At 43.7% G+C, this 465,374-nt stretch overlaps 3 protein-coding genes across 6 annotated transcripts; 2 read left to right on the forward strand and 1 right to left on the reverse strand.

Annotated features, from left to right (window-relative positions):
* The first annotated feature begins 2,922 nt into the window (after positions 1 to 2,922).
* Positions 2,923 to 93,668, forward strand: LOC137299993 (integrin alpha-8-like). The gene is made up of 30 exons (XM_067969054.1): positions 2,923 to 3,163; positions 9,184 to 9,314; positions 17,303 to 17,400; positions 20,395 to 20,566; positions 22,841 to 22,896; positions 24,567 to 24,612; positions 32,825 to 32,950; positions 36,123 to 36,167; positions 37,134 to 37,177; positions 40,847 to 40,903; positions 43,451 to 43,503; positions 46,970 to 47,178; positions 50,177 to 50,368; positions 53,479 to 53,524; positions 56,172 to 56,279; positions 57,779 to 57,834; positions 59,319 to 59,470; positions 61,359 to 61,496; positions 63,793 to 63,860; positions 65,156 to 65,303; positions 68,022 to 68,114; positions 70,483 to 70,559; positions 72,072 to 72,152; positions 75,063 to 75,168; positions 77,337 to 77,489; positions 77,705 to 77,824; positions 79,190 to 79,303; positions 82,566 to 82,667; positions 90,762 to 90,884; positions 91,801 to 93,668. The coding sequence occupies exons 1-30, from the start codon at positions 2,982 to 2,984 to the stop codon at positions 91,852 to 91,854; spliced, it is 3,150 nt and encodes a 1,049-aa protein (XP_067825155.1). The 5' UTR covers positions 2,923 to 2,981; the 3' UTR covers positions 91,855 to 93,668.
* An 18,234-nt stretch (positions 93,669 to 111,902) lies between these two features.
* On the forward strand, positions 111,903 to 357,339 carry fam171a2a (family with sequence similarity 171 member A2a). Its single transcript, XM_067969055.1, has 8 exons — positions 111,903 to 112,157; positions 189,208 to 189,435; positions 228,429 to 228,521; positions 259,301 to 259,459; positions 262,617 to 262,793; positions 330,704 to 330,820; positions 345,561 to 345,684; positions 351,350 to 357,339. Exons 1-8 carry the CDS (start codon positions 112,058 to 112,060, stop codon positions 352,911 to 352,913), a joined length of 2,562 nt encoding a protein of 853 aa, XP_067825156.1. The 5' UTR covers positions 111,903 to 112,057; the 3' UTR covers positions 352,914 to 357,339.
* A 3,831-nt stretch (positions 357,340 to 361,170) lies between these two features.
* LOC137299996 (progranulin-like) lies at positions 361,171 to 434,532 on the reverse strand. 4 transcript variants are annotated; one of them, XM_067969057.1, is made up of 16 exons: positions 434,476 to 434,532; positions 408,582 to 408,725; positions 400,289 to 400,426; positions 398,969 to 399,118; positions 398,420 to 398,650; positions 395,737 to 395,818; positions 393,370 to 393,479; positions 392,471 to 392,618; positions 387,514 to 387,611; positions 381,481 to 381,711; positions 380,125 to 380,382; positions 376,478 to 376,720; positions 373,285 to 373,515; positions 368,993 to 369,232; positions 365,941 to 366,156; positions 361,171 to 363,452 (listed from the first exon to the last, which is right to left on the reverse strand). In XM_067969057.1, exons 2-16 carry the CDS (start codon positions 408,720 to 408,722, stop codon positions 363,312 to 363,314), a joined length of 2,658 nt encoding a protein of 885 aa, XP_067825158.1. In that variant the 5' UTR covers positions 408,723 to 408,725; positions 434,476 to 434,532; the 3' UTR covers positions 361,171 to 363,311. The 4 variants fall into 4 exon arrangements, with proteins under 4 accessions (XP_067825158.1, XP_067825160.1, XP_067825157.1 ...); XM_067969059.1 differs by having other exon boundaries at positions 380,143 to 380,382; positions 434,425 to 434,485; XM_067969056.1 differs by having other exon boundaries at positions 434,425 to 434,485.
* Positions 434,533 to 465,374: the final 30,842 nt, after the last annotated feature.

Below are 465,374 nucleotides of genomic sequence, written 5' to 3' on the forward strand. Positions count from 1 at the left end.
AAACCAGCAGCCCACTCCACTTGCTCCCTCACTCACTGTATTGCTGGTTCCTCTTTCAGGTTTTTTTTTATAATTACCTCTTCCTTCCTCTGCTCCTTTTCTTTGTTCTTTCCTCGCTATTTCTGTTTCTTTTTACAGGGACTGCTTTGTGGTCCCAGTTCAGAGAACTGTTCTCTGTTCTTAGTTCAATTCTGAGAACAGATGGGACACCCCAGGGAACGTATCATCAGGCAATCCAGACTGGGACCTCAATCCAGCATTTCGGGACATCATGGGAAGTAACACAGGACTGAAGAAACAATTAAAATAGTCTCTAAGTTCATCTTCTGATAGCTTGGTGAATAAAGGCATCACTCACTGTGACAATAAGACATACAAACCAGATGATCCCTGTTTCAATTCCTGGTCTGCGCTGAGTTAGCTGATCTCAGCCAGCATTTGGACTAATACAGTTGTGTGCAGGACCCTTGGACAAGAGGAAAGAAGGCCCCAGAGATCTTGGTTCCTGACAGCTATCCAGTGTCCCTTCCTAGATAGGCCATGTGTATGAATACTGGATGAGGATGACATTGTGCTTGGCAGTGAAGCTCCGCTTGGCTTTCCGATATTCACGGCCTAGTCTTCTATGTGAAGAATGGCCATTTGGATGGGGTGCAAGAGGTCTGTTAGTAACTGAGGAACCCCCAACTCAACAGGAGTCAGCACCGTCAGGAGAGGAGTGAAGAGCATTGGGATTAGGCGAAAGAATGTTTAACTGAAATAGGTTCTGAAGTTCTTCAGGGATTTGAGTGCAGCAGTTATTTTAATCAATTATTCTGCCTGCCGTGACTCTCTCCATTGTTCCTGAATTCTGTACTGCTATTTTAGATGCAATAAAACAGCAGATTGATTCAGCTCTTCATTTATAATTCTATATTTAGTGTGACTAAATGCAAATGTCAAATTTGGGTATTTTAAAAATTAAGAACTTACAGGTGATTTATTCTGTGGCTTTTCTTAGTTTAAATAAGTTATGCTAAACTTTTCTAAATCACTGGTTAGGCCTCAGCTGGAGTCTTGTGTCCAATGCTGGGCACCACACTTGAGGAAGGGTGTCAAGGCCTTGGAGAGGGTCAGAGGAGATTTACTTCAATGGTACCAGGGATGAGGGACTTCAGTTATGTGGAGAGACTGGAGAAGCTGTGGTTGTTCTCCTTAGAGCCAAGCAGGTTTAGGGGAGATTTAATGGAGGTGTTCAAAATGATGAGTTTTGATGGAGTAGTTAAGGAGAAACTGTTTCTTCTGGCAGGAGGATCGGTAACCAGACAACACAGGTTTAAGATAATTGGCAAAAGAACCAGAGGGGAGACGAGGGAAAAAAAAATTTATGCTGTGAGTTGTTATGATCTGGAATGAACTGTCTTAAAGGTTGGTGGAAGCAGATTCAATAGTAACTTTCAAAAGGGAATTGGATATATACTTGAAAAGGAAAAATTTGCAGGACTATGGGGAAAGAGCAGGGGAGTGGGACTAATTGGATAGCTCTTTCAAAGAACCAGTACAGACTCAATGGGCTGAATGGCCTCCTTCTGTGCTGTCAAATTTTGTTTGATAATACCCCCGTGAAGTGCTTTGGGACGTTTTGCTACGTAAAAGGTGCTTTATAAATGCAAGTTGTTGTTGCTGTGTTGCTGTGTGGTTCTGTGATTCTATTATTCCAGGAAATGCAACCATCAACAACTTCCCCTTTACACTACACCAATCTCACCTTCCATCAGCGATCATTATTGTCTCTCTGAGTGAGCCTGATAGTGCCAAATTATGGATAGTTTTCTACCTTCAACTCAAATCTCTTTGGAACGATGTCAAATCACTTGTGATTCTTGACAGTGATCAGAGAGAGGCGACGTTTACCTCACCTTTCTGAGGTAGAATCAAACCCAGGTGGAACAAGTGAAGGAGCAAGGTTGCAACAGGGAGGTATTGCTGCAGTTATATAAGGTATTGGTGAGACCGCACCTGGAATACTGCATACAGTTTTGGTCTCCATACTTAAGAAAAGACATACTTGCTCTCGAGGCAGTTCAAAGAAGGTTCACTCGGTTAATCCCGGGGATGAGGGGACGGACATATGAGGAGAGGGTGAGTAGATTGGGACTCTACTCATTGGAGTTCAGAAGAATGAGAGGCGATCTTATTGAAACATATAAGATTGTGAAGGGGCTTGATCGGGTGGACGCGGTAAGGATGTTCCCAAGGATGAGTGAAACTAGAACTAGGGGGCATAATCTTAGAATAAGGGGCTGCTCTTTCAAAACTGAGATGAGGAGAAACTTCTTCACTCAGAGGGTAGTAGGTCTGTGGAATTTGCTGCCCCAGGAAGCTGTGGAAGCTACATCATTAAATAAATTTAAAACAGAAATAAACAGTTTCCTAGAAGTAAAGGGAATTAGGGGTTACGGGGAGCGGGCAGGAAATTGGACATGAATTTAGATTTGAGGTTAGGATCAGATCAGCCATGATCTTATTGAATGGCGGAGCAGGCTCGAGGGGCCGATTGGCCTACTCCTGCTCCTATTTCTTATGTTCTTATGTTCTTACCCACTATCACCAATTCCCCCACTGAGTAAATATATCAATAAACCCATCATGTCACTATTTTATTCAATGCATGACTGTCACTCTCATTGTATTTCAGATTTCCTTCTGGCCTTTTGCCATGATACATTGGGTACCTTTGCTCACTCACTCCACAAGTGCCTTCGAGAGGGAAAGGCTGAAATCTTTCCAAACCAGAACATTCTTCTTTTTTTTTTGCAGAGTCAAGTCACTGCATGTGCTGATAAATGTTATTACAAAGAACATGTTTAACGACAGTAATCTTGAAAACTGGAAATGCAACAAACGTAATTTCCTTTAGCATGACGAAGCGATGATCAGACACATTCGACTTAAATTTTTCTTCAGCTGGATTTGAACGTGTGATTAGGACACGAAAGAAAATGCAGGCCTGTCCTGGGGCATCTTTCCTTTGGAATTTGATGAAAATTTTGCCACTTTTTTCCTTTTTACTATTGCAACTTCATGCATTCAATTTTGAAACAGAGAGTCCAGCCATTTACTTAGGACCTGAAGGAAGCTACTTTGGATTTGCTGTTGAGTTCTACTTGCCCGATAATGGGATGTAAGTATTTTGATACAACTTTCAACTTCGCGGGTCGAAGCCAGTTCAAGAGTTCAGTAAAGTGCTGCACAAAGTCCTGGGACGTGCGTCCGCAGTCCCTGCCCTACAACACAGGGGTTAGCAGTGCCGTGAGTCTCCGAGTGAGGAGATACCCACTGGCAGGTAGTTGCTTTCCCACAAGGGAAGGAGAACCTGGGTCACCCGCAGACCTCTGAGAAGTTTACAGTAAAACTGCCTGTCCTCCTGGCATCAGATGGTGATTGAGGTAAGGGAGAAAAATACCTCAGATAGTTTCACCCTCATAAGGCAAAATATATATTTCTTACTGTAGAAGAACATCTCAGGTGCAGAAGGAGGGCACCAAGTACTAGACCTGAAGGGTTGGGTGGATCAGAACAGACGCACGGTTGAAGAGTCAGGTTTTTCAGAAGGCTTTTAAAGGGAGAGAAAGTAAAGTGGGTTTACTCCAGAAAATTTTAGAAAGCTGGAGCTTTGTGGCTGAATGGAGCAACTTGGGCTTTTTAGCCCAGGAAGGAGGGATCTGAGAAGTGTTTGTATGTATGATAGTTATGGAAAAAGAAAATCCAGAATTCTATAAATGAAATCAAATTGCAAGAATGGAACAAGGGAGCACAGGTTTAAATTAGTAAAAGATAACAAGAAATTATTTTTCACACATTTTTGACTTTGTGCGATAGTGTAAAAGAGGTGATAGCAAATCGGCAGCCCATTTTACATCGTTCCCGATTTTTATTTCCATGTAGATCAATGGGGGGACATTCGGGAATTTCTGGATGGATGAATTAAGATGGTCCAAATCGTCATCCTCATCCGTTACTATCTTATGGTCTTGTAATGATCAACCTCTGATGGTAGAATGGGGGTCAAGCAGTAATCTGGAATCAGGGAGGCAAAGACTGCAGTTGTTACATATGTACAAAGTGAGCTGGGAACAGAGTGAGGTGGGAACAGGGTGAGAATAATATTTCCCAAACAGGAATTTGGCTAGAATGGAAACTAGGAGCAGAGAGGGAAGGTGGAACAGAGTAGTTTACTGGGTATGGTAGTGTAGTGGTTATGTTACTGGACTAGTAATCCAGAGGCTTTATCTAAATAATCCAGAAAATGTGAGTTCAAATCTCATTATAACAGTTTGAGAAAAATCTAAAAATAAAAAGCTGGTTTCAGTAAAAGTGACTATGAAGCTGTTGATTGTTGTAAAAACCCATCTAGTTCACTCATGCCCTTTAGGGAAGGAGATCTGTTGTCCTAACCCAGTCTGGCCTATATGTATCTCCAGTCCTGTGGTTGACTCTTAAGTGCCCTCTGAAGATGCCTAGCAAGTCGCTCAGTTGTATCGAACAGAGGAAAGCACACCACCACCTTTTCAAGGCAACTAGCGATGGACAATAAATGCCGGCCTTGCCAGCAATGCTCACATCTTGAAAATTAATTTGTAAAATTGAAATTGTAGGTAGATAAAGACTTTAAACTTAAAACTAGATTTAACTCACATTTATGGCAGCACAGGAAGGGGTGATAATGTACGGTTCCTGCAAAATGTGGAAGTTTTGAGTATCAATGGGAATGCAGTAATAATAGGAGACTCGATAGACAGAGGGATGTACATTATCTTTTTCAGTCCAGACCAAGAGTTCCGGATGCTTTGTTACCTCTCGTGCTAGGGTAAAAGACATTTCGGAAAGATTGGAAAAGATTATGGAAGAGGAAGGAGAGCAACCAGTCATCATGGTCCACATGGGAGCCACTGATATAGAAAAGGAAAGGTTTGAAGTTTCGCAAAAGACGTTTAAGAGATTAGGAAGCAGACTTAGGAGCAGGACTCTTAGGATGGTAATCTCTGGATTACTGCCCCAACCACGTGCTAGGATAGGGAAAGATTAGTGAGGTCAATGATTGGCTAAATGGGTGGTGTCAGGAAAAGGGTTTCCATTTTTATGGGGCATTTGCACCAGTTCTGGAGAAGATGGGAGCTAGGCTGACACTCCAGTGCAGTACTGAGGGAGTGCTGCACTGTCGGAGGTGCCATCTTTTGGATTGAGATGTTAAACCTCTCAATTGGATGTAAAAGATCCCATGGCACTATTCGAAGAAGAGAAGGGAAGATGTCCTCGGTGTCCTGACCAATATTTATTCCTCAACGGATGACCTGGCTATTTATCTCATTGTTGCTGTGCACATTTCCCTATATCACAACAAAAAGTAATTCACTAACAGTAAAGCACTTTGGGACATCCTGAGGTCGTGTAAGACGCTATATAAATGCAAGTTATTTGTGTAAAATTATGAAGGAATTGGACAGATTAAATAGAAACAGACTGTTTCCAGTGGTTGAAGGATCTAGAATGAGGGGACATAGATGTAAGAATAAATCGAAGAGATTTAGGACAGAGAGCTGTGAAGTTGAAAACAATAGCAGAGTTAATGGTTGAAGCAGAGGCCATGTCAACATTTAAGAATGGGTTAGATAGATGATTGAAGGAAAAGGGATAAAAGGGTTTGAGAACAGGGTGGGCATAAGGGTTATCGATCATATGGAGGATAAGCACCAATGCGGACTGGTTGAGTCCAATGACATGTTTCTATGTTACAATTACTTATCTGTAATTGGAGAGGAGTCATGAGGTCATTTAAATTCTATTTAATTTTTTTCAACTGAGGCTTCCCCCTCTCCACCCCCAGATCATTTGCAGCTATTCCTCCTCGTGGGGATGTAATTGTGTGTAATAAACTGGTTCTGCCCAAGATATGCCTTATCTTTTTGACTCCAGTATTTTTTTCAGTAGGAGACCACTTGTAGATTTTTTTAATACAAACTAACGCATAGTTATGAGGAGACTAAAGTGAAACACAATTGTATGAGGGGTGTATATTTCTATTTTTCATCTAATCCTGAAATTACATTATGAATCTTTACTCTGTGTTTTATATATGTCTCAATTCAGAAGTTTCAGCAAGGTCTCAAAGGATTCAGTACTGAGTTACGTGAGTTATGTGTTTGCCTTTGGCTCATTGCACTTGTAATAGTTTCAAATAACTGTGTAAGAATTAACTTGCAAGCTTAACTCACTGCTAGAGCAATGAGACGGAGAAACAAAGATGTGAGCGATTGCATGGATAGAGCTGGGAGATGGAATGTAAGACAGATAAATAATAATGGGAAAACAGATTATTTAAAATACATAGAAAATAGACTTTGGGAAAAAAGGGGGAAAGTGTCAATGAAATGAAGAAGGAAAAACAGAGAAGAAATAATAAGAAATTAAGATATCATCTCCCATTGAGGTGGGAAGGAAGGATTCAGAAAAGGTCAATTTCAGGTTTTAGATCACAGAATTAGGAAGAGATGCTAAGAAAGCCAAATATATTCTCATTGGGAAAAAGAAATTAAGAGGGCAATATGATTTAAGTTTTTAGGAAAAACAATCAGCACACAAATCAGAGACTTGACAGTATTCTGAAGACATAGGGTGATTTTCCCTGGTGGTTGTGGATCGGCTGCCTGCCTGATTTTCCATCGAATTCATGGAAAGGAAGATCAGACGTGGTTTATAACAGGCAGCCGATGCAAAACCATTAGTATTCCGCCCGCGCCCAAAATGAAAATGACTCCCATGATCATAACTGAATTTAAACGAGAGGTGTTGTGTATCGGAGCAGCAATGTTGGTTGGACTCATGGTATGTTCCTCTCTCCGCTGAGCTCCTGATCCCTGTGGTGTCACTGCGGGGTGATGCCAGCTGGAGACCAGGAGGTCCCTCAAAAGAAAGGATGTAAAATAGAGGGGAGCGCCATCACCGGGTTTCTCTTGGGTACCTTCTAATGACTGGTTGAGAGCAGCATTGGTGGATGGCTGGCAACAGCTCATCTACTCAGTGTGTGGCCAGGGAAGATAAAAATGGGGAAGAAAAGACCTTGCACAATCTGGAACTGAGCCAAATTGACCAGGAAGGCCTCAAATTCGATGCCCAGCCTGGCAATGGCGACAATAAGGATCTACAATTGACCTCAATGTCCCTGAGCTAAGGAGATGCTAAGTTTGCCCATGCAAGGCAGTGATGCAATTTTGTATTGGAACAACTGTTAAGAAGATCTACGACCAGAAATTAAATTTGCAAATGGACTTTTAAACATCTGGATGTGCAAGAACCCAAGTGTGCAGAGTTGTTGTGGTGATACTGCTGCTATGGAATCTGCCCCACAATGTAAATGAGTTAGCTTCCACAGCACTGACACTCCCAGCATATCACCGAACTGCCTCAAGTAGAAATGTATCTGAAATGTAAAGTGCATATGACATTTTCTTGTCACTTAGTGTAAAATTGCTGTTAGTTCTGGACTAATAATTTGGAAAATATATTACTGACAAAACACATTGGGCCAGAAATTGCTATGAGCAGCGAACCAGCAGTGCTCAACGCTCATTAGATTTAAAGTCGCCCACTAAGTTACCGTGTTCATTTTGGCGGCAACTTCCTTGAACTATGAGTTCAAATAGCATCACCGTTCTTTCCCTGGTTGTGTGAGTGGTGAAAGGATCGCTAAGGCCCCTCAACCAATCAGCTTGAAGCAATTCACGCTGTGAAAACCAGGAAATGCAGTTCATAGATTAACCGCGCAGACTAAAAACCAGGAAGTGCCCAATAAGGTTAGTAAATGTTTTATAAAATGACACACAGAAAGCAAAATAAAAAGAGGATAAGATTAAAAGACTGAAATAAAAGAGACAGAAGGAAAAAGTAAAACAAAAATTAAAATTTTAATTAATTTTTTTTAAAATGTCCAAAAACTATTAAAATCAGGAGTAATGAGACTCCGCATTTTTAAAAGTTAATTTTTTTTTTGCCAGTCATTAAGACTTAGCACACCGTTAAAAGTTAGTTTAGACCTGATATAACTGAGCGTACCTGTTTTGCGGCGAGATTAGTTGGTTTCCAGTTGGGCAGGAGAGCAAGTTGGTGCTGGTTCATTGATTGCAGCCAGCGAGGTACCTTTAATGTGAAGCTTTCAGATCATCAACGAACCAGGAAGAGCAAGTTCCAGATTTCCGCGTTTGACTGCGCATGTGTAGTTGCCGGAACTTGCTCTTCGATTTTGCCATTAATAACAATGAGCGCTGTTAGGCTCACTGTTATTTTAAAAGCAATTTCTGGCACAATACTGTCAAACAGATTAAACACAGATTAACCGTGTCAAATATCGGGTTTATTTTCTCAACCAGATTTCTGACACTCATGGAAACCAATCATAATGTTTAGTTTCTGAATAAACTCTTGAGAAATCCACACCTGTAGAGTTACTGTTTGCCCGATACAGAGTGCACACTCACTCCACATAGGGGCTCAGCGCACTTACCTAAGTTCAGAGAGTTTACGCTTAGGTTGTCAGAGCCAAGACTTGGGGATCCCCAAGTGTGAGTCGGGGTACATGTAAGCCTCCTGCAGTTTATCCAGCCGGGCCAACCCTACCTATTAGGGTAGGTGTTGCAGAGTTTTCTGGGGACAGGTGGAAAGAATCTCAGCTCTGAGTGACTAATCTACCTCTCCAGGTTCCATCAATGTGGGCAGGTCAATCACCAACAGAGCCTTGGAGTACTGCGGACCTGCCAGGTTCATGTATCGGATTATCACAGAGGGTTGACTTGATTCCAAACTTCCATCACTAGCTGTGTCATCTTGGAGCCACTTTGACCCCAAAGAGACCTCGTTTAGTGTCAGGTTAACAGAAGTGAACGGGTAAAGCGAACATTTTGCTTATCTTGGCCATGGTCCCTTTAAGAGTCTTTTAATATAATACTGAAAAGTCGCAGATACATTGATGCAGAGAAAGCAACTTATAAAAATATAAATTTTCTAGGAGAAAAGAAATTGAAAGGTTTTCAGTCCAGTGCAAAGATACAATCAAAGTTAATAACTGAGAGCGGTTAATAACAGGAGAGAAAATGTGTAAGATATTACAACAGAAAAATGTATTTAAAATATTTTCCTGCCTGTTTGCAGTCCAGGTGTGCTTATTGGTGCCCCCAAGGCAAATACAACACAAGAAAATGTAACAGAAGGTGGAGCAGTGTTTCTCTGTCCTTGGTCGGGAAATGGAAGTGCGTGTAGTGTAATACCATTCGATACAAAGGGTAAGATATCAGTTCAATAGCTAATTCGGTTAACTCTGTAAATTGTGGAGCTTGTGCTCTCTCATATTACAATACTCTAGACCAGTGGTAGTCATCATATGACTCGAAAGGCACTTGTTACCCACCTAACTCCTTTTGATATCGATTGGATGTTTGATGCTTTTGCCGGTAGCGATGCATATAAAACGTAATCTATTGCCTGCTTGACATCCTTTGAGAACAGCAGTGGGAGAAAAATTGAAAACGTATATGTTTCTTGTATTAGTGATAAATTTAAAAGGAGTAATCTATAACCCCTTATTGTCTGTCATATATAGGCAGTTTATAGAAAATCATATACTGTATGATACAAAATGCAATTTGTTTCGAAAGATGTAATTTACTTCCTGTATTCAAAGGGTTAAGTTTACACAGTGTATTTTAAGAAGGAAACAGTTAAACTGACTGTTCACTGCTATCTCTGTTTATCCTGGAATACTGGGAACCGCAATTCTTTCTCGAACTGCAGACTAATCATCACTGAATGAGAGATAGAGGAGCAGCCAGTCCTGCTACAAACTGGGCCCTTGTTCCATCAACTTTGCATCAGAGTAACCAATGACAACCTAGACTTGATGAAATGTCCCAAAGCACTTCTCAAAGGAGCAGATCGCACCCTGAGCAAAAATAGGGAGGAAATTAGGAGAGGTGGCAGAAGACGTGAGATGTTGCGACAAATCCCACCCTTTCACCTCACAGTGCAACTTCCCATGTCGGTTTCTCGTGTCATCGGCACTTCAGTTTTAATCAGCAGTGTGTTTTAAAGTGCTGGTGTTCTGCCATTCTCAGCCCGCCCATCATTAAAGGAAATTTCCACCTAGTTGCATCTTACGGTCAGCAAGCACTCAGCTCACTGGCACTGTTTAAAGTTTGAATTAATGTGTCAGTGAACTGAGCGCCTGCCAGCTATACGTCTAGGGGCAGAAGAGCGACTGAAAAAGGGACCAAATTGGGCAGTAAGGCCTATCACTGCATTCCTACCCTGTGTGAGATTTCCCTCTCCCCATCCTGCCAGAACCCAACTGGCCACACCTTCCCCACCCACCACATGCAAATGCCAATGGGATGCAGGGCCTAGGTTCCTGGTAAATTTTCCTGCCATCCTCCCCACTTACTGCCACTGCCCTGGAGCCTGTAGGAAGGTGGTAGTGGTAGGCCCTGGGGTAGCAGCGGTAAGGCCTCGAATTCTTTGAATGGAGGGTAAGGGCCTAGTAAAGGCCTCCTCTCCCTCCAAATGGACCCCAAAGTCTCACCCTTTTAAGCCTCAGTCAAGATTTTGTACCGTCGAGGCGTGGGCTCCCCCTTGGTGGCAAGGATCCTACCTGGAGCCAACCCTGCATTACAAATGACCTCTGACCCAGGAGGTCAGAGTTATAGTGGGGTTGGTGGGGCAGACAGAAATCCTGCACTGCTGTCATCTCACTGCAAAGAGGAAATGCAGCCCTGTTACAATAACCAGCTAGTCCTACCAACTTAACACATACTTTAGGGTGATTTCCTGAACGCTGGGAAACCCTGCAAAGGTGCATGAATTCCCTCAACTGGATAACAATGCCATGTGTGATGAATAGGAGTTCCGTTCATGATGGTACGATAGAGTGTTTATTCTTTCACACCCTGAAGACGAGGAGAGCACGAGAGGGGTTGTATCAATTCATGAGCTAATTACAATGGCGAGCGTTTCTGTTTGATCCCAGGGCATCACCAGATAATGTGCAAATAAAGTCACACTCCGATTGGTGGGGACTGGGGACTTGCTTACAGGAGTGGTCTTTGATGCAGAGCATGAAGAAATATCTGGTTAAACAGTAAAACCGTAAGAGAAGATGTTATTAAAATTGTCTGGCATTGATCGACACCAATGACACAAAGGTGCAAGTGGCGCATCGACACATTGGAGGAGAAAGAAGCAGATAGCAGTGCCTGCGAAAATCTGGTCAGCTGAGAAAGACAACAGCATGTCTATTCCTGGACATGTGTCTGGACTTGCACATTCCTGCTGACATCCAGAGAGTTGCTGGTTCTGGAGAGGGTGTGTGTCGAATCTGTAAGACCAGTTGATTATTGTAGCAGTTGCTAAGCATTCAGCGAATCAACACTTCAATTCAAACTCTCAGTTTAAACAGTGCCGGTGAGCTGAAATCTCGCCAACAGTAAGAGCAGCTGCTACGGTAACCAGGTGGAAATTTCCATCACTCTTGGCTAGACTGAGGGAGGCCAAAACACTGGTAACTTATAACAGAGGTGTCCAACCTGCAATCCCACAGGCTACCCTTGAAACTCCAGCAATCCCAAGATCTGTCAGTATCATAACCTGAGATATAAATTAATACAAGCATGGATCTAAACAAAGGGGTTAAATTTCCTTCTCCGATTGTCCACTGTAACTTTGGAAACCCTGGAGAAATGGCATAAAAGGCGCTTGCTTCTCTGGGGTTTCTGCAGATCTGCCACCAAAGTTACGGCAGACAATCGCGGGAAGCCCTGTGGAAATTCAGCCCCACTTTATGTACAAACATACGAAATTGATGGGCAGGAAAAGACCAGCTGATCCATCAAGCCTGCCCCTCAAAAGGGTGGGGCTTCAATGACTTCACTGGAGAGCAGAATCAGGCGGGGTGTAAAACCAATGTTGCACCTGATCCCGTGGGTTTCCCAACTGACGGGTTCAGTTAAAATTGCCCCCATTATTGTTTTACAGGCAAACACAGTAACAACAACAATTTGCATTTATATAGCGTCTTTAACATGATAAAATGTCCCAAGGCTTCAAAGGACGTTATCAAACAAAATTTGACACTGAGCCACAAAAGAAGATATTAGGACAGGTGAAAGAGGTAGGTTTTAAGGAGCGTCTTAAAGTAGGAGATCGAGGTAGAGAGGGGGAGAGGTTTAGGGAGGGAATTCCAGAGCTTGGGGCCCAGGCAGCTGAAGGCACGGCCACCAATGGTGGAGCAGTGAAAATTGGGGATGCGCAAGAGGCAAGAATTGGAGGAGCGCAGAGATCTCGCAGGGTTTTAGAGCTGGAGGAGGTTGCAGAGATAGGGAGTAGTGAAGCCATGGTGGGATTTGAAAACAAGGATGAGAATTTTAAAATCGAGGCATTGCCAGACCAGGAGACAATGTAGATCAACGAGCACAGGGGTGATGGGTAAATGGGACAGTGCAAATTTGGATACGAGCAGCAGAGATTTGGATGTGCTCAAGTTTACGGAGGGTGCAAGGTGGGAGACCAGCCAGCAGAGCATTGGAATAGTCGAGCAGCTAATTTATGCATAGCAAAATCCCATAAATAGCAATGAGATAAATGACGAGATCATCTATTTTTGGTGGGTGTTGGTTGAATGATGAATGTTGGCCAAGACACTAGAAGAACTGTCTGCTCTTTTTGGACTACTGCCATAGGATCTTTTGCACCCACTTGAATAGGCAGACAGGTGTCTTAGTTTAAAGTCTCATCCAAAAGTCGGTCCCTGCAATAAGGCAGCACTGCACTGAAATGTCAGCCTAGATTATGGGCACTCAAGTCCTGGAGTGGGGCTTGAACACACAATTCAGAGGTGAGAGTGCTACCATTGAGCCAAGCTGACATGCCAGTGCAGTTAAGGGTTAATAAAAGTTGCATTGGCTGATACTGGAATGTGTCCTGAAAATTCTTTGGTTTTGAAGCCTATTCAGCTTGTGCAGGAGAAATGAGGTATCAATGATGAGCACTAATGTGTAGCTGGGCCCATTGGAGGGAAGATTTTATTTGGCATTGCAATTAAACCTATGTGGGTAGGATTGTAAAGCTTTGACAGGAAAAGATTGTTGATGGAGCATTTGGGCAATTAGACCGTGTCTGAGCAGGCAATTCTTGTCTCTCATGCTTGGCCTCATCATCTTTACCCTCTGCAACACCGCTAGGCCCCTTTTGAAGGGCGGAGTTGTGCAGAGCACAGCAGGCAGCTATAATCTCCAAGGCTTTAGCGGGGCTAGGCTGCAGCACTTCACCCGATCAGTCCATGCGACGGAATCGCTGCTTGAGGATGCCAAAGTGGGTCGGGCTATCACCCTGGTAGCTGCATGGGCTGCATTGTATCTCTCCTGATCTCTTGCCCTTGGTGATGCACTGGTGTTATGAGCCACAGCTGCAGACCATTTCCCTGGGGCCCCCCTGGAGTCATCGTGCCCCTTCAAATAAAGCTTGCACTGTTGCAGGCTAAAGGAATCATGGCAGCTGCCGGAGTAATGAATAATCACTTGCGGGTTCTGTTGCGGTAGCCCCAGGTCTGCTGTATATTTATTCAATGATAGCTCTTTCTATTCATTAATGGCACTACATTGAGCTATGGGCATTTTTGGCCACAAGAGTGCAGTCAGTTACATCCTGCACTTGTGAAAAACTCAATACGCAGTAGGACTGCAGGGCTCACTTTATTGTTGCTGACTGCGTTCCTTAGGAAAAGCAATAAAAAAATGTTGCCCTGCAAAACCATGGCCCCGATTTTAACTCTTCCCCGCCTGGCTGAAGTTAAAATGGAGTGGGGGACTAGCCCACTCCTTTCGCACCCCGATCTGACTACCTGTGAGTTTAAATTGCAGGCGGCAAGGACACCCGCCCCAAACCGGCGGGGTCCTCTTTAAATATGCAGGCCAGGCTCCGATGACATCAACGGGCCCACGATCTGCTATTTTAACCGGAAGTCTGATTAGGGATGCTGTGGTGGGTTCTTTGCCATGCAAGGAAATAGGAGCCAGGTCTGGAAAAGGCCCAGAAAGGAAAGTATAAATTTTTTTTAGGTTTCCTTGCGAGCCAGGAGAAGCAGCAGTGCTTCTCTGGGCCCCACAAGGAAACTGTGGGCCTCCTTTGCCGCGGGCTTCCTCTCCCTCTCCCGTTCACGTCCGGAGCCCTTCCACCTCCCCCTCCCCCACTCCCAATCCATTTAACTAACTAATAACCAGCGGTGGCCTCCTGCTGCCTGAATTCCCGCCCCTGTTTGCTGGCCAGGCAGTGATTGCTGGCGAGTTCGGGCAGGAGTCGGAGCCAAATATTGAAAAGGCCTGGAAGTTAAAATCTCCCCAGGCCTTGATCTGCGAGCTTGTTTCTTGCCCAGGTCCCTCGCATGGGCCGGTCCCACCTCAACTTAAAATCAGGGCCCGTGTTTCTGTTACTTGCTTGATGTGGTTGTAGACCAAAAGTTGGGAATGAGGCAGAGATCTCCTGCACTCATCTGAATGGAACCTGCCGCATAAAAGTTTGAAGCAGCGCTGACCTGTGCAGCAACTGACAAATCTGTGGCTCTGATGGAAGTGGGCTTAAAGTCAGGTCGTAGCAGTGTGCAGTATTTGGCGATGGCTTCCTTTGAGTCCTCCTCCAGTCCTACAACCCTCTGAGAACCCTCCGTTCCTCCAATTCTGACCTCTTGCGCAGCCCCGATTTCCTTCGCCCTTCTATTGGGGCCGTGCCTTTAGCTGTCTAGGCCCTAAGCTCTGGAATTCCCTTGCTAAACCTCTCCACCTCTATACCTCGCTCTCCCCCTTTAAGACACTCCTTAAAACCTACCTCTTTGTCCAAGCTTTTGGTCACATAATACCTCCCTATGTGGCTCAGTGTCAAATTTTGTCTGATCTCGCTCCTGCAAAGTGCCTTGGGATGTTTTGCTACGTTAAAGGCACTATAAAATTGCAAGTTGTTGTTGTTGAGAACCTTAACCAGGGCAGACAGGTTTCTACAGACTGCTCCAGCTAAGAAGCCCTGGTACTGTATACACAATCCTCAACATAAGAATGTGCCCAGGTGGAGCATCAGAGCAGCAAATGCACCTGTCAATCATGCCTCGTTGGCAACTCTTCCTCATTCTCTTCATAGAGAAGTATCAACAACTTCCGTTTCCTGCTTCTGTCTCCCAATTATATGATGACCCCTCATTAACATAAAATTAAGGGCTATAATTGGCCTTTACTGTGTGCAGGGTCCAATTGAGCATTGTGCATCAGGGATACAGGGAAACATTGTTGGTGCATCAGGCATGGGGTAGGCCTCAAACCTCCACACCCAATTACACGGGAAGCCAGTGCCTGAAGTGTTTCAGCATATAAGGGAGAACCATTGCGTGATTGACGCCTATATCTAACCTTGATTGAATTTTATTCCCCTCCCTAAACCAGGGGAGCTGGGATCAATTTTTGTGCACTCACCGCCGCTCGGCTGAAATCAGTTAACTCAGCACAGATCGGGGATTGAACTCTCAACCTTCCTGGTCTGTATGGCACACTATAGCATCTGCTTGGTGTACTGTGCCATACAGACCAGGAAGGCCCATGGAGGGAGTAGCGAGCTGTATTTTGATTGTAGATTCTGTTCTCTGCTCTTTTTGCCTTGGGCAAAATAATGCATTGATTTTCCCATATACTGAATATATGGATTTTTTTTTGTAATTTTTAATATTGCTAAACACTCAACTGAAATGGAACGGCAGATTGTTTATTGTTCCCATAACAATTTTTACAATACAATATAAATTTTCAGCAGTGTGTTTTTTTTTCCTCCTTTAACTCTGTGAGCACTAAAGTACAACGGTAACTGGATAATATAGAACTGCTGCCACATTGATCCTTGAGTCAATGCTGTCCTGCTCTGTCAATCACTAGAGCCAAACCATATTATTTGGCAGGTCCCTCTGGGGCCTGGAGGGCATAACTTTTAGGGGATTTTTTTTTATGTGCAAAAGCTGGATGGAGAGCCATGGGCCACAGTTCAGGACACCACCAAAGATGAAATGGTTCGGAAAAAAGACAATGTAAATCAAGAAACAGTGGATCAATGATGCTAGGCTTAGGTTTTAAAGGAAGAGTGGGAGAACTTTGAGTTTCTAGGAAAGAATCAGTTGGAGTCCGAGGTGGTGGGTTGAGCCTTGAGGAAGAAAAGCATTTAAGGTGGCATGCAGGCATCAACCTTAGCTCATTGGTAGCACTCTCGCCTCTGAGTCAGGAGGTCGTGGAATCAAGTCCCACTCCAGAGACTTGATGAAGGTAATCTTGGCTGTTATTTCAGTGCAGTACTGAGGGAGTGCCACCTTTCAGATGAAACATTAAACCGAGGTCCAATCTGCCCCACTCAGGTGGGTATAAAAGATTGCACAGCACCATTTGAAGAAGAGTTGGGGAGTTCTCCCGGAGTCCCAGCCAATATTTATTCTTCAACCAATACCACTAAAAACCACATCATGACTAAAAACAGATCATTTGGTTATTTATCTCATTGCTGTTTGTGGGACCTTGTTGTTTGCAAATTAGCTGTGGCATTTATCTACAGTACTCCAGTGACTGCACGTCATCTGGAAATGAAAATTGGGAGCGGTGTATAATTGACCGATCTGATATCGTCAGAAGGTAAAATCACCCACGTCGTGTGAAGAAGTACTTCCTCGCATCACTCCTGAACTTTCTCTTTGCTAGTTTGTACCTCTGACCCTTGTTCTGCTGTCATGGTTTATTTTGAAATAGTGCTCTGGATGAACCTTTGCTACTTCACTTAGTATCTTAGATACCTCTCCCAGGTCTCTTCTCATTCACCTTCTTTCAAGGTTGAAGAATCTGGGTTTCCTGGAGATGATTAAATATTCTGTAGGTTTTCTTGGTTGCAGACAGGATCGGGCTTCACTGTGATGCCCTCCATGACTGAATAATCTTGCAAACCTCACTGTCTGAGGAATGGTCATTTGGCTGAGGTTCCTGCTCATTGAACTGTACCACAGCAAGATTCTGCACCTGCAGGAGAGCAAAGGGAGGAAATTAAAGGGAAGGAGCAAAATTAAACATGGCAAAATTAAGCGGGCGGGGAGAGGGTGGTCTGATTAAGGGATATCATTATTTTAAATCCATTTACAGAGTCCACCAATGAGGCGAATGTCTTCCGTCTACTAATACTGACGCAGTGTTTCAGTAACCTGAATTGATTCATGCAGGTGACCAACACATCGACAGATATGGAGATGTTCTGAGGGGCTACAAATCCAACCAATGGTTTGGGGCAACAGTCAAAGCACACAAGGAGAAAGTCGTGGTGAGTTCATATCATGCAAAGCTGGAACAAAGGCTACGGGGTGGAATTTCATGTCAATTTGCGCCCAGAGACACGTGTAATCGGGGGGGGGGGGGGTAAAGCAAATACTTGTCGTAAACGTTTGAGGAAACTCGGACGTAAGTGTGTTTTGTGTGTATTTACGTTATGCCTGAATTTTCTCGCTCTTTTACACCCATCTATCGTTCCCTGCTCCCGAACACATCTTGGCTCGTTGTAATGGCTGCATCCCCAGTCTAAAGCCCCGTACATGCAAATTTCCTGCAATTACGTTGGTTCAAAATCAAATTATGGCCAGGATTTTAGGCGCAGCAGGAAACAAATTTATTTTTCTGATGATTCATTGCTATTTTTTGTGTGATTTTGATTTTTTATTTATCCTCACTGAGACCTGTTCAGTTTCTTTGAATACATTTTTATGGCATCATCAAAAATTAAAAAGCTTCCACTATTGCATGTTCTCAAACATGCTTTGCCTGATGTGCATGAATGAAGGCTTGAAACTTTAATTTTCAAACTTAAAAAGGATTATATGGTGTGAGTTCCACACTTCCTTTGGGCTCCAATTGTTTACGTTGATTTTCGCTTGTTTATGCCGATTTTTACGTTCCGACATTCGTTAATGAGGAAATTTGGGTGTAAATAGACCAGCAAAATGGGCGCACGTAATTTCGGGTGTACCTTCCTAATTATTACCCCACAGGAAATTCCACCCCTATATATTTAGCAGCTTATAAGGAACAAAGTACTTTTCGCTATAGGGCTGATTCCGTGACCGGGTGCTCCGGGTGCGGGACACCGTTCCCACAGAACACTGACCGGAAAACCGCAGGCCCACGTGCTTGATTTTCCATCCACTCATTTAAACGGATTCCCAATTGGCACTTCCTACAAGCACCGTTCTGCTCTGGGAGCCCCCGACCAGAGAATCTACCCTTAAATTTCCTCTTTGAGTTAAAGCCTATTTGCTTCCTGTTCACATGTTCGGGTTCTGCTGTCATTTCTTGTTGGTGTATCTGAATAATTTACACAGACCTTTACCATATCGTTTGTTACCTCTGACTAATTACATCTTGAGAAGAAATCACATCCGTGGAATAATACTAGACTATTTGGTCACAAAATGATTGACTTACCACTTTATATATTTAAATATGTTTATTAACCGTATCCTAACTCGCACCAAGTCCCATTCACCCACCAACCCTTTACTCATTGACCTACATTGGCTCCCGGTACCGCAACACCTCAATTTTAAAATTCTCATCCTTATCTTCAAATCCCTCCACCACCTCGCCCCTCCCTATCTCTGTGACCTCCTCCAGCCCTACAACCCTCGGAGATCTCGGAGCTCCTCCAATTCCGGCCTCTTGCATATCCCCGATTTTCATCACTCCACCACTGGCTGCTGTGCCTTCAGCTGCCTAGGCCCTAAGCTCTGGAATTCCCTCCCTAAACCTCTCCTCCTCTCTACCTCTCTCTCCTCCTTTAAGACACTCCTTAAAACCTACCTCTTTAACCAGGCTTTTGGCCACCTGGCCTAACATCTCCTTTTGTGGCTTGATGTCAAATTTTATTTGATAACGCTTCTGTGAAGTGCCTTGGGATGCTTTACTATGTTTAAGGCACTATATAAAGTTGATATTTTACATTTAAGTAAATGTTCCGTCTTTGACCTAAACCCAAATACAGCGTCCTATTGAACTGTTAATACCATTGGGCTTCCATGTTTGATGATTCTCTGATCAATAAGTGCTTATTCTGGCTTCTTTAGATTACTAGTTTGCTGATGGAAAGCTATTGGTTATGCACTGACTGGAATCTTGATGTGCCATATTTAGGTGATTAATTATTGAACAAAGCAGCTATCTGAATAACATAACATTTTGTTCTCACTTTTTTTCCCCCTAATTGTCCTTCCTCTTCCACTGATTCTTTCTGGGGCGCAGTCCACACGGTCAGCTGACCTCTGATTCCTCATCCAACATATATTCTTAACATGAGAGTCCAGCAAGTGAGTGTCAGCAGGTTATTTGACCATGGGGGGCATCACAGTTGAGTCCACCCTGATGATTAGACATCTGTACTTTCCAGCAAAAGCTGTAGCTCAGGGGTGCTTAGACCAGTTTTAGCTGATGTCTCAGTTGAGATCAGAAAACTCAGCACAGATTAGGACATTGAAACATGGGACGGTCTAGCTTAGTATTAGCCCAAGCAACATCTTATGCCGACTAGACCATGGGAGGGAGTCCAAGAGATTACATTTAATAAGAACCTACAGGAGAGTTTTCGAGTGGGAATTCTGGGCACTCATGGGCTTGTTAGGACTTTTGAAGTTGAGCACTGAAATGTTCTGGGATTTGTAGCATTAATAGTCATTATTTGCAACTGTTCCATTTTAAAAGATGTTGTGTTTCCCCAATGCCTCAGCTGGTTACGCCAGAGCTCAGCTAAGCCGTTCGGTCCAGGAAGGTGACTGATTCGATACCCTGGTCTGTTCTGAGTGAGCTAACCTCAGCCAGGGCACCAGTTGGCCTCTGCGGCCCTGGGTTATGGAGCGAAAAATTAGTGAGGGTTCCCATTCCTATCCAGTGGCCTCTGAAAGATCCACCCCCTCCAACACCACCATTGCACTGATGCTGGGTCAAAATCTTGGAATTCCTTCCCAACACCATTGTGGGAACACACAATCAGCACAAGGACTAGGACAAGGACCACAACCAGCTTCTCAGGGTGGCTAGGGATTGGCAGTAAATGTAGCCTTGCCAGCACTGCTCACATCCCAAGAGCAAATAGAAAAGTATGTGTGGATGTTGGGTGAGGATAGGATCAGACACAGTGGTGATGTTCCTTCAGAAAAAGTAATTATATTTTTTAATAAAAGACTGTCAAAATAATCTATGCTGTCAATGCCCACACACTGTTACAAATTCTCCAATGCGCTGTCAACACTTGTCATCTGTGTTCACTCTGCAGGCCTGTGCACCTTTGTATCACTGGAAATATGTGAGGAAGTCCCAGTTCAAAAATGAGACCGGTGGATTGACGCCAGTGGGCACTTGTCTAATAGCAGTTCAAAATTTCAACAGCTTCGTGGAGTATTCACCCTGTCGCTCCAGTGTTTTGGAAAATCACTTTAAGATGAAGTGTAAGATAACTTTCTGCATGAAATTTTGTGATTTCGGAATGAGTTCAAACATTTGAAAGCTCCAAAAATTTGTAAAGATTTAGTGCACAAGCACACACCATCCCAGGCTACATATCAAATATCATATAGTTTACCAAAAGGATGTTGCAGTCACTTGCCAATCTGGATCAATATGTAAATTCCTATTTGGTGAGGCCAAGTGCAGCCTTCTCAGCTTGGTCCAGTGGTCACACTTTTACTACTGAGTCTGAAGGTTCTGGGCTCAAACCCCATTCCAGAACTTGAGCACGTAATCTGGGCTGAAACCTCAGTGCAGTACTTAGGGAGTGCTGCGTTGTCGGAGGTGCCGTCCTTTGGATGAGATGCTCAATTGAGGCCCCGTCTGCCTGTTCAGGTGAATGTGAAAGATCCCACGGCATTATTTGAATAAGAGCAGGAAATAATTATTGTCCTGGGCAATGTTTATCTCTCAATCAAAGCCTCTAAAAACAAATTAACTAACCATTTATCTCATTGCTGTTTGTGGGACTTTGTTGCGTGGAAAATTGACTGCCTATTATGCCAGTGTAATAACAGTAACTTCACTTAAAAAGCAATTCATTGACTGTGAAGCACTCTGAGACATCCAGAGTATGTGAAAGGTCCAATATAAATACAAGCTCATTCTTTCTTTCCCAATTGTAAGGAGAAAGCAGGCTAAATACAGGGTCTTCATGCCTAGGCAAATGGGTGCTACTGCCTATGACTGCTTATTGTCTCCTCTCCCCTCTCCTGCCAAACCTGTCATATAACTGTACTTTTTCGAGCCTTTATGTTTCATGAAAGAAAGACTTCAATTTATATTGAGCCTCATCGTGTTTCTAAGATATGTCTCAAAGTGCTTTTCATACAGTCAGTTACTTTGAAGTGCGGTGACTGTTGTCATGTAGACAGCCAATTGATCCCTGTGCACTGTTTGAATTGGATAAAGGGAGATTGCTGCAAAAGATATAATAGTATTGACTGGACCAGTGGTGGTTATGTTCTTCCTTCAGGAACATGGATGTGTGATTTATGCAATGTCCTGTGACACACTGGACAAGAAATTAATTCATAGTTTCTATCTAATTGTATCTCCTTGATGTCATACTGCAAGGTGCTCCAACATTTGATGGTATGGGGTCATGGAATGTGCTTTTACATTCTCTGTTCTTCACATTCCAACTTCCTGATCTTGGATGTGATGTCAGAGAGGAGAAGCAGTGTGCAGGATAAGCACTGAGAGGTGGAAACTCAGAAACAGAGTCTCTCCGAGCCACTCTCATGTATCTCCATGAAGCGGGCTGAAGAACAGCATTGGAAAACAACTCCTGCGACCATCCTCCTGCTCTGGGAGTGGTGTGTGTTGTGTGGGCCCTAAAATTCAGTGGGCTACAGAATTTGAACAAATGGCTATTGGTTGACTCAAAGTTAATAATGTACTAGGCAACCTACCAGCCTATGGTCAGGGGGAAGATATGGGGGTGGATTTTTCTGGTTCTGGAGCCGGGCATCCTGGATCACTTGGGGTGCACTGACTATGGGAATATGGGGAGAAACACATGCCCCTAAAGAAATCTCCAATTGTCTGCCCATTAATTTAAATGAACTGGAAAATTGACCCCGTGGCCTTTTAGAAGGATGATGTGGTTTGTAGGAACAGTGGGGGTCAAAAAAGGCGGGCGGGGTGGGGGACACCAGAAATAGCCAGTATGGAAGTGCATTGATAGTTAAAGTGCGGGCAGCCTCCTGAGGTAATGGAGTTGGGAACAGGAGGAGAAGAGCAGGGTGGAAGTGGCAGCTGGAAGTCATATAGCAGAGGCCGACGATAACAGGCAGAGGACAGGGCCTAAAGCTACGAGTGCTTTTAAAAGCAAAATGATGATTTCCCAGTGCTGGGAAACCAATGAAGACCATAAGGAGACAGAGGAGCAGGGATAGTGATTTTCTAATAGACACACACTTAAATGTTGCTTAGTTTGTTGGTATATTTTGTATCAAAACAGAATAATTGAAGGCTTGTGAACATCTAAAGCTTCTGGGACCTGAGGGAGTCCCTGAATCACTGGCCATTATGGCTACAGCTTGCACCTTCACCATCTGGTTGGGTCCCTCCTCTCAGAAACCTCTGGGGAGGAGTCAGGAATGATTTAAAATGCAGCAGAACAATCGAACACAAAACCTTTGTAAATATATGTAATCTGGAATTGTGCCCTGTGTGCTAAATGATTAATCACAATTGTCTTTATTTCTCAGCCCCACCCCCAGACCAGCGCCTTTGTGAAGCAGGATGGAGCAGTGACATCACGGAGGTAATCAGCCAATGCTGTATTTATCTACCCTTCATTGATATTTTAATTTCCGTTCTTGCAATATTTTTGTTTCTGTAGGTTCTACACAGATAAGTCTGGAAGTGACCCTGAGCTGCATTATTGTTCATAATAAATTCCTCCCTCCACTTTTTTAACAGAAACACTAATCGGTTTATTAAACAGGTCAATGCCTCCATTAATACAGCAGAGAAAGGAATTTGATGCGAATATATTGTGTGTTCATACAGTCATTTTTGCTGTATGGTGAGAATCGGAGGCTGGGTCACCCTGACCGATACTTATGTGCCTTGACATTATTGTTTGTAAAACAGTATTGGTTAAAACCTGGGAGCAGGACATAGGGCACCCTCCCGGGCCTCGTGTATAGAGAATGCAGGATACCCCAAGGAGGGGGAGTGCCATAAAACTAATGACAGATTTCAATAGAATTGTATGAGGGGTGTAAAGCATTCATAGACAATTGTGATTATTATTTTTGAAGGTAGACAAAACTGAAAAAGTCCATCTGTAGTGAACCATCCAGAGGAAAGAGCTGTAATGAACCGGGGCAGTGCAGTACGCTGAAATACCAGACAAACAACGGATAGGAGATTACAAGCTCCTGTTTGAGGATTTAAACATTGTTTCTAGCTTTCTCTGGAGACCCATAGGAGGAGAGATAGCCCAACATTCATAATGAAGTGAAAGTCCTCTAAAATGATTGGACCTCTAGACTTAATAGAAGGACCCTGGACTATCCCCAGCTCCATAGCTGAGAGAAATCATGATAAATGCCGGGAGTTGTCACCACCGGCTCAACTGTGATCTCCTTCATGTTGAATAGTCTTGCATATGAAGAATAGACACTTGGGCAAGACGCTAGAGGGCTGACCGAGCATGTGTCAGGAGGGAAGAGGAGAAAGCTAGGATAGGAAAAGCATAACATTAATGAACAGCTTAAGTAGCTATTCGTGGGTAGTTTTACTGGAGTACTCTGCGTTGACAATTTACTTGATGAACTTATCGGCATGATGATATAACTCAGCAGTAAAATCTTGATATGGATTCACTAAAATTCATTTACATTTTCCAAGACACAAAATATTAAGTATTTTAAGTATATGATGAGGTACGTTGCCCCTTTAAGTATTTAAGTGGGGGCGGGAATTCCTGAGGTCTGTTGTGCACATGCATACAAACCTGCCTGGGTTAAACCCAGAAGAGGGCGCATTGGAGCCAGGATGCCGTTCCACTCCAAATATCTGCTATTTTTACTGCCCACCGGCCCCCAACCCGCCCATTCTTGGGGGTTAAAATTACCCCCAATGTGCGGGTGGCCAGATTACACTCAAACTGAGCTCTCTGAGTTCCCCCGTAACTGGAGGCACCTGTGAACATGCACAGCAACATACATGATACTGTCCAAAAGAGGATGAGAGTGCGCCACAGTGCTCTGAACTTCAGAGAAAGCTGGGGGAAACCCAGAGTGTGCGGCGAGTGAGCTGATATTATTTTATGCGCCTCTTTCCTGTAGCAGGATAGAGCAGCAAGGGTCAAAATGGAAGATTTACAGGCCCTCGGTTATCAGCAGATGGAGTAGCAGATTGTCTGTGCTATCCACACACTGCAGTGGTCAACACATTGTAAGTTCTTAATCCTTTTCATTTTAGGCTGGAGAATTACTAATGGGAGCACCTGGCAGTTACTATTGGCAAGGTAAGGAACTCTAATATCAATTTTACCCACCTTAAGTTATTAACAGTAACACAAGCAGGGAGACCTTTTTTAAAAAAAACTTATCTATATTTTTGGAGTAAAATTTGGGGAATTCCCCTGAATGGCTCAGCACGTTCCACATTCTAGGAACATAGGAACAGGCCATTCAGCCCCTCGTGCCTGCTCCGCTATATGATAAGATCATGGCTGATCTGTGCTCTAACTCCATATACCTGCCTTTGGCCCATATCCCTTAATACCTTTGGTTGCCAAAAAGCTATCTATCTCAGATTTAAATTTAGCAATTGAGCTAGTATCAATTGCCGTTTGGGGAAGAGAGTTCCAAACTTCTACCACCCTTTGTGTGTAGAAATGTTTTCTAATCTCACTCCTGAAAAGTCTAACCACTCTCTGAGTAAAGAAGTTTCTCCTGAACTCCATATTGGATTTATTAATGACTATGTTATATTTATGGCCCCTAGTTTTGGACACCCCCACAAGTGGAAACATCTTCTCTATGTCTACACTGTCAAACCCCTTCATAATTTTAAAGACCTCTTTCAGATCATCTCTCAGCCTTGTCTTTTCTAGAGAAAAGAGCCCTAACCTGTTCAGTCTTTCCTGATCGCTCTACCCTCCCAAAGATTTACAAGATCCTTGTAAATATTTTTGCACTTTATCCAGTGCTTCTATGTCCTTTTTGGAATATGGAGACCAGAACTGTGCACGGTACTCTAAGTATGTGACGGGCAGGAAGTGCACGCTCATTACTAGCCAAAAGTGCGGCACCAGCCATAAAGGCCCAAAAATCGTCGTGAAGGGCCCACGCCTGAAACAGGTGTTAGGCCCTTTGCATATACAATTAAGGGGTCTAACGTCTGTATGAGGCCCCCACTGCAAAATTGGTTCACCATGAGACGCTGGCGCCAGCTGCACTCAGCAAAACCAGGCCTACATATGGCCAAACATGAGGCCTTAATGGGCCTCCTGTTAGGCCGCACCAATAAGGTAAGATTTTAAAATATACTTACCTGAAATTGGAGCCGGGAGGAGCAAGAGTGGTTTTGGATGTCCCAAGGACATGATAGGGTGTCATGTAATGCAAATTCTTTCTTTAATAGTGCTAAACTTTGAAATCCTTAAATGTATAAAGGGAATGGTTGCTCTCACAAACAAATGCTTGCCTCAATCGACGAACTGGGTTTAATTGTTACATCCAAAATTTTTATTGCCTTCTACGCTCTGACTTTGAGGTTTATATACTTTAATCTGAATGTTCATCCAGCATGTTTCCCCCTCCCTGACATGCAATGATCCATAATCACTATTTATTATTAAACACTGATTACACGACAGTCAAGTGGAAAGAGACTCCTGTGCGATGATAATTCACTGACACCGTTCATCTTTTTTGTTGTACTTTTCTCATGCATGAAATAATCATTCATGTGTCATGCAGTCGGCACAACTGGATACTTACCTTTTAAACATTTCTTAATTGTTGCTCATTAGCATAATTACATTATGGTGTATGAGTAATAGTTGCCGATTTAAATATGTTGCCCTTGTAGTGATATTCTTGCGCTGTTGCTATTTCACTTAATCTCACCTGTGGTGAATTAATGCTTAAGTACTGCTCGTCTCTCAGCCGGAACAAGAACAACTTGCACTTTTATAGGATATTTAATGCAGGGAAACGTCCCCAGGTGCTTCACAGAGGCATAAGGAAAAATGAGCGCTGAGCCAAAGAAGGTGAGATTCGGAGGGATGACCAAAAGCTTGACCTAAGAGGTGGTCTCTAAGGAGGGCCTTAGAGGGGGAGAGAGAGTGGTTGAGAGGCAGTGGGGTTTATGGAGGGAATTCTAGATAGTAGGACCTAGGCAACTGAAGGCATCGTCATCAATGGTGTGGTGAAGAAAGGAGGGATGCACTAATGACAGGAGTCAGAGGAACAGAGAGTTCAGAATGGGAGGGGGAGGGCTGTAGGGCTGGAGGAGATAACAGAGATAGGGAGGGCAATGCCATGAAGGATTTAAACAGGAGGATGAGATTTTAAATGTGAGGCATTAAGGGACTGGAAGCCAATGTAGGTCAATAGGGACGGGGTGATGGACGAGTAGGACTTGGTGTGGGAGAAGTAATAGGCAGCAGAGGTTTGGATAAACTGAAGTTAATGGAGGATGGAAGATGGGAGGTTAGCCAGCAGAAATAGGAGTATTTGAATTGGACTCTGCACTCCTGGGACTCCCTGGCTGAAAAAGCGTGCAATTGTGGAAGGCAGGATCCATCCCGGCTGTGATGACCTCCATAGTAAAATAGCCTGCCACTATTCTGTCCGAGCTCTCACATGAATGTCGGTCACTTAAATGAGGTACCAAAAGGCTACCAGCATCTTTAGAATCATATCCGGCAGGAGTCAGCACTTTCTGGAGAGAGCGGGAGAAAAAACAATACAATTGGAGGGGAAAGAGAGCTTAAATATTCAGCTTATCTATCATCAGCACTAGTTTGTGTCTTTGTCCTGTCAGACTTCAAGATCTCCTCATTGTTAGACTCAGTGACCTGCTGCCATCTCTAGTACGTTAATTCAATAAGACAGAAACATTCATTGTTCTTTAATATAGGACCTCCCTTTCTGTTGACCTCAAGACTCTAGAGAGGAGTTACTGTGGTTATTTATACAATGTAAGATGTAGTCACAGGTTGGAGAGATGGTGCTGACTAGAATGGATTTCCTGATGCTGAGACATTAGTGTTATTGTTAATGAACATTCTCTGTACTCTGCCGCAGCAACATGCCTAAACCCTAGCCGCAGATGAACAGTCCCTCATTGCGCTAGTACATGTACTAGATGTGGCACTTCCATTTCCCAAACAATCATCCTCAAGACCTCTCTCAGCGAGAGTACCATTTTTATTGCCAAATTAAAAAGTCGTGTGATGTAGATGGTGCCCACTAGGAACTGGATTAAGGCTGCCCAAACTCAATACATTTCAATTATCAACCTGAGCTGGATTCAACCCTTCAAACTAAAGGGCAGGGTCCTAACATTGCACCACCAAGTCCCCTAGCCTATCATTCACTTTTGACAATGTTGGCACGATGGTTGTCAAGAGTATTAGATGATATCCTAGCTGCCCTGGTCAGGTTTATATTATTGTGTGCATGCCTGCATATCTGTGATGCAGAAATCCAGAGTGCCCTCTTTAAGTGGTCATTATAACCTGGCTGGCAAATACCATACTTACCCAGACCATCATTTGCAGATAGAGGGATCCAGGTAGGTATAAATTACATGATGTGAATTGAATTCCAGTGTACTGGTGTAAATTTTCCAAGTTCGTATTGCTGGCACAGAGCTTTGCATAAGAGGTATAAGTCATTAAGGAGTGCACATTTTCACACCAAGGGTAGTGGAAATCTGGAACTCTCTCACCCAAAAGACTGTAGGTGTTGGGTCAATTAAAATTTTCAAGACTTAAGAGCGATAGATTTTTATTAGGTAACGGTATCAAGGGATATGGAGCAAAGGCGGGTAAATGGAGTTGAGGTACAGATTAGCCATGATCTAATTGAATGGTGGAACAGGCTCGAGGGGTTGGATGGCCTAATCCTGTTCCTGTGATCCTATGAATATATATCAGGAATTTAGGCACCAATGTTAGCACACACAATTCGTGGCCTATCCAATCTTCTGTTCTTTAAAATTCATTTGCAGTATGCACCCCGTCGATCAAACCTCTGCTCTGGGAAGTGTGACTCGTAACCTACACCCCATTCTGCATCTCCTCTTCTGTTGCTGAGGTTGACTCATCACCACCACCTTGGCAGTTTTCAGTGCAACCAGGACTACTTTAGGTTCAGGTGTTTAACACTCGGACATTTGCGCTTCATCTTGTAACTTCTTATAAAAGCAGCAGGGAAGTCCCAAGGGGCCTAGACAGTATAATCTTGCAACAAACAACAACAGTGCCATCTGGATGCATGCACAAGAAAGCAATGCTAAAGCTCAGGAGAGAGAGAAATTATTAATCATGGCCGGGAATTTTCTCAGAACTGCTCCCACTCCGCAGCCGTGAATTTGCCTGGAGACCCCATTTACGCTGCACTTCCGCCAAAGTTACGTTAGCAGAGTGGGAGCAGCTCCGTGGAAATTACCAGCCCATGCGTTTTCATTGTGAGGACCTCATTTATGATAATGAGGTAAAAATTCTGCTACGCCCACTTCTGCTGCGGGCTAGGGGTACATATCATGAAATCACGCACTCATCTGGAAATCCATGGGCTCAGAGTGCACAGTTTCCCACTATGTAATCTCAGCCTGTGCTGGGAATGGACGTGGTGGAATTATGGGTTGGAAGTGTGCAATTTCCTGCTGGGAGCAGCACAGTGGAATTTTGATCCCAATGTGTCTACAGTTTGTAGGTGCTCCTGCATTTTGAGTTAAAAAGGGTAATGACTCATCACCATGGACAAGCATCGGCACGGCTGCAGTCTGAATCACAGTTTCTAACCTGTTTTGCTGTGTGTTTCCCCAAGTGATACTGTCAAAACCTAAGATTTGTCATGTAGCATCAATCACAGCCTTTGTCCTACTATTCCACTCCGTTTAAAGCATTAACACACCCTGATTCTGCACCACCTAAAATATTGGGGCCTAATTTGGGCAGCATAGCGCCCATTGTGTAGGCGCTAGGCAGACAGGTAAGCCCCGAAAATGCCGTCTGAGATGCGCACGCACAATTCCGGGGTGATGTGCTCAGGATGCCATCTTGGTAAAGGTGTTTGTGCACGCGCACCTAACGAACGCCGGCAGTGTGTAAAGTAGGGAGATTATGACGTTAATCAGTGTGTAACGCTGATTTGAAGCAGCCGGTGGCATTTTTGAACTCCCCGCTCCAGCCAACGCACTGTCCTAACATCGCGCAGCTGAACAGGAGTTAAAGGGCATGAAAGACCACCCCCCGCTGACCAGCACTATTTAAAGGGAGCATGCAGGAGTTACAGGTTAGTTGCTGGATTAGTTATTCTGGCTGCTGGTACAATTGTGGATGTTAGTGGAAGTTTTCTATACTTGGAGAAAGTTGCAATATTATATAGAGAGTGGTCTGGCTGGTCTTGTAGTACTGTTAGTGGCATTTAAAATAGTGTGCTGAACAACATTGCTTCCAGATATGGGTGGCCTGCTAGGGCTTCCTCTGGGAATTGAACATGATTGGGAGCGTGCAGAGAGGCCAGGCAGAGTAGGACAAGCTGTGAGAAGAGGGAGGAGGAGGAGGAAGTGCAGCAGGACGTGGAGGAAGAGGCAGGGAGGCAACAAGGTAGACAGGTCCAAAAGCTCGAGGAACAGCACCTCATCTTTCGTTTAGGCACTTAACAACCTTCCGGACTCAACATTGGTTTCAATAGCTTCAGATCATAACCACTGCTCCCATTTTTTCGGACAGCAGGTACTGGTAATGGTTCTGCTGTTGCCATTTACAGCTACTCCTGACCAATCTTTTGTTTTTTAACCTGTCCCATTACCACCTTCCTTGCTTTGCACCATCATCCTTTTTGTCATTCAGTCACTCCTGCCCTCCACCCTACCACAGACCTTCCCTTTTGTTCTTTCCTCCCCTCCCTCCCTCCCCCCTTTCCCTGGTTCTGTACTTGCTTAAAAACTTTAACTCTTTAACATCTTCCAGTTCTGACGAAAGGTCTTTGACCTGAAAAGTTAACTCCGTTTCTTTCTCCACAGATGCTGCCTCACTTGCTGAGCTTCTCCAGCATTTTCTGTTTTTATTTCAGATTTTCAGCATCCGCAGTATTTTGCATTTGATTTGAAGGTGGACACGCCCTGTCTGCCAGGGCTCTGCATGATCAGATTATTAATGCGCTATACCAGTAATCTCAACGACACCTCCTCTTTCAACAACAGTCCCACACTCCTTACCTTTCCGCTCCCACATGACCATCAAATCATCCTCCTTATGATTACACATTGCTTCCTCCCTCAGCTCATCGCAGAGATGAAAACCAACACCAAATACAAATTCATAACCACATTTATAAATTAACATATGTAATAATTCAAACAAAATGAGACTATTTACCCTTGTGCATTCCCTTGGTGCCTGTTGTTCGTGTGCTTTGACCTTTCCTAGTGCTCCTACAAGGTGCATCCCCAGAGGCTGGAGCATGGGTGGTGGGAGGCTGCTGACCTTCAATTGAGGAGAATGCAGATGGCCTTGGAGGACGACCTCGAGCAGCTCTGGGCCGGGAGGGCCCGGCTTCAGACTGCACCATCTCGGCCTGGGCTGGCTGGCTGACGGGCAACTGCTAGGGCACTGGCGGAGCGGTAGGGGTAAGAGCAGGAATGCTGTCGTCCTGAGAGAGGACAACAGGTTCGTCTTCCATGGTGCCACTGCCATTCTCCCAGGACGGTGCCTCAGCAATCCTGGTGATCTGCTAGAGAACGGATTGCTGGAGTGCTGTGATGCCCTGGAAGCCCCGTTCCACAGTGGACCCCAGAGCCACGATAGCAGCAGTCTGAGCTTCCAAGGCAGCAGTCAGACCTTGGATGGCAGATGTTTATGCTGCAATAGAAGCTGTGACATCGGTCATAGACGCTGTATCATGGTGGGTTCTACAGGTGTGTTGATGGAGGTGACCACCCGTTCCATGTGTGAAAGGATGGGCTCCAAGCTCTGTGCAAACCCCTGCACCATGATGGAGCTGGACTCCTCCATGCCCCTTGACATTGCGTGCAGGCTTCCTGGGAGGCTTTCCAATGCACCAGTCATTTGATTGTGTACGCCCATCAGCCTTCTTCAGTAGCCTGGCCGATTGAAGTCATCATCTGATTCCTCTGCAGTGCGAGACCTCGCCCTCTGGCGAGGTGGCACCTGCGGTATCCATTCCCACCGCCCTAGCTCCTGCACACATGTGCCAGGTGTCTCACCATGTGCAGATCCCTCCTCTAACCTAGCCTCTACACTATGCGTAGTGTCAGTATCTGAGCTGGTGGCTGCGAGTGTAAGATCGAGTGATGGTCTGTCTGCATCATCACTGTTATCTTCCTCTGCCTCCTCTGATGGTGTCGATTCCAATTCTTGGTTATCTGCAATGACAAAGGGACATGGGTTGAGTTGTGGTAAGGGGAGAGGAGAAAGTAAGATGTGCGTGCTGGCACCATTGCAGCTCGTGAGTCAGAAAAGATTGTGGGATGAGGGAGAATTGGGGAGTGAGAAGGAGGATTCGGTATGCAGAGACCCTCATCATCGATCCCTCCAGCACCGCCAGTGGCTACGGCTGCAGCGACGGACCACCCAGTGATCACCAGCACGGTGTCCTCCATGGGGGTGAGGACGTGTAGGCACACCTCTCCTCCCCTAGGTCGTTTCTGCTGCCTGTTGTTGTGCACTAGCTTCTCCTGCAAGAAAGAGGGAAGTGTGTCAGTCCTGCAAGATATTTGGGTGATGTGGCTGTCATAGTTGAATAGCTGCCAGGGTGTGACCTGCAAGTGTGTGCGGCTTGCAAGTGTGGTACTGTGTGAGGGTGAGATGCATCATCTGATTTGAAGAGATTCGTACTGATGGAAAGAGTTTGTTGGTAGGTGCGTGACGGTGGGTGTAGTGCTTGGAGCAATGGCTGAGGCTAATGGTGCGGTTGGTAGGACATGCCACTTGACAGTTGAATGCACTCACCTTGACCACTCGTGTCAAATCATTGAACTTCTTCCTGCACTGCATCCATGTGCGTGGTGCGATGCTCCTGGCATGCATTTCATGCGCGACTTCCTCCCACTGCTTCTTCAACACATATCTGGAGGGCCTCCTGCCCCCTGCGGATAAAGAATGCCCCTCCGTGTGTCCACTTCTTGCACCAAGGCCTCGTCCGAGAACCATGGTGCACGCTACCTCCCAGGCCCAGCTATTGTTCAGTATATTCCACCAAAGAGTTAGTTACCACACCAATTCCAGGTCCCTCTGCAGCCACGGTGCACCTCCCCTTTAAGAGGTGCAGGGTGCTTTAAGTAGTGCTAGCCACTCCCGCTATTGGGGCCCCCTGCTGGCGCGTGCAGCCAATCAACAGCGCAGGGAGTGCGCTCCACAATCCCAGTGCCCGTTTTCTGGGGTTAGCCAATTTAATCCCCGCGCAGTGTACAAAGAATCTGCTAGTGCAAAGTGCCTGAAAGTTGAATGCTTAAACTTCCTGTAATCCATTCAGGTCAGTTGATCACTGCCAACATCGAAAACATTCTCAAGAATTATGACAGTAACAATCCTCTGAAAGTACTGGGGAGGAAGAGACAAACTGAAGATGCAAAAGGGACAAAAGATAACAGCTATGAAGGTAAGGCATGAATGATTTTCCTATAGCTTATAACATGATGCTGGTCTCTGGGTCTGTTGGATAATGTCCTTTCAGCATGACTTTTTTCTCGTGTGACCACTTGTAAATTAGATATGGGGAGCACATCTCATTGAACATCTGATGCACCTAGTTAGGGATGGTACAAGATACTCAAATTCAGCCCAACACGCTCACTAACAGGACCTGGAGAAGTAGACCCATCACTAGGGACTGGAATTTTCCCCCTTTGACTGCAGGTAACCATGCAGACCAATGCCCTAATGGTTAGAGTGGTCCTAGCTGAACAAGCACTGGAAAGCTTACCAGTGCCCTGCTCTGATGAACTGCAAGGTTTTAGCTGGTTAAGTTCTACCATTTGGGGGACCCTAAGCCTTGATTCTGCCAACTTCCATCTATGCTCTCTTGACTTAGATAAGTGGGATGTGCCTCTAAGGGTACAGACTGTGCATGCTACATTGGGCAAACTGCAGGTAGGTGTAGATTTCCCAGTAGCTTGGACATTCTTAAATGGATTTCCACATGTGTCAGATACCCAGCTGACCAAAAAGACCTCCTTTCATCTTTCCAATGTCTTTGCCTTTCAAATTTATAAATAATCCCTATCTGATATGATCTTCGTCCAGTGTACAACACTTAACACCTCTTTCCAGTATCTCAAAATCTGTTAATAAGCTGTTGAACCCAAGCACTGTCCCCTTGTGAAAGTAGTTAGTCTATCTGAACTCTTAACCTATACCTATCCCCAATCTTGCTATTTTAACTTGGCCATATCCTTACTGCTCCTTGTCAAGCCTATTAAAGGTGCTCCTCCAGCCAGATCATAACAAGTCTTTTGAAGGGTTACGCCCCAAATTATTAACATTTCTTTCCCTTTAACATGCAGATTGACCTGATGTGTGTTGGCCAGGGGTTTGCAACATTTTCTGATCTATTTCAGATTTATTTCAGATTTACAGCATTTAGCTGCATTTTTTAAAACTGCACATTATCATTTTTTTTATCTAATAGCTCTCTGGTTCCCCCTAGTGTGTTGCTGACACAAAACTTGGTACAGATACATTATTGTACTTGCATGAGACCCAGGAACAGTGGGAAATATTTTTCTGCCAGCACAGTACCTGTACGAATGCTTAATGTGCTCTGAGGTTTTTAATGCGGGCATGAAAAAAAGGTGCTCAGAAACTTGGTCCAAGCCCAAGCATTTGTGTCGGAACAGAGTTGATTATAAAGAAAGAACTTGCATTTATATAGCAACTTTCACAATATCAGAACATCCCAAAGCACTTTAAAGCCAATTAAATACTTTTGAAGTGTAGTCACTGTTGTAATGTAGGAAACGCAGCAGCCAATTTGCGCACAGCAAGATCCCACAAACAGTAATGTGATAATGACCAAATAATCTGTTTTAGTGATGTTGGTTGAGGGATGAATATTGGCCAGGACACTGGGGAGAACTTCCCTGCTCTTCTTCAAAATAGTGCCATGGGATCTTTTATGTCCACCTGAGAGGGCAGATGGGTCTCGGCTTAACGTCTTATCCAAAAGATGGCCTCTCTGTCAGTGCAGCATTCCCTCAGTACTGCACTGGGGTGTTAGCCTAGATTATGTGCTCAACTGCCTGGAGTGGGACTTGAACACACAACCTTCTGACTCAGAGGCAAGATGGCTGACACCTTGGCTCCAGTAGTTTTGTGCTCCAGTATTTTTTCCCTTTGAACTGGCAACTGCAGTCGTACAATTGGTGCATATGTTATGTTTACATTAACTATAGTATAATTCAAATAACACACCCCCAAAATTTTGGCATTGGTTACGACTGTTGTTATGATAACAGTGTCGTGTCACCAAACACACATTATGGAACATTTGCGCTTATTAACTTGGTCAAATGATATACAGGCTGTCTTATCAGGGGCACAGTATGTTTTTTAAGGGGACTGTCATTGCATAAAAAAAGACTTTTAATACAGCTTACTTCATTTGTAAGCATGGGAGTGTGCAGTGATACTGTAAGATGGCATTGTCATGTAACTTCACAACAATGCTGAGATAGTTTGGTAAAATAAAGGTCCATTTTCTAAGCATCGTTTTCTCCCCTTCTTTTGGTTTTCTATGTGTCTTACCATGTTCCCAAGAGAGTTGGCGGGTAACCGACTCCCAGGCCTATGTCTGTTCTTTTTTTTGTGTTGTCATTAGGAAGTGAGTTACTTCAATTTCCCTTCAGATCCTGCCAGGAAATCACCAGGCCCTCACCTGGGTGACTTCAGTAAAACAACTTGGCAGTATTGGCCCTACGAATCCACTGCACCATGAGATAGATATGAAGTTTTGCCTTTGAAGAAGAAACAGGAATAAGCCTTCCACCGCTTAACACAGAGCTGTGGGCTTTCTCCAAATGCAGCCTGTTCCAAGAACTTAACCTGTCCCAAAACTCCCCAGCAAGACCTTATTACATAGAATTACATAGAATGTACAGCACAGAAACAGGCCATTCGGCCCAACAGGTCCATGCCGGTATTTATGCTCCACACGAGTCTCCTCCCACCCTACTTCATCTAATCCTATCAGCATATCCTTTCTCCCTCATGTGTTTATCTAGCTTCCCCTTAAATGCATCTATGTTAGTCGCCTCAACTACTGCTTGTGGTAGTGAGTTCCACATTTTAAGCACTCTGTTGGTAACGAAGTTTCTCCTGAATCCCTTATTGGATTTATTACTGACTATCTTATATTTATGGTCCCTATCTGGCCTCCCCCGCAAGTGGAAACATTTCCTCTATGTTTACCCCACCAAATCTTAAAGACCTCTATCATGTCCCCATTAAATGGCTGCAGGCATTCCATCAGGTATCTATCCTTGATAAACTCCTGTCAGAGATACAACCTATCAAGGTGTTGATGTTCAAATAAAGATGACGTATTATTGAAGATATTGTCATGTTGGTACCAAATCCCGCATTATCTTGTCAGTTGACTGTCAGATTGGTTTTATAACACTGTCAGATATTCTGATTCTAGTGGAAGATGTGATTTGTCAGGATGAGGACGCTTACTCTTGAAGATCTGCTCTGTTAAATGCAGCTTGAAAGGTGGTGAAAGATGTGTCTCATGATATTACCTTCATTACAATCTGAACATACCTACTTTCCAGGTTACTCGCTCGCTGTGGGAGAATTCACGGGAGACTCTGTAAAAGGTAAAGTTCAGTGTCTTTTACTATTCTAGGTAACGTCACATTATTACGTTAGCTCCCATTAATCCTGAGAGTCTCTACATTTGGTTGTTTTACATTATCTGCAGAAAACTGGCACAGGCAAAAAAATTCTGTAAGAACACAGGAAAATTAGATTCTCAACATGTTTTTGATTAGAATCTAGTTAAGCCTCATTTTAATGTGGTGCTTGGGAGCCAAACAAATCATAAGGGACACCTTAAAGCCAAGCTCCAATAATTGCATCTTTTGCATTCCACTACAAAATATAGATTATATAAGTGCAGACATACATATTAGCTAAAATAATACAGCAACGAGATTTATATATGTTAAAACATGCCCGTTGCCTCAATTGAAGTGGTTCTAGTCAATAAAATTGGAATTTGTGTGTGCTTGACCTATTATGTATCGAGCAGTTTATTGGGACATGTTGTCTTTAATGTAGAAACAAATGTCCCAAGCAACTTAGATTTTCAGCCTAGATTATGTGCTTAAGTGCTGGGGTAGGGTGTGAACCCACAATCTAATCACTCAGAGGTGAGAGTGCAACCAACTGAGCCCAGCTCACTGAGCGGGGAGTTCCACCATACACTCGGCATCATTCCTCCCTCAAGCAACACCACTAAAAGTGGATTAACTGGTCATTCATCTCATTGCTGTTTGTGAGATCTAGGTGTACACAAAATGACTGCCACGTTTGCACTCCTGCGCCTTCTGGCAAATATTCTGGCCAACTGCCAATCCATTCGAGGCCCAACCAGGAATGCCCTTATCCCCCGTCTCAACCTATCGGCCAGCTCAGCATGGGAGCCGGCCGATTTTCCGCCCTCCCAGAACATGCGAGTGGGGCTTCTCTGATTCTATGATTAAGTATGCATTTTGTATACAAGCTGGCAATTGAAGTACCATTTATCAAACAAACCTTTGACCTGCCTGTTCTTTTTACAGACTATCTGATAGGAGCTCCCAGGGCCGAAAGAACATTGGGTTCTGTACGTATGATTTATTCAATAAAGGTTAATAAATATGTAAATGTTAAGGCCAGTCAGTTTAACCTCGGTGGTGGGGAAGCTTTTAGAAACGATGATCTGGGACAAAATTAAGGAAAGCCAGCATGGGTTTGTTAAAAGCAGATCGTGTTTAACTAACTTGATTGAGTTTTTTGATTGAGGCAACAGAGAAGGTTGATGAGGGCAATGCAATTGATGTGAATAAAAGCGGCAGTGGCAGCATGGATACGAAATTGGCTAAGTGACAGGAAACAGAGAGTAGTGGTGAACGGTTGTTTTTCGGACTGGAGGGAGGTGTACAGTGGTGTTCTCCAGGGGTCGGTACTAGGACCACTGCTTTTTTTGATATATATTAATGTCTTGGATTTGGGTGTACAGGGCACAATATCTAAATTTGAAGATGACACAAAACTTGGAAGTGTAGTAAACAGTGAGGAGGATAATAATAAACTTCAAGAGTACATAGACAGGCTGGTGGAATGGGCAGACACATGGCAGATTGAATTTAATGCAGAGAAGTGCAAAATGATACATTTTGGCAGGAAGAATGAGGAGAGGCAATATAAACTAAATGGTATAATTCTAAAGGGGATGCAGGAACAGAGAGACCCTGAGGGTATATGTGCACAAATCTTTGAAGGTGGCAGGACAGGTTGAGAAAGCGGTTAAAAAAAGCATACTGGATCCTGGGCTTTATAAATAGAGGCACAGAGTACAAAAACAAGGAAGTTTTGTTAAACCTTCATAAAACACTGGTTTGGCCACAACTGGAGTATTATGCCTAATTGTGGGCATCGCACTTTAGGAAGGATGTGAAGGCCTTAGAGAGTGTGCAGAAAAGATTTTCTAGAATGATTCCAGGGATGAGGGATTTCAGTTTTGTGGATAGACTGGAGAAGCTGGGGTTGTTCTCCTTAGAGCAGAGAAGGTTAAGAGGAGATTTGATAGAAGTGTTTAAAATCATGAAGGGTTTAGATAATGTAAATAAAGAGAACCTGTTCCCATTGGCAGAAGGGTCAAGAACCAGAGGACACAGATTTAAGGTGATTAGCAAAAGAACCAAAACGACATGAGTAAAAACTTTTTTATGCAGCGAGTAGCTATGATATGGATTGCGCTGCCTGAAAGGGTGATGGAAACAGATTCAATTGTGACTTTCAAAAAGGAATTGGATAAATACTTGAAGGGAAAAAATTTACAAGGCTACGGGGAAAGAGCGGGGGAATGGGACTAACTGGATTGCTCTTACAAAGAGCCGGCACGGGCTTGATGGGCCGAATGGCCTCCTTCTGTGCTGTAACCATTCTATGATTCTACGGCTCAATTTTAAAATCAAATTGCCGGTGTGTTGGGGGCGGGAGGGGGCTGCGAAAATGGCGAAAATCCTGAGCGGATTCGGAAGCCGGCTCCAACTCGCCAACTTCCGAGCTCCCCACAGATATGCCTGTGTGCTCACCCACTTCCCGAATCCGGAAGTCCTGCTGGCATTTAAAGCCGGTGAGATGATAGTTAAAGAACCAAATGTACCTCATTGAGGTACTTAAGGTACTTTATTTCAGATATAGTAGATAGTTGAAACGATTTTAAACTTACCTGCGCGGCTTTCCCACGGCTTCCGATTCACACCTGGTGAAATCAGGCAAAAATAAACGAAATAAATTAAATAAAAAACCATTGCACAAAGTTAAAAACAAAATAAACCTACCTTTCCACCCTGCTCCGATGTCAGATGTCTCCCTTTCCGATGTCCCCTTTCCCCCCGATGTCTCCCTCTCCGATGTCCCTCTCCCACCCCCGATGTCCCTCTCCAATCTCCCCCTCTCCCCCCCGATCTTCCCCTCTCCCCCCGGATCTTCCCCTCTTTCCCCCCGATCTTCCCCTCTTTCCCCCCGATCTTCCCCTCTTCCCCGCCGATCTTCCCCTCTCTTCCTCCGATCTTCCACTCTCCGCTCCCCCCGATCGTCAGTGTCCTCCACTCTCTGTTCCAGCACCAGATGACGTCTCACTCTCTCTCTTCCCCTCCCCCCCCCCTCAACCCCTTCAGCATTGCAGCTCCTGTCGGCAGCTAGCCTGTCAATCAGGCTGGCTGCCGGGCGCGAAACCTGGAAACAACTTTAATCACCATCAATTACATCGCGATCGCGTTGGAAAAGGTACGTTTTTTTTATTCGGGTTTGCCACACACACCTTCACCCCCTCCCGCTGCCAACCCGCCACCATCTCAAAATTGAGCCCTATGATTCAATTCTATGGAGGAAGCTACTCTGTAATATGCACCATGATTAAGGTTGAATGAAGGCTTTGAATTTTTGCTTCATGTATCCACCTCAGCTCCAATCCACCCGAATAAAATTGCAAAGCCAATATCAATCATATAGAACAAAATGCGATTCTGCAGATTTTCTGTTATTTTATTTCTTTCGATTAGCCACCCGCTGTTATCTTTCAGTGAACAGTGCAAAATGCTGTTTCACAAGGAATACAGAATCAAACCGATGAAAGCCCAGTTAGGACCATGAGCCAGCAAAACTCAGGAGGTTCACCATTTTAGACTGGATTTCCCCTCTCCCTGTGACCCATCAGCAATATTTTTGATTAAAAGAACTGAGAACAAAATATGCCCATATATACTGTAATTTCCAATATTTGAATGTCTAAACCTAAGAATGAATAGGACTTTCCAACACCTAATGTGTTTGAATATTTTACAGGAATGTCTAAACAGCTTCCATTGTCTCAAGTTGAAGTGGAATGCGAGAGACACCACTCCATGAACTGGTTCACTTAAATATAATCCAGCTCTGCCAGCACTTGGTTGCTATGGGGGTTTTAATTCCTTGTGAACTAAATTTGACTAAATATCATCATTTTAATATAAATTACACCAACCACCTTCTGTGGCCAAAAATTACAAAAGGTGACCAAGGGGTCCGAAAAGATTCCCTGCACAACCCCCCTCCCCCAATCAAATTTTTATTTTTGACACTTTATTTGGTTAATTTTACAGCATTTTGGGATCCACAATATACATGGGCTGGAATTGTTTTCTAAAAAGAAAGGGACTTTTGCTCAATTTTATTGAAAATGTCTCTCCATTTGCCATTTGGAAATGCATTAATTGTCTTTATCCTTTGAACCTCCTTCATCCAGAAGTAATAGTTAATCTTTTACCCGCAGGGAAAAAAGTTATAATTTCTTTTCTATTTTTTTTTAAGTGAATTATAGTAACTGGGGATATAATCCCCATCCATTCACTTCAGTTGGAGCTGGAGACAGTTTCGGGGTGTGTCTGGGGGAGTTCAGAGGCTAGCTTGTGAATTCCACTCACTACGTTCTCCCTTGGTGCTGAGCTTGTGTATGCCCTGCACTAGATCTTCCAAAGCCCCAAAAAGATGACCAGCAAAGGGAGTGATCACCTTAAACAACTGGCCTTTTCTTCCTTTCAGGAAACCAGGCAATTTGTCTTCAGCCCCTTAAGGGCCTCTAGCTCTGCCATCGGAGTGGCATGGCACTCTTTGGATCTCCCTTAGGTCAGTCGAAGTGGAACCAGCTGTCCTGTCAAGTCATCGTAGTATGCACAGGGAGTGCCGGAATTCCAAGCCACACATAAACCATAAAGGTTTGACCTCGGTTTTCCTCTTGCTTTGACAGGTAATTATCCTGCAGTCTACAGATATGACAACCAAACAAACCATCATTGGTGAACAGGTAAGGAATAGTCGTCTGTTTTGCAACCTTGCTAACCCTGTTTTCCACTTAGCAGATATGGCAATGTGGTTAAATTGACCCCTATATACAACCAACACCACCAAAAACAGATTATCTGATCATTTATCTCATTGTTTTTTGTGTGACCTTGCTGTGCGCAAATTGGGTGCTATGTTTCCCTACATTACGACAGTGACTACACTTAAAAACTACTTTAATTGGCTGTGAAGTCCTTTGGGACTTCCTTACGTTGTAAAGGTACTATATAAATGCAAGTTCTTTCTTTTTAAAGGCACATTTGTTGCTGGGTTTTGATGTGTAAATCATTACCACATCCCAATTGTTGTATTTGTTCCTGTTACATGCAGGTCTGATTTATATACAGTTTTGTCCCTCCTGTTCTGTTAAATATCTAAGTTTCCTCTGATATTGAACTTTAACACCCTTGTTAAATGTATAACTGAATGTCCACAGATGTAATATTCCTCTCATACATTTAAGCGATAAACATCTAAAATATGCTGCAGAACAAAAGTTGATTTTAATGCTATTTTGTACTTAACTAATAGCACCGTTTCGGATAACTGTTAAGCTCCCTCCGGTGGCCAATGGATAAATACACAAAGTAATATGGTAATAGCCTCAGAGGCCCAAAAGCCCCAGGTTTGATTGCAGGTCTGTATTGAGCTCGCTGATCTCAGCTAAAGCAGCAGTTAGGGACAGTCAGTGCTCCTGGGCTGGGTAGGGGCAAGATCAGAGTTCCCATGTCTAATCACTGTAGGGTTGCCAACTCTGGCTTGACATATTACTGGAGATTTGATCGCGTGGCATTTGATCACATGGCATTTGATCATGTGACACTACTCATGATGCTCAATCACATGACATTTGATCACATGACATTTGCCCACTGCAAAAAATGCATTTGCTTCAGGGTGCAGCACCAAAGCTGCCTGACTCCTGTAATAAAATACATTATACAACAGCATATGTCACAGGCCATCATGAACTCTCCCTCCCCCAGTTTGTATTTCTCTCCATCTCTCTCTCTCTCTACCCCAATTTGAGTTGCTCTGTCTCCCTCCCCAGTTTATGTTTCTTCACTCAGAGTGTGAATCTTTGGAATTCTCTACCCCAGAGGGCTGTGGATGCTCAGTCATTGAGTATATTCAAGACTGAGATAGATAGATTTTTGAACTCTAGGGGAATCAAGGGATATGGGGATCAAGCAGGAAAGTGGAGTTGAGGTTGAAGATCAACCATGATCTTATTGAATGGCGGAGCAGGCTCGAGGGGCCGTATGGCTTACTCCTGCTCCTATTTCTTATGATTCTTATATCCCTCTTCCTTTCCCTCCCCCACTTTGTGTTTTTCTCCCTCTCCCTCCCCTAGTTTGCGTTTCTCTCTCTCCTTCCCCCAGTTTCTCTCTCTGTCCCCCAGTTTATGCTTCTCTCTTTCCCACCATCAGTTAGTGTTCTCTCTCACCCACTCAATGTAAATGAGGTCCAAGGCCCAATATCGGAGGGGGGTGGGTGTCTCGGGCATCACCATTCAGGCACAGGCATTGTTCCTGACTTGCCCAAATTTCTAAGCCCCAGTGTTTACAGGCCATTTGGTCGAAGGCGACATTAAAGCCAATGCTGAAATTACCCAACGTCCAAGCGACTGTACTTTCCAACACGAGTTGCTGGATGGCAGTCAGGAGTCAGAGCCATGGCTGATCTTTCATTTCCCGAGCTCAGGGGCTCTGAAGCTGACTGGTGCACTCCTATTGTGCCCCTGACTTATATCAGCTGGCTCAGCACAATCTGGTTCACTTCCATTCTGGGCAATAAATTGACCAACTGAGCCATCAGAGGAAGAGTGGCACCTCTTTGCCCTAAGATTTGTGGGTATGTGATGTCACTGGCGCTGCAGACATACCAGCCTAGATTTTCCAATCAGTGCTATTTAATACAGGTGGTAAGGGCTTTAAAATAAAAGGGTTAAAATAATGCCGATCAAAAGATCTAGGCTACAGTCTCTGTGTAACTTAGTCTGGCATTTTTTAATTAATGAAAGTGATGCCCTGGGGCAGCCTGTACATAGTAGCCTAAATTCTTCGCAAGAAAAATTGTGACAATTAAGGGTACATTTACACTGCAAGTGTAGGGTTGGTGCAAAGTGATTTTGCTTCGTACAGACACTGGAGTTAGAGTGTAAATGAAGCCTGAATCAGGGTCTTGTCCAACACAGGAATGAAGCGATGTTGACTTCCTCGAGGAGGGAATCTCTTTCACTTCATTCGAAGCCAGTTCAGACCTTCACAGCACACAAGTTTAGTGTTGGTGTGGAGAGGTTTTGTCTTCACACTAAACTGGCGGACTGTGAATGTACTGTCAGAATATAAATATTCAGTAAATATTGGATCTTTATTCCATTTAATATAGAAATCAAATTTCACGCCCGTCAAGGTGGCAGATGTCAGTGCTAAAGACTGAAACATACTTGTGACAACCAATAACATCAATCTACTGTGTCAGTCAATCTATGGGTTTTCACTTGCAGGTAGCAGCGTATTTTGGCTATGCAGTGGCTGCCTTGGATATAAACAATGATGGGTAAGGATTACTCTGCCCTATGCAATGAACTGTTTTTATACTCTGTGTTATAACTCCTTCTGCTCCAAAGAGAGATGGAGCTGTTATAAACAACCAGCCTGCCCGTGAATGGGGTGACTTGAAAAATGTTTGCTGGATTTTCTCTAAGCTGGACAGACAGATTCAAGGGATCAGTACTGTAGATGAATTTGATATCAGGCCAGTTTCAATGAAGCCCTCGTAATGCTTTTATATGATGGTCTTTTGGAGGAGGTATTTATTACCATTGTAAGTTTCAAATTATTTGATACTTTACACTGAAGGTTTGGAGTTCCCCGTGTTTGGTTCACCTCCTGTTACTCGTTCAAGTTACTTGTATGGGTATTGGACTGGCAAATGTGATCATGGCAGTAACCAGGCTCCAGATCCAATCCATCTCCGGGAACTTGCTCGTTGGCTTCCTCTGGCGGTGACCATGCTGGAGTTTGCAGGGTCAGTGGGAAACTGATGGGCATCTGTGCCACTATGAGTACATCTCGTGCGCCTGCCTACCCAGTGCTGTCGGAAGCTCTGGTGTCTGGCTGCCATAGGTGTGGAGAAGGCCCAGCTCAGCCTGGAGACCCTATGCAGTCCCCTCCCTGAACCTCTTGCATAAGGGGGTCGATCTAAGTGTTTTTTTAAATTCCCCATTTTCAGGGGTCCAGGCCACATTTTCCCTTCTGGGGGTTGGTATGCTTCATCTGATTCAATGCACTGGCCTTCAGTCTTAAGACAGGTCCTTAATGGGCCAGGGAAGCAGGAACTCCCAGCATAGGGAGTCCCCACTTTCAGCTCTGCCCCTCTGCCACAACTGGTCTTGAAAGGGGCAGGCAGTCCGTCTCTTACAAGGCCAACTGGGATTTCCCAACTAATGTGGGGATCTGAGGTATTTAAATTGCTGGCAGTGGCTATCTCATTTATGTTTTAAACTTTCTGCCCTTTTATCTCCTCCTTTCCTGATGGCTGTTTACCTGTTGCTGTGTTATCCGACTGCCTGTCTGGCAGCCAGTTCATAGAGGAGTCAAAATTAGTCAAAACCAATTCTGCAGATTAACATCAAATAAGCAAAGCAGTTCTCACCAGAAACTCCGTCCCCATTGCTGGGTGCTTGCTCAGGTTGAATCTGATGGTGCAGAGTTTTGGTCTTTGTTCAACCCTGAGGTGAAACTCCAACCTCCAGTCCATCAGCAAGACTGCCTGCTTCCATTTCCCAAATGTTGCCCATCGCCAACCCTACCTCCCCACCCCATCCTCACTACTGTTATGCCTTATCATGCCTATGCTGCCTCCAGTCTTGACTTTTTCAATATTTTCATTTCCACTCTGCTGAGCTGCACCCTATGTAAACACCAACTCATCCAAAACTCCACCACCAGCCTTCTGACCTGCACTAAGTCCCATTCTCCTATTGTCCCTAGCCCCTATTGTACCGATCCTGACTGGTGTCCATTGCCTCCCTGTCTCTTAGTTTATTGGCTTCAAAAATTCTTATCCTCCTCTACAAGTCCCTCTGTGGTCTTTTCCCACCTTACCTTGTAACCTCCTTCAGGCTTACATCCCTGCTCACACCCTCCGCTCTTCTGACTCTGAAATCGTACCCCAACATTTCATGGAACTGTACCCCAACATTCCATGGAACCGTACCCCAACATTCCATGGAACCGTACCCCAACATTCCATGGAACTGTACCCCAACATTCCATGGAACCGTACCCCAACATTTCATGGAACCGTACCCCAACATGCCATTGAACCGTACCCCAACATGACATGGAACCGTACCCCAACATGACATGGAACCGTACCCCAACATTTCATGGAACCGTACCCCAACATGCCATTGAACCGTACCCCAACATGACATGGAACCGTACCCCAATATGACATGGAACTATACCCCAACATTTCATGGAACCGTACCCCAACATTCCATGGAACCGAACCCCAACATTCCATGGAACCGTACCCCAACATTTCATGGAACCGTACCCCAACATGCCATTGAACCGTACCCCAACATGACATGGAACCGTACCCCAACATGCCATTGAACCGTACCCCAACATGACATGGAACCGTACCCCAACATGACATGGAACCGTACCCCAACATTTCATGGAACCGTACCCCAACATGCCATTGAACCGTACCCCAACATGACATGGAACCGTACCCCAATATGACATGGAACTATACCCCAACATTTCATGGAACCGTACCCCAACATTCCATGGAACCGAACCCCAACATTCCATGGAACCGTACCCCAACATTTCATGGAACCGTACCCCAACATGCCATTGAACCGTACCCCAACATGACATGGAACCGTACCCCAACATGTCATGGAACCGTACCCCAACATGTCATGGAACTATACCCCAACATTTCATGGAACCGTACCCCAACATTTCATGGAACCGTACCCCAACATTTCATGGAACCGTACCCCAACATTTCATGGAACCGTACCCCAACATTTCATGGAACCGTACCCCAACATTCCATGGAACCGTACCCCAACATTTCATGGAACCGTACCCCAACATTTCATGGAACCGTACCCCAACATTTCATGGAACCGTACCCCAACATTTCATGGAACCGTACCCCAACATTCCATGGAACCGTACCCCAACATGCCATTGAACCGTACCCCAACATGTCATGGAACCGTACTACAATATGACATGGATCTGTACCATGACATGGAACTGTATCCCAACATGTCATGGAACCGTACCCCAAAATACCATTGACCCGTACCCCAACATGCCGTGGAATTGCACCCCAACATGCCATGGAATTGCACCCCAACATGCCATGGAATTGCACCCCAACATGCCATGGAATTGCACCCCAACATGCCATGGAACCGCACCCCAATGTGCGGCGTGGAACCACACCCCAACATGCCATGGAACCGTACCCAAACATGCCGTTGAACCGTACCCCAACATGCTGTGGAACCGTACCCCAACATGCCGTGGAACTGTACCCCAACATGCCGTGGAACCGTACCCCAACATGCCGTGGAATCGTACCCCAACATGCCATGGAACCGTACCTCAACATGCCGTTGACCCGTACCCCAACATGCCGTTGACCCGTACCCCAACATGCCATGGAACCGTACCCCAACATGCCATGGAACCGTACCCCAACATGCCGTGGAACCTTACCCCAACATGCCATGGAACTGTACCCCAATATGAGCCAGTCCCTTTATGAAGGGAGGGATAAAATTGAGAAAAAAATCCAGAGAACACTGTGTTGCTCAGAGAAATCTACCAGGTTACAGATTAAACCACATTCATTTGTAACTATCTATGTAATCCCGGCACTAACAAAAACCCTGTTAATAATTCAGTTTAATTTATTGTTATTATTGTATTATTGCTAACAAAGAAGATGTCCTTATTTATATGTCCCTCTGTCTGTTGTGTAGAAGAGATGATATTGTAGTCGGAGCTCCTCTCTTCATGAGCCGTGGACCAGGTGGCAAACTGAGTGAGGTTGGACGGGTTTATGCTTATCTACAAGAGCAACCTGGATTTTTAAAAGAGCCTTCACAGACGTTCACAGGGACGGACAAGTTTGGCAGATTTGGCAGTGCCATAGCCACCCTTGGGGACCTCAATTCCGATGGATACAAGGGTAATGAAATAGACAAGATATAATGAAGGATACGACAGTGCTGGGTAAATTTGACAAAATTGGCACTCCCAGTGCTCGATGGGAGTGTGACTTTGAAAAATTTACCCTCCTAAGGTCAATGGTAAAACTCATACACATAGTACAAATATAAATGGCTACGATTACTAATTGCATATGAACTCCTAATGCATTTCGAAAACTTCCTCTGTCCGCTATTTTAAAGACGACATTAGCCATAATTTATAGCCTTAAGTCCCTTACTGGTTCAATGCATAACTCAGGTATAATTGAGCCATTCAGATTATGCAGGTCCTAGATTCAGTATCTGGTTTGTACTAAGTTGTCTGATCTCAGCCAGGTCAACAATAGCATCACTACAGTTGGCCTCAGTCTCTCAGTGTTGAGAATAGGGGTGGGGGCGGGGTTACAGATTGCTGTACAGTAATCCCTGCTGGAAAGTGTGCATGCCTACATATATTTTTTTTAATTATTCATTCTCGGGATATGGGAGGCGTTGGCAAGGCTGGCATTTATTGCCTATCCCTATTCAACAACCACAGCCATCTTCCTTTGTGCCAGGTATGACTCCAGCCACTGGAGAGCTTTTCCCCCGATCTCCATTAACTTCGGTTTTACTCGGGCTCCTTGGTGCCCCACTCGGTCAAATGCTGCCTTGATGTCAAGTGCAGTCATTCTCACCTCACCTCTGGAATTCAGCTCTATTGGACGAAGGCTGTAATGAGGTCTGGAGCTGAGTGGTCCTGGGAGAATCCAAACTGAGCATCGGTGAGCAGGTTATTGGTGAGTAAGTGGGAGAGGACAGGATTGGCCCTAGCTGCGATATCTCCATTAAAGTAGTCCAAGTATGATGCCCTATCTCATTTGAAGAGCCTGGATTTTATTACTCCTGGCCAGCTGCTATAGTGGCATAAATTGGGTGGTTGGGAGTGGAAAATGGGCAGGAACTCCATTGGGTCAAAACTATACCCAGTTTTAGCACCCACCATATTTTTCGACATCTTTTCCTGATGGCCAGGGAAATGCACGCCCTTTATTGGCTGAACGCAATGAGGCAGTGGTGACATCTTGGTGCCATATATCACTTTTTCCATCGTCTCCACCTGATTAGTGCCAGTTTATTGAAGGGGCATCCAGGGCTGCCACTGGAAAGGTGGAAGATAATATAAAAAGGCCAGCGGCAAGATTGGTAAGATTTGCAGAAATCATATTTACGGCTCAATTTTCGATGATTTCTTTTTGTTTCTTTTTGCCGCTGCCAACTGTTTTCACATCTACTTTTGTGCAATTTGCTGTGGGGCCACCATTTTTCTTCTCCTCTCTCTTCCTCCATATCAGGCAGGACACAATGGGTTTCCCATTGGGAATTCCCCGATATCTTTATGTTTTTTTTTGAAAGGAGAGGAGCAACAATTGAGGGGTGCTGAGTTGGTCCAGGCAGAACTGCAGGTGCATAACACCTACCTGCCAGTGTCGCCACACTGGGATACACAGATAGAGTCTGTTTCAGGAGAAGTGCTTGCAGCGGCTTCATCTTACAAAGGCAGCAGTCACTGAGTTCTGCCAAATGCAGCAACCTAGCCTATGGCTCACCTCCATCATAAGCGTTGCACTGCCAGCGGCTGTAAACGTCACAATCAACCCAAAGCTTTTTTGCTATTCGATCATTTCAGGCTGCCACTGGTGACATCACTAACATTAGTCAATCAGCTGTGAGCAGATGCATAAAGCAAGTCACCGGTGTTTGATGGAACAATCCATTTTACGTCATTTCCCGTAGACAACCTGACAACGTACTGCAATTTTACGGAGTGGCAGGATCCTTGAAGGGCCTGCGGCCATGCAGGCTCCCTTGTTCAACGCCACAGCCTACGTCAACAGGAAAGGATTCCGCTCTTTCAGTGCGCAGCTTGTTTGTGACCAGCAGCACCACATCATGCAAGTGAATACTCACTTACCTGGCTGGTGCCCCAGTACATTTGTTTCAAGACCATCCACCAGGCCACTGCTCTTTGACCCTGACAGGGAAGTCACAAGGTGGCTCCTAGGAGATCAAGACTATCCTCTGCATGGTTTCCCAGAACATGAGTTGAGCATCAATGTGATGAGGTCCATGCAGCTGCCAGAGTCAGAACTGAGCAAACCATTGGCTGGTTGAAGCTATACTTCAGCAGCTTGGATCGATTTGGAGGTGTCTTGCAAAGATTTAGGATCATGGTTGTGTGCTGCCTACTGCACAACTTTGCCTTGTAACATGGAGGACCAAAGGCCTCAAGGGCAGCAATGTGATTAGCAGAGGCCTGATCACAGAGGCCCGAAGAGGACTTAAGGATGTGAGAATCACCCATTGCCGACTGCAAGATATATTTCTGCTACTCTTATACAGTAGGCCTTCTCTTGACTTTCACATCTGAATCACAGCTCTGGGAACAGATTTAAATTCTGATTTTTTTGGAACAAGCCGAATACTAGCTCAGGGAACAGGCCTGAATCCCGCTCTGGGAACATGTTTGAATTTCCACTCTGGGAACACGTCTGTTTCTATGTTCTTGGAACAGATCTGAATCTCAATCCTGAGAACAGGAGTGATTCCCAATTCCGTCAAGAACCAAAAAGTGACTAGGCTGTAAATGAGACACATTGGGAGTAATTTTTCCCTTGGGCGATAGTGTGAAACGGGTGATATCGGATCAGACGCCTGTTATACATCTCTCCTGATTTTCATTTCCATTGAAGGCAGCTGATCTGATATCGTCCATTTAACATTATCGCTCAAAGTCAAAATTAGCCCCATTGAGCAGTACTTAAGGAAGGGAAGTGGGCTACCATTGATCCATTTAATGGGTACCACTGGGTTAAAGCAGCAGCATGCCTTTCCCATTGGAGCCTCTTGTATTTTCATTTATTTAAAATCCACCCTCTGGCATAATTTGTGACAACACCTGAGTTAAAAGCTAATGAACCATCTATGTCTCTCCAGATATTGCAGTTGGAGCACCGTTTGCTGGTGAAGATGGTAATGGAAGAGTGTTCATTTACCTTGGACATGCTACGGGACTCCACCCAAAATCCTTCCAAGAACTGAAGGGAGTATGGACACGTGATGTGATGTCAGCGGGATTTGGCTTTGCATTGAAAGGAGGCTCAGACATAGATGCAAATAATTACCCAGGTGATGTCTTAAATCTCCAAGGCTTTTATTTAATTTCTTGCATGTGGTATTGTGCCTGTAATATAGATATATAAAATAACAGAAAGTCATCATTATTTTATCCATCATGCAAGTCAGGACATTATTTATAGCGAAGAAATAACAGGCAAGGTCAGTTGGGTTTAGTTTTCAAGGTAAAATGAACAATCGTGAATATAATCCCCAGACACTAATTAAACTCTCATAATCCCACGTGATAAAAACAGAGTTTGACTTATTCAGGCACTGTAAAGCAGTGGCCCTGCACATAGGCCCTGTAAAAGATTATTTCTCAATGATGGCCTTTGCAATGCAACTGCTCTCTTTGGTGAGATTTGGATGGAAAACCATAGGAGCGAAAGAGAGAATTGGAGGGAAAAGGTCAGACAAAATATCCTAGAGCAAAATACTCCAATAATGATTAACCAGAACTACCTGACAAGAGACTTTTAAAAATCACTGGTGCTGCCTAATACTGAGTGTTATCATTATGCACCGTGCAGATAAAAATCATTATGCATTGGGGGAGGGAGTGGGGGAGTTACAATATGGATTAGTTGTCCTCCATTCTGACTGCTGCTCTTAGTCGCCTTGTTTTAAAGGTCATGCAACAAGGTTAATCTATATTTAGTTGGAGAAACAAACTATAGACAAATACTCAGGGGTGTGTTCTATAAATTTTCAGCTCTGTTAAACATTTTCAGATTAGAAGTAGCCTGAGAGAATGAGGTTTATAAAGAAATATCTGCAGTAAATTGCACAGAAATGATATGACCGGTGTGGGTTAAACCTGCCGCTGTGAACAGTGTATTTTATTTTAAATCAGACAGACAAAGGTGTTACACTTTTGAGGATTGTGGTACCATGTAAGTATTCGGGTGAAACCCGATCAAACCAACAGTGTGGGATGGGAAGGAATCCACAGGAGGGGATGTGTTCACTGGGACACTGCAATGCAGCATGAGCTGACAGCATCCTCTAGTGGACAGCACAATGTATTTGTTTCAAAAATATATAAACCTCTTGATAACATAAGCAGATGATCACTTAATGGGTTGGTGGGCCATTCTCGTGTATGCTATTTTGGCAAAGGCATTAAAATCAGCGTTCACCACTAGGTAACAATGTGCGTCTCACGTGCAGCCTGTCGGCTGTGTAGTCGACTGACTGGAAAATAACATAAAGCGAAACATTACTGGGATAACAAGTTTCAAAAATTGAATTTCTTTTATAGTTAATTTAGGCTTTAAGTTGCCGTGGGTGACTGACTGTCTCAAATAGAGGGTACAGTCATGTAATGGTCACAGTACTGGGTCAGTAACCCAGAGGTTGTGAGTTCATGCCAAGTTATATGGTAGAATTCAATAAATCTGATAATTTGTTGGCTGGCACCAGAAAAATGACTGAAAACGGCCACGTTTTTTGTAAAAACCCAACTGGTTCACTGATGCCCATCAGGGAAGGGAACTATCCACCCGCATCCAGTCTGATCTAAACATGACTCCAGCCCCACACTAAATGATTGCCTCTTAAAGCCCCCTGAATTGGTTTCGTAAGCCGCGCCAGGGGTGGGAATAAATATGGCCTCACAAGTATCATTCACATGCTGAGAGCAAATTTTAAAAACTGTCTGCATTGGGATAAGCTGAATAAGCAAATTTTTCACTCAGCCTTTGTCATTCCCTGAGACGCAAGCTTCTTTTAATTGTATTGAGAGGGATCTGCCATGAAAAACTGGTCTAGTACTGATGCACATAGACTATAAGGTCCCATGGCTGATGTGGACATCAGGTAAATAAAGGATGGGGCTCGGGAATGACTCCTTCCTTGGCTAAATAGCCAGCTGACACTCACGGTCGAGATTCATGCCTGAACAACGACCATTGTATTAATATAGTGGATCACTGACTGATGTTAACTTAGATTGTACCCCAGCACACTGCAGCACCAGTGGAACTGTACCCCAGCACACTGCCAGTGTCAGTGGAACTGTACCCCAGCACACTGCCAGTGTCAGTGGAACTGTACCCCAGCACACTGCCAGTGTCAGTGGAACTGTACCCCAGCACACTGCCAGTGTCACTGGAGCTGTACCCCAGCACACTGCAGCACCAGTGGAACTGTACCCCAGCACACTGCAGCACCAGTGGAACTGTACCCCAGCACACTGCAGCACCAGTGGAACTGTACCCCAGCACACTGCAGCACCAGTGGAACTGTACCCCAGCACACTGCCAGTGTCAGTGGAACTGTACCCCAGCACACTGCCAGTGTCAGTGGAACTGTACCCCAGCACACTGCCAGCACCAGTGGAACTGTACCCCAGCACACTGCCAGCGTCAGTGGAACTGTACCCCAGCACACTGCCAGTGTCAGTGGAACTGTACCCCAGCACACTGCCAGCACCAGTGGAACTGTACCCCAGCACACTGCCAGCGTCAGTGGAACTGTACCCCAGCACACTGCCAGCGTCAGTGGAACTGTACCCCAGCACACTGCCAGCACCAGTGGAACTGTACCTCAGCACACTGCCAGTGTCAGTGGAACTGTACCCCAGCACACTGCCAGCACCAGTGGAACTGTACCCCAGCACACTGCCAGTGTCAGTGGAACTGTACCCCAGCACACTGCCAGTGTCAGTGGAACTGTACCCCAGCACACTGCCAGTGTCACTGGAGCTGTACCCCAGCACACTGCCAGCGTCAGTGGAACTGTACCCCAGCACACTGCCAGCACCAGTGGAACTGTACCCCAGCACACTGCCAGCACCAGTGGAACTGTACCCCAGCACACTGCCAGTGGAATTGTATGCAAGTAATTGTCAGCAATTTGCGGGGGGGGGGGGGGAGGTGGGGGGGTGATGGGGGGATTGGGGTAGAAAATTGTGGATGAAGTGGACTGGATTGATCAGGCCGAGACTCTGTCCAGTGCTGTGAGGAAGTTCCCGTGACATCAGAGAACTCATTGGAACATTTCTACTGTGGGACATCGAAAGTTTACTGCCCGAAAACAGTGTCGCTATCTGGGATATGAAGAAGTTATCAGCTGCTCCGTACATATTGTCTTAATGTGTGCTCTTCCTCCTTTTGCAGATTTGATTGTTGGTGCCCATGAGGCTGATACAGTTCTATTATACAGGTGAGGACCCCCACACAACAGGCCCATAGTTTAATTTGACCACCTGCCTCCTCACCAAGTCATTTGTGCCTGTATTTATCTGCGCTGTTGTATGTTTGCACCTCCATTACTTGGCCCTGTCTCATCTACTTTATAGAATGGTACCTGAAGAGAATTTTATTCCACTACACTATAAATGGAGGCAAGTGAGAGGCATCACATATACAAACACATCATAAATCATGTAGTAGAGAGGAATAAAGAACATGTTAGCCACATAGTTTAGATTGTCATTAAAGGGGCATTGAACAAGAGAGCTTAGCAAACTATGTTTGAGGTAAGGGATGAAGCAGAACCACAGACTTGTGCACCATTTCCACCCCTCTCTCATCTTTATTACCTTTTCAGCCTGATGATGCCAGAGGTGGGAAACTATGATTAGGAGGAGAGACTTGACATACGGGGACTACTGGGACACTGGAGCAGAGAAGGCTAGGAGGAAATTTAATAGATGTTTTTTTAAAAATTATGAATGGTTTTGATAGAGTAAATAGGGAAAGACTTTTCCTCTGGTAGGGGAGTCAGTGACAATGGGTTATCAATTTTAAAATGTTACTAAGTGAGTGAGGGAGAAGTTAGGAGAAAGTTCTTCATATAGAGAACTGTTAGAGGATAGAATGCTTTGCCATTGGGAGTGGTTGTGGCAGAGATCAGTGTACCTTTTAAGGGAATATTGAATATATATTTGAAGCAGGGGAAGGTACAAGGCTATGGGACTAGAATAAGGCAGTGGGATTAGTTTTGGATCGTTCTAGCAAAGAGCTGACACAGGCTCAATGGACCCAATGGCCTCCTTATGTGATATAATCTACTGTGATTTTATGATTCTCCTGTCCTGGAAGTGCTACCTCACCCCAGGATATGGTTCCAGGGTGCTGGCAGTCTTCTGATACCTTGCTCAAGTGCCTGTTCTCAATACATGAGCCAAGACAGTGTCTATCACCAGGCAGCTTAATCAAAATCTACTGAAATATTGGATTCTTTACATGAGGAAATCCTCACATTTGTTCCAAAGTTTGTTTGAGTGTATAGGTGGGTGCTGAAAAAGGTGACCTGTCAAAATATGTCCTTCCTGCACTCTCCGATACATAGGAACAGGAGTAGGCCATTCAGCCCCTCGTTCCTGCTCCGCCATTTGATAAGATCATGGCTGATCTGTGATCTAACTCCATATATCTGCCTTTGGCCCATATCCCTTAATATCTTTGGTTGCCAAAAAGCTATCTATCTCACGAAGCTGCTAATATTTTCACAGCCCACGTCAACTTCAGGAAGCTACGGTTTTTTATACTCATGCTGCCTGACCTCTATTTCTTTCTGGCTCCCAGCCAATTTCAAACCCAGAACTCAGAGGACAGGGGAGGGGACACAGCAGAGGCCAGTGATTGTATTGCATCTTCCTGAAGTGGTGGCATCAGAAAGAACATCTATGTCTTATCTGTAATATATTAAAAGTCGGACATCAGGCCACACTTCCATTATAAATTCCTATGTCCATGTTTATAATGGATCTGCCTATGTAAACTTGTCACGCTCTAATTACACCCTCCTACCAATGGTGGCGCTGTAGTGCTTCAGTTTTACATCTCCCAGTTCCTCAGCCTCTATTGCAGTGAAATTCCTTTGCTCCAAACACCTCTACTTCTCTGCTTCCCAAATTGCCATATCCTTGGCCATTTAACTATAAATAATAATATGAAAACAAAATATATATTAGCTAAAAATAAGGACAGCGTGTATAACTTTAAAATGGTGACTGAATTATGTTTGCCCACCCTGGTCCATTTATCCCCCTCCCTCTAGTCCTGCTTCACCTGAAGACTTGCACTTGGGCCGGGAATTTTCTCGAAGCTGCTCTCGTTCCGCCACACTTCCGGCAAAGTTACAGTGGTGGAGCGGGATCAGCTGCGAGGAAATTCCCGGTCTTGCCCTTGACTCACCATGTGCAGGGCCACAGGAGATCGACTAGTAGGACAGATATTGCGATCGGCATTGCTCTTTGACGAATGCTTAATGGGCCTGGACCAGGTTGTACTCTGTACTGTTTTAACAGGAGCATTCACTTGTTTAAAATAAACGGGTTAAGGCCACATTAAGAGCACATGAAGTGTTTATATGGAAACAACACTGATTGTAATTTCTACCCTTCTATTTTGAAGAGTTTTGATTTTTTTTGCCTCTTATCGATACGTTACACAATGTATTTTTTTTAAACGCTGGAAGTCCTGTATTTTTCCAATCTTCCCTCCTCCTTTGCTGACTCTTGCTGGCTACTGTCCTTTGAGTGACAGTTCCTGTTTGGTACCTCGCCCCCAAGTGACCGTTGTTCATGTATGAGTCTAGGCGGTAAATGTCAGCACATCATTCAACCACAGGAGCATGAAGGTCAAGACCTCACATTTGCAGATAGGAAGTGTGCTGGACAACCTGTGAATGCTTGCTCCCTATGGAATGCTGTAACCCCCTGGCAGCAGTGTCTGAGGCCTGAAGAACTGAAATGTCTCTCACACCTGGGACCTGGCCTCACAGCCACGGATATGTGTCGAGATACAATACCACTATACTGACCACATAAGCAGCTGACGAGTTCTCTCTTCTCTCTAAACAGAGCAAGGCCTGTCATAACAGCAGATGCCCAACTCCTGCTTATGCCAAACATTCTGAACCCAGAACAAAAGACGTGTAACTTGCCACAGCTTCATACCTCTGTGACATGGTAAGAAATTTCCAGTGAATTTGTGTGTGATAAGTGAAAGTACTGAGAATGGAGCAACCTTCTACTTTGTGCTCAGTGATAGTTATAAAGCAGCTCCCAGACCAGGTAATAGAGTAAGGTGGATATTCCTCTATGGGCACTCAGCAGGCAGAGCGCACTTTAGGAACTAGCTGAAAATAATGAAATGCCTCAATAATCTTTACATAGAAGAGCAGATCAGGGCTTCTGATGGACAGGCCTGAATGTTTCCTCTTCGTTTGGTTTAAGACATTAAATTGAGATACCATCTGCCCACTCTAGAGGTTCAGATGGAGATTAAAGATCCCATTGCACTTTTGGAGGAGTTGAACAATCTCAATGCCCTGGCCAATGTTCCTGATTCAACTAATATCACCAGATTAACCAGTCATTCATCTCAGGGCTGGAGCAGAAATGGCTGTTGTATATAAAATATTGGACACAGTGCTACAAAAGTGTTATGATGAGACATTATTTAATGCCAGCATTGAGCTATTTAGACCAATTGGGTTTCTCAGGCCCATCAGTTGCCATTACTACAGAGAGATAAATAGATCATAAGCTATGAATTGTGAAAGACTGCAGGATGACATGGATAGGCTAGCAGGGTGGGTAGATAGGTGACAAATGCAGTTCAATACAGAGCAACATGTGAAATAATATATTTTGGAAGTAAGAATAGGGAAAAGAAGTACACCTTAAATGGTAAGATTTCAAATGGAGCAAAGGGACCTTGGTGTGCAGATACATAGGTCCTTAAAGGTAGCAACGGCAGTAGGTAGGGCCATTGAAAAGGCAAACCAAATTTGATATAAAGCCATAGAATACAGAAGCAAGGAAGTAATGTAAACCTTGCACAAACCCTTAATTGGACTGCTGTTGAAGTGTGGTTATAGGAAGGATATAAAAGCAATGGAAAAATGTGCAACCAAAATTCACTGGGATGCTACCAGGGATGAGAGGTTGCAGTTATGAAGAGAGACTTGTGAAGTTAGGGCTTTTTTCAATGGAACTAAGATATAACTTGATAAAGATCTTCTACATAATGAATGATAACGATATGGTAACTAGTGGTCGATTGTTTCCATTGGTTGGTGGGGTGAGAGGGCACAAATTTAAGACAATCGCAAAAATAATGAAAGAGGAGATTTTAAAAAATTCTTTACGCAGGGGGTAGTTCGATTGTGGAAATCTCTACCACAGGGCTATTGTTGAATCAGAGTCAGTTAATTCTTTTAAAAAGGAAATAAGTTGCTTCAATGAGAGGAAGATTAAAAGTATATGTGGAGTGAGTGGGAGAATGGGATTAGACTGTGGTAGCTCATGGAGAACTGGATGGGCCAGCAGCTCTTTACAGTATTGTCACATTCTATGATTCAAAGATATAAGCAGAGTATAATGTATTTATTGTAAATATAACTATCTCTGGTTCATGTTATTAATATGTCTTTGGTTTTTATATATTCTATATTGTCTTACAGTTTTGAAGTGCAGGTCTGTGTGACTGTGAAAGGACATGGTATTCCACAGCATTTTAGTAAGTACAAATAGGAAAGAGTTGGATTCCAGCAGTCTCTCTACACTTTGCCCTTACGGAATGGAAAAAATAACTACCTTCATCTGTTTCTATTTTTTCTTCTCCTTGCCTGTTTTCTCCCTTCCTCTCTTCTCCCCTTAACGGTACCCAGCCAAGAGTTAGTGGGATAAAGAGAGGAGAGAAAAATGGAAAAAGAAGAAAAAAATCTCATCCTTCCTGTGCCTGAACATTCTCTACCGTTGCAGAAAACCCCCCACCACTTTTGTTTGTCTGTGCAACCCTCTTATTATCGCCTGGAGCATCGCCTGTTTGAAGAAATTCAAACTCAGAGTTAGCGCTAATTGCTGACCTATGGATTTAATGGAATTCTAGACTCTCATATAGAAAGTAGCAGTAAATGAATTGAAGTTGATGCTCTGTAGCACAAGAATGGTAAGAGGAAACTATATAGCGATTAACTCCGGTGCAAACTGTCAGTCTGTTTATGTATAGCCATCAGTTCCAACATACACTTATTCTATAATAATATATAGTTATCGGCTCCAGTGTACACTGTCGATCTGTTGGTATATAGCTATTGGCTTCTGTGTACACTTAGTCTATTAATGTATAGCGATCAGATCCAGTCGCTCCATTAGTGTATAGTTATTGGCTCCAGTGTACACTTTCGCTCCATTGGTGTTTAGTTATTGGCTCCAGTGTGCACTGTCTCATCGTTAGTGTATAGTTATTAGCTCCAGTGTGCACTGTCTCGCTGTTAGTGTATAGTTATTAGCTCCAGTGTACACTGTCTCATCGTTAGTGTATAGTTATTGGCTCCAGTGTACACTGTCTCGCTGTTAATGTATAGTTATTAGCTCCAGTGTACACTGTCTTGTCGTTAGTGTATAGTTATTAGCTCCAGTGTACACTGTCTCGTTGTTAGTGTATAGTTATTAGCTCCAGTGTACACTGTCTCGCTGTTAGTGTATAGTTATTAGCTCCAGTGTACACTGTCTCGCTGTTAGTGTATAGTTATTAGCTCCAGTGTACACTGTCTCGTTGTTAGTGTATAGTTATTAGCTCCAGTGTACACTGTCTCATCGTTAGTGTATAGTTATTGGCTCCAGTGTACACTGTCTCGCTGTTAATGTATAGTTATTAGCTCCAGTGTACACTGTCTCGTTGTTAGTGTATAGTTATTAGCTCCAGTGTACACTGTCTCGTTGTTAGTGTATAGTTATTGGCTCCAGTGTACACTGTCTCGCTGTTAGTGTATAGTTATTAGCTCCAGTGTACACTGTCTCGTTATTAGTGTATAGTTATTAGCTCCAGTGTACACTGTTGCTCCGTGAGTGTTTAGTTATTGGCTCCAGTGTACCCTGTCGGTCCATTGATGTATAATTATTGGCTCCAGTGTACACTCTTTCTATTAATGTGTGGCTATTAACTCCTCTTCTTTCTATAGCAAATTAACTCTTCATAATTTCCTTCTTTGTTTCAAGCTCTGAATGCTCAAGTCGAGCTGGACAAACATAAGCAGTGGTCCCAGCGACGAACCCTTTTTCTTCATTCGCACCAAGCCCAGGAAAGGTTCCAGCTTCAGCTAATGAGAAACGGGGAAATGAGCTGCCGTAATTTCACTGCCTATCTCAGGGTATCTACTTCCACTTAACTTTAAAGAAAATACTCCGGTAAATTTTTCTGAGTTCATGATGGTGATGGTGCCAGGGAATAGAATGACTTTTCCAGCATTGATACCCAGTGTCGGCATAATGCGTTCGCAGACCAAGTATAGTGTGAGACACATACAGAATAAAGCTCCCTCTCTTCCTACTCCAACAAGGTGCTTTATCCTCTCCTACGTATGGTAGGAGAGGACCCCCCCCTAGTGGACCAGGGTGGAGGTTTCTAATTCCTATGTCTGCCATTTAATCCTATGGCCACTCTGAGCGAGACTGCCAATTTGTGTTAAACTGTGGGTAGTTAGTTCTGTGCTGTGGCCCTCGCCCTGCTAGTAACTGGATTGAGCCTGCTCAAACATATTTAATGTAGGGCCCCATTTAAACACAGATCCCAGAGAGGATCGGCTGCACCAACAGGGATAATCTCTGCCTCCCTGCTAGTTAAAGACGCTGCAAATAAACTTGCTGGATTGTTAGAGAGGAGAATCAATTCAATAAGATGGACATAGTGCTTTGCACTTTAGGTTTGCAATACAAATTTTATTTATTTTTAAAATGAAATAGTTCAAAATTATATGGGGTTTTGATAGAGTAGATAGGGAGAAATTGTTTCCACTGGCAGAAGGCACAAATTTAAGATAATTGGCAAAACATCCAGGGGGGAAATGAGGAGACGTTTTTTTACGCAGCAAGTTGTTATGATCTGGAATGCACTGCCTGAAGAGGTGGTGGAAGCAGAATGAATTGTAACTTTCAAAATGGAATTGGTTATATGCTTGAAAAGGAGAAATATTCAGGGCTATGGGGAAAAAGCAGGGGAGCGGGACTAATTTCAAAGCCACGATGGGCCGAATGGCCTCAATCAGTGTTGTATGATTCTATGTTTCTTTCTAAACCTAGAAATCAAGGTCAGTTCATAGTATCATAGTAGGTACAGCATAGCAGGAGGTCATTCGGCCCATCATGCCCGCACCAGCTCTTTGACAGAGCTATCCAATTAGTCCCATTCCCTTGCTTTTTCCCCATTGCCCTGTAAACTTTTCCCCTTCAAGTATTTATCCAATTCCCTTTTGAAAGTTACTGTTTAATCTGCATCCACCACCCTTTCAGGCAGTGCATTCCAGATCATTACAACTCGCTGTGTCAAAAAATGTTTCCTCATCTCACCTCTGGCCCTTTTGTCGATCACCTTAAATCTGTGTCCGCTGGTTAACGACCCCTCTGTCACTGGAAACAGTTTCTCCTTATTTACATTATCAAAAAAGTTGGCTGATTTTAATCAAAATTCCAAAATTGTGGTGTCCATAAACTTCACAACTTTTACATTTTGAACAATTATTGTAAGAGTGAAGACGGGAAAGATAAATGGGGTCAAAATACAATCCAGAACTGCCATGATTTGTATTGGGACTGCAGAACCAAAACAGGTGGGGTCACTGAGAGCAGTGGCATAACTTGGACAACATCGCCACTATCAGGAACTTAGTGGAACTGCGTATTAAAGTTTTTTTTCCCACATATACATATGATGAGATATTATGCCATACAGATCTTCTCCCCCCACCCCCCCCCCAACACACACACACTGTGTGGTGTAGCTCAGATATTAGGAACATTGCACATCGGGAGATTGATTCTGTGCCACAGCCCTCGTGCTGCTGTGTATTGATGCTGCAATGCCCTAGCTCCCTCAAAATACTAGCTTTAGTCCATCAGTTCACCTCCTTCCCTCTTGAATCTCACTGAGTCGCCAGTAATTCCATTGTCTGCAGTGGACTGGGGCCGCTAAGGGGGTGTCAGTCTGTACTGCCGTAACTCCTGGGCCAGATCGAATAAACTTCCCGTCATTGTCTCTCACAGGATGAAGCAGAGTTTAAAGACAAGCTGAGTCTGATTGTTGTGACTCTGAACTGCAGTCTACCTGAGAAGCTGGGGTTGAGCTCTGGCATTCTGACCCCGGTGTTGAGTCCTCACAGTCGAGTACTGGTCACAGAAAAGGTAAGACGTCAGAACTTGGTTGTTGCAGAACTTGCTGAAGGAATACATTTGGTCACTTGGGAGAGAAGTACTAATCCATTAGTAACAATCCATTAGGAATAAAGTGTCAGGAAAAAAAAATATTGTGGCTCAGTGGGTAAATGCACTGCCCAGTAAGGAACTAAAGCCAGGAATATCCCAGTTTCTTTCCCCACTTCCGAGTCAGCTGACTTCAGCAGGGACCTTTGGTCTCGGTGCCCCGGGTTAAGGAGGGAAAAGCCAACCTTGGGATCTCACTCCTTATCACTATTCACCGTCGCCTGCTGGAAAACACACGTTTGTGGACATCGGGTGAGGACAGAGTCAGTGTTTGGCTGTGATCCCATGTCGTCACTCACTGTCTAGGCTCACATGTGACCACATGTAATGGCCACTTGGGTTTAGTAATGAAGAGCAACTGATGGACGTGCAACTGTCAAGAGTCAACACCTTCAGGAGAGAAGGGGTGAAAATTGGGAGGTAGAAAAGAGTGAAGTGCTGCCATATCGAGGAGCTGTCAGACGACCTGGTGCAGATTCTAAAAATGACACTAAAATCCGGCATCTCAGGCCCCAGATCAGGTCCATGCTGTAGATGACACATTCCACTGAAGGGCTAATTCTCATGGTGTATCTTTATTTCATTCTTTGCTTACAACTTGGAGCAGAAGACACAGTTGGCAACGTGATAACATTGTAATCCCCTCAGTCCATCACACCATATGTTTCAGTTTACACAGAGTTAAATCACTTGTAGAGACATCTGACGGACTGATGGATGCTAAATCTCACACAATGTGTCACGAATATGGCATCGGAAATTCCAATATGTAATCTATATTGATTAGACGGTGGCAGATTAATCTTACCCTTTTTCCGAACACGTGCATCAGAAAACTGGGACATACCATTCATATCTAGGATTTATTAGATGTCTAAACCAGCTCTCCTTTGAACTGTGCCACATGCCCCAATCCCAAATGATATTAATAGTCAAACAAGCCAGATCGATCACTGCAGGTCCACAGTACAAGACTCAGTCAGTGACTGTAACTTAACCCCCACTTGCCAGAGTTATCAAAGATGAAGTTGGACACAGGAATACAGGAACTAACATTACTTAGCTACATCTACGTGAACACAATTAACATAATCACAATGTTATGTATTGATTATAAAAAGAAAGACTTGCTTTCGGGCCTTTCACGGCCTCAGGACCTCCCAAGGTGCTTTACAGCCAGTGAAGTACTTTTGAAGTGTAGTCACTGTTGTAATGTAGGAAACAAGGCAGTCAATTTGCACACAGTTAGGTCCCACAAACAGCAATGACCAGATAGTCTGTTTTAGTGATGTTGGTGGAGGGCGAAAGATTGGCCAGGACACCAGAGAGAACTCCCTGCTACTACTGAGCCAAGATTGACATGTGAATCAGCTGTGCCAGTTTGATGAAGGAGTATTCTGTAGTAGAGTGTGGGTGTATGTTGGAAGTCAACAGTGCCTCTAACAACAAATGAAAGCTAAGCTGGTAGCTCAGTTCGTAAGTGTAGTGTAGTGTAGGGCTGAGCTGAGCCATTCGGACCAGGAAGGTTCAAGGTTTGATTCTCAGACTGTGCTGAGTTTGCTGATCTCTGGTGGGATAGCAGGCAGGGTTACCAGGGTTTCCTGTGCAATGAGCCCAGTGGACATTGGATGAGGACAAGGTGATGAAGCCCTTTGTGGTCAAATAGCCAGCTGACACCTATTGTCCAGACTCACACATGAAGAATGGTCACTGAAGCAAGATATTGGAGGGTTGCTGGTCCTGTAAAGAAATAAATAAGTTTTATTTATATAGCTCCTTTCACATCCTCCGGAACACCCAGCGTTTCACAGCCAATTAATTACTTTTAACATGTATTCAAAAGCAGCAGCCAATTTGCGCACAGCAAGATCTCCCAAACAGCAAATGAGATAACCAACCAGTTAATCTGTTTCTTTTTTGGTGATGTTGGACAGTACAGCAGGAGAGCTCCTTGCTCCAATCTTCAAATAGGGCCATGCGATCTTTTACATCCTTCGGAATAGGCAGACATGGCCTCAGTCTAACATCTCATCTGAAAGACAGAACTTCTAAGAATGCAGCACTCCCAAAGTGTCAGCTTAGATTATGTGCTTAAGTCCTGGAGTGGGGCTTAGAGGTAATAGTGCCAAGCTGTAAAACCATAGTCTGGTAGGAGTCAGAAAGAGAGACAATCAGGAAAAGAAATTAAGAGTGACCTTGCCTCTTCTCTTTACTTTAGGCTCATATTCTTCTGCACTGTGGACCTGACAATGTATGTATCCCAGATCTCAGGCTCTCTGCAAGAGCGTAAGTCTGTTTCTTGTTTCTTGTTTTGGTTCTAGTTCCACGCTGTACTCTGAATAGATTGGTCGGCTGCCCTTCATGAGACTATTCCCCTGCTAAAAAGAATAAATAATTACTGACTAGGAATATATCGCTTCTAAAAGGTTCTTTGACCAAACGTGGTTGAGCCTTGCAATGTTAGAGTAAGGATCATTTGCAGAGATTTTAATTACGGAATAACTCAAATACATTCCTGTTTTCTTTGCGGTCTCGTATAATCTCCATTTTTAAAGGGGCATTGTCTTCATGAATAAGAATTTGGCAAAATTTTATCTGCTTATTTACAAACCTGCCATGCCTTTAATGTAAACCATGACGAAACACATTATCAGGTCGTGATGATTTTCTTCGCTCCACCATTGGTCGTAAGCTCTGGAATTCCCTCTCCAAATCTCACCACCTCTCTACTTCCCCTCCTTTAAGATACTCCTTAAAACCTACCTCTTTGACCAAGCTTTTGGTCACCTGTCCTAATATCTCCTTATTTGGCTCGGTGTCAACTTTTGTTTGATTGCTCCTGAGAAGTGCCTTGAGACGTTTTACTACATTAAAAAGACAGTATCCAAATGCAAGTTGTTGTTGTTGATGTCACTATGATGAAAATGCTACTTCTGGTTTTTCTCCTGAGCTAAATTTATATAAGAGATTTCCCAAACAAATTTTTAAGGAAACCGTGCCCCTTTAAGTTTTATTTACTCCCACTCATGTGTATTCCAGTGCCACATACTGTCCTGTAGCCGTCATGGAGTCCAGTGACCTGATCTTAAGCTTCTCCCAGATTCAGACACTTAGGAGGAACCTGGATGATTTAATCCATTTTGTCCTCTTTGCTTGTCAGAAATGCCATGTCTCCACTTAGCACGCACTCCAACGTCAGTCGATTAATACACCGTGAGGTGTGGCACTGTGCCATACAGAGCGAGGCAATCCCAGGGCTCTTCACTGGCCTGTGCTGAGTTACCTGATCTCAGCCGGAAGGGCACTGGAGGCACTGACAATGGCCGCACCAATCCCAATCACCCATGATCGAATAGCTTGCTGACAATCACTGTCTAGGTTCACGCGTGACAAATGGCCACTTGGGTAAGGCATCAGCCACAGAAACAACCTCAGGAGGGAGCGAGAGAGAGAAGAAAATGAGAGGAAATGAAGATACCTTCAGGTGGAATCCTCACCTCGCTCGAGATTTCAATCTTTCTCACGGATGAGGGATTCAGAATGCCGCCTATGACTTTTTTTTTCCTCCACTAATTCCACAGAGATAAGGACCATTTGGTAGCTGGTGACATACATCCATTCACCGTGATTATCAATGCAGTCAATCATGGAGAAGGAGCCTATGAAACGGAACTCCACATCCTCATCCCTCCACAAGCAGACTTCACAAATGTTGAGTGGAATAGTGAGGTAAGTTCGGTGCCATTACTGCATTGGACAGGGCTCAATTCACTAACCTTTTAGTGAATTTTAGTACATTTTCCACTTGCAGGGTTGATGTAATGGGATGGTTGCCAAATGTCACTAATTCACTGTTCATTGACAGACCTCCCGTGGCATTGCTCATGGTACGTTGGAGATTGCATTGTTTTAAAAGGACAGCACCATTATACCCACCTAACGCCTAACATAGTCTTCCACTATTAAAGTTGAGTTGTGTTCATTGGCCTGTTCCTTTAAGGTCACAAAGTCCAAGTCCAATAATTGTGAATAAGCATACCCTAAAATGAATTTGAGGCTAATTGCTTACTTCCTGCTCTTTTAAATACATTTTTAAAATGCTACCTGTTCATCAGTAAATTCCCAATCTGTTCTCTTGTGATTTGCCCTAAGCTCTGGAACTCACTCCCTAAACCCCTCCGTCTCTCTAACTTTCTCTCCTGCTTTAAGACACTCCTCAAAACCTACCTCTTTGACCAAACTTTTAGTCACCTGTCCTAATATCTCCTACTTTGTCTCGGTGTCAGTATTATTTGTCTGATAACGCTCCTGTGAAGCACATGGGATGTTTTATTATGTTAAAGATGCCAAATAAATGCAAGTTGTGGTAGTTGCTGCTTTAGGAAAATTACATTTGATCCAATCGTGTGACACACGCTTTCAGATGTGATGGACAAGCTAGATGCAAGACCTATAGACAGATAGCTAGAAGCTGGAGAAAGGCCCACAGATCAGCAGGTGAACTTTCTTTAGGGCACAGTCACCATCCTTTTAGAAAGAGAACGAAACGAGTCGTAACTATCCACTCCCGTTCAGACTGAAGCTAAGTGGCAGAGGAACAAATGCAACAACCAAACCCTAATTGTTTTGGTTCTGATGATCTTCCTGCCAACAGTTTGCCAGAACACGTGAGCCCTTGGAAGCTAACAGTACCCATGGTGAGATGCACATGGCATCATGGAACACCTCCCTGCTCAGAGAGGGGAAACCCCTCTGATGTCCAAAGATCTTATTATGTGAGAGCTGCCTGTTGCTTGTCCTCGGGACATTTGAGAAATCTCCATTTTAGAAACTGAGCTGCTTTGTAGTCCTTGGACAGTAGATATGGAAGCCTGTTTTGTCACGTCAAGCAGGAGTTGGGTTATCCACTGCTGGCCTCAGGATGGTCCTTTTATTCTTCACGTAGGTCCGTTGCTGCATGTTTCTTTAACCCATACCACCTCATCCTTACACATTATTTGACTGTAATTGTGGACAATCTGAAAGGCCTCTAGCGTTACTGTTGAGTTTGGCTGCATCCCCCTGGAAAATGGCCCTATTGCTACAATCCATATAAAACACCACCTGGTGTGAACAATATTGCTTTAGCTGCGGTGACTTCTCTCTCACATGTGGCATCATCAGCCACAACTGTTGAGAATCAATTCCAGGGCGCCCTCATTGTGGAACAGAACCCACAGCAAGATCCCACATTCAATCCATGGTCTGCCACGTGTGCGTTGTTCTCAGCTGGGGCAGTAGCGAGTCGGTGCTATAGTTGGCCTCACTTCCCTTGGGCTAGAGTGGGGGGAGGAGGGGGTTGCGGAGATCAGCCACATTTCATGCTGCCAAACACTATCCATTGACATATGCCAACCTATCCTCGCCGACTTTCAAGTCAGCCGAGGCTCTTGCTAAAGGCAGGCAGGGTCTTACTTTAAACTCAAAAGTCACGGCTCGATGACGTCACAGGTACCGTAACTTGATTTTAACGTCGGGTCATAGGGAGGCTCGCCCGGTGTGGAATCCGACAGCCGAATCACGGCAGGTGGCACCAACCGGCCAGAAGAGTACGTTTTGTATAACTACTTTTTGTGAGAACATCTTGTGGACCAGGAGGAGCAGGAGTGCTGCCCCCCCTCCCAGGCCCCCACAAGGAGCCCTTGGGCCTTCCCAACCCCGGCCTTGCCTGTCCCTCTGCACACTGGCATTGGCTGCAGAAACCCTTGCCCAGAGCTGAGGTTATGCCAAGGACCGTTCCCCTGGGTTCTCGGCGTTCTAAGGCACCCGGCTTAATTTCCCGCTCCTGCCCGCCGGCCCTGACATCAGCTATTTAACTGGGGCCCTGGAGTTAAAGTTGCCTGAGCCTCAGGCTGAGATCCCCATGGGGCTTCCCTCCCACCTGTCCCAAACGCGCCCCCCCCCCCAGTAAAAGTCGAGGCCTTATTGTCTCGGCTCACGCATGAAGAATGGCTGAGCTACTGAGGAGTGACTGGTGCATTTGCTTCCTTACGAGCCAACGCCCCTAAAGGAAGCAGGGAGAAAATCTCTTGTATTTCGGTACAATTTGTAAATATTGTTCATTGATAATTGAGTGCTGGTGAGATTATTGGGAGGAGCTACTGATGCTATCAGTATGGGAAAGCTCAGTATCTGCTCCCGGCCAATACCCCTGAAGTGCACAGTAACACTGGGCAGTGAAGGTGGAGCAGCTTTTGATATCTATTTGGGGAAAAAAGGTCTCAGCAGGTTGAAATTTATGTTTGTACAGTTCTTAAATAAATCAATGTATGGCCTTTTCTATCTTTGTCAAGATACTGATGGTTTATTTTGTAGTGTGCCAGCTTATTTTACAGTTCTCCTGGTTACTTTCATGATGTTCAATTTGTGGTGTGTCGGTTTACTTCATGGTGTGTGTGTTTCTTTAAGGACCTCACTAAGCTGAGCTGTAACCCAAAAATGGAGAACGGCACTGAAACAGTGATCTGTGACCTCGGTAATCCCATGAAACATGGCGTGCAGGTGAGACTGAGAGACTATCTAACCATCATTTCATTTAAACGTCCCGATTTAGTGCAGCACTGCTAAAGGTAAAGGTGATGGGGTGAATCTAGGGGAAGATATATTGTTAATTGTATCCATGTGATTTATATCAATTAGTGTTAATTGTATTCAGGTGGTGCCTATCAATTGGGAACTCTCTTGTATCCATTTATAAGAGAGCTGATCTAGGGTGTGGTGTGGGTGTAATGTGGAGCTCTGTGAATAAAGGCTTGGAAGCAACTGAAGACCAGGCTCCAGTATTCTATCCTTCACCACCTGGCTATCCAATTTATAACATATATAACCCTAGGTATGCCCCAATATATAGTTCATTTGCTTTCCCTAATATTTTCTCTTATTTTTTTTCCCTTCCTGTTGCTAGGGTCTGGTTCCATGGCACCAATCCACCCACAAGTGGCCTTTCCTGGTGTGCCAGCCAAGACAGTGGCCGGGGGGGGGGGGCATCACAGCCGAATCTGATGCCCTCCTCACCTGATGCCCTCCTCACCTGATGCCCACACATGTTACATGGTCTTACCAGCAGGAATCACTAGATACTAATCAGACTTCAGCGGTTCATGAAAAAGGCTCACCACAACCTGCTCAAGGGCAACTAGGGACATACAAACATACGAATTAAGAGCAGGAGTAGGCCATTTGGCGCCTCGAGCCTGCTCTGCCATTTGATAAGATCATGGCTGATCTGATTGTGACCTCAACTCTACTTTCCCGTCTATCTACTATAAACTTTGACTCCCTTGTTAATCAGGAATCTATCTAACTCACCCTTAAAAATATTCAATGACCCTACCTCTGCCGCTCTCTGGGGAAGGGAGTTCCACAGACTCATGACCCTCTGAGAGAAAAAATTCCTCCTCATCTCCATCTTAAATGGGAGACCTCTTATTTTTAAACTGTGGCCCCTAGTTCTAGTCTCTCCCACAAGGGGAAACATCCTCTCAGCATCTACCCCTTCTAGTCCCCTCAGGATCTTGTATGTTTCAATAAGATCACCTCTCATTCTTCTAAACTCCAATGTATACAGGCCCAACTTGTCCAACCTTTCCTCATAAGATAACCCCCTCATCCCAGGAATCAGTCGAGTGAACCTTCTGTGAACCGCCTCTAAAGCAATTATGTCCTTTCTTAAATAAGGAGACCAAAACTGCACACAGTATTCTAGATGTGGTCTCACCAATGTCCTGTACAACTGTAGCAAAACATCTCTACTTTTATATTCCATTCCCCTTGCAATAAATGACAACATTCCATTTGCCTTCCTAATCACTTGCAGTACCTGCATACTAACTTTTTGTGATTTCATGTACTAGGACACCCAGATCCCTCTGTACCTCAGAGTTCTGTAGTCTCTCTCCATTTAAATAATATACTGCTTTTCTATTCCTCCTGCCAAAGTGGACAAGTTCACATTTTCTCCCATTATACTCCATCTGCCAAATTTTTGCCCACTCACTTAACCTATCTATATCCCTTTGCAGACTCCTTATGTCCTCTTCACAACTTAGGGATAAATGCCGGCCTTGCTAATGACACCCCATCTCAAAAATTAATTAAAAAAAAAAATCCTGGTTGATTTTCCCTCGTCCCCTCTCCCGATCACTATTTTCCCTCGTCCCCTCTCCCGATCACTGTAGCAGCAGTTGTAATGCTCTGACCCAGGCTGTGATTAGCTAATTCAGTGCAGCCCGGGGTTAGAACACAGCCCATCCTGTTCTGTATTGGTTGACTCCCACACTGGGCAGTGTATATCTCCACTGAATCATTCAGACAGTGAACTCCCCTCCCTTTTTTTTACTGAGGTTTGACATATAGATCTTGTGGCAAATTGGAGTTTGCAATAATTTGGATAGAATTTTAGTCGTCATGCAAGAGTAGCACCAGTGGGATCCAGAAAATACACTTTTGAAATCAACCTGTTTAAATACAACCTCTGAAGTCTAATTTACTCTTAAGTGTGAATGTTTCTTCACTGATTATTTACCAATATGATCCTTTGTGCCCAACAAGGACATTTTAGACATTAACCCCTCCACCCGCCATGTCCCAGTAGATTGAGTGACTTTGTCATTAACCAGCCAGTGCTGAACTAGTGCTTCGGGTGGTTACATGTTCTCTGTTAAAACCCCAGGGCAGTACAGAAAGGCTAACTTTAAAATAACACTCCGATTTGTTACTTAAAATGTTAATCTAGGCCTGCATTATTTACATGGCTGTGTATTGATTATTAATTGCCGCTTGATTTTATTTACATACTAAACAGCTGGCCTCTTTACTGAAACAGCTGCGATGTCAATAAAAACACCCCATCCATTTTGTTGCTTTTTAGTTATCCGCAGGGCTCCATTTCACGGTGCACAGCTTGGAGCAGGTACAAAGAGTCACGTTCAGCATGCAGATAAAAAGGTAAACAAGATAGAGCTTCGGCAACCATCAACGAAAGGACTAGAACGTGCCAATCTGATCAAAGACCTTGACGTATAAAAGCCCTTGTTTTTGTAAAGGCAGAAAAAATGAGCCCATGCCGGCCAGATTTTATGAGGGAGGCCCCTTCTTAATTGAATAGACTGCCCATGCAAGAGAAAACATGGGCAGGGGAGCCTAGCTAGCAGCTACAGGGTGGGACGTCCAGCCAGGCAGCCGTCTTTAAAAGGGGAGGGAAGGATTTCTTGCGGTTTCCGTTCCCCTTGCAGTGAAGCAATGAGGAGGTGCAGAAAAAGCTGCTGAGGTTGCATGGAGCAAAATCTCTCTAGGGTCGAGGGAGCAGGAGGTGGTCTCATGGACAAGATGAGCTCGGAGAGGGCATGAGGAAAGATAGGAGAGAAACTAAAGAAAGATGCGAGCTCAGGGCTAGGGCAGGGGGGAACCTTAGGGGAAGTTATAGTGCGTGAGTCTTTGAAGGTCCATGACCAGTGCTGCCATTCTACTATAAAAACAAATCGGGTGTTAGGATGTATCCCTAGGACATTTAATTATGAAACAAGAATTATGAAACTTTCTCTGTATAAGGCCTTGGTCAGGCCATGTTTGGCCATGGTGGAAATTGGGCCTCTGACCTCATTAACTATTTTTGCTCATGTCACACCTTGGGGGGGTTGGAGAGGGCAATGGCAGGTGTGGCGATCGCGACGACTGTGGAGTCAGGGGAAGAGCATTCCTGGTCCTTCAGGCTCTACAGGAAGCTGTTTTTTCTGATTTTATTTGAAAAACATATCTTTCATTGGCAGCTGATGAAGAATCCTGAGCAGGCCCGGCTAATAGGAGATTAGCATGGTTCCTGTACAAGGGTGACATGCCAATCTGTGATGCGGCCCATATTTTTCCTGAATAATATGATTGAATGAAATGGCTGTTTTTGTACACTGTATGAAAAGAACAATTAAAAACATAATAGCGGGTGAGTTAAACAGGACAATGGGGATACAGAACATGCTTCCCATTGAAGCTCTTCTTGACATCTACCAACAACAAAAGAAATTGGACCCAAATTAGAACAAAATTATTCCTGTGAGCTGCAGTCTATTATGCATATTATTTTGAACAAGACAAATACCCTTAGTAATCTCAAGGCCGAGGGGCTCCAATGATTATAAACACTCTGGCTTCACAAATTTAATGTTAGACATCTGAACCGTTTGGTGAGATTGCTGCCTTATCATCACCAGCAGCTCTCTCTATTATACCATCACCTGGATCATATAATGACATGGCTCTACAATGATCACCTCATAATACCGTCAGTAAAATTTGGCCTCCACCTTTATCTGTCATTGATCCTGATTCACTTAGTCTCCGGAGAATGTGAGTAAACGGTTGTGATTTATCCTCAAGGTTCAGACAGTGAGATCAAGTCCCTGAATTGAGCAATGGTTCCTGATGCCTAACCTTCTGTAACTCTGTGTCAATTTGCTTTTTCAGTAAAAACTCACAAAACTCTCACAGCAAAGAGGTCAATTTGGAGTTTCTTGTCCAAGTTGTGGCACAGCTTGTTCTCAGAGGGTAAGAACCAGTTTTGTTGATCCTTTTAAATTATTATTTGGCTGGTCATCAGAGAGTGTCATTGTGAACTACAGGAGTAATCCTGTGATCCCATGTTCCTGGCAGGGTTCGCTATCTCTGATGTCACCCTATCTCTGACCTGAGCTCCATGCAAATGTGGCTTACCCACTGTGAACCACAGGATCATTGAACTAATCTTTATATCTCCAACCTTTGCACTTCTCAGGCTGTGGGATGAAAATAATTCACTATTATCTGCATAGCTTGTTGGGAACATGTTTCCTGTCAGACGATTATAAAGTGCATCAAATCAATGACACCCCCTCCCCCAAGGTGAACCAGCTGTAAATACAAAGGGGAACGTGGGCCCCACTTTGTCAGGACAGGATGAAATGGTGATCTTTTTTTAAAATTCATTCTCGGGATATGGACATTGCTGGCAACGCCAGCATTTATTGCCCATCCCTAGTTGCCCTTGAGATGGTGGTGGTGAGCTGCCTTCCTAACACCAGTAGTGGGAAAAATGCTAGAGTCTATTATAAAAGATGTCATAGCAGAACACTTGGAGGGCATTAACAGGACTGGACAAAGTCAGCATGGGTTTATGAAAGGGAAATCATGCTTAATAAATCTACTGGAGTTTTTTGAGGGTGCAACTAGTAGAATAGATAGGGGAGAACCAGTGGATGTGGTGTACTTGGATTTTCAGAAGGCTTTTGATAAGATCCCACACAAGAGGTTAGTGTGCAAAATTAAAGCACATGGGATTGGGGGGAATATACAGGCACGGATTGAGAATTGGTTGACAGACAGGAAACAGAGAGTAGGAATAAACGGGTCTTTTTCCGGGTGGCAGGCAGTGACTAGTGGGGTACTGCAGGGATCAGTGCTTGGGCCCCAGCTATTCACAATATGTATCAATGATTTGGATGAGGGAACTAAATGTAACATTTCCAAGTTTGCAGACGACACAAAGCTGGGGTGGAATGTGAGCTGTGAGGAGGATGCAAAGAGGCTCCAATGTGATTTAAACAAGTTGGGTGAGTGGGCAAGAACATGGCAGATGCAGTATAACGTGGATAAATGTGAGGTTATCTACTTTGGTCGTAAAAACAGAAAGGCAGATTATTATCTGAATGGTGATAGATTGGGAAAAGGGGAGGTGCAACGAGACCTGGGTGTCCTTGTACACCAGTCGCTGAAAGCGAGCATTCAGGTGCAGCAAGCAGTTAGGAAGGCGAATGGTATGTTGGCCTTCATTGCAAGAGGATTTGAGTACAGGAGCAGGGTTGTCTTACTGCAGTTATACAGGGCCTTGGTGAGACCACATCTGGAGTATTGTATGCAGTTTTGGTCTCCTTATCTGAGGAAGGATGTCCTTGCCATGGAGGGAGTGCAACAAAGGTTTACTAGACTGATTCCTGGGATGGCAGGACTGATGCATGAGGAGAGATTGAGTCGACTAGGCCTATATTCACTAGAGTTTAGAAGAATGAGAGGTGATCTCATCGAAACATATAAAATTCTAACATGACTAGACAGACTAGATGCAGGGAGGATGTTCCTGATGGCTGGGGAGTCCAGAACCAGGATACGGGGTATGCCATTTAGAATCGAGATGAGGAGAAATTTCTTCACTCAGAGGGTGGTGAACCTGTGGAATTGTCTACCACAGAAGGCAGTGGAGGCCAAGTCATTCGATGTATTCAAGAAGGAGATAGATATATTTCTTAATGCTAAAGGGATCAAGGGATATGTGGAAAAAGCGGGAACAGGGTACTGAGTTAGATGATCAGCCATGATCATTTTGAATGGCGGAGCAGGCTCGAAGGGCCAAATGGCCTTCTCTTGCTCCTATTTTCTGTTTCTATGTTTCTTGAATCGCTGCAGTCCGTGTGGTGAAGGTTCTCCCACAGTGCTGTTAGGTAGGGAGTTCCAGGATTTTGACCCAGCGACGATGAAGGAATGGCGATATATGTCCAAGTCAGGATGGTGTGTGACTTGGAGGAGAACTTGAAGGTGATCTAAACCATAATGTATTCTCATCGGCTCTCACCATCGTATTTCACCAAGGTGGCTGGAAGCTCAATGTTCAGTTTGGGGCTCCCCACAAATTTTGAAATACTGTTTCCTTGGAGAAAAACCTTCAGGATTCATATTTCACTCAGTCTAGAACTACAGCTACTGCAGACGTGGTAATAGCACGTGCCCCAGGCCACCTCTGGGCACCCCGGTCACAAGTAAGCATGTAGGAGTCGATTTCCATCTTTACCGCTTGAACATTGAGTAATTCCTGGGGTAACCGCTGAAATGAAAATTGAGTGGGGAGCTACGCAAGCTACTTCCAGAGCCTTCCTTCCTTCTATTAATTTAAAGGCAGTATCTGTTACTGTCATGCAATGCTTCCCATCAATTTTCCTTTCTGTGCTCCGTCCAGGCGATGTTCAGCACCCAGGGGGTAAATCTACCCTGTATTGTATAAATAGAGAAATAAGGGGCATCTGTCCGACAGCCCCACATTAGACCATCTCTCCCAAAAATTGAGCAATGAATCCAGGCTGGTCTCAGCCAGGGAATGCAGAGTGTTATGGGAAGACTGAACGAGGGAAGAAAATGAATAAAAGATCAGAGAAGTTTGGGAGTTTCATTATTGCACATACTGTTAATTGTATCATATGATTTATATCAATTAGTATTAATTGTATCCAGGTGATGTGTGTCAAATGGGGACTCTCTTGTATCCTTTTTATATGAGAACTTATCTAGGGTGTGGTGTGTGTGTGTAAGGGGGATTCTCTGTGAATAAAGGCTTGGAAGCAACTGAAGACCAGGCTCTAGTATTCTATCCTTCACCTCTTGGCTATCCAATTGATAACACATACTTCATAATCTTTTGTTTTTTAATATTAGGGCTTCGCTGCCCGAGCAGATTGTCCTCCCATTTATTGATCTAGAGTCACCAGCAAATTCGGTGGTGAAGAACGACACTCTACCAATGGTGGAGCATGTCTATGAGGTAGGTGGACTTTGAGGTACCCATTTCTTGTGGCCACCAGGTGCAATGCCAGTTGCTGTTGACGTCATCATTTTTGTATACATGATGCCCACAGTGTTGGACACGCTGCCCATGTGTGCAGATTGAAAATGTAGACAGCTCCATATCTGGTGGAGCCTCCGCACCAGTTATTTAAATTTGGTGTCATACTAGGAGCCAGGAGAGGTATTATTGTTACCATGATGCTCAGTGGATAAATGCATCTTTCAGTGCTCTGCATCCTGGGTTAGATAGGGAAAAATTAGCCAGGATTTCCATTTGACTGCTATTCAATGAACACATCTGTCAGTGTTGATGTCAAGTGACAACATTATGGGCTCAGCTCTTTACATAGAATTACATAGAATGTACGGCACTGAAACAGGCCATTCGGCCCAACAGGTCCATGCCGGTGTTTATGCTCCACACAAGCCTCCTCCCTACTTCATCTAACCCTATCAGCATATCCTTCTATTCCATTCTCCCTCATGTGTTTATCTAGCTTCCTCTTAAATGCATCTATGCTAGTCACCTCAACTACTCTTTGTGGTAATGAATTCCACATTCTAACCACTCTCTGGGTAAAGAAGTTTCTCCTGAATTCCCTATTGGATTTTTTAGTGACTATCTTATATTTATTGCCCCTAGTCCTGGTCTCCCCTGCAAATGGAAACATCTTCTCTACGTCTACCCTATCAAACCGTTTCATAATCTTAACGACCTCAATGAAGTCACCCCTCAATCTTCTCTTTTTGAGAGAAAAGAGCCCCAGCCTATTCAATCTTTCCTGATAGGTAACCATCATGGATGAATAGCCCATTAACCCTCTCATGTGAGGAATGGTTGATTGGGTGAGATACTGGAGGACTCCTACCAGTAATCAGAGCCCAACATGAGTCAGTTGCTTTAGGGAAGAAAAGTGATTACAATTTACTGCAATATGTCAATGGAATCATTGTAGAAAAGACATTTTCTTTCCAAATGTATTCGTTTTAGAGTGGAAGTGCATTTTTGGAGGTAGAGTGATACTTGACAAAACCTAGTGATGTGGCCTGGTGTACACTGTTGCTGTTCTGAGTTGCTTTGAGTCATGGAGAGTTTGCATGTATAAAAAGCACATCGGAAATGTGTCCAAATTAAATCATGAATATTAATTGCGCAAAGCTAAAATAAAATAGCATTTTTGGTTAGTGGCACGACATGCGAACTGCACAAATATAATTGGCCTTAAATCTTGACACAAACATTCATCTGTTCTTGGTTTCCGCTGGGAAATAATATTCAAATAACTGTTTAACCCACTACATTGCAAAAATTCTATTTTGCTTCTGGTGGTTTGCTGGGATTATGACTGAGCTTCAATGAGGAATGGCTCATTGCTAAATAGAGTCCTTTTCTCCTTAGTTGCGAGACTGGAAAATCAAAATTATTCCGACCTAGGAATGGGCACAATGGGCTGGTGCACCAATTCTGCGTGGTGTGCAGTGTCAGAATGCAAATTCATGTTTGTGCCTCCCCACAAGTTGAGTTACCGGTCTTTGTGGTGGTTGTGGGGAGGAGCTGAGTGTTAGAAAATACCCCCATTTTACTGTCAATTGAAAAAAGACCGAAGCTCCACGTACACAATGTCTAAAGCTGAGGGTTTTTATCACAATGATTTAATTTGACCTGCAATATTTACCTGAAAATTGTTACACAATTAACCGTAAGAAAATGGAAATGAGAACTGGCACAGTTGACAGGAAATGACTCTTCCCTTTAGCAGGGGAATCCAAAAAAAAGGGGAGACAATTTTAAAATTAAAGCTAAATAGACTAAAAGCTTATTCAGAAAAAACTTTGTCACACAAAGGTCTATAAGAATGTGGAATACACTATCCCAGAAGGTTGTTGGTGCAGAAGCAATTGAAGGAGATAGATACTTGAGAAGTAAGCATATAAAATATATGGAACAATTGTAATTATAAAGATGAAGAGCTTCAGGGCTAACAAAATGGCACAGCAGATTCAATGGGGTGAATGGCCTACTCCTGTTTGTAACATGAGATAAAAGGGATTAACTCAACATGGAGCGATACAGTAATTGATTTAAAAACTATCAAATGGCTTTGAAAGAAGAACTTACACAACTCCTTCTGTGTCTAACCCTAGTTACACAACAATGGCCCATCAACAATTAGTGATGCCGTGATAGAAGTGGACTGGCCTGCAGATTACTATGGCGACGGTCTACTGTTCAAATCTAAGTTTATTCCATGGGGGAGAATCAACTGCACAGTGAACTCTTCTGATGCTGAGAATTGGGTAAGTCTCAGCACCATGGCATCAAACAGCGTGTACACCAACTGAGCCATCAGAGTGAAGCCTCTTTTGGTTCTTCTCAAACAAAAGGTTTTTGAAACCATTTTCTCATGAAGGTGATATCCCTTTAAAGAGATTGTCAAAAACTACAGTTACGTGATCTAACTTTACTTATAGTGCAAGAATTGTGAATAATTATACTGCCCTTTTATCTCTAGGTAGAGCCTTTGAGTACAAAGAGCCCTCTGTCTAATGTGACTGAGAACTCGCGTCATAATGTTTATAAAAGAGATGTCAGCAAACCAGAAAATTCAATGGAGGAGACCACCTTTAACCTGGTGAGAATGTTTATCAGAAGATCACACGAAAATTTGTTTTGTTTGCATCTTGATGTCCTAATCCTACTGTATAAAGGCAAATCTCCCTTTTGTCATTATAAAATCTCTCTCTGTTTCAACCACTCTACATGGTTTAATGCATTGGGACTTTTAATTTGCACAGTCTGTTGCCTTTGCTTTTGGCTGACAGAACTTGTCCACGAGTAAGTTTTTACACTTATATACTCTTAAAGGACACTGACCTATTTGTGACATGCCTTCACATGCTACTGTGCTACTCGAAGCTATGTGCTGACAAAAATAGAACAAGTCTTGTTTCCCACCTTTTAATTACACATTCAGAGCCCAAGGCAAGCTAACAATTCAATCTCTCACTTCATTTAGTTCTGGTTTAGGTTCAGACGATGGTTCAGTTGAATTTGAACCACTCAGCAGAACAACACTTCTTTCACCTGCACATCCCAATGCAAGTACTATTTTAAAGCTCCCTCAACTCAAATATCAGTATGACCAGCTTTAATGTAACACATCAGTATTTCTCAGTCTACACTGCAGACATTGGCAAGTTCCCATCATCTAATGCCAATCTCAGATTAGGAATCTTAAAGCTACTGCAGGCTTCTCCAGTGGTGACTACTAGAGATGGACAATAATTGTGGCCCTGCTACCATTGCCTGTATCTCGTAAACAAATATATAGAAAAAACTTTTAGGCTCTGATTGTCAATAGTAAGTTTTCCAGGCTTACTACGTAGACACTCTGGACTGTCTGAATTTACACCCATGTTTAACCAATAGGTACACTGGTCTTATGATGACACAGACTCCAGACCTAATGTTAACACTAATGAATGCTGTGTGCTTTGGTTGACATCATCTGCTTCTGAGGCTTAAGTATCTGGGCAACAATAATGGTTTTCATTGGTGAACACTCGAGTTCCCAAACAATACTAACCATTTCACCTGACAAATGTTTCAGGTACTGGACACTGAAAAGTCTTGCTGATTCTTGACTCATGAGATTTGAGCTCAGTTGACACAAACTTATCATCTGGACTGACTCGACTGAAAAAACATGCCTGCACTTCTAACGTGCCATTTTTTTTCGGGGAAGGTCATGCAAATTACGACTTGTGATAAGATATTGTATTATTCCCATTAATTTGCCATTTTCTACTCATTTGGATTTAAACAGACAGAAATAAGCTTCATTTAGTTTTGACTTGGTTTGAGTTAATTCCTCAAATTCAGACTGGGCCAGATCTTACTCCTTAGCTTCATACTCATCCCAACTCATTCAGAAATGCCTCACCTTAAAGAACATTTAAAGAACTTTAAGTCTGATACTGGACTGTCTTCCTACTAGAACTGCAACACTGTGACCTGTTTGAAAATTACGTGTCATGTGGGTCTTCTAGAGAAAGAAAAAGGAGCTGTGATAAACATACAGTCTTATCTCAGGATGGAGGTCTTTGTTAAGGTAAACCACAAGTTTTGCTTTCAAAAAGTGAATTCTGTCACCCGCAGTCATCTGCCTTAGATATTTTTCTTATGATGGTAGCTGACATAAACTTACAAAATATTATGGTGACCTTGAGTGGCCCAGGGCAGAGGAGCATTGGTAAATGCAGTGCCCAATGTGGAACTGAGCCATGCTTGGTCCCAGGTTCAAACCACATTCTATAATCTCAGCTGAGATGGCAGTAACAATTAACCTGCCCATCACTGAACTAGAGAAGGAAAATTCATCGAGAGTTTCCACTCCTAATTGCAGTCCAAGGATCTCTGCTGGAAAACGCATGTGTGTGGATGTTGGGCAAGAACAGGACCAAGCTAGGCTGTGACGCTCCCTGCGCCTCTCAGGTCAAATATTCTCTTGTCCTTCACCACCTAAGCTCCCACGTAAAGAACGTTCACTTGGGTGATGTACTGGAGGACAACGGTGACTGATGGAGCCATCTCTCAGCATAAGTCAGCAGCTTCATGAGAGGTGGAGAGACAAGAGCAAAAGGTATGAGGAGTAAGAACATTATCCTTTTACATCTTGGACCAAGGTTCAGTGTATTCTGTCTGATGGGTTTTAACCGTTGAGATGCAGTAAGTTCCAACTCTGAGTCAATTCAGTTCCTAGTGATCATAAATCCAGAACACAAAGCCTCTCCAAATTTGAGAATAACTGTCCCTAACTGAGCAATCTGAATCAAAAGCCACAAGATTGGCACAAGTGAGGAACTTAGAATGTACATTGACAGGTATTCTTCCGAGTGCACTGATGCCTCTATTGTACTTCTAAAGCTTTTAGTACCCGACTTTAGAGACTTTGATGGGGATGTTAGTGCCAAAAGTGGAAAATGTTCAGTTCCTCAGCACTGCCATAATTGGCCTGAAATACAAAATTCATCCAAAATATAAATATGTATAAAACATTTCTCTGGTGTAAAAGATGTAACAGAAATTCAATAGTTGAATGGTCCATTACCAGACCTTCACTGCCCCTGGGAAATAAGCATTATCCAAAAACAGCGAGGAGGCATAAAGGGCGGAGACCCTTTGTGCTAGGTCTCCCCCTCCCTGGGATTTCCTGGGGCTTTCCCAGCACATGTCACTGGGCCTCTATCTGTTGTAGGTGCAGGCCCAGCAATCCCACCTTACTAAGGCAGGAGAGGGCGTTCCTTGCCTCCCACCACATTTTGTGGTGCTTATGTTGGTTGGGTGCCCCAGTGGGCGGGCAGGTTGAAGAAACCTCGCCCAAGGGCCAGCTCCAGGACTCCCGCAGACCAGATGGCCAAAGGTTGGAGGCAGAAGGTAGGATTTTCACACCCGCCGCCCCCCCCACACAAGATGATATTTGGGCCTCGGGATTTTGATGTCTGCTGCATTCAAATTGCTTTCCTAATGTTCAGGTGAAAGGCTCAGCCTGGAGTGCCCCATGCAAATGGCACATGGCAGGAAAATTGTGTGCTCCTGCACCCAAAGAGGAAAATCAACCCTTGTATTTCTATAACAACTATAGTATAATAGTTGTAGTTATCTAATGATTTGTTTCTGGCAAGATTTATCAAGACAATGCCTTACACTCGCTACTCTAATGTTTCTTTATGATTTCAATAAAAATGTTTAATACATATATTACACCCCCTCCCTTCGAGCCCTGATTGCTAAGTTGGAAATTCCACCCCCTGGTGTGATACTGAGCTGTGCAGGCCAGGAAACGCCCAGGTTCAGTCCTGGGCCTGTACTGAGTTAGATCTCATCAGGGGGTGACAGTAGAGTTACTTCAATTGCTTCAGTGCCCCATGGCTCCGCATTGCGTTCTGCTAACGTTTTCAACATTCCTCTCTCACGTGCTCTGGAAGAAATAACAGCTGAATCCCATTTTATGCAAATGCTACTGTAATAACAAAGGAGCAGTGCAATGAGCAATGCTTTGGTGACATTCTGCCACTGCAGTGAAGCAATCAATACAATACACTAAAATATTTAGTTATTCGACTCTTTCATGAATTTGATACATCAGCTGGACATCCAGCACCCTGCTGTGAGTGAAACTTAAACCCCAATACTTCATGATGCATAATACTATCTATTTAATTCACCAAACCACTCGTACAAAGACTGACATTACAATAAAATATGTCTAGGTCTGTTTGAAACACTCCCGTCAGTCTCACCTAATGGTTCAGTTGGAACGTTCACTGCACAATGTGGAACTGAGGCACACAGAGCAGGAATGTCCAAGATAAAAACCGAAAATGCTGGAATTTCTGACCATTTTAACGCAAGCTAATGTTTAAGTCTAATTTGACATCAAACACATAGTAAATACATCCATGCTGCAATCGTGCAGTGTGCCAATGAGCTGTCAGACTCTCCTTGTATACCTCCAAGAAAGGACAAAGTCAAAATACTGCGGATGCTGCAAATCTGAAATAGAAACAGAAAATGCTGGAAACGCTCAGCAGGTCAGACAGCATCTATGGAGAGAGAAACAGAGTTTCACAGCCTATCACAGACTTTCCCTTTTGTTCTTTCCTCCCTCCCCCCAACACCACTTTTTATTCCCTGGCTCTGTACTTACTTAGAAACTGTTAAATCTCTAACTTCTTCTAGTTCTGATGAAAGGTCATCTCTGTGTTAACTCTGTTTCTCTCTCCACAGATGCTGCCTGACCTGCTGAGTGTTTTCCAGCATTCTCTGTGTTTATTTCAGATTTCCAGCATCCGGAGTATTTTGCTTTTGTTGTAGGAATGTCCAAGATTCAATTTGTGCTGAGTTAGCTGGTCCCATCAAGAGAGGCATGTGGGCTGGGGGAGAGGAAAATTCAGCTACTCCTGAGTGCTGTCCAGTTACCCCGTGCTGGTCAGGTATCAGAGAGCTGCCAACACCTGTGGAAGGAGGAAGCCTCCGAAAGCTTGTGAATTTTAAAATAAAATTGTTGGACTATAACTTGGTGTTGTAAAATTGTTTACAATTGTCAACCCCAGTCCATCACCGGCATCTCCACATCACACCTATGAAGTCATGGCCCAACAAAATGCAGTACCTGCAGGAGCGGTGTGAAGAAAATAGAATCATAGAATCGTTACAGCACAGAAGGAGGCCTTTCAGCCCATCGAGCCTGTGCCGGCTGTTTGTAAGAGCAATCCAGTTAGTCCCATTGCCCCCCTCTTTCTCAGTAGCCCTGCATAACATCTTGTGGGGAAAATTAAAACAAAAACACCCATTACTCTTATGTTTTACAGAACCGTAACAAGCAGTTTACATTCCAGTCCAAGGCGTCATTCAGAGTGCAAGAAATGCCATACAAAGTGCAGCCGGAACAATTCCCCAGTGGCAGCATGATGGTAAGTACCACAGAAGAGAGATGTGGTAGAATTGGAGATTTCAGCTGCTGGAAGCCAACTAACTGAGTGCTAGTCACAGCTATATTTGGCTAATATTTTTAGGCGCTGCACATTATCACCAATAAGTTCCGTGAGAATCCTCATCATCTGCCATAACTTCAGCGGAAATCGGTGGAAAGCCTTGGAGAAACCGTGTGAGCAGAATTCATGCAGTTTCCACGGATCTTCTGCTGAAGTTATGGCAGACAATCAACAGGATTTTAAATCCCTATAGAAAGAAAGAAGAAAGAACTTGCATTTAAATGGCACCTTTCACGACCTCAGGACAACCCAAAACGCCTTACAACTAATGAAGTAAACATAGAAAATATCAGGAGTAGGCCATTCGGCCCTTTGAGCCTCCTCCGCCATTCAATATGATCATGGCTGATCCTCTATCTCAATACCATATTCCCACTCTCTCCCCATACCCCTTGATGCCTTTTGTGTCTAGAAGTCTATCTATCTCCTTCTTAAATATATTCACTGACTTGGCCTCCACAGCCTTCTATGGTAGGGAATTCCACAGGTTCACCACCCTCTGAGTGAAGAAATTTCTCCTCATCTCAGTCCTAAATGTCCTAACGTGTATGCTGAGACTGTCACCCCTCGTTCTGGACCTCCCAGCCAGGGGAAACATCCTCCTGTCGAGCCCTGTCAGAATTTTATATGTTTCAATGAGATCCCCTCTCATTCTTCTAAACTCGAGTGAATACAGGCCGATTAGACCCAACCTCTCCTCATACGACAGTCCTGCCATCCCAGGAATCAGTCTGGTGAACCTTCGCTGCACTCCCTCTATGGCAAGTATATCCTTTCTTAGGTAAGGAGAGCAAAACTGCACACAATACTCCAGGTGTGGTCTCACCAAGGCTCTGTATAACTGCAGTAAGACATCCTTGCTCCTATACTAAAATCCTTTTGCAATGAAGGCCAACATACCATTTGCCTTCCTAACTGCTTGCTGCACCTGCATATTTGCTTTCAGTGACTGGTATACAAGGACACCCAGGTCCCTTTGTACATCAACATTCCCCATTTAAATCACCATTTAAATAATACTCTGCCTTTCTGTTTTTCCATCCGAAGTGGATAACTTCACATTTATCCACATTATACTGCATCTGCCATGTATTTGCCCACTCACTCAACTTGTCTAAATCGCCTTGAAGCCTCTTTGCATCCTCCTCACAACTCATGATGTCACCTAGTTTTGTGTCGTCAGCAAACTTGGAAATATCACATTTGGTTCCCTCATCCAAATCATTAATATATATTGTGAATAGCTGGGGCCCAAGCACTGATCCCTGTGGTACCCCACTAGTCACCGCCTGCCACCCCGAAAAAGACCCATTTGTTCCTACTCTCTGTTTCCTGTCTGTTAACCAATTTTCAGTCCATGCCAGTATATTACCCCCAATCCCATGTGCTTTAATTTTGCACACTAACCTCTTATGTGGGACTTTATCAAAGGCCTTCTGAAAATTCAAATAAACCACATCCACTGGTTCTCCCTTATCTATTCTACCAGTTACATCCTCAAAAAACTTCAGTAGGTTTGACAAACATGATTTCCCTTTTACAAATCCATGTTGACTTTGTCTAATCCGGTTGATATTTTCTAAATGTCCTGTTATCAATCCTTTATAATAGACTCTAACATTTTCCCTACAACTGATGTTAGGCTAACCGTTCTGTAGTTCCCTGTTTTCTCTCTCCCTCCTTTTTTAAATAGTGGGGTTACATTTGCCATCCTCCAATCTGCAGGAACTGTTCCATAACCTATAGAATTTTGGAAGATGACAGCCAATGCATCCACTATTTCCATGGCTACCTCTTTTAGTACTCTGGGATGCAGATTATCAGACCCTGGGGATTTATTGGCTTTCAGTCCCATTAATTTCTCCAGCACTATTGTTTTACTAATACTAATTTCCTTTAATTCCTCCTTCTCACTAGTCCCTTGGTTCCTTAGCATTTCTGGGAAGTTATTTGCGTCCTCTTCCGTGAAGACAGAACCAAAGTATTTGTTTAATTGCTCTGCCATTTCCCTGTTCCCCATTATAATTTCTCCCGTTTCTGACTGTAAGTGACCTACATTTGCCTACACTAATCTTTTTCTTTTTACATACTTGTAGAAGGTTTTACAGTCCACTTTTATGTTCCTTGCAAGTTTTCTCTCATACTTTATTTTTCCCCTCTTAATCAATCTCTTGGTCCTTTTTTGCTGAATTCTAAACTGCTCCCAATCCTCAGGCTTGCTACTTTTTCTGGCAACTTTATATGACTCCTCTTTAGATCTAATACTATCCTAATTTCTTTTGTTAGCCACGGTTGGGTCGCTTTTCCTTTTGTGCTTTTGCGCCAGAAAGGAATGTATAATTGTTGCAATCCATGCATTCGTTCCTTAAATGTTAGCCATTGCCATCATGCCTTTTAATGAAGCTTCCCAATCTATCATAGCCAACTCACTCCTCATACCTTCGTAGTTTCCTTTGTTTAGATTTAGGACCCTAGTTTCAGATTGGACTACTTCACTTTCCATCCTAATGAAGAATTCTATCATGTTATGGTCACTCTTCCCTCAAGGACCCCACACAACAAGATTATTAATTAACCACTTCTCATTGCACAATACCCAACCTAGGATAACCTGTTCCCTGGTTGGCTCCTCAACGTACTGGTCTAAAAAACCGTCTCGTACAAACTCCAGGAATTCATCCTCCACAGTATTATTGCTAATTTGGTTTGGCCAGTCTATATGCAGATTAAAGTCACCCATGTAGTACCCTTGTTACATGCATCTCTAATTTCCTGTTTGATCCCATCCCCTACATTACCACCACTGTTTGGAGACCTATAGACAACTCCCACCAGTGTTTTCTGCCCCTTGGTGCTTATTACCTTTGTGGTTCTCCTTTTTAATTTAGTCCCTAGCTGCTCAAACTCTCTCAACAGAACCTTTTTTTTTAGTCCTACCTATGTCGTTGGTACCTACGTGGACCATGACAACTGGATCCGCCCCCTCCCACTCCAAGTTCTTCTCCAGCCTGTAAAGTACTTTTGAAGTGTAGTCACTGTTGTAATGTAGAAACAGGCAGCCAATTTGCACACAGCAAGCTCCCACAATCAGCAATGAGATTCCTGACCAGATAATCTGTTTTAGTGATGTTGATAGAGGGATAAATATTGGCCAGGATACCGGGGAGAACTCCCCTGCTCTTCATAATAGTGCCATAGGATTGTTTACATGTATCTGAGAGGGCGGACAGGGCCTTGGTTTAACATCTCATTCAAAAGATGGCACCTCCAATAGTGCAGCACTCCCTCAGTACTAAACTGAAGTATCAGCTTGGATTATGTGTTCAAGTCTTGGGAATGGGACTTGAATCGATGACCTCCTGATTCAGAGGCAAGAGAACTACCACTAAGCCAAAGCCAACACATATGTTAACTGGACTCATTTTCAGATGGACTGTTGAACTCCAATTTAATGTTGGTCAAGTCGTGAAGCATTAGTGGATTTTCAGCTTTCCAATTACTAGTAACATGTTTACATTAATTTCAGTTTTCATTTTCCCATTCAGGTTCCATCTGCTTTGCTTGAAGGAAAGGGCATATATTAGAGACCATTTGAGACAGTGTCAAAATCTGTGGTGTTTGTGGGAATCAGAAGTTTAGTTTGAGATTTTAACGTTGCCTCCAGTGGCAGCTTTCATTGACCTCTGCTTTTGCTGTAGTACCAGCTGATCTCCTGTGGCACTGCTCACAGTGAGTCAGAAGATATGTTGTTTTATAACAACATGGGTTCTGTCAATAAAGTGAGGGGGAAAGTGTATGAGGAAATTAGCATGAGACTTACACAAAGTGTGCACTATAGTCAAGGCTTTTAATATATTATTAGTTGATCTCTCATGACATTGCACATGGAGAGTCAAGATAGAATGTAGTCTTCAGACAAAGCAGGGTTAGAGGGTGGGCGATAATTGGACCAGGTTGTGCAGACATAATTAAGTTCCCAATTTAAAGCTGTACATTCTGCCCTTATTTTTATATTTCCATTATAAACTCGTTTATCACTAGTGCTGTTGGGGAAGGTTTAAACTAGAATGGCAGGGAGATGGGAACCTGAGCAGGGAGACAGAGGAGAGGGAAACAAGGATAGAAACAAAAGACAGAAAGGGAAGAAGCAATAGTGGAAGGCAGAGAAAACAAGGGTGAAAAACAAATAAGGCCATAGTGCAAAATAAAACTAAGATGACTAGCAATCTTAAAAAGACAAGTCTAAAGGCGTTGTGTCTTAATGCGCGGAGCATTCGCAATAAGGTAGATGAATTAACATCGCAGATAGATATTAACAGTTATGACACAGTTGCGATTACGGAGACATGGCTACAGGGTGACCAAGGATGGGAACTGAACATCCAGGGGTATTCAATATTTAAGAAGGACAGACAAAAAGGGAAAGGAGGTGGGGTAGCGTTGTTAGTAAAGGAGGAAATCAATGCAATAGTGAGGAAGGATATTGGCTCGGAAAATCACAATGTGGAATCTGTATGGGTGGAGCTAAGAAACACCAAAGGGCAGAAAATGTTGGTGTGGGTTGTCTATAGGCCCCCAAACAGTAGTGGAGATGTAGGGGAGGGCATTAAACAGGAAATTAGAGACACATGCAAGAAGGGCACAACTATAATCATGGGTGACTTTAATCTACATATAGATTGGTCAAACCAAATTAGCAATAATACTGTGGGAGAGGAATTCCTGGAGTGTGTACGTGGTGGTTTTCGAGACCAATATGTTGAGGAACCAACTAGTGAACAGGTGATCCTAGACTGGGTATTGTGCAATGAGAAAGGATTAAATAACAATCTGTTTTGCGGGGTACCTTAGGGAAGAGCAATCATAACATGATAGAATTCCTCATTAAATGGAGAGTGAAGTAGTTGAATCCGAAACTAGGGTCCTGAATCTAAATAAAGGGAATTACGAAAGTATGAGGTGCGAGTTGACTATGATAGATTGGGGAACTTTACTAAAAGGGATGATGGTGGATAGGCAATGGCTAATATTTAAAGAACGTGTGCAGGAATTACAACAATTATTCATTCCTGTCTGGCGCAAAAATAAACCAGGAAAGGTGGCTCAACTGTGGCTTACAAAAGAAATTAGGGATAGTATTAGATCCAAAGAGGAGACATATAAAATTGCCAGAAAAAGCAGCAAGCCTAAGGATTGGGAGCAGTTCAGAATTCAGCAAAGGAGAACAAAGAGATTGATTAAGAGGGGAAAAATAGAGTATGAGAGTAAACTAGCAGGGAACATAAAAACTGACTGTAAAAGCTTCTATAAATATGTCAAGAGAAAAAGATTAGTGAAGACAAATGTCGGTCCCTTACAGTCAGAAATGGGAGAAATTATAATGGGGAACAAAGAAATGGCAGAACAATTAAACACATACTTTGGTTCTGTCTTCACAAAGCAGGACACAAATAACCTGCCAGAAATGTTAGGGAACCAAGGATCTAGTGAGAGGGAGGAACTGAAGGAAACCAGTATTAGTAAAAAAATAGTGCTAGGGAAATTAATGGGACTAAATGCTGACAAATCCCCAGGGCCTGATAGTTTACATCCCAGAGTACTAAAGGAAGTGGCCCTGGAAATAGTGGATGCATTGGTGATCATCTTCCAAATTTCTATAGACTCTGGAACAGTTCCTATAGATTGGAGGGTGGCAAATGTAACCCCACTATTTAAAAAAGGAGGGAGAGAAAAAACAGGAAATTACAGACCAGTTAACCTTACATCAGTAGTGGGGAAAATGCTAGAGTCTATTATAAAAGATGTGATAACAGAACACTTGGAGGGCATTAAAGGGACTGGACAAAGTCAGCATGGGTTTATGAAAGGGAAATCATGCTTATCAAATCTACTGGAGTTTTTTGAGGATGTAACTAGTAGAATAGATGGGGGAGAATGAGTGGATGTGGTGTACTTGGATTTTCAGAAGGCTTTTGATAAGGTCCCACATAAGAGGTTAGAGTGCAAAATTAAAGCACATGAGATTGGGGGGAATATACAGGCATGGATTGAGAATTGGTTGACAGAGAGTAGGAATAAATGGGTCTTTTTCCGGGTGGCAGGCAGTGACTAGTGGGGTATTGCAGGGATCAGTGCTTGGGCCCCAGCTTTTCACAATATATATCAATGATTTGGATGAGGGAACTAAATGTAACATTTCCAAGTTTGCAGACGACGCAAAGCTGGGGTGGAATGTGAGCTGTGAGGAGGATTCAAAGAGGCTCCAATGTGATTTAGACAAGTTGGGTGAGTGGGCAAAACATGGCAGATGCAGTATAACGTGGATAAATGTGAGGTTATCCACTTTGGTTGTAAAAACAGAAAGGCAGATTATTATCTGAATGGTGATAGATTGGGAAAAGGGGAGGTGCAACGAGACCTGGGTGTCCTTGTACACCAGTCGCTGAAAGCGAACATTCAGGTGCAGCAAGCAGTTAGGAAGGCGAATGGTATGTTGGCCTTCATTGCAAGAGGATTTGAGTACAGGAGCAGGGATGTCTTACTGCAGTTATACAGGGCCTTGGTGAGACCACATCTGGAGTATTGTGTACAGTTTTGGTCTCCTTATCTGAGGAAGGATTTCCTTGCCATGGAGGGAGTGTAATGAAGGTTTACCAGACTGATTCCTGGGATGGCAGGACTGACGTATGAGGAGAGATTGGGCCGACTAGGCCTATATTTACTAGAGTTTAGAAGAATGAGAGGTGATCTCATCAAAACATATAAAATTCTAACATGACTAGACAGACTAGATGCAGGGAGGATGTTCCCGATTGCTAGGGACTCCAGAACCAGGGGTCACAGACTCAGGATACAGGGCATGCTATTTAGAACCGAGATGAGGAGAAATTTCTTCACTCAGAAGGTGGTGAACCTGTGGAATTCTCTAACACAGAAGGCAGTGCAGGCCAAGTCATTAGATGTATTCAAGAAGGAGATAGATATATTTCTTAATGCTAAAGGGATCAAGGGATATGGGGAAAAAGCAACAGGGTACTGACTTAGATGATTAGCCATGATCATTTTGAATGGCGGAGCAGGCCCGAAGAGCCGAATGGCCTACTCTTGCTCCTATTTTCTATGTTTCTATAATGGAAATTGCTTATGTAAACTTGTCACTCTAATTAAACCCTCCTGCCAGTAGTAGCACTGCAGCATGTCTACTGGTAGGAGGGTGTAATTGCAGTATGACAAATTTACATAGACAGTGTCCATTATAAATATGAACATAGGAATTTATCATGGAAAAAGTTGGCAGGAAGTGTGCACAGATGTGAGATTTTTAATATATATTAGATTAAAACCTATGGTAATTTGGGAAACAGAGAAGTCAACTTGTTTGGACCTTAGGAGTTTCTCTGCAGTAAGGAGTTGAGACATGCAAAAGTAAGACACTACCACATCACCACTGGAGGGAGGGCATAATTACAGTGTGACATGTTTACATAGGCAGTTACCATTATAAATGGGGACCAAGGAATTTATAATGGAAAACGTTGACACAAAAGTGCGACAGAAACGTGACAGCAAGAATTAAGGTTTTGAATACCATGCATATCAGGATGTCTATTTTTCCACAGTCTATGTCAGGAGTCTGTGTGAGAACCGTCCAAAGATGTTAACCTTGAAGTGGCAACAAGCATCATGCCCACCCCTTCCTTGACCTACCCTAAAATAAAAATCAGTATTTTAACTCCTCGCCCCTTAGAAAAGGAGGTGAATTAGACTGTTCTTCACTCCCAACTGTCATCAAATGCCTGTGCCCATATGTGGAGTATTCATTAAGATTAATTTAAGGTTTGGGGATGTAGGGATTTGGAAGCAGCACAAATCCACACTGCATCACTCCCTTGTGTACAAAAGAATGAATTGGCTGATCAGAATTTGGGTAAATCTGTCAGTGTTGCTTTCCCTACTATGGTGGAAATATCATCAATCACAATAAGATCAATGACACTGTGTTATTTTTTCCAGGTACAAACTATTATTGAACGCAGTCCGCCTGAGGGTGTCTTGCCCGTGCCTCTCTGGTGTATCATAATTGCCGTGGTTGGTGGCCTGCTACTTGTGGCTCTGGTGGCATTCCTCTTTTGGAAGGTATCTATGTTGAAGAAGCAAATACATTAATGCACGCATAATAGCAAGAGCGCATACAGGCAGCATTTGAAATGAGCCTCATACAATTATCAGGTCAATAATCTGTATTGATTTTTGATTAATACATAAAGCAGTGGGGGTCATTTTCGCCTTCATTGCTAGGGCGATAAACTGAAAGATTGCCCATCCTTTACAGAACCCGCCTGATTTTCATTTGCAGTGATTTTAATTGAAATGAGAACAGGTGGGTTCTATAACAGGTGCCAGTAAATTACACTCCGCCAGATCATCACCCTAGTGGTGAAGGTGCAAAGTACTGCCAGTGTTATCTGGTGCGTGTACAAACTGGAGAGATTCAAATTGAAAGGAAATAGAAGGGATTTGCTGGAGGACTAAAATGACATATATCATAACTATTGTATACAGATACAGTTTGAAGGGGGTAACTATCTATTGTTAAGTCCAGAAGCAGTCAGGTGGTAGACTAGGAAGAGATCTTGTGGCTGCAGCTGTGAGGGTTGTTTTGCTGATGTGGTCACATCTGCTGACAATAGGGACAACTGCACAAGATTCTGCTCTTGCCATTCCGTTCCGTTTCTCCTCTGTGATACTTCAAGTTTAATTTTAAGCAGCAGTGTATTTTATAGCACCGGTGTTCTGCCTCCCTCTGCTCATCTGGGAGTGAAGCGTTTCCAGCTCATTATTGTAAAAGCAGCAGGCAAACACTCAGCTTACTATTTAAAGTCACAATTTGGATGAAAGTGCTGGTAAACAGAGTGGAAAGGAACACCTAATGGGGTCGATTTTGACCGCCTGATATTATTGGGTCGGTAAAGGCCTCGAAATGGGGTCGCTGCGGGGAACGTTTAAGGAACTTTCCATTCTCTTACCTCCTCCTTTTCCTTCTTTGTTACAGTGTGGATTTTTCAAAAGGAAACTGCCGCCTACTGAAAGTGAAGGATTGCTGTAACATCCAACCAGTCCCAGAGCCCGTCCCCTGTTCGTCAAGAAACCGAGGCTCTCCAAACCTCAATAAAATTACAAGGGGCAATTTTCCGAATTGGAGCTGGCAGTGGGGAACCCCACCCACCAACAGTGCACATGGGAAATTGGGCCATGTGCTGCATGTGATTTTGCATCATTAATGTCAACGGTCAGAAAATAGTGCACAGGGCAACCCTCATATATCCCATATGTGCTTCCATCAGACAAGGTCCCCCACCGGAAACCTGAAGTTTGAAAATGATCCCTATATTATTTTCAAAAGAGTGAAAGTAGTTCAAAAACAACCATTGGCCTTGTAAATCCTTTCATTCCAGACTACATATTAAATCACTCCAGAATTGAACAGTTTTTTGAACATGTCTGGGTAAATTGTTGTTCCAGTGTCCAAGCAGAAAGAACGGCTCGTGTGGTGCATAAACACTGGCATGGACCAGTTGGGCTGAATGGCCTGTTCCTGTGGTGTAAATTCTATGTAATTTTATGTAATCAGACCAGCCTTCTCCTATTGTTATGAAGCTAGTCCAGGTTTAGCTCATGCTTGTTTTTTTTTCTTACTCACGGTTACTCACTCTAACCATAATCAACTTGCAAAACGGCCAAAGCGCATCCAGCTCCTTCCCGCTCCATCCTTCCCGACGGGCAGAAGAGGGTTGAGGGGTGGTTAAAATATTGGAATCAAGTAACCCAACCCCATTCCCGGCCACCGTAATATTTACGGTGGTGATTCAGGCCTCGGACGAGGCTCCCACTAAAAGCAGGCGAGGGCCAACTTAACATGCAAGGCACCGTGACTTATTTTTAACCTCAGCACAGGAGGTGTCCCGCGCTGTCTGCTGCCTGGCAGATCATGACCTGAGGCTCACCTTCACCCCCCCCCCCCACCCCGGATGACTGCCAGGGACTGTTCCCACCTGTCCCCGGCTGCGGCCTCCTGCCGCTAAATTTCTGCTCCTGCCCACCAGCCAGGATGTTAATCTGGCTAGCTCTCGGGCGGGGGTCTGTACAGAATTATTTAAATGAGGCCCTGCCATTAAGACTGTTACCAAACTCCACCCCCCACCCTTCCCGCCACCCCGTTAATATCGGGGCCAAGGAATCAAACATGGAAACATTTGGCTTTTCTTGTCTTAAGCGACACCAGTTGATACCTTTACCCACTAGACCACTGAGGGAGACTACATTACATTTCTACAGGACAAGAAGGCAGAAAAGGGAGATCAGGTCCCAAATCCAGACCGTCTTACAGTTCAAATCTGCAGAGCGGTTTGACATATATCTTTGATGGATTGAATCTTATATTTTCTGTTCAGTTACAGTTTCTGATTACATGGCCTTGAGCAGCAAGAAGTGAAATCAGTTGTTGCCAAAATGTTTCTGTATTGCTGCATGATATAATGCTTAGGAATCTTATTAATGGATGCTGCCACAATGATGTTAGGTCCATAGTTGTGGGTCGAGGACAGAAAGTCCAATAGTGGACCCCATTAAAATGTACTCATACTCTCCTGCCACTGGGTTTGTTCTCTTTAAAGCTGCTCTGTCCCATAATTGCCTGCTTTTCCCTAGTTTGGAATAGTAAATGGTTAACTACTGGTCTCAGAAATTATTTTGTTAATACTGTTTATCTTCTCTTGAATGGCCTGTATGAAAGCTTTCCCTGGGTCATGTTTTCTACTCCGGAAAAAAAAAAAATATGTACTTAAAAATTCTACCAAGTGTGTGGATCTGTCATGTTAGATTGACTATAAAATCATGAATTATTAAAGCTTCTTTCAGTTATTTACTTTGTATCCTCTTCAAACACACAATTAATTTTCGATATGTGACTGCATTCCACATCATTAAATAATCAAACCATTCTTCCCCTGCTCCTAGAATCACATATTTTAAATGTGCTGATGTCACTGTAACTTACAGGAGGTAAATGTAGGTGTGGGTCCCAGAGGTGGGGCTAAATGTAAGGGTGGGTCCCAGAGGTGGGGCTAAATGTAAGTGTGGGTCCCAGAGGTGGAGGCAAATGTAGGTGTGGGTCCCAGAGGTGGAGGCAAATGTAGGTGTGGGTCCCAGAGGTGGGGCTAAATGTAGGTGTGGGTCCCAGAGGTGGGGCTAAATATAGGGGTGGGTCCCAGAGGTGGAGGCAAATGTAGGTGTGGGTCCCAGAGCTGGAGGTAAATGTAGGTGTGGGTCCCAGACATGGGGCTAAATGTAGGTGTGGGTCCCAGAGGTGGAGGCAAATGCAGATGTGGGTCCCAGAGGTGGAGGTAAATGTAGGTGTGGGTCCCAGACATGGGGCTAAATGTAGGTATAGGTCCCAGAGCTGGAGGCAAATGCAGATGTGGGTCCCAGAGGTGGAGGTAAATGTAGGGGTGGGTCCCAGAGGTCGAGTTAAATGGTGAGGGTGAAGAAAATCAGTCAGGGTTTCTGCTCTTAATTGATACGCAGTGATCCTTTTTGGAAAGTGCACATGTTTGAACACTGGGTGAGGACATGATCTAGCATGACTGTGATGCCTCTCATTGCTGATAAACCTGCTGACACTCACTGTCTAGGCTCAAACGTGTAGACTGGTTAAGTGGGTGAAATACTGTAGGGTGACTGATAACTCAACCTGATACTTTTTTGGGTCCCTTTAACTGTAAATGGTCCTTTTTTCCATTGATTGACCTCGCCTGTTTGTTTGAAAATTACAAGTCATTGAACTGAGATAAGTTTACTCAACTCTGTTGTGTACTTACAGACTCTGGCATGTTTTGTCACACATTGCATTTGTGCATCTTCTGGGTCCTCGATTTATTAAATGTATATATTTTATTAATATTCTGATACAAAACCTAGAAGACAGCTTTGATTTTAAGTCTAGCTAATTCATAACTGCAGGAAATAAAGACAGAAACATCCTTATTTGTCACAAATGACTCTTGATTAATCAACTTTGGAATTCCCTGGATTACTAAAAGGGGCCCAGGAATCCTGGGAATTCCAAATCTCCTGGACCTGCTGCTCCCTAACTATAGTTTCTATCCACTACACTCCAGTCCCTAAAACCAATGACCTAAGCCATCCCATAATTATGTTAGTCCGGTTCTACCAAACCATAAAAGGAGAAAAACAGCCGCTGATGCATGAAAAATAGAAATGCTACTGCTTCACTGGCAATATATAAAAAAGAGAGGAATTCAACAAAACTTCGGGAGGGGAGGGTTACCATGTTCCAGCATGCAGCACCATGGCTCCCTTTGATTCACATGCAAGAAGTGGGCATCTTGTATCTCATGCTGGTAGCTGCATGAAAAGATGATCTCCTCTCATCACCACAACTTGCTTCTTTGCTGACCCGCACTATATCTGATATGGAAGACCCAGGATGACAAAAGATTTGCACTGCTGAGAAGAAGCACAGATGCCATTCTAATACTGACATTCCCGAGGACACTCCATCTAGCAGGTTGCACAAAGGCCCAACTGCAGGCCATCAATCTTCATGAACAGATATAGAATAAGGGAATTAGGGGTTACGGGGAGCGGGCAGGAAATTGGACATGAATTTAGATTTGAGGTTAGGATCAGATCAGCCATGATCTTATTGAATGGCGGAGCAGGCTCGAGGGGCCGATTGGCCTACTCCTGCTCCTATTTCTTATGTTCTTATGTAGAATTCTCAATCCCATCTCTTGCTCTATATAGCCTACCTGACCTTAACCAAACACACTGCATTTCGCAGCACTCTTATTCCCTGTTCAAACCCCAATACAGAGTCTCAGCACAGTATAATCCACTCCAGATGAAAAGGAAATCACTAAACCATCCTAGATAAGAACAGATAAAGAATATTGTTTGTTCTTCTTCCCCAGATACCAGCTTTTGTTTATTCAAACTAATTGCAGGCAAACCGCTTGCTGGGATGTAGCCAAAGCTGTGTCACATGGCAGTCCATCACGGCACGTGAATGTGTATTCATTTATAGCAGGTTAAGACAGATCATAATTTTACTATGCACCATTAATGGATGTATTCTATTCTAAAGGAGTAAGAAAGGGTCAATGGTCTTCCATTTCCCTGCATAGTTGTGTGTACATATTTACTGTTGTTTTAATAATGGGAATCTGTGTAAGTGAGACTTGCAAGACAATGGTTGTATGTGTACTAACAACATATTATTATGGTCTGTTTTATGTTTTCATCCTGACAGCTAGTTTATCTCCTGCCATTAGTGTAAATGGGCAAGCGCATTTAGGTAGCCTTTTAGATTTGAATAAACATGATTCAAATTGAATTCACTCTGATTCTATAAATGTTGGTTTAATCTATAAATCAAGTTAGCTCAATTGGATTATGAGCACGTGAAGCACTCACAATAAAGGAGAAAGCTTGCATAATTTTGACTTTATTATTAGAAATTTATCTAATTATAGCTCTTTTTGGTATTTGAGACAAATATTTGTTTGATATTTTGTGATATAACCAAACAGATGGGTTTGTCACTCACATTCCACATATACCCAAAATAAATTTTAAACCAATATTCTCATTTGAATAGAGCTGTTATCCTTACATTTCTACCTTGTAAATAATTAGCACCAAGGGGCAAACTATCCACTTTGAGTTCCTCACACTCAATAAGGAGTAGAAGCAGTTGGTCTGGGCCTTTAGCTCTCTTCAAGGCTTGAACTCCTGACTGAATTGCTGCTTACATTAGCCTCTATGTTTCATATATGTCCAGGCTACCTCTCAACTTCAGCGAACAGTTCTCAGTTGAGCTGTTGCCATCAGAAATGGTGCCAAATGACCTTGTTCATCTGTACACGTCTTTGAGAAAGGATTGATTTATCTTTGCATGTTCAGGACAGTACCATCTTTCCAATACTGGAGAATTACGCATTCAACAGGAAGGATAGTTAGTGATGTTGATCTGATGTAATGGCTTATAAATCGGATGCTATCTGGCCTACTAAGCTGCCAATATGGTGGGAAGAAAGCACATGCACATTTCTGGCCGGAAGTGCACCGCGCAACATATTGGTGAAGGAAAGAAACAATAGACATCCGGGGCCCACACCTGATCAGGCGTTAGCTCCTTTGCATATGCAAATGAGAGGCCTAATGCCTATTTGAGGCCCTCACTTCAAGATTGATTTGCCCTGAGGCAGCCGTTGCCAGTGCTGGCTGCACTTAGTAAAACCAGGCCTTGGGGCCGCCTGCGACCTTACAAGGCAAGTTTTTCAAATTTCCCTACCTGAACGTGAAGTCTGGAGGAGCAGGAGTGCTCCTCCCAATCCCACATTTAATGAAAGCTCGCTGCTGCTCCCAATCCCTGGCCTCCTAACCTACTCCACCCAGCCTCCGATCCTCCCCCACCACCAGCCTCCTATCCTCCCATACAGACTCCGATCCTGACCCCTGCAGCCCCGGGCTTCACTTACCTGAGACCCTACCTTGGTTTCCTCTTCGCCGGCTGGCTGTTCGCACCACGCAGGCTCTGTTATCATGAGGCCTGAGGCTCAATATGGGGGCGTCTCGGGGTTCACCATTTAGGCTCAGAGATTGGCCGCCACACCCCTAAAAATGGATGCACCCAAATTTCTCTTTAACTTGTATCTTTTTCAATGTGATTCGATGAAGTCCAACCTTTGACTGTCTTGACGTGACCTTTTGTTTCAAATCAGATACATTTAACCATTATTGATTCACGAGTAAGAAGTTAGGAATGTGAAAAGGCCATTTTACCCTTTGAAGCTCATCCTTCCAGTACATTAACTCTTTCATTGTTGCATCTAATTGTATTTTTATTAACCCCAATATCTTTCCTCTATTCCTTTGCTTGGTGAATTATTCTAAATAATTATTATTCCTTGGGTAAAGAAGTTTTCCTGTTACCAGTTTTAAAAGTACTGTCAAGAATTTCCTTTTATATCCTCTGGTCCAACTTTCTGTACTTTGAAGTAATAATCTGCGTTTATCTTATCAACACCATGTAATATTTCATATACTTCAGTGAGGTACTTAGGTGAGAACTGTCTTCTTTCTTGACTTCAGCATTTAGGCTTTGTTGATCTTTCCTCATAGCTCATTCTCTTTATACTTGGGATTGATGATGTTGTTCTTTTCTGTACCTTTCTTAATACAAGTGTAACTTTTTTGTGGTGTGGTGACCAAGACTGAACGCAATATTCTAAGATTTATATCCCATAGCTTACGTGCATTCCATTGCACATCACCACACCACACATGCGCACTGGCCAAAATGTCACAGCCAGTCTGTATGTGTGCAGATTAGTAGGCCCCACAAGGTAGCCAGTTTACAGGAAGATCAACTGTACATTGGAAAGGAAAATATGGGCGAGCAGGTCAGTTAGCCAAGACCTAAGTCACAACATCAAAGCAGCTTTAGTCACTGATATAGATTAGGAACAGCAACAAACCTTGGGACAGTCCAATTAGCATCCACCCTGACATCATTCCCCTAACAACTACCCACTTCCTTCAGCCAATTCCTTATCCACAACCAGGTTTTACCCTGAATTCCACCGCTTTCAGCTTCAATAACAGCCTTTCGTGAGGCACTTTATCTAAGGCTTTTTGGAAACCTAAAGTAAATCATGTCAAATGGTTTTACTATCGTTCATTTAGGATGTCCCTTCCTCAAAAAGTCAAGGAAGTTCCACAGGCAGGACCTTCTCCTCTAAAGCCATGTTGGCTATTATTTATTGCATTATTGTCACGGAGGTAGCAAAGTTAGCTTCTGGTGATCAATACCATTATTTTACCCGATATTCATATTAGACTGGGTAGCAATTTGAAATCAGCCAGAAAAAGCCTTGTGTGTATTGTAACTTGATATATCTGTAGTTAGATTCATCTCCTTGAATATGGGTACTACATTAACTTGTTTTCATTACAGTGGTACTTTCATAAGAACATAAGAACATGAGAAATAGGAACGGGGGTGGGCCATACGGCGCCTCGAGCCTGCTCCACCATTCAATAAGATCATGGCTGATCTTCGACCTCAACTCCACTTTCTTGCCCGATCCCCATATCCCTTGATTCCCCTAGAGTCCAAAAATCTATCAACCTGAGCCTTGAATATACTCAACAACTCAGCATCCACAGCCCTCTAGGTTAGAGAATTCCAAGGATTCATAACCCTCTGAGTAAAGAAATTCCTCCTCATCTCAGTCTTAAATGGCCGACCCCTTATTCAGAGATGATGCCCCCTAGTTCTAGACTCTCCAGCCAGGGGAAACAACCTCTCAGCATTTAGCCTATTAAGCCCCCTCAGAATCTTGTATGTTTCAATGAGATCACCTCTCATTCTTCTAAACTCCAAAGAGTACAGGTCCATTCTACTTAATCTCTCCTCATAGGACAACCCTCTCATCCCAGGAATCAATCTACTGAACCTTCGTTGCACCGCCTCAATTTCCTTCCTTAGGTAAGGAGAACAAAACTGTACGCAGTATTCCAGGTGAGGTCTCACCAAAGCCCTGTAAAATTGTAGTAAGACTTCCTTACTCTTGTACGCCAACCCCCTTGCAATAAAGGCCAACATGCCATTTGCTTTCCTGATTGCTTGCTGTAACTTCCTGCAAACTTTTTGTGCTTCTTGTACAAGGACACCCAAATCTCTCTGAACACCAACATTTAATAGTTTCTCACCATTTAATAGATATTCAGTTTTTCTATTCTTCCTACCAAATTGAATAACCTCACATTTTCCCACATTATACTCCATTTGCCACCTTCTTGCCCACTCATTTAACCTGTCTATATCCCTTTGCAGGCACTTTGTGTCCTCCTTACTTTCCCACCTAACTTTGTATTGTCAGCAAACTTGGATACATTACACTCAGTCCCTTCATCTAAGTCATTAATTTAGATTGTAAATAGCTGAGGCCCAAGCACTGATCCTTGTGGCACCCCACTAGTTACAGCCTGCCAACCTGAAAATGACCCGTTTATCCCTACTCTCTGTTTTCTATCCATTAACCAATCCTCTATCCATGCTAATATATTACCCCTGACCCCATGAGCCCTTGTGTAACAACCTTTAATGTGGCACCTTATCGAATGCCTTTTGAAAGTCCAAATTTATTACATCCACTGGTTCCCCTTTATCTACCCTGCTAGTTACATCCTCAAAAAACTCTAATAAATTTGTCAAAAACGATTTCCCTTTCATAAAACCATGTTGACTCTGCCTAATCATATTATGATTTTCTAAGTGCCCTGTTACCACCTCTTTAATAATGGATTCCAGCATTTTCCCGACAACTGAAGTCAGGTTAACTGGCCTGCAGTTCCCTGTTTTCTCTCTTTCTCCTTTCTTGAATAGTGGGGTTACATTTGCTACCTTCCAATCTGCTGGGACTGTTCTAGAATCTAGGGAATTTTGGAAGATCATAACCAATGCATCTATTATCTCTGCAGCCACCTTTTTTAGAACTCTAGGATGTAGACCATCAGGACCAGGGGATTTATCAGCTTTTAGTCCCATTAGTTTCTCCAGTACTTTTTCTCTACTGATAATAATTACTTTAAGTTGCTCACACTCATTAGCCCCTTGGTTCCCCATTATTCCTGGTATGCTTTTGTGTCTTCTACTGTGAAGACAGATACAAAATATTTGTTTAACACCTCTGCCATTTCCTTATTCCCCATTATAATTTCTCCTGTCTCAGCCTCTAAAGGACCAACATTTACTTTTGCTACTCTCTTCCTTTTAATATACTTGTAGAAGCTCTTACAATCTGTTTTTATATTTCTTTCTAGTTTACTTTCATATTCTATTTTCTCCCTTTTTATCAATATTTTGGTCATCCTTACTATTCTTCTTCGCAATATTGTAGGTCTCTTCTTTTAATCTAATACTATCCTTGGCTTCTTTAGTTAGCCACGGATGAATCACTTTTCCCGTGGAGTTTTTATTTCTCAATGGAATATATATTCGTTGAGAATATTGAAATATTCCTTTAAATGTTTGCCATTGCTTATCTACCATCATACCTTTTAATCTAATTTTCCAAATTACCTTAGTCAACTCGTCCCTCATACCTATGTAATTGGCTTTATTTAAGTTTAAGACTATGGTTTTGGACTTAAGTACGTCACTCTCAAACTCAATGCGAAATTCTATCATATTATGATCACTCTTCACTGGAGGATCCTTTACTGTGAGGTTACTAATTAACCCTGGCTTATTACACAATACAAGATCTAAAATAGCCTGTTCCCTGGTTGGTTCCATGATGTATTGTTCCAGGAAACTGTCTCGAATGCATTCCATGAACTCATCCTCCAGGCTGCCTTTGACAATTTGATTTTTCCAGTCTATATGAAGACTAAAGTTCCCCACGATAATTGCATTACCTTTGTTACAAGCTCCTATTATTTCTTGATTAATACTCTTTCCAATGGTATAGCTACTGTTAGGGGGGCCTATAAAATATTACCACCAGTGTTTTCTGCCCCTTGTTATTTCTTATTTCCACCCATACTGTTTCTACTTCCTGATCCTCTGAGCCAAGATCTTTTCTCACCACTGTCCTTATGTCATCATTTATTATGAGAGCTACCCCCCTCCTCCTTTTCCATTCTGCCTATCTTTTCAAAATGGAATATTTAGTTCTCAACCTTGGTCACCTTGCAACCATGTCTCTGTAATGGCTATTAGATCAAACCCATTTATCTCTATCTGTGTCACTAATTCATCTATCTTGTTACAAATGCTTTGTGCATTCAGATAAAGAGCCTTTAATTTTAACTTTTTACAACTTTTCCCTGCTTTGACCTTATTCGCTGATGCACTACTATCGTTAAACTCTCTGTCCCTTCCTGCCACACTATGCTTATCTTTACCCAAATCAACATTCATTGACTCCTGATGATTATTAACAATTCAAAATGTCATCCCTCTACTTTAATACCTTGGTGTACATACCATTTGTACCGAGTGATTTGTTTATTTTGATCCTTTTAAGTTTGTCTTGAATCTCCATCCTGTTGATATCAAAGTCCATAAATCTGCATGGATTATATCTGTTAATACAGAGCATGTTGCTGTAGTCTTCTTTAATTAATATTTCAAGGAAGTATTCACTTAGTGCACTAACTGTTCTCTGTTCATCCTCAGTTTCATCTCCTTTGGCACTCTTTAAGGTTCTCCACTTGTTCTTAAGTTATTGGAACAAGAGTTTTTTGCAGTTTCTGCAGCTATACTCATTTCCATTTCCCTCATTGTCTATGATCACCCTTTTGACGTGCTTATGAGGCTTCCTGTAATCTCCCCAGTGGATGTCCTCCCTTCCTCTTCTTCCTACAGGTTTTCTGAAGGTAATTTGTAGTTCTTATTTCATTTCTGATTGTCGTATTGAGGCATTTAAGCTGACGTCTTTTGACCCTACACTTCCTAATCTTAGGTATGTATTTGTCCTCCATTTTCCTCAAAGTATGCCTTTGAAAGTATATCATTCAATCTGTTTTTGCTCTTCCCTAATACACTTGTACTTGGCCTTTGTAAAGTAGGTTACCTGGGTGGGTGTTGGTTTTTGGTAGTGGTGAATCCTCATTCATTTCAAGCTTAAACATTTTGTGCTTGCTAAGAGGTGCTAAGCCTTCCATTTTTTAGGGATAGGGGTCACTTACCGTTATCAAGTCAAGCTGAGAATTTTCTCTTGTGGCCTCCCCGACGCGAAGCAATCATCCATTACATTTGCCAATTCAAACCCCGGGCTATTTTGGCAATCCCAATTTAAATTTGGTTGTTTGAAATCCCCCATTAATGCAACATTTCTGTTTTCACATATCCTCCTTATCTCTTCATAAAGTATTCTGTCCTCCTACTTATTCTGAGTTGCCCCTGGTACTATCTTAGTTCTCTATGGTTAGAAGCCTCGAGTCAGATTATCCCACTACATAGTTCTTTCTTTTCTGAAGGGTCTATTTCCTTTATCTCCCAAGTGTCTCCACATATAGATCTATACGCCCTCCTTTCCTACTTGTTTTATCCTTCCTGAACATTTTATACCTGAGTACATTGTGTTCATCTCTGTCTATTGTGATAAACCATATTTAGGCCCTTGCTTTCACACCGTGGGGGTAATTTTAACTTTTGGCAATAGTGTAAAACGGGCAATATCGGATCGGACGCCCATTACACATCTCTCCTGATTTTCCTTTCCATTGACTCATGTGGTAGGCTTCCTAATGTGGTAGTCCTCTTGCTCTAGTAGTCCTCCTGATCTGGTGACTCTACTGATTTTTTTAGTCCTCTTGATTCGCTAATCCTCCTGATCTGGTTGTCCTCCCAATTACTCCCTAACAATTAATTTTGAAGAACAATAGTTTCCATCACCCTTTCTACATAAACATGTTGTTGATGTTATGACGTTTCTGAGGTTGAAGGAAGAAATCATATTAAACAAGTTTACAACATTAAAAATAATATTGGTTTTAATAGGGAGACAGAAGGAATGTTTGCCATCTTTCAAGGCCCAGTTAAATTGTGAATATGTTGCTCCCACAACAGATTTTTGATATTGTCCAAATCCTGGGAGACAGGCACCTCAAACTTCTTTTTCCATTTTTCTCCCTTTCTTCCTTCTCCACTGAAGGTGCAGTTAAGGTTCCGCACCACAGACAACAACTACCAAGCAGTGGTAGGAAAATTATTGGAAAAAATTCTGAAGGACAAAATTAGTCTCCACTTGGAGAAGCAAGGATTAATCAGGGATAGTCAACATGGCTTTGTCAAGGGAAGATCATGTCTGACTAATTTGATTGAATTTTTTGAGGGGGTGACTAGGCGTGTGGATGAGGGTAACGCAGTGGATGTGGTATACATGGATTTCAGTAAGGCCTTCGATAAAGTCCCCCACAGGAGACTGGTCAAGAAGGTACGAGCCCATGGAATCCAGGGTGCCTTGGCACTTTGGATACAAAACTGGCTTAGTGGCAGAAGGCAGAGGGTGATGGTCGAAGGTTGTTTTTGTGACTGGAAGCCTGTGGCCAGTGGGGTACCACTGGGATCGGTGCTGGGTCCCTTGCTGTTTGTGGTCTACATTAATGACTTGGATATGAATGTAAAAGGTATGATCAGTAAGTTCGCTGATGATACAAAAATTGGTAGGGTGGTAAATAGCGAGGAGGATAGCCTCAGTCTGCAGGACGATATAGATGGGTTGGTCAGATGGGCGGAACAGTAGCAAATGGAATTTAACCCGGAAAAGTGCGAGGTGATGCACTTTGGAGGGACTAACAAGGCAAGGGAATACACAATGAATGGGAGGACCCTAGGCAAGACAGAGGGTCAGAGGGATCTTGGTGTGCAAGTTCACAGATCCCTGAAGGCGGCGGAACAGGTAGATAAGGTGGTAAAGAAGGCATATGGGATACTTGCCTTTATTAGCCGAGGCATAGAATATAAGAGCAAGGAGGTTATGATGGAGCTGTATAAAACACTGGTTAGGCCACAGCTGGAGTACTGTGTGCAGTTCTGGTCGCCACACTACAGGAAGGATGTGATCGCTTTGGAGAGGGTGCAGAGGAGATTCACCAGGATGTTACCAGGGCTGGAGCGCTTCAGCTATGAAGAGAGACTGGGAAGATTGGGTTTGTTTTCCTTGGAGCAGAGGAGGCTGAGGGGGGACATGATTGAGGTGTACAAAATTATGAGGGGCACAGATAGGATGGATACTAAGGAGCTTTTTCCCTTCGTTGAGGGTACTATAACAAGGGGACATAGATTCAAGGTAAAAGGCGGGAGGTTTAGAGGGGATTTGAGAAAGAACTTTTTCACCCAGAGGGTGGTTGGAGTCTGGAACTCACTGCCTGAAAGGGTTGTGGAGGCAGGAACCCTCACAACATTCAAGAAGCATTTGGATGAGCACTTGAAATGCCATAGCATACGAGGCTACGGACCAAATGCTGGAATATGGGATTAGAGTAGACAGGGCTGATGGCCGGCGCGGACACGATGGGCCGAAGGGCCTCTATCCGTGCTGTATAACTCTATGACTCTATGACTCTATGACTCACCCCTGCCAAGGCTCCATATGTAAGCCTAGACAATGAGTGACAGCAACCTTTTCAACCATGATAGACATCCTAACCGAATGAATTGCCTACAATCTTACTGAAGGCAATCGAAGCATCCCAACTCCTGTCAGGCTGAAGTCAGCTAACTCAGCAAATACCAAGCTTCAATCCTCAGACTATCAGGCCTGTATGGTTTATTACCACACGACACGCTAAGCCATCAAGAGAGCTTGCACATCTAGATTATTAATGGTGTGTGTCTTCTACATAATTAACTGGCATGTCCCTCATAGCTGTAATAACAGCCAACATCCCTGACTTTGTTCAATTTATCTAACCCCCGAATACACAATTATTTGTGATGGTTCTCGATCAGTAGTCTGTCATCTCACCTGCAGATAGGGAATTCTAGTGCTGTAAGTCCCCATCATTCTCTAACACCAACAGATTCTAAGACTGATTTTGCCAGACATTCTGTGGCCAAGATAAAAATGAGTATCTAAGGTTTCATTCCTGTCTCCTCACTCTTACTGGGGAAAGAGGACAGTTATGATCCATTTGCTAGGATGAATACTGTACATGATTCTTCACCTATTGAGTTAGTATCCGAGGGTTGATTCCCTGATCTAGTGCTCCCAGCATGGATTGGCACTCGCAGGGTACGCTGGATGGGGAATCACAGTGCCTGATTTTCTGTCCGTTAAATTAAATGAATGGCCTGTGATAAACTGATTATTGCTCCCTTTGAGCGACGCTGTGACCCTCTGTTTTTATCCAGGAGCAGGTATGTCTAGTGGCTCTATTGCATTCGCCTCTCTACAATACTCTACCAGAGAAACTGGGTCAGGCAGCATCAGAATGATGATGCCCAGTTACAGTCTCCCTTACGCTGGCTGAGTTCCAAGATGGCGAATGAACATGCATCGCTCTGTGAATTTTAATTATCTCACTCATTAATGGGTAAGTTTAAAAAAAATGATAATCTATTTTTGCAATTTTTTTACGGTGCGGTTGTTTTTCATTTTTAAATGAGCTATTCTACTGAAAGTTACGTCTTGGCAAGACAACAAAACAGTTAAGGGAAGGGTTTGTACAATATGTAGAAAAACAAGTTAATTGTTCGCAGAAAACAAAAAAGATCCTTTTCTTTTCACTCAGAGGTTGATTGTCAACCCACTGGTACTATGTCTCCCTGTAGTTTTATTGGACTAAATACACTTCAGATTTCAGACTCTTTAAGGTTCAGCTGGGATCTGTTTGTTTGAAGCACATTCCTCATAATTGTAACATATAAGGCAGTTTTATGCTGAGCATAAACTTTCTGCATAAGTGAAGATTGACTCCAGGCTCCCCATATGTCTCCATGTGCACTGCCAAGTGTAGAATTGTAACATACAGTAAAGTCCCATGGCTTGATTCCTGAACTGCGATAAATTTCCTGATCTGAGCTGGGGTGGGGACTGCAGTGCTACAGCTAGTTTCAATGTCCCTGGGCTAGGGAAGGGGAAACTGAGTCAAGGTTCCTGCTACCGATCTCTCCTGCGGGAAAGTACATGTGTGGAGGTGATCGGTTAGGCTTAACTGTGATCTTGGTGGTTTCGAAAGGGAGGGGGAATAGTACCCGAGGAGAGGGAACTATTTACAATATCAGATAGCATGGGGGCCAGGAAGGGAAGTTGGGTGGTCAGCAGTTTAGTGGGAATGGGGTCGAGAGAGCAGGAGGTAGGTCATTCTGGAGGGAAATACGGAGAGGGGTGATGATTATTGATCTGGCAGAGTCCAAGGGGATAGCAGTGGGTGCGGTGAGTGGGATGGGATGGAGGTTCACAAAATTAGCCCCCAGATGGTGCTCTGGGTGGGAAGGTCAGTGAGAGAGGAGGAGGGGGCAGTTGGAGGTGCCACACGTAAGGAGACAGTGACGAGTGCCTTGATGGGCCTTTTGGGGAATGCCGAGAAAGGCACCGAGGGAATCTGTGGGCTTATCCATGGGGGGGTGTTCAACCTTGGGACATCGGCAGGAGAGTTGGAAGGCAGAGGAATAGTGAAAGGTTGGGGGAGGGATTTGGGGATGGGGACAAAGTAGTTGAGAGGGGTTCCAATGAAAGGAGACATGACTGGGTAACAGGATGGGGGGGAGACAACAACAACTTGCATTTATATAGCGTCTTTAGCCTAGTAAAACGTCCCAAGGCGCTTCACAGCATTATCAAACAAAACTTGACACCGAGCCACACACATAAGGAAATATTAGAACAGGGCTTGGTAAAGAGTGCTTTAAAAGAGAGAGAGGCGGAGAGGTTTAGGGAGGGAATTCTAGAGACAGGAGAGAAGGCCCCAAGAGGGGTCAAGAAAAGAGAAAAAAAGGATGATAGAAGTAATAGGTTCGGGTCCGGAGCAGCAGACAAAATACGCACACGAGTGGACACAAAGGGAATTCAAGTTACATAAGGATGGCAAAGATGAGGACAGCAAGGGTCAGGGCTTTCAGGAGAGGGGGTAAAAAAAGTGGACAAAGAAAATATCGACTCCTGTGAATCTCAAAATATTTTTCACTACTCTGAACAGGCCGGATGTGTTTGGAACTAATTTCCAACTTTTTTGTTTCCATGTGGGTTTCCGGGGAAGCTTCTGAAATGCCTCAGAGACACCAAAAACAAAAGGATGAGTCAGCCTCCTTCATGGGCTTATTTGCTCATCTGGTTTCTTGACTGCAGGGTTTCAGCCCACGGTAGTTGGCGTGTGACAACACGTTCTTCCCCAAAAGCAAAATATTGCGGATGCTGGAATTCTGAAATAAAAACCAAGAATGCTGCAGATGCATCTTCCAATTGTGACAAAAGGTCTTCGACTTGAAACGTTAACTCTGTTTCTTTCTCCACAGACGCTGCCTCACTTGCTGAGCTTCTGTTTTTATTTCATTCTTCCCTAGTCTAACTAGTCTGTCATATAGATGGAAAACACTAAGGTGTCAGAGGCTGGCTGTTTAAAGGTAACTTGCTGCCCTTTTTAACTATAAAAGACAGGCAGTCAATAAAAGCACTCCTATAAATGCAATATCATGAGTTATTGTTTAATAAAGATGAGAAAATAAAATGCATTAAATCTCAAACTAAAAAGACAAACGACTGCTTTGGACACATGGAGCTGAGGGAGGCCCTGTGGGGTTAAGAGGTGAATGACACCTAAATACAGCTGACACTTGCAACTTGCAAAGGCTTAGAGCCTCTCCATTTTTGACTCCTTTCACTAAACACAGGGGAAAAATACTTCAACATTCATATATTCAGTGGCACACGCAGCATTTAGATGAATGTATTTAAAAGGGTAACATCACCATCTATGAGAAGCAGTAGGCAAAGTTTTCTTGTAGATCCTTTTATCAGCATTCAAAACTAACAATGGATCAATGCCTAGAACATTAAACTGATGGATGCTGATGAGCCTGCTGTGTATTTGCAGCCTCTTCTGCTTTTATTTTTGTTTTCAAATTTACCAGCTTATCAGAGTCTCCTTTTTAATGCCTCGTAATACTGAGAGTTATGTTTAGCTGGCTGAGAGTCAACAACTTCTTAAGGAGAAAATGTTCAATCTTCCTCTGCTTGAAGGTCAAATTCACAGGGCCAAGGCCATCAGCAATTTCTTACAGACAATAAACATCATTGCAAATGGGCTCGGTGACAAGGGGACCGGCATTTCATAAGGTTCATGAAGCCTTATGAAAAAGTAAACACGTGCAAAAAGTGTTTTAATGAAAGCAGCAGAAGATAAATTGTCTGTATTTTGAGCATTCTTGCCTCAAAGGTGTTACAAATACTTGAACAATGTTGGATAAATAGGTCAGTTGAGCTTGTTAAGGCCTTGTTAACGGTTGTGATTGATCAATAGCCACAGAGTCAATTCATTTCAGACTCTCCCTGAACAATGCCACCATTTTTCCACCTCGTGTTGTATGAGTACCTTCAGATCTGGGGGGCTAGCATCTCTTGCATGTTTTACCCAACTATGATGCTTATATAACAACCATGACGAGTAATTCATTGGATGTGGAGTATTTTGGGGAAATTTTCTTTGTGAGAGTCTTGTTTGCATGTTGAGGGGCTGTTCTCACCCTTCAAAATTATGGCCCAATTTTCATAACCAAGTTTAGTGTTTGCAGAGCCTCCTGCTGAAGCTGGCCTTTTTTTTTATTCGTTCATGGGATGTGGGCGTTGCTGGCGAGGCCGGAATTTATTGCCCATCCCTAATTGCCCTTGAGAAGGTGGTGGTGAGCCGCCTTCTTGAGCCGCTGCAGTCCGTGTGGTGAAGGTTCTCCCGCAGTGCTGATAGGAAGGGAGTTTCAGGATTTTGACCCAGCGACAATGCAGGAACGGCGATATATTTCCAAGTCGGGATGGTGTGTGACTTGGAGGGGAACGTACAAGTGGTATTGTTCCCATGTACCTGCTGCTCTTGTCCTTCTAGGTGGTAGAGGTCGCGGGTTTGGAAGGAGCTGTTGAAGAAGCCTTGGCGAGTTGCTGCAGTGCATCCTGTGGATGGTACACACTGCAGCCACAGTGCGCCGGTGGTGGAGGGAATGAATGTTTAGGGTGGTGGATGGGGTGCCAATCAAGTGGGCTGCTTTGTCCTGGATGGTGTCGAGCTTCTTGAGTGTTGTTGGAGCTGCACTCATCCAGGCAAGTGGAGAGTATTCCATCACACTCCTTTGTACTGCTGTCCTTCAGCCACTTTCCACTGCTATACTGTACCAGATTTTGGCCTGTTCTAAATGCGTAGCGGTCCAATGCTTTCTTAGCTTAGCTTGACGCCTATTTTTTCTCCTGCATCAGTGAAATATCTTGGCACGTTTTCCTACATTAAGGGTGCTTAACAAGTTGTTGTTACTGTTGTGGAGAGTTCCCAAGTAGGATGGGGCAAGCAATGGAAACAGCTGGTATGGAACGATCAATGTATCCTAATCGGAGAGTAAAAGGGGCAGTGGACAATGGTCATGGAGAATAGATGGGGGACTGCACCTTGGTTACTGAGGAAGAGAAGGATATAGTTCACATCAACCACACTTTATGTACTGGTTTTTATTTTAATTCTCACTAAAATTAGGGTAAGTACACATAGAATCAGTAGAACTGATGCTGGTTTTAAACTTGTTAAGTTTTTAACAGCAAACTGTCTTTGTCATCGAGATGCCATATGCAAAGCAACCCAATGAGCTTTTCATCAAAATAACTTATGTAATTGTATTATGTGTTTGCCAAACAAATAGAAAAGGTTACCCAAACATTCTGTCTTGAGTGCTGAATATTCCCTCGAGTATAGAAGATTGAAGGGTGATCTGATTGAGGTGTTTAAAATGTTAAAGGGATTCGATAGGATAGATACAGAGAAAGTATTTCCTTTGGTGGCGGATCAAGAATGAGGGGATATAACCTTAAAATGAGAACTAGGCCATTTAGGAGAGAAATAAGGAAGCACTTTTTCATACTAGGGATAGTAGAAGTCTGGAATTCTCTCCCCTCCCGAAAAAAAAAGCTGTGGAACAATTGGAGCATTCAAGACAGATCGGTAGATTTTTATTAGGTAAGTGTATCAAGGGATATGGAGCAAAGATAGGTGAATGGAGTTGAGGTACAGGTCAGCCATGATCTAATTGAATGGTACAGCAGGCTGAAGGGGCTGAATGGCCTATTTCTGTTTCTAAAGTTTCTATGAATATTGTAGTTCTTGGTGCAAGAGTGGAACCATGGTTTTAGGAAAGGATGTGATGACACAGGCTCACTTCAGAATGGCTGGTGTTAGTATCATGATTTAATATAAGAAAACAAGAATTGAAAAAAGGAAATTCAGCCCGTCCACCCCTCCCTCTTTCCACAGTTCACACTAACGTGGACTCTACCCCACCTATTAATTCTGAGAGAAAGTTCTGTAGAAACACTCCATGATTCTCTAAGGTAATCAAACAAAACTGCTTAATGTACATCCTTTCCCACATTTTCCACTATTCACCTTGGTCTGCTCTGCCTCCCCCTACTCCAGCTACGCCTCTGAATATCTGATCACCTCAATCAATTTCTATCCCTCTGGTCTCCAATCTCATTCCAACCAGGGACGTAAGTGACTCCTTTTTGAGGAATTCATTTACAGGCACCAACTGCTTTCACTGAGAATCTCTCCGGCACATCTATTGCTTTGTGTGTTAAAAAGAAAACTTGCATTTATATAGTACCTTGTGACGTCCCAAAGCGCTTTACAGCCAATGAAGTACGTTTGAAGTGTAGTCACTGTTGTAATGTAGGAAACACGGCAGCCAATTTGTACACAGCAAGATCCCACAAACAGCAATGACCAGATAATCTGTTTTTAGTGATGTTAGTTGAGGGATAAATATTGGCCATGACACCAGGGAGAACTCCCCTGCTCTTCTTCGAAACCGTGCCATGGGATCTTTTACGTCCACCTGAGAGGGCAGAAGGAGCCTCGATTTAACATCTCAACTGAAAGTTGGCACTTCAGACAGTGCAGCACCCCCTCAGTACTGCACTGGAGTGTCAGCCTGGATTATGTTCCCTGGAGTGGGACTTGAACCCAGGACCTCCTAACAACAGAGGTGAGAGGCCACCAGTGACACCTTAAAAAGCAATTCTTCCTTCTAAAAATAAGATTTTGAAAATTTTATAGGGCCACAAAAGTTCTTTGAACAATGATCTCAGTGCCAGGATAGCTCTTGTGTGCATAGGATTGGGGAGGAATTGCTCTTTGCAAACTATTCCCATCCAGGGTGGGTCCCACTAAAATTCCATCATTTTTAATTTGGCACCCTAGACATTGAGCCTTGCCGCACAGTTGTAATATTGGATTATAACACGAAGAACGTTATTTCCTTTTTAAGGACAACACGCTGGTCGCCGCTATGCCAGAGTGGGACAGAGGATGGCGCTGGGGGAAGGATCCTTTTTTGTTCCCACCCCCCCCCCTCTCTCTCTCAAGACACTAAAACAAACCATTACGCGATTTGCGAGCTCGATGCGACTGGAGCGAAGGGGGAGGAAGAGGAGGATTCAGGCTCAGCGTGTTCCAGGGAATGTGGACGGATGGCTGAGATCTGAGAGACGGAGGCACGATCCAGTGATGTCCCTGTAATAATGCCACCTCTTGCGGCTTTTAGATTCACCCTTCTGTGCTTGCTCGGTTGCGGTGTGCGGGGAGCCTTCGCCAAAACGCTGCGGCTTTCAACCGTGCAGGGTGAGTAGAGCACAATGTATGCAACACGGCTGGAGAGGAGGAGAGGAGAGGAGAGGAATGGTGACACGGCTCTCGCTTTCAAAGGCATCAGATTGCATTGGCTGGGCGGTTAGTTTCCAACATAGCTTAGAAAGCGAGAGGGGAGTGGACAAAAGCGAACTGGGGTGCCCAGCGCATTCATTTTACTGCACGATAACTCTTCAATTTTGTGCGGGCGGTAGGGAGGGAATGCCTGAATGGTGCAAAAATCGATTGGGGGGGAAATGGGTGTTGAGATGAACAATGAAGGGGAGGACAGGGGGACGGAGTGAGAGGCGATGGGCATGCCATTACATTACATTACATTGCGGTGCAATTAATTCAAAGCGAACCAAGCGGGAAGGGGGTGTTTTTTTGCTGATGTTTTCTTGAAGCTTCAGCCTTTTTTTAAAAAAAAATTGTGTGTGTGTGTGTGTGTGAAACTACGCTCACAGTTCAGGGAATTTCATCGGCTGAAATCGACAAGGACGTGTGGATTTCAGCAGACGCAATCCTGTTGGTATTGTCAACAGGGTGTGTAACAAGCGCATCCGTCTGAGGCTGTGTGTGGTGCTTTTCTGTACGTGTGTGTTTACAATTTAGTCAAACTCATTCTTTTCAACCTGTGTGTGCGAGATTTTTTTTTTTTGCACCGTGCTATCCCTCTTAGTTTTATGTTCTAGGTTTCAGTGAGTAAGGGTCGGTAGAATGATGGAGATGATTTATGGAGGGGAAACCCCGCCAGTATTGGAGGGTCAAATTATTAGCCCGTGCTCACCAGTAAAAAAAAAACGCCTTTCGCATCCCTTCCAGTTAGTAGTATTTGACTGATCCCTAACCCTGACAGAAATAATTTCGAATTGACCCCAAATGTCATGGGCTACCTTAAAATAAGAAAAGGGGGTGGGCGGTGGAGAGAGAGGAGACCATAATTGGCCTCAGTAGTGTTAAATTCTCTGGTGATTTCTGGTCGGTTTAATCTGCCTGACGACAAAAGCTTATAAATCAGGGCAGGGAATGTATTTTAATCTTTGATACATTTTTATAATCTTTGCTTTTATCTACAATTGATATAGTGTCATTAAGGAGGGGTTACAGCTAATGACAATATAGAACCTAGTTTAAGCTATTTTGAAATCTTATTCCAAGATATTTCAAAATTTCTCTTCCCTTCCCCCATCCCAATTTTGTGAGCTGTCTTCTCCCACTTCTTCAGGTTCCCCCGAGGTCTTCCCTTGACCCAACCAACAGCATATCATTTGGCCTCGAGCTCCAGCCAAAGCCTCTCTTAAACGGAGCTGAGGACTGAGAGCTTCCCTTGGGGGAAAAAGTGTCCCCATCTCTGCCTGACGCCTCCCCAGATGGTTTATGTGAGATTGGATACTCGCTGTTTGAGGAATCATAGGGGGAAGAGGGACAGCTGTGCCCCAGTGCACAAACAAGCTATGTTTCTATGGCAGCTTCAGATTTAAAGTGGCGACAGTATAATGTTTTACTGTGGTAATGTTTGTTTCAAATATTAATATATTGGTGAATCGGAAAATTCTGCAGTGGAAAATGAGACAGGGCGATCTTTTATCCTTAGCATTGTAGGGTTAAATCTCCTTTCTCCACACCCCCACAGGTTTCTCTGTGAGTTTATGCTGGGAGCTAGTTGTGTGGGTGGCCTGCACTCTTGGGTATCTCCCCCAAATGGTGTTTGCATGAGCTTGGATGGTGTGGGGGGGTCATAGCCAGGCTCCATTGTGGAATCATCCTGACATCCATTAAGGTTACGGTGATGTAGTGGTTATTTCACTGGACTAGTAATCCAGAGGTCTGGACTAGTAATCCAGTAGAACATAGAGTTCAAATCCTACCAAGGTAGTTTGAGAATTTGAATTCAGCTTTTAAAAAAAAATCTGGAAATAAACTGGTATCAGTAAAAGTGACCCATGCAGTCGTCGGATTGTCTCAAAAATCCAACTGATCCACAAATCTTTAGGGAAGGAAACCTGGAGTCGTTACCTGGTCTGGCCTACATGTGACTCCAGTCCTACACCAATGTGGTTGACTCTGAAGTGGCCGTGCGAGCAACAAAGTTGTATCAAACTAGGGCAACTATTGATGGGCATTAAATGCCAGCTTTGCCAGCAATGCCCACATCCTGGGAATGAATTTTTAAAAATCCACACATAATGCACTTTCCAACAGAGGTCAACGCATAGTAATCAGGAGTGGGAATACTGTCTGATTTTTCCCCCTCCAAATTCCATTAATGCCAGTTGTACTGAACCGAACTCCAGTTCTGCCTGAGATCAGCTAACTCGGTATCGATCGGAGATTGAATCTGGAACCTTTATCTGAACTGTGTGGCTCAGTTCTACAGTGTCGGCCTACTTTATACAATAGCCTGTCATCAAGTAATAGGAGATCTCATCAAATAATTATACTCGACTCTTGCAATTAAAAATGAAACTGACGACTGTAGTTGCTCTTTAAAGAAATCGTAGAGCGGAAATCTAACTAGCGAGATTCTTATTGTCTCCAGCCAAGATTTATTTAAAAAAGAGTCTGCCTTTCAGCAAAGGCTCAGCAGGTTGGATCCAGTGAATTATGCAAATATGTCATCTGATATGCATGATTTACATTCAGCTGTTGATATTGTGAATCCTGGATAAAGGACAACAAGACACTTGTGTTTATATAAAGAAGTAATTTGGTGCACACTCTTTTCCTTCCCCCACCCCATTTTTTTTAAACAACAGCATTAATGGAATTAGAAGAGAATTGTTGAGTCCCGTTTGGTGAGGTTGCTGTATGTCTGACCCATCCGAGGCCGTGCTGTGTATCTTGTATTGAATGGATGACACATGTGCCTGATCCCCAGCGTGCAAGATTACTGACCCTCCTTTTTGCCCATGCAAAAAAGGCTGGGATGAAAAGGATTAATTGAAAAGGTAGCACTTCTGTGGCAGTGACTGATTTTTGAGATCACTACACACCCATCACTTATTGTACCTAAGCCTAAAGTTCTGCATCAATCCAGAAATCTTTCCTGTACAAATTATATCCTCTTAGTGTCAGCCGTGACTCAATGGTAGCACTATTACCTATGAGTCAGATGGTCATGCGGTCAAGTGCTACCCTAGAGACTACAGCACACAATCTAGGCCGGCACTGCAGTGCAGTACTGAGGGAGTGCTGCACTGACGAAGGTGCTGTATTTCGGATGAGACGTTAAACCAAGGCCTGGTCTGCCCTCTCAGGTGTACGTAAAAGATCCCATGGTATTATTTGAAAGAGAGCATGGGAATTCTCCCCGGTATCCTTGCCAATATTTATCCCTCATCCTATAATCACTAAAAACACATTATCTTGTCATTATCACATTGCTGTTTGTGGGATCTTGCTGTCTGAAAATTGGCTGCCGCGTTTCCTACATTACAATAGTGACTACACTTCAAAACTACTTAATTGGCTGTGAAGTGCTTTGGGATGTCCTTAAGTCATAAAAGGTGCTATATAAATGCAAATTTCTTTCTTTTACTGGTGTAAGCCTTGTTAGTGGAGATTGGTCATCACGATTCCTCAGAAATTTATGAATTAAAGCTTTTATATATAAGTTAGTATTTTAACCTCAGAAAAAGAGTTAAATTATGAGCCTGACTCATTAAGAAAAAACCATGAAGTTCAGGACTGATGTCAGGAAGCACTTCTTGACACAAAGCGTGAACAATACTTGGAATAATCTGAAATAAAAACAGGAAATGCTGGAAATACTCAGAAGGTCAGGCAGCATCTGTGGAGAGAGGAAGGTAGAGTTAGCGTTGCAGGTCGGTGACCTCTAGTCAGAAATGTTAACCCTATCTTTCTCTCTCCACACATGCTGCCTGACCTGCTGAGTGTTTCCAGCATTTTCTGTTTTTATGTCAGATTTACAGCATGTGCAGTATTTTGTTTTATGTTGGAATGACCTGGGTAGGGTACTAGAAGTAATAACTCTGTGGCGTTACTTAAGAGGCTGTTCGATGTTATTTGGGAGAGAATCATGGGTTTCTATATCAGGATGAATTACATGGGCCAAGTGACCTCCCTAATCTGGGTTTATCTTTACAAAGTTTAAGAATGTTTGCACAGGATGAGTCATTGTAATGACACCTAAGGATAAACTGAACTGGAGCAGATGTAAACAGAGATTAGATCACAGTGTCTATCATAATGACTGGAAGTGTGTGGGCTCTTATGTATACGTGTAGCATAAATGATTTCCCTTTACTTCCTGCGATGCCAGTTTTCAGGTGGACATGAGACCCATCATCTGAGCCATTGGTTCTGGTGGGGAGATGAGCTAATATGGGGTTAACAGTTCAGGTGAATCTCGGGCATTTCTTAAACAATGGTATATAATGAGCAAATTACATTTATAAAGTTTATATTTTTTAAGACACCCCCCCCATCTTAATTAATTTTATTTTCTTCCTATGTTGCATCTCTTAACCTGACTGAGAAGATGGACAGGAAGCCTACTTCCTATTCTCTAGCAATGTACTATTTTGACCCAGGTGGTGGGAGATATGTAGGAGTACTCGAGAGAGACTCCTACCCCCTTTTCCCAAGTTTTTATTTTTGAGACCCCACTTTGATATAATTGCTCCCCATGTTGCATTCCTTTGCCTGGCTGAGAAGACGGAGAGGATGCCTGTTTCTACCTGAAAATTGGCATCACAGGAATTAAAGGGCCAGTCTCTGTACTACGTTTACAATTCAGAGCCCACACAGTTCTAATCATGGTGATAGAGATTGTGGTCTTAATATTTTTATTTACACTTATTCCATTTCACTTCATCCTTTTGGTGTCATTAAAATGACTTATCCTGTGCAAAGGCTCATAAATGTCACAAAAGTAAGTACAGAGATTGGAAATCAGAGGCTTGAACCTTCTGTCACATCGTGGCTTGACACACTCGAATACCAATCTGCTGCAGCAATGCTATTTTCGAATTGTTCAACAGTGTGATCTTGAGAGATTTTCAGTTCAGTGAGAACCTTATTAATGCAGCTCCTGAATCCTTGGTATACTGGAGTTTGCTGTCTCAAAAGTGGAGTTGGGATACTCTTGAGCAGAGAGGATCTTTTCTGTTGGGGAAAGTAGCTTTGCCTGACCATTGTTAAATAAAGATGACTTTATTGCATGTTTTTTAATAAGTGACTATGTGTAAACGTAGTACAGAGACTGGCCCTTTAATTCCTGTGATGCCAATTTTCAGGTAGAAACAGGCATCCTCTCCGTCTTCTCAGCCAGGCAAAGGAATGCAACATGGGGAGCAATTATATCAAAGTGGGGTCTCAAAAATAAAAACTTGGGAAAAGGGGGTAGGAGTCTCTCTCGAGTACTAGACAGAGGGGGAGGTATAAGAGGAGGGGGGGTCGCAATATTAATTAAAGAATCAATTACTGCCATAAGGAGGGATGATATATTAGCAGGTTCCTCTAATGAGGCCATATGGGTGGAGCTTAAAAACAAAAAGGGGGCAAGCACTTTGATGGGAGTGTACTATAGGCCCCCAAACAGTCAGGGGGAGATAGAGGAACAGATATGTAGGCAAATCTCAGAAAATTGTGCAAATAATAGGGTAATAATAGTGGGGGATTTCAACTTCCCCAATATTAACTGGGATATTCAGAGTGTAAAAGGCTTAGAGGGTACAAAATTCTTAACGTGCATCCAGGAGAGCTTTTTGAGCCAGCATGTAGAAAGTCCTACAAGAGAGGGGGCGGTACTGGACCTAATTCTAGGGAATGTGGCCGGCCAAGTGGAAGAAGTGCTAGTAGGTGAGCACTTTGGTGACAGTGACCATAATTCGGTGAGATTTAAGGTGGTCATGGAAAAGGATAGGGAGGGGCCGGAAATAAAGGTTCTAAATTGGGGGAAGGCCGATTTTAATAGGATAAGGCAGGATCTGGCCAAAATGGACTGGGATCAGCTGCTTGTAGGAAAATCCGCATCGGAGCAATGGGAGTCTTTCAGAAGGGAGATTGAGACCATACAATGGCAACATGTTCCCGTAAAGGTCAAGGGTGGTTCCAAGAACTCCAGGGAACCTTGGATGTCAGGAGATATACGAGAATGGATTAGGAAAAAAAGGAGGGCTTTTGGCAGATACAAAAGGCTAAAGACGGAGGAAGCCCTAGAGGAGTACAAAAAGTGCAGGGGGATACTTAAAAAAGAAATTAGGAGATCAAGGAGGGGCCATGAAATAACACTGGCGAGCAAAATAAAGGAAAATCCTAAGATGTTTTATAAGTATATTAAGGGTAAGAGGATGACTAGGGAAAAAATAGGGCCCATTAGAGACAAAAATGGCAATCTGTGTGTGGAGCCGGCAGATGTAGGAGGGGTTCTAAATGAATTTTTTGCATCTGTTTTCACTATGGAGAAGGACGATGTAGACATAGAAATACGGCAGGGGGACTGTGATATACTCGAACATATTAACATCGAGCGGGAGGAGGTATTGGCGGTTTTAGCAGGCCTAAAAATGGATAAATCCCCAGGCCCGGACGAAATGTATCCCAGGCTACTGTGTGAGGCAAAGGAGGAGATTGCGGGGGCTCTGACACATATATTCAGAACCTCTCTGGCCACAGGGGATGTGCCAGAGGACTGGAGAACCGCTAATGTAATACCATTATTCAAGAAGGGGAGTAGGGAAAAACCGGGGAACTACAGGCCAGTGAGCCTAACATCAGTGGTAGGAAAATTATTGGAAAAAATTCTGAAGGACAAAATTAGTCTCCACTTGGAGAAGCAAGGATTAATCAGGGATAGTCAACATGGCTTTGTCAAGGGAAGATCATGTCTGACCAATTTGATTGAATTTTTTGAGGGGGTGACTTGGCGTGTGGATGAGGGTAACGCAGTGGATGTGGTATACATGGATTTCAGTAAGGCCTTCGATAAAGTCCCCCACAGGAGACTGGTCAAGAAGGTACGAGCCCATGGAATCCAGGGTGCCTTGGCACTTTGGATACAAAACTGGCTTAGTGGCAGAAGGCAGAGGGTGATGGTCGAAGGTAGTTTTTGTGACTGGAAGCCTGTGGCCAGTGGGGTACCACAGGGATCGGTGCTGGGTCCCTTGCTGTTTGTGGTCTACATTAATGACTTGGATATGAATGTAAAAGGTATGATCAGTAAGTTCGCTGATGATACAAAAATTGGTAGGGTGGTAAATAGCGAGGAGGATAGCCTCAGTCTGCAGGACGATATAGATGGGTTGGTCAGATGGGCGGAACAGTGGCAAATGGAATTTAACCTGGAAAAGTGCGAGGTGATGCACTTTGGAGGGACTAACAAGGCAAGGGAATACACAATGAATGGGAGGACCCTAGGCAAAACAGAGGGTCAGAGGGATCTTGGTGTGCAAGTTCACAGATCCCTGAAGGCAGCGGAACAGGTAGATAAGGTGGTAAAGAAGGCATATGGGATACTTGCCTTTATTAACCGAGGCATAGAATATAAGAGCAAGGAGGTTATGATGGAGCTGTATAAAACACTGGTTAGGCCACAGCTGGAGTACTGTGTGCAGTTCTGGTCGCCACACTACAGGAAGGATGTGATCACTTTGGAGAGGGTGCAGAGGAGATTCACCAGGATGTTACCAGGGCTGGAGCGCTTCAGCTATGAAGAGAGACTGGGAAGATTGGGTTTGTTTTCCTTGGAGCAGAGGAGGCTGAGGGGGGACATGATTGAGGTGTACAAAATTATGAGGGGCACAGATAGGATGGATACTAAGGAGCTTTTTCCCTTCGTTGAGGGTACTATAACAAGGGGACATAGATTCAAGGTAAAAGGCGGGAGGTTTAGAGGGGATTTGAGAAAGAACTTTTTCACCCAGATGGTGGTTGGAGTCTGGAACTCACTGCCTGAAAGGGTTGTGGAGGCAGGAACCCTCACAACATTCAAGAAGCATTTGGATGAGCACTTGAAATGCCATAGCATACAAGGCTACGGACCAAATGCTGGAATATGGGATTAGAATAGACAGGGCTGATGGCCGGCGCGGACACGATGGGCCGAAGGGCCTCTATCCGTGCTGTATAACTCTATGACTCTATAATCTGAGTTACACCTGAGATAGACATATGTGGTGGCATTTCAAAACCGTAAAGAAATACTTGTATTTACATAGCGCCCGTTCACCAACTCAGAACATCCCAAAGCTCTTTAGAGCCAATTGAAGTACTTTTGAAATATTGTAATGTAGGAAACGTGATAGCCGATTTGTACAAAGCACGCTCCCACAAACCGCAGTGCGATAATGACCAAATAATCTTTTTTTAGTGATGTTGGTTGAGGGATAAATATTGGCCAAGACACCAAGGAGAAAGTCCACCTGAGAGGGCAGTTGGGGCCTGGGTTTAGCATCTGTCCGCCAGTACTGCACTCTAGTCTAGATTTTGTGCTCTAATCTCTGGAATGGGGCTTGAACTCACAACCGACTGACTCAGTGGCAAGAGTGCTACCACTGAGCCACAGTGGGATTAGATGGGGGGCGGGGAAGACCCTGTGTGGGATATAGAAGCCTTTACCTCATAGTGTTGCAAAAACCAAACTCTCAAAGCTGCTAAGTGAAACCAATATGTGTATTTTTGTACCAGTGATTGAGCAGGTGGGAAATGCATACATTGCAAATGTTGGTACCACAAACGCTGTTCATACAGGAAATAGATTTTGGAGAGGGAAATCATAAAATCGCACACTTTAAATTATGGTGATGCAAGGTGGCTGGGGAAATCTTGAGCTCGGTGCTAAAATTTTGAAGTGTTGGCAGATTTCATTATAATGTTTATTGTTTGTGTTTTTCACTAATGAAAAAACCCATCAACCTTCCCTCCCTTTGAAGCATGCTTTTTGCACATTAGAAAAAATAGGTGCAGGAGTCGGCCATTCGGCCCTTCGAGCCTGCTCCGCCATTCAATATGATCATGACTGATCCTCTATCTCAATACCATATTCCCGCTCTCTCCCCATACCCCTTGATGCCTTTTGTGTCTAGAAATCTATCTATCTCCTTCTTAAATATATTCAGTGACTTGGCCTCCACATCCTTCTGTGATAGAGCATTCCACAAGTTCACCACCCTCTGAGTGAAGAAATTTCTCCTTATCTCAGTCCTAAATGTCCTATCCCATATCCTGAGACTGTGACCCCTCGTTCTAGACCCCCCCAGCCAGGGAAACATCCTCCCGGCATCCAGTCTGTCTAGCCCTGTCAGAATTTTATACGTTTCAGTGAGATCCCCTCTCATTCTTCTAAACTCAAGTGAATACAGGCCTAGCCTTTAAGGATAATATGGGGTGAGCATATGCTGCAAATTGTAGGTAGAATGTCTCATGCACTTTTATGAACATACTAACTGTACAGGAACTGTGCCATTAACTGCTGCTACCAGCCAACTATATGTACAATGAGTGTTGGCTCATTGTGGGAGAGGATCATAATATAAGTCCAACTAATGTTCATATTTTCTGGCAGGGATCAGGGAATGCTGACTGATGTTTCCCTCCCTAGGTGAGAGGTGGGAGTGGGGGGGTGTTGGGGTTGGCGTTGAGGTGTATTGTAATGGCCTTAACACCATTCTACTTGAGATTAACAAACTCCATACAGACCAGTGTGTGTAGCTGAAAAGCACACCATGCAGGACATTGACCCAATAGCAACCCTGAATGATGGAGTCCCGAAGAAACTAGAAATCAGCTTGGTTTCAGTGTTCGCCGTTTTGTTTACACTAGAATCGGTCGTTGGAGAGGATGTAAATTTGGTGAACCTGGGCTTCAAATCCACCTCAATATAATGCAAATAAATCTCTGATTTTGGCGTAATGCCAAAACCAACGAAGAGCCGATAAGGGAAGCCAGTGAATTTGCTGTTGATTCCATTCTGTCTATTGCTTCTGCTCTTTGCCTCTTGCTGTGCAGACAAACTCCCCTCCCTCAGCACAGACGTGCACAAAAAGAGAACAAATTCAACTTTGGTGTTTCCCATATTTGTTTTAAAGTTCTGCTGAAGTCTCTGTGGAGGCACTACTTAGAAATGGAGACTCAGAACCAGCTGAGCAAAATCAGAACAGACCCAGGATGAGATCTGGGACCTGCCCAGTCTGTGTAACTCACATATTTACAGGAAACATTTACAGCTTTTTTTAAAAGCTTTTTTTTTGTCCTCATATGCGGCCACTTATCCTTAAGTTGACAGATCCCTTTAATTTTACCAGCTCCCTTTATGAATTGTTGGCATGCATAATTTCTTGCTCACCCCTTTGGTGAGCCTCCGGTGTTAGACTTCATATGGGACAGGAGCTTGAAATGAATAAATAGGAGGTCAAATGAGTTGAAAAGAAAAGAAAAGAAATTGGGTCAAATAAAGTCATAAAATGAAATCTATCTCCATTAAACTTCATTTGATGCACCTGTAAATGGACCAATATGGGGATGGCGCCAGCAAGAGGAGACCAATATGGGGACGGCGCCAGTGGGTGGGGACCAATTTGGGTATGGTGCCTGCGAGCGGGGACCAATTTGGGAACGGCTCCTGCGAACGCGGACCAATTTGGGGATGGCGACCTTGGGAAATCGAGGGAGAACAGGCCAGCTGGAAACTGGTGAGCGTTGTGCTTGCTGTACTGATATTTCACTGGTTCCTATGGACCTGCCAAGAATCTACACCCCCCCCCCCCCCCCCCACCGGCCCCACCAAGACAGTGAATTAGAATGAAAGTGCAGCGGGACATGAACTTAGCATAACTTAAGCTGCAGGTTCACTTGATGAGTTGACCACTATATGTGGGAGTTAATCTGGAAAATAGCATCTGGATCTGGGATCTCCTGGGGCTTCTCTGATCGCCTATGAAGGGGTCAGAGAGGAATTTCTAACGGTGGGGCTCCAAAACATCTCTGGTTTGTTGACCCCTCAGGAGGTGGGGGAAAGGGACGGTTGATGCACGGAAGAGAAATCAGCAGAAGGATATGAGCGAGCACTCATGGGACAGAGGACCTTTTGTTGGCTGCATATTAGTGACATCACTATTCCCGGCCAAAATGGAGCTGATTGGGTAATTCCCTCATCAATCACGCCTGGAGACCGCCATGCTGTAAATGACTGGGACTGATTTTATGCACATAATTTAGTATTATGTAACTATCCCCCACTCACTGCATTTTGCTGGAGAAATCACTCTGCTTTTATTGGGAGATGTTGCTGTAGTTGGTAGAGACTCTTTTTAAATAGACTTCTGTTTATATAGACATTGTTTGCTGAGTAAATAGACTTTGTTTGCTGTAAAATACTGTCTGCTGTAAGTCTTGCAGTAAATCCCACCCCACCTCCAACTCATCGGCTGAAACAGTGGTGTCAATAGGCACTCGGCCTTTTTTTTGTCCTGGATGCAGAAACATAAACATTCAATTATGTTTGTTACAGAGGAAAGCCTTAAAGTATACAAAACTTTTGGCAGCAGTGGTGGTTTTTGGAATTACTGGAGGCTTGTGGGTGCTGCGGATGTAAGATTTTTTTTTCTGGGGGATTTGGGAACATTCCCTCCCTCCACAGAAATATGTTTTTTTTTGTTTGACACTTTATTTGGTGCGTTTTCTGCCATTTCGCGCTCGCTGTAATTCTGCCTATCCAGCCAAATATAGTTTCTCCTTGAAGGGTTCCAGATATTCTGAGTATGAAAATCAAGAGTTGGATGGACTTCAATCCAACTTTTCACAGTTCAGGTCTTTTAGCTGGGAATCTAACCCCAGATACACCAGGTTAATTTGTGAAATGAAAACATTTACAACACGCACCTACAATGACCCCAACTGACAGTACATTCCTCACAATTTTCCAACACCATGGCAACCCAGGAGCAGCCAGGACTATCTGTTTTGAGGGGATGCTGATTTAAATATTTTAAGTAACTTCAGGAGGGATAAGGATGAGTCGATATCATCAAAACAAAATCTGAGAACTAAGTTTTGATGCAGTGTTACATGAAACATTAACCTAGATTTTCTTCTGTTAGATGCCCCTGTTTATTTTAAACACTTTAACACAAGGCAATTACCACTGGCGATTATAGCGGACGAATGCTCAACAGATTTGTACGGCAATCCTACGTCTGTTATTTTAACCTAGGCGTTAGCCTGTAAACACCTCCTTTAAAATAGCAGGCAGAGGAATGGCATACAAATGCATTAAGCACTCATCGACAATTATTTCCAATAGTGACTTCTAGCCTATGTTATTCTTTTGACCCTGTCAAGAAGGTTTATTTAATATACCGCAAATAAAAATGATTACACACTCAAATCATGGGGAGAATTTTAACCCCCCAGGATGGGGGTCGGGGGAGGTAAAATTTAAAAAATGAGAAACCAGATCCCAAGCCGCCTCCCACACACCCACTTCCAGTTTTAACGGAGGTGGGTTGGGGGACGGGGGACTAACCTGCTCTCCACAGGAGGATCTGTAATTTAAAAATTTCGATGAGGCTATGTGCCTCAAAGTTTAGCAGGCTTTCAGATTTAACGGCTGCGGACTGAGTATCCCAGGGCTCAGGAAACCAGGCAGTTGGAGGGAGGTGAGAATAGGCTGGATCCAGCAGGTAAATGACTTTCCAGCACTGCTTATGGGCCATGAGTGGCCAGGACTGCTTACCCTGTCCCTTCAAGACAACCTGCCATGATCGGTGGATCTCTCCATCTACTTTGGGTTTCCATCTACTCTGCCCTATCCCTTCATAATTTTAAACACCTGTATCAAATCACCCTGTAATCTTTTCTGTTCTAACAGAACCAGTCCCCAAGTTGTCAAGTCTTTCTGTGTATGCGTATTTCCTCTTACCAGGCAGCATCCTAGTAAATCTGCACTCAACCCTCTCTATTGCCTCAACATTGTTCTTATAGCCTGGATCCCAAAACTGCACACAGTACTCCAACCGTAGTCTTACTATAGTCTTACAGATTTACCATTACATCTCGACTTTTATATTCTATACCTCTTGCCATAAACCCAGTATTTCATTAGGTTTTTCATGGCCTTACCCATTTGACCTGTCGCTTTTAATGTCTTGTGAATCTAATCTCCCAGATCCCTCTGCTCTTCCTCTATTCAAAGTATAATTCCTACTTTTTTTTTAACCACACCTCACATTTACTGACATTGTATTCCATCTGCCACTTTTTTGCTTTTCCACCATCTCAGCAAATTCTTTTGCAGCTTCCTTTGCTCCTCAAGATGATTCACTACTGCCTCCTATTTGAGTATCATCTGCACATGTGGGCACCTCTCCCTCTGGCCCTGTATCCAAATCATTGATGTATACAGTGAATAGAAGTGGCCCCAGAACAGAACCTTGTGGGACACTAATACCCACACCCAACCACTCTAGAGAAACTTCCCATAACTCCTAAGCTCTTTTACCTCCCTTCTAATAAGTTTTTAATCCAATTTGTTACTCTCCCCTTAATTCCATACCCCTTAACCTTCTCAGTACACTCCGGTGTGGTACCTTGTAACTTTCTGAAAGTTCATGTACACCACATCCACTGCATTCCCCCAGCCACCATATTGGTCACCTCCTCTTCCTGTATGAAGTACTTTACACATGTCCATATAAACTTCATCTGCCACTTTTCTACCCTCTTACATATTTTATCTAACTCTTGGCCAGGTTCAGGAAGTCTGCTGCCTCCCATGGAACTGTGCCAAGGCATGAGGAGACGGTGGGAGAAAATTTGGGGAGGTTAGGGTGGGGGGGTGTTGGGAAGGAAGAAGAGGAGGTAGGAAACAGAAAAGAAGAAGTAGTTCAAGCATTTCATTATTTTCTGCTGATGTTTCCGCACCCTTTGTGATGTGACCTGTAGGTCATCAATAATCTGATTGCAAACAGTACAGTTATGTTGCCGTAAGCAACAGGCACCTCATTAGTGTTGATTGTTGCTGGAGTTATTGCATGGCTCTTTCTGGCTGCTGGGCTTATTAATATTTAGTGTTCTAATTGATCAGAGTTCTAGTACACAGTTGCACACAGAAACGTAAGGCCCATAGAACTATGCAAGGGCTGTACTGACATTTCTTCACTCAAACCTTCTCATTTAATGCAAGGTGACTGTGCTGTTTATGCATGTTTAGCAAGACAGTGGGCCATAATTTGCGATAGCAGGGCATCTAACGGCATCTGCCTTGCACATTTAGGTTTTTAAGAGTTTTGCGTGGCAAGTTGCTGAAAGTACGAGCTGATAATGTCGCAGCGAGAGAAACAGGGCATCTGGACTCTGAGTGAACAGGGCAAGCAACTGTGTATCTCCTTAACCAATCAGATTGAAAGATTGTGAAATTAACAGTGCAAGGACTGAGAAGGAAGTGTAAATTAGAGTGGGTGAATTCAGTGTCAAATCAGGTACAGAAAGAGAAATAAAGAGAGGGAAAGAAAGACTGGATTAAGAGAGAGAGAAAAAAAGACAAAGGAAAAATTTTAAAAAACATTTAATTTCAAATTTGACATTTTTAAAATCTCTGACAATTAAAACCTGAAGGAATGAGACTCCACACTTGTAATAGTTTATTTTCAGTGTCAGAGGTTGACTGGCAGTAATTAACACTTATCACCTTGTCAAAAGGGTATTTAAACTGAAATGGACAAGACTTAACTTTCTAGGGCTAGTTTAGTTCGTATCTACCGTGCAAATACAGTAACGTCACACTGTTCAATGCATTTCGATGGTGAGGCAGACAGCGAGATGCCATTTCCGCGAAGCTAACGGCAGAGGGGCGCATCTCGGACAGTAACTTTTGGATTTCCACGTTTAACCTCATATCTACCCTCGCCTGAAGTTGCTGTAGCTTTGGACATAAATAACAACGAGTGCCATTAGCCTCACCATTATTTTGACTGCAAATTCTGGCCCCTGTAAGTATGACTGCGAAGGGTCTCCAGCACTGTGATAGCAATGTAGCATCTTTTGTGGTTTAAAAAGCCTTTGAGCAGTTTCAAGCTGGGAGCTAGAACATATCTTTCAAACCATTCAAAATTCATAATCGTTGCGAAAATGAAGGCAGACACTGAGCCAGCCCAGTAAGTCCATTGATTTCCCCCTTTTATGCAGAAGGAATTGACAATGAAGTAGCTTCTTGAACCTGAAAAGCAGTAATTACGCTGTATTGTTTCACTGTTTGTTCAAGAGAGGAAGGGTTAACATGATAGATGTTCTATGATTCTACACATTATTGTAATTCTACCTCATTTTATCATTCAAAATGTAGACAGTCATTATTTGTAGCTGTCACCTGATTCTCAATATTCTTATGTAGCAGTGGATTCAAACTTTTCTGCATGTAGGATCCCCTGTAAGTATTGGTGCACTCTAAGGTACCCTTACAAATATTGACACATTCCCAGGGACCCCTATAAATAATGGCACAATGCCGAGGAGCCCTTGCAAATAGTGACACATTCCTGGGCACCCCTACAAATAAAGGCATGATCCTATTGTTCTGTGGCATCTGTTAGTCTGCAGGTGATCAATATGCATAGCTAGCTGTATGAAGTTAGGCCTAGTTATTGTATTCAATTAGAAATGTCTGTCTTAAATGGGTTTTCTTTAGCTGCTTTTATTGGGTGCTAGTGTGGGTCATGTGCAGCCAGCGGACACTTTAAAACACCACTAGTCCCCACCAGAATGGAGACGATTGAGTAATTCCCCCGTCAATCACGCCTGGAGTCCGCACTGCTGTAAATGACTGGGATTGATTTTATGCACATAATTTGTTTGTATCCTCCACTCACTGCATTTTGGTAGAGAAATAATTCTGCTGTACTCGGGAGACTGCTGTAGTTCTGGCCACGAGTTTGAAGACTCTGTTTTACTGTAGTAATAGCTGCTGGATCTTTTTTGGCTGACTGCCAGAAAGATCCATTTTTTACTCGATCTTCTTGACTGCCGCTGGTTTGCTGGGTCTGGTACAATGCGTTGCCCTGGCAACAGTGGCATACTTTGATGGTGACATCAGAACGCAATGTCATGACTTCACGCGTGCTGTTATTCTCACTCTAGAGGCAATGTCATGATGTAACCACTTCACGCACGCACATTGGACAAAACTTCACTGCCACTCTGCACATGCACAGAATATGGCAGGAACCCACCATGTAGTCGATTAACATGAAAACTGGTTGCTGATTGGAAAGGTAAGGGTGGGAGATTGGCTCAGCCAGCTTGCTCACCTAAGATCTGGGCTGCAACTTTGTTCTTTTAGCTCATTCCTGGGTCCATTGTTGGTGTCCATGGGTTTTCTTTTCGAAGAAGAGCAGGGCCAATATTTATCCCTCAACCAACATTACTACAACAAATCATCTGGTCATTGTCACATTGCTGTTTGTGGGATCTTGCTGTGCGCAAATTATCTGCCGGGTTTCCTATAGTACAATAGTGACGACCCTTCAGAAGTACTTTATTGACTGTAAAGCGCTTTGGGATGTCCTGTGGTCATGAAAGGCGCCATATAAATGCAAGTCCTTTCCTTTCCTTCATATTGTTACGTTACGAGTATTTCTCTTGGATGTTAGCTATTTTAAAATGCGGTTCCCTCTGTTATCGAGTGTGAAGACAGTCTAACCAAGCAGAGACTCATTTCCTGGACTATTAATGAACCGCTTGCTATAATGTGTAGCTGCTTGGATACTGTTTATTAAGGATGATCTTCAATGATGCCCACATAATCTGGAAACCCTTTTGTAGCCTTTAATTTACCTCATCTTTATGAGAAGTATTGAATAGGAATTCTGTGAGCAGTTGCCCCGGTAAATCGCCACCAGAGACTGTGTTATCAAGAATGTGTTGAGAAAAGACTGTAAGAAGCAGCTTCCTGAATAGGATACATTATTAACCCCTTGTGGACTAATTCCAGTTCTGCTGTGTAAGTGTGCTGTTTAGCGTCTCACTGTGTAACCCTTGCTGGGAAGTGCATGTGTGTTGATCTAGGGTGAGAATGAAATCAGATTAGGCTGTGTATCACAGATGGCCAAATAGCCTGCTGACAGTCACGACCGAGACTCAACCATGAGGCATGGCTACCTGGGAAAGGTACTGAAGGGCTGTCAGTGCAGTTGTATGCGTACCCATGTGAGCCTCCAGTTTCAGGAGAGGTGGGAAAAAATTGAGGCCAGGGAACCTCTTAGAATTGTGGGATTTGCATAAGAAAGATTTCTACAATTTCCAAAATGGGGGCATTTATATGGTAGGCGGGGGGGGGGGCAGAGAATTCGGTGACTATGTAAAAGAACCGGTGACTTCGCTACCAAATGGAAAGCCCATTGTATCATGGGGACTGATTCGCTTAGGAAGAATTCTGAATTTGTGTCTGTCGGTTACTAAATGAGCATTTGTGTACAATAGCAGCACCAGTGCAGTTGCTTCCAGGCACAAACTTTGCTTACAGCTTCCTCAGTTTCTTTCCCAGTTAAACATTGCAAACTTCAAAGGGAAAAGTCACAGCAGTTGCCACAGACCTCAGCAAAAGTTAATGCCTCACAAATGTGCTGTACAGTGCGACTCAGCCATTAACCATGAAAACTTGTTAAATGGCCTGTAGATGTTTGGGAGATGCTAGAGAACCACCAGAAAATCCTAATTTTATTTAAAAGCTGGGGAAGCTGCTTGGAGAGAGACCCCACGGAGGTTTACAGTCCATTTTCCTTCATTTTTGTGGCACAGTAAACCCATATATATGCGTTGAGCCACAGTGCAAATACTACAAGAGTTGCGAACTCCAGAGTCAAACAATTAAGTTCCCTTCCCTGGTTAGGGTGATGCTATAAGTGCTGCTACATGGCTGTCACTAAATATTCATCTAGTTCTTAAAAGCAATAGAAGCCCTTTGTTCAGGTATGTGTAACTGGTGCCTCCAGAGCCAGATTAAGAATTCTTGGAGTCCTGGGCACCAAGAACATTCAGGGCCACACTGCAACCTCCCCCCATCCCCCTCTCTTTTCCCCCCCACCCGATCCATTTGAACACACATGTGGGGCTCCAATTTCCACAGAGGCCCAGGCTGGAGCCCCACAATCACAACGCTGCTTCACTGGGTGGCACAGAGGTGGGTAGGAGCATTTAAGCTGCTCACTGCACTGCTAGCCACATATTATGTGCCAGCTCTGACTGATGGCACATTGCGAGCAAATAGCAACATTAGCATTTGAGGCATTGCTGAAGACCATCTACTTTGGTTGTGCATGATACCTCCAGCAGCAACAGCACTACCGCTACACCTATAATGGGAGCTTGGTGCTAATGGCTTTGCTGTCGGTGGCAAGCTCCCAGTATAAATAGGGCATACCACCACTGTTACTGGATTACATAGTATAAAACATAGTCCTACTCACCATAAGTAACATCAAGGGAGATCTGTTAACATTCATTGAAAATCTTCTGAAGCCTGTGGAAGTGGCCACTGAGATGTGGCAATGCAAAAGGAGCTTCCCCAATAGCTCAGTGGGTAAACGTACCACATGGTGTAGATTTGTTTCCTTTCTTCCCCAGCCCAGAATCATTGCGATAACATGTGGTGCCCCCACCATCAATCTGATTGAGGTCAGTTAAGTGTCACAGACCAGAGCTATGCATAGAAGTTACAACACAGAAATGGGTCATTTGGCACAACCAGCCCATGTTGGCGTTTACCCTCCTTGCAAGCAAATAGTTCCACTTACTTTTATCCACCCTGCTTCCCTATCCCTTCAACCCTTGTTCCTTCATCCACCTATCCAATCTAATCTCCAATGTTGACATAGTTTCTGCCTCAACCACTAACCCTGGAAGTGAATCCCACAGCCCCACAAACCTGGGACAACAATAACTTGTGCCTTTTTAGTTCTGTATGGGTCAGTACCACAGTGAGATGCATCACCCCCAGATCATTGGGGAAAGCTCTGATTATGGACTTCCGCGGTGTGCATGTCCCTGATACCATAGCATTTTCTCTATTCTTTTCTAGTTGACAACGGTAATAGTCATCAGCTTTGGTATTTTCTTCCCCTTGCTGCAGAGTTAATTGTCTCCTACTCATGCAACTTGTGTGTGTGGTGTCCTTGTATATGAAGGGCCTGGATGCCAGCCTAATAATTCCATACAAATTGCTAGCAAATGGAAGGGAGGAGTGAGTTAGAGCAGCAGGCAGAGATTTGCTCCACTTGCATGCAATCTCCATATGTTTAAATCACTTCACATTTTTCTTTGTCTAAATAGATCTTTTTAATGAGGCACAGCAAACATTTGTGATGAAGACAGAACCTGAGTAAATTGTTAATTATCACAGCTAAATCAGCACCAGTACTGAGTCCTGCAGCTGTGTTTGAGCAAGAGGAATAGGAAAGTAAGAAAAGTGAAGGATGAGAAAAGGTCATTCAGTTCATTGCAGCACATCCCTCTGGTACGCTAGCACTCCCATTATAGCAACAAGTCCCTAATATTTTTCTACTACCCTGGATGACCGATTACTCCAAACATTTATCCCTCTTTGAGTAAAGACGTTCTTCCTAATATCTGTTTACTTTTCTCAAATTTAAATTTCTGTCCTTTCCTGGCTTCATTTAAAGTAACCATTCTGCGTTGTACTTTATCCTTTTTAATATTTTACATATCTCAGAAGGTTTCTCCTTAACCATTCCCTCTCTCTCTAATCTTTCTCCTCTGCACCCTCTGTAGTGCTTGTATGTTTTGTTTTGCTATTGTGATTGGAATTGAACATAATATTTCAATGTGACCAGTAACCCCAGCACACTCTCTGTCGACTTGGGCACTCTATTGTTCTGGCTATTTATCCTCGCATTTTAATAACTGTTGTTAATTGTATACATATATGCATAGATTAATATGTAATAAGCTGCCACCTACTATAGTGAATGTGTTGGACAAAGACTTCGTTTAAAGGAAGGGTTAGACCAATTTCTGTTTTGAGCTATGAGTAAAATATAGGACAAGTAAATGTGAGATTAGACTTGACATGGTGTTCACTGTAATTAGATAGTGAATGGAGTTGTTTGATAGGGAATTTGACGTGCATCGAGTGGTTTGCACCTGTGGAATTGGCTAAGTAGGTTGAATGGCCTTTTTAGTTACTGATGATCCTTAAGGTTAATAGTGTACTTGACTGTGACTAGTCTCTCATATACGGTATTTAATCCCGTCTGGTGTGTTACTAACAAACTATCAGTACAGGACTAGTAGTATTGCTGTGTAGGCGTTTCTGTTACTGGAGCTTTCTCACAAAAATTATGATGAATCTATTGATAAGTCTGCTGCATTCAAGGTCCTTGTTGACTGCAGTGTGTTTATTAATGGCAAAAATCCTTATCTCTTCTGCTGTGATTTTAAAATAAATAGTTTTAAATTAACTCGATGTTGAGGTGAAAGCCTTCTCCGCTGAGACTGTCCAAAACAATGCTTGTTGTCAATTGTTTTTGCTGCAAAGCTGCTGGTGGACTCGGCTGTCTGCCATTAACTTTCCTGTTTTTAATCCTGCTGTTGTATAAGCAGGAGGGACCTTCCAGCTGGCAAGAGTTCATGGCAGGCTTTCTGACATGCTTGTGAGGAAAAGGAAGACGTGGGCCTAGAAAGTACATCATTGAGCAGCATCCATTTCAGGGGTTGTTTATTCACAGAATGTCACTCAGTTGGGACATTTTACTGATGACCCAAAGCAAAAGAATAACCTTGTGAACCTACAGCTAAGTTAATTAATGGTCTGCTCGGGGCCTTTTAAGATAGGCTGCTGAATGAGGTTGTGCAATATGTTTACTGGGCCTGTGCAGTGCGATAGCCCCAGTAGTGTGAGAGTTACCCTCAGATATCCTTTTTCAAAAAAGATTAACTTCTCTTAAAAAGTTACCGTAACAAATTGAACTTTAACCTTTGAAGTATTAGGCCGTGGGATGGCTGAATTTTTTTATAGGCTGTCTGCAATTCTTTGATTTGAGACTATCCATTCAGCTAGCTCTGCCACATTCCCCGCCCCCCCCCCCCCCCGCCCTAGACCTGAACCCGCATTCCTTCTCTATTCTCTCTCCTATTTCCGCTCATGCCCTCTCCGAGCTCATCTTGTCCATGAGACCCAGCTCCTGCTCTCCCAACTCTATTCCCATTATGCTGCTGACCATCCAACTTCCCTTCCTGATCCCATTCTATTTGACATTGTGAACTGTTTCCTCTCCTCAGGTACTATCCCCCTCCCTTTCAAAACTGCTGTCACCATTCCTTCTCCTCAAAAAAAAAAAAAAAAAAAACACCCTCGACCCCTCTGTCCTGGCAAGCTACTGCTCGATCTCCAACCTCCCTTTCATTTCCAAAGTTCTTGAATGTGTTTTCACCTCTCAAATCTGTGCTCATCTTTCCCGCAACTCCAGGCTTGAACCCCTCCATTCGGGTTTCTGCTCCTGCCACAGCACTGAAACGGCCCTAATCAAAGTCACAAATGATATCCTATGTGACTGTGGTGCACTATTCCCCCTCGTCCTCCTTAACCTCTCCTGCAGACGATCATGTCAAAGGCTGCACTATCCTCCTCTAACGCCTCTCCTCCGTTGTCTCCTCTGTGTGACTGCCCTTTCCTGACTCCACTCTTACCTATCAAAGCGTAGCCAGAGATTCTCCAGCAATGGCTTTCCTTCCAGACCCTGCACTATTACCTCTGGATTCCCCCAAGGATCTATTCTTGACCCCCTTCTATTCCTCATCTATATGCTGCCCCTCATCCGAAGACATGACATCAGGTTCCACATGTACGCTGACGACACCCATCTCTACCTTGCCACTTCCTTTCTTGACCCCGCCACTGCCTCTGTGTTGTCAGCTTGCTTGTCTGATATCCAGTTCTGGATGGGCTGCAATGTCCTTCAGTTAAACATTGGGAAAACCAAATCCATTATCCTTGGACCCCATCACAAACTCTCTTCCCTTGGCACCGATTTCGTCCCCCTCCATGGCCATTGTTTCAGGCTGAACCAGACTGTTTGCAACCTCTGTGTGCTATTTGACCCTGAGCTGAGCTTCTGACCACATATAACTCTCCATCACAAAGACTGCCTACTTCCACCTCCGTAATATCGCCCGTCTCCGCTCCTGCCTCAGCCCATCTACTGCTGAAAACTTCATCTATACTTTTTTTTAACCTTCAGATTCGACTATTCCAATGCTTTCCTGGCTGGCATCCCATTCTCCACCCTGCAGAAACGTGAGCTCATCCAAGATCTGCTGCCCTTATCCCAACCCAAACCAAGCCCCGCTCACCCATCACCCCTTTGTTCACTGAGCTACGTTTGCACCCGGTCGACCAATGCTTCCATTTTAAAATTGTTTAAACCCTACCATTGGCTTGCCATTCCCTAACTTTGTGAGCTCCTCTAGCCATACAACCCTGTGTTCCTCCAACTCTGGCCTCTTACACATCGCCCACTCCCTTCGCCCCACCATTGGCATCTGTGCCTTCAACCATCAGGCCCTTAGCTTTGGGATTCCCTCCTGAAATCTCTTCGTCTTTCCAGGTCTCTTTCCTCCTTTAAGGCGCTCCTTAAAACTTACCCCATTGAGACCAAGCTTTTTATCACTCAACCGAATATCTCCCTCTTGGCTCAGTATCTATTTTTTTCTGACCACCCTTCTGTGAAGCACCTTGGGATGTTTCACTTTGCATTAAAGGTGCTATATAAATGCAAGTTGTTGTTGTAATGTGAGAGGAAAAGATATGTCTGTTAATAAAATACGGGTTGCTACCTACTTCAATATGGCTGTTTTGCTGGGTTTGCCTGTAGGCCTCTTCTGACATAGACGTGAGTGACCTTTATAATGCATAATCCACCCAATTGGCCAATCATCCATACTTTACTTGGCGTGACCAACATTGGACTGCCCTATTGTGCTTGGTAAACCCAGACATTGCTCTGTTGTTGTTAAATGGAGTAGGAAATAAGCTGGGGGGGACGGGCACCATTCAATAGCATAATCTCTGATATTACCATATGCTGCAGGAGGAGTCTGATCCATCAGACAGCGTAGTGGATTGTTTTCCCATCAAGGCCCAGGGCTTCGCTGAGCTTTCAGGGCAGTGATTCGGGTATTTCAGTGGAAACGCTTATACTATGTGTGGTATTTTTGAAAAGCAAAGTTAAATCCTTTCACTGTTGCGTGTTGGAGAGTCATTGAAATTACTGGTAAAATTAAATACAAGTGAAAGTGTAAATCATTAAAAATAAAATTGAGGCTTGGGAAGAATACGCATTGTTGATGGCAGTCTGTTTGCATATTCTTAGTCACCAGCTACATTACTAAAACATTCACTTCCAGTTTTCTCCCTAAGCATCAGCACCGTGGCCTCTAAGTCAAAAGGTTATAGGGTCAAGCCCCAGTAATGTCTCGAGCACATAATTTAAGTTGACGCTCCCTCGCAGTACTGAGAGAGTGCTGCATTGTTGCAGATGTCGTCTTTTGGCTGAGACATTAAACCGAGGTCCCATCTGTCTGCACAAGTGGGTGTAAAAGATCCCATGGCACTATTCGAAGAAAAGCAGGGAGTTCTCCTGCTGCCTTGGCCAAATTCCTCCCTCAACCAAATATCTAGTCATTCATTAATTTTTCCATTTGTGGGACCTTGCCATGCACTAATTGGCTGCCGCTTTTTCCTACATAACAGTGACTATGCTTCAAAATGTGATTTGTTGGTTGTAAAAGGCTTTGGGACTGGCTGAGGCCATGAAAGGTGCTACAGAAATTCAAGCTCGCGCTTTCTCTTCTGAAGCAGCTGGCTCTTCCCTAGGGTATGATTCCATGGGTGTTCATCGTCTGCCAGTACCGTGCCCTTAGCTATTCTTTTTGTATAAGGGTAGCCAGTGAGATTCAACAAGTTATTCAATTGTGGTAGGGGAGGCACCTGAGCGGAACCCTAGCCTATCCCCACCCGATATCCAGTTGCGCAGTTTCCAGCAAAAGTTGCTGGATGATGCTCGAGAGCAGGAACCCGAGCATTCCTACCACTGTCCTAACTCAGCTCAGACTGTGAGTGAGCCTGATCTTAATAGTTCCTCAATGGGCAGTATCCTTACCAGCTAAGTCATTGAGAGAGTTAGGAGGTGCAATTTGACTAGCAGTCCAGCTTTTTAAAAGAAATTCACTGCCCCTTCTCCCGGCACCATGTCTGACATTAGGAATTCACTTGTGGGAAATCTCAGAAGGAACCTATCATTCCACTGACCCAGCAGGACTTCAGGTCTCCGGTTTACTCAAAAGCAACACTTGCCACTCCCGCATGTTAGCACTCTGGACAAAGAATAAGGGTTTCTGCATTTTGGGGTAGCACGATAATTCCTGATTTACTTTCCCCCTGCCTCATTTGAAAACTGTTAAAATTGATCTTTGTTCATCAATGCTGAAAAAAGAACGAAAATGTTCCATGTGATACTTATTTATTCTTACCATAAACTGCTACAAAGGTTCAGCACAATAAAGATTCAGAATTCAAGGATCCCTCCGCAGCCCTCCCATTTTCGACACTCGCCAGCCTCTCCTCCTCTGCGCTCCACCACCTTTCACTGCACGGCCCTTCTCTTCACCACCCTGTCTTCCCCTGCATACTGTGACCCTCCCCTCTTCTGCATTCCACGGTTCTCCCCTTCACAACACTCTCCTCCTCCACTCCACTACCTTCCCTTTCAGGGTCCTCCCCTCCTCTGCACTCCACCATCATTCCCTCTATAGCCCTCCCCTCCTCTGTGCTCCACGGCCCTCCCCTCCTCTGTGCTCCACGCTCCATTCCTGCTCTACGCTCCACGGCCTTTAGGATTTCCACTTCCACCTGATGATATTGTCCAGAATTTGACTTTTCTTTTAACAATAGAAATGAAAGAATGAGCTGATTTTGATGCGAATGAAAAAATTGCTAAAAGTAAACATCACAACCCAAAAAAACTGAAACACTGGAACCCCCAGGAAAGATGAACCTCAGCTCGCCTGTTGGGAGAACGGGTGAAGTCAAGATGATTGCAGTGGTGTTGAGATCACCAGAATATTATTACAATTGGACATTATTTTCACTGTCAAATATTATGCTTCAAATACCAGTAAGATCTGTGGCAGGAGTCTGTAAACATTTAATAACCTTGTACTCCTGTTAGATTTCGGGAAAAAGTAATGGACTGACATGTAAATTTGTTTTCACAAATAAAATCTTTCATTATATATCAATGGAGTGTACTCTGAATCATTTCACTCACTGCTTCTTGTCCCATGGATATGGTTGGATATACTAAAAGGCTAGATGTAATTTTATCTTTTCTGCAACACCATAAGTTGACTGCAGCTCCCAGGGGCTGTGGTATTGAATGCCAGGCTGGGATCTGGACCAGACATTCCACTTTTTTTTTCTTATCCACCTAAGGGAAACCTCTGACATCTACTGAGCATCTCCCTCTCGCAACACAGTTGAGATCAGTAACTCAGTTTGTTTTCCAAAGAGTAGCTGAGCTGTATAGACCAGGAAGGTCTCAGGTCGCCTGTGCTGAGTTACTGTTCTCTGTAGGGGTGCGTCATTTGGCATCAGCGTCATTTGGGTTGAGGAGTGGGAGGGGGGAATTAATAACAAAAATCAGCCAAGGTTTCCAGCTGATTTCTGCCTGGGGTTTGATCTCTATAATTGGCTCTATATATGTATTGCCAACACTCACTTGTCGAGGCTCATACACGTAGGCCACTTAGTTTTGAAGGTCTACCTGCACCTGCTGGAACTGGGTCTTAGTGAGTATCTGGTGAGAGGAATGGGGACGACAAAGGGATATCGTCCGAAGTGAGTTCTGCCCACATGACATTAACGTGGTTTAAAAGTACCATTTAAAAATAATTTTTTAAAAGTTAGTGATAGTTGGAACTCCTCATAGGTTGGAATCAGCTTTACTTGCAAGGTTTGAAGTACCTTCCATCGCTCTTCCTGTTCATTTGATATCTAATTATTTTTTTTGGTCCCAATTACACTGCAAAATGCTTATGAATGTTCCGCATCAATTTATTCATTTTTCATTGAATTTATTGAAGGTGGTGATGAGATTGGTGCAGAAATATCCCCACACTGGCCAGTGCTTAGAAAGTTCTGTAACTCTTCCATCTCCAAAGATCAGTGCACACACACACATCATGTACGTATCAGGATACAGCCTAGTTCTACCTAGCTACCTACTGAGTTTGGTTCTGCGTTTTGACGATGCACAGACTGACGCGAGGTGCTGTGTTTATATGGGAAAATCCCCCCCCTGCACTCGATGCATCAGACACAAAGGAGGAAAGATGGGATGTGAATAGTCAGCAGAGTGAATAGCAGGATTTCCTCTTGGGTAAACCACAGTCTGGCCATTAATGTATGAAAAAAAGCTTAATTGGTTGAACACAGACATGGAATCCTAGGCATTGGACTGAAAATAGTCACAAGTGGCCTCACCACCCTGGTGCTATTACGTGCAGCATCGGTGCAGCTCAGTAATGTGGACCTTCCTTTAATGAGCATCGTGTTTCTCGTTTTAGTGATCTTGTCAGGACGGATCAGTTTGTATCGCATGTAAAAGAAACTGATATCTTTGAGAGGGCCTTACCCTGTTATTTTCAGATTTAAAAAAAGATGATCAGGTTTTTTATTTAGATATTTTAATGTTGTAATGGGAGTTTGCACAGTAAGGAACCTTGGTGTTGGTTATTTTGTGGGAATTTAACACAAGATGTGACTGGTCCCATACAAAGAAACTTAACCAGCTCTTTGCTGGAATATTAAAAACAATTGCTTTTTAAAAAGGAACCAGGAGTGAAAGTGCTGAGGATAGGGACGGTGTTTGGTTTGAGTCTAACTGCACTAAACCCACGGGTGACCCGTGACTTTTCCGAGCCCTCTCCCATAATGGCGTACTGATGATGTAAACTATTTCTAATTAACAGTGAGACTTGTCATTTCAATGGAAGTAGACTCTGCTGAACCTATTTATTTACACAAGGTTGAAAAATGTACTTGTATGTATTTTAAGATGTAATTAGATTTTAATTGTTCCCTTCCCTGCCCACCGCCACAAATCCCATAATTGTTGAGGCTATGGACCGTACGGGGCCTTGGGAGCTCACCGAGGGACTGGGGAAAATGTAAAGGGATTTCAAATTCAAGTATATAATAATGATCCCTAATATTAAGAGAGCCACTTGGTGCAATTAGGATTGTGCTTGATTACAGTCATCAATAAGGTTGAAACTTATTTTGTCATTGAAATTCTTATACAGTTTACATCAGCTGTCCAGCTCAGATCTCTATTTAAAAGCTTGTCACTGTGATTTAGCAGCCCTGAGTGATCTGTGTAGTGGGAGAATTCTAAATGGTGATCCGAAGCAGTTGAACTGAAGCACAGTCAGAAGATGAGGCACTGAGGTAAAATGTCCTGGAAGAAATTTCACACTCCATTTCAGTCAGAAATTAGTTGGAAACGCACTTGATCACTTAGGAACATAGGGACAGGAGTAGGCCATTCAGCCCCTCGAGCCTGTTCCGCCATTCAGTTAGATCATGGCTGATCTGTATCTTAACTCCATCTACCCGCCTTGGTAACAAATCCCTTAATACCCTTTCCTAACAAAAATCTATCGATCTCAGTTTTGGCATTTTCAATTGACCTCGCCTCTTAGAACCCTCAGTGAACCTGCGAACTGTCCTATGATACGTGAATGTTTTCCTCTCTCTTTCTTTTTCTCTATTCTGCTCCTGAAGGCAGAACTTCATGCTGGGTTACAGAACCGCAGGCACCGGCAGCCCTCCAGTACTTTGCCCGAGTGGTCATTCTTCGTGTGGGAGCCTCTTACCCAAATGTCACACATGTTGCACTTTCCAGCAGGGGCCACTGAATAATGATCAGGAGCAGGAAACACTGGCTGATTTTTTTCCTTTGCCATTCCTTACCCTCCCACCACCACCACCAAGTCGAGGCCAATTAGAGGTACACTGACTAACAGTTCATTCAAACCTGGGATCCTGATCTGTATGGCTTTGTACAGTACGTAACATTCATCAGCAGTGACGCACTTTAAGACACCCTGAGGACGTGACGACACTATATAAATGCAAGTTCTTTTACGATACCATGTAGTGCCTTTAACCATTAGGCAAGTGACAGAGTCTCATTGATCTTATTCTGTAGATCGGAAATTAATGTTTGTGTAGAAATACATTTTGAAATCCGCTGTACAACATATATAGGAATAGAGAACGATCTCCATTTACAGCAACAATGGTATAGCCCAACCAGTCACAGAGTAAAGCTGCCTCTACATTACCCTGACAGTGTGCCTTAACCACTGCCTTAAAATCAAACCCTGACGACACCACTGGTCCCTCCAACTCGCACATCTGCCAGCCATGTGGTCTCTGAGTGAGATGTCACATAGGGGGAGATTGGTGTTGTGTATCACACATATCAGGGGCTTGGTTGACATTACCCTAATCTATTTCACATTGGAGTTTTTACAGCTAACAGAGAGAAGGCTTTCTGTCGTCCCATTAGTCAGGGCTGGATTCAAACCAGGGTTCCAGAGGTGTACTAATCAACTCCACCTCCCAGTCCCCGTATGACCTGAAGATTTATATTTTCCACTTCCCCTTTAACTGCCTTCCAGTCTAGAGAATGGCAGAATCAGCAGTTGGAAGCAATTTCTTTGGCAGCTTTTAGCATTCAGCTGAAAAAATTGGCCACTGATAAAGAACGTTTTGGATGCACAGCGATTGGTGCTCCTCAAGTAGCAGGACATTTCTCCCTTATTTTAATGCCTTCAATCACAAACTCTTCCAACATATGTTTCATCGCTTAATATTGAATATCCTGGCTAGTGATATTTCATTTAATTTTTTTATATATATAATTGAGTTAAGTGTACCTACAGCCACATAAAGGGACTGCTCGGGTCATTTTTTTAACAGTTGCTGTATTGTATCATTAACCCAAAGGATCCGGCACTTTAGGCAAGATAGGGCAGTGATGGATATGATAATCAGTCAATTGCATCTGTCACTGCACCACAGACTGTCTTTCAAACTGAGGCCAAGCTAGAGGTCGACGCAAGCTAGAGCTACTGCATCGAGCATGAGTGGGGCTATCTGCTCCATTAATCCCACCTTTGGGTCAGATGCTGGAGGCTGCACAGCAGAGGCCGGGTAATGAATCTCACTCTCAATGTTTTTAACCTCCTCCCCAGGAGAGGCACTGAGCCTCTGCTTGGTGACTCCCTACAGCAACATGACTGAACTGAGAAGAGCAGGGAACAAAACATTCCACCGCCCTGCGACACTGCCTCTCGTGCGTTCCGCCGCCCTGCGACACTGCCTCTCGTGCGTTCCGCCGCCCTGCGACACTGCCTCTCGTGCGTTCCGCCGCCCTGCGACACTGCCTCTCGTGCGTTCCGCCGCCCTGCGACACTGCCTCTCGTGCGTTCCGCCGCCCTGCGACACTGCCTCTCGTGCGTTCCGCCGCCCTGCGACACTGCCTCTCGTGCGTTCCGCCGCCCTGCGACACTGCCTCTCGTGCGTTCCGCCGCCCTGCGACACTGCCTCTCGTGCGTTCCGCCGCCCTGCGACACTGCCTCTCGTGCGTTCCGCCGCCCTGCGACACTGCCTCTCGTGCGTTCCGCCGCCCTGCGACACTGCCTCTCGTGCGTTCCGCCGCCCTGCGACACTGCCTCTCGTGCGTTCCGCCGCCCTGCGACACTGCCTCTCGTGCGTTCCGCCGCCCTGCGACACTGCATCTTGTCCATTCCTTTTTCACAATTTTTTCCCCCCTCATTTCCTGAAGACACTGATTCATTGTGGAGCATAGTTCCATGAATGTTGGCACCACTTTGATAAAATGCCCAACTTACTATTCTTCATATATCAGTGACTAGAAACTATTCTGCCAAAGAGGAAATCACAGTGGACCAATTCGGCCCTCATCTCATGTCCACACATGTACCTTTCAGCGGGGGTTTAGTGATGAACAGTGAAATATCTTGGCTGATTTTCCCCCTCTAGTTCAGGAGCAATGGGACTAATTGTTGTGGTTCAGGTAACTCAGCAGGGTCTGGCTTCTTTTTGGTCTTTGCATTTATCCTCCTACTGGAGTCAGTAACAATAAGAGATTACAACATTTAACATAGGAACAGGAGTAGGCCATTCAGCCCCTCGAACCTGTTCCGCCAAAAAAGCACTGCAACGTTGGGCAGGTGTTGAACTTGATCCCATGAACTTCAACTGACCCTATTAATTTAACAGCAGTGATTGCAATTGGGGCTGTAAATATGGTGACAAGTAATCTTGGGAAAATGTACTGACTGAACAAGAATGAACAGCTAATATTGTTCAGTAACGGGAATGAATATAATGGACGTAGCAAGAAAGTGGTTCGTAATTTTCAATTTCTTTTGCCATAAGTCAAGCGTGGACCTCTCTATATGATTGATTTTTCCAAGACTGCAGACTCATCCCCAAGACAGCGAAACTAATGATACTTCTGGAATGACATGAATAAAAGCCAGTAGTTCCTTCAGCAATCAGTGTGGCCAACCACAAGCCTTCCACTAAAGAATGGAACTTTGGAACAGAAAACTGATCTCTTCAGTGCTGCTCCCACTTGGCTGGCTCCTCTCCATTTGGGTTCAGTAACTGACTGTTTAAGTGGATGTTGGCAATATGGGGGATGCTAAATGTCTCTCGTTACATTCCAAGTAGAAATAAAATGCATAAAACCACAATGTGAGCAAATGTTGCTTTATTGATGTTAGTCAGGGCTCCCTTTTATTATTAATGGGTCCTGCAAATTATTACTAATAATGGTAAACTTAGCTTACCCCCACAGTGAGTGCTTCATGCGGTAGAACAGGGCACATCCATGATTACATGGGCTTTTTTGAATGGATTCTGAATTACATGTTCAGTAGTGTGATATTAAAATATCACTTGCATTGAAAACTGACATTGATTATTTCCATGATGTGTTAATCACGAGCAGTGATAAACCAACAGGCAAAGTGCATGAAGACATCTCACTGGGACAAAGAAGGTGACGTTTATTGAATGACAGCACAATTCACATAGTTTCACAAATCTTTCCTCGTTGATATGTCCACCCAAGCTAGCCCCCCACCTCAAAAATATCCATAAAATATAATTTTTGTAATATTGGGCTATACAGGGATTTGGCTGCAGTTAATCTCATTAGGACATTTCAACATCAATATAACATCAAGGTATTCTCAGTCGTATTCAGCTGGAAAATTGAGACCTTTTTTTTGCCTGTTTTGAACATAAGAATTGTTGGGAAAAGGAAAAGGCTATTTGACCCAAGATATTGGCTTCTTTTTGATTGATACCAACCCTACCTCCCCACCTTTTCACTACATCCCTCAATCTCCTTTCTTTGTACAAGCACATATAATGGTGTCGAGCGGTTCACTCAAGGATGCTTGAATAAATAAATAACGTTGAGGGACAGTTGAGAAAAACTGGATTGATGGGCATCACCTTCTGCACTGTTCACTATGGTAATATAGACATCTGGCCAAGGTGCAGCTTTAGTGTTGTAATTACTATTACTGGACCATTCTGCACCTCAATTGAGCAGGATAATGCGAATGGGAAGGGAACTAAAACGAAATGGATCAGTGGGTTTCACTATCTGATTTACAAACCTACAGAACATCCCTTTCTGCCAATTACAAAATGAATTATTGCATAGAATTTACAGTACAGAAACAGGCCATTCGGCCCAACTGGTCCATGCCAGTGTTTATGCTCCACACGAGCCTCCTCCCACTCTACTTCATCTAACCCTATCAGCATATCCTTCTATTCCATTCTCCCTCATGTACTTATCTAGCTTCACCTTAAGTGCATCCATGACAGTGAAATCTAGATTTTAATAACAAGGTGCTAAGAATTGGCTTTCTGTTCCCTTGTTCAATTTGCCAATTATATATGCCAAAAGGAAATTTATTTTGAAGATCTGACCAGGAATCTCTTGGACTACTGAAATTGAATGAAATAAAATTGTTAATGTTACTGTGGATAGGTACCGAATTCAGTCCTTGTCGAGTGAATAACCTGATTGTTTAGGGTCTGGTACTAGATCTGTTGCACAAATTCTTCATTGTTTAGATTTGGAGACATCATCTAAACTGAGGAATGTGTGCATTCCAAGATGGCGAGAGATGTCTGTACTCTTTGATAGGGATGTACACGTTAAATACAGAATACAGGGATTTTAGTTCAGTTTACAGTTCAAGTGTGTGTTGCGGCCAGCAAAAAATCCTGCGCAGTTTACACCGTTAACCTGCTGTGCTTTATCAATTTACAGAGTGAAAGTCACTGGTGGTAATTTTGACTTTGTGCGATAGTGTAAACCGGATATTGGCGAGTTGGCAGCCTGTTTTACCTCTCTCCCAATGTTTACATCTATTGAAGTCAGTGAAAATCAAAATCGGGAGAGATGTAAAATGGGCTGCCGATTGGCTATCACCCGTTATACACTGTTGCACAAAGTCAAAGTTACCCCCGCCCCCACTGTGTAAATTTAGATGTAAATGTTTTTAAATATGTGACCCGAGGAAAACCTAATTCAGTTACTGGAAGTGAACCATTAATATGACTATGTTAACAGCAATGTAGGCGGAAAGTGGTTCGGGAATTTCCAATTTTTTTTTTCTCTCTTTCCTTCACACACACACACACACACACACACACACACCATGAGAGTGGGCATGTAACCAACACCCAGGTCAATCTATTGCCAGTGTATGAAAGTTCTCATTGTTGCATGGTGTGGGAGCCCAAAATTGAGGGGAGGTGGAGGAAGCATGATTTAATTGGACAGTTTAAGAGGTCTGTACAAACAAAAAGAATTTAAAAGCACAAACACTAGGAAGTAGAGTAACTCTGAAATAGCTTATTGTCAACAAGCTGTTCAGTTAGAATATTTCACAAAGCAGACAATGCATCATTAATTTGTTACGTTGAAAGTCCCGGAAAAAGGGAACCATAGTATGGTGCCTGGGACCTGTTATAAAACAGTGTGAAGTTCAGAAAAAAAAGAGTTGTCAAAGAATAATAAATTCAGGCTGAATGTTATTGTGGCAAAAGGCAACACTTGGAAGCAGTCTCATTTCACCGTGTGCTGAAGACTGGAATGAATCCCAGATGGAGCAGATTCAGACTGTGTGTGCTCTCTCTCTCACTTGTACTCTCTCGCTTTCTTAATCTCTCTCCCTTGCTCTGTTTCTCTCTCTCTCTCCCTCCCATTCTCTCTGAGCTAGTAACTCTCACATCTATGCTGTATTGTATTTGCGCGAACAATGTAGAGTCCTTTTTTTAAATTTTTTTTTAACTGTGATAATGACACTTTAATAAGAAACAAAACCAAATCGAAGACTTAACATCAGTCTAGGTATTATGGTCACAAACCCTTCTGTTGAGCAGCTCACTTTACCATCTGTGTGTCCAACTGAATGCTGGCTCGGAGTATTGACTGTTCAATTTGTTTTTCTGCGGTGGTGGGTGGGTATACAAAATCTGCTTTAAATTCACCAGCAGGAGATGCAGCGTTTTCTGTTTGCCCAGTGATCCTCAGTCTCTGTTGATGAGTTATTTGTACTGAGCAATTGGTTTCATAAAAAAGTAATGTAGAAAACCAGATGAAGTATGAATTTCTGGCCTGGAAGAAAATGAATTGATAACTGGCAATTTATTTGCAGCCGTCAGAGGAAAAAAGCACCTCGAGCCAGAACACATATTTTCTCTTCTCTTTTTGTTCTCCCAGGCGAGGTTTTACATCTGGCTTCCAAGACGTGTTACTCTCTAAATTGATTTCTTTTTAGAGAACCTTTGTGGGATTGTGTAGCACTGAAGCCTTACTGACTCAGTTTGTATCTGTAAGTTTATGTGGGTGATACATTTAAAACCCAATCCAGTGATGTTTGTGCAATGGATTAAACTTGACTAAAATATCAGCCCTGTGATTATTTGAAGTCTATGGCCGTTAGGATTAAATACAGCAGGATTAATACCGTTAGGTAAAATTTACTAAGACCAATGCTTAACACCTTTGTTTCAAATTCCCCTCTCCACTATTTCAACGTAGGTGTTACCCTATTTATCTGGAAATAGTTAACAATTATGGTAATGATGCCCGAGGCCCAGTATCTGGTGCACCTCAGGCCTCACCATTCAGGCCCCATTTGGCAAACCTAAAAATGAACGCGCTAGAATTTGTCGGCCACTGAGTCTCGCCAGGGCACCGTTCTAAAGACACCAGCAGCCTGATGGTACCGCACCAAAGTGGCCATTCGTTATGAGGGAGCATGGACAGTGGGTGTCAGTAGTCTGTCCAATCATTGAAGACATCACATTCGAGCTTCATCCTCTCCTCACCTATTGTCCACACAAGTGTGCTTTCTAGCAAGGGGCATCATTGATCAGGAGTGGAGGTCCTGGCTGAATTTTTCTTCTCCTTAGCCCACAAATGGTGAGGCCAATGGTCATTTGTAGGAGGCACCCAGCCTGAAATGAGGTAACAGCCTCAGAGAGGGACCTTGATCCGTGTGGCTCAGTACCACACCATGTGGCATTAGTAAATGTAAATTTTAAATTTTGCCTTCTCCTGCCTTGTGTACATACCAAAATGGCAACACTTAGCAGACATTCACATCAGTGTGTACTTTGTGGGCAGTCAAGGCACTTGTTTCTGTTGCTTTGCTAGTGTTGCTCTGCAAAAGAAAGAAAGACTTGCATTTATATAGCACCTTTCACGACCTCAGAACATCTCAAAGTGCTTTACAGCCAATGAAGAACTTTTGAACTGCAGTCGCTCTTGTAATTATCTAAGAGTCTTCAGATGTGGTCAGGGTTTGGGTGAATTGTCCTGCGTTTTCTGTTTCCCTTCTTCCATCCGAGGAGCCATCTTGTACCTGTTTGCAGCTTTCCTCTGATGGCGAAGCTGAAGTCGGGAGCTGTAGCTTTATTTCTGAAAATAAAGATTTTTGCAAACCTTTTAGTCTCCTTGGGACATTCGGTGGCTTGTCTTCCAACAATTAAGAAGTGGATTGAGTAAATGGAGGAGATGGCTGCAAGAGCAATAAAGCATCAATAGGCCGTTTCCATTTTTCATGAGGGATGTTTATTGAGAGATTGCTTTGAGGTCGGACCTGTACTGTAGTTACAGTTCCAGCATGCAGTACTCTTGACTGGAAGCTGGAGTTCAATCCTACTTGTTCGAAATTCTGAAAACTAGAGCCGTCAATTCGAGGGTTATATCATGAGGCTCATACCCTGGGGAAAGTCTGATAAGATTGGCCATTTTTTAGCTTGTCTGAAAGCCAGTTAAATGTAAGAGTTGAATACAGGAAGGACATCTGTGATTGTATTTTAGTTGTGTAATATGGCTTATTTTACAATGATTACATCAGAGCATATGGCGCAGAAACTGGCCAGTCGGCCCAACAGGTCTATGCCGGTGTTTATGCTCCACACGAGCCTCTTCCCACCTCTCGGCATCTAACCCTGTCAGCATAACCTTCTTTATGGCAAACTCAGTGACCTCATCATCGAGGACAGCACAGATACCCTACCCACAAAATGGCTGCTTCCAGCAGAGCTGAGGATTGCTTATGGAAATGGAGTATACAGTATTCTGAGCCACCGTAAGAAACTGGTTAGCTGTCAGTGAGCAGGCACGGGTGAAAGGCTGAGCTTATAGAATGTGAGTTGCCAAGTTCAACAGTTGGATTTCCCGTGCTTGACTGATAGTTGAGACACACTTGGTTGATAGAGCAGTCAGAATACGTCAGCTTCTGGGCCACTGTTTTCACCGTGACGAACAACAGAATGTGGTCATTGCAAAGCAGCGACTTGGTGATCTTCACATTTCCTATCAGAATTCCAGAAGAATGAGCCAAAAGCACATCGCTGTGACTACCCCGTAAATCTCTGCCATCCTGAGTGAAAAACCCCAAATGGCTTTTAATTATAAAATCAACTCTCTCTCCGTTTCCATAAGCAATCCTCAGCTCCATGCTGGAAGCAGCCATTCTGTGGGTAGGGATTCTGTGCTGTCCTCTATGATGAGGTCACTGAGTTTAAAAAAACAAGAATCTCTTTTTTCCCCCAACCCCTCCCCCAACACACCCCATACTAATCAGGAAGGCCCATGATCGATCCCTGGTCTGTGCTGAGTTAGTTGGCCGGGGGTGTAGTGGGAGTGCTACAGTTGGCTTTAGTGTCCCAGATATAGGAATGGGCAGAAATCAGCTGGCGATCCTGATCATTATCCAGTGAGCAGAGAGCATCCACCGGGCTGTCCGTGCCTAATGATCTAATTGAATGGCGGACCAGGCTTGAGGGGCTGAATGGCTTACTCCTGTTCCTATGTAACCGTAAACCCATCATGGTACCTTTTAAAAGCGGTGAGGAAGATGAGAGAAAAAAGCACCCAGACAGATAACTGAAAATGAAAAGTATATAAAGAGAGAAAGGGAAATAGTTTTCTACAGAGTTCAAATCATGCAATCATGCCTGCCTGTCTCAATATGGAGAGTATCGAGGACCCATCCCTCCTCTGGGGTAGCCTGATGTATCCTCTCCAGAGAGGGCAGATTGTACTAATTTGATTTTCTATTTTGTATGAAAATTAATTATGAAGCTGCAGATTAAACAATGTTAGTGCAGATGTTTGGCTTAAATGAATCATTTTGAAATGCCCCCCTTTTTTTTGGATGAGCCAAAAACTCCACAGGAAGTCCTAAAGCAAAGCCAGAGGGGAAAGATAGCTGGAGTGAGGTCACACTAACCAGCATCCATAGTGGAGACAGGAAGCAGAGTCTGGGTTTCCCCATAGCCCATAGTTGAGGAAATTTTCCAGATGATTTGATTTGTGAGAGTCCTATGATTATCAGATTAATATTAAAAAGTTTTTTTGATCTTTTCCCCATTAGTTTTTTTCTGTCAATCCCCCTCCACCATAAGGTGTTGTTGCCCATAGCAACTGGTTGCACTCCAGCACTTTATCCAAATGGCCATTATTCATGTGTGAATCTTGGCAGCAAGTGACTGCAGCGGGCATCATAGCTGAACCTGATCTTGTCCCCACCTGTTGTCTGTACTCTGCATTCCCAGCAGGGCTGACTGGGCAGTGATTTCCCTCCTTTAACTCCCCACTCTCTGCCTCGCCCCTTTCAAAGGGGGTGATCTTAAAACCCAAGAACGGGGGGGTTGGGGGGTGGGTGGGAGTTGAAAATAGTTGTTTTTTGGGTCGCGACCGCAACCCGGCTTTATTTCCGGGTTTAACGTCAGAGCGTAAAAGTACAGGCTTCCCGCTGGGAATGCAAAGTCTGAAAATTTTGCGGTTGCGACCCAAAAAAATAACTTTTCTCAACTCCCACTCGCTCCCAACCCGCCCGTTCTTGGGATTTAAAATCACCCCCGTGGTGTTCAGGCCAATTAGAGCAAAAAGTAATGAAATATGTGATCACTTTCCAATCTCAAGCTTCTAATCTTTCCCTGATGAACTCTCTCATGTCTATTACTATGGCCAATGCTGCTGCCTTCATAAGTTCTAAGTGAGGCTGTCCTGAATGCTCTTCCTCCTCCTTGCATCCTCACTGTGTTGAAATCAAGACTCAATGCACCATCTGCTAGTCTAGCCCATTCTTTCTCAGGATCTCAAAAGTGTGGAACATCCTTACATCGCTCAGTTTTCCCTTGTTTTTACAATCTACAAGCTTTCAAATCCAAGCTTGGCGATACCTAATCCTTGATCTATCTTCTGTCTCACTTTTCAACTTGTGTCCTGAACTACAGACTCTGGCCCTTCATCTGGGTTTCTCAATTTAAGAAAAAAATTGTGTGAACTGGAAGAACTTTTTCAGCCTTCTGGACAGCCCCTCTGTAAAAGGAGAGAAACATATGGAGATTATCTCTGCAATTAGGAGCATTCCTTTAATGGCTTGGGAACATTTTTACTTAATGCTCTAAACGTGTCTGCAACTCTAATGTATAATTCACTATGGTTGATAAACATCCTTACTTCGCTCAGTATCCAATCCAAGTGCCATTCAGAGCCAAGTCTAGAATTCCAATGTCCCAGATGGATTCCCATTGTATAGAATTCCTCATCCAAGCATAATACAGGCACGAAATCAGGATGGAAGCATAAAATGTTCCCAATTGCCTAGCTTTGAATGGCTGACTCAATAAATTTACTTGATTTACATACACACACTTTACAAGTCTGACCTCATTTGTGGCAAAATCTATTTTTAAAGGTACATTGTCATCTGGTAAAGTTTTTCTCTGTTTTGTTACAGAAAGTGCAGTAGGGGGTAAAAGGTGTAAATTATGAGGACAGGTTACATAGACTAGGCTTGTATTCCCTTGAGTATAGAAAAGGAAGGGGTGATCTAATTGAGGTGTTTAAGTTGATGAAAGGAGTTGATAGGACAGATATTTCCTCTGCTGGGGGAGTCCAGAACAATGGGGCATAACCTTAAAATTAGAGCAAGGCCGTTCAGGGTTGATGTCAGGAAGCACTTCTTCACACAAAGGGTAGTGGAAATCTGGAACACTCTTTCCCCCAAAAAGATGCTAGGTCAATTGAAAATTTCAAAACTGAGATTGATAGATTTTTGTTAGGTAAGGGCATTAAGTGATATGAAACCAAGGCGGGTAAATAGAGTTAAGATACAGATCATGATCTAATTGAATGGCGGTACAGGCTCGAGGGGCTGAATGGCCTACTCCTGTTCCGAGTACGAATGGTGATGCTTTTCCATTATCAATCCTGCTTGGAGCGACAAATTGTAATACTTTGAATGAAAGTGCGACTGTACTGCAGAATTGATTGTTGCAGCAGATGTAACATCTACTGGACTTCGGTTTATCTGCCAGTCAGCATCACAGTTGAATTTTGAGTAGCATGTTCTCGGAACTCAGCCTAATCGCCCCAGTAGAGATAAGGGACATGAATAATGTCTGAAGCTAAATGACAGAGTGAGCTTGATAAACCAAATTGACTTTTCTCCGTCCTACTTCCCCAATAGAAAAGTTGTACGGAATGCTGATCAGGAAACAGATCAAGAGGTTAGAGTAGACAAATACATGAGAGTGTAGCACATTGCTTAGTTGCAGTAAAGTAAAAGCCAAATAAGGTATTGGGTTGCATTAGCAGAGGGATCGAATACAAATCAAAAAGATTGTATTGTTGCTAAGGCATTAGTCAGATCCCTCGAGTACGGTGGGTAGTTGTCAATTAATCCCAAGAAGGATATTATTGCCCTTAACAGGGTACAGAGGCAAGCAACAAAAATGATTCTGAGAATCAGGAATTGAAATTGTGAGGACAGCTTAAGGAAATTGGGCTTGTTCTCCTTGGGGGTAAAAAAGGAAACTCCAACATAATCTAATTGAAAATTTCAAGATTAAGAAGGCAATTGACTGAACAGATCCAGTCAAATTTTTCAGCTTCCTGGGGCACAAATTAAAATGAAGAAGTTAGGTGTAAGAAGGAATGTCAGGTGGACCTTTTTTCACACAAAGGGGAATCTACCTGTAACTGGGCCTGGGCCTGTTCCTGTAGTAGGTGCAGGCCCAGCATTGCTGTTACAATGAGGGGTCTGCAATGGTCCCAGGGACAGGCTGAAGACAAGTCTTAAAACGTTCAGTTACCCCTCTCCCATCATCCTGGAAGATCCAAAAGCCTCGGGGCCTTCTGGCTGCTGTTGTCCAGACCTGCAGCTCTGTTCCTGGTCCCTCCCCAATGTTCAGGTGCAACATGCCTGAGCCTGGAATGTACCTGGACCATACAAACGGGCAGGGAAATGAAGAGATCTTCTTCCTTCGAGGTGCAATGCTTTTGCTGGGCCTCATAGAGGAAAATCTATTCTGCAGATTAAATTGCCAGGGAAGGGTATTGAAGCAGCAGTATTAATGGATGCAGGAGACAAGTAGATACCTTTCCGAGAGAGAGAGAAGGGATTGAGGGACATATTAAATTGGCTATTTGGAGTTGATATATGAAAAAGGGTTACGTGCTCTTAAAATTCTTACGTTCTTCAATAGCTGAAAGTTCTCATAATGGTGACCTTTCCCCTTTGAGGATTTTCTGGTTTTTAGATTGAATGACTGAATCAAATGAGTCAGTTGGCTGTGATATAAACATTTGTAGATTGCCTTTTTTTCTATAGTTTGTAGAAATTCTGATCTTAATGATAACAATCCTTGGCAATCTAGCTGCACGTTGATCAGGATTTTCTAATATAATACACGCAAGGCAGGTGTTGGAAACCAGGGAGCTTCTGACTGAACATTCGCAGCATGAAAGCTGATCCTCTCCCTTCCTTCCAGGGCACTCCCGATTGATCATTGCTGGAACACTGAAGTATTGTTTCCCAGCAGCGGTGCAAAGTATGCTGGAAAGTCATTAAAAGTCATCAGATTACAGACTTCCCTGGGGTGCTCCTCATCGCAGCCCAGAACTAATGCAGATTGACGGTTGACCTAGCCAGTTAACAGATGAAATCGTGATTGGGCAGTTTTCATTCCAATCGTCAAAACAGCAACAAAGAGCCAACTGAACCAATTGTTGACTTTCTGCTGCTTCGTTCAGTCACGCTTAACAAAGATAAATGTATTTTTAAAATATATTTTTGAGGTTTATTTGATGCCTCCCCTCTCCTGCCTTTAAACCCTAATCTTGGCACAAACAGTTATGGTTACGGATGTACTTGATTGTTGTCTTGCTATAATTGTTTCACAATCCGTCTTCCCTCAAAAGCTAAGTTCAACATTTTGGCAGAACATATTCTATGTTCCTGTATCCACTTCCCATCTGTATTTCTACCTCAGCAGGCTACTGTGATGATATTGGTATAAATAGCAGGCACTTGGGGATCATTCTGCCCCAATGTAGCTGCTGGAGTTGAAATAGGTCACAGCATAAAATGAAAGTACCCAAATGAGGCTTTGAGCCGAAATAAACACTCAGCAGTGAAGTACCCGCTGAATATTATCATGAATCGGAGACACCATGGAGGTCATTTTCAGCTTTCCCGCCTGCGTGGTAACCTGGTGGAGAGCATCACCGGCCTGTGGTAGAACCCACTGGTTTTCATCCCACTGATTTCAATTGAATGCAAATTGGGTAGGTTTTACAATGGGTGGCCAAACTGCCCTGGCAGCAATGTTGAAAATTACCCCCATTACCCCTGCCATCATTTTTCTTGACTTGTGCTGGAGCATCATTATACTGTGTAACTACTGTGCACTCCCGCGAATTATGTGTGCCCCTCTCCCACTCGATGTGCCATAGATACATTGGTGAGCCTATCTGTACAGTTTTTGACTCCAAGTTCAGCAGTGATTTTTCTTCCCTCCCCCCTTGTTGGCAGTGCTCCATGGAAGGTGGAGCTTTCCCAGCTTCCTCTGCAATGTGAAACATTTGCATTCTCTCATTCTCTGTAGTGAGAGCAGCAGCCTTCTATATGAGAGAGTCTAGCACCTTTCCCTCCCAGTAGAGCAGTGGAGTTCCTTGACTGGGTACAAGTTGGGGGGAGGGGGGACAAACTATCAACGGAGTCACTACTATAAGATCATGTTTCATATTTGTGAGTTTTGTTTACGTCGCAATAAAAATGAGAATCAAAAGCATCAAAACTATTCTTATGTATTTGGTGGTCATGAGTGAAAGATACTTAAATCTGTTTTTGTAAATACAGGATGAGATTAGAAGCCTCGACAATCCCTTCTGTGTTTCAATTAATAGATCTGCGTAAGAATATTAACACCTGCTTTTGTGAATGCAAGCCTAGACTTGCATTGTCAGCTTTATTTGTTCATGCACTGCTATTCTTACTTTTCAGATGTTATCCTTGTCTTGAAGTATTAGCCTTACCAAACTAACCCGTAATCTGATATTTATAGGAGTGCCGCTGTATACAACTAAATAATTCAACACTTAACCTGAAGCTGAATAGGCCTTTCTCTGCAGTAGAAATCTAAGCACATTAGTCTGCCAAGAAAGTTATCCTTGGTGCAGGATTTACCTTTCTGTGCACACATTGTATCCTGCTGTCCAATGTGTAAGTATTAGTGATTGAAACATAGGAATTGCTGGATGAAAAAAGACCAAGGTCCATCTAGTTTGCCTTCTACCATCCTGGTAGTCACATGTTTCAATGATAACGGAGTTGTTGACTAATCATAGAGATTGATTGCTATCAATTAGTCTACAACATACCCAATGTAAGGAATCTTACAACACCAGGTTATAGTCAAACTGTTGGACTATAACCTGGTGTTGTAAGATTCCTTACATTTGTCCACCCCAGTCCATCACCGGCATCTCCACATCACACAACAAACCCAGACATGACATGAGGAAAACCCCAGTGGTGGAGAGCTTTGGGAAGTATAGGTTCAGTCACCTTTATCCTCCCAAGCATGCTACACTTACTACATGTCATTCTCTAATTACTCTTATACAGAATCCCAAAATGTTATCTTCTGAAAGAAATCTATCTAATTTGCATTTGAATAAATCAATACTTACTGCTCCCCTAGGGAGTCTGTTCCATAGATTAGCCACTTGCTCGCTGAAATATTTCCTCAGATTAGATTTGAATTTATCCCTCTTCAAGTGCAGACCATGTCCTCTGGTTCTGCTGTTCTGGACAAGGTGAAATAGCTTGTCAGGGTCTTCATTATCTAGTCCCTTTAGAATAAAAACAGCAATCATATCTTCTCTTTTCCAGGGAGATCATGCCCAATTTACATAATCACTCATAATTCAATCCCTCTATCCCCTCAATCATTCTGATTGCTCTTTGGTGGCATTGAATGCAATAGGATGAGTGCTGAGCCAGTGTAGGGTTGGATAAATGTGTGGCTCTAGCTAGATATAAATCATCGTGAAATCTCAGGATTCCAGACAATGATATGAGTCTGAGATTTTGGATAGTTGTACTCATGGTTGGTGTGACTGGTGTTTTGTATAAAACAGTTATACTGCAGGTATAAGAAACATAAAAAACATAAGATATAGGAGCAGGAGTTGGCCATACGGCCCCTCGAGCCTGCTCCGTCATTCAGTGAGACCATGGCTGATCTTCTACCTCAACTCCACTTTCCCGCCCTATCCCCATATCCCTTGATTCCTTTAATGTCCAATAATCTATCGATCTCAATATTGAATATACTCATTCCTAAATAGCCGACCGTTTATCTTGAGACTATGACCCATAGTTCTAGACTTTCCAGCCAGGGGAAACATCCTCTCAGCATCTACCCTGTCAAGCCCTCTAAGAATTTTATATGTTTCAATGAGATCACCTCTCATTCTTCTAAACCCCAGAGAACATAGTCCAATTCTACTCAATAGCCTGTAAACATGAAGTATAAAACTTCATGTATCTTTAAACATGAAGTATAATAAGATGGCTTTGTACTGGTTGCAGTTATAGTGCAGCTGTTGGAAAACCGAGGTGCTATAAGATTATGTGTCAAAGGTGGTTTTACACCATTTGCCAACATTTTGGCTTGCGTTTAGATTGTCAATCTGAAACCAGAGTTATATTGTGGTTTGTTCATCAATACCATATGAAAACCACATAGCATCAACACAGAAACTGCAGTGTAATTGGCCAATTAGGAATTTATACCAGACTTTGGGTCCTTTGCCTATGTGTTTATTGTACTTTTATCTCAGGAACTTTTGTAACCAATTGATATTTTAATTATCGATTGCTCTTCTAATTGAACTGGGCTGTTAGCGATGGTACCTCATCTGCGTTTTATTTTCATTCCGTAGCCACTTCCTTTTGACAGAGGATTTTTGCTTCTAATTATAAAGCAAAGCTCCTAGTGTTTTATCGTTTTGAGTTCTGTTTAGTAATTGTTGATTCCCTTTGTAACTGAGAAGATTAGGGATACTCCTGTTTTCTCAGTCAGACCACTGGACTTCAAACCAATTCCCATTTTAAAGCTTCACGCCCAACTTCTATGAGTGATTGATTGTAACATTCATCACACACTTGGTTAGTATTCTATACATCTTCAGCATGGCACTGCTAAAGTTAGGTGTATGAAACTTGGCCGTACCTTAATGAATATAGAGGAATTGCTGCCTGGGCCCATTCACCCTTCAAGTTCATTAAGGATAGTTGCATTTGGCTGATTTGCTTATTAAATCCAATTGGGGGTAATTACAACTTTTACCGATAGTGTATAACAGGCGTTATCGGATTGACCGCCCGTTACACACTCCAATTTTCCTTTCCATGGCATTGTAACCATTATCGACAGGCAGAGACCACCACATATACTGGCTGCTGGAGAGCTGAGTGACTTAGCCTGCCCGTATCATCCAGCACTGTGGTATTGCACATCCACCAGGGAAGATGCACTGGCCATTATTTCTCTGTTCTGGTGGTGTCAAAGCTGGGCAGGTTCTGCAGCACCAGGAACCTCGAGCAATGTTACAGAACCATTTCTAGAAGCAGTTCTAAAATAGAAATCAGCGAATGATACAGCACAGAAGGAGACCATTCAGCCCATCTTGCCTGTGCCGGCTCTTAGAAAAAGCTATCCAAACAGTCCCACTCTCCTGCTCTTTCCCCATAGCCCTATGATTTCCAAGAAATAATGTAGAAAATTGGAGAAACACCCTCTACAAATGTAAAGAAAATGCAGTCTTGTCTAATTTTTTTTTTTACTTTTTGTGCAGGTTTTTTACTCTAGTTTTCAAAGGGTTAACTACGTGGAGGGATCTCTGGCACTGATCACACTGCTTCTGTCAGGGTTTCTACATATTGACCAGAGTAGTGCTTGCATTGAGCAAACTGGCTCATTGTAACCGGTAGAACTATATAGACATGTATGTTACCAATCAAAGCGCAGCCGTTTCCTATTAGAATCCGCATGAAGAAGCAGCTCTGTGCATATTTGTGTTCACAGAAAGAAGTATTATTTCCTATTTAATTTTCACTGTCTACTCTTAGTATATTTCTATAGAGCCCCTCCCTACAGCACACTGTTGCTGTCATACTCACTGATACACCGGAGCCTCTGTTATTTGATCTGTAGCTTCCCAAGTGGTTCAGCCCTGCCCCGTATGGAACTGAGACATAAAAGGCCAAGAAGGCCGCAGGGTCGATCCCTATTCTGTGCCGAGTTACCTGATCTCAGCCCGAGCAGCACTAGACATGCTAAAATTGGCTTAGTGCCCTGAGCCAGAGAAAGGAAAAATAAAATCAGGCGCAGTGTTTTTTTTTGTGGCAAATTGCAGCTTATTTTCTGTATTCGCTGTGACAGAGTAAAGCCACTTAGTGAAACTTCCACCAGGAGCTTCCATTGATGATAATAGCAGTAACCAAAGTGACCACTTTTTATGTGCATAATGTGTGGGGGAATGGGGTTGGTGTGGGGAATTACATCAGCTGCGTTTATTATAGACAGTGTAACATGTCTGAAATGTAATAGATACATATAAAGCACATCTTATCATTGTGGGTCCTTGCCTTTGACATCACTTATTTCTTACTTGAGGTTTAATATTACAGTTGGATCCAGGTATTAGCGGATTAAACTCTAGAGGTCAATGAAGCTCTAGACATGACAAGCCCGTTGATTTTGCCTCCTCCCTTGAGGGAACTCCCTGACCGCCATTCGGTGACTCTGCGATTGAGAGTGCAGTGGAGAGACATCCCATAAACATCAATAAAAATATATAGTCCACTGTTTGGTGTAAAATCTGAGCAGGGATCAGTTTTTAAAAAATTAATCTCAGTAATAATAAACATGATTGGACTTCTATCACTGGCCACCTAGAATAGATCAGTACAGTTATAAATAAAACTCCTTCTATTAAAAGAAAAAATCATACTGCATTTTATTAGGCCTTGTTTCAGTAAGGTGACTCTCATTCGCAGCAATTATCTGCAGTGACTATTGCCATCAAGGGAGCTGAATTGTATTCCCCTCGTTCAGTAGCAGACACAATAGTCAGTGGCTATCTTGCTGACTTAATCCCAGCAGGAATTCCCATATTTTATGTGATTCCTAGAGAGTGCACCAATATGGACAAGGAATTAAATAAATAATACTTGCATTCATATAGAACCTTTTATATCAAAGCGCTATGTACAGTAAATTTCTTTTTTAATGTGCTGCACAGGCAAAGGTGGCAGCAATGACCCAGAGCCATGAGGCGAATCTTAATATCATCTAACTTATTAGATTCCCAGTGCTCATGTAAACTACCAAAATGGCTCCTTAGGTTTGCAATTCTCTGGAAAAACCCTTGAGGTTGAGTACTTTCTCCGAGAATCCTGCAGCAATCCATTTTGTAGCAATGATGCATGTGGTAGCAAGGATTCTGGGAGCGAAAATATAAAGTTGGAAAGTGGAGGTGAGGGAGAGTGAGTGGGGAAAAAGTATGAGAGGAAGGGAACAGAGAATCAGAAGATAATAAAAATAAATGGAGGAGGAGCAGAAGAGAAACACATAATCCACAGAAACAAACAGAAAAGATAAAGAACTGCAAGGGATGAAGAAGAGAGCAGCAATCAGAGACTGAAATGTAAGTTGTTTCATTTTAGATTTGAAAATTTCCTGTATTGACACCAGGAAAACAGAAAGGAAAGCATAGGTACATGTGAATGATTTTTTCCCCATTCTCCACTCCTCACTTCAAGACGTTACCTCACACTAGGCTATCGTTCCACAACTGCTGGGAGCCCTCTGATGTTTTGCCCATGTGGCCACCCTTTCACAGTGAGGGGGACATCAGAGTGAGCCTGGCCCTGCGCTCATCAGTGGGCATGAATTTTTTTCAGGAGCAAGAACCCTGGCTGAAGTGAAGCTAATTCTAACATCCCTACTGCTGCCTGACTGAGATCGGCTAACTCAGCCAGACACACGGACTAAACCGGTGACTTTCCTGTTTCTGTGTGGCATAGTACCACACCTGGAGGTGCGTTTACCAGCTGAGCCACCTGAGGAACTGATTAAATTTATTTTTAAAATAAGTTATCGTTTTTTCCTTATTGTCCACTGCCGCCCCTTCCCAGTTCTTCCCCATTCTGCATCATGCAGTGTTCCCAATTCTGAGAGGGTGAGCAGGAGACTTGATCCTGGGCCTGGGGTAATGCTGGTTTGGTATTTGACCATGAATGAGGTGTGAGGGAGTATGCCAGGAAAACAGAAAGGAAAGCATGGACACAGGTGAATTAATTTTCACTTCTTTGATGCTCCTGTGCTCGCTGGCCTACATTGGCTCCTGGACCAGCAACGCTTCAAATTTAAAATTCTCATCCTTGTTTTCAAATCCCTTCATGGCCTCGCCCTTCCCTATCCTTGTTATCCCCTCCAACCCTACAACTGTGCTCTTCCAATTCTGGCATCCTCGATTTTCATCGCTCCACCATTGGCAGCAGTGCCTTCAGCTGCCTAGGCCCTAAGCTTTGGAATTCCCTCCCTAAACCTTGCCACCTCTCTCCTCCTTCAAGATCTGAGGCCATGGCTCAGTGGTGGCACTCTTGACTCTGAATCAGAAGGTTGTGGGTTCAAGTCCCACTCCAGAGAGTTTGAGCACAAAATCTACTCGATTTGACACTTCCAGTGGAGTACTGCACTGTCGGAGGTGTTGTCTTTTGGATGAGAAGTTAAAGCAAGTCCCCAGCTGCCCTCTCAGGTGGACGTAAAAGATCGCATGGAACTATTTCGAAGGAGAACAGGGGAGTTGTTGCCGGTGTCCTGGCCAATATTTATCCCTCAACCAACATCACTAAAATGGATTCTCTGGTCATTATCATATTACTCTTTGTGGGACCTTGCTGTGCACAAATTGGCTGCCACGTTTCCTACATTACAACAGTGACTACACCTCAAAAAAAAACTTCATTAGCTGCACACCGCTTTGGGACGTCCTGAGATCGTGAAAGGAGCTATAGAAATGCAAGTCTTTCTTTCGGCATAGGCTTGATGGGCCGAATGGCCTGCTTCTGTGCTATAACCATTCTATGATTTTATGGGGGTTAACCCCCAAAACTGGGCGCGGGGGTCATGGCGCACGATTAAAACATTAACCCGCGCCCGGTCGTTGAGATGTAGGCAGCATGTAACATTTGTGCTGCCTGGTGATTTACCTGATTGCTGCTTCCAGCCAGCGCTACATGCATTGTCGAGTGGCTACTCACCAGCAGGGGCCCAGATATTGCACGTGGCTAGCACCACTTAAAGGCAAACTGCACCTCTTAAAGGTGAGGTGCAGTGTGATTGCAGGAAGTGGTGGAAGCCAATGGTGAAGTGCATCTGTGCTGCAGTATAGTGCAGCATGGTGATGATGGGACCTCTGGAATTTTTAATGAGCAACAACTGGGCTGCTTAACGTTTGCGGGACTCTGATATTTGCACAATATAAGATACGGGTCCGCATGGAGTCTGAACGGCGATCAGACATCGCACACATAAAACACAGGTGCAGGTCCCGTTCCTATGTTTACAAACTATTGAGTTATGTTAAAACATTGAATAAAGGTTGTGCACTACTAAATCCCACATCTTCCAATCCGCACGCCAGACTCCATCAATCTGCTGATCTGAGTTTGTACCGGGCCTGTGAGAGTGCATGCACCAAGGTTCTCTGATGCGCTAGAGGCCTTGGTGCAAGAGGTGGACAGAAGGAGGGACACCCTATATCCGCGGGGGGGGCGGCGGCGGCAAGGGCAAGGGCAAGAGGCCCTCCAGACATATGCTCCCGAGGCAGTAGGGGATGAAGTCAATGCCAGGCGCATAGTACCGTGAACATGGATGCAGTGCAGGAAGAAGTTCAATGCTTTGACACAAGTGCTGAAGGTGAGTGAAGTCAACTGTCAGGTGGCGTCTCCTACCAACTGCACCACTAGCCGCATCCACTGCTCCACGCACTACACCCCCCCATCACCCACCTACCAACAAACTCTTTCAATCAGGACTCAACTCTTCCAATCGGATGTTTCCTCTCACCCTCACACATTATCACTGTTGCAAGCCGCACACCCACAATTCACAGGTCACACACACTGGCAGCTATTCAACCATGACATGCACACCTCCCCAACATCTTGCAGGACACTCACCGACACACGTCCCACTTCCTTGCAGGAGAAGGTGGTGCATAATAGGAGGCAGCTAGTGGCAGTGGCTCCACAGATCATGAACCTGCTGTCCTCTCTCAGGGTGACAACATTCCTGTGCCACTCTGCCAGTACCCCTGCTGTTGCCTGTCAGCTAGCCAGCCCACTCCCTGTTGAGTATTGAAACTTTATTATAGAAACATAGGAAGATAGGAACAGGAGTAGGCCATTTAGCCCCTCAGACCTGTTCCAACATTCAATGAGATCATGGTTGATCTGTGACCTCATATCCCTTAATACCTTTGGTTAACAAAAATCTATCAATCTCAGATTTAAAATTAACAATTGAGCTAGCATCGACTGCCATTTGCAGAACAGCGTTCCAAACTTCTACCACCCTTTTCACGTGGAAGCGTTTCCTAACTTCACTCCTCCAAGTCCTGGCTCTACTTTTTAGAATATGTCCGTTAGTCCTAGTATTCCATTATAGGAGACCTCCAAAAACAGGTAAAAATGGAACAGTAGCCAGAAGCAATAATCCAGCAACTAACGTGTAACTCCTGCATGATCCCTTTAAATAGCGCTGGTGGGGGGTCCTCACAGGTTTGACCTGTTCAGCTGTGTGAGGTTAAGACAATGCGTTGACTGGAACGTTGAGTTCGAAAATCTTATCGGTCCCTTTAAATCAGCATTGCACTCTGATTTACTGCATATTCTCCCTACTTTACATGCTGCTGGCATTCGTTATCTGTGCGTGCGCGAACGCCTTTACCAAGATGGTGTCTGGTGCACATCACGCTAAAAGTGTGCGCCCACATTCAGGACGCCATTTTGCGTCCTTAGGAGCCTGTGTAGCACCTACAAAACGGGCGCGACGCAACCCAAGTTAGAGCCCAATGATTCTGAGATGCTGCTTAAAACCTACCTCTTTGACCAAGCTTTTGTTCATCTGTCCTAATATCTCTTTGAGGCTTGGTGTCATATTTTGTTTGATAACACTCCTGTAACGTGCCTTAGGATGTTTTACTACTTCAAAGGTGCTATATAAATGCAGGTTGTTATTGTTGTTGCACTCGTAGTCGAGTGAGTGCACACAAGATAAACAGAACGAGAATCTAATGGGGGTGGAAGGATTGTGATCTATAGGAAAATCTGATCTGGATTTGGGCGCACTCTGATTCACCCAGTGACTGGCTGTTTTTGATAAATTGGATCTTCATGGAATGTGCAGAGAAATAATCTGCATAGTTTTCGAGAGACTGAAGTGAATTTTACTGAGTTAAATTTAAGTTTTAAAAAAACCTGCGCCATTTTACAATTCTGCCAGTCAACCATAACCATCTTTGCTTTGGAGATTGGAACCAATGTCCATCTAAAAAGAAAATAAAGTAACATTCTTGGTGAATTTTTGTTCTTCACGGTGAACGATGTCAGTGCTGGAGAATGGAACACTTTCGCCTTTATTTTGTCAACCACTCTCTAGTTAAGCATAGCTCGGGTTAGATGCCGAGAAAAACTCCTTCTACTTGGTCCCTCAAGCATACTTCAATTCCTAAACTGATGAGCCCTAATTCTCCAGTGGCTCAGTGAGTACTTGCAGCAAATTGTATAGTATTGAGCCACACAGAAGGTTTGTGGGACCTACTCTGCGCAAATTGGCTGCCACGTTTCCTACATTACAACTTTGAGGACGCTTCAAAAGTATTTAATTGGCTGTAAAGTGCTTTGGGACGTCATGAGGTCGTGAAAGGCGCTGTATAAATGCAAGTCTTTTCTTTCCTTATGTCCCTTGCTATCAATGGATTAATCCAACGATGAGGTCATGGGTTGAATCCCAGCCACATCTCTTGAATCATCTCCAACTCAAGACATGACATCATCCTTTAGAATAGTTCAAATGAACGGAAGGAGCAACAGATTAAGGATTTTCAACTTTTGAACGCAAGCCTTTATTAAGGAGTCATTAGCTGCCCTGATTAAAATGTGCTGTTGGGTCAGCACATGTCAATTTTGTTCTTTCTTTCCCAATATTTCATAGTTAACAAAATGAACCAAAGTTGTGGGCTCCACATGGCTTTCATTTGCAGCTCTTTTTTGGTTCTTTTGAAAATATGCTGTTAGTTAAGAAAACCCGTTGCGTTTAATGTGTAATGACGGCCTGCAAAGGGGCTGTGTGTAGCCAGCCAGACTATTCTTTCCCCCGATTTTGGCCTGGAGGAAGGGGCAAGATTTGCTAGGTGTTTTAATGACCTTTTGGATTTGCTGTCAATTGGAGTCATCCCCTTTCACCTTGAGTAAAGTATATTCAGATCTCTGCCCTGCTCCCTTTTTTCTCCCCATCCCCCTCCCTCACCCTGGGCTAATTGAAATTCAAAGTTACCTTACTAGGAGCTGCTAATGTGCATAGCCAGCTCCACTCTGAACATGTGGCATCCAGTTTTGCATTGTACAATAGGCTTTCATTTCATTTCCACCAGTTGCTTATGTAGTTATTGAATTGATTTAAGGCCAATTTTCTGACAATTTGTGAATGAATTGATGGTGGTAATTTTCTCTCAGTCAAGTTGTTACAACTTGTTAAAGGTGCTTTTTTTTTGGTTTTTATTTTCATTTTTCTCCCCTTTTCTCCCTTGTGCTGATTCATTCTTGATTACAATTCCATGGATACTGGCAGCTCCCCAGTTCCTCACGCAAGTGGCCAATTTTCATGTGAGGTTGGAGAATTAGTGTTACCAGATGTTTCAGCCATGAGCATTATAACCCAGTCCAAACTGGTCCTCACCCAATGCCCATGTACACTGACCTTCCACTGGGGGTCATTGGATGCCTATTGGGAGTGCAAAGCCTCATTGATTCTTCCCTCCCTAGACCAGGGGTACTGAGATGAACTGTAATTCTCCCACACAACCCTGTCAAAGATCAGCTAACTGAATGTAGATCAGTGCTTGAATCTGAGGCCTTCCTGGTCTGAATGGCTTCGTACAACATCAGACAGTATGTTTTGGTATTTAATGGTTAACTGTGGCATATTATCATTTATTACTCTAGATTTAAAATGTTCCCACTTGGATTACTTCTTTTATTGCTTTCCTTCACTCATCAACTTTCTCTCTTCCCCATCATTCTGCAATGATGTGGAGATGCCGGTGATGGACTGGGGTCGACAATTGTAAACAATTTTATAACACCAAGTTATAGTCCAACAAATTTATTTTAAATTCCACAAGCTTTCCATTTCAAATTTCATTTCCACACCGTTCACCTGAGGAAGGAAGAAGCCTCTGAAAGCTTGTGGAATTTAAAATAAATTTGTTGGACTATAACTTGGTGTTGTAAAATTGTTTACAATCATTCTGCAAGACATTGACTCTTTTGCCTTCTAGCACCTTATCCAAGACAGTGAGTGTCAGCAGAGTGTTTTTGCATGAGGGGCTTCACAACTGAGCCCAACCTTGTCCAAACCCAAAGTCCATACACAAGCACTCCCAACGGGGATCACTGGATGGTGATGAGTCACTGGATAGAAGACCAATTTTTCCTTTCCTAACCCAAGAACACTGAGGCCAATTGTAGCCTCCCTAGCATCACCCAGTTAGCTCAGTGCAGACTGAGGATTGAACATGGGTCTTTCCTGGTCTGAATGGCCCAGCTATTTCCTGAGCCCTCAGCGGTGCCACGGGGTTGATGGGCTTTGAGGGAAGACATTTAAAATATTTGCAACATCACAAGGTCATTTGGTACTTTTGTGCTGAGTGTCAATACTGGGAGCTTTTAACTCACCAAAAGCTGTTCCAACTTTTTATGGTGCCTTACTGTTAATTGTATCAGATGCTTCAGAGAAGGCTGTTCACTACACAACCTGCTATAGATGCATTAAAGTTCTCCTCGATGTTCCCATTCACTTAAGTCCATATTTTTGATAACTGTCATCTTCTACTCTAACCCTTACTTCTATAATTGTGATCTGTTAATTGTTTACCTGCCAGTATAAGTATCTGCCACAGAGTTTTCCCAATCCAAGATTGACTGACTGAAAGAATTGTCTAAGTTATCAAACTTTACACCTTGTCCTCTTAAAAATGTATTCCTCATAACTATAGTTGTACAGTTGTACACATAATTATGCAGGAATGGATACATTGCTTCCGGTAAGGCAAGCACAGTAGGGAAGAGGATTTGGTTTCACATCAGTTGAAAATTCCATAAATTCCATTTCACTAAGGCCAAATTCCAGTGAAGTGGAAGCATGATGATGGAGACTAAGTTGAGTCAAGATTCTGAATGCTCATCCCTGCAGTCTAGCCTAATTGTACTTAATTTTCCTTCTGGAAATGTGCCTTGCTTCTTGATGCCAAACACAGAGTCGAGAATGCCCCAGAGGAAAGCGCACTTGACAGAATTGTGAATCTCTCTGCAAGCCTGCAAGTCCCTATTCCATCACTAGGGTTTCTCCTTATTTCTTTTTGCAAGTTGACATGGACATGTCACCGACGGCAAGTCCAGATCTATCTTGACCTCATGCCATTCCCAAAATCAACATTGTTTCAGCTGAAACAAGTCGCTCACTCACTCTGCTTGATTGAGCTGGTAGTAATCCTTTAATCTTCAGCATACACTGGGGCATGATCAGAAGCTATTGTCCACCCTCTGGCAGCTCAGATCTTGTACAGTTTACTTCTCTTAATTAGAATCATTCTGAACTGGGACTAAAATTGTAATAAACCAGCAAACGTGATGTATTGGAGGAAACTGCGTAATGTAAAGTGACTTGCATTGCAGATATTCAGAACGGCTGATTTGTAAAGAAACCGACCCTTTTGGTAGTGTGCATGTTATGGTACTATAAGTTCCCCAATGGCTCATTGGGTAACTCAACCTTCTGAGCCATACAGACCAAGGCAGTTCCTGGTTTGATCCCCAGCCTTGGTTGCTGATCTCTTGGGGCACTACAGTTGTCCTCAGCACCTCTGGATTAGGGAGAGGAAAATCATCCAGGTTTCCCACTTATGATAGTTGTACGCTGACCCCTGCGCATAATGCATGTGGACAGGTCAGCTTCAGCTATGTTGCCTTCCATGGTCAAATAGTTCAGTATCATTCAATGCTGAGATTCACATTCAATGAATGGCTACTTGGGCAAAATCTGAAAGGGCGGACAGTACCTGTGAATCTGTAACACAGAAAGATTCATGGCCTTCAGGAAAGAGCAGAGGAAAATAAAGGAGCCTCTATAAAAAGAAAGACTTACATTTATATAGCGCCTTTCATGACCTCAGGATATCCCAAAGCGCTTTACAGCCAATGAAGTACTTTTTGAAGTGTAGTCGCTTTTGTAATGTAAGAAACATGGCAGCCAATTTACACACAGCAAGGTCCCACAAACAGTGATAATGACCAGATAATCTGTTTAAGTGATGTTGGTTGAGGGATAAATATTGGCCAGCACACCGTGGAGAACTCCCCTGCTATTCCTCGAAAAATGCCATGAGATCTTTTACATCCCCTGAGAGGGCAGACGGGACCTTGGTTTAATAGCTCATCCCAAAGACAGCACCTCTGACAGTGCAGGACTTCCTCAGTACTGCAGTGTACTGTCAGGCTAGATTTTGTGCTCAAGTCTCTGGAGTGGGACTTGAACCTACAACCTTCTGACTCAGAGGCGACCCACTGAGCCACAGGTGACAGTAGTACACTGGGCCAATGAAGTGCTGGACATGGGTACAGTAACTGTGCGCAATGCCCAATTGAACTGTGCCATGGAAAGCTGGACTTCTCTTGCAGGAATTAGAGGATGAATCAGCCTCGGGCTCTTTCCTAAAGCTCATATCAGGCAGGTGAAGGGCACCATTGTTAGAATCCTGGGAATAGGCCATGTGCCTGTAAGGGACATTGAGTGGCCCTGACTTAAGGGAAATGAGGGGAGGGAATTAAAATAAAAGGCCACAAAAGCTAACTGTAAAGTATTGTCATTCTTCTACAGAGTCATAGTGTATTCAAAATCACTTGTATTTATTTTGTTAAACTTGAGTTTTAATTTCCTGCTCAGTCCCATGTGGGTGAGGTAGGTTCTGGAGACTATTTGCATTGGTACTCTGATCCACTATAATGAAGTTTATGATAGGCCTGGCCATCGCTACACCTGTTGATGCAGGCAGATGGCCAATCATTGCATTTTTAAAAGTCAAATGATTACTGTCATTTAGAGTGTGAATTTATTGGCCATTGCAGCATTTCTATTAAAACTAAGTGTTTATTTAGCTCAGGTAACAGTTTTGAGTTTAAATGATTTTACTGGAAGGTTATAATAGTCAAAAGAGAATTACAATTAGGTTTTGAAAATACACTTAGAAGCAATGGAAACAACCACCCCTGCACAACCCATCAACTAAGAAGAGATTTTAATTGGACATCTTGTGCATCAGTGGAGCGGAGCTTATTGTAATGTCTCCACCTTCCGTTGTACAGGATCCAGTGGAAATTGTGTTATTTAAAGGGGTGCTGTCATCTGGTAAAAGTGAGCTGTGAGACACTTTCCCAGGTTTGCTAGCTGAAGAATTTTATGATCATTTTATGGCTGGAAGTTTTTAAAGTGCTGTGTAAAGTTTAATTTGAAAACCACATTACAGAAGTTTGATGCAGTGCAAACATTCCCAGGTAGTCATTAAACCGAGGTTTTTGGAGTAGGCTGCCTGTTCTAGGAATGGTATCTCACTTATATTCGCAAAACAGGAGCTGAGTCATTAAATGATTCTGTACCGAATCACAACTACAAATGTTGCAATTTTTTTAAAGTGGCTTAAATTTTTTTTTGTGCATTTCGAAAACTCAACATCCAAAAAATGTCCACCCCAGTTCCCATTTGGAGATGTTGAGGCCAATTGTGGCACCTTCTTTCCCCTTACTGTCATCCTAGATGAGATCCGCTAACCGAGACTAGGAATTGAACATGGGACCAGCAGTGAGTGACTCCTACTTAGGTGAGCACGGGGCAGAATATGATATGCCAGCTGAAAGCCAGGCAGTACTATCGCGAAACTGAATACAACCCATCCATAAATACCTTCACCATTTACCCTACTCATGATAAATCCTTCTTAGATGGTATTGGATAGAGGTCACTAATGGCATGAACTCTGTACTCACCTACTTCCCAAAGTTGACCATTAGTAGACCAGTGTAATAAACCAATATTCTATATCTATAGAAATGTCAGATGAAGAGAAGGTAGTGTGTTACAGTACACATTGTACTTCATTATTTTCAACCACATTGACTGCACCACGGGCGTCTGACCTGATTCCGGGCTAGCTGAACTGATAACCTGCCCCTCAAGAATTTACTTTTCCATTTATCCATTCAACGTTCTGCTGTATTTTTGAGTTTCACAGGAAGCCTGGAAACAAAATGCTATTAACTAACGTCCTTCAGTGGAAACGGTATCGAGGTTAATTCCGCAATCCTGTACTGCTTGCAGGAAGTGGGGGGTGCAGAATCTGTTAGAGCCCTGTCTCCAACCTGCGCAGCTTCCTCTCAGTGCATGATTGCAGAATTAACCCTATGGTCTCCAGGGAAAGCAGTGAACAGGTACAGCTTTCTGAACTTAAGCAGAAACAAAATTTTGGTCCAGGCCAAGGCCCAGTATCTATGCCACTGATTTCCATTGTTTAATAGAGCTGGGATATTTATCGCCGATTTAAAGGTTGGTTTATTTAATTTTTCCCCAATTATTTTCTGCCCTCTTAGTACCTCCCCATCCCAATATTTTACCATATGACCTGTCCTTTGACCCTAACTTCTCCCTACTTTCTGCTTAGTGTTTACTGCCTGCACCCCCATCCTGTAAAATGACTTGGGATGTTTTGTTATGTGAAAGGTGCCATCTAAATATAACTTGTTGGATGCTAGAATGTGCTGATGAGTAGCTGGTTGACTTGCCCCTCTATCCTTCTTTGGGAATTGTGGAATTAACCCTGATCCTTCTTTGGGAAAACTAGTACCATTGCTGGATATGCTCCAGTCAATTGGAAATTGGGAACTAGACAAGAGAGGAATTGTGATGTAAGTCCATCTATGGCTACAAAATATGGCATAGTGCTGCTTCAATGAACTTCATTTGGAAACTGGGTTTTAGCCTGTTTTCGCTGTGGACAACCAATGCTTCATAGTGTGTATATACAGGTTTTCAGGACTACCATTGTTTCCCTACAATGTGTTCAAATATTAGGCAGGCAACAATATAAATATGGGCACAAAATTCCTGGGGAGGCCATGCAAGGGCAGCTCTTGGGCAGAGCAGAGCTTCTGCTCTGACTCAGTCAGAGATTCTGGGTCAGGCTACTTTTGCCTATTCTCGCTGGGAGTTCATGACGTTTTGAAGACCCAGGGGCACCTGCCTGACTAAGGAGGGGAGGCATTTCGCTGCAACACCTGCGGCGATCAATTGCATGGCAAAAACCGGTCTTTAATACCCTCTCCCCAGCGCCCTAGCGACACTTAGTGCAAGGGACCCACTTACATTGGCTTATAATACAGCCGCTCATTAATGCCAGAATTTCCAATGGGGCTGGAATGGGATCCACTGCCTCAAAAATTCCGACCTGCCCCCTGCCAAATTGTGCCATAAAACTGCTGTCCCTGGCCCATTAAACTTTGGTGCCATGTTCTTGTAGTTTTGTACCTTCCTTGCTGCAGCATTTAAGATTCTTTCTCCACATTGTCATTTTAAAAGGTACTTCTTATGTAAAAAAAACTTTAACAGATTTTTTTTAACAAATAAACAGACCAATTGCTTTAAACTACTACTGGAATAATACAGCACAGCTGATGCAGTAACCTCTGCTCAGAAGACAAGCTTGCTTTATCCTCCATTCATCAGGTGACAAAGCCGTAGGCACTGTTTGCTGCTCACAAAGCAACAGAAATGAGAACCAGATGTTGTGAATTTTTGCTAACAGTTGGAGAGAAAATATTCTGATATATATCAACCCGTTCCTATGCTGTGGACATTGCAGCCATGCCTTTGTCACCTCCAGACTCGACTATTCCACTGCTGTCCTGGCCGGCCTCTCGTTTTCCATGCTCTGTAAACTTCAGCTCATCCAAAACACTGCTGCCCGTATCCTATCCCGCACCAAGTCCTGCTCCAGTCCTCGCTGACCTACATTGGCTCCCGGTCCCCCAAGGTCTCCAATTTCAAATTCTCATCCTTGTGTTTAAATTTCTTCATGACCTTTCCTATTCCTATCTCTGTAACCTCCTCCCGAACTCTCCATTCCTCTGATTCTGGCCCGCCTCCAGCTCTCTCTCCTCCTTAAAATCCTTTTTGAAACCCACCTCTTTCACCAAGCTTTTTGGTCATCCTCCTAATAATTCCTTCTTTGATTTGGCATCTATTTTTGTCTGATTACGCCTCTGTGAAGAACCTTGGGGACATGCCTCACAAATAATAGGATGCCCAGTAACATCCCTGGGGAGGGGGCGAGGGTAATGTGATATCTCCATTAAAAGTGGTCACTAAAAACTGTTTGGATCTGGCCAGCAATATCTATAACCCATTTCAAAATAAAACTTGGAAATATATTGCCGTTACTTCATCATCGCTGGGTCAAAATCCTGGAACTCCCTACCTAACAGCACTGTGGGAGAACCTTCACCACACGGACTGCAGCAGTTCAAGAAGGCAGCTCACCACCACCTTCTCAAGGGCAATTAGGGATGGGCAATAAATGCTGGCCTTGCCAGCGAAGCCCACATCCCACAAACGAATTTAAAAAAACTGGTCATGCCCAGAGGACATTGACCAAAGCGCCCACCTCCCTGCATCCCCTCCAACATTGTAAGGAACATCTGCCTTCCACTTATGAAGCCTTGCCAGGGCATAATTTCACTGAAGGATCTTAAGATGACAAAAAAAAGGAACATTTTTGTCTGAGATTTAGCTTGGGATTGGCTTTTTAAATTCTTTCTTGGTACATAACGGGTTAAAAAGCAGCATCACTCACATAAATCACATTTGTGTTACATTGTTGTATTAATTGTTCATTTGGTCATTGGACAGTCATTTCAAGGAGGAGCTAAGCCAGTCAATTCAAATATAAACATAGTATCATAGTAGATACAGCACAGGAGGAGGCCGTCCGACCCATCGTGCCTGTGTCGGCTCTTTGAAAGAGCTATCCAATTAGTCCCATTCCCCCGCCTTTGCCCCATTGCCCTGTAAACTTTTCCCCTTCGAGTATTTATCTAATTCCCTTTTGAAAATTACGATTGAATCTGCCTCCATCACCCTTTCAAGCAGTGCCTTCCAGATCATGACAACACTCTGTGTAAAAAAAAAATGTTTCCTCATGTCGCCTCTGGCTCTTTTGCCGATCACCTTAACTCTGTGTCCTCTGGTTACCGACCCTTCTGCCACTGGAAACAGTTTCTCCTTATTTACTCTAACAAACATGCTGAATGATTTGTTCAGATATGTTCTGATTAGCAGCCTCGTGTTTTCAAAGGGGATTAGTGGCCTACCCTCCTCAAATCATTGAGACTGTCTGTGATCTTTGAAGTGACTCTGTCTGAAACTTCGGAAGAGTAATAGTTAACCAGATACTTCCATATTGGTGAGAAGATAAAAAGAACATCTGCATGTAAAAATTAGTGTAGAAGGTGGAAATTATTTCTTATTTACTAATATAATGAGAAGCTGGCTAAACATAACTGTTACTGTAAAAATATATGTTGTGTTACTGCTACTATTCCCTTGTTCTTGTTCTATTTGTTTGGCACTTAAAGCCTAAAACAACACCTGGAACAATGTTATTCTGCCACCGATCAAAAGCTAAGGTTCCATGAAACCATGGGACAGAATCAGTAGCTGAAGTCATCTAAAAAAGGGTTCTCTGTTACCGAGATATAAAGCCAAGTGAAAATACTCTTGAGGGTGTAGGAGCTAGGGGTCACCTACGTGAGTATTTCTGAAATGCACAGAAAAAACAATAACAGCAACTTATATTGTACCTTTAACATAGAAAAATGTCCCAAAATACTTCATAGAGGCATAATCAAAAATAATGAACACCGAGCCAAAGGAGATATCAGGGGGACTGTCAAAAATCTTGGTCAAAGTGGTGGGTTTTAAGGAGGATCTTAAAAGGGCAGAGGGAGGTAGAGAGGTTGAGGGAGGGAACTCCAGAGAACGGGCCCTAGATGGCTGAAGGCACGGCTGCCAATGGCGGGGTAAAGGGATGGGGGTGCACAAGAGGCTAGTTTTTGAGTGACAGGGAGATTCAGGTGGGGGGTGGTGCATTGTATGGCTGGAGGAAGTTACAGAGATAGGGAGGTGCAAGGCCATGATGAGATTTAATCAAAAGATGAGAATTTTAAATTTGAGGCAATGAGGAACCAATGTAGGTCAGCAGTGATGGATAAGCAAAAAGCTAAAAATATCTAGAGTTAAAAGAGTAAAGATGTAACAGCCTGCATGTGGTAATTTCAGTGGATGATGCACAAATGCTCACTTACTCCCCCTCATAAAGCTTCCTCTACGAGTCTTTGCTCCTGATCATAGACAAAAGAAAACTTTACATTGAGGAAATTAGTTGACCTACAAAATATTAACAGAAAATGGTGTCTCCATACTTGTGATCAGGTGTAAATCTACTATAGAACTGACATTAATATAATGTGACTGTCTCAAAATGGATTCGGGAGAGAGTTCGAGTGTGGGGTCGAGATGGTTGAAAGCTAAGCCGCATGGAGTGGGAAGAGATGAGCATTTAAGCAGGGATGCAGGGCAGGAGGTTATTGATGTAGGGATCAACATAACATGAGAATCAGTGAGACATGCCTGAAGAAATCAGGCAAATAATTCCAGCCCTCCGAGTGGAACTGTCACTGAAAAGGTTCATCTGAGTGGAGAAATCCGATCTTCTAAAACCTGGGACATTCTTTTGATGTCCTTGCCCATACTAGGAGCAAAACCTCACAGCTATATCCATCAGGACTGTGTCTAGGTCATACCAGAGGAGGGTAATTAGAAAGGGGTTTATAGAAAATGTACTGAGGACATCTTTGCCTTTTTGCAAAAGAGAGAATTATCAGATTTCCTGTGGGTTTAGAAGTAGCCATGAAAGAAAATAGACTTGATAGTGATAGGGCAAGTTGAGATTTTTGCCTCAAGCTTACATATTTCATTTCCTTTCACCTCTGTACAATCCTAGGTTTGTTTACTTTGAATTCTCCCCTTCTTTGTATTCATCCATTGCTGTATCACGCTTTTTTGGATTCCCTTTGGGAACACCGTTATAAAATGATTATATTGTAACAATTTCTAACTTAGCGCATTTGTAATGCAGAGCAAATTCCTTTATTGCACCATGACTGGGCAGTAAAAGCAAAGCACTCTGACTTAGTCAAAACATATGAAAGATAATCCCAGCCCGACTGAAAAAGGCAGAGATATATTATGAATATTTTACTTCTGAGGATTTTTTTGAGGTCTCATTTTAGCAACAGAAAGGGATTGAATACAGATGGGAGACGTCACTAAGACAGATTTTGTTTTCACCTAACCTGATTGGATGGAGTGACAAAATACAGTTTGGTTTTTTCTCTCTCTCTCACTCTCCCTCCCTCCCCCTCTCTCTCTCTCTATTTATCTTTACCTGTCTATATCTCTCTCTTTCTCTAACACTCTCCGTCTCTACCACCTCCCTCTCTAACACTTTCTTTCTCTCTCTCCCTCCCTCTCTATGACTATGCAGTGATGGATACGGTTAACCTGAGGGTAACACATGCAGAGACAAAGTGGTGGAGACCGTCTGCCATTAGTTTTCAGCAGCAGAAACAAATCGATGAAAAGGAGTGAATTCCAGACATCGTTAATGGAGCTGGATAATAATAGCACCGTGTGATTTACTCTCTTCAGACGTTATTTATTTTTAGATTGGAGCATTCAGATAGATTATTTTTGTTAACCCTTGACAGGCCATGTATGGTTCCAAATATAAAATTGGAGGCTAGAGAAAGATTCAAATTTGCCCTGAACTGACCTACAACAGGGAAGAATGTCCACGGTCTGAAGAAAAAGCTGACAGTAGCTCTGTAGAATTGATTGTTTTTAGATCAGAACATACTTTAATGATTATAATAAAACCCTGTGCTATCAGTGCAAATGCAACCTCTTAACCCTCGAGTGCGACACTGGAATTTCAGTCTACCTTTAACAGCTGGCCTGTATTTTATAAGAGAATCAGATGAACTTTTAATGAAAGGAATATTTGCAACATAGTCAGAACTTTTTAATTTTTTTTTCCTGCATATAAAATCTGTATCATGGATGATTCTGTACATTTCTGATGGTGAATGTTATTAAGTAATGGTAGCCAGGAGAAGCCTCGTGCCTCAAGGTGTTTCTGTTCTGATGTACAACACATCAAAATAGAAGGTTGTGGGTTCACACTATGATATCCCTTCATGGGCGGTTTCAGGTCTTGAATGTGATGTTGCGTTGGGAAGGAAGGAACATTGAGGCTGCTCATGGAATGAGAGGAGGATGTGGAATGAGAGGAGGATGTGGAATGAGATGAGGATCGGGAAGCTACCTCATAGAAGTGTAAAGGATAAGAAGGAATAGGAGAGGAAGTGATGGAGTGAAGGGAGAGGAATAAGGGGCAACCCTTTAAAAGATTTGCATCAGAAATGTGGCCTAACTAAAGCCTTAATAACTAAAGAATTTTCTGAATGGTTATCTTTAGAATTGTCCAACAGCAAGATCTGTTTCTCATGAAACTTTGTACATCTTGAATTTAATTTCACCTTTCAAATAGCCTAGCTGCAGGGAACTGGATTCATAAAGGATGGTTATAGCAGCGTAAAAGCAAGAAGCAGTCAATTGGATAGATTTTTTAAAAAAAACTATTGTATCAATAAAAAATGTCAATGGAGCAGAATTTAATTATTTCAATTTGGGGTTAAGGCTTTTTTTAAAATAGAGGGCCTATTAACTCCTATTGTTCCAGATATCCAGACTGAGCAGTAATGGTGATTAGGAAATACAACATCTCTCTACCTGCCAGGTGTTGTTCATCATTTTGATTTAGGAATGACCATTTGATGTTTGCCATTCCTAAATACAGCATCATATGTTTCAGTAGGTCTGTAATCTGTGGTAATCTTGCTGTAAGAATTAGTGTGGAGGGGAGGCGGATATATTTGTGTCATTACTTGAGGCAATGTAACAGAGTAACAATACATATTCACAATAGGCTGCATTGTCTCTGCAAGGAATTGGGAAAAAATCCTCATAATTTTTGTCCCAATCTTCCACTATACAGGTGAGCGAATGATGGGTAGTGTCAGCCTGGGCTCAGTGCTGGCACTCTCACCTCCGAGTCAGAAGGTTCTGTGTTCAACTCCCACTCCAGTAACTTGAGCACATAATCTAGGCTGGCACTTCAGTGCGTTACTGAGGGAGTGCTGCACAGTCGGAGGTGCCGTCTTTCAGATGAGATGTTAAACCAAGGCTCCATCTGCCCTCTCAGTTGGTAAAAGATCTCACGGCGCTATTCGAAGAAGAGTTGGGGAGTTCTCCCGGTGCCCAATATCTATCCCTCAACCAACACCTAAAACAGATTATCTGGCCATTTATTTCATTACTGTTTGTAGGACCTTGCTGTGCACAAATTGGCTGCTGTGGTGACTACACTTCAAAAGTACTTCATTGGCTGTAAAGCGCTTTGGGGCATTGTGAAATCATGAAAGATATTCCATAAATACAAGTCTTTATTTCTTCATTGGTATACCTGCAGCTTAAATACACATGCCCCATGGCACTTTCAGTGTCACTATGTGCCATTCAGGGCTTTATTTGAGTTGCCAGAAATTTGAAGATCTTAGTCAGATTTTTCCAAGTTGGTGCGTACGCCTCAGATTTGTAAGAATTGGTTACTGTGGAGAAAATAGATTAATGTCCAGCTGGTTACTGCCAAAATAGAATGTTTCATGTTTGAGCTTGAGAGTAATTTCGGAACGTATGAACAGGCCGGGGATGTGATGTGGGAGACAGTAACAAAGTGCTTAATTTTGATTGCTCATGATTAAATGATTGAGTTAGTCAGCAACTGCGAAAGGGTCCTTTTGATCCGTTCTAATCCTGCTTCGGGGAAAGAAAACCCATGATTACTGAATTGATCTGACTGGTAGGAGCAGTTTTGACTATTCAGCTGTACCATGCGGTTCTCAATGCGTTCCTTCAGCGTTATGCATGTATAAGATATGCAATAAAACTATGGGGATAGAACGTAGGAGTGGGACTAATTAAATAGCTCTTTCAAAGAGCCAGCAAAGGCACGATGGGCTAAATGGCCTCCTGCCATAAGATTCTATGATTCTATAAAACGTTTAATTCGTCCTAACCATATCTCTTCCCCCATAAAGTTTCCAGGCTATGTGAAACTGTTAGAAACAGATTAGATCAGACATTAGAATGAATCTTGAGGGCTTTTGACCACAGGTAAATTTTAGGATTGGCGCAAAGATTTATGCAGTGGAAACATGTATTGGGAATTGGGGTGAAGAAGTCGGCACACCCAGTTAATGGAGATTTCAACTACCGGCACCAGGAATCTTTATGACTTTTGAGCCACTGTCTCAGGCTGAACCAGACTGTCTGCAACCTTGGCGTCCTATTTGACCCTGAGCTGAGTTTCCGATCCCATATCCTCTCCATCACAAAGGCTGCCTACTTCCACTTCCGCTATATCGCCTGTCTCTGCTCCTTTCTCAGCCCATCCACTGCTGCAACCCTCATCCATGCTTTTGTTACCTTCAGACTCGACTATTCCTGGTCAGCCTCCCATCTTCCATCTTCCATCTTCCATAAACTTGAGTTCATCCGAAACTCTACTGCCGGTATCCTAACTCGCTCCTCCCTAACTCTGTAACCTCCTCCATCCCTACAACCTTCGCAGAATTCTGTTTTCCTGCAATTCTGGCTTATTATACACCACGCACGTCCTTGGCCCCACCATTGGCGGCCATGCCTTCAGCAGTCTAGGCTCTAAGCTCTGGAACTCCCTCCTTAAACCTCTCTGCCTCTACATCTCTCTCTCCTTCTTTAAGACGCTTCTTAAAACCTACCTCTTTGACCGAGCTTTTGGTCACGTGCCCTAATGTCTCCTCCTTTGGCTCGGTGTCAATTTTTGTCTGATTATACACCTCTGAAGCGCTTTGGGACATTTTACTACGTTAAAGGTGCTATATAAATGCAAGTTGTTGTTGATGGTGGTAACATTGTCAATTATTGGCCATTTTGAAACTGGTCTGATATTTTCCTCACATTTCAAGTATGTGTGTGTATATATATATATATATATATATATATATATAAATATGTGTGTGTGCATGTGTATATGTAGATATGTGTATGTGTGTGTATATATATATGTACTTTAGATTTTTTCTGTTCTCTTCTGGATTATGCTTTCTTTCCAAAATAAATAAACTGCTGCTATAAAATGCCATTTTGAGGTAATATCCAAAGTAACAATTTTAGTTCATCATCTCTTCAATCCTAGGAAGTGATTTTAGTAAGATCTGTGGTGAGATCATGTGGCTTTCATTAATCTTTTAAGGTTTCCATTTCTCCCTTTTTGTCCATCTTATATTTTGTTTTTTTGTGATAAAACATACTTATTTTCTGAAAGGGTTGCACAAGGATTTTTTTTCAGAAGCTGGCTTGTGACTGCCCATATGTGGGCAATAGTGGCCCACTGCTGCTTTAATTAATTTTGCTTTTCTGTTTACATCCCTAGGGATCAAATTGCATTTTTATGATGCTTTCAAGGCCCATCTGGAAGCCTGAGATTGTTTCATTTCCACAGACACTTGTTATGGGTTTGGATCTAATTAGCTGCCAATTGGAATCAAAGTCCACGTGATGAGGTGTCTGGAATAATTAGACCCGAACACAATATCTGAACACACAAAGAAAGAACTTGCATTTATTTGGTACTTTTCACGAGCTCAGGACGTCCCAAGTGCTTTACAGCCAATTAAGTAATTTTGATGTGTAGTCACTCTTGTAATGTAGGAAATGCGGCATGCACAGTACGGTCCCACAAACAGCAATGAGATGATGGACCAGGTAACCTGTTTTATGTGGTGTTGGTTGAGGACTAAATGTTGGTCAAAATACTAGCAGAACTCACCTGTTCTTTTTCAAAATAGTGCCATCTTTTAAACCCACCTGAGAGGGCAGACATAGCCTCAGTTTGATGTCTCATCCGAAAGACAGCACCCCTGACTGTGCAGCACAAGCCTCTAGAGTGAGGCTTGAACCCATTACCTTCTGACTCAGTGGCAAGAGTGCTAACACTGAGCCATGGCTGACATCTAAAAAAGAAACCTTTCACATGTGCCTCTAGACTCATTTTGCTTACACATGAATTTAACCAAGTTTATTTGTAAAAAAAAAGTTTCCTTTTTTTCAAACCTTCTTCCTCTTCAGGTGGTGTAGGGTAAGCACTATTCCCTAGCAAAATTAGTGCACCATTCCAGTTCAGATCCTTTGCCTAAGTCATTCTAGAACTGGTTGCTAAGAGGTGTTCAATAGTGGCTTGCCCTTTGTTCTTTTTACCTTCTCATTCCACCGTGGCTAAAGCTGCTTCATACCACTACTGATAACGCAGCCGAGATCAGGGACCATGCTTCAAGTCGGTTCCTGCCACAGCAGGACCAATCAATTGTTTGGTCCATATCCAAAAGAAAAAGAAAAAAAGAACTTGCATTTTTATAGCGCCTTTCATGATCTCAAGATGTCCCAAGGTGCGTTACAGCCAATGAAGTACTTTTGAAGTGTAGTCATTGTTGTAATGTAGGAAATGCAGCAGCCAATTTGCACACAGCAAGGTCGCACAAACAGCAATGTGATAATGACCAGATAATCAGTTTTACTGATGTTGGTTGAGGGATAAAGATTGGCCAGGATACCGGGTAGAACTCCCCTGCTCAAAATAGTTTTGTGAGATCTCTTACGTCCACCTGAGACGGCAGGCGGGGCCTCGGTTTAATGCCTCATCCGAAAGACAGCACCTCTGACAGTATTGCACTCCCTCAGTACTGCACTGGAGTGTCAGCCTAGATTTTGTGCTCACGTCTCTGGAGTAGGACTTGAACCCACAACCTTCTGACTTAGAGATGAGAGCGCTACCATTGAGCCATGGCTGATTCCAGCCCACGATCACACTGGGATAAAAACAGAAAATTCTAGATATGCACAACTGGTTAGTCAGCATCTAAAAGAGGAAGAAGGGTCTTTTTCTTTCAGGTGCCGATTTCCAATATTTTTTATTCGTTTTCAAATTTCCAGTGTTCATTGTACCTCTAAAGCGAATCAAGCAATTTGGTGGGACATGTTTTGCAAATGTTCTTTCCAAACTTGATTTCATAGAATCATAGAATAATAGAAATTTATGGCACAGAAGGAGGCTATTTGCCCATCGTGTCTGTGCCAGCAGAGAAGGAGCCATCTAGCCTAATCCCAGTTTCCAGGTCTTGGTCCGTAACCTTGTAGGTTGCGGCACTTCAAGTGCATATCCAAGTACTTTTTAAATTAGTTGATGGTTTCTGCCTCTACCACCCTTTCAGGCAGTGAATTCCAGACCCCCACCACCCTCTGGGTGATAAGATTTCTCCTCAAATCCCCTCTAATCCTTCTACCAATTACTTAAAATCTTTGCCCCCTGGTTTTTGACCTCTCTGCTAAGGGAAATAGGTCCTTCCTATCCACTCTATCTTGGCCCTTCACAATTTTATATACCTCAATTAAATCTCCCCTCAACCTCCTTTGTTCCAAAGGAAACAACCCCAGCCTATCCAATCTTTCCTCATAGCTAAAATTCTCCAGGCCTGGCAACATCCTCGTAAATCTTCTCTGTACCCTCTCTACAGGAAAGATGTGATTGCACTAATGTGGTGACCAGAACTGTATGCTGTACTCCAGCTGTGGCCTAACTAGTGTTTTATACAGTTCTAGTATAATCTCCCTGCTCTTATATTCTGTGCCTTGGCTAATAAAGGAAAATATCCCGTATGCCTTCTTAACCACCTTATCTATCTGTCCTGCTACCTGCAGGGATCTGTGGACGTGCACTCCAAGGTCCCTCTGTTTCTCTACACTTCAGTATCCTACCATTTATTATGTATTCCCTTACCTTGTTTGACCTCCCCAAATGCATTACCTCACACTTCTCTGGATTGAATTCCATTTGCCCATTTTTTGCCCACCTGACCTGTCCATTGATATCTACCTGCAGTCTACAGCTTTTGTCTTCACTATCAACCAAATGGCCAACTTTTGTATCATCTGCAAACTTCTTAATCATGCCCCCTACATTTAAGTCTTAATCATTGATACATACTACAAATAGCAATGGACCTTGTACTGAGCCCTGCAGAACTCCACTGGCAACAGCCTTCTCGTCACAAAAACACCCGTCAACCATTACCCTTTGCTTCCTGCCACTGAGCCAATTCTGGATTAAACTTGCCACTTTCCCTTGGATCCCATGGGCTTTTACTTTTCTGACCAGTCTGCCATTGCCTCCTCAAAAAATTCAATTAGGTTAGTCAGATACGACCTTCCCTTAACAAATCCATGCTGACTGTCCTTGATTAATCCGTGCCTTACTAAATAATGATTAATACTGTCCCTCAGAATTTTTTCTAATAATTTTCCCACCACCGAGGTTAGACTGGTCTATAATTACCCGGTCTATCCCTTTCTCCCTTTTTAAACAACAGTACAACATTAGCAGTCCTCCAGTCTTCCGGCACCACATCTGTAGCTAGAGAGGGTTGGAAAATGATGGTCAGAGCCTCCGCTATTTCCTCCCTTGCTTCTCTTAACAGTCTGGGATGCATTTCATCTGGGCCTGGCGATTTATATACTTTCAAAGATGCTAAACCCCATAATACTTCCTCTCTCACTATGTTTATCCCATCCAATATTTCACACTCCTCCTCCTTAACTATAGTGTCTGCATCAACCCCTCTTTTGTGAGGACAGACGCAAAGTATTCATTAAGAACCATACCCACGTCTTCCGCCTCCACACATAGGCTACCACTTTGGTCTCTAATAAGCCCTACTCTTTCCTTAGTTATCCTCTTGCTCTTTATGTATTTATCAAACATCTTTGGGTTTTCCTTGATTTTACTTGCCAATATTTTTTCATGCCCTCTCTTTGCTTTCCTAATTTCCTTTTTAATTTCACCCCTGCACTTTCTATACTCCCCTAGGCTTTCTGCAGTATTGAGCTCCGTATCTGACATAAGCTTCTCTTTTTTGCCTTTATCCTACCCTGTATGCTCCTTGATATCCAGGGGGCTCCAGATTTGGGAGTCCCACCCTTTTTCTTCGTGGGAACGTATTTGTTCTGAACCTCCACTATCTCCTTCTTGAACGCCTCCCACTGCTCTGACACTGATTTACCTTCAAGTAGCTGTTTCCAGTCCACTTTTGCTGAATCACATCTCAGCTTAGTAAAATTGGCCTTTCCTCAATTGAGAACTTTTACTCCTGGTCTACCTTTGTTCTTTTCCATAACTATGCTAAATTTAACTGAATTATGATCACTACCACCAAAATGCTCACCGACTAATACCCCTTCTACCTGCCCAGCTTCATTCCCTAAAACTAATCCAGAACTGCCCCCTCTCTTGTTGGGCTTGCTACGTACTGGCTAAAAAAGTTCTCCTGATTGCATTTTAAGAATTCTGTGCCCTCTATTCCTTTTACACTGATTTATCCCTGTTAATATTAGAGTAGTTGAAATCCCCTACTATTACTGTCCTATTGTTTTTGCACTTCTCAGAAATTTGCCTTCATATTTGCTGTTCTATCTCCCTGTTTGGGGGTCTATAGTACACTCCCAGCAGTGTGACTGCCCCATTTCTGTTCTTCAGTTCAACCCATGTGGCCTCATTTCATGATCCTTCTAACATACCATCCCTCCTCACAGCTGTAATTCTTTCTTTAACTAATTTTGCGACCCTCCCCACCCCCCTCTTTTATCCCCCTCTCTATCTCATCTGAAAACCCTGTAACCAGGAATGTTTGTTGAGTTGCCATTCCTGCTCCTCTTTAAGCCATGTTTCAGTAATAGCTATGGTATCATACTTCCACGTGTCTATCTGTGCCCTCAGCTCATCTGCCTTATTCATTAGACTCCTTGCATTGAAGTATATACTATTTAGCACTGCCAAACTCCTTTGTTGTCTATTTTCTAACCTTTGTTTCCTCTGCCTTTCGTTTCCAGCTCTGCTTTTCTCCCTTCTGAATCTGCTCTCAGGTTCCCATCCCCCTGCCAACCTAGTTTAAACCCTCCCCAACAGCACTAGCAAACCTCCCCATGACAATATTGGTCCCGGTCCTGTTGAGGTGCAACCCATACAGCTTGTACAGGTTCCACCTTCCCCAGAACCAGTCCCAATTCCCCAGGAATCTAAAGCCCTCCCTCCTGCACCATCTCTCCAGCCATGCGTTCACCTGCATTATCCTCCTATTTCTATATTCACTGGCACGTGGCACCAGGAATAATCTAGAGATTACTACCTTTGAGATCCTGCTTATTAATCTCTTTCCTAGCTCCCTTAAATCTGCCTGCAGGACCTCATCCCTCTTTCTACCTATGTCATTGGTACCGATATGAGCCATGGCCTCTGGCTGTTCACCCTCCCCCATCAGAATGTTCTGTTGACTTTGTTCTTTGGCTTTTGGATTGAGTAAAAATCAAACACTTCACATGTGAATAGGGCCTGAGTGAATCCTGGCACAAACGGTGCCTTTCTGATCCCTATTTAATGACCCCTGCTGGATGTGGATGTAGAAGGTTAAGAATTATGTCTCTGGCTGCTTCCCCATCACACCATGATTTCAATTATTGTCCACTCCTGAGTCTGAATTTGAACCAAGTGTTCGATTTGCATCTAGCCCACAGTCACACTAGAATAAAGAAACTAAAATAAAGGACAGTATTGGGCTTGGGCCTGAAGTCGCCAACTTCGAATAGTCTGTCTAAGGTCAGTGTGTGCTCACCCATGCAGGATGTTCACTTGGGTGAGTTATTGGAGAGGGCTCCTAGTGGAACTATATGCCAGCATGACTCCTTCCTTCAGAAAAGGAGGGAATAACATTTGGGGAGGGGAGGGGGACAGAATAGTGTGAATCACTGGTCATTCAAATTTGAGCAATCATTTAGCAGGGAAGTGATTCAAGATGTTTCCCCTCAGTGCTTCAGCTGAGAGTGGGCCACGAGGCCACCAGAGCTTTGTTGGCAGCGGTGCTGTGGAGAAGATGTTGGCACAGCCATGGACCATGGCAGGCATGTAGCAGAGATGCAGAGTACACCCCCTCTCCGCCCTCACACAGCTGTGGAAACTCCAGCTGCTGAACACTTGCTTTGGTCTTGTGTCAACTTATGTCTCATAAATTAGCACTCAAGCCTTATGAATCATCATCATCTTGCGAAGAAAATAGGCTTTGACAGCCAAGGCACCAGTCCAAAATAATCAACTCGCAGCAGTACAACACAGTATGAGGTTCGTAGCATTGGCCAACACTGATCTTGGAAAGGTTTTTATTCCCTCTTACCCGCCACCCACCGAACTCTTTGTGACTCTGTTGGGCCTCCATCCCTGATCCAGAGGCCAGGCAAGTGGTCTACTCCCATGGAATACTGCCGGGAATGTATAAAAATCTTCACTATTTCCTGGGTATGTGTCCATAATCATCAGCTACTACTTGGGACGTGGTGAAGATATCCACTGTTTAAGGCTTGCCTTGAATGTACAAGGATGGGCAGCTGGGAGGGTAGTGTAGGTTGTATTAAAACTTCAGTTCAGCACAAATGGACTGAACTGATGGACTCCCTGGGAAGGTAAGCTGTGAGGAGGATGCAAAGAGGCGGTGCAACGGAGGTTCACTAGATTGATTCCTGGGATGAGAGGGTTGCTCTATGAGGAGAGGCCTATACTCTCTGGAGTTTAGAAGAATGAAAGGTGATCTCATTGAAACATATAAGATTCTGAGGGGGCTTGACAGAGTAGATGCTGAGAGGTTGTTTCCCCTGGCTAGAGAGTCTAGAACTAGAGGGCGTAGTTGCAGGATAAGGAGTCGGCCATTTAAGACTGAGATGAGGAGGAATTTCTTTACTCAGAAGGTTGTGAAGCTTTGGAATTCTCTACCCCAGAGGGCTGTGGATGCTGCATCGTTGAGTATATTCAAGGCTGAGATCGATAGATAGATTTTTGGACTCTAGGGGAATCAAGGGATGTGGGGATTGGGCAGGAAAGTGGAGCTGAGATCGAAGATCAGCCATAATCTGGTGGAATGGGCTCGAGGGGCCGTGTGGCCTACTCCTGCTCCTATTTCTTCTGTTCTTATGACTCAGTGATACACTCCCGTGCCAACCCATGTTTGTTTTTTATTCATTCATGGGATGTCCTCTTAGAGCCTGTAAAACTCAGCAAACGAGCGTAGAAAGACTTCAATAGTCGCAGTGATCCCAATACACAGGACAAATGCTGGTGCACCTATACACGATTAACCTAAAATTACCAGGGTAAGGTTCAAAAATACTGTACTATATTTGCTGAGTCTTCCCAGAAGTGTATAGAAGTTAAGTGTGTCTTTATCGATAAAACTTGGTCCATGTGATCTCCTGGACTGGTTTTGAGCGCCTGAGAGGATCGGAGAGGAATTTTCCAGAGTATTTTTTCCCTTATTGGCCCTCGTTTTTTTCTCTTTTTTTTGCCTCTCCCAGGAGATTACATGGCTGAGCGGGTTTGGGAAAGGGATGGGCTAGAGGGAGGGAGGAAGTGTTTAGTCATGATGCTCCGGCCATCATGGGTGTGGGGCAGACTTGATGGACCAGCTGGTCTTTTACTGCCCGTAAATTTTTTATCTATTAACGTTTCCCATTTCCCTTAGCGCACCCATCAATGAGATGTTGCTTGACCCTCAGTGATTTAGTTGCACCCAGTGTGTAGTAAGCAGGTGGGCTCAGATCACTAGGATTTCACTTAATGGATCAAGCAGATGGGTTGGGACACCCAGACACCCAATGAAGGGGATTTGCAGTCTAGGCATGATGTTCAGTACTGTAATGTAAATCATTCTGAATTACTACTGACATTGGCCTCAACTCCGCTCCACTGATTCTTCGCACCATAATTACCAAAGACTGGGAGTGGAGGATTCATCAGTATTTCCAAATGAGACCTTTTCTGCCACAACCTTCCCCATCCCAATCGAAACCTCCTGAATGGGTTAAGTTTCAAATGCTGTTTTTGTTAAGGCGCCCTTCAAAAATATGAAATGTATGTGTGAGATTTGTTTAAAAAGCGTATAGTTTACTTGTATTTGTAACTGGGAACTGATTCATTGAAAGCTGCACTTCAGTACCATTCGTTTAATTGAGAAATAATGTAGATGTCCTTTTGGATTTGTGCTGGTGGTGTCAGCCTTGGCTAAGTGGTAGCACTCCCGTCTCTGAGTCAGAAGTTCGAGGGTTAAAGCCCTACTTCAAAGACTTGAGCTCGTAATTTAGGCTGAAACTTGAATGCTTTACTGTTGGAGGTGCTGTCTTTCAGATGAGGCTTTAAACCAAGGCCCCATCTGCCCTCTCAGGTGAACGTGAATGATCGCATTTTTAAAAATTAATTCTCAGGATGTGTGTGTCACTGGCAAGGCCAGCATTTATCGCCCATGCCTAGTAGCCCTGAGAAGGTGGCGGTGGGCCGCCTTCTTGAACCTCTGCAGTATGTGTTTGTAGCTGTTTGATACAACTTGAGTGGGTTGCTAGGTCACTTCAGAGGGCAGTTAAGAGTTACACATGTTGGTGTGGGACTGGAGTCACATACAGGCCAGACCGGGTAGGGATGGCAGGTTTCCTTCCCCAAAGGACATTAGTGTACCAGTTGCATTTTTATGACAATCTGACAGCTTCCTGGTGACTTTTACTGATACCAGCTTTTTACTGACACATTTTTAGAACTGAATTCAAATTCTCAAATTGCTATAGTGGCGTTTGAACTCACATTCTCTGGATTATTAGTCCAGGCCTTGAGATTACGAATCCAATAATATACCCACTACGCTACTGTACCCCTAGCATGGCATGCACTATTCAAAGAGTAGTAGAGTTCTCCTGGAGCCTTGGCCAACATTTATCCCTCAACCAACACCACTGAGACTGATTATCTGGTTATTTGTCTCACTGCTGTTTGTAGGACCTCGATGTGGCAAATTGGCTGCTGTGTTTCCCTACATTACAACAGTGACTACACTTCAAAAGTACTTTGATGGCTGTGAAGCACGCTTTGTCCTGAGGTTGTGAAAGGTGCCATTTAAATGCAATTTCTTTTTAAAAAATTATTTCCATGGTTACAGAGAGCTGCCGTCTCGCATAACTTAATTAACAGCTAAGTTCACAACATGGCTAGTTCAAGTGCAAGTAGCCTTGTGACCGTAAAAATTCAAAGCCTGTTCCCTCGATGCCGATCAGCAGCTGATAGTCACATTGTACGGCAGCATCTGAATGATTAAAGGAGAGGGACTTCCATCAGTATCAGTTTAATAGAGATAATTACAAAGAGTTATGAGGGATGCCAACTTCCACTCCCTCTTCCCCCATTTTTTGTTCATAAAAAATTGTTTGGCCGACTTTTTAGATTTCATCTGTGCGCAAGCATATAATGTGATGAGGTAAACACAAGCTTAAATGATCATGATGAAAATAAGCTATTCTATTCCTATTGACTATCAATTTTTGTTTGATAATGCCCCTGTGAAGCGCCTTGGGATGTTAAAGGTGCTATACAAATGCAAGTTGTTCTTGTTGATAAGAATGGCTGCCATGTTTGCCTGCATAAAGTAGTCACTGCACCTCAAAGTAATTCATTGCATGTGAAGAACTTTAGGACATTGGTGGCAGATGTTATGCAGCTCTTCATGAATTGAAATCTATTCTTTCTTTTGGTCAAATTAAAAACAAACACTTTTTTTTAACATGGAGCTGCCTTCCCTTTTTGTATGTTTTTGTTGATACGATGAGTTGCTGATTACCTCATCGGGGAGTTGTTTTGCAGGAGTTGCTGAGCCAGGACCATGCAGAGGAGTTTTGTTAAACATTGCGGATTAAATGACAAGATCATTGAGTTAATGAATGTTTCCCTCTGATGTGAATTTGGCTCCCTCACCATTGGATCTGTAGCTCGTCCCTGCTGGTTTCCCCGGTGATAATCTCCGTACTCACTGTCTACATTTTAAAATAAAAAACTACAGAATGACATTAATCAAAAAGCTGTGGAACTTAATCATTTTTCTTTCTTAAATGTCGGCACACTTGGCATAGCAGGGCTATGGGGAAAGAGCAGGAGAGTGGGACTATTGGGATAGCTCTTTCAAAGAGCCGGCACAGGGACGATGGACCGAATGGCCTCCTTCTGCACTGTATGATTCTCTAAGTACTCAATTGCAGGGGGAAAAAAATTATCCTGGAAATTACTTTTGGTGCACTATTGAGGGGCTAACTGAGCATTACTTTAGGTTTTTGAAAGTTGTTATGCTTTCTGGACACCCTCCATTTTACAGTTTGTTGGAGCATTTCTACAAAAGTGCAATTTAATATCAGGCCATTCAATACGTGGCAGAATCAAGAATCCTGACAGTCAGCTGTGAACTGTAACTAGGGGCCATTTAAGCAGCTGAAACAACGCTGGGGAAGGCCAGGGCAGCTGTTAACTGGGCAAAACTGCTGAAGAATAGAACTTTGGAGGAAAGCCTGGTTTACCGTCCAGCTCCTGGAAACCCAACTGCAGGAATCAGGGGCAGGAGGAAGGCAATTTGTGGGACTGACCACAACTTCACTCTGCCATCCCTGAGCTACAGGAGGAGGTGGTAAAAAGCAGGTTGGATCTATTGGTCATCACGGAAGTGGGAGCCTTGCATTGCACGCCCCAAGGAGGTGTAGGACCACTAGACTCCCAGATGGCTGTCAGTGAAACTCTGCGGCTACCCATTACGCTTACTCCTTCCCCAAGAAAGCATTTAAAATAACTAGTAGATTAGGTGCCTCGTGTGTGAAGCAAAGCACAAGGGCAAAGGAGCAGCACTGCGCCAAAATAATTTGGCAATATTCATGTGCCACACAAATGACTTGAGCATTGTGCTGAGTACTTATTTGTCATTGATTAAACCAAAGATGGTATTTGAGCAGCCGAGCATGAAAGTGTAGGCAAAGATCGTTTGGGAATGCTTGCTCTGCATATGGGGTACGTAGTGGTAAGATGTGTAATAGCTTTGGCACACATTGGAAGACGTGTTGAATTAGTGCCTGGTGTATCAGTTTTCTTTTCTGGCTTAGCAGATAATTCTTCATCGTCCCATTCTTCCACCTGCATCGTGAGGCTTCTTTGCAATGCAAAGTTATGGAGCAAGTAGTTGATGATGATTATTGGTGAAACCCTGAGGTGTGTGCACTGTAAGGTGGCCCCTCTGATTAGTTGAGACATCTGGAGTGCTGCTTTAAGATGTTAATGGGATGTTAAATGTTAACACCAGTTACAGCATGAGCTTCATTATACCTTTGCTTCTGTCTATAATTGGTGCAAGATAGTCATGAGCTATGGTTTCAGAGGGTAACATAAGTCCTGTGTAGTTCAAAGGGACCTTCAGCTTGAAATACTCTTCAACGTTCACTTATGCTGAATGCAAACTATACTCTAAATGTAGGATAATATTAACATGCCTTTTTTTCTCCCCCTCTTTTCAGAGGTGTCTATAAAAGTGCAAGTCTTTGATAACGGTGACCTCTCACCTCTGGCGGAGGCTGCGGTAGAAGTTTACACAAACCAGTCCTGGTTAGCCTCAGGAACCACTGACAAGGATGGAGTGGCGCTAATCACGTTACAGTACCGCCTGGGAACGCGGCTGATTGTCAGTGCTGCAAAATATGGCTTTGTGACGAATTCCGCTCCATGGCGTGCCAACAAAACACCACGTAAGTGAGACAATATCTGCAAAAACCTCAAGAACATTTTTGAGTGATATGTTGTATTTTAAAGAATGCGTACTATTTTCTGGCAATGGAAACTTTATTGATAGAAAACCATGCAGGGCACACACTTTGAGTTCCTGATCTATGCTAGCAGTGGTTCAGCCTCTCTGTCAGGGGGCATGCAATGGTGAAATCCAGCCATAAATTGACTATCTGCCTGAGAGAGGCCACAAGGGTTACACATCTCGGCAATGGAAATTTTAGTTGGGAACGTTTTTCTGAGGTAGAGTTAAAGGAGCATTGTTACATTATCCTGGTTGAGGAAGGAGCAGGCTCATATCCTGGAGAAACTCAAGATAGCCTGTGATGAAACTTCCCCGACTGGCCAACAGCAGAGTTTGCATCACTTCCGGTGTGTGAACTATAGTCATGTGGTTTTCACAGGGTATCTATAGATTGTTAAAAAATCTTGCAGGGAGGTGTGAACTTCCTGTCCACAAACCTTACTTCCTTCTGTCACAATTTACTATTGTAAATTGCTAGTGTAAAAATGTCCCATTCAATTTTGCTATGTTAACTATCACAATGTACTTGCGGGTTCTGAATACTAGGTGGCTATGTGGAGTGAGTTTCTAAAGTCTATCTCCCAATTCTGTCGTCATCTTGTATATAAAAACAATTCAAGAGCTGACAGTGGGCAATACCGCACGCAATTTGCTAACGTTCAATTATTTTTTTGATCAAACTTTTTATTTTTTACTTCACATACAATTAATTGATGATGCAATAGCACTATCATGTCAACAAATGTGGCATTGCTCTTTATTAGTGAAATGTCATGGTAGCGACTTTACCAGGATGACAATGTCCCTTTAAGGCGTGTTGTTGAGGCAGAGTACAGGGAAAATTTTCCCTTCCATCTAATCCACCCTTATTTACGAGTGCAATGTGAGACAATTTAAACATAAGAACATAAGAAATAGGAGCAGGAGTAGGCCAATCGGCCCCTCGAGCCTGCTCCGCCATTCAATAAGATCATGGCTGATCTGATCCCAACCTCAAATCTAAAGAACACAAGAAGTAGGAGCAGGACCCGGCCACTCAGCCCCTGGGCCCGCTCCGCCACCCACAGGGCCTTGACCGATCCGAACTCCGCTTCATGTCCAATTTCCTGCCGTAACCCCGAATTCCCTTTACTTCTAGGAAACTGTCTATTTCTGTTTTAAATTTATTTAATGATGTAGCTTCCGCAGCTTCCTGGGGCAGCAAATTCCACAGACCTACTACCCTCTGAGCGAAGAAGTTTCTCCTCATCTCACTTTTGAAAGAGTAGCCCCTTATTCTAAGATTATGCCCCCTAGTTCTAGTTTCACCCATCCTTGGGAACATCCTTACTGCATCCACCCGATCAAGCCCCTTCACAATCTTATATGTTTCAATAAGATCGCCTCTCATTCTTCTGAACTCCAATGAGTAGAGTCCCAATCTACTCAACCTCTCCTCATATGTCCACCCCACAAAGGCAGCTCTACCCTATAATCTAACCCATGGTATACCTGACCTGACAGTACTTGATAGTGATACAGTCCCAAGAAAAATTAACAAAATGTTAGTTTTTCTGCAAAGCAATGTATGTGAAATTTGGTTTGCTAACAGAGGAAAGTATGCATTTAAAATATTAGTGTTTGCGGACGTACTGGATGTTGTAAATCTGGAACAATGACTTACAGACAGGAGACATCAGTAAAGACGCTGGGGCTTTCATTCACTTAGCACAAATCCTCAGGTTTGCTCCCGGTTTAAACAGTAGTTGTCATCAGCTGGTTCTTGTTGAATTTGGTGTAGAAATTCTACTGTCAGCGTGGAGTAAACCAATTGCACAATGTGCGGCACTCACATGTAGTGTGAAACCAGGATTCAGGTTGGCTCAGTTCATGGCGCTCTCTCCTCTGTGTTGGAAAGTTGTGGTTTGAAGCCCACAATAAGACCTGAGCCCATATTGCAGTAGATGAGATGATAAATCACAGCGACTTCACCTGGATGATAATATCCCTTTAAGTATTGTTGAGGCAGAGTAGGAACATAGGAACATGGGAACAGGGGTAGGGCATTCAGCCCCTCATGCCTGCTCCACCATTTGATAAGATCATGGCTGATCTGTGATCTAACTCCATATACCTGCCTTTGGCCCATATCCCTTAATACCTTTGGGTGCCAAAAAGCTATCTATCTCAGATTTAAATTTAGCAATTGAGCTAGTATCAATTGTCGTTTGCGGAAGAGAGTTCCAAACTTCTACAACCCTTTGTGTGTAGAAATGCCACATTTTCTAATCTCACTCCTGAAAGGTCTGGCTCTAATTTTTAGACTGTGCCCCCTACTCCTAGAATCCCCAACCAGCGGAAATAGTTTCTCTCTATCCACCCTAACTGTTCCCCTTAATATCTTATAAACTTCTATCAGATCATCCCTTAACCTTCTAAACTCTAGAGAACACAACCCAATTTGTGTAATCTCTCCTCGTAACTTAACCCTTGAAGTTCGGGTATCATTCTAGTAAACCTACGCTGCACTCCCTCCAAGGCCAATATGTCCTTCCGAAGGTGCGGTGCCCAGAACTGCTCACAGTACTCCAGGTGCGCTCTAACCATGGTTTTGTATAGCTGCAGCATAACTTCTGCCCCCTTGTACTCTAGTCCTCCAGATATAAAGGCCAGCATTCCATTAGCCTTCTTGATTATTTTCTGCACCTGTTCATGACACTTCAATGATCTATGTACCTGAACCCCTAAGTCCCTTTGGACATCCACTGTTTTAACTTTTTACCATTTAGAAAGTACCCTGTTCTATCCTTTTTTGATCCAAAGTGGATGACCTTACATTTGTCTATATTGAATTCCATTTGCCACAGTTTTGCCCATTCACTAATCTATCAATATCCCTTTGTAATTTTATGTTTTCATCTACACTGCTTACAATACCACCAATCTTTGTGTCATCGGCAAACTCAGATATGACACTTTCTATGCCTTCATCTAAGTCGTCAATAAATATTGTGAATAATTGAGGCTCCAAGACAGATCCCTGTGGGACTCCACTAGTCACATCCTGCCAATATGAGTACCTACCCATTATCCCTACTCTCTGTCGCCTTTTGCTCAGCCAACTTCCTAACCAAGTCCGTACTTTTCCCTCGATTCCATGGGCTTCTATCTTAGCTAACAGTCTCTTATGTGGGACCTTATCAAATGCCTTCTGGAAGTCCATATAAATAACAACCATTGACATTCCCCTGTCCACTACTTTAGTCACCTCTTCAAAAAATTCAATCAGGTTTGTCAGGCACCCCCTACCTTTCACAAATCCATGCTGGCTCTCTCTGATTAACTGAAAATTATTGAGGTGTTCAGTCACCCTATCATTATTTATAGACTCCAGCATTTTCCCCACAACAGATGTTAGGCTAACTGGTCTATAATTGCCTGGTTTCCCTCTCCTTTCTTAAAAAGTGGAGTGACATGTGCAATTTTCCAATCTAGAGGGACAGTTTCTGAATCTCGAGAACTTTGAAAGATTGTGGTTAGGGCATCTGCAATGTGCTCACCTACTTCCTTTAAAACCCTGGGATGGAAACCATCTGGTCCTGGGGATTTGTCACTCTTTAGTGCTATTATTTTCTTCATTACTGTTGTTTTACTTATGTTAATTTTATTGAGTCCCTGTCCCCGATTCAATATTAGTTTTCTTGGGATTTCCGGCATGCTATCCTCTTTTTCTACTGTAAATACTGTAAGTATAGGGAAAATTTTCCCTTCCATGTAATCCACCCTTACCTGTGAGTGCAATATGAGACAGTTTAATGGCAGCTCTACCCTATATCTAACCCATGCTATACCCGACCTGACAGTACTTGGTATTGATACTGCGATCTCACATTCCCAGCAGGGAGCTGCACTTGACAGGAATGTAGGTCTAAGAGGAGTGGAATCGCCCGTAATAGGTAATGGTAACTTTACTGACTCCATTTAACAATGAATAACTAAGAAAAGAAAAGAAATTTCAAGGGTTTTATCTTCATTTTCAGGGAGGGAGAAGAGCCAGAACACTTATGTGATTTCAGTCTTGATTACCTTTTCTTTGAAACAGAATAGAGTATGAGTAGATTATTGACATACATGAAGCATTATCTCTTCAAATCTCTGAAGCCACCATTTAAAATTGTCCCTGCATCTCAAAAATAACTCATTGTATAAAATTATTTTGAGATATTTCAACAATATGATGCACTGTTCTTGATCTCAATCATCTTGCTATAAAGGAGCACAGTGCTGAGGCACCAAGTGGAGTAGAGGCCATGTGTTTTTCACAGCTGGGAAGGAGTATCAGAGAATCAGTCCGAAGCTATTGCGTTCTCCTTGCCAGCCTGTATTGCCAGAGGCTTGGGGACAGGTTGTCCAACTGTTCTCTTGGCTGCAGATGGTACATGGCCCAGAAATGAATTGTTGATGGAGAAAAGAGTGAAAACAAATTTGGTAATGAATGCCTAGCTTCTATAAATAAATGGGCATCCCTCACCATGCTCAGCTTTTACCTCTGCCCTTCAGGGGTTAGTCTAACTTCCTGTTATGTCATAAATACAACAAATAGTATAAGATATGCTGTAGAGATGCCATTTTGAATGGTCCTGTATTAGAGAGGAAATCATAAATCATCTAAATCAGAGCTACGGTATCTCGGCATGTCTTCGTGAGGGGTTAGTGTGCTAATTGATTGGAACAGAAATGATTCATTTCTGTGGGCTTTATTCTCTTTCAATAAACAATGTAGTGAGTGTGGTGTACGCATAAACGAGAAGGTTTAGGTTTTATACCGAAGCTGCATGGATTTCCCAGAAGATGTTCATCTGGGATCAGAAACTTGTCCTCCGTCTGAAATCTTGAGAGCTGCTGATATTATTTCTGAATTTTAGTTTAGATCGCTGATTGTCTCTGAGTACTTGCGGGGGGAGTGGGAGGGGTTAACTTCAGTTCTGAATTCAACACAAGATGCAGAGTGTAGGTCAGGATTCCGCATGGGTTTGGATACACCAGAAGATGCAACAGTTCATTTGGGATCAACCACTCTTTCTTTTTGTAGTTATTTCAAGGAATACAGCTTAGTGTAAAAGTGTGGTACTTATAATATGAGCCAGGGGCTGCCTGTGCAAACCTCCCCCTCATTTTGGCCCTCAGTATGGAATCCATTTATTTCTAGACCTCCATTAAGGCCAGTTTGACTGTTTGATGTTGCCAGAGCTGGGATTTTGTGTTGTTCCCTCCTTCCCTTGCTGTCCGGTGAGAGAGCATGAGAATGCTATTAGGAAGTGGGGCTATTGCAGCATCTAAGAGTAAGTGACTCTATAGGACATATAGCGTGAATGGAGCTATTGGTCCTATAAATGTTTCCTCCTTTCCGTCGGAGGTGTCAAGCTCCCACTCTGTAACTGCCCAACGCAATTGAAGCCATGAGCTCATCCTGTCGGGAATCACAAGCAGACACTCCTGTCCCATCAGGTGATAATGACCAATTCCGAGCAAGACACTGATGGGAATAGCGAGCCTGAACAGAAATTGGTGAGCCACACTGGTATAAAATGTTCAAAATCAGTCTGTCACTTGTGGAGTGCAGTCATAACTAAAAGAAAGAAAAACTTATCTAACACCAGATCATATCTGTCAAACATTCCACAGCATTCCCATTTAATGAATTACTTTGAAGCACAGTGAATGTTGTTATGTAGGCAAATACAGCAGCCATTTTGCACACAGCAAGATCCTACAAGTAGCAATGAGATGAATGACCTGTTAGTCTGTAATTTGTTGGTGTTGCTTGAGCGAGCATTGCCGAATATTGGTAGAACTCCCTACTCTTTGAACAGCTAATCAAGAATGTGCGTATATTTAATTTCCTGGACTGGCTTGATTCGGCCAAGTTTTAATGCCCAATTTACAATACCATAGACCTTGAACATTTCCATTCCACCCACGAGCACTCTGAACACCTGCATCAGATCTTCAAACTGTAGTCCTAGTTTTGTGGAGACCACAGAGGAGAGATCAAAGGCTGAGAAACACATCACTCTGCACTGGTACACTGGCAGGAGTCCTTCAGCCAGAGAGTGAGTTTCTAAGCAAATGTCTTACTGGTACAGAGTTGATTGACAATTGGAGTGGATTCTATACCAGCATCTTTCCAGCATACATTTAACTGTAAATGCGATGTAAGCCTGATTGAGAACATTGTGAAGGAGCTTGCAGAAAGAGGTGGCCAGCTTTGCATTATTCATTTGACTCATTGCCATCAACTTCCTTCATCCAAGAAGTTTTGAGAGCCGATTTTGGCAGTATCTAACCTGCCTCTAAAGCATAAATAGTATGTCTAGTGAGTTAACCATGTGCTCAATGAGCTGTATTGTGCTTTGTGTGACCTAGGCTACATTTTCCACTTCCACCCATGCTGCCAGTGTGGAGTCTTGCCCACCGGGAGCCCATATTGGGAAAGTGTATATGCAGCTCATGATTTCCTTTATGTCGGTGGATTGTATTGTGCTGCTGGATCTTTGAAGACTCCACCAACACTAACGGGTCCATGCTACCAGCACTAATCCTCACCCACCAGCAGCACACATCAGAAGTTTGGGTGTGCACTGCCATCTATTGTCTAACCATTCATTGTTGGAAAATCATGGGCAAAGCTTACTCGAATTTCTAATATGGATTACTGGTGGGCAATGTTCGGTGCTGGTAACATTTGCACATTGAATGATGCCTGTAAAGTTTTTTTTCAATCATAATTTTTTGCATAAAACGTGCACTATTTTATCCCAGTAAATGGTCGTCAATCCCAAATGCACATTTACAAGTGAGTTGTTTGTGCGCAGTTTTACAAAACTGAGCTTCAATGGTATTTTTGCATTTTGTATGCACTCGCGTACAATGTGCATCTACTCCCATGGTGTTTATCATGACCAGTATTAATAGATACTTGGAGGCACACAAGGAGAGACTGACATCTCATTGGCACACTGCACGATTGCAGAGTGGAGGTATTTACTGTGTGTTTGATGTCAAATTTGACTTAAACGTTAGTTTGAATTAAAACGGTCAGAAATTCTGTCTTCTTTAAAATGATAGAAGCAGCTGAGGGAAAATAGGCACAGAGTAGCAGAAAATGAGTTAATTAAGAATGAAGCCTGGATTTAAGACTGGCAAAGGAAGAATGACAAAATCCTTACCAGCCGTTCACAAACAAGGCCCAGTGTGAGCTACAAGTCAGTCAGAAGGAAGTTGCTGGAGCAGGTGCTGATAACCAGGAGAATCGGCACCATTAAAATGCTGCACAGCACAAACAATTAAACTCCTGGATTTCAAGGGCAGTCCAGTCTGGGTTTTTAAATTTATGTAGAGGAAAGGATTGAGTGTGCAGAGCCAGTCAGAAGTTGCTCAAGCATTGCTATCACCTGTCCATCAGGAGAAACTTTTCAGCTCTGAAGAAAGTTAGAATGAATTTTGATGCACCAAAAAAGAGAATAATGAGCCAGTGAGATGAACAGTTCACATTAGTGCTACTAATTGCCCATGAACAAATTAACTTTACCATGCTCTGTATGTGTGTTTAATGGTGATAAGCTGAGGCTGGTGGAAAATTACCCTCCAGTGTTATTGTGAAATACAACATGAAAGGGGGGATTAGTGATGTTGGAATAGCTCAAGAAGGGTCTGACATCAGCCAAAAGGAGGGATATTTAATCTTTTACCTCTCTTGGCACCTAGAATCCAGTCAAGTTCGTGAGCTGGACAGTGAAGTGTTCTATGGTGAACAAACGCAGTAGCTGTTTTAATTGTAGGCCTAACTCAGCTTCTTTAGCCATTAGATATCACGGTCAATATACCATTCAAAGCTGCTATGAAGGCACTGTGGAAAACCTGTGTGCCTGAAAGCCTGAGAGCACCAGAATGAAGAAGGCGCCCATAGCTGAAGTGTGTGTGTGGATAGGCAGCACTTGAGAGGGTTGGTACTCTCACTAGGTGCGTCCTGGGATTCAGAAAGGCTGGATTCTTAGAGAAACCATCTCGTACCTGCACGGAGGTGTCTAATGAGGAGAACTCAACTGATAGAGTTGTTTTGGTTAAAGAATGATGAGCAGTTTGTTGGCTTTGTGCCGTAACATGGCAGTACTCTGTGTAGATTGTGTGTTTCACTGCTCTGTTGATGGTACGGTTCGAGTAACAAATTATTGTCACAGTTAAGGTAAGCTGCAGGTGGCAACAGGGTAGATTTCACACATCCGTGCTGCCAGCCTAGAGCTTTGGTCGTTGGAAGCACATATTAGGAGTTCAAGTGGGGAGGTCAGTGTGCCCTTCAGAATGTAGCGCCATTAAAATAAATGTAAGTCAAATCGCACAAGGCCCACTGATGAACATTTTATTTTTTTTTTAAAATAAGTGCTCCAAATAAAGGTATGGGGCGATCAGCAAGCACCGGACTATATTTGTTGGTCTTAGCACACATACAAGTGACCAAGGACAATTGCCTCAGCTTGCTCTGCGTCAGGAGGAAGCCTACTTGCAGAACTTTGCCTTCTGCAGCTGCAGCCAAGTTGCAACACAAGGACAGCACTGCCAGTGGTTGTCAAGGTCACTTGGAAATGTAGACAAACCCGTCCAATGAACACAACAACATACTTAAAAGGTACTGTAAACATTGCAAAATAAAATACATAGAAAGCCTGTGGCACTTTGAGGTTTCTTCGCTCCCATTCCAAATGGGTGCACAAGGGAAAAAGTACAACCCCAGGACAAATGGCAAGGAATTGTGCTAGGTGTTCATTTATGGAAAGAATGAACAGACAGACTTGCATTTAATTAGCGCCTTTCACAACCTCAGGACGTCGCAAAGTGCTTCACAGCCAATGAAGTATTTTTGAAGTGTCTTCACTGTTGTAATGTAGGAAATGCGGCAGCCAATTTGCGCACAGCAATCTCCCACAAACAGCAATGAGATAAATGACCAGATAATCTGTTTTGGTGATGTTGGTTGAGGGATAAATATTGGCCAGGACCTCAGCAGAACTCTTCTGCTTTTTTTCAAAAATTGTTATGTGTGTGACTCATTCCCATCCAGCACTGTAAAATCAGTTAATGTGCTTCTCGTGTATATCAGGTGACCGATGCGTCAATCAGCAAGGGCAGCACTTTAATCTAATTTCCCACGAAGTAGCATGACAGAGCTGCTAATATAGTCACAGTGGCGTATTTCCCGAAGAGCAATGGTTCACTCAGGCTGTCGTATATCCAACCTGAAACCCATGCTGGGTGTCAATAAGTGACCACTTTTGGGACCACCCTCACTCATGTCTTTGTTACCTCTAGACTCAACTATTCCAATGCTCTCCTGGCCGGCCTTCCACCTTGCACTTGAGCTCATCCATAGAATCGGTTGCCCATATCCAAACTCGCATGAAGTCCCGTTCACCCATCACCTCTGTGCTCACTAACCTACATTGGCTCACTGTCCGGCAACGTCTCAATTTTAAAATTCTCACCCTTGTTTTCAAATCCCTCCATGGCCTCGCTCCTCCCTATCTCTGTAAATTCCTCCAGCCCTACAACTCTGAGATCTCTGTGCTCCTTCAGTTCAGTCCTTTTGTGCATCACCGATTTTCATCGCTCCACCATTGATGGCCATGCCTTCAGCTGTCTAGGCCCTAAGCTATGTTAATCTCTCCCTAAACCATTCCGCCTCTCTACCTCCCTCTCCTCCTTTAAGACGCTACCTATCTCTTTGACCAAGCTTTTGGTCACCTGACCTAACATCATCTTATGTGGCTCAGTATCAAATTTTATTTGATAACGATCCTGTTAAGTTCTTTGGGACATTTTACTATGTTAAAGGTGCTATATAAATGAAAGTTGTTGTTGTTGTTGTTGTTACAGTGGTTTAATGTGTGAAGCCCTTGGAAGATGTGAGTTTGGTAAGGCTTTCAATTGTATTTTGCATCCTAGATGTGTACCCTGCTGAAGGGCTTTGCATGAAATGCAATAAAAGAGCTGTAAGGTTGTGCGAGGTTTGGCATGGTTGACGAATACATGTGGACCAGGTGGAGAGCCAATATGTTGTGGCATGGCATCCTGGACCATCAACCTACTCCATGGTACCATTGGGTAGTCTTTTTGCCAGTTTCCTCAAAGTGCGCTCTCTTCTTCTACATTCTGTTCCCAAATACCGTTTACAACATTGAGCCTATCCAGCACCACCGCATGGCGCATTGCTGACTTGTGGGGATGGTGCCCAGTAGTACCAAATAGGGCAAACCTTCCTCGTACAAGAGACAACATGTCCACTTTGCCAACTATCAAACAGGCGTGCGGGTACTAATCTTCACCACTTGGCCACAGCCTTCATTTCATTCCTCTGTGTCGTGTTTGCCTTCTCTTGTTTTTAGCCCACCATTTCTTTCCCCTCATGCAGCTTTTGTAGTGATTGATAAATGTTTACAAACTACTTTCAGCTTTTTAAAGGCTGGAAAGATTCCTGCCCTCTTATGTGGCCATTTACCTTTCCAATTTCCCAGATATCCTGCCCACACTTCATTTGAACGTCCTGCACCTGGACCAATGTGTACAGGAGTATATTCTAATGATTTAAGTGACTGGGTTGCAAAGTCCTGTTTCAGATCCTCACTGCTTTTTCCCCTTCTGTGAAACTCATTTAAGAGGCAGTTACAAACTGGTCTGACAGGGACCATAGTGGCCATTTGCCAAACATTGTTATTAATTTTAAAAGTGTTAAGATAAATCTTCATTTTGGTAAAGTACCTGGCTAAAGAAAATCAGTTTCACAAAACGTTAGGAAATTTAATGGCTCAGTTGCTGAGACATTTTGTGACTGGTTAATTTTTATAACTAATATATAGTGCCAAGATCCCATGGCACTATTTCGAAGAAGAGCAGGGGGGTTCTCCATGGTGCCCTGGCCAACATCTATCACTCAATCCACATCACTAAAATAGATCGTCTGGTCATTATCAAATTGTTGTTTGTGGGACCTTGCTGTGCGCAAATTGGCTGCCGTGTTACATTACAACAGTAACTACAAAATTATTTCATTGGTTGCCAAGTGCTTTGGGACATCCTGAGGGTGTGAAAGGCATTATATTAAATTCAAGTCTTCCTTTTCTTTTTTCAAACACAAATTCCAATCAGTCTCTCTCAGTAATTGTAAAGAAGAAGTACATATCTCAGCTGATAACTCATTTATCACTAAGAATTATGCATGCAGGGTACCTTGTAAACAATCCCTGTGAGGGATTGTTGTGGGAGGGATTCTGCTCAAGAGTAAAACTCGTGAAATAGAATAGTTTTGTTGTATCATTGTTCGAGCAGTTTTGCTGGGCTTTCATATTGTGACTAATCCTGTGATACAAGAGTATGTGTAAAGTCAGATTGGTCTTCCTTTGTTGCTGGAGATGCGTCTGTCGGTTTGCTTTCAAGACTGCCTGTAAGGGCCGTGCAACTGCTCTGTATGATAAATCACACAGACAGTGCACGCATTTTTGATAAAACACTCCAGTTGAGGGAGGGAGGAAGGATCACAGTGACCTGCGGTTGGGGCACTTCACACAAGCAAAGAAACAGAGGCACAAAGAAAGTTCTGTGTTTTTAGCTCTTTTTCTATTTACCTGCCAGAGGCATTGCGATCTATCTGCTGCTGGCTGCAACAGCATAGGCCGGATTTATTTTAATTAGACTGAAATTAAAAGCAGGTTTACATTAGTGACTGAACTGAAGTATTTTTCCTTTATTCTTGGACACCTGCTCATGAACTCATGGATTCCCAAGTTTATCGCTCAACAAATAAGTATTGAGATAGGAACACATTTTGAATTTACCACATCTCGGTGTGTGCTGTACTTCAGAATCTTACTGAAAAAAAGGAAAAATAGATATCTCTTCCTTAAAATATCCGTCCTTATCGATCTCCATCTTGGTACATTTTCCTCCGGAATTAAGATTTTATTTACTGTTTGTCCAATTCTGGCTAAACCTGGGTGAACAGTGTGTGCTGATGAGATCACTGCTGACCTGAAGGTTACATTTGGAGCCTCCAACCCCCTGCCCCTTTCTTCCACCTCTCCTCTCAGCCCGCCAACCCCCTTCCCCATTTCAGCTGCCCCAATGGATCAGCTGGATTGACTGATTAGCTAGACAGAACAGGAGATCCCAGATTCAATCCTCAGTCTGTGTTGAGTTGTCTGATCTCAGCCAGGATTGTGGTGGCGGGTGTGACATTTGGCCTCAGTACCCCGGGGGGGAAGGAGAGAAGAAAGTAAGCCAGGTTTCCCAATCCTGATCACTGTCCGGTGACTCCTTTTGAAGAGGAAAGGACAAAATTGAGCAAAAAAAAAAGATTGTTTAGACAGCAGCACAACGGAGCATTAAAGATGCAGACACAAAGCCCACGGTTTCCTATTTCCATGAGTTACTGACCTGAACCATATCATTGTAGGAAGATGCCAAGCAAGTAGGCCAACACCTCCCTGCAGGGAGGAAGGGAAAATCAGAGACAGAGGCATTTGCAACAGGGTCAATCTCGCACGGCTTCCAGTAGCTGGTTAGACGGTGCCATTTGTGGGGAGCTTGGCTGTTTATCATCTGTTGACAGTATTACTAATTACGATTCAGCCTGACTTATACCGAATTGTAGCTTGAACGTTGCACATTGAACAATGTTGCGCATGTTGCCTTTTGTTTTTGTCCTCTGAAAGCTCTTCAGACTATCGAGACACGTGACTGGACTCCTGCATGGCTGCCGAACAAACAAAATTTGCTCTGTGATATGCACCAGGGCTACACTGAAGTATTTTGACAGGTTTTAGGTTCACAATTTAACCCTCAGGGCAGCAGTGATCTCATCAGCATACTCTGCCCGCCCAGGTTTAGCCAGAATTAGACAAACAGTAAATAAAATCTTAATTCTGAAGGGAAATGTACCAAGGTGGAATAAAAACAGAAAATGCTGGAGAAGCTCAGCAAGTGAGGCAGCATCTGTGGAGAAAGAAACAGAGTTAACGTTTCAGGTCGAAGACCTTTTCGTCAGAACTGGAAGATGTTAAAGAGTTAAAGTTTTTAGGCAAGTACAGAGCCAGGGAAAGGGGGGAGGGAGGGGAGGGGAGGAAAGAACAAAAAGGAAAGTCTCTGATAGGGTGGAGGGCTGGAGTGATTAAATGACAAAAGGGATGATGGTGCAAGGCAAGGAGGGTGGTAATGGGACAAGTAAAGAAACAAAAGATATGTCAGGAGTAGCTGTAAATCGCAACAGCAGAACCATTACCAGCACCTGCTGTCCGAAAAAATGGGAGCAGTGGTTATGATCTGAAGTTATTGAATTCAATGTTGAGTCCAGAAGGTTGTAAAGTGCCTAAACGAAAGATGAGGGTCTGTTCCTCGAGCTTATGTTGAGCTTCATTGGAACAGTGTAAGAGGCCGAGGACAGAGAGGTCAGAGTGGGAGAGGGACAGGGAATTAAAATGGCAAGTGACCGGCTTGCAGACAGAGTGGAGGTGTTCAGCAAAGCGATCACCCAATCTGAGTTTGATCTCCCAATGTGGAGGAGACCGCAACCGTGAGCAGCGAATACAGAATACTAAATTGAAAGAAGTACAAGTAACAAGATGGAGATCGATAAGGATGGATATTTTAAGGAAGAGATTTATTTTTCCTTTTTTTCAGTAAGATTCTGAAGTGTAGCACACATCGAGATGTGGTAAATTCAAAATGTGTTCCTATCTCAATATTTATTTGGTGAGTGACAAACTTAGGAATACAAGAGTTTGTACTCAGGGTGCCCACAAACAAAGGAAAAATTCTTCTGTTCAGTCGCTAATGTAAACCTGCTTTTAATTTCAGACTAATTAAAATGAATCCTGCCTATGCTGTTGCAGCCAGCAGCAGGTAGATTCATCATCTTCTGACAGAGGCCACTGATCTCTCCCAAGCTCATTTATTTCTTTTTTGTGATTTTCTTCCTTCCTGAAGGTACTAACTCAGGCTGAGGTACAGTTTCACAGCTGCCAGCAAACCCCCTCCACCCTCCACCCCCCCACCTTCGCTCCCTCATCTTGTGCCTACTGACCCATTTGTGAGCCTGGCCAGCGAGTGTCACCAGGCTATTCCTCACACAAGCATCACAGTGACATCTGAATGACACCTTTGTGCCACTTTTGGTTTGCCGGTGGTTCTGGTGGCCTTTTAATATTACTCATGTTTGGAGAACTGAAGCAAAATGTTCAGCGATACCTCGGATTTAGGATTTCCAGGGGTGCAGAGACCTCCTTCATCTCTGTGCTGGCTCAGTAAATGCACCAGCCACTGAGCAGGATGGTCTCTGTTCAATCCCTGATCCATGTTGAGTTAGCCAATCTCAGCTGGTGGCATTGAGGACACAATAACTAATTAAAAAAAAGAACTTGCATTTATATAGCCCCTTTCATGACCTCAGGACATCCCAAAGCATTTTACATCCAATGAAGTACTTTTTGAAGTGTAGCCACTGTTGTAATGTAGGAAACGTGGCAGCCAATTTGCACACAACAAGGTCCCACAAACAGCATTGAAATAAATGACCAGATCATCTGTTTTAGGTGTTGGTTGAGAGATAACTATTGGCCAGGACATCGGGGAGAACTCCCCAGCTCTTCTTTGAATAGTGCCATGGGATCTTCAACATCCACCAGAAAGGGCAGATGGGGTCTCAGTTTAACGTTTCATCTGAAAGACTTCTTCTATACTTTCCCATTCTATTTCACTGAGCTCATTACCATGCCATAGTACATCTGTTGACTTTGTGGGTTGCTTGGATCCATACTATGGAGCCTTGAGGGCCACTATAAGGTTTAATCCACATTCCCATTAATTTGCATATATCTCAGGCTGCGGATACTAACGGAGCATGGTGTTCTGATTCAGGATTTATCCACCAGTGAGGGAGCAGCGCTAAACCTCCAGCCCCACCAGATTCAAACAGGACAAACCAGCGAGTATAAATACAAAGAAAAGAAAGTCTTGCATTTGTATAGTGCCTTTCATGACTTCAGGACGTCCCAAAATGCTTCACAGCCAATTAAGTACTTTTGAAGTGTAGTCACTGTTGTAATGTAGGAAATGCGGCAGCCAATTGGCGCACAGCAAGATCCCACAAACAGCAATGATCAGATAATCTGTTTTAGTGATGTTGGTTGAGGGATCAATCTTGGCTAGGACATAAACACAAGACATAAACACAAATAGAACTGAGATGCTTTGGCATTGTCAGGGCTCAGGGACTAGAAATGGCCCATGGGTTATAGTTTGGACACTCCTGGTCTCATTCACTCAGCATTTTGCTGTAAAATAAACATTGAACATTTAAATCACATTCTACATAAAGTACCAGGCAGGGAATTCATGAACACAAGAAGTGCAGAGCCTGAATTCCATAAACCATAAACCACTCAAATAATGAGCTTTGCTCGTGGTTCATTCTGCTGTCTGTGCCATTATTGCTTCCCTATCTTGTATGTGCAGCATGAAGGTTGCATAAACTGATGCAGCGGCGGCACACTGATTTACATACAGATTTAGTACTCTGTTGAGTCTTTTGTCAAACAGATTTATTCTGTGCGTAATTGTTTGTTGTTTCCGCTCTTGACAGTAATAACTCACACAAAAACATTGCTGTTTTAATGGGTCCACACATAAAGCACTCTGATCTACTGGGACACTCGCCAGTCATGCTCACGGGTGTAGTTGTGTATTGTACGAGGTGGGCACTTTGGTTCGAATTTACGAGGGCGATTCGCACATCCCAGGAAATTGGGGGTGCGCAGCCCTTGATGGATGGAAAGCTCATAGACTCCAGTCCTGTGGTTTCCTGAGATGTGCTCCCTGTGAGTGTGCCAGATCATAGAATTCCTTCTTTTTTCCCCCCTGTAGCAACATATGAAGTGTTCTCATTCTGCAACAAATGAAGTATCTTTGGAGATGGTGCAAAGATTTAGCGCTTCAGTGTTTTCACATATCATTATGATGTCAAACACAAGTGGAGCTGGCACGTTTTTATTTGGTGGTTTCCTTTCTCTTCCCTGGTGTGCTGAAGGTGCTAACTCCTGCTGAGGTACCATCCCATGATTATCCTCTTGTCTTACCCAAGTAGTCATTTATATTCATGTTTGAGCCTTGACAGTCAGTGTCAGTAGGACTTTCAATTTCAGGGGGGCATTACAGCTGAGCCCAAACCTGCCCTCGCCCAACAACAACAGCTTGCATTTATATAGTGCCTTTAACACGAAGAGTAGTGGAAACCTGGAAACTCACTCCCTTAAAGGCGGTGGATACCAGTCAATTGACATTTTCCTGACTGAGATCATTAGATTTTTCTTAGGTATTGTTATCAAGTGATATGGAGCAATGGCAGATAAATGGAGTTGAGGTAGCAATCAGCAATGATTTAATTGAATGGCGCAACAGGCTTGAGGGGCTGAATGGCCTCCTCCTGTCCTATGTTCTTGTGTTCCTCTGTACCACTTCCTGAAATTGCGCTATGTTGGATGCTCCCAATTTATCACATACGATAGGGGAAAACTAAATAAAGGATTACATAAAAATGTAACCTGCACCTGAGCAAGCACAACTTGTGCATGCTGCATTCTTGTGCACCCTGCTTTGTGTGTGTACAGACACAATCCCCCCTTTCTCTGTAAAGGTGCAGCAGCAGCAGCAACAACAACAACATCTTGCATTTATATAGCCCCTTTAACATAGTAAAATGTTCCAAGGTGCTTCACAGGAGCGTACTCAGACTGAAATGGACCCCGATCCAAAGAAGGCGATATTAGGACAGGTGACTAAAGGCTTGGTCAAAGAGGTAGGTTTTAAGGAGTGCCTTAAAGGAGGAGAGAGAGGCGGAGAGGTTTAGGGAGGGAATTCCAAAGCTTAGGGCCTAGACGGCTGAAGGCAGGGCGCCAATGGTGATGTTCACACTTTCCAACAGCGGCAACTACAAAGCAGCCAGGAGCCAGAACTATAGCTGATTTTTCCTTCCCTGGCATCGAGTCCAATTGTAACACCACCACTGTCACTCCAGCTGAAATCAATGTACTCAGCACAGGCTGGGAACTGAATCTGGGGCCTTCTGGTCTGTACGGCTTATCTACATGGTGCCTTGGAGTGTGATGGAGGAGCTCCAGCTGTTTTCATAATGTAAGACGCTCCCATGCTGTGAGAGTCGAAGTATATTTTTTACTGTTCATTAATGTTGGCAAAAAAAAATGTTTTTCCCATTTCACACTCGTCCTGACTTTTTCCACTAGTATTACAGTTTGAAGGAAAATGTATCCAAGTATCATCTCACCACATTTGATACATGCTGTCAGAAAGCTGTACCAAGAATCAACAGCACTAATTTCCCCCTCCAGTATCCAGCTCACATGCACCATAAGATCACCGAGCAAGTACGTCAGATAACGCTCAAGTAATTTGTGCTTTAATGTAATCAGATTCATATGGCTTTTAAACTGTTTGTTAGGACTCTGTGTAGATCAGATCTATTTTTGGAAGAATAACATGCCTTTCCTGTATGTGTTATTTGGTTGCAGGTAACTAAAGTGCTGTTTGGGCCCAACACTTTGAAATACAAAGTGAGTCTCTCAGGCTGATGCTTATAATGAGTCTAACAATTAAAGTCAGCCACACAGGGTGACACTTAAAGTGAGCCAAACAGACTAGCAACTGTCAGAAAGGTAGCGAATTTCTTGAGTGTGTCCGGGATAGTTTTCTACAGCAGTATGTCCTAGAGGCAACAAGGGGGCAAGCCATACTAGATTTAGTAATGAGTAATGAACCAGATTTAGTTAACGGCTTAACTGTGCGTGAACATCTATCCAATGGCGATCATAACATGATCGAGTTCAATGTAGTGTTTGAAAGGGAAAAAAGTGAGTCAGCTGTTAAGATTCTAGACTTGGGTAAGGCCGACTTCAATGGGATGAGACAGAGACTGTCCACAGTAAACTGGGCAAATCTGTTAATGGGTAAAACGACTGATGATCAGTGGGAAATGTTTAAAGAAACATTTAACGTGATACAGAATCGGTTTATACCCCTGAGGGGCAAGTACTCTACTTGCCAAAAAAAACAGCCATGGACAACTAAAGAGGTAAAGGACAGTATAAGACATAAGGAAAGGGCAAACAAAAAGGCAAAAAATGGCACAGATCCTGGCGAATGGGAAAGATACAAAGATCAACAAAGGGTCACAAAACAGATAGTAAGGGCTACAAAACGAGAGTATGAAAAGAAACTCGGAAGGGATATCAAAACCAATACGAAGAACTTTTATAGTTATATTAGGAAAAAGAGGGTGGTCAGGAGCAGTGTTGGCCCCTTAAAAACTGAAAGTGGGGATATTGTCATTGACAATGGGGAAATGGCGGACATGTTGAACAATTACGTTGCGTCAGTATTTACAGTAGAAAAAGAGGTTAGCATGCCGGAAATCCCAAGAAAACTAACATTGAATCGGGGACAGGGACTCGATAAAATTAACATAAGTAAAGCAACAGTAATGAAGAAAATAATAGCACTAAAGAGTGACAAATCCCCAGGACCAGATGGTTTCCATCCCAGGGTTTTAAAGGAAGTAGGTGAGCACATTGCGGATGGCCTAACTATAATCTTTCAAAATTCTCTAGATTCGGCAATTGTCCCTCTAGATTGGAAAGTTGCACGTCACTCTGCTTTTTAAGAAAGGAGAGAGAGGGAAACCAGGGAATTATAGACCAGTTAGCCTAACATCTGTTGTTGGGAAAATGCTGGAGTCTATAATTAAGGACAGGGTGACTGAACACCTCGAGAATTTTCAGTTAATCAGAGAGAGCCAGCATGGATTTGTGAAAGGTAGGTCGTGCCTGACAAACCTGATTGAATTTTTTGAAGAGATGACTAAAGTAGTGGACAGGGGAATGTCAATGGTTGTTATTTATATGGACTTCCAGAAGGCATTTGATAAGGTCCCACATAAGAGACTGTTAGCTAAGATAGGAGCCCATGGAATCGAGGGAAAAGTACGGACTTGGTTAGGAAGTTGGCTGAGCAAAAGGCGACAGAGAGTAGGGATAATGGGTAGGTACTCACATTGGCAGGATGTGACTAGTGGAGTCCCGCAGGGATCTGTCTTGGGGCCTCAATTATTCACAATATTTATTAACGACTTAGGTGAAGACATAGAAAGTCTCATATCTAAGTTTGCCGATGACACAAAGATTGGTGGCATTGTAAGCAGTGTAGATGAAAACATAAAATTACAAAGGGATATTGATAGATTAGGTGAATGGGCAAAACTGTGGCAAATGGAATTCAATGTAGACAAATGTGAGATCATTCACTTTGGATCAAAAAAGGATAGAACAGGGTACTTTCTAAATGGTAAAAAGTTAAAAACAGTGGATGTCCAAAGGGACTTAGGGGTTCAGGTACATTGAAGTGTCATGAACAGGTGCAGAAAATCATCAATAAGGCTAATGGAATGCTGGCCTTTATATCTGGAGGACTGGAGTACAAGGGGGCAGAAGTTATGCTGCAGCTATACAAAACCCTGGTTAGACCGCACCTGGAGTACTGTGTGCAGTTCTGGGCACCGCACCTTCGGAAGGACATATTGGCCTTGGAGGGAGTGCAGCGTAGGTTTACTAGAATGACACTCAGACTTTAAGGGTTAAGTTACGAGGAGAGATTACACAAATTGGGGTTGTGTTCTCTAGAGTTTAGAAGGTTAAGGGGTGATCTGATCGAAGTTTATAAGATATTAAGGGGAACAGTTAGGGTGGATAGAGAGAAACTATTTCCGGTGGTTGGGGATTCTAGGAGTAGGGGGCACAGTCTAAAAATTAGAGCCAGACCTTTCAGGAGTGAGATTAGAAAATGTGGCATTTCTACACACAAAGGGTGGTAGAAGTTTGGAATTCTCTTCCGCAAACGGCAATTGATACTAGCTCAATTGCTAAATTTAAATCTGAGATAGATAGCTTTTTGGCACCCAAAGGTATTAAGGGATATGGGCCAAAGGCAGGTATATGGAGTTCGATCACAGATCAGCCATGATCTTATCAAATGGCGGAGCAGGCACGAGGGGCTGAATGGCCTACTCCTGTTCCTATGAGCCAAACAGGGTGACACTTAAAGCGAACCAAACAAGGTGACACTTGCAATGAGATTGACAGGGTGACACAAAGTGGGCGAAACAAGGTGACACTTATAATGAGTCTAACATGGTGACACATAAACTGAGTATCACAAAGTGGCGTTTATAATGACACTAATAGGGTAACAATTAAATTGAGCCAGACAGGGTGGTACTTATTTTGAGTCTAGCAGGGTGACTCTTAAAGGTAACAAGTGACTGCAGTAAAACCTTACAGGGCACGAGTCTAATTCTGGGCAGCGAATGGGCCTGTGTGCATGCTCTCCCTGACAGAGGGACTTTTGGGTCTACCACTTGTGCATTGAAAAGCTCTATGAATTCTGAGTATGGTTCTCTGGTGTGCGGGCTAAATGTAGTGCCATGTAATTTATATTGGCCATTGAATCTCCAGTAATCAGTTACAAGTAAGTCTCTCGATAATCTTACAGTGGTGATATTACAGTCATTAATCCTTCAGTGTAAATATTGTCCCCCCCCTCAAATATACAGTGCTCATTGATAACATAAGAACGTAAGAAATAGGAGCAGGAATAGGCCGTGCGGCCCCTTGAGCCTGCTCCGCCTTTCAATAAGATCATGGCTGATCTTCTACCTCAACTCCACTTTCCTTCCCTATCCCCATATCCCTTAATTCCCTTAGTGTTCAAAAATGTATCGCTCTCAGTCTTGAATATACTCTACGACTAAGTATCCACAGCCCTCTGGGTCGAGAATTCCAAAGATTCACGACCCTCTGAGTGAAGAAATTTTTCCTCCTCTCCATCCTAAGTGGCCGACCCCTTACCTTGAGACTATGACCCCTAGTTCTAGACTCTCCAGCCAGAGGAAACAGTCTCTCAGCATCTACCCTGTCAAGCCTACTAAGAATTTTATACGTTTCAATGAGATCGCCTCTCATCCTTCTAAACTCCAGAGAATATAGGCCCATTCTACTCAATCTCTCACAGGACAACCCTTTCATCCCAGGAATCAATCTAGTGAACCTTTGTTGCACTCCCTCGAAGGCAAGTATATCCTTCCTTAGGTAAGGAGACAAAACTGTACACAGTACACCAGATGTGGTCTCACCAGAGCCCTATGTAATTGCTCTTGTGCTCCAACCCCCTTGCAATAAAGGCTAACATAACATTTGCCTTCCTAATTGCTTGCTGTGCCCGCATGTTAACTTTCTGTGATTTGTGTACAAGGACACCCAAATTCCTCTGACTTCCAACATTTCTTAATCTCTCACCTTTTAAAAAATATTCTGCTTTACTAATCTTCACACTAAAGTGAATAATTTCACATTTCCCCACATTATACTTCATCTGCCACCTTCTCGCCCACTCACTTAACCTGTCTATATCCCCTGGCAGCCTCTTTGTGTCCTCACAGCTTAATTTCCCACCTAGCTTTGTATCGTCAGCAAACTTGGATACATTACACTCGGTCCCCTCATCTAAGTCATTGATATATATTGTAAAACAGCTGAGGCCCAAGCTCTGATCCTTGCAGCACCCTATTAGTTACAACCTGCCAACCCGAAAATGACCCGTTTATTCCTGCTCTCTGTTTTCTGTCTGTTAACCAATCCTTCATCCATGCTAATATATTACCCCCAATCCCATGAGCCATTTTATGGCTATGTAGCAACCTCTTGTGTGGCACCTTATCGAATGCCTTTTGAAAATCCAAGTATACGACATCCACTGGTTCCCCCATATTTACCCTGCTAGTTACACCCTCAAAAACTCTAATAGATTTGTCATACACGATTTCCCTTTCATAAAACCGTGTTGACTCTGCCTAATCATATCATGATTTTCTAGGTGCCCTGTTACCACTCCCTTAAGGCCAACACCTGCACTGAAAACCACTGTTGGCACACAAGATGGGCCCAAAACTGAATTACAACATCCACCAAATTTAAAATGAAACTTTATAAACAATAACCAGCATTCAGAAACAATTCCAAACCATTGACCCAACTGAGGAATCCATTGACCCTTGTAAATTATTGTGCTTCATAGAACCATAGAATTTTACAGGGCATAAGGAGATCGTTGTGTCTGTACTGGCTCTCTGAAATGGCTATCCACTTAGTTCCATTCCACTGCCCTTTCCCTTTTGAATATATTACATTTTTCTTTTTCAAATATTTATCCATTTCCTTTTGAAAAGTTATTATGGATTTTGCTTCCTCTGCTCTTCCTGGTGGGGGCTTTACTCGTCCCAACAGTGCTCTGCATAAAAGATTTCTCCTAAACTCTTGCTTTGTTCTATTGCTGATGATAAATTTATGCCCTCTAGTTATCAACTCACGGACTAGTGGAAATAATTTTTTCCTATTTACCTTAACTCTTTTTCCTACAGTTGTGGATGCCATTTGAACCTCTTCAATTAGATTAATATTTTGTCGTTGCTTCCAGCTATCAATTATTTTGTTAACCCCTTGTAGAATAGACCCATGATGGCTTAGTGGATGTGTATCATTGGATGTAGTATGAAGCTAAACAGACCATAAAAATCCAGGTGTGAATCCAGGTGTGCCAGCGGTAGAGGTGCTACAGTTGGCCTCTGTATCCTTGAGCTTGGGGGAGAAAATGTCAACCTGGGTTCCCACTGCTAATCCTCATCCAGTGATCTCTGTGTTGCCTTCCATGGTGGAATAGTCTGCCACCATTCACTCTCTAGGTTCACATATGAAGAATATTCATTTGAGTGAGGTTCTTGAAGGCTATTGGCACTTGTGGAACCATAACTAGCAAGATAATGGGGGTGGGGGGGGGGGTGCAGAAATGAAGACCTTGTTCTATTTAGAATGAGGACTTCTGTACATCCATCTCCCCTTTTTGCCCCACTGGTGGAAAAGCCTTTAACCAATTATGGTCCCTCCCTAACTCCCTCCGCCTCTCTACTTCTTGCAACTTGGGGCAGTATTCTGTGTTTAAAGGCGCAGGTTGTTGGGGCGTAGACACCTCATCGTTCAGATTTCTGCTTTGCTCCCAGCAACACAACTTAGCTAAAATGTAGAGAGCCCTTCCTGCCATGTTTCCACTTCCCATACAGTATGCAGGCGTACTACCATAACTGCCATCTGTCTCATAGTATTACTGCTATTTTACTTATCTGCGATTTTGCCATAATCCACATTCCTCTGCTTTATCGCCATATTTATTTTTCCCTGTGAAATGGTGTCTCTAATCCCCAGTTGGTGCAGCGTTTCAGGGATAGGCAGGAGTGACAGCTGGGGCATATCTTCCGCCTTCTCAGCAGCTAAGGTCAAACTGGGACCACGGTTTCAACACTTGAAGACTTTAAATTGATATTGAAGAATGCACGATGAGGTAAATGGTGATTGATTGTTCACACTGGTCGCCGAGACAATGCAAGTTTAAGTAATGACAAAATGAATTAAAGGTGACAAAAAACATTTTTTACACAGCGGGTGATTATAACATGGGATTAGACTAGCTGGCTCGTGGGGAAAACTGCTGGCACAGACTTGATGGGCCAAAAGACCTGTTGGCGTGCTGTAACATTCTATGGTGCTACTTTGTTTTTCTTCAGTAATACTCCTTCATTTGTTTAAGTTTTTCCCATGAGCATTTAAATATGAAATGTTACCTGTACTGGTAGAGACTTTTTGTGATGTCGTTCAATATACCAACAATCGATATTTTTGTAAGGGTCCAAATCCTTTTGCCTGTTGCGTGCAGTGGGTGAAGTCAAAGGGATATTGGGAGGAATTTCTGGCTTGCCTCAGTTGCTCGCCATTTCATAACGTCCAGTGTGGTGGACGACTGCAGAACCAGTGTAGTCTTGAAAAGTTTAAACCTTTCACCTTGTATACCAAAGGAGCCTCTATAGGAAGATTTTAATGATGCAGTGGAAAGGATATGGCCGATTTACGTTGCAACTTGTAACAAGATATGCTGAGACTATAATCACCGCTCCTCCATCGATGAAAGTGTTTAAATCCTGCAGTAGCATAAGGTTTTCGTGCCCCACCCCCACCCCGGAACAAACTCTGATCCTTGATGGGAGTCTGGTATCAGCCCACCCAACAAGAAAGAAAGCAAACACGAAGATTGCATTTATATAGCGCCCTTCACAACCTCAGGACGTCCCAAAAGCACTCCACAGCCCATGAAGTAATTTTGAAATATAGTTACTGTTGTGATGTAGGAAATGTACAAACAGCAATGTGATAATGACCAGATAATCTTTTTTAGTCATGTTGGTTGAGGAATAAATATTGACCAGGATTCAGTACTGCACTGGAATGTCAGCCCAGATTTTGTGCTCAAGTCTCTGGAGTGGGACTTGAATCCACAACCTTCTGATTCAGATGTGGAGATGCCGGTGATGGACTGGGGTTGACAAATGTAAGGAATCTTACAACACCAGGTTATCGTCTAACTGTTTTATTTGAAAATCACAAGCTTTCGGAGGCTTTCTCCTTCGTCAGGTGAGTGTGGGATTCCATGGAAGGTTACCGCATTTATAGTCAGTACAATACCTGGTGATTACAGATAATCTTTCCAACTGCCCGTTGTCAAGGCAATCAAAGTGTTCAGACAGAGAGATGTTACCTACAGGACCACCGAATACACAAACAGCCAGAACAAAAGACAGAGAGAGAAACATCCGAAAGGAAGAGAAAGACAGAGAATAACCCGTTGTATTAAAAACAGATAACTTTTTTTCGCTGGTGGGGTTACGTGTAGCGTGACATGAACCCAAGATCCCGGTTGAGGCCCTCCTCATGGGTGCAGAACTTGGCTATCAATTTCTGCTCGACGATTTTGCGTTGTCGTGTGTCTCGAAGGCCGCCTTGGAGAATGCTTACCCGAAGATCGGTGGCTGAATGTCCTTGATTGCTGAGGTGTTCCCCGACTGGGAGGGAACCCTCCTGTCTGGCGATTGTTGCACGGTGTCCGTTCATCTGTTGTCGCAGTGTCTGCATGGTCTCGCCAATGTACCATGCTCCGGGGCATCCTTTCCTGCAACGTATGAGGTAGACAACGTTACACGATAACATCAACAAGTTCCATCCCACCATCAAGCTCACCATGGACTACTCCTCAGAATCGGTTTCTTTCTTGGACACACGAATCTCCATCAAAGACGGGCACCTCAGCACCTCACTCTACCGCAAGCCCACGGACAACCTCACGATGCTCCACTTTTCCAGCTCCCACCCTAACCACGTCAAAGAGGCCATCCCCTATGGACAGGCCCTGCGAATACACAGGATCTGCTCAGACGAGGAGGAACGCGATGGACACCTACAGACGCTAAAAGACGCCCTCGTAAGAACGGGACATGACGCTCGACTCGTCGATCGACAGTTCCGACTGGCCACAGCGAAAAATCGCATAGATCTCCTCAGAAGACTAACACGGGACGCCACCAACAGAGTACCCTTCGTCGTCCAGTACTTCCCCGGAGCGGAGAAACTACGCCATGTTCTCCGCAGCCTCCAACATGTCATCGATGACGACGAACACCTCGCTAAGGCCATCCCCACACCTCCACTACTCGCCTTCAAACAGCCACCCAACCTCAAACAGACCATCGTTCGCAGCAAATTACCCAGCTTTCAGGAGAACAGCGTCCACGACACCACACAACCCTGCCACGGCAACCTCTGCAAGACATGCCAGATCATCAACACAGATACCACCATCACACAAGAGGACACCGCCCACCAGGTACATGGTTCATACTCCTGTGACTTGGCCAACGTTGTCTACCTCATACGTTGCAGGAAAGGATGCCCCGGAGCATGGTACATTGGCGAGACCATGCAGACACTGCGACAACGGATGAACGGACACCGTGCAACAATCGCCAGACAGGAGGGTTCCCTCCCAGTTGGGGAACACTTCAGCAGTCAAGGACATTCAGCCACCGATCTTCGGGTAAGCGTTCTCCAAGGCGGCCTTCGAGACACACGACAACGCAAAATCGTCGAGCAAAAATTGATAGCCAAGTTCCGCACCCATGAGGACGACCTCAACCGGGATCTTGGGTTCATGTCACGCTACACGTAACCCCACCAGCGAAAAAAAGTTATCTGTTTTTAATACAACGGGTCATTCTCTGTCTTTCTCTTCCTTTCGGATGTTTCTCTCTCTCTCTCTCTCTCTCTTTCTTTTGTTCTGGCCGTTTCTGTATTTGGTGGTCCTATAGGTAACATCTCTCTGTCTGAACACTTTGATTGCCTTGACAACGGGCAGTTGGAAAGATTATCTGTAATCACCAGGTATTGTTCTGACTATAAATGCGGTAACCTTCCATGGAATCCCACACTCACCTGACGTAGGAGAAAGCCTCCGAAAGCTTGTGTTTTTCAAATAAAACAGTTGGACTATAACCTGGTGTTGTAAGCTTCCTTACATTTCTGATTCAGAGGCGAAAGTGCTACAACTGAGCCACGGCTGGCCCTTATTTAAAGTGGCTGACCCCTGTGGTTAGTGGTGCTCATGTGGGGCAAGGCGGAGATCCTGCCCCTGTCACACTTCCACTGCTGTTATGGTTGAGTGGAAAATCTAGGCCGTGGTGTTCTAATATCCTTAAGGGAAAGAAATCTGCCGTCTTTACCCAGTCTGACCTATATGTGATTCCAGTCCCACACGAAAGTGGTTGACTTTTAACTGGCCTAGTAAGCCACTCAGTTGTATCAAACTGCTTGCGGTTCAAGAAGAAGCCCCACCACCACCTTATCAAGGCCAATTAGGGAAAGGCAACAAATGCTGGCCTTTCCACATCCTGAGAATGAATTTAAAAGAATGCAATATTTGAAATTTGTCACAAAACTGCTGTTAATGCCAGGGAACAACATTTCTTGATCTTAAAGTGAATTGTAAGCTGTGATTGTTCGCTGTTGATCAAAGAATGGATCTGTGCTGAATCCATAAGGAGGAAGGGGAGGGGGGCTGAGGGGAGATGCTATTTGATGAAGGACGATTTTCTCTGTTTGTAGCAAAATTGTAAATGAGTTCTTCACGCTTTTCAGTTTAGCCCAGTGGCAGCACACTCGTCTCTTGAGTCAGAATGATGTGTAGTCAAGCTGCACTCTATAACGTGAGCAACATAATCTAAGCTGACACTTCAATGCAGTGCTGAGGGAGTGCTGCACTGTTGGAGGTGCTGACCTTTGAGTGAGACATTACACAGAGACTGTGTCTGCCCGTTCAGGTGGATGTAAAAGATCCCATGGCACTTTTTCAAAGAAGAGTAGGGAAATCTGCCAGCATACTGCCAACATTCATTGCTCAACCAACACAACTAAGACAGATTAACTGTTATTTATCTCATTGCTGTTTGTGGGACCTTGCTGTGTGCAAATTGGCTGCCGCATTTGCCTACAAAACAAGTGACTGAGCTTCGGTTGTAATTTATTGTGAGTCGCTTTGGGACATCCTAAGGACATGAAAGGCACTATATAAATACAAGTTTATTCTTTAATGTTCACAGGTTTTCTCCAGTAAACATCACGTAGTATAATTTTGGATTAAATATTGTGGATATGAGATTTCTCCCATTGGATATTCCTAACACGGGGAGTAACAATTTGAATAATCCTGCATTTGAACATCTTCTGTACTTCAACAGCTCAGCTATTTGTTTACATAGAGGAGAAAGCACGTTTGCCTTTTGCTGAGAAGGTTCTAAGTTCAGCTCAAGAGGAGCAAACACATGTTGAGAACTGGGGAGACACCAAGGGTTTTTCTGACCTGGAGACAGGGGCACCACTATTTACGGGGAGGCGGGGAGGGAGCGGGGAGCGTGTTTTGCGGGAAAGAAACCCAGGGCTCAATTTTGAAACGGTGGTGGGTTGGCAGCGGGGGTGAAGGTAAACCCGAATTTAAAAAAAACTTAGTGTTTCCGACACGATCGCATTGTAATTGATGGTGATTAAAATTCCTTCTGGGTTTTGCGCCCGGCGGCCAGCCTGATTGACATGAAGATTGGCGGGGGGAGAGGAGAGGGCAAGATTGGGGGACATCAGGGGGGAAGAGGGGGAGAGGGGAAGATTGGGGGACATCAGGGGGGAAGAGGGGGAGAGGGGAAGATTGGGGGACATCAGGGGGGAAAGAGGGGGAGATGGGGAGACATCGGAGCGGGGAAGAGGGGGAGATCAGAAAGGGGTACATTGGAGCAGGGTGGAGAGGTAGGTTGATTTTGTGTTTTAACTTTGTGCAATGGTTTGTTATTTAGTTTCTTTTTGCCTGATCCGACCCTGGTTTCACCAGGTGTGAATCAGAAGCCATGGGAAAGCCGCCCAGGTAACTTAAAAATCGTTCTAACTACCTAATGTCACAAGTAAAGTATCTTAAGTACCTCAATGAGGTACATTTGGCTCTTTAACTATCAATTAAAGCCGGCGGGACTTCTGGATTCGGGACGCCCGTGCGCACATGGGTGCGTCCGTGGGGAACTCGGAAGTCGGCAGGTTAGAGCCGGCTTCCGAACCCGCTCTGCATTTCTGCAATTTTTGCAGCCCCCCCCCCGAACACACCAGCAATTTAAGTTTTAAAATTGAGCCCCCAGAAATCCCGGGAAGGCGGAGGTCCTGGCGCATTTAACGGCAGGACTGCATTATCATCTTTTTACCCCGTTTCCCGCCCAGCAGCCGGCCAAATTAACAGGCTGGCCGACTGTCGGGCAGGAAAGCCAACTGTCGAAGGCCGGGGAGGTGGGAGGGCCAGACATGCAATCGAGAGGGAGGGTGGACTGGGAGGGACTGTGAGTTTGGAGGGTGGGTCGGCCCATCGCTGCAGTAGATTTACTTGAGGAGGGGCCGGGGGGAAGCACTCCTGCTCCTCTTGGCCACAAGCAGTGCTCTAAAAACTGCTGGATCTGGCTGCTCTCGCTTCCCTTTAGCTGCCTGGTTCCCGAATCCTGGACTGTGGGAGCCAGATTTAAATATTATGAGGTATCCGGCCTCTCGAGAGCGGGACACAAACACACCAAGCAACCCATCGCTGTAAAAATGGTGACAGGCGCCTACACGGTGAGTTGGGGTCGGGTTAACCAATTTAAAATTTTTAACCCCTCTCCCGCCCATCATGGGGGTTTAAAATCCCCCCCCCCCCTCCCCCCCAAGAGTTCTATCATTCTTAGTCCAGTTGATACCCATGCAAACACATGAATCTTTTGGGGTCATTTTGGGGCTCGAAGTAAATTATGTCCCTGGGGCATGAGATTTTTGGATGAGATTTCCACCCCCTCCCCCATTTTTTAATCAAAAAAATAGGGTTTAACTCCATGTAATTTCTAACCAAACAAAATTGTACAATGAGTAGTTTTGGAATGTGAGATTACTGATCACAGGGATTTATCAACGGGGACCAAAACCACTGAACCACAAAGGAAAGCCAGAGTTAATGACCAGACCCTGCAGGTGCTTGTGATCTGTATAGCGGGAAATGCAGTGACATTTTTGCCATCGGAGGAAGGCTCCTAAATACGATACGGAGGCAATGAATGTGGCGGTGTGTCACAGACAACTTGAACTCCATGTTAACTTGTAGGGTCTGATGGGAGGTTTGGGAGAAGCCACTTGACTTAAAAGAAAGAACTTTCAAGACTGCAGGACGCCCCAAAGCGCTTTACAGCCAACTAAGTACTTTTGTTGAAGTGTGGTCACTGTTGTAATGTAGGAAATGCGGCACCCAATTTGTGCATAGCAAGATCCCACAAACAGCAATGTGTTAATGACCAGATAATCTGTTGTGGTGGTGTTGGTTGAGAGAGAGATATTGGCCAGGACACCGGGGAGAACTCCCCTGCTCTTCTTGGAAATAGTGCCATGAGATCTATTGCATCCACCTGAGAGGGTAGATGGGGCCTCTCATCCGAAAGACTCCCTCAGTACTGCACTGGGAGTGTCAGCCTAGATTTTGTGCTCAAGTCTCTTGAGTGAGACTTGAACCCAGCACCTTCTGACCCAAGAAGTGCACAGTCTTTCCGTAATCTTGAAAAGCTGCCAGTGCTTGTGGGTGGATAGACCAACATGAATCAGGAGAGAAATGGGGAGAACTGGAAAGAAATACAGCAGAATAACAGAGCAGCCACTGCTGTAACTCATTGGATTCTGAGTCATCCTTTTAAGTAATTTGATTCAAGACAGTCTCCTGTGCGTTTTGTGCTGATATTGTTTGTACGCTCTTTTGTTTTTGCCAAGTTATGGCTACTTAAGTGCAAAGTGAGCGGAACAGTCTTAACTAGTGTTAAAAATAAAATATTTACAGCAAGAGGAGGAAAATGGAATGTTTTATTATTCCATATTCATCCGTCACTGATGGACATTTAGATGTTGGTTTTTTCCATGTTGGACAATGCATCTTCCATCTCAGGAAGAGAGTTAAACAAAAAGCACAGGAAGTTTGTACAGCTGCTGGCTTGTCACCAAATGTTTGTTGTACGGCAGTTCTGATGGGACTAAAAGAAAAACCTGACCTGATGACCGTATCTAAGGAACTGTGAAAACAACCCACACAGATTGATTAAATTAGGTAAACAGCATTAAATGGACCTTCTTGCCATTCTGGTCTTTCATAGAATCGTAGACTTTTGCAGCGCTGAAGGAGGCCATTCACCTACCGTGCATGTCCGGTTCCCTGAAAGAGCTACTGAAATACTTGCATTTCTATAGCACCCTTCATGACCTCAGGACACTCCAAACCACTTTACAGCCAATGAAGTATTTTTTTTGAAGTGTCGTCACTTGTAATTTAGGAAACGTGGCAGCCAATTTGCGCACAGCAAGGTCCCACAAACAGCAATAAAATAATGACGAGATCATCCGTTTTATTCACTTATTCCCGTTGCCCTGCCCTTTCTCCGTCCCCTTTTAATTTTTCCTTTTACAAAAACTTATCCACTTCCCTTTTAAAAGGTATTATACATTCTGCTTCCACCATAAAAGGACCCTGGTAAGCAACAACATTCAAGATGAAGAATTAAACTTAATAATAGACAGTTAGAGCTGAACTTGTTGACAGAAAACATGTTAAACTTGATTTTCTATGAAAAGTGATGAAGTTGCTTAGACAAGTTTGCCTAAACTAGAAGGTCCAAATTTTATGAAAAGTGAGTCAATTTTTTAGGGGTAATGTCTTAATCTTGATAAGTTGAGAAGGAAACGTTTGATTTTACTTTTAGTTTCCAGAAGCTTTAATTCCAGTGTCTGGCTTAGTTTGGAAGAGTAAGACGTTTGTACGTTGTAGTGTTAGATTGTGTTCAAACTCAGTTCAGAGAGCGTGCTCGAACATTTGTGACAGTTTATGAATTGAGTTCTAACTGTATAAGTGCATGCAAGATGCTAGTGGAGGTTAGAAAAGGAAGGTGAACCAGGGAGGAAGAGGACTTTGAAGGCATACCAGAGAGGCGAGAACCAACACATTACAAAGGAAGAAATAATTGGGCCCCATTTGCTGTGGCAGAGCATCTAATGGCGTTCCACCATTCGTTAGATTTGCCCTTGCACGTTTAGGTTTTTTAATTTTTTGTGTGGCAAGTTGCTGAAAGTGTGAGCTGATAACATCGCAACGAGAGAAACAGGGGCATTTGGGACCTGAATGAACAGGGCAAGCAACTGAGTAGTTCCTTAACCAATCAGATTGAAGCATTGTGAAATTAACAGCGCAAGGATTGAGAAGGAAGTGTAAATTAGAGTGGGTGAATTCAATGTCAAATCAGGTACAGAAAGAGAAATAAAGAGAGGGAAAGAAAGACTGGATTAAGAGAGTGAGAAAAAACAGAAAGGAAAAGTAAAAAAAATGTAAATTTAAAATTTTACATTTTAAAAATCTCCAACAACAATTAAAACCTGAAGGAATGAGACTCCGCACTTGTAATAGTTTATTTTCAGTGTCAGAGAGGTTGATTGGCAGTAATTAACACTTATCACGTCATTAAAAAGGTACTTAAACTGAAATGGACAAGACTTAACTTTCTGTGGTGAGTTTAGTTTGTATCTGCCGTACAAGTACAGGAATTTCATGCCATTTAATACATTTCAGTGGTGAGGCAGACAGCGAGATGCCGTTTTCGCGACACTAACGGTGGAGCAACTTTTTGATTTCCACGTTTAACCGCACATCTGCCCCTTGCCTGAAGTTGCTGTACCATTTGTGTGCGGATAACGGTGAATGCCATTAGCCTACTACTAAATCAAAGAGGTTGTATGTTTTTATGTTAATGTTATCCAAGATAGACTTAAACGGGGAGAACATGGTTGTCCCCTGTTATTTCACTATATAAACTGAAAAGGCCTAATTTTTCCAGGCAATACCATAATCCTCAAAGCTGAATGTTGTTGGTACGCCATTATAAATTCAAACCTGCTACGGTTGTGAGTAATTTGTTAAGTTGAACACACCAAATGTGTTATTGTAATCTAGAAGCTAGGTTTATTGTTCTCGTCTGTGATGATTAATTCCACAATTGTCTTATCGTTGACTCCTTCGCACTAAGTATATTAAAGTAATTATTCGTTGTACTCAAAACTGTGCCCCATTCGGTCCTAATATCTTTGGGGTGAATCAAGAAAAAGAAAATAAAGACTTTCAATTGTAGGTACAGTTCAGTAAACTGCACATTTAGGTATCAAATGTTAAATCCTTGGAAACTATCCTAAATCTTAATCTATTTTTACTACATCCCACAAGGGCTCGTAGTTCCATATCTCCTATTTGAAGTGGCAGGGCTGTACAGTCTTCATTGGTGCCATTTTGCAATCAACACATGGGATAGCCTTGGAGCATGGCAAAGCAGACTCTATCTACAGTCAAATGATGCTGATAGCAGTGAAATAATGATAGAGTATCTCTGTGTAGTCTATTGAAGACAGGAGTGTGAAGCTTCTAGCAGATTCTAATTTGGAAAGTCAGCTGTAAGAAACTTGAATTGCAGAGAATAAAAGGACTGTTAGTGCCACTCAGGGCATTCTTCTGAGGTGAAGTCATGGTTTTATTTTTGGGACAGCTAAAGATGGCAATTCTGCTGTACTAAATCAGGGGTTTTTTTCTATCATGATCAGACAGAAAGAAAAACAGTCTCATTAGTACTATCATGCTTCACTGAAGATTTTACAAATGCTGCACATTCACAGAGATGAATTTGCTCACCCAATGTCCTCATGCAATGCAACATTTACAACACATTTTTAGAACAGAACTAACATAGCATTGCATCATTTGCTTGGTAACCCTTTATTGTAAGGGGTCAGGCACAAACGCTGGGATCGGCAAATTTGTTTTATTCGTGCCAAAGTGATTTTGCTTTCAGAAACCTAGGTGAAAAATACTATCAAGGTTTAAACAGTAGGACAGAAGAAGAAATAAATCAAAAAAATAGCACTAGGTGACAGAATTTTAAAGCCTGTAAGTTGTAGGAGGAATGTGAGAAATTCCACAGTTATAAGGACCTGAGAAAGAATGAATTCAAGTGGGAGACATTGCGATGAACTTGATTTCAACATCGGATGTGGGGATGGGGAGAATGGACAAGTAGGATGGCGTATTTGGAGCTTAGAAGGAAAATAGAGGAACATTGACGTAATATGTGTTGATGAAATAGGGAAGGACAGGAAAAGTTGTGACAGAGAGACCCCAGATGCTGAACTTGAGAAAGGGATAACAAATTTTAATGGTTGAAAAATTATGGTGAGAGTGCAGAGCTTCCCCATGAGTGCTCCCAAAGTGTGCTTGGGGCGCTAAAGTGGAAAATCCAGGAGTGTGAGGGCGATGCTGGAAGACCTTCCCAAGGTACCGGAATATTCAAGCCTGGGCCAAACTTAGGCCTTACATAATAATATACTAACAAAAGTGAAATCTTTCTAACCACTGTACCACAAATAACAGTTGTCTCCTTGCTAATCCTTTAAGGTTATAACATGTTAACAAACATCAATGGGCAAGTTGAAAATCTATCTCAATATCTTTGTATAGGAAAAGGGCAGTGACTTTACATTTTTTAATTGCTAAAACCAGTTAGGATCAATATATAGCACCAGGAGGTCCATAGATGAGCTGTCCGTTGTGTCAGAAAACTGCCAATGTGCTAATTTTAATGTGACCTTGCTTATCTGCTTGCTTGTTCTGTGGAATGTTTTTTTGAGTCAAGAGGTTGTACCAGTAGGCAATGAATAGATTTTTATGTAGCAGCTATTAGGTGGACTAGGTCTTTGTAGAGGTGCTTTTAGAAATATTTCTTGTTAGTATTATAAATAACTATTGATGTATTGAAAGGGATAGCTCACTATCATGTACCAGCTTTCAACTTCAAAGGGTACAAGAGGATAAATTTTATGAGGTTCTGCTGGCAGCATTGTGCCTTGCTGCTGGTGGGCACAGGGCATAAAGTTGGGCATGCGACCACGTGCGCCCAGTTCACTGTGCTCTGCATTTTGCAAGGCACAATTTTTAGGGGTGGTATGAGGCTGTGGTACAGGCAAGTGTGAGGCTCACCAACATGGAACACTTATTAAAATAAGGTCCCAGGCTGAATTTCATGATCTCGGGTGAGGTTCCACCTACAGTGCACACCTCACCTATGTTAAATGGGCACTTTGGAAATCCTGGTTCGCTCAAGTAGGTTTCTTAACGTGAGATTATTATTTGAGTTGCTGTTCAAAGTGTGTTTTTCTTTGCATTTGCAATTACATCTTGCTACATGCATTTGTTGGGTAGTTTGTCTCTTCTTTGCAATTTTAAAATATTTTTATGCCATTCGTGGTTGTTAGTGCCATTTGGATAGCACCAAAGTTCCCAAAAGCACTGCATAATTTAGATAAAGAAGAAGAGTTCCTTAAGGCACGACAACACCCGATGTATCTTGTCTGCACCATTGCAATTATATTTATGTACCCTTCCATACGTACCTGGCATGACCAAGGATGCTTGTACAGCTGTCTCCACTTCACATGAGAGACTGTCACAGAGTTGTATTATCTGCCGCAGGATGAAAAGCAGATATCAATGGAACAGCGAAGGATCTTGCTATAGAAGTGAAGGTTACCACATTATGAAGCTTTAATGTTACAGGATCCTTCCAAGCCACCACTGGGCACGTCTGCCACATCAGGCCACCGCAGGGCACATCTCTGTATCAAGCAACATCAAACACTATGTTTGCAAGGGAAAACGATTTAATCACTTTCTCTGTGGAAAGGAGGCATCAGCTAGACAAAGCTTAGAGCTTTCACCAGATGACAGGGTTCCCTTGAGTGCGGGGCATTGTAGATAGCCCCTATCAGGGCTAATCGTATTAATCTCACGGCCTACATGAAATGAACAGGTTTGCAATTAATCAATATTTAGGTGGTGTTGGCCAGGGGCTGCAGTAACCTGAGATTCCCAGCAGCTGGGAATCTCAGGTTACTGCAGCCCCTGGCCAACAGTGATATCTGGTCATAGAAACAGCATCATATACATGAATGGTTATCCAGAAAAACACCACAGTGCCTTAATTATGCAGCAGCGTATGCCATCTACAATCAGAGAAATGGCTTTCGGAAGACCAGGGCTAATCTCTCATCCATACCTGCTGACTCCACTGAGAAGACCCCTAATAGCAGAGGAGCATCTTGGACTGGATCTGTTTGCCGTACCTCAGCTGTCACCGTCACCTCCACCTGCACCTGCTGGACATGTGTGCTGTCCAGTTTTGAAAGTGTGTGTGCAAAAGCCAATGCTTGTGCACGGTGCTTTAAATGGTATGTCCCAGGGAGTAGCAGTTCCCAGTATATGTCTCTGCTATACTTGATGGACCTCACAAGAAATCTTTGCATTGCTCCTGATGTAAGAAAAATGCTTCCTCATTTGCAGTCAGGCACGACGGTCCTGGGTGACCACGTTTGCTCGATCAGTGACCTGTGTTTTTATTTGAGAGTGGCCTTCAGCTCCAGCTAGGCACACCCTTCGTTGGTGCATCTCCTGCAGAAGCATTAACACTTCAGCATTAAAGGGCACTTCTCCACTGTACCACTGTGAACAAACAGTCTGCTTTTCAGCCATCACCACAACTCCTTCTATGCTGAACTATAACCTTTTGGGAACTGCTGCCTTGCTGGATTTCACATCCCCGAGTTTGCTACAGGCCAGTCTCTCTCTGCAAGCTTTTCATGTTTCAGTAGCCTATCCGAATTAGGGGGAAGGACTGCCGTTGCAAATTTGTCACATCTGAATGTCGGAGAAGGTGAGCTTGCACCAATGTCTAGCTCAACCCTGATTTTGGCATTTTTGCAAAATCAAGGCTCAGATGAATACCCCTGGCCAACAAGCATCCCATATGTTACAAGTCCTAAAGATGTTTGACAGCCTGATATATAGCAAGAGGTACATATTTCGTATCCTCTGTTACTGGTTGAACTTCAAAGTATATCTGGGACAGACTTGCTCCATTCCTCATTTTTTTTTTAAAAGAAAGGCCGGCAACTCAGTGAGGAAACAGGCAAAGTACCTCACAAAGTTATTGTTCAGGGCCATTATCTTACGTCCAGTGCTACTTAGAGAACTAGCAAAGCATTGTGTGTGTTTATTATTTTCTGTTATCTACTGCATTAGTTATTGCTGTTCTGTAGTTTGTAGCCTAAGCAAAAGTCTGATGGTGTTTATTCTCTCGCTTTCCGAAGTCCAGCAAGTCTAGAGAGGGGTTGTGACTTATCCTGTGAACAAAATACAGTACGTGGGTTTGTATTTGACCTTTGGCTTTTTAGATTACCAGATATTGTGTGTGTAAGGTCATGCTTCAGATCACAGGGAGTGAGAGATTGGTTATCAGCGTGGCCGTTGGTGCTGAGCATGAGAGAAATATCTGAGTAAAATTGAAAAATGTAACAGTTGCTGGTTATTGATGGAATCCAAGTGAAAGCCCTTGGTTTTGTAGTGGGTTTATTAGATACATGCTGAAGGTGAATGGCCGTTTTAATATTTATCTTGTCAACACTGGTGTAGATTATAACTGGACATCGGACTTTCTGTAAGGGTGCCTTTGGATACCAGAGGATAGCCCCATTTTTTTTCCCGGATTTCTGTTGCTCTGACCTTGAGCAACATGTTTCGTCGGGGAGTATTCTAGCAAGATGTTTATACGTGATATCCCAGTTAATGAAATTTTGTTTACAATGAGTTCCTGCCTGAGGGTGGCTAATGGACAAAACATAGTCCATGAGACAAAGCTGATTCAATAGATCAATGCTGTGCTCCTTGTCTCAGTGCTATGTCATTCCGTAACTGTAGTTGTTTTGTTTAAAGTGTGCCGTGGGTCCAAACTACTCACCAACAGGAAGCAAATTCAGGTCCTAACATTAGTAGGTGTTGTGTGGCTTGGGCTCTCAGCACCCTGGTGGTGTTTACCTGTGCATTGAATGTTTAGAGCACTTGCCCAATCAATCGGACATTTATTTCCCTGTCCAGCCATTCCACATACACACGAGTCCATCTTCTTGCCTGCTCCATTTGTCACCATAACACAACACAACACTTCTCTTTGCTACTCTCACAGCCCTGCATTGAGAACCGGCAAATTGAATAATGTTTTTTTTGTCCCACTGTTCAAGAAAATATAATGTTCCCACCATCATCTTGCAACAATATTTTCCACGATAAGGATGTGCCAAGTTAGATAGTTACATTTAAAAAGTAATAACTTATCATTTCTGAAGTTATTCATGCTACATTGAAGAAAAAAACCCTCATATTTACATAGTGCCTTAACACGTCCTCTCAAAGCAACGCACATCCAACAAATTACTTTTGAAAGGTAGTCGTTATGTAAGCAAAAGCTGTTATGTTATTTGGTGCAGCTTACATGCACTCTGTGTAGTTGTGGTCATGGTGGTGTGGCTTGTCTTTGAGTGAACAGGGAATAGTGCAGACTGATGTCTTTGGTATTCAGTCAATTGAAACCATTCTTTGTACCTCTTTTTGTACTGAGTTCCCTATCTCAGTTGCTCTTCAACAGAGAGACAGCAATTGGAGACTCCAGGCGTTTTCTCAAACCAGAAGAGAAAATCTGATGGATGAGGTGGTCCCCAATGGGCCACTCTTCTGTACCTCTTGGTATCTGGGCAAGAGCAGCACTGGTGGTACAGGGAGCAGGCTGATCATACCACTGTCTCAAACACAGGAGGTGTGGGGCCCAGGTTCTGTGGTAATTTCTGAGCTGAGAAAGTTGGAGCTAAAGCGGGAACACATGCCTTCATAGATGGCAGAATACCCTCAAAAATGATTCACCATGGTTTGGAAGCCTAAAAATTAGGAATATTTATCTTGTATCCAATAAAAAAACATCCCAGAACACTATTCAAAGAAGAACAGATTTCTCTCAGTATCCTGGCCAACATTCCTCCCTCGATAAACACTATTAAAAACAGATTAACTGGCCATTCATCTTATTTGCTATGCACAAATGTTGCATTCACCTACATTTCAAAAGTAAAGTGATTGGCTATGAAGTACTTTGGGACATCCTGAGGATGTGAAAGGTGCTATATAAATGTAAATTAGTTCTTTTGATGCCATCTTCAATCTACTACAATTAGTGAGGAAGTCTTCTAACTGTTTGCTGCAGAGTATTAATGTAATGTGGATGGTTAGATAACATTCCTGGTTATCCCTCGTAGAGAGGGATCACACAATAAAATGTATTCTGATGTAATAATTGGACCAGTTATAAATGGAACAGTGGATCTGAATCTCTCTATTCTGCTTGTTTCTTTGCAGTGTTTACATCAGTGAGCCTTTATCTCCTTCCGGAACGTCCAGCCACCCTAATGCTGTATGAAGATGTGGTGCAAATCCTGTTGGGATCACCTGGTAAGTGAAAATAAGTGTACATTGTACAGAGTTGAACCTTCTCCCTTCCCACCATGGCAAAGCGTTTGGTGATCTCGTGGAATCCAATTGAATGCGTAGCTAATTTGCAGCCAAGTGCTATTCTTGAATGAGAATTTGTATCCAACAGGAGTGAATGGGACACTGGAAGTCTCTACTCAAACCATACACATGTTCATTTGGATTTGGCCACAATTCATTGGAAACATTGTAGTGATATCCAATGGTAATATTATCTGAAGTAAAAACAGAAAATGCTGAAACACTCAGCAGGTCAGGCAGCATCAATGGAGAGAGAAACAGATTTAACGTTTCTGGTTGATGACCTTTCATCAGAACTGGAAGATGTTAGCGATGAACAGTTTTTAAGCAGTCGCACAGTCAGGGGAAAGGGGGGACAGGGAAAGAACAGATGGGAAAGGTCTGTGATAGGGTGGAGGGCAGATGTGATTCAATGACAAAAGGAATGATGGTGCAAGACAAAAGGAGGTGGTAATGGGACAAAAGTAGAAACAAAAGATGGGTCCAGAGGAGGTGTAAATGGTTACAGCAGAATAGCAGAGGGGGAGGGAAGCATGGAAAACATTATCTGACTTGCAGTAGACTTGAATCCCAACACAATCACAGTTCATCGTACGGTCGTTTCCTACAACGCTTATCTGATATCCCAGATGTGATAGCCTGGGGAGCAACACTGCCAGTCACAATTTCCTCACAACTTCTGAATGCCTCGAGCTGATTAATCTGGTATTGGTGCAAGATTTTCAAACTAGGAAAATACATCAATGTGACACACCTGAATTGAAGGTGCCCTGGGAGAATAACTACTGAATCCAATCACAATCCAATACATGCTTCTGAGATTTTGCTTCCTCCCCCGAATCAGGCTCCACGTGTCAGCCCCAATGGGTGATGGAAGCTTCTATAAATGCAATTGGTGAGCTGGTCTTGCAGGATCCAGTGCGCACCTATGCTAGGATCTGTGAATTGGCCCGATATTCTCATCAGTTCTCAGTTGGAAAAAAAAACCTTTTTCTACACAGCGAGTGGTTAGGATCTGGAATGCACTGCCCGAGGGAGCGGTGGAGGCAGATTTGGTCATGTTCTTCAAAAGGGAACTGGATAAGTACTTGAAATGAAAAATGTGCAGGGCTACGGGGATAGGATGGGGCAGTGGGACCGGCTGGATTGCTCGTGCATAGAGCCGGCGCGGACTTGATGGGCCGCGTGGCCTCCTTCCATGCTGTAACCTTTCTATGATTCTTCTACAGTCGTAAGCCTTTTCCTTCTCACCAATTTTCTCCCTTCCCATTTCCCCAGAAACCACTGACTTCTTTCTGGTCAATGATTCCATCTAAATTGGATGTCCTCTGTTGGCTTGCCCAAGTGTCCATTATTCACATGTTTAGCCTTGACAATGAGTATTGGCAGGTAACATGATGGGGGCGGGGGGGCATCATGAGCCCAAGCCTGTCCTCATTCAAAATCCACACACACAAACTTCCATCGTGGTTCGTGATCAGAAGTGGGAATCCTGCCGAATTTCCTCTCCCTGACTCAGGTATGCTGAGACCAATTATAGCTCTAATACCCGGGGTCGTAGCTGGAATCATCTAACTCAGCATGGACTAGAAGTTAAACTTGGGACCTTTCTAGTCTGTAGAATCATGGAGAAAATTGCTGAACCCATTGTGGGAGCCAAAATGCTTTCTATCTGCTATGTGAGATGAAAATTGGTGAGCCCGATGTAAAAATGACTGACCTGGTCCTCCCACTGACCAGCCACACACTCTTGTACATCAACGTGATCCATGCTGGAAAGAAATAATCCTCTGCTCCACAGCTAGATCTGAAAATACTTTGGTGCTGGAGAAAAAAACAGTATTTTCACTAAGACGCCAAGTGGAAAATGTTTCCTAGATGTAGAAATGGGAATATTACAGCTGCGAGAGAAGCTTTAGAAGCAGACATTCTTGATCTTCCTTTCCTCCAGGACCCATCAAACATTTAATTTGGTAGAGTGGAGTTGGAGTTGTGGGGTGGGATATTTACCACAATTAGTAACAGTGCCATTCTGACTGGTTATCAAACGTGCTAGTAGTGCAAATAATAACATCACTTTTTTTTTCCTCGCAGCTGATCAATTAAGCTCTCGCCCCCCACAAATTTACAAAAAATAGATGACGCTTCTCTTCAGCTGCCTGGACTCAGCCACTGATTCAGGCACCCAAGGCCTCAACACCCATATTCTACCCCCCCCCCCCCGAGGTGGGCTCCCAGTACAGATGGGAATCCTGCCACCAGCCCACCAAAAGTAGATTGAACCCAAAATGTTTGCCCGAGCCAGTGGCATCCAGGCTAGGTGGCACAAAGTCCGCTCTGCCAACTTCGCACCCGGTCTCTGTTAAAGCAGAAAATTCCACCTCATCTGTCTTCATTTCCTGGTCTTCAGTATTGCTGTCGCTATAAGTAAAACAAACATTTGAACACTGCAACTTTTGTTATCCACAAGGGAAGTCCCCTCCATTATGGCGGCTGATGAATATTCCACTCTGTATTTTTTTTAAAAGGGCTTTAGCAAAATAATTTCAAGTCATAAAGTTTACACAACCCAATTACTGAAGTTGTACACATAGAATGATACCAGGGCTAAAAGGGTTAAATTAGGAGGACAGGTTGCATAGACTAGGCTTGTATTCCCTTGAATATAGCTTTGATCCTGGTTTGTGTTGAGCTATCTGATATCCAGCAGGGCAGTGGTTGGATGCTACAATTGGCCTCTGTTGCCAGGCTGGGGAGAAGAGAAAGCAGTCAGGGATCCCAGTGATGTGTGAGGAAGGTTCATGTTAGGACTGGACAAGGCTTAGCTCCCTCTGGTCTAATAGCCTGTGAATATTCACACAGGAAATATAGCCCCTTTAGTGAGGTATGGGAGGAACATAGGAAGAGGAGTAGACTGTTCTGCCACTCAATTAGATCATGGCTGATCAGTATCTTAACTCCATCTACCTGCCTTGGTTCCGTAACCGTTAATACCCTTACCTGACAAAAATCGGTCAACCTCAGTTTCAAAATTTTCAGTTGACCCCCAGCCTCAACAGCTTTTTGGGGGGAGAGAGTTCCAGGTTTCCACCATCCTTTGTGTGAAGAAGGGCATCATGACATCACCCCTGAACGGCCTAGCACTAATATTAAGTTTATGCCCCATGGTTCTGGACTCCCCCACCAGAGGAAATAGTTTCTCTCTATCAACCCTATCAACTCCTTTAATCATCATCTTAAACACCTCAATTAGATCAACCCTGTGAAACTCTACTGCACCATGAATCACTACCTTCAGGAGAACAGGAGAGAAACGGGGAGAAGCATGGGGAAAAAAACACAGTAGTTTGCCATGCTTGCAAGCTGACCTGACTGTATCAATGTAAGACAATGACATAATTGCACTTACACCATTTACAAACAGGAGGAGACAGCGTGTCCTTGAATGACACAAAATTGTTACATTATTGTGGAGTACCACAGTTTCCAGGAATTGTTGTCCTCCTCCCTCCTTTTATGGTTTGCCACATCATCATGGATGGGAAGACAATTGATCTTAGACCATGCAAATGCCTCTTGCAGGTGAGCAAAAGCACCTGCGGCAACCCATTTGATACAAGTGTTTCCCTCCACTCAGCATCTTCCCCTGACAACCTGATGGAGACTGGGAACTTGTGGTGTGGGTAATCAAGTATGTGTGACAGCATGAAGCTTTCTGTTATTGGGCCATCGTGTCTAACTAAAACTAGATGCACAGATGCTGTTATTCCATGGGTTGTTGAAAAAAGATGTTTAATTGCAACCTGCCTGCCTCTGTCTAGACCGAACGCAAAACTGAGTGCCTTGACTGTGACTCATTGTCAACATAATTTCCCTCGAGCAGTGTCAGGGAGATATGTATTGTCATAAAAAATCAGCATCAGAGGTGCAGCTTAAAACATGAAGAGAAAATAGCAATGGAGCTTTTTAGGAGGGAAGTTCGGCACGGTATAATTTGATGACTTTTTGTTTTTATCTGAAACAGAATGTTGCAGCTGTCGGAAACCCAGCTGTGATCAAACTGATAGTTTTCTGATATCACAAATTACCTCCCTGTTAAGTTGTCGGCAAAACTCCGAATTAAAGTGGATATCAGTTACATAGAGAAACACAGCTTACTTGAGAGTAATAAGAAGGCAGTGATCTCACCAAAGGATTCAGGTAATGCCATAAAAGGTAAAAGCAAAGATTGGACCATTTACAAATTGTTACCTGGACCCTGAGATGGCATTACAATCGCTCCCATATTTCCGATTTTATTTACCTTTAGTGAATTTTTGTGTTCATGCAGCCGAGAAGTCAATGTTAGGGAATGGAACACTTTCCATTTCAAACACCCCAGTGTCAGCATCAAACGCTGCCCAGGTTGGAAATAACACAGCCAGATGCAGAGTGAAACTCTCCTTACTCTGTCCTGATAACTGTATGCACTGTTTGTGGAGGGAGCAGGACTCCAGTGCATTGTGCACAGGCATAGTGACAAATACTGGTTGGTGAGCAGATAAGCTCTGGAAATAGTTACCCTTGCCTTTGCCTTGGCTTCCAGACTGCGACCTTCTGCTGTGCTTACCTGACTCACACCCGACAGCCTCACATCATTGACACGGATTCGGGCAGGAATCAAGCCTGGTGTATTTAACTGAGGCCCAGGAGTTAAAATGGCCTGATGTTGGTGAGCTGGGAACGAGCTTGGTGCGTTCCTCGCTGACCCCACACTTGCCCCGAGTTAAAATCGGGGCTTAAGACCAGACATTATGTACAGAACTTCCCCCTTCTGCGATGTGAAGTTCAACACCATTGCACCATGAATGATGACTGCGGACAGTGATGCTCACAAATGCTCCACAAAATGTCTCTAAGCACCAACTGTAAAGCATAAAACACAGACAAGCCATTAACTGCAACATAATCTCCTTTGATAACACATGACTAGATGCTAGTTTAGGGAATTACTGCAGTCCAATCAAGGGGGAATCAGATGATATTGCCCAACCAGTTTATGTTAATTGCCTGACCCCGGATTGGTTTTCTATCCAAAGTTTACCGATAGTGATCAGTATTCTCTGTGTAAAGGGCATAAGAACATAAGAAATAGGAGCAGGAGTAGGCCAATCGGCCCCTCGAGCCTGCTCCGCCATTCAATAAGATCATGGCTGATCTGATCCCAACCACAAATCTAAAGAACACAAGAAGTAGGAGCAGGACCCGGCCACTCAGCCCCTGGGCCCTCTCCGCCACCCACAGGGCATTGACCGATCCGAACTCAGCTTCATGTCCAATTTCCTGCCCGCTCCCCATAACCCCTAATTCCCTTTACTTCGAGAAAACTGTCTATTTCTGTTTTAAATTTATTTAATGATGTAGCTTCCACAGCTTCCTGGGGCAGCAAATTCCACAGACCTACCACCCTCTGAGTGAAGAAGTTTCTCCTCATCTCAGTTTTGAAAGAGCAGCCCCTTATTCTAGGATTATGCCCCCTAGTTCTAGTTTCACCCATTTTTGGGAACATCCTTACTGCATCCACCCGATCAAGCCCCTTCACAATCTTATATGTTTCAATAAGATCGCCTCTCATTCATCTGAACTCCAATGAGTAGAGTCCCAATCTACTCACCCTCTCCTCATATGTCCACCCCCTCATCCCCGGGATTAACCGAGTGAACCTTCTTTGTACTGCCTCGAGAGCAAGTATGTCTTTTCTTAAGTGTGGAGACCAAAACTGTATGCAGTATTCCAGGTGCGGTCTCACCAATACCTTATATAACTGCAGCAATACCTCCCTGTTTTTATATTCTATCCCCCTAGCAATAAAAGCCAACATTCCGTTGGCTTTCTTGATCACCTGCTGCACCTGCATACCAACTTTTTGATTTTCTTGCACTAGGACCCCCAGATCCCTTTGTACTGCAGTACTTTCCAGTTGCTCGCCATTAAGAAAATAACTTGCTCTCTGATTTTTCCTGCCAAAGTGCATAACCTCACATTTTCCAATATTATATTGCATCTGCCAAATCTCCGCCCACTCACCCAGCCTGTCTATATCCCCTTGCAGGTTTTTCATGTCCTCCTCACTCTCTACTTTCCCTCCCATCTTTGTATCATCTGCAAATTTTGATATGTTGCACTCGGTCCCCTCCTCCAAATCGTTAATATAGATTGTAAAGAGTTGGGGACCCAGCACCGACCCCTGTGGAACACCACTGGTTACTGGTTGCCAGTCCGAGAATGAACCATTTATCCCAACTCTCTGCCTCCTGTTCGATAACCAATCCTCCACCCATGCCAGAATATTACCCCCAATCCTGTGATTGCGAATGCCTTCTGGAAGTCTAAATACACTACGTCCACTGGTTCCCCTTTATCCACCCTGTACGTTATATCCTCAAAGAACTCAAGCAAATTTGTCAGACATGACTTCCCCTTCATAAAGCCATGCTGACTTTGTTCTATTAAATTATGCTTATCTAAATGTTCCGTTACTGTCTCCTTAATAATAGACTCCAAAATTTTACCCACCACAGATGTTAGGCTAACTGGCCTATAATTTCCAGCCTTCTGCCTACTAACCTTTTTAAATAACGGTGTTAGATTAGCAGTTTTCCAATCTGCCGGGACCTCTCCTGAGTCCAGGGAATTTTGGAAAACTATCACCAAAGCATCCACAATCCCTACTGCCACTTCCCTCAAGACCCTAGGATGTAAGCCATCAGGTCCGGGGATTTATCCGCTTTGAGTCCCATTATTTTACTGAGTACCATCTCCTGAATGATTTTAATTGTATTTAGCTCCTCCCCCCGTAGAGCCCCCTGTTTGTCCAGTGTTGGGATATTCTTAGTGTCCTCTACCGTAAAGACTGAAACAAAATATTTGTTCAGCATTTTTGCCATCTCCATGTTTCCCACCATTAATTTCCCGGTCTCATCCTCTAAAGGACCTACGTTTGCCTTAGCCACCCTTTTTCTTTTTATATAACTGGAGAAACTCTTGCTATCTGTTTTTATATTTTTTGCTAATTTCTTTTCATAATCTAACTTCCCTTTCTTGATCAATCCTTTAGTTACTTTTTGCTGTCTTTTGAAGACTTCCCAATCTTCTATCCTCCCACTAAGTTTGGCTACCTTATATGTCCTTGTTTTTAGTCGGATACTATCCTTGATTTCTTTACTTAGCCACGGATGGCTGTCATTTCTTTTACACCCTTTTTTCCTCAGTGGAATATATATTTTTTGAAAGTTGTAAAATAACTCCCTAAATGAACACCACTGCTCATGTACCGTCTTACCCTTTAATCTATTTTCCCAGTCCACTTTAATCAATTCCGCTCTCATACCATCATAGTCTCCTTTATTCAAGCTCAGTACGCTTGTTTGAGAATCAACCTTCTCACCCTCTAATTGGATATGGAATTCAACCATGTTGTGGTCGCTCGTTCCAAGGGGATCCTTAACTAGGACATTGTTAATTAATCCTGACTCATTACACAGGACCAGGTCCAAGGTTGCCTCCCACCTTGTAGGATCAGTTACATACTGCTCAGGAAATCCATCCCTGATGCACTCAATGAACTCTTCCTCAAGGCTGCTCTGCCCAATTTGATTTGTCCAGTTAATATGATAGTTAAAATCCCCCATAATTATAACTGTTCCCTTATTACATGCCCCGACTATTTCCTGATTAATACTTCTTCCAGCAGAGTTGCAACTATTAGGAGGCCTATATACTACGCCCACGAGTGTTTTTTTCCCCTTATTATTCCTTATCTCCACCCAAACTGTTTCATTATCTTGATGCTTTGTCCCAATATCATTTATCTGTATTACAGTGATTCCTTCCTTTATTAACATAGCCACCCCACCTCCCCTTCCTTCTTGCCTGTCCTTCCTGATTGTTAAATATCCTGGCATATTTAATTCCCAGTCGTTGTCACCCTGAAGCCATGTTTCTGTAATGGCCACAAGATCATACCCATACGTAGTTATTTGTGCCGTTAACTCGTCCATTTTGTTACGAATGCTACATGCATTCAGATAAAGAACTTTCAAATCTGTTTTGTGACGCTTAATTCCTGCTTTTTCCTTTTTTAACACTTTACCTATTACTCCATACCTTCTGTCCCTTCCTGTTACGCTTTCCTCTGTCTCCCTGCTCAGGTTCCCAACCCCCTGCCACTTTAGTTTAAACCCTCCCCAACAGCACTAGCAAACACTCCTCCTAGGACAGCGGTCCCGGCCCTGCCCAGGTCCAGACCGTCCGGTTTGTACTGGTCCCACCTCCCCCAGAACCGTTTCCAGTGTCCCAGGAATTTGAATCCCTCCCCCTTGCACCATTCCTCTAGCCACGTATTCATTTGAAATATCCTCCTATTTCTACTCTGACTAGCACGTGGCACTGGCAGCAATCCTGAGATTACTACCTTTGAGGTCCTATTTTTAAATTTACCTCCTAACTCCCTATATTCTGCTTTTAGGACCTCATCCCCTTTTTTACCTATATCGTTGGTGCCTATGTGCACCACGACAGCTGGCTGTTCGCCCTCCCCCTCCAAAATGTTCTGTAGCCGCTCAGAGACGTCCTTGATCCTTGCACCAGGGAGGCAACACACCATCCTGGAGTCTCGGTTGCGGCCGCAGAAACGCCTGTCTATTCCCCTTACAATTGAGTCCCCTATCACTATAGCTCTTCCACTCTTTTTCCTCCCAGCCTGTGCAGCAGAGCCACCCATGGTGCCAGGAAGTTGGCTGCTGCTGCCTTCCCCTGATAAGTCATCCCCCCCAACAGCATCCAAAGTGGCATATCTGTTTGAGAGGGGGATGGCCACAGGGGACCCCTGCACTACCTGCCTGCACCTCTTACTCTTCCTGGTGGTCACCCATTCACTTCCTGCCTGTATACCCTTTACCTGCGGTGTGACCAACTCGCTAAACGTGCTATCCACGAGTTTCTCTGCATCGCGGATGCTCCACAGTGAATCCACCCGCAGCTCCAGCTCCGAGATACGATCGGTCAGTAGCTGCAGGTGGACACACTTCCTGCACACATGGTCGGCAGGGACACTGGTAGTGTCCATGACTTCCCACATCTTGCAGGAGGGGCATATCACGGGTGCGAGGTCTGCTGCCATGACTTGCCTTAGCTTAGTTACCCCTTTTAAATTACGTTGAAATTAGAAAATGTTAACTATACTAGGGACCTAGGTTCACTTAAAAAAACACACTACCTGCTATAAAACCTGCAGATCTTCCCTTTCTCATTACTTTACTTACAGTAAAACGGTAGAAATACTCACCTGAACCTACTCACCAATCAGCTGCCTCCCATGTGCCGCATCACTTTCTGACTGGTGACGTCACCCCGAACTGCCGCTGGTCTCAGAGTCTCGCTCTCTCCGCACTGTTTATATCCCCGCTCTGGTCTCGCTCTCTCCCGCCGCTCACCGACTGAACTCCCGCTCTCTCCGCGCTGTTTATATCCCCGCTCTGGTCTCGCTCTCTCCCGCCGCTCACCGACTGAACTCCCGCTCTCTCCGCGCTGTTTTTATCCCCGCTCTGGTCTCGCTCTCTCCCGCCGCTCACCGACTGAACTCCCGCTCTCTCCGCGCTGTTTATATCCCCGCTCTGGTCTTGCTCTCTCCCGCCGCTCACCGACTGAACTCCCGCTCTCTCCGCGCTGTTTTTATCCCCGCTCTGGTCTCGCTCTCTCCCGCCGCTCACCGACTTCAGTTTGTTTTCTGTTAATTCTCTTTCATATTGTGCGTGCCTTTGCCTCACAGATGGAGTTTTATGACTTTCTATCTCCCAACTTATGATGTAGAACATCACAGATGGAGTTTTATGATGCAGGACCTCACAAAGTCTGAATTTTATGTTGTCTTGCCTCCAGATGGGAGTTTTGCGGAGTATAAGCAGGTTAAGGACAGTGAAGTTAAGACGAAATGACACTCTAGTGTTGAATGGCAATTCGGATAAATACAGTCCCTGTGTATAGTAAATCTTGTGGTATGAGCAGAATAGAAGAGGGGAAAAGGGGGAAGATAGTAAGTTCATCTCATAAATCTGAGATAGAATGACTAAGCCTTTGTCTTTGTAGGTCATTTAGGTTCGTGTCATGCAGTCTCGGGAGTCACATATAAATTCCACAATCCTGGTAGTGCAATGCAGGCTGTGGAATCGGGGCTACAATGTTGTTTCCCACCTCCGATCTGTGCTCCATTCACATATGGCTACCTGCTGGGAGTATAGCGATGCGGAATGTAACATATACAAATTCTTTTCATGTTCCTACTAATTTGCATACATCTCAAGTTGCTGAGACCAACAGGTTTTAGTGTTCGGATTCAGTAATGAGGCAACAGTATTAAAAACGGGCCCTTTCCAAACCTCCAAGCCAACAAGGTCAGAATTCTAGGCACATATAGGACTGATTTTCCTGGACTTCTGGGGCTGGATTCCCAGAGCTCAGGAACTCCATTTGGTCCTAGGCCTGCAGGATAAACAACTCTGCTCTAAGACTTTACTTATGAAATAAACTTCAAAGAAGCTATCCTACAATATAGGCCAAGGCTGCTGTTGCTGTTGTAACTGCCCCTTTAATATTGCAAGGCAGATTTCACAGCACTAGAACAACAAATGACTGCATTTATGGTTGTATGATTCATGACTTTGCTTTGTGGCCGTTGTACCTTCCTGAATGGTTGGGGGAGGATCTGCACAAGCAAATGAGGAAATGCATCACCGTCCTGTCTGGGGAGGCTGAACACTCAGCCTGCCACTGGCCAGAAAACATGGCAGCCTTTTCTTCCAGTAGCAGGATTTACATTTACTCCCCGGACACTGCCCCCTCTGGGAGTGCCAAAGATAACTATGGGCCTGAAATTCCTGGGCCCGGGGGGGGTGGGATTCACAACGGAAACATAATTGGGACAGGTGGGCCTTAAAAGGCCCTGAATTTGTATGACAATTCAGACATTTTTACAATCATTTTGTAAACATAACCAGCTAAAATCCCAGCTTCTTATTGGCCCAAAGTCAACACAAGCTATAGTCATACATGTCAATGTACAATGCAAAAGCTGACAACTCAAAAATGGCCCTGCATATAGGCCTATGAGAAGTGATAACAAGTAGTGACACTGAGAGTGTGGTGGGACATGAAATATACCTTAAGCTGCAGGTATTCCCAATATTCCTTCACTTCTATTGGTACAATTAAATCATTAAGTACATGAAAGCTTGAAAGGGGAATACAAGTATTGAAGGCACAAGATTTATTTTCTGTGGGGAGGGATATGAGACATGTCCATCCCCCAGAGAATCAGCTGATTGATTGCAGTTGGAGAGAGAAGGCAGGGGGGGGGGATCTCTCCTCCTCTGCCTTCACCCATGTCTGTGTTGGGTGCCAAGGAGCAGCTGTGCCAGCTGGGGAGAGTGGCACCTCCTTCCAGTGCTGAACTGGTCTAGGGCAGATAACATTTAGTCCGGAGCAGGTGCAGTTTCCATCTTCACTCAGTTTAGCAGGACTGTGATTCCTGAGCACGATGGCATCAGGTAGGAGTAAGGCAGGGAGTGGCGCTAAATTTAATTCACAAACATGGGCACTGAGCCTAATATGCTGGCTGTCCATGTGAAACCCAGATGGCTGACATGAACACACAGTCTGATCCCGAAGTGTGTGAAGAAACTAGGCACTGTGCACTTCACCAATAAATCCTGCATACATAAAAGCCTGGCTTCAGCTTTCCTAACTATTCTGCCCTTTGGCAGATATCTCATGCTGCCACCTTATTTTGTTGTTGCTGTACCATTACAGAGAAGGGGGAATGTGTTTGTACACACACAAGGAGGATGCACAAGAATGCAACAAGTTGTGCTTGCTCAGGTGCAGGTTACATTTTTACGTAATCCTTTATGCAGTCTTTCCCTATCATATGTGATAAATTGGGAGCATCCAACATAATTCAATTTCATGAAGTAGTACATGAGAATGTAGGAACATAACATGGGAACATAAGAACAGGAATTCAGCCCCTCAAGCCTGTTCCACCATTCTGTTAGATCACTGCTGATCTCTACCTCAACTCCATTTACCCATCTTTGCTCCATATCCTTTGATACCCTTACCTAAAAAAAAACTTTATTGATCTCAGTCATGAAAATTTCAGTTGACCCAGCATCCACTGCATTTGAGGGAGAGTTTCCAGATTTCCACCAGCCTTTGCATGAAAAAAATACTTCCTGATTTCACTCCGAACTGGTCTTGCTCAAATTATAAGATTATGCCCCCTTGTTCTAGAGGGAGACAGACACCGGATTTGCATGGAAATTTAGGAAAACTTCCAGCGTGCAGTCAAAGTGTGCATCCAGAAGGATAAGGACAGCAGGCACATGGGAACAACACCACCTGCACGTTCCCCTCCAAGTCACACACCATCCCGACTTGGAAATATATCGCCGTTCCTTCATCGTCGCTGGGTCAAAATCCTGGAACTCCCTCCCTAACAGCACTGGTGAGCCGCCTTCTTGAACCACTGCAGTGGTTCAAGAAGGCGGCTCACCACCACCTTCTCAAGGGCAATTAGGGATGGGCAATAACTGCTGGCCTTGCCAGCGATGCCCACATCCCATGAACAAATAAAAAAATATATCTTTTCTATGCTGAGTAAGGTGTCTGAGCTGCTGTATTGGGACTTGTATCCATAGCTCTCAAAGTGTTAAACAAGTGAAGTATGACTGAGAGAGAGGTTACCTGAGCTCAATTTGCATGGCAATTAAGAGGAGAATCTTTTGAGTGGGTGCAGAAGACTGCAAATTATGGGACGTCTCTCGGGAATCGTGAAGATGTGAAGTCTTGGTTGAGGTGGTTTGGGATTTGATGCTGCCATAGGGAATATTGAAATTTCACATATACATGAAGTATAGAATTTTAAATAAAAACAGAAAATGCTGGAAATACTAAGCAGGTCAGGCAGCTTCTTTGGAGTGAGAAACAGAATTAATGGGGAATTTTAATCCCCCAAGACGGGCAGAAGTGGGTCGGTGGGTGGGGTTACAATTTCATAAATCCGGAACCCGACCCCAACCCGCCTCGAAAACGTCCACTTCCGGCTTAACCGTGGCGGGCGAGTAACCTGCTCTCGAGGCGGGTCAGTCATTTAAATATGCTAATGAGGCGGTGTGCCTCAATTTTTGCAGACTTTCAGATTCAATTGCTGCGGGCCGGGTTTCCCAGGGTTCGGGAGAGCCGGCAGCTGAAGGGAGGTGAGAAAGGCTGGAACCAGTAGGTAAGTGCTATTCCAGGACCACTTGTGGGCCAGGAGGAGCAGGAGTGCTCCCCCTGTCTTCCCCCCCACCCCCAGCCCCTCAAACAAACTTGCTTCTCTCCCTGCAATCGTTCCCCCCCTCCCCCCACCGTCTTGGTCCGATGTCCCCCACCGCGATCTACCCTCCCCCAGACCCACCATCTCCACCCCGTCCCACCATCCGTTCAACTTCTCCCCCGACCCATTATCTGCTCAACCCTCCACCCCCCGCCATCTCCCTCCCGTCTCTCCGCTCCATAGCTGCGGCCTTGCAGCGCAGGCCTTCCCGCCCAGCAGCCAGCCGGCCTCACAATCTGTGCGGCTGCCGGCCGGCAAACAGAGAACAAAATTTCAAATGAGGTCCTGCCGCTAAATTCGGCAGGCCCTCTGCCTTATCCGCATTTCATCCCTTGATAACGTCATGGACTTTAAGCAGCAACAAAACTGGAAAGTGATTACACAAATTTAAATTTAACAAACTGTCAATTTTAATCAAAGTAAATTGAAAATAACGGGAAATGGATTGAAGTAATTTCAGGCTCTGCAGCTCTTCATAACTTTGGGACAGATTGTCACAGCTCTGTGCCTGGGACGGTTTTGTTCACTGTCTTGTTTTACTCTCTGCCTTGTCCGTTATCTACACGAGGGATGCACTGTGGGCTGCTCATGTGTTGTGGTAGCAGTGCAGGAAGGCATTTCTTAACTTCATGGCCGGGATTTTGACCCGGAGCCGGGAAGCGGGCAGAGGGGTCGAATCGTGGACGGGAAACCTGGAAGGACGGGTTACCCAGACGTCCTTACGATTTTGACGTCTTTTTTTGGTCAGTTTGTCGTCTGACAGGCTGGCCTGATTGACAGGCTGGCCTCAGTCGGAAGGGAGAGCAAGGAAGAGGATGTGAAATGTATGTCTTCAGTTAAGTCTTAGATTGTACAGATGATGGTGGGGGGGGAACATGTGTGGGCACGGGGGCATGGGGGTCGGGGGGGGGGTCAGTTTTCTGTGGGGGGGGAGGTCAGTCACCACAGGTCAGTCACTGTGGGAGTCATTCATCGGAGTGGGGGGGTGATCGGGGGTCAGTCACTGGTGAGGGTGGGAAGTTCGGGATCGGGGATCATCGCGGAGGTCCGCGATCGTTCGGGGTGGTGCCGCGATCATTGGGGGGTGGGATCCACGATCGTTGCGGGGGGATGCCCGCGATCATTGAGGGGTCGCTGCAGGTAGGCTTGTTGGGCCTGGGGGAAGCACTCCTGTTCCTCTGGACCCACAAACTGTGCCAAAAAGGCACCTACCTGCAGTTTCGGGCCTTCTCGCTTCCTCTCTCGCAGTAAAAAGGAGAAGGCCCGGGAATCCCGGCTCCCAAGAGCTAAAATCGCGAAACCTTTCAAAATGGAGGCCCGCAGCCTCCTTGAAAGGTTTCAGTGACAAACCCGCCTCCTGAGAGCGGGTTGGTTGCCCACCCCTCGTCCTGCCTAGGTGAAAACCAGAAATGGGGGGGGGGGTGGGTCTGAAATTGTTGAAATTTTCAATGCCTCCCCGCCCCCAACCTATCCGTTTTTCACAGTTAAATTCCTGCCCTGTGTCTCCTAATTTTGTTTCTGAGCCTCCTATATTGAACTATAAAAGTTTACTGCACCGAAGGAGGTCATTCTGCCTATCACGTCTGTGCTGGCTCTTTGGTGGAGCAATCCAAATTTAATCGCACTTCCCGCAGCCCTCTATCTTACTCTGCTACCAGCATTTATACAGTTTTCACATAAATGATCCAGTGCTCTCTGTCTGAATCACTCCCTGTGACGAAGTATTCCATGCTTTCCATGTATTCCATGCATGTGACAGATGTCAGGTTGATAACACAAGTGAGAACCAGGCTGAATATAGAAAGTTCAGAGGGGAAGTGAAAAAGGAAATAAGAGGGGCAAAGAGAGAGTATGAGAATAGACTGGCGGCCAACATAAAAGGGAATCCGAAAGTCTTCTACAGGCAGATATTACAACCTTGTTCAAAAAAGGGTGTAAGGATAAACCCAACAACTATAGGCCAGTCAGTTTAACCTCAGTGGTGGGGAAACTTTTAGAAACGATAATCTGGGATAGAATTAACAGTCACTTGGACAAGGGTTGCTTGATTAGGGAAAGCAAGCATGGATTTGTTAAAGACAAATTGTGTTTAACTAACCTGATAGAGTTTTTGATGAGGTAACAGAAAGGGTAGATGAGGGCAATGCTGTTGATGTGGTGTATGTGGACTTTCAAAAGGTTTGATAAAGTGCTGCATGTTAGGCTTATCATCAAGATTGCGGCCCATGGAATAAAGGGAGCTGTAGCAACATGGATATAGAATTGGTGGTGAACGGTTGTTTTTTGGACTGGAGGGAGGTGTACAGTGGTGTTCCCCAGGGGTCAGTGCTGTGACCACTGCTTTTCTTCATATATATTAATGACTTGGACTTGGGTGTACAGGGCACAATTTCAAAATCTGCAGGTCACACAAAACTTGGAAGGGTAGTAAACAGTGAGGAGGATAGTGATAGACTTCAAGAGGATATAGACATGCTGGTGGCATGGGCGGACACGTGGCAGATGAAATTTAACGCAGAAAAATGCAAAGTGATGCATTTCGGTAGGAAGAAAGAGGAGAGGCAATATAAACTAGTGGGCACAATTCTAAAAGGGGTACAGGAACAGAGCGATCTGGGAGTCTATGTGCACAAATCGTTGAAGGTGGCAGGGCAGGTTGAGAAAGCTGTTAAAAAAGCGTACGGGATCCTGGGCTTTATAAATAGAGGCATAGAGTACAAAAGTATGGAAGTCATGATTAACTTTTATAAAACACTGGTTCGGCCACAACTAGAGTATTGTGTCCAGTTCTGGGCACCACACTTTAGAAAAGATGTAAAGGCCTTAGAGAGGATGCAGAAGAGATTTACTACAATGATTCCATGAATGAGGGACTTTAGTTACGTGGATAGACTGGAGAAGCTGGGGTTGTTCTCCTTGGAACAGAGACGGTTGCGAGGAGATTTGATAGAGGTATTCAAAATCATGAAGGGTCTAGACAGAGTAGATAGAGAGAAACTGTTCCCATTGGCAGAAGGGTCAAGAACCAGAGGACATAGATTTAAGGTGATTGGCAAAAGAACTAACGATGACGTGAGGAAAAACTTTTTTATACAGCGAGTGGTTAGGATCTGGAATGCACTGCCCGAGGGGGTGGTGGAGGCAGATTCAATCATTGCCTTCAAAAGGGAACTGGATAAGTACTTGAAAGGAAAAAAATTGCAGGGCTACGGAGAAAGGGCGGGGGAGTGGGACTAGCTGGATTGCTCTTGCATTGAGCCAGCGAGGACTCAATGGGCTGAATGGCCTCCTTCCGTGCTGTAACCTTTCTATGATAACTAGCGTCTCCTTAGTTCCTTAACGACAATTTTATGATGATTCCTTGGTACTGACTCTCCAACTAAAATAAATAGTCTTTCCCTCTATTTAAAAAAGAACTTCGTAATTTAAAAAATCTCCATTAAATCTCCTCTTAGCTTTCTCTGCTTCAGTGAAAATAGTTCCAGTATTTCAAATCACTCCTCATAACTATAGTTTCCATCCCTGGCATCATCTTGGGGAATCTACACTCCTCATGTCATTCCTAGTGGAAAGAATGGGCTGGAGCCCTGATTCTTGGCCTTAGCTACTACTGCTGTATATCCAGCTGCTAGCAAATGTGTTTATTTTGCTTGGTTCAACTAAGTTCAACTAAGTTCCTCAGCACATCTCCCTGTTTCTTGTTTTATCTGATGGTTTGAGCTCTCAAAACCAATTTCAGCTTTCACTGCACCAAACCATAATCGTCTCACCTTCCTTTCCCGTGCCCCTCACACATTCATAGTTTCTTCCTTTCTCTTCTGGAAGTGTTGACTTAACTTGGGGCTCACTCCCAGGTTACCAGATGTCTCGCCATTCCTAATGTGAGCACAGGTAGCGAGTGAGCTGTTCAACTATTTGGGGCATCGCGGCCATACCTGGCTCTGTCCTCCTTATGCATTGCAGTATGGGTAATTGGGAGCAAGAAGCCTTTGCAGCTTTTTCTCTTCCACAGGCTCAGGTTGAAACCTACCGTAGTTCCCCTATCTCTGCCTCCAACTAAGATCAGCTTACTCAGCACAACCCATGGATCAAACCCTGGACCGTCCTGCTCTGTTTGGTGCAGTACCACACTACAATTCATTTATATTCACTGAACTATCAGGGAGGCTTCTGTTCTTATTATAAAATGAAGAATTGTCTTTTACTATTCATTTTCGGAATGTGGGCGTCGCTGGCAAGGCCGGCATTTATTCCCCATCCCTGGTTGCCCTGAGAAGGTGGAGGTGGGCCTTCTTCTTGAACCGCTGGTAGCGAGTATGATGCAGCCGAGTGCCTTGCTAGGCCACTTCAGAGGGCAATTAAGAGTCAACCACATTGGTGTGGAACTGGAGTCACACACGGGCCTGACCAGGTAAGGACAGCTGTATTCCTGCTCTGAAGGACATGAGTGAACCTGTTGCATTTTTATGACAATCTGACAGCTTCATGGTCACTTACTTTTGTAATTTTTGAGGCATCGGGAAGCTAAGAAGGAAACAGCAGTTATTGAAAATAGGTTTTATCTTCTACCCTTCACCCATTGTGTCACTGGATCAAAAATCCGTATCAGTCCTTGGTTTATAATCTGAGACGAACTTTCAGATTTGATCCATGGCAAAAATGTAGAATGTAATCCTACATATAAACAAGCAAACACTGTGTAACAGACTTCATGTGCACTCTGTTCTGATATTAGGGAGGAGACATTACTTACGCAGGAACTTGTCCGATTGATTATCGGGCTCCTTCCTTCATCACTGTGGATTTTAAGGCTGGATCTGATTCTGGCTGAAGAAATGCCCTTAAAGAGCATTTGGGATTTTAAAGAAAGGTCGAGATGTTGAATGACCTTGAGGCTGGAATTAAACTGCTATTTTTACATCACTGCAAAATAACTTCCGTAGCACATTTGATTTGAAGAAGTGAAATCCTGAGCAGCTGAGGGGGCGTCAGACCCAAAATCCAGGTTGTAGATTGTAGTATAACTCTGGTTTCCTGCAGTTGCATTGAAGCGTGTCGTTTGAACTCGTGATGGCGCCATCGTGCCAAGACCATTAGAAGCACTGCATAGCAAGGTGCAGTTGGCTGATTCCACTCAACGGTGTGTTCAAGCTGTGGGAACTGGAACTGGCTTCAGAATCTCAAAATAATTGAAAACATCAGAGTGATGGTATAACTCCAATCAGTGTGACTTCCAGGTCCTCGACAATGATCCACTCTTGCCGTTTAACTGCATCTAAGAGAATGCTTTTTGCAAATCTTTTTTCTCTTAAGCAAAACATTCCCTGTTTAATTGCCTTCCTTACTGGCAGGGCGAGACCATTGAGAACTGACAACATGGGTTGTCTGGGCAACCAAGTTCTCCCTTTGCTGGTTATATCACAGAGCAAAATTATCAGTGATGCCGCCTGTCCAACATTCTATGAAAAACAATTTGTGGTAATCTGTTGTTCCAAGAGGGAAATAGAGGAGGCAGAGTAATTGGGACCTAATAAAATGGAAGTTAGGAAAACAGAAAACTGAAGAAGCATTCATTCATAAACGGAGCCTAATTGTCAACAATTCCTGGAACATTGAGTAATTTCAGGATTTCTAGCTGCTTTAAATAAAATCACCATCATGTCACTTACAATTGATGTCATTGCAATGAAAATGACAAATTGCTCTTCTCCCTCCTCAAACTAAAATAAAAAATTGCCAAACATTTTTTTTGGTAAGAGCACTTCTCCTTTAATTACTTACTGTGATCACAAAATGAAATATAACAGTCAGTTTAATGACTTTTGCCAGGATCTGTTGACTCCATTTTGTAACTACTAGCAGCCATTTTCTACTGGCCATGTTGAAACAACGAGTTTATTGACTAGTTTTCAGAATATATCGCACAATGCAATAAAGTACTTATGAAAGGGGAGGAAAGCACTATGAGTGCTGTCTGATCCAAGAAGCCCCTAGTCTCCCTGGAAAAAATAGGTTTAAAATATCTGCTACCATTTATAAATTCTTTCTTGCTGTTTGTGGTCCAGCCATTTTGGATCTCCTTCCTTCTCGAACTGCCCCACTGCCATTAACACCACACGGACTGCAGCGGTTCAAGAAGGCGGCTCACCACCACCTTCTCAAGGGCAATTAGGGATGGGCAATAAATGCTGGCCTAGCCAGTGATGCCCACATCCCATGAACAATTTAAAAAATCAGATGAGGAGGAGATGCCTGTATTCCAGAACAGCTCTGTTTACATTAATGTGGGTCAAAACTTTGGACTGGGCTGACCCGATCTGGAGCCGCCCAATCTTGGGAATAATACACTGTCGCCTGACCCCCATTGAAATAATTAGAGCTGCTCCAGGACCCAGGTGTCTTCCCCAATCAGTGACACCACAGAGTGGCTCAGGAGCAAAAGAGAACAACCAAAATGCTGGGTGAAACCTGCAGAATTGAGGAAAACTTACACATGGTAACTGACATTTAGATGTGGTCACTTTTGATCTTTCTAGAGAGAGAGAGATTGGTGGGAGTACTTCCACTAGGTTTTCTTTCCTTCCCTTTTAATAAACAAAAACTAGTCAACAGGAAACTTGACTACATTGTCTATGCAGTGACTTCATGTAAGTAGGGTCACGGAGAATGGTGTTTAAGTCACTGCTTTTTGTATATTGACGGGGGAAGGAGGCTTTATATGACGAATTAAACCTGAATAACAGTGAGGTCTGCATTTTAGATAGATTGCGGTAATTATCTTTAAATGAAGTCCAGCTCTTGACTCACCTTTCATCAGGCGGAAACATCCTACAGTGCATAATATTTAAGTATATATATAGCACAGCTCAGAATTATCCATTTAAACAGTTAGACAAAACGGATATCTGATTTGCTATATCCCTGCTTAAATTGTTTTCTAGAATTTGCACTTCGACAAATCCCTTAAGCTTTTTCTGTAATTGGAAGTATTTTGTAGTTTGGACAATTCTACAGTAACCCTGAGGTATTTTGAGTATTATGCTTAATGTTTATTTTAGCTAGGACTATACAGTACATTAATATCAAACTCTTCCACCACCTCCATTATAGGAAATGAAAGAACAGCCTTCACCTTCTCCCACAGCCGCCAACTCTTTCCCAGTGTTGCTCGCCTGCTTCCCAGTATATCTGCCCTCATCATCTTTTGTCTTTAATGAATGGAAGCTTGCATTGTTCAGACACGGAGAAGAGCGTCAGTACCGACTTTCACACTGATGCAAACAGAGGAGCACCATCAAACAGAAAGTAAATGATTCAAAATCTCTGCAGTGGCTGAGAGATGCTTGCAAATGCTACAGAGAAACTGGCCACATTTCTGCAATTATGAGCATTGCCTACATAACAACATGCACTGCACGCCAAAAAAGTAATTAGTTGTACATGAGAAAGGTGTAAATACAAATTGTTCTTTCTTTTCAGTTTAATTGAAGAGATCATCTAAATCGCATCGCTGTAAGAAATCTGTTAGTAAGAGGCAAAGCTAAGTTAAGTATTTTATACACTCAGTGGAGAATGGGATTCTTTCCACTTTGCACCCTGTAAGCCAATGCCCTAACAAGTATGTAGTTCTCCCCAGACAAATAGTGAGAACCTTACCCCATGCTCTGTGTTGACCGGCCATGCTATTTTAGTAGCTTGTTGTTGTTGTATCTTCGCACATTTCCCTAGGATTGGAGAATAGTGTGAAGCAGTGGAAGGAATCGCAGGCTGATTACCAGTCCAACAGGCCACGATGCGAATGCTCCTTTCATGGCCGTAACCATCTTTATGCAAGCTGAATAGGGTGGTTAGTCCTATACTGCGGGAGAGTTTCATGGGTTGCCACAACCCATACGAGGGGGGGAGTTCACCCTTACGATGTGGGGGAGCAGGGCCACCCATACGATGGCAGGGTGGGTGGGGCCACCCATACGATGGTAGGGAGCGGGCCACCCATACGATGAGGGGGAGGGTGGGCTGGGCCACCCACACCCTGGACCCAAATATCCCGCTAGACATTAATCCAGAGTTTAGAGTCGGAGCTCTGGTCTCACTCCTCGCAGTGTTCTGAAGCAGGGTTCAAACTCTGCACCTTGTGACTCAAAGAAAGTGCTTGGGAACACTAAGCCAAAAGCTCACTCCTGTTTTAGTAGGTAAAATTATAGAAGTCTTTCTCTGCAGACTTGAAGGAATCCTTAAGCCTTGCCTGACTGAAAGTGATTGTCCAACAACATTATCAAGAACTTACGTTTTGAAAAACTGTGGTTAGTGAATGGGTGAAGGTGCGGACAAGGTGAAGGGTTATGGTGAGGCTTTTCAAAGCAAGGAGTGAGGTGGTGAAGTGGAGGGATTTTTGTTAGGGAGGACAAGGGTGCAGTGGTGAAAGAACAGCTGCCCTTAGTAGGTTGGAGGGAGTGGACAATGTGGAGTAATTGGAAGTCAGAGGAGTAGAAAGTGCTTGAGAACATATGGATGGAAGAGATTGCTGATGTCGCACGGGATGAAGCCATGGAGCGATTTGAAAAATGAGAACAAGGATCTTCTAGGTACGATGGGACTGTGCACTATACTGGGCAAATGGAAACTCTACTTGTGGGTTTCTCAATAGTTTTGGTTTTGACACGCTTAAGCATGGCAATGGGTTTCTGCACATGTCAGGCATCTGGCTGACTAACAAGAAACAGACAATATTTGAGATAATAAAAAGTCTCTGAAGACGTACATAAGTCACAACGTGTCTGCTCGTTTTACGTGTTTGCGACATGTTAAAAGAATGGCATGCAGTCAACAGACGCTGCACCGGAGGTGAATAATCTGCAAAAAAAAGGTGCTGAGCTGAGAAAACCTTATTTATAATTCAGCATCTCAGTTAAAAAAAAATCCTGATGTTTAGCAATAAGGAACTTGGATTTCAGCATTTTAATTATGCGTGAGTGGGATGCTTAAAGGGAAGGTGAGCAGCGTCTAACAGAACTGCACCTATTGGGAGAAGAAATTGTGACAAAGTAGATCCATCCAATAAGCTTTGCAAGGCGGCTGTCCAGGCGTAGCACCAATTGGAGAATCAGACACGAGTCTTGGTTCTCCGATCCCTGCTCGCGGTGAACAAGGATCCACCCTGGGGCCCTTGGCTTGCAATATATACTGTTGATTGCTTACCCACCATCGGTCGAGATTAAGAAACTTTTAACAAATTAAAAGCGGTTTAAATTAAGAAAATCTTTGTAATAAATGAGCTGCAATGTTTATTGTGTAAATATGAAGGTTTTTCATGACAAATGTGAAAAATGTACCTCCTTCCCCCACTCTGTTTTCTCTGCTGAAGGTCGAAACTTATGCCAGGTAATTTTGAAGGTGAAGGGCTGAGGTTGGGCAGAATAAAAGAAAAGATGGGGTAAATCCCTCACTTATGAACCCCCCTATTATAAATATCAACCATAGGGGCCAAATAACAGAGTCTGATGCTATCCTCACCCGATGTCCAAGTGTGGGTATACTCATTAGGGTGGATAGATGGTGGTTGGGAGTTGGACCTGGACCATTTTTGTCCATCTCTTTCCAGGGATGCTAAGGCTAATTGCTGTGCCCCCACTGCCGAACCCAGCTAATTTAACACTAACCAAGGATTGAACCTAGGATATTATTGGTTTATACAGGTCAATGGCATATAGTGAACCCACAAAGCCATCAAGCCAGGGAGGGAAGGTGTAGGATTTGAGCTATTTGCCGTTCTGTAGTCGGGAGGATTGACACTATGGAGATACAGGGTGATTCATGTAAGCATTTAAAACAATGCTAAAAAAGGGGAAGGGCAGTATTTTAATGACATCTGTCAATTTTCCATTCAACATTTTCCATCAAACCCCATCTTAAAGTTCTTGTGCTCCTCCTTAGATAACTCATCTCGAGTCTCACACCATTCCCCAATTGAGAGGCTGAACTGGCTAACTTAGACTGTCCCCGTAGGAGGTGTAGGAGAGCAATGTGGGTTGATTTTGCTGTTCAGTTTCTTGATCTTACAGATGGTCCAGGTGGAAACACATGATGTGGTGGAAAGGGAGGTTGTGTTTACCACCAACTCATAGTATAACCCAATAGTAGAACAATCAGTGATGTCACAGGTTTCACTTGGAACTGTACCTGCATAGGAGTCAGAACCTTCAAGAGAAGACGGGAATATCAAAACGAGTATATTACCAAAATTTACTGAGATGGGAATTTTCCCAGAGCAGAATGGCTTAATAGAAATTTCACCATTGGTTAGAAAAGTTTAATGGCAATTTCACCATTGATTGGAATAGAACTAAATAGGATTTTTAAATTGATTGGAATAGAGTTTAATGGCAATTTTATCATTGATTGGAATGGAGTTTAATGGCAATTTTATCATTGATTGGAATGGAGTTTAATGGGAATTTTATCATTGGTTGGAATGGAGTTTAATGGGAATTTTACCATTGATTGGAATGGAGTTTAATGGGAATTTTATCATTGGTTGGAATGGAGTTTAATGGGAATGTTATCATTGATTGGAATGGAGTTTAATGGGAATTTTACCATTGATTGGAATGGAGTTTAATGGGAATTTTACCATTGATTGGAATAGAGTTTAATGGGAATTTTATCATTGGTTGGAATGGAGATTAATGGGACCTGCTCACCCATCACTCCTGTTTTTCCTGACTGACATTGGCTCCGAGTCCCCCAATGCCTCCAATTTAAAACTTTCATTCTCATGTTTAAGTCTCTTCATGTCCTTGCTATTCCCTTTATTTGTAACAAATCTATTACAAATCCCCCAGAACTCTCCATTCCGTCAGCTCTGGGCTCTTGAGAATTCCGGTTGCTTCACCCCACCATTGCCAGATGTGCCTTCAACCGTCTCGGGTCCCATGCTCTGAATTGCCCCCATAAGTCCTGTGCCTTTCTACTTCCATCTCCTCCTTTAAGACCCTCCTTAAAATCCAACTCTTTGATCACCCTTCCTAATATCTACTTTGGCTTGGTTTCCTTTTTTTGTCTGATTATACCTCTGTGAAGCGCCTTGCGACATTTTCCTACGTTAAAGGCACTAAATGAATGCAAGTTATTATTGATGAATGTCTCCATTGATTGGAATGGAGTTTGATAGGAATCTCACCAGAAAGAATCCTGGGGCAAACATTTCTTGTGTTGGGAAAAGCCAATGCAGAGACTGATTGCAGAAGCTCCTGCTTCCCCACTTCCACATCTCAGCTCCTGTGAAACTCAGGACCATCCACTGTCTTTCAAAACCCAAGCAAACAATCTGGACAGAGCAGAGTGTGAAAATAAATCACTGGCATAAATATGTAAGGAATGTTAGAAAATGTCCCCAAAACAAAGGAGATAAAATTCCACTAACCACTCACTATTTTTGTACGATAATTAGCACTCTTGTGTAAAATTCCTATGTTCATTTTAAATGGGTTAATGACGCTGTTAAAATAATGCACGTAGATATCTTATGTGAGCATATTAACCAGAGTGCGAAAAGTGTGCCCATTTGATTTTCAACCTGAAAGCATTAATGACTTCTCATTTTTTTTAACAAGCTTCATCACCAGACTCAGAAGCTGCTAACTTCCAGCTGTATGCGTATTAGAGGAGAGAAACAGTGGTCTGTTACTGTTTATTCCTGGGTTTTTTCTCTGAGGTGCCATTCACATCGAGTTTCACAATGGGGAATAATGGAGCTTTTTTAAAGTGGATGCTGTCCTTGCGCATATGGGAGCGCAGAGTTGCACACTGAGTCTTTTTCTGCTGAAGTGGCCTCTTGAAGCTTCTTTGACCATGTATCATGTTCATCACATGTTAATGTCTCTCAGGTTTAAAAGGTGATACTCAGCAAAACTAAACTAAGAACAGGCCGTCATTGGAGATAAATGATAGTGTTTGTATCTCATTTTCTTTTATACTCCACTCCCATTGATACGCTGTGCTATCATTAGGAAAGGTGGTAGAAAGATAGCTAAAAGGGGCAGTAACTTTTATTTGCTGAACTTTATTTCAAGTACAAATTACAGATGGAGTTGAACAAAATATGTACGTGGGCAAAATAACAACAGTTGTGATGTATTTAAAACATCGACTTCAAACTAATTTCTGTATCAGTGTTGTCACTAGGCTTATTTGATGAGTTGTACCAACAAGCTAGAGAAAAAAAATCACATTTAAACCAATGCACTTTAATGTTATGCTCATATGCTTTGTGTGTGATGATCTTAATTCAGCTCAAATTGACCGTACCACTGCCAACATCAGTACTTCTCCCTGGTGTTACACAGCTCAAAATGCCATCTCCAGACTCAAGCCAAGTTGAGAAAAACAAAATCTATAATGGTAGTGTAGACTGTTTTTCACAGTTCAAGTTGCCGTATTGGAATTAATTGTTGTTCCTGGGGTGAAGCCTTGCCTTCAACTTATTATTTTATATTAAAATATATAAAAGAGTTAGCACTATGTACTTGTATAGTAAAATGTCAGTGGCAATTTCTCAGCTCAGTGCGAGGAAACTAATATGAAGAGAGGACGCATTTAGCGAGAGGCTCATTTGCAGGGGAGGGGCAGGACCAAGGCTTTGTGCTGTGGAGCTTGTAAAATGACTCCTACTATGAACATTTTACACACCTACTATTGGACTTTACTGAAATCCTGTTGACAACACTCTGTATTGTATTTATTGTACAGTAGCTAAAGTTGCTATGTGCGGTGATGTTTAATCCTGGAGAGGAGAACAGATGGAATTCTCCTGGGTAGAGTTAAGCTCTGTGAGAACACATTGAGAATCAGTCTATTGGAGCATCAACACTCTCTGTTTCTCACACACTGTTGGAGTGACAGTGCTACTGTATCTGTAAGTGTGAATCCTGACACACAAAAAGAAAACTTGCATTTATATAGCGCCTTTTGCGACCTCAAGATGTCCCATAGTGCTTTACAGCCAATGAAATATATTGACATGGAGTCACTATTGTAATGTAGGGAAATGCGGCACAGTTGGGATAAACAAAATCTATAATACTACTTGCACAAGGCAAAGTCCCATTAATAGTAATGAGATAAATAACGAGATAATCTCTCTTAGTGATGTTAATTGAGGGGTAAAGTTGGGAGAAATCCACTTTTCATCAAATAGCTCCATGGGATCTTTTACGTCCACCTGAGAGGGCAGATCTCAGTTTAACATCTCATCTGAAAGGCAGCACTTTTGACAATGCAGCACTCCCCCAGTACTGCACTGAAGTGTCAGCCTAGATTATGGGCTCAGGTCTCTGGAGAGGGGCTTGAACCCACGACCCTTTGACTCAGAGGCAAGAATGCCACCACTGACACTTTAACAGAGGACAGGTCAGAGTGTTATCACGAGCTGCGTATGTACTATAAGAAAATGTAATGAGCCCTTCTGTTAGAAGTAGGTCTGTAGTTGGAACTCCCAGTCCTATTGAATCCAGCCCAGATTTCACAACCCAGCAACAACAGACAAATATATATGGGAAAATTTCTGATGTGCTGCTCCTTGTCCCTCGCAAAATGCAAAATTGTGCACTCCCAGCTCGTAATTTTGCTTTAATTGAAGTTGATGGACAGTAAATCGCAGGCTTGGAGTCTGCAGTTTAGTGATATGTTTGCCCGGTGTGGGACAAGAAGACATTGGTACTTTTACCCATTTACTGTTGTTTGAATGCTGTGAATTACTGAAAAGGCCCAACAGACTAGCCAGTGAAAAATTGCATTTCTTTCCTGTACGTAGCCAGTGCAGTGCCAGTAGTAGCCGAGTTTATAATGGTAAAGGTGCAGTGTAGATTCGCAAGGATGTTACTAGGGTTGAGAGATTACAATTATGAAGAGAAACTTGAGAGATTAGGGCTATTTTTTTACTGGAGCTGAGAAGGTTATGGGATCACCTGAGTGAGGTCTTCAAGATTATGAAGCATTATGAAATTTTAAATAGTGATGGATTTTTTACACTAGTGAGTGAGGCAGTAACAAAGAGGGCAAGAATTTTGGATAATAAATGGGAATTTAGAAAAACTGTCTTTACACGGAGGCTGGTTTGAATGTGGAATTCTCTGCCATGAAGGGTTTTTGCAGCAGAGTCTATAAATTCTTTAAAAGGGAATTGGATAGTTCCTTTAAAAAGGTTATTAAAGGTCATGTGCAGTGAGCATGTTGCTGTTAATGGGATTAGACTAGGAGGCTCATGTGGAGAAATACACTAAATGACCTGGTTCTATGCTGTAACACCCTACGTTTGCCACCAGCAGCCCTGGTGTTGTTAGAGGAACTGGAAAAGTGCCTCCTGAGTTGGTTCTCCCCTTCTTTGAAAATAGAAGCACTGACCCCATTACAGTGCTTGCATTGGAAGTCAAGCTCCTGTCAGTGATGGCATTGTAATATAAAGGTGGCGTGGGTTTTGCTGCATGGAATTCCCAATTTTTCAGCAAGGTTGGAGGATCTGGATTCTGTGCCAATTAGTGAGGAGTTGAGATAAATGAAAAATCCTAATTCAGAACTGACCGTGAATCCTTTAATTGATGGCCAAATGCAAGAAAGATGCTGCTTTTATTTACCGTTGAGAAACCTAGGTGAAAGGCTAAGGGCTAAATCGGAGGACAGCGCCAAGTCTGAAAAGAGTAAAAGCTTGGGTTTTAAAAGATTGTAAGAGGAAGAAAAAAAACTGAAGGAGGTAAGGAGTCCTACATTTTGAGACTGAATTGAAGTAGGAGATGAGTCTTCATTTCAACACTGAATATGTAAAGAAAGGGCAAGAGGATATAGGAAGGCAAATTTGGAACTTAGAATGAACAAGAGTGGAAAGTTAAGAGGATCACTGACCATTGCAGTGTTGATAAAATTCAGAGGCTGCAAGAGAGGGAGAGGGAGAGGGAGAGGTGAGAGGCTGGAGATGAGAGAAGGATCCTGTTTCTGACAGCAAGCTTTTTCTTCTATCAAGTTCAGAGTGAGAGAGCAGTACCCTCGTATATATGTTGCTTATGCAGCCAAGCCAGGATTGAGTTGAAAGGAACCAGACAGGGGATCCTTAAATTTACTAAGGAGTTCCGGACTATTTTAGTACCAAATTGAAATAATTTAAAGATTAATTAATCAGAAATTTTTAAAAGTCTCAAATTGACAGTCACTTCTTTGATTAATTGATTCATTCCTATCTGTGAAAAGAGATTGTTTAACTCGATTAAATTAGAAATTAACATGGAATTTTCCCAGCAAGGCACATTTGTGAATAAATTTCCATATTTTTGAATAAATTTCAATTTTCTCCCTCCCAGATTCTAACACTGTGGGTACAACATATCTGGATCCCTTCTTCCTTTGATCTTCTGATTCCAGACATCTGGTATTCTGGGTTTGGAAGACTAGTTGGGCCTGCTCAACTTGATCGATGATAGAAAAGGGTGAGAGACAACCCAGCTTGACCAGAACTAATCCAATTCTGACAGCCCTGCCCTGGCCAACTCTTTGGTTGGAGATAGTGAGATTGGTTGGAGATAGTGAGATTGAGAGGGAACTGGTACTCCCAGCTGGATTCCCTTAATCTGTAGGAACCCTGATTTTTCATCAGATGTTGGAAAGAATTTCCTGATGACCTCCATTTGTATCATTCTTCCATTCCCAACTGCAGAGATGTTGAAGGAAAATATGTGATGTTGTGTACTTCCTTTTGGTAATCTTGGCAGCCATTTTGTTGCTTGCTGCTTAATGCCTATTATCCAGGACACCAGCAACTTGGGAAAGAGAAATTAAAGAGACAGAAAAGAAAAATGAACTATAGAGAAAGCAAGTAAGAGGGAAGAGAAGAACAGAAGGGAGCAAGGGAAACAAAAAAAAATTCCGCATGAATGAAAGATTGGGAGAAAACAAAGAAAATCAGGCAGGAGACTGAGATGAAAAGTGAGAGGAAACCGGAAGATACATGTAATATTACAACGTTGGATAAGATTTTTTTTCACGGATGTAGACAAACGAAAACAAACCAAATTATTCATGGAAATAATTTCATTTTCTTTTGACTTTTTCTAAGTGTGTGGGTACAAGGAAGCATTCACGAAAAATAACTGCAGGATGGAAACATGGAAACATAGAAAATAGGAGCAGGAGTAGGCCATTCAGCCCTTCGAGCCCGCTCCGCCATTCATTATGATCATGGCTGATCCTCTATGTCAATACCATATTCCCGCTCTCTCCCCATACCCCTTGATGCCTTTTGTGTCTAGAAATCTATCTAGCTCCTTTTTAAATATATTCAGTGACTTGGCCTCCACAGCCTTCTGTGGTAGAGAATTCCACAGGTTCACCACCCTCTGAGTGAAGAAATTTCTCCTCATCTCAGTCCTAAATGTCCTACCCCATATCCTGAGACTGTGACCCCTCGTTCTGGACCCCCCCCCCCCCCAACCAGGGGAAACATCCAGTCTGTCCAGCCCTGTCATAAGATATAGGGGAATTGTAAGAAGAGAAAGCTGTGCTCCATGATGGCTCATGTGACAATAGCAATGAGTAGCTGAACCGCACAGAGCAGTACAGTCCCTGGTTTGGTTCCCGGTCTGTGGTGTGTTCGTGGATCTCAGCTGGGGCAGTTGGCCTCAACAGCCCCTGGGTTAGAGAGGGGGAAAATTATGCAAGGTTTCTGCTCCTGATCATTGTCCAATGGCCTCTGCTGGAAGGGCATGTGTGGACATTGGGTGAAGCTCCGCTGCTGTGATTCTCCCTGTGGTAACTCACTGTCTTGGATGGTGGTGCAGCAGGGGACCACCTGGAATCAGACCCCAGCAAGGAGAATGGAAAAAATTGGCAGGTAAAGAAGGAAGAAGAAATTAAAAGAAAAACAACTGGCATGCTGGAGAAGTCCAATCATGATGGGAAAGCGCTGGAATTATTGGGATTGACGGCAACAAATATGCAACACTGCTGTGTACGAGATTGACAACGTTGATGCCTTTGTTGAAGAATCAAACATATATTTCATATCAATAGGAAAACTCATTATTTTAGCCCTGGAGGGGATGCATGTCTTTTCTTTCCTTAATACTATGTCCTCCCCAACCTTCGATAATATTACTTTTGGGACCTATCTCAGTGAAGGGTGTTGCAGAGCATTTCATGTAGTCTTATAAATCAGGAGCCATACAGCGTGTCTGTGTCAGACGGAGATGTTGTGGCATGCAATGATGGTCTGGTGTTATTGATGCTTTGTTTTCCAGGTATTATGGTCTGTTTTCTACCTATTTAGGTGCCAAGAATCAGCCATGGGTCCAGTTCCAGAGGAAGAACGTTGGGCTTCCAGAAAACACGTCCTATAGCGATCTTTCTGCCTTCCTAACAACAGCCAACACCAAAATGGAAGTGGAAGGATTCCCCTATCTCTTGGGCCATGAAGCCAACAAAACAAGTACTTGAATATTTACTTTGTAGTTAAAATGAGCCTTGTGTTGCTGGGGGATAGGAGGAGTTGGGAGAGTCTAGAAACCCCATAGATGCACCTGTTGTAAATCATTACTGGCAATGTCTGGTGCAATCAACAATGTGAGTCAAGAATTCGATGTGAAGATTGCAGTATTTAAACCAAAACAGCATTTCTAATAATAATGTGTTACACTTGCCTCCACATTGCATGGTTTGTTTACAATTCCAGTTTATAATTTCTTCTTTGTTTTTTTCTCTTCCACTTCAAGTCGCTTGAGGCCGTACACCATTCCCTGGCAGGGAGGATGGGCAAATGACCTGTTCCCAGGCCTTTGCCTACACTATGGGGGTGATTTTAAACCCCAAGAACGGGTGGGTTGGGGGCGGGCGGTAGCTGAAAATAGTTGTTTTTTTGGGTCGCAACTGCAACATTTTCGGACTTTGCATTCCCAGTGGGAAGCCTTGACTTTTCCACACCAACGTTAAACCCAGAAATAAAGCCGGGTTGCAGTCGCGACCCAAAAAACAACTATTTTCAACTCCCATCCACCCCCAACCCACCCTTTCTTGGGATTTAAAATCATCCCCCATATGTCAGTTGGCTGATGGGGTGGTCTGTGAGAGGGGCCAAAGTGACTACCTAAAGCCTCCACCACTCCAATCCCCATGATCTTCTTTCCTTGTAGGAAATGACTTCCCTTCTCTCCGTCCCTCATCTTCTCTCCACCCCTCTCCTCTCCTCCTGATGGCATAGAAAGATAGGGTAGTTGCTGTGTGGGGAGTCATAAGTATAAATATTTTTTCCTAACAGAGCCTAACCTAGCATAGAGGAGAACCAACACTGGTCCACCATGCCACTACAGATGGTCAATTCTGGAGACCGAGAACATAACATAAGAAATAGGAGCAGGAGTAGGCCATACGGCCCCTCGAGCCTGCTCCATACGGCCCCTCGAGCCTGATTCAATAAGATCATGGCTGATCTTCGACCTCATCTCCACTTTACTGCCTAATCCCCATATCCCTTGATTCCCCCAGAATCTAAAACTCTATCTGTCTCAGCCTTGAATATATTCAATGACTCAGCATCCAGAGCCCTCTGGGGTAGAGAATTCCAAAGATTCACAACCCTCTGAGTGAAGGAGTTCCTCCTCATCTCAGTCTTAAATGGCCGACCCCTTATCCTGAGACGATGCCCCCTAGTTCTAGATCCTCCAACCAGGGGAAACAACCTCTCATCTACCCTGTCAAGTCCCCTCAGAATCTTGTATGTTTCAGTGAGATCACCTCTCATTCTTCTAAACTCCTGAGAGTATAGGCCCATTCTACTCAAATCTCTTCTCATAGGACAACCCTCTCATCCCAGGACCCAATAGAGACCCAAAAGCTGCCCTGGTCTTGATTGTTTTGAGAACCTGTCAGTGTTCATAATGCTGCAGCACAGGAGCCCATCTATTTAAAATAAACAGGCTAACACCTGCACCAAAATACCAGAAGTAGGAATGTCTTATAAATGCATTAAGCATATTATCACCAACGCTAATTTCTACCCTCAAAACTCTCAAAATGATCCTTGCACCTCCATCTAAAAAGATATGATGCGATGGATTGGATATAAATAGAAAATCAGTGAATTCAAAAGTCTCTGCCTTTTTTTAAAAATTCATTCTTAGGACGTGGGTGTCACTAGCAAGGCTGGCATTTATTGCCCATCTCTAGTTGCCTTTGAGAAGATGGTGGTGATTTGCCTTCTTGAACCGCTGCAGTCAATGTGGCGAAGGTGCCCCCACGATGCTGGTAGTAGGGAGTTCCAGGATTTTGACCCAACGACGATGAAGGAACGGCCGATATATGTCCAAGTCAGGCTGGTGTGTGACTTGAAGGGGAACTTGGAGGTGATGGTGCCCCTGTCCTTCTCGGTGGTGGTGGTGGTTGCGGGTGCCCCTGGGTAGGTGTTTGTAGTGCATTATTGACTGGGTATATCAGTTGCCAGTCTCCTTGGAATGGTACTCTGTGTGCAGGGACTAAAGGGAGGGCAGGAGAGGAGAACATGGGACATTCTTGTAGTGTTCAATACACCATAGTATGTGTGTCTTCCTTCAGACATATTAATGCAGAGGCTGCAAATTGTGCAAGTTAAATTTTTTTATATATCGTCCTTTATCTGGACACTCTCCTTAACAATTCGAACCTGTTCTTTCTGGTTCTTTATTTAAGTGAAACAAATAGATTAAAGATTTCGGGGTAGACATTCGTGTGACTGTTTCCATTGGGTGGGAGGCGGGTGGAGGCGGAGCAATCATGGTCGGGCCTCATTAGCATTCTGTCGGTGAGCTGCTTGCTCATTTGGAGCAGCTTGCTGATCGGAGCAGGTCAAAAATCCAGTTACTCCACCGGGGAACCCGGCTAGTCCAGGTCAGTTAAAGGGGGAGAAGAGGCAATCCCCTGGGGAGGGCCGCGGAGGGTCAGGCAATGCGGGGTGGGGGTGGGGTAATTTTGTGGGGCCAGATGGAGCATTAATGTAGGTTTTCCACCTTACACGATTTTCTTAGCTTTAATGGAAAAGGAATTCGGACAAAGTGTAAAACGGGCTGTCAGTTCACTATCGTCCATTTGGTGCTACTGCCAGTTTCACCACTATGTAGTTTACATGGACTGACTGGGCTGAATTTTACTCCATTGCCCCACCTGAAATTGGACAGGGTAGCGGCAGAAATGTCAGAAAAGTGGGATGGAATTTTGAAGTAACAATGTGGCAGAGTGTGCACTGTGCGTGCTCCGCCCATTGGCTCTTGGCATGAAGCAGTGCAACCAGCAGCTCTTAAAGGGACCACTGCAGGCAGCTCCAAAAAAAGTTTCAAAAAAGGTATGTAAACGATTTTGTGGAGTCAAATGCTCCACCTGGCCCCACAAAAAAACAGCTCCTCCCACCCACCCCACATTGCCCTACCCTCCGTGGCTTCTCCCCATTATGCGTTATCGCCAATTTCACACCCCAAAATCCTTAATTGGTAGAAGTAACCTCACTGGATTTAAAATAAAATGTTTCAGTTTGCACTGTGGCTTCTGGAAAGTTGGATTTACAACATTACACGTTGCTGTTGGGTGCTGATGACACTCTCCTTATTTTTTTATATAAATAGTTAACGGCTCCAAGTTTGAACTGATCCCTGTGGCTGCAGTCAGCGTCCACCTGTTCACCAGTAATGGCTCTGGTGTCGAAGTGTCCGGCCCCATTCAAGTGTCTGTCCCTCTCCCCACTGACGGCCTTGTGACAACAGTGAGGAGCATCCCTGCCTGGAAGTTTGACAGGAAGATTGGTGAGTAACCTTTGTTGAGACAGATATGTTGTATTAATTTACATTGAACCAAACAAGTTATAATTCAGGTCATTTAAGTAGAGACACTTGTTGGTATTTTTTTTTAATCAAAGTCACAAATGACATCCTATGTGACTGTGGCGATGATAAACTATCACTCCTCATCCTTCTCGACCTGTCTGCAGCCTTTCATATGGTTGACCACACCATCCTCCTCCAATGCCTCGCCTCCATTGTCCAGCTGGGTGGGACTCCGCTCACCTAGTTCCATTCCGATCTATCCAGTTGTAGCCAGAGAATCACCTGCAGTAGCTTCTCTCCCCACTCCCACACCATTACCTCTGGAGTTCCCCAAGGATCTTATCCTTGGCCCCCTCCTATTTCTCATTTACAGGCTGATCCTCGGCGATATCATTCGAAAGCACAACATCAGGTTCCACATGTAAGCTGACGATACCCAGCTCTACCTCATTACCCCCTCTCTTGACCCCTCCACTGCCTCTGATTTGTCATGCTGCCTGTCCGACATCCAGTAAGGGCAGAAATTTCTTCCAATTAAATACTGGGAAGACCGAAGCCATTGTCTTCGGTTCCCGCCACAAACTTTGTTACCTAGCCACTGACTCCATCCCTCTCCATGGACACTGTCTAAGGCTGAACCAGACCGTTCGCAACCGTGGTCTCCTATTTGACCCTGAGCTGAGCTTCCAATCCCATATCCTCTCCATCAGTGAGAGCTCCCAATTCCGCCTCCGTAACGTCCCCCATCTCCATCCCCGCCTCAGCTCATCTGCTGCTGAAACTCTCATCCATGCCTTTGTTCCCTTTAGACTTGATTATTCCAATGCTCTCCTGGCCAGCCTCCTATCTTCCACCCTCCATAAACGTGAGCTCATCCAAAACTCTGCAGCCTGTATCGCAACTCGCACCAAGTCCAGTTCACCCATCCCCCAAGTGCTCCATAACCTATATTGGCCCCCAATCCGGCAACGCCTCGATTTTAAAATTCTCATCCATTTTTCAAATCTCTCCATGGCCTCGCCCCCTCCCTAAATCTATAACCGCCTCCAGCCCTACAACCCTCCGAGACCTCTGTGCTCCTCCAATTCTGGTCTCTAGTGGATCCCCGATTTTCATTGCTCCACCATTGGTGGCCGTGCCTTCAGCTGCCTCGGCCCTAAGCTCTGGAATTCCCCTCCCTAAATCTCTGAGCCTCTCTTACACTCTCTCTTCCTTTAAGATGTTTCTTAAAACCTACCTCTTTGGTCACCTCTCGTACTATCACCTTATGTGGCTGAGTGTCAGATTTTGTTTGATAACGCTCCTGTGAAGTGCCTTGGGACGTTTTACTATGTTAAAGGTGCTATATAAATGCAAGTTGTGTTGTGTATTTATCCTTGGGATGTGGACATTGCTGGCGAGGCTAGCATTTATTGCAAATCCTTAGTTGCCCTTGAGAAGGTGGTGGTGAGTCGCCTTCTTGAACTGTTGCAGTCCATATGGTGAAGGTTCTCCCACAATGCTGTTGGGTAAGGAGTTGCAGGATTTTGACCCAATGATCAAGAAGGAACAGCGATATATTTCCAAGACAGGGTGGTGTGTGACTTGGAAGGGAACTTGGAGATGATGGTGTTCCCATTCGTTTGCTGCCCTTGTCCTAATCTAGGTGGTAGAGGTCGCTGGTTTGGGAGGTAAGAGATGAAGATCTTCAATTTGACTTAAATTGAATGGAATATATCTTACTAATTATAATTTCTCTACGGGGTTAGAGTGAGGTTGATTTTAAATGTTTCTTATAACGTGTCCAGTGATATTCAAGTGGTTTCTGATCAGACTAAGAAGGTGATATTTCTTCTTTGCCCGTGTCTCTCATATTCTGTGTTCTAACACCTTTTCAGCTGAAATCTTATTACGTTATTTGTTTCTCCTCAAACCCTAGAAAATTGGACCAAATCGCCTAGGGTTGTCATTTTTTCTGATTTGATGGTGTGTCACTGAGATTATTGCTTTATCTCTAGTTCTGCTGGTATTTCTCTCTGAGTGTAATAAATAGGTCAATATCGAATTTACCTGAATATAAATGTGAGGCTTCAAGGAAAGTGACGCTTTTATTTTGCTGTCAATATTATAATATTACCAGTGTACTCAATTCACCGTAAAATATAAGACTATTTTTACCTGTGTTTTCAAGAACGTTTCTCTAACTCCTTGTACCTTTTTACAATGTACTAGTTGATCTCCCATGATGTTGCTCAGAGACAAAATGAAAGAAAAAGTGTAATTGAATAGGCCTCAGCTTAGGGTTGCCAACTCTGGTTGGAGGCGTGCCTGGAGGTTTGATCATGTGACATCCGATCACATGACTTCTACTAATGTTATTGCATTTACCTTATAAAGGTTGGGTCCCCTGTAGTTGAGTATTTTTGCTCATGGTCTCGGGCCAGCAACTGTTGTACGATAACTTCCAATAACCATAAGGCCACCCATGAAAAGACAAAGAGGAGAAACCGAGGGTGGGGAAGAGGGGAAACTGAGGACCTTTCCTCATTTCCGAGAGCCCACTCCGTTTCCGAGAGCTCTCGCCCCCGTTTCCAAGATTCTCCCTCCCCCCCCGCCCCCCGAATGCCTAGACTCCTCCCGACTGCGCTCCACATGGTCACGGTTCTGCGGGTGATGTCACTGAGCTGGAGGGCCCAATAACCGCAGCCAGTGATGTCACTGAGCGGGGGTGGGGGAGACACACTGCGGCAGGAAATTTAAATCGCTGATCTCCCGGGCTGTTGGAGGCAGCACTCAAGAGGAACCCCGATTCCGGGTAACTCCCGGTCATTCCAGCAGGGTTGGGAACCCTACCTCAGCAGCTGACACCTTGGTTTTGACCTGTTCATGCACTAAATCCTAGATTCACCCAGGAGCCTGAGGCCTCAAGAGGCCCAATTCATGAAATTGGTTAAAATTTCAGCTACTACAATGTGAATTTCTAAATGTTTGTGATTTACTCCAACCTACTTAGTTAAGCTTTCAGGTACAATTATAAATGATTAGAATGATTTAAATTGAACTGCTTAGATTTTTATTTGGTATGGACTGTAATCATAGAATCATTGAAAGGGTACAGTATGGAAGGTGGCCATTCAGCCCGTTGAGTCCGTGCTGGCTCTCTGCAAGAGCAATCCAGCTAGTCCCACTCCCCTGCCCTTTGCCCTTGCAAATTTTTTCCCTTCAAGTACTTATCGAATTCCCTTTTGAAAGCCACGATTGAATCTGCCTACATCACTCCCTCAGGCAGTGTATTCCAGATCACAAGCACTCGCTGTGTAAAAAAGTTTTTTCTCATGTCGCCTTTGGTTCTTTTGCCAATCACCTTAAATCTGTGTCCTCTGGTTCTTCACCCTCCGCCAACAAGAACGGTTTCTCTCTATCTACTCTGTCCAAACCTCTCAACCTTCTCTACTCTACTCTGAGGAGAACAACTCCAGCTTCTCCAGTCTATGCATGTAACTGAAGTCCCTTGTCCCTGGAATCATTCTAGTAAATCTTTTCTGCACCCTCTCTAAGGCCTTCACATCCTTCCTAAAGTGTGGTGCCCTGAACTGGACACAATTCTCCAGTTGTGGCCGAACCACTGTTTTATAAAGGTTCTTCATAACCTCCTTGCTTTTGTACTCTATGCCTCTATTTATCAATCTGCCCTACGATTTGTGCACATATACCCCCAGATCTCTCTGTTCCTGCACCCCTTCTAGAATTTTACCCTTTAATTTATATTGCCTCTCCTCATTCTTTCTATCGAAATATATCACTTCACACTTTTCTGCGTTGAATTTCATCTGCCAGGTGTCCGCCCATGCCACCAGCCTGTCCAAATCCTCTTGAAGTCTATCACTATCCTCCTCACTGTTCACTACCCTTCCAAGTTTTGTGTCATCTGCAGATTTTGAAATTGTGCCATGTACATCCAAGTCCAAGTCATTAACATATATCAAAAAAAAGCAGTGGTCGTAGTACTGACCCCTGGGAAACACCACTGTACACCTCCCTCCAGTCTGAAAAACAACTGTTCACCACTACTCTCTGTTTCCTATTACTTAGCCAATTTCGTATCCGTGATGCCACTGCCCCCTTTATTCCATGGGCTTCAACTTTGAAGACAAGCCTGTTATGTGGCACTGTGCGGTAATGCGGGCATTATGCGGTAATGGCTGCTCTCTTTATTTGCTCTGGAAAGTGTTTGTCAGATCTAATTGGTCAGTACTCCCAATGTAGAAGCCCAGAGTGACTAATTCAGTGGTTTTCCCTCCTTGTCTGTGAGGAACCACAGCTCTTCCCCACAATGCATACTTGAGGTAAGGAGGTTCACCATCTGAGGAATTGTGGTTACAATCCCACACCCTACTGTTTTGGAGCTCTAGCATTAAACTGGACCCAACCTTCTCACCAAACATTAAATAATTTGCTCTCCTCCTCCCCTGAAGCCACCGCCTCTTGCTGCTGTACATAGTTCCATGGGCAATTGGTGCCTTTCTAAGTGGCTAATTTTAACATAGAAATATAGAAACATAGAAAATAGGTGCAGGCGTAGGCCATTCGGCCCTTCGAGCCTGCTCTGCCATTCAATTTGATCATGGCTGATCCTCTATCTCAATACCATATTCCTGCTCTCTCCCCATACCCCTTGATGCCTTTTGTGCCTAGAAATCTATCTAGCTCCTTATATATATTCAGTGACTTGGCCTCCACAGCCTTCTGTGGTAGAGAATTCCACAGGTTCACCACCCTCTGAGTGAAGAAATTTCTCCTTATCTCAGTCCTAAATGTCCTTCCCCGTATCCTGAGACTGCGACCCCTTGTTCTAGACCACCCAGCCAGGGGAAACATCCTCCTTGCATCCAGTCTGTCTAGTCCTGTCAGAATTTTACATGTTTCAATGAGACCCCTCTCATTCTTCTAAACTCGAGTGCACACAGGCTGAGTCGACCCAATCTCTCCTCATACGACAGTCTTGCCATCCCAGGGATCAGTCTGGTGAACCTTCGCTGCACTCCCTCTATGGCAAGTATATCCTTTCTTGGGTAAGGAGACCAAAACAGCATACAATACGTCAGGTGTGGTCTCACCAAGGCCCTGTATAACTGCAGTAAGACATCCTTGCTCCTATACTCAAACCTTCTTGCAATAAAGGCCAAAATACCATTTGCCTTCCTAACTGCTTGCTGCACCTGCATGTTTGCTTTCAGTGACTGGAGTACAAGGACACCCAGGTCCCTTTGCACATCAACATTCCCTAATCTACCACCATTTAAATAATACTCTGCCTTTCTGTTTTTCCTTCCGAAGTGGATAACTTCACATTTATCCACGTGATACTGCATCTGCCATCTATTTGCCCACTCACTCAACTTGTCTAAATCGCCTTGAAGTCTCTTTGCATCCTCCTCACAACTCACGATCCCACCTAGTTTTGTGTCGTCAGCAAACTTGGAAATATTGCATTTGGTTCCCTCATCCAAATCATTGATATATATAGTGAAGAGCTGGGGCCCGAGCACTGATCCCTGCGGTACCCCACTAGTCACTGCCTGCCACCCCGAAAAAGACCCATTTATTCCTACACATGAGCCTAGACAGTGGTTGTTGATGGCAGTTCGACAGCTGGAAGCAAACACAGCCAACTATGATCCTGGCCACACCGGACACATGCTTTTTCCAGCTCAGACCATCGGATGCCAATCAGTACTGGGAACCCTGACAATTCCCTCTCCACCCAACCCAGGAGTGTTGAGGCCAATTGTAGTAATTCCCAATGCTGTCTCAGCTGAGATCAGTTAACTCATCGCAGATTGAACCATGGATTTCCCTGGCCACAACTGTTCGGTATCACACTGGGCGGTGACTTTATCAGCTGATCCACCAGGGATCTGGGAGAAAAGGCATTACTCGTGGAAATAATTGTATCTTCTGCACATTCCCAGACGTGCTTTTAGATCAATTATGGGGTAGAAATCGCTCGGAGTGACGAATCAACAGTGCTCGCCGCTCCATAGATTCACACGAACACACTAACTTACTGCAGTCTTCCTCAGCCACTTCCTTGAATAGGAAGCGGAGAAGAGCCCAGGGTCAGTTCAAGCGAAGTTAGGACCCTGGGAGAAGCGGGAGGATCGGTCTCTCCCCTCGATCAATCAGATCGCAGCATTTTTCACACGCTGCGTTCACTGTTTCCGAATTGTGAAACCAGGAATTGAAAGGTACAACATTAAAAGCAATGTAAAAATAGTGAAAAATACGGAGCGTAAGAAATAATTGAATAAGAGAGACAGAGGGGAAATGTAAAAAAAAATTAATTTTTTAATTTAAAAAACAATTTTAATGACCAAAAACTATTAAAATCAGGAGTAATGCGACTCCACATTTTTAAAAGTCAATTTTTAGTTGTTTGGCAGACATTAAGACTAACTGCGCTGTTAACACTTAGTTTAGACCTGGTATTTTTAAGCGTACCCGTCTGGTGGCGTAATTAGTTACTTTCCAGCTAAGCAGATAAGCAAGCTTGCGCTTTTTCAATGATTCCTCTGAATGCAGTGTGCGATGTCCCTTTAATTCAAAGCTGTCATATCGCAGGCAAACACTAGAAGCAAGTTCCTGATTTCCACGTTTCACTACGCATGTGCGAACGCCAGAATTTGCTCCTCCATTTTGCCACTAACAACGGAGAGCGCTGTTGAGCTCTCTGTTATTTCGGGAGCGATTTCTGCTCCAGTGTGCTTAGAGTCTTTCCACAGTTACAGCCTCTCTTTGTCAAGGGTGACTGGGATGAATATTTCAGGTTAATATTTTGCTGTTTGACCTTTTTGTTGTTGTTCTGACCTCTCCCTGACTTTAGATCTTGCAGTTGGTATATTTATGCAGTGTTTGTAAAACCCAGGAGTGCTGGTCAGTAATGTGTTCCAGCTGAAATGAGGCTCTTTAGATGATTTAGGGCTCTGTGCACATTTGTTTTCTCTTTTCACTTAAAGCTGGTTCATAACTGGAGTCCATGAAAGAGCAGCACTTTCTCCATCAGTCACAATACAAAAGCAGGGATGTAATGATGGAACTGTATAAAACGCTGGTAAGGCCACAGCTGGAGTATTGTGCGCAGTTCTGGTCACCAGATAAGACGTAATTGCCCTGGAGAGAGTGCAGAGAAGATCTACAAGAATGTTGCCAGGGTTTGAAAATTGCAGCTACGAGGAGAGATTGGAAAGGCTGGGGTTGTTTTCCTTGGAGCAGAGAAGGCTGAGGGGAGACTTGATTGAGGTGTACAAAATTATGAGGGGCCCAGATAGAGTAGACAGGAAGTATCTGTTTCCCCTAGCGGAGAGTTCAAGAACTAGAGGACATAGATTTAAGCTGTTTGGCGGAAGGATTACAGGGGACATGAGGGAAAAACTTTTTTACCCAGAGGGTGGTGGGTGTATGGAATTTGCTGCCCGAATTGGTGGTAGAGGCAGGGACCCTCAACTCTTTTAAAAAGTACCTGGACCTGCACCTAAAGTGCTGTAAGCTGCAGGGCTACGGACCGGGTGCTGGAAGGTGGGATTAGAATGGGCACCTGGATGTTCTTCGAGCCGGCGTGGACACAATGGGCCGAATGGCCCCCTTCTGTGCTGTATCTTTTCTATGGTTCTAATTATTATGACTCGGATAAATTTTCAGATCCCTCACGGCCTGGTCAGTTCTAAAGAACGGAGAAGGTGTTAAGAATCCTACGGTTTCTCATGATCGAGCAGCGGACTAGTTCGACCCCTCACGCTCTGTAGGTCACGGAAACTCAGTTTGTAACCAAATTGAAATCTGGTTAAACAAATGCCCGTCAGGCACCATCTAAGGGTCTGTAGCAGCACTGAGGGTTGCTCAATTCATTTGAATAAAATTGCTGCTTCATTTCTCTTTGTAGTACATGTACTGTTTCCAGTGCAATTAGTTGCTTAAATATTTACAGTTACAGGGAGCTGGAAACAACCTTGGGGAGAGTGAGGGCAGGGTGGGGTGGGGGGTTGTTGGGAACAGCTCATGTGCAGTAAGGGAGGTTGTATTATGAGCAGGAAAACAAATTAACTTGTGCTTTGCCTTGCACACTTTATTACAGTCTTACAGTGAAGGTTACACAACACCATCAGATCACTGATTGTGTCTGCTGCTAAATTCATTTTGTCATTTGTGAGAACTGAAATAAAACAGACTCTGCAAAATTTCACATTGCAGAGGAGCACACAGACTTTTCCCAATAGTAGAGGCATTAAACTCTGTTTCTGGAACACTGTCCCCTCAACTGAGAAAACACTTCTTCTTGGGGGAAAAACAGGCCTTTGAATAACAGACAATCTTGGTTTGGGCAGTACAACAACAACTTGGATTTATATAGCACCTTTAACATGGTAAAAATATTTCCCCAAGGCACTTCAGAGGAGCGTTACCTGACAAAACAATTTGACACCAAGCCACATAAAGAGACATTAGCACAGCTAATCTAAAACTTGGTCAAAGAAGTAGGTTTTAAGGAGCGACTTAAAGGAAGAGAGAGAGAGAGAGAGGGAGGGAATTCCAGAGCGTAGGGCCTAAGCAGCTGAAGGCACGGCCGCCAATGGTGGAGTGATGAAAATTGGGGATGCGCAAGAGGCCAGAGTATCTCCAGTCCAGTGCTGTCACCTACATTGTATCACATGCTGCGGAGGAAATGGGATCAGTTTATTGACTGACGCACTTGAGGACACCCCAAGGATGTGAAACGTTCTGTATAAATGCAAGTTCCTTCTTTCTTTAAACCATCAGGGCTGCCTCCCTTGAAACTGTGTTGCTGCTACTTAATTGAATCATCTCTTAGGTCTTCTTGTTTCAAACTAAAATCCCAGTGGACCTTTTCTATAGTAGATCATTCTTTTAAATCAGTAGTTTTCATGTGCTCACAATCAGACTGGAAAATTTCTGCTGGATGAAGATGCAGACACTAAAATTAACTCCCAGTGCACGTGTCAGTATGAGTGTCGACTTACACGGCCTTGGGCTGCTTGGAACGCACTGTCACTGCTGATCTGTTCGGTGCAGATCAATCTGAAATACTGATCTGTTCCTGCTCCTTCTGTGTATCAGGGGTCTCCTGAGGTGCAGGAGAGGAAATTAATACACCCCAGCTTCCCGTTTTTTGGGTCCTGACTCAGTGCTGCGCGCGCAGCGTACTCCTGAACCAAGGCCCGAGGCCTTCCCGAAATTGGGTCTCGGGCCTCATCTAAATATTCCAGTGAGCTCGCCCTTTTTGTATGGCTTGCCTCACCGGCAGCGGCCTCAGATAAGCCTTGGCGGTGGGGAACAGCAGAAGGTGGGGGGGGGGGGGGCCAATGGCTGCTGTCAGGCGTGCTGTGGACGGGCACGCCTGCTCCTCAATAAAAACATTTTTTTAAAATGTACTTACTTTTTTGGCGGTGGCTGCCCCCGTGCCAGCAAAACCAGAGTGGAGCAGGCCTGGCGCCGGCTTCGCACAGGACAGCCGAATTTCTCTGAGGGGTCCTAAAACAGATGTTAAGCTCCTCATTAGCATAGGCAAGGGGCCTAACACCTGTTTTAGCCGGTTGATCCTAATACCTGAAAATCGTCCGAGGCCAATAAAAGGCGTCAGGCGTTTTTCAGGCGTCTTTGGGGCGTAGGTCATAGCCCCGCAAAATCGGTCATCCCCTCCCCGGACCCCCCATTTTCCGCCTGGAAAACCGGGAGCAATGATAACCAGTTTCTAATCCCGTAACCTGATCTGTTGGATTCCAATGGGAGAAAAGGAGAGCTGGAGCTTTTTTATGAAGGCACTCAAACTTCTCAGCCACATCTAGTTACCATGGTAATAACTGCAGAGAGACAGGTGCACGTGACAAAATGGACAACCGGGTTTTGTGGCTCATTTCCTCAAGTGTAGCATGAAATGTATTCAATGCAGAGAACTATTTTTAAGCAAACCAGTTGCTGGTAGAGACTGCTGGAGATATTTCAGTGATATCACAGACATGCCTGGAGTCACACAGGATTTCAGCCCCCGCCCCCCCCCCGAGGAAGCTCTCTCAAGTGGTGGTGTTTGTTCGTAGCCCACTCAGTGAACACAAGGCAGATGAGGTAAACACTAGTTAAGTGTTGCTTGGAATGTTGTGGGGGGGAGGGGGAGGGGGAGAGATTGCTGTCGATTTTGTGGATCTTTTCAACAAGTCTGTTTCCATAGCGATTTCCTCCCCCTCCCCCCCATACGATTGTGACAGGGAGCATGTTACATATTTGTATAAATTAATGAAACTTTAGCATCCTGATCTAGCACATTCCAGAAGTAAATAGACTGGGTGGGTCAGGAACAGTAGATTCCCTGGATGTTCTGCGCCATTTGCGACTCCTGGCTTTTGGATTAATATTTGAAAGTAAAGCCATGGCAGGGCCATATTGTGGATTATTCCTTTAAAAGGGCAACAGATGAGTGCATGCAGAGGCAGTTTCTGGAGTTATTGAAGTGGTGAGAGGTGAGGGCTCACTTCTTGGTATCAAATTCTACCACGTTTCCCCTCCCCCCCCACCCCGCCCCCCCTTCGCCTCCCCTTCTCTCTGTCTCAACACTTTGATTGCCTTGACAACGGGCAGTTGGAAAGATTATCTGTAATCACCAGGTATTGTTCTCTGACTATAAATGCGGTAACGTTCAAGGAATCCCACACTTCACCTGACGAAGGAGAAAGCCTCCAAAAGCTTGTGATTTTCAAATAAAACTGTTGGACTATAACCTTACATTTGTCAACCCCAGTCCATCACCGGCATCTCCACATCATTCTAACAGCACAACACCTGAAGGGAGCTGCCTACCACCCTACAAACAGCTCCGTTCCTGGCACTCATCATCCTCCCAACAGGGACCTTGCCTCACCCAAATCTCAATGCCTAGTGAGCTTCCATGTTCCTACCCCTGACAGCTAATCGTAAACATCTGACAGCATGTGAGTAATAACAACCAAATATACTGAGCTAAGCAGAACCTCGATTGTAAGTCTTCATAAGCACCATTTAATGATCTGAGAAAGCATGTAAAGATGGTACAACTCCCATAAATATAAAATGACCAGTTAAATATAAGTGTGCACAATCATATGTCAGCAAATCACCTGTCCTGACTCTTGCAGAAACGTCCTCCTTTATGGCAACTTTGAAGCCACTATATTAGGACCGTGCTTCTCCAAGAGAATATGACTGAAAACTATAGCAACAGCTTCTTACACGACTGGGGTGTGGCGAGAAGGCCCCGTGATTATCACTTTTCAGCTTGTTGTCCTTTCTTTGATTGGCGGATTGAAAATAAAAACAAATTCTGTCTATTGTACAAACATCAGTCTCCAATTAAATGGCGTGAGTCCGAACGCGGTTTGTGGCGGGTGAAATTGGTCATGGGCAGTCGTCAATAGAAACGAAAATCAGACTACCGATTCGCTATTGCCCGTTTAGCGCTGACGCCCAAGATCATTGTCACCCCCATAATGTCACAAGAGCCCTTTAATTTTGTTCCTCCCTCATACCCATCTATTCTATATATTGGAGCTTAAAGATTTTTCTGCTGAAATGCTGTCCTGTAAGGCTCTTGTGTCTAAAGGGCCGTCACTGTGGTTTAAGCACTCTTGCACACGGAGACGAGCAAAGATCTGACGTCAGGGGTAAAAAATCAATCTAAAAAACTTGCTCTGCAGTAGTTGAATCATCTGGTGAAGTAACATTGCCCCTGAGGCTAATGTCACTGCTCGCAACAGAGTTCTTGGAGTGTTGAGGCTCAGGACTATGCCTGCCAGAGTGGGCAGCCAGATAGGTTGATGGTATCAGTGCCAAGAGCAATAGGTGCTGCCCTGGCCCTTTAATTTATGCTGAGTGCTGTATCTCCAGTCTTTGGGTGCCTACTACCTTCTGGTGTAGCCAATGAGCATCATGAGGCTGTTCAACTATGGGAGACCTCGGCAACCAACCAATCCTTTCCTCACCCAATGTCCACAAAGATGCATTTGTGGTGGGAGTCACAGGATAACAACCAGGAGCAGGGACCCTTATTAGGTGGGTCCGGGCCCGGGTGGTGGAAAGACCAACTCCAAAATTTCTTCAGTACCACATTAGCAAGTTGCCTTAGCAACAGAGCCATTTTAGATGCAGTGTACCTCCAGTCTGAGCTCTGTCGATTGTGATGTAGAATCTGTCAGTAAGGCACTGGGTTCTGGCTGCTCTGACATTAGCATTCAGCGCTGCTTTTCAAATTCCTTGTTAATGACTATTATTATGTCATTCTGGCTGTGCGTTGCATCTAATGTTTATGTATTTCATTCAGAGAATGTCACTCTGGTGAGAAATGGTGTTGTTTGAGACACGGCACTAAACTGGCAGTGCAAATCAAAAGTCGGGGTTACTGCGTCTGGAGTGGACCTTCATCAAGGCTAATTACAGCTTTGTGTCAATGAAAGGGTTAACGGGAATCAGATTTGGTTTTAGTAAAGGACGTCCTGTTGTGATATCATGAATCTCTGCATTTTTAATTGTTGCAGTTTGGTGTCTGATACTTGGATATAAAGGCAGTCTGGCCGTCTCTAGTGGGGGTGGGCTGTGATTAGTATAATTATCAGGAGCAGTAGCAGCAGCTGGTGGCCTGTGTACAGCTGAACTCTCTGCCATCAGGGAATAGGGAGGGAATTCCTCCACTCCAGGAATGTTATCCTCTATACCTCACATCAACAGGAATTTCTAACTGATTGGTGACGACTTTCGACAGTCGGGCAGTTTGGAACATAAGGACAGGAATAGGCCATTCAGCCCCTCGAGCCTGTTCTGTCATTCAATTAGATCACGGCTGATCTGCATCTTAACTCCATCTACCCACCTTCGTTCCGTAACCTTAATGTACCCTTGCCTAACAAAAATCTATCAATCTCAGTTTTGACATTTTCAATTGACCCCCAGTTGTAACGATGTTTTGGGGGGAGAGAGTTCCAGATTTCCACTACCCATTGTGTGAAGAAATGCTTTCTGACATCACCCCTGAATGGCCTAGCTCTTAATTTTAAGGTTATGCCCCCCTTGTTCTGGACTGACTCACCAGAGGAAATAATTTCTCTCTCTACATTATCAAATCCATTAATCATTTTAAACACCTCAATTAGATCACCCCTTAATGGGATGAACCTGGTGCTTTTGACCAAACCTGCCAGTGCTTTGTCACCTGGTCAAGTGTGTTGGCGAAGGCTGTACTGGACCTGTAAATAGAGGCAAATAAGATGCTGCCATGCTGATGTAGATTTGTGTTGTTACTTTCTTTTGTCCATGGGGATATTTTTCGGTTTCCCATTTTTTGGGGTCATTTTTCTTCCATTTATCTTCATCTACCAAACTGCACAACCTGCTGCCTGTAACCGGCCCTCATTTATACAGCGTCTTTCCACATCTCAAATTTATCCCTGTGCTTCACACACGATTAATTACTTTGAAGTGCTTTGAACCATCTCAGTTTGAAGCACAAGGGCAGGCCATCCGGTCTCTCATGTCTGCACCAGCTCTTTGCTAGAGCAAACCAAAACTAATCCCACTGCCCTGCTCTTTTCCAATAGCCTTGCATCTGCCTCTGCTTCAAATATCTATCCCATTCTCCCTTACACAATGCAATGGTTCCTACTTCATCCACTCCCTGTGTCAAAGCTTTCCATGCTCCAACTATCCTCTCAGTAAAGAAATTTCTCCTAACCTCCCTCCTCATTCTTCTGGGGATAATTTTAAATTGGCGACCCCCTCATCACCAACACCCCACCCAGAGGAAAATCCTCTTTCCCTATTCACCCTATCAAAACCCTTCATTGACTGTTGCTATGCTATCAAATGCGGCAGCCATTTTGCACAGTGCAAACAACAATGTGATGAATGAATCTGTTTTTGGTGGCGTTGGTTGAGGGAGAAATATTGGCCAAGTAACAAGGCGAACTCCCTGCTGCTCTTCTCCAAACAACAACATGGGATCTTTAACATTTACCTGAACCACTGGAACAGGCAGATGTGACTCTCTGCTCTGACTTTCCCTCGTCCTTCCTGGATGAAACTGTATCGTACGTTCAACATCTCCCGCTCAGATCAAGAGCTGAGCAGAGTGGGGCTTGAACACCACAAGCTGCCAGGTATCTTAAGGTTTAATTAAAAACTAGTGATAGACACACAATGATTGGAACGACAGCAGATCTGATGCCTTGTTTGAGTTTATGGGCACATTGTTTCTGATATTTTTGGGCACTGAACTTGCCCAGGAATTCTCTACTGGTTTCCTAGTGCACTGAGGACCAGGCACAAAAAATACCCTTCTATGGAATCTGCCCCATTTACACTGTGGACTAAATCCTAGAATACTGATGACATTAGATAAACAACTGACTGTGACCAGTTGTGTGTACACTCAGTTTAATGTGATGAATCTTGACTTTCATTACAGGCTTTTCCCCATGACTGAGGTGGGTCATAAAGGCCAGTGATTAAATAAACCACATTGAGCCACCAGCAGTCTGGTTTGAAACACCAGCAACTTTAAACGTTGCTGCTTCAGCTGTGATGCCTTCATTGGCAACAGGGGGGGAAATCTATCTTGAGATGGATCTCCACATCACTGACAGCGGCATGGCAGTTACCTTGCAGGACCATGACCATAGTCAGCAGGGCTGTACTGGAGGGCAGCTTACAGGCTTTTCACCTGACCCCTGACTTCAGTCCTCACTGGAAATTCACCCAGAATGTTTCGACTCCCTGCCTTGACTCTTGCGAAATCCAGTAAAAAAAAAACCTTGAAGATTTGGATCCCTCAACAAGTCAGGTAAATGAACCGAGTGGTGTGGTACGGTGTGGAGCCAGACTGACCAGAAATACTAGTTTCCACTTTCTGGTCTGTGCTGAGTTAGCTGATCCCAGCCAGGGCAGTAATTGGGGTGCCAAAACTGTCCTCAGCACTGCTGGGCTTTATAATTCAACTCCACGTAACCACCCTCTCACAGGCATAGACAGAGACATAGCTATCTGTATCTTTTACCCATATACTGTCGACCTCAGTGACCTTCCCTACTAACACATTGCAAAACTGAGGGGAGGGGGAAATGGGGTTTGCAGCTTTCAGAAGAATTCCATTACGATGAGACAGAGTGAGGGAATGAGGACTTCCCCTATTCTTTGTGCATGTGTGGTGTGTAAAGTAATCTGCCATTATTACTTCAGTGAAGATCCAAACATCTTATATTAGGTGTCCAAGTTTTTTGTCTTCATGGACCAAATAAGTGTCTATGGAGCCTTGCAGGGGCCCACATATAAAGTTTAAATCCATGTTTCAATTTATTTGCATATTATTCAAATTGCTGATGCGAACAGATCTTGGTGTTCCGATTTAGGATTTATCCACAAATGAGGCAACAGAACTAAAAGCAATCTCTCAGCATAGCTCCAGATTTAGTATTGAGATTTAGCTGCCCTGCTCCTCACTGTAACTCCTACTGGGGGTCTCTGTTTCCCACACTGGCTCACACTCTGCTTCTTGCACTCAGCACGTGTGTCTCTATCTTTGCTTCTTGCTATCCCACTCAGTTGTTGACCCTTTTTCCTTTCTTCTGCAGTCTCTTGGTTCGTACTGTATCTCTGCTCTCTCATAGTTACATTATTAATCCCATTTTTACAAATAAAGTGTATATGAGATTGATTATCTTTCCCTCTGGCAGTCTTGGGGCATTCATGCAGCCGAGTGCAGCATCTATGTCAGCTCTTGGCTCTCGTAGATCCCACTGGGCTTATTTATAAGTGTACTTGGTGGAATTACCAGGAGTGCCTGCAGGATTGTTCCAGAGCTTCCAGTGGATTTAAGGAGAGAGAAGACTGGCCTGCCTTTCCCTCCAGGTCATAATTTGGCTGTAGGACACATGGGGTGGAAATCCAGCATATCTGTGCATGATCTGCCAAACTTATGCCTGCCTACCTCACCAGAATTTTGGGCATTGTGACTCTGCATTCTCTTGGTTACTGTTTCTCTGCACTGTTTCCTGTACTCTCTCCTGTGCTCACTTGGTTACTGTATCTCTGAACTCTTCTCCTGTGCTGTTTTGGTTACTGTATTTCTGTATTCTCTCCTGTGCTTTCTTGATTACTGTATCTCTGCACTCTCTCCTGTGCTCTCTTAGTTACTGTCTTTCTTTTTATTCGTTCATGGGATGTGGGCGTCGCTGGCGAGGCCGGCCTTTATTGCCCATCCCTAATTGCCCTTGAGAAGGTGGTGGTGAGCCGCCTTCCTGAACCGCTGCAGTCCGTATGGTGAAGGTTCTCCCACAGTGCTGTTAGGAAGGGAGTTCCAGAATTTTGACCCAGCGACGATGAGGGAACGACGATATATTTCCAAGTCGGGATGGTGTGTGACTTGGAGGGGAACGTGCAGGTGGTGTTGTTCCCATGTACCTGCTGCTCTTGTCCTTCTAGGTGGTAGAGGTTGTGGGTTTGGGAGATGCTGTCGAAGAAGCCTTGGCGAGTTGCTGCAGTGCATCCTGTGGATGGTGGTGAAGGGAGTGAATGTTTAGGGTGGTGGATGGGGTGTCAATCAAGTGGGCTGCTTTGTCCTGGATGGTGTTGCGCTTCTTGAGTGTTGTTGGAGCTGCACTCGTCCAGGCAAGTGGAGAGTATTCCATCACACTCCTGACTTGTGCCTTGTAGATGGTGGAAAGGCTTTGGGGAGTCAGGAGGTGAGTCACTCGCCGCAGAATACCCAGCCTCTGACCTGTTCTTGTAGCCACTCTGCACTCGCTCCTGTGCTCTCTTGGTTACTGTATCTCTGCACTCCTGTGCTCACTTGATTATTTCCTTTCAGTCTTTGTTGCTCCGGCTTTGCTTCCCACACTTCCCAAAGACTGCTGCCTCCATACCCACTTAACTGACTCCCTCTTTTCCTCAGTCTTCTTAGCCCCTTGCTGGCTTTCCCTGTACTAAAAGACACACCCTCACACTCACCATTATGTTTTACTGAAGTGACAACACTGATGACTAAACTGCCAATCAAATATGGAGCATATTTTCCTCCTTGTGTGCAGGAGACTTCCGTATGGACACATTCTAAATCCAGCGGAGTCATGTCATAGAAGATTGATCACGACAATGTGCAAACTCAATCCTGGATATTTCATTTTAAATTAGTGAAGTGTGAATATAGTGAGCACTCTGAGAAAATCATTTCTTTCATTTCATTATTATTGATCTTTTCAGTTCTACTGTCTCAGGTCCATAATGTTCTCTTTGGCTACACCGTTTTATAAATAATGTGTGGCGTTCCTCTTGACAATAGGCAGAAACAGTTAGTCTTGGCCAATGCAATATTGGTAAGTCCAAAGTACAAGCAGGTACATGATATTTTTTCTCCTGATGGGTTGTTTACTGCTGGGGTTTAAAGATGAGGGGGAAGTAACAGTCAGGGGCATCACTAATGTCCTAACTGATCTTCCTAATTCTTTGGTGGCACCCTTCTCACTGGAGAGAAGTCCACGTAAAACTTCATTTCACTGCTGCCACTGAAGAAAGTTGGCTGAGAGTCTATTCCACAGTGGGACAGGACTGCTCAGTGCACAGCGTGGGGCAGCTCGCTCACAACCAGACCCCGTAAGAATCACAGTTCTCACTGTCTGATAAAGCTGCCAACAGAGTAGAACATTAGTGGGTTTTCTCCAGTCATAGCTCACAAAACACAGTATTCAAATCTCCAGAAGCTGCCACCTTCAGGCCTGCACCACTCAGCCTTATAAAGACACACTTAAACTCACGAGCAACTTTCGCAAACTTGATTGGTTAACACCTGTCCCTGCAAGAAACCAATTGGTTAACATTGGTCAGGCGGTAGCATTATTAATCATTAATTAAAATTCTACATCAATCTGGGTTTTGACATGAAAAAAACAGGCTAATCTTTCAATTGCCTGGACATCAGACAGTTATTTTTTAATTGTGTGGCTTGTTTCCTCTGTTAAACCAACAACTTGAGACCAGCCCCAGTGATCATCCAGTTAGGCTCGGCCATGGATTCTGAACGTAGCTGCTTTTCAAACTCCTGACGAACTGTGGGTCTGAATTAAATGAGTCACTACCAAGCTAAAGCTAGACAAAAATGCTTGATTTTTCATCACAATGAGGAGGTTATATAAACACAAATTCTTTCGTTCTCATTTACTATAGCCCTCACATGGAGAAACAATTCAAATAATTGACTGTGTATACTACGCGTTGAATAGTTAGTTGCATCCTGCCTTTTATCGCAGTCCCTGATACGCAATGTGGTGAAAGGCTTGAAATCCAATTTGAACATCACTGAAATTCAAACAGACCTCTCAAAGGACGCCTTTCAAAAAGTCACGGAAATCATGGCCTACTGTAATGTGGTTTGGGAGTTTGGATAAATAAAATAAATTCTCACTAATGTTCAAGTCCTTTGAACTCCATATTGCTGTGACAGGCACTCTCGGTTGTGCTATAGACTGTGGGTCATTTGCGGCAGGCCTGAAAAGGCACATGTTGCAAAACCAGCAAATGCCCCAAGCTGTTTGACACGCTCGGATACGTCGGCCTGAATCCCATGTCGCACTGTGATATGTTTCCTGCCCAGTACTGCTGCAGACATTTTTGCTGAATAGATTTGGAGAAAGCCTTCAACTGAATGTCGCCTGTTTTGAGCTCCAATTTGCTTAGGGTAAGTGATTTTAGCAGCTGTGATACGTGTCACTTAAAATAACATAACACCCTCTCTGTGATTTGAAATTCACATCAATCATTGTGCAAATAAAGAATGCAATGATACATGGGCATTGCATGCCTCAAAATAACAGTTATTATAGAAGAGTAGATTGTGTTGAAGTGAATGAATCTCTTTCTGGTTACAGAATGCTAAATGTCAGCACATTAAAATCGCCAGGTTCCAGGAATAAATGTCAGTGCGATTGTAGGATGAGGTAGGCCAAACCCTGACTGTGGTTGGCCTCTCTTGGCCACCTCTTCTCTTCAGTTTATTAGGTGCTGAAATTATATACATAATTTTTGTTCATTCTGCAGGGATGATTACAGAGAAATTGCTGAGAAATGACATGTTTAGTAGACGAAACATGTGGCTATAATACAAAAACAAAATACTGCGGATGCTGGAAATCTGAAATAAAAACAGAAAATGCTGGAAACACTCAGCAGGTCAGGCAGCATCTAAGGGGAGAGAAACAGAGTTAAGGTTTCAGGTCGATGATCTGTCATCAGAATCGCAAGAACTGGCTATAATACAAGGCTGTTTTTATAGCCACAGAAATTCATATGACAGTTTAGAAAACTGAAAAAGGGAGAGATTGTCGGTCATTTCAGTGAAGTGATCAATCAAATACTGTGCTATTTCCAAACGTGGAGCCGTGCTGTTTGTGTACAGGTGTTAACTCTGTGCAATCAGGCCTTCTGTCAGATGTTCTAGAGCAGATGTTGTGGAGATTTAATCCTTGTACCTTATTTATTGTAGTAACTGGCAGCTGGGTGAATGGATCATTCAGGAAAGGAAAGAAAAGGACTTGCATTTTATATAGTGCCTTTCATGACCTCAGGACGTCCCAAAGCGTTTTCGAGCCAACAAAGTACTTTTGAAGTGCGGTCGCTCTTGTAATGTAGGAAACGCGGCAGCCAATTTGCGCACAGCAACTCCCACAAACAGCAACGAGATAATGATCACATGATCCATTTTAGTGATGTTAGTTGAGGGATAAATATTGTCCAGGACACTGGGGGAAGTCCCCTGCTGTTCTGTGAATAGTGCCATGGGATCTTTATCATCCACCAGAGGGCAGACGGGACCTCGTTTTCACGTCTCAGCCGAAAGACGGCACCTCCGACAGAGCAGCACTCCCTCAGTGCTGCACTGGAGTGTTCGAGCCTAGATTATGTGCTGAAGTCTCTGGAGTGTGGATTGAACCCATGACCTTCTGACTCAGAGGCTACCACCTAATTCAGCTCTCATTGACAATACAATCTGATCTGACAGAAACTTTGAGTATCCCTTTCATTTTTTTTTAAGAGGGATCTAAGAGGCACCAAATCAGTATGTGTGAGAGAAAACACTACACTTTAATGTTTACAGCAGTCAGAACAGGAGAACTTGTAAGACTTCCTGGTGGGTATGTTGGCAGGCAGAGGAGCCGTTATGAATAAGAAAATAGTTTTTATCTTTTCCTGCTGTCTGATGTTAATCCTCGATGGCGACATCAGGAGGGTAGAGAACGGAAATGTTTGGCCCTTGGCATTAAACAGCACAAGTTCCATGCTCTGGAAACCCAGCAAGAATATAACCCGGGGTATTTTTGCATTGCACACTGCGAGTTGCCATATTGTCAAAACTATTTTCACCTTAATTCTGAGAATTAACCCCTACATTTTTCTCACGCCCTCTGAAGTGGCTTGGGATGTTTTTCTACGATTAAAGGCACTATCTAAGTGCAAATTGTGGTTGCACATTTCCAGTGTTCCTGTAATTTATTCTGATCGGACCCTGACCCCAGACCCTTTTGAAGGGTGGATCTTCTGTATTCCCTCAAGGATAGATGCACCTGGAAAATACACTATCAACAAAACAACTTTCTCACTCGAATGCATAGAGGGGAAAAAAAAGAGCAAGATTATAATTTAAGATTTAGAACGTTGCTTTTTTTCTGTTTCTTTCTCTCTCTCTAATTCTGTTGCCTTTGTTTCTCTTCCTTTCTTACTCCCAGACCCCTCCACTCCCATCAGGCTTGCCTGCAAGTCAGCAGCATAGTTCAACAAAATGGCTCTCAGAACTGTGAGAGAAACAGCCAGTCTCGCATATTTTTCTGAGAATCTTATGAGCCAATTGAAAAGGTGTCTCGAATTGTGATTTGCAGGCGAAAGTTGATCACTCATCTGTGCTTCATTCAAGACTCCCACTGCGGATGGATGCACTGCTGATGATTGCTTATGAAAAGCTAGGATGCCTGTATCACCCAAAGCCCTTGTTCTCCACTGCATTTTTAAATTATTTATTACACTACAAATATTGATTGTACTTTTTTTTTCTGCCTTGAAAGTTGTCCCTGCCTTTCAAGGTCAGCAGTTTACTCTTACAGCCCTCCATTACACACAGGGTATGTGCAACAACAATAACTTGCATTTATATAGGGCCGTTAATGTAATAAAACATCCCAAGGCACTTCACAGGAGCGATTATCAAACAAAATTTGACACCGTGCCACATAAGGAGAAATTAGGACAGGTGACCAAAAGCTTGGTTAAAGAGATAGGTTTTAGGGAGAGTCTTCAAGGAGGAGAGGTTTAGGGAGGGAATTCCAGAGCTTAGAGCCTAGGCAGCTGAAGGCACGGCCGCCAATGGTGGAGTAATTAAAATCAGTGATGCGCAACAGGCCAGAATTGGAAGAGCTCAGAGATCTTGGAGGGTTGTAGGGCTTGAAGGAGTTACAAAGATAGGGAGGGGGCGAGGGCATGGAGGGATTTGAAAACAAGGATGAGAATTTTAAAATCAAGGCATTGCTATTCAATATAGCATAGGCATAGAGCACTGCTTTGACACAATGATGTCCTTCCTTGACTGCAGAGTGGAGACAATTAATGGCATCCTGGTTGATGAGAAAGATTCATCATAGTCCTGCACTTCATGTCACTCTGCAATTAGCTGCTGGATCAGGTCAGCATCTCTGCATCTTCTCTGGTAGTCTAGCTGAGAGACTGACCATGGTTGGTGGGGGGATGGCCATTCATTCTGTTTCTCTAACAACATCATGAGCTGTTGGATTTTTTTTGGGTTCTAAAAATATTATAAGAGTTATTTTTTAAACTAATTTTCAGAATAGAAATATCTTGCATTTACCTCATATCTTATCACATACTCAGGACATTCTGAGATGCTTCATATCCATTGAGTTGTAGCCATTGCTGGTATGCAGGCAAATGCAGTAGCTTATTTAGCACACAGTAAGATCACATAAAAAGCAAATGAGATGAATGACCAGTTAATCTCTTTTTTGCTTGTTGAGGGATGAATTTTGGCCAGGATTCAAGGAACTCCCTACTTTTCAGTACCATGGAATCTTTAATATTCAACTGAACAGGCACAGAAGGTTTAACATCACACCCAATCACTACTGCACTGAACTATCAATTAATCCTTATGAGGGTGTCTTATACCCTGAAGTGGGGCTTGAACTCACAACCTTCTGGCCCAGAGGCAAGAGTGTTACCAACTGAGCCAAAGTGACACTCTTTATATGGTTCTCCCCTACAATTAGTGGTTAGATTTAGGATCATATCACAGTAAGTGTAAAAGAATTAGTATTGAAGCTGTAGCAAATTAGATTTTGCCTGTTGTATCTGAGCTGGATTTTTTAACCACTAACATTTCTGAAACAATTTTCTCAACAACAGACTGAATTCATATTTAGGCTCACAATGGTGTTTGTAAGTGTTAATTAGTTCTACAGAGGTGGGATTGTTATGTACAATATAAAACATTTCAAGCTATTATGAGAGAATCACTTCTTGAGACACCCAAGGATAGAGGATTGTTGGACTTGTACCATATAGGACTTCCCCTCGAGTCCGAAGACAGTCTCGGCCACTAGATGTAAATTAACTTTAGAGATTTATTGAACATACACGTGATAACATGCAAGCAGTTATGTCTACATACTTACAAGTAGGATATCCATTTGGACTAAGAGTTGCTGCTATCTAGAATAGCTCTTAGCTTTGAGTAACAAAGAGTGCACAACTCCATCCCACATTTATATCTTTTACTGAATCACACCTTTGTCTAAACCTGCCTTAAGCCAGTTCTGTACTGTTTTGCAGTGCATCACGTGACCTGTTGTTAGCATGAAACTGCTATCTGCTGCATCATGTTCCATTTCAGTACTTTTCCATCATCTGCCCAGCATGAGAACAGTGCACGTACTCTTCAAAGTAAGCCACCTACCTATTTAATCCATTCACTGCCAACAAGGATGTCACTCTATTCCATTTGCACAGCAGGGTGGAGGGGGGGGAGCTTACCTGAACAGATATTGTTGAATCTCTTGCTCACACATCAAAGTATAGCTCACCTCAGGGTAGTAACTGTGATTGACAGCTCGTTGGACTGAGCCCCTATCTAATTGACATAAGACAGGGCAGTTCCCAGAGCATGCACACATGTTTTATCTCTCTCGCTCTTGCTCTCTCTTTCTCACATTCAGAGAGTTTTCTATGCTCTTGGCAGCAGCAGCCACAGCAGCAAGAGGGCTTCTATGTCTTAAAATTCAGGACCAGATTAGCTTCAGAGACTTAGCTAGAGAACGGGAGGTAGTAAGTTGTATCTTTATTGTTTTTTTCACAACCAAGAAGTGTAGGGATATTGATTGTACTCACTGTGAAAATTGTATACTGTTTATTCATGTATTTTATGGTTTGAAGCTAATTCAGCAAAGTGCTATTTCAGTCTGTCTTCCGTAAAGGGAGGAGAACTCGTGGTGTCAGGTATCATAGTTCAGTAGCTGATCTATGAAGTAAGGGCTCTGTTGGAATCCCTGCATCATGTAATTGTTTCTCCAGATATTGAGCAGGAATAGGTATACTTCAGATCATAGGGGATGCACTGTCCATGTACAGGAGTGACCGGTGCTGCTGAATCTAGTGCAAAAAACTGAAAATTGTAACAGAATCAAGGAGCTGGGCTTCATTAGCAGAGAGATTGTATTGTAGAAGGGGTTGTATTGTTGTATAGGGTACTGATTAAACTCCGCCTCGACTAATGTGCAGAGGTTGGTCACCCTGATCACAGGAAGAATATGATTGCTTTTGAGAGTGTACGAGATGAGCAACCAATATGGTTCCAGGTCTCAGGAATCCCAAGTGATGAGGAAAACTTAAGGAAGTTTAGTTTGTTTTCTTTAGAAAAGAGGAGACATTGAGGTGGCCTGATTTGAAATGTTCAAAACCATGAGGAGGATTGACCAAGTTTGTCTGAGGAAAAGGCTGAAATACGAGGAGCTGCCAATTAAAACAGTTAGTAATAATAAAAATCGGTTGGAGTTTTTTTACACAAAGGGTAATAGAATTGTGGAATAAGTAACCAGGTAAGGCCATTAGCATAACCCTCAATGAGTTTGAGAAGCAACTAGATTTGTTTCTGGAGAGACATATTAAGGAGGTCGCTAGGTGGCTGCGATTAAAAAGCTTACTCTTTTTAATTACCTTTTCCAAGCTCTAAAAGTGCTTATGTTCTTACCTCATAAACTTCTGCTCAACCAGAATAAATGAGAAACCAAGTACATATCCCTGAGCCAATCACCGTTCAATCAATCACTTGGGAGTGATTGAATGAGTGATAATGGACGCCTGCAGGAGTAGGGTAATCTGGCTATTACAGATCTTCCATAGAGAGGATTCTGTTTGAATCTAATGTTTTTTTACATGGCCACCATTTGTAAAAAGATAATTAAACAAATCCTGTGAGGATACAATAATTCTGTCCCTGGAAGCCTGGGGCATTGATTTATATGACACTAATATATTGCTAATTGATAATATTTGTGCTGGCAATGTGAAGGACAGCCTAAGGCACTGATGTGTTTTTACTTTACCCAATGTTATATTTCATTACTCTTTAACCCATGGGTATTTCTTTCAATATAAATTAAAACTAAATATTGCTATACAATACACATACTGCCTAGTGAGTGAGCCTGTATTATATTGCAGATTATAATAACCTTTATGCGAAGACTGCATCATAAAGAGCTGTAATATCTTCCTGTAAGCCTGGTGATTTGACTAATGGGTCCTCAAAATGGTGCCAGTATGCAGTTGAAGCTATTATATTTGTTCAAACATTAGAGTAAGGTCCCTAATCCCATGCTCCCAGCAGAGAGCTGTGCTGGAAGGGACCGCAGGTCAGAAAAACAGCTATAACATTGTAGGACCCATTCTCCGACCCATGGGTCATAGTATCATAGTAGGTACAGCACAGGAGGAGGCCATTCGGCCCATCGTGCCTATGCCACCTCTTTGAAAGAGCTATCCAATTAGTCCCATAGCCCTGTAATTTTTTTTCCTTCAAGTATTTATCCAATTCTTTTTTGAAAGTTACTATTGAAACTGCTTCCACCACCCTTTCAGGCAGTGCATTCCAGATCATTAAAACTCACTGTGTAAAAAAAAAATGTTTCCTCATGTCGCCTCTGGCTCTTTTGCCGATCACCTTAAATTTGTGTCTTCTGGTTACTGATCCTTCTGCCACTGGAAACAGTTTCTCCTTATTTACTTTGTCAAAACCGTTCATGATTTTGAACACCTCTATCAAATCACCCCTTAACCTTCTCTGTTCTAAGGAGAACAGCCCCAGCTTCTCCATGATATGATAAAATAGGAGTGTGTGGACGGCAAGCAGTGATTGAAAGATAATGATAAGCGTGGTTTACGCTCCTTTGAGCTTGGTGCAATGTGGAATCAGGGAAATATCACCACAATTTATTACATGTTATTAAAGAAATACAGAGGAGTAAGTAAAAGACCATCCCAAGCGAGGCCCTCAAATCATTCTAATCCTTGGAACTGGTTCTGAAAATTGGAGCCCCGAAGGCCTGTTCTTTGTGAAATCCAGTGTGGCCTGGCCTATAGTTTGCAAATCAATGCTAACCCATTAGTAATCCAACCAATTGTTGCCAGGCTTTTTACTGCTCACCATGGTCTGCAGCCTGGACTTGTTCTCTTTCAATAATACAGTTCACTCAACGGAAGGACTTGGAGCCATGGCGATTGAAAAGCCATCTTTTGAATGTTGTGGAAGACTGAAATTTCTGATGATTTAGTTTCTCTTTTGGGTTCACGTGATGTAAGAAGAACGTGCAGTCAGAAACAACTGTAACGGGCATAACACTTTCATGAATTTGACTCCACTGATTCCTGGGAGCATAGGAAGACTTTGAGAAATTGTACTAGTATAATTGTGCTAGTGTTAGTTTAGTTCAGTTGTTAGCACATACATTTTAATTTTCACATAGACTGGGAGTAGCAGAACAGTTCAAGTAGTGAAGGCAATGAACTTGTAGAATGTATTCGGGATAGTTTTCTATAGCAATGTTTTAAGAACCAACAGGGGACTAGGCCATACTGGGTTTAGTGATGAGTAATGAACCAGAATTAGTTAACAATCCGACGGTACAGAGCGTCTTGCAAATAGTGACCATAATATGATTGAGTTTGATACCGGCTTTGAGAGGGAGAAGGGAGAGTCACAAACCACGTTTTCAAATTTAAGTAAGGCAAACTTCGAAGGGATGAGAAATAAATTGACCACAGTAAAGTGGGCTGAACTGTTAATGGTAGACCTGCAGACAAACAGTGGGAAATATTCCAAGAAGTATTTGGTACGATACAAAACTAGTACATACCCCTAAAAGGAAAGTGTTCCATTTGTGTAGTTAAGCAACCATGGACAACAAATAAGATAGGAGACAGTATTAAACTAAAATAAAAGTCTTACACAAATGCAACAGAAAGTAGAAATCCAGCAGACCGGAAGAGATATAAAATGCAACAAAAGTGTACAAAGAAAGTAATGAGGTGCAAAAAAGGATTATGAAAAGAAATGTGCAAGGGATATCAAAACTAACAGCAAAAGTTTTTATAATATATTAAGAGAACGAGAGGATGGTAAAGGGGAATGTGGGCCCATTAAAGATGGATAATAAGAAAATGGCAGACTTGTTAAATTAATAATTTGTATCCCTTTTCACAGTGGAGGCAGAGGATAAAATACCAGCAGTACAAGGTAACCTATAAATAAGTCAAGGGAGGAACTTAGTGGATTTAATATAAGCAAAAAAATTGTAAATGAGAAAATAATGGGACTTAAGATAGCTGTATCTTCAGGACCTGATGGTTTCCACCCCAGGATATTAAAATAAATAAGTGAGGAAATTGCAGATGCATTAATCATAATTTTGCAGGGCTCTTTAGATTCAGGAATTGTGCCTTTGGATTTGGAAATTGTAAATGTCACTCCATTATTTAATAAGGGTGGGAGAGCGGAACCAGGTAACTACAGACATGTCAGTTTATCATCAATTGTGGGGAAGTTACTGGAATCTGTTATCAGTGACTGAGCACTTGGACAGGTATCAGTTGAGCGAAGAGAGTCAGCATGGATTTGTGTAGGGTAGGTCATGTATGACTAATCTAGTTGAATTTCTTGAGGTTGCTTGCATGGCAGATAGGGGAGAGTCTATGGATATTGAGGCATTTGATAAGGTTCCACACAATAGATTATTAGCAAAAATAAGAGCACGTGGATTTGGAGGTAACCTTGTGATATAGGTCTTTATTTGGTTGGGAGGCAGGAGACAGAGAGTAGGAATAAAAGATTCATTCTCTGATTGGCTGGATGTGACAACTGGTGTTCCCCAGGGATCTGTAGTGGGGCCTCGGCTTTTCACCATATATATATTAATGACTTGGATGAAGGAATAGAGAGTTGTATATCCAAGTTTGCAGATGATACCAAGTTAAGGGGCACGGATGTTGTGTGGATGAGAGGAGGAAGTTACAAAGGGACAAAAGGGTGTAGATGCTGGGTCAATTGAAATGTTCCCGACTGCGATTGATAGATTTTTGTTGGGTAAGGGTATCGGGATATGGAACAAAAGCGAGTAAGTGGACTTGAGGTACAGATCAGCCATGATCTAACTGAATGGCAGAACAGGCTCGATGGGCTGAATGGCCTACTACTGTTTCTATGTTTCTATTTCTGAATCAGAACATTGTGGATTCAAACCCCACTCCACAGACTTGAGAACATAACCTTGGCTGACATATTAGTTCAGTACAGAAGGAGTGTGCACTGTTGGAAGTGCCATCTTTTGGATGAGCTATTAAACCAAAGCTTTGTCTGCCTGTTCATAAAATGGCTGTATTTGAATAAGAGCAGGGAGTTCTCCCGGTGTCCTGGCTAATCTTCATCCCTCAACTAGCACCACCAAAATCCATTAACCTGTCATTTATCTCATTTGCTGTTTGAGGGACCTGGCTGTGCGCAGATTGGGTGTTATGGCTGTGTTTTCCTACATAGCAACAGTGACTACCCTTCAGACTTAATTCACTGGCTGTGAAGCGCTTTTGGATATCATAAGGATGTGAAGGATGCTATATAAAGACAAGCTGTTCCTTTGCTGGGCTATCAAAGAGCAAGTTACAGAAATCTGACAACCTAATAAATGTTGCAACAGCCATGTTTACCATTAACTCTGCATGCAGAGAGCAAAGTTTCAAGTACAACACTGTCAAGGAGAGAGGTTCACAGAGGTACTATATGAAGCTTCCCTGCTGACATTTTGTGCAGACCTTTTGGGTTGATACAGAATGTTGAGGTGCATCTATAGCAACTCTTGTGGTGTTGCTATAGTCTTGGTGTTATAGAGAACATGGAGTAGGCCATCTACAGGTTTTCTAAGATTTGGACAGCAGTGATTGCAAGAGGATTTTTTTTGTTGCGGCCTTCCATACAGGGTACCGGTGTCACACTATTAGGCCTTTTAGCGCACTGAGTTTGGTGACAAGTAAAGCTTCTCCTGTCGTCTTTTGTGCACATCACTTCTGAGCAGGTTCCTGTGGAGAGTCCTTAAACGGACTTGTAGCTGGATGAGATTATCAATCTTCAATGAGTCTGGGGGGAAAAGCCCAGGCCATTCAGTAAAATGCCTTCTACTAGAGATCTCTAAGATAAAATTAATTTTAAGAAGGCAAACTGAAAAAAAAAAATCACATTTTAAGCCCAAGATTTTTCCTTTAAACTCAAAGCAGCAACAAGTTAGTGTTATAGTGAGGGTAGAGGGTTTTTTAATAAACTAGGTGCACACAGAGTTAAAAATAGATTTATTTGAGAGCCAGCTTTGCGAGATACCACATGCTAACTTACTACACAGACCACTTTATATTTGTCAATTTTTTATCCCTGTCGGACACTGAATCCATAGTTGTAGGTGTGATGAATTGTTCAGAGTGCTCAGCTGAATGCATAATGTGGTGTACAGTGTTCTGTTTCAACAACAATGTCTCAACAGGAGTGTGAGGTGTACCGTTTTATTATAAGTCAATCAGGATCGCAAAGGTTTGAATCATGCTTGGATCCTCCTGATTGCTTCCCACGCAATAGATCTGAGATTTCTACTGGTGATTTTCAGCAATAGGAAGCAGCTCTGATTGCTTGGTGAACCACCAGGTCACTCCTCTGTGATCAGTGCCTCCTAATGCTGGTGATGAGACTCCAATTATAGCCCGGTTGGGTGGAGGAGCCATTCAACGGCGACGAGGAACCTGCTGAAAAAGTAGGAAGAACAAAATTGGGGGATGAGTTAACCCAGGGCACACTCTGTTATGGGCTGGGGGGTTTTGAAAGTGCCATTGATAGACATTTGGAAACAGGTCACCTGAGCTGGTGAATGTGCGGGTGCTGCGGGGGAACCTGTAGAAGTGCTGGAAATAAGATCCATTTGGGGCTGTGTGTGATCTCTAAACAAAAGCTGAAGCAATGCAAGTGGCCGTCTGGTTTAAATACCAGGGAGCGAAAATTATAAATAAGGAAGTTAAAAGTAAGAAAGGAAGTCAGGTGGAAAACTTTTACACAAATAGGAATGGTGCTGTGAAGTAAGGTGCAAGGGAAAAACAATGAAGTGGACAATATAAATGGTTCAAGAGACGATTGAAGGATATGGTGAAAAGGCAGATACGTGGGGTTGAGATCAACCACGAAGGGACAGGCTTGTTAAACCAAGTGACCTATTCCTGCCTAATAGATTTCCTGGATGTTCAAAAAATTATTGCCCTACCAATGGGACGAGGGACTGGAGTCTTGCTTTGCTTCTCCGAGTACTTTCACCAAACCCAATCAGTTTGTGCCTTTCTCAAGATCCAAACCATTCCCAGAAGAGAGGCAGGGCTGGTAATCCGTTCCCGGGGCTCTGCTAATAGTACAAAGTACATGGAAACAAGGAAGGACATGAGCATCACCGTGACTGACTTTCCTGTTGCTTTTTCCCTCTCTCCCACTGGGGAAATGTCTCATTATTTCCCCCTCTAGCTACTTTTCACCCTCCCCCATCTTGCCTGGATGTTAACCTGTCTCCAGTAACTCTGCTGGTATACCAGCAGACACAGGGTATAATTTTCACCTGGAGCTGGGAACTGAGCGCGTGGGTAAATATTCACATGGGAAACCCAGAAGTGAGTTGAATGCATGGAATCTGCGATCACAACTCAATTAAATGTAATTATTTTTGCTTCCTGGTTTCCCATGCGACAGCTAGCCAGATTGATAGGCTAGCTGCCTGTTGGGAGGAAAAAGAGCCCGGAATCGGAGAGGAGGGAGGGGGAGAGCGATCGTGGGCCATGGAGGACATTGGAGTGGGGTAGGATCTGATGTCGGAGGTGGAGAATGGGATGTTGGGGGGAGGGCATGGAGAAGATCACGGGCTGGGAGGTGATCGAGTCATCGGAAGAGTTGTAGGTCAGGAGTCATCGGAAGATTTGAAGGTAGGGAGGGGGTCTTGACCATCGGGGAGGGAGTCTACCATTGTGGCGGGATCTATCATCGGAGGGGCTGTCCCATTGGGGGGTCTACCATTGGAGAGTTCTCCCATCGTGGGGAGTGGTCTCGGACTTTGGCGGGGGAGATCGGACGATTGTGGGGGTCCAATCGCAGCAAGTAAGCTTGTTGGGCCTGGAGGAAACACTCTTGCTCCTCTTGGCCCACAAGAAGTGCAATAAAGGCACTCACCTCATGGATTGGCCCTCCTTGCCTCCTTTCACCTGACGAGATTCCAAAGCCATGCAGGTGAGGTTAAATTAGTTTCAGAATTAGAATCAACAAAAAATTAAGTACCTCAACTATTTCAATGAGGTACATTGCCCCTTTAACAATCCGCCCGTCAGCTTTAAGTGGGGCCAAGATTTCCGGGTTTCAGATGCATGTGCATCCTAACGCGCCTGTGTTAAACCCAGACGGAAGTGAGTGCATTGGAGCCAGGATGCGGTCCCGTTGCTAAAATCTACAATTTTGACTAACCACACACCCCCAGCCCACCCGTTCTTTGGGGTTAAAATTACCTCCCAACTCACTGCGTCACCAGGCTGCCAACCACATTCAAAATCAAAATTAATAAATATATATGGACTGAAAAAATAAACACCTACATACTGGGAAAATGCTGACATTTCTCAGTCTAAAGTGTACTGGTTGTAAGTGCCACATTTACACTGCTCCATTGGTGAGGCTGGTTTTTCTTTTCCTAATGTTCTCCCTTTCCCTGAGGTTGTTGACTCCTTTCTAAGGTACAGGTCCATAGGGCCTGGCTTCCTTCAGCTACCTCACTCAAGTGGCCATTTTTCATGTGTGAGTCTTGACATTGAGCTGTAGGCTAATCAATCACGGGGGTATCACAGCCGATCCCAATCCTGTCCGCACCCAATGCCCACAATCACTTCTAACAGGGATCATTGGATAGAGATCAGGAGTAAGAGCCCTAACAATTTTCCCCTCTTTAACCCAGGAGCACTGATGCCAATTGTAGTGCCTCTACTGCTGCGTTGACTAACGGAGGAACATTAGGAACAGGAGTAGGCCATTCAGCCCCTTGAGCCTTGCACCATCATTCAATTAGATCATGACTGATCTGCACCTCAACTCCATTTTACCTGCCTTTGCTCCATATCCCTTGACACCCTTACCTATCAAAAATCTATCGATGCTCATCATTAACGATGTTACATCCAGGGAGGGAGTTCTGCTGACCAGCAGTTCTAAAGCATGATTGAGATACACCAGTAATCTCTCTTTATAACATTTATCAGTTAGGACACAGTTCTGTGGAATATCTTCAATCTTTTGCATACTAAATATCAAATTGTCATTCATCTAATAACTTGTTAATGAGGCCATCATTTCTCAGAAGCTGACTGTTAAACCCCACCACATACATGGTTGATGAGTGATGTAGTTTAAATAATAATACCTCACTGTTCCCAGTCCAGTAAAAACCTTCAACCCCTATCTGCTCAGAACATCCTTTCTTTAAAGCTGGATAAAGCATAGTCTTTTCTATCCTGAGCTTTACATCACAAATCATTACAGTCAGACAGCTGGGTTTATCTCTGATCATGAGAAATGCAAATCCCGGCAATTATTTTCAAACTAATCTTACATGAGATGTGACCTCTCCCTCCCTCAGGTTAGGGTACTGCAGTGTTACTGTGTTTAATTTACAGAAGCACTTCACGTCCACATGTAAATTCAGATGATTCCAGTATCCGTTTTGTTAACCGACCCTCCAACCTCTCTCAGACTCAAGAGTTGGCTCAGAATCCTGAGCAAAAAATGATGACAGGAGTTAATCACCATGATCCACATGGCTTTTCATAAAAAAATAATAACTGGTATAAAAAAAATTCTAAATTTTATTTTGCTTTTTCATTTTCATTGCTGCTTCTTTAGCCAGTCCCGGTCTGTGACCAATGATTATTTTTGGAAGGGGTGGGGTGGTGGTGGGAGGGAGGAGTGCGGGGAAGAGCTGCTTTATGGGAGGGTATGAGTTACTGAGGGAAGTGGCAGCCAATAAGATTTGGGCTTCTGAGATCGCCAATGGTGTGAATGGAGCCATTTCACAAGCTGATAAGAGTGTGGACATTGAAATTATCCAATTATTATCCAATATTTGCTCCATTCTTAAGAAGTGTCTTTGTCAGTAACATTCATTCTCCCTATTTTGGACTCTGTAATTCATTATTTTCAATATATTGTTGTAAAAGAGTGCATGTACAAATTACTGGGAAATACTGCCCTTACTATCCTCAGAAAGAGCCCTTAGATGATGTCAGAATGGTCCTGTGGTATATACTGTATAATGTGAAACTTGACTTGTTTGTGGCTATAAACCAATGTTAGCAGCTGCAACCGACCCCCAGAATTTGACTGAACTTATAACCCACTCGAGCTCCGGAGATAGGGTCACTTAAATTAAGGGGGCAGGCACTCATTCCGTTTACAGTGCTTCATGAGATTCCACATCATAGGAATTTTGAAGCAGCACCTTGGAGGAACATCAATTAAGAGGAATTGTATTGGCACAAAGACTAGTCGTGAGATTTTTCTGTTGTGTAATGGTACCAGTGTGTTAAATAAGCCTAATGAGATCATTGGTTACATGCTCTGCACCGAACAAGATCAGAAGCCAAGAAGTAAAAGTTTATGTGTGCATGAGCAAATGTATAACACAAGTGTCGGAAATGTGCAGCAAAAATAGAATAATTTCCTCACCTTTTCATATGGTGCTGTCAACCCAGCTGATTGTGTTTTAAGACTTGGGATTTTGCCTTTTCTTTTAAACAAAAACAGGCCATTTGTGATGTCACAACACAAGCTTAAAGTCTTGCCACTCCTGCATCTTTGGCTCTCGCCCAACTTCAGCTGCCAGCCTCAGAATGACCCCGACCCCACTCCCACTGGGGAAGCCGACCCCACTCCTGCTGGGAGCTCCAACTGGATTCCCATTGTGACTTCTATGACCCTGATCCGACTCCTGGTAACACCCCTAACTCCCACTGGCAAACTCGAGCTGACTGACTTCCCCCATTTCTGTTTTGACTAATCAAAAAGTCTCCATGATTCCCACACAATACTTCAACCGCTGTAACTCCAGAGTCCGAGAGCGTCTTGATTTTGTTCCTGAAATAAAGGACGACTTAAGGTGCCAGTGATAGGATGTATTTCTCTCTTCATAATATCTCTGATTGCCTGTGAGTTGGTAACTGGCTGAACACATGTTGGCAGCTTAAAAACACAATTAGAATATTTCACTTTTCACAAAGGCCCTCACTAGCCTATCAGATTGTTCAGTTGACAAATTCATTAGAAACTTCATTTATTATATCATCGCAACAATCCATTTAGACCAAAGAAAGAAAAACCTTGCTGGAAAATAGGGTTTTTTGACATTAACGGGTTATATAGTTTGGGAATATTACAAAGAAAAGCCTGGGATCCTAAAGCAGGGCCTGCAGTGAAAGTCCTCTTATTACTCTTGAGTATTTAGATTATTTCCTATTTATACAAAGAAAAAAATGATCTACATTTTTGTGAAATATCACTTGAAACTAATAATGCTCTAGTGCTTTGTTGTGTCATAAAAGAAAATGTATATTGTAATCAATATAACCTGTTTATGTTAATTAGCTGTAATCAACACACACAGTATAACGATATACCTGCAAGGTTTGATACTGGATTTTTAAGGTAGAGATTATTAGTGGATGAAAAGTTAAATAAGAACACTTTCCATTTATTATAGCACCTTTAAGGTAATTAGGAAGTCCCAAGGTGCTTCACAGAGGTGAACCGGATACTGAATAGTGAAGGGAGGAGTTAGGAGAGTTGACCAAATACATGGTCAAAGAAGTGGGCATTCAAGAGGCTTTTGAAAGAGGGGAGAGAGGTCAAAAGGTGGAGAGGTTTAGAGAGTGAGCTCCAGAGAGTGCTGCCAAGATGGCTGGAAGCTCTGCCAGCATAGGTGGAGTGGAGAAAGGAAGGAGGCGAAGGAGGTCTGAGTTGCAAGAGCGGAATGTGTGTTTTGACACTTAGGGCTGGAGGATGTTGCAGAGGTAGGGAGGGGAAAGGCCATGGAAAACTTATAGATGTCGAATTCAGTGCAGTGGGGAATGGGGAACATTTGGAAATTGGTGTGGACAGGGATGAGGGGAATGGGGAACCTTTCGAGATTGGTATGGAAAGGGAAGCATAAGTGCTAACCACCAGTATTTCATGCTAACAGTCAATGTTTTGGGGACTCGGTCAGCTTTAGCTAACAAAGGTAAGTGTAGAATGGGCCCCACTCCCCACCCATTGTGCTCCTCCCGTGTCCAGTGGCTAAAGCACCGGAACAGTTCCCTCTATCCTTTCAGTGCTGCTCTCAATTCTAATGTTGGAGGTTGTGACCTCTACACACTGTAAGCAGGATCCCTCGCAACAGAGTTCCCACATCCGATATAAGAGGTTGCCGTCACTGTCTTTAGCACGAGAAGAAACATTGAGAGGACAGAGGAACCGAGTCCAGTGCTTTAGCCACTGGACTCGGGTAGGAACAGGAATGAGTGGGCAAAGGAGGGGAATGGATGAAGGTGAAAGGGGTTATAGATTGTACTGAAGTGGGGGAATGGATGACAGTGAACAAGTTGGGGGAGTGGATGTGGGGTTTGAAGCTCAACTCAGGGTCAAACAAGACACTAAGGTTGGGCACCATTGGGTTCCATCTGAGTGAGGAGCTGGGGAAGGTGACGGAACCGGGGAAAAGATGTGGAGTTTTTGGTGGGAGCCAAATAAGATGGCTTGGGTCTTATCAATGGTAGCACTCGCACCTTTGAATCAGAAGGCTGTGGGTTCATGTTCCAGAATTTGAGCATGTAATCTTGACTAACACTCCAGTGCAGCACTAAGAAAGTGCGGTATTGTCAGAGGTGCCATCTTTCAAATGAAACCGTAAGTCTCACCTGCCTGTTGAGATGGCCATAAACAATCCCAGGGTACGGTTTGCTGATGAGCAGGGAGGTGTCTTGGGCAACATTCCTTCCTCAATCAGTACCACCAAAGCAGATTGCTTACATAGCAACAGTGAAAGCCCTTTCAAAGTAATTCATTGGTTGTAAAGCACTTTGGGACATGATAAGATGCTATATAAATGGCATAGTTCATTCTTTTTCTACTAGCAAGGTAAATATGTTCTCCAAGTTCCTGGAAAGTAAAACTTAACTGTTTTGAGTTACAGCAGAAAGTATGTTTTCTATTTAGCATAATTAGGTCTCATTAGTACAATTTAATGGACTTGTTAGCATAGCAAATATTCATTTCAAAATCCCGGGGAGGATTGCTGCGGCCACATGATGGCAGGAACGCCTACATTCATAAGTCATTCCCCAACATTTATGGGGTGATACTGCCCCATTTCTGCTGGGCGGAAGGCCTCAAAATCTACTCTAAGGATGGGAAGAGGGGTGGGGAATGGAGAGGCAAAAATGGGGAAATGGGAGGGGAATGGAGAGTGAAGAGCGGGGAAAGGGGAGGGGAATGGAGAGTGAAGAGCGGGGAAAGGGGAGGGGAATGGAGAGTGAGGAGCGGGGAAAGGGGAGGGGAATGGAGAGTGAGGAGAGGAGAAAGGGGAGGGGAATGGAGAGTGAGGAGCGGGGAAAGGGGAGGGGAATGGAGAGTGAGGAGCGGGGAAAGGGGAGGGGAATGGAGAGTGAGGAGCGGGGAAAGGGGAGGGGAATGGAGAGTGAGGAGTGGGGAAAGGGGAGGGGAATGGAGAGTGAGGAGCGAGGAAAGGGGAGGGGAATGGAGAGTGAGGAGCGGGGAAAGGGGAGGGGGATGGAGAGTGAAGAGCGGGGAAAGGGGAGGGGGATGGAGAGTGAAGAGCGGGGAAAGGGGAGGGGGATGGAGAGTGAAGAGCGGGGAAAGGGGAGGGGGATGGAGAGTGAAGAGCGGGGAAAGGGGAGGGGGATGGAGAGTGAAGAGCGGGGAAAGGGGAGGGGGATGGAGAGTGAAGAGCGGGGAAAGGGGAGGGGAATGGAGAGTGAAGAGCGGGGATAGGGGAGGGGAATGGAGGGCTTCGAAGGGAGAACCGAATTCTTGAAGTAGCGATTTGAAAGTTTTATTAATGAAAATTATAGGTCTTCTGAGCAAGTCAGCACAGCATCTGTGGAGAGAAGTGACAAGTTAACATTTCAGGCATAACCCTAGATGAGAACCTTTCATCATTCTCTCCACAAACTCCGTGCCGGACTTTCAAGCATTTCTGCCTTTTCTTTCAGATTGGCAGAATCTGCAATATTTTATTTTTTTCTTTAGGCTTTATTGGGGCCTGCTCCTAATCTTTATCCTTTTACATAGGCAATATAACATTGATGTTTTTAATTATAAGGGTACTACACATTAATGCCTTGACTTGTGACATACTGTGATCTGTTACAACACACATTCAGATCTATCCCCACACAAGCTTTTCTGTCCTCAAACCCTCCAGCATTTCTTTGCGAGTGCCAATGCTACCATTTCCCTCACCTCCCCTTTCCTCCTCCAGCTGGTGACAATAAGGAGAAAAAGGATACAGTGGACACCGAGTGTGGGGAAGTGGGGAGGGGATTGGAGAGGGTAGAATGAGGAAGGAACGCACAGTTAGAGGGTTTTGAGGTGCTTTTTAAAAGCTGGGATTGAGGTGGTCAGACAGAGGGAACTGGATCGAGAATTCCAGAATGTCGGAGCCTAGTAGCTCAAAAAGAACCTGTCAGTTGAGCAGAGGGAGTGAGGGGCAGGAAGTCCAGTGTTAGAGGAGGGAGGGTGTGCACAGGAATATAAGGCAGGAGAAGATATAAAAGCAGTAGGGTTTCTGGTAATTTCCTTGCTATCTGGTAAAACCAAGCAACATTTCTTTTATTTTTTCCACATGAGCAGCAACTGTTTGTGTCAGAAAGACAAAAATCTGTCACAGGAGATTCTGGACCAATCTAACAAACCTTTCACATTCACACCTGTGCCAGATGAAGCTTGTGACAGACTGTGATAATGAGGCATTGGTCACCGTACCAATGTACCCTTCAGCTCTTGAAATATAGTCCTATTTTTCTTCTGTTTTTAAACCTTAAAACAGCCACGAATACTTTCTGTAAATTTACTAAAAGCTGACTGTCTATCACAAACACCAGAGGATTCTTCCGAAGCTTGAAATTCTCACTTGACGTTCATGCTCTCCAAATAAAATCATCATTTTGCTTTTATCTTGGCAAAAACCTCCTTTTTCAATGGCCAAAGGGTTAACATTGACAGTAAAGCCTTTCACCATAGTTTGAGTAACCTTGTGACCTTGCCTTCAGTTATTGATTCCTCATTCAAAATGTCAACTTATTTTCTCCTCAGCCCATCTCAATATTTTGTTAATGAACAAGACTCGGTTATCCTCTTGGGCTGCTATTAATCTTGCTGTCGTAGAATCATACAGCACAGAAGGAGGCCGTTTGGCCCATCGTGTCTGTGTCGGCTCTTTGAAAGAGCTATCCAATTAGTGACACTCTTCTGCTCTTTTCAGATATTTATCCAATTCCCTTTTGAAAGTTACTATTGAATCTGCTTCCACCACCCTTTCAGGCAGTGCATTCCAGATCATAACAACTAGCTGCGTAAAAAAATTTTTCCTCATCTCCCCGCTGATCCTTTTGCCAATTACATTAAATCTGTGTCCTCAGGTTAACGATCCTCCTGTCAGTGGAAACACCTTCTTCATAGTTACTCTCGTAGAACCCTTCGTAATTTTGAACACCTCAATTAAATTTCCCTTTAACCTTCTCTGCTCTAAGGAGAACAATCCCAGCTTCTCCAGTCTCTCCACATAACTGAAGTCCCTCATAGCTGTCATGCCACTTCATCTGGGTGCAGCAATCCTCTCCTGAACCTGGTGCAAATCCTTGCTTTATTCTGTAGAACCACTTTTCCCCTTGAGGCTGGCACAACTGTGGCAGAGAGTTCCGTGATTCTTCCTGCTCCTTCTCTCCAGAAGCGGCTGTGGTTATTGAGAGAGGACATCCAGAGACCTGTGCTATCCCTAACATGGCTGCATATAGTGACACCACTATTCCCGGTCAGAATGGAGATGATTGGGTAATCCCCCCCGACAATTACACCTGCTGTAAGTGACTGGGATTGATTTTATGCAGATAATTTGTAATACGTAACTATCCTTCACTCACGCATTTTGCTGGAGAAATAATCCTGCTTTTATCGGGAGACTTTGCTGTAGTTTTGGTCATGAGTTCTGTTTGCTGTAGTCCGTAGAGACTCTGTTTAGATAGACTCTGTTTGCTGAGTAAATAGATTGCTTTAAGTCCTGCCCTGCCTCCAACTTATTGACAGTGGTGTCAATAGATAATTTGCCGTTTCATGAATCATCTCTGTGCCATTGCTCAATGGCCTGCCCTACAATTCCCTACAGAGATATATATTTACTTACTGTGCACATACCAACTGAGCAGAGAAGTTTCTAACCATACAGTATCCATTGTCAACAAGATCTCCACACACTTTGTGGAGAGTGTCTCAATTACAAAGTCGCTAAAATAAGATACATAAGGGTAAATTTCCTGCTTCTATGCTCCTGGCACAGACTGGGAGCACATATCAGAAACGGCACACCCCAGCTCCTGATAGGCCCCTCTGTTAGTCATCATACTTGTCCTCTGCATCCCCTTCCCTAGATCCTTCTTTCCTGTCACTTCCCTCCCTGCAAAAAGAGATTGCTCTGTATATAAGAAATACTATAGAAAAGTAAGTTATTGTTGCTGTTGATAATAGAAAACTTTGTGGAAAAGATTCAAGGGATTGCGATTGTAATTGTTCTCGAAAATGAAACTGGTTCCCTTTAAATGAGCAAACATGCTAAGTCCTTTTCACTTTATGCTCATTCGTTCTAAACCTCTCTTCAGGTTGTAAAATTAGATGTGGTTCATCTATCTGGAGAAATAAATGGGTACATCAAATCAACAACAGGAAATGCTAGCAGATCCCATGCTGAGATGCTTAATGATTATACTTCGAATCGTAATTAATGGGATATTTTAGACCTTGTTGTCTGAACAAACAGCTGTTGAGTACAATAGCTCCTTTAATCAGAACTCGGTAAACAAAAGTGGTCATTTTGTTTAATTACCAATCTAGAGTAAGCCATGTTAGAGATCATGATGTTACATTTGGCAATGAGTCAATCACAGTGCAGGAATTGGATAGTCAATGCAGCCAAAGTAGCCAATGCAAAATTGGATAACTGTGTCATTAGCTTACATTATGAAGCATCAATAACCAAACTAGCAATCACATCTAGCTGATGTCACAGCATTATGACAGATGAGATTTTGACATAGTAATAAGAAGTGATTATTAGACATATTTTTGGGTTTTGCTTGGTTATGTTGCTGCTTTCATGATTAAAGAAGAAAATGACCAATGTTCCAGAATTCAAAATGCATTGTAATCACGAATGTAGAATACACACAACACACACCAATTACAGGGTACTCTAATTCACACTCACAATAATCAAAGGGCTGTAGATAGAGTCCAGTGCATGTGGTAACCACAGGGCTATAGAATTAAGTTCCTTTTTTGCATGGGCCCATAACACAAAATTGCCTGTAGTTCAGTACAGATAAGCACTGAAGTAGTTCATCACTCGGCCCACAATCTGAGCTGGGAAAGAGTGGGGAGAGGAGCCACACTGGTGCAGCAGGAGTTATTATTTTGAGGTTAAAACGTACTGCAAAGTAGAGGGAGCTTTAGTCTATATTTGGTCTTGATATGGCTCCTGCAAGGTCTAAAATGAGATAGTGTTCCATTCCATAGCACTAACACCAATCACCTTGAAAAGCACAAAAAATTCACCAAAATATTAAAAGAAGATTGACAGTTAGTTTAATGCAATAGGTCCTGTGGTTTTGTTGACATTTGATCTTCACTGTCATGGCTGTGAGATCTACAGAACCTCAAGATTGATTACGACCTTATAATTCATTGCCACCCATATATTATCTTATTTGTATGGTAAATGGGGGCAGTGTATATCTGATAGCACTGTGATTGTGTTAGCAGTACAATATTGGTAATAAGGAAAAGGTCATCTAACTGGTGCCCCTAGACTCGTCACATAGATGCCGTACAAATGTATTGCCTGAGAACAGTGCACTGAGTTCTACATAGTTAGCTTCAGAAAAGGAAGGTTTGCAATATTGCTTTAATGTTGTTGTCAACTGGAGTTCTACATTGAGCTATCAGTCATCCTCTACTGCCAGTTGACATCAGCTAACCCTATGGGGAAGAGCAATGGTGTTTGTGTTCCAAATATTGGTATCAATTATTATGATACTGGTGACAGTCTGGAAAGAATACTGTTTTAATGTCCTTTGTTTCGTATGTATGTTTTTTTCAAGAGCCAACACTATAACTGCCCCCACTACCATTGACTCCCAACAAATGCACTACCAGTTGCCCCTTTTTAATTGATCCATAAAGCTGGCACTGGGTTTCCCCGGTGTCATCAACAGAACAACAAATTTGCACATGCCCCATTGTTTTAAGGAGGCACAACTAATAAAAGAATTGAAACATAAAGTCCGATTTCAACAGGACCAAAAGAAATCGTCTAAAACTAAATCATAATGTTATCGCGTGTGTCTATCAGACACTCTACTCCCTGGGTACCTACCAGTCGCGGAAGGCCTCAAGTGTACCGCACCGCATGCTCTCCCTCCAGGGCCACCCGGTTGGGAGTGAATGTTAATGGGATGTTGGGATTTTAAACTCGGACAAGATATGAAGCTCTCTACATCACTCTGCGAAATCTTTAGTGAAGCTTGTCCTTTTCCTCTCGTCCTATTGACAATGAAAAACAAACGACTGCAAGAGTCCTATAAATCCGTCCACTGTGGAAACAGCTGGGGTGGGCATATGGTGCTTTTGACAAAGCTTTGAGCCCAGCTGTGTTATGGACATAGTATTCGGACGTCTCCTGCAGAGAAAGCACAGAGGGGGCATCGGCTGATGAGACCCTAACACAGATGGCACCAACACGATTTACAGCACATCGTAGCACTGTGAGGTTATCTGGAAAAATACAGGACTTCACCTCATCAACCAGGCTGAGATAGCTTCCTCAATATAATGGAGAATATCAGTGTTTCCCAATCTATCCACATTTTTCCTTTTACTTTTTTTTTATTCGTTCATGAGATTTGGGCGTCGCTGGCAAGGCCAACATTTATTGCCCATCCTAATTCCCCTTGAACTGCTGCAGTCCATTGAGGAAGGTTCTCCCACAGTGCCATTAGGTAGGGAGTTCCAGGATTTTGATCCAGCGACGATATATTTCCAAGTCAAGATGGTGTGTGACTTGGAGGGGAACGTGCAGGTGGTGTTGTTCCCATGTGCCTGCTGCCCTTGTCCTTCTAGGTGATAGAGGTCGCGGCAGTGGACCTGAGAGTAGAAGACTGAGATTGTGGAATAAAAGCAGCAGCAGACCTGCACCAAGAGACAACTACTGTGCGACATCACAGGTGAGGCAGGAGAGTCCGAGAAGTGTGCAGAGTATAAAAGGGGAGGCCTCGAGCGGGAAGTGAGTCTAGGAGTCTAAGGCAAGTCATGGCAGCACAGCTCGCACCTGTGATATGCTCCTCCTGCACTATGTGGGAAGTCATGGACACTACCAGTGTCCCTGGCGACCATGTGTGCAGGAAGTGTGTCCAGCTGCAGCTACTGGCTAACCGTCTTTCGGAGCTGGAGCTGCGGGTGGACTCACTGTGGAGCATCCGCGATGCTGAGACTATCGTGGATAGCACGTTCAGTGAGGTGGTCACACCGCAGGTAAAGAATACGCAGGCAGAAAGGAAATGGGTGACCGCCAGGCAGAGTAAAAGGACTAGGCAGGTAGAGCAGGAGTCCCCTGGGGCCATCTCCCTCTCAAACAGATATTCTGCTTTGGATACTGTTGGGGGAGATGGCTTATCAGGGGAAAGCAGCAAGATCCAGGTTCAGGGCACCACGGGTGGCTCTGCTGCACAGGAGGGGAGGAAGAAGAGTGGCAGGGCTATAGTGATAGGGGATTCCATTGTAAGGGGAACAGATAGGCGTTTCTGCGGCCGCAAACGTGACTCCAGGATGGTATGTTGCCTCCCTGGTGCTAGGGTCAAGGATGCCACGGAGCGGCTGCAGGGCATTCTGGAGGGGGAGGGTGAACAGCCAGTAGTCGTGGTCCATATTGGTACCAACGACATAGGTAAAAAAAAAGGGATGAGGCCCTGCAAGGTGAATTTAAGGAGTTAGGAGATAAATTAAAAAGCAGGACTTCAAAGGTAGTGATCTCAGGATTACTACTGGTGCCACGTGCTAGTGAGTATAGGAACAGGAGAATAGACAGGATGAATGCGTGGCTGCAGGGATGGTGTAGGAGGGAGGGATTTAGATTCCTGGGACATTGGGACCGGTTCTGGGGAAGGTGGGACCTGTACAAGCGTGACGGGTTACACCCGAGCAGGACCGGGACAAATGTCCTCGCGGGGTGTTTGCTAGTGCTGTTGGGGAAGGTTTAAACTAGAGTGGCAGGGGGATGGGAACCTGAGTGGGGAGTCAGAAGGGAATAAAGTTGAGAGCAGCAAGAGAGGGGAAGACCCAGGGGAAATCTACAATACAAATAGTACAAACAGTTGTTCAAGAACATGTGAAAGGGAAAAGCATAGAGCAGCAGAAAGAAAGTGTACTTTAGGCACGACAGATAAAATAAAAACTAGAAGGCGTAAGGCGATTAACCCAGCATCAAAGCTGTGACAGGGGATTGGGAACCTGAGCAGGGAGACAGAGGAAAGCGTATCAGGAAGGGACAGAAGGTATGGAGTAAAAGGTAAAGTGTTAAAAAAGGAAAAAGCAGGAACTAAGTGTCACAAAACATATTTGAAAGTTCTTTATCTGAATGCACGTAGCATTCGTAACAAAATGGACGAGTTAACGGCACAAATAATGACGTATGGGTATGATCTTGTGGCCATTACAGAAACATGGCTGCAGGGTGACAACGACTGGGAATTAAATATGCCAGGGTATTTAACAATCAGGAAGGACAGGCAGGAAGGAAGGGGAGGTGGGGTGGCTATGTTAATAAGGGAAGGAATCACTGTAATACAGAGAAAAGATATTGGGACAAAGGATCAGGATAATGAAACAGTTTGGGTAGAGATAAGGAATAATAAGGGGCAAAAAACACTCGTGGGCGTAGTATATAGGCCTCCTAATAGTTGCAACTCTGCTGGAAGAAGTATTAATCGGGAAATAGTCGGGGCATGTAATAAGGGAACAGCTATAATTATGGGGGATTTTAACTATCATATTAACTGGACAAATCAAATTGGGCAGAGCAGCCTTGAGGAAGAGTTCATTGAGTGTATTAGGGATGGATTTCTTGAGCAGTATGTAACTGAACCTACAAGGGGGCAAGCAACCTTGGACCTGGTCCTGTGTAATGAGCCAGGATTAATTAATAATGTCCTAGTTAAGGATCCCCTTGGAATGAGTGACCATAACATGGTTACATTCCATATCCAATTAGAGGGCGAGAAGGTTGGTTCTCAAACAAGCGTACTGAGCTTGAATAAAGGAGACTATGATGGCATGAGAGCGGAATTGATCAAAGTGGACTGGGAAAATAGATTAAAGGGTAAGATGGTACATGAGCAGTGGTGTTCATTTAAGGAGTTATTTTACAACTTTCAAAAAATATATATTCCACTGAGGAAAAAAGGGTGTAAAAGAAATGACAGCCATCCGTGGCTAAGTAAAGAAATTAAGGATAGTATCCGACTAAAAACAAGGACATATAAGGTAGCCAAACTTAGTGGGAGGATAGAAGATTGGGAAGTCTTCAAAAGACAGCAAAAAGTAACGAAAGGATTGATTAAGAAAGGGAAGATAGATTATAAAAATAAATTCGCAAAAAATATAAAAACAGATAGCAAGAGTTTCTCCAGTTATATAAAAAGAAAAAGGGTGGCTAAGGCAAACATAGGTCCTTTAGAGGATGAGACTGGGAAATTAATGGTGGGAAACATGGAGATGGCAAAAATGCTGAACAAATATTTTGTTTCAGTCTTTACGGTAGAGGACACTAAGAATATCCCAACACTGGACAAACAGGGGGCTCTAGGGGGGGAGGAGCTAAATACGATTAAAATCACTAAGGAATTGGTATTCAGTAAATTAATGGGACTCAAGTCGGATAAATCCCCTGGACCTGATGGCTTACATCCTAGGGTCTTGAGGGAAGTGGCAGTAGGGATTGTGGATGCTTTGGTAATAATTTTCCAAAATTCTCTGGACTCGGCAAAGGTCCCGGCAGATTGGAAAACTGCCAATGTAACACCGTTATTTAAAAATGGTAGTAGGCAGAAGGCTGGAAATTATAGACCAGTTAGCTTAACATCTGTGGTGGGTAAAATTTTGGAGTCTATTATTAAGGAGACAGTAGCAGAACGCTTGGATAAACATAATTTAATAGGACAAAGTCAGCATGGCTTTACGAAGGGGAAGTCATGTCTGACAAATTTGCTTGAGTTCTTTGAGGATATAACGTACAGGGTGGATAAAGGGGAACCAGTGGACGTAGTGTATTTGGACTTCCAGAAGGCATTCGACAAGGTGCCACATAAAAGATTATTGCTCAAGATAAAGAATCACTGGATTGGGGGTAATATTCTGGCATGGGTGGAGGATTGGTTATCTAACAGGAAGCAGAGAGTTGGGATAAATGGTAAATTCACGGACTGGCAACCTGTAGCCAGTGGTGTTCCGCAGGGGTCGGTGCTGGGTCCCCAACTCTTTACAATCTATATTAACGATTTGGAGGAGGGGACCGAGTGTAACATATCAAAGTTTGCAGATGATACAAAGATGGGAGGGAAAGTAGAGAGTGAGGAGGACATAAAAAACCTGCAAGGGGATATAGACAGGCTGGGTGAGTGGGCGGAGATTTGGCAGATGCAATACAATATTGGAAAATGTTAGGTTATGCGCTTTGGCAGGAAAAATCAGAGAGCAAGTTATTATCTTAATGGCGAGAAACTGGAAAGTACTGCAGTACAAAGGGATCTGGGGGTCCTAGTGCAAGAAAATCAAAAAGTTAGTTTGCAGGTGCAGCAGGTGATCAAGAAGGCCAACGGAATGTTGGCTTTTATTGCTTGGGGGATAGAATATAAAAACAGGGAGGTATTGCTGCAGTTATATAAGGTATTGGTGAGACTGCACCTGGAATACTACATACATTTTTGGTCTCCATACTTAAGAAAAGACATACTTGCTCTCGAGGCAGTACAAAGAAGGTTCACTCGGTTAATCCCGGGGATGAGGGGGTGGACATATGAGGAGAGGTTGAGTAGATTGGGACTCTACTCATTGGAGTTCAGAAGAATGAGAGGCGATCTTATTGAAACATATAAGATTGTGAAGGGGCTTGATCGGGTGGATGCGGTAAGGATGTTCCCAAGGATGGGTGAAACTAGAACTAGGAGGAATAATCTTAGAATAAGGGGCTGCTCTTTCAAAACTGAGATGAGGAGAAACTTCTTCACTCAGAGGGTGGTAGGTCTGTGGAATTTGCTGCCCCAGGAAGCTGTGGAAGCTACATCATTAAATAAATTTAAAACAGAAATAGACAGTTTCCTAGAAGTAAAGGGAATTAGGGGTTACGGGGAGCGGGCAGGAAATTGGACATGAATTTAGATTTGAGGTTAGGATCAGATTAGCCATGATCTTATTGAATGGCGGAGCAGGCTCAAGGGGCCGATTGGCCTACTCCTGCTCCTATTTCTTATGTTTGGGAGGTGCTGTCGAAGAAGCCTTGGCGAGTTGCTGCAGTGCATCCTGTGGATGGTACACACTGCAGCCACTATGCGCTGGTGGTGAAGGGAGTGAATGTTTAGGGTTGTGGATGGGGTGCCAATCAAGCGGGCTGCTTTGTCCTGGATGGTGTCGATCTTCTTGATTATTGGTGGAGCTGCACTCATTGAGGCAAGTGGAGAGTATTCCATCACACTCCTGACTTGTGCCTTGTAGATGGTGGAAAGGCTTTGGGGAGTCAGGAGGTGAGTCACTCGCCGCAGAATACCCAGCCTGTGACACTTGTTCAACCATTTATCATTTTGTCAAGAATTGCTTTTTTTGTGTAAAATTTTCAAATTACAGTATTTACATGAGCATTTGCCAGTGTACTAATATTTAAATTTCACTGTGGTGACTAACTGGTCTTGACGACTGTTGAATTCAATGAAAGAAAGCAAAGAAAGTCTTGCATTTATAAAGTGCCTTTCACAACCTCAGGATATCCCAAAGCACATTACCGCCAATGAAGTACTTTTAAAGTGTAGTAACTGTTGTAATGTTGGAAACGCGGTAGCCAATTTATGCACAGCAAGGTCCCACAAAAAGCAATGTAATAATGACTAGATAATCTGTTTTAGTGATGTTGGTTGAGGGATAAATATTGGCCAGGACGCGGGGAGATCTCCCCTGCTCTTCTTTGAAATAGTGCCATGGGATATTTTACATCCACCTGAAAGGGCAGATGGGGCCTCGGTTTAACATCTCATCTGAAAGACAGCACCTCTGACAGTGCAGCACTCCCTCAATGCTTCACTGGAGTATCAGCTTAGATTAGTGCTCAAATGAAACTGACAACAGCGCCCCTTGTGGAATGTGGATTCAAATGTGGCTGAACTCAAACACAACTTCCTGCATGTGTTGTGCTCCTCTGCTGGCATATGATTTTCAAGGAACCTCCAACTCTTCCAGTACCCACCTAAATGGTCATCATTAACGATTCTGAAGAACGAGTGCCAGCAGGTTATTATAGCATGGATGATTTCACAGCTGAATCATCGAGCCATGAGGAGCAGGAACCCTGGCTGATTTCACCTCCCACCCTTGTTCAGGGATGTTGGTCCAACTGTAGCAACCCAACTGCTGCACTGGCTGAGGTCAGCTAACTTGGGGGATTGGACCTTGATCTTCAACATGCAGTATTAAATAGAATGGCAACTGTATTAAAACTGTCAACCCACTGTCAAAATCCCAGCTGCCCTGGTGGAAAAAATGCCCTGGTAGCAGCTCTTTTCAAATAGCTTCATAAACTGTAGAGAATCTGAATGCCTAGTTTAGATAAGTGTGGAAATCTTCTCCTGCTTGCTATTTCTAATATTTTTTTAATTCATTCTTGGGATTTGGGCATCGCTGGCAAGGCTGGCATTTAATGCCCTCCCGTAGTTGCCTGGAGAAGGTGGTAGTGGACCTTCTTGAACCGCTGCAGTCTGTGGGATGTTCTTTGTAGTGGTTTGATGCAACTGAGTGGCTTGCGAGGCCACTTCAGAAGGCAGTTAAGAGTCAACCACATTTGTGTGGGACTGGAGCCACATATAGGCCAGATTAGGTAAGGACGGCAGGCTTCCTTCCTTAAACATAAGAACATAAGAAATAGGAGCAAGAGTAGGCCACACGGCCCCTCGAGCCTGCTCCACCATTCAATGAGATCATGGCTGATCGTCGACCTCAACTCCACTTTCCTGCCCGATCCCCATATCCCTTGATTTCCCCTAGAGTCCAAAAATCTATCGATCTCAGCCTTGAATATATTCAATGACTCAGCATCCACAGCCCTCTGGGATAGAGAATTCCAAAGATTCACAAGTGAAGAAATTCCTCCTCGTCTTAAATGTCCGCCCCCTTCTCCTGCGACTATGCCTCGTAGTTCTAGACTTTCCAGCCACGGGAAACAGCCTCTCAGCATCTACCCTGTGAAGCCCCCTCATAATCTTATATGTTTCAATGAGATCACCTCTCATTCTTCTAAACTCCAGAGAATATAGGCCCATTCTACTCAATCTCTCCTCATAGGACAACTCTCTCACCCCAGGAATTAATCTAGTGAACCTTCTTTGCACCGCCTCTAAGACAAGTATATCCTTCCTTAGATAAGGAGACCAAAACTGTACACAGTACACAACATTACTGAACCAGTTGGATTTTTTAATGACAATCGGAGAGCTTCATGGTTACTTTTTATGATGCCAGCTTTTATTTTCAGATTTTCTAAACTGAATTCAAATTCAAATAGTGGGATTTGAACTCACATTTTCTAGGTTTATTAGTCCAGGCCTCTGGATAACTAGTCCAGTAACATGACCACTACACTACTGTACTCCTAAGAGAAATAACTCTTTCAGTTATCATTGAGACTGCATTGCTGTATTCAGTTCTTGTTCTGGCAGCTGCTGTCAGTGCATTGCATGTCCTTGATGCATGAAAGCATTCACACAAGAGAATTACCGATTAAAACGGTCTTTACTGCAGGTTTACTGAGCAGTAATCTGCCACTGATTGCCAGAAAATTCTGCCTCCATTACATATTATATCACTTTTCGATTTTGGTGACTCGGCCGACAAATTCACTCTTGCATTATTTGTTTTTTAATTGGATTCCTGTTATCGCCCTGTTGTTTCAATTTGTCATTGAGCGGAAGCAGTAGAGGACAGTAACAGAGCCTCACTTGAATTTGACAAGCTTCTTCCTTAGAGAGGCATTTGAGCTGAATCTCTTAGCAGTAGGATTGCTCATAAAATATATGCAGTGCCGTCTTCCACAAATTATTGGCAATTTTGATTGCACTGGATATTTCGAGGAATTTAAGATGACCTGTGTCTGACTGATGCAATAAGAAACTCAGTATAAGGTACAACTTGTTGGCTCTGACTGTATCTCTCAGTGACAAAGGGCTCGATTTTACACATAAATTGTGGGTGCATTGGGGGTGGGGGGGCTTCGAAAATTGCAGAAATGTAGAGCGGGTTTGGAAGCCGGCTCCAAATTGCTGACTCGCGAGTTGCCCACGGACGCACCTGTGTGTGCGCCCGAATCCAGAAGTCCCGCCAGCAATTAAAGCTTTTTTTAACTTACTTGGGCGGCTTTTCCATGGCTTCTGATTCATGTCTGGTGCAACCAGGTGTGAAGGGCTGGATCAGACAAAAAGAAACAAAATAAATTAAATAAAAAACCATTGCACAATCTCCCCAATCTCCCCCTCTTCACCCCCCAATGTCCCCTTTGCCTCCCCATATCCCCACGATCTCCCCCCTTTGCTCCCCATGTCCCCCCAATCCCCCCCTCTTCACCCCCCAATGTCCCCTTTGCCTCCCCATATCCCCACAATCTCTCCCCTTCGCCCCCCATGTCCCCTCCGATCTCCCCTTCTTCACCCACCCGACCTTCCCCTCTCCCCCCCCCCCCCCCCCGATCTTCCAACCTCCCCCTCCACCCCCCTTGATCTTCCATTCCAGCACCAGATGATGTCTCGCTCGCTCTCTTTCTCTCCACCCCCCCTCCCGGCTAGGGGTCGGCTCCTGTCAATCAGGCTGGCTGCCGGGTGCGAAACCCGGAGAGCACATTAATCACCATCAATTGTGATGCGATCGTGTCGGAAACGGTAAGTTTTGTTTGTTCGGGTTTGCCACACGCACCTTCTCTCAACCCCCCCCACCCCGCTGCCAACTCGCCACCATTTCAAAATTGAGCCCAAAGAGTAGGAGAATGTAGTTTCTAAATCCATCGCTCTGCTCACCTCTCGATCTGAGTTGTGTCAGGAGGAGAGGCACCAGACGCAGATTGGATTGTCTCCCTATGAAGGAAAGAAACAAATCCCTCAGTGGTATCTCGAACTTGGTAGCAAACGGGCAAGGGGTACTAAACCATTTGGCAGCAGGGATTTACTTCAAACAGGCACACAGGTAATCTATTTTTATTATTTTTAAAAACTAAGTGTCGAGTGTTGATGTGAATGTCACTTTTGAATGAGCTGTGTCCTTGAGAATCATGTGATTAGCACAGACCAATCAGATACAAGAACCAGCGGCCATGTTTATGCTCACTCCAGGCCTACTCTTGACCCAGCCTCTTAGCTCCTGGGCTGATGTGCTTCACCTTCTAGTTTTCAGGCCATTGGCCTCACTCTCCCCAGGCTATTGCCACTTTCTATGTGTCCTTAGCCTCTCTGCTGTCAAAACTATGGCCTTTTTGCTCTCTCAGCACCAGGCTTTCCTGCTTTCCCTGACTCGGTGTCTGTGCTTCACTCCTTGAGCCTGGGCCTACCTCTGCTTCATGCCTGGGGCCTACCTCTGCTTCATGCCTGGGGCCTGTCTTTAACCATGCAATATAGTTGAAATGATATGAAGACACCTCATACCTGTAGCTGAAATTGTAATTAAATTGTCTGCAGTAAGCTATATTTGACTTTTGCATCGTGAGGATTACCAAGTCAAAACTTGGTAAATTTTATGAATGTACAGAAAATTATGGGATGCTTACCCACATTTTCCTGATATGCACCTTGTGGGCAACACTCTACAGTGGGAGCGGCTGTAAATAAAATTTACCCCTTAATCTTTTCACTGCACTTCGCAATCTTTTTTTTCCAAAATGAGTTTTTCACTTCAAATCAAGTTTTTAATTTCTATGATGGAGAAGATAGGAAGAGGGAGCAGAGCAAGAGAACAGGCAACATAGAATTCTGGTGACTAATAAAATGCAGGAGTCCATTACATAATCTGTGACTGTAATGTGCAAAATTGTCTGGGAGCAATGCCAGGGGAGATCAACTAATTTACATTGAAAAAAATTACGGATGGAGATCCTCCTGACTAACCCTGGAGTAATTAATATTATTTTGTAAAGTGATAAGCAGAGGGAAGGTTAAAAAGTGGCATTATCTAATAGATAAGTGGGGACTGAGATGTGATAATTCCATTTTTGATCTGAACACATCGGGTGGGGGAAGAGAGATTTCCTATGTTCACTATTTGTACTAAAATCATAAACGTGAGTACAGTGAACATATTTATGACTTTTCTTCAAATAGATAATAGAGGAATTCTTCTTGAAAAAATCTTCACCATCTCCAGTCACTCCCACTATATACAGCACTGAGTATATGGCCCAGACGCCAGATCTAAACCACCAGCCCTTGTTTTTTCCTAACTGCAAGTTCATTGCTGAATTTCCAGACATGGGGCTCTACATGCTCCCTGGCCCCAGTGTGCCCTTTAATGTGCTTGGCAGAGTTTGATTGATTGGCACCGAGAGGGGAAATTGAGTCAGGTTCCTAGCGTTACAGAAAGTACGTGCGTGCACTACACCCTACAGTGCATTGACCATCTGTGTCTGCTACTGGCAAAAACATGATTTACATCAGAACACAGCCAACTCATGCACATTAGCATGAATTATTAGTAAAAATAGGAATAAGTTCAAGGCTGTAGTCTCATTTTGGGGTTCAGGTGACCGTTGTAGCCGACTCAGTTTTCACTCTTGCAGTTGAAGATCTCACCTGATCACCTTGCGACCACTCCCAAGTTCATTTTGTTCTCTGACAGTCAAGCGGTTCCAAAGTATGAAAAGCCCAGTGTTTTGTGCCAAGCTTCTGGTACATCTTTTGGTTTATGTAATTCACAGAATAGTTTTTTTAATATAAGATGGCAATGGCCTACTTAAGTGATTCTAGGCTTTTTGCCTCTACTATGCTGTCCATTGATATGTAAATCACTCCGTGCGTGAAGAATTTATTGACGTCAGTCCTAAATTTGCCTTTTGTTAGTTTGAGTCTGTGTCCTTTTCACCGACTGTTGTGGTTTAATTTGAATTAGTGTCGTGGGTTTACCATTTCTATGTTGTTTCTAACTTTTATACTGCTCTTTTCCTCTCATGTATTGTATCCTCCATTTTCATATTTATATCATGTGACAGGAAGGATGGTGATGTGAGTTAGGTGACAAAAGTAATGGACAATTTTTAGCTTCACCCTATTTCTCTGAATGTTAAGTCTACCGTGAGCAGTTATATTTTGAATATACTGTCAAGTGGCCTCTATTTGCCAATCACAATTGGCTGAATCACGCTTACTAAATCAGTGCCAGTTTCAACTGGATTTATCTCCATGGGAACGGTTCAGTTCAATGCCAGTTTAGATGCATGTCAGTGTAATCTGGAGGTGAAGTCACATTACCCCACCTTGTACCAAACCTGCATCTGCTTGTCATCTGTTCTAAGCGCACTTTTCCCCCAAAAACAGGAAAAGTTCTTAGGCCTGTGCCTGCTCCTTTGCACTTTGACACTGATACTTTTTAAAATTTGTTCTTGAGATGGAGCGCCACTGGCAAGGCCACATTATTGCCCATTCCTAGTTGCCCTGAGAAGGTGGTGATGGGCCACCTTCTTGAACCGCTGCAGACATTGTGGTGACGGTGCTCCCATTATTAGGTATGGAATTCCAGGATTCTGATGCAGCGACCATGAGGGAATGACAGTACAAGTTCAAGTCAGGGTGTTGTGTGACTTGGAGGGGGACTTGGAGGTGATAGTGTTCCCATGACATTGATGTTCTTGTCCTCTAGTAGAGGTCATGGGGCTGGAAAATGCTGTTGAAGTGCTCCTGGTGAATTGTTGTAGTGCATTATTACCTATAGATACTGGCAATGGTTAACTAGATAACCAGCATCCGCAGTATTTTGCTTTTGTTAACTAGATGCGTGGTTACGTATTGTTATTTTAAAATTTTTGTCCTTTTTTCCCCTCTGACCAACATTCCCATGTGGGGAGTCGAAACCACCTAAAACATATCGCAATTCAGTATCTCAAATACTAAGCAGATTAAAATCAGTTTGGTTTAATTTAAATTGGGAATGAGATTTTATTTGGGGCCACATTCCCAATTTATAATTAATCCAATCAACTAAGTTGGGGATGCTGATGAAATATTGCAGTTTTCCTTCACACTGTCATCACTGTATCTAATTGAACGTACGGTAGAAGGATGGTGAAGGTTCAAAGGGAATGGGGAGCATGTTTGATTTATGATGGTAATTAAGTCAAATCTTCAGAGGCCTCAAAAGAGGAATCCATTCACACGCACAAACCAGGGCACCTTGAAAAGCTTTACATCCGAACAGCTGATGTGTGCCTGTTGGCAGTCTGGCTCATTATTGTGCCATTTGACGAACACAATAGCCAGTGGCGACTGGAGTTTGTGAGGCGGTGAACACAGTTGCTGTCAAGCAGGGATGGAAACCCTAAGCTGTTTTAAGACTGAAAAAGCCAGCTACTTTCAATACTTATAGGCCGAAGCTTAATGTAATACAATTAAATGAGGGAAGATTACTGTGGATCACTAATGTATTGGGTTTGTTTGGCTGACATAAAGTGCATGTGAACTTTTGAAAGATAACACCCTGGGTATGGCTGAATGAAGGTGGATTTTTAGAATGTAACCCCCTCCCACTCATATCACTGCATTCATCCTCATTGCTCTTGGTATCTTCTCCTTCAGACAGGATGGTTGAGGCAATCTAGCCTGCGAACGTCTCTACTCCAATGATTTGGTCATGGCCAACATCCCAACAGAGGAAAATTGAGTTTGTCCATTCGAGTCTGGCTCTTGACCATCAGGTCCTCCGACTGTGAGTCCAGTGTTTTGCAACCAAATCTCCAATTTCTCATTGTCCGTTATTCCCATATTTTTTCAGTCTACCTGGTCCTGTGCCTCTGCTGCCAAAAGGGCAGACGGGCAGCCTTTAGGGGACGTGAGGTTACCACCCAGGAAGGATGATCCTTTCTGACTCCCTCCCCTGCTCAACGTGACTTAGTTTGGGAGTTTTCTTCCTCCCACCCCATGGTACTGAGCAACACGTAATGCAACAGCACTCCTCCCATCTAGAGTTATTTAGCTTTGGGCCATCTCACATGATGGTTAATCTTGAGAGTGAGAGCCCCAGCACTCTTAGGCATTAGAGGCAAAAATGAGCCAATGCCGGTCTTTCACGTGAGTGTCATTTCTGTGAGCTGTTACTTTTATGCTATTTACATTTGAAACAATTTCATTTTTTAAGAATGTAAAAGCTGAAGGCTGAACATAAGGAAGATTGCCAGATCTGATTAGTCAACTCAGGCTATCACTGTCGAGTTTTTTTAAAAATTCATTCTTGGGATATGGGAGTCACGAGCAAGGCCAGCATTGCCCATTCCTGATTCCCTTTGAGAAGATGGTGGTGAGCTGCCTTCTTGAACTGCTGCAGTCCATGTGGTGAAGGTGCTCGCACTGTACTTTTAGGTAGGGATTTGGGAGTTGCTGCTGAAGAAGCCTTGGCGAGTTGCTGCAGTGCATCCTGTAGATAGTACACACTGCAGCCATGGTGCGCTGGTGGTGGAGGGAGTGGATATTTATGTTGGTGGATGGGCTGCCGATCAAGCTGACTGCTTTGTCCTGGATGATGTCGAGCTTCTTGAGTGGCCTAGCTCAAGACTGCTTTTGGACAGGCCTGTGCAGAAGACACTGTCTCAGGCACGGAATCATGCTGGGAGAGGGGGCTGGCAGTTTCTTAAATTAGGAGGAGAATTTATTAATGAGAAGTAAACAGCATACAACCTTTCCATGGTTCAGTAAAGCGGCTACTGTGGAAGTGAGCTGTACAGAGTAGAAAAAGGCCCAGATTTGATCCCCGGTCTGTGTGCTGAGTTAACTGATCTCAGCTGAGGCAGGAGGGGGTACAACAGTTGTCCTCAGAAGAAAAAGGACAAAAAGAAAAAACACTGGGGGCTCGATTTTAGGGTCGGGTTACCTGCGGGTTTCCAGCGGGGGGGCCCCGAAAATCCCGATCTCCGATCACGTGACCGGATTCGGACGAAATCCCGGCCACTTCCGGGTACCGCGCTGACGTGCGGGGCTGCGCGCGCAAGCCCCGCTGGTGGGAATCCCACAGGCAATTAAAGCCAGCGGGGTTCCACTTGAGAGCACTTAACTTGCTCGTTGTGGTCAGTTAATGAGCTGAAGCAGCTGTCAAAAGAGGAAGTGTGGGATTTTACGGTCAAAGCAGTCAGTTTCCCACACTGGGGGAAACAGGACCCTTCAAACCAGGCGTGTTGCAGCCAGCAGCCTGTGGCAGGTGCCAAGGTGCGCTCCACGGGGGAGCGCCCTCACCCACGCAGGAGGCCACCGCGTCACACAGGGCAACCCCTGCCCCCCACCACCCGCCGGCCAAGCCAGAGGACAGACCGACACGAAACCGCAGCCCCAGTCCGAGGACCCACACACCTACCCTGCACAACCCCTCAGATCAACACCTGCCAGTTGGGTGGTGTGTGGACACCCTCGGAGGACGAAGAGCATGACCACCACCAGCAGCCTCGCAGAGACGTGGATCCCCCCAACACGGTGTGGTTGCACGCCCACCTGCACAGCAGGAGGGAGGGCTACCGCAGAGAGAGACGCGTCGCAGAGGGCACTACCCTCGCCACAGGGTCCACAGACCGAGGCGCAGCTCCCCGGACCTCTCCGAGCAGCAGTGCACAGGGAGGCGCAGATTCGCTCGACATGTAGTCGTGGAGATCTGCAGCCTCTTTCATGCCGAGCTGCTCCTGGCTGGCCCCAGCACCAACTGCTTACCTGTCGCTGGCAAAGTCACCACTGTCCTCCACACCTTCTCCTCCGCATCCTTCCAGGGTGCAGCCGGCAACACCGCCGATGTCTCTCAGTCGTCTGCGCGGACGAGCCCTGCAAATACACCTGCACCTACTCTGCAGTAACACGATGGGTGGCATCAGTGGTGGGTCCTCATAGTGATACCCAGGAGCGGGCATTATTGGACACAATGGACAGGATTCGCGGAGACATGGCAGTGGTGGTGTCAATATAATGTGTGCTGTTTGTTGCTCTGAAATTCAATATGGGTAACACCCATGACAAACCCTCAGACACCCTTGTGCACCCCCTTCATGCTGACGAGACGTTTGCCTTACCCTGCCTACTGCACATATGTGATGCATGCCCTGTGGCTGCAGCACAGGTGGTGGCAGGTTGAGTGAGGCTGGCCGTGAGGGAGATGCACGAGAGGGTGAGTATGGGATGGAGCCATGAGATTGTATGAGGATTGGGTCGCGTGTTAGTGGCAGGATGAGTACTGGCGAGGTGAGTAGGTGGAGGTAAGATGAGGATGGGGTGTGAGTGGGCATGAAGGCTGATGTGACAGAATAGTGTTGGCGGTGCCGAAGGAGATTTGGGGTGGGGGCAGTGTTGTGGCAGACGGAGTGTAGGGGAAAGACTTCGTGTTCTCACTGTGGCTGACCTACTGCGGTCATTGCAGCGCCTCCTGCACTGTATGCAGGTGGGCGATATGTTGGTGGCGCAGGTGACCCCCTCTGCCACCTCGAGCCAGGCCTTCTTTGTGGCAGAGGCAGACCGCTTCCTCCCGCCCGCCGGGGGGAAGATCTGTGTCCTCCCCCTCCTCCTCACCCCATCTGATGATACCTGGGGTGAGGCATCATTAAACTGGGAGCAGCCTTCCCCCTGGGCTGCTCCATGCTGCAATTTGTCCCATTGGTTGCAGCATCTGTCAGTGGAGGACTGCCCCTTTAACTAGAGAGCCTCCAGCTGACAGATCGTACTGCGCATGCGCAGCCCGCCCGACGCGCAGGCCAGCGCCGTGGACCCCGGAGGAGCAGGTAATTGGATCCTATTAGTGGGTTGCCTGCTACGATCGCGTGGGCAACCCACTAATTTCGCCGTTCGCGTTTTCGACGCTCCCGGAGGACCACCCGCTGGGAACCCGCAGGCCTGCTAAATTCGGGCCCTGGGAGTCCGTCCCACTGCCCGATTGCTACGTGGCGCCCCCTGAGGGAAATGTATATATCAGGTGAGAACAGGATGAGGTGAGGATGTGATCGCTCTCGAGGTTAAGTAACCTGCTGTTACTCACTGTTAAGACTCACTCATGAAGTGTGGCCACACGGGTGGGGTACCAGCACTGCCAGTTTTTGTCAAATTATATCCCAATGATGCATAGAATTACATAAGATGTACAGCTCAGAAACAGGCCATTCGGCCCAACTGGTCCATGCCGGTGTTTATGCTCCACATGAGCCTCCTCCCACCCCTCTTCATCTAACCCTATTAGCATAACCTTCTAATCCTTTCTCCCTCATGTGTTTATCTAGATTCCCCTAGTTAAATATAGCAACCTCTTGTTGGCATCTTCAGGAGAGAAGGGTTAAAACTGGGTTCCCCCAAAGAAAAACCATCAGTAGCACATAGAGTACTATTAGACAAATACAGCTGATCTCCAAGTACACCCCCTTTTTATATTGTCTCTGTTCACAGCTGTATAATGGATTCATATTGAACTCTATTTCACCCGCACTGTTCCACCCTCCTGCAGCTTAGCTGTCGGACACTAGAATTTATAGCTCTTCTAAGTGGCAATTTAATTAAAAATCTGTATAGCTGTGCAGGAGCTGACAATTACTGCACAGATCGCCTTACAGGCTGGAAAGCTTGGTTCTGTAGAATGGTGCACTTGAAACGGCTTTGGGAAATCAATGCCCTAAGTTCTGATTTGTCGCTTGCCTCTTGCTTAGCACCGATTGGAATATCCAATTAAAACTGATAACCAAAAGCCTCCACTGTCCAACGTAATGCCCTTTATCCTTCCTCGGGCAAAGATTCACATATTAGGCCAAGTTCTAAAGGATGGCCACTTGATCCCAATAAACTCGAACAAAAATATAGCGAGTTATCATTCATGGAAATGCTGTGATATGTATCATATGTGGCTGGGTCAGTGAGTGAACTTATATGTTAAGAGATTTGACCCAGCTGTGAATCCCACTGATACTCACTGTCTAAGCTCACACAACAATAACTTGGATTTATATAGTGCTTTTAAATTAGGAAAGCATCCCAAGGCGCTTCCCAGGAGTGTAATCAGATGAAAATTGACACGGAGTCAAAGAAGGTGACTAAAAATTTGGTCAAAGAAGTAAATTTTAACACACATTATGAAAGGCCACCTGGGTGAGGTGTGTGACGGTGGCCCATGTCTATGGAACCGTATTAGGCTGAATTTCTAGTAAAAGAATGGAGAAAAATTGGAACGTACTGAAAGAAGACAGTCTGGCTCCAAAACTCCTGGGCCTAGAGGGTGGGGGGGGGGGGGGGGGGGCGGGGGGCACATAGCGGGAATACAAACGGGGCATTTAGGCTGAAAACCCAGTTCTGCCGAGTCTCTGCCCCTTTTTTCACATTTCAATTTAGCCGGAAGTGGGGGTTGTGGCACATCTTCAGCACATCGCCGGATCCCCCACCATCAACATCCTGGGGGCCACCATTGACCAGAAACTTAACTGGACCAGCCATATAAATACTGTGGCTACAAGAGCAGGTCAGAGGTTGGGTATTCTGCGGCGAGTGACTCACCTCCTGACTCCTCAAAGCCTTTCCACCATCTACAAGGCACAAGTCAGGAGTGTGATGGAATACTCTCCACTTGCCTGGATGAGTGTAGCTCCAACAACACTCAAGAAGCTCAACACCATCCAGGACAAAGCAGCCCGCTCGATTGGCACCCCATCCACCACCCTAAACATTCACTCCCTTCACCACCGGCGGACTGTGGCTGCAGTGTGTACCATCCACAGGATGCACTGCAGCAACTCGCCAAGGCTTCTTCGACAGCACCTCCCAAACCCGCGACCTCTACCACCTAGAAGGACAAGGGCAGCAGGCACATGGGAACAACACCACCTGCACGTTCCCCTCCAAGTCACACACCATCCCGACTTGGAAATATATCGCCGTTCCTTCATCGTCGCTGGGTCAAAATCCTGGAACTCCCTTCCTAACAGCACTGTGGGAGAACCGTCACCACACGGACTGCAGCGGTCCAAGAAGGCGGCTCACCACCACCTTCTCGAGGGCAATTAGGGATGGGCAATAAATGCCGGCCTCGCCAGCGACGCCCACATCCCGTGAACGAATAAAAAAAAATCTTGCATCTGTCCCTCCCCCCCCAACCCCGCCACCATCACATGCAGACATCACTGGAACTATGTACACTCGCATCAGATCCTGGTGGAAGTGGGGCCTGTACCTTCACGAGGCGCCGATCTCTTAATGGTGCTCGATGGCAGGGTGATCGAACGCTGCTGGGAAAGAGGCAACTTAGAATCACCAATAATTTTCTTAGCTTTCTTCGTCCGGAATAGATGGGCGTGTATCGTAGCAGTAAAGTGTCGCTGTTAAATCTCCGGCCCCCCTCTCTCTCCCCCCCCTCCCCCCCGCCGACCCCTGCTGGGACGGATACCCCAGTACCACCAAAAATAGTGCAGGCGCTACCTCTCTGTAAATGACCATGACGCCAGGATATGGGATGGGGTCAGGGTTACAGCAAACTGGAGACTGGAAGTGTCACTTCTGGTGGTGGCACGGGGCCCAGGAATTTCAGGCCTCCCTTTGTTTATTTAATTGATGTTTAAATATTTAAAATATTAAAAATTAATCCTAAGTCATCTTGATTTTTGCATTTTGTATAACAGGGGGCGATGCCCTCACTGAAGGGATACCGGGCCTAAAGTACCTCAGTATAGGGGTGGAGAGGTTGACGTGGGGTACTGTCAGTATGATGGGCATATGATGGCACAGAAGTCAGCACAAAAAGAAAGACTTGAAAGATTTGCATTTCTATATCGCCTTTCACGACCTCAGGATGTCCCAAAGCGCTTTTCAGCCAATGAAGTACTTTTGAAGTGTAGTCACTGTTCTAATGTAATGAAGGAAGAAGCAACCTTCTTAGTGGGAAATGGAGGGCAAGAGGGGGTTCCCTTATTACCAGGAGGTGGCACTGTGACCTTGTTACAGGAGTACTAAAGGCAGGGAGGACTATAGGGAGCTGTTCTCTATTTTACTTTGAGCTGACGCTATACAGATCAGCCATGATCTAATTGAATGGCGGAACAGGCTCGAGGGGCTGAATGGCCTACTCATATTCCTATGATGGGGGAGGGATAGTCTTATGAGACTGCATTGCCAGTGGGGGGGCCTCAGCCACAAGCAGTGCAAATTGGACATTTGAGTGTGCCCTGCCCATGATTTCCTGCCCATTGAAGCTGGCAGTATGGATTAGTAAAGCGTGGAGGAATATTGCATTTGGCAACACCCACATCCCTCGAGGCGATGAACACACATGACAATCAGAATTGTTTGTCCCGGCCTTGTAAAATATATTTTGATGATCATTGAAATAGTCGCACCTTTAAATTGGATTTAAACAAACTTTCTGCTCATTAATTATCTTGTCAAACAAATATAAGGCTAGAAACTTTACCAGAATACTTTTATATTAAATGTTTATGAAACCGTTGCTCCTTATCTATATAATCCAGCCACAGCCCTATAAAACAAATGGAGCTCATCGGAATGATTAGATTGCCAGTCCCAATTACATAGAGCGCGTTTAGACTCCGTGATTGTAGTTACTTCTAATTGGTGCTCACGCAAGGGTAAGGTAAGCACAGTTCTAACTTGATAACCTTGCTATGTCTTTGTCTCTTGCTATTTAATATTATAGTATCGGTGCGTCAGAGAGATATATACATGGTATCAGCGGTCATTCCTGTGTTCTTAAAGGCAAACAGGACCGCACTGGCTTCAGAACTGGGAGAGATGTGTGAGAACTTGAATTTTTCATGTCCGACGCTGAAGGTTATCTTAATGACTGGCTTGCGACTCTGTGAGGGGTCGGTTGATGGTACACAACTGGCAGATCAGAAGAATACGAGATTTTGTGCCAAGACACGAATTAGGACACGGAAAAGAGTGAATCCTTCAGAGTGGAGAGATTTTAGGTGATTGTACGGAGAATTGCAACGACGGTAAATGATTCACAAACTCACAAGCAGTGTTAACAGAGGTGACTTTTGCACAAGTCAGAGAATCCCAGTCAGGAGCCATTGTTGGTGCTGGGTTAGATTTATGCACCTTTTTGACTCGCTTCCCATAACTTTTCCACTTCTTGTAAACAATTTTACAACACCAAGTTATAGTCCAGCAATTTTATTTAAAATTGCTTTTATTTAAATAAAATTGCTGGACTATAACTTGGTGTTGTAAAATTGTTTACAATTGTCAACCCCAGTCCATCACCGGCATCTCCACATCATGACTTTTCCACTTCTAGCTAAGTGTCCCCCGACCCTCTTGTAAAGCCTTGGAATATTTTGTTGCAAAAGGCATATTCTGGTAGATTTATTATTTACATGCCATTTTTAAGGCTTCTGGAGAGTGTCTCACAATTAAGTCAGTAAATGCTTCTTATTTTAATTCCCATAGATTGGTATCTCTGGTGCACACTATATGTGCATAGAAGGGTTCACTGTTATCTGTATGGCACTGGTGTGTCTGGTGGGGAACTATGCATTTAGTAGGTAGTTTTTGTATTGTGTACTTGTGGTGTCAGTGACTAATTGTACTTTAATGTGAGTGTCTGTGAATAGATACTGGTACTATTAAGGAAACAAAGACAGAGAACGAGAGAGAGACTTTTAGATACATACAGCTACTCGCACAGTAATAGAAATGGATATATCAAGAGAGAGATGAAGTCAGAGATACAATGTGTTAGAAAATATAAATAAATGGGATTTAATTAGTGAACTCCCTGAGCCTTTGGTGTGTGAATGTGAAGTGTGTGTATCACAAATAGATGGACTAATGCCAACAGTGTTTGTAAGTGTCAGAATTATCTAGATGTAGTGTGACTCAGGAGGATAACTGATTGGCTGACTTACCCAGTTTGTCTTCCCAGCAGCTGTTAATTTCCTCAATCCCAATCTGTAGAAACCTTTTTGCTGTAAAGAGATTCCTTACTTTATCAGTTTGTTGTAAGACTGTCAGAAAGTACAGTCAGCTCCTGATAACTGAGTAAGAATTGTGTTCGCCCCATCACATTATTCATTTGTCAGCAGCTCACAGTAAATTGGCACCAAGAGTTTTCTGTTGTACAAGTCCTTACTTATGCTGGCCGATCTTCTGAAGTGTAAAGTGTTTCATACTTGAGGTGCTCCACCTGATAGCCTCGTGTGAAAAAATATTGATTGGTGCAATACAAAGCAATTGAGACAAGAAGGTCCCAGGTTTGATCTTCATTCTGTACTGAGATAGCTGATTCCAGTTGGGGTATCAATTGGGAGACTACAATTGGCTCGGCACCCTAGGTTAAGGAAGAGAAGGATTGAAAATCAACCAGGATTCCTCCTCCCTCCCCAATTACTATTGAGTGACTCTGTACTGGAAAATGCATCTGTGTCCATTTTGGGTGAGGATAGGATTAGGCTCAGCTGTGATAGTGGCCATGATTGATTAGCTGGCTGACACTGTCGAGGCTCACATGTGAAGAATGACCACTTGGGTGAGAGACCAGAGGCCTGTGGACCTGCTCCCCAATGTGGGCCAGTGCCTGCAGGAGAAGATGCGGAGAGACTTGAGGGGGGGGGAAGCGTTTGGAGATTTAAACCTTGAAAATAGCACAGCTGTTCTGACAGGTTCTACAGAAGGTGTAAATTAAGTTGTAAACAGCTGAATGTGCGGCATTTGAGCAGCAAAGTGTTCACTTAACAGGATCAACACATTTGTTTATTGGGTTATACAATGAAAGTGGATTGGCACAAAGAGATAGATAATCTAACCCAATACTTAGGGTAGAAGTGTAACTGGTGTAAACAATACAAGGAATCTGGTATAAGGCCACTCTCCTGAAACCGCCACTGAAATATAATAATGCGTAAAGTGTGTCGCTGCTTTTACCTATGACACCATTATGATAATTAGAACTCTTGGTGTAGATCTTGACTTTGTGCGATCGTGTAAAATGTGTGATAGCGAGTCCGCAGCCTATTTTACATATAGAAATACATATAGAATCATACAGCACAGAAGGAGGCCATTCAGCCCATCGTGCCAGCTCTTTGAAAGAGCTATCCAATTAGTCCCACTCCTCTGCCCTTATATATATTCTGAATATATTATCTCACATAAATTATTTAAAACAGTAAGACAGCAGAGCACACAAGCAAGGGCGTAATGATCTTTCAGGTTTGAGATTACTCAAGTATCACATTCCCATCGGAAGCCTTTGTTAGCGATTTATGAACGCCCCCCACTGGAAACCATCTCTCCTAATTTTTATTTCCATTGACTTCAATCGGGAGAGATGTAAAATGTGCTGCCAATTCTCTATCACCCGTTTTACACTATCCCACAAAGTCAAAATTACCCACCGTCTTTTCTGACTCTTTCCCCACCCAAAAAAAAAATTACCAAATATGTTAACATCAATTCAATGTCTTTTAACAGAAATAGTGATTTATTAGCAAAGCCACTGATTAGTGGTTCTCATGAGAAAAAAAATCACGGAATGTGATCCCCAAAACACTGGCAGAACTCCCGGAATCTTGTAATAAAAAACAGAATGTAACTTCTTCAGTCACCATAATAAACCAGTGACTCTAATTATTAGGCTTTCATTTCAGCGCAGTGTAATGAAAACCAGAAGATGTCATCTGAAAGGATTCTTCCTCGTTCTCAAAATGTAACTTGTTTTCTTTCTCAGCACATGCCTGTTACTGCAGGCACACTTGTGTGTTTAAATGGCTTGCTGTATGTTTCTGGCACTCTTGTCCTCATTCAGATGTCTGTACCTACCACCATCTCACTGGATAGGGTACCGTTATCTTCCTTCCCCGCCCTCTGTCTGCTTGTTAGCTCAAGCCAGGCTCGTTCTCATTTATTTATTTTCCCTCCGATATTGAGGCCGATTGTCCAAATGCGCCCAGAGCCTCTCCCGCTGGGAGTGCCAAGTTGCGGACATGGTCCCCACAGTTTTAAGGAGGGGGGGGCGATTTCCCACTGTGTGCTGTGACAGGCGGGGGTAGAGTTCGATAGGGTTGATAGAGAAGATGTTTCCACTTGTGGGAGAGTCCAAAACTAGGGGCCATAAATATAAGATAGTCACTAATAAATCCAATAAGGAATTCAGGAGAAACTTCTTTACTCAGAGTGGTGAGAATATGGAACTCACTGCCACATGGAGTGGTTGAGGCGAATAGCATGGATGTATTTAAGGGGAAGTGCGACATGTACATGAGGGAGAAAGGAATAGAAGGACATGTTGATAGGGTGAGACGAAGTAAGGTGGGAGGAAGCTCGTGTGGAGCATTAAAACCAGCATAGACCTGTTGGGCTGAATGGCCTGTTTCTGTGCTGTAAATTCTAAGTAAAGGCGAAGCTCTGTGTTAGGAGCGCACATTCGGAAACTCGGGCCCTATCGTTACCGTAGCCGGAGAATATGCCAAAACCCACCAGTTTTGACTCCTCCATCTTTATGTACAGTTACCAGCTTCTCTCCTGCTCCCTGCACTCATTCATCCACCTTCACTCTATCCACAGCCTTAGCCCCCAGAAGACTGATCGCTGTCCTGTTGCTTTATCCTTACCAAAAAAAACTATCTGCAAACCTCGCCATTAAATCTCATACAACAACTTGCATTTGTATAGCGCCTTTAACGTAGTAAAGCATCCTAAAGCACTTCACAGGAGCGTAATCAGACAAAATCTGACACCATACGAATTAAGAGCAGGAGTAGGCCATTCGGCCCCTTGAGCCTGCTCTGCCATTTGATAAGATCATGGCTGATCTGATTGTGACCTCAACCATACTTTCCCATCTATCTACTATAAACTTTGACTCCCTTGTTAATCAGGAATCTATCTAACTCAGCCTTAAAAATATTCAGTGACCCTGCCTCCAGCGCTCTCTTGGGAAGGGAATTCCACAGACTCACGACCCTCATAAGGAGATGTTAGAACAGGACAGACTGAGCCACATAAGGGGATATTGGAACAAGTGAACAAAAGCTTGGTGAAAGCTTTTAATGAGCATCTTAAAGGAGGAGAGAGAGGTAGAGAGATTTAGGGAGGGAATTCCAGAGCTTAAAGCCTAGGCAGCAGAAAGCATGGCCACCAATGGTGGAGTGATGAAAATCAGGGATGCGCAAGAGGCCAGAATTGGAGGAGGGCAGAGATCTCGGAGGGTTGTAGAGCTGGAGGAGGTTACAGAGATAGGGAGGGATTTGAAAACTAGGATGAGAATTTTAAAATTGAGGCGTTGCCAGACTGGGAGCCAATGTAGGTCAGCGAGCACAGGGGTGAAGGGTGAACAGAGTGCGAGTTAGGATACGGACTGCAGAGTTTTGCTCCCATAACTTCCATTTTCCTTCTCACTATGGTATGACTTGACATAGCTGGTTGGTTTACACACTGGTGCTGTCAGCATTTTAATCTTACCGCTGGGGTAATCAGCATTGTGCGTGTTTGCTACATTTATTTGGCTGTCGATGGATAGCAATGAGGAGCAGGAACTGTCTCTCCCCACATTAGCCCAACTCAGCATAGGCCAGGGATTGAATCTTAGTTGCATACTTCAGCTTCTCTTCCTCTTAATTAAAATGCAACTTGCATATTTGTTCAGCACATTTACCCACTAAGCCATCAGTCTTCACACTGGGGATCATTCCTAAAGGAATAGAATCATAGAATCCTTACAGCACCGAAGGAGGCCAATCGGCCCAACGAGTCCGAGCCGGCTCTCTGCAAGAGCAATCCAGCTAGTCCCACTCCCCTTGCCCTTTCCCTGATAGAATCAAGAATAGAATTCAAAAGCAGAGAAGTTATGTTAAACTTATATAGAACCATGGTTAGACCACACTTGGAGTACTGTGCACAGTTCTGGTCTCCATATTACAGAAAGGATATAGAAGCACTGGAGAAAGTACAAAAAAGATTTATGAAATTTAGGTGGAGAGACCAGAGAAACTGGGATTGTTCTCCTTGGACCAGAGAAAGTTAATGGGAGATATAACAGAGGTGTTCAAAATCATGAAGGGATTTGATTGAATAAATAAGGAGAAACTGTTTCCAGTGGCAGAAGGGTCAATAACCAGATGACACGGATTTAAGGTAATTGGTAAAAGAACCAGAGACGACATGAGAAAAAACGTTTTTTGCAGTGAGTCGTTATGATCTGGAATGCTCTGCCTGAAAGGGTGGTGGAAGCAGACTCAATGATAACTTTCAAAAGGGAATTGGATAAATACTTGAAGGGGAAAAATTTGCATGGCTATGGAGAAAGAGCAAGGGAGTGGGACTAATTGGATACCTCTTTCAAAGAGCCGGCACAGGCACGATTAGCCGAATGGCCTCCTTCTGTGCTGCATCATTCTATGATTCTAAACAGATACCAGAACTGAGAGGGTACAACTATCAGGAAAAACTGAACATGCTGGGGCTCTTTTCCTTAAAAAGAGAAAACAGAGAGATGACCTGATAGAGGCCTTTAAAATAATGAAGGGATTCAATAGGGTAGACGTAGAGAAGATGTTTCCACTTGTGGGGTATCCAAAACTAGGGGCCATAAATATAAGATGGTCACTAAGAAATCCAAGCTTGATAAGTTCATGAGGGAGAAAGGAATGGCAGGATATGGTAATTGGGTGAGATGAAGAATGGCAGGAGGAGGCTCACGTGGAGCATAAACACCAGCATTGACCTGTTGGGCCGAATGGCCTGTTTTTGTGCTATAAAATTCTATGTAATTCTATGGGGGTGATTTTAAACCCCAAGAACGGGTGGGTTGGGGGGGCGGGTGGGAGTTGAAAATAGTTGTTTTTTGGGTCGCGACCGCAACCCGGCTTTATTTCTGGGCTTAACGTCGGAGCGTAAAAGTACAGGCTTCCCACTGGGAATGCAAAGTCTGAAAACTTTGCAGTCACCACCCAAAAAAACAACTATTTTCAACTCTCACCCGCCCCCAACCCACCCGTTCTCGGGGTTTAAAATCACCCCCTCTGTGTTTTCTACAGCATAAATTTATGGGACCTCAGAATTTTGTAGTCCTTTATTTAATCTTTGCATTCGCTGGACGCGCCCCCCTCCCCCTTTCTAAAACAGTATCTCCAAACTTTCCTTGCAAAAACTGCAAACTTTTTATAGGTTTATAAATCCTATGAACCACAAGGGCATCAGTGCAGTTTAGCCTTTGAGAGAGAGAAAAAAAGTCTTGGGAAAATGTTGCATTTTCTCCAAATGCAGTCATCTTTTCTAAACATGCTGTGCTCTTCTGTAAATCAAAGTCATACGACAGCAAAATCTCTCCGTCGACTCCTGAGTGTGGTTCGGGGGCTGAACAAGGGGGTGGGGAAAGAACATTTTGGCTGGTTGGAGAATTTCTGTGCAGCCAGCTCTGAAGTACAGTGAAAATGACCGCTTTTCAATTACCTGTTTTCCAGGGGCCTGGGTCAGAAGTGGAACGGGGGTGATCAAGAAGGACGGAAACCAGCTCACCTGGTCGTACATCGCTCCGCAGCTGGGCTACTGGGCAGCAGCCATGTTTCCGTTAACCCAAGGTAAGCTGGGTGAGCTTATTCTAAATCCTGCTTTTAATGGACGAAGACTGAAGCTGCAGCTTTAGTGAGCAAATCATGAACCAGGTATTGATTTCTGAGTGGTTCTTCCTGTCGAACCCGATTGTCATGCGGAGCTGAATTTGGATTTAAAACACGCTGCTTATTGTGAAATAATTTAACAAGTGTTTGATTCCTTAGTTGTGCCCCCGCGTTCTGAAAGTGAACCACAGGACTTCTTACTTCATCTGTCAGGGAGAGGTTTACTGGAGCGTGGGGAGATTAATAAAAGTGAGTCAGATGTTCAGAAGGTCATTCAGATATCAGGCAAACAAAAAAAAATCCTGCATTGTGAAAGTTTTGGGCTTAATAAGGGCCAAGTAAATGAGATGGCACCACATACTATACAGTGTCGCTGTGTATATATTCTAAAAATAAATTATGTACTTGCCAACTTTACTGCAATAAAATCTTGTTGGTTTTCCTCAAATCACAGGGTTTTTAATAGGGGACATACAGAATCGCAGAATGCTACAGCACAGGAACAGGCCATTCAGCCCATCAAGTCTGCGACAATGTTTTCCTCCACATGAACCACATATTCTAATCCCACTCCCCTGCTCGTTGAAGTAGCCTTAACTATTCATCCTTTTGCGGCAACTGTCTTAATTCCCTTTTAAAAGAATTTAGGGACTCTGCTTCAAAAACAATTTGTGGCGGAGAATTCTAACCAGCCTCTGTGTAAAGACATTTTTCCCAACCTCCCCTTTAATTCTTTTTCTGATTATCTTAAATTTGTGTCCTCTCATTATCTCACCAACCAGGGAAACAGCGTATCACTGCTTACCTTATAACCCTTCATAATCTTAATGCAGATTGATTACATATTGAAAAGCCAGGCCGACATACAACAGGGATAATGTACAGAACGCGTACAGTACAATTCTAGTGTGCTTTATGTCCATGGAATGTAAATCTCCAAGATATATGTATTTCAAATCAGTAAGAGGAATCATGGGCTGTTGTACTTATAGCACTTCCTTACTTCTCACTCCTGGTTTCTTGCCCAATTATTGATGAAAACTAGGATTGAAGAGTGAAAATAGATTGTAATTGGGACTTTTCGCAGGTGGCCTTTTAATTCCTACATTACAACAGTGACTACACTTCAAAAGTACTTCATTGCCTGTAAAGTGCTTTGAGACTTCCTGAGGTTGTGAAAGGCGCTTTGTGAAAGGCAAGTCCTTTGCTTTGGACCAATACGTGGGCAAACCTGCAGTTGTGGGGGCCCACCAGTGTGCAACTTCCATTAGTTAAGCATCAGTTATGGAAGAGCTTCTTCCAAATCACAACAGGATGCCACAGCGAGGGGAGGGGTGTTGTTGCGGGGAGGGGGCGTTGGGGTGGGGCTATAAGATCTGTCTGGATGGATGAACTAAGATGGGCCGAATGGCCTTCCTCGGCCGTGTATCGGTGTTCCCAGTCAGGAGCAATGTTTGCAGCCCCCCCCCCCCACCACCCCGATTTTCTCGCTATGAATTTAAATGGACAATCAGGGGCTGTGGGCCCCCGATGTCCCGACTCGCGCGGTCCACGGGCGCTCGGAATGCCCAATCAGCAAATCAGCCCACCTCGTGGTTTGGGATCTGACATTTTACAGAACACAGTGGAATATAAAAAGTGGCTGATACTTCGATTTAATTTATATTTTAGAGTTGAGGTGAGGCATTAAAGGGTATTTTTGCATTTTTATTCCCCTTTTAAAAATCGATGTGGTTTCTCCCTTCCAATGCTTTGTTTCTTCAGTTTTTACTGCCAGCACTCGATACTGGCATGAGTGGGTTGGCTATGGTCCCCTTATCATTGTCATTGAGCTGAACTCACTTCCGAACTCCTGCCACATGTCTCTCTGTATGCACGACTGCTGTTGAAAGTAAGGCCCCAAAGAGAATAAATTTGCATCTGCGTGAGGTTGAGTTGTTTTGCGATAGGTGTCACCTCGAGTGGAACACTGGGGCTCTAAGGGGCCTGGTTCAGTGACAGTGCACGCTCACGTTAATGGAGGCGACCTCACAATCTCCATGGACCCCACAGTGAATGATCATGGGGGGGGGGGGGGCGACTCCTTGGAGCGCGGGGAATTCTTAATTCTGCTGCTTTGACTACCGACGTGGACAAGCAGGCTAAAAGTAGTGGGTAGGGATGGGAGAGTCAGTGGAGCTTGTCCGCTGGTCACCTGTTTAAAGTTAAATCAGCAGCTTCAAACGTCCTGCACTTCAGAAAGCCGTGGTGCCCGATGGGAAGGCTGCCTGGAGCAGAGAACATTGGAATCCACTGATTTAATTGCAAATTCTGGCAGCTGGGGTGCCGGCCAGTAAGTTCCAGCAATGGCCCACCATACACCCTTGGCCAACACACTCATGCCCGGTATCAAGTGCTGACAGCAAGGCAAAGTCAACCATCACAGATTGAGGGTGTTCTGCACTCCCAATATTAGCACCGAGGGAGCACTGAGGGTCCTTTTACGTTAGCACCTCTAGTCTTCAGACCCATGTGGACATTTGAATTCCCTCGACCTTATTTGAAAAACATAAAGCGATTTAAAAGATCAACCTGCAATAGGATCCACTTGGTTCGGTCTGATATTTTCCCTCTGACCTTCAAGGTTTGGGGCTTATACTTGTTGTAACTTTTCTCCTGCTGAATGTTTTACAGTGAACTTGCACACTTTGTACAGAACTCAGAACCAGACTGTGGACTGTAGCCTTTCCTTTCCTTCCCTCACTGTGGGGTTTGAATGCTTCATCAGCACAATTCTTAGGCTCCAGTTACTAGGCGACTCGGTCGAATTCTTTCTATTAAATTTTTCTGGTTGCCCTAAAGCTGCGGAATGAGAAACAGCTTATAAGCAAGCTGTTTGTAAAGCAATATCACCTGCCGCTTTAGGGCATCCGAGAAAAGGAATCACCATTCCTGTCCCTTAAAGAGCACCATCTCCATGAAAAACAATTGTAAAACCTTCTGTTGTTTGGGGAGCCAGAAGAAGCACGAATTATATTCATCACTGTTATAGAATCATAGAAAGGTTACAGCACGGAAGGAGGTCATTCGGCCCATCGAGTCCATGCAAGAACAATCCAGCTAGTCCCACTCAGAAACATAGAAAAAAGGAGTAGGAGTAGGCCATTCGGCCCTTCGAGCCTGCTCCGCCATTCAATATGATCATGGCTAATCCTCTATCTCAATACCATATTCCCACTCTCTCCCCATACCTCTTAATGCCTTTTGTGTCTAAAAATCTATCTAGCTCCTTCTTAAATATATTCAGTGACTTGGCCTCCACAGCCTTCTGTGGTAGAGAATTCCACAAGTTCACCACCCTCTGAGAGAAGAAATTTCTCCTCATCTCAGTCCTAAATGTCCTACCCCGTATCCTGAGACTGTGACCCCTCGTTCTGGACCCCCCAGCCAAGGGAAACATCCTCCCTGCATCCAGTCTGTCTAGCCCTGTCAGAATTTCATATGTTTCAATGAAATCCCCTCTCATTCTTCTAAACTCGAGTAAATACAGGCCGAGTCGACCCAATCTCTCCTCATACGACAGTCTTGCCATCCCAGGAATCAGTCTGGTGAACCTTCGCTGCACTCCCTCTATGGCAAGTATATCCTTTCTTAGGTAAGGAGAGCAAAACTGCGCACACTACGCCAGGTGTGGTCACACCAAGGCCCTGTATAACTGCAGTAAGACATCCTTGCTCCTGTACTCAAATCTTCTTGCAATGAAGGCCAACATACCATTTGCCTTCCTAACTGCTTGCTGCACCTGCATGTTTGCTTTCAGTGACTGGTGTACAAGGACACCCAGGTCCCTTTGTACATCAACATTCCCCAATCTGTCACCATTTAAATAATACTCTGCCTTTCTGTTTTTCCTTCCGAAGTGGATAACTTCACATTTATCCACATTATACTGCATCTGCCATGTATTTGCCCACTCACTCAACTTGTCTAAATCGTCTTGAAGCCTCTTTGCATCCTCCTCACAACTCACGATCCCACCTAGTTTTGTGTCGTCAGCAAACTTGGAAATATTACATTTGGTTCCCTCATCCAAATCATTGGAATATATTCTGAATAGCTGGGGCCCAAGCACTGATCCCTGTGGTACCCCACTAGTCACTGCCTGCCACCCTGTAAAAGACCCATTTATTCCTACTCTCTGTTTCCTGTCTCCTGTCTGTTAACCACTCCCCCGCCTTATCCCATAGCCCTGTATTTCCTTCTATTCCTTCCTCCCTCATGTATTTATCTAGCTTCCCCTTGCACTTCACACTTATCTATATTGAAATTAATTTGCTAATATTAAAAGCACGTCAAGAAGATGCAATTAGAGTTTAGCAGCTTTTTTTGTATTAGATGAGATAGTAAGCCAGAATCATCTGTAACAAGGACATATGGTACAGGGTTATTTCTTTCCTTGGGCTTCATTGATCTACCCTGCTCCATTTTCATTAATACCAGCTGTAACCTAATATTGATCCAACTAGATCTTGCTTTTCGTAATGCTTTACCTCATATCTCCTAACCCAGTTTCACTTCCTACTCAGGCTAATTTTGTTCATTCTCAGCCACAAACTTGCTTCCTTCTCTGGTTGTGTTTTTTTAAAAACTAGTTCTATGAGGCTGCACTATTCAAAAACAAGAATGTCTTGGTGCTTAGAGGGAAAAATCCTGTTTCCCCGCATACGTGCAACCTTCTGAGATAGTTTTGTTCAATTATTCAATCCAGCTTTTAAAGTGCTGCTACAGTACAGCTTGGGGCCAACAATTTGTCACATGCAAGAGCACAGGACAGTGCGTTTTGATGCCATTGCAGTACTGAGGGAGTGCTGCACCATTGGAGGTGCCATCTTTTGGATAAGACATTAAACCGGGGCCCTGTCTGCCCTCTCAGGTGTACGTAAAAGATCCCATGGCACTATTCTGAAGAAGAGCAGGGGAGTTCTCCCCGGTGTCCTGGCCAATATTTATCTCTCAATCAACACCTAAAAACAGATTATCTGGTCATTATTTCATTGCTGTCAGTGGGACCTTGTTGTGCACAAATTGGCTGCCGCATTCAACAGTGACTACACTTCAAAAGTATTTAATTGGCTTTGAGACGTCCTGAGGTCGTGAAATGAGCTATAAAAGTGCAATTTCTTTCTTTCTTTCATTGCGTCTTATGTTGGTAAACAAACAGAAAAAGCCTAGCCAAGCAAGATGGTGCCACCTTAAAGAAATCTATATTTCTCTTTTTTTAAAGTTTTGCTTGCCTCACTGAAATTAGTTTGATGTTTTAAAAAAAACCTCAATGTTGTTGTATTAGTCAAGCCGCCATATGCCATAAACATGGGAGCCAGACGAGAATCTCTCTGTCCCACAATTGCATGGCCTCTGAAGGAATGCCTCGTTTCAACTTCTTCAACTAAACTAATTAAATATGTTGAACTTCATAAGCCTACAGTGAGTAAACCCAGATGGTGTGTGGGTGTGACATTGAAGATTAGAGAAGTGGTTGGTGATTTATGACCAAGGCTGCTGGATGCAGTAAATTTGAGCATCTGATCTGTCTTCAGCCCTAATTTTGTATTGTAGTTTTAAATCCACTATTACACTAGGAATTGGGATGGGGGGGTGAGAAAAATATTGAACAGTCCATCCATGCTGCAGTTCACAAACGCTGTTGGTGATATTGGTGATTGAAGGCTGAACATATTTCAAAAGGGAAAGCAAAATACTGCGAATGCTGGAAATCTGAAATAAAAACAGAAAATGCTGGAAAAGCTCAGCAAATCAGGCAGCATCTGTGGAGAAAGAAACAGAGTTAATGTTTCAGGTCGAAGACCTTTCATCAGAACTTTGCTGATCACCTCTGCTCTGCGTGACCCTGACCTGTCGGTCGCTTGCCATTTTAATTCCCCGTCCCACTCCCACACCAACCTCTCTGTCCTCGGCCTCTTACACTGTTCCAATGAAGCTCAATATAAGCCCGCTACTAACTTAAAATTGCTTCATTAGACATTAATATTTTTATTTATTTTTTTGTGAACTTTGCACTCATCAAGGCAATTGGTTGATGGAGGATGAGATCCCCTTGCGTGAAACATTTCCAGGTCAGGTATAGCATTCACCTAGGAAAATTCCTCCAACGATTATCTTTAATGTATCTTAGCCCCATCCTCAGATGGAAAGCACTGTGACATTTCCATTTCCCGCACAAACCATTGAGAGTGAGAAAGGCAATTTAAAGGGGAGTTACAGGCAGTTTTGTGATGTGAGCTCACACCCACCATGGACTGGGTTGGAACTGCCAAAACATATAATACATGGCATCCTAATAGCCAGAGAAAGAAGTCTTCAATCCCATCAGTATGGGCTGGATTTGAACCAAATTCTAGATGTGAAAGGGCAGTTTCTTAATCCAGAGCAACATTTTGTCCCCTTTTTCATCAAATTCAACTAAATTTACCAAAGGCTTCAGCCTTCTTTGACCAGACATGCTGTTCTTTTTTGAAATGGCTGTGTCTTTGTGTCTTGTTGACATAATTTTAGAAGTGATATTTCACCTCAAAAGTTTCATTTTCATCAAACAAGACAAGCGATTTCCTTTCATTGACCTTTCAGGTTTGTGTGTGCCAGAAGTCACTGATGCACCAGATTGAAGGCATTTAAACATCCTATTCTGAAAATCCAATTTGCCATCTCAGTAATATTTTATAACAGATGTTTTATGACACTTGATGATGGCTTTTCCTTTCATCTGATATTGGTTGAGCTGCACACCATACCTCTATGTCCATGACCAATACCTTGTGATTCAATAAGTAAAGACTTCATTAGATTGCACCTGATCTCACCAGTGACATGATATCGTTTAGTGTCCTGATTGTTCATTTTTGGCTGTAACCAAAAAATGTGATGCTATGAATGTTACAAGTAATGAAAAGGGCCGACCTGTTTACTATGATCTCGGGTTGGGACATCAGCTGGGACTGTTCAATTGGTCTCAGTGCCCTCGGTTAGGGAAGGGAAATAATCATCCAGCGTTTCTGCTTCTGATCACTATCGAAAACTGTGAATGGATGAAGATGGGATTAAGCTCTGATGTGATGCAGTGGTGGTCAAATAGTCTGACGATACACACTGTCTAGGGTCCCACATAAAGAAAGATAGACTTGCATTTATATAGCCCCAAAACATTTTTGAAGTGTAGTTGCTGTTGTAATGTGGGAAACGCGGCAGCCAATTTGCGCACAGCAAGATCCCACAAACAGTAATGAGATAATGACCAAATCACTTGTTTTGGCGGTTGAGGGATAAATATTGGCCAGAACACTGGGGATAACCCCCCGGTCATCTTCGAATAATGCCATGGGATCTTCTACGTCCACTTAAGAGGGCAGACAGGGCCTTGGTTTAACATCTCATCCAAAAGACCGCACCTCTGACAGTGCAGCACTCCCTCACTGGAGTGTCAGCCTAGATTTTTTGTGCTCAGGTCACTGGAGTGGGACTCGAACCCACAACCTTCTAACTCAGAGGTGTTAAAACTCCATTTTAATGTTCCAATTGTGATGATTAAACTGAGTGAACATATTGCTGGGAATGTTACATTTAACTAATGAAACAGCTGATTACTTTAACATGGCCTCTTTGGCCTCAGTGCCATTGGGGTAGGGAAGAGAAAAATCAGCCTGAGATCAATATTCGTAAGACCGTGAAAAATACAGTTCTTGCAAATAATTGCTTGGACCTGATTGTCTGCACTGCATATAGAATGGGATTACTGTACCACATTCTCAGCAGCTTTCACAATTACTCTTTAAATGTTACTGACACATTATTAGTCATTCACAGGGGCTGAGAGGCCTTGGGCCTTACCCCAGTTTCCTGCTGAAATCCCTCTTCCACATTTGGCTTGTGTGCTGGAAGCTTACACCGTAACTGTGTAAAGTGGCTGCTGTGGCCATCTGGGAATTCGGCTTTAGGTGTTGTTTTGACTCTTGAAGATTTTTTTTATATAAGAATTAGAATGGAAATGTGGATTCTCCACTTGTAATGGAGAATCACGCCTGGTGACAAATCCTGACAGTCCCAGGGCTGGATTCTCTTCTTCACAATACACATTCTCACACCAGAACCGAGTGTGGCTGGTGCTGTGTTTATTCCGTCAACAAAAATTGTCTGAAAAGAAAAGTTTCATGCATCTACAGCTGAATGGATTTAAAAAGCAAAGTTCCAGGCTTGACAACATCAACATCTTAATTCTGGTGGTGTCCTGTGGATTTACTAGGAAAAAAAATGATGTGTATGGTAGAATTTCTTTCTATAAATAATTTCTTGGCAAACTAAGACACCTACTAATACTGTATATATCCTACAGAACCTTATGATTAATATTCCACAGTGTAGTAAGTGCAAACATTTAAAAGGCAGGTCTGAAGAAAATGAAAGATTTGAATGTATTTTTAGATGTAGTGCAGTTTTATCACAGTCTTCACTTCCCCCTGCCCCTCTTTAGGGTTAAAAATATTTTTAAATACCGGCTTGTGGTTAAGTAGGAAAGCACAAAAGTTAATGATTAGGGACTTAGGAGTAAGAAGGGAAAGTGGGCAGAACTTTTTCACCTGAAGGTTACTAAAATGTAGAACAAGTTCCCACAGAATGTCATTCCAGTAGACGTCATGGGCTTTCTTTTAAAATGAAAGTCCGGGTGCGTTGGGGGGAGGGGGTTGGGCAAAGAAAATTGTGTTTTTTTAGAGCGGGCAGAAATCCCGGCTCCGACACGCTGAAGAACACACACGACCCAGAGTCATCTGGGTGCACCCTCCGTTCCCGAACTCGGAAGACCCACCGGCTTTATTTAAACCAACAGTTATGTGCATGAGTGTAATTAATTATGCTGGCAAGTGATTTCAACGTGTGTGAACGGTTCTCGTAAGATCAGAAAGTGAGAAGAGTCCAGTCCTCACACCACCTGGAAAGACCAGTGCCAACACCAGGCCTCTCCCCACCCCCCCCCCCCCCCCCACCCCCCCAACCCCTGCGCAAAACAGTCCTGCAACTACACATACACCCACTATAAAATCACCCACTGGGTGGCATCGACGTTCATGGTTGATGGTGAAGCACATGAAAGGGCCCTATCACAAAAGCCAGTCAAGAATGGGCAAGATGTGACGAGAATGATAACATTTAATGTGACTAACAGAAACCAAATTTAAATGAAAAACGTGACAGTCTGTCAGACACCCTTCGTGATCACAAATCCTTCGCCTTTCTCTTCCTACCGCTTCTACATGGTGCATCCCCTGTGGCTGCAGCAGAGGTAGTGGCAGGTTGCTCATGTCCATGGCCGGACTGCTTAGATGCTTTTGGCCTGCACCCTCTGGGTTTTGGAGCCCATTAGGGCCCCTCCAAAGACTGCTCCACCTGCACCTGTGCAGGGGCAGAATCAGCCTCCTGGAGAGGAAGCAGCATTGCGGGTACAGGTCGAGAGGGGGGCAATGGGTGAGACGTGGGAGCGCTTTGAATGGCATCCACACTTCCATATCCCCTTTCGCCATCATCCCTCTCCTGGGCCAGGCCCACATCACTCCTACCACCTTGTTGGACAACAGTTTCGAGGACATGTGTGATGCCTTGCAAGGCCACTTCTAAAATATCTGTTAGCCTGTTTAGGCATTCCCGCACTTACCAGCGACACTATCTCAGACGTTTCCTCAGTCACCTGCGACACTATCTCAGACAGTTGCTCACGTCCCTGCGACACTATCTCAGAGATTCCCTCCTGTGCCACCGTTTCACTAATGCAGGAGTTGGACTCCTCCATCCTCTGCGCTATTGTGGAGAGTGTGTGGCACCTGTTCCAGTACCTTGCAAATGTGCTGCTGTCCCTCGATCATTCTCCTTTTAAAGGATGGCTCCCGGGGTTCAGCATCTGCGTCCAGTTGAGCAGAGCCTGGAGAGGAGTGCGCCCACCGAGGCAGACACTCCACAGCTTTTTTTTTATTCGTTCATGGGATGTGGGCGTAGCTGGCAAGGCCGGCATTTATTGCCCATCCCTGATTGCCCTTGAGAAGGTGGTGGTGAGCCGCCGTCCGTGTGGTGAAGGTTCTCCCACAGTGCTGTTTGGAAGGGAGCTCTGGGATTTTGACCCAGCGACGATGAAGGAACGGCGATATATTTCCAAGTTGGGATGGTGTGTGACTTGGAGGGGAACGTGCAGGTGGTGTTGTTCCCATGTGCCTGCTGCTCTTGTCCTTCTAGGTGGTAGAGGTCGCGGGTTTGGGAGGTGCTGTCGAAGAAGCCTTGGCGAGTTGCTGCAGTGCATCCTGTGGATGGTACACACTGCAGCCACTGTGCGCCGGTGGTGAAGGGAGTGGATGTTTAGGGTGGTGGATGGGGTGCCAATCAAGCGGGCTGCTTTATCTTGGATGGTGTCGAGCTTCTTGAGTGTGCTTGGAGCTGCACTTATCCAGACAAGTGGAGGGTATTCCATCACACTCCTGACTTGTGCCTTGTAGATGGTGGAAAGGCTTTGGGGAGTCGGGAGGTGAGTCACTCGCCACAGAATACCCAGCCTCTGACCTGCTCTTGTAGCCACAGTATTTATATGGCTGGTCCAGTTAAGTTTCTGGTCAATGGTGACCCCCGGGATGTTGATGGTGGGGGATTCGGCGATGGTAATGCCATTGAATGTCAAGGGGAGTTGGTTAGACTCTCTCTTGTTGGAGATGGTCATTGCCTGGCACTTGCCTGGCATGAATGTTACTTGCCACTTATCAGCCCAAGCCTGGATGTTGTCTAGGTCTTGCTGCATGCGGGCTCGGACTGCTTCATTATTTGAGGGGTTGCGAATGGAACTGAACACAGTGCAATCATCAGTGAACATCCCATTTCTGACCTTGTGATGGAGGAAAGATCATTGATGAAGCAGCTGAGGATGGTTGGGCCAAGGACACTGCCCTGAGGAACTCCTGCAGCGATGCCCTGGAGCTGAGATGATTGGCCTCCAACAACCACTACCAATTTCCTTTGTGCTAGGTATGACTCCAGCCACTAGAGTTTTCCTCCTGATTCCCATTGACTTCAATTTTACTAGGGCTCCTTGTTGCCACAATCGGTCAAATGCTGCCTTGATGTCAAGGGCAGTCACTCTCACCTCACTTCTGGAATTCAGCTCTTTTGTCCATGGTTGGACCAAGGCTGTAATGAGGTCTGGAGCCAAGTGGTCCTGGCGGAACCCAAACTGATCATCGGTGAGCAGGTTATTGGTGAGTAAGTGCTGCTTGATAGCACTGTTGACGACACCTTCCATCACTTTGCTGATGATTGAGAGTAGACCGATGGGGCAGAAATTGGCCGGATTGGATTTGTCCTGCTTTTTGTGGACAGGACATACCTGGGCAATTTTCCACATTGTCGGGTAGATGCCAGTATTGTAGCTGTATTGGAACAGCTTGGCTAGAGGTGTAGCTAGTTCTGGAGCACAAGACTTCAGCACTACAGCCGGGATGTTGTCGGGGCCCATAGCCTTTGCTGTATCCAGTGCATTCAGTCGTTTCTTGATATCACGTGGAGTGAATGGAATTGGCTGAAGACTGGCTTCTGTGATGGTGGGGATATCGGGAGGAGGCTGAGATGGATCATCCACTCGGCACTTCTGGCTGAAAATGGTTGCAAACGCTTCAGCCTTGTCTTTTGCACTCACGTGCTAGACTCTGCCATCGTTGAGGATGGGGATGTTTGCAGAGCCTCCTCCTCCCGTTAGTTGTTTAATTGTCCACCACCATTCACGACTGGATGTGGCAGGACTGCAGAGCTTTGATCTGATCCGTTGGTTGTTGAATCGCTTAGCTCTGTTTATAGCACGTTGCTTCCGCTGTTTAGCATGCATGTAGTCCTGAGTTGTAGCTTCACCAGGCTGGCACCTCATTTTTAGATCCGCCTGGTGCTGCTCCTGGCATGCTCTTCTACACTCCTCATTGAACCAGGGTTGATCCCCTGGCTTGTTGGTAATGCTAGAGTGAGGAATATGCCGGGCCATTAGGTTACAGATTGTGCTGGAATACAATTCTGCTGCTGCTGATGGCCCACAGTGCCTCATGGATGCTCAGTTTTAAGCTGCTAGATCTGTTCTGAATCTATCCCATTTAGCACGGTGGTAGTGCCACATAACACGTTGGATGGTGTCCTCAGTGCGAAGACGGGACTTCATCTCCACGAGGACTGTGCGGTGGTCACTCCTACCAATACTGTCATGGACAGATGCATTTGCGACAGGTGGATTGGTGAGGACGAGGTCAATTAAGTTTTTCCCTCACCACCTGCCGCAGGCCCAGTCTGGCAGCTATGTCCTTCAGGACTCGGCCAGTAGTGGTGCTACCGAGCCACTCTTGGTGATGGACATTGAAGTCCCCCACCCAGAGTACATTCTGTGCCCTTGCTACCCTCAGTGCTTCCTCCAAGTGGTGTTCAACATGGAGGAGGACTGATTCATCAGCTGAGAGAGGGCGGTAGGTGGTAATCAGCAGGAGGTTTCCTTGTCCATGTTTAACCTGATGCCATGAGATTTCATGGGGTCCGGAGTCAATATTGAGGACTCCCAGGGCCACTCCCTCCTGTCTGTATATCACTGTACCGCCACCTCTGGTGGGTCTGTCCTGCCGGTGGGACAAGTTATACCCAGGGATGGTGATGGAAGAGTCTGGGACGTTGGCTGAAAGGTATGATTCTGTGAGTATGGCTATGTCAGGCTGTTGCTTGACTAGTCTGTGGGACAGCTCTCCCAATTTTGGCACAAGTCCCCAGATGTTAGTGAGGAGGACTTCGCAGGGTCGACTGGGCTTGGTTTGCCTTTGTCGTGTCCGGTGCCTAGTGGTTTGATGCCGGGTGGTTTTATTCTTATGACTTTTTTAGCGAGATTGTACAACTGAGTGGCTTGCCAGGCCATTTCAGAGGGCAATTAAGAATCAACCACATTGCCGTGGGTCTGGAGTCACATATAGGCCAGACTGGGTAAGGACAGCAGGTTTCCTTCCCTAAAGGATGTTCGTGAAGCTGCCACCAGTGTCTGCTCATGCTCACTTGTGTGTGGTGACTCACCAGGTGCCAACCCAACTAACTGACTACTAGGACCCACCGTGGTGTGAGTATCTGTGCTGGTGGATGGCTCACTATGATGTAACGGTGCACCCTCGCAGGTCCTCTGAGGAATCGCCCTTTGCTGTCACTGCGTTTGTTGAAGGGCCTGTAAGAAAACAGAAAACAATGTTAAGCATCATCACAGATGTGTCATGTTGCGATGAACATACTGAGGTGTTCAACATGCCAATCATTGTTAACATCAATTCATGTTGTGTGTGATGAATGTTAAAGTTGCGTCAGCAGATGTTTGGGGGTTGCCAGCCTCGGTGCCTCTGATGGACAGGCACTCAAGGGTATGGCTGATCTCCAGCGCCGCCTCCTCTGCATCTGTAAGGACCACTACTTGTTGTGGCCCCCCTCTAGTCCTCGCTCTCTCACGTGCATTTTGCACTCTCTTCTCCTAGAAGGGGAGAAAGTACAGGCATATGAGTGAGTGATGGTGAAGTGGCCAACTGATGAATGCATTGCTTTGGGTGAGGCTGACCGTGAAAGAGGAGCATCAGAGGGTGAGTATGAGACAGAGCCATCGCATTGGAATAGGATTGGGGTAAGTGGTAGTGGTGGGGTCACAAATGGGGAGGTGAGGAAGTGCAGCTAAGTTGAGGATGAGCCTTAAGTGGGTGTGAAGAGTGATGTGATGGAGTAGTCTTGGCAGTGCACAATGAGTTTGTGGGGGTGGGGGGGTGGAATGGTGATGTGCACCACAGAATGCAGGAGAATCAGTGAGTGTACTCACTTTTGTTGACCTAGTTAGGTCATTGAAACGTTTCCTGCACTGGACCCAAGTGCGGGATATGTTGCTGCTGCTGGTGACCTCCTCTGCCACCTTGAGCCAGGCCGCCTTGTTGGCAGAGGCAGGGCGCTTCCTCCTGTCGGCCGGGTAAAATAGTTCCCTCCTCCTCCTCCTCACCCCGGCCAGTAGCAGCTGAAGTGAGGCATCGCTGAATCTTGGAGCAGCCTTGCCCCTGTACTGCTCCATTGGGTCTTCTGGCTCTTTGCTCCAGCAAAATCCATTGGAGCAATGGCCCTTTAAATCCAGACGCTCCAGCTGACGCCTGTCATGCAGATGCGTAGTTCGCCCACTGCGCAGCTTTCGGACGGCAAACCCGAAAACAAGGTTAATGGCCACCAATTAAGTTGCGATCGCATGGGGAAAGGTAACTTTTTATTCTTCATATTTGCCGCGTACCCATTAACCCCCCCACCCCCGCTGCCATCCTGATGCCCTTTTAAAATTGAGCCCCATAAGTGAGTTCAAGATATGATTGAGCCTCTTTCTGGGGAAAGAAGGGATTGGGGGATATGCTGAGATGGTGGGTAGGTGGGATTCATTCACCAAAAGCAGATAGGTTTGTTTGCCCAGATAGTCCTTCCCTGGTACTTAAAAACTCTGATGTTCACCCTCTAACAGGTACTAAAAAAACAGGGACACAAGGAACATTTTCAAAGACAGTTGTTGAATGATAGGCCATTTATGTCTGCTTCTGTCAGAGGCTGACTTTCTTTTGAAATTTATTAGCTTGTGACTCCGCTCTTCATTGTTTGTTTACAGCTGCAGTCAACCCATCGAGATTTGGGGACATCACAACCTACCACACCATTTTTCTGCTGACTATCCTTGGAGCCATGGCTCTTTTGGTTCTGGTTCTCCTGTGTTTGCTTCTCTATTACTGCAGGTAAACCTTTGTTGTTTTTTTGTTTGCTTTACAGTTAATGCATTATGTGTTTTCTTATCTTTTACCCCTTCACCCCTATTTTATCCCCTTCAAGAATCACTTGCTCCATGGATCCCAAACATCCAGGAGGGTAGGACATACTGGGCCATAAATGTCTCCATGACAATCGTTAGCCCTTCTGATTGGCCCTCAGGACCGTTAAGCTTAGGAACAAACCAATTTGAGGGTGAGAGGGGAAGCTGCTATCTTCTTCTCCCCCTCCCCCCCCCCCCCCCACTTCAATATGGAATACCCCGCCTCAGCTCAGGACTCTCGCTGAGAATCGAGCAAGTGCAACTGTCTGAGGCACGGCAACCCACCAAATGTGCAACCAGCCAACTGACTCAGGTTAAAGCTACAAGCAATAATTAACTTTGGGGGCCAAATGAAACTTTGTAGTCCTTGACTATTGAATTTCACAAGAGGCTACTTTATTGGTAACCATGTGAAGTTTGTTATTTTTTATGTCAAATTTCACTCCAATCTCTAGTTCCCAAAAGTGTGTTCCAATTTCTTGATTTACTGTGCTGTATACCTGGATAGTGCAGAGACTTGAGCAGGGTTTAATAATTCTGAGACTTGGTCCACATCATTTTATTTCTGGGCAACCAAATTTGATGAGTTGATAGTCCAACTACCAGTGGGGGAAAAAAAATCTATCAATAGCCATTGGGTTCACCTGGTAGGATTGGCACTCCCCATAAATTGTGTGTAAAGTTACTGCCACGTTTCCTACGTTATAACCTCATGTTGTGGGCTAAGTTAGCTGAAGCAACAATTGGGCTCAGCACCCCTGGGCCAGGGAGAGGGACAGGAGGAACACCCTGGATTCCTGCCTCAAATTGCTGTCTAGCAATCCGCTGTTGGAAAGTGTACACGTGAGGAGAGGTTTGGGTGTCCACAGTTGAATAGCCCGCTACTTACTGTCCAGGCTCATACATGAAGAATGACCATTTGAAGTACCACCATGCTCTCAGCACTCTTGTAATTATATTCCAGAAAGAGGGGAGGAGGGGATCAATTGGAACCAGAAGAATGGTGGGATGGAATTTCTGGGCTGGGCTGGGGGGAGGGGAGGGGGACATGACAGCAGCACAATTGGGGTGAGTGGGCCAGAATTTGGGACAGCATCCAATTCTTTTGTTAAATTCTGCCAGAAGTGGGGGTAAGCTGTCCTTGCCTTTGATCCCCCTTCTCAACCCTTCCTTTGGAAATGCACCAGAAGAAGCAGGACTGGTCAGATGTTTATCCCATCAGTTTGGCCTCCAGTGCTAAATCTGCCTGGATCATGCAGCACATGTGATACTTGCATCCTAGATCCAGATCCTGGTGGAAATGGGGCCCATAACTGTTTCAAATGCCAGATTCCATTGGGAAGTGGCAACTTTGAATTTGGATAGTTATAAAGTCTTTGGTCTGAAGGTCTGGCCTGATAACGCTGCCGCAAGGTGCCACTAATAATATTCCTGCATTACCCCCCCACCCCGGGCTGGGCAAGTTGCCCCAATAATGCCACAAACAATGTGGGCTCCCGTTCTCCCCATTCGGGATTTATTTCTTAAACCAACCCAAGTTAATCTTATATTCTTAATTCTGACTCTGAGTATGAAAGATGAAGAACTTATATAAACTAAATTTAAACAATGGCTACAGTAACCCATTTAAAACAAATGGTTTACCGTCAGCGTTACAATCAGAAGTCCTAGGCCATTTTGTATAAACCCAAAAACACGAGTCATTAAAAGCTAGCTGGCAGGTGCAAAAAGTGATCAGAAAGGTTAAAGGGATTTTATAAAAATTCATTCTCGGGATGTGGGCGTCGCTGGCAAGGCTGGCATTTATTCCCCATCCCTAGTTGCCCGGAGGTTTGATACAACTGAGTGGCTTGCTGGGCCACTTTACAGGGCAGTTAAGAGTCAACCACATTGGTATGGGGCTTGGAGTCACATATAGGCCAGACCGGGTAAGGACGGCAGGTTTCCTTCTCATCAGTGAACCAGTTGGGTTTTTACGACAATCTGACAGGTTCATGGTCACTTTTACTGATACTAGTTTTTTTTTATTTCAAGATTTTTTAAAAAACTGAATCCAAATTCTCCAATTGCCTGGTGTGATACGAACATACCAATTAAGATCGGCTCCTTGAGCCTGCTCTGCCATTTGATAAGATCATGGCTGATCTGATTGTGACCTCAACCCTACTTTCCCATCTACCTACTATAACCTTTGACTCCCTTGTTAATCAGGAATCTATCTAACTCAGCCTTAAAAATATTCAATGACCCTGCCTCCACCGCTCTCTGGGGAAGGGAGTTCTACAGACTCACGACCCTCTGAGAGAAAACATTTCTTCTCATCTCCGTCTTAAATGGGAGACCCCTTATTTTTAAACTGTGGCCCCTAGTTCTAGTCTGTCCCACAAGGGGAAACATCCCCTCAGCATCTACCCCTTCTAGTCCCCTCCCCTTATATGTTTCAATAAGATCACCTCTCATTCTTCTAAACTCCTTGTGAACTCATGTTCTCTGGATTATTAGTTCAGGCCTCTGATTGTTAGTCCAATAACATAACTACTACGCTACCGTACCCATAAACAAGAGGTCCAGAATATATAAGCAATGAAGTAGCACTGCATTTATGCAGAGCGCTGTTCAGACTCCATTTGGAATCCTGTGTTCAGTTTTAGACGTCCCACCTTAAGAAGAAAATACTGGTCATGGAGAAAGTCCAGCGATGATTTACCAGGTTGATACTTCGGAAGAAAGGTCTCGGGTATGATGAGAGACTAGGTAAACTTGGATTATATCTCCCTAGTGACGAGGTGGCTCCCTCGATGATCTGACTGATGGTTTCAAATAATGACTGGAATTGCCAGAGTAAATGGGGACTGACTCTTCCCTCTAGTAGGGGAATCCAGAACAAGGGGACAGAATCTTAAAATTCTAACTGAGCAAACCCAGAAAACATTTCTTCACACAGTGTTGTGAGAATGTACAAAGTTATTGCTGACCCCAATATCCCACTTCTTTCCCCGTATTCCTTAATACTTTTACTCCCCAAGTATTTATCTCCCTTTTAAACAACTCAATTAATTCTGCACCTATGGCCACTAGGTAAATACTTGGGGAGTAAAAGTATTAAGGAATATGGGGAAAGAGTGGGATATTGGGATTAAAGAAATACAGAGCAGATAAAGAGATAAAATGGCTAAGAAAATGGCAGATCAGACTCAAATGGCTAATCCTGCTCCTATTTTCCTAAATTCACTTAAGATTCAAGCTCTATCCATCCACCATTTTAAATTTCATAGATGTAAGATTTCACAATTAACATAAAAACTGTGGATCCATTAAGTATATGTTTCCTGAAAACATTTCATCTCTCTTGACTGCCTTTCTTCAAAAATCTCCTTTAAAACCAGCTTTCCTACTGCACTTTGGGTCTCCTCTCACTGCCCCATCCTGCCCTTTGTCTGAAATGTTCTTCTACACAAGGAGTACGATTTAAATATAGCTGCTATATATTGGATTCCAAGAGTATGATTGCATGGTGCTTTTTTTGCCACAGTAACAGCCAATGGATGGATAAACTTTGAGCTTAAAGTACATTTGTTACTGTTTCTTTAAGACTCCCGAGTAAATAGCCATCTTTAATTTGAGTATCTCCAACAGCTCTAAACTTTGACCTGTGCGGCCTGTAAATGAGGATGTGTAGCATAGTTTACAGCTATAGATAACTCGAGGTGATTTGTAATCTTGAAGGAAGACAGTCAAGTGAGATGAAGTGATCAAGAAATTGTATATACTGCTACTTGCTGGAATCATTTAAGAACTGTGACCTATCTCTTTTAGTTCACTAACAGCACATTAAAAGCAACGAGAGTTCTGCATCTCCTACTGAAGATTGCAAGCACTGAGCACCAGTAGATGGGGTTCAAAACCTGGAGTATTAAATCTCTATGCTGGTAACTCTGGTTCCACCTGCTGGTAGTTAGTGCTCACCAGACAGTGGAGGATTGAACAATAGGACTTGCCATCAAAACATAAGGGCGATTTTACTAATCCAAGCTGCTGGTAGAGAGCTTGTTTGCCAGTTTTGCATATTACAAAAGCGTGGGTGTGCTGCCCGCGATTTTTCAGTTGAGGGAGAATTATGGGCAGTGTGCCTGCAATTTCTCAGTAAGCACTGCCGCAGGTAGTTGGTAGCATGGATTAGTAAACTCGGCCCCAATTTATTGTCATTAGCAACCAGCCATTTTGCAGCTAAGAGTTTAAAGTGCATTGTGGGTTTGTGTCTAATCTTCGACACACTGAATTGGCAATTTCGTCCGTTTTGCTACGTGGAGGTGTCAAACAGAAGTTGGCCATTTGCCTCCAGAGAGTGAGGAAAAGAGAAAGAGCGAGTTACTCTGGACCATTCTTGTACGTCCCCGAATGGTGACATTGGCGGAGGCCTGGGAGAAGTCCTTACACTATCACCCATGGAAAAGGGAATAAAATCCTTTTCATTTAAAGTATATGATGATAGAGCCAAGGGTACAGCAGCCTCATAACAGAAAGTGTGATAAAATAATTGTTTTATAAATCAGGCTGTGCAGTGGGTTGGTAGCAGATAAGTGTTGATTTATATTACAGGCAATAATTGTATCATTTATCAGTGTTTATGATTGCGCTATTATTCCATGTTCTTCTGGGTATTTGAGTTAGATAGGTCTTAAAGGACAGTTCTACATTATTAGTACAGATCAGTGCTGTAGTAGGAGTATCTGAAGATCCCTTTGCCAATCTCTGCAACAGTGTATTTCAGGGTATAATGGACAAAGCGCTGTTTTTTTTGTATCAGTGCCCCACTGATGCATTTCTGTGTGTTGGCAGTCCTCAAAGTGGTGTTTGTCACAAAGCTCTGGTTCGTATTACTGATTACGCAGTCTCCGCCTCTCTCAGGAGATCACATGGCTCCTGGTGGGGTAGGGAATGTCTGTATTGTGACGCACGGGGCATCACAACTATATGGGACAGGCTAGATGGACCAGTTGGTCTTTTCCTCTCTGTCACTTTCTTATGTTCATATGCAGTTGCTTGTCTTGCGTTTCTAACACACCTTTAGTGTGCGGTGTCAGGGGCAAAGTAGCCAATTACAGCACAGTGAAACTAACAAACATGCTACAAGGACAGCTGAAGATTATTGACACACAAAAGTTATAACTTATGTCAGTGGTGAGTGTCAACTGTGGAGAACAGCGTAGCCGAGCCCAATCACATTCCCACCCCGAGGTTCAGCACTTTTCAGCAAAAGTCACTGGTTTGTGATCAGGAGAGGGGAAAACTGCTGTTTTGTTTCTCCCTCTCCCTCCCAGCCCCCCTCTCCCTCCCTAGCCCAGGGGGCTACGGTCTGTTGTCGTGCCCCAACTGCTCTCCTGGCTGAGATTGAGCAGTAAAGTTCAAAACAATCGGAAGTATGTTTTTAGTAATTTTTTTTGTATCACCTTATTAAGTTCTGAGTTTTAAATGTACTTTATGATCTGCAATTTGTTTGAAAGTCATTCCCTTGGCATGACCTTTTAAATGTAGAGTATGGTGATTTTAAGCTATTGGTATTTTTTATTAATAGAATTTTTGTTTAACAGGAGAAGATGCCTAAAACCACGCCAACAGCACCGAAAATTACAGATCTCTTCCACTTTAGACAGCTCCAAGAAGGACCAAGCAACCTCCATGTCTCACATCAATTTGATCAGTACCAGCCACTTGGAATCAGTGTCCTCCAATGGGGATATGGATGTCCACACACCCATACTGAAATCTGCCTTTAGTACTTCTCGAGAGTTTGAGAGCTCGCGAGAAGAGTTCTTCAAGCAGATTCCATATAGGGATTCAGGTCAAAAGATGAGGCACATCAGCAAGGCATCCACAGATACTTTGGCTCATCGAGGAAATTCCAAAGAAGACTACCATAGGACGGTGGAGAGCTTTCCATTGAAAGTTGCAAGGTCCATGGATGCTTCTGGAGAGCTGGAGCCACCTTTAATGGACGACTACAGACGGAGCTATAGTTCAATGGTTTCACAACAGCCGATGGATGATAAAGGCAGAGAAGTTCATGCCAGACGCATTTTGGCTGAAAGTAAACTATGTGCAAATGATCCGCCCTCGCCTCCACCATTGCCGCCACCTTTTGAATCACTTGTTGGCCACAAAATAGATAATAAGCCTTCAGAATACATGATGTCCCAGTCTGTTGATCACCTGGCCAGGCCTACAACATTGTCACAGCCAGGTCAGCTGATCTTCTGCGGTTCTATCGATCACATGAAGGACAATATGTACAGAAATGTAATGCCTACTTTAGTCATACCTGCCCATTATATGGGATTAACTTCCGATTATCCTTGCATGGACCAGTCAGCGGGCGTCCCAACAGAACAGTTGGAGATGAAGGGGGTTCAGATGGGAGTGCCCATGTCCCACCAGCATGGACCTCAGCAGTATCAACAACAGCAAATGCAACAACCGACCCCGCAATCAGATGATGGAGAAGGCAAAGGATGGGGTCCACATTCTTCATCTATGAGCGGTCCAATGGCAGTATTACTGAACGAGTCAGCAATGGCACAGATGAATGGAGAACTGCAAGCACTCACTGAAAAGAAGTTCTTGGAGCTAGGGGTAAAGCCCCAACATCCCAGAGCCTGGTTCGTATCATTAGATGGGCGTTCCAATGCTCACGTCCGGCACTCCTACATTGATCTACAGACGGGGGAAAGGATTGGAAGCAATGATGCTAGCTTAGATTCTGGTGTGGATGTGAATGAGACGAAGCCTGCCAAAAAGATGAAAGAAGACCGTGATAGACATGTTCCTGGAAATGTGGCCTACAGTAAGCTGGTTTATATGGATGATACTGAGCAGAGCAGCAGTGAAAGTAGAACAGCTGTCTGTTCCCCAGAGGACAACTCCCTCACCCCTTTGCTGGAAGAGACTTCTGAACACAGGGAAATAATCCACCGGCAAGATCGCAGCAGAGGTAACAGCATGAGAAGCAGCACTAGCGAGACCCGCAGAGATTCCACCACCAGCCCGGAAGAGGAGATGCAAGACCAGTCTGAAGGGGCAGACGACCAAGGTGAGAATAAAAAGAGTCCCTGGCAGAAACGAGAGGAGAGACCTCTGATGGTTTTTAACCTGAAGTGAACAGTGGACTTACTTTTCCAAGACCTTGAATAAAATCTTCACAAGTGTTTGAAAATGCATCAGCATCCCAACAGAAAATTTGAGCACAAACAAAAAAACGACTTGAAGTCTGAAGCAGCAATATCTGGTGGCCCAAAGACTTCCTCAAGAGAAAACCCTGACCGAGGAAGAGATGGAAGCAGCAAACTAGTTCTCCGAGAATTTGTGCATCTTTTTTTTGCAAACCTGAAAAAATCGTTGAGAGAAGAAACAATCCCAGTGACAAAACTGCATGTCCTCTGTAAGGGCAGTTGGAACATGCATTAGTGTTGTCTTTAGAACTTAATACTGAGTTTTTGTAAAAAAAAAAGTCGTGTGGTACCAACCCACACAATAAACTCAGTGACTGTTTTTCCTGAGGAAGATGAAAAGACTATATACAGGTTAGGTCCTTTTGTTACTTTAATTGGAACAACCCTACCAAATGAAGCATTTTCTTGCTTGAGGATCAGTAATTTTACATGTCATGACTTTTTTGAATAGGAGCTTTTTTGGAAGGTAGCTTTTATTTTCCTTTTTGTGTATTGTACTTTCCTTAACTTGACCCGAAACCAATCCCAGTAGCAGACCACATAGATCTGGTCCAGTACTCTCCAAGTGCCTTCTTTATGTCTAAGTTGTGCAAAAAGGAGGGAAAGCAACACTTTGTACTGATGTAAAGTGGCGGGTGATGATGAAGAGCCTAAAATTAGGAAGTCGGAATTTATACACAATTTGTAAGTGTGATGTTCAATATGTGCAGAGACAGCTAAAGAAACGTAGCCCAGTTACAATTTACCACTGTGATTTTTGCTAGACTGCAGCCAACCTGCCAGGTAGGAGAAATAATCACAGGTACAATTTATTCACATACTGTTTTATATTTAAATATACTAGTTGCGTCAAAATTGATTGTTCAATTAATATATGTAAAAGAAAATTGACTAGTAGCCTGGTGCCTATAGGGATTACCTGGCATATTAATAATGCATTTGTATAATTTCTTGTGTAAATCAGCTCATTTAGGTAATGACTTGTGTAGATTGCAACAAGAGTCTGAATAAAGTACCTGTCAAGCACATGATCTGTGCGCCTGTCACTAGGGATATATCTGGCCGTGAAACATGTAGGGTGGGCACAATTTATTAGAGCAATGGGCTGAATTTTCAGCCCTTCTGTCCGGTGGAAACGGGAAATAGCACCCCGAAAATAGTGGGCGACCACCTACGGCCCCGTTGCCGTGGCAGTGTTCACCGGGGCCTACCGCTGGGCGGCCCCGGAGTCTGGCGATAGGCCCATTTCAAATGAAAGTCTGGATCCTATGATGTCAACAGGAGCTCACCTGCCATTTTATGGACTGAGCTGCCTGGAGCGTGACCAGTATCAGCTGGTGGCCCGGTCGAAGAGGATCCCGAAGGTGAATTCTGATTTCTATTTGTGGGGCCGGGAGGAGCCAGACCTTCCTCCTTCGGCCCGGAGGCTGGTCAGGCCACTCTGGGGCGCTGAAACTCTGGCCACAGCCCTGCCATCCCAAGGTTAATTAGGTCTGGCCCTCAAAGTGGACCAGGCCTCTCTCCGCAAGTACCGGGCGAGCGGCTCTCGTGTTCCACCGGTCAGTCACTGGAAGTCCACTCGGGGCGGGGTGGGGGGGTTACACCCCAATGACTGTATGTAAGAGATTGCTCTTCCATTGTACTGTCAGTTCATGTCAAGTGAATAACTTTGCCATGAAACATTAATCGGTGGTCAGGAAATCAAAGTGAAATAAATGTTATTAAGAGGTGCTTTTATTACTGTTAACTCCCTGCAGTTTAATAGATAATATGAACAGTCACCTTACTGAAGGTGACTCTCTGTTCTGCGGTATAAACACAATAAAGTATTTAATTTGAGCCCTCCCAACAAGTATTCACTCAACGGGAATTTACAAACAGGAGTAAATACAATGGTTGGCTACAGAAAATGGTTTGACTTTTTTGGTTTCTTTTTATGGAACGAACATTTTTTTGTCAAGTGACTGGATGGTGCAATGCATTAACATACACTGCCTAACAGACTTAGGTTCAAAGCCCATCCCAGGCTGATGAGATGGAAGTCTCCTCTGTCCCCAACTGTAGACGCCTCACCTGAAATGAGTCCAGGAACTCTCTACCTGCAGCTTGAAAAATGCTGCCTCACAGCACAGAACTCATTGGAATTGGACCCAAATTGGAAATCCCATTGAAAGGCCATAAAGAAGTGACTTGTGTGGAAAATGGAAATTGTCAGAGAGTTAAGGCCCATTGTTGGGACCAAATAAGGAACCTTTACTCTGTACCTGACCTTGCTCTATTTGACCTGGGTGGGGAGAGCGGTGCAAATAATGGTGGAGTATTCCAATTATCATCCCTGATGATCCTTATGTTGATGATTTTTTTAAAAATTAGAAGAAAAAGAATTGTCAGGCATTGCATGAATTCTGAAATGGAATCAATCCTTTTAGAGTATCTGGTTTAAAAAATATCATGGCACTGTATTGGAAAGATACGTACAGATTACTGGCCTCGTTTATGAAATATTCACTAATTTGCATCCAGCAAAAGTTTTAAATATTTCTATTGAAAAGAACTTTCATAAATCTACACTCCCACTATTGGATGGGAGCAGACACACATCCATACCCAATCCTGACTGACTTTTACTGTGTTCTCTGTTGAGTGGAAGAATTACAACCAGCTTAGAATGCCAACCTGTAAACATCCCATTGCCTGTGTGATCCAAGGTAAATCGAGCCTGTTCTTCTTGCAATATGGAAACTCATTGATAAAAGTATAAAAAGATGAAGACTGGAATTTAAATGTTGCATTCAGATAATCAGTGATCATCACATACCCAGTCCCAATATTGATCATACCTCTGGACTAATCACATCTCCAGGGAAACTAGTTCATTTTTAAAAGGAACTTATGTAAATAAAACCAAAAAAAAAGTTGGATTTCATAGAATCATACAGCACAGGAGGCCATTTGGCCCATCGTGCCTGTGCCGGCTCTTTGCAAGAGCTATGACGTAGAACGAGTCCAAACTGCTTTTTAATTTGTATCCAACGGGTTTTAAGTTGAAGCCCAACCAACATTACTGCTCCCCCTCTTCTGCCGACTTTATAAACATACGAAAAATGACTGACAGGAAAAGATCTAGGTCCATCCAGCCTGTTCCACACAGTTGTGATGCCCTCCCACCTGGAGCCATGTAATCTCCTGGGATTCCAGCAAAGTAACGTGAAGCAGAAAAGGGGGAGCGGCAATTCAGGTTGGGCTCCGAGTCAAATCGGTTTATATCAGGATCTGATCAAGAAAAGGAAATTTGCTGAAACTAAATTCGGGAAAGTCGGCATTTTATATGGTGTAACTTGATTTTAATTAACCTTACGTCTCTTTACAGGTGGGTTTAATAATCTACCAGATAAGACTAGTACTATTTTATTTTTTATATTCCACATCTTTTATCCAATAATTTTTATATCTTTTTTACCTTAATTATCCTTCCTAGATCTCTGATGGGCCATAGAGCAGCAGGGAAGTGGTGCCATCTATTTCTGTCCTGGGCTCTCTTTGAGCACTTCCGTTGCATTGAGATTATCATTATTTTCATCACTCAAGATTATTTGCCGCTTAACACATGATCACAGACAATATTTGATCAGTGACAAAACACTGACCAGCAGTGAGAGTAGGAGCATCTTTGCGAGGCAATGCTCGTGGCATAGAAATCTGATAAACACGAGTATAGCTTGTGGAATCAGCTCTTTAGTTTTAGAGCTGTAATTCAGACCTGTACACTCCCATCTAGAGTGGAGCTTTGTAAAATCAGGCCGTAATAACCTAGAGTAGACCAAAAGTATTTTATGGAATGTATTTTTTTTAATCTGTTAAAAAGCCTGTTAATTAAGGAGTCCACCTTTCCTGTTAATGCACATATTAAACTATGTAATTTTAGGCTCAAGACAAGAACTACTTTAAGGATTATTGGTATTGTAATTGTGGACTTGTTCCTTTTTAAAACTGATAGACAGTTGTCTTGTGCCATCAGTTCACATCTCCTTTGGAGAGTTCATGTCATTGAGTTGTTTCAGATGCTACGCCACAAGTGAGGTAAGATGAACGACCTGGAGTGTTTTTGCTGGACGTACTGTAAGTGTGGCTACATTTTAAACTGATTATTAGTGCTAGTGACTCGGTGTCTTTTGTTTGACTCTTGGCCACGTTTTTTTTTTAACGAGGTGGTCTTAAACGGAGATGTGTGCTTGGTATCCAGTTTGCTCTGATCTTTTCAAAGAAAACATGGTCAAAATTCTGTGCAATCTTTTTTGCTTGTTCCTAAAGTAAAGTTGTTAATACAAAAGCTTATTAAAAACATTGAGAAATGATTCCAGCTTCTCTGCATTATTGAATGAATCTTCTAACTGGTGTTAAAATTCCATGTGTTGCAAAATCGTGTTTATAAATCACAATATAATATCTAAATTTCTGGGGCCGATTTGCCCCTGGAACGTCATTGTTTAGCCTCACAAGTAAAGAATGACCATTTGCCTACGGGTAACCGACATCCCTGGAACTATACCAATGCAGGAGAGGAAGGGTTAAATAGGAGCGGGGAGAGCTTTTTTCTAGTTGTCCTTTAGATTAAAAAGTTCTATATCTTCTAAGGGGAATTTTTATATGAAACCGTGACTCGTTCAGTCATTCCCCTCCCTCTGCTGCCATACATTTGTGAATCAATATTAATTTTTCATAAATCTAATTGTTCTAATGAAGCAGCTGAAACATTATCTTCCTGCCTCACTCATTTCTCCTCTGTCTACCTTAGGCTAGACCTGTCATTCTCAGGGGAAAATAACTGAGGCAAGGTCTTTCCGGGGAGTCAAGTGATCATGTCCTACTCGCATCCTCTATGGCTGGTCAGTTCTTTGATTAAAGCTAGGCCTGCAGCATAGATTATGTTTAAACAGTAAAGGAAATGATAATCAAAATTAAATAATAAAATCCAAGTGTGTTAAAACAGTGAGGAAGGAGTAGGAGAGCTATAGTGTGGATGATAAATTGCACTCAATGAACACGGAAGGCCATACTGAGGGTAAGTAATCTTCCCTTCTCTCATTTATTTATCCTGCACCAGGATTATGCCACAGTTGAACAAAAAACTGAGGACTATGATTTAAAGATCATCTTTTAAAAGACTTGAGTATAGTTTTTGAATGGTAAATCCAGACGTTAGTATTCGGCTAAGATGTGAGGATCGCTTATTAGCTGGCTTACAAATAGAATTGTGTGACTCATTTGCTGTCACTCGAAGAGATGGCTTGAGGAAAATAAATTACATTGAAAAAATGAGGAGGACTACACCAAAGACATGTGATTGGCTTCATATGAATAGAGGAGCTAGTTATTTAACAAGTTGAACTAGAAAAGAGCAGCTGATCCTAATCAGCTGAAGTGGAGTGTCCCACATATGCATAATTTTCCATTGCCTCATGTTGTACTGGCTGCTCTGTGACCTCTTTTCCCATTCTTTTGATTACACCACTCCTAGTAAAAATGTTGCTCCCTTGGGCAACTCATCACTATTTTTCTCTGTCCTTTTTTAAAAAAAATAGGGAGCCCTATTCCAAATTACCAGTAAGCTACTCTTGAAGTTCCCAAGTGGCCCTGTGCAGGTCTGCTGGCTAGAAAGATTCCTCCATAAATCATGTATAAGGGAATAATTTTTTTTGTTGTAGTACAAATGGGAAGTACAATATGAAGTCAAACCCTTCATGTAAAAGAACACTACCTAGCCCTTAAAACCCAGAACCTGTTTTTTTCCTGGTTTGAATTTTGTGCTCCTAAGTTTGGTCATCACTGTCCTGAACACTGTTGCCTCACTGGTGTATAAAATGGGAATCTTAACACATCAGTAATTGAAAATGTTTGCAAAGTCATAGAAACATGGATTTTACTTGTTATACACACAGCCCCCATGTAGCTTGTGAAGACAAAGTTTGGACACCCCTACTGTAGTGCAGTTGCTCAAGAAACTGATTGCCTGCTGCAGAGGAATACATCTATCTATGCCTGCTAAGGAAATGTAGAGAACAAGCTGATTTGGGGGATGGTGAAGGGCAAAGGGATTGGGCAGAAAGAGCTGGAGTTCCTCCAAGCTATATCATCTGGGAAGTTAAGCAATTTTTTCCCCCTCATTCCCATTGTTTCATTAAAATCTAGCTGCATTTTGTGCTCAAGGTGAGGGATATTAGTGATGGAGAATGGACTAGTTTCTATTTCAGCCACCCAACGTCAACATTAAGTACTTTCAAGTCAGGTAATAAGCTTCAGAGTAAAGCTCCCTTCATGCTGCTCCCCAACCAAACTACAGCAGTGTTGCACTTTTTCCATTTCCCACACCAACCAGCCTTTGGCCTATTCTTAGCAACAGTGCCACCTAGTGCTGAGTTACAGGCAGTTTGATGCTGTGCACCCATGTCCACTAGGAACTAGATTGAGACCACTCAAACTCACAGAACTTTTGCAGCCAGTAAACAGAAGAGATGTTTGATAGATCCCAAAAGTGAAAGGCCAGTGTCTAACCTACTACAGCACTCAGTTCCCCCCAAGAATCTCTGGAATTCTCAGGCAGCACGCCCACGAAATAAGGGATCATTCCTGTGCACCTGGCGAATGAGCACTTTGAGAGGATTGTGCACATTTTGTCTCGGACTCATGTACTTGCCCTAGTTGGCACTAGAGTGTTTGTTATTTAATGACTCCTCTGTAGCTACCATTTCAGTTTCATCTCCCCCAGTACAGGTCAGCAGTAACAAGTTTGAGGGGAGTGGTCTAACATTCTCAGTGAAAGGGGGCTAGTTCAGATTGGTGATTCTTGCCTAGAAGTGTCCTTTTTCCTAAATAATGTGGGACAGTAACTCCTTCCAGCTGCCTGGTTTACCATTTAGGCATTGCTTAGTCATCAGCAGTTGTGAATAGCTAGTTTTGTTTTGCACCATATTTAACGCCTCTAAGAGAAGTAGTTAACATGTTGCTCCAAGTGTGGACACACTTAAGCAGCATGTTATATAGATCAGTGCTGATAAAACACAGGGTCTGAGGGTGGAGAAAAATAGACAGGCTTGCTTGCAGTCTTATTGCTGCTTTGACAGCATGACAACCACCATTAGAGTTTACTCCTGATAATTCAAAGTCAATTTCAAGGTGAGGAAATTGGAATTATCCAATGATTTGAATTAAGCAACATAAATAACAAAGTAGGAATTTAGTGATTTAAAAAAAAAACTGAATTGAGCACAATGTAAATCAAAAGAGCACTTCTGTCATTTTTCAGGCTACAAAACAGGCTGGCAGCATATATGATTTCCCCCCCCACCTTTTTTTTAATGCAGGTCCTAGCAGAAGTGGAATAATCTCCATGTTCTAGGAGGTACAACAAATCAGTACCCACCCCAACCTCTTAGGTTTGAAGTCTTGGGAGAGAGAGAAAATGCAAGCTGACCTGTTTGGAATGGACTAGAATTAAAATGTAAAAATTAAGGACAATTTAATTTGATATAACCCTCATTTCTGGAGTCTGAAACCTTGGCACAACCCCAATAGTGCAAGACAAGTAGAGAACACATGTTTTTAAGCTAGTGTAAAGGAACTGGCACAATGGCCTTTCTAGGATGTAGCAATAGGAGAACATATGCATACTCACCTATCTACAGCCTGAGGACAACCTTTTATATGCAGTGTACACCATTCACAGGGTGCACTGCAGCAACTCGCCAAGGCTTTTTCCGACAGCATCTCCCAAACCCGCGACCTCGGCCACCTAGAAGGACCAGGGCAGCAGGCACATGGGAACAACACCATCTGCACGTTCCCCTCCAAGTCACACACCATCCCGACTTGGAAATATATTGCTGTTGTTTCTTAGTCGCTGGGTCAAAATCCTGGAACTCCCTTCCTAACAGCACTGTGGGAGAACCTTCACCACACAGACTGCAGTGGTTCAAGGAGGCAGCTCACCACCACCTTCTCGAGGGCAATTAGGGATGGCCTCGCCAGCGACACCCACATCCCATGAACGAATAAAACAATGCATGCTACTCAGTTTCCTTAGAACCAAACTGCTTTACACCAATGGTGTGTAGAGGATGCTGGAGGAATACAAGACCCCAATCTCACTGGAGTGAGAAATTTGTTTAAATAAATACTCAAAAACAATATTTCAAATGAAGTCTTTTTTTTTAATAGCTGAAATATAAAAAAACACACAGGAAAACTGCACAGCACGAGCGATTTGATTTGCATCATGTAGATGCAAGAACTCCCTTTCCAATGTCAAAGCAGTAATATAGTGCCACCCTGTTCAGTATCCACTGAGCATGCTCAGTTACTCTCAGGCTGTGGTCAAACCACAATGGTTGACTGACTGTCTAATAAGAGGATAACACACTGAAGTGGTTTTAAACAGCCACCACAGTGGAGTAAGTCTTCATAATGAGATGCATTGTGTAACAGACACAAGGATTACAAACTGCAAAACTTATTTAAAACTCTCAGTCCAAACAATATGAGCTACAATAGAAATTTATGCTGAGTGGAAACTGCAGTCTCAGATTGAATTTTCTACATTACTCAAAACAAATTGCCCAAATATTTGCTGGAGCTATCCTCGCACACACAAATTTCCTATTAGGAGTGTTTAGAAAGAATCAATTAGAAACTAATGATCAAATATACAGTCAACTAGGTCAGCAGTTTGACCTTACGTAGAAATAAGCAGGACTGTGCAAGGCTAGATTTTTAGGTCCGTATATTCATGATAACAGTAAATTATAATAAAGATTCACATTCTATTACAAGTGAAATGAGATCAGATAGTCCTCCAGTGAATAAAACAAAAAGTTTGGGGAGATTACAGGTAAAAGACTGTTTTAGTCATCAGCATTAATACTTTCACCTCACTGAAGCTGCTGTAAGCCTCTTGCTAATTCTGCAAGCTACCAATGCCCTTCAAAAGGAATCTATTGGCTCCCTCCAATCTTTAAACAGCACTGGCCTGGTATAGAAAACTAGTACAATTAATATTAAAAAAAAGGAATGGATACACCAGAACTGAATTTAAGTTAAAGATAGATGTGAACACATCAAATCCCAGCAAAATTGTTAGAAAAATGTCTTAACTATTAAAAATCAGAACTCTTTGACAAACACCAAAGAACATAGTAAGCATTTTGATATTCTGTCCAGATGAATTAGTACTTATAAAATTTTACCCATAGTTTCAATTATCTCAAAGCTTGTACCATCTTAAGAGTGATTCTAAAATTGATCTGTTGTGTCTTGTCTCTTTTTTTAAAAAAAAGTGTTACTGTAGGAGGTTGGTTTGAAGCCCAGTATGGAGTAGTGCTGCTTAGGTGTGCCTAAAGAGATCAGATCATTGCCTGGTCCACAGAATTACACATTCAGCTAGTGTCAGGCTCCAACATCCAAATTTAGCAAGATGCACATCCACAGATAAAGAATGTTTGGGGGGAGGGGGAGAAGAGAGGAGAGCGCACACATCAGGGCCATTCTATTTGGCAGGGGTGTGTCATAACCCAAGCCAAAACACTGGAGGAAGAGGGAAGACATTTCTCTTCCCCCACCCCCCCCCAACCAGTGGTTACACCTTTGTATTTAACTAGGTACTGGATCATCAAGGTTCGCCATCATTTTCAATTGTCCTTCAGTGTTTCTGTTGCATGGGACAGTCATGAGCATTACCCTGAGAAACATACTCCGTGCACACTGAATAAAAGGGCTTACAGCAGAATTGAAGGACTGATTTGGATGATTTGCAGACAAGAGATAGGTTCTCTATCTCAGTAAATATCTAGCATGTTTGAATGAAACCAATCTGCATTTGGGTTGCTAATTTATTTTAATGGATTGTCTGCCTATCTTCTTTACATTGAGATGGTTAATAATCCTGCAAGTTTCCATTTTGTAGGAGACCCAAACAGCTGGGTTTCAATGAGGTGCAATTTTAAACTTTCGACATCCATGTAATGCACAAAAACAAAACCAACAGTTTACAGAAGAGGTCCCAAAAAAATAATTTTATAGTAAACTCCTTTGACAGAGGGTTAAAATCTTGCAAGAAAAATATCCAAGAAACTTAACAATCCAGATTTTTCTATCCCAGAGTTGTTCTTTACAATCTTAAGAACTTGCTTTATGCTGTACAGTATACTCGACTAGAAGATTCACTAGCAAAAAAAGTTACTCAAATGTTTCCTTTTGTACAATTCCCAAGTTTTCAAACAGTAGGGTTTTGTTTTAGTGCATTACACAGCTCGAGTACACTGGGGGCACAAGCACATCACAGAGTGTTGAAGGCCTTTTTGTGCTTTGGAAAGAACACATCCCAACTCAGCCGCGGCCGTTTCACACATGCTCCAGCTGCTCCATCACAGGTGTAGCCATTCGGACAACAGTGCAGCTTATCATCACAGCAAGTAGCCTGCAATAAGGAATTAAAATGTTACAACAATTAATAACTGTATAACATTTGATAAGGATTAGGGGTAGGTTCACACCGATTTGGAATCTTCGTTAAAATGCACAATTAATTCTTGGTTTCACTTAAGCTCAGATCCTTTTGATGCTCAACGCTGGAGCTGCTACTCTGCAGTTGAGAATCGGACAATGTGGAAAGCCACTTGTCTGCATGGCCAGGATCAAAACCAACCCGTTGAACAAAATAAACATTTTACATCTGTTTTAGCATTCCACTCCATTTTGTGCAGAAAGAGCTGCCTTATGCTGAACACAAGAAACAGTTATCATAGAAAGTTACGGCACAGAAGGAGGCCATTCACCCCTTCGTGTCCGTGCCAGCCGAAAAAGAACTATCCAGCTTAATCCCATTTTCCAGTACTTGGTCCGTGGCTCTGTAGGTTACAGCACTTCAAGTGCTCATGCAAGTACTTTTTAAAATGAGTTGAGGGTTTCTACCTTTACCACCCTTTCAGGCATTGAGTTCCAGACCCCCCCCACCCTCTGAGTGAAAACATTTCTCCTCAGCTCCCCTCTAATCCTTCTACCAATTACTTTAAATCTACGCCCCCTGGTCACTAACCCCTCTGCTAAGGGAAATAGGTCCTCCCTATCCACAATATCTAGTCCCAACATAATTTTTTTGGTTTCTTGGATTTATTGGCATCTAAATGTGTAAAGTGCCTGTTGGGCATTCACGAGCCTCAAGTTTGGTAAAATAAAAGTCCTTAAACTGACCAAATTAGGCATTTTTACACTTCGAACTGTTCAGTTCTATTTTACAATTATATGAAGTTGATGCATTTTACAGGTTCACTTTTATGCATTAGGGACAGAGTGTAGCAGAATTTATTTTCATCCCATTGACTCCCATTTCTATATCTCAAGACCCAGATTTATGTTTAGAACACATTGTAACATTTTTTAAAAATTATTTGTTCATAGGACGAGTGATGCTGGCAAGGCCACATTTAATACCCATCTCAAGCTGCCGAAGTGAACGGCCTACAGTATATAATAGTGTGATTGCTTATTTAAAACCCTCCCTCCGAATTCTTTTCTACGCGATTACCTGCAAGGTTGCTCTGTGCTGAATGATATTAGGCATGCTTGAGCTGATGTTAGACTTCAAAAAGGTATATTCACTTATGCGCCCCAACCTTATATTAGCCCTGGTCACATCAGGGGTGTGCCAATCTGGACAACTGGCCTCTATGACTTGAAGCCATGGCCTCTGCTTTATGGAGTGAGCACTTTTGCTCCTATGATGCTGAAGTCCAGTCACCTTTAGTTAGAACTTTTTGTGAGAAAGGCCCTGCAACTCATTTGGTAACAGTTTGAGGGGCTGAATGGCCTACTCCTGTTCCTATGTAATGGTTCAATGACCCAGACAATTCCGCAAATACATAAATGCTTTCATGAGCCATAGACATTTTAAATAGATTTTTACATTTTTTCTCCCTGAAAGGATATTTTCAGCAGAAATGAATAGCTCGTGAGCCAGAACTGAAGAAGCTAGGTCAGTATTACTTCTCCACCTTAGTGAAAAATCATCTTTTATGTTACAGATCTGACCTACAAACTTCAAAGTAGGGAAAAGTAGAGGAACTCTGCAACTATTGCTCCTCAACCTAGCCAGCTTTGCGGTGATGTTTAATACATAGTATGGTCACTTAGCCATGATTTGCTTATCGTACTGTATTATAAAGAAGTAAACTCAGGATCTTATGGTGTAATATTACACAAAAGCAATCAAACCAAAATAGGGTTGAGAGTGAAGAAATTGCAAAGCATTAACAAAGAATCTTGGTGCACAGTTTAAAGATTCCCAGTCTCACATTCAACACTGGGTCCTAGCACTGACCAATGCCATTTAATGCAGCTCTGACTCATACTGCTAGGGCTTAGTTGACATGGGATATTTAAAAATCATTTGCAAGGGATAATGTCCCATGTACTTTGTTACAAGAGATATTTGGACCTTGCTGAAATGTAACAATGCACCACCAACTTTGTATAACCAAGTTTAGACACCTGTTTATCCCTCCCCCACACACTCTTTCCTCCTTGCGTGACGACATTTACTAATGGTAGGGTGCAGTTCCACAGCATCTCAGAACCAGGCATTCTTTATGTGCGAGCCTATAGTGTGAATTTCAGCATGCTATTTAACCGTGGGGGGCATCACAGCTAAGCCTTATCCTGTTCTCTCAATGGCCAGCAGAGGTTACTAGATAGTAATTAAGAGTGGGAACCCTGGCTGGTGTTTTCTCCTCTGCAGCTGAAGGGCATTGAACCCAAATGAAGCATTCTGATCATCAATCCAGCTTTGACTAGCAAACTCATCATTGAATCTCATTAAATGACCACCTTTGGGTCCATAATGCCCGTACTACACGAGATGGAGAAATCAACCCACCAAGGAAGAAGCGTGCAATTTCTGAAGCACTTACTTGTTCATATGGACAGCAAGCCCAGCCGCCAGAGGCAATCTTACAGCAGGTGGCTGGAGACTGGCATCGGAACGTATCGTCACACTTTACATCAGAGAGAGGCGGTTGTTTGACTTCCCAAGGTACCGAGAGGCTTTGCTTGTCACAGGTCCCGGCACTCACGTTGCAGGTGTAGCCGTTTGGACAGCAGTGCTCATGATCCTCACAGCACGTGGCCTAGTAGCAAGACAAGAAAATCTTCAGTTGCACAACACCACCATGAAAGCCCCTCTCTCTCTCCCCAAGTAAGGAAATACAGCAGTTGTTTGCAAAACCTGATCTCAAAGACAGCAAGTTAAATGTACAGTTTATAAAATCCAAAGTATAACTAAGTTACAGAATAGGGTTGCATTGTTAGAGTAAGAATTTCCAAACCATGGCCTGCAAGCCCTGGAAATCTGGTTCTCAAAGCCCAGGCAACTCCATTCCACTTGTAGTTCTATTTCTTACTCAGTGGTTTGTCCTGTTTGAATATTGTGGGCCTGGAGATTTGAAACTGACTGTTGCCTCACCGATGGCTAAATCAGAACACCTAGATCAGTTAGTATCCACAGTTTGAGATATACAGAAATTAACAGGGACATTGATTTAAACAGCAAGACTCCATGGAATACAACCAATAGGTCCAGAAAGGCATGAAGCTTGGACACCCCTGGTATAGGATATCCCCAAGTGAAAGTTCAGGGCTAAACTTTCCACATCTGAGCCAAACAGCCCATTCAGTATTTGGGTATGAAGAATAACCCTACAACTTACATTCTGGTGGTACGTCACTAGCATGCTGAGAACCAAGACCAGTTACATTGGCCTGTTACAATTTATATATTTTAAAAAAAAATGTTCTTCACTGGATTGGCCAGACTTTTCTTCCCATTTTAAAATGTAGAGTTAGTTGGACAGCACCATAACACAAGACTTGCCTCCTTTGGTGTTGTAACAGCAAAGGGGTTAAAGAGTCTGGTGGCTTCCAGATACTGGTGGCTCAAGAGGATTTCACCTATTCCTTTTTTCTGCTCCAAGCAAGTGGAGTGACTGCCTTTAGGGCTGGTCACGTACTGACCTAGGAAAGGGATAGGCCATTCTGTTTGTATGTCCCAGGTTCAACATCGCACCATTAGAAGCACAGTGCAGACACTCATCACAGCACATGGCCTGACAAAGGAGCCTGCCATTTAGATTAAATGTGTAGTGCAGTAATCCCACTATAAAAAAGGACTTCACAATCTTCCAACTCCACCCCCACCCTCCCAAGCACCCAAGGGAAGAACCATCAGTATCACCAGGAGTCCAGTACAACTCAGTGCATTGTAAGCAATCACTCAAAGCAACTGTAAATTGACAGCCAGCAGTTACACAAGAGGGTTTTTATAACCTTAGGTGTTACTTGGCCTGACTTTATATTCAGGTAACTACAAAAAAGTAGCCACGTCAATGTCTGTCGAGCATAAGGTGCATCAATGACTGGAACCAAAGAAAAGATTTCTATTGTCCACAAAGCAGAGGGGGTGAGAAAGAGAGAGAGAAGTGGGGGTGGGAACGTATTTAGTATCTGTTTCATTGGTGTCCAAAATAAAAACAAACAGAGTTTGAACAATGTATGCAACCAGTGTTCATTCAGCAACAAATTAATTTCAGGCCCATAATCAAAAGTCTTCTGAAGAGTTTGAAATCAGAATAAAGGTTTTTTTTTCCTAATCCATGTAATCCCTCAGCACAGACAAAAGTTGTGCTAAGAGGTGCAATGTGTAACAGAAGTGATTGTCAAAACAAAGCAGGGTAAGTGAAACCATACTTTAGAGCATATAAAATGGTTTACTTATGCCAAGAAACATTAGCAAGAGCGGCTAGTAAAAGATCAACTAATAGCACTGATAAAGGAGTGAAACAGCAAGCCTGTCCAAATCTTTTGACAGTAACCAGAATTGTAATATCAGATTTAATTCCAGTGAGCTTAGATATACAGTTTATAAATGTTGGTCTCTCCATTTATTCCTGCTCCTCCTAAGGGGAGGACACCTGCAGTATAATTCCACAGACTGCTGTTGCCCTCCCATACCACACTCGAGTGGCCATATTCACACCTGAACCTTGACTGATTGCTGGCAGAATATTCAACTATGGCACACATTCCTGCCTTCACCCAGCATCCATACATGGGCGCTTCCAGTAGGGGTCGCTACAGATGAGGATAGGACCAAATGTTGACTAATTTTCCCCTTCCAATACTATGATCCTGGGTGCGATCAACTGACCCAGCCTAGACCTGGGATCAAACCTGGCTCCTCCCTTTTCTCCATGGCTCAGAAATGGAGACTCCACCTCAGCCATCGAACAGCCTGGTTGTTACAGGGGAAACTCTCCACCTTAGCCCATCCTGGGCAGCACAGATCAGGAAACTGCGCATCTTTTGTTTTAACACTGGAAAATTGTGGGCTGGGGATGCGCTATTTCCCAAAATGCACTCCCAGCATGCGCCAAAGCAGAAGCAAAACCTAGGACAAGTCCCTCCTGTTAATACTGATTTTGTAACAGCCAATTAAGTGAAGACAGACCTACAGGTACTTTGATCAGGCTTATTATCTCATATGTAGAAATAATAATGGATCACGTGCACATTCCCCCGCACACTAAATACTGATCTATATTCAAGAATTTCTTCAACTATGCAAGATCATATTTTCCTCTAATTTCCACCTATCCTGTCAATTTTTCTTTCTGGTTTTTACCCACTTCTGAAAGGCCCAAAACAAATCCATGCAGGAAATTTTTCAAAACTAAAAAACAAAACCAAATGCGCAAAGCTTGACATATTAGTTATCCTACCAAGTAGCAAAAGTTACTGCACAACAAGGTTTAAAGAAAAAGCAACCCCTGGGATTTTGTGGTCTGTATGCAGATCCACTGCCCTTTGCAGTTGTCCTGTGCAACCTGCAGGAACAAGATTTGATGAGGCTATTGATTCAAATGAGTTTGCCACACAATGGCTCCAAACAAAAGCAAATGTATAACTTACCTCAGTCAGAGGGCAGCAGCCCCAGTCTCCCGAGGGCCGTTTGCAGCAGGTACTGCCTGCAGGGCAGCTCTCAGTGTCATTGCACTTCATTGTCAATGTCCTGCTCTTCTCCAGAGATTTCACAATAGCTGCTTTATTGGAGATCCAGGACAAAGGTACCCCATTCTTCAGACAGGATCCCTTCTCATCACAAGTGTAGCCATTGGGACAGCAATGTACTTTGTCTTTACAACAAACTGCCTGATAGGGAAGAAATGGAGAGTTTTTTTCCCATTAAAATTACTCAGTGAAAATATAGTTCTAAACTGTTATATGAATTAGGAAAGGGTTCCAAACATGCTCCACCCCCATTAGTGGAACCTAAGGACCCACCTCATAAGAATGTGATGGTAGGGAAAGAAATTTCAGATTGTAATCAGAGATAAAATTACAAAGCACAGGGGACTGGATGAAGCATTGAATTCAACAATGGCCCTTCACCTCTGGGATCTGGCCTCAAATCAGGCCCACAGGAATTCTCTGCCTGTTAGATGGAATAGTCTTTTGCGAGATGAGCTTGTGCAAACTCCAGTTTCCGACTGGCACAAGTATGCAACAGACAAATGCATCCAATTTGGCAATTTTATTCAGACAGGCCGCAGAATGGCTGGTGTGGGAATGGGAAATGGAAAATGGAGAAGTGTCAGACTGGTACAGGAGTGGATGCTAAGGCACAGTTGAGGTAGAGTAGAGTGTGCTTTTCTCTACATGAAGCACTACTGTATTACAACATTAATATAGCTCGTCACATAATGAAACATCCCAAGGCATACACAAGGGAAGTGAGAGATCCAGAGCTTGAAATTAGGCATCGCAGAGATGTTTGGAAAGGGAATTCCAAAGTGAAGGGACTTGGTAGCTGAATGGTCTGCCACCTAGGGTGCAGCTTGGGGAGGGGGGGGGGGCAGGAAAAGGGGCAGTTTGTGATAAACCAGTAACCAGAGTTGGAAGAGCAGAGGAAGCGTTGATGAGCTGGGGCACAGGAGCTGGAGGTCAATGAGTGCATGGAACTTGTGGTTATAGAAAATGGGCTGCAGAGTTCTGGATGAGAGGCAGTTAGGGTACGGTGAAGCCAGGGAGATTGAAGAGAAGAGCGCTGTGGTCATCCAGCCTTGCAGTGACAAAAATGAGCATTTGATGTTGGTGGTGGCGGTGACGACATAGTTGGATGACATTCTAGAGGTGGACCAGATACGGAATTCGAAGCACAGCATTGAACAGGACATGGAGGATGCACACCTTCTGGTTCAGAGTGAGGGAACAGCTGTGAGGGAGGTGTAATTAACACCTGACAAACAAAGTTTCGAAGCAGGAAGGACTTGACCCTGCAACCAAATGCTTGAAATGTGAAGTGCATCACTCTTCAGTGCTAATATCTTTCCCTTTAATGAGAAAAAAATTCAGACAAAAAAAAATGTAAAAAAGCCCAGCGCAATATCTCTCAAATTTCAGGAGACCCCCATGGTTGGCTCTTAAGTTGGGAAACATCTATTGCAGCTCATGCACAAATACCACAGAAGCAGGTGGGAATATTTTTTGGGAAAATCATCTCAGAAAGGGATGGCATTTGTGAAGCTGAAGAATAGATCCCAGGATGCCACAGAGGCACATACAAAGGATCAGACTTTTTGGACTCCACTTGAACCAAGACCAGAGTAGAGAGTCAGGTCAAAGTAAGAGCTTTAGATGTGAATAGTGCATTATTTTGGAAAATAAGAGAAACTATCAGATGATGCCCAAGAGTCTGTACAAAGAAAGATTAAAGCAGACAATATATTGAAATGAGACTTATTATGAAACATAAAAAACACATTGGAAATTCAAGAAAATGGGAAGTGACTTTTGTTCCCACAAGATGACACCAGTGGGATACTACTGGTAGACCAGGAGGAAAAGCCTGAAATGGGCCAACACGTGCAATGTGCATAAGGCTCTCAATGTCTTGAGAGGACCATATTGATGGATGACTAGCCAATCCATTTATAAGTGGAAGATAAAGTAGGGGGGATATATCCAAAGTATATTAAAATGGTGACATTCTAAGCATCAGAACATCAAGGTTTCAAAAAAAGACAGCGACTAACATGAGGCAGTGGACAGCAGCCTCATCCCTCCTACAGCAGGTACTGCCTGTGGAGCAGCTACGGTATCGGTGGATATCTGTGCCTGGTCTTTCATAATAACTGATCTGTGTGACCATGGGATGGAACTGGGACAGCTGCCTTGCATATATATAGCCACTGAGACAGCAGTATAGATGATCTCCATAACAAACTGCCTAAGGAAAGATTATCTAATTAGTTCAAGTGTTTCCCATCAGGACTGGCATCACAAGTCATCAGCAGTACATTTGATAGTCCGTTGTGCTCAAGAAGTTGATCGTGAAGCTTAGCAGCCCTCAAAAGAAGCGTTGTGCCTCTGGAAAATCTCTCAACCTGGAGAGCAGGTAATTTTATGCAGTGGATCAATATTTCACTTAAAAGGAAAAGCTATCAGTGCAAGCTGTAGAATGATGAACAGAATGCATCTTTCTCTCTCAAACTCTTGCCACAAGTGTTGTGATCATCCACTTCCATTTCAATAGTCTGCATAACCATTATGGACCAGGACCAGAAATCAGGCACCAAGGTGCACTAGTGAAATACTAGCTGATGGTACCACTAGGAACAATTTGAGATGAGTAATGCAAATACAAGAATCATAGTGGCGTAACAATGAAATGTATTTCTTGTGGATTTTTTTTCCTATAGTGTATTGGAGCAATGGGTTGAATAAGCTCTATGACAGCACTGATTTGCAATAGTATGACTAATAATGGACAAATAAGTGTATAATTGTGGAAGAGGGCAGCATGCCCATGATCTAGAGTTTTGTAAGCAGCATGTACCGCCCGATGCGAACCTCACAGAATCATCACACTAGACACTTGCTGCCTTGCCTTTCATTTTCTCTTTCACAATTGCTGGTTTCATGTTGAGCAAGTGGTGTTTTGCACCATTCTTCTGGGACAGGAACCACTTTCAACAATTGCAGCCATTGGGACAGCAACTCATGTGGTCTTTTCCTCCAGTGAAACATTGGGAAGACCGAAGCCATCATCTTCAGAACCCTCCCACCCCATCAACTCTATACCCATGCCAGCAATTCCACCCCCTTCCCCAGCCATTGACTCAGGCTGAACCGGACTGGTCGCAACCTCAGCATCCTATTCAGCCTCAAGCCGAGTTTCTGACCCCAAATCCTCTCCATCACTTACGTAATATCACCTGTCTCTGCCCCCACCTCAGCCCATTTGCTCCTTTAGTTACCTCCAGAGTCCACTTTTCCAATGCTCTCCTGGTAACCCTCCCATCTCCACCGTAAACTTCAGCTCATCCAAAGCTCTGCTGCCCATATCTTATCCCACCCCAAGTCCCAGTTATCCACCAACCCTGCTCTAGAATCTCCCACCCAACAACTCTCCGTTCCTCCGACTTCCTTCAGCCCACCATGCCTACTGACACCTGGGTCCCATGCTCTCGAATTCCCTCTGTTAAAAGATGGAGAGGAAGAGAGGGGTTTAAAACCTTCCTTAAAACCCACCTCTTCAAGCAAACTTTTAGTCACCCCTCCTAACATCTCCTCCTTTGGCATAGCATCCAATTTTTTTTAAACTAGGTCTCTGAAATGCCTTGGGACATTTTTCTACATTAAAAGCACTATATAAATGGAAGTTGCCTATTTACAACAAACTGCCTAATGAGCAAATAATTAGTTAGACTAAGTTTTATCAGACACACTTCTGTAAATCTATTAAAGATTCAAAGTCAACATTATCCCGTGCAAAAATTGGAAGTATAATTATATTGCTAGCGTGCTTTTTGATCACTTATAAAAGTGATTACGCAACTGGAGGTATCTGAATTTCATCAGCTTTGCAGAACTATTTAAATGAACAGCAAATTCCCCTCTGTCCAAATCGCAGTGAATCCATTGAAAAACTTTAAGTGTTGCACATTTGTCTCTTTATTCAATTAGAGGCCTTATCACATCAGATGGATGAATATTCATATTACTCTCATTTAGCTTCTTCCCCCACTTCCTATACCTCGAAGTTTGGGACTTTCAGAGATTAATTACAGAAACCAATGGAGGACAAATACACAAAGAACTAGTCTAGAATATCACCAGACAGTGAGAATACTACAGTGAACAAATACATCCGAGAGCTATTTGACAAAGCAAGAGTGAATGATTAAACAGTATCTTCTTACCTGTGGAGAGGGACAGCAAGCCCATTGTCCCGATGCATTTTTACAGCAGGTAGTGCCTGACGGACATTGTGCAGTGTCATCACACTGGACAGCTAATGCTTCGACTTTCACAATAGTTGGCATGTTTGTAACCAAGGGAATGGAAATACCCTTCTTGTGACAGACTCCTGCCTGAACATCACATATGTAGCCATTGGGACAGCAATGAATGTGATCTTCACAGCAAACTGCCTGATAGGGAGAGAAATGAAGACAGCACTTAATTAGGACTAATTTTCCAAGAAAGCTTTTTCTCAAGCTACAAAACCCGAGTCACCATTCCATATTAATTCACTCAAAAGTTGGATAAGCTGTTTCTCTGGGACAATGCTTTCGATGTGGCTATCCTGTCCCTATCCTCCAGCTCAGTCCCTACATAGAACCACAGGCTTACAGCACAGGAGGCCATTTAGTGATTGTCTGTGTGCCGGCACTTTACGAGAGCAACATGCAATTAATCCAAACGCCTGGCTTTCTCAACAAAATCCTATCAAAAATCTGTTCACTTTTCCCTAAAAAGATGCAATGGTCTCTGCTTCAACTATCCCTTGTGACAAAGCATTCCATGCTCCCACTCTCTGCATAAAAGTAGTTTATCTTAATTGCTCTCCTCATTCTTTGAAGCTTTGAAACTCTTGGTGTCAGCCTTGACTCAGTGGTCGCAGTCACACCTGAATCAAAGGTCATGAGTTCACATCACACTCCAGGACATGAGCACATTGTTTCAGCTGACACTCCAGTGCAGTACTGAGGGAATGTAGCATCGTGGGAGGTGCAGTCTTGCAGATGAGCTGTTAAACAGAGGTCCAGTCTGCCCCCTCGGATAAAAAAATCTCATGCCGCTATTTCAAAAGAAGAGCGGGGGATTTCTCTCCCCCGCCACCCCCATCCCCAGTGTCCTGGCCAATATTTATCCCTCAACCATCATCATTAAACTGTTAAATTGGTCATTCATTTCATTGTTTTGGGACTTTGCTATGCACAGATTGACTGCTGCGTTTCCGACATTACAACAGTGACCATATTTCAAAAGTACTTCATTGGCTGTGAAGCATTTTGGGACATCCTGGTGTGATGAAAGACTGTATGAGTGCAAGGTGTTTCTTCCTTTTCTCTTGGCACTAACTCCATAACCATTAGAAATAACATTTCCCTCTTCACCCTATCAGAACCTTTCATAATTTTTAAAAACCTCTATATCGCCTCAGTCTTTTCCGCTCCAGTGGAAATAAAGCCAGTATCTCAGGCCTTTCGAAATAATTATTCCCCTCCTCAAAAAACCTACTCTCCGCCCTCCCAACCTCTCCAACTTTCCCTTTTTTTCCTGAAGTCCCTGAATACTTTGTTGCCTTGCAACTATACTCCTACCACCCTCACCACTCATTGTTCGAAGCTCTCCAGTTTCCACCCTGCCCACAACACTAAAACCTCAGGTGGTAAAAGTCACCAATGACATCTTGCACTACTGCAACCAAGGCTCACTGTCCCTTCTCAACCTCTGCTACCTTTGACACCAACCGTTCCACACAGACAGGCTGGTGGAATGGGCAGACACAAGGCAGATGAAATTTAATGCAGAGAAGTGGGAAGTGATACATTTTGATAGGAAGAATGAGGAGAGGCAATATAAACTAAATGGTACAATTCTAAAGGAGGTGCAGAAACAGAGAGACCTGGGGGTTTATGTGCACAAATCGTTGAAGGTGGCAGGGGAGGTTGAGAAAGCAGTTAAAAAAGCATATGGGATCCTGGACTTTATAAATAGAGGGCATAGAGTACAAAAGCAGGAAGTTATGTCGAACCTTCATAGAACACTGGTTCGGCCACAGCTGGAGTATTGTGTCCGATTCTGGGCAACACACTTTAGGAAGGATGTGAAGGCCTTAGAGAGGGTGCAGAAAGATTTACTAGAATGGTTCCAGGGATGAGGGATTTTAGTTACTTGGATAGAATGGAAAAGCTGGGGTTGTTCTCCTTAGAGCAGACAAGGTTAATAGGAGACTTGATAGAAGTGTTCAAAATCATGAAGGGTTTCAATAAAGTAAAGAAACCATTCCCATTGGCAGAAGGGTCGAGAACCAGAGGACACAGATTTAAGGTGATTGGCAAAATAACCAAAGGTGACGCGAGGAAAAACTTTATGCAGCGAGTAGTTATGATCTGGAATGCGCTGCCTGAAAGGGCGGTAGAAGCAGATTCAATCGTGGCTTTCAAAAAGGAATTGGATAAATACTTGAAGGAAAAATTTTGCAGGGCTACGGGGAAAGAGCGGGGCAATGGGACTAACTGGATTGCTCTTACAAAGAGCCGGCATAGGCCCGATGGGCCGAATGGCCTCCTTCTGTGCTGTAACCATTCTATGATTCTAGCCGCCTCGAAGGATTCTCTTCCACAGTTCTTCGTGGCACTACTCTCTCACGACTATACTCTACCCTGTTGTACCATGCACATTACATCACCTCAGATGGTTCTTCAAACTCTGCCCCCACAGTAACTTCTGGTCTGCTAAAGGGTACCATCTTTGGCCCTTTTTTTCTTCCTCATTCACACAATGCCTCTTGGTGATATTATCTGGAAGCATGGGGTCAATTTCACATGTACTCTATCTCACCACCTCAACTGCCTACCCAACATTAAAGCCTGTTGGAGCCAAAACTTCCTCTAGTTTAAATTTCTCAAAACCAAAGCCACCCCTCTTCAGCTCCCAGAAACACCCTATGCATCTCCAGCCTCAGCTCAATCACCCTTCCAACTGCCATATTAGGTTTAGCCTCGAGTTGTAGATCCTTGGTGCATTGCTTGTCCTGGAGCTCCGCTTCCTCACCCCCACCAATCTGTCACTACAGCATGCTTTCTTTCACTTTCACACATTGCTTGCCTCCACATCAGCAAAAGGGGAGGCAAGAATCTCTATGCCTGTCTGAGCCTTCATGGGAAATGAGTGAGTGACGGACTAAGCATGAGAGCGAAAGAGCGTGAGAGCAAGATAGAGGTATGGATGGATGATTGGCTATAGGAATATGGAACAATATAGCTAAAAAAAAAATTTGATTTATAATCAACTTGTATGTAAAATAAATTCAGTGACAAGACTGAACTGCACTCGTGTTGGCAACAAGTAAGGGAAATAAATTCAAGTTAATCTCACGAGCACCTGTGGCAGAGGACAGCATGTCCATAACCCAGAACTCAGTCTACAGCACGTAGTGTTTGTCGGACAGCTTGCAGTTCTATCACACTGGACATCTGATAGCCTGCCCTGCATTGTCTCTTTCACAACTGTTGATTTCTTGATGATCAAGGGGTACGTTGCATCATTCTTCTGACAGGAACCACTCTGAACATCACATGTATAACCAGTAGGACAACAGTGTGTGTGGTCTTCACAGCAAACTGCCTGATGGGAGTAAAAGCAAAGAGAACACTGACATGTTTTCCAAGAAATGTTTTAAGTTTAATTAAGAACTAAGCCAAGTTGCAATAGCATATCACTGTCTCGGATTGGCTCCATTGTATGCTCCCTCTGGGCCAGAAGGTTGTGGATCTATGTCCCACATGAAGACATGGGAATATAATTAAGGCTGATGCCTCACCCAACACTATATTGTCAGAGGTGCCTTCCTTTATTGGATATTAAATCCAAAATAGGAAGACAGTCAGGTCTGTCTTAAAAGGACTTGGCCAAACAGGTCAAAGGTCCTTCTTCATCTGAACCTATAATTTTCTGATCCACATCAAAATAAAAATGGATTAATAGCTTCCCTTTTGACAAGATTTTAGGTCATCCATTTCCAGATGATATTTTACAGACCATCATGGAGAACAAATGGCTTTGATCACATGCACCAGCTCATCAGAAAGTCACAGGTTTAAGGCAATTTGTTCCATCACACTGCAGTAACAGCACCAGGCAGAACAACTTATGTCTGAAACAGAATTACCAACGTTGAGTGAATGGGAGAATGAAGTAAAGTTAATCTGAAAATCTGTGGAACTGGCCAGCACCATGCGGTCAGGCACCCTGTCTGCCTGATGTATTCGATGCACTGCTTTTCGGTCTAGATGGTTTCTTGGTGAACAAGGAGTAAGGAAGACCATCCATCTGAAAAGGATCCAGCATGAACATTACACCTGTAGCCATTTAGACAGCAGTGCAAGTGGTCTCTCCAGCAAACTACTTGATGTGAAATGTGATGTCAGGCCTATCTTTCCAAACATACTCGAGAACCCAAACATTTCATTGTGCCTTGATATAACCTCAAGTAACAAGATCAGGTTTATTTTCTTCTTGTACCAAATGAAGAGTAGAATTTAAAATGTGTAGTAAGCTACAGCATAATGTCCAGATGGAGTATTGTTTACAAGGCCGTCACAGGGGGTTTGGCTAATACCAAATTGAGCACAAGTTTATTTACAGCGGTGACATCTCGTGGTTCATCAATATCACTTCAACCCAAGATAAGATACTGCTGCTGTGTGATTTTGGTCACACTTCTGTGACTTGATATCATTTCAACCCCTTAACGTGCTGTAGTCTTACGATACAGTCATGATTATTCTTTTCAAATTACAGAAATTGACCTTTTTCCACGTTTGGTTTGTCACTTATTTTTATGTCAAAGAGGATCTTATCTGACAGCAACAAAAGTTTGTCTCTCGCTTGTGTTATCTGACTGGGTCAGGACTAGTACTGAAATCTCATTTCATTTCACCATAGCTTCTGTTTAGTTTGAAGTGAGCTGTCATGACAATGCATTGGTCGTCAGGTATTTGGTATAATTTGCACTGGATAGTCCGATGATTGTTAAACTAAGGCTTCGAAATTATGCTGTGGGACACTGGCGTATGAATGTACAACATGAATGTTTCTGCTCCTCTTTAAAAGTAGATACATTTTGAAAAATACTTTAAACGGGCTAACATCTCCACTAATATGGCGGAGAGTGAAATTTCAAACAGATGTGCTCAGCGTTCAAGTCCTACCTATAAGTAGATTATATCTAATACAAATCTCATTTGTTCTATTGAAAATGGATGGAGAAAAGGGGAAAGAAACCGAAGATATATAGTCATCAAACAGACAACCTAACCTGAGAAACCAGTGAAAGGCTAAGACCCATGGAGCACGTCACTACGGTTGAAACAAGTAAATGTTGAGGGACACTGCTACCAACAGACTGAATCTTAATGACATTTTAACCCATGGTTGATAAAACATTGTTATGTTCATAGATGGTTAATCACCTCATTTACCATTTATTTAGAAAAAGTTTGATGACAAAATGAAGCACTTAAAAACTGACCAGGTCAGTAGATGAGCTGGTACCATTCACTATGTTGTAGACCCACACAAGGAGAACAATAATTTGTTAAGGTATTTGAGGGCTGAGAGCCCAAATGGACCCAGCAAGACATCAGCACCTTCAGAAGAGAAGGAAGGGGGGGAAACTTAAATCTGGAAAGAAAAGTATCTAAAAGCCGGTTAGGATAGAATGTGCTTAATATAATATTTAAATTACTACGAAAGATTGGTTGCCAAGTTCGGCTGCTGAAGGGCTGTGTTGAAGAGCAAAAGGAAAATCCACTCCAGCAACGATGTAAAATTGACTGTGCTTAATTACTAATTCCACACTTTCACTTTATAGCTGGAGCGACAGGGAAGGGTTGGGGAAAGGGGGTCAAGAAGAGGATGATTGAGGCGGGGCAGGGAAGTAGCAACAACTTCCATTTACATAGTCCCTTTAACATAGAAAACATCTCCAGTAGTGTTACTTCCAGGGGGCTTTGGTGGTGGTGTGGGGGGCAAAAAGAGAAAGGAAGAGAGAAAAAAAGTACATAAAAGGAATAAAGGTACAAAAAAAAGTCATAGCGCAACAGTTAGGAGAAGTAATTGAAAGCTTGGTCAAAAAATGGGTTTTGAGAAGGTTTTGAAGATGAAAGGAGAAGTAGAGAGGAAGGGAAGTCCAAAGAGTAGGACAGAGGAAGCTGAAGACTTCCACCAATAGTGGGATGAAGGGAGGGAAGAAATGAGCAAAAGGTCAGAATGGAGGACTGAAGGCTGGAGGAGTCATGGATAGGGCCAAGCTATGGAGAGATTTCAAAATGACTATTTTAAATTTACTGTGTCTGGGAACAGGGAGCCAATGTAGGTCAGTGAAGATAGAGTGGTGGGTGAGCAGCGGATGAGTTTTGAACAAGTTGAGAGTTTACGCAGCAATCACGACACTGGAAAAATCAAATCTGGAGGTGACAAAGGCAGGAATAATGGTTTCAATTGCAGTGGGGGTGAGATAGGGATGGAGGCAATCAATGCTGCAGAGGTAGAAGTAAGCAGTCCTGGTGACTGATGGGATATGGGGTTTGAAGGTCAGCTCTGTATCAAAAAATGTCAGTTCAGCTAAGTGAGTGGGGAAGGATAGTCAGTGGCAAAGGAGCAGAGTTTATGGTGAAGGCCTAAAATGACATCTTCAATCTTTCTGATGCTCAATTGAAGGAAATACTGACTTGTGTAGCTTGAGCAGAGGGGCAAGTAGCCATTTTAGAAAAGGGGAAAGTGTAAAATTACTAGTATAATTCCAGAGTCCATCTTCCAGAGCTAAATTAAACAAGTTGGCTTACTGTCAGGAAGTTTAACTTGTAATAGTGTCTACTGTAGCATTCGAAAATTGATCATTCGTACACAGTTGCAAGACTAAAAGGACAAGCATGGCTAAAGGTCAAACTTAGGGTCCTTGCTGTGGAGAGGAAGAGGGATAATTGACATTGCATCATCAAATGAACCTGCACAGAAAGGGAAATTACCCGAAATGTTCTGCTAACCTTCGGCAAAGGACAACAGCCCCAGCCTCCAGAACCATTTCTGCAGCAAGTGTTCCCCGATGAGCACTTTGAAGTATTATCGCACTGGACATCAGACATCTTGCCTTCAATCCTTTCCACGCTGGCTGTAAGCTTTAGGACCATGGGGATAGAAGTACCCTTCATTTCACATATTTCTTTCGCAACATTACATGTGTAGCCATTGGGACAGCAGTGTGTGTGATCTTCGCAGCAAACTGCCTGTCAGAGCAAAAGTGAAAACATCAAATTAAAGTTGTGCTTTCTAAGAGACTGCATGAATTGTCCGTATTAATCCTTCTGAAACCAACCCATACCGTTGAACCCTACAGATGGGGATGGGGATGAGGGTAGGGGGAGGGGGTGATGACGGCTACCTCAGATCATAACACCCACCCATCTGCATTTCAGAATCCCAACTGCACACTCACCCATTTCTCCTTACACAATACTACCAAACATATAGTAGTCTGGCCAATACATTCAATGCACATGTATGATACATGAAGAGCCATTTGAACATTGTAAAACTGACTGAACCTGGTATGCAACAGATGTTGAAGTTAAATAAAATAATTATTTGAACAAAGGGGAAAACACAGGAACAGGAGTAGGCCATTCATCCCATCGAGCCTGTTCCGCCATTCAATTATATCATGGCCGATCTGTACCTTAATTCCATCCACCTGCCTTGGTTCCGTAATTCTTGACATACCCTCGCCAAATAAAAATCTATCAATCTCAGTTTTGAAATTTTCAATTGACAGCTTTTTAGGGGAAGAGAGTCCAGATTTCCACTACCCTTCGTGTGAAGAAGTGCTTTCTGACATCACCGCTGAACAGCCTAGCTCTAATTTTAAGGTTATGCCTCCTTGTTCTGGATTTTCCCACCAGAGGAAACAGTTTATCTCTATCTATTCTATCAAATCCTTTAAATCATCTTAAACACTTTAATTAGACCATCCCTTAAATTTTCTATATTCAAGGGAATACATAGGTATATATCTTAACTCACTATTCTCAGCATACCTCAATTTTTATTTATGACATTCAACTTTTCAGTCAAAAAGCTTGTTGGGCTAAGCAACCTTTCCTGTTCCTAAGTTTATGCTAACTCTACTCCGCCACATTTATACCTCCTTTCCAGCTAGGAACCAGATGAATATGCTGATGCCACTGCTTGTAACAATGGAGCTTCCTTCACTACTTTGATAACCTATTTATAACAAAAAGATTCTGCATATGACCATAGATGCAGTTCCCATTGTTCACCTAGTTGGGTTCAGGTCAAGATTTCATTTTTGTGTTTTGAAAACCAACCTGTGCAATGGGGCAGCACCCCCAATCCCCTGAGAGCTTCTTGCAGCAGGTGTTATCTGCTGGGCAGCTCATGGAGCCATTACATTGCACATCCCTCACTGTGCCTTTCACAATAGTTGGAGTCTTGGTCAACCAGGGGATGGAAATGCCGTTCATGTAACAAGTTCCAGTATCAGGTTCGCATTTGTAGCCACTTGGACAACAGTGTACGTGATCTTCACAGCAAAGTGCCTGATGGGAGAATAAAAAACACCTGATAAAGCAATTAGAACCTCAAACACTGATCTGTAAAAATAGTTTTTAAGAGCACAATCATCTTTTTAAACCTTCACATCCTTGATTATGTCATCACTGATATTTCAGATCATTCCTATGGCTGATTCCAAACTGCACAAATCTTCCAGAGTGTTTATGCTTGCCTGGAATCCTCGGAAAAGTTTTATTAACATGCCCAGGAAACCAAGAGCAAACTCTGTTTGTAATTACTATTAGCTGTTGGATTATCTTATACCATCATAAGATTTTCTTTCAGTCTTTGAGACCTCATTTAAAGTTTAAAAGATGAAGTGTTCTTATTACATAGATTATGCGACTCGTTCATTGCTTAATTGATATAATACAGTAGAATTCCTTTCACTTGGCGATTTACTTTTGAATTAGTCTATATGAAATGGGCAAGTACACAGTTGTGGGACACGTGTTCCCATAGTAACACGTGACACTCTCTCATGGAGAAAAGAAATCTCATCTTCCCACAAAGGGCCATCAACATCAAAGAGCTAAGCTCAACCATTGGGAACATGGTGTTGCTATCTTGGCTCTGAAACTTTACAGGAGCCAAGTTAGAGGCCCATGCAAGCAAAATTCTGGTAACTGTAGTCAGGTTGAGTGGATGCAGAAATAAATGTAATTCTGCAGTAACATTGCTGGGTGATATTTTGTTTCCATCTTAGTATCATTATGTTACATCGCAGAAGGAGATATCCAATTAGTCCCACTACCCCCTGCTCTTTCCCCACCCCCATGTAAATTTTTTCCCTTCAAGTATTTATCCCATTCCCTTTTGAAAGTTATTGAATCTGCTTTCACCACTCTTTCAGGCAGCACATTCCAGATCATTACAACTCAGTGTAAAAAAAAAGTTTCCTCATGTCACTTCTGGTTCTTTTGCTGATCACCTTCAATCTGTGTCCTCTGGTTACCAACCCTTCTGCCACTGGAAACAGTTTCCCCTTATTTACTCATCAAAACCCTTCATGATTTTGAACACCTCTATCAAATCTCCTCTTAACCTTCTCTGCTCTAAGAACAACCCCAGCTTCACCAGTGTCTCCACATAACTGAAGTCCCTCATCCCTGATACCATTCTAGTCAGTCTCTTCTGACATCCTTCCTAAAGTGTGGTGCCCAGAATTGAACACAATATTCCAGCTGAGGCCCAACAAGTGTTTTTTTAAAGGTTTAGCATAACTTCCTTGCCTTTGTACTCAATGCCACTATTAAAGCCCAGGATCCCATTAGTTTTTTTTCAAAAAAAAACAGCCTTCTCAACTTGTCCTGCCACCTTCAAAGATTTGTGTACATACACCCCCAGGTCTCTGTTACTGCACCCCCTTTAAAACTGTACCATTTAATTTATATTGTCTCCTCATTCTTCCTACCAAAATGTATCACTTCACACTTCTCTGCATTAAATTTCATCTGCCATTTGTCTGCCCATTTCACCAGTCTGTCTATGGCCTCCTGAAGTCTGTTACTATCCTCCACATTGTTTACTACATTTCCAAGTTTTGGGTCATCTGCAAAGTTTGAAATTATACCCTCTATACCCAAGTGCAGGTCATTAATATATATCAGAAAGAATAATGGTCCTAATATCGACCCCTGGGGAGCAATACTGTATACTTCCCTCCAGTCTGAAAAACAACCCTTCACCACTGTTTTCTGTCCCTTACCCAATTTTGTATCCACGCTTCCACTGTCCCTTTAATCCCATGGGCTTTAATTTTGTCTACAAGTCTATTATGTGGTACTTTATCAAATGCCTTTGAAAGTCCATATACACAAGTGACAAATCTGTGCTGACTTTCATTTATTAGCCCATACTTTTCCAAGTGCCAATTAATTTTGTCCCAGATTATCTCAAAACTTCCCCATCGACATTAGGCTGACTGGCCTATAATTGCTGGGTTTATCCCTGTCCCCTTTTTTGAACATTTGCAATCCTCCAATCCTCTGGCACCGTCCCCATAATCTAAGGAGGATTGGAAGATTGTGGCCAGAGCCTCCGCAATTTCTACCCTTGCTTCCCTCAGTAACCTTGGATGCACCCCATCTGGACTGGGTGACTTATCTACTTTAAGTACTGCCAACCTTTGAAGTACATCCTCTTTATCCTATCCAATATCACTACTACCTCCTCCTTTACTGCTACAGTGGCAGCATCCTCTTCTCTACTGAAGTCCGATGCAAAGTAATTTAGTACCTCAGCCTTACCCTTTGCCTCCACAAGATGATGTTTTTTGTCCTTAAATCAACCCCACCCTTCCTTTGACTACCCTTTTACTATTTTATATGTTTATAAAAGGCTTTTGGGTTCCCTTTTACATTAGTCACTAATCTATTCTCATACCCTCCCTTTGACCCCTTTTTTAGATGTTCTCTGTACTTTCTGTATTTAGCTTGGTTCTCTACTGTATTATGAACCTTACATTTGTCATAAGCCCCCTTTTTCTGTTTCATTTTAATCTCTATCTTGAGTTATCCAGGGAGCTCCAGCTTTGGATGTCCTTCCTTTCCCCCTCTTGGGAATGTGTCTACTCTCTACTCCTCCTTGAAGGCCTTCCATTGTTCAATTACTGTTTTGCCTGCCAATTTTTGATTCCAATCCGCCAGGGCAAGATACCTTTTTAACTCACTGAAATTAGTCGTCCTCCAGTTAAATATTTTTACACTTGATTATTCCTGATCCTTTTTCATAACTATTCTAAACCTAATGATATGATCACTGTTCCCCAAATGCTCCCCCATTGAAATATGCTCCACTTGCCCCACTTCATTCCCCAGAACTAGATCTAGCACTGCTTCCTTCTTCATTGGGCTGGAAACAGACTGATTAAGAGTTTTCTCTTGTATAGATTTCAGGAATTATTCCCCTCTTTGCCCTTTACACTGTTACTATCCTAGTCCATATTAAGATAATTGAAGCTCCCCCATTATCACTACTCTATAGTTCTTGCATCTGTATGTAATTTGCTCCCCTATATCCTTCGGACTATTTGGTGGCCTATAGTATACACCCAGTAGCGTAATAGCTCCTCCATTGTTCCTTAATTCTAACCAAATAGATTCTGTTTTTGATCACTCAACTACATCATCCCTTTCCAGTGCTTATAATAGTTTCTTTGATCAATATTGCCATTCCCCTCCTTTCTTTCCTGCCCTATCTTTCCTAAATACCTTGTAGCCAGGAATATTAAGTACCCAATCCTCCCCTCCTTTGAGCAAGGTCTCTGTTATTGCCACTCAGAGTCATAGAGTTATACAGCACGGATAGAGGCCCTTCGGCCCATCGTGTCCGCGCCAGCCATCAGCCCTGTCTACTCTAATCCCATATTCCAGCATTTGGTCCGTAGCCTTGTATGCTATGGCATTTCAAGTGCTCATCCAAATGCTTCTTGAATGTTGTGAGGGTTCCTGCCTCCACAACCCTTTCAGACAGTGAGTTCCAGACTCCAACCACCCTCTGGGTGAAAAAGTTCTTTCTAAAATCCCCTCTAAACCTCCCGCCTTTTACCTTGAATCTATGTCCCCTTGTTATAGAACCCTCAACGAAGGGAAAAAGCTCCTTAGGATCCATCCTATCTGTGCCCCTCATAATTTTGTACACCTCAATCATGTCCCCCCTCAGCCTCCTCTGCTCCAAGGAAAACAAACCCAATCTTCCCAATCTCTCTTCATAGCTGAAGCGCTCCAGCCCTGGTAACATCCTGGTGAATCTCCTCTGCACCCTCTCCAAAGCGATCACATCCTTCCTGTAGTGTGGCGACCAGAACTGCACACAGTACTCCAGCTGTGGCCTAACCAGTGTTTTATACAGCTCCATCATAACCTCCTTGCTCTTATATTCTATGCCTCGGCTAATAAAGGCAAGTATCCCATATGCCTTCTTTACCACCTTATCTACCTGTTCCCCCGCCTTCAGGGATCTGTGAACTTGCACACCAAGATCCCTCTGACCCTCTGTCTTGCCTAGGGTCCTCCCATTCATTGTGTATTCCCTTGCCTTGTTAGTCCCTCCAAAGTGCATCACCTCACACTTTTCCGGGTTAAATTCCATTTGCCACTGTTCCGCCCATCTGACCAACCCATCTATATCGTCCTGCAGACTGAGGCTATCCTCCTCGCTATTTACCACCCTACCAATCTTTGTATCATCAGCGAACTTACTGATCATACCTTTTACATTCATATCCAAGTCATTAATGTAGACCACAAACAGCAAGGGACCCAGCACCGATCCCTGTGGTACCCCACTGGCCACAGGCTTCCAGTCACAAAAACAACCTTCGACCATCACCCTCTGCCTTCTGCCACTAAGCCAGTTTTGTATCCAAAGTGCCAAGGCACCCTGGATTCCATGGGCTCGTACCTTCTTGACCAGTCTCCTGTGGGGGACTTTATCGAAGGCCTTACTGAAATCCATGTATACCACATCCACTGCGTTACCCTCATCCACACGCCAAGTCACCCCCTCAAAAAATTCAATCAAATTAGTCAGACATGATCTTCCCTTGACAAAGCCATGTTGACTATCCCTGATTAATCCTTGCTTCTCCAAGTGGAGACTAATTTTGTCCTTCAGAATTTTTTCCAATAATTTTCCTACCACTGATGTTAGGCTCACTGGCCTGTAGTTCCCCGGTTTTTCCCTACTCCCCTTCTTGAATAATGGTATTACATTAGCGGTTCTCCAGTCCTCTGGCACATCCCCTGTGGCCAGAGAGGTTCTGAATATATGTGTCAGAGCCCCCGCAATCTCCTCCTTTGCCTCACACAGTAGCCTGGGATACATTTCGTCCGGGCCTGGGGATTTATCCATTTTTAGGCCTGCTAAAACCGCCAATACCTCCTCCCGCTCGATGTTAATATGTTCGAGTATATCACAGTCCCCCTGTCGTATTTCTATGTCTACATCGTCCTTCTCCATAGTGAAAACAGATGCAAAACATTCATTTAGAACCCCTCCTACATCTGCCGGCTCCACACACAGATTGCCATTTTTGTCCCTAATGGGCCCTATTTTTTGCCACTATATCATAGTCCCACGTGGCAACTTGTACCTGCAGCTCACCAACCTTATTTACCATGCTACATGCATTTACGCACATGCACTCCACTTATCTTAGACTACCACGCATTTGCCCCTTATTTCATCCCTCCTATTTCTGAACAATTCTTTATTCTAGTGTTATTTGTTTCTGTCTTCTGCACACCTTGTTTCTCCTTTCTGGTCCTCAACCCCCAGCCAAATCTTAGGTGAATTTTCTCCTCTTCTTTCATGAAGGCATCGATTCCTTACTGAGCTACAGTTCTATGGTTGCTGGTTCCCTAAATGGTCATTATTCATGGGGTGAGCCTTGATGTCAACAGTAGAATATTCAGAGCCAAGCTCAATCCTGACCTCACTCCACACATGTACTGCCAGTAGGGCTCACGAAATCGTAATCAGAAGCAGGAACTCAACCTGATTTTTCTCCTCCCTATTCTGAGCAACTGAAGCCAACTGTAGCATCCTTACTGATCCTCCTAACTGACAACTGCTAACTCAAAAGACCAAGAACTGAACCTGGAATCTTCTGGGTCTGCATGACTCAGCTACTCAATACTTAAATTCACTGAGTGTCAGGAGAACCCAGATTATTTAAATTCCACTTTGATTTGTTGCAGAAGTACTGCTGCAGTCCTCAGGAGAAGATGTATTAAAAAGGGAAGTACACCATTACATTGTGTGCGCAGATAATCATTTCTTACATTTGGCATAGGACAGCACCCATAGCCTCCCGAGGCGAGTTTGCAGCATGTATCATCATCAGGGCAGGACACTGTACCATTACACTGCACGCCCTGAACTGCAAAGGAAATAAGGTAATCAATAGTGAAAGACAAAACCTAATGGAATCAAATTTTGCAAGGGGAGGGGGGGGGGACAAGGGCAGGGAGTCAGAGAGAGGAAGAGAAATAACTGAATAATTATAGCAATTCTACAGGTTAAACACTATATACAAGAAAGAAAAATGTCAGCAAATTCAACAAATTCAATTTTCTCCGAGTATTGAAAACAATGAGCTTCTGAAAGCATGAGTACTTTTTCCATTTTGAAGAGTTTGAATATATTTTTGATTCTTTATCTGTAGACTGATGGTAGCTGCACTAATTAGAGGCAACATATTGGCAATAGAAAAAAGGGACACAAGTAACATTAAGATAGAAACAGAATCCATATGGATTGAGACAAAGGATAAGAAGGGATCGATCACATTAATAGGTATATTCTACAGACCACCTAATAGTGCAAGGGAAGTGGAGGATGAAATATATAGACAAATCTATGAAATGAGTAAAGAAACATTGAATAATAATCATGGGAGATTTCAAGTACCCCCAAATAAATCGGCAAGGAGGTAGGGAAAGGGGAAAAAGGGAACGGAGTTTTTAAACGACGAGTACAGGACTCCTTTCTTACCCAGTATGTGAGAAGCCCAACAAGGGATGAATCACTGCTAGATCTAGTAATGGGAAATGAACCAGAGCAGATAAGTAAGCATAGGGGAACATCTAGGTAATAGCAACCATAACATAAGGTTTAAAATAAGAGAGAGAAAGATAAGACAAAGGCCAAAGAAATAGATTGGAAAAGCTAATTTTATGGGCATGAGAATGGAACAGGGGAGGTAAACTCAATTTAAAAAACAGACTTAGAGATAAAACAGCAGTGGGAAATGTTTAAAACTGTGATCAAGAGAGTTCAGGAGAAATATATTCCTCTAAAAAGAACAAGCTAGCCAATAATAAAACACCACAGAAGAATAAAAAGGGTAAAATTGAAACTGAAGAAAAAGGCATAAACTAAGTACATAGACAATAAAGGAGAGGGTGGCAAAGGAGAATATGAAGAGGTTAGGAAAGAAGTCAAAAAACAATTAGGAAAGCAAAGAGGAGCTACAAAATTAAATTAGCAAGGAATATAAAAAGAAATAAAGTAGTCTACAGAAACATAAAATAACAAAAGAAAAATCAGGATAGAGATAGGACCACTAAGGGATGCACAAGATAAACTCACAGGTAATGACAGCGAAATGGCAGAAATACTGAATAGTTACTTCACTTCAGTATGTACCAGAGAAACCAACAAGGTGGGCATGGCATTGTAAGAGATCAAAAAAGATATAAAACCATTTAAGATAGAAAGAGGGTAGATAATTGATAAACTAGTCAAACTTAGAGAGGATAAACCCCTGGTCCGGATGGATTGCATCTGCGAATATTAAAAGAAGTTAGGGAGGAGATAACAGAAGCACTATTACATATAAAAAAGTTCATTAGAAAAGGGAATAGTGTCAGAGGACTGGTGTACAGCTAATGTTCTATCTCCCTTTTTAAATATAGGAATAACAAGTCCAGGGAACTATAGATCAGTTAGCTGAATGCCAGTGGTAGAAAAGATAATGGAATCTTTACTCAAAGATGTAATAGAAAAACATAGAGAAAGTAAATATAAAAGAAGAGTCAGCAGGGATTTCAGAAGGGAAAGTCATGCTTGACCAACCTTATTGAATTCTTTGAAGTAGTAACAGAAAGAGTAAACAAGGGCAGTGCAGATGTAATATATTTGAATTTTCAAAAGACCTTCGATAAGGTACCGCATTGTAGACTCATGAATAAGGTCAGAGCATGTGGAGTCAGGAGACAGGTAGCAGAATGGATAGCAAGCTGGCTACAAAACAGAAAGAGAGTAGGGGTTAAGGATAGCTACTCAGACTGGCAAAAGGTGGGAAGTTCCACAGGGATCAGTGCTAGGGCCACTGTTGTTCACAATTTACATAAACAATTTGTATTCGGGAATCGGAAGTACAATTTCAAACTTTGCAGACACCAAATTGGGGGGTGTTAATACGAAGGAAGAATGCATCAAAATGCAAGAGGACATTAATAAACTTGCAGAATAGACTGTAACTGGCAAATTAATTTCAATACAGATAAGTGTGAGGTGATGCATTTTGGTAGTCACAAATAAGGTGGCCACATATTGCTTTGGATAATAAGTCTAAATGGAATAGAGGAGCAAAGGGATCCAGGGGTGCAGATACACAAATCACTAAAAGTAGCGACAGGTTAATAAAGCCATAAAAAAGGCAAACCAAGCACTGGGTTTCATTTCTAGAGGGATAGAATTGACAAGCAGAGAAGTTATGTTAAACTTGTATAGAACCTTAGTTAGACTACACTTGAAGTACTGTGCACCGTTCTGGTCTCTGTTATAGAAAAAACATAGAGGCATTGGAGAGGGTGCAAAAAAGATTCACAAAGATGATACTAGAACTGAGAGGATGCTCATCAGGAAAGGCTGAACAGGCAGGGGCTCTTTTCTCTAGAACAGAGAAAGCTGAGGGGTGACCTGATCATGGTCTTTAAGATAATGAAAGGGTTTGATAGGGAAGACAGAGAAAATGTTTCCACTTGTGGGGAAATCCAAAACTAGAGATCTTAAATATAAAATAGTCACTAATAAATCCAATAGGGAACTCAGGAGAAACTTATTCATCCAAAGAGTGATAAGAATGTGGAACGCACTACCACAAAGAGTAGTTGAGGCAAATAACAGATGCATTTAAGGGGCAACTAGATAGGCACATGAGGGAAAAGGAATAGATGGGTATGCTGATAGGGCTAGATGAAGTAGGGAGGGAAGAGGCTCATGTGGAGCTTAAACTCTGGCAAAGACCAGTTGGGCTGAATGGCCTGTTTCTGTGCTGTAGTTTCAATGTAACGATCAATTGTGCCTCAACTGGTTGAATGTAACTGGCCCTAGTTACAGAGAGAGGGCTAGAGAGCTGGGGATTTTTACTTGGGAAAAGCATAAACTTGATATGACATGTCTTTAAAGCAAGAAATTCTGTCCACGTGAATAGATTATTTCAGCTAGATAGGCAGGGAAGGACTAGAGAAGTCAGTATAAGTTACAAAAGCATAGAGCTAGGTTAGATGATGGGAAGTACTTCTTTTTGCAGAGTTGTCGACCTCTGGAGTAAGGTGGCAGCAAACAGTGAACATGTTGAGCTAAAGGCGGCAGTGGGTTAGTGGCACCAGTTACTTTGGTCTCAGAGCTAGCTTGATTGCCTTGAGAGGTCAAAGAGGAATTTCCCAAAGTTTTCCATCTGGTTTTGCGTCTCTCCCAGGAAACCATCACTGGGGGCGGGGCAAGCGAAAGATGACGACCACGTCAGGGAGGGCACAGGCTTGATGGGCCAGCTGGTCTTTTCTGCCCTTTTTTGTACGTTTATAAATGTAAGAAAGTGTCAATTGGGTCCACAGTCAAGAGGATTGTTTATAAAAATCTTTACATGCAATGAAGTCGCTATGTACTATTGTTACATGGTACTACAGGAGAAATAGATGACAAATTGAGGTCAATGGTTCAGTTAAGAAGCTAAAAATAAGCTGTGATCCACATGTTTGGTGGTGTCCCTCAGGAATGAGGGTTATTTCCAGGGTTCTGGGGGTCTCTCAGGGCTAAGTATTTTGCGGCCTAGTCCAGTGAAACAGAATCCCCGATATCTCGAGACCTGTTGGCAAATGACCTATTCTTAGCTTTCTGTGAGGGCGTGTGTTTACGGATGTCTGGGTAGAGTGGATTTCCAAGAAAGGGCTTCAGGTTGCTTGGTCCATTCAGAGTTCCAGACTCTGACCAAGACCCTGTACGCTATTCATTCCAACTGTCATATATCCCACAAGTAACTCTCCAACTTGTTTATTATGGGGAGGGTTGTGTTTCATCATTTGGGGAGGGAGGGAGGGGGGGGCGGGGAAAGAGGAGATGCAATGCACCTTTTTTCAGTTTGCAACAACAGCTGCATTAGATTACAGTTGCTGTGGGGTGGGCTCTTTCTCTAATGGGTAAGCTCAACAGGAGTAGAGTCTGCGAGATTCGAGGGTCACGTCATATTCTCTGTAGTCTCCTGAACTGCTGTCCAGAATTGCTGAATGCAGGGGCATGACCAGAATATGTGCTGCAGTGTGTGCCTTTTTGACCGCAACCCCTCAAGTGATTATCCCCCACGGAGGAGTGGATATTGTGGAACTATGGAGAAAGGTACACCCGATGCATTGTTGCATGCTAACTGTGCTTAGTCTCCCAGGGAGGAATATGGGTAGGATTTCCACCTGTTAAAGTCAGTATATATGTCAGTTGGAGGAAGAGAGGACAAAGAGAAAGAGTTTATTTTGTGTAGGCGTGTGTTTTCCCAGAACCCATGAAGCTAGGGTACACTCCTACAGTGTAATGATGTTTAAGAATGAAGACGACCGCTCATTTCACCCAAGACCCTCAAAAAGTGAGGAACGGGTCTTTTTATTATCCGGATTGGCTGCAAACTCCAAGGAGAAAAGGGTACCTTTCTTACTCGATAGATGGATTATCCTAGTCTTAAGCTCAACATGTCTTCAATAAGTGAAGTGGCACAAGCACAGCAAGGTACAAAAACAATGACCAACATTGATAGACAAATACAAATAAGAATTTAATTTTTTTAAACTTATCATACCAAGAAATATTTGGTTGCTTCAGTGTTTAGCGTGAGCTGTTTTAGTTATTAGGTCCCAGTGTGGGATAACCCCTTAAATTAGTTAATAGATCTTAATGTGGATTAACCCCTTATATTAATTAGTTTCAAGTTTAGACTAACCCCTTAAAATAAAAACTTCACAATACCTTCAGTATTCTTCATGGCAAATCGTCTGTGAGCTGGAAATTTTTTCCACATTTCCACAATACCATACTGAGACACACACTTGGACTGTTTCAGGTCACACTTGGTTTCCGAAGGACAGCAATGCCGGCGGTCGCCACAGCACACAGCCTGTACAAGGAGGAGTGGTGAAGCAATAGGTACTGGAGCTCATTCTACATCTTCAGCACGCATTAATTATTTACTTGTCAAAAAGGGAGCTGATAAATAACCTACTTTCATTAGTAAATCCATTCTATAGTTAGTGTCTTTCACCTGAAACCTTCAAATCTTTAACATAACCTCAAGATGCTAAATGCCCACATCACATCATAGAAGTTACAGGACAAATAACTATCCACTGTAATCCCATCCCCTAGCCCTTTCGCCTTATAACGAATCATTGAAACTACAGCATGTAAAGAAGCACTTCAGAACACATAGTAGCAGACAAGAAAACAATTCGCCTTTTTGCTGCAATACATTTTCAAACCCTCAGTTTTTTTTTAAAATGCAGGACATAGTAAATGTGGCTTTTCCAGCATTGCCTGAGAAGTGCAATTGTATGCATTACAAGTCAACCGCATAGAGTCATGTGTAGGACAGATTGGGTACAGGTGGCAAATTCCCTTCCCTGAACCAGTTGGAGTTTTATAATAGTTAGTCCACAAACTAGCTTTATTAGATTCATTAGGTAGTACTAGATTTATTGAATTAAATTTCACAATTCACCATCATGGGATTTGAACTTACAACCTCTGGATTGCTAATACAGTACCATAATTACTACCCTACCATCCATTTAATTAAAATGCACAATACTCTTGCGCTAGAATTCGATGACATTATAAGTTTATAGTCTTTCTATAAACCCTAACCATACCTTTTGCAAAGGGCAGCATCCCCACTTCTCATCCGGAAGTAAACAACATGTTGCGCCATCTGGGCACTCAGATACCCCATCTGGGCAAATAATTGCTTTTACATTCTCATCTGTGAACAAGAAGTCTTATTTCAGTCTCTATAGCATAGTTATTGCACTGACTAAACAGCTCCCCACTCAAAAAGACACAGGACATGACCAGGATTGTTACTTGTGACAAAAGGCATCGGAATTTAGTTTGAACAACATCTATAAGTGGCAGGGATTGGCGATTATCAGAAAATAATAAAGGCCAATCTGTGTGTGGCTTGTTTCGGTTGCCTGCCTGTAGCAAGTTTGATTTAAAAAATGCCCCCCAAGTTAGGCCATTTTGTTCAGAATTCTCTCTCCCTTCCCTCACATGGGAAAGAAATGTGATTAACTATTCTATGATGTGACACACTGGTCAGCAACTCTAAGGGCTGCATTATTTCAGTCTTTGGGATTGAGGCAGATCAAAGACATTCATCAAGTACAAGACTGATCAGCAGACCGTGAGACACTGAAAATTTTAATTATTTGTTATGTTCACTATAAAGCTGAGAGTTAAGTTCACCATTAAAACTTAGCTCAGTTTGTAAAGTTGCTGTGCGTTGCTCAAGACTCCAATCAATCGACTAAAGGGAACTTATGTAGAATGTCAGGAATTAGATCCCATTGCAGTTTTCCAATCAGCTAATGCTCAGAAATTAAAGCTTGGGGTCATAGGAACATTTTTCATAAACTGGCTCCCAGACACTAAAATCTTCAGAAATTTGGAAGCATCAAGTTTAATTCAATTGTCTCTGACCTAGGGTAACTAATCAGCCTTGAACACATGGCACTCATTTTATCACGGCCAGTTCATAAACCAGTTCCTCCAATTAACTTGCAGTACTCACCAGTTCTGTGATAGCTGCTACGTAGGAACTTGATTAGCAAATCCTATGACTAGCTTGCTGGGATATTGCACAGGCTGTTGCCTCCTACTGATCTGCTGACTGCATGATATAAGCAGCGAGCTCTACAATTCTGGCTTGCATAGAATTACAAAGAAATATGGAAACAGGCAGTTCAGCCAAACTACATTGGTGTTTATCCTCCACATGAGTAGTAGTCTTAATCCAATGTGTCCACCCTGTTCCCATAGTCCCCTTTCCTTCAACCACTTATCTAACCAATTCTTAAATGTTGACATGCTTCAATTACTAACTAGTAAATACATTCCAAGCCTAACAACACTGTGCAAAAAGAGTTTCCACTGGTCTCAGTCCTAAATATAAGAATAAATGTAAGAGATTTATGTAGTCTCGATTTAGACCTCTCAATCTACTCTGTCCCATCCCCTCAATTTTAAACACCTCTATCAAATCATCTTAGTCTCCTCTGTTCTAATGAAAACAGCAATTTTTCCAAGTCTCTCTTCCTGTTTTTATTTCCTCATACCAAGCAGCATCCTAGTGAATCTGCGTTGCACCCTCTTTATTGCCTTAACATCCTTCCCATAGCGTGGAGCCCAAAACTGCACAGTACTCCAACTGTGGTCTTACTAAGGTTTTTTCTACATTCACTATTATATCCTGACTTCATATTCTATATCCACTGCCATAAAACCCAGTATTGCATTAGCTTTTTTTTAAAAAAATGGCCCTATCCACTTGAGTTGCTGCTTTTAATGTCTTGTGGACCTGAACCTCCAAATCCTTCTGCTCTTCTACATCACCCAACCTTCAAGGTATAGTTACTTTTTTTTTAAAAAAAAAGCAAAATATACCACCTCACAATTTAATTCCATGTGTCACTTTTTTTGCCCATTTCACCACCTTATCAATGTCCCCTTGCTGCTCCCTCAATTATTTCCTATTTTAGTGTTGTTTAAAGATTTGGAGACCACTCTCTCTCTGAGCAAGAAAGAACCCACCAAAATGGCAATTTGTAAATTACTTATGTGCTAACCTAACATGTACAGAGGAAGCTCAGAATCTTCCAGATTTAAGAGTTGTAGAAATATTATTCAGTATTCAACATTGTGAATTTTCAGCCAATCAGGAAAGTGCTTATTATTCAAATTTAAAGCACAAGCCTAAGACTCTTTCACTATCAAAGGTAACTTAAAATATATTTGTTCTGTGGTGTAAACAGCTGAGGTAAACCTCCTGTCATTTTAATATATTGCAAGAAGCTACAAAAACTTAATATTTCTAACAAATTCCACCCCTTCCAAATTTTTCTTTTGTTGAGGGAGAGAAAAGGAAGGGGGAAAGTGAGAAAAGAGCAGTTACTTTCATGACTGCAATCTCAATATTTGCCAGATCAGGCTTACACCCACTTACCATGTATTCTGCTTACCTATAGGTTTGATGCAGGTTTTTCGTGCTTTATCACATTTGAAATCTTTTGGACAGCAGTGATCATCGTCACAGCACACAGCCTGTAAACAGAAAGGAGCTTTGTGTTAAACATTGCATGCTTGTGGAAAATTAACTAAAAAATTCTCTTAACCACCCCCAAACCTGTCAAACTGAAAGTTAACATGAACAGAAGATGCCATTATCAAATACTGACATTGTCTGTGTTTTGGGCACCAGGGCAGTTAACATTTTGGGCTGTAGCTAGAGTGCTTTTAAACTCTAACCTAGGCTTTCCACAGTATGTGATGATCAAACTATCTGCTCTGTATTGTGTTTCAGAACCAACCAACTCACTGGATACCTTCTGTGAATGGTGGGCAATACATAGATTTTGTGTTTTGATTTTGGCCGATTTTATTCTTTAGATTTCTTAGTTATTTTAAATATTTTGGTTTATTTTGTTTTTTGTTCAACTCCTTGGAATTTTAGCAGGGCTGTCCCTTTAAGGTGGTCTTGAACTTTGCCTGAACCCACAGTTTCACCAACCTAACTGAAATAGGACAACCAATAACTCTGGATATGTGCCGTGCTTTCAGTAGTAGTTCTTTTAAAATTAGTATTGAAGGATTCAGAATGGCATTAAAAGTCAAGTGAACAGCTGCTTCACACTGGCGATCACAAAATCAATCCGTTTGTCAGGCTTTAAATGCTGTCCTTCAAACAGAAGCAGCTGTAATGCCAATAGTGCTTGATTGTTGAAGTGCTTATCGGGTTTCCTGCTCCCATTTTAAGGCAACAAAGATTGAGGCCTAGGATACTGCTGTAACAGCTGAAGGTGACCCAGAAGCCAAAAGACCATCACAATGCATATAAAAATTGCCCCACTTAGTGGCTAAGTCAAGCCCCTACTCAATCTAGTAGGCTCACACTGATGTAAGTATACGTGTACCAGGTAGAATAGGCATAGGAACCTTATCTTTCTTAAACACATCTGGAGTTTAGTAGACATTACCTCATTAACCGTGCATGAGATAAGAAATCTAGTAAATCAGGAGAAATGAGGAGAGTAGCTGGTATGAATAAGGGGTGTGTTATGGATGGATAAGACGACATTGAAGGCTACATGGAACAGTAATCAGCACTTACATAGGAATGTCCAGAGTGTAGTAAACATCAAGATATTAAGGAGCATGCACAAAGGATAACAGCTAACCTTACCAATAAATGAGCTTACATATCAACGGCATACACACAGAACATAATTATGTATTGTACCCACATTTGTCTGATGTGATTAAACCTATAAAAGATATAACACACTGGAGCTCCTTTGGAGACTTTGCCCTAGTCTTGCTGAGCCTAGCATAAGCAGTCAAGACGACACGCTTGCGACCTCCTGAGGAGTCCTCTGCTAGTGAGTTATAATCGGTACCAATCCCATGGGCACTGCACATAAGGGGTTATGTTTTATTATCTCTGACATGATTTAATAAAAAAGTATTAATCAGACATTTCAATGGTTCCTAATCCTTAAACTTGTATTAGGAGGTAAAAGGTGTACGACACTATCTTATGATACTTCCACAAAAGGTCAAAGAGATATGCCAATAACCCAACAATTGGTAGGTTATCTGTAATTATGTGCAGGCCACACAATCTGTGCTCGAGTTTCCTCTGAAGTCCAGGGGCATCACTGCATTTCTGTTAAGTTGCAGGGAGAGCAGAGTGCCATTGTATGTGGGAGAGTGAAACCAGCCCAATAATTGTGTGCCACTTTTCACACATCTGAACTGCACTCACATGCTGCAGTATAATGAGGAGGCATTTTTTGGAATTTTTTGACCATTTTTCGACAGAAATGATTTGGGGGGGGCGGGGGGAAGTTACTTTTAAGTGTTGCTTTTTTAAAAAAAAAAGCACCAAGTGGTTTTGCACAGGTTGAAAAATGAAGGTCATTGGTTGCAAGCATTTGGAGAAAGTATTAAAGCCTGACCTGTTATCCAGGGCAGCTCATCCCAAACTCTGTTGCCTGTATCCTAACTCGCACTAAGTCCCGTTCACCCATTACCCCTATACTCACTGACCTACATTGGCTCCCAGACAGGCAACGCCTCGATTTTAGAATTCTCATCCTTGTTTTCAAATCTCTGTGGCTTCACCCCTCCCTATCTCTAAACTCCTCCAGCCTTACAAGATCGCTGCGCTCCTCCAATTCTGGCCTTTTGCACATCCTCTATTTTCATTGCTTCACCATTGGCAGCCGTGCCTTCAACTGCCTAAGCACTAAGCTCTGGAATTTCCTCCCTAAACCTCTCTCCTCCTTCAAGACGCATTATTAAAACCGATCTTTTTGACCAAGGTCATCTGTCCTAATATCTCCTTATGTGGCTCAGTATCAAATTTCGATTGATAATGCTCATGAAGTGCCTTGGGATGTTTTACTACGTTAAAGGCGATATATAAATGCAAGTTGTTGTTATTGAACCCATAAAAAGGTATCAATAGTAGACACAAATTTGTAACACTAGGTTAATAAAATAATGAAGGACAAGAAAAAAGATTTGACTCATCACTCTATACCAATATATAGTTTTACCCATTCGATAGTCTTTCACAGCTGTATTAGCACTGACCAGTTTATAAAGACAGTCCATAAAAAGATAACTGCACTCAGGACTTACATCCTTCATGGGACAGCAACCCCAACCAAAGTCCTTAGATGTGCAACAGGTGTATCCCACAGAGCAGGACATGTTCCCACAAAGCTCACTCTCAGCGGCACGCAAGTTTCCTACTCTGGAAACCAACGGCATCTCTTCTTCCTTTACCCCGGTTCTTTTGCATTTGGCTTTGAGCACGTCACACTCATACCCCTTTGGACAGCAATGCTCCCAATCCTTGCAAACAGTTGCCTGTGACCAGGAAAGAATTAAGAACAGAGGCATGTTTTATAATAACATGGACAGTAAAAAAATAATGAACTAAGATGCAAGTTTCATACAAAATTATTGAAAAATAATGAGGATTCTATAGTCCTTGGATAAAATCGTGCTCTCCAGTGTGAACAGTTGAGACGTTTTATCTATTTACATTAAACTGCTGCCTACAAGAGATTATTTAAAGTTTATATCATAGGGTGTAAGCCATTCAATAAAAGGCTTTTGTATTGTGTACAACTAAGGCACTTAATGGAGGTCACAAAGAAACTGCTGCTAAAATAACCATCATACCTCAGTGAGTGGGCAACAACCATAGAAACCTTTAGACGTAGGCATACAAGTGTATTCAGGGGGACATTCAGTATTATCCAGACATATGTTCTCAGTCAGTGCGTTCGGTGTTCCTGCTTTCACCAGGGGGATGGCTTTTGCTTCTTCCCACTAGAATCAGATAAACAAGTGTGAAAAGTTACAACAGAATTCATTTCCCATTCTTGGGTACTATACTGACTAGCTACTGGTTTGTCATGGTCATGGTCTGCTAACAGAACCTCTATGGGCATAATACAAACTATTCTACTCAGGCCTTCTACCTACAGCCTGACTGCATTTCCTAGTACTAGTTATGAATAATGAGATGAAAGTGTTGCTGAAGCTTACAGCTAAGCATCTCCTTGGTCATGAAACCCACTGAATACCTTCAGAAGCTAACCTTTAAGGCTACATCTCTGTCTACACCTCAATGGATACAGAGTACCCAAGCACCAATCTGATTTACAAGAGAGTAATTTTCTAAAGCACATCCACTGTGGCAGAAAAACATTGGTTCTTGTACAAATAGTATTTGGAACAGTAAAACCTGCCACAGTGGCACTGTTGCAGTACTTCCTTTTTTCCCCCTCAACATGAACACTTGAGCAGCCTTTCGTTGCACAATGCCAGCCGATCGCTAACAGAATTGGTTTCTTGGGCAGTTTACGGTAGTCACATGTGCAATTGGCTCACCATTAATCACTCCGGATGGCAAGCAGGACCAGCAGGGATTTGGAAAATTGTTTTTCTCAATACTAAAATAAAAAAAATGAAGAGATCGCCCAATGGAAGGATGCGGTACAGAGCCAAACAGCTCAGGAAGTATCAGCCAATCTTCTTGTTACCAAACACTACACAGGAAACCACATAGAAAATGTACATGCAGATGTCAAGCAATGGCAGAATCAGGCTTGACAGTCATGTTGATCAAATCACAGCCAACATTCATCATCCACTCGTGCACAGGAAGAATGGGCACTTTAGTAAAATGCCATCAGAACCTGCAGAAGTGGTTAAAAACCCCCAAAACACAGTCATCTCAGGAGGAATGAAAATATTAAAATGTAAACCCCCTAAAGCTAGCGCAGAAAGTCTAGAATTAACCCAGTTAAAAACAGAAAAAGATTAAAGGGGATGAAATCATTTTACAGACATCTGTATATTTGTCCAATATTTGAAAAGGCTCAAAAATTACACATAGATTTGTACACTGAAAAATAAAGTTAAAATTGCTAATGTTGAAATTACAGCACAGGGCCCAAAGCTGAGCGTGAATAGTTTTTACCACCACTGATTTACCATGGTAGTCCCGGGATGGATCGCTGGAATTTTCTTCAACCAGGGCACACTACTCGAACCTTGAATACAGGTTGAATGGGCAGTATCACAGGTGGTATTTTCAGGGCAGCAGTGCAACAAATCTGAACAGCAAACCGCCTGTGACAGAATGAAACATGACAGACATGAAATGAGCGAGTGGAAAATACAACAGTTTAGTGTTTTCTATGTAAACTGACTTGTTTGAAAAGTAAACAATTCAATGATAATCTACCAGTCAAATGTTCAAAACAGAATATTCACTTTTGTATACATGAATACTTTAAAATTCAACCTCACACACTACTTAAACAGTAAGCAGCTCAAACCAAACCATAAAGCCTTAGTGCATTTAATTTAGTTAGTGTAGTTGTGGAGGTCCAATTCTGGATATGCTAGAATAATGCAGGAAGGCAATATGAAAACTGTATTTTACCACTGCAAGTATGGCTTTCCATACTTTGAGTGTAGCTTAAATTCCATATACAAATCACTACCACCAATCTGGGTAGCCCTGAGGACAATGTCACTAAAAACATTTACATCATAAGTGGGACCGTTTTGGGTCAGATGAACTTCCCATATGCCAGTTGTGCACAGGGCCTCGTTCTGAGCAGCATTTTAGTTCCTACCACAGGAAAAGACACCAACTGAGGAAATTTAGATACACACAAAAAAAATTCTAAATTGCATCGAAGTACAAAAGCTAAAAACTGCACTTGCTTTCAATGGAGCTAGTATTTGAATGGTGGGTAGAATTTAAGCACCACAGGTCCAGTTAAGCACAACATAAGCTCAATATAAGATTCAAACCTGAAGGACTATTGGTTCCCTGCCAAACAGTTTAATTTTGTAGACACCCTTCAAGAATGCAAATCCAGTAGGTGCTCATCAACTGAAATTCTTGTTGCAGGACAACAAATTGAAACAGGTGCCCTATGAGCACTGTGAGCCAAGCAATACGCCGTGTGCCCATCAAGAAAGTTAGAATGCCACACCCTGATGGGTAACAGTCATGGTCCTGCCATCAGCAAACCAGCCGTTTTAATTTAGCATTATAGTCTCTCGTAGGATGAAGATGTTAAAGTTTCTACTATAGGTCTGCTTGGTTAGGCCAGCCCTCTCCGGTTGTCAAATTAAGGGTCTGGGAAGTGCTGTACTACATCTGACTCAAGGTCTGCAGTGGGGCAGATCCTGCATGTAAAAATGCTCAGATGGAGAAAAGCCAGTGAACCAGCTTTGCTTCTCAGGGCAGGGTTACTAGGATGACTGGTTGCCCCTGCTTGGATCTTATGACTGACCCTTGGTAGAAGAAAACTAAAGGATGTCATACAGAAACTTGCCAATCAAGGAAACAAAGAAAGAAAGTGTTAGACTCTCTTCATTCTTCAAACAGAATTTCAGCAATATTTTGGTCTGAAATTTTTAGCCTGACTTCCTTTAGATAGCCCCAGATATGAGAATTTCACATAGATTGGGAAAGGTAGTGAATTTGAGTGTGTCCAGGATAGTTTTCTACAGCAGTATGTCCTAGAGGCAACAAGGGGGCAAGCCATACTAGATTTAGTAATGAGCATTGAACCAGATTTAGTTAACGGCTTAACTGTACGCGAACATCTATCCAATAGTGATCATAACATGATCGAGTTCAATGTAGTGTTTGAAAGGGAAAAAAAGTGAGTCAGCTGCTACTTGGGTAAGACCGACTTCAATGGGATGAGACAGAGACTGTCCACAGTAAACTGGGCAAATCTGTTAATGGGTAAAACGACTGATGATCAGTGGGAAATGTTTAAAGAAACATTTGACGTGATACAGAATCGGTTTATATCCCTGAGGGGCAAGAACTCTACTTGCCAAAAAAAACAGCCATGGACAACTAAAGAGGTATGGGACAGTATAAAAAATAAGGAATGGGCATACAAAGAGGCAAAAAATGGCACAGATCCTGGCAGATGGGAAAGATACAAAGATCAACAAAGGGTCACAAAACAGAAAGTAAGAGCTACAAAAAAAGTGTATGAAAGGAAACTTGCAAGGGATATCAAAATCAATACGAAGAACTTTTATAGTTACATTAGGAAAAAGAGGGTGGTCAGGAGCAGTGTTGGCCCCTTAAAAACAAAGTGGGGATATTGTCATTGACAATGGGGAAATAGCAGACATGTTGAACGATCACTTTGCGTCAGTATTTACAGGAGAAAAAGGAGGATAACATGCCGGAAATCCCAAGAAAACTAATATTGAATCGGGGACAGGGACTCGATAAAAATATAAGTAAAGCAACTGTAATGAAGAAAATAATAGCACTAAAGAGTGACAAATCCCCAGGACCAGATGGTTTCCATCCCAGGGTTTTAAAGGAAGTAGGTGAGCACATGGCAGATGCCCTAACTATAATCTTCCAAAGTTCTCTAGATTCAGAAACTGTCCCTCTAGATTGGAAAATTGCACATGTTACTCTGCTTTTTAAGAAAGGAGAGAGAGGGAAACCAGGCAATTATAGACCAGTTAGCCTAACATCTGTTGTGGGGGAAATGCTGGAGTCTATAATTAAGGATAGGGTGACTGAACACCGAGAATTTTCAGTTAATCAGAGAGAGCCAGCATGAATGTGTGAAAGGTAGGTCATGCCTGACAAACCTGATTGAATTTTTTGAAGAGGTGACTAAAGTAGTGGTCAGGGGAATGTCAATGGATGTTATTTATATGGACTTCCAGAAGGCATTTGATAAGGTCCCACATAAGAGACTGTTAACTAAGATAGAAGCCCATGGAATCGAGGGAAAATTACGGACTTGGTTAGGAAGTTGGCTGAGTGAAAGGCGACAGAAAGTAGGGATAATGGGTAGGTACACACATTGGCAGGAAGTGACAAGTGGAGTCCCGCAGGGATGTGTCTTGGGGCCTCAATTATTCAATATTTATTAACGACTTAGATGAAGGCATAGAAAGTCTCATAACTAAGTTTGCCGATGACACAAAGATTGATGGTATTGTAAGCAGTGTAGATGAAAACATAAAATTACAAAGGGATATTGATGGATTAGGTGAATGGGCAAAACTGTGGCAAATGGAATTCAATGTAGACAAATGTGAGGTCATCCACTTTGGATCAAAAAAGGATAGAACAGGGTACTTTCTAAATGGTAAAAAGTTAAAAACAGTGGATGTCCAAAGGGACTTAGGGGTTCAGGTACATTGATCATTGAAGTGTCATGAACAGGTGCAGAAAATAATCAATAAGGCTAATGGAATGCTGGCCTTTATATCTAGAGGACTAGAGTACAAGGGGGCAGAAGTTATGCTGCAGCTATACAAAACCCTGGTTAGACCGCACCTGGAGTACTGGTGAGCACTTCTGGGCACCGCACCTTCGGAAGGACATATTGGCCTTGGAGGGAGTGCAGCGTAGGTTTACTAGAATGATACCCAGACTTCAAGGGTTAAGTTACGAGGAGAGATTACACAAATTGGGGTTGTATTCTCTCGAGTTTAAGGTTAAGGGGTGATCTGATCGAAGTTTAAAAGATATTAAAGGGGAACAGATAGGGTGGATAGAGAGAAACTATTTCCGCTGGTTGGTGATTTTAGGAGTAGGGGGCACAGTCTAAAAATTAGAGCCAGACTTTTCAGGAGCGAAATTAGAAAACATTTCTACACACAAAGGGTGGTAGAAGTTTGGAACTCTCTTTCGCAAATGGCAATTGATACTAGCTCGATTGCTAAATTTAAATCTGAGATAGGTAGCTTTTTGGCAAAGGTATTAAGGGATATGGGCCAACGGCAGGTATATGGAGTTAGATCACAGATCAGCCATGATTTTATCGAATGGCGGAGCAGGCACGAGGGGCTGAATGGCCTACTCCTGTTCCTATGTTCCTAATATCCTGCACTGACTATATCTGGGACTTTAATAATGAAACCCAGGCAGCCTAGTAAATTCAGGACTTACACCATATTAGTTGACTCCTCGGAGCTTCCTATCACTTAAGGACATACTATAGACGCTACAGCCGGAGAAGGATATCCACTATGGATGTGGGGTCTTTGTAAACTCATACCTCAAACAAAAAAAATCTGCAGCATATCATTTTTGATATTACTTTATATAAACAGAATGTGAATTCAAAACTGACTTCAGTTAGCAGTGCCCCAGACAAAGTTCTTTTATCTTGATGTTAAGGAGAAGATGGAAAAAAAATAGAACAGTCCAATGATATCCACATTTAATAGACCATCTGATCTATTTCTCTGGTGGGGGAGTCCAGAACACAGGAGGTATAACCTTAAAATTAGAGCTAGGCTGTTCAGGAGTGAAGTCAGGAAGCACTTCTTCATACAAAGGGTAGTGGAAATCTGGAATTCTTTCTCTCTCCCCTCCCCCCACACCCCCAAAAAGCTGTTGGAGGTTGGGGGGGGGGGTCAATTGAAAATTTCAAAGCTGAGATTGATAGATTTTTGTTAGTCAAGGATGTTAAGGGATATGGATCCAAGGCAGGTAAACGGATCATGATCTAACTGAATGGCGGAACAGGCTCGATGAGCTGCATAGCCTGCTCCTGTTCCTTTACTTAACCAATTCCCCAGTGATCGTGTTATTGTTTTCAAGAATTAACAGCATCAGGAATTACCACTTTGCTGAAATGTTCATGTATGCAAGTTTGCAGACTGGGAAGAGGGGACAAATCTCCTTGGGGTAGAGTTTTCACTAGATTGCATTGGTTTTATTAGCGCAATCCGCCTGGACCAGCACGAAAGATCGAGGAAACTCGATTTTTCCACCAAGGAGGGTCATAAATTAAGCTAGTTTTCTTAGGTACACAGGCACTAGTAGGCAACAGTAAGAAACTGACTAGTGTACACCAATGAAACTAATAAATGGTTCAGCATAGTTTTTAAAAGTAATTTTCACTGATTTTAAATGGAGGTTACTCAAAAGGTGGAGATCCATACATTTACTAATAACTTATTTTTTTGTGATAAACCCAATTTCAGCTATATTAATAAAACTGCACCAGGTTACACTCAAATACATCAATGAATACTTTTTGTTGCAAAGAAATGATTACGCTCTATTAAACTACCAGACTGCGCTGCTTCATGAAAGATTTTAAATTTGTGATTATGCAAATGTATTTTAGCGGAAACTCAAACTATAAGCTAACCAGCACAATTTTCAGACACTATTTGCACCCAATTGCCAATTGAGCCCAAAGCAGAAACTCTACCCTTAATAGCTGAAACATCAAGGATGTCTCACTCTACTTAAAATTGTTTCAGGTCTTGGCAGGGGTGGGATCCAGACTCTGTCAGTCTTCTCATTAAGATGTTTTTGACCTTCCATGTTCAAACCTGTTTTTGAAAGTACCAAAAAGTTGTACAAAAGGGTTTTCCCCAGAGAATTTCAGTTCCTGTTTTAACTGTTTTCAGTGGAGGCAGCTAAGAGACTCCGAGGACACAGCACATCAGAGACTAAGCTCAAAAAATTCTTGGAATGAACTTCTAAAGATTCAGCAGATTGAATTTTAAACAATTTATGTAGTAAGTCAAAGATTGTACTGCTAGTTTCTTGCTATGTGTTTTCTGATTCTATGTAATTCTCATTTATAAATACATTTGACTGTTAGCTTTAACTTGAAGACACAGTCTGACCGGGTGATATTTACCACCCTTTTGGAGCAGACAGGAGAATGTGATGGACAACGTACAGCATCTGGCATGTAACACCTTTTATGTCAGAGATAAGGCTGCAAGTTTCAATTCCAGAGTGACATGGTTCTACTTATGGAAACTGCCTTTTGGTTGTGAACATCAGTTATGAGTTGGCGGAGAAAGCCCAAATTGTAATATTAACATGCCGAGATGAGGCTGAGTGGGAAAATCTTGTATTAGTTGGGTTTTTCTATGTTAAATTTCCATTTTTTGTGTATCTCTCAAATGTAGGAATAAAACTCTTGTCCTCTCCTGGCCTAAAGGCACATTGCACATGAGAAAGAGCTCAAATTTTCTTGGATTGAGCGCTGACCTTCCTGAAAAAGCGTGTCGTCCATGGAGTCTCTAACCCTGCAAACTGTAGTTCCTATTGTCTTAAAAGCCATCAGATATGGTTCTTCCACTGGTAGATTTTGTAGTAATGAGTCATTACTGGAGTGTCCGGCAGCGACAGCAGATGCAGCATCCTCGCCCTCGCTTAGAAAGTTTTTCACTTGGAAACAAACCCTCCTCTAGCATTAAAAAAAAGCTATGCCCTAACAGGCAACAGGCTGTGTTTCAGGAGCCAGAATCAAAATAGGTTTTAAGCTTCACTGGTGTTTATTGAAGCATTCCAAAGTGGCTTCTACTCATTTAGCATAATTTGGGGGGGGGGGTTTGGGGGAAAAGAGAGGAGTTTGAGAAACCATGTCTCAGAGGCAACAGGGAAATCGGATATGTTAAGTTAAATATATCCTTAAAACACTAAGCTGCAGATCTGACCCCAGTTGGATCACTAGGGGACGGCTGTTAGTGATGATGCACAAGTTAGTCATCTCCAGGAGAGGCAAAGTTATCTTAACCCACACATTTCCATCTCTTTCCCTGATCACAAATCAAAAAAGTGGCCTCCACACAGACGCAGTGGCACTAATATTTGTAGATTGATGGATTTTTTAAAAATTGAGCAAATGTGCTTGAAATGAAGCCACTCGCATTTGAGGGGTACCTACACATACAAGTATTTTAACATAATTGTCCAATTGTTTAGATTATTTTTCTGGTGGAACAGAAGCATTGCTCTTAAGGCAAACTTCAATGTCTAGTCTGGTTCTGAAAAACTACAGGATAGCACATAACAGGTTGACAAAAAAGGGCCTTCGTTCAGTTTGCTGGATGACCGTAACCTCTGCCAGATTTTCCTAGACTCGGGTACATTTTTCACCTGTCACTATTGAGCAAATAAAAAAAAAGTGGGCTGGAGTTCAAGACTGGAAGATTATGTTTTATACTGGTGCTGACTTTCTCCAATATATTACTCATCTATTCTTGTGGAAGGCCTTTTTCTTTTATTCGAATGGGGATGAAGGAAAGATGTGTGGAACGTAGGCAAATACAGTAAGTTCAAGATAAAATAACTATTGGTGTCAGGACTCTCGGGAAAATATAAACTTAATTGGGAGAACCAGATAAGGAAAGCTAAACAGGCAATCAAGGCGGTATCTCTTTAGAAAATGGGCAATAGGCAAAGAAATTTCCAAGGTCACAGAAAATTTTAGGGGAAACTGAAAAAGGAAAGAGACAAATTCCTAACAGCTAAAGGGATGTGTTTATTAAATGTTATAAATTATAAGAGATCTCACAGGAAGGGAGTTAATTGTTCGAGCTGGACGGTCCAATAATCTTTTCCGGTCAGAAATAGGTTGCTACACTAGGAAATGACATTTGTTAAATTCATACTGTGTGTCCATTTTCACAGTAGAGGAAGGGGACAAAATACCAGTGGTACAAGGGAATCGAAAAATAAGTCAAGGGGAGGAATTTAATGGATTTAAAATAAGTTTAAAAAATGGTAAAGGAGGAAATAACAGGACTTAAGATAGAGAAGTCTCCAGGACCTGGTCATTTCCACCCAAGGGTATTAAAAGAAATAGATGTGGAAATTGCAGATGCATTAGTCATAATTTTCCAAAGCCCTTTAGATTCGGAAATTGTGTCTTTGGATTGGAAAACGTAACTCCACTATTTGAGGAGGGAGGGAGAAACTAGGAAACTACAGACTTGTCAGTTTAACATTAGTTGTGGGGAAGTTACTGGAATCTATCATCAGGGACAGAGTGACTGGGCACTTGGACAAGTAAAAGCTGATCGAAGAGTCAGCATGGATTTGTGAAGGGTAGGACATGTCTAACTAATCTAGTTGAATTTGTTGAGGTCGCTGACCTGGTGGATAGGGGATTGTCTATGTATGTTGTCTATATGGACTTCCAAAAGACATCTGATAAGGTTCCGCACAAGAGATTAGCAACAAAAATAAATGCGCACGGAACTAGAAATAATCTTATGACGTGGGGCGCTAATTGATAATTGTTTGGGAGGTAGGGATAAAGAGAATGTACTCTGATTGGCAGGATGTGACAAGTGGTGTTCCCCGTGGATCTGTACTGGGGCAAAAAAATTAATAGTGGCTCTATGCAAAAACAAAAATATAACAAGCATATCAGACCAATTCGGGGAAGGGCAAAATCCCTAATGGATCACTACCAATGATTTGCTTATAACGTAACTGGGTGCAACCTACCTTAGGCAAAGGACAGCAGGCAAATCCTCCTCCACCCTTCTTACAGCAGGTGTTTTCGTTTGGGCAAGTAGACCCATCTAGACAAGTAATAGCTGCAGCCAGGCCAGTGGCCAGCCACAGGGCCGCTAACATTTGGATCATGACCTGAAACCAAGAACAGAATAGTTCATCACGAATGTATAGAAAGTAAGCCATGGCAATAAGGCACATCATCAAAAGCCACTTCCTCTACCTGCTTCTGTATAAACAGGATGCATGGCATTGCATACAGCTTCCCCAATTACCAGTACAGCACGAGAGTGTGGCCTGCAACAGCATGAGCTAGGCTCATTTAAATGAGCACCTACACTCCAACCAGCACACAAACGATATGATGTTAAATAGATTTAAAAGCCTTCTCGATTAGTCTCGGACTTATTATAAATACGAAATCATGCAACTCCCCCACAGTCCGGTTGGGACTTTAACCAGCATTATGTATCCCTATTCAATCTTAGGTATAGCTTGGTTAACAAGAATCTAGTCATTTGTTTGGGAGTTCAGTGAAGATGTACAATAATCAATTAAATATTAAGAACTGAAAACCAAACCTGACAGGCTATATCTTTAAAATCTAGGAAACAGGAAAGTTAAAGAATTGTCAAATGCAAAATAAACAATGGCTCAGCAAGGTTAGCTACTGAACAGCAAAGCTATACAGAACAGGAAGATCCTAAGTTCAATCTAGTCTGTGTTGAGTTAGATGGTCTCAGCAGTGGCAATGGTTGGTATGCTTTAGTTTGTGTTATCAACCCAGGGTTAGGGTTGGTGGGGGAAGAGAAGGGAAAGAGAGAAGAGAAGCCAGGATTCCTTCCTGCTGGGAAATGCACAAATGTGAGCATTGGGCAAGAACAGGTTCTGGCTCAGCTGCGATGCCATTCAGGTTCCTACATTAAAAACTGTCCATGAGGATCAGAGGAGAGGGAGGAGATGCTGGAGGGCTGCTGACCTTTGTGAAATCAACTGGCAAAAATAAGAAGGATTTCTTTAAATAAAAATTTGAAGACCAACATAATGAAATAAAATTACTTGTATTTAGCCATAACAGTTAACACTTGTGTTAACAATACTACAGCAGACTTGTGAAAACAGTTGCAGGACAGTGCTGTGCTTAGCCGTGCAGGGACATCGGTCACCAGAATATGCCGATGAGCTTGGAGACAATGCAGATACATCACAAGCAAACAGTCAGACATTTTTCTGATACGAGTGTAAGGAAAAGGTTAATTCTTTATATTAACTTTAGCTTTTAGTGAGTTTCTGTTAGCAATGTTCAGTTAGTAAAAGGGATTCCAGTCAGACAGTGTTTTAGCTGATATGGAGGTCGCAAAACTGCCTTGTTCGCTAAGCCTTGAGAACTAGATCTCTCAGCAGTGAGATATCTATGAACATGTTTTGACCATCAAGTCAAGAAGCTATGGCTTCAGATAGTAACTCCTCTGAGGACAGCTGTGTGACGTCCATGTACAGGATTTTTGTTCTTTCTAACTGTCGCCAGCTGAATAACTTGACAGACAGGCTTGGGGAGTGATTTTTTTTTTTTGTTAAAACCAAAGTTTTGCAGCTAATACGATGAGGTAATGTAGTAACATGCAGATTCTCACGTAGCCAGAGTGAAAGGTTTAAAAGTTGGGCAATTAGACTAGATTCTTCCACATTCACCCGAGGAAGGAGGAAGCCTCCGAAAGCTTGTGGATTTTAAAATAAAATTGTTGGACTATAACTTGGTGTTGTAAAATTGTTTACAATAGATTCTTCAGAACTCGACAAGGCTTGGCCAGCCGTTCCCCTCGAGCTCGAAACCTATGATGCGGTGAATTCCACGGTACCTAGTGTAAGATAATACTGTAAAAGAATAAAAGTTAGCTTATACTAAAAAGTGCCCAGTGCACAAAAAAGGTCAAATAGAAGAATGGAATCTTAAAAAAAGCGAGAACTGACAGTTCTGCTGATAAGAGATCTCTATTGATCAGAGAACAGATGTTGTCAAGACAGTCAGTCTGTATAAAGCAATTGTCAGCAATGCATGTCCTGTACTAGGTAACCACCAGATCGAAGAAGTCAAAACACGTCTGTGCCTAGCAATTAACTTTCTGTTGTGTAGATGCAAATGTTGTTATCACTCAAGATCACGTTTGCCAGGGAAAGTATAAGGCAGAATAAGATAAGAAATTTTGGCCAGCTGTGTTGTATCAAATAAGGGAAACAAAGATAATCCCTTTAACTGTTAATTACTTTAGCGCCTTTGACCTTGTAACTTGATAAACAACGAAGATCAATCAAGTACAGGGAAGTGGAGATGCCGGTGATGGACTGGGGTGGACAAATGTAAGGAGTCTTACAACACCAGGTTATAGTCCAACAGTTTTATTTGAAAATCACAAGCTTTCGGAGCTTTCCTCCTTCGTCAGGTGAGTGACGAAGGAGGAAAGCTCCGAAAGCTTGTGATTTCAAATAAAACTGTTGGACTATAACCTGGTGTTGTACGACTCCTTACATAAGTACAGGGAAGTCACACTTCACTCTAAACAAGGACACAATCTTTGTAAGAAACTAGCCAAATCGAGCAGTGACACTCAAGTGTATATTACAAGAGTTTCAGCTAATGTAAAAGTAGGCGTATCCAAGAAAAATACAAGGAAAGATTTTTTTTTTTAAAAAGCATAAAAAGATCTAAACACTGCAGAGAACACACTCTACCATGCTGCACTAGTGTCCGGGAGACTTGGAACCGGGTAATACCAACCTTGTATTCCATTGTTGTCGCTTAAATGTGTGTGTATTGATGATTCTGCTGATATAATAAAGCCTTGTTATACCCAATTGGGACTGCCAAGTGAATTATTGGAATGGTAACCTAGGGCTGAGTGCCCACAAAACGGGAACCCTATCTCAACATTGGTACTGTAAGCGTCTCAAGTATATGTGCAATCATTAGTAATAGTTATCATTGCAAATGTGGGTTATTGGTATTAGTTACCATTGTATGCTTAATTCCTATGAAAGCCAATAAATGCTTTTGAACCCTGTTATTTTGTGGAATAACTTAAGAACATTCATTCCCTAACATGAGGATCTCTACATCTATATACATACTGTTATGTCAAACCGGAATACTTATTATACAATCCTACTACAAACAATAGAACCAAGCTCACCATTGCAAGTCCCATCATCAGCTCCCTGGCAGTGGATTACATTTACATTAGGAGGGAAGTGGTAAATGACGAAGGGAAACAGCAAGCACATAATGCGGCATTTGAGAGAACACGTTTTGTTTTGTTGGGCTTCCTGCCGTTGAAGTTCACTTTGACAGAGTCTCCACTAGGCAAAAGTTGTTAACAGTAAACAATGTTTCGCAAATCGTTGGCTTTTTATTTTAAAAAGTCAACAACCTTTTTTTGGAAATGCGCAACATCTAAAAGGGGAAAAGCTAGGTTAATGTGTCGAGTGGGGCCTTCTACCAGAACTCAGGAGTGAAAGGTGACACTTCAAAACTTGGTGAAATATAACACAGCCAACATTATTAGTCACTAAGGAAGTGATATGAATTTTTTTTACTTTATGTTTAGTTCCTTAATGGAGAAACACTGACATGCAGCACAGTATTATTCTGTGGAGACACATTTAGCTTACATGCATTCATACTCGCCAACAAGCTGGGCTGTAACATTAGCTACCAAGGTGGCATCAAACGTGCCGATCAAAATGCATTTTGGCACATTGTGAAACAGGTTGATCATTTATATTACGATTGTCTTTTTGTACAGTTGAAAGATTTAACGTGTAAGTAATATAGCTTAGAGAGCTTAAACAATGAGCTCATTTCCAGGGCCTCACGTTTAGGTTGAAAGTTTAAATACAACAGGAACAGCTGTGAGGTGTGTCGGGTTTGAAGTGGATGCTGATATTAACTATATTTGCATAGGATGGAAGTGGCAGGCAATGGAGCCGAGGCCGTGACAAGCACACAAAACTGAAGTTGATGTAACATGTCAAAGAATTTGCAAGTGGTCCCCTAATGGTTAGTGAGTAGCTGAGCCAAACAGACCAGGCAGGTTCAGGTTTCAATCATAGAATGATATAGAAGGCCATTTGGCCTATCGTGCCTGGTCTTCGAAAGAGTTATGCAATTAGTCCCACTCCCCTGCAAATTTTTCATTTTCAAGTACGAATCTAATTCCATTTTGAAAGTTACTATTGAATCTGCTTCAGGCAGTGCATTCCAGATCATAACTTTCTGCGTAAAAATTCTTTTTATCTCCTTCCCCCCACCCCCGGTTCTTTTGCCAATTGTGTTAAATTTATGTCCTCTGGTTATCGCCCCTTCTGCCAGTGGAAACAGTTTCTCCCTCGCTTCTTTAAAACCCTCCATAATTGTAAACAATTTTACAACACCAAGTTATAGTCCAACAAATTTATTTTAAATTCCACAAGCTTTCGGAGGCTTCCTCCTTCCTCAGGTGAACGGTGTGGAAATGAGATTTTCGAATCCTTCGCATTTGAAAATCACAGAACAATGCCTGGTGATTACTGCCCGTTGCCAAGGCAATCACAGTGAGCAGACAGAAAGGTGTCAGCTAAAAGGCCACCGAATATACAAACCCCCAACGGGCAGTAATCACCAGGCATTGTTCTGTGATTTTCAAATGCAAAGGATTCGAAAATCTCATTTCCACACCGTTCACCTGAGGAAGGAGGAAGCCTCCGAAAGCTTGTGGAATTTAAAATAAATTTGTTGGACTATAACTTGGTGTTGTAAAATTGTTTACAATTGTCAACCCCAGTCCATCACCGGCATCTCCACTTCATAATTTTAAACACCTCTATTAAATCTCCCCTTAACCTTCTCTGCTCCAAGGAGAACAATCCCAGCTTCTCCACATAACTAAAGTCCCTCAAACCTTGGTACCATTCTAGTAAATCTTCTTTGCACCCTTTCAAAGGCCTTGAAATCCTTCCTAAAGTGTGGTGCCCAGAATTGAACATATTACTTCAGCTGAGGCCTAGCCAGTGATTTATAAAGATTTGGTATAACTGCCTTGCTTTTGTATTCTATGCCTCAATATATAAAGCCAAAAGGTCCCAGATGCTTTTTAAAAAAAAAACAGCATCAACTTGTCCTGCCACCTTCAAAGATTTGTGAACGTAAACCCCCAGGTCTCTCTATTCCTGCACCCCCTTTAAAATTGTACCATTTTGTTTACAGTGTCCCTCCATTTTTTTTCTTCCAAAATGCATTATTTCACATGCATTAAATTTGATTTGCCATCTGTCTGCTAATTTCACCAGTCTGTCTATGCCCTTGGTTTGTGTTAAATTCACTGATCTCAAATCGGAGTGACAGAAGCTCCTTCTCCCCCAGCCCAGTGGTGGAGGAGGAGAAGGAAAGAAAAGTCAAATGGTGTTAAACCAAGAACAGTGTTTCAAGGCTGCATTATAAGCAGGAAGCAACACCAGAAATCAGGATAAGAACTAACTCTGGCTGTTTAATCATTAACCAACTACTTCTTCACTAGTATGGGTTACTGAAAAATCCCCTTTTAATTGAAACGTATGGGTTACAGTTCAGGCCTTTCAAATGTCACTGCTTGACGACTGTTTCCATAAGCAGATCATATCCTTTACAATCTGAAACCTTTCACTCTCTGTGCTATAGATAATACTGCCCATTTTTAGCAATTAACATGACAGTTATGTGGAAATTCCAGTGCATGCTTTACTATCACGCTGTCTTACAATATCGTGACTAGAAAATAATTGCACTAAACCAGGTTCATACAGGCTAGTAACAATCACCTTACATAGAATGTACAGCACAGAAACAGGCCATTCGGCCCAACTGATCCATGCCGGTGTCTATGCTCCACACGAGCCTCCTCTCACCCCTCTTCATCTAACCCCTTTACATACATATCATTTGCCTAATAACTTCGCAACACAATGTATATAAAATATATTGAAAGTCTGCAGGGAGTTAATTTGTTTTTTCTCCAGACCAACCCATGGCCTAACACTGTACTTGAGCTTAGAGCCTTCTTCAATATATTAAATGTCTTCACAGCTGTGCAAGGCCAATGGGTTCAGGCACAACTTACGGATGAAATATTTAACAGAGCTGCTAGAATTCTGTATGATTTTCCGGTAACAACCTGCTGACCCCAGGAGCGCATGGACTTGTTGCTCAGTCTTAGTTTGGGGCCAGTGGTTGTAACACCCACTTCTGCTCACCCCACTTCTGTTAACTCCCACACAAGTGGTATAGAACTTCCGCCATGGCAGAACATTTTGTGTTAGTCTGGACAGTTAATCCTACCTGTAACTGGGTCAACACACCTATGAAGTGTACAAGTGGTTTTTCCATGCCACTACTAATCTCCTGGCCTCATCAGGACAGATTCAATTTCTGGAATGCGGCCAATGTATTTTCATTTCAAAAGCATGACCATAAGCTTTTCAAAAGCTTCATTTCAAAAGCATGACCGAGGGTGTAGTAAACAAGGAGTATTTTTGGACATTAGTGCTCAACAAGACCTGCCAATAAATTTTGATTGGATCATGGTACTAGACACCCGTAGATACTCAAACACTTCATTGCAGGAAGAATAGGATGCAGATCACCATTTACTTTCTATAATCTGTAGTGTGGTTTTGTTCTTAAAAGCACCTCAGGCAATATCAACGGTGTCTTTAAAAGACATTGTCCCCAAATACATAATCTGCTGCACTATTTCCTTGGATGTGTTTCCATGCACTATAAAAAGGTACAGAATAAGGATGTCGATTAAACTGACGTATTGTCTCTGTCTACCTCATGCATGAGCTGCTGTGCAGGCTGAGTTTGCCTGAAAACACAGCTTGGCTATAAAACTGCAGCCTGCTTCTAGTCAATAGCTATTCGGTTTGAGCAATTCCAAATGCCGCCCAGCCAAGAAACTAGCTTCTCTCTCTCTCGACAACAAATGAATGATGTCGCTCTCCTTTCAAACTCCTAAGTCAACAGAACACACAATGCTACCTCCTCACGGACCAGTCCATTTGAAAATAGTTAACATGCTGCTTCAAGAGCCCTATTTAACCAACAATCTGCCCCTGTTCTAGAATAATACTGTTGGCTCAGGTTCTACTTCAGGATCAGTGCTTTTGGCCCAACATCACATGGTCTCTAGTACTGCATTAGTTTGCTAAACCAGTTTTATTTAGCTCACACTTCCTGAACTCCCTTGGACAGTTATATGCTGAATGACCTTGCGCATGGAATTTACTGTCTCTCAATCAGCCTCTTGGTCCTTCTTCCCTGGGCAGTCTTGTACCCCATCAGTTGGGGAAGCCCTTGCCCTAGATAATGCTCACCTCTCATTCACCTTTCCAAAATGGTAAGTTTAGCATTACATAGGCCAAGAACGCATCATTTGTCTCTAACCGAACAAGCTAATTAGTAAAGTTAATCATAGCTACAAACCATCATGAACTCAACCAGCCACACAGCTGGTTATTTTTGTATACTTCAAAAGTAAAAAGTGCGAATTTCACAATGTGCGACAGTATCAAAGACAGTTCCTATAAATGTATGCAGTTCAGAATACATAGACCTAAAACACTGCCGGTGGAAAGCCCTTCATCTCTCAAGACCTCAAGCAAAAATCAAGTGTTTGTTTCTGTGAGATCCCAGTTTGTAATGAAAAAGTCATCCACCATGAAATTACTATATAAAAAAAGCATTATTGAATTGTTTTAATGATAAACAGAAGCTACTGTTTACACAAGCCCCAGTTTTCGTCACTTAGATATTTGATAGAAGGGGGGTCTCCAGTATTAAAGTGGAGCCGCCAGGCCTGATAGATGCAGAAATCAAGCTTTCAAAAAAAGTACCTTACCTACTGTTCCGCAGTAAAGCTTCAACCGTCTTGAGGTCGTTGTTCAGCACGCACTCTAACCAAAATTAGTATCCAAGTTTTCAGAAACCGAAGTGGGAGTGACATTGGGGTTGTCGAATACTCTTCCCTATTTAAACCTCGCTTTCTACCACAGAGTTTTCTAAATGAAGTCCATAGGGAAAACACAGCCCACATCATTTTTTAATCTGGGCCTGACACATTGTGAGAAATCAGCCCACCAAAAGTCCCCAGAGATCAAAGAGATCACATCCATCCCATAGCATGCTCAACACCAACATGTAGTGAGATTGCTAACATGTTACAGGCTCCATTCACAAAGCAGAGAACACCACATTATACTGGTTAATCAGGAAAAGAATCAACAAACTTGCATTTACATAGCGCCATTCACGTCCTCAGAATGTCCCAAAGTATACACAGCTGTACTTTTCAAGTGTTGTAATGTAGTGAAATGCAGCAGCCAATCTGTGCACAGCAAGGTTCCACAAACAGTAATGATATAAATAACTAGATAATTTGCTGGTAGAGGGATAAATGTTGGCCAGGACAATGGGTGATCACAGTGGCTGCATTTTTTTTGCAGCAAGAATTTTACTGGAAAGTTCTTTTTAGATGCTTGCAGTTTAATAATGAATCTTCAGGCTGAAGTTTGGTCTTTAAATATAAAAAAGTTATAGAAAGCAATTTACATTATCAACCATAGATAGGGTTGCCAACTGTGGACATAGCCCTGGGGGTTTCATCACATGATCTCCCACCTCCAACTGCCCTACCCAAACAGCCTTTTCTCCCATCTCCATTATAACAAATAAACAAATGTGTTCAATGAAAAAAACATTTTTTAATGCCACTATGACTTTTCTCCTGGGTTGCTTGCTTCAATGTCCAGGAGATTAAACTTTAATTCTTGGGGCTTCCAGGATAATCCTGGAGGGTTGGTGACCCCAACCATAGGTATAGTCTCTCCATTCTTCAACCCACATAAACAAGTGGTTTAATTTGTCAGGCATTTTTCATGACCTTAGATTTTGCCAGGTGTTTTGCTAAATTTTCTGCTAATGCCAAGAGGTACAAATGAAATAATGGTCACATGAACCTTCTAGATGGGCCTCAAAGCATCAAGTACTGGAGAGGAGTGACAATAATGGGATGTCGCACCCCAAGGAGTTCAATTTCATTATCGTAACACCACAAGACAAATCATTTCTACTCAGTATTGTAAGCTTTGAGTGTGGAATCTTTTCCGGATGTAAGATATCCACAACTGAGCAACAAGACACTGAAGCCAAAACAGGCCCACTGAAGAGCCACAATGCCAAATCACATAACACACTAACATATTTGGCAGTCAGGTACAATTAGTATGTAAATAAAATGGGCAATATTAAATTCCAAAAGGCCAAAGAACCCAACCCTCCTCAGATAAGTTACCAGAAATAGCTCTGCTTAAATTTTGTGTTCTAGAAATGTCTGAAATAAAAAGGTACTTATGAAGGGCATGTAATGCTTAACTCCTAAACACCTTACCCTGTTCAACCCTTATTGCCTCTCCTTTGAAATCCTCATTGACTACCACCTCACCTTCCCCCTCCCGCCCACCTGGAATTTCTCATCGAGATATTCTCCCTCAGTCGCTGCACTGAGCGACTCCTCATCCTTGGTGATGTTGATCTCAATCTCAGTTCTGATTTCCTCCTGTACTTCCTAAATCTCTCCCTCCATTTAAATTCTCCTATCCATATTCACAGTCACCCCCTCGACATCTCAAGTAGCCTCTCTACACTCGTGGTCTTGATCACTGATAAGGCCATCTCTGACCACTTTCTTATATCCTTCACCATCACAACCCTCTACCCCCTTCCAACCCCTCTGGAAAATACTCACTCACAACTGCACTTTCAAACTGCCAACTGTTTAGCCTTTGGCCCTCGATTCGGCAAGATACATTTGCAGCCATCGATATGCTCAACCGTTCCCTCACCTCCACCTTTAGTGTCCTCAGTCAGAAAAACCTTTACTCAATCCGATCCCGGTTGTTCTCCTTGGTATTGCCCCACCCTTGCCCCCTCAAGTCCAAGGGGCACAGGCTGGTTTAGCCATCCATTACCAAACTTGGCTGGATCAAATCAAACACCATCAGGCCTCACCCCCCTCTGCCAAACCCATCTACTACTCCAGGATTCTTCTGGAGAGCAAGGATAATCCCTGGCTTCTTTTCTCCACTACCATTCGTCTCCTTAAAACACCCTTGCATGCCCTTTCTAATCTCGCCACCAACAAACGACGAGCTCATGGACTTCTTTCTCACAAAGATTGAGACCATCCGTTCAGCTGTTTTCCTCCTGGGTAGGTTTGTGAGTTTTGAGGAGGATGCAAAGAGGCTTCGACAGAATACAGACAGGCTAAGTGAGTGGGCAAGAACATGGCAGGCGAAATATAATGTGGAAAAATGTGAAGTTATCCACTTTGGTAGGAAAAACAGAAATGCAGAGTATTTATTAAAATAGTGAGAGATTGGAAAATGTTGATGTTCAAAAGGGACCTGGGTGTCTTTGTACATGAGTCAATGAAAGCTAACATGCAGGTGCAGCAAGCAATTAGAAAGGCAAATGGTATGATGGCCTTTATTACAAGAGAATTTGAGCACAGGAGTAAAGATGTCTTACTGCAATTATATAGGGCCTTGGTGAGTCCGCACCCAGAGTATGGTGTACAATTTTGGTCTCCTTACCCAAGAAAGGATATATTTGCCATAAAGGGAGCGCAACGAAGGTTCACCAGACTGATTCCTGGGATGGCGGGATTGTCTTAGGAGGAGAGATTGAGTAGGCTGGGCCTGTATTCTCTAGAGTTTAGAAGAATGAGAGGGGATCTCATTGAAACATACAAAATTCTTACAGGTTTCGACAGGGTAGATGCAAGGAGGATGTTCCCCCTGGCTGGGGAGTCTAGAACCAGGGGTCAGTGTCTCAGAATAAAGGGTAGGCCATTTAGGACTGAGATGATGAGAAATTTCTTCACTCAGAGGGTAGTGAACCTTTGGAATTCTCTACCCCAGAGGGCTGTGGAGGCTCAGTCACTGAGTACATTCAAAACAGAGATGGATAGATTTCTAGGATATTAAAGGCATCAAGGGATATGGGGATGGTGCAGAAAAATGGCATTGAGGTAGAAGATCAGCCATGATCTTGTTGAATGGCGGAGCAGGCTTGAGCGGCCGGATGGCCTACTCCTGCTCCTATTTGTTATGTTCGCCTTCCCCATCAAGCCAAACTTCTTCTCAGGGTCCCCCCACCTGAACCCAAGCATTCCACTAATTTTGCTTCTATCTCCCCATATGGCCTCAGAGCTCTTGCCCACAACACCCGCTTCCTTGACCCCATTCCCACTAAACTGCTGACTATTCAACTTATTTTCCTGGTCCTTATGCTCACTGTCATTGTGTATCGTTCCCTGTCCTTGGATACCATATCTGTCTCTTTCAAAATGCTATCACTACCCTCTCCAAAGTCCTTGAACGCATTGTCGACCCCCAGATCCATGCCCATCTTTCATACAATTGCATGTTAGAAACTCTACAACTGGGTTTCTGTCCCTGTCAACCCAAACAGCTCTAATGAAAGTCACAAATGACATCCTCTGTGACTGTGGTGCATTATCCTCCCTCACTCTGCAGCCTTTGACATAGTCAACCACACTACTGTCCTTCAACGCTTTGCCTCCATTGTCCAGCTCAATCTTTTTGCCTCGTGTATTGATAAGAATGGCACAAATCTAGAGTACAGATTTTTTTTTCTACACCATAAGGCTTTTGCATTTAAAAAAATTATGCTGAGCATTAGGCTCAATAAAGAAGTTGCGTTCAGAACAAACCGCAAGGTCACACTTCCTTTATTAAACAAGTCAACTGAGCAAAAAGGGGAGACCTTCGAGAAACTAAACTTTCAAAACATCTGGCAATTTTGTAGCTTGTTGTTTGACTTTGAAAATAGTAAGACAAAAGCATACTGAATACTCAAGGGAGACAAAATGGTCTCAAAACTTAACCATATCTTCAATGCTCCGCAGCAACACACTGAAGTATCCTTTTGCTTTCATCATCCCAGCCACTAACTTCGTTCCCTAACCACCGACTCCATCCCTCTCCCTAGCACTGTGAGGCTGAATCAGACTCTAGACTTTTGTTACCTCTAGACTTGGACTATTCCAATACTCTCCTGCCTGGCCTCCCATCTTCCACCCTCCATAAACTTGAGCTCGCCCAAAACTCTGCTGGCCATATCCTAACTTGCACCAAGTCACGTCCACCCTCGCTGACCTACATTGGCAGCCCAGGAACGCCTCGATTTTAAAATTCTTAACCTTGTTTTCAAATCCCTCCATCGCCTCACCCCTCCTTATCTCTGTAACCTCCTCCAGCCCTACAACCTCCCCCCCCACCACCCCGCCGAGATCTCTGCACTCCTCCAAATCTCGCCTCTCGCACATCCCCGATTTCCATCGCTCCACCATTGGCAGCCGTACCTTCAGTTGCCTTGGCCCTAAGCTCTGGAATTCCCTCCCTAAACTGCTCCTCCTTTAAGATGCTCCTTAAAACCTCTCTCTTTGACCAAGCTTTTGATCAACTGCCCTAATACCTCATGTGGCTCGGTGTCAAATTTTGTTTGATAATTGTTCCTGTGAAGCGCTTTGGGACATTTTACTACATTAAAGGGCGCTATATAAATGCAAGTTGTTGTATGTCCTCTGTAGCAAAACAGATAGATGCAGGACTCTCCTATATGAACACTTTTTTCAAAAATAAAAGATGATGTCTAAAGCATTCAGCTGCCAGTTAGGGAATGGTTGTCAGTTGTGGCTCAGTGGTAGCACTCTCGCTTTGGAGGGAAATTAAATTGTGAAACGTGGCTGCGAAGCACTGGGCTGCACCTCTTGTTCAATGAAAACCATGTGACTGAGGAAATGAGTACTGTAAGCACCCAGCACAATAGCAGCACTTTGCAACTCTATTTACCGCTGAGGAGTTTCAGCAGTTCTACTAACCAAAAATCCAACACGTTTATCAAAATGAATTTTAACCCAACAAAAAAAACATTTTCAGTAGTGATAGTTTTTGTTAGACACACATGGATTACAGTAAAATCTGATTTGACTTTTCTTCTAATGCTTTTACATATACAAAAAAATTAGAATTACACAGCAGATAGTTTATTCAACATCTTTTTAAAAAAAAACTGAATACAAAACCTTCATATTAGAAGCTATTTAATCCCAGTTTAAGTCTTTTTTTTGAAGCGACTTGATTCAAAGTTGTTTGAAATTAGCAGGATGTGGGCGAGGCCGGCAAGGCCACATTTATATATGCCCATTCCTAGTTCCCCTAAGAAGGCTTCTCTTTGAACTGCTGCAGTCCTTGCTGTGATAGTCCTCCCACACAACAGTGTTAGGTAGGAATTCCAGGATTTTAACCCAGTGCAGATGAAGGAACAGAACAGTGATACATCCAAGTCAGGACAGTGTGGCTGACTTGGAGAAGATGGTGTTCTCATGGCATTGTTGCTCTGGCCCTTCTAAGTGATAGAAGTCACAGAGTAGGAGGTGCTGTCTACTAATTCAAATTAAAGTCATTCAAAAAACAGCTCCTCTGTTATTTTAAGTTGCCTAATTCAAATTTTCATCAAAATAAGACCAAGTTAACAGTAGACTGACCATCCCAATTCTAAGCATCAAATGGTGTAGCTAAATTCTCCACAATAGCACATCTATGCCATTCTATAACCAAGTGGTGCAATACATAGAACCTTTAGATTAGATAGTTCAGCATATTGATCCCAGTGAAGCCAAACTTTCATGCTGATCTGCAAAGTTAGGAGTTGCAACTGGGCAATCCATCGAAATAAGACCCACTGCCAGGTCAGCAAATCATTTTGTACATAAGCTCGAAGTTGATCACATGATTACAGTACTGCCAGAAGTTTGACCCCTGAACTGCCAGTATCTCTGCATATCTCGTTACTTTTTGGATCTTTTGCTTAGATATTGGTCTCGCAAGGTGCAAAATCCAATTAACCGTACCCTTGTTGCCTACAAACCGCAATGTACCTTTGTATACCCAATATGCGGTAATTTTACAAACCATGGGGTTTTACAGAAACCCTCATTGTATTTTGCTTAATTGGTACATCACATGCTCTTACCATTTTCTGACAGTTTAGGAGATTGCAAGAAAGGTAATACTTAGAAAACTTATACCCAGGTGAAAATTACACAGTCTGACTGATTGTAATGTTACTCTATTAATGTTACACACAATATTTATTTTGGAAAATGCAGTGGAAGGGAGGGAAGAGAAAACCATACACACCACATCAGACGCCATTTGTACAGAGCTAAATCTAAATACTCAAGAATGGGAAGACAACATAAAACCTGGGAGGGGGTACACCTGCTGAATTGGGATGAAAGTAAAAACTGACATGGTAACGACTTTAACATTCAGGAATTTAACCAAAAAAACAATTAGTACCAAAACAGGCTCAGGCCTGGTGCTAACATTTAATACTGTGCAGTAAATTCCTTGTTCATTACCTCAAATTGCTCCCATCTGAAATTAGAAGTACTTCACCGTATCGGCTCATTCAACATGCTCTCAAGTAGTATAATCGTGGATTCTACCTGGAGTGTTTTCAGTTCAAGTTGGATACATTATGAAAACTGTTTGTCCACTATTATACTTAGCTGAAATCCTAGTGACGACACCGCATCAAAAGCTAAAAACAAAGAACTTTACTGGGATTTCCATGACAAGCACCACCTCGCATGCCCAAACTTAATAAAATTCACTTCCCCAAAATAAATCTCGGGTAAAATGTCAGTGACCACTCAGGAATCCCCAATGCTCAGTGGGTTTACACAGCGTTTAGCCGAGATATACAGACCAGGAAGATCCAAGATTTAATCCCTGGTTAGTTGATTTGGCCAAAGCGGCAATAGGGCTACTACAATTGACCTGTGTTCCTGAGTTAGGGAGAGGAAAAATCAGTAAGAGCTCCTGATTGTTATCCAGCTTCTCCCAGTGGAAGTGCATGTTGATGGACATTAGTGGGGACACAATAAGAGCTCCAATATGAAAAGCAAAATAACAGATGCTGGAAAACAGTTCTGATGAAAGGTCTTCGACCTGAAATGTTAACTGTTTCTTTCTCCACAGATGTTGCCTGACTTGCTGAGCTTTTCCAACATTTTCTGTTTTTATTTAAGAGCTCAAATGTGATGCATGCCACAGTTGAACAAACCTCCAACACTCACTACCAAGGTTCACACAGGAATAATGGCCACTTAAATGTAGTGCAAGGGGGTATTGGACACCAGTAGAACCTCAACACAGAGTCAATGCCTTCCAGACAGCATCAACGAAAATTAGCAAAAGGAAAAAAAGAGACCATCCAAAATTAGCTTAAAAACAGGGTTGAACAGAATCCCCTCAGTGTAGTGACTTGAATTTCAGTAAAGGTTAGTCAGTGTGTGAAATTTTCATACCGTCAAACGTTAAAAGTACCTTAACAGATTCTGTGCTTCTAAAAGTGTGCTGTGTCTGAACAGAATGTTTTGATCTGTTGGGTTAAGTACTCATGGTGATAGAAGTCAGAGTAATGTTGGTGAATGAGAAGTAGCACACAAAACATTGACCTTGAGCCAATCTTTCCTGTATTGATAGCAATAAATTATGAATAGTCAAGTGATGCATACAGAAAGCCTATAAAGCTTAGGGTGGAAACTTTAGCCTCTGGTCAGTCTCAGAGAAATCACAGTCCATTATCACTTTTATACCATGTCAAATCCTCAATGGCTTTATGACAGGTTTTGGACCCAAGAAATAAGACAAAGTAAGAGCATAATCTATTGCCATGTTTGTACAGCAGCAGCAAAAGAAGTTCAGATAACTAACAAGATACAGTCGCTGCACTGCATTGGCAACAGAAAGCAAAAGGTAAAGGCAACACTTAAAGAAAAACACAGCTCACCCAAGGTTAGTGACATTGCAAGACTCTTCAGGGGGGAAAAAAAAAGAGAAGCATTTTTTTCTTTTTAGAGTGTTGGCCAATTCCAGCCTCAAACCAGCACTCTCACCACATGAAATCTATCAGCATTGCTGATGCCACAGTTTCCCTATACAAAGATATCAAAATTCTTTACTGAAAGTCATATAATGACTAGTTCCAATCTGAACATCCCCATTTTTAAAGGTTAGTTTCCCCACAAAGGGACGTAGCCATTTTTTGCAAGGCCTACAGGTCATGCTAAATGCCAGTAAACAATAAGCAACCTTTTTCTTGATATTTGTTATCAGTTGATGAAGTTACTCACAGATACATCAGCTTTCTAAACAAAAAGGTGCACAGTGACAACACATTAACCACCTCTAGTAGAATATGGCAAGATTGTATAATAGCCCACAGGTTTCATTCCCCGGCCCACAGGTTTCATTCCCCACACCACTGAGCTCCTAATCTCACCGAGCTGTTGTGTATACATACACCGCACTCTAATAAATGTTGTTCACATACACCATACTTTACTGTACAAAGGCTGAGCAACACCCAGAGGGGAGTGTATGTAGCTGGTGGGAGGGGTACCCTCCAGTCACACTCACCCAGTTTGGGGTAGTGAACACCCTCTCTGCCATAGTTTGCGACACTAGGGAGAAGATTAATACACACACTATATTTAAAACTTACCTCAAGCAAAAATCCTTGCCTAAAATCTTCACAAGATAGCAAGTATCTCTTTGCTCCGTTAGCTACAAACAAGTCACTAATGTGAAGTTGTTGAGAAGTACACAACTCAGACATCATCCCCTCAAAGATGACAAGGGATTGCCGATGGCAATGAATACAATAAATTTTTTTAAAAACGGGCCTCATACAACTGTAGGGTCAGTATGAACATCAAATGGCCATGATGCAAAATGCATGTAAAATATTCACTGTGGCATCACACGAGTGATATCAAGCTAAATGAATACTGTATCTTAGGTGGGAGAAAGCAGGAGACTGCACACAGTACTTATCACAATGTCATAGTATCCGCCCTCAGACCTTCCTGCTGTTCAGCTGTGTAAAAAGGGGGAAATCAGTATGGCATCCAATAAACGTGTGTCTAACGGAGACAGACTACCATAAATATTCTCTCTAAAATGCTACGATCAACTCCATCTCTTAAAATGAAGATAAAACTTCAAACCAAAAATAGTATTTAAATTCCAGTTTTGCCACAGAAGCATCAAGTACTTTTAAATGAAACGTTTCCTCCTTGCTCGCCCACCTGCTTTTTAGGTTCTCTTTATGCCAGCTACATAAATCATACTCCATTAAAACAGTGACTACACTTCAAAAAGGTACGTCGCTGGCTATGAAGCACTTTGGGACGTCTTGAAGTCATGAAAGGTACTATGTAAACGCAAGTCTTTCTTCTCCTTAAGCGAAGTATAGTATTGTGTTCTGTAATCTATTTCTTTCGTAACATCTAGAAGATTTTAACCATGAATGACACCAACTTTACTTCACTTGGGAGTCTTCTGGTCAGTAACATCGAGATCATAGATGCATTTCAGGAAAGATGACTTTCACAGCTGAAGTATTAATGTTTCTGCAGAAAAGTCTCAGCTCACTCAGCTCTCTCAAACTCTGCCAGCCTTTCAATTTCGCAGTTAAGACAACATCAAGAGTCCGACCCAAGTCAGAACAGTACAATCTATCCAAAAATATACAAGACCCACTTGGCCAATAAACATGTCTTATTGGAAGGTATAACAAATAGTGAACTACCTCTGGCCCACTGCCCACAGGGGTTCATCATTTCAAGATACATGATACAAGCATCATTTCAGATTCATCATTTTATTCTCACTGCCAAATGACCACCTATCAAGTTCAGGTGAGTGCTCTTAAGTGCACACACCTTCCCAATTTCTATTGGAAGAGCAGCGATGCCTTCTTCAGCCTATGGCCTTATTCATCTCATGCTGTCACTTTGCCTACATATTAATCATTGTCAGCTGTGGCTCAATGGCAGCATTTTCGCCTCTGAGTCAAAGTCCCACTCCAGAGGCTGGAGCACAAAATCTAGGCTGATACTTCAATGCAGTACTGAGGGAGTGCTGCACTACCTGAGGTCCGTCGTTCAGATGAGACATTAAAACTCTGGTAAATGCAAAAGATCCCATGGCACTATTTCAAAGAGCAGGGGTGTCCTGTCCAATATTTCTCCCTCAACCAACATCACAAACAGATCATCTGGTCAATATCACACTGATGTTTGTGGGACCTTGTGTGCAAATTGGCTGCTGTGTTTCCTACATTACAACAGTGACTACACTTCAAAAAAGTACTTCATTGGCTGTGAAGTGCTTTGGGACATCCTGAGGTCATGAAAGGCGCTTTATAAATGCAAGTCTTTCTTCTTTCTATTTCACTTCAAAGTAGTTCATTGTACAAAGCTCCTCAGTATATTTTGAATTTTATATTATTTAATGTTACATAAATGCAACTTTTTTCCCCCCATTGCCCAGGTCAAGGTAGTGCCCAACAGTTACGGCAGATCAAAAATGACAAGATAATATAACCCAGTGCTCATTTTAACTCCGTTATCCAACAACAATCTCAAATGGAGATGTGGTTTTTTTTTTAAGACCACATTCACTAGTACTCTCACAAGCCAAGATAAGGGGAAGCATGCCCTGCTTTTATACATTGCTTCCAAAGGCTATAAGAATTGTGTACATGTTTTCACTAAATCTTGCCCCAAATGGTTGTCAGAATATCAAACGGGAGAAGCAGTTTCCTGCCACAATAATGTGACAAAAGGTGCAAATCACCTGAATGCAGTGTTTCTAGGCAGTGTCTGTTGTTGGACCAAGCTCCTCCATAAACTGTTGCAACTTAAGTATGCTGGTAGTCCCAGCAAATCTGAACTGTGTTTTAGAAATTGTAAACAATTTTACAACACCAAGTTATAGTCCAGCAATTTTATTTTAAATTCACAAGCTTTCGGAGATTTTCTCCTTCCTCAGGCAAATGTTTGGAGATTTTCTCCTTCCTCAGGCAAATGTTTGGAGATTTTCTCCTTCCTCAGGCAAATGTTTGGAGATTTTCTCCTTCCTCAGGCAAATGTTTGGAGATTTTCTCCTTCCTCAGGCAAATGTTTGGAGATTTTCTCCTTCCTCAGGCAAACATTTGCCTGAGGAAGGAGAAAATCTCCGAAAGCTTGTGAATTTAAAATAAAATTGCTGGACTATAACTTGGTGTTGTAAAATTGTTTACAATTGTCAACCCCAGTCCATCACCGGCATCTCCACATCGTGTTTTAGAAAGTATAAGCTGCTGTAAAGCAGGTTTAAGTGCTTTTAGTTGGCTTACAGTTGATCACTTGTAGTAGTTATCAGCTCAGCGATTACACATCAACAGGAAGACATCACACCCTCATCAATTTATCAAACAGCGTGACACAATTTTGACAACACCATAGCTTTAATGATTAGGCTTAAATCTCAGTCTAGACAAAAGGAGCTATTCACTCATTTCACCCATGGTCACTCAAACTCCTGATATTTTAGCACAGAATAAAAGTTTTGCGAGATCAGGAATTTACACCTGGGGCTGAACTGGATCCCTGAGCAAACATATCTGCAGGTCGGGCGGGGTTGATGGGAAAGAATGCCTTCATGAATTGGGAGGTGAGCCAGAAGCAGAGTGCCTCTATATCACATTGACAAGTGTAGAAAAGAGCAACCAGTTTTTAGCAACCATGGTATCAATTCACATCCACAAATTTTCCACAAGAAATGGAGAATTCTTGCAATTGTCAACACAATCTTCCAGCACTATAAGTAAATGAAATGTTGGGTACCTTCAGCTTAAGACAAGTCCATGTACAAATGCACTCAGTATGACTATTAAGAACAGGAGTAGGCCATTCAACCTGTTCTTCCTTTCAATTAGATCATGGCTCATCTGTACCTCAACTCAGTTTACCCACCTTTGATCCATATTCCTTGGTACCTTAGCTAACATCCATCGATCACAGTCTTGAAGGTTTCAATTGACCCAGCACCACAGCTTTTTGGGGAGATAATTCCAGATTCCGACAATATGCCAGTGGCTGTTTTGAGCTGTCATTTTTTTTAAAGCTTTTGATGAGTTTTTCTAAATTGGTTTGTATACATGGGAATTAAAAATTTAACCAGTTAAAGCAAACTTTTTTCATCCGATCAGAAGAGCCTCATTCCAGTCAGTGTACCTTTATTCTGGAGAAGTACTTCAGGCCTGCATTTCAGACTGTGCAGGCATGCATTACTATATTAGGTGTCCGCCATGGCTCAGTGGTAGCACTCTCACCTCTGTCAGTTCAAGCCCCACTCCAGGGACTTGACCACAAAATCTAGACTGACACTCCAGTGCAGTTTTGAGGGAGTGCTGCACTGTCAGAGATGTCTTCTCAGGTAGACGTAAAAAATCCCATGGCACTATTTCCCGATGTCCTGGCCAATATTTATCCTTCAATCAACATCACCAAATAAAAATTATCTGGTCATTATCACATTGCTGTCTGTGACCTTGCTGTGCACAAATTGGCTGTTGCATTTCCTATAATACAACAGCGACTACACTTCAAGAGCACTTCATTAGCAGTAAAGCACTTTGGGACATCCTGAGCTCGTGAAAGGTGCTATATAAATCCAAGTCTTTCTTTCTTTTACTGCAATACAGATGGTATACCGAGGCTACTCTGCTGTCGGTCACCTATCACGTCACTTGTACCTGGGACACTTAGAATTTAAAGCAGGACTACAAGTACAATTCATCCAGGAAGATCGTAGATCAGCCGTACTAGCTCACAACTTCTGGTGCTGCGGTGAAACTTCTCGATTACACTGCACACACCAGCCAACGTAGCTAAGGAGGTTTGATTGCAACACAGGGAATCAGAGGACAGCACCATGATCTATTTTGAGGGGGTACAAGAGCAGAGGGACCTGGTAGTGCATATTCACAAATATTTGAAGGTGGCAGGGCAAGTTGATAAGCCAGTTAAGAAAGTGTATGAGATACTTGATTTTATAAATAGGGGAATTGAATACAAAAACAAAAAAGTCATGCTAAACATTTACAAAATTGCTGGTTAGGCCTAAGCTGGAGTATCATGTACAATTCTGGGCAGCACATTTTAGGAAGGATGTCAAGGCCTGGATGAGGGTACAGAGGAGATTTACCAGGATGATGGACTTGAGTTATGTGGAGAGATTGGAGAAGCTAGGATTGTTCTCCTTAGAGCAGACCTAATAGAGGTATTCAAAATAATGAGGGGTTTTGATAGAGCAAATAGGGAGAAACCGTTTCCTCTGGCAAGTGAGTCGGTAACCTGAGGTCATAGATTTAAAATAATTGGCAGAAGAACTAGATGGGAAGTGAGGAGGAATTGTTTCAGAGGGTTATTAAGATGTGGAACACTACCAAAAAAGAGCAGTGGAAGCAGGTTCCATGGGAGCTTTCAAAAGGCAACTGAATATGTACTTCAAGGTAACTAATTTCCAGGGTTATGGGGAAAAAGGTGGGGTGTAGTACTAAATTAGACAGCTCTTTCAAACAGTCGGCACAGGCATGACGGGCCGAATGGCCTCCTTCTGGGCTGTAGGATTCTATGATCCTCTCAGTTAGATCAGGGGACACGCAAGGCAATACTGTATTCTACATTTACAAATAACCCTGTCAACCTGCAACCACAGAACTGCTGAGAGCTGAACCAGACACAGCAAGGCACTGACTACAAAGCCAACTTTACTAGCACTTGGTTCAAGTACAGCATTCGCCTAAACCCGGCTGACTGTCCAACGTCCGGAAATAATAGCTGGTCTTCAAGAGAAGTGTGAAGAGAAAAAATAAATCTTTCTGAAGTGGCACTGATCAGAATTCTTTAGAGGAAAACCAACTAAGGGAATAAAGGGATATGGGAGCAAGGTGGGAAGAGGCTTGTTTGGAGCTGACTTTCTTGTACAGCATCTTCACAGAATCAAATGAGCTTTGCCAACAGATTACACAATGCAAGGCCACAGAATGCTCCTCTACTCAGAAAACAACTTTCAACCTCTGACTTGCTCTGTGATTAAAAAGAAAAAGGGCCTTACAGGCCACCATAAGTGGCAACATCAGCTAGGTCACTATGTGCGGTAGTTTTCGAACGGCATTTTTTTTCCCTCTTTTCCCTTCTACAGCCTCCTTCTGTCACATACCCTTCCTGGATGGGGGCTGAAGACCTTAATACTGCACTTACTACTGCTCTATATGTTGCCACAAGGTGATTTTATATTGATACAATATATATGTCATCAGCATTAGGCTGATCATACTCCCATTACTAACCACTCCATCTAGCTAAAAGAAGTGAATTCCACACCTCTACCAGGATCAGGACCCAATCTTTCGTGAGGCCCCTTGAGTGGCTGGAGGAGCAGAAAATCCAGGCCTCCTTTATACTGGCTCTCCAATGAGCCAAAGACAGGACTGGTTTAAAAAGAAATGCTCAGGTCTCAGCATAAACAATGTCAATACAAGAGCACTAAAAGAGGTATGCAAGCGTGTTCGAAAATAATTGGTCCACCCAACCTTCCCAACTCCAAAAGGGGCAGCACCATAGTTGAGGTCACAACATGACAAGGCAGGAGCACAAATCTGTATTTCCTCTTTCATTATTTTCTTTCCTCCTTCCCCTTCCCATGAAATAATTGAAATAAGGCAATTATAGGCCCATTAATACATTGGCAGCTTAGAAATCAAATTACAGCAAAGTATTTGAATTGTTTGGACAACATTCCCCACCCCCGGCACCACAGGTTGAGGCACACCAGTGCACCCCCACCCCCCACCCGGCACCACACCAATGCCCCCCGTCCGCCCGGCGCCACGCGGTGGGGCACGCCAATGCCCGGCGCCACGCGGTGGGGCACGCCAATGCCCGGCGCCACGCGGTGGGGCACGCCAATGCCCGGCGCCACGCGGTGGGGCACGCCAATGCCCGGCGCCACGCGGTGGGGCACGCCAATGCCCGGCGCCACGCGGTGGGGCACGCCAATGCCCGGCGCCACGCGGTGGGGCACGCCAATGCCCGGCGCCACGCGGTGGGGCACGCCAATGCCCGGCGCCACGCGGTGGGGCACGCCAATGCCCGGCGCCACGCGGTGGGGCACGCCAATGCCCGGCGCCACGCGGTGGGGCACGCCAATGCCCGGCGCCACGCGGTGGGGCACGCCAATGCCCGGCGCCACGCGGTGGGGCACGCCAATGCCCGGCGCCACGCGGTGGGGCACGCCAATGCCCGGCGCCACGCGGTGGGGCACGCCAATGCCCGGCGCCACGCGGTGGGGCACGCCAATGCCCGGCGCCACGCGGTGGGGCACGCCAATGCCCGGCGCCACGCGGTGGGGCACGCCAATGCCCGGCGCCACGCGGTGGGGCACGCCAATGCCCGGCGCCACGCGGTGGGGCACGCCAATGCCCGCCCCCCCCGGCGCCACGCGGTGGGGCACGCCAATGCCCGCCCCCCCCCGGCGCCACGCGGTGGGGCACACCAATGCCCGCCCCCCCCGGCGCCACGCGGTGGGGCACACCAATGCCCGCCCCCCCCCGGCGCCACGCGGTGGGGCACACCAATGCCCGCCCCCCCCCGGCGCCACGCGGTGGGGCACACCAATGCCCGTCCCCCCCCGGCGCCACGCGGTGGAGCACACCAATGCCCGTCCCCCCGGTGCCACGCGGTGGGGCACACCAATGCCCATCCCCCCGGTGCCACGCGGTGGGGCACACCAATGCCCGTCCCCCCGGCACCACAGGATGGGGCACAACATTGCCACCCCCCCAGGTCGAGGGATGGTGGGGGGGGGGGGGGGGGGAGACACACACACACACCACTTCCCCTCCCCACCAGGGCCAGAGATGGGGGGAAGGGGGGGGACATCACTCCCCACCCAGGGCCAGAGATGGGGGGAGGGGAGGGGACACCCCCCCCCCAGGGCCAGAGATGGGGGGAGGGGAGGGGACACCACTCCCCCCCCCCAGGGCCAGAGATGGGGGGGAAGGGGGGGGGACACCACTCCCCCCCCCCCCCCCCCCCAGGGCCAGAGATGGAGGGGAAGGGGGGGGACACCACTCCCCCCCCCCAGGGCCAGAGATGGGGGGGAAGGGGGGTGACACCACTCCCCCCCCCCAGGGCCAGAGATGGGGGGGAAGGGGGGGGAACACCACTCCCCCCCCCCCCAGGGCCAGAGATGGGGGGGAAGGGGGGGGGACACCACTCCCCCCCCCCCCAGGGCCAGAGAGGGGGGGACACCACTCCCCCCCCCCAGGGCCAGAGATGGGGGGAAGGGGGGGGACACCACTCCCCCCCCCCCCAGGGCCAGAGATGGGGGGAAGGGGGGGGGGCACCACTCCCCCCCCCAGGGCCAGAGATGGGGGGAAGGGGGGGGGCACCACTCCCCCCCCAGGGCCAGAGATGGGGGGAAGGGACACCACTCCCCCCCCCCCCCAGGGCCAGAGATGGGGGGAAGGGACACCACTCCCCCCCCCCCAGGGCCAGAGATGGGGGGAAGGGGGGGGGACACCACTCCCCCCCCCAGGGCCAGAGATGGGGGGAAGGGGGGGGGACACCACTCCCCCCCCCAGGGCCAGAGATGGAGGGAAGGGGGGGGACACCACTCCCCCCCCCCAGGGCCAGAGATGGGGGGAAGAGGGGGGACACCACTCCCCCCCCAGGGCCAGAGATGGGGGGAAGGGGGGGGGCACCACTCCCCCCCCAGGGCCAGAGATGGGGGGAAGGGACACCACTCCCCCCCCCAGGGCCAGAGATGGGGGGGAAGGGACACCACTCCCCCCCCCAGGGCCAGAGATGGGGGGGAAGGGGGGGGACACCACTCCCCCCCCCAGGGCCAGAGATGGGGGGAAGGGGGGGGACACCACTCCCCCCCCCAGGGCCAGAGATGGGGGGAAGGGGGGGGACACCACTCCCCCCCCCAGGGCCAGAGATGGGGGGAAGGGGGGGGACACCACTCCCCCCCCCAGGGCCAGAGATGGGGGGAAGGGACACCACTCCCCCCCCCAGGGCCAGAGATGGGGGGAAGGGACACCACTCCCCCCCCCAGGGCCAGAGATGGGGGGAAGGGACACCACTCCCCCCCCAGGGCCAGAGATGGGGGGGGGGACACCACTCCCCCCCCCAGGGCCAGAGATGGGGGGAGGGGGGGGGGACACCACTCCCCCCCCAGGGCCAGAGATGGGGGGAAGGGACACCACTCCCCCCCCAGGGCCAGAGATGGGGGGAAGGGACACCACTCCCCCCCCAGGGCCAGAGATGGGGGGAAGGGACACCACTCCCCCCCCAGGGCCAGAGATGGGGGGAGGGGACACCACTCCCCCCCCAGGGCCAGAGATGGGGGGAGGGGACACCACTCCCCCCCCAGGGCCAGAGATGGGGGGAGGGGACACCACTCCCCCCCCAGGGCCAGAGATGGGGGGAGGGGACACCACTCCCCCCCCAGGGCCAGAGATGGGGGGAGGGGACACCACTCCCCCCCCAGGGCCAGAGATGGGGGGAGGGGGGGGGACACCACTCCCCCCCAGGGCCAGAGATGGGGGGAGGGGGGGGACACCACCCTTTCCTGGGCTGGGGGCCTCACCACAGCAGGTGGCAGAGGCCCAGCCGGTGCTGGGCCCGAGCTCCACCCGCCTCCCTTTAAACCGGGTTATTTCCAGTGTCCTCGCCTCTCAGGCCGCCGCTTTAAGGAGCAACCCTGGATCGAACCGGCTGCCCCGCACCCACGGGCTTCACCCAGCCGATCTCCGCCTCCCGGGACCCCCTACCTGCCGATGCCGATCCCGAATCCCGAGCTGTTCACCGGTCCGCAAACTCACCTCTCCAGCACCGCCGCTCCCAGTCCCGCCCTCTCCTCCTATTGGTGAAAAGACCTGTCAATCACCCGTCACATGAGCTGCATGTGAGAGCAACGCCTGGGACGGGTGGGCGGGGCTTCGCGAAGTGGGCGGGGCATCCCGGGGTGGGAGGGGCTTCCATGCCCTTAAACCACCTTTGCCATTTAAGGGATTTCCAGCTTCTTGTTACCTTTGGTACAACGTGTTACCGCAAATAGTGCAATAATGTTTTTGAATGAAATGTAATACATATCAATCTGATCTGGGAGTGTTTGGCAAACAAAAATATGCTGGCTTATCTGGAAGACTACTTTCCAATTGTGCATTTGTGAAGGTTCAATGTGTCTTGTGGCCAAATTTGCTGATGATACAAAGATAGGTGGAAAAGCAAGTTGCGATGAGGACACAAAGGGCTCGATTTTACCAGGCCTGCGGGTTTCCGGCGGGTTGGTTTTCGGGAGCGTGGTCAACACGCTCGGTGAAATTAGTGAGTTTCCCGCGCGATCGTAGCAGGCAATCCACTAATTGGAGCCACTTACCTGCTCTTCCGGGCTCCGCGCTGCTGGTCTGCGCGTCGGGCGGGCTGCGCATGCGCAGTACGATCTGTCAGCTGGAGGCTCTCTAGTTAAAGGGGCAGTCCTCCACTGACAGATGCTGCAACCAATAGAACAAATTACAGCATGGAGCAGCCCAGGGGGAAGGCTGCTCACAGTTTAATGATGCCTCACCCCAGGTATCATCAGATGGGGTGAGGAGGAGGGGGAGGACAGAGATCTTCCCCCCGGCGGGCGGGAGGAAGCGGCCTGCCTCTGCCACCAAGAAGGCCTGGCTCGAGGTGGCAGAGGAGGTCACCTGCACCACCAACATATCGCCCACCTGCATACAGTGCAGGAGGTGCTCCAATGACCTCAGTAGGTCAGCCACAGTGAGAACACGTAGTCTTTCCCCTACACTCCGTCTGACACAACACTGCCCCCACCCCACATCTCCTTCGGCACCGCCAACACTACTCTGTCACATCACCCCTCATACCCACTCAAACCCCATCCTCATCTTACCTGCACCTACTCACCTCGCGAGTACTCACCCCGCCACTACCACTCAACCCAATCCTCATACAATCTCATGGCTCTATCCCATACTCACCCTCTCGTGCATCTCCCTCACGGACAGCCTCACTCAACCTGCCACCACCTGTGCTGCAGCCACAGGGCATGCATCACATATGTGCAGTAGGCAGCGTAAGGCAAACGTGTCGTGAGCATGAAGGGGATGCACAAGGGTGTTTGAGGGTTTGTCATGGGTGTTACCTATATTGAATTTCAGAACAACTCACATCACACATTATATTGGCACCACCACTGTCATGTCTCCGCGAATCCTGTTTTGTGCAATAATGCCCGCTCCTGGGTATCACTATGAGGACCCACCACTGATGCCACCCATTGTGTCACTGCAGAGTAGGTGCAGGTGTATTTGCAGGGCTCTTCCGCGCAGATGACTGAGAGACATCGGCGGTGTACCCGGCTGCATCCTGGAAGGATGCGGTGGAGAAGTTGTGGAGGGCAGTGGTGACTTTGGCAGCGACAGTTAAGCAGATGGTGCTGGGGCCAGCCAGGAGCAGCTCGGCATGAAAGAGGCTGCAGATGTCCACGACTACATGTCGAGTGAATCTGCGCCTCCGTGTGCACTGCTGCTCGGAGAGGTCCGGGAAGCTGCGCCTCGGTCTGTGGACCCTGTGGCGAGGGTAGTGCCCTCTGCGACGCGTCTCTCTCTGCGGTAGCCCTCCCTCCTGCTGTACAGGTGGATGTGTCACAGCACTGTGTTGTGGAGCTCCACGTGTCAGAGGTGGACGGCGTGGATGGCGAGGCTGGCGATGTTGTGCGCCCTCCGAGGAGGTCATGACTGCAGCTACGGCGGCCCCCATCCGCAATATGTACATCTGAGGGGGTCCGCAAGGTAGGCACATGTCTCCGGACCCTGGGGTGAGTGTGTAGGTTGGTGACTTTGACCGTCCGGAGGGAGGTGGTGGAGGCCACACTTTGTCCCAAGTGGCAGTGCGGCCTCCTGCAATGGGTGAGGGTCTTCCCCACCCCCCCCCCACCCCCCCCCACCTGTCAAATGGACCTTTGCAGCTGCCACAGGCTGACGGCTGCAACACGTCCAGTTCAACTAGGACTGTTTCCCCCAGTGTGTGAAACAGTCCCATGTTTCCCCAAAATCACACACAGTCCCTTAATCAGGTCAGTTAATGACCTGAACAAGCAAAATAAATAACCTCAAGTGGCATCCCGCTGGCTTTAATTGCCTGCGGGATTCCCACCAGCGGGGGCCGCGCACGCACCCCCGCACGTCATCGGGGAACCCGGAAGTGGGCGGGATCGCGGTGCGATCCGGTCACGTGACTGGATATCGGGATTTTCGGGGCCCCCCCGCTGGAAACCCACAGGAAACCAGATGGTAAAATCGAGCCCAAAGTGTCTGCAAAGGGATATTGACAGGTTAAGCGAATGGGCAAAAATTTGGCAGATGGAATATAATGTGGGAAAATGTGAAGTCATCCACTTAGGGAGGATTAATAAAAAAGCAAAATATTACTTGAATGGAGAAATACTACAAAATGCTGCAGTACAGAGGGATCTGGGTGTCCTCGTACATGAAACACGAAAAGTCAACATACAGGTGCAGCAGGTAATCCGGAAGGGAAACGGAATATTGGCCTTTATTTCTAGGGGGATGGAGTATAAAAGCAGGGAAGTCATGCTACAACTGTACAGGGTGCTGGTGAGACCACACCTGGAGTACTGTGTACAGTTCTGGTGCCCTTATTTAAGGAAGGACTTACTGGCATTGGAGGCAGTTCAGAGAAGGTTCACTAGGTTGATTCCAGGTATGGAAGGGTTGTCTTATGAGGAAAGATTGAACAGGTTGGGTCTATACTCATTGGAGTTTAGAAGATGTGGAGTTTAGAAGAATGAGAGGAGATATTATTGAAACATACAAGATTCTGAGGAGACACGATAGGGTAGATGCTAATAGGATGTTACCCCTCATGGGGGAATCTAAAACTAGGGGGCATAGTCTGAGAATAAGGGGTCACCCATTTAAGACAGAAATGAGGAGGAATTTCTTCTCCTAGAGGGTCATGAATCTTTGGAATTCTTTACCCCAAAAATCTGTGGAGGCTGAGTCATTGAATACATTCAAGGCTGAGTTAGACAATTTTTTGATCAGCAAGGGAGTCAAAGGATATGGGGAAAGGGTGGGAAAGTGGAGTTGAGGTAAAAATCAGATCAGCCATGATCTCATTAAATGGCGGAGCAGGCTCGAGGGGCCGAATGGCCTACTCCTGCTCCTAATTCTTATGGTCTTATGGTCATTTATTTTTATGGGGAATTTTTGTGCTCATCGACCTTCAGCTTGAAGGGTTTTACCACACCAATGTTTCTCCATTCCAGGCACCCGGTGTCAAGATTAAGCAGTCCCAACTCAGATGTAACGCAAACAGCTGCAAAATAAAGCACCCTCTACCACACAGGTTTTCAAACTAGGGACTGTGAGGCCATTAGATTTCTCTCTGTCTGGTGATGGGAATATCACACATTGTGAACAGTATCTCGAGAATTCAATATTCAATATATTTTTCTGTTCTTGTTTCTCTAACAAATTATTTCTGTTGCTGTGAACTAATAAAATGAATTTTTCTGCAGTGAGGATACTGTTTTTCTTTGGTTAGCTGAAACTGTCTTTGGGAGGTTAGGGGATCACTGGGAGTTAATATTTGCAGGGTGTCTCTGGAAGCGTGCTAGAACTTCCAGGGAGGGCCCACAGTGCAACATTTGGAAATTAACCGATTTACACTGCCCTAGCAAGGTGCTTTAGCATTACACAGACAGCAACAAAAAGTGCAATATCCCCATGCGTACAATAAGTGAGACCCCAGAAGTGAGAGCAGGTACACAAAAAAAATGAGAGCTCCATTCACAAAATCAGTGAGACCCACCCTCCCTCCCAAGGCAGTAAGCTCAGCCAACCCATATTTAAAAAAAAAACCATTGGTGTAAGAAGTGATGGGTAGATTTTCATCTGTGGAAGCCATTACTGCAGATACTGTTTGGTTCATTATAACAACATTTTAATCAAATTAATGCAATGCATTTTTTTTCAGCACAGTGAGAACTGCTGAGCTATCTGTATTACTATTGCAACAGGGGCAAAGTCCAACAAATGAATCACTATGATTTTGCAGTCATAGTATGACTGTACTTCCTTTTATTTGTGTACAGTGCAAATCATAATAAAGATGAAAGTTGTTTCAGATAGTTCCTCTCCCACCTACAAGGAAGTCCCTTTACATTTATTTTCCAGACAGAAAATATTAAATGAGGCGTTTGCTCTTTAATTAAGTTTAAATTTAATTACTGTGAAACTGTCCATAATGTCTAGTTTTGTGTTAACTTCAGACAGTGCTCTTTGGTTTCTGTGCCTGGTTGCCCTGTAGGACTTCTTGGCAACCATAATTCTGTAGGTCTTCTAAATCTTAGGATCCATGACTGAATAGTTACTCTGAACTAACCAATGATGGTCACTTTCCATTTATCTGTTAGGCAGTATTTGTGGTTACATAATGCTTTTTCTTTCTATTCAGTTTTGTTCCCTGGTTCCTTAGAGATATATGGATGTGCTTTTGATGGTTTCTGTTTTTGCTAAAGGATTGTTGTTCTTTTGGAGAGATGACCCATATACAATTCATTCATCACAATGATGCAATACTCAAGCAATGAAATTATATTTTTAAACACAAATGTCATTATTGTGATATAAATGATATCATCATATTGGATCCTTAGAGTGGGGAAACACAGACCAGCACCAGCCTTGGCTCAGTGATACCCCTCTTGCTGTTGGGTCTGAAGGTCGTGGGTTCAAGCCCCACTCCTGAGATTTGAGCATATAATCTAGGATTGACACTTCAGTGCAGCACTGAGGGAATACTGCACTGCAAGAGGTGCCCGCACAGGTGGATGGCACTATTTCAAGAAGAGAGTAGGAACTCTCCCAGTGTCCTGGCCGATATTCATCCCTCAACCTACATCAATGAAAAAAGCCAAATTATCTGGACATTTTATCTAATTTGGGTCAGCCTGAGGTTGTGAAAGGTGCTTTCTGAATACAAGTTCTTTCTTTCTTCTTTCTTATTTTTTTTCTCTCTCTCAGCGTGGAACTGAGGCATACAGATTCAGGTTTGATCCCGGTCTGTGTTGAGTTTGCTGATCTCAGCTAGGACAACTGTAGGGGTGCAATGACTGGTTTCAGTGTCTCTGGGCTATGTAGGGAATGAATCAGCCAGTGTTGTTCCTCATGATAATTATCTGATGATCCCTTGCTGGAAAGGATGTGTGTCTGCATGTTGGGTGAGGACAGGATCGGCCTTGGCCGTGATGTCCCCAAATAGGCTGACTGTGCTTACTGTCCAGGCTCACAAGTGAAAAATAGCCACTTGACCAAGCTACCGAAGGCAGGTGCCTACTGCGGAATGTTGTTTGCTATTCTGAAATGATTGGACACATTGACAGTCAAGTCTACTTAATCCTATAGATCACGTTTATCTTCACCCTTAGCCATTTCAACACAATTCATGCAGTGCTCATGTTGTCCATTTTTTAAAAATCTGCAATTGTCCTGTTCACTTACATATTTTGTACAAATCATCCTGAGCTGTCTTCTCAGCTTAAACTATACCTCTTGATTTGGTATTGTCTGCAAATTTGACCAGTTTGCATTGAGCTTCTGAATCTTTAATATAAACTAGAAACAGTTGAAGTCCCAACACCCTGAAACACTCATAGCAACATAGGAACAGGAGTAAGCCACTCAGCCCCGCGAGCATGTTCCGCCATTCAAGTAGATCATGGCTGATCTGTATTTTAACTCCATCTACCCGCCTAAAAAATATATCAATCTCAGTTTTGAAATTTTTAATTGACCAAGCCGCAACAGCTCCCCGATGCTCTGGCATAACTCCTCCAATAAGTACATGTTCCTTCTTGGTCAATTTCTGATACATTCTCAGGTTTTACTTTGCCTTAAGTTGTAGCCTTTCATGTGATTAAAAAAAATACTTTTGGATGTACGGTAGCATAGTGGTTATGTTACTGGACTAATAATCTGGAATCATGATTTCAAATCCTGCCACGGCAGCTGGGGAATTTAAATTAAATTAATTAACTGAAATCTGGAATAAAAAACTAGTATCAGTAATGGTGGCCATGAAACTACCAGATTGTCGTAAAAACCCATCTGGTTCACTAATGTCCTTTAGGGAAGGAAACCTGCCATCCTTACCCGGTCTGGCCAATATGTGATTCCAGACCCACAGCAATGTGGTTGATTCTTAATTACCCTCTAAAATGGCCTAGCAAGCCATTCAGTTGTACAATCTTGCTACAAAAAGTCATAATAAGAATAAAACCGGATGGACCACCCGGCACCGGACACGACAAAGGCAAACCAAGCTCAGTCGACCCTGCAAAGTCCTCCTCACTAACATCTGGGGACTTGTGCCAAAATTGGGAGCGCTGTCCCACAGACTAGTCAAGCAATAGCCTGACATAGCTGTACTCACAGAATCATACCTTTCAGCCAACGTCCTGGACTCTTTTATCACCATCCCTGGGTATGTCCTGTCCCACCAGCAGGAAAGACCCACCAGAGGTGGCGGTACACTGATATACAGTCAGGAGGGAGTGGCCCTGGGAGTCCTCAACATTGGGCTCGATATTACCAGGGCTGCGGGATCGTGGCGGGGGGGGCGATTGGGCGCGTGGGTAACGCGCCTGGTGAAATCAGTCTGCCCCGCGCGTGATCGCAGCCTAATTGGATTCACTTACCTGGTTTTCCGGGTTCCCCACTGCTGAGATGCGCGTCGGGCGGACTGCGCATGCGCAGTAAGGTCTGTCAGCTGGAGGAGCTCTATTTAAAGGGGCAGTCCTCCACTGACTGATGCTGCAACAAATAGGAAAAATTACAGCATGGACCAGCCTGGGGGAAGGCTGCTCCCAGGTTTAATGATGCCTCACTCCAGGTCCTACTGAATGGGGTGAGGAGGAGGGGGAGGACAGAGATCTTCCCCCCTGCGGGCGGGAGAAAGCGGCCTGCCTCTGCCACCAAGAAGGCTTGGCTCAAGGTGGCAGAGGAGGTCACCTGCACCAGTAACATATCTCCCACCTGCATACAGAGCAGGAGGCGCTGCAATGACCTAAGTAGGTCAGCCAAAGTGAGTACACTTACTCATTCCCCTACACTCTGTTTGTCACATCACTGCCCCCGCCCCACACCTCCTTCTGCACTGCCAACACTACTCTGTCACATCACCCCTCACACCCACTCAAACCTCATCCTCATCTTACCTGCACTTACTCACCTCGCCAGTACTCATCCCGCCACTACCACTCAACCCAATCCTCATACAATCTCATGGCTCTATCACATACTCACTCTCTCATGCATCTCTTTCACGGTCAGCCTCACTCAACCTGCCACTACCTGTGCTGCAGCCACAGGGCATGCATCACATATGTGCAGTAGGCAACGTAAGGCAAACGTGTTGTGAGCATGAAGGGGATGCACAAGGGTGTTTGAGGGTTTGTCATGGTTTTTACTTATATTTAATTTCTGACCAACTCACAACACATATTATATTGGCACCACTACTGCCATGTCTGTGCGAATCTTGTCCGGGTCGTACAATAATGCCCTTTCCTGAGGATCACAATGAAGACCCACAACTGATGCCACCCATTGTGTCACTGCAGAGTGGGTGTAGGTGTATTTGCAGGGCTCTTTTGTGCAGATGACTGAGAGACATCGGCAATGTCCCCGGTTGCACCCTGGAAGGATGCGGAGGAGAAGTTGTTGAGGGCAGTGGTGACTTTGACAGCGACAGGTAAGAAGACGGTGCTCGGTCCAACCGGGAGCAGCTCAGCATGAAGGAGGCTGCAGATGTCCACGACTACATGTCGAATGACTCTGAGCCTCCATGTGCACTGCTGCTCAGAGAGGTCCAGGAAGCTGAGCCTCGGTCTGTAGACCCTTTGGCGAGGGTAGTGCCCTCTGCGACGCATCTCTCTCTGCGGTTGCCCTCCCTCCTGCTGTACAGGTGGATGTGTCACAGCACTGTGTTGTGGAGCTCCACGTGTCAGAGGTGGACGGCGTGGCTGGCGAGGCCGGCGAGGCTGGTGATGCTGTTCGCCCTCCGAGGAGGTCATGACTGCAGCTACGGAGGCCTCCATCTGGAAGATGTTCATCTGAGGGGGTCCGCAAGGTAGGTACATGTGTCTGGACGCCGGGGTAAGTTTGCAAGTTGGTGAATTTTATTGTTAGGAGGAGGGTGGTGGAGGCCAAACTTTGTCCCAAGTGACAGAGTGGCCTCCTGCAATGAGTGAGGGTCTCCCCCCCACAACTGTCAAATGGACCTTTGCAGCTGCCACAGGCTGACAGCTGCAACACGTCCATTTCAACTGGGAGTGTTTCCCCCAGTACGGGAAACAGTCCCAGTTGTTTGTAAAATCCCACCCCTCCTAATATAACAGGACAATCAGGTCTGTAAACGACCTGAAATAGCAAGATAAATACTGTTAAGTGGCACCCCGCCAGCTTTAATTGCCTGCGGGAGTCCCACATGCGGGGGCTGCGGGGCCTGCGCGCACGTCAGCGCGTCTGTGGGGAACCCGGAAGTGGGCGGGTTGGAGCTGGCTCCCGACCCGCTCCAGGATTCCCCGATTTTCTGAGCCCCCCCCGCCAGGAACGCACCCGATAGCGGGTGCTAATATCAGGCCCATTGACTCTGGACCCCATGAAATCTCATGACATCAGGTCAAACATGGGCAAGGAAATCTCCTGCTGATTACCACCTACTGCCCTCCCTCAGCTGATGAATCACTCCTCCTCCATTTTGAACACCACTTGGAGGAAGCATTGAGGGTAGCAAGGGCACAGAATATATTCTGGGTGGGGAACTTCAATGTCCATCACCAAGAGTGGCTTGGTAGCACCACTACTAACCGAGCTGGCCGAGCTCTAAAGGACATAACTGCCAAACTGGGCCTGCGGCAGGTGGTGAGCGAACCAACACGAGGGAAAAACCTACTTGCCCTCGTCCTCACCAATCTACCTGTCGTAGATTCATCTGTCCATGACAGTATTGGTAGGAGTGACCATAGCACAGTCCTTGTGGAGACCAAGTCCCACCTTCACACTGAGGACACCGTCCAACATGTTGTTTGGCACTACCACCGTGCTAAATGGGATAGATTCAGAACAGATCTAGCAGCTCAAAACTGGGCATCCATGAGGCGCTGTGGACCATCAGCAGCAGAATTGTATTCCAGCACAATCTGTAACCTCATGGCCCAGCATATTCCTCACTCTACCATTACCAACAAGCCAGGAGATCAACCCTGGTTCAATGAGGAGTGTAGAAGAGCATGCCAGGAGCAGCACCAGGCGTATATAAAAATGAGGTGCCAACCCGGTGAAGCTATAACACAGGACTATATGCATGCTAAACAGCGGAAGCAACATGCTATTGACAGAGCTAAGCGATTCCACAACCAACGGATCAGATCAAAGCTCTGCAGTCCTGCCACATCTCGTCGTGAATGGTGGTGGACAATTAAAGAACTAATGGGAGGAGGAGGCTCTGTAAACATCCCCATCCTCAATGATGGCCAAATCCAGCATGTGAATGCAAAAGACAAGGCTAAAGCGTTGGTAACCATCTTCAGCCAGAAGTGCCAAGTGGATGATCCATCTTGGCCTCCTGCCGATATCCCCACCATCACAGAAGCCAGTCTTCAGCCAATTCCATTCACTCCACGTAATATCAAGAAACAGCTGAGTGCACTGGATACAACAAAGGCTATGGGCCCCAGCATCATCCTGGCTGTAGTGCTGAAGACTTGTGCTCCAGAACTAGCCGCGCCTCTTGCCGAACTATTCCAGTACAGCTACAACACTGGCATCTACCCGACAATGTGGAAAATTGCCCAGGTATGTCCTGTCCACAAAAAGCAGGACAAATCCAATCCGGCCAATTACCGCCCCATCAGCCTACTCTCAATCATCAGCAAAGTGATGGAAGGTGTCGTCGACAGTGCTATCAAGCTCACCAATACTCACCAATAACCTGCTCACTGATGCTCAGTTCGGGTCCAGACCTCATTACAGCCTTGGTCCAAACATGGAAAAAAGAGCTGAATTCCAGAGGTGAGGTGAGAGTGACTGCACTTGACACCAAGGCAGCATTTGACCAAGTGTGGCACCAAGGAGCCCTAGTAAAATTGAAGTCAATGGGAATCAGATGGCAACTCTCCAATGGCTGGAGTCATACCTAGCACAAAGGAAGATGGTAGTGGTTGTTGGAGGCCAATCATCTCAGCCCCAGGACATTACTGCAGGAGTTCCTCAGGGCAATGTCCTAGGCCAAACAATCTTCAGCTGCTTCATCAATGACCTTCGCTCCATCATAAGGTCAGAAATGGGGATGTTCGCTCATGATTGCACAGTGTTCAATTCCATTCGCAACCCCTTACATAATGAAGCAGTCCATGCCCACATGCAGCAAGACCTGGACAACATCCAGGCTTGGGCTGATAAGTGGCAAGTAACATTCGCGCCAGACAAGTGCCAGGCAATGACCATCTCCAACAAGAGAGAGTCTAACCACCTCCCCTTGACATTCAACGGCATTACCACCGCCAAAACCCCCACCATAAACATCCTGGGGGTCATCATTGACCAGAAACTTAACTGGACCAGCCACATAAATACTGTGGCAACAAGAGCAGGTCAGAGGCTGGGTATTCTGCGGCGAGTGACTCACCTCCTGACTTCCCAAAGCCTTTCCACCATCTACAAGGCACAAGCCAGGAGTGTGATGGAATACTCTCCACTTGCCTGGATGAGTGCAGCTCCAACAACACTCAAGAAGCTCGACACCATCCAGGACAAAGCAGCCCGCTTGATTGGCGCCCCATCCACCACCCTAAACATTCACTCCCTTCACCACTGGCGCACAGTGGCTGCAATGTGTACCGTCCACAGGATGCACTGCAGCAACTCGCCAAGGCTTTTTCGACAGCACCTGCCAAACCCATGACCTCTACCACCTAGAAGGACAAAGGCAGCAGGCACATGGGAACAAGACCACCTGCATGTTCCCCTCCAAGTCACACACCATCCCGACTTGGAAATATATCGCCGTTCCTTCATCGTCACTGGGTCAAAATCCTGGAACTCCCTACCTAACAGCACTGTGGGAGGACCTTCACCACACGGACTGCAGCGGTTCAAGAATGCGGCTCACTATCACCTTCTCAAGGGCAATTAGAGGTGGGCAATAAATGCTGGCCTCGCCGCTGACGCCCACATCCCATGAACGAATAAAAAAAAAATTTATTTAGTACCTTAGCCATGCCTTCTGCCTCCACAAGATAATCTTTTTTGTCACTAATCAGTCATACCCTACCCTTTTGCTATTTGTATGTTTATGAAAAACTTTTACAAAGAAAAAGAAAGACTTGCATTTATATAGTGCCTTTCACGACATCCCAAAGCACTTTACAGCCAATGAAATACTTTTTTGCACTGTAGTCACTGTTGTAATGTAGGAAACATGGCAGCCAATTTGCACATAGCAAGCTCCCACAAATAGTAATGTGATGATGACCAGATAATCTATTTTTCAGTGATGTTGGTTGAGGGATATGTGTTGGGCAGGACACCGGGGAAAATTCTCCTGCTCTTCTTCAAAATAGTGCCATGGGATCTTTTACATCCACCTGAAAGGCCAGACGGGGCCTCAGTTTTAACATCTCATCTGAAAGACAGCACCTCCGACACTGCAGTGCTCCCTCAGTACTGCACTGAAGTATCAGCTTGGATTTTGTGCTCAAGTCCCTGGAGTGGTACTTAAACCCACAACCTTCTGTCTCAGAGGTGAGTGTGCTACCCACTGAACCACTTCTGACATTTTTGGGTTCCTGTTTATGTTACTCACTAATCTATTCTCATATACTCTCTTTGCAACTCTTAGTCCTTTTTCAGTACTCCTCTGTACTTCCTATATTCAGCCTGGTTCTCTACTGAATTATGAACCTGACATTCATCATTAGCCTCCCTTTTCTGTTTAATTTTAATCTCTATATCTTTAGTCATCCAGGGAGCTCTAGCTTTGGATGCCCTTCCTTTCCCCCTTGTGGAAATGTGTCTCGCCTGTCCTTGAACTATCTATTCTTGAAGGCATCCCATTGCTCATTTATTGTTTTACCTGCCAGTCTTTGATTCTAATCCACCTGGGCCAGATCCCTTTTCAACTCACTGAAATTAGCCCTCCTCCAGTTAAATATTTTCTCATTTGATTTTTCCTTGTCCTTTTCCATAACTATTCTAAACCTAATGATAGCGTGATCACTGTTTCCCAAAAGCTCCCCCACTGAAACATGCTCCACTTGCCCCACTTCATTCCCCAGATCTAGATCCAGTATGGCTTCCTTCCTCATTGGGCTGGAAACAGCAGAAGAGCATCTCAGCTTGGATACCTCAACATCTGTCTGCCGTTCTTTGGCTGCCACCTTCAGGTGCAAATTGGGCACGATGAAAGAGTATGAGCAAAAAGGGCAATGATTGTGGGCAATGATTAAAATGGTACCTCCCATAAGGTATGTCAGTTCCCAATTTAGGTTTGAGTTATGCTCAATGGGCCTCATAAGAAATGTGTCTGAAAGTGAGCAGCACACTCACCTCCACCTTGCTCCTGATACTAGCAAGCTACTTCCTCATTTGCAGCCAGGCACAAGGGACCTGGATGATTACACTGACTCAATGAGTGACCTCCCTCCATGGAGGGTGGCCTTGAACCCAGAAAAAGGTCACTCTCCTTTGGTGCACTTCATGCAGCCAGACCTCTAACGTTTCAGCATCAAATAGAGCAATGTTGGCATCATGTCTCTACTCTTTCATTGCACACAATTAATCTATTTTTCTGCCACCACCACAACATCCCCTTTTATGGTATATTGCAGCACTGCTTCCTCACTGGACATTGTACTCCCAGCAATGCGTCTCTTGCCTCTATCTTACAACCATTATCTCTGCATCATAACGTTTCTTGTCTTTCTCTATTTTATCAATACTATTACAGTCATTGCGCCTTTGAATTTTCCTCACGAATAAACTTGAATACCGCCATCCTGCACACTCTTATTCCTCCTGACCGCTCCATTGTTTTGAAATCACAACCCATCACAATCTCCTATTTTAACTCATTCTTTTTGTAGGACCTCAAAATTCCTCAATTCTTTACCTCATTCAGTTTTTCTATCCTCTTATAATCTTCAGGCTTTTAAAACCCAAATTGACTATCACCTGACCATTACTTCTTAATTTACCTCATTTTCTCTTTTAATCCTTGCAAATCACAGGTGGCTTCCTATGAATGGGAAGGTAGGAATTTAAAAGTTTGTTCAAGTGAAGTCATTATCCGGAAATAATAGCCAGTCGTTTTAAAACCATTGCTTTTCTGTGTTTTAGAGTAAATTATCTATGCAACAAAATACTTCAGAATCATTTCTCCTATTTCTCAAAGACGAGTAAAAATATTCAAGCATAGTTCAGAAAAAAAAAAACAGAACTTGTGCGCATTGATTTTGCTGTCTTATAACGGCTTTGGACTATAGAGGAAGTTCACTGATCCAGCTCTCCCAGTGGGGAGCTGTGCTCGAAGGGAACACAGGTCGGAGAATGAGCTACAACACAGTAGGCCCCATTCTCCAGCCCACACTGCCTTCAAGTTTGGATCCCCACTGGGAGCATGGAATTGGTCATTCGCTTGCAACATGAACAATAGCAGAAATAATTGTATAACTTTGAATTCTATATTTTATGACCAGCAGTATATATATTAAAAATGAAATGATTTAGAATCAGTTACTAGAAACTATTCATTAAAACATTGAAGATAATTTTCAGATTAATTGCTTAATTAATATCTCCTAAATATCTATAAGGCAGGCACAGATGACCCAGTCTCTGCAGGAGCTGTCAGGTTTTATTCAGTGTGGCAATGAGAACAATCTGGGACCTTTCCCAATGGTGATCACTTGGCCAGTAGTAGGTCTGATCAGCTGGTATGTTCTAGGACTGCCTTGGATGCCAGGCAGTCTACAGGATTCCTAGTGGAGCTGTCACTGATTGTCCTTACAGCCAATGTCAGCAAAGCTTTTCTCAAACATGTGCAGTTACTTGAAATACGGCATCTGCAGACAGAAGGAAGTGAATAATAAACTGGCAATGACGCACCAAAGAACAGATATTTTTATCATTCTTTCTCGAAAATACTGAAATAGGGGAACAGCATGTTTATATCAGAAGTCCTTCTGTTTTAAGGTCTCAGATGCTGCTAATACATTGATAAGTAGTTAGGATGTTTTCTATGTTAAAGGTAATGCAAGTTGCTGTTTTTATTGTTAGAGCTGATTTCCTCCAGTCTCCCTTTTCATATAAACCCTCAGAAAGTGGGACAACTAAACATCTTTTAACAAAGCCTGAGAAGGCCATTAGAAATCAAACGTATCTGCCATCACCCTTTGGAAAATCAAAAGCTGCTGAAGAGAAATAATTCTGAATCTGTCTACCAAATTCATTTTCTGCAGAAACGTTAGGTTGTAGAAGCATAGAATTTTACAACACAGAAGGAGGCCATTCAGGCCATTGGGCCTGTGCTTGCTCTCCAAGACATCAATACACTTACATCCCAATCTTTTGCCCTTTCCCCATGTCCTTTTGAATTTTTCTTTTACAAATATTTATCCATTTCCCTTTTAAAGTTATTGTGGGTTTTGCTTCTACCATTATTTCTGGCACGGTGTTCCATGTTCTAACAACCCGCTGTTTAAAAAAAAATCTTGTAACTTGTCCATTCGTTCTTTTGGTAATGATCTTTATGAACTCTAGTTACTGGTTCACCAACTAGTGGAAATTGTTTCTCTCTACTTACCTTATCAAAAATCTTCATGATTTCAAACACCTCCACCAGGTCTCATTTTACCTTTCTTTGTTCTAGTGAAAAGAGCCCCTGTTCCTCTATAATCAAAGCCTCTCATCCATGGTACCATTCTAGTAAATCATTTCCATACCCTCTCCACAGCCTTAACACCCTCCCAAAAGTAAGGCGCCCGAAACTGGACACAGTGTAGCCAATTTTCAACTGCCAGCAGTCTGTTCCTCACCTGAAAAACAGGCGGCTGGCAGTTTAAAGTCAGGGGGCACCATGGCCATCCCATTCATGCCCAAGGCCTGTCCGATGCAATTTTCAGGGGGGGGTCTGTAAATGGGTGAGCAGCCCACCTGGCCACCTGCCTGTATGCAGCGGGAAGCTTCTTAAATATGGAAACTGGGATTCTATGATAGTTGTAGGACACAGGTACAAATGGGTAGAATGTGGCATGGTCCGCCCATTTGTACCATACGATGAGAGATGGTCAGCGTGGGAGATGGTCGGTTTCCCACCTTCCCACAACCCAGTGAACTGCAGTAGAGCGCTCGCTGGGTGCCCACAGCTTGCTGGCGGCAGTAAAGTGAGACCTGAACCGAAAATGTTGGCATTGGGCAATGCAGCTGCTCTGCCGATTTCGTGCCTGTTTCGGGCAGAAGTCAAAGATTGTCCTCAGTATTCTAACTGCTGCCTAATCAATGATTAGTACAGGCTGAGCATTACCTCTACTTCTGTATCCTGTACCCTCAATAATAGAACTTAGGAACCCAATTGCTTTTGTTTTACAATTTTATCAACTTGTTCTCCCATTTTTAAAGATTTGTGTATCTGGACTCCTAAGTCTCTCTACTGCTTTTATAGTTTTACCGTTTAGTGTACAAGTTTCTCCTTATTCACTTTTCTTCACATTAAGTTTCACCTGGCATCTATCTAACCAACCTACAAACCCGTTTATGTCCTCCTGGAGTCACTTACAGTCATCTTCCTGGTTAACCATGCTTTCTACTTTTGTGTCATCTGCAAATCTTGATACTATGCCCCTATCCTCAAGTCCAGATTATTTATATATATTGAGAAGAGCAACGCCAACCCCAGGGGTTACCACTGTTTGCACCTCTCCAGTCCGATGGACATCCACCGACCACTACCCTGCTTCCTATTTGTGCTGCCACACTCTCTTTAATGCCATGTGCTTTAATTTTATCAGCACGCCTCCTAAGTGGGACCTTATCAAATACCTTGTGAAAATCCACATACACAACATCCAGAACATTTCCTTTATCAATACACTTCCTCAGTGATGACATAAAGAGTTCACAAAGTCATTGTCAGCCAAATGCCGGTGCAAACATTTAGGGGGTGATTTTAAACCCCAAGAACGGATGGGTTGGAGGCGGGTGGGAGTTGAAAATTGTTTTTTTTTGGGTCGCGACCGCAACCCAGCTTTATTTCCGGGTTTGACATCAGTGTGGAAAAGTACAGGCTTCCCACTGGGAATGCAAAGTCCGAAAATTTTGCGGTTGAGACCCAAAAAAACCAACTATTTTCAACTCCCACCCGCCCCCAACCCGTCCGTTCTTGGGGTTTAAAATCACCCCCTTAATTAGCTTCTGAATACTATAAAGGCGAGGAACTGAGACCAATAATATCACCATCTATACTCGAGCAGCTGTACAAAAAATCCGATAGCAGTTTCAAAATGATTTGCATTACCCCCAAATAAAGATGTCATCAAATGATGTAGAATATAATGTATTCACTGCTCCCGGCACTTGGCTGGTGCTAACCATAAAACTCAAAAAGGAATGAAATTCTACAGATCGCACAGACTGTAGCCACTCTACACCAGTGGTAGAGGGGGTCGATGTTTAATGCGAAACGCTACAGGAGATGGCTAGTTTTTTGTTAAATGGAGTGTTCCAGTTCACTTGTTGAATCTTTGAGTGTAGGCTTCAGATTCTGGATCAGCAACTCTGAAAATATGATAAATGTCAAAACTTTAATATGGGAATCATTTTTAAATTTGTAATTTAAATGGTAGGCTTATCATCAAGATTGCGGCCCATGGAATAAAGGGGGCAGTAGCAACATGGATACAGAAATGGCTAAGTTAGAGGAAACAGAGAGTAGCGGTTGTTTTTCAGACTGGAGGGAGGTGTACAGTGGTGTTCCCCAGGGGTCGGTGCTGGGACCACTGCTTTTCGTGACTTGGACTTGGGTGTACAGGGCACAATTTCAAAATTTGCAGATGACACAAAACTTGGAAGGGTAGTAAACAGTGAGGAGGTTAGTGATAGACTTCAAGAGGATATAGACAGGCTGGTGGCATGGGCGGACAGGTGGCAGATGAAATTTAACACAGAAAAATGCAAAGTGATATATTTCGGTAGGAAGAACGAGGAGAGGCAATATAAACTAGAGGGCACAACTCTAAAAGGGGTACAGGAACGGAGAGACCTGGGGGTATATGTACACAAATCATTGAAGGTGGCAGGGCAGGTTGAGAAAGCGATTAAAAAAACGTACGGGATCCTGGGCTCTACAAATAGAGGCATAGAGTACATAAGTATGGAAGTCATGATGTACCTTTATAAAACACTGGTTCGGCCACAACTGGAGTATTGTGTCCAGTTCTGGGCACTACACTTCAGGAAAAATGTGAAGGTCTTGGAGAAAATGCAGAAGAGATTTACTAGAATGATTCCAGGGATGAGGGACTTTAGTTACGTGGATAGACTGGAGAAGCTGGGGTTGTTCTCCTTGGAATAGGTTGTGAGGAGATTTGATAGAGGTATTCAAAATCACAAATGGTCCAGAAAGAGGAGATAGAGAGAATCTGTTCCCATTGACGGAAGGGTCAAGAACCAGAGGACATAGTTTTAAGGTGATTGGCAAAAGAAACAAAGGTGACATGAGGAAAAGCTTTTTACACAGTGAGTGATTAGGATCTGGAATGCACTGCCCGAGGGGGTGGTGGAGGCAGATTCAATCATGGCTTTCAAAAGGGAACTGGATAAGTACCTGAAAGGAAGAAATTTGCAGGGCTACGGGGATAGGGCAGGGGAGTGGGACTAGCTGGATTGCTCTTACATAGAGCTGCGCGGACTTGATGGGCCGAATGGCCTCCTTCCGTGCTGTAACCTTTCTATGGTTCTATGATCTTTTAAATATATCATTGGCGGCATGCAATTCCACAAATCACCACTAGATAGCACCAATATTCCATTGAAGCGTACTGTCGAGCTAATCCTCTGCGTTTCAGGGTTCATTGTATTTATTTTCATTAAAATAGTGGATAAAGGAAATTTCACACAAACACACTGGGGTTGAAATTCTGCCACGTTATAAATGTGTTCAAGGAAAGTTCCTCTGAGCTGTATTTCAGGTGAAACTAAGTGCGTTATTTAGACTAGGATCTGGGCATGTCCTAGATCACACTCAAAATTGGACCCTTACTGCTTTGCATGTCATGAAACACATGTGAATAGGTTTTATGTACCTCAGTTTGTCCTCCTGACTGTCACCTGGAACTCTATCGTTTATACACAGAAGTTAAAATGCAAGAGTAAATTCAATGCTCCCGCGCTCCCAGCGGGGAGTCACACGCCAATGAGTGGAGAGTAGACACTACAGTGCTGTAGCCTCATCTTTGACCTTTGCTCCCATTGAGGGAGCTTCCTGCTGGCAGTGTGGGGTCAGTGAATTCATCCTAGAGACTTAGGCCTCACTTTCCGAACCAGGTTTTGTGGCAGGCAGTAGGATGGGAAATTTGTGACTTGTCCAATTGCAAGTACGATTTCTACAGGTCACGCTGGGCTACCAGCAACCGCCAGGGAACCTACTCTTGAGTAGGTCTGGCCCCATTGCTGTTATCTCCCCCCACACCCTGTTCTCGTACTTCCAAATCGCCTTCTCTTCCTGCAAAAAAAGAAAGAAATTGGAATGATTGCTTTAATCACAATATATTTAACCCCGGGGGAAGCTGCACAATGACACTGCTTATTCACTCTTTGCTGAGGGCCACAATCTCAGACAGTGTCGTGCCCTCAGCAATGCTCCTATTCACAGCATGGTGGAGTGAGACCACTGCATCTGCCACTCCCCATATGCCAAGCTCTTGATTTCAGATGTGCTGCTGTCAGCCTAGGTCAGTTGTTATAATCTAAACTGATACTTTAGTGCAGTACTGAGGAAATGCTGCATTGATGGTGGATGGTATTATTCAGATCGGATGTTAAACCAAGGCCACATCTTCACTTTCAGGTGGACGTTGAAGATCCCAACGTCCTATTTAAAGTTCTCCTGGTGTTACTGCTTCAACCAACACCACCAAAACAGATTTTTCATTTAATTTGCTGTGCTTAAAATGGCTGCCGTATTTTCTCACAGTGACTGGCATTCAAAGATAATTCATTCATCCATGCCTTTGTCACCCCCGACTCGACTATTTCAATGTTTTTCTGGCTGGTCTCCCATCCTTCACCTTCTGCAAACGTCAACTCATCCAAAACTCGTATCCTATCCCGCACCAGGTCCCGCTCACCACACCCCCTCATCCTTGCTGACCGACATTGGCTCCTGGTCCCTCAACACCTTCAACTTAAAATCCTTATCTTTGTGTTTAGATCCTTTCATGACCTCACCCCTCCCTGCCTCTGTAACCTGCTCCACCTCCTCCCCCCAAACTCTCTGTTCCTCCCTTTGCCCCAACGTTGGTGGCCATGCCATCAGATGCTTAGGCCCTACCCTCTGGTATTCCCTCCCTAAACCCCTCTGCCTCTCCAAACCCTCTCCTCCTTTAAGGAGTTCCTTAAAACCCACCTCTTTGACCAAGCTTTTGATCACCCCTCCTAATATCTCCCTCTTTGGCTCGGTGTCAATTTTTATATGATTACGAAAATTGATGGGCAGGAAAAGACCAGCTAGTCCACCAAGCCTGCCCCACACCATGATGGGCGGAGCATCATGACTAAAACACTTCTTTCCACCCCGCCCCCCCCCCTATCCCCTCGCAGCCATGTAATCTCCTGGGAGAGGCAAAAAAACAGAGAAAAAACCCAGGGCCAAAAAGGGGAAAAATACTTGGGAAAATTAATCTCCGACTCCCTCAGGCGATCGAAACCAGTCCAGGAGATCACATGGACCAAGTGTTATCTATAAAGACACTTACTTTTTGTATGATGCGATCTCTGCCCCAGTCAAGAATCAGTCCAGCTCCCTCTTGAAGGCAAAGAGTCAGCACCCACCACACCAGCCGGCAATGTATTCCAGAGGCTGACTACTCTCTGGGAAAAGAAGAATCGCCGAACATCCAGTCTATTCCTACTCTTCCATAGTTTAAACTCATGTCCCCTGATCCTTCCCAATCTGTTAAACTGGATTAATCTATCAATACAGACGCTATCCAGCCCTTTAATTATTTTATAGACCTCTATCAGGTCACCTCTAAGTCTACGCTGCTCTAAAGTAATAAACCAAGGCCTATTTGAGTAGCTGACGTTCTTTAAGCTAGGAATCATTCATGTAGCTCTCCTCTGGACCTTTTACAAGGCCATTGTATCACCCACCATGTGGGGGGGACCAAAACTGGGCACAGTACTCCAGATGCGGTCTGACCAGCAACAAGTATAGTGATAAAATGGTGTCCTTTGATTTATACTGAATGGTTCTATTAATACAACTCAGTACCTTATTAGCTTTAACTACAGTTTCTCCACATTAGTCATGGACCTTCAGTGATCTGTGCCCAAAACACCTAGGTCTTGTTCTCTCTCAACCTCTTTCAGTATTATTCCCTGCAAATGATATGTGTATTCTGTGTTGGCCCTACCAACGTGCATGATGCTACATTTATCTAAATTAAATGCCATTTACCATTGTGTGGCTCATTCCCCTAGCACATCTAAATTTTTTTGGATTTGATTGGACTCTTCTCCTGTCTTAACCCATGTACAGATTTTGGTGTCATCTGCAATCTTACTTCCAATACTCCCAACCACTGTCCAGGTCATTAATAAAGACTGTGAAGAATAATGGGCCTGGGGGACACGACTAGTAACATGTCTCCAAGCTGAACCACCTCTGTTAACTACAATATTTTGGCTGAGGGATTCGAGCCAATTCCTAATCCAGCACTTCAAATTCCTACTGCTACCACAAGATTCTATCTTGTGATGTAAGCTAGTGTGAGGTACCTTATCAAAGGCTTTCTGAAAGTCCAGGTAGATAATGTCTACTGGATTTCCCTCACCTACTACCCTAGTGACTTCCTCAAAGAACTCAATCAAATTTGTAAGGCACGACCTATTTTTTCAGAAGCTGTGTTGTGAATTTCTAATTACACCTCTGTGAAGCACCTTGGGCCGTATTTCTACCTTAAAGGGCGCTATATAAATGCAAGTTGTTGTTGTTTTTGTGAAGTGGTATGGGACATCCTGAGGACATGATAATATGCGATATAAAGGCAAGTTCTTTCTTTACACTCTGGCATTTCCACACGCGAAGAGGGACAAAAATAACCTCCAAACTGATAATTCTATTATAACTTTCAGCTTTACAGAAAGAGATAGGGAACAGCATCTTTGGCAACATCCAACAGTCAGGTAATCATGTGTCGAAGCCCAGAGACACGTGTTTAGTGGCAGTGTTAAGGGGCACAATAGAAGGGCAGATAAGTTGTAAGTGAAGATCATTGGTATAATCTCTCTAATTCTCTGGGCGAGCTGTACAGTTAATCCGAAACCCAAGTCATCTATGTACTCAAAACTCAAAATCTCCAACATCTGCTAGGCTTTGGGAATCTACGCAACCAACAAACAGTCACGGCACAGCTCAAACTATTTGACAGCCTTTCAGTAATATGCCTTTCAATGTAGGCCTTCTGGAAACATGGTTTTCTTTGGATTGCAGCACCAAAAGGGAGCTTGTTCCCCCCTTTGTTTCATTCAATCCTTTCTTGTTATCAAATGTCCTGTAATTTTTGCAATGTTACGGGTGAAACTGTACACAATGCGCTTCTGATTTATCGCAAAGATATTAAACTCTTCTGTACGTGTTTTAAAAGAAAAAATGACGCACAGCTCACTAGGAAAAGATGGAAGGATCTGTGATTAAATTAACAGATGCCTCCGGGTGTCAGGTTTAGTCTCCATGTGAGGAACAAGACTGGTACATCAGTGACTTGGCAGAGAAAGGACCACAGACCAATATCAGACTCTACAAATAGAAATGATGACTGCTGCTACACCACAAGATGACAGCTTAGCACTTGGAGAAAAATGTCACATACAAGTTTTTAGACATTTAGACTGTTGACATAATGTATCATTTTCTACAATTCCGAAACCATTTATTCGACACCTGATGCTGCAGTTTGAGTTTTGCTGGACTATTTGTAAAATAGTGACTGTACTGAACCATATGTGAAATATAATGAACTCAATTAGCAGCCCTGTATAAATTAAAGCCCGGAAAGGACAGTTTGAGATATTAAGGGGTAATGCTTAATGGCCTAGAAATTGGTCCATGCACTGCCCATTTTTTGGGTGTTAATGGGACTACTAAGACCCCAATATGGCGGGCCTTGTGCATAATTCCTATTGGAAGTGCGCCCCCGCCATATTGGGTAAGAACAAAAAATATGTGTCCTTTACCCACGCCTGAAGCAGGCATTAGGCCCTTTGCATATGCAAATAAGGGGCGTTACACCTGTTTGAGGCCCCCTCTCCAAGACTGGTTTGCCTTGAGCAGCTGCACTCAAGGAAAACAGGCTTAAGGTTCGTCTGCTAGGCCCAATCAAGAATGTAAGTTACCTGAGTGCCTCTCCCGCCTCACATTAAAGGAGCCGATCGCCACCGCTCACCACCGACCCCTCAATGCAGTCGATCCCCTCCCATCTCTGTTTCTTCCAGTCCCGACCCCTGACCCTCCTCCCCAGACACCGTACCCGTCCCCATGCGCATGATTCCTGGACCCGAACCAAATCCCGATCCCAACCCCGATCCTGGGCCCGAACCCCGGAATGGACCCCTGGCCCCAATCCTCGGCCCCGATCCGGATCCCCGATCTGCCCCCCAGCCCCAACCCCAATCGCGGACCTGACCCTGATCCCAGACCTGACCCACTTACCTGTGACACAAGCAGCAGCCGGATCTTGCAGCCCTCTTTGCCAGCAGGCTTTCATCGCCTCACTGGCTCCATTATAATGAGGCCCAAGGCCCAATATTGGGGGTGCCTCAGGCCTCACCATTCAGGCATAGGGAACGCACCTGAATTTTGGGTCAGTGAGTCCATATGATATTCCTCTGTCCACTATAGGTCAACACCTCCGTAAAAATAGCAGACAGAGGAATGTCGTATGACCGTGTTAAGTATATTTATTCTAATATCGCATACAGTAATTTCTAAGTTTAAGGCTCATTAGTAGAGCTGTATCAGGACTTAAATACAAGAAGCCAGGCAACAGTTACCACGGATACTTTTGCGGCTAGAATCTGTTTCTGTATTCAAGGGCATAACTCATTGCGATATATAAAATATGAAATGTTTACTTCCTTTCCAGATTTGGAATTTGCACAGGATCTCTTGGATTACCGACTTCTAAATTTGTGTTCAAAATTGAACAAACCGGAAGGCCATTTGTACCGAAATAATCCTGTAATGCGAGTATCCTGTACATCGGGTTTCATTTACTGAGCAGATCAGTAAACAGAATACATGAATAAGTCCATCTGACTGCTTATAACATTCAAACAAAACATTTGATCCCTCTGTCATCCCGTGCCCGATACAAGCAAGGGAGTGCTCCACATGCTCCATTTAATGGACAGCTGCAGCTAGTATTTCCATCTTATACGGCTGAATTATCCAATGAGTCTTTCCAAGTGTTACAAGAATGGTACACCCGCTGACAAAAAAGCAAATTGCCCTGTTGGACAAAAGTCTTCCTTTACGTGCGTGAATAGAATGGAAAAGGTTTGGCTGCTCTTCTGATGGCTCGGGTGTTTAAGGCAGAGAACAGAATCCAAGGTTCAAAAAAGATTCTGGACTCTGGATTCTAAAACCCGCAAAAATGTCCGCTTGTTAGCTGCTCCCGGTGCCTCAGTTAGTAAGTTCACTGCTCGCTGTGGAACGGAGTCATGCAAAGCTCACCTCAGCTGCGGTGCCAATAGGGGTGCTGGAACTGGGCTAGGGAGCAGAAGGAAATCAGCCAGGGTTGCCATTTCTGCTCACTGTCCTATGACTCCCGCTGGAAGCTGCTCATGTGGGGATGTTGGGTGAGGACTGGATTGGGCTCATCTGTGATTTGCTTCCTGGTTAAACAGCTTGCCAGTATTCAAAAGGTTAGCATCACGCATAGAAAGAAAAGAGAGAAAGAACTTGCATTTATATAGCACCTTTCATGACCTCGGGAAGTCCCAAGTGCTTTACAGCCAATAGAGTACTTTTGACGTGTAGTCACTGTTGTAATGTAGGAATGGAGAATGGAGAATGGACTGGTGGGTAGAGGTACTGGAGGCCCACTGATACCTGTATATGAGTGAGTGCCTTCAGGATGGGAGAGGAGAATATTGGAGACCAAGGGGTAAATTTTAACCCTATGAATGGGTGGGCTGGGGGCAGGTGGGGAGGTAAAAATTGTAAAAAAGTAGAAACCGCCTCCAACCCGCCCACTTCCAGTTTTAACTGAGGCGGGTCGAGGGGTGGGCGACCATCCCATTCTCAGGAGGCAGGACAGTCTGTAAAATCTTATAAGGAGGCTGCTGGCCTCCATTTTATTAGGTTTTTAAATTTTTAACTCTTGGGGGCTGGGATTCTCGAGCCTTCTAATTCACGCCATGTAAGTGGAGGTGATAAGGCCTGGATCCACAGGTAAGTGCCTTTATTGCACAGCTTGTGGGCCAGGAGGGGCAGGAGTGTTTCCTCCAGGCCCAACAAGCCTACCTGCAGTGATCCCATGCATGCGATCGGCCACCCCCTCTCCCCACCCATGCCCAACCCTCCCCCCACGATCTCCGACCACCCCCACGATCTTCGATCATCCCTCCACGATCTTCGACCTCCATTGACCCCCCATGACTGACCCCCGATGACCACCCAATGACCGACCCCCGATGACCCCCCCATGACCGACACCCCATGACTGACCACCCCCCCCATGATGACCAACACCCTCCCCCGATCTAAGATTTACCCGCTGGCATCCGCTCCCTGGATGCTCTCCCGTTTGACTAACAACTGGCTGGATGTTGGGCAGGAAACCTACTGAAAAAAATTGAAAGACGTCCTTATGTTAAAATCGTAAGGGATTTCAGGAACTTCTGGGTTTCCCGTCAGGAAATTCCTCCCCACCCCCACTCCCTTCCCGGCTCCCCGTTAAAATTTACCCCAACATTTTTTTTTCAATTGAAGTACAAAGCATGTCACCCTGTTGATGAAGCTATAACCTTAATGACAATATGCATTCTTGTATTGGTTTATATGAATAAACATAGATTAATGGTTTTGTCATGTAAGATTTTAACATAAAATCAATAGAATTCAATGTTACTAAAACATTTTAAAAGTTATATGTCAAAGTAGAACATGAGGTACTGTGTCAAGGCACTAAATAGATCTCTTCAGGCAGTGTGGAGGGTCACGGTCTATGTCAAATGACCTGCTCACATCTACATCATCCTGGCCTCTCCAGCATGAATGGATCTGGATCATGCTCACCTCAATCTACCTTTCTACAATGAAAACAATTTCAGTTATCATTCTCTCCTCAGAAGTTAGAGTCCGTAGCCACGATTGTACCTCTTTCTTGAACACTTTCCAATGCATTAATACCTTTAGAAACTCCAAATGTGGCTTCACCAGTGATGTACATTGATGTACAGTATAACTTCTTTTTGCTTATAGCTAAAAGCACTTGAGTAGGTTCCTAGTGCCACATAGAAAGAAGAGCTTGCATTTATATTGCGCCTTTCATGTCCCCAGGATGCCCCAAAGCATTTCACAGCCAATTAAGTACTTTGAAGTATAGTCATTTGCAATGTAGGGTAATGTGGTCCAAATGAGTCATAGGATGTGTGCAGTTCACTAAATGGTAAATTGTTAAACTTGGCTGATTTATGCAGGCAGTTCCCCAAAGGAAGGAAAGGAGGGAAATCAGCAGATGAGTCACTACTGGTTGCTGTTATGCAGCTGGCCTGAGAGTATGTTAACAACCCCCTTGCTTTGTGAGCAATGGCACAATGGTCAAATTATTTAATTCTCCAAGAATTGCGCCAGGGGGTTATTGCAGGGTAACTTGAGGCCCCCTTACTTATGTCACAATAAAGTCACATTGGTGTTGCTATCCATTGATTCTAAGGAGAGATTTTTCACTTGGTGTTCCTGGCATTTGCTGGGAGTGCCAATGAGGCAAATCTCCCCTTTTGTGATCGGTTGACATTTTCTCCCCTCATCCAGCCAATCAAATTTTAAAATTTATCTTAATGGAATTGGTGGGGGTGGAGGGGGTGGGAATAGAAGGAGGCCCAGAGGATTTGAGCAGTAAGATGGAATTTGGCAGGGCCCAACAGTCAAGTCCTAGGATAAAAAGAAAAGAATGCCAATCCAATTAATTAAAATATTCTAATAATCATAAGTCATGATAAATGCCAACCTCAATCACTGGTGAACGAGAGCGTGTGAATTTGAAAAATTTTGAGGAGCTAACGTTGCTGAAAGGCAAATGGACATATGTTGTATTGTAATATACCGTTGGCACAGTGCTTTTAGTGGCAGTGTGTGAGGCTCTTTGTGGTGTATGGCATATGTTACTAATGGTCGTCTAGCAACAAACATGAAAAACAAGTTTAATTTAGTTATTAATGTAAAGTTTATTACAATTTTACAGGGAAAATGTTCATGTTTTTTCCAAAAGAATTATTTTCCTTCAATATTGATACATTTTACATCTCCAAATTTAGCAATGTATATTACAGACTTAGTACAGGCTTGTGTAGATCTTGGGGTTTAATCTTAAGAACTGGGCTAGTGCAGGTGCAGTGTTCACAAAATCCAGCCCCGTGTACAAAACGTTGCAATCAGGTATCCAAGGGTTAAAATCAGGGCAGAAAAAAATTGTGGAAGGCCAGAGAAACAAACCTAATATTCATTTATCAATCGAATTTTGGTGGAAATATAATACTTGTAACCCATATCAGTAAAACAATTATTTTCATCAAGAGTTTTAAGATGATTTTACAAGTAGGAGGCTTAATGCATTTGTATATAATTCCATCGTTCCCTATTCTAACTGTGGAATTAATCTGTTTAAAATAAAACAAAATTAAAATAAAAACAGGTGCGGTAATAGAAAGTAAGAACGAAATTCTTGCATTCACATAATGCCTTATCATGTAGATAAAATGTCTCAAAGCACTTCATGCAGTAAATTATTTATTGGAGAGCAGTGATTGTAACTGTAAAGGCAAACAAAGAACTGTGTACAAACATATTCAATGCAATTTTCCCTCCTGTATCTCAATAAATAATCCTGAGTCAAAAGGTTATTGGTTCAAGCCCCACTCCAGAGACTGGAGCACATAATCTAGGCTGACACTGCAGTGCAGTACCGAGGGAGCACTGCACTGAGGGAGCGCTGCACTGTCGGAAGTGCCGTCTATCAGATGAGATGTTAAACCGACACCTCATCTGCCCTCTCAGGTAGATGTAAAAGATCCCATGGCACTATTCAAAGAAGTGTAGGAAAGTTCTCCAGGTGTTTTGGCTAATATTTATCCCTCAACTAACATCATTAAACCAAATTATCTGATAATTTATTTCATTGCTGTTCATGGGACCTTGCTCCGTGCAATTAGACCTTCATGGAATCATATAGCACAGAACGAGGTAATTTGGCCCATCGTCCCAGTGCCGGCTATCCAATTAGTCCCACTCCCTTGCTCTTTCCCCATAGCCATAGCTTGTTTCCTGACACTACAACAGTAACTACACTTCAAAAGTATTGGGCTGTACTTCACAGCGAAGTGTAATCAAAAAAGGACGCTGAGCCAAACAAAGCAGGATGCTCAAACAGCTGGGTTTTAAGGAGGGTCTTAAAGGAGGAGAGAGTAGAAAGGGAATTACAGGGCATGGGGCCTAGGTAGCTAAAGGCACAGCTACCTATGGTGGGGACAAGGGATGGGGGTTCACTTTGTGACCCTGAGCTGGTCACTGCACCTTTGGAAAGAGCAACAATGCTATGGAGGGGGAAGGGTTAATTTATCATATCCTGCAATCTCTACAGCAGGTCAGTGAGGCGATCGGTGCATAATGATACTAAGCAACATTTTATAAACCACCACGGGGGCCGATTTTAACTTTTGGCGGATTCAGGGCAGGCGGTGGGCAGTAAACGGAGCGATCGCAGTGCTCGCCCAACATCCTTGATGAGAGGCTCAAGCCATTTTAACGGTCGGACCTCATTTACCTGGAATTGGTGAGCTGCGAGTGTTGAACCAGTGTTCACAGGATATCACCAATCGGCGGGGTGGGGGGGGGAGGGAGAAATTGAGCAGCACCTCCGCAGGGCCGAGCTGGAAGTTAGAGGTTGGTGGGATGGAGCCTTAATGAGGCACAGCCTGAAACAAGCTACCAATTTCCAGGACCAGCTGGAAATGGCAGCAGGCATATCGGGAGCAGGAATGGGGGGGTATGTTCAGCACTGCCATGTTGGGAGCGCTACCACCTAGTTCTCGCCTGGTGGGGACAGAGAAAATCGGCCCCCATAAATCCAGGCAAAGCTTAGACCACAATTTATCCTGAGATGCTTGGTACAAATTTCTAAACGTGATTGAACATTGAAGAAACCCTTCCCCGCGACAAAAGGTGATTGCTGTTTTTTGAAAAATTGGGCTCCAGGTTTCCTCCATTTGACTGATGATCAAATTTGAATTAACCTTTTAATACCACAGTCTTTTAAGTAGTCTTACGGATGGGATGGCCTGAATTAGTTCTTCATGGAATCATATAGCACAGAAGGAGGACATTTGGCCCATCGTTCCTGTGCCGGCTATCCAATTAGTCCCGCTCCCTTGCTCTTTCCCCATAGCCCTGCAACTTTTTCCTTTTCAAGTATTTATCTAATTCTCTTTCGTAAGTTACTACTGAATTTGCTTCCACCGCCCTTGAAGGCAGTGCATTCCAGATCATAACAACTCGCTGCATATAAAAAAAATACTCCTCATCTCCCCTCTGGCTCTTTTGCCAACTATCTTAAATCTGTGTCCTCTGGTTACCAACCCTCCCACCAGTGAAAACAGTTTCTCCTTCATCTTCTTGATTATTTTATAAGCCCCTGCTGAATTTCTTTATTCAGAAGAACTAGCTCACCAGCACTCCTCAATAACTATAAAACATTAACTGGTGAATTATATGAGATAGAAGGATTTCATTCATTCTTTAATTTTAAACCACACATTGGGTTGGTGGGTTAGTTGTGTGACTTGGTGGGACAGTGCATGGCATCTTAATAAAGGCTTAATAAAGGTTAATGGCTGTTTCTGATTAAAAAAAAACAGCAACCGTGGAATTAGGAAAGGCCATTGAGTTCATTCAGCCTAATGTCTTCCACAGACAATGTACAGTCCATGAACTCCACCCTATCTAAGTAATCTCCTGAGAGAAAGTTCTACATAAGTACTCCCTGATCCCCAAGGTTTTCAAGTAAAGCTCCAGAATATTTAATCTTTCTCACATCGCCACTATTTGATTGGCCGCTGTCCTCCAAACAACATCTCACCCCTGTACTAGCAGCACAGTAATCATGAGAGTCCCTACTGATGTTAATTCAGTTCCCTTCCATTATTGGGCTCAGAAACTCCTCCCCACACCCTCCGGTGAACAGTCATCACTATTTTAAAAATTTGACAAAATATTATTTTGCAGTTTGAGGTCAGAAAAATCAAACTAAAGATCTCCCACAAGAAAGGGAACCACATTCTTTGAGAGGTTAGTCAATTGGGGGGTCAATCGATACCTTAAAAAGGGAGCTGGACTGATATCTGTTGAGAAGGGTTGTTGAGATAATAATAGCACTGCATGTGTTTCAGGAAAGGGAGGGAATCAATAGGTAGTGGCACATGGGGGGGAGGTCAGTTAAATAATAATCATTCCTGAACTCTGAATTGAGTGGGCTTGATGGGCCGAATGGAGTGGCCTTGAGGGTCCGAATGGCCTTGCCTCGTTCCAGGCTTTATGCTTTTTTTGGTAAAGGGGCCTCACTGCATTCATTCTCATCCTCCTCACCTTTGACTGCCTAGCAGGCCCCACATTGTACATTGATTGTAGATTTTGTCTGACCATTGGTGAATGGTCAGGGGCTTTGACCTTTCACACCAAGAAATTGTATTTTATTTTCTCCTGAGGTTGGTTCGTGACGCACGACTTTCAGAAAAAAAAACAAGAATGAGGAATGGTCAGAATACAGATCAATGCATTGTACTTCGGCGGTTTTATTAAATCCATCAGATCCACTACCCTGCCATAGTATGTCCATGTACTGCTGTGCGTCACTATTGGTGAGCTGTTGCACTACCTGTCAACAAACTTACATCAGGTTTTTGGGCTCAGTTATGAATGAAAAATACAACTATGCCACATGCTGTCAATGAACGAGAATTCAACAATATTTACAAACCAAAGCTTGCCTGATACAATTATATTTAAAAAAAGACATTCAGCTGTGTGCACAGGCATCATTTCTCACCTTTGAGAACATTGTAAGCAATATAATTTTACCAGTAACTGGAATTTTCATGACGCAGGCTAACCTGCAAAAATAAGACTATGAGCTTTA

This window comes from Heptranchias perlo, chromosome 30 (genome assembly GCF_035084215.1).
Source record: "Heptranchias perlo isolate sHepPer1 chromosome 30, sHepPer1.hap1, whole genome shotgun sequence".
NCBI classification, from domain to species: Eukaryota; Metazoa; Chordata; class Chondrichthyes; order Hexanchiformes; family Hexanchidae; genus Heptranchias; species Heptranchias perlo.

Coding starts and splice junctions, on each gene's coding strand:
- LOC137299993 (XM_067969054.1), top strand. CDS start 2,982: ATGCAGGCCTGTCCTGGGGCATCTTTCCTTTGGAATTTGATGAAAATT. Junction 9,315..17,302: donor AATACCATTCGATACAAAGG/GTAAGATATCAG, acceptor TGATTCATGCAG/GTGACCAACACATCGACAGA. Junction 70,560..72,071: donor TTCAGCATGCAGATAAAAAG/GTAAACAAGATA, acceptor TTGCTTTTTCAG/TAAAAACTCACAAAACTCTC.
- LOC137299996 (XM_067969057.1), bottom strand. CDS start 408,722: ATGATCCAAATGTTAGCGGCCCTGTGGCTGGCCACTGGCCTGGCTGCA. Junction 387,612..392,470: donor TGCCATGAAGAATACTGAAG/GTATTGTGAAGT, acceptor TTTCCTTTGCAG/TTCAGGGCGTGCAGTGTAAT. Junction 381,712..387,513: donor GGTGCTGTCCTATGCCAAAT/GTAAGAAATGAT, acceptor TTCTCCCATCAG/GCACTTTGCTGTGAAGATCA.
- fam171a2a (XM_067969055.1), top strand. CDS start 112,058: ATGCCACCTCTTGCGGCTTTTAGATTCACCCTTCTGTGCTTGCTCGGT. Junction 112,158..189,207: donor GCGGCTTTCAACCGTGCAGG/GTGAGTAGAGCA, acceptor CCCTCTTTTCAG/AGGTGTCTATAAAAGTGCAA. Junction 189,436..228,428: donor GCGTGCCAACAAAACACCAC/GTAAGTGAGACA, acceptor GTTTCTTTGCAG/TGTTTACATCAGTGAGCCTT.